At 37.4% G+C, this 480,077-nt stretch overlaps 10 protein-coding genes and 3 long non-coding RNA genes across 22 annotated transcripts; 6 read left to right on the top strand and 7 right to left on the bottom strand.

Moving 5' to 3' along the window:
- Window positions 1–44,086: 44,086 nt before the first annotated feature.
- On the bottom strand, window positions 44,087–49,573 carry LOC131546464 (uncharacterized). Its single transcript, XR_009272713.1, has 5 exons — window positions 49,460–49,573; window positions 49,320–49,338; window positions 47,126–47,311; window positions 46,871–46,954; window positions 44,087–46,193 (listed from the first exon to the last, which is right to left on the bottom strand). It is a non-coding gene; the product is annotated as an uncharacterized LOC131546464 (long non-coding RNA).
- A 26,350-nt stretch (window positions 49,574–75,923) lies between these two features.
- On the bottom strand, window positions 75,924–92,905 carry irs2b (insulin receptor substrate 2b). The gene is made up of 2 exons (XM_058787346.1): window positions 87,648–92,905; window positions 75,924–78,183 (listed from the first exon to the last, which is right to left on the bottom strand). The coding sequence occupies exons 1-2, from the start codon at window positions 90,817–90,819 to the stop codon at window positions 78,179–78,181; spliced, it is 3,177 nt and encodes a 1,058-aa protein (XP_058643329.1). The 5' UTR covers window positions 90,820–92,905; the 3' UTR covers window positions 75,924–78,178.
- Window positions 92,906–167,837: 74,932 nt separating this feature from the next.
- Window positions 167,838–180,662, bottom strand: LOC131547210 (uncharacterized). 2 transcript variants are annotated; one of them, XR_009272871.1, is made up of 4 exons: window positions 180,425–180,662; window positions 177,224–177,309; window positions 171,195–171,281; window positions 167,838–169,574 (listed from the first exon to the last, which is right to left on the bottom strand). It is a non-coding gene; the product is annotated as an uncharacterized LOC131547210 (long non-coding RNA). The 2 variants fall into 2 exon arrangements; XR_009272872.1 differs by having other exon boundaries at window positions 171,195–171,278.
- Window positions 180,663–182,827: 2,165 nt separating this feature from the next.
- Window positions 182,828–254,297, bottom strand: col4a1 (collagen, type IV, alpha 1). The gene is made up of 52 exons (XM_058786432.1): window positions 254,045–254,297; window positions 225,607–225,666; window positions 225,040–225,129; window positions 224,051–224,095; window positions 223,830–223,874; window positions 223,650–223,712; window positions 223,447–223,500; window positions 223,305–223,331; window positions 222,747–222,824; window positions 222,544–222,606; window positions 222,401–222,436; window positions 222,262–222,300; window positions 221,872–221,964; window positions 221,724–221,759; window positions 221,322–221,381; window positions 220,728–220,763; window positions 220,550–220,594; window positions 220,417–220,449; window positions 220,202–220,262; window positions 220,075–220,110; window positions 219,829–219,975; window positions 219,510–219,587; window positions 219,349–219,432; window positions 219,196–219,266; window positions 218,652–218,843; window positions 218,318–218,486; window positions 218,137–218,229; window positions 217,930–218,034; window positions 217,507–217,604; window positions 217,254–217,404; window positions 208,803–208,916; window positions 208,553–208,720; window positions 208,379–208,468; window positions 207,116–207,268; window positions 206,770–206,868; window positions 205,177–205,266; window positions 204,720–204,859; window positions 204,058–204,184; window positions 203,849–203,929; window positions 198,321–198,419; window positions 195,766–195,816; window positions 195,426–195,611; window positions 193,482–193,615; window positions 193,322–193,394; window positions 193,118–193,189; window positions 188,061–188,189; window positions 187,885–187,983; window positions 187,517–187,729; window positions 187,247–187,424; window positions 187,045–187,159; window positions 186,165–186,337; window positions 182,828–184,654 (listed from the first exon to the last, which is right to left on the bottom strand). The coding sequence occupies exons 1-52, from the start codon at window positions 254,144–254,146 to the stop codon at window positions 184,573–184,575; spliced, it is 4,956 nt and encodes a 1,651-aa protein (XP_058642415.1). The 5' UTR covers window positions 254,147–254,297; the 3' UTR covers window positions 182,828–184,572.
- A 47-nt stretch (window positions 254,298–254,344) lies between these two features.
- On the top strand, window positions 254,345–355,809 carry col4a2 (collagen, type IV, alpha 2). 2 transcript variants are annotated; one of them, XM_058786430.1, is made up of 48 exons: window positions 254,345–254,512; window positions 254,998–255,109; window positions 255,195–255,246; window positions 286,655–286,735; window positions 319,418–319,552; window positions 320,235–320,279; window positions 320,558–320,674; window positions 320,787–320,855; window positions 321,010–321,045; window positions 321,165–321,218; window positions 321,683–321,718; window positions 321,848–321,889; window positions 321,982–322,050; window positions 322,153–322,197; window positions 322,525–322,578; window positions 322,831–322,866; window positions 322,953–322,997; window positions 323,095–323,146; window positions 323,304–323,414; window positions 324,574–324,720; window positions 328,205–328,276; window positions 328,518–328,666; window positions 329,047–329,119; window positions 329,199–329,305; window positions 329,436–329,619; window positions 329,929–329,970; window positions 331,640–331,714; window positions 331,816–331,914; window positions 332,021–332,242; window positions 332,658–332,819; window positions 335,260–335,430; window positions 345,318–345,461; window positions 345,787–345,918; window positions 346,154–346,335; window positions 346,464–346,527; window positions 346,637–346,711; window positions 346,817–346,924; window positions 347,007–347,114; window positions 347,325–347,396; window positions 347,588–347,713; window positions 350,085–350,201; window positions 350,463–350,624; window positions 350,839–350,937; window positions 351,300–351,446; window positions 351,570–351,686; window positions 351,910–352,101; window positions 353,037–353,323; window positions 353,400–355,809. In XM_058786430.1, the coding sequence occupies exons 2-48, from the start codon at window positions 255,069–255,071 to the stop codon at window positions 353,652–353,654; spliced, it is 5,010 nt and encodes a 1,669-aa protein (XP_058642413.1). In that variant the 5' UTR covers window positions 254,345–254,512; window positions 254,998–255,068; the 3' UTR covers window positions 353,655–355,809. The 2 variants fall into 2 exon arrangements, with proteins under 2 accessions (XP_058642413.1, XP_058642414.1); XM_058786431.1 differs by lacking the exons at window positions 254,345–254,512; window positions 254,998–255,109; window positions 255,195–255,246; window positions 286,655–286,735 and adding an exon at window positions 306,286–306,389.
- A 676-nt stretch (window positions 355,810–356,485) lies between these two features.
- rab20 (RAB20, member RAS oncogene family) lies at window positions 356,486–361,233 on the bottom strand. Its single transcript, XM_058786440.1, has 2 exons — window positions 360,755–361,233; window positions 356,486–357,261 (listed from the first exon to the last, which is right to left on the bottom strand). Exons 1-2 carry the CDS (start codon window positions 360,942–360,944, stop codon window positions 356,708–356,710), a joined length of 744 nt encoding a protein of 247 aa, XP_058642423.1. The 5' UTR covers window positions 360,945–361,233; the 3' UTR covers window positions 356,486–356,707.
- A 411-nt stretch (window positions 361,234–361,644) lies between these two features.
- On the top strand, window positions 361,645–375,214 carry naxd (NAD(P)HX dehydratase). Of its 7 annotated transcripts, none has more exons than XM_058786437.1 (11): window positions 361,645–361,745; window positions 363,539–363,988; window positions 365,458–365,596; window positions 366,465–366,510; window positions 367,129–367,217; window positions 367,421–367,529; window positions 369,911–369,961; window positions 370,252–370,356; window positions 374,425–374,545; window positions 374,629–374,749; window positions 374,833–375,214. In XM_058786437.1, the coding sequence occupies exons 2-11, from the start codon at window positions 363,634–363,636 to the stop codon at window positions 374,981–374,983; spliced, it is 1,287 nt and encodes a 428-aa protein (XP_058642420.1). In that variant the 5' UTR covers window positions 361,645–361,745; window positions 363,539–363,633; the 3' UTR covers window positions 374,984–375,214. The 7 variants fall into 7 exon arrangements, with proteins under 7 accessions (XP_058642420.1, XP_058642419.1, XP_058642422.1 ...); XM_058786436.1 differs by lacking the exon at window positions 361,645–361,745 and adding an exon at window positions 361,757–362,099; XM_058786435.1 differs by lacking the exon at window positions 361,645–361,745 and adding an exon at window positions 362,103–362,224.
- Window positions 375,215–376,514: 1,300 nt separating this feature from the next.
- ankrd10b (ankyrin repeat domain 10b) lies at window positions 376,515–399,745 on the top strand. 2 transcript variants are annotated; one of them, XM_058786111.1, is made up of 6 exons: window positions 376,515–377,130; window positions 379,349–379,501; window positions 381,809–381,900; window positions 396,071–396,321; window positions 396,406–396,504; window positions 398,458–399,745. In XM_058786111.1, exons 1-6 carry the CDS (start codon window positions 376,939–376,941, stop codon window positions 398,763–398,765), a joined length of 1,095 nt encoding a protein of 364 aa, XP_058642094.1. In that variant the 5' UTR covers window positions 376,515–376,938; the 3' UTR covers window positions 398,766–399,745. The 2 variants fall into 2 exon arrangements, with proteins under 2 accessions (XP_058642094.1, XP_058642095.1); XM_058786112.1 differs by having other exon boundaries at window positions 376,516–377,130; window positions 398,461–399,743.
- A 343-nt stretch (window positions 399,746–400,088) lies between these two features.
- On the top strand, window positions 400,089–404,594 carry ube2al (ubiquitin conjugating enzyme E2 A, like). The gene is made up of 6 exons (XM_058786115.1): window positions 400,089–400,254; window positions 400,710–400,790; window positions 401,584–401,609; window positions 401,730–401,819; window positions 403,192–403,280; window positions 403,445–404,594. The coding sequence occupies exons 1-6, from the start codon at window positions 400,211–400,213 to the stop codon at window positions 403,571–403,573; spliced, it is 459 nt and encodes a 152-aa protein (XP_058642098.1). The 5' UTR covers window positions 400,089–400,210; the 3' UTR covers window positions 403,574–404,594.
- Window positions 403,639–409,100, bottom strand: ing1 (inhibitor of growth family, member 1). The gene is made up of 2 exons (XM_058786113.1): window positions 408,770–409,100; window positions 403,639–406,616 (listed from the first exon to the last, which is right to left on the bottom strand). The coding sequence occupies exons 1-2, from the start codon at window positions 408,909–408,911 to the stop codon at window positions 405,829–405,831; spliced, it is 930 nt and encodes a 309-aa protein (XP_058642096.1). The 5' UTR covers window positions 408,912–409,100; the 3' UTR covers window positions 403,639–405,828.
- Window positions 409,101–412,542: 3,442 nt separating this feature from the next.
- LOC131547288 (uncharacterized) lies at window positions 412,543–417,272 on the bottom strand. The gene is made up of 5 exons (XM_058787744.1): window positions 417,022–417,272; window positions 415,725–415,781; window positions 415,161–415,469; window positions 414,640–414,912; window positions 412,543–412,844 (listed from the first exon to the last, which is right to left on the bottom strand). Exons 1-5 carry the CDS (start codon window positions 417,089–417,091, stop codon window positions 412,780–412,782), a joined length of 774 nt encoding a protein of 257 aa, XP_058643727.1. The 5' UTR covers window positions 417,092–417,272; the 3' UTR covers window positions 412,543–412,779.
- Window positions 417,273–437,670: 20,398 nt separating this feature from the next.
- LOC131547357 (uncharacterized) lies at window positions 437,671–454,069 on the top strand. The gene is made up of 3 exons (XR_009272911.1): window positions 437,671–437,790; window positions 443,404–443,537; window positions 453,445–454,069. It is a non-coding gene; the product is annotated as an uncharacterized LOC131547357 (long non-coding RNA).
- A 4,411-nt stretch (window positions 454,070–458,480) lies between these two features.
- On the top strand, window positions 458,481–469,096 carry sik1 (salt-inducible kinase 1). Its single transcript, XM_058787929.1, has 14 exons — window positions 458,481–458,892; window positions 459,318–459,517; window positions 459,668–459,784; window positions 462,122–462,185; window positions 462,627–462,788; window positions 463,067–463,191; window positions 463,494–463,617; window positions 463,709–463,929; window positions 464,322–464,471; window positions 464,565–464,675; window positions 464,972–465,197; window positions 465,281–465,535; window positions 465,635–465,860; window positions 466,115–469,096. Exons 2-14 carry the CDS (start codon window positions 459,365–459,367, stop codon window positions 466,596–466,598), a joined length of 2,418 nt encoding a protein of 805 aa, XP_058643912.1. The 5' UTR covers window positions 458,481–458,892; window positions 459,318–459,364; the 3' UTR covers window positions 466,599–469,096.
- The last annotated feature ends 10,981 nt before the right edge of the window (window positions 469,097–480,077 follow it).

Here is a 480,077-nt window from a genome sequence, read left to right as displayed (position 1 = left end):
AGACCTGGCTCTATGGTGGCTCTCTAGCCCGGGGAAAAGCAAACAGAAGGCACGTCAGTTGAATCAGCTCTGAACCAGTAACAGCACTAGCTCTGACCTAGCACCCGGTTCCTGCTGGTGGAAAAGGGGCCTCGTTTATGCTACATTGTGGGGACCAAATGTCCCCAAAAGGATAGTAAAACCTGAAATTTTTGACATTGTGAGGGAAAAAAAATAGTAAATGATGTTTATCTGAAAGTGTAACAGTGCAAACAGGTTTCGTCTAAGGGGTAGGTTTAGGGTTAGGGGATAAAAAAATATTGTTTGTTCAGTATAAAAGTAATAGAAGTCTATGGAAAGTCCCCATAATTCATAAAAATAAACGCACACGTGTCTGTTTGTCACCTTTGATCGATTCAGTGCATTATTGCTAAATAAAAGTATGAATGTTTTCAAAAACAAAAATCATAAACCCTTACAATAAACACTCGAATAGAAGCCTATATGGCAAACGCACATATGATTTGCATATTATTTTTCGTTACATGTCCCAGCCCTTCGGAAGTTTTGCACAGACTGTTACCTTGTTATTGTTCATTTCAACATCATGATGTTCTGCAAACTGAAAAGTAAAGTGTAGATTACAATCTCACAAGCAGACAGAAATAGAGGCCTTCCTTCCGCCTGAACAAAACAGCAAACATCCAGAGCTGTTGCCCAGCACACAGAGTATGTAACTGGTGCTTATGTGAGCGTGTAATATTGCATAATGTGGAGATTTGAATGAGGTGTGTGTGTGTATGTTTACTGTTAGACAGTACGGGGCTGGGAGCAGTGCTTGTGTAAGCTTATTACACTTATCGCGCACTGGGCTATAAAGACAAGCAAAGACTCATAAATCAGACCACACAGAACAACACACACACCACCCGAGTCACATGTTCAAAACAACACCACAAGCTAAATGACAGTAAAATGAATCTGAACACATAAGCAGATTCATTTAATATAACATACTGAATAAGCGAACACTCAAATGCACAGCACCTGAACACTAGATGCCCTCATTTTTTGATTAGCAGTTTCAGATAAATCATTCATTTCAGCAAGTTTATCTGTTCCATAGAAAGAGCCAATAATGGAGGGTTTTGTAGATCTCACAGGCTTTTCATTTAAATGAAAATTTACATGACTGTATTGATTATATATTCAGACACCGCATTCTACCTGCCATGCTCCCCATAACAAGAGAGTTTGAAATGAAATTAAGGTTAGATTAAAGTGAACATTATTAGCAGCAGCTGATATTATGTGACCTGGGCCTGACCCATACACGCGTGTACGCTCTTTTAAAGCAGACAGGATGTTCCTGATAACAGGACGCCTGTTATAAGGGTAAGAGGAAGATTTTTGTCTCATCTTCTCACGCCATCTGCTTGTGTTGACACATTTCGTATGGTGAGGAGGAAAAGCATCTCTCTTCAATTCCGGTTAGGAGCTGGATTTCCAGGGATTTTCTTCCAATCAATCGGAGCTCATGGCTAAAGGAACAAGTACAGATGGCAACAGCAATCACAGCCACAGATGACACTCGCTACAAGTGGCCATTTAATTCAGACTTAACAGAAATCCTCAGCTTTTTAAGAAGGAAAAATGAGCCAAACCGAAGGATATAGTTTACAATGGTTTGAACAAAATTGTGCGAATATTCTGTATGTAGCATAAAATCTGTTATTTTAAGTTATTTTAACTGTTTGCTTTGTTCTGCCATTTTGCTACCATTAACCACACAATCTTTCCAAAGTCTGTCCTCTACAGACAAGTATGCCAGTCTAAAGGATACAAAAAGTTTACTACTGCATAGTAAGTGAAAAACAGTATGTGAAAAGAGTAGTATGTCCGAGTTGACGGTGTTAATAAAACAGTAGACGAAAAGTACCCATACTATTTCTGGTGAAATTTTGAAGCGCACATATGATGGACACTTCACTATCACATGAGGCCTCAGAGAGGAGTTGTGATTGACAGTGAAGCGACGCAACTGATGCTGGTAGGTCACATGACACTGACAAGATGATGTACATTCATATTACATAGAGCATAATTTTTAACGGTTGCGTGGTAAGTACTTATTCAAAAGAAGCAAATTTGGATATGCACTGTAAAGAGATTGCTGTAAATTTTACAGTAACTTACTGGCAGCTGGATGCCAGTAAGTTACTGTAAAATTGGTTAAAGTATAATTACTGTAATTTAATTTACAGTACTATAATGCCCTTACTGTATTTTCATTTACACACACAAAGGTTGATGGTGTGAATGAACCTGCAAGCACAAGAAAAATAAAAAAGCATTTTTTCAGAATTTACCTCAACTGTCAAACTCTGTGCTGTATGCACTTTGACGTTAATAAAAATGTTATATAGGAACGCACCTACAAGGAAGGTACATAATTCACATTCAAATTATTAAAGCTCCATTTTTACAATGCATTCTCAATCAGTAGAGCAAAGTGCTAGAATACCAAACTGATGCGTTTGATTCCAGGTGCAGAGTGAGTGGATAGCACTCCACGGTTTAGCACAGAGATGCACTTCAAATAAAATAGGTTATGCTGAAAAGTTACATTGGCTAAGTGGCTTATTTTTTTTAGAGACAAGTATAATTAATTATAATTTCCACTTACAAATTGCATAAATATTATGAAATTAATGTTTTAAATATAAAATTTAGAGCACAGACATATAAAACGACAAAAAGTAGAATGATACTTCTAAAAATGATACTAAAATTACCAGTAGGTGGCAGCAAACCACTACCTTAATGACTGAGTCAGTCATTTATTCAATCAATTCATTCAAAACTGCTGATTCATTCAGGAAGGAAGTAAGAAACTGTTTTTATGAATGGGTCAGTGAATCGCTGATTCAAGGTGTTCAAAAAAGGTAAATTCATTCAGTAATGAAACACTGCTGAGTGCAGAGATGCACAACATGGCTTTGTTTAGAACCATTTTCGCGAAATAGAGCAAAAAGACAATATTTTCTCTACGATTTAGCAAGGACACTGGTAAAATAGTCCATGTGACATCAGTGATTCAACCGTAATGTTCTGAAGCTACAAGAATACTTTTAATATGTACATCTTACTGTACATATTACAGTAAAATACTGCTCAAATTACAGAAATCGTTTACAGTGTAGCTAGAGTGTTTTTGACAATTGACTTGACTGAATTTTACGCAGCACTAAAAATGTGTGGGGGAAAATGTATGCGTTTTGGCCACTAATTTATATGACAACGGCATTTTTCGGTTTTATTATGCATATTGTACTGTTTGTGGTGTTTTATTATTTGCATTCAGAATTGTTTTCCCTGTCCTTTAAGTACAGAACAAAATTTTATTGTGACCCATTTTTTGGAATCGAATGCAACCTCTGCTTTTTTCAGATCAAGATAACTGCAGCAGTAAATTGAGCATTGACTATTTGGAGAAAAAGGACACTGAACGAAAGCACTTAAGTCAGTCAGAAGAAGTATTTTGTCAGCTGAAGTGAGGGGAATTGGCTCTTCCACAGCAGAATAACCCTTGCTTTTCTCATGTGGTGGCAAACACAATAATTGAGCCTGAAGCAACCCTTCAGCTCACAAGTCTGCTACTTCCCATACTAAAGCGGTTTAGTTAAATCAGATAGCATAGGCCTACTGTGTGCTAGCGAGTGTAGTTTACATCTGAGAATACCCCCTTGCCGTATGAATGCTTATGGCTGTCACGTCCCTGGACTGTCTTGTGTGTGTTTTGCTCCCCATGTGTGCCCTGTGACCTAGTTTCTGTCTCCCCTTGATTGGTTAATTTGATTCCAGGTGTGTCTCCTTAGTTCATTGATTGTCTTGTCTTTATAAACCCCAGTCCTTTCAGTTAGTGTTTGTCGGTCTTTGAATGTCATCCTGTACGTCAACCTAAGTGTCTACGTAAGTGTCTACCCTACCTGTGATCTGTGTTCCTGCCTATTAAACTCCCGTGTTGCTATTCCTCGTCTCCTCGTTCCTGATTCCCGGGCTCCCCCGTGAGTTGTGACAGAAAGACCGACCTATACAGTAACCTCCGTGTTTGTACCCTCCGTTTTGTTTCCGTTTTTACCCAGTGTTTTTTCTTTCCGTTGTGCATCTATGGATCCCTATGTTCGGCCCGAATTCCTCCTCCTCCTGCTGGAGCAGGGGAACGATCTCGAGGACCACACCAGACTATTCCTGATGATAGCTAATGACACCAGCTACCCGGACGGCACGCTCTGCTCATTCTACAACGCAAGTCTGAACACCGCGTGCAGGCGCTGTCGTCCGAGGATGGTCCTCGAGAGGATTTCGCCGCCTTCGTGGAGTGGATTCTGGTGAGAAACGGATCACCCCTCACCGTCTCTTCCGAGGATGATCTCGCCAGATCCACTCCAGACCCAGAGCCCAGCCCACCAACTCCCAGCGGTACGGAGCATCAGCCCGAGCCCACCGATGACGGAGAGCCATTCCCCGCCGCGATCTGCGAGCCAGCGCGAAGCCGAGCGACTGAGCGGAAGATCGCCCCGGAAGTTGAGCCCAACACGTCAGATCAGGTGCGAGAGCCGGCGACGGTGCCCATCGCGAGGGAGCCAACCGTGGGCGGTGTGGCGCGAGTGGAGCTCCGCCCCTGCATCACGGCTGAGGATGAGCTGATCATCTATCTGGGGCTGCTGGACATGGAGGAGGATTTACTGGACTGGGAAACGGATCTGGAGGTCAACGTTTCCCTTCACCAGCCGCCGTTCGCGGTCCAGGAAAACCCGCCGGCAGAGAGTATGGCAAGCCCGCCGGCAGAGAGTATGGCAAGCCCGCCGGCAGAGAGTATGGCAAGCCCGCCGGCAGAGAGTATGGCAAGCCCGCCGGCAGAGAGTATGGCAAGCCCGCCGGCAGAGAGTATGGCAAGCCCGCCGGCAGAGAGTATGGCAAGCCCGCCGGCAGAGAGTATGGCAAGCCCGCCGGCAGAGAGTATGGCAAGCCCACCAGAGCCGGCCCCTCGCAAGAGCCCGCCAGTGCCTGCCCCTCGCAAGAGCCCGCCAGTGCCTGCCCCTCGCAAGAGCCCGCCAGTGCCTGCCCCTCGCAAGAGCCCTCTAGAGTCTCCGCTGGTTCCGTCCAGCACAGCGCTCAGCGCCCCCAGTGCCTGCGCCAGAAGGCGCTCCCAAGAGTCTCCGCTGGTTCCGTCCAGCACAGCGCTTCAGCGCCCCCAGTGCCTGCGCCACGGCGCTCCCAAGAGTCTCCGCTGGTTCCGTCCAGCACAGCGCTTCCCGAGCGCCCCCCAGTGCCTGCGCCAAGAAGGCGCTCCCAAGAGTCTCCGCTGGTTCCGTCCAGCACAGCGCTTCCCGAGCGCCCCCCAGTGCCTACACCAAGAAGGCGCCTCCCGGTCTCCAGCTGCAAGAGCGCCTCCTGTCTCCAGCGCTGCAAGAGCGCCTCCCTGTCTCCAGCTGCCAGAGCGCCCCAAGTGTCCGCGCTCAAGAGCGCCCCCAGTGCCGGCCCCTCGCAAGTGCCCGCCAGTGCCGGCCCCTCGCAGTGCCCCCAGTGCCTGCGCCACGGCGCTTCAAGAGTCCCCGCTGGTCCCGTCCAGCACCGCGCTGCCAGAGCGCCCCCAGTGCCTGCACCAAGAAGGCACCTCCTGTCTCCAGCGCTGCAAGAGCGTCTCCCTGTCTCCAGCGCTGCAAGGCGTCTCCCTGTCTCCAGCGCTGCCAGAGCGCCCCAAGTGTCCGCGCTTCAAGAGCGCCCCCAGTGCCGGCCCCTCGCAGTGCCCGCCAGTGCCGGCCCCTCGCAGTGCCCCCAGTGCCTGCGCCACGGCGCTTCAAGAGTCCCCGCTGGTCCCGTCCAGCACCGCGCTGCCAGAGCGCCCCCAGTGCCTGCACCAAGAAGGCACCTCCCTGTCTCAGCGCTGCAAGGCGTCTCCCTGTCTCCAGCGCTGCAAGGCGTCTCCCTGTCTCCGCGCTGCCAGAGCGCCCCCAAGGGTCCGCGCTTCAAGAGCGCCCCCCAGTGCCGGCCCCTCGCAAATGCCCACCCTCCCACCCGCTCCTGCCTCCTCCACCGCTGTCGTCTGGCAGCCCCTCTGCTCGCCCTCAGCCCACCATCAATACGGTGCGAACCCCACAGGACTGCCATCCTCCAGCATCGCCGGGCTGGAGTATCCTCACCTCCGCCCAACCTCCTCGGCCCGGACTCTGCCTCGGCCCGTTGACCCAGCGGCTCCACCTCGGCTCCTAGCTCCCTCGCCTCCACCGTCACCCGTCGATCCTCCAGCTCCACCAGGCTCCCTCGTCCCTCCGGCTCCGCCTTGGTCGGGCGTCGACCGCCATCGCCTCAGGACTCCGCTCCTCCGGCTGCACCTCGTCGCTCCGTCCCACCGGCTCAGTTGGGCTCCTTCCTCCCGCCAGCTCCACCTTGGTCCTCAGTCGCCTGCCCGCCGCTGATCTCCGAGCTCCGCCGCCTCGGGTCGCCAGAGCACTCTGCTCCACCTTGGCCCCGGATCCTCGGCATTCCCTGGCTCGCCGGCTCTCCGCCTCCGCCTCGGGCTCCTCCACCACCTGCTCCGCCGCTGGTCGGCCCCTGGAGTCGGAGGCCATTCCTCCTCCATGGCTCCTCCCTCCGTCGGCTCCACCGTGGCCATCATCATGGCTGTGGCCTGGGTCCGCCAGGCTCCTCCTGCTCCGGGTCCCTCCTGTCTCTTCCCTGGCTCCTCCCTCCTTCGTTGCCTCCTGGTCTCTGTCTGCCGACCTCCTCCCGGTGGTCCGTCCTCCTCCTGAGCCTCCGCCATGGTTCCCACCCGTTTCCCCCTCTGTTGTTCCACGGTGCGAGGACGCACCTTCCGGGAGGGGAGTAATGTCACGTCCCTGGACTGTCTTGTGTGTGTTTTGCTCCCCATGTGTGCCCTGTGACCTAGTTTCTGTCTCCCCTTGATTGGTTAATTTGATTCCAGGTGTGTCTCCTTAGTTCATTGATTGTCTTGTCTTTATAAACCCCAGTCCTTTCAGTTAGTGTTTGTCGGTCTTTGAATGTCATCCTGTACGTCAACCTAAGTGTCTACGTAAGTGTCTACCCTACCTGTGATCTGTGTTCCTGCCTATTAAACTCCCGTGTTGCTATTCCTCGTCTCCTCGTTCCTGATTCCCGGGCTCCCCCGTGAGTTGTGACAATGGCAGCACACCAATGCAAACACACACAAGCGTTAATATTGCAAAACATCACTGAACCTCTAGGAATGATGTTATGCATACACACATTGTGACCACAGATCAGATTCTATTAAAATTGACAACTTTCCCACAAACCACCCATTCCAATAGACAGCATGCATTGGCCAAATAAACACACTCCCACTGATTGCAGATGTAAATAACATGCATGGACACGGCAGGAAGCTTCCGCTGATGTGCTTCCCCTGAGGCTTAAGGATTGTGGGCAGCTTTAGACGTGCAGTTAGCTGCCCTTAATGTCTTTTAGTCCTGACTTAGGTAACAGCTGGATAAAGACAGTTAACCCATCACCCATCCTTACAGCCAGTCATTATCCATATGCCAGTGAGCTTCTCTAAGAGGGCATCCTGCCTACAGATCAAAGGTCATTAGAAATAGAGGCATAAATGAAGCATGCAGGTGTTATGGATGAAAATGATATGCCCCCGTGTCATTTGACAGTCTGCTCCTCTGATGTTAATGAGCAGTTCATCTGTACGGCTTAATGACTCACACTGTTACACACCACGGGACAATAAAAAGATATAGGACACAGGAAGTAGAGAAACATCATTAGAAAGGCCGCATGCATGAGAGGAGTTGAGGGGTCAAGGGTTGATCATGCTTTGGCCAGAAAGATTTAACACAATGCTGTGACCCAAGACATGGGCATTTATAGATGATTAAATGGTTGTTTATGCAAAAATGCAATGTTAAATTAAAAAAGCAAAATGCAAACAACCATTTATTCATCTGTATGTTATTAATTATTAAGTAAATAGGCTTATAAAGAAAAAGAGAAGGAGAAAATACTATCTACACTTTATGTTTTGGTGTTGTCACTGGTTATGCATTCAAAGTCTACAGTGTTTTGGAAGAGATTCACCTGTCATATGGTAAAATATGACAAATATGCTAATGGTTATGCAAATATACAAATGCTAATATGTTATTTAGCCAAGTGATTATTCAATGTGTAAGGCTGGTAAATTAATTTATTTTTTTTACTTTTTTTTTTTTTTAATGTTTTTGTACAATACTTTTTTGTACATTAAAATATGTTGGTACTGCATTGGGCCACACTCATGTCCAATGTAAAATCTGGGTCCTGAAACAAAACAGCTGAAAAGCACTGATCTAAGGAAAGTATGGATGAAATACTCATAGAGAAACAGACATATTTATTTATATATGTTTTACTAGGCTGCTGTAGGTAGATAAAAAGAGACTCAGGTCTCCTTAAATGATGAAACCTACTATGATGAAACAGGTCATGTGCTCACTTACACAACTGCATTGCAAAGAATGTAAGCAAACCGAAAAATTTATAAGCAATGGGATTTATTCATACATTGTTTTCTTAAGGCGTAGCCCTTTATGTGCTTGTAGATTTTTTGGAGAAGAATTAATTTAAATCCTGTTAACCTGCCCAGGAGTGGGCTGGCTCATGTTTGGGGTTGAGTACTTCTCGGAATGTCATGGGTTTTCTTTAGAATGCGATTAGAAATACTAGTGTCTCCAGAATGCCGTGGGTTTGGTGATTGTGGTATTTCCTGAATGCAGCTGCTAATGTGTTAAGCTGAAAGTTGTAAGCTTCACTTCACCTTCACTTGCACCTTCAATTCCCTTTTCCTTTTCTTCATTTTCCCTGATATCTCTGTGTTTCCCTTGTGTCTGGGTGTATTTTTTATGATCACTTCTTCACCAGCAGGTCTACTGTTATGAACAAGACTGTGTCCACCTTGATGCAAAACAACCACCTCATTAATTTGTTTGCACAGAATGTTGTTAATCTTAAAATGACTTATCAAACTTATATTTCATAAAAATATAGTAAACCAAATTTAAAGTGCCCAAATGTCAAAATTAGAACAATGTCTTTACTGAAAAAGCCTAATACAAATCACACTATTGCGTTCTTAGGCTATGATGACTCATATTCTTGTGTTGCTGTCTGCTCCATCTACCTCCTTGCCTAAACTATAACTCCATGTGAATATCTGTCTGCTAAATTTGTTAATGTTTTTTTATTTATTTACTTAATTCATTATTTGATAGAGACAATAGACAGTCAGAAAACTGCCCCAGAATTAGCTACAGAGCTAAATTGAATCTGCTGTCCCTGGGATGTAACTTTACAGTAGATAATACTGGTGTCCTTAAGCATAAATATTCTGAGTCTATTATGATAATACTGCTACTACGGTGTACTATAAGGTGATAGCCTAATAGTTAGCAGTTTAAAACACAATTAAGTTAACAAAGACAAAACTACAGTAGGCTAGATGAAAGTGACCTGCCCTGAACAGGACAGGAATTTTACTCCATTTTATCTTCTTCTCCTTCCTCGATTACTCTATTCGAAATCATTCGATGGAAGCATGGAACAGACGTGGGCTAATTCGTATAGCGCTGCCAGTCAAGACTAACTGATTCATGGTTTATTATCGATTTACAATTATAAAGAAATAAGCCCCAAGAAGCCGTGGTTTACAGTGAATTTATAACAGCTAAGCTGCGTTTTTAGGCTCGATATGGAGCGGATATTCCATATACGTTATTCCATATACGTAGCAATGTTTCTCTAAAAAAAACTAAGCAAATAATATGTAATGTTATTAATTAAAACATTCTTCCGCTACACAATGTAGTGTATGTTTGTAAAGTAATTTACAACAGCTTCAAACGTGGCTCAACCAATCAGAATCAAGGACCTGAACTATCCATTTTATTATATAAAATAATAACTTCTGACTCTGAGGAGAAAAGCTGCCTCACATAAACTGTAAAAAAAAAAAAAAGAAAAAAAAAGTTGAGCAAGATTAAAAGTTTAAGGCAACCAGCTTCAGCAGATTTTTGAGTTTTCTCAACTTAAAACAAGAAGTTTTTAAACTTTCTCAACTTTTTTTTTACAGTGTAGGTTTTCAGTAGTCCATTGAAAACATGCAGAGCTCATGTGATTGGCCGCAGGTACACGCACTCAAACAAACGCGTGCAGACTGGCCAGTGTTACAATTTTTTGTGTGCCAATACACCACATCCCCAAATAAAGTCTTCGGATCTACACAAATCACACAAGTGGTTGCTTTTACTTTCAAAATGGGTGAGCAGTTTGTAGCCCTTCAATTGACAGAAATGTTTAAACAGTGTCTTCGTATCATCAGTCAAAGCCTAAACGCTGAATGCGTCACACAAAAGGAAATTAACAATCTCAACTATTTTTAGAGAACGTGAAGACACGTGGATAGCATTTTGTTGCTCACGTAAGCAACGTTTTAAACATGTCCTGTGTGAGCCTCGGCCTTAAATACTTATTTTAGTATTAGATTAGGTGTATCTAAAATGGCATCTAAATGCCTTTATGACGCTTGACCTCTTCATGTGGAAAAGGATGGACTGCTGATGCAAAGCATCTTCACCCACCAGCTATAAAATCAAATTTATTACAATGCGTTCATCAGACGATTGAGTTACAGGAAGTGTTGTCCTCAGTGTTCAGAGTTTCAAATTAAATCAGTGCTCTGTAAAAGGCACAGCGGATTCATTTACTCCTAATGTAATCACAGGCGTTTCTTCAGTAGACTCTTGTTTTGGGAGGCAGGAGCCTTTTTCTTCCATGCCTGTTGAGCTTTAATAAATGGCACGTCAATTTCAGTTCTTATGTGAAGTGGGGGAAGGGAAACATCTGGGAGGATTTTGAATATTTCAAGTGTCAGAGCTGTGGTTTTGTGTCTGTGTTGCTCTGTCTCTTCTTTCTTGTTCTTCAGGTGTTCATCCAGAGAAAGACTGAATTTCCTGTTCTGAATAAAATGTTAAACCTGGAATACACTACACGATTTTTGCCCCCATTTTCCAGTCTGGAGAAGTCAACGCTAGTTACCAAAAGTCAAAGCCAGTCTGTAGATTTGACTTGACAGATTCCATAGAAAATCACGTAGTGTATGATGGTCACAGACTCTGATTTTATAGCTTCAAACTCTAAATCCACTCAGGCCCCGTTTACACTAGTGCATTTTCATTTTAAAATGCATAACTTTTTCTACCGTTATGCCTTTCGTTTACTCTACTCTGGTGGTTTTGACCCTCGAAAACGGAGACTTTTGAAAACGCTGTAGACCCCGTTTTAGTTTGAAAACTCCGGGGTTTTCGCACTGCGTATCCTTGACGACCGTGTAAACAATAACATCATGCTCATTGTTGTACCCATAGATATGTATAGGTCGGGTGTGCCTCAAACACCCTGAAAAGTGAAGCTGCGGGCTCTTTGATCGCCCCCTGGTGGATGGCTGCAGTACAGGTCATAAACCCCGTCCTCTCCATGTAAACGAATGGGACTTGAGTCAAAATAAAAAGTTTCATTTTAGCTAGTACTTTGATGCTATAAAAACGGGGCATGTCGTTATGGTTGATTGGGTCTGCGGGAGTTTGATTCCGTGACTCCACCTCACGACTCTACTGCGCAGACTCTGGCTCCAAATGACGTCATTTACTCAAGATGGCAGCGGCCATACTGAGATGCTTTGGCTTCACTTTTCTATAGTGGAAGGAAGTGGAGACGCAACCCCAAACAGCGCAGTATTTTTTTTTACAGTCTATGGTATAGGTAGATTCACCATTCGACCGCTCCAAGCTTCTGCGTACGTTTGTTGTGATCAGAAGGATTTCAAAGTCTGCTAGTATATCACCCTCAGTCGTGTAGTGTATGATGGCAATTTTTCCTCTTTCACTATTTACAAAGTCGGTAAGTGTATGATGTCTAGTGTTTTAAAAATCTGTTCAGATTTTAAAAGTCGTGTAGTGTATTCCAGCCTTTACACAGATAGTTTACCTAGAAATTCTGTCATTAATTTAAACAAACTCGTGTCATTCCAATCTTATGGAGACCAGGAGGGGACATGTTCAGTTCACTTAGTTTTGGCATGGCCACGAGATCATTTTGTCGAGGTAACGACATCCTTATGACGTGGCCACGAGACGTGAAGTCATGGCCTCAAGATCCTGTGTTGAGGGAACAACATCCATTTCTCATGGCCATGACTTTTTATGTTGAGGGAACAACATATTTTTCTCATGGCCATGAGTTTAATCCGTAAACAAACCTGCGTGATCATAGCAACCTGGGATTATAAGAAATTAATAAAAAATAAAAAAATAAACATTTTTATCCATCCCACAGTCTGCTGATCATGTATTTTTACTTAATATTTGTATATTATTATTATCATTATAATAGTATTATAATAACTGGTTAGGGCTATATTTTTATATTTATTGTTGCTTATTTCCCTTAAAATCCCCCCCCCCCCCCCAAAAAAAAACAATAATAAGAATAATATTAATAATATACAAATATTATGGAAAAAGACGATCAGTTAATGGACTTACAAGACTGTGGGATGAATAAAAATTGTTTCTTGTAGGCCTATTTTATTTGATGTATTTTATATAATATTTATTCATGATAAACTTAATTGGAATGCTATCTACATCATGTGCAATGCAGTCTGGTAGCCTAGGCCTATGGTTAATATAATAATTTATTAATTTAATAATTTCTATAATAATTAATATAATAATTCTTCATTCAAAATAAAATATTTCTAAATTCAATTCTTATAATCCCAGGTTGCTATTGTCATAGTTTTCTGTGCAGACTATGAAGATTCTTCATGCTGCTGTTTTGCACACATTTTTTTGTGGAATGCTTAATTCTGATTGGTTGATGAACGTTCTGAGGTGTGTAATTTTTTTTCCAGTAAACTATGAAGTAGTTTCAGGTCTTTGCCAATTTATTTATTTTAATTTAATTATTTCAAAGGTCTTTACAGCCTACAACAGCAAATGAACTCAAACCCACGAAAATACTGACCAAGCAAACAAATATTTCCAACAATACGATTAAAATAACAAGCAATTTTTCATGTTTTTCTCACTAAATTGCCTTTTAATATCCATGGAAAGCACACTTTCTTCCATTACTAGCTCTAAAATGACATTTTGGAATTAGCAACACTTGAGATGAGATGTATGAAATTAGTTCTACTCACAAGAGTATTTTACAAACAAAAACTTGAATTAAAACATCTGAACAATGTCTTTAGGTGTGATGACCATGGCATAAACAGAATAATTGACTCTGGTTTGTTGAATTATTGAAAAACCTCAGTATGTAACCTCAGTATGTCAGTTATTATCGCCAGTTATTCCTTACATCCCAGTATACAGAAATCTAGGGTGGTGTTTGATGTGTTTTTTTAATATTGAATTTTTCTATTTCAGTTCTTAGGCCTCTAGAGGGGCTTCATAGAGCAACAACAGCATAACGCAGAGGTAACATGAGGAAAACGCTGATGCAAAATTACACCAGATATGAAAACACATTCATTCTCTAAACAGCAACAATATCAGACTCACAGAAATATGCTCTGCAGCTCAGGCTCTGAGGATCATGGGTACAGCTGTTCTCTGCTATAGTCTTATATGCATTAGGCTTAAAAAAAAAAAAAAAAAAAAATATATATATATATATATATATATATATAGATAGATATATATATAGATAGATAGATATATATATAGATAGATATATATAAGAGAAGCTAGCATAGCAAACGTGTTTAGATATGGAGGGGGGAAAAAACAAGATAAAATGGGGGAATGTTTTTCTTCCATTTTATCATTCTTTGTTGTTTTTCCATTTTAGTAGTGGTGTGTGAACAGATACATTGAAAATTGTGTGTGAGTGTGTGGTAAGAGGACACATGCAGGACATGTTCAAATTCTGTGGATCAAAAGATAATTTATTGATGTTTATTTCAAGACTTTTTGTTTATTTCAAGCAGAACCACAATGACATTGAATCTTCGGCCTGGCATTTTACCCAGGACAGCGGTCAGATCACACACGCAAATGATGATTGCTTGGATCAGTCGTGGTCTTTGTGGACAAAAGCTGTTGCAATGCCATTGACCGTGACGTCAGTATGATGTTTTTAAGATTGTGTAATGTCAGTTTTAAAGAAAGAATAAGTGTGAATGTCTGTGTTTCTCTTTGTGTGTATATTTGAGTACTGTATATTTGAAGGCCTGTGTATAAACTATGTACTAGTTTATGGTTCTCAACAGAGACCATTAGATGAGGCATGTTAAAATGTTCAGTTAATTATCAGATAAACCTCTGTCAGTACGGTAAGTCACAGCTGGGTCTGCTCAGTGTGATGCCTGCAGCCCAAGACATTGCTTGAGCTTTTTTATCTTTTTTCTTTCATTTTTCTTTTAGTTTAGTTACATGGCTGCTGATTTTGCTGATACTGGTACAGCTATGGACGTAATACAACACTTATATATAAACTACACACATACATACTATTTTATCAATGTGTCCTTTTTTGTGTCTATTTTCATTTTGCTTTAAAGACTGTATTGTTTTGTTTTAAAGGTTATTTACAGTCATTTATCTTTGCTTTCAAATTGTTGTGGCATTACACCTAAATTTCACTTCTTTTGACACGTCTGCTTGAAATTGTTCTCCTACAGACTGAGTTTACCTAGAATGCTAGAATGTTTATCTATTTATTTATTTTTTAGTTTGAATATTTAAAAAAAAAAAAAAAAAACTTTTTTGTGTGTGTGTGAACGCTGCCATCTAAACCTTGGTGTGTACCACTCTGTTGAAAAAAGCAGCATATGCTGGTTAGGTATGTTTTGAAGCATGGCTGCTGGTTGGAGCTGGTTTAAGCTGGTTCTTAGCTGGTCATGTGCTGGTCCTAAGCAACTAGCTCCTGCTCAGGACCAGCTTAGGACCAGCAGCCATGCTTCAAAACATACCTAACCAGCATATGCTGGATTTTTCAACAGGGCAAACAAGCACTTCCAAATGAAATCTGATGTGGTTCGACTGAAATATGAATGAAATGCGACCAAACACATCTGAACAAAACAAAAACAGGATGTGAGGTCACAAGATGCAACAACAAAAAACAATAAAATGCTCAAGTTTACCTGCTTCTTCTCATCATAGGAGCTACAGTATGTTTCCCATTAGAGGCATCAAAACCGCTGTCTCCTTACAACAGATCTCTGTGTGCAACAGAGGAATTCCTGATAGTGAACCCTTTTGGAGTTATCTGCTGGTTAAAATACCACCATATGTGCACGTACAACAAGTGCATTTTGCCCAGCACACAGCAGTTTTGGATGTTCAGTAGTTCACAAAATATATGTCATAAAAACTGTCCAACAAAAAAAAATCAGGTTTATGTTCGGTGTTAAAAATGACAATGTGAATGCTAAGTGAAAAAGGACTAAATTAATAATTTCCTGTCAAAAAAAACACAGCCTCTGTGATAGGCTCTCCAGCATCCCCTCAACCTTACAGGACGTGATTTGCAGAATGGATGGAGGAATTAATGTCATTTTATCAAGAGTTCTTGTCCTGGCTCTGTTTACTTCCGACCTGCATTGCTATTGGGTGTACAGGGTAAACTCACATCACAAGCTGTGTGTGTACATATACGCCTGTCATGCTGCCAGTGTTTTTCTTTGTTTTGAAGATTTCCTAAAGAAATAGGTTTTATGACTATCTGTGCTGTGGTCATAGGGGCATGCATGGTTTCCGGTGGAACATACACAATGCTATGGGTGAGTGAGCATGTTTTGGGTGTTGTGTTCTCTCTCGTTCTCTCTCTTTATATATAGGCTATATTACACACTCAGTATTAGGTTTATATTATGTATGTAATATTGAGTAAAAACGAATAAATAATATAAAATATGGCTTCTCTGCAAGTAAACCATATTTAATGTGATATAAGTAATATGTTCTTTCATTTTTAAAGATGTGGACATGAGACATAAGTGTCCATGTTGTCATCGGATTTGTTTTTGGCTACAATGTTACAAATGTATTTCCAAAATACACATAATATTACATTCAACTCACATCCATTTGATGTCAACAACAAAATATTTTTTTCACCCTTTTAAGAGATCATCTATTTATTTTGTTTTGTTGAATGTTTGATTATATTCTAGCATTTTATTATTTGAACTTAGCATTGTTTTCCCCTGCCTTCCACAACCTTGTTAGAACAAATCCTCAACCAGTTTAGAACTACTGCATTGCATAAAGTGTACCATGGGTCCAAAAAATAAAAATAAATAAAATACAAGTGCCATTATAATTTGATATATGCTATATTTTAGTAAAAAAAAAAAAAATACCATAATATTTTTTGTAAGACTATACAAGTGTGTAGTGGTACTTACATGCGAATTAGATTTGGAATAGTTTACTCAAAATGTAAACTTGCTGAAAATGTACTTACCCTCAAACCATCCAAGACTAGGATGAGTTTGTTTCTTCAATTGGAAAAGATTAGAAGAAATTGAACCATTACATCACTTGCTCATCAGTGGCTCCTCTGCAGTGAATGGATGCCGTCAGAATGAGTCCAAACAGATGATAAAAACATCACAATAATTCACATGACTCCAGTCCATCAATTCACATCTTATAAAGTGAAAAGCTGTGTGAAACAAATCCATCATTAAGATGTTTTAACTTCAAACCAATGTTTAAAACTAAAATTTGAGTCCTTTATCCATAATATTGTTTTCAATAGTGAAATCTACTGAATCAGTAGAGAAATATGCACAGATCAAAAGCAAAAACAGTCCATAACAGTTCTTAACAAATATGTCAGTGGATTTTGATGTGAGAGGGCAATAGGTTTTATTTTATTTTATTTTTTCCTGCACTGGAACAACAGTTATTATTGATTATGGCTTTAATGGATTTGTTTAAAATAAACACAAAGCTTTTCATTTCACAAGACATTAATTGTTGGACTGGAGTCATGTGGATTACTTGTGGATTATTGTGATGTATTTATCAGCTGTTTGAACTCTCATTCTGATGGCACCCGTTCACTTTTTCAAAGGTTTTTTGATCATGTAGAAAAGCTACAATATGATGCACAACTGAACATTTATGTGAACACACACACACACACACACACAGCAGTAGATGCAGCTCTATACAGGAGTATGTTGCTCCTTAAACAGAGCTGTTCTGATGTACCTCATTTCCTGCTGTTAGGAGGTCTGTAAACACCACTGACCCTCATCTACCACTCACATTCAAGCACACACAGCCACACACACACTTCACCTTATTCATATACGGCCTGTCAAGTGCAGGCATTTATATTGCTGTTAGAGTTCAATATATGTCCTCGTGCATGAAAACACAGCAACAGTTTCAATAAATGTCCAGCCTCAGAATTTCAATAAACCGCCTTGTATTTGTTACTGCCTGAGTTAACGGTACTATCAGAAATGTATTGCTTTTCCAAGCATCTCCAACATGCTCTTCTAGTGTAATAGCTTTAAATGCTGCTCTTTTGATTTTCTTTCTTCTTTTTGTTCCTATGAGTCCGTGAGTAATTTTTCCATCCTACTTTCTTTGCAGTTGAATGGTTCGGAAATTATGATGGCACATAAGCTTTTACAAATTGGATTAGCACTTAAAACATTCCAAGAACAAGGGGACTGCTGATCATGATGAGATGTTGGAAAATTTGTGAAAGCAGTATGTCAGAGTTGAGGAACAAAGGAAAGATGAATCTAAGGCCTGTGAGTGAAAAGGGATTCTGATGGCATGTTTCTTTCATTAAAGTTGTTTGCTGACTTGAAAGCTGTCTGTGTGATGTGGATAGCTGCATGTTTGTGTGTGATAAGCCAGGCCGAGTTGAATTCCAAATAATACAGAGAAGCAAAAAACCTCATTGAGGTTTATCCTTGGAAAGTAAGATGTTGATTGGTTAAGTCTGGAAATACACAAAGTACACAACATGACTTTTGCCCAGATTTTTGTCCCGATTTGTTTAGAAGTCTGATTAAAAGATTAAACGTCTGGTAGTGTGTGATCCTTAGTTGTTTAGTGTATGATTCCCAGTTTTACTCTGTAACCATTTACAAAGTCAGCAAGTGTGTGTTGCCTATAGTGTTATTTAAAAATCTGTTCAGACTTTAAAAGTTGTGTGTAAAATTATGATGATTCATATTATAAAAGTTGCAAGATAATTACTAATACATTTATTTCCAAAGCCACTCAAATTTGCTTGAATTTTGCTTTTGGTGAGTTCATTTTGGACCCTCATTGTACTATTTCCAGTGTAATTCAGTACACTTGTGTACAGTACATCTCCCAGGATGGTGCTTTGACCTTTGAAAGCTGCTAAAGGGCATCAGGTGTGTGACTAGCTGTGAGACCCCAGCAGTGGCCCAAGTGACATTTCAGGACTGACAGAGAAGTGGATGCAAAGCACGTGGAGGACGATGACTGGAAGACCAGTCGTTATTTTCCACCTGAGGGAAGTGCTGGAGATGGATATGCATATGTGTAGTCAAGAGTGAAATATGTCTGAGGGCTTACCAGTGTCCTTCTATCGTGCGTATGATTGTTATGCTTAGAGGAATGAAAGTGAAAGAGATTGTGTCTGTTTACGCCACATGAAGACTGCAGCAAAACAACTCCACCCCCGTCCAGTTCACTTGAGTTCAGTTCAGTGAGCACAGCTAGTACAGCTAATTGTGCAGACAAACACCTGAATATAAAAAAGTGACTAAAAACGAATTGTAATGTCGACTCTTGTTAGAAATCTTATAAAGAAGCTGTAATGGGTCAGGACCAGTGAAGTAAAAGGGTCTAAAATTAACACTTACTTAGCACTAAATAATGGGATTTGACGAGGTAATGAAATAGAGTTACTTGCCAATGGACCTGTGACTCTATTAGGAACTGGGACATTATGTGGTTAAAGTGGAAAAGCACAAGCAATAGTCTGACCCTCACTGATGCAAGCTTTTTAAGTCAAACATGCATGCATCGTCTACTAAATAAAATATTTGTTGCGAAATATGATGTAATCCTTTTTCCAGTTTGATGCCTCCTCTATTCAGAAAGCTGTGCTGTAGATGCCATCTGCATGTTCACATCTTTGATCTGCTCTCACAGGTATTTCCTTGTTTTCTTCAGTTCTTTCTCAAGTTTCCATTCGATTCACAGGAACAAAGAAGTGGGATGATTTGCATTTAAGTGGCTAAATGTAAACCTCATGAACAATGTCTTCAACAGGGTTTCTACGATGAGAAGATTATGTTTTTCTCTTGACAACAGACTGATGTCATGGGAAAATCAAAACAAGCAACCACACCTGCAGACATTAATGAAATGTTATGAGCATAAAGAGGAGCTTGTACTTTGGATGGAAATCTTTACAAAGGTGTTAGTTAATAAAATGTGAAAGAAAATGGGTAATACAAATGATGATGTGGTTATGCCCATGTTGATCATGTTTAGTATTATGATCATTAGTGTTGCTAATATCACTACTGTTATTGCGCGGACAAATTCACAACATTTGTGCCAGCAAAAGAGGCCTGTTGCCCAATTTCAGTACTGTAGTGATGCATGAAGCACCATTCACTTTCAAACCAAGCAGCTTTCTTGTGGTCAACTAGGCAAATTTGTGTGAAAAACTTGAGCCTGATGCAAAATCGATACATTTCTACACCCTTGCACAAAATTCCAGCTCGTATGGATTCTAACTGAAATAACTGGATTTTGCCTGTCAAATTTTGCCGTACATAAATGTGATGGACCATTAGTGTTAAGGATGTGAACAAACACCTAACTATTTAACTTTAGAAGATATAGGCCTGTTTACACCAAGACGGATGTTCGGTGTGAAAATTCGTTGCAATAAACATTTCTATTTGATTGAACAGCTGTTAGTGCATCTGTTCAGACCGACACTAACATTTGCATGCCTTTTTTCACATTGATCTTAACAGACAAATTGCATGCAAAAACTGTGCTGAATTTTTGTGCCATTATTTTTGTTAATCTGTCCAGCTGCCTCTGGCATGTGAATCAAAGATTGTTCCAGTAATGTGCTCCATATGTATGTGACGGACTGTCTGCAGAATACAGGAGATAAGAGAAGGCCCAAGCATGCGCTTCACTCACCTGTTCTGATCATTTTCATTTCTTATCTAAACACCTTCCTGCTGGGAGGAAGTCTCCTGAGTGTCACCAGCAATTAAGCTTCCCGGATGCTTGCGGCCCCATCTATTTACAAGTACCTCTGCATGTCCTCGGGGAATTGATGGACCGTCCATACAGCCTATCCTTAAATGGAATAGACATTATAGCAAGCACAACCTCACACATGCACATTTAATGCACAGTATGAAGCTGTTAAATGTCTCCACTGAGGTGTGTTGTGGATATGTAAACATATGACTGCATTATACTGAGATTATTCCAGTAGGCTAAGGATTTTGTGCTTTGGAAATGCATGTAATGTTTGGCATGTTATTAGTAGTGCATTGTTAATCTTGCAAGCCCTGCATGATGAAATTGCCTCGTTTTGCTTGTATTATTAACATATTCTGTGCCTGTATAATATATGAACTTGTTCTGTTCAAGCTGATCTCAGTGAGAGGTTTTTCATCTTGCAGCATTCTGCATGTGAGATCAGCTGTGAGCAAATTCAAGAATTAAGTAAACTTAATTTACTGCAGTGTAAAGCTATTGGAAACTGACCTTAATATTAGAAAGGGCATAAAATCCTAATAAATACATTTACATCACATTTAAATTTATTCATTTAGCAGACACTTTTATCCAACACATCTTAGAAGAAAGGCATATTTCTGAAGTGATTTATGATAAGGAAGCAATTGTGCACTGTTCTAAATTACTTCATTATGATTGGTCACATTGTTCTTTCTTTGAATGTTCCATGCCCATCCATTTATTTATTTGGTAAGTACTAGTTGTTCCACACAAAATAGAGATGCTGAATTTTTCTTATATATATTTATGCACCATATTTCATGTTGCTATTTGAAAGTCAGAGTGTTTTTATTTAATTTTATTTTTTGTTTAACTGGATCATTTATAGTGGGAAAAAAATAGCGCTACATCACTTTTTGGGTAATAATCATTGTATTTTATGAATTTTATTTAGAATTTTATTTTAAGCCTCTATACTCCATAGCAGTGAGCTGAATGAATACATAGCTGGTAAAAGCTTATGCTACCACCTCCCCTTCAAATCATTTAGCACTGGACAAATATTACATCAACTAAATTAATATTCAAGCTGATAAGGTTTATAACGTGCCCCCATTTTTAGATAGTTGGTTCTGTGTCCCTGGTGAAGTGTGATACTGCATGTGATGGACGGCACATAACGACAATTGGGAAAAGTGGAAAAAGGGGGGCTTTACAAACAGGAAATCCTGAGGAAAAAATCAATACAATCGCTCAAGGCCACCATTAGATACCCATGCGAAGAGCAGGCTGGGTGGAGCCGTTGGAGGTAGACAGAGAGAGAAAAAGCATGTTAAATCCACCGCTAATTCCACACTGACCTGTGGTTAGCCTTTCCCCTACACCTGACCGCTATATCGTTCTATATCACAAACACTATTCTAAAACCCTCACCCTTCACCCTTACAGCATTGTGGGATAATACGTTTAGAACATAAGCAGCAAAACAGACAAAGGGTTAAACCGGTGGCCAAAGTGGCTGTGCTGACACATAGACCATGTGGCTTAAAGCTCATTTAAACCAGGAGTGAAAATCCATCCAGCTAGCCATTCATTGTCCAAACCGCCTGTCCTATGTAGAGTTTTCACCCAAAGCACTTTTTCTCTCATATAGATTCATTCATTGTTGGTCCTAAATGACTCTCTCTGTTATAAGTACCATTAGAATCATGATTCATTTTAACCATTTAGACAGTTCTTGTAAATTAAATGATTCTATAAATGTTACTAAATGAGTCCCTGTGTGGAATTTCATGCTGGCTTCAAGTGCACGTGGGAAGCTCAAACTTCCAACGGTGCATTTCCCAAAAGCAACTATATGGTCGCAAGTTCTGTCATTAGAGTTCAATAGAACTAAATACCATAGTTAGCTAGCAATGCTTTTGGGAAACGCACCCCAAGTTGAGTGTTTGTGTCCCACTTTACATTAGGTGGGACACAAAGTAAGTACTACAATGTACTTACATTTAAATGAATCATTTGATACAATGCACTTATTGTGTACATACATGTTTTTACATTGTACTTATATTTAAAAAAAATACCTGTATGTAGTTACATCTGTAATTACATTTATGATTACTCTGTTGACACATTCCCACCCTTAAACCTACCCATATCACCAAACCTGTCCCTAACCTTACCCGTATCCCACCTCAATAGCAGTAAAAGTGTACACTGTACTTATTTTATGATGTAAGTACATAGTAGTTAAGGCCACCTAATATAAAGTGTGACCATTGTTTGTTATTACGACGTAATAGACGAAGTCAGAACATAACATGGAAGTAGCATAAATAAAGTAAAATAATTTAATTAAATAAATTAAACCCAAATAACTAAATCTGAATTTAAAAAATGATGAAAAATATTAATTTCTATCACCTTTCCATCATGCAATATGTATACATTGATATAGCTTTTTCCCAAATATGAAAATGATTCATTTCTATTACCTTTCCATCATACAGTTTTTTCTACATTTATATAGCTTTAAAAAAAAATTAAAATGATTCTTTTCGATCACCTTTTCATCATACAATATTTATAAATTAACAATGCTTTTTTTTCAAAATGATGAAAATTATAAATTTCTATCACTTTTTCATCATACAGTATTTCTGCATTTATATAGCTTTTTTTTCCAAAATGATGATAATTATTAATTTCTATCACCTTTGCATATTTCTAAATTAATATAGCTTTAAAAAAGAAAGAAAATTATTAATTGCTATCACCTTTCCATTATACAGAATTTTTACTGTACCTCTCCTTGATGGCTTGTTTTTGGCATAATTTATGCCTTATGCATGGAGGGCCCAGAGGCAGCCTTACAATATCTTTCTATTTATAGCTTTATTGCTATTATTACCATTATTATTTCATCATTACTATTACTAACATTATTATTTTTATTATTATTATTATTATTATTATTACTATTTGTCCTCCTCCTGATTCCCCAACCACCCCCTGTCTCGGATGAATAAGTTTATTATCATTATTGCTGCTACTATTACTATTATTACTTATCACCTTCCTCATCCTCCATCCTCTAATTTTAGTTATTAATGCTATTATTACTATTATTATTATTACTGTTATCATTACTATTATGGTTTTTTTTTTTTGCTATTGTCATGTCTGTTGTACTTTCTTTTATGTATATACTTCCACCCCCAACACCCAGTCACACTTACACAAACACACACACACACACACACACACACACACACACACTCACACAAATCATGTTGGCTGTCATGTATGTTTTGTTGATTTTGGTTATTTTATATTTGATTTGTTACCTGTAAATGGTATGTTTGTTTGCATAATAATAAAAAAACAAACAAAAAAACAGTATTTTTACATTATATATATATAAAGCATTTGAAATTTGAGTGAAATTTCAGTTTATTCACTACAGACTTTCCAAACAGACATTCATGTGCTCAGAAGTTCAGTAGTTTCCAATATTTTCATCTTAAAGGGCATTGCATTAGTGTAAATTCGTGAAATTATCAGTTCATGTTTGATGTCATCCCATTCTTTGAAAAACATCATTGTTGCTGTGCTATAAAAGCACTGAAATTACACTTTGTCCTCTTAAGTAGTTTTAATGCTAGTTTTTGTTGGCTTGTATAGCAGACAAGAGTAGCTTGCCTGTATTTGAACTGCCTTACATTATCTGTAGCTTAGCTAGCTACAGTTTCAAAGTAGCTTCTGTTGAGAAAACACATTGGCTCATCTTTGTGTGTGTGTGTGTGTGTGTGTTCCTCGATTGATCATTGTCTTTCAGGAGTCATGACCCTTTTTTAAGTGCCTACTTTGCAACTGTTTGAAACACCTCAGGCAATTCTCAAGTAGGCTAATTGTCAATAACTGCCTTTATGATAGCACAGATTTCAGCTTGAGAGGCAAGCAATCGTTGAATCTGTCAACTTGTAATCTTTTCGGAAAGCTGCAAAAGACCAGAATCAACAACATTTTGACATTGAGAGTCAGCCATTACAGCGCGCAACAGCTGTTTGTTCAGAACATGCAGCAAACATGTAAGATCATTTAAGAGATGTCAAGATCTGCTTTCCCTCACGGGTTTGATTAGTTCTCCCTGCAGCCTTTAGGCCAATATATCCCAATCACACACTCAGAAAGCAACTGACAGCCTCACGAAATTAATCGCGATGCCCGCCAACGCACCATCTCTCCACCGTATCCAATATGTGACCAGTCAAATTTATCAATACATCTCAGTTCAGTGTTCTCCATTTATTCCCTGCAATCCCAAACACACGCGCACACATGCGCACACTGTATCGGGCCGCTAGCACTGGAGCGGTGTACTTTCTTCTGATTTATTTCTGTTTTCATGAGAGTGACTAGGAGGCCATTTTGTGTAGGTTGAAAGGTCCTCCATTACAGCTGTGTGGGGGCAGGGGGGAGAGTTATGGTCTTGGGGTGTAATTGCTCTCAAACTGTCCCTTGATGTTGTGGTAATAACGGTCCAGGCCACCCTGGCCCTCCTGGCCTCCTCAGCCATATGGGTCTACCTCTCTAGGTCACCTTTGTTGTAAATTTGCCTCACCCCGTGTTAGTCGTTCTGAACAGCAATAGCCCTTTTCTCACTTTCAGACCCATCACTCCCTAAGGAGCAGTTAACTGCAAGTGTGTTTGCAGGAGATTACCTGAAAATGTCAGATTACCTGTAAATGCCAGGGGAAGAAAAGTGAGGTGCTTTCCAACTATACTGAAAACACTCCATCTTCACCCATCCACAATCTAATTGACAAACAAACACAGAGTCCATGTACAGTCACCCAAATAGGCAGCGCAAACAGGTAAACTCTTTACAGCCGACAACAAAAAGAAATCAATACATCAGCGGTGAAGCACACAAACACTGTTTACACACATAAACACTTGTGCACAAAGCTAATGAAATCTGCAGGAGGTGACAGGGCCCAGGTTTTCCTCCAGAACCTGGGTTTTAATCCTGGGGGTCCATGGAAAACATATGGAAACATGTCACTTAAATTTACATGGCATTTCCATGTTTCTAACAAATGATTTATGAAGCATAGTTAAAAATTAACTAAACTAATACATTTATTTATTAATTAGTACATTACCATTCAAAAGATTTGGGTCAGTAAGATTATTTACTGTTATTAAAGTTTGATTGTTAAAATATTCTGTCCTTTTAAACCTTATATTCAAAGAATCCTAAAAAAAAAATATTTTATTTTTTATTTTTACCAAATAAATGTAGCGCATTTTTAAAAACATTTTAAAAACAAAATTACAGACCCTAAACATTCAAACGATAGTATTTGTTTAGGTTACACTTTCTTTACGGTGCCCTTGTTACAGTGCAATTATACATTTATTGTAATTATACAAGTTTTGAGTAATATTAATTAACTACATATACTTAATTATGCATAATATAATTTTATTTATTTATTTATTTTTTGTATGTTTTTATCTTTTTTTTAATGAAATGTTTTGAGCGTCTAAAATGTAGCTATCAGTCGTTGGGTCGGGCGAGATTCTGGCTGGGTCTCCCTGGCTCTGGATGCAAAGAGGAGCAGTTTAGCTTTCATCTTCCCTAGAGATGCAGCACATTTCCTGTCACTAATAAGCTGTGAGTGTAGAACAGCGTTCGCCTGCACATGCTCATCTGAAACCCCTTTAGGCCAGTTATAAGGGTCTGCATTAGTACCAACAAGCTGATGGTGACCAGCATTAGACATGTATTGCTGAAAATATACTTCATAGACAACTATAGTGAGAGAATATCATCAGCTCTAATGTGAATCACAAATACAGCACATTAAAATTCAAGATATTTGCAGTTCGTAATGTATAAATAAAATAGTTGACCAGATTCATTGGTTAACCAAAGTTTTCCATTGAAAATCATGTTTCGATTCCATCACGTTGAAGTAAATGACATTCCATAACAAGCTAGTGAGTCAATTCATGCATAGTATTCATTTGAAATCGTGTTAATTGATTTGGTTTGTCTCAATCAAAGTAAAGTTGTACGTTTTCTTTGCCTGTAGGGAGCGAAGGGACTGATTGTTGTGAGAGGATTTAAATAGGATATTACTAAGTCAGTTTCTCTCCTGGGTGGCTGTCACTAACATGAGCCATGACTGACTTCATCAAGAGGCCTGTTAGATTGTACGCAGTATTGATCTGAACCTTTGTTACCTCCAGCTGTTTTGGGGAAATAGGATGCAACACGGCCCTTTATCTCTAAACAATATGATGATGGAGGCACGTAAAAATCATTCAGAGTGACATGTAGCAGTGGAAGGCCTTGCACGAGGAACATGAAAAACAACACGCTCGGGCAATACGGCTAAGGTCAAGGCTGCAGTTACCAAGGAAACAATGCAGCCCTTACAGACTATATTTAATGAACTGCCTACTGATTCATGTTTTCATACAGCTTTATGTCTTATGTTTTATGGAACGCAACTATTTAAAGGGGTGGTTTACTGCTTTTTTTCTTTGCTTGATTGTGTTTATGGGGTAAAATATAACATGTCTTCGTGTTTCGTTTGTTAAAAAACGCCTTATTTTTCATATATTTCACCTTTATTGTAAGCCGCTTTCTCCTCTGTCATTTGAACGACCGGTTGACTTCCTGATTCTCTGAAACCACTCCCTCAGAAACAGGCAATGGGCTCAGATTGGTTAGTTGGGTGTGTTGTGATTGGCTAAACTGCGTACTGCGTACTGCACGTCCGGAAACGTCACGCCCATTCCCTTCACGGGGTGACAGTCGCATGTGCTGCGGTCAAATGTAAATAATGGTGTCAATATTGCCGTATCAGTTTGAGCCAGAATCAGACCCAGAAAGCGGTAATGAAGAGAGTCAAGCAGAACTTCCGCAAGCACGGCTCTTACAAAACGTTTCTGAATGGAAGTTTGCTGTTGTGATTACATATCAATTTTTGATGTTTGTACACGTTTGTCTTATACACACAAAATAGCATTGAACTAACTGGCTACTATAACCAAACAGCGTTGGCTTGTGTTTACGTTCTTGATCAAATCGAAAAATTACGTCATAAAGTATAAATGGAAAATAAATTTACAAAATTAGTACATAATTACAAATTCGGGTCCAAAATGTTTGTATGCGTTTGTCAAAGACACACGAAGTAGCATTTAACTAACTGGCTACTAAAGCCAGCGTTGGCATTTGTTTACGTCCTTGATAAAACTAAAACATTACGTCTGAAATTATACATGCAAATACATTTAAAATTATGAAATCTTACTTACAGGTTGTGGCCCAACAACTGCTGCCTCTGGTTTTAAAGTTGTAACTGCTCCATGTTTTAGTAATAGTTTCTGTGTGAATCCGGCATTGAACTCGTGTAGATTCTGGAAGCTGTCTTCCGTAAAATGCGCAGCACAGAGAGCTAAATTACGATTGTAATTGTCAGGAACATAATTATAACATAAACATAAATTTTAACCATTGTTGTCGAACTACAGCGTCCGTAGGAAGCCCGAACACAGAAGACCTGACAGCTGGGTGAAAATAACACCGTTTCGACGGCATGGCTACAACTCTCCACTATAACTCTTCCTCTTCGACAAAGCCGCAGAACATGGCCTTGCCCCTTTTTGCATGTTCGGAGGGAGGGGTTTGATGGGTTTTTTACGTATGCAACCCGGGAAGTATCTCGTTGTAGTCCCATAGGAGTCGTTTTTGTAGGCATTAAACTTCCTGATTTTTAAAAGACAATATCTCCGCTTACGTTGAACTTTCAGCGCCTTAACTTTGCAGATACTGTTCATGCACCAACAGCAACATTACACACTATTTAAAATGAAAAAAGTGAAATCGCAGTAAACCACCCCTTTAAAATAAGGACTCTCAGCACTGGGAAATATATATATGTTGAGGAATACTCAGACTATAGACACATTTCAGCCCAACAAAAGGCATCTTTTTCCAATCCGAGTGAATGTTGTTTCAGATTTGCATTAATTACTTTGCTAACGTTAACCCTTGCTTATTAAAGCTTGTTATAGCTCTCTCTTGTGGTTCTGCTAGTGCCAGACAAAAACCCCCAGACTTCACCATCATGGCTGCTGCCCGTGCTCTGTCAGCACCATCACATCGTGCTAATCGCTCTGTTAATTAGTTTAATTATTGAAGACCTCGGCAGTGCTGCTCCAATGCTGCTGACAATTTACGGCATGCTAAAAAAGAAAGAGCTGCTGGCTTACCGCTGTCGATCAGCCCAATACCAGACGCACCCAGACAGTGGCAGGATACCTGCCAAATAACATGCACATTCATCAACCATGGAATCTGGGGATATATATATATATATATATATATATATATATATATTTATACAGTATACACACACACACACACACACACACACATACATACACTATATATATATATATATATATACACATACATACATACATACGAATATAATTTTTCTGATATTTCATAATGTTAAATCATAAAAGCAATTGTATTAACATTTTCAACTGCAAAATTATTTGCTATATATATATATATATATATATATAATGCATCACATAGACCAAGTTTTAAGTATTTAAAAGTATGTTTCAATTGTTACATGAACACATGGATCCTGTCAGCTCATAAAACTGTAGTTTTATCATGGTCTGTTACAGTAGCTTATTCTTTTATAGCCTGTCTGGGTATCCATTCACCTAATATAACAGATTTTTATTGCATAGATTGTATGTGTTTGTGTGTATGTTTTTTTTTTTTTTTAAAGCATGCCTTGTAATGAAGTATGATCATAAAAAATAGTGGCAGACACATGTGCTTGCGAAGGGGCCAGCAGGGGCCCTGTGATTGACGGCCCCTCAGAGCGGTCTGGAGAAACTGTACTCATCTTTAATTGAAAATTGAGACAGTGTTGAAATGAAAATATTGATTCATTCATGGGGCAGACATAGACCTAGTCTGTCTGGATTTGTGGGATACAGGAGGGAGAAGGAGGAGGGGTGGAAAGTGGATTGTGAGGAGATTCTTGCGTGAGGTTGAGTGGATTCTGATGAGAGTGGCATAATCAAGAGAAATAAAAGAACATTCTGAATGTTATGAAATGAAAAAAAAAAAAAAATAAGGCATGTGATTGTTTTCCATGATCGGGTAATTGCTCATTGAGTGTGTGGAATGAGATGTTTTTGTTTGTGTCTCACATCCATCTTTGAGCGTGTGCTTCTGAACAGCCAGACAATAGGATCTAAGTGACAGCAGTGAAGTTATGGGGTCTTCAGATACCTCACTGCTGCAATCATCCACTGCTGTCTAATTACAACTTGTAATTGATTTCATTAAGATTTTAATTGGATCTAAAGACAATCAGAAGAGGAGGCTCATCTGAGGAGAGAAAGATGGTTAATGAAATGTGTTAAGCAGAAAACAGGTGAACAGATCTAACAATATATCTGCAAACCAGTAAGCCGTTCTGCTCTAAAATCAATAGGACAGGAACCAATTACAGCAGAGATCTAATGTAGCCATGAAGCAATGAGCCAATTAATGCTGGAGCCAATAAGAAATATGTAACTATCAAAATAAAATCATCTGAAACATTAAGTTTTTTTTTCTTGCATTGTGACAGTATTTTCATATTTTCTCCTGTTTACATAAATTATTAGTTATAAAGTGTGTGAAGCCAAAACAATACAATTACTATGAAGAATTATTATTTTATTAGTGCTGTGAGTGCATGCTGTTACAAAAGGTCAACTTTTGGTAAATTAAAGACAGCAATTTCTTATATGTCACTCCTATTTTAATTTACATTGGTGATTTACCAAGGGTTGTATAGACTTGTTTTAAAAAAATCTATATATGTATTTTCAGCTGGTTTTTACAGATAACTCATAAAATTCTTCTTCTTTTTTTATCTTCCGGTGCAATACCATAAATTTCTACTTTCAATCACCCATCTAATTAAAATAATAAAGGTCATCGCTTTATTGCTGCATACATTACTTTTTTGACATTTACAAGGTTTCCATCATTTTAAATATATTTTATCTGACTTGGAAGTAATTATGCATTTATTTTTTGCTTAGTAAGGCAATGATAATCCATTGCGGAAAAAGCTTTGTGAGTATGATTTGTTTTAAGTCGGTTAATGGGTAAGTTGGATTTCCCATCTTTTTGATGTTCCACAATTAAAACAGCCATTACGTAAATGAATGGCTGGCACTGTCCAATAATGCATTTTGGCAGAAACATGGAGCAATTTTATGATCACAGTCATCATGGAAATAGATGTGGGAGAGATATAAGGGATTTGGACGAGACTATAATTTTATCTACTTGCCCATTTAAACTCTCTTTAATCAGTTAAAACTACATATAAATAACATTTGTGTTATTTTTACACTCTCAAAATTCTGTCATCATTTACTCACCCTCAAATTCAAGTGTGAATTTCTCTCTTCTGCTAAACACAAAATATAAATATTTGGATAGATATTTGATATTGGTATTCAAACAGTTTCTGGTCCCCATTGTCTTTATTAGTTTTTTTAAACTTCTTAAAAAAGATGTAACAAGATTAAAAGAACATTCTGAATGATATGAAATGAAATTAGCAAAATAAAGCATGTGATTGTTTTCCATGATCAAACTTTATTTCAAGGTCCAATTCTTGCTAACAAACCATTAACTACGACTTTTGCCTCAATACATACCAATTTTCCGCTTATTAATAGTTAGTAAGGTATTTGTTAAGTTTTGGAATTGGGAATAGAATATGTGCTTTATAAGTACTAATAAACAGACTGTATGTTAATAATAAACATGCTAATAAGCAACTAGTTAATAGTGAGAATTGGTCCCTGTATACTAAAGCGTTACCGTTTAAACTCTAAAACATTTTTTGTTTATTGCAACTGACATGCAATTAAGTTGAATAAATGTTGTATAAATCAGAAATCAGAGCTGCAAAATAATTCTTCCACAAAAACAAACAAACAAACAAACATAGTCCGAAACAACATGATGAATTCATTACTTTTTTTTATTTTTGGGAGGAGTATTCCTTTAAATTTTCTGTCGCACTAGTCTTGTCCATTGATTTGTACAGTTTTCAAAAGCAAGAGCATAACATAAGACATTCAGGCTTTAGATAAAACATTTATGATGTCTGAATAGGAACATAATGGTTTCGGTTATGGTGTCCTCTTCTACATTAGAGATAATGTGATTGCCATGAGCGGCATGACCATCATTACAAAAAAAAAAAAAAAAAAAAAATACCACAAGCATGCTGGAGTGTGTGTGTGTGTGTGTGTGTGGTCAGACAGCCATTTTCTTTGTTCTGCTCCTTATTACAGCACATCATTATGCTGTCACATCATACACACACACACACACACACACACACACACAAACACAAGAGAACAAGCCCACGTTTTGAAGCTGACAGGGTGAATGAAAATGTAAATTGATGTATTGATCTAACTTTTGTTCCGAGGGCTGCGGTGTGTGTATGTTTGTGTATGTGTGCAGGAAAATGTGTGCACATGTGCCACATTATTCCACAAAATCAATATGAATGTAAAAATGATGTGAATATCTTCATCCTGAGCTCACTGGCCAGTTTATGTACAGTAACCTGTGCGTGTGTGTGTCAGTGTTATGCTTGCTAGACACAAAAATAACACACAAGAACAGTGAGTACACAAAAATACTGTTAACTTTCCACGAAATATGGGGGTTTCCCAAGAAAAGGGAAAATTCGGAGAAGGAGGAATTGATGTGTGTTTCCTGAACACATGCACCTGTTTGGCAGTTTTTGTGCAAGTGTGTGTGTGTGTGTGTTGCAGGTGATACTCTGTAAAGGCCTTTCACATTAACCCTTAATGCTGTTGACATTTACAGTCCCTGATGACTCGTAGAGGTCATTGATGGCTTTCTCTTTAAATGCCACATTGTAAAAATGACACTTTCTTCTCTCTCCTCTGTCATCCCATAACCGCCAGCGATCTGATAAAAGCGGGATTACGACTGACCAATATCCATGGATACTTTGACCTTTCACCTGTCCAATTGCTTTTAACAACTTGTTTTAACTGCGCCTGTCTCACACATAAATATCCCAGCCTTTAGAATTCTTCACCATATTTTCCTTATGTATTCAGTGTCTTATGCCTGATCTGATCACGAGACCAGTGTTTTTATGTTCCCGTCTTGTCCTGTGAAAACATGCAGTTTCTTGTAAGGACTCTGGAGAAGGTGTGACAGTTAAGTTTGTCCTCGGGTGGAGATCTGATGGAAAACAGCAGCACTTTATCTGAATTCGTATGTTGTAATGCCGTTTGGATGTTTGATTGAAGCAAATCTCTCAATCCCAGCTGTGTTGATTTGGTACAAAGATTACTGTGTTTCTGAGTGTTTATTTTGTGTTAATCATAAATACCCAGAATTCACCCAGTCACACCCTGATTTCAAGAAATGTTTAACTGATTAATGGACTTTAGTTAGGGTAGATGCAATATTTAATTCCTTACACTTGATTCCCACCTTTATTAGCTACTATTACTTTCAAGTCTATGTTGAAAACATTGTGAAAAATAAACAAAACATAATGCTGGGACCGAATTTGCTGGGACTTGAATTTGCATTCATTCTTCGTAACTGCAAGATCATTATTATGTGGAGGGATTGTTGACCTGTGAGCCGAGCATGGTTTACTCAACCACTTTAAAGACTCGCTTATGCTGGTGCTGTTAAACCCACCCTGTATTCAAAGTATCACTTTGCTTAACAAGATTTATTAGGAGTGATTGTAGTACATGAGGAGATGATGAAAGTGAACAGACAGAGAGAGAGTGAGAAAGAGGATCATTTTTCTTCCTTTTGCTTAGATTCCGAGGTCAGGGGTGTTTATTTCTTTACTTACTTACTTGCTTACTTATATTTGCACCAGTGTAAGTCAAGGTAAGAAATAACCAAAACCAAGGGAGGACAAAAAACTAAAACGTTATTTCTTTGCCATATTGCCATATGTCATATTTATAAAGATGTGATCATCTGTGAAGCAGTTTTCATTCACATCTGGACCCAATATGTATGCAAGCCTGTGTTTGTCATGAAATAAAAACATCAAAAAGATTATTTCACCTCTTTATCTCACAATTCTGACTCTATTTCTTGCAATTCTGAGTTTATGTCTCACAATTTTGAGTTGCTATTCAGACCTATTTTCGTAGATGGAAGGGTCTGTCTGAATCACTAAATGCATTTTGCTACTAAAATATTAATTTTGTGAATGTATTTGGGGGGAGAAAAATTGGTTTAACTCAAAATTCTGAGATAAAAACTTTTTTGGTAACACTTTAGAATAGGAAACACACTTTAGGACTTTTCCCACAATAAATTCCTAATTTGCTGCTTATTAATAATTAGTAAGGTAGTTGTTAAGTTTAGGTATTGGGTAGGATTAGGGATTTAGGTCATGCAGAATAAGGCATTAATATGTGCTTAATTAGTACTAATAAATGGCTAATATTCTAGTAATATGCATGCCAATAAGCAACTAGTTAAGAGACCCTAAAATAAAGTGTTACCACTTTTTTTTATATATAGATATAAAAAAAGAGAATGACATTTGTGAGATAATTGTGAGGCGCTAACTAAAAATCGCAAGACACAAATATGGAATTGTGAGAAATAAAGTCAGAATTTTGAGATCATAAAAAAAAAATCGTAACTACCTTTTTATTTCATGGTGGAAACTGGCTAAAGAGATAATAAAGCATGCAAACAAAACTATAACTGAACTGGTAATTTTAAGACTTATTCCTTTGTCAAAGGAATGCAAACACATTTCCTAAGTAATATTGTTTTAACTGGTAATGAAAGAATGTGTTTCCTGTGTCCTCCTGTTTTTACTCAATATCACTTTCCACCCTCATTGTTCGTTGTAAACCAAAAGCCAGTTTTCCCTTATGAAGAGCGGCGTGAACTGATGAAAATGTTTGTATGTTGCATGTAATGCACAGCAGGTGTGTTTAGGTGTGGATAGATGAATGCATGGATGGGTGAGTTGTGTTTGTCACTCATGGTGTGAGGTGTCATGCATCATTAAAACCACCTTCACATTTGTTGAGAAACAAGAGGAGGTTAATGTGTTCCCGTCAATCAAATCACACCTCTCTTATATTTGTAAGTGTTTTTTAACCTTCCTCTATAACGGAAACCCATGACATGTGCTCATAAACATGTCTCCGGGCTTTCCATAAGTGTTCTTTTTATTTCTGCATAAACGTCACTGAGACTTTTTTTAAAATAACACAAGCACAAGCTAAAAATCTGAATATTATGTCAAGACAACCTGTACAAATAACTGAATCCTGATGCCGTGCAATATTTCTATAACCCAGGGGATTTCTCATCGCCAACAGCATCTGCTGCAGTGACAGAACTCAGTGTTTTTTAAAGTGTGTGTTTCCACCTGTCCAGAGTCTAATCCATGTTTTTCCACATTATAAGTCTGATATCTCTCTGTCACTTGCAGCAATACGGTATCAGTCTAGCAATCGCTGGATGCTCATATAGGAAATCATTGGCTCGCTGTAATGACCTTTTAATGGCTTCTGTGGGAAACGAATGATCCATCAGCGTGCGTTAATTAAAAACGACCCCAACAGGAATGAGCTCTAATTGCCTGAGATATTTGAAGGAGGGTTTCTTTAAATGTACACGATCATTTCCTCTGTCAGCAAAGCGTTTTGAGCGATTTATTCTAATCCGGTGTTCATTGGATGAGACGGCAAAGGAAATGACACCTAATCAACACTGCAGCGGTAAAACACTGCCATTATAGCCTAATCAACAAATGTTTCCATTGTGTGTACTTCTTGTAGACTGCTTGTTTTGTCGCATAGAGCTGCTAGCTGTGTGGACGCCTTGTTTAGGGGTGCTCACACATATAGGCTTTAAATCACAGGAGGTTGGAGAGTTTCTGAGCTGCTGGCTTCTAGTAGGTGTTTCTATATTGCAGAAGTATTCAACTGCATTAGGCGGCGGATCACTGCTATCTAGACCAAGAAGTTAGGAAAGATAATTTTATTATTATACATTGATACATGATAATTTTACATTAACATTAAAACGGTGACCAAGTACATCCTAAATTTTCATTTTCATCATCCCATATTTTTATTGCTTGAAATAAACATTATCTACTGACACAACAATGATACCGTGATCAATGGCGAATGAATAGCAATGGTCCATTGTTGCAGCATATTATTTATCCCACTCAATTATGTCGTAATAACAAGATATTATGTCACAAAACATTCTTTTTTCTCATAATAACGCCACATTGTAAAAACACTTTTTTATATGTCGTTAAAACTATTTATTTTTTCATAATAATGGCATATTATGTCATAAAAACAACATATGTGACCCTGGACCACAAAATCAGTCATAAGGGTCAATTGTTTTGAAATTGAGAATTGATCATCTGAAATCTGAATAAATAAGCTTTCCATTGATGCATGGATTGTTAGGTGAGGACAATTGAGATACAACAATAGGCTGAGATCCTATTTGAAAAAATGGAATCTGAGTGTGCAAAAAATCTAAATATTGAGAAAATCGCCTTTAAAGTTGTACAAATGAAGTTCTTAGGAATGCATAATACTAATCAAAAATTAAGTTTTGATATGTTTACAGAAGGAAATTTACTATATATATATATATTTATTTATTTTTTTTCTGTAAGATATGTTGTTAATACATTTTTTTTTACATAATACTAACATTGTCGCTAAAACAACATGCTTTTACTATATGTTTTTATACTATATGTTGTTTAAACTATTTATTTTTCATAATAAATAAATATTATATCATTAAAATGACATATCTTTCCAGTAATAATGTAAATTATATTTGTCATTTTTTAACAATACCGTATGGCACCCTACAGAGTTATTGGGTTAATAGATCAAAAGTATTTACGCTGGCACATTGATGCCACATATATATTATTTTTTCTCACTCAAATATGTTGAAACAATGAAATATTATGTTGATAAAACAATGTGTGTTTTATAATGAAATATTTAGTTTTTTCATGCTTTTTCCATAACGAGATGCTGTTTAAACTTTTTTTTCATAATAACAAAATAATTAATATTATGCAAAAAAATTAATTCATGTTTAATTGTTGTCATATTTAAAAAAGTGACGTGAAAAATTAAAAAAAAGTAAAGTAAGAAAAAGAAAGAAAAGAAAAAAAACAAGATATTATGTCTTCGAAATTACATTATACAGTATTTTCTTCCCAGTAAAGGCTCAATCAGTGGAAAGTACAGACAGCTCTGTTGATTGTAATGAGAGTGTCATAGTTCATCATGTCACACTGCAGTACAGTACATGGGGTTAGGAGTGCATATCAGTCAAATGTAGCGTTATGAACAGTGTGACGCATACACTGAGAGAATACTATTTCAAGAACAGTAGTAATTTGGAGATTTTGAGGTGTTGTGAGAGAGACGGGGAGAAACGACAGCGATGAGGGCAGTTTGTCGTTCACTGTGATGAAATGGATGAGTGAGATTAATAGCTGCTGTTGCTCTGATTTGTGGCCTGAAACATCAGCAGCATTTCTTGATAAACTGAAATCCTGCACTCGTTCAACCCTCCCCTCCCTTTTCTCCCTCTCTCTTTGGTAGTGTCTGGGACAGTACCATTCCAGCAGACAGGGTCCATTACAAAAACATCCCCTTGGGTTCTGTGGAAAGGTCTAAGCTGACACACACACACACACACACAGGCACAGCATGTATTAGTATGCAGGCATTACTGTAGTATAGGCCCCTCTCTCAGACACACACGCTGACGCTGGTGACAGTTTGTCTGCTCAATACTGTCTGCGTCCTCCAGTTATTCTCCACTTATTGGCTGTCTGTTCTCCATGAGGTGGATCTGATATCTTTATATGTAGCAAACCTGAACCTCTCTACATCCTTAGAGATTACAGAAACACACACAGGCACAGACTTAACCTTTATACACACATTAAAACAGAGAACAAATGAATCACCGATGAAGTGCTGTCATTATGCGAACGCTGTCCTATAACTATGCTAGATTTGTAATTTAGCTGCTTGCTCACTCACTCTTTCTTCTTGAATTTTTTTTTTTTTTTTTTTCTGGTTAGTGTTTCATGTTTAAAATCACATTGAAATGATATCCATAACCCATTTTAATTGTGTAATATGACATACACAATCGCTCAAAGATTCAAGGTTGGTAATATTTTTTAATGTTTTTGAAAGAAGTCTGTTATGCTCATCAAAGGCTGCATTTATTTGATTAAAAATACTGCAAAACAGTATAATTGTGAAATATTATTGCAATTTAAAATAACTGTTGTGTATTTGAATATATTTAAAAATGTAATTTATTCCTGTGATGCAAAGCTGAATCTTCTTCAGAAATCATTCTAATATGCTGCTCAAGAAAAATCTTATTACAGTTTTTTTCAACTGCTTGCACAAAACTTTAACTCCTTTTTTTTTTCTCAAAACTTTACACACACATGCCAAGAACTGCACACACAAAATGCAAAATGCCTCACATCTCTTACAAAATGAAGCACTGCATTCAAAATATCATAAAACACATCTGAAAGGCAAACAATTGCAAACGCCTTGGCCGCAATATTAATTTCTGTTAGATTTTTGTGTGTTACATAGAGAATTGTGTGTATGGTTTTGCAGATTTGGTGTGTGGTTCTGCTGTCTGAGTGTCAGGTTTCAGAAATTGTGTGACGAGTAAAGATTTTGTGTGTAAGCAGTTGAAAAAAACACTGTATTATCAATGTCAAAAACAGTTTACTTTACACAAAAAAATCTTACTGACCCCAACATTTTGAAAAGTACTTTATTTCTAAGTAAAACATGATATTCAAAAAATAAAAAAATAAAAAAATAAATGTTTGACTTTATATTGTCAATCTGGAATTGTTTTAGATCATGAAATTTTCTTTGTATATGACACGGGGTTAAGAAAAGAAAATAAGAAAAGAAAAGAAAAACTAGTGACATACATCAGCAGAAAAGGAAAATTGTTTGAGGTACGGAGCAGGTTATTTTCAGTGATTATTTTTCTTTGTAATAATGTGCATGAGGAATGATTGACCTTAATTTTGACCTTAATTTTAACATAAGTTTCCTGTTAATTATTTTCAAGTCTCTCTTATTCTTTCAGTAGTCACCGTTACAACTCCCTCAGGTAGACCGGCGTGTGGGGAGTAATGAAACAGTTCCTAGGTGTTAAAATAGGTTACTGCAGCACTGAAGAATCTTACATGCTAGAATGTGTGTGGGCTAAATGATATTCACCAGTCCATCAATTAAAAGACTCTTTAAAATAGTCATGATTGAGAAATCAAAATTCCCTTGATCTATAAGAGGTCATTCCAGAGATGTTCACAAGTCTTTAACCTGGAGTCTGAGTCATGTCTCGAGTCTTTGGTCACGAGTCCAAGTCGACCAGTCATTTAATGGCTTGCTAAAAAAATTCATTCAGAATCCTAATGAAATCTTCCTATTTACGAGGCTGTTTTACAGGCTATAAACAAACTGTAATATATTTATTATATATATATTTTTAATAATATGTGATATGATCTATTAATAATATATGATCTATGATCTGCTGTGTAAAAACAAAAATAAAAACAAAAAAGAGGTCTTAAGATGTAAGGTTAATGTACATCCAGCCTGTTTTAATCCATTACCATGTTCAAAACAGGTTTTCTGTAATGAAATTCTAGAATAAGAGTCCAATCTACCATGACACATAAGGAAATACAGGTGCATCTCAATAAATTAGAATGTCGTGGAAAAGTTAATTTATTTCAGTAATTCAACTCAAATTGTGAAACTCGTGTATTAAATAAATTCAATGCACACAGACTGAAGTAGTTTAAGTCTTTGGTTCTTTTAATTGTGTTGATTTTGGCTCACATTTAACAAAAACCCACTAATTAACTGAGTATTGAAATCATTGCATTCTGTTTTTATTCACAATTTGTACAGTGTCCCAACTTTTTTGGAATCGGGTTTGTAGATACATGCGAGGCCATGTGACAGAAAAAAAATAAATAATGTTTTTGTTCAGAATTTTCCTCCTGAATCTATACTATTTTAATATTTTAAGCAGTATCTACTAAAAAAAATGTAGCTACAATAATCAAAACGTTCTCATCTTGAGCATAAAATAAAGTTAACTAGCAGTTTCAAAGTTTAAGTTCTTTCCTAGCCATCTAACAACAATTTTCCCAATTATAATTACATGATTCGTTTGAAATGTTCTAGATTAACTTCCTGGGGTCCACGGTCGCACCGGTGTTGTGCCAAATTCTGACCCCCCGCCAGATTATTACCCCCCTAGTATTGGTAGGTTTAGGGTTAGGTGTGGGGGAGGGGTTAAGATTAGGCAATCATGTAGAGATTTCAATGAAGGGGGTAATAATTTGGTTTAGTGCTTGTTGTGTGATCCACTCCGCTGTTTTGATGCGCTGCTCACTTAAAATGGTGCTGCTGTTACGGCTCGCGGTCCGGTCGGATGCTGGGATGCAGATCAGTTATATAAGAATTTAAGCATAAAAAAACTCAAGTTGCTTTTAAAATATTCAAAAGTCCTTTTCCTCGAGTTGAGTCAAGTCTGGAGTCATTTCAGGTCAAGTCTGAAGTCAAGTCTGAAGTCTATAAAAATGTGACTCGAGTGCGACTCGACTCCGAGTCACTAAAGACGAGTCTAAAAACAGCTTATATGGAAGGCAGTGCCAAAACGACAGCTTTTGGAATGTTCTACTCTATGACATAATAGTGTGGAAAAGCACTGCCTCCGCAGAAGAAGATCAATGCCTGCTTCTACAGCACTGCCAGTTTAGCCCTGCCCATCGTTTCTACAGCACTGCCTGTTTAGTCGATTCACAGAGGTAATAGGTAAATGATGAGAGCGGCAAAAGCAGGTCTATGCAGAAACCAAACAATAAACTGTATTTGATTAACTTTATTTTTAATGAAGTTCCAGACCCTCATTAGAACTTGGACCTTTGTTCCTATCACATTGGTTATGATGTCACACCACACCACAAGTGTGAGTAACTGTTCTTATTACGTGGTCACTATTGCTTTGTCTGTTATTACAGATCATTTGATATGTATTGATTATCTATGCGGTTTTGACCTAAATTTTGACCTCATTCATTCATTCATAAACATACACAAGTGTTAGCCAATCATAGCAGTGGGCATTTACTTCCATGTCTAGAATCCGTGGCACCTTCTCAAATAGAGCGTTCTGATGAGGGGGGTCAAAAAAAGGACAGAAAATAGTCTATTATATTTAAATTATGATGTTTTTTTTAATATAAAAATCTTGATAACATTATAAGTGGTCCTCAGAGAACAATACAAAATAAAAAGAATGGCAGTTCATGACTCCTTAAAGATGAGACGGCTCTCCTCCAAACACTAGACCACAGGATAAAAAATTAAATGACAAAGAAAGCCAAAAAGAACAAAGAACATTACATCTTTATGTAATGTACAGTAACCAGCATGGTGCTCACATGAAGAGCACGTTCTATAAATAGCCTCAATATTAATGCCCTTTTTTCATAACGGTTGCATGGAATAATAATAAGAGCTATTTTAACATTTCTTTTAAGATTAAAACATTCAATATGTTTTTTCTAATTTTAAGTTTCTGAAGTGTGATTATCTGCATCCCGACAATGTAATGGAACGTGCTTCTTCAGAAGACACGCAACGCGGAATTCCAAGGAAATTGTTTTTAATAACAAAGAGCAAGAGTGAAACAACGTTTCCAAAACAATATTACATTAAGACAGGACATCAAACTAATGACACAAGGGACTATAAGTACTGAACTAAATGAGGACCAATGAGATAATCAAATGATAACAGGTGAGGAGTTGGGACGGAGCAGGCGGTCCGGACCATTGGTGCAGTATGTGGGGGTTCCTGACGTGGAGTGAGCTGGCGAGACGCGGCATGCCTCAGAGAGAACTGGACAACGAGACTTCTCCTTTATTTCTAACACTAATTAGATAGTTCATAATTAGAACCATTTAAATAAAGAATAAGATTAATCAGCTCGATCGGGGGAAAATAAACTGGAAGGTCGCAGCAGATCGTCTCGCTGTCCAGCGCCAGCTGAAAGCACGCACCAAGAGCGGCGTCGGGCCAGTTCAGCTGGTTAACAAAGCTTGAGGAAATACAAACATACAGTAGCTGTCGAACCAGGCAGGAAAGTAACAGTCACATTTTTATGTATTCCAGGGAACTGCAATTCATGTGAATCAACAATTCGGTAGTGACAATCCAGTGGTGACCTTTCCTCCAGTGACCCCTTGTCTGCAAAATTTGTGTTTATGTTAACTATCCTCACTTGTGTTTAGAGCATGTGTGTCCGCTTTGCGAAACACTTTGCTGTATTTCAACGTTTACCCAACACAAAAGCAGGAAAATACTTACTTAGGAAAAGGACTGAATAATGGTGGACCAAAATAAGTGCAATTACAGACATAGGGCTGGCTCTTAAAATACACTCTGGCATATGATACAAGCATGCACAGATAATGCGTTAGGTTGAAATTGGCATTGACATTTTACAGGGCTTGGAGTGGATTTGAAGCATTTTTAAACCTGTGTGTCATAAATGTAAGATCACATCATTTCTGCCACACTAGATCCTGTTAAATCGCTCGGAACTTTAACGTTTCTATTTTTCCCGCATAGACATATTGTATCGGTATTATGTGAAGACTGACAAAGTGTTTACCATTAAATCAATTTCTGGCATGTACAGCATGTACATGTTCATTAAAGAACATGTACATGCTGTTTTAATACACACTGCTAATACAGATCTGCCAACACCGCTGCCGCAACAGAGACGTCACTTGAATTCCAAGTAGGTGTTTCTTTTTTCACACCTATACCTTTTCCTCAGTTTCCTCCACACTTTTATATGCGTTTGTCATGACACAAAATGAAGAATGAAGTTATTTACACAGTTCATTTATTTCATTTTGAGTCTTTATTTTGCATATGAGATTACTAATGAAGAGTTGTTACCCCTGTTACTAAAAGAAGAAGAAGAATGCAATTATATTTGAGATAATATGAAATGTCAAAAATTATTCAATTAATTATTCAATTGTTCACAATTTGCTCACGTTATTCTATCTATCTATCTATCTATCTATCTATCTATCTATCTATCTATCTATCTATCTGTCTATCTGTCTGTCTGTCTGTCTATCTATAAATAAATAAACAAAAAATGTGTTGTATCTCACAATTCTTTTCTTTTGCAGATTTCAGTTATAATCTCGTAATTGTGTTAGCATCTTACAATTCTGACATTTTTTTCTCAGAATTGTGAGTTTATGTCTTGCAATTCTGACTTTATATTTTATATTAAGACTGACTTTATTTTATATTAAGTCTGAATTGTGAGATATAAACTGTCAGAATTGTGATAAAAAGTTGAAGGTACTTTAAAAAAAATAACAAATAAAAAATAACCAATAGCAGAAACAAGCTTTCATATGTTTCCAGCAATGTACAATAAATAAAAATATATTTTTGAACTGTCATAATTTAGAACCAGACAAACCATGTTTTCCTTAAAAAAGGTTGTTTTTGAAACGCTTTAGTCTGAATGAAGCAGCTCTTAATGGTCTGCTTCTGTCTTCTGATTGTTTACATTTATTTTCAGCCTCAGTTTCCATCTTTTGCGCAACTTGAATAGCGCTGACGTCTGTCAAGGTGGTCTAAAAAAATGGACTTTTGTGCAGCAGCACAAGAACACTCTGAGGCCCACGCATTCATGCCAGTATCTGATTCTTGTGTGGTGCAGAACGACCTTGAGTCAGAGTGTAGCAGGACTCAAAAGAGCTGGATACCGCAGAGATTTTTATCTGATATATGTGTGTGCAGCTCTAGTGAGTAGCACTAAAGGCATTGGAGGAATAGAGCAGGTCTGTGTGGGCAGGGCATGGCAGAACAGAGCAGATCCCTTTGCCAGGTCCAGCTGGCACAAACCGGTGAACATTGTCCTGTTAGAACACCGAGTTCCTTAATAACATGCAGAAACATTACCTAACTGTCTAGTCAAAATAGATGACTTATGTTTACATGCACAGATGTTCGTAAAATCCACAGTGTTGTATGATTGTAGATTCGAAATGTAACAAAAAATTTCAATTTTTGAAATTTCAATTTTTCGTTTGCATGTGCAATATATGTATTGTAAACAGTGTTGGGCATGTTACTTTAAAAAAAAAAAAGTAATTAGTTATAGTTACTAGTTACTTCTCACAAATAGTAACTGAGTTAGTAACTGAGTTACATCATTATAAAAGTAACTAATTACCAGGGAAAGTAACTATTGCCTTACTTTAAAAAAAAAAAAAAAAGTTCAAATATGTCAAATAACTTGGGTGCCCCTGATATTAAATGAATGAAATGGACACTAAATAGAATAAATTATTATTATAAAACATTGTACACTAATCTATTTTAATATGTCTGTAGGACAATGTGAGAGACACCTATCAAATTCAATATATTATTGTAAATATTATCAAGCAATTATATATATAAAGCTTATGTTTGTAAAACGGTAGTTTTTTTTTTTTTTTTTTTTTAATATCTGACACTTAGCATCAGTCAGTTAAGCATTATAATATGAAATTATGATAATTTAGCATTATATGATGATAGAACTTTAGTAATTAGAATAAAATGATTAGATAAAAGCTGAAGAATTCCAAAAGGATCTCCGTTATTTTGACAGGAAAATACAACAAAGAATATCGTTTACATGTAGCGTGTCAATTCTGCATGTTATGAAATCTCGCTCTGTATCTTTCTTTGCGCGTGTGAAAAAAGCGACGGCGAGTCGTGCGCCTACTAGAGTTTACGGTAAGTCAAATACAGCTACACTGTGCGTCCATTCAGATAAACGGAAAAATTAAATGATAATAATATTATAATAAATTATAGTAACGCCGCATTTTATTGTCAGTAACGGTAACGGCGTTGTAACGGGGAAAACAGTAATTCGTTTGATTAGCCTACTAGTTACTGAAAAAATAACGCCGTTAGTAGCGCCGTTTATTTATAACGCCGTTATTCCCATCACTGATTGTAAACAACATTTCTGTGAATTTGAAGAGCAGTATTTTGAATCAACATTACCATCGCTGTTCACACAGGGCAAGTTGCCTAAAGGGTAGTCTAGAAAATCTTGTTTTAGATGGAACTAAAATGTGTGGTGATCAAAAGTACATTTTTATAAATATGATATAAATATTTCTATGAAATGATTACTTATTAATATATTATTGTATTTATATATTTATTGTATATATTACTATTTAAAAATATATTTATATTTAGAAATATTAAAAGTTGAACTATTTTTAACTTGAAATAGCATCTTACAAAAGCAATGCCATGATGCTGAATAAATAAATAAATAAATAAAAAAGAATAATAATGAAATGACAGAAATGTGTATGCATGTGTACACTGACCAACAATTAATAATGTAGTACAATTACAGTACAATATTTTATTTCAGCTTTATTTAAATTAAAATCAATTGTTATTTATTTATTTTTTAGCATTTTATGTTTTACTTTAAAATTTGGTTTTAGTTTTAGATAACAATAACAATGTCCCCTCAGAAATTAAAATAGCATCTTGCCCCTGTTTACTATTGTCCTCCTGCATTATCGACATTTTCCTGTTTAACACTGTTAAAGCTGCTTTGACACAACCTGTATTGTATAAAGCGCTATATAAATAAAGGTGACAACTTGACTTGACCCCACATCTGTCATTCTAACAAATATGCCATAAAATCTTTCTTCTGTTGTTGTTTAAGGTGAAGTGTGTCATTTTATTACCGTGCAGAGCATACAAGTCAATTACTAAGGAGAGCACACTCTGTCAGTCGTCCACTGTCATTCTACACATAAATTTCACACAAACTTTCACGATCCCACTTGGCAAGGTAAAAATAATTTCCTTCCCCATGCCAGTGGGGTTGACAGGCCTCGTGTTGATGTGCGGTGGGCTTGTCTCGTTACACTGGGTCTCTGTAATGAATGGTACTCAGTGTTCAAGAGTATGAGGGCCTTAACACAACACTCAGCGCTCATCTGACAGGGGTCAAACTCCGGCCTTCTGACAATAAGGCTTATATTTAGCACAATGTGCGCAGGAATAATTGGAACTCTTATTAAAAAAATAATTGATTCCCCTCCCACGAGATGGACAAGCAATGAAGGAAGGGAGTGTAGTGTCCGGCAGGGAGACGAGAGGAGAATGAAAGGGGCTCTCCGGAGAGAGCTGTCACTCATACACATGTGCAGTTATATGGAGGGTCATATATTGACGCATATATATTAATATTCATGAACACACAAGTCATCATCATCTCATTTGCTTTTTATAATCTGAGATTAAATCAATTACTACTTGATCTGCTTGATTTTAATTACAATTCAAATTAATTGTTGTGAAAGTGTTTGTAGATTTTGATTGAGGTCATATGTAATATGTGAGCATGACACTGTTCTGTTGGCCTGTATTTATCTCTATCACTTTTCCTCCTCCACCCACTCTTTTCTCCTTGCTGTGCACTCGAGGATCTGGGTCATGTCTGGAGAGAACACCGTGTATCTTAAACACTTCCCAAGTTAATTAAGGGACATCATCGCTCACCTACATGGGATCAACGAGGGGACACAAAAGGGAACACAGACAGGACAGTGTGAGGCTTAACAGCTCATATAGAATTACTCACAAAGTTATAATACTTCAGTGTTAGCTGAAGACACCCTGTATTTCACGTTTTCACAAGACAGGTGCTTTATTTCATTTGATTATATTCCTTTTATCATTGAAAAACAGCTGTTTTACATTATATGACACTTGTGATAAAAATCAACAGGTTAAAACAGTAATAGATTAATACATCTGATTGACTGTGTATCTGAAATGTAGATAGACAGACAGACAGATGGATGGACGGACAGAGATAGACAGGCGATAGATAGACAGACAGGCGATAGATAGTCAAACAGGAGATAGATAGACAGATAGGTGACAGACAGACAGGCGATAGATAGACAGACAGACAGGTGATAGATAGACAGGTGATAGACAGACAGGCGATAGATAGTCAAAAAGGAGATAGAGACAGATGGGTGATAGATAGACAGGCGATAGATAGACAGACAGGTGATAGATAGTCAAACAGGAGATAGATAGACAGATAGGTGATAGACAGACAGGCGACAGATAGACAAACAGGAGATAGACAGACAGATAGGTGATAGAATTGAATTGAATTGATAGGTAGATGTATGGAGAGATTAATCGATAGATAGGTCTCTTACACTCTCTCTTTGCTGGTCAGTGTGTGTGTGTGTGTTTGCCTCAGTCTTTAGTCAACAACATTTCAGAGAACAGAAAGTACAAACCTGAGGACAAAGCACACAAATACCTTGAGTCATAGCAATGAGATAAACACCACAAGTTCCTGACACCAGCGGCTGAGTCTAGCTGGACGGATCGCTGCCTTATGACATCATCCTTACACACGCCAACGGAAGATATAGCAAGATAAAAGAAAAACAGGCATGTATTTGTACCTCCACTACTAAACTCCCTGGTGTGAGCAGAAAGCCTGTTATTGTGTTGATTGTGTCCAGGCGTATGACTGCGGTTTTGCGCAGTCGTGTGTTTGTGGTACATGGGTCCTCAGGGGCCACGGTATGCCACACTCTGTTCTCAGTCACAAGCTGTGCCAGTGGCTGGCAGCAGTTTTGCCATGCACTCTGCAAAGGAACAGAACGTAACGAAACTCAAATATAATTTCTGTCCAATTTATTCCCTGCTGCTGGAAGTCCATGTTCCCTTCAATGTCAACAACCAAAGTTTAAACCCCTACCCTCGGAAACTAAGGGATGTATGGAAGAAACAGAGAAAGACAGGAGCTTTCTCAAACTATAAAGTTCATATTCTTACCAAATAGTCCAAATGATGCACAGTTGTCCAGGCCTCTCTGTGCAGTGTTTAGGGCCAGTGCGCTATAGTGCAGTGTAGAGTCCAACAGTTTTCTCTCTAGTTTATTTTCCTCAAAAACAAAACTGCATGGAGAGCTGGCCCATTGCCAACCCGTCTGTGGTTTACAGGTCAGCCAAATAATGATAGCTCTCTAAAACAACACGCTCCCTGATCATATGCCCCCGTAGCCATGACAACACGTGCAGCTCTGTTGAGCCTCCAGCACTTCTGCAGGTGTTTACTGGTGATAGAGTGCTACTGTAGCTCATCTTAAAAAAGATGTGATTGCTCTATCTTTCTGTTGCTCTCTTCACTTGCACTCCCTCTTTTTAAGTTTAGACAAAGATGATTTTTGGCATGACCCAGGGGTCAGCTTGACTGACTGGTCAGAATAACCTCTCACTCAATTGCTTCAACATTTACAAATGTCGTAGCATGAGACTCACACCGCACAGAGTAATTTAAGCACACATAGCTAATGGCTCTTTTTGGATTGAAGTGAAAAATTAAAATTTTCACTTCATTTATGCACTCAAGTCATTCTAAAACTGTATGACTTTAATTTCTTTTTTAGAAAACAAAAGGAGATGTTTAGCAGAATGTCTGCGGAGCAGCTGCTGTCTATAGACAGAAAGTGATAAGTCATAATAGTGATAATTCATGTCATTTTCAATTCCTCCTAACAATGTGATTGGTCATGTGACATGCAAGAACCAATGACATTAGCTGTCACTAAGTGCATATAATCTCACTTTAAAAGTTTAGTTCTATTTAGACTGAAACAGTTGTCCTTTTTCAGTTCGGATGAAATTGATGTATTTTCTATTTCTATATATTTTTTAAATGCATTTTAATGATCTTATTGTGAACTATTCGTCCGTTTTTTTGACATAGTAACTAGTTTATTTTGACCCTTCTCTCTGGTGACATATGATGGCTTTCTCCAATCATGTAGTTAATTAGTCCTCTTAGTTTGGATATACAATTTGGAATCAATTGCTTTACTATTTTATAATGTCATGTAAACATTTCAGCCTGACAAGTTTTTGTGAAGCCATTCTAGATAATGCGATAGCTTAGCTTCATTTACCTAGTAAACAAATTAATTGTATTTCTGACAAGTCTCGGAGGGACTGGCATGGTAATGTACATGACAATGTTAATGTGTTTGGTCTTAGCGCAATAGATCTGCTACACTGCTGCTACAGCAGAGCAAGTACCGAGACTTGCTACTGCCAACACTTCCACAACATGCTGTTTTGAGCATGTAAGAAAATACTGCTGCTGCACATATAACATATGAATTACCCCCTTATAGCATACATTAATCACCCTGTAGCAGATCTTTACAGGTGGAGCTGGGGAAGGTGGAGGGTTTCTGAAGCGCACTGCAACTGCTACAACAGGAACTAGCCGAGTATTTGAATATTGAGCAAGCTCATTTCCTGCTGATACAAAAAGAACCAATAAGAACTTTGGATTGCAGTTGGCCTCGCTGTTGTGCATTGGTGCTGAATGGCTGAGCAATGCGTATATTTAATTCTTCAATTATTCTATTACCTCAGCTATGCAAAAGCTATCTGTAGCTCTGCTATAAGTGCACATGAAAATGTAAATCATGTTAAACTTGGTGCAATGCATCTTCACATAGCATTTTTATGGCACAAAATTCCCATCCACTGTCATTTTATTGAAATTTGAACATTTTTTGAAATATCTCCTGTTATGTTTAAATGAATAGTTCACCTAAAAATGAAAATTTGTTGTTCATTTTCTTACCTTCAGACCATCCAAGATTCTTAAATGAAAGAAAGAAAACCATATCAATTTGGAATGAATCAATTATCAATTTAGCTACATAAACTTAAAATATTATTCAAATATAGTAACCTACTACTTAAAAAGTAACTACTACTCACCGTGTGGCTTTTTATTGGGGCTGGTTGACGTTTGTGTGAGTAGGATTCAACTTTGCTCAGAGAGGCTGTTGACTGTGGAGGAGAGTGTGGAGTATGTTGTTTTGCATGGCCGGCTGACGCAGGTGCTTGCAGACATGGCTGGCACTCATCCAGGTATGGATTACACACACAAGAGCAAAACGAGAGAGAAAAAGTGAGAGATAGAGAAAGCGAGGCCTAGATCGAATGTGTGTAGAGATAATGAGTAAGAGAGAGAGGCTGCACCTGTAACCGCACCTGCTTTTTTGGCAGGACTGGGCAGACAGAGAGAAATGTGTTAGCAGTTTGGCTAAAAATAAATTGCTACCCAGGCTCAGAGTCTGGCCTCAAGTATTAATTTCACTGCTGTTTCATCTGCAGATTACCACTACCACAGTTCATCAGCATCTCTTTCAAGACCTCTGTTTGCTGTCTGCGGATTTGCCCAAATAGTGTTTGCCTGTATGGTGTTAATATAATTTATTTGTATTAGAATATACTGTAACAGATTGCACAAATATTACATCAAAAATTGAAAATAGTTATTCTATGTCCAGGTGTTCTTGTTTTACACAGTGTTAAAACACATTCATGCAGCTCTTCCACACATTGCCATTTTAACGTGTCAACTGTCGAGGACTAAAAAGGACAAAAAATACACCATAAATGTAGTCCATATATGACCCATGCATTAAATGCCAAGCCTTCTGAGCTTTGTGTGATCAATAGACCCAAATGCTGGTTTTTACTGATAATCTACAGTTATATGGGCTGCAAAAATGTCAAAAAATGTTAAACGCCATTGGTTCTGCCTTCAATGAACGCATATTTAATTGGAGAACTGCAACAGAGCTGCGGTAAATTAGGGATAAATTACCCAATGATGAAATTTCTTCATTCATTGAAAGAATATTTATATTATAAACATGATCATTGCACATACATAGAGCACATCAAATATGGTCAACTGTAAGCACTAGACGTGCAAAAACAAACCTCATTGGTTCTAGTGGAAGCTCAAACATGCTTGTGTGACACGATAAGACTAATCATTGGTGCTCGCACATCAAACAAGAACATTTGAGCTACCATTCGCCATATTCAATGTGCTCTATGTGTGCATTGATCAATGATTATATGTGAACAAAAGCCTAAATGAAATTTCTTCATCATATAAAGTGATTGTGTCTCTTCAGAAGGTTTATATGGATTACATTTATAATATCTTTATGAACGTTTTGTAACATCAACGTTTTGGTGGAATGGACTTTCAGCTGAGGGACACAAGTCTCGCAGTTTTCAATAAAAATATCTTCATTTGTGTTTCAAAGATGAACAAAAGTCTTACGGATTTGGAATGACATGAGGATGAGTAAATTATACTCACCAATCTTTAGTGACCTATCCTTTTAAATTTTAGTCTGTTTTGGCTTTAGAAGACTCTTACTGTAATATAGAACACACATTATATGGACTCTGGCTACGTGAAGATTATCCAAAATTTCTCCTTTTGTGTTTGATAGAAAATAATAACAGCATTCAGGTTTGGAACAACTTGAGTGTAAATGGCAGAATTTTAATGGGATATAATCTTCTTATCATCCTGAAACACTACAGTACTTTGCGCTTGTCTTATTTTAGCACGTGGCTACCTTGTCTGGGAAAGAGAAGAATTTGCCATTTTTTCAGACCACAATTCTCTCAGCACAGCTTCTTCAGAGAACTCGCTGCTCACACTGAAGAAAGCCAGTTGTAAACATTGGAAATCAATGTGGCCAGATGAAGCCCAAAGCTTTTACCAAGCCCAGGCTGAAAGTGTGTGTGAGAAAAGAGCATGTAGGGCCTATAAGACAACTGGGGCCCAGGCAGAAGAAATGGGAATAAAACGTTAGAGAGCTTAGGGAGACATATAATTTGAAACCTCCACCTTCGGAGCTCATTTGGTCCATTGTTTTCACATTTCTTCCTGTCATTTCTTATCCTCTCTCTACTATTGATTTAAGGATAGATTTGTTTTGGAGTGAAATTATAACTCATTTACAGTGTATACGTGTTTCTCCTCATTTTATCCCACTTTTGCCCAAGTGAATGAATGTCTTTTGATTCCCTTTGTCCCAGCCTTATCTTTCCCTGAGCCTGCCACACTTTCCTTTCCATGGAAAAACTGAACTCATAAGCCATAGCTCTGTGTTTCCTAGTTTTTTTTTTTTTTTAAATCAGCCCCAAACGTCACACTGTCACACGTGTGTATTCTCCATTTTTGAAAGGAGCTCTTTATCGTTATGAGCCAGCTGCATGTTGGGAAATTCAAACAGAGAGTTGTGGGAAAGCAGTGGAGTGCTTATCATTCTCAAATAAAGCCTCAATAGCACAGCAGGAGAAGGGAAGAAAACATACAAGTGAGACGAGAACGTTAGCTCTGCGGGTGGACATTTCCGAAAACATTGTTTTTGTTATAATTTCCACTCACTCAAGCATAACAGAAGATAAGTGATGGTCCTCGATTTGGCATACCACATTTGATTTGTTAATTGTCAGGTTGGTTTTAGAAACAGACGTCTTCCTTGTGGCTACTATTGAACAATGTGTATCTTTTAATTATATTATCTTAATTTGTGCTTCCCAGAACTAAAAACATCTAAAAAAAAAAAAAAAAAAGGCTCTCAGTAATGTTAATTGTTCTTTAATATCAGGCCTACTGTTGGGTTCTTGTCATATGTTTTAATTGTATGGTTTGTGATTGATAGAACAGAACTGTGGTGCTCTTACCACAGTTAAATAAATAAAAAATATATATATATTTAATAAAAAATATTTTCTTCCTTAGTATTTTTGTCTTGTTTTCTAGTGTAAAATTCTGGAATTAAGATGCATTTACTTGACAAGCAAAAATACTTTTTTATTGTTTGCTGAAAATGTTATTCACATGTTGCTAGTAAGAAAATATCTGCCAATGGGGTAAGAAAAATAATCTTGTTTAGCCTTTGAATTAAGATTATTTTTCTTACACCACTGGCAGATATTTTTGCTTGTTTTAAGCAAAAACTGACACAATTTAGATTATTTATTTATTTATTTTCAGAAAACAACACAAAATAAAGTCATTTTACTTGTCAAGTAAATGCATCCTGATTCAAGACATTTTAGATATTTATACTAGAAAACAAGACAAAAATACTAAGGAAGAAAATATTTTTTGCAGTGCAGGTCCGTGGTTCTTAAGTAGTTTTATTTTAGGATACAGATCTTAAATTTAACATAAAGTGGCAATTTTCTTAATATCAAACAATAATAAGATATAAATAATTGATATAATTAATTTTATTTAAATATTTCTGTTATATCTATAATTATTCAAGAAAAAAGTTTAAACATTGATTTTAGTTATTTATAATTTATTTATTTATACAAACAATTCACTATTTATGTATGATTAGTATATGTTATATAAATGTTCTATAATAGATTCTCATTTTACACCATCTTCAGTTTGCTTACTATTTTATTTTATTTTGTCTTTTTGTTTTGTTTTATTATATCATTTTTGAATTTAGCACTGTTTTCCTCTGTTGTTTAAAACCCTGTAATAGTACTAAAATGTTCATTGTGCAAAAGTGACACAACTTTCAATAATGATAATAATAATAATAATAATTTATATAATTAATTATAATTTTGAATACAATTATAATGTTAAATATATTTAATACATTTTAATTTATAATATTTTATGTTTACAATTATTGACTTTTTTATGTATGATTAATATATTTAATATAATATTTTATAATGTTCTCATGAATTATATATTAGGTACAATGCACATCGTCTTGTCAGGGTTAGATTTAGTTCTGTTTAGTTTCACTTTAGTACTCTCCTGCCACGATAATTGCTACCACAGCCAACATAGGACAAGTCTGTCAAAGTGTTTTATTTCAAATAATTTGATTGTTATTTGCATTTAGCATTGTTTTTCCCAATGACTACAATCCTGACAGCCCCGTGATCTCTCTTTGAGTCAAGGTTGTTTGTGTCACGTTGTACAACTGCCGTAGAGCATCAAAGCATCACATGGACAATAGATTTACTTTTCAAGCTGTTAGGCTCAAAACTTCAACCGCTTATCTCAGTGAGACCATGTGATTTGAATCTGTGTTTGTGATGACTGCTTTGCCTCTGATCTCATGTTTTGACTGATCATCTGTCTCGCAGTTCCTCTTTTTTTTTTCTCTGAAGTTGAGCCAGGTTTGGACACTGGCATAAGTGTTGTTGTGATCTAATGCTGACTTAACAAAGGCTTCCCTCCTGTCACTCCAAACACGGCTTGTTTACATGGTACATATTCAAGGTTAACATGCTAGTTCCCAGCCTTTGGCCCAGGGATATTACCTTATGTGCAAGATACTTACATGTACCATTTAGTTACTAATATGTACCATTTTGGGCTAAATAAGATACAAAGTGATAACTTTTGAAATGGTACCAAGACAGTGACAGCTTTTGTACCTTTTTTTCTGAGAATGAATAGTCACTGTTATGGCAGTAACGTTTTTTCAAAAATAACTCTCAGACGTCAATGCATATAACACGACACAAATGAAACTGCTATCCTAATCATGTCCCTACAATGACTGCTTTAAAAAAAAATCAATTATAGAGCTTTTTGGAGCACAAGAAAATATCATGAGGATGATCACTGTCTCTGCATACATCTGTTGTGCCGTCTGTCTAGCCATTCAGCAGAGGGATCATCTCAATTAAATCAAAGAGCACACGTTTTCACAAATCAAATCAATCAATAGAGCTAAATGAATCAGAGGAAGCATAACCCTGATGTTGGCTGTGCGTAACCATGTATGTACTTGTGCGTTCTCCGTCCAATGCCGCTGCTATTACTGTAGGTCTTGTCTAATCAGATAACAACAAATTTTCTTCACTTTATGCCATGAACATGCAATAAGCACTTTTATAAGCCTAATTTATGACCCTCACAGACACATGCATACAGTGAAGGCAGCAGTGCTTATTGTAAATGACATAAATCAGTTAAATAAAGCCTCTCGTAAAGGCTCTAGCTAATATTATTACAGTGATATCTCTTGCAAAAAAATTATTGGAAAGCTGATTTGATAAAGAGCTTTGAAGGTTTGTGTGTCTCGTGTGTCTGTGCTGAAGGACAACATATTATGTGACTTTATGCCATTTGGACACTCATTTATGAGAGAATAAAACTCTGTTTACGTCAATGAGTCATACTTTCTGCTTTATAGCTTGGAAATAGAGTATTTTTAGAACATATTTTTCCATCCCTGACATCTGATACCATTCAGATAAACAACATTTGAGATTTAATTGCATATGGAATTGGAACAAATATGTGCCGGTTAAGTTTTTGACACCCAAATAACATCCGCCTTTCGAGTGGTCATTATAGGAATAGGGTCACATAATATCACAGGCATGCAGAAAAACAGATCTGTGTGGTCCTGTAAACAGCAGGGAACTCCAAACAGAGGAACATGCTGATTATTGTCTAATACAGTGGAAGTGAAAAAGAAAAAGAAAAAAAAAAATCTGTCCTTATTTACTCACCCCCATGTCATTCCAAACATGCATGCTATTCTTTCTTCTGTGGAACACAAATAAAAAGTCCAATGACTTTCACTGTGTTGACCACACTGCAAAATATGATTAATTAAACAAACAAACAAACAAACATTTAACAAATAAATAAAGATTCCAAAAAAGACAGTCAAAAACTTTCAAAATATTTGTATGTTTTAATTGCATGAAAAATTTCCATCCATTTGATTAAAAAGTATTAACATGAACTTAACGCGATGTGTATTTGTCAGTCATACCTGTAAATGAAACAATAATACTAATAAACTGAATGTTTAAAGCACATATTAAATAGGTTTATATATTTATCATCAATAAATCCAATTCATTCAATACCATATTTAACTAACTGAATATTGCACAGGTAGCTGTATATAAACCGTGTGCATACGTTTAACTGCATAAATGTAATTGTTTTCCCAATTAACAAATTTGTGCTGATTTTAAGCACTTCAAATAAATAAATAAAATAGATTTGTTTTAGATAATCACAGCACTAAATGCAGTTAACTCAAACCTCATTCAGGTGTAGCTGAAAGCACATTTCACAAATGACTTTCACAAAGACGTGCTTAGGTAAGTCACAGTTGCTGAACTCAAATTATATTTTATGCAGAATATCCCTTAGGTAGTGGGAAACGTAATTCTGTGGTTCATTGGTGTTTACCGATGCGTGTAGCACTTTACTGTGTACAATAGTGTATTGTTGTGTATCAATGGAAAGTGGGTTTGTGTATATGGGTTTAGATTTACACACATGAGTGTTTGAGGGAACCCCTCACAGCACGTTAGCTGTGAATGCTACTCTTCTGGAGTCGGGCCAGAGCGCTGTGTGCTCCTACTTGTGAAGAAGCAGCTTTCAGGCCTTTCATTATTCCAGCAGTTTCCTCCGGATATCCAATGAGAGCAGAGGGGGAGGGGAGATGAAAATCTCTTGCCATCATGTGCTCGTTACCATGCCTTTTTACATATATTACATGAAGACCTCATAGAAAGGGGGAATCAATTGACTTTCGTCTCATTTTAGGCTTGAAGGAACACAAGCAGTCAATCTTAATTAGTCCAATTCAGTCGCAGATTCCAAATGTAATATTTGTAACCAAACTCTGCATTCCGACAAAAATACCAGGCACCATCCATGAATACATACACCTTGGTGTCCTATTACTTATTTGTATAAATGTTAAAGCTTGTGTAAAAAGCCTGATTTGGCTTTAAAATGCCAACTCTGCACACTTAATGTGGTTCTTCATCATTTAATCATTTGATGAATTATTGTTGTCATGATCAATAGAAAATATACACAAACATCTTTTTTAGATAAAATTCACCATTTATTTTATTCCGCTAATAGTGCAACGGCAGGCAAAATTGCGCTGAGATTTGTGAATAAGATGCGTAGATAATGAGCCTTATTTACATACAAAGTAGGCGTGGTTGTGCTGAAAACAATGACAAAATTACAATTTTCATATCTCAGCGCTATTTCAATGCATTTAGCGCCAGGATAAACTGAATTGTGGGTGGTTAGAAAATAATGTGCATTTTTTAATGTGCATTGCAAAAGTAAGCTGTTTAGTGAATTTGTCCTTTAAAGGGATAGTTCACCCAAAAACTAAAATTCATTCCAAATTTGCATGAGTTGATTTCTTCTGCAAAACACCAAAGAGGATTATTTGAACAATGTTTTGGTGGCCACTCACTTCCATTATATGGACAAAAATTTCTTAATTTCCAAAGAACAAAGTCGTACAGGTTTGGAATGACATGAGAGTAAATGCAAATGATAGTAAATGATGACAGAATTGTAGTTTTTGGCTAATTTTTCCCGTTAATGTTACGTCGTGGTTGCAAGTATTTGGGAACATATGCTAGTGGTGTTGTGGAGTTGGCTGTGTGTGTGTGCACTGATAGCGATCGGAGGGAGGAAGACTTTTATTAGTTGCGCTTGAGCAAACAGCACACATGGTCTCGCTCTCTCTGTTTATCATTCACTTAGTGCCACTTCCTCTCTCTGAGCCAGGCTTTCTCTCTGTGCCTCGCTCTCTTCTGGCGTCTCCTGTTTATTCTCTCTTTCGGCCTTCTCATATCTTGTCAAACCCTGGGTGCAGGAAGGAAGTTATTAGTTCACTGAATGAAAAAGTGAAAACAGTTGACAGGAAAAGAGTATGTACATTTTGTGTGTATTTGCGTGTATGTCTATATTTGTGTGTATGCCGGCTGATACTTGACAGGAAGCACTGAAAACTCTAGGCCAGCTAATAGGAAGTCAGTAGCATCCGTATTGATGAGAGCGCACAGAATGAAATGGAAGAGAGGGAAATATTTATTGCAGAGTGGGTAATAACTGTACAGGTCCAAATGTTTCCTTTTTTGACCACCATTACAGTGAAGACACCACATTCATTCAATCAATCAATCAATCAATCAATGCTTGTATAAGCTTTTAAATCAGTGACAGCAAAAACCCAACCCAATCACACTAAGCTTAATTAAATGGTCATCTATGGACATGTCAGTGAATAACCATAAAGAGTTATCTTTCTCTCAATCTATGCCAGCTTCCTGATATTGTTTCCTTTGATCCCCGGTGTAATCAAAAGGTTAACTGTTATTATCTGTTGCCGGTGCTTCTTTGACCCAAATATTGCTCTTCTCAGATTAACAGGAATGATGCAGGCAGTAAGGGAAGCTGAAAAATACAGAAGTATCAAGCCCTTTTCAATAAAACTCTAGTCCCTGGGTGGATGGATGGATGGATCAACGTATGCTGACAAGCTCCAAAAAAGGCACCATAAAAGAAATCCATATGGACTGAGCTATATTCCAAGTCTTCTGAAATCATACAACAGTTTTGTGTGAGGAGTTTGAAAGTAAGATTTAAGTCATTATTCGTATTTATTTAAATCAGACTACTTACTTAAAATCATTTACAACCATAGCTCTCAAATACCATTTGCACTTCTGTGTAATCAAAGTGGCAAAACACGTTTGGCACTAGACAAATCTAGTCAGGATTCAACACTGACTAGAAAGAGGGACGATAATGAACATTTAGTCAAATTAGTATGCTAAATAGAGCCAGAATGTGTGTACTTGAATAATCAAAAATGGACTGAAGTACAAAAAAAAAAAAAAGCAAATCATTTTTTTCTTGCTTGAATCAGATGTAGAGGAACACTACTCCCAGGTTGTTCCTGCCAATTTCATACCCTGCTTTTATGATCCCCTTTCTTTTTTTTTTTTTTTTCTTGGAAAATTAACATCTAGTCATTGTCTACATAAAGAATGAAAAATTTCTGCTTTTGTCTAACAAAAATAAATATATATATATATATATATATATATATATATACGGATTTGAAATGACATGAGGGTGAGTAAATTAATTTGTCAGAATTGTCATTTTTGAGAAATGATGATAGAGATGGCTGAACCTCCATATAGCTGTCATAAACTTACACTGCAATGCCTCAAAATGACCTGAGTTCCTCAGTATAGTGTGCCCTCAATTTCATAAGACAGTGACAAATTTGGAGTTTCTCTTTTCCCACTCCACTCTTTGAACCTGTCTCAGCAACACCAAGCTATATATATATATATACATACATATACATACATACAGTATATATATATATATATATATATATATATATATATATATATATATATATATATATATATATATTAATCACTGATAAATTCTGGAAAAATCTAGAGCTCCCTGTTATTGAATAACTTCTAGAAAGCTTAACCTGAGTGTCATTCTCAGCTTTGCAAAATGCAAACCTGAATTTTTTATCATGCACTGTGGTTTTTCCCTGTTGCACATTTTTATTCCTTTTGTTTTTGTCTCTTCTTTGGGTTTTTCTTTACCACACTGCTTACATTCTGAGCTGTACCCCATTCCTCAACAGATAAGCACTGGATTAGACTATGTGTGTGAGAAAGGGAGCCTTTAAGAGTGTTATATGCATGGAAATGTATGCACATGTCAAACAAATAAATAAGTAAATATTAATAATAATAAAAAAGGGCCCATTTATACCTGCCACATGTGACATGTCCATTTGCAAGCAGTGATACGTGATTCGCTTTAAATATAGGCATGTGCTGAATATATATATGCCTATGTGTGTGTGTGTGTGTGTGTGTGTGTGTAATGTGTGTTTATGTATACATATATATGTATTTTTGTACTTCCAATCATTGCAAATATGATCTATCCACACTCTCAGAAATAAAGGTACAAAAGCTGTCACTGGGGCAGTACCTTTTCAAAAGGTACACGTTTGTACCTATTATGTTCAAATATGTACACTTTAAGTACTAATATGTACCTTTAAGGTACCAAAATGGACCCTTTAGGTACAAACATGTACCTTTTGAAAAGGTACCACCCCAGTGACAGCTTTTGTACCTTTATTTCTGAGAGTGCATAATATTGTTTTCTCCAGTGAAAAATGTGTCTCCTCTGAATCAGGGGAGAAATATGCACAGATCAAGCAGCGTTTACAAGCGAAAACAGTCCAAAACAGTCCTTAACAAATATGTTGGTGGATTTTGATGTGAGAGGATGGCAAAAGGGGATTGATTTTTTTCATTGGAGGAAGCATTATTATTATTATTAGTATTATTATTATGGACTATTTTGTCCAGAAGGGACAATTTATATCTTATCAATTTATGTCTTAATAATAAATTTTGTTTCTTACAAACATGACATTTTTCACTTCACAAGATGGATGGACTGTGGTGTGGATTACTTGTGGATTATTGTGATGTTTTTATCAGCTGTTTGGACTCTCATTCAGACGGCACCCATTCACTGCAGAGTATCCATTGGTGATCAAGAGATGTAATGCTATATTTCTCCAAATCTATTCTGATGAAGAAACAAAGTCATCTATATCTTGTAAACTTTCAGCAAAGTTTCATTTTTGGCTGAACTATTCTTTTAATGTGAATTGGGGCATGCAAATGCCACAGTCTTTCTCTGCTGACCACTTGTGATCAGATCACCTGCGACAGATATTGTAAACAGGGCCAAGATGTTCTCAATGCTGTTTTTCCCTCTTCAGGAATGTTGTCTGGAATGTGTTTGTTTTTCTCCAGTGCTACAAAAGAGAGGGAGGAAGATAAAACACTTCAACAAATGAAATAATGTGAGCCAAGTCTGAGGCTGGGCAATAACCCATTCGTCATACGTGTGTGTTGAGCTTCCCTGTCTGCTTTTCATTAAGCTTGTTTTCAGGCCAGATGTTAAGCAACTATCCTGTTCTCTCTCTCTCCTCGTTTTCTTACACCGCAGCACTGATGTGCACTTTTTTCCTTCTCATTTCTAAGGAAATCCCTGGGTTTAAATGAGTTCAACTCCAGTACCCAGTGGACTTAAATGGAGGTTAGATTCAGCTGTGGTTAAATGCCGTAAGGTCCAGGTTGATTTGATTAGCGGTTCTCAGTATTCGCCTTATTCAGCCTTACCTGACACCTCAGCTCACAAAACACTCTTAGCGATTAGTCTAGTTCAAGTGAGGACTCACATATAACAGTAGGACGTCACAGGTTAATTCTGGTTCTTGTTCTTTGGTTTAAGTGTTTAGTTTTGTACAAGTACATTCTTGTTCAAATGAATCTGGCATGAATCTCTTGAGTGTTTTTGTTATGTGGCTGGTTATCTAAGGCCGATTTCGGAGTTAATCCGAAATATTTTCTGAGGCCACTATAGACCCTCACAATTGTGTGTCAATTTCAATATGTCTTTTAACATATCAGGTTATTTGATATTTCTATGACAAGTCAATGTTAGTTTAGGTTGTAAAATGCCATATGGTCTGATGATAATCATGATTTTTATGATATAGACTTTGTATTTACGTTACTGTTCAAAAGTGACCAACATACTGTACATTTAAAATGTTAATAAAGAGTTCAATAAATGCTGTTCTTTTGAACATTCTATTCATTAATGAATCCTTGCCATCACATGAATCTTAATTAAACTTAAATATAGTATTTTACAATATTAAAACAATTACAATATTTTTTTTACTTATATGTTATTAAAATTACAATGATTATACTTAACATTCTAACTTGAAAATGGTATAAAAGTTTTTTAAAACCACATGAAACCAATTTAACTAACAAGAGTTTATGTAAGAATTTGACACGTGTTTTAGATTTTTAAGCGATTTTCTTTTTAATTATTGTGGCCTAAGGGACTGTTAAGTAAAACTTGAGTGCTGCACTGACAAACCTGGTTCTGCATTATTTACTAGCGTCATGATCTTCATAATCGCTTGCAGTGTTGATATTTGTTCCGCCCATGAACATTCCTCATTATGAGCACCACCCAAAAATTACTGTGGGTAGTAGAGATGCATATCAATATCTTAGTGTAGAACACAGTGATCCAGCTCATAATTTTTCAACTAAACACATAACAAATACAGAATCACCCAGGACCATTAGTTAAAAGGGCCAATCCCTCAGCCAGGGACCTCAGAGAGAGTCATTTGTCCCTGCAAGGAAAGGCTGAGTGAAGGATGGGGGCCAGTACCCTGCCTCTTTTGTCTGCCTTCTCACACAGAGGACATCCCAGATGGATGAGCAGAGGGGGGATGGGACGGAGAGAAGGATATAAGGAGAAGAGAGGGAAAGACAGTCAGAGGGGCCGCTTTCATCCAATCTATCATTGGACCTCCTTTCATGCTTATAACCGGAGTGTGTGTGTGGCTCATCAATCTCCGCTTTTCTGTTTGATATTCAGTGTGCCATTTACTCAGAATGGTGAGTGATGTTGCAGAACATATCAGGTTAAAGAAGCAAATGGCTCTGGTTTGGGACGCTAGTCAGGTGCTTATTGAAATAGGCACCGCCTGTGGTATTTTTCAGTTCTGCCATGTTAAAAAAGGCTCAACAGGAAAAACTGAGCTTTGGTACAAAGAGGCTGCATTATAATCATTATATGTTTTGTTTTTTTAACAATAAAAACAATAAAAGCTACTTGACGATTCAACAAACTTAAAGGGATACTTCACCCAAAAATTAAAATTTGATGTTTATCTGCTTACCCCCAGGGCATCCAAGATGTAGGTGACTTTGTTTCTTCAGTAGAACACAAACAAAGATTTTTAACTCAAATCGTTGCGGTCTGTCAGTCATATAATGGCAGTCAATGGGACTCACGGCTTTGAGAGTCAAAAAAAAAAAAACATACACAGACGAAGCCAAATTAAACCCAGTTTAACGATACTCGTGACGATACATTGAGGTCTTAAGACACAAAACAATCAGTCTGTGCAAGAAACTGAACAGTATTTATATAATTTTTTACCCCTGATCCACCGCAATGTCCAACTGTCCTGAGCGCGTTCACAACAGCCGGCGCGTGACACGTCAACATGCTCTGGCAAAGTAGACGCATGCATGGAAGCGATCTGTCGCGCATATACAGATAAACATCAAATTTTAATTTTTGGCTGAACTATACCTTTAAGATCATTGACAAGCTTGGTGAAACATTTGGTGTTATTTGATCTGAAAATGACAGCTTGGTCCCAATCTTGGTATTAATACTAAATCAATACTAACAGATGGAAGGTACAATAATAATTAAGCAAGATATATTTTAAAATCAACAGGACCTTTCACTAAACCATTTACAGGCAGATTAGGCCCATCTTTAAATCAATTAGAGTCATAGAATTATTTGTTGAAAAGGCCATGAATGTCCATGTTGGGTTTTTACATGGTTAGTAGTTTGAAACTGGTTTAGCTGTTAAATGCTCAAACATCTGCCGGTTATCTACTTTTTAGGCTGATACAGAGCAGGCAGCACTAGGATTATTAGCATATTATTATTAGTCTAGTCTCATCTAACAATTCACGAGTTCAGACTTACATATAATGAACTGTGTAAAGTTTATGCGTATTATGGCTTGCTGTCTGAGGGGAGGGCTCCGAGCTCAGAATTTTGGCCCGAACCCAGAGTACCCCCCCTACAGGTTAGGACAGTAATAGTTGTAAGTGTGGAGAAGGGGTGGCGGAGGGATGCCTACCAATGATATATATACACGCCTCTTATCTTGTTAACTGGGTTGATTACTGATTGTTCTCCTCTCGTGTTAATTAGGTTAATTATCTGAACGTGCTCCTCCCGAACTTTGTTAATAAAACATCATAAATATGTTGTAAGAATGGTTATCTAACATTTCCTATAGGTTTGAAAATGTTATTTCTGAATGTTCTTTGAAGATTTAAAATAAATGTTTTAAAAATGGTCTTGGTTATATAAACATTGGGGAACAATTCAATTACATGATTTTGCATACATCATGGGAACATTACTTTTGAATGTTCCCTGAACATTCTAAAACAAGTAGTAAAATAAAAAAAATAAAAAATAGACGAACATCCAGCAAAAAATTTTCAGAAAACAACGTTCCATATTAAGCAATGTTTAAATAATGTTTTTGCATATGCTAAACATTTATAAGAACATTGTTGTAAGAACATTAATAACTTTGAATTCAGACCGCGCTTATGTAAGTCGTCTTCTCTGGGCCAATTCAACGGTGCTGGGCCAATCATAACATTCTGATGCAGATGACGCATTTAGTCTACGCTGTGTACACAATGAAATTGTGTAATGTGATTTCTCTGGGCCAAATGCACTGCATGAATTTAAACTTTTGACACAAAAATGAAAACATCAACAAAAACACTGATCGCGTATAATGTACCCCTCCATGTTTACAAATACAACTCAGGAAGGCACAGCCATTTAGAGGTCATTTCTGGTTAATGATGTCATTGAATTTAGCAGTAATTTGAAACCGATGTTTGAATGGTGCTTTACCGGTAAAAAGACGGAACATCGTTGCCTGTTTTGAACAGCGCATCTTTGTATTTACCGTTAAAGTCATTATGGTAATTTTACGGCAATTTACTGTATGAAAGGGGCTTATGAGAGAACATTGCCAGACGTTGTAAGAATGTTACCTGTTTGCTGGGCTACTTAATAAATACTTCACAGTATATACTGTAGAGCATGTTATATATTCTATAAAAAATGTTTTCAGACATTGTTGTCATGTGACCATGTGTTTGTTACATGATTTCATCACGGTGCAATGTGTACTACGCACCGCTCATTTGGTTAATGTAGTAGGTCATCTAGGTATTCATAATAGGAAATTTGCATACTGTGCACAGTGTTTATACTACATACTGCAGAATTAGAAAAAATAGCATAGTAGCGTGCTATTCTAAACATGATCCTACGTTTACAGAAAAAGACAGAACAAATTTCCCAAAGCCATTAGCCAAGATAAAAGACAAACAAATGCACTTAAACACTCGGAACTAGTTACATGATAGCGAGTTTAATATTCAGATGCAGAAAGGCTAGAATAAATATTTGAGGAAGGGGTGCTTCCGGCCCCTGCCTGTTTGAAGAACATTATTAGCTGTGTGTGTTTAGCTGGAAGTCTATCCCAGCAAGAGGGAGGAGATCTAACACAACAGCACCGAATGAAATGAATAGTCTGATCGATGACGTTCATGTTGACATATCCTGAAAGATAGATATCGATGGCTGTTTCATTTGCAGTCATTTGTTTTCATTTCATTACATGAATGTGTTTACCAGCATCCGTAGGGAGACTTTCTCTTGTGTGGCTATAGGCTGATGAGCGGCGCTGCTCCTAATTATTTATTTGTCCCTCCCCCCCCCAGCACAGCGACTCTATAAAACATTCATTCCCCAAAGGCTTGATTCACACTCATCCCCCCAGCCCCCTCTCGAGGGGCGGCTCACAGCTCCACACATGTGAATGTGTTTGTCTACATGCCTGCTGTTTTGTGTGTCTGTCTGTCTGTCTCTCTCTCTGTGTGTGTTTGCTTCTTTTGTGTCTTGCAACCTACAAGAACATGGGGGAAAACAAGCTAAAGAGGATAAAAATTATGAGGTGGGGAATGAAATACACAAGTGATTCTTGAGAAATGAAACTAAACACATCTCACAGCCTTTCCTTATGGTTAGCAATATTTCCATTTTGAAATTAATCATATTAATTTCACAATGCCATATCTGATTGTGTGATCAAAATTGTGACATTACTACTGGTCCATGGCACCAACATTCTTCATATACATTCAAATATTAAACCAATGCATTTTTTAAATGTTTCTTTTATGTCCTGACATAGAGGTCATTTAAAACTTCATTTAAACTTTCATAAAATTCAAACAATATTCAAATCAGTTCTCACACTGAAGGGTTTATTATTTATTTTACTATTAAGTAATCATGCTAATAATTTCTGTCTACAAGTTTGGCAAATTGTTTTGGAGATTGTTTGATATTTTTTGATAATTTCTCTCATTTTTTATTTTATTTTTTTGTTTGTTTGAATGATTGATTTATTGATCATTCAAACAAACAAACAAAAAAAACAAAAACAAAAAACAAAAACACCAAAAACATTGAGAAAAACCATCCTGCAGTTTGAAACATCCTTAATTCATTTATTCATTGAAGTGAATGCTAGATTTGTCAATGTTTGTAATAAATATTTGCCACATTATTTATGTATCAGGGAATGTTGACATTGAGTGATAGGCAAGAAAAACATTTGATAAGAAAATGAAATATGCACAATGTTGCAACAAAGCATGAATATCTCTGAATATATTTAACATATAAATCTAAAATAATACATACATTTTAATTTTTTAGATCTGTTGCCTGCTTCGTCCCACAAATCACTGATATTCACATCTATGTAATACAAAGACAAGGATTCATCATGTAAGAGCTGTATGTGTGTGTGTGTGTGTGTGTGTGTGTGTGTGTGTTCAGTACCGCACAGCACTAAAAACATGTTATGATAGTAGAGATGTGGGTCAGCTCTGGGGCAGGTCCGATCTTACATAAGCAGTCATTGTGCCACCCAGCCACACAAACACACTCATGTACCCATTAACACCAGCGAGAGAGTGTGTGAGTGTGTGTAAGATACGGCAAGATCAGTGGCTCACTCAGTATTGTGTTGCACTCTATCACAATGAAAGATTCTCACTCAAACGTCCATGATTAGAGAGATAACATACGCATTTAAAACACCACGATCAGAGCAGAAACGAACGCTGTAATATAACTGATAGAAAATCCATCCATCTATCTATCTATCTATCTATCTATCTATCTATCTATCTATCTATCTATCTATCTATCTATCTATCTATCTATCTATCTATCTATCTATCTATCTATCTATCTATCTATCTATCTATCTATCTATCTATCTATCTGTCTGTCTGTCTGTCTATCTATCAGACTTTTAAATGAAATGTTTCCTCCTGGTGGAATGACCTGCTCAACTCAATCCGAGCAGCTGAGTCCTTAGCCATCTTCAAAAATCGCCTAAAAACACATCTCTTCCATCTTTATTTGACCCTCTAACTCTAGCACTCTCTATTCTAATTATATTCTTAAAAAAACACTAACACTATTTCTAATCTTTTTGTATTCTATCTATTTGTTTACTTTTTATTTATTATAGTTAACAAAAGCAAAAAAGGCCTCTAACTCTAGCTTGCTCTATTCTTTTTCTATTCTGTTTTCTTTTTATTTATTAAATAATAAAAAAAAACTCGCTTACGTGTACTGCGTTACGCTAACTGAGACTTGTTACAGCACTTGCATATCATTGCTCTTTTGTTGATTTTGATTGCTTCCATTTTCCTTATTTGTAAGTCGCTTTGGATAAAAGTGTCTGCTAAATTACTAAATGTAAATGCAATGCAGATACTTAAGAAAGAGAAGAAATATTCCCATGCATGCACATATGGTCTGGTGAGTACACAAATGCACCTATTAATTGCTTCTGTTCACATACCTGTCACTTGAGTCTTTTTTACCCACCCCACTATCACATATTGCAAAACACTGGGAGAGAGAGAAAACAAAATAAAATGAAAGAGACTTCCTCCTCAATGAAAGTTGCACAACTACCTTAAGAATGTAGTAAACAAGACTTTCCTTGATTTCATCAGACCATTGTCACTGCGATCACAACAACATTAATCACATGCAAAGGGAGAAATAACAAATGGGAACTTGCTATGGGAGTGTGTTGTTGATTAAAACATTTTTTGATAAAAAATCAGACTACAACCACACATTTACTGACTCATGACCAACCCTCAGTGGAATCTTTGGACTTCATTTTTCTAATTTTCTGACTGACTGTAAGAGAAAATCTGTGAAAATGGATTTTAAAATGGTAGTCAAAACTTTTTCCCCATATATATATATATATATATATATATATATATATATATGGATACAAGTTGGCATTTGTATTGTGCTGCATCGTTTCTAACATATTTGCATCGGTAAAAACAATTTATTTGTACCTAATTATTAGTAGATTTGCTATACTTTTATTATTTAGAAAGTGACCAATAATTTGTGACCAAGATTTTATATGTAGATTGATTTATCTATCTACATTCCTCTTGTGTGTGTTTGCGGCATTAACCCTCTACAGTACGGAATATGATATCAATAAGGAAAAAAATATTTGTGATGTTTTTCCTACTTAAAATTGGACACTATAACAATATCAATAAACATTTTCGTTATTTTTGAATTTTTTTAAAGTTTGTTGCCTCAAGGAAACATTTTACCACAACAGAAAAATGTAAACATTTGACATTTTCATGCAGAAAAAATAAATATATTTAATGAAAACATCAATTTCTTTAACCAAACACTTGAACAAACAGAATTATCTAGTTTTTAATGTATTGCACATCTCATATTTAATAAAAAGTAACATTTCATATCCAGCTGTTGCTCTCAGGCAACATTGTACCATCGTGGATCACAATTATAACTAAACTTTCATATCTGCTGTCATACCAGAATAATATAATCAGTGTTGTTTCAAAGTAAAAAAATTTAAATCATCATAACCTTAGACTAATATGCACTTTATCCTTACAAGCAAGCACATGCATGTAAAATCTCTTACTTCACTAATGACACCTTATTGCTTGTGAAAGCTGAGGAAACAATTAAACTCTACAGAAAATTCATAATATGTGCAGATATAGTATGATAATTACTATTCTTGCAAATGCATTACAAAATCATGCGAACATTCTAATACATTTAGATAATTCTAACCCTTTTTCTTACAAATATCATATACTTGTATTCTAACCTAGTATGCCTGCATGGCCTTATGCGATTCCATTATGGTACAATGTTGCCTTGAGGCAACATGCAGTTTTTTCCAATTTTCTATGATACATTTGATGAAATATTATGTAAAGTTTTTGAAAATACTTCTTTACTTTCTAATGAAGGTGACTAAGATTTTTTTGTAGGCAATTACATGTATGGAAATTAATGAAAAATGCACTTTTCATTGGATAAAATACGGAGACATGTGACATGTGCACATGTCCTGATAGTGGAAACAAAATGGACCCCTGTGGGTCATGTGACCACTTTTTTGTATGTTCATTTATTAGTACTTGACCTCTACTTCCCTGAGACAGCATTGATCAATTAAATGAGTGTCTCATTTTATTTAAAAAAACTAAAATATGCCTAGAGGCAACATGGTACCATAGAGGGTTGTATAAAGTATATGGTCTGCTAATAAGAAAATAAAATTATAAACATAGTAAATATTTGTTAGAGCTCATGTTCCAGTTTTTTCCTTCACAGTAATGGTGCCCATGCCTACAGTTGTTGATCCTTGTACAAGTCCATTACTGGTAAAAGGTTTAAAACATACACATAATGAATGACGGGTATCCCAGTGCTTTCTGGGGAAGTGTGTGGGTGCAGACTCTGTATGAACCTGTTTACCACTTTAGTGTGACTTGACTACAATTCCGAGGAGCTGGTTGAATGAAGAACGTCAGTAAAAAAGTAAAAAGTCAAATCTGCACTTTAGGATGGGTTAGTGGTTCAGCTTGATGTGATAATGGCTTATGTGAATGGGTGGATGTGGTTGTGGGTCATCCGTTGTTGTTTGCGTGCTGGTTTGTGGGTGTGTGAGAGATCGGAGTCTGGACTTAGCCCCCCGGAAACAGCAAACATTCCCACTTATCCCAGCCTGGCCTGGGAAAGAGCCACAGGCTGCGGCCAGGCGTAAACAAGCAGGAAAGAAGGAAACAGCCGCAGAAGTAGAGAGAGAGGCCACATTCCATGACTTGTCTGAGCAAGGAGAAAGAAAGCGAGAGAGAGTTAGTGAGTGAGAATTGGTTAATTCTCACATATTTTCTCAAAGAGTTTCCTGTAAGCTCTCAGAGAGTCAACAAGTTTGTAAGACACTGATAAGCCAGGGAACGCAAGAGAAACACATGAGGCTGTAAACTGACACAGAATTTCATCTGAATTTGTGACTCACGGACACTCCCTTATCAGCCTGATTGATTTCAGATGTCTAGTCATTTTTTTTTTTTGGCCTCAACCATTTTACACCAATTATTCCATGTTTGCTTTTGTGGTTGTTTTCTGCAGCTGGCTGGCTTTATGTTTAGGAGAGAGTGGGGTAAGATCAGAGCTGTGTCAGCCCTAATCTAGCAAATTGTGCATAATATTTATAACATAACCATATATTTGGAAAGGGCCAGTCTTATACAGCTGCCTACAATTTAGTTTGTTGTTGTTGTTGTTTTTTTTAAATGCATGTGAATGTTCTATTCTGATATATTTAAAAATAATTTCTTCATGTAATGTCAAAGCTGAATTTTCTGCATCATTAGTCCAGTCTTCAGTGTCACATGGTCCTTCAGAAATCATTCTAATATGCTGAACATTTATAATAATAATAATAATAATAATATAGTAGTAATGGAAATGGAAGACATGCTTAATAAATAAATAACCTTTTTGCCATTAATTATTAAATTAGGTATTTTGACAACTTTGGTGTTTGATGTGCCCTCAAATGCAGGAAATACTGTTTGAACATACAATATTGTACAATACAAGCACTATTATGAAATCTTTAAAAAATAAAAAATAAATCATAAAAAATCACGTTTAAATATTCTGAATTTTTTTTTTTCTCTCCCTGGCATTATAAATTAGTTTTTCTCATTTACATTATTTATATTTAAAACATTCTTAGCCCTTGACATGATTAATGTCAGTGTAAGCTGTGTCACTGCCACTTTTTGGAGAAAGGTCATATTTCTATGTTATAGATGCTAAATAAATGAAATGCATAGCACAGCTTACTCCTCCACACTATGCGCCCAGGTTTACCCTTTTCAACTGTGCACGTTGTCACACACAAGCACATGAAGTCGTGTTGTTTATATGGTGAAGCAGGTGAACTGTGGGCGGGTCAAATCTAAACCCCGCCCCTCCCTGCTGCTGCTGCTGCTGTTGTGAGTTCTGGGAAAAACAACAAAGGCAAAAGAGGAAAAAGAGAGGGGGGAGGGGGACCATGAGCTCACCCCCTGAATACTGGCCAAGTTGATAGTGAGTCATCCCAGGTGTGCTCAGGTGTTTGTGTTTGTCTGTTTTCAGTCTCATGAGCTCTTTGTACGCCTCATGCTGTCTTTGTTCATTGCATGTTTGTATGTTGCAACCCTATTACTCTGTTTGACCTATCAGCATCTGTTTGCCAGACAGACAGAAAGAGTAAAGGAAAGAATGAAAGAGGATGTCTTTGATAGTTCATCTGTCTATCTGGCGAGTTTCTGCAGGTCAGATCTGGCCTGCGTAGAAGAAGAAAGCAAGGGAGAGACAGAGAAAGAGCAAGAACGGGAGGGTGGGAGAGGACTAATCCCTCCGCTGAGCCTGCCTTCACAACAGCAGCAGGAAAAAAAAAAAAAAAAAAAAATATATATATATATATATATATTCCAGTGCTTACGCAATGCTGAAAATCTAACATGAATCAGCTGAGAAACACTTGGAGTCTCACCTCAGCCTCACCATTACTTTCAGTACACCAGCACAATTACTGAGCAACGCATTAATCACACACACACACACACACACACACACACACACACATATATATATATATATATATATATATATATATACAGTGGGGCAAAAAAGTATTTAGTCAGCCACCAATTGTGCAAGTTCTCCCACTTAAAAGATGAGAGAGGCCTGTAATTTTCATCATAGGTATACCTCAACTATGAGAGACAAAATGAGAAAAAAAAATCCAGAAAATCACATTGTAGGATTTTTAAAGAATTAATTGGTAAATTCCTCTGTAAAATAAGTATTTGGTCACCTACAAACAAGCAAGATTTCTGGCTCTCACAGACCTGTAACTTCTTCTTTAAGAGGCTCCTCTGTCCTCCACTCGTTACCTGTATTAATGGCATCTGTTTGAACCTCAAACAGTCCAACTCCAAACTCCACCATGGCCAAGACCAAAGAGCTGTCAAAGCTACAAAATTGTAGACCTGCACCAGGCTGGGAAGACTGAATCTGCAATAGGTAAGCAGCTTGGTGTGAAAAAATCAACTGTGGGAGCAATTATTAGAAAATGGAAGACATACAAGACCACTGATAATCTCCCTCAATCTGGGGCTCCACGCAAGATCTCACCCCGTGGGGTCAAAATGATCACAAGAACTGTGAGCAAAAATCCCAAAACCACACGGGGGGACCTAGTGAATGACCTGCAGAGAGCTGGGACCAAAGTAACAAAGGCTACCATCAGTAACACACTGCGCCGCCAGGGACTCAAATCCTGCAGTGCCAGACGTGTCCCCCTGCTTAAGCCAGTACATGTCCGGGCCCTGAAGTTTGCTAGAGAGCATTTGGATGATCATATAGTCAGATGAAACCAAAATATAACTTTTTGGTAAAAACTCAACTTGTCGTGTTGGGAGGAGAAAGAATGCTGAGTTGCATCCAAAGAACACCATACCTACTGTGAAGCATGGGGGTGGAAACATCATGCTTTGGGGCTGTTTTTCTGCAAAGGGACCAGGACGACTGATCTGTGTAAACGAAAGAATGAATGGCGCCATGTATCGTGAGATTTTGAGTGAAAACCTCCTTCCATCAGCAACGGCATTGAAGATGAAACGTGGCTGGGTCTTTCAGCATGACAATGATCCCAAACACACCGCCCGGGCAACGAAGGAGAGGCTTCGTAAGAAGCATTTCAAGGTCCTGGAGTGCCCTAGCCAGTCTCCAGATCTCAACCCCATCGAAAACTTTGGAGTCCATGTTGCCCAGCGACAGCCCCAAAACATTACTGCTCTAGAGGAGATCTGCATGGAGGAATGGGCCAAAATACCAGCAACAGTGTGTGAAAACCTTGTGAAGACTTACAGAAAACGTTTGACCTCTGTCATTGCCAACAAAGGGTATATAACAAAGTATTGAGATGAAATTTTGTTATTGACCAAATACTTATTTTCCACCATAATTTGCAAATAAATTCTTTAAAAATCCTACAATGTGATTTTCTGGATTTTTTTTTTCTCATTTTGTCTCTCATAGTTGAGGTATACCTATGATGAAAATTACAGGCCTCTCTCATCTTTTTAAGTGGCAGAACTTGCACAATTGGTGGCTGACTAAATACTTTTTTGCCCCACTATATATGTTCGATTTAATTAAAAGACTGAAATTTGAAATGAAGTTCCAAATGTAGGTAAAGTAGGAGCCTAAACAATCAGTCCTGTCAATCATCATTACGAGCGTATATAAGCAGCACTTATTGCGTCATCCCAGCGACAATTCTGAGATCCCTCCTCCTCCCCATCTCCTCCTCTATTTCTTTCATTCTTTTCATTCATTTCATTCTCCATGTAGTACCATCATAGGGGATTCTAACTCAAAACTCGAGCCGAGCCTCAGGTTTGAGTCTCCTTCGAGGACAGCAAGCCCAGTTTTTTTTACTGTTATCAATCAAGGATGAATGGCCTGGCAAACTCATGAAATTCTATAATGAATCGGGTGACCATACATTTTTCCCAGACATGAGAAATGTAAACTATTATTGACATCCAACCCCATTCAGTCCTCATACATCATATGTATGTGTTATATTGCATTGCTTTGACTGTTGTCTGTAGATCCCACCTTCTACCACACCATGATTGGTTGATTTATTACAATCCCTGCACGCTATTGGTTAAATTACTTTTCAGTCATTACCTTCAGCAAGTAGGAAAAAAATAGGAAAACAAAGTCAAAACCTGGACATTTTATGTAACTTTATGTAAAATCACAGCCAGGACAAAGAGGATATATATTAATAATGAACATTTATTACTCATTTATTACACAAATTGGAACCTTCTGTGCATGTTGAAGGAACACAAACATTCTCTCCTACCCTTCCACTGCCAACTGTTTCATGGCTTTTCTGATAAAAAATAGCAGTAATCGAAATTTTGACCATAAAAGCTGGTTTCGACAGGTTAACTTCTCAGAAGTTGGAAGTTTTAAAAGTGACTAGAGAGCATTTCACTCAATAGATTTTCACTAAAGCTTGTGAAAACATACAATTATTTGACCCGTTTCTACAGTGTGTAAGTGAAACAGCAGCGTACAGCTACTCCACACATATGCACAACGAAAAACGCATTTATACACAGTTATATTTGAACACAAATCTTAATTTCTTCTGCACCATTAAGTCTTCCAGCTCCTCAAGTCCCTCTAAGGTACAGTGCAGTATATATGGTATATGGTCATTTAGGGACCACGTCTAACGGAATAATGTCTTTTTAATATGTTGCACTTTCGCATGTCTCATACACTTAACATGATTAGTTTAACCCTCAGATGGCTTGTACTCTCTCCCTCTCATTATTAAAGCTCATTACGCCCCTGAGTAGAACAGCACGATACAGCAGTATCAGCACACGTTTCAATATAACCTGTATAACCTGATATAATATGCAACTAAAAATGACCCTAGATCAGCACTGTTACTCTAATGAGTTTTATAGATGTAACCCCAGGACAATCAGGAACCCTGCTTTAAATGGGTTTGTATTCAAGGGGCTTTTGTTTTCTAGGGAAAAGAAAAAGTGTGACTCTAATTATTTTAGGAGAGTTTTTCATCTATCCGTCTGTCCATCTATCTATCTAAATAATTACATGGTACATCTCAATAACACTTTAAACACACTATAAACAGGTACAAGAATAATGGCCATATAAAAATCAAAAGTAAATATTAAAGCAATCATAGTTTAACTGTTTTAATTGTCCCAATATAATTATATATTGTGAATTTATCTTTTATATGTATACAGTATATAAAATTTAAGGGGGTCTGAATACTTTCCGTACCCACTGTATATACAGTATATATATATACTACATATACAACTACTGACACGGAAGATAATAAATTGTTGAATGAATTCATTATTTTTGTTTTCTTTAAGTATTTTTATAGCTTCATAAAATTACAGCTGAACCACTGATGTCACACTGATGGACTATTTTAAGGATGTCCTTACTATCTTTCTGGACCTTGAACGTTGCGTGGCTGTCTATGGAGGGTCAGAAAGGTCTCGAATTCCATCAAAAATATCTTCATTTGTGTTCTGAAGATGAACAAAGGTCTTATAGGTTTGAAATGACAGGGTGAGTGAATTTTCATTTTTAGGTGAACTATCCCTTTAACAGAACAATGAAAATAATCTATAGCCACAACACTACAGTGTATTGCTCTGTTATGTGTGGTGCTTCCACTTGTAAATCTTAAACCAGGGATTTAAATGTTTTTGTATATTAAAAAAAAAAAAACTGACATTGTTGCCGTATTTATAGTAAACATTGTCGGTTCTCCATCATCAAGCCTGAGTAGCCATTCTCCCATCTACAAGATGATTTTAATCATCCATTGCCTTTTATTATTTAATAAGATCAATTAGCGTGCTTAATTGGTCCAAACGAGCTGTTTGTAGCTGATGAAGGCTGTGATGGATGATGGGATTATCAGCAAATTGAGGAAAGCTGTTTCTCTCAGGGACTTTCTCCCTGCTCTCATTCACGTCTCCTGGGTCTTTCCTGGTCTCAATCATCTACAGGCACAGTGTCTCAGAAAAAGCGAGTCTGACTTGCCCAGCTGTTCCCAGAAGTCAATGCGTTTACTGATTCTGGCGTTCTGACGCAGACATTTGTGGGAAACTGCCAGCATTCACGTAAGCGGACACGGCTTTAAATGAGACATGAGTCAAAGTACTGCTCAAAGCTGGCTTGATTATGCATAAATCTGTCTAATCGGTCGGGACATGCTGACCGAACATATCAGGGAGTCTTGACACAGAAAGCTGGCCGGTCTCAACTCAGAGGGATCCCAGGAGCCCTTGCATCTGCTGAGGAAGGCCAGAGGGAAGGATCCCAGACCGGTTTATTTTGATCCTTTTGTCGCCCGTCCCAAACCCCCACTTTTGGCACTGACCAGGCTGTGCAATTCCATCTTATCCCAAGACGTAATTACCATTTTAATTAGCAGGGGCTTGAGAATTAATAATCCCTCATCATATGGCTTTGGGCATGAAAATTCATAATCCCTTTAGTCAGTTATGTATTCTGGGTCAGACAGTAGATCAGACTGCAGCCATTGTGAGTGTCTTCATGAACTATTTGTTTAGTCTGCGTTTAATTAACCACACAGACTCCTTGAAAGTTACATCACTTAGGTTGAATGTATTCTGAGTGTTTGTGTGTGACGCGTCTGGGACGTTGCTCAGATGATTGAATACTGATCTGCTGTCTGGAGGAGCCAAGTTGTTCTCAGGAAGTCACACAAGTCGTGTCATTTGTAAGCTATGAAACAGACATGAGCAGAGACGCTGAGCTTCTTAAATAATGTTACTTTTTTATTGCATGTGGCTATTCAGAATCAATACAATTCTAAAGCAATGCTAATTACACTAAGTTTAAATTATCATTTCTAAGTAGCATCACAATGCAAAGAATATGAAGTATATACAATGGAAGACACAGGAAAAAAAAAAAAAAACACTCGCTCAGGCATTGAAATATTCAAGCTTCCCATACTGAGAAACAGCATTCGCATAAGAACACTGCTGAAATTACTGTTAGGATTCAACAGCAAAACAGAACAAGAAAAAAAAAAAAGAACACTTTTCCATTTAAAAGTTGTCAGAAAAAAAAAGGTGTACAGCAAAAAATTCTCTTATGGTTTTAAATATATTAACAGTATTTATACATTTGGTTCCTTTCTGTAAACTAATCTTTTAAAAAAAATGTAAATATTGCATATGCCGTTTGTGAATTTGTACCTATTTTTGTAATATCAAGTATTATTCACTGAATTTTATATATTTTTATATCATAGCATTATCAAATATCCTCGAAGTGGCATTTATCATACAGTGTACATACTTTTACAAACGTACTGAAGAATTAGAAAAGAAACGCGCCAGGCCAAAGTTCAGCCTTTGGCATGTACCTTCATTAGTGCTTTAGTTGTTTGGGGGAAATTCATTCAAACACGTACCATATATATATCTATATACAAAAAGACATAAGTTATCATCTTTAACTTAAAAACGTCAGTTGCAATCTCTTTATACACTATGTACAGCTTTCTAGGCAAACATTTTCATATACTTAAGTCAAGTTGTGTGTGTGTATGTTGTACTTTGTTTCGCTTGCTTGCGTACGACTCTGCCTCTGTTGGTGGATGTTTAGGCCGTGTGTTTGGTCTCCTGCAGGGAGATCTCCAGAATACTCTACATTCAAAAGTGTCTTGTGTTACAATCCAAGGAGTTTGTAAGTGCAAGACAAAGCATTGGTTCTGACGAGTCTATCCCTGTCTGACGGTAGGGAGCAGCATTAATGGTGTCAGGCCTTCTGAGACGTCCCTGAATCTATCACTCTCTCTTGAGCCGACGGCTGCGGGTGTAAGGCCAAGGGAAGCCTGTGTGTTCAGAGCAGTGAGAGAGGGCACGTCAGCAGAGGCTTCTGGGTTGTTAAAGACAGTGAGTTAAAGTGTGCTAGCGTGCCTAGGCTTGAGGTGAGGTGCTCCTCTCTCTGACCTGAGGCGCACGACATCATTCATCTAGCGTACCGTAAGGGTTGTGTGTTAATCGCAATGTGGCTTCGTTCCAAAACTGATAACTCCTCTGCTCTGGAAGTCTACTTTGCATATGTGCGGGGTGGCGGGCAGGCGGCCACCCGTCCGGTCCTTAACCAGCTCCGATAAATAGTATTATATTAAAATCCTTTAAATATCTGTGTAGAATGCAAAACAACATTAATAGATCTTTGATTGCAGCGCAAGGCCTTCCTCCGCTGCAGTACAAGACATTCAATTACCATGGCAAACAGTAATCTTTGATACTCTCGTGAGTGTATGCAGGTCCTCCAGATAACACTGTTTGACAGTACAGTCAGTAAGGCTTTGGATTGGTGGTTTTTTTTTTTGTTTGTTTGTTTTGTTTTTTAAGAAAACATTCACTTGTAAAAATAAATTAATTTCTCAATATATATTCTTTTTGTAAGTCATAACCTGGCTCGTTCTGAGGTAGGGTTTTCAAGTGACTGCTTTTTCCGATTTCCAATTGTTGAGTAAATTTCTGAAATGCCACCTCTGTGCAGTGTTGCGAACACATGCACGCATACACGCCACTGCCGCGAATAAATAAGCGACTTGTGCGACACAGGTATGCGTGCGTGTGCAGGTTAGATGTCTTTCCTCGTGTTTGGTTCACAGGGTTTGGGGGGGGGGTTTGAGGGACACTGGCCACTCGAAGTCCAGAACTCATTACAAAACCAGTGAAAAAGGTCCATAACACAAAAACTGAGGGAAGGGATTTTAGTGAGTAACAGATGGACAGGAAGTCCCGCCTCTGTGTCTTTGAGTCATCGTCATGCCTCGCGCTGGGGTCAAGTGTCCGTGTTGCTGTGACGACGGCCATTTGAATGGATTCAGGAGGTCAAGGATCAACAAAGAGCTGAAGAAGCAGCAGCAGCAGCAACGTGGTCCATCTGTCCACAGGAGCGCCTCCTCTCCTCCTCTCGATGGATGGGAGATGAAGGAGCTTTAATGGGGAGACTGGCTCTGTTTAGTCTGCAAGAAACGAGAGAGAGAGAGAGAAAGAAGCACATTAATGCAATGTCTATAAATATCCAGACAGAGAAAGCACACGAACCAATAAAACACAATGTTCCTTGAGATCAACACGGTCGTGCTGCTGTCACATAGCACAACAGCCTTTTATGGGCATTCACTAATGTTTCTGCATTTTTCTGAAATACTATCATATTCCTCTGTGCCTTGTCTGGAAAATCTTCCCTTTTCACACAGTGGTGTGTGTTTTTCCATGGTCATCCGTATGTGATTTATACATGAGGAATGAAGCAGACTAGTGGGGGGATAAAAGGTTACATGCTCCCCCTCTCTCATTCTCTCCTTTACCAAGTAAGGAATGTGCGCTCTTTCGCTAAGAGCAACAGAAGTGGCAGGTGCTCAGAGACAGACGAGGGAAACACTCGTTGACATTTAGCACTATGCAGCTGACGGAAAGAGCACAAAAATACAACACATCCACTACCGTACCGCACAGCCTTAAATGTTCAGCAACATCCATGTAAAATGCCATTTAATATTAAATTAGTGCTGTCAATTGATTAAAAACAAACAAACTAATTAAATCGCACATTTTTTCTGAAATTAATCGCGATTAATCCCACCTAACATCAAAGTTTTTAAATATACTTTTATATTGCAATAATTCCACATTCAATCTTCAAATTAATGTACAAACAACATAAACAATATTACATAGACAATATATATATATTTTTTATATTTGTTTAAATGGACATTTTTTTATGATTGAAGGCCAGTATCATTGATACCAATACTGATTTCTCTATAAAATTGCTTCATGACTTAACTGACCACAACACTGGACACACGTAGTTTATTTCAAGCTTTAATATGAAATGATACAGGCTACAGCGCGCGTCGGCTCCACACGCACTATGAGCACAGTACCGTTTACGCATCTGAAACGTCTCCTGTTTGATGTGGTCATAAAGACGTTCTGCGACTGAATAAACGCACTTCGTGTCAAGAGAAAAAGTGACAGAAACAGCAGTTGTGAGAGGGGTGGCCAATCCTAGCCCCGCCCCTGCGTTAATTGCGTTAAATATTTTTAACGCGTTAAACTGAAAAAAATAATCGCCTGCGTTAACGCGCTAATTTTGACACCGCTAATTTAAATATATAAATTTAGAATTTATTGTTCTAAAGATGCAATTCCAACATTTCTGGGTTGGGAAGCAAGTGTCACATCTGCTTACACTTTTTGAGGGAACAGATCTGGGGTGCGTTTCCCAAAACAACTACGGTTGTTAATTCCATTGAACTCTACTGGTAACAACGGAATTTGCGACCATAGTTGCTTTTGGGAAACGCACCCCTGATTGTTTCTGGCATGTTAAACTGGAATAGGGCAGGGGGTTTACAAACTAGGATATTGGGACCCCCGGGGGCTAAAAGGAGGTCTGCAGAAAATTTGAATCTTTAGATGTCTTTTTAAAGGTTTGTTTTGGCAAACACCTTGCTGACTTTACAAAATGATGCTTAATATTTTTCTCTCATTGCATAAATGGGTCTTTATAGATAGAAAAGTTCATAAATAGCTAGATGTAGAGCAACACATCTAAACACGGGTCTCTCCTGGTTAACTGTACATGAGACATATAGTGAGATAAGAAACAATAGTTTGTGTGTGCACATTACCACAATCATAAAATAATAATTCCTGCCAATGCAAGAATCCATCCTGTTTGAATGGTCTCATAAGAGAGAGAGAGAAAGAAAGAGAGAGAGAAATGACTTGCAATACCTTTATGTTTGAAATGTAAATATCAAAGTGTCATTTGACAGTTTGCTTCTCTCTCTTGCTGCTGTCTGGGTTCTGTTTACAAGACTAGATCGCTGACCTCCTGACCTCTCACTCGTTGTACTTGTTTGTGAGATTTCATTTGCATGTAGGCCTCACACTGGGCGGAAGTCTCTGCAAACACAAACCCCTCATGGGCCTGTCATGCCTGGCCGTGCTCTAACGCCGGCCCCCTCCGATCTCCTCCTCCTGCTTTTCATCCGCCTAGAACAAGAGGTGTTTTCATAGAGCGAGACTCACTCTCACACACACTTAACAAACCCTTGATTCACGGCCATCGGCTATACGGCACGCCATAATCGCTCCCATTATCTGGACTGCCCGCACACATTCCGAACACTTCCGCATATGAGCTCGATATCACAACATCCACTCCAACAGGGATGGAAGTAATTCCCATGAACATCAGTAGGGCTGCATTCTCTCATGGAGAGCCGGGTAAAGTCAGGGAGGAGGGGCCAGCGAGAGGTCAAGCATTTTCACGGTCGTAAAGAGCCTCATCTTTCCCTGCCCTTTGATACCTCCCTCTGTGTGGTATTACGAGGTATTACTCTTCCGGTTAAGTGCTGACAGAACTGTTTTCTCATGGCCAACTAGTGAAGACAGAGAAAAAGCGAGAGAGAGGAAGAGTAGGTGCTTTCCTATTGTCCTTTCAACTTTACAGACTGTGGGAAAAACAGCAGAAAACATGTTTACACTACTGCCTCACCCTGATGGTAAAAAAACCACAAAAAAAACCCCACAACCGAACAACAATGATGAAAACTATACCTACAACAGTAACAATGGCAAACACCATTTGGAAAAACACAAAAAAAAAAAAAAAAGTGTAAACAATTGGTTCCAGCCCTGGCTTCTGATTGGCCAATGCACTGAATGCAACATCCCAAGTTTTAACTTTTACTCTGAAAAGACTCTGTTGTCCTATTAAAGTAGTCCATTTCATAAACAAATGATTTTTATGAACTGATTATTTTTAGTGAATCAAAAACTCATCAGATTTCCGTTCTGTTGATTATCTTCATTAAATAAACTGCAACTAAACTGGGGTGCGTTTCCCAAAAGCATCGTTAGCCAACTATGGTCACAAGTTCGGTTGTTACCAACATAGTTCAACGATTCGGTGTTTCCCAAAACCATAGTTCAAAAGAGCATTCGCAAACAGCGTCATAAATGTACGTGGTTGGAACTACAGCTTTTAACCTGTGGTAGAAGCATAGTTTCTTGTTAGTAAGACATATAGGCTTAAATAAATTATGCTCTTGAGCACAATAAGCAAGGTAACATGATATACAATGTATATATTCCATTCGCTCTAAATGTAAATGCATTTTAATCAGTTTATTTTTGCGCGTCCTCAAGCGCAGTTTTTGAAGAGTGCGCATGTGCACAAATGCCTAAGGGAACCCTGGAGTATGAATCAAACATCAAAATGACAGGGATCAAAAAATTGTAAATTAGTCATCAGGTGCTATGTCCAATACAGCAGCATCTTAGAGATCTCTAATCAGCTAAATAGCAGAAATTATTCCACCACATGCGTGTGACGTAATTAACAATGGCCCTAAATTGTTAAACTAATATGGTTCAAACGACGGAGATGTGACCGCATTTGGGAAACAGTCGTGACTAGGAGGTTTGTTTCCACAACACTGCATCGTACTATGGTGGTTAATCAGCGAGTTACGTCATTGTGCAGGAAATGCACCCCTGCATAGTTTGGGTCCTGTTATTTATTTATTTATTAATTTATCATGTTACATTATGTTATAAAGTCAGAAGATTCACTTTATTATTTACACTATTAGCTGAGTTTGTAAAAAGTTTGGCCTAATGGAGGCTATAATGTGTGTCCAGCTTCTAGTCACCCATAAATGGATAAATGACATTATATGACTTAACCAACTTCACTGTCTCCACCTCTAAAACAAAGGCGCTATATTGACTACAGAAACATCAATGTAACCTCTTACATGACAGCGCAGTGGAAACCTTGATGTGAACTTGAGCTTGGCTGCTCATATCCATACTCTCAGAGTACCATGTTGGGTGGTTTGCTTTCGTCATGTGTATAAATAGACTCAAAATAGACAAGAGATCTCTTTCCCCCTCTCGTTGATTCTCACATTCACACTCATGCCACAGGGCTGGAGTCATGTGAGTCTGTGTGTGTGTGTGTGTGTGGAGGTCAGAGAGGCAGCTTGAATTTCACACAGCTAATTAAGCAAGAGGAAGCTTGGCTATTCCATGATGTCCCATTCTGATCCGGAAAGGCAGAAAGAAAAAAACAGCACCAATGAATGAGGGGAAAGAAAGAGCCATGAGGTCATGGGACAAGCACTCAACAGAGACACAGAGAGATGAATGAGCAGAGGGCGGAACTGGATATATTGTATCTGTCTTTTTCTCAAACTCTGATCCAGCTTTATTCAGTGTGTTATTCAGTAATCAACAGCACCACATAAAAAAATTAATTAGATGTTACTTGAGCTATGCTATGTTATAGTCAAACAGTGTTATCTTAGCATTTTTATATATATATTATAGGCCTAGTCTTTCTTAATATTTTGATTTCACTGTTATATTTTCATTTTTATTATTGTTTTTTATATATTTATGTACAGCTTTATTATTATTTATTTTATTTTTTTTCTCCTAATAATTGTATTTTATTTTTAATTTATTTCAATTCATGAAAACAATTTTAATAGTTTTGTTAACAATAACAATACTGAGTCAAACTGATGAACAAATGACTCATTTGAGATGGTTCTTTTAATGGCTCAAACAATTACTATTACTTAACTGAACGAAGTGATGTGACTGACACAAGTATGGACTTATGTTAAGCAAAGACACTTTGCATACTTACGATTAATCAAATTAAGTATCAAAATCAGAACATTACATAGCTAAAATTTAATAATAAAAAAACACCAAAAAACTGAATTCTGCAGGATATGCTGCTTCTTACAGCTGAATGAGTAAATAAAAATCAAATCAACAAATATAAAAGCTAAAGGTAAATATGCTCTAATTAAAATATCAGTAAGAGCAGATGGAAACCAGAAGTAGGAGGTCTTCTTGAACCCTATGACCTCAAATTCCCTCCCCCAACTCTCTCCCTCTGGTTTTGTCTCTCAGTGATTTCTCAATCTGTAAACATCTTCAGATCTACATAGCTTAGTGTAACATATTGCTTCCTAAACACATTTATGACATTGAAACATTCCTGTGTCTGTGTGAGAAATCAGCGCAGGTATTTAAAGCAGCTGTAATCCGGACCTCGCTGGTTCAAGTCAACAGCCTGTGAACCCGCTGCCCCCATACCCCAAAAACTATCCCTGCTCCACACACATTTGTCCTGCAACTCATTTTTTATTTATTTCACACAGGTTAAATTTAGCCCCCTGCAGCCAGGCCGGGAACAGTCTGGCGTTCTCACACACATAAAACACACAACTGTTCTCACACACAAGGCATATTTTACAGTAGTGAGGAAAGCAGCTGAGTGACTGACTGTACTGTAAACATGTGCTAGTGTTACTAATTTATTTATCTACGCCAGTCTCATATATCATAGAAGGGGGGTATCAGTTTTAACCCGTGGGGTAGAAATAATGTTTCTGTTCATCTTCACTCAGCAGGATCATCCAGGGACGCTCCCATTAAGGATGTTCACGCTGTCAGCGATTTGCAGTCATTCATTTTTAGTGAGAGTTTGAGGTAGCAAGTGACACACAAAATAAAATTTAAGGCACTCACTCATTCAAATATGGCTGTCTGTGTTACAAAATATTACAAAGTATGTGGACTACTGTACGAGTTCAGGAACGATTTGTTAACACATCTATGACAGATTCTCAGCTCAACGCCAACCTGCAACAGTCTGGACATCATCAACAAAAGGTTATACTGTATGCGTGGTGAGATGATCTTCATGTGTAAATGTCACAGTCTAATCTCATAACACTACAGCCAACAGAGCTCAGCGGTTGTATGGAAATAATCGCCAGCCATGAATAAGAAAGTGTGTGCATAAGGGTGTGTGAGCTCAGCAGATCTCCTAGTCATTCCCTTTTAAACAAATCCAAAAAGCAGCAGCAAAGATAATGTCCAAGGAGCCATTTAAATTCATTTGATGACTGTAAAGCATCACTATATATTCTGCTCCCCCTGCCACACACACACAGATCACTTAGCTCAGCAGGGGAGAAAAGGAGTATTCATTCAGAATCAGGCCACATGCCAAGCAATTATTCCCACACACGACACGTGCTCTTAAAGAGCGTCCTATACAGATTCCAAATGATATTTTCTAGCCACATCCCACTCATTGCCACATGCTAAACACACACACACATACAGATGTTAAGTGTATAGGATGTTAAAGTATTGTATGTTAAATGTTATATACTTTACACGCATACAGAAATGGTGGAGAGTGATGAATGTACCGTGTCCTTTGATCAAAGAAGTCAACGACAGAGGTACAGAAAGTACATTTCTTTTTCCTATAGATACATACTATCTCAAGAAAAATACAAGGGGTACAATATGAAGGTATTATTTGTGAGTAAATCTCACAAAACATGAGAAATTCACATAATAAATAAATAGTTATAGTGGTGATTATGTATTTGGAGTCTTTTTATATTAGAATAAAATGACAGTACAACAGATATTACTGTGATAGCTCATTATTATTTTTTTTTCCATATTGGGGGAGGGGGTATTTGTCATAGCAATGCAAAAATAAATAAATAAAATATGCCTTATTTTTTGATTGCGAGGTGAAACCATAAGGAGATGGCAGGTTTCTTGAAAATCACACGTATGTGTGTGTGTGTGTGTGTGTGCGCATGCATGCCATTTACTTGGTCACCAAATAAAGCTTCTCAACAATGTCTAATCTGTGGCAGCATGTAATCCGCCTTATCTGTGCTGCTAAAAGTAGGGAGCAGTGAGAGCATTTAACAGAACATCTTGGATGAGTTTAACACTATGAAATCTGCTACAATAGCAGGTACTTACAGAGTCAACAACAACAGGACTAAGAGATGAAGGAGGACATGAAGAGAGAGAAAGGATTGGGCTGCAGATTCAGAGTGATGATTGGTGATCGACAGAGTAAAGAAGAAATTAAAATAATCCCTCAAATATGAAAATAATGAGAGGAGATATTAAACGACACAAAGCTAGAATGATGTTGGACTAGGATTCAAAGGAATAGGTGTGTTGTGATGGGGGATGGTCGTCTGAGTCTGTTCTCTAGAAATAAAAGCAGGAAAACTGATAGACAATCTCTCTTTCACTGCTGCACTTTTCAATTAAATCATGTCTATCAAAGCAGAAAGGGGAGGGACTCAGTGTGTCTGCAACAAAAGAGAGATTTCACTTTTATTTCAAGCTTGTGCCAAATGTTTTAACTGGTTATCTGACTGTATCTCCTGTATCTCTCTCTGAGCTGTTGTGTGGGGCAGCAGATGGTCGCTAATCATTAGTGTATTGTCAGGGCTCTGATGGGCCCGATAACCACTGTGCACTGCTTGGAATGGCAGGTGCACGACCCTAGCCCCCACCATCTGCTGGCCTGACCCCTCACACACACTATTCTCAGGGGGAGGCTTCTCTGGAAGCCCATTCGCAGACACACTCAGCTCTCTGAGATGAGTTCTTGGGATGTCCTAATGGTACATTTTTAATAAGACAATGTTTACTCTCTCCTCTAGCACTATTATGAAGGAAGAAACGGAAAGAATCCAGTCTAAGGAAATCAAAGGTAGCCAAAAGCTTCAAGGCCCACAGCGCTCTCAATGCTGCTCTATATCCAAGGCCAGGTCAGAGGTGACCTATTTGACATATTTAACAGTCAATGGCTCAGTGAGGATGCAGATATGAAAAACACTGAAATAAATACGCCAGAGCGTGACAAAAACCAATCAGTCCTAACAAAATGAATGTCGTCATCAACCAGAGTCAAACATCCGGCACACTATGTAAATATGTAGTTGTGTTTGTCAAAGTATGCGTCTGCTTCCCATTCACAAACGTACTATTCAAATCAGTGTGTAAAAGTGACGGGAGGAGGGAAGGAGTGGAATGTGGCATTACAGACGCTGGCGTAGTAAACAGCGCAGCCTATCCGTGCTCTCATCTCTGCTCAATGGATCCCGTACTGGCGCAAGTTCCTATCAGTGAGACTACCAGGTCATTCTACACAAATAAGAGCTCTGTTCTGTCTCTGTGGCTCATCTTTTGTTTTGGTGGAATGTTGTCGGTGGCCAATCACAGGACAGGATGGCTGAGCTCTAGCGAGTGTGTGTCGATGTTTGTGTGAGTTTTCTTTGTGGTCTCCTCCCACTGTTCTAGAGCTTCCGTGGCCTGGAGCTACATATTTCTGCTCCGTCCACTTCTGGAGGTAAACAGAGAACTGCAGAAACACCTGCTCCGCCAGCACAAACACTCTCACACACACCCTAGAGAACATAATTGAGCTTCTGATGTCGTCTGTTTGCCTTGTGTGGTGTGTGCTTCTGCTTCTAGAGTCTTTTGTGAAGTGTCATTCATCAGACAAGTCTCTCTGTCCTTCGAGCGCAATCTTTCACCTTGACGTTTTGTCAGTACAAGGGTCTCAGTAAAATGTAGAGTACTCTTTTTAACACTTATATACATACTTAATGCAATCCCAATTATACAAAGTCACGCTCGACAAGAACAACACCTCCTATCTTGCTACTCGTTTCAATGCGCGAGTCCACGTGAGTCTATATCTGTCTATCAGCCCACATGTTTATCTCTGAGCTACACAAACAACTTTGTTTTTCAAGTCGTGCCGAAAAACAAAAGGTGGGTCGTTCCTTGAAAGAAACCTGGCAGGTCGGAAAAACAAGCCAAGGTTAACCTCTCCGAATGACCTTTGCACACGTCCTGCATTCCTGCCCTGAAACCCTCTACCTGAAAATGGATAAACAACTGACTCACTTGTTTTTATCCGAGCTACTGTTCACTCAAGTATGACACAATGACTAATTCTGATTCAGAGAATGAGTCAAGGTATGATGCAAATATTGGGAATGATTCCTCTTTTGCTGGATTATTGAAATGCGGATATGAGCTTGCTGTCTTTCTCTTTTCCATTTACATCCTCTTAACCTCACCGCATCCCACAGAGTCATCACGCTATTGTCAACATAATGAACATTTCAACTAATAAGCAGCTCCAGTACAGAGGAATAAACCTTTAAATGGGCTGTTTTCATCCTAAACACTCTGCAGGCACGGATGAAGCGATCAGTCTTTGTGAATAAAAACTGCGCCACAGCTTTTAAAGAGGCTTTTCCATCATTCTGACACTCAAGTTTCTCAATTAGCTCTCTCACATAAGAGGGAAATCTGTCATGTGCCACGTTCATCTGGTGCATGAGTAATATGCGGTTGTTATTTTAGCAAAAATAAACTGTCATGTCATATTGGGGCACATTAACTAAGCTAAATAGTCATTCTGAATAAACAATTCAGAGCATAGTAATATGAAAGGAATGACTGTAAACATTAACTAATGAAGGTAGTGAGCTTGCACATCACCAGTTATCTTCAGTTATGAATTCACAAAGCTTACCTTTTACTGTTGTTGCCGTCTCCTTGAACCCAAGGCTGGCATACGGACTGGCATGTATTCCATTGATGCCCTCTTTACAGCAGCTGGCAGCTTTGAACCGGACAAGAGAATCACAGCTGGCGAGTCCTCCATCCATCAAGTTTAAGGCAATGTAGTTAAGTCCATTCTGAAAGCCAGCCGACGTCTCTCTGCACATGGGACTGTTATACTCTTCATCCGATCCGTCGCTGTTCCTCACAGAAACAGAAACATTCTCCACAGAGGCCGAACCGTGCCGCCTGGCGTCGTGTGCGAATGAGGGAAAAACTGGTGTTACGGTGGTGGTTGAGGAAAATGTCTCAGAACTGTGCCGCCTGCGTCCCTGGGGGTCAGCACGAATCACCTTGGCCCCCCGGTCAGGGTCCACCAAGGCCAGAGTGGTGCTCCGCAGCAGAAAAGCCTCAACGGTAGGCACTACCACAGCCTCTTCCACCGTCAGCCTCTGCATGCAGGAGGATGGGCTGATGGTCTGCCCACCTTCTGAGGGCTGCAAGACAGGCTGCGGAGGGGAAGCGGGCACGCCGAACGTCATCTCTGTGTAATCGTCTTTAGCTTTGTCGACCGGGCCCACCGGTGCCACCTGTGCAGTGAGGTGGTACCTCTCTTCTTCCTCCTTTTCCTCAGGGTGGGCGGGGCAGGATGTGAGCTCCGGAAGGGGCTCCAAACGATCAGATGGAGCAGCGTTTCCAGATTTGGGTGACTGCAAACTCACATCAATGTTCATGTAATCAGAGATGGGGGACGTCCTGTGATCGGCGGACGATCCGAGGGATGAGGCTGGGCTCTCGGAGGAAGCAGTGGAGGGCGGAGTGCAACTTTCAGCAACACATCCAAAGTCTATGTTTATGTACTCACCAGGGCTTTTCGGCTCGGAGGGGAGGGGATGCTCATTCATGCTAGGTAATGTCCGAAATGTGTCCAGGGAGAGGCGGGTTGGCCGGCTGATCCTGTGCCGGAGGATGAGGCTGTCTGTGCGGCTTTGTCTTAGAGGATATGGGGATGCTGTGTTCATGGACTCCTCTATTATCCTGTGATTTTGAGGGTTCATGACAACATACTGATCATTGTCTGCATCCTTTAGCATCTGCTGGGGTTTATGACAGCGGGGCAAAGAGTTAAACAAGTGAAGCTGTCGGAGACAGGGAGACTGCTCCATACCCACAGGGCTCAGGTAGTAGTCTGGTGGCGTGACTGAATCTGCAGGTGACATGTTGAGGTACTCACCGTTCGTCGGTTTCCCATCTGAGCTGTCTACAGAGAACTTAGAGCCGCACAGCATCCTCATGTAGCCACTGTCATCCAGAGAACAGCTGTTGGGGGAATTGGTTCTGTAACCATTAGCTATAGTGAGGGGGTGCGTCCTGGGGTTGATTATCTGCTTTGGAGCAGAAACGCACATTGGGCTCATAGGCATGTAGTTGTCAGCCTTCCCCCCTTGAGGGGCCACACCTGGCGTCATTGGCATGTAGCCATCGTCGCCCAGATTACTGCTGGAACTTTTCAGTAGTGATCCGATTTCGATGTCCCCGTAATCCTCGGGGTATGTGACTTTTGGGGATGCGGTGTGAGAGCTGCGCCCCGAATGGCCTCCAGTTGTGTAAGTAGCTCTCATGAGCGTGTACTCGTCCAGTGAAGCTGAGGACACTTGTGATGGCACCCTCTTCTGGTAAGGCATGGTGAGGGAGTGCGTCCTCTTTCTGTAGGCATTCTCCAGATCTCCTCTGCTTTCCTCAACTGCTGCCCGGACGCTTCTCCGTCCACAGCTATTGGGCCTCTCCATGATCATGTATCCGTACAGGTCGCTTGGGGGGGTGTCAGTGAGCGACTCGGGTGTGTTGCTTCGGTTCGCTGCTAAAAGATGCCGTATATCACCCGGGCTGGAGCTGCACTCATCGCAGGAGATGAAGCCGGCATCGCTGGGGGAGCCCGAAATGGAAGCAGTGCAGCTGGAGGGGCGAGGGCCGCCTTCTATGTTATTGCCACAGGACATGCTGACAGGGCTGGCAGCCGAGGGAGGGGAGTGAGACACAGGCATGCACATGGATTTACTATGCTGCAGGGATGACGCCTCAAATGTTCTGCATGGGCGAGCTGTCACTGTGTTGGAGCGGCTCAGGTGCGTCCTGTTCACACCTGGGCTGATGGGGCTGCCGTCGCCCTCACTTGCCGTGCGAATCCTACAAGACGTCAGTTTCGTCACGGGAGAGGTCGCTGCCACGCTGTCGGTGCGCGAGCGCCGCTGCAGCCCGGTTTGACTCGGCGGGAGGTTGTTAAAGTGCCGCCTGGTGGGCACAGAGATGGGGTTGCTACCTGAGGACTGGCTTTTGCTGCGCGGGCGGAACTCTGACATCTCTTTCATGGCTTTCATCGCCTCCAAAATAGTCTCGTGAATGTTTTGTGCCACCACCGAGTCATCCGCCTGCATCCACAACTCGCCGGGTCCGATGGAAGCGGACCGGCCAACCTCGATGAAGAAGAAGCTGTCTGAGTGTCCGCATCGGCGGATATTCATCAGCTGTAAAATCACCGACGCCGCCTCCGTGTTGAGTTTGACGAAGCTGATAGTTCGGCTGGATAAACACAGTCTGTAAACGCCCGTTAAATTCCTGCTCTGTCCGAGTCCTTTTGATTTCAGATTGACCTGCCAAACCTCCTTGTAAGTGGCGGAGACGGGCGTTATCACGCCGTAGCTCGCCTCATCAAAACCGACGAGGGATGACGCCGAATTATTCGCGGAGCCGTCGCTCACTTTCCCCTCGTTCATTAAATCCGTTAAGACCGTGTACCAGTCCTCCTGTTCCTGCTCGTTTTCGGCAGCCACAGCAAAATACTCGTCCTTGGTGTAAAGGGCGATAAGGTGTTTGTGTTTGGCATCGGCTCTCTTGTTGATGTTCAGGCACGAGTCCAAAGGTATAACCCGTTTAGCAGTCGACTTGTTTTTCCATTTCTTCTCGCTCTCGTAATACTCCAACCGGGCTCGGGAGCCCTCGCTCGGCTCCCTCAGCACAAAAAACCGCTTGTGTCCGTGCTTCTGTTTCCTCAGATAGCCGCATTTCTTAACGTGGTTGTTGTTCTTTACGGTCATATTTGAAATCAGCTGTCCTCCCGTCGGCGGCGGACTCGCCATTCTCATATATGCTGTGAAGAAAAACTCTCACTTTTCCTTAACTTGTGCTGTCAGTCAGTTAAAATCCTGTCAGACTCTCTTATGGACCCGGCTCGGAGTGTGCGTTCGCTGCGTGGAGCGGTTTAACAGTAAATAACACATATCGCTAAGTGACTGGAGTGAAGAGGAAAAACAACATGTGACGTCCTACACATCCAAGCTTTGGTTACAAAAAAAAAAAAAATAGAAAGAAAAAAATACGCACACACACACAGAAACGAGGCGGTGCAACCTTCTGGGGAAGGCGTACCTCTGTGAATCCGCCCTTTTTAACAGCTCATTGGGCTCATTGGTGGAAATGTCTGATTGACAGTTGATGCGAACCAATCACGTTCTACTCCTATTCGCCGTTCCGCCCCCACTGGAACGTCTCAAGCTACGAGAGAATTGTCAGAGGATCGGTGCGCACCCACTGTGCGTGCTGCTCGGATAGCAGCTCAGTTTTACGGTTTTACATTTTACTCAAATACGGAATAAAATGACTGTGAATAATCTATGGTTTAAATATTCTTGGGTCGTTTTAGGCAACAGCGGGGGTGGTTAAAACAACCAGTAAGTACTGATAGGGGCGCAACTTCTTCTGCATTTTGTAATTTGTTCTTTATTTATATCGTTTTGTGTTCATTTCGCTTATGATTTTGTAAAGTCAAACATCTGAAGCTTCGAATGCGTTTTAGCTCACATAGGCTACCTATCGCAGAATGTCGCAATTCACCATTATTTTTAAGTTCATTTGTCGTTTGCTATGTATTTATACTGTTAAATGATCTGCAAATGTTCTTAGGCTATGTGTGTATTTCGGATGAGGATGACTAGCAAATATCCTGCTTTTTTTTTTTTTTTTTTTTTTTACATTTTAAAGCCATTTGCAAATGTAACTTAAACTACTCATTTATATTAGTAGTATTATTTTAAGTAGGCTATAATACTGTGAGTATTGTTTTGTAAATGTTATTATTGAAAGATCAACCCAGATAACGTCAATAGCCTATAAGCATCATCTCTGCTCTGACGCATCATAAAATTCATACGCAATGCGCGTGACTTAATATGTATTCCTAATATATTACTTAATTCTGCTGACCTCGTTATATTGACGCATTAGGTGCATGGCGAATCATTTAACTGTGAGACTATAAAAAAAAAAAAAGTTTGCGGAGCATCCTCGTTATGTAACGCAACCGGTGCTCTGTATTTACAGAGTCTGAATGCGTCTTGTGTTACGCGACTGCCTCTAGCGTTCCGAATATAGGCAATTATGTGTGTGCGTTTGCCTTGTGTTTGCCTTCCACTGGAAGATTCTTTCCGGTCATTGCCTTTTCCTCACACTCCTCCTTCACAGTGTAATGTACAATACCCCTCCTACACTGCAAGCGAGCGACGCGACGAAAGACGCTCCCGATATGATGAATGAACTGCAAAAACTGCATGCGCACGATAAAGTTAGATTATAGTGCGAGCGTTGTAGTTTGACGCGTCGGCGTCGCTCGCTAGTAGGAGGGTATCGGAGTGTATAAATTAAGCATTTGAGCCCAGAATAGAAGAATGCCAGCGAAACTGTGTCAGTATGTTCATGTGGAAACAGCAGAGCCTCAGTTCTGCTCTAGATTTTGGTGGGTATCAGTGATGACGCTGCGATGCAGGTCTGCTGAGGATTGAGTACGTCAGTGACTGGCTATGTACGTAAAAAGAGAGATGCTTGTACTACTCTCAGATGAACTGAACTGTACTGTCTGGCTGTGCGTTACCCAGTAAGAGCACACGCTTCCCGGGAAAAGATGTCTCATCTGACAGAGGGGAAAAAAGCAAATGAGACTATTTTTGGAAAGCATTTCTCCATCATGTCTGTTTTGAGTGAAATGTATTGATCTAGGCTAATGCATAGTGTTCTTAACTTTCACACTGAAAAAAACAAAATGTGTGGAGTTCTTAATATGTATATAGCCTAATCTATATTAAATATGTGTATTTTATATAAGCCCAATATGTGTGTAATACATAAAACTAGCTTGTACTGTCTTCTGCAGATCATTAAAGTAAACCTTAATATGGGCAGCGTGTTTGTTTAATTAACCACTGATTGTCATTTTATAAATGGTCTCATGTGTATGGCCTTGAAAAAAGCCCCGGAGGAATTGAAGACCGTCCCTTCCTCACATGCAGGTTTTGCTGTCTCAGCTCTCTAGATCGCTTCCTTACTCGGTGGCAAGGTCAATTATACATATCTGTGAATGGGTCAATCAGGGCAACAATCCACTGATTTTACCGGAAAGACTGTGGAAATGAAATCAAAATACCTTACTTACTGCTTCTGTCCTCTGCCCGTGAATAACTCAATTCAACAGCATAGTTGTCACTGGCCCAGTAACGTCATTAATGTGACTGATTTTCACACTGTCACCCTCAATAATAAGCAAATGATAAGCTTGAGTGAAGCAGATATGTATGTCATGTGAAACCTGCTAGAATTAATCGAGTATACTATTATAATTATAACCCCATCCCTGTTTGTGCAATGCAAAGCAGCTGTGTTCATAGCACTGTAAATAATCAAAACTAGCAGCTCAGTCATATGTTGGGTTATATTTATCTTATCTGAATTAAAGGTTTTTGTCATTGTGTAAAGTATATTATTTCCCTAACAAGTACTCCTTTTAAAGGGATGCTTAAGTGTACTGTGGTTATTTTTCACAAGGATAGACTGGTAAAATAGTGAAAGTCTGGCCCAAACTGCCTCTGATGAATAAAAATGTTTGTTTTAGTTTCTAAAGTCCGATGTTCCTTATTTGGTGTTTGCAGTAACTTGAGAAGAACCCCTGATGGGCTTAGTGTTGAAACAATTTGAAGCCTAACTTGGCAGGCTGGCCATTGTGAACAATAGTGGCACTTGTCACATTCATTTGCCGCTATTAAGTGGGAAACGTGCCTACACAGTTCTGCAATAACAAGGCATTGGACAAATGTAGAAGTAAGAGGAGGAAACATTCAAAATGTGAAACATACAGTACAATGGGATCAAATTCAGTCTGGTTGTTTTTAAACGACAACACGTATGAATCATAAACACTTCTCCTGACATACCCTGAGTGACACAGTGACCTATGGCGGAGGAGCACACATCATTTTTTCCCTCCCTCCCTCTCTCCAGCCCTGTCTGTTTGTGTGGGAAGATGATGGAATGTGTGTGTGCTTATGTGTGTGTTTATCCATAAAGTCTTCTGATGTAAAATACAAATCAAGGCTTCATAAGCTTCATCGCAATAAGATGCATGATTCTTCTGCATCATGCATGTTCACACACATACAAAGTAGGTTACATTTAAAGATACACAAGCATGTGCAAACACACACACACACACACACACACACACACACACACACACACACACACACACACACACATTCGACATAAGGCCCATCTCAGGTCCATCTGCTCTTACTGATCCTTTCAGGTTCATTATTAAGGCATGCATATGTATCAGCTTGAAATTTACACACTGTGATCCATTAATTTACTACTTAATTAAATGCCTATCAAACTCTTATTTACGAGGGTGTAAAGTTGATTGTTCTGGACTGCTGCCATGAAAATCTCTTTTCTATTTACAATTAAACTACAGGTGTGACATGACTGGGACACTAAAATTGTAAATGAAACATATGACAATGTTTAGTTCTGGGAACATGCATATATGTTCTGGATTGGAGCTCAAGCTATCAGATGGAAGGGGAAAAAAAACAAAAACTAAATGAATATTTCCATAATTTTACAGGATGCACTTTTTATAGTGATGTTGATGTATCATTGTAATCATTTTACCTTTACACTTCATTCCCTGTGTGCGTGTGTACTGGAATACTGGATTCAAAAATCACATATCCTAATATCTGAGTACCAAATTGTATTATTTATTTATTTTCTGTGAGAGAAAAATCTGCTTTTAATAAATCAATGCTGGATTCAACACAGGGTTAATTCCCCCAATAATGCTGTTATTAGACATTTTTAGCATCATACGTTTTCTTCTTTTATTGTGTTTCTTGGTGGAAAGTCATGATAGCTACAAAAGATTTCTTCACTGAAAAGCATTTGATGGTGGGACTCAGAAATAGCTTGTAAATTGTACAAATAATTGCAAAGAACATATTGTATTGAAAGTGAAATTTTAAAATATAAAGCCTGAAATAGCATTTCCTTGTAAAACATACTCCAATAATATCCATACAACTTCACAAAAAATATTTTTTTACAGTATACACTGTACATACAACCAATCAAACAATTATGATATATAATTATGATATTATATAATGTCTCACATAGTAGTGCTCATTCAGAAGCTCTTCTCTAACTTCAGACCACAGATATTGATAAAAGACAAACATGAATAGATTAATCTTTTTTGATGGATTGCTGTTGGATTGTCCCATGTCAGGATTACATATATAGCTCTAATGCTAAGCCTGTCCATGATTTGACCATTGGACAAGCCCACAAACCTTTGCATTCAGTCACTAAAATTTTAAGGCAACCAGCTTCAGCAGAACTTATTTTTGTGGGAGATTCTCAAATTTTTGTTGTATAAACTTAAAACAACACGTTGAGAAAACTCAAAAATCTGCTGAAGCTGGTTACCTTAAAATTTTAAGTTGGCTCAACTTTATTTATTTTTTTTACAGTGTATTTGATTATTTTGCTTCAGTGTGAATGTGTTGTACATGCTCCGCCAGTCTTAAAAGAGAGAGAGAGTAGAACAGGGTTACAACCATATGACAGTTTCACCTCCTCCCTCACACTCTTTTACCTTTGTCCTCTGTATCATGACATTTACATTTGGCAAACACCTTCCTTCACACTATGGGCCATGAGCTACTGTACAGGAATGCACAACGATCCAAAGACTTTTCAAAATCCCCATAAATAAATGTCCAGTTAATTGTTAATAATGTGACGATTGGTAATCTACAATGAATGAATGAATGAATGAATGAATAAATATAAAATAATTGATCAATGCATAAGGCACTTTGTCCAAAATTGATATATTGCAGGTTTTCATTTACATATTTACAATTATGCATTTGGGAGACACTTTTATCCAAAGCAACTTACAATGCATTGAGGGTATACAATATATCAGTTCATGCATTCCCCAGACTTTTCGATTGAACCCATGATCTTGGCTTTGATAGTGCCATGCTCTGCTTTTAGAGCTACAGGAGTTATTCTAATTACTCCACATGCACCCATTCTCCCAGACATGTAGCCCAAAATAAGCTTTTAAATTATTTAGTTACTTTTTCAGTTTTTTTTCTTCTTCTTCTTCTCATCAGGCCATATCCTGCTACGTATTATGGCGTAAACAACAAAGAGCTCAATTCATGATCATGTAATATGAATTTGATTCAATTACACAGCTGTTAAAGCATTCAGTATCTGTCCTCTCTCATCAGACATTCTCTCAGTGGCATCAATATTCATGCCCCATTACAGAGATGTGCAATTCTAGAGATATATAGCTTTAATAACCATGATAAATTCTGTTAGAGGTTATTTGTATTGTTTGGGGGGAATACAAAACAGACAAAATAACAGAAGAACAGCTTTCAGCTTGATGTTGATGCATAGTGTGTTAAAATGTTTTTGTTCTTGTCTTCAATTGTGTATTTGAATATTGTTCTATAAGATTGACTGTGTATTTATTTATTTAAACATTTGTTGGGGGTCCCAGAGAACCCAGATTCTTTGGGTGCAAATAACAAAATCAAATCAAAATACTTTTAATTAATTTTTTCCACCCATTGACTTATATTTGGAGCTTTGACATAATCATTCACAAGCTTCACCCACTAACGCCTGACTCTCCATTAAAAGCAAGTAGAACATGGTTACACGGAAGGCAATTTATTATGATATGCACCAATATTTCTCACTTTTTTGTTAAATATAGTAAAGTTTGGCAGTAAAAGTTTGACTTCAAGAAGATAAAGTGCTACACAGTTTTACATTCACAGTCCCAGTGCAGTCCCATCCTCTTTTTTTGTTGGTGGTGAAAGGGATTGAACTCTGATTCCGTCTCAACTTTCTTCCATGTTTGTGGGGGTGGATCTGTGCACCTGCCTCTCTCCTCCACACAGTCCCACATCCTCTTCCGCCTCTGCATCCCACTCAGTCCAGGGATGACGAGAGGATGAATCATTCAGTCAGCCAGAGAAAGCAACGAGAGAGCTGGAGTAAAGCAGAGATCATTGATTTCAATCGTCAGCGCAGCACAGATACACATGCTGTTTTTGGGCTGTTTGCATGAGTGGGAGGATGTGCATGTATATCTTATAGAGACAGGAAGGAAAGGATGAAAAAGAGAAGGAAGGAAATGTGAAAGGGCCGGAAGTCGATTAATCTGGCATCCTGTACGTTATGTCACTGATGATAAGATTGTTGACACCATTTAGCGAGATGATGAATATGAAATCTAATATCTGGAAAATACACATCGTTCATGATTATGAATTTCTACAAAAGACTTTATCATCAATAAACAAGTGTGTATTGAATGTTAATTTGGTGGCCTGGAGGTAATTTCTGTGAAGTGATAGAATGGCATTTGAGGTTAAACAAACACTGTTCGCTATTATTCTCCCTGCGTCCTTTGCCTGCAATTATCTTCCTTTTCCCTCGAGGTCTTCATGGCAATGAAATCGATAGATCAAAAGCATTAATGTGGGAGTCACATGTCCAAAGACAATGCATAATTATGAAAAATGACAAATGGCGACTTGGCGGAGCCCATGTATATGTGGGGCTCTGGCACATTTTTTTTTCTTTCTGGCCATATATATATATATATATATATATATATATATATAACTTTAAATATATGCTTAATGTATGTAAACATTAAAGGCGTCATAAACTGCATTTGTTTTTTGTTTTGATTTATTTATTTTGTACTGTTCCACTTATAATGGTATGGAGATTTTTAAAAACATAAAAACATCATAATTTAGAGGTAATAAGCTGTTTTCGGTCCTGTTTCAACCCCCCTCCTCAGAACGATCTGTTTGAAAAGGTGCGGTGGATTGTAGACTCAGAAGTAAATGCCCACTGCTATGATTGGCTAATAGCTGTGTATGTTTGACAGTGTGTGCTCCTCATAGATGGATGCTGCTGTGATTTAAGTCAAAAATGCATAAATAACTCAATACATATCAAACGATCTGCAAGAAGAGACAAAGCAATAGTGACCACGTAATGAAACCATTACTCCCACTTATATTACTGTCGGATCCAATATAGTCGGCACATCATTGTCTTTTAGTTGCATAGAACACAATTCCTGCATAGAATTGTGCCTTGTTTGTAAACATGGTGTGGTAAAATGAAGTGAACAAAGGACCAAGTTCTTACTGACGCGGTTTGGATCTTCATTAAAAATAAAGTTCATCTACTCTTTCCTAATGTTGCGATCAGATGGAAGGCCACGCAAAGACTGATTTTCCACAACTCGGCACTGCACAGCACCTTGTTGTCTTCGGAGCCATCTTACATGCACGAATCAGTGGGCGGGGCTAAACAGACAGTGATGTAGAATCAGTAGGTGGGACAAAACAGACAGTGCTGTAGAATCAGTGGGCGGAGCTAAACAGACAGTGATGTAGAATCAGTAGGCGGGGCTAAACAGACAGTGATGTAGAAGCAGATGTTGATCTTCATCTTCGGAGGCGGTGCTTATCCACACAATTACATCATAGAGTAGAACGACAAGGTTTTGAGTTCTGAAACTTACAGGATATTTTTATAGTACAATGACCAAGGGAGTTTTGGCCCCTCAGTTCATGATCCCTTTAAAGCTCAATTAAATATATTTTAGAAAACATGAAATATAGTTCAGATGTGTTTGACAGGCAATCTTATAGTACCCTATACATTTACACTAAATACATATACAACCTATAACACTTTACAATAAGGTGTCATTTGTTAACATTAGGTAATGTATTAACTAACATGAACGAATAATGAACAATTTATTACACAATTTATTCATCTTTATTAATGTTCATTAATTCTTTAATATTAATATTTAGTTAGCTCAATGTTTGTTCATGTTGGTTCACAGTGCATTAACTAATGTTAACAAAACAACTTGTGATTTAATGCATTAGTTTGCTGAAAATAACATTACCTAATTAATAGCCTAAACATTAATAAACACTGTAGAAGTATTGTTCGTTCTTAGTTCATGTTTACTAATGTAGTTAACTAATGTTAACTAATGAATATATATATATTATTAAGACACTCGGGCACACATCTGACACATCTGTCAATAAACCTTCAGGGGCAATTTTCTATAAGAATGATTTGTGTCCACTAATACAGAGTAATTTATTTTCATGTGTTGTCTGTGTTGTTTTAACACCTCATTCGCCAAAAGAATTATGCAAATAACGTAACGACATGAACACACCCAAAACAAGCATTTTATGCTGAAAGCAATTTGCACGCAGCAATTCCCTACCTTGCATCAGTTCTGATTGTTGAAACTGTTTACACATGTGAACATTGTCCAGTTTTCACAGGCGTACTAAAAGTGCAGTATTGCATTTAAGCGTATTTTTAATGTAAAATTTCCTGATTAACCCGACCTGCTGATTGCTCCTTGTTTAATACAGTGTAGGAGTCTTAATGGCAACAGGATGAAGTTAAAATATTGTAGAGCAGGCATATTACTATTATTAGCAACCAGGGGAGTGGAATATTGGAACAGTTTAGAGAAAAACAGTGCAGAAAAAAAACAAAAAACAAACAAAAAAAAACTAACTAAATAAATAAATAAATACAGTACTATAGCGATTTAACAAAAAATGTAATAATGTAACATAATAGAATTTTTCTATCTATCTATCTATCTACACACACACACACACACACACACACACATATATATATATATATATATATATATATATATATTACACATACACATCTAACAGACTGAAACCCATGTTGAATTGTAGAGGAATGAAGAGGGGCCGGGAGACAGGGGACGGGGGATGGGATGGAGTAGCTGTATGGTGAGGAGCCTTATTAAGGACCTGCCCTCATCTAGATTTCATGGTTTAGCTTACCTCATGAATAAAACTCAGTTTGCATCAGTGTTCTGATATGAAAATGAACACCAGACATGAATAAAACACATTCAACATGAGAAATTTTCTTTGAGACAGGCCTCCTGGGTTAGGATGAATCGGTTGCTTGACATTTCAGTGGTAATTTCTTTCACGTATCATTCACTAGAGCGGGGTTTGACAACATTAGACATTCGTGCCATCTGCAAATTATTGGTTTGTAAGCACTTAAAGCACAAATGTATTTCTAACCAACTGAATAAAATAAAATAAAATAAATAAATAAATAAATAAATAAATAAATAAATAAATAAATAAATAAATAAATAAAATTAAATTAAATTAAATTAAATTAAATTAAATTAAATTAAATTAAATTAAATTAAATTAAATTAAACAAACAAACAAACAAACAAACAAACCGTATGGACAACAATCAGCAAACATTACAAAACAAAACAAAACATTAAGGTACGCTCTAGGAAACCATTAGTGGGTAAGAATTTGTTCTCTGTTCCAAAAGCTAGAATGTTTTTCTCTTCTCTTTTTCATAGAATGTTGGTGAATTTAATTTTATTAAATTTAAAATCAAATCAAATTAACAGAAAATGAATTAAGCTATTAAGCTATCAAAATCACATGATTAAAGGAAGAGATGCTCTCTTTAATTAGTTACAACCCGAATTCCGAAAATGTTGGGACGTTTTTTAAAGTTGAATAAAATTAAAACTAAAATACTTTCAAATCACATGAGCCAATATTTTATTTGCAAAATAAACATGCCCCATTCCAACTATTTTGAGACCTATTTTGAGAATTTGAAATGAGCTCATTTAGTGGATAAAAGTGTAAAATTTCTCAGTTTAAACATTTGTTATGTTCTCTATGTTCTATTGTGAATAAAATATTGGCTCATGTGATTTGAAAGTCTTTTAGTTTTCATTTTATTCAAATTTTAAAAAACATCCCAACATTTCCAGAATTCGGGTTGTATTACTACATGCCACACGAATCAAAGGTAACAGTAAACAGTAAACATTTAGTCAGAAATTTGCTAGATTTATTCATGAGTCCAACAAATAGAGAAGAAAAATAAAATTTTTCAGTTTGTTGGAGTTGTGAATAAATCTTGCACATTTCATGTCAAAAATGTCCCAATCCCTGTGGTAGACTGTGTATGGGTACATATAAAGTGGTCCTGTTGAGAAGTGAAGAACTGAGGTAAATATGGATAAAACCATCTCTGGATCTACGGTAATGTGTCCTACACTGGCCCAGATTTCAGGATCCTCTAGAAGGCCAAACTAACTCATCTTCTAGTATCTACTCACACAGCACATTCAGTATCGGCTTCTAATAAGGGTAAGGGTTCTTCTGTACATTTCACCTTTAGCATGTTCGTAGTGGGAAAAAACTGTATGAACCTAATGCCTCATAATTCAAGAGGTGGAGCAAGTGTGATGCTGGACTATATTGATCATGTGAATGTGGGTCGGCACTGATGCAATGGGGCCACCGCAATGAACAAGGGCCAACCTTTGCATCTAGCTGAGTAGGTGGAAGTCAAGCAGGTTAGATGAAACAGACCGCTATATAAAACAGTAAGTATATCACTGCTCCATTGTTTCTGCTCATCATGACATCAATCTTCTAGCAGGCTGCATTGTTTAGCGGCTGACCTCGCATGAAGGCATGGCAAGATAAACCAGCTTATATCATTTCTATACAAAGAGCTTTACATCCCAAGTAAAATACTTGTCATGGATTATGGTTGGATTACATGAGATTTCAGTGAAAAGGAAGAGTACATCTAGGGTTTTCTATCTAACAGCTCCATATCTGCTTATTCGTGATGGGTTATACATGTAGTGCAGAACTGATCTCTTTATCTGTCCGTGCTGAGCTTTCTGTTTGAGAGCTGTCAAAAGCAAAGTGGAGCATAGAGGATCATTCAAAGCTCCATTACTGTGGATGGATTGGGGAAAAGGTTAAGAAATGGCTTCACGTAAGTTTGTACTTGCAAACACTGTAAGACAAAAACCAGCCATCAACATTAAGATGATCTGTAGGACAGCAGAAGGCATTCTGCCCTCATTGGCTGCTGCACTGAAAGGCAACATCTTAACAAAGATGGAACCTCATATGGGACTGTTTAGAAACCCTCTATTAAAAGGGTCTGTTGGACCCCATTTTTATTTTTAAGTAATTTTATTTATTTAATTATTATTTATATATTTGCATTCATATGAAAAGAATATGAGTTTTATTTTTTAAATGTAAATTTTAATATAATTTAGCTGGATATACTGTAAAGCAATGTTAACTTTCAGCCCATGGCCCTCGATCAAGTTTGATTTTGCATCCATCATAGCAAAAATTTGGGTACATGTGCATTTCTGAAGGTTTGACTAGATTTGAGTTTGATGTTCTAAGAATGACATCTGAAGCAATAATGAAGTGATATTCTAATAAAAAAAATATTTGGTAAAAATAGGCTTTTTTTTTAAAATAAAATTGGACTGGAGCATGTCACAGTGCTCAGGTGAATCATTTTGACGTAAAATATTTCCATACACCTAAAGATTTTAAGTAAAAAATTAATATTTGATTTTTATATACTGAATGTTTAATTTAACAACATGGTTTCCTCATAAACCCTCAGGGGTTCATAGACCCTGTCTGAGAAGGTTAGTAATCATGCCATTGATGTTTTACTACATTGCAAGTTTTGGAACAGAGCAAATTGTTCTCTAAAATCTGTTGACACCAGGACAAGCTGCAAGGCTTTAATTAAATATATCACACTGCTGATATATCACACTGCATAAACATATTCAAGAGACATTATTCAAGAGAATCACCTTTTCTGCATGTCTGAACACAGAGTCTGGTCTTCATTTGCCTCTGAGATTATCAAAGATGTAAAAATATGAAAAGGTGACTGTGAAACACACCCAGTGTTAAATAGTGCTGCTGCCGGCGTAACGTGACCAGGCCTGAAGCTCGAATTGTGCTGCTCTGTCAGACTGGCCCCTGTGGCGATCTCAAGAGGGAACTGACTCTTCGTAATGATGGCTGGGATTCCATCCACCCTCATATTACTCCTCTACCCTCCGTCTCCCTCATTTCTCCCTCTCTCCCTCATGACTGAGTGGAGTTCATCCTAGGTCAGGCACAGGTGTCCAATCTTCCTTCCTTTTTTCCTTCTACTCCTGCTGCTCTTTTTATTTATTTATTTATTTACATCTTCAAAAAAAACATTCAAAAAAAAAAGTTAAAATAAAAAAAAATGGCAAAAATACAAAAAATGTAATGTCGGACTAAAAAAAAATGAGAATATCCAAATGTTATATTAAAAGAGTTGCACGTGGCCTAATAATAAAAATACGGCACACCGTAATACAAGGTTCAAAACAAAACATAAATAATTACATAATTAAATTTGACTTATACATATTTATTCCAGTATTCATTATTAAAACTGAAACTGAAATAAAACAAAGTTAAATAGAAATACAAAAAATAAGAAAAATAATTAAATAATAAAAAATAATAAAAAGAACAAAATGACATAGAATACTGCATACTGAGTAATAAAAGGCTATTTCAAAATAATAATAAATACTACAGTATATAAATAATAGTATATGAATAATATTAAAATAACACTGAACCAAGTTTAAAATAAATAAATTAAGAAATTAATATATTTACCCCATTATTTCATTGTTTGATAAAAAAGGGGAAAAAGATCAATATTAACAATTATGAAGGAATGTACAGTTTCAATAATAAATTTTCTAACATTATAGAAAGCCATCATAACCTAGAAGATTCTAAAAGGCTTAAATGGGTGTCTTCGATTAATAATTATTGGATCCTGAATAAACTTCAATTCTGGATGGATGGATAAATGGATTCATTGATATCACCAAAGGGATATGTGTAACAAGATTTTGTTTATCTGTTGACTTTTGCTTTTGTGAATTTCCTGAATGTGAGGGTTACATCAGCAGCATCCCCGTTAAACTCACAGACAAAAAAACAAACATTACTCTTACAGTGTTTAGCTATTTAAATGTGCATTTGCACGTGATGGTGTGAGTAACTGTACTTTCACTTGTTTTTAACTAAACATAAGTGAATTCATCGTTCAGATATGAGCTTCAGATTTGTGCAAGTTATATCATGTCCTTCTGAAACTCTGAAATCCTCCACAGCCCCACCCTTTCATTACTACATTTGTGGGATAAACATTTCAAGACGCAAAAAAAAAAAAAAAAAAAAAAGAAAATGCATCGGAACAATGGCATTTTTAGCCAGTGAAGTAAGAAAGTAAATGTCTGGACACGACTGTAGACAGTAGCCATGTTTAGCAGACATATACACATAAACACATGCTCATTTGATATCACACATTTGCCAAATAAACCATAAATACTGTTTTTGGTGTAAAAATAGATGGAAAAATAGACGGGTATCACTTTTCAGAGTGTACTTAGGTTCATCCCTCAGAAATAGGTACAGAGAAAACATATACAAGGAAACATGATGGCACAGTGTTTTGGTGGCTCATATTTGTGGGTAGTCTCTCAGACAGTGGCACTGCTGGTTTGGCATAATTGGCCCTTTCGGCCTGGGCAATGACTACTGTGCCCCCGCTGTGGGCACTAACTGGTTTTGCAGGGTGCAATGAGTTCTTACAGTTAGATTGCTGAGGATTAAACTAATAAATGAAAAAGACACATAGATCAGGACTGCGACAAACCCTCAGAAACAACAACAATCTCTCACAGTCTGTCATGGTTTTCTGCAGATGCTTTGCCAAAATGGCAGAAATGTGAGAGCACTTAGGATGTAATTATATATTTCTAACAGACACAAGCCCTCTTCATTTCAGCTTTTTCTGGAGCATTTTTTTTTTTTTTTCATCTCACTGAGGTCAAGCGAGGATATTCCGCCTCTCAGAGAGGAGTCACATTCCTGTAACAAATCTCACATCACTATAGTCAGTCATTTACAGGGCAACAAATCAGGAGGTTCTGCGTGTATGTTGGTATTTTGTGTGTTTGAACGAACAGGAAGAAGGTGACTAGACACAGTAATATGATAGAGGAAGAACAGGGCTAAATTATGTATTATGAGTTATTAAACAAAATGAATGGGTTGTTAATTAATGTATGGATGAATCACCTGCAATGCCGCTGGGTAAAGACATGGGGCCTTCTGTCACCTAACTCAGCATTCTGTGCTATATATCACACTATACGCAGACTCTTTTCTCTCTCCCTCTTATGCAGTATGCATTACAGAACATGAATTATGGATTATGAAATGCATAATTTCAATATATCATTATTTTTATGTAGTGCCACAGGTTAGGCTATGAACTTTTAGGAGCCCAGGACCATCGCCTTCTTTTAAATTATTATTATAAGATAAATTATCATCTTAGGAAAGTTATGCATGTATATATATACATACAGTATATATATATATATATATATATATATATATATATATATATTTGACTAATACACACATTTATCACCCCTAAGAGTTATCCATTATTAAGTGTGATTGTTAAGAAAATAGTAGCCTATAAACCTCAAAAAGCTGAGTTATTTAAGGTCTCATTCATGTCTGTAGCATTAAAGAATGCTATATTCTTCCTGAACAATTCAGTGTTTTTGAACAAGACAATTAAGCAATTGATTCAATTACTCATTCATAAAACGAATCAGTGTTTTGAATTAATCGACTGAGAGAATTACTCATATAGACGGACATTGTTTCATAACTGAAGGATTATGTGTTTTTGAACAAATAGGTTGAGTAAATGATTCAATGACTCCTTGATAAAAACTGTTACTTTTTTAATTCCTGAAAGAATCAGTAATCAGTTGAAAAGGATGATTTAGAGAATGATTCATATAGACAGCGACTGCATCTGAAAAAAAAAAAAAGAAGTAGGTACTTCTTTGAATAAGTAATTACTTTGCCACTATTTGCCATTCACAAATCCTCTCCCATGGCCTTATGGGACAGTAAAGTGCCCATTGGATGCACACTTCGGAAGCAGTAAGTCATTCTCGTGCTTTTTGCTCACTGTTATATGAATACTAAGAATTTGGCCATACTACTTTTTCACATGCATTAAAACATACTACATGTATAGTACTATATTTGACTACAGTATAGTAGCGATCTGATATATGCAATTTCAGATGCAGCTAGACATTTGTTTTGTTCGTGAATGGTGTTTTTGAACAAATTTGTGGATTCAATTATTTAGTGATTCATTCATAAAAAGTCTACTGTTTTGTTTCTGAACGAATCTGAATTTTTGAACAAAACAGTTGGCAGAATTATTCAAATGAATCATTCACAAACTTGATGTAACCTGAAGCAAAATCCTCACCATTAATATACAGTCTCAGCTCATCTGGAAGGAGCATACAGTAAAACATACAGTAAAAAAGTCTCAATGTTATTAAACTGTCATATCAGCATTCATGACAGGCAGCTCGGATTTGAGAACTAGAATTACAGTATAGAGCATTTTTATGCTAATGGCTTATTCATATCTCTAATCCTTCATATAAGTGATAGAATAAGGCAATGTTTGCCTTAGCAAGCTCCACTAATAAGTATCTTTCACCAGATATTTGGCAGTGCAGTATAATGAAGTGAATGTTGGCAGGTCATCGTGTAAATGGAAATTTAATGGGTTTGGTGAGCATGTAGACTTTACACGGTCACTTCAACTAACTGATGAATCAAAATAATGTGGCTCATAACCCTTCATATAATTGTCTATCCTATTCAAGCAAATAATTTGGAAAATGAGCACACTGACTTGCATGTATTATTAGTGTTAATATCAGTGCCACAGCTGACTTTGATAGTCTGTTTAACTGCTGCTGGAGATATAGGCATTATGCAGTTTCAGTCATATGAGGTGTTTGGCTATTAAGATGGTCATTAATACGTAATGTTGTCTCTGGTCATAAAAGGCTGCTCTCATTCCTGCCCTCTCAGCCTCTGGCCTTAAATATTAATGCCCTACATATGCTGCCTGACATGTGGAGCATTATTAGCTTTATATTGAAAGAACAAAGGTTGGGCCTGAGAAAGCGGTACTGGGCATACTCCTGTATGAGCTGTGGAGGGGTTTTGTATTACAAATGTATAGAAAAGCTCTGCTCCCTTTTGTGGAAAAAGAAGCGGTAGTTCTGTACAATAATCAGTTTCCTATATTGAACTACACTTACAGTCTATAATCATCATTTCAAATTGCTCAGGATGCCATATTGCTTTAGCCTTCATCATAAATCACACACAATTGTATTTGTTCTCCTTCCGCCCTCCATGACGTTGAACCGATTCTTTTCCATTTTGTAGGGGGTGAGCTTTTTGTCTGTATTATTGATATAAGTATGCAGCTAGCGAAAGACTGTATCTATTGTAGCTTTTTCTTTAATGATTATCAGAACATGCATATTCTTTTAAAGCTCACTTTAAAACGTTTTTACACGCTCACTTTCTGATAGTAACCACTCTATGTTCACCAGAGCTGCAATACCTTCTTGTGAAGCTGATGCCCATCGGCATTGGGTAATTCAATGACCAGTATGTATGTTCTATAACTCTGAGTGGAGTTCCACTATACGGTGGGGGAGGAAGGGATGAGATCTGCCTATAGGGTGAGACCATGTGGGGGAAGATATGGGACTCCCTGATTACTTTGTGGTGAGTCCTCTGGCCATTGGAATGGTATAAATGGAAGCACAGCTGCCAGTGAGACCCTGGTCTGGCGTACTGTTTCTTGTACTACTACAAAATGACCTGAGGGAAATTGGGACTATCCCTTTTGTTTTCATGCTGTAGAATCCTCATGGATTTCTGAACATGAATTAAGGCAGCATTCTTAGATTGTGTTGAGTTTTTCCTGGCTCGGAAATTAAATGTGTAGGGACAGATGATGAAATTTGTATATGGAGATGTATGTTTTCAAAAAGGTGTATTACATCCAGTCTAATACCAATTTTAAGGCATCATAGAGGCGCTTTGGACACGGAGTCTGTTCCAAAATCATTTCAGGCATATTTTAAGGCAGAACAGCATATATTCTTGGCAAAGAAGGTAATTGCAGAATGCACTGTGATAGGTAAAAAAAGTTTCTTTCTTTCTTTCTTTCGTTCTTTCATTCAAGTAAATGCTGGTCTTCTGAAAGTTCATCAAAGAATCGTGAAAAAATTTATCCGTTTTTACAAAAATATTAAGCAGCGCATAATAATAATAATAAATGTTTCTTGAGCATCAAATCAGCATATTAGAATGATTTCTGAAGGATCATGTGACACTGAAGACTGGAGTAATGATGCTGGAAATTTAGCTTTGCTTCACAGGAATAAATTACATTTTATTTTATGGCGTCCTTGTTACACGTTACATCTAGGCTACTTACTATTATAATAACAATAAATTATGCATAATTACATGCAAGTAACCCTAAGCCAAACCCTAATCCTAACCATATATAAGTATTACTCAGTAATTAAATGTATGCCTACACTATAACAAGGACACCTTAAAATAAAGTGTAACCATAAATTCAATAGTCAATCAATCAAACAGTTATTTCTAAATGCAATAATATTTCACAGTATTTCTGTATTTTAGTATATTTGATCAAATAAATGCAGCCTTGGTGAACATAAGAGACATTTAATCAAAAACAGTAAAAATAATATAAAGATCACATTTTCCCAAAATTTGTGTGTATTGTGTGGAGCTCCAACAATAATAAAAATATATGCTACACACAAATTTTGTGTCCAAAAAAACACATACCGAGGCATACTATACCTAATCTAAGGTCATTAGCTTAGCAACATGCAAATGCTAAACTCTAATGAAATCTATTCAGTAGTTTATCATTGGGGACAGTTTATCTGTTTTAAATTGTTTCACTGTTTGATAATAGTTGCTGTCTATGTAGGATGCTCCAAATCGATCACTTAAAAGGCAGCTGCCTGTAGTCAGTAGAAAATAATGCAGTTTACTAGATGCTGGAAAAGAGCTATACTATGTTCATTATTCATTTGAATAAATATAGCAGGTTAGACACCTTACTTAAAGTTTGCCAAACTTCATTTCAACTTTGTTCACGAAAGACAGATTTTTGATGGTAGGCAAAATCAGTCAGGAAAACAGCCACAAACCAGCCCACATGCAGCCCACTCCCATGCACTCCCATTCTCTGCCAGCCAATCGCAGAGACAATGACCTGCTTCAAGGCATGTGTGCCACTAATATTATTCTAAATGACACGTCATGTGAATATCAGGCTAAATTTAGAAGCTGCGTGAGTGTACAGAGCACCCATATTTGGCAGAGCGCTAAAGGCCGGATCTGAGTTTGTGTGTGGGAGAGAGGTCTCAGTCTTTTCCCCAGGCCAAAGTTTCTGGGAAGGGTTCCAGACGAGGAGATCGGGAGATGGAAGGAGGAACCTGAGACCCTCTATGGGAGAACTGCATGTGGCAAAACATATTCCCACACTATTCTTGGGGTCTGATCCTGTGTTTACGCACAGCATCCACAAAAACACATACCGAGGCACACTGTACATACATAGACACACAAAACCACCACAATCACAGACACACAGTAGCTCGCAGGCTAACATCCTTTGAGATTAAGAGCCTTTTCAATCTCATTAAGAGTCATATGAATTATAATCTACATACTTCAAGGTTTCTGAAAATGATGTCAACAGGTAAGTGTGTCACCCATTGTGTTACACCATGCAGACACACCACCCAGCGGGTCATGTCCGCTCTCGTTTGTCAAATGCAGGTATATTTTTAGTGTCTGGTGCTCAGCAGTGAAACCTTCCAGGAATCCATCAGGGTGCTGGCAAGATTCGGACTCCAATGTTTACTTTTCTGGGTTTTTTGCCAACACAGTGAGACAGCAGTGGACCAGAGAGACCTTTTGGGACACCTTGCCTTTCGCTGACCCCTATCATTCATCTCTACCTCTAAAGCGTGTCTGACACAACCCTATAATCCTTGATCAGTGTGCGTGCAATCAATAATTCATCCTGTCTTAATTTGTATTTGCATAATTGATCATGACAACTGACAAATCCTGTTTTAAATGGAATTTTTAGGTTTGCATGCATCGCAGAGAGATCTTTATGAAGACGATATTAAGTATTGATGCTCACGTGTTTTGAACCCCCTGGCGCTTTGCATGTTGACTTGTCATCACTCAAAATTAGCTGATGTGAACCGTGGAATCAGTGCGGAACATTACACAAACTGCCCTAGAGCGTTGTGTTATCACTTTACCGAGAATCATTAAAATACCTGGTATCAAGCACAATCTAAAACATGTATACAGTCCATTCAGCCATCTGTAATAGATCCACCATTTAAAGTTCTCAACAAAGCACAGTTCTTATCTTTTTTTCGGTCTAGTTGCAGCCTTGATTCAAGGATGCAAATATTAAGGTTTCAACTGGAGGGGTTTTGCAGTGATGCCATTGAAGAACCATTTTGGGTTCCTAAGGGAACCTTCCAGTTTTTAAAAGAACCATATTTTCTTATAGTGATGCAAATTTTAATAATTAAAAAAAAAAAATTGTTTCAATTATAAAGAACCTTTGTTTAATAGAAAATTAAACAGGTAATCTGTGAACCAATTTGCATAAACAACACATTTTGCGGTAACACTTTACAATAAAGGTAAATGAATAATTATGTACTAATACCTGAATTAAGACTTAATTCAGCATGAACTCATGATTAGTGAAGTCATGAGCTAATCATGAATCAATCAAGAGCTATCCTTAACTATGACTGGAGTCTAAGCTTTCACGCACGAGTAATGCAGCCTTAATGTTAGTACATTTTTGATCATTAATGCATTTATTAACATTTAGGGGTTAACTAAATCAAATTCCTTTCTAAAAGAAGGAATAATACATATTTTGACTTTCAAATAATTTAAATAGTTTAATATTTTCATAATTTAAACTATTGACATCTGCAGCTTCGTCATTAACACTGGATGGCACAGGAAGAGTTTGTCATTAGTTTGTATTTTCACTGATCCTCCTGAAAATACTAGATACAGTAATAAATTATTGTAAAGGTCATAATCATAAAAAAGGTCATAAGTTTTGTGTTATTCTCTTTCCTGTAAAACTCAACATACTGCAACTTATACACAGTTAAATAAAAAAATAAAAACAGTTCCTGAAGAATCAGTTCAATAAATAAATAACCAAACATCAAACATACACTAAGGTCAGGGGAGCCTTTGCTGGCTATGAGTACAGTTCACTCTCCATGCAGACACAGACAGCGATACTGTACCTCCACTCTTTGACAGTTTGAAATGTAAAATACGTTTACACAGTACCGTTTCTAGGCATAGGCAAGCTAGGCGGTCGCCTAGAGCGCCACCAGCTGGAGGTGGCGCCAATGAGCACACGTACTGCCGCTACATTTTAACAGGGTTGTGATCAAGAGTGGCACGGACACCCTGAAATAAGATTGCCGCCCCCACTGGATCCCCCAACATCATTGGGCTAGAGTACTGTCATTCTGACGATGCCTGTATGCTATTGGATCAGAGCGCTGTCAATTGCTGATAGGGAATTCACCTAGGGCGTCAAAATGGCTAGAAACGGCCCTGCGTTTACATTTATGTGTAAAATATGGCACGTCCATTAGCTAATGCTAATTGAAGCATATACATTTAGACAACTATAGATAACTATAGATAACTTCTTTAAAAATTGCAATATAGCACACAGGCAAACATGTCTTAATTCAATTTTGCTAACATATACAACTGATAAGAAAGCAATCCATCTTGCATAGCACTGTATTCAATGCATTGTATCAGTCCATGCATTACTTCAGAATCAAACCAATGACCTTGGCGTTCCTAACATAATTCTATATTGTCTGAACTTGTCTTGTCAGTCTAATACCTCAGTTGACTAAAAGAATAAAAATAGCATCTGACAGAGGGGATCAAGGCAGTAAATTGGTTAATCAGTGTCTATCTATCTGTATATCTATCTATCTTTTTTTTTTTTTTTCAACTTATGGTTCATTTTTTACCAAGAAATACAAATTATAGCCATTAAATATTTGCTTGGTTATGACTAAAGTTCACTTGAATTTTTTGTAGATCATCAGACATGACGTGATGCTGCCTTGAAATGTGGTCTGAAACATAAAAGGTGCCTTTAAGCTAAAACACTGAGTGATAGGTCAATGAAGGGCTGACTAACTGACAAAGCAGCTGCCTTCGGTTTCAGACGTATCCTGGGTGTGCCTCAGCTCTCAAGCTGTTTCCCAGCAAGCGACACCAATCAGTGGGTAATTACAGGTGAGCTGTTAACTGCAGCACAGGTTAGAACAGAAAGTGCACAAGGCCTGAGTGGTAAAAGCAAAGGTGTAACATGCCATTTAGTATACAGTACTGTATGTACTGTACTCTTGCTGCCATAATGCATTGTACAGTGTCTGCAGTGTGTCAACGGGAAGTGTGGACATAATCAGGACACATAAGTTATCAACAGTCATCTGCCTTGTCAGCCAGGCCTTGTGAGAACTGACAAGTAACATTTCCTCATCTTTAACCCTTTCACACTCACATGCACACATTTGCACACACATGGTCATGCACATAAAGATGAAATATGTAACCACGTGATGACCAGCTACTCTCTGAGCAACACGGTGTGCCTTTTACCATGTAGGTCATATGGAAATATCTGAACCTTATATTGCAGAATGACTTCCTTGTTCCACATCCAGGACATGTACAACTTTCACATTACAGTACTGCTATTTTCATAAGAGTGACAAACCGGGAAATGACACACTCCTTTGGAGAGAATGGAGAATAGCGATAATGTGAACAATAGAAAGAAGATCCAAATAAATCATGTTTTATAATATAATATAATATACCAATTATCACTATTAACTAGTAGCTTATTAGCAAGCCTATTATTAATATATTGGCTGTATATTAGTACATATAAAGAACCGTTTTTCTCCACAAATAACCTTTTGTGAAACAGACAGGTTCTTCAGATATTAAAGGTTCTTTATGGAACCATTTAGAAAAAAAAAGTCATTCTATGGCATCGTGAAGCACCTTTATTTTTAAGAGTGTACAAGCGATCAAAATTCAATCTTATTTTAGAATTTCATAATTTCATCTCATCTGGCCATATAAATATCAGTATTTACACCAAATTTCATATTTTCACTCATTTTGGGACTCTGCATAAAACTGAGTTGTTGTTTTTGTTTTTTTCTCTTTGAGTATGAGTTCCATATTCTCCTGTATCATATTATATGAGTCATAAAAGGCTTCTACATCAAAAATTATACTTAAAAAAAACACATATGCATTTTTTTCAAGGTTCAACAAACTGTTCCATTGCCAAAAAAAAAAAAAAAAAAAAACTGACTATTGTTATATTTTAAAAGTGTACAGGGTTAAGAATGCATTAACACAGGTAATGTATCTGCCAACTTGGCCACAGATTAAACATACAGGCACATACTCTCATACACACAGCCCACTGTCAATTCCCACTTTTTCTCCAGTCTCTTGAAGTCCACACCAGAGGTAACGCTTAAAGGAATTTCTTTCCCAGGTGTAGCTTATGGTTCATTGTGTAGCCAGTCTTTCTGACTGGTTCATTCTCATGACTTTGTCTGGGCCCTCAGGGTTTGTTTGGTTTGCCAGTGTGTCTCAGGAGGGGCTGAGTAGTGAAGTGTGGAGGAAAGGACAGGAATGATTAGAACAGACTGTGTATGTCAGTGTTGGGGTGAGGAAATGATCTGGTCGGGCAAGCAAAACCTTGAGGGTCTGTCGTTCCCTCTTTCACTCAGCCTTGTTATTTGCACATACCGTCACACTGCTCTGAGTCACTGGCTTTTCTTACCACATGGAGGGCCAGGCATTCCTTTACCCTAAGGTTTGTTATTTTGCCATTCACATCTTTTAATGTTCAGGAATTTTCCATAAAATGGAAAATACCCTAGTTTTTGATATGCATTCCTTCACACAGAAATGACAAACTGTACGTTGTCAGTTGAGTACCCCAGTGAAAAAGAAGTTTGCTCAATTGCATTGAACATGGATTTATAAATCTTAAAAGTATGTTTTACAAAAAAAAAAAAAAAAAAACCTATATTACAGATGATATAATATGAATGAAATAAAATGTGACTTAAGTTTATTTAATTGTTTTTCAAGATTACTTTTAAAACATGCATTTTGTAATAATCTCAATATATATTTTTTTATGCTTTTAATCGTTTCAATAACGATTATTTGATATTACATTTAAAAATGAATACAATTTGAATGTACTAAATTGCAATCTCATCATCACAAACATGTAATTAGAAATATATTTATATACATGATATGCAAGTTTTATTGGACATTATATTAAATTTATACTTCAGTTTACTATATATTTATAATTCATGAGTACAATAGAAGCAATTGCACTGTGAAACATATTTTAAATTAACAATAACAATAACAATAAAATACTGCCAGGTCCACAGTAAATAAATTAAATATGTAAAATAACAGAAAACGTACTGACAGCTCATTACACAGGACATTATCCATTAATTTACCAACATTTCTATTAACTCTTAAACACAATGCAATGCAGGCTAAAATTCAAAATACCGGTCAAATTATACATTGTGCCCTCTTTTTATAGATTTTTTTTAGAATGTGAAGTTCCAAGAATTTTACTGTGAATAATAATACCATCAATTTTTACTACTGAAGTATTAAAATCTGTTTCTTACCTTTATAATACACAATTTGTCCATAAGCTCAAGTAAATTCTAATACAGAATGTGCACAGTGTGATACACACAAATATAAAATACCATCATGGTAACACACTTAACTCTAAAATAATGCAATAAACATTTATTTAACAACATTAAATGTAATATAAAACCCTTATGTACTAAAAATTAAAACCTGTTTTTACTTTACCAGTTAGCCCTTCTGGTAGATGTCATAACTACACCATTGGCAGCCATTCAGAGTATATGTGTATCCTGAAAAAATACAGGTAACATATATCACAATTATTTCCTTACATTACAGTACAGTAGATGTCCTTGCGAGTGGTAAATTCTTTTAGAGTGCTCTTAAAACTGCCAAATTGGCTCCATAGTAATTAGTCACATGACATTTATGGCTCAGGTGATTGACTCAAAAACAGATGTGGCCATAACTGAGAGGCCAAGAGCAAAGGTGTTTGATTTTAAATCACACTCTTCCGTGAAATCCTGCTTCAGACGAGCATGTCATTGAGATGAATGGAATGGATCTCTATGTAGACCTCATTGGGCAAATGTAGTATGTTTAGGAATGTATTTATTCTATGTACATAACTGCATACCTTCAAAACAGACACCAGGAAAGGTCAAAACTATTTCAGTGCATGCTATGTCTGTACAGGGTTTCTTTTTTTTTTTTTTTTTCTCAATGCTCCTGTGATTTGACATGTACAGAATGTTTAAAGCATAAGCAATTAAGGGCCTGGCTGTGCCTGGATGCCTGTTACAAAATGTATTATGCTTAAGCCTAATGGCTCTCTCTCAATGCCTCCAATCAAACAGGCTAATGAGGGCCATCAGCAGAGCAGACCTGCAGCGGTACAAACACGTCTCAACGGGACTTTCCACTTTTGACCGTCTAAAAAGCCATAACACGGCAGGCAGGCTTGGTATGATTTGGAACAGCCTTTAACTATGCAGTAAACAATACGATCTGGCCCTTAGGGTGTTCACTTCGCCAATTAGCACTGGCATATCTATGTTTCCTTGAAAGATAGAAAGAGAAGAGAGAGAGAGAGAAAATGAGAAGAGGTGATGGGCAGCACTGTATGGTGATTTGCACCAGAAAGTGAAGGGTGAAATTAGACCTCACATCAAAATTTTTTCTTATACTGTTTAATGCGTGTCACATGAACTTAAACTCAGATACAGTACTGCTCATTAGAATCACATTTATTATTTTCAAAACAGGTTTATTGCTGTTACGGAAGGACTCGGACACAAAGGTAAAAATGGTGAAATAACAAATATGTGTTTATTTATAGCAGGTGAGGCACACTAATGGTGGATAGGTGAGTATCAGATGAGGTCTTTGGTTGGTTTGTGGAAAGGGTGATGGAATGACGGATGATCTTTTCTACAGCGTGACACGAAGAGAAGACTGGGGAATCCACTCACTTCACTGAAGGACAATCTATGATGCACGGAGACACTAGGAGGAAGGAACACAGAAGGTAAGGCAGACAGGTAAGGCAATGCTTTTCTTGGAAGGATCTATTCCTGGTCTTGAGAGAAAGCGAAGTCAGAGTCCGTGTAGTGATGAACGAGATCAGACAGTGAAGTGAGTGTGAGAGGAGCTTTTGTAGTGAGGGATGATGATGATGTGATTGGGTGCAGGTGTGCGTGATCAGAACTCTGGTGAGGTGGATCGCTGTGATTGGTGGAGTGAAGGGCCTGACTGAGCTGTGACAATTGCGCTTCAACCTACATTTTTGCAAATCTCTAAAAACATACCTATACATACAACTCACTGCAGCTGAAATGAACACTAGTGGCAGTAAAACACCTATTTTATTGCTTTTCATTACGGGGTAAGATTATTAATTAATAAAGACTCATTTTGCATGGTTCCTTGCACAATACTATGCTACTATGTTATGACCTCAAAACACTTTTACAATGCACTTTCTGATGTATGTTTTTGACGTGTATGTTTCTTGGCATAATCAGATCCATATACACGGCTTTTCTTACATAGTGAACTTGCTCAGTAGCCCACCCGTTACAGCACTGCACTTGCAATGAGGAGCAAAAGAGCTAAATTCTTACATAAGTAAGCTAAAATGGCATGGATGTTTCAGCAAATGCGTTTCTATCTCGTATTTGCTTGATTGAATGTTATTGGTTGGGTTTAGTGGATTTTGAAAAAAGGATCAATTGTTAGTTGTTGTTTTTTATTGTTATACATTTATTATTTATTAAATGTTATTTATTTTGTAATAAAAATGGTGAGTGATGCATGCTATAACTGACAATATTAGAGATATTTTTTATCATATAAACTGATATTGGATATTTAATTATTCATGATCATTTCCTCTATTTTTACATTTACATTGCTCACCTAAAACAATATATTAACACTAATTATTTATTAACACAGTTACAGGTAATCTATAGCAAATCTCTAAATAAATATCCATTTTTCATACTGTGCATTATGATGTCGTGATGCTGAAATTCACATTTAAAATAAATGATTTTAGTTTTTACATTTACATCAATTAATTTAATTAATTAATTAATTAATTAATTAATTCATTCATTCATTCATTCATTCATTCATTCATTCATTCATTCATTCATTCAAAATAATATTTTTGTATGCCTTTTACTATTTAAAAGCCAGAATTATATATTAGTAATATTAATAATAACAGATAAATGATTTCTTTAAAAAAATAAAGCTCCCATGAGCCAATTTCTACCAAAGCAATACAGCATTAAAATAATGCAGGTCACGGGTGGGTATTTTTATTTATTTTATTTATTATTTTTTTTAAATAAAGCAAGACAGTACTATGCACCTAATATGACATGGTTTTATAGACTTGTGACATTCATACAAAACTGATGTATGGACAAAAACAGGTGTGTCTATAACGGTTATTTTACAATCACGTGGCTCATCCAATCAGATTTCCAAGTAAGATCTTTGCATTTTATAAGATGGAAGTGACTTGGATGGTACAAACAGCTGAAGCATTAAGAGAGGAAACAGATGATTCTAAAAACAGTGACATGTCCACCCCTTTCTGTGAAGACATGAGCAAGGTTGTTATTGTATCTCAGGGCAGCCGTTTACTTAGGGATAACATATCAGAGACACAGGCAACGTCTCTTTTCTCCTCTCTCTCCCCTATCATTTGCATACATTTCCATCCTGCTGCAAGGATCTCCACCATGCCATGAGGACAGACTGTCTCTAAGAGAGAGCTAGAGGCTCCTAGAAGGGAAGATGGAGGAAGACATCTGTATGGATTTGATAAGGGTAATATATGTGCACGTAAATAGATTTACATGTAACAGTTGAATTAGAAGTGGGATCAATCATCGTCGCTGGCTCATGGGAGGCTAAAGAGAAGGGGAGGGGAACAGCTGTGAAGGGAAGACAGGATATAGGAGGACAAGGAGGAGGGGAGAGGTGTTCAGTATGCATCAGTGCCCCCATGTCCCTCCTCTACGCCTGCCTCATAAAATAGATGGTTTTGGGGGGGTAGAGTGCGGAGGAGCCTGATAACTGTCAGCCATCAGACATGCTTGTTTTACTGGTGATTTAGAGCTGTGTGCAGTGTCTCTGATTCTTCGGTGAGATCTAAATCAAATGTAATAGCAAAGATAATTACTGTTTTCAAACAGGTTTTCTGTTTTGCTTGTTGGAATTATATGTGTTTTGAATGGTGAATCTCTTGATATTAATGTTTGTTTTTCAAAGGAATGGAAATTAAGCACAGCAACTATTTATGTATGTATTTTAATTTATTTTATTTTATTTTAGTTTAGTTTAGTTTTTTATTTTATTTTATTTTATTTTATTTTATTTTATTTTATTTTATTTTATTTTATTTTATTTTATTTTATTTTATTTTAGTTTAGTTTAGTTTAGTTTAGTTTATTATTTCTTATTTTATTGTAAAAGCATAATAGATGAAGATGGGCAAAATGCCCCAGCTGCTATTTAATATACAATGAAAGTGCATAATGATATACACTGTCAAGAAACAAAAAAGCATCTCAAGAGTGTCACAAAAGTGGTCCAAATATAACAAATGGCCTCTCTCTCTCTCTCTTTCTCTCTCTCTCTCTCTCTCTCTCTCTCTCTCTCTTTATATATATATATATATATATATATATATTTATTTTATTTTTTTATTATTATTTTTTTTTATAAAGCTATAAATTATAGCTTTATGGGACAACAAGATAACATTTTGGTACCAATACCAATGGTATTTCATTATTTTTTTCCCTGAATAATGGCTTAAATTTCAGTTTGTTCATTAATGATTTACAAAAATGTATAGTTATGGAAAATAGTGCACGAATCATGTAGACCAGAATTTTTTCATGTCAAAATATGATGAACCCCTTCCCTGGGTCCTTCTATCTCAAATACAAAGACAGTTATATTATGCATAGTATATGGGCTATTTTTTACTGTATAAGAAACTTGTATTAAGTGTATCTCTGTTAGACTATAAACCTAAAGAATCAAGAGAAACATTGTCAGTTCCAATGTCAAATCCAATGTTTTGTATAGGGATTTTCACAATACATAACCCTCTTGTGGTCCCCTGAGAGTCTCTGGACCCTAGTTTGAAAGCCTCTGATATTGGTCATCTATGGTTCTTTTCTGTTTAACAGAAAGTAAAATGGGTTTGGAGTGACGCAAGCAAATGATGACAGTTTTTCATTTTTTTCCTTTAAGTATGGAAAATAAATGCAGAAATGAGCACACAAACACATACACCATAAGCACGTTCACATTACAGATATATTCACGGGTCCCACTTAAAAAACAAGATGAGCACAGACATTTGCATATGATTTATCTTAGTCATGGCTGTTTGCAGGGTGTGTATGCTTAAAAGAGACATTTAAATGCATTTGTACTGCATGATTTTGACTGTGAAGAATGAATGGGGCCCACACAGACAGAGACACACACATATGCATATATTTATGAATATGACTGGTCATTCTTTGTGACTGAAATAAATAAAAAAAGAACAACGCCACAAAATCAGCCAGCGCAGCATATGAATTATGGAGTCTCCGGTTCAAGGTCCAGCAGGATCATTACAGACACATCCTGTCCTCTTCTGTTCGTCTGAAGGTTAAAGTCTCAAATAAAGGCACAGACAAACAAGCAGTTTTGAAAAGAAGTGATGAATGAACTGAGTCTTTCAAAATGCTACCTTGATGTGTCTAAGTTTGGCATCACTGATGCAAAACATTGCATATATATAATTATTATTATTATTATTATTATTATTTTCCCTTACACAAAGCTATCAATTGAAAGGTTCTTTACTGGCATCATTGTTCAATGAATAACCTTTAACATCCATGAAACCTTTCCATTTCACAAAAGGTTCTTTATAGCAAAAATACTATTCAGATTATGAATACTTTCATGCATTGATATTCTTAAAGTAATAATAATTATTTCTTCTTCTACCCCTCCTCTTCCTCCTCCTTCTTCTTCTTCTTCTTATTCTTATTATTATTATCATTATTCCCATTATATTAATGAGAATTTGTATAGGAAATTTGCCCAATTGTTATGAAAGTAAAGCAAATCAATCAATCAGTTGTAATCATCACAAAAATCAGCTTCTTTAAGCATATTAAGCAATATGATTTCTTATTCCTTTTACTTGATTTTAACCTGAAATATGATCATGGTCTTGTTTGTACAATAATTTGTACATTAATTCTGTGTTTTCTTATAAAAAGGTGTCCAATCCTGCACCTGGAGGACCAACGTCCAGTTGAGTTTAGCTCCAACACAGCAGCCTGGAGGTTTCTGAAAATCCTGAAGACCCTCACTACATCTGAAATCGAATACTTCTCTTCTATATAGTATACCAAAAGAGTAGTAAGTCCAAATTCATAGTATTCACAAAACAGTAGGCGGAAATTATTCTGAAGTGTGCATTCAATGGATAATTTACTATCCCATGAGGCCAGGATTTATAAATGGCAGTGATGCAACTGACACTGGTAGGTCACATGATAAAAACAACATGGCAAATGTAGTACGTATGAATTTCATTCCTGGTCTCATAAAAATACGTACCTCAGTGCACTTTTTGTGCGACACCATTTTACGTACCTTGCTGCACATTTCGCCGCAGTTTCAAATAGAAATGTCCACTGAGTGGCGCTAAAACACAGGTTCAATACGTGAACCCTGGCACGTTTTTATTACGTAGATATTGGTACGTATTGCTGTTTTTTTTTATTACGTTGCTTCAGATACCTATTGCGGAGGTTCAGAATTCAAATATCCGGGGACTGTTGCTAAAGGTGAATGCTCTATCGTGCTGGAAATATGCCCTACACCAAATCCAGCCCTAAAACTACCCGATAGTGTTAACAAATGCAAAACTGATATAAAAACGTATTAGCTGATGCAACTGTGCCATTTGAACTTCCTTTTACGCAGATTTTAACTGCTTTGTCGAACCGTAGTTACACAGGATTCAAACCGGTGCTTCTTACTTCTGAAGTCCGTCTCCGTACTCCATGACTACTGAACAAACTTGTCATCGATGATGACCCATAGATATGAAGCTGGATGTGTGCGATGCTAACCTTCAAAAGCATCCGTTTTCAAATCTCCCAGCATATTAATATTGTTTTGAAGTCATAGCATGATATTCTTCAAGTAATTGTGTGAAAATTACGCTTTATTAATCGCAACTCTGTAAATTTGTGTGAAAGTGTTCATTTATTTTGGAAACTGCAGCGATATGTACTTATTGGTACGTATTTCATGTAACGCTAAAAAGTGCACCCAGGTACGTAAATGCCATGAGACCAGGTAGTACTAAGCATATACTGAACTATAAAGAACATACTTTTTTAACAGTAACAAAGTAGATTCAAATTCACATGCAATATGTAATTTCAGACACACTGCTTGTTTAGCTGGTTCAGATGTGTTTAATCACGGTTGGAGCGCAACTCCAGGAGCAGGCCTGGACCCCCGTAGCATAACATTATTAATACTGTTTCACTGGAAGCTTTAACTGTGAACCCACTCATACTTTCTCTCTCCATTTCTTTCTGATCTGTGGGAAATGGAGGATTAGGAGTCCAGCATCAGAACTGTCATTTTGATCTCTTTGTTTGTGGAAAAAGAGATTCCAGTTTTAATCTTAACCTTCGCATTAGTCCAGTCACTTCCACAGGGACACCAGCAGCACACTTGTGGTGTGAGAGTATGTATGTGTGCTTGCACATATGTGAATGTGAGTCAGTATGTGAGTCAACATAGCATATATGTGTTAGACAGCAAATAAGCAAAGAAGAGGTGAGGTAATGAGGGTTTCACTGTGCATTTGTGTCTGAATGATGAGGAAGAGGAGGAGGAGATGATGGTATAATGGTTGTTGGAGGTAGGTGACAGTTTGAGAAATTTTAATTTTAATGAGGCCTCAGGCCTCAGTCTCACAAACACACACACACACACACACACTTCAAACACTCCCTCCGTCTAATGCAGTTGTGCCCTTCTGAGTGATCAAATGTAGGGCTCAAATGAACTTGTCACTCATACTGTATTTAAACACACACACACACACACACACACACTGTATTTGTGCATGAATGAGTGCCCACACGTTTAAGCGAAAAACACTTGTCTTATTAACCACTAGACGACTTAATTAAACCAGCCCCCATCCCTAAACCACACCACCACACCCTCCACAGACATCAAACCCAATGTCATTCACCCTGAACGTATACAATTATTCATAGGCAGATTCAAAGGCTTAAGTTTTCTGATTGACTAAAGGTGGCATCCCACAAGTCAACTCTAAACAACATGATTTTTTATAGTGGATGTCATGCCTGCCGACTATTTTTGCTGAAATCTCACCCTCTTCTGTTGGAGGTCTGTCACACTCAAATGGAATGGAAGAGGAGTGACAGACTAAACGACTGCCTGTGACATTTCTCTCCAGCTCCCTGTCATGGATTGCAGAGGTCCATTCTGGCAGCAAATCAATGTGAAGCTTGCTGAAATAAGAATACTACTGCACCAACAGGAACTAAACAGACTCAATTAGGGTGTGATTCGTAGAGTACCTTTACCATGTGAATGTGTATTTGCTGTGGAATGTACTGTGTATGTTCATGCACAGCATCAGTGAGAGAGATTTGCAATCAACAAATGCTGAATCACCTGTCAGTCATCGACTGTGCTGAAGAATGGTTAAAATATTGTTTTGACTAAAAAATAAAAATAAAAAATTCCAATATAACCATTTGGAAAAGCAAATTACTTTCTTTTTTTTTTTAAAATGCTTAGACACTAAAAGTGATACTTGAGGCCCACTTTGTTGAACCATTCACTCATATACCTAATATTTACACTAAGTCTGCAAAACTATAAGCACATTACATGCTTTAAACTCAGTTTGATATTGTAAAACAAACTTTTTGCAAAACTCTAAACACAGTTCTCTATATTACACGCATTATTCGAAACTAACAGCCGGAACAGCTTGCATGTATGACAGTCAGCAGAAATTAGAAAAAAGTATTTATAACATTTTAAAAATGGATATTTTTCTAACAAAAACACATCGATTCGCTACAGGAGACCTTTATTCACCCCCGAAGCCATGTGAGGCACATTTTATTACTATATTTAATTACTTTTGGACTGTTGAAAAAAACAACAACCCCTTACTCCCATTCGAATGCTTGGAAGAGCAAGGGAAATTTTTTATATAACTCCGATTGGATTCAGCTGAAAGAAGAAAGTCAAATACAGATGCTTTGAGGGTATGTAAAACATGTGCTAATTTTCATTTTTGGGTGAACTAACCCTTTAATAAACCATTAACTATGACTTTTGCCTCAATAAACTACTAATTTGCTGCTTAATAGTTAGTAAGGTAGTTGTTAAGTTTAGGTATAGGGATGTAGAATAAGGTCGTGCAGGATATTGTCACGTTTCATGGATTCATTAACTCATTCATGCTTGTGGTGTGTGTATGTGTGTGTGTTTAAATAGTGGGTGTGTCTGAGATGCGAGCTGATTGGAGTCAGGTGCGACTCGTAATCTCTCTGGCTATTTATGGCACGCTAACCTGTCTTGTCTTCGTCAGTTCCTCTGTTGTTGTCCCTGGGTTCGGCTGGCATGTTCTCCTGGCTCCCTTCTCTGTCCGACCAGTTTCATCACCCGTTTCTCCGGCTGTTGATCTTCGTCCATCAAGGCTGCCCATTGGATCCCTGCGCTACCCGTCCAGTGAACCTCTTGAGAACTATTTGCTTGTCCTGACTTCAGTCAATAAACTGTGATTAACCGCACTTGAATACTTTTGTCTCATTCGCCGTGACATTAGGAACTGACCATGCAGGATTCAGCGGAAGCAACCGATCTTCAGCTCTTCCTGGGTAACACTGCTTCTCGTATGGACATTCAGGATGATCAGATTAGGATGACTGGCCGGGCGGTCCAAGAGCTGGTAGCGCAGGTGTCCGAGCTCTCCACACAATTACAACAGCTGAAACTACCCACTGCGCCACCCACGCTGCCGATGCCCCTGAGACCAGCGCCTGAGTTAACTCAGTCTGAACCACATTTACCCACTCCTGAGAGGTATGATGAGGAACCCAACATGTGCAGGGCATTCTTGACCAAGTGTTCTATGTTCTTTTCCCTTCAGCCACTTACGTTCGCCACGGAGACATCAAGGGTGGCATTCGTTTTGACACTCCTGACGGGAAAGGCGGCGCTGTGGGGTACGGCGGTGTGGGAGAACCGGCATCCGTGCTGCTCCTCGTTCCACCGCCTGTCTACAGAGATGAGGTTGGTATTCGATCGTGCCGTGACTGGGTGTGAGGCGGCCAGAAGACTCGCCGATCTCTGCCAGAGTGAGCGGTCGGTTTCTGATTACTGCATCGAGTTCCGAACCCTGGCGGCGGAGTGTGGGTGGAACGAGGAGGCGCAGCGGGACATTTTTCTACATGGGCTGGCTGATCGCATTCAAAAGGAGATTTGTCTGCTGGACTTACCGGACAGTTTTGAGGATCTCGTGGTTTTAGCGCTGCGTGTGGATTCACGTTTGCCACAGCTAACACAGTCAGCCGTTTGCAAGCCTCCCCGAGCTTTCTTTTGAGACCAAGAATGCGATCAGCCATTCTACGGACGTCGAGCCCACGCAGATTGGCAGAGCTCGGCTTTCCCGGGAGGAGAGAGATCGCCGCAAGAGACAAGGGTTATGCCTTTACTGCGGAGCTGCGGGACATTTTCTGATGGAGTGTCCAGTAAAAGATCGAGCCCGACAGCAGAACTGAGGTTACTGTCGGGTGGAGCTTCGTTGGACAAACCCTCAGCGAGTACTCACCTCCCGGTGAGATTGCAATGGGCAGCCAAGGACTATGAGTGCAGCGCCCTCGTCGACTCCGGGTCTGAAGGTAATTTTATGGACACCGCTCTAGCCGGACACCTTCAAATTCCCATGATTCCTCTGGGTCGGCAGATTTCTGTCAGGGCACTCACTCCACTCCACGCCCGCATTGACTCCCGTCACCTCAGGTAATCACTCTGAACGCATCAAGTTTTATATCACTGACTCTCCTCTGGCCCCCATAGTATTGGGCCATCCCTGGCTCACCCAACATGGCCCTACGATGAATTGGAGACAGAACTGTGTGACGGCGTGGAGTGAGAGATGTTATGCCTCGTGTCTTGTGTCTGCTTGTTCCCCTGTCTCTTGTGTTTCGTTGCAGGATGAGGTGGCGAACCTGTCTAACGTGCCCACTGCCCAGGGAGTACCACGACCTGAAGGAGGTGTTTAGTAAGTCCAGGGCTGCTTCTGTTCCTCCACACCGTCCCTACGACTGTGCCATAGATTTAGTCCCAGGTACTTCTCCGCCTAAGGGTAGGTTATATTGGCTTTCTGCTCCTGAAAGGGAGGCCATGGAGAAATATATTTCTGATTCTCTAGCAGCGGGGATCATTCGCCCTTCTTCTTCTCCAGCGGGGGCGTTTTTTTTTTTGTCGCTAAGAAGGATGGTTCCTTGCGACCGTGCATTGATTATCGGGGGTTGAACAGCATCACGGGTTAAGAATACCTATCCTTTGCCGTTGATGTCTTCAGCCTTCGAGCGGTTGCAGGGAGCCTCCGTCTTCACCAAGTTGGATTTACGCAATGCTTATCATTTGGTCCGCATTAGAGGGGGGGATGAGTGGAAGACTGCGTTTAATACCCCCAGGGGGCACTTTGAGTACCTGGTTATGCCGTTTGGGCTATCCAACTCCCCCGCGGTCTTCCAAGCACTCGTCAATGACGTGTTGAGAGATATGGTCGATCAGTTTATATATGTCTACCTGGACGACATATTGATTTTTTCTTCTTCTCTCCAGGAGCATGTTTGACACGTCAGACGAGTACTCCAGAGGCTGCTAGAGAATGGGCTTTTTGTCAAGGCGGAGAAGTGTGCGTTTCACACACAGTCGGTTCCTTTTCTGGGGTTCATCGTGTCGCCGGAGGGGGTTCGCATGGATCCTGACAAGGTTAAGGCTGTGGTAGATTGGCCAACCCCTGATTCCTGCAAGGCCCTGCAGAGGTTTCTTGGGTTTGCTCATTTTTACCGGCGTTTCATTCGCAACTTCAGCCAACTAGCCGCTCCTCTGACTTCCTTGACCTCCACCAAGACGACGTTCAGGTGGTCGAATGCAGCCAAGGCTGCATTCACCAAACTGAAAGGTCGCTTCGTTTCGGCTCCCATTCTCCAAGCCCCTGATCCCACACGTCAGTTCGTGGTGGAGGTCGACGCGTCAGAGGTGGGGGTAGGTGCAGTGTTATCCCAGCGTGCCGTCTCGGACGACAATATGCACCCCTGCGCGTTTCTTTCTCACCGTTTATCCCCTGCTGAACAAAATTACGACATTGGTAACAGGGAGTTGCTGGCCGTCAAATTAGCGTTGGAGGAATGGCGTTATTGGTTAGAGGGTTCGGGGGTTCCTTTTATTGTCTGGACCGACCATAAGAACCTTGAATATATTCAGTCCGCTAAACGTCTTAACTCCAGGCAGGCTCGTTGGGCACTATTTTTCGGACGTTTTGATTTTTCCATTTCCTATCGGCCGGGTTCTAAGAACATTAAACCCGACGCGTTGTCACGCATTTTTGATCGTTCAGACCGCTCCCGAGTGCATCGTACCTGAGAGATTGATTGTCTCTGCAGTCACTTGGGAGATCGAAACGAAGGCCCGCACGGCCTTAGAAGGGGTAACGCCTCTGCCTGAATGCCCAGCGAGTGGATTGTTTGTGCCGGAGAGGTTACGGTCAGACGTTATTCGGTGGGGTCATTGCTCCAACGTGGCTTGTCATCCAGGAATTGGTCGCACCATCTTTTTGGTCAAACAACAATTCTGGTGGCGTACCATGGCTCGCGATATTCGAGAGTTTGTTTTGGCCTGTTCAGTCTGTGCTCGAGGTAAGACTTCCAATCAACCGCCAGAGGGGTTACTTCAGCCGCTGTCGGTCCCTTCAAGACCCTGGTCCCACATAGCGCTAGATTTCATTACTGCCCTCCCGACCTCCCTGGGCAATACGGTTGTTTTAACCGTAGTGGACCGGTTCTTGAAGGCAGCCCATTTCATTCCCTTGCCCAAATTGCCCTCAGCCAAGGAGACAGCGGCTACTGTCGTGAATCATGTCTTTCGCATTCATGGCCTCCCGATGGACGTGGTTTCCGACAGGGGTCCCCAGTTTGTATCCAAATTTTGGAGAGAATTTTGTCATTTACTGGGGGCGACTGTGAGTTTGTCTTCGGGGTTTCACCCTCAGACCAACGGTCAAACTGAGCGGGCCAACCAGGATCTCGAGAGGGTATTGCGATGTTTGGTCGCCCAGAATGACAGATATGTGCTTTATAAGTACTAATAAACAGCCAATATGTTATTTAAAAAGTATGTAATCAATTTTGCATCTTTGTTGTCAGTAGATTACTGATTATTATCTGCTTGTTTGCAACCCTATGCTAATTTGTGCTGCTCTTGGTGGATTGAATTGGTAATTATGGAAATGATCTGGTAGCGTCTGCATTATCAGTAGATCATCCACAGAAATTTCCACTCCCATTGACACTATTATGGGATTGCGGTCTCACACTAATTTGCCCTGTTTACTAAATCTGGGCCTAAGTGTCTGAAAACATTAGGGGAACCTGTTTTTTTCTATTGTACATTCTATAAAGTAATGACTCATTCATTTTTAGATATTATGTTGCCGAGAATGAACACAAGCAACATTTAAAAATGTAAAATGGGTTTCAGCTGAAGGTAAACTGAAGACTAAATTACAAGACAAAATATAGATTTTTATATTGTCTATTATATGCAGGTAGAACTGAAATGACATGTAATGCAGTTTTTGTAAATCCATCAACTGTTAGTATTTTGACAGTCGCTGTGCTATGATTGACTATATGAATCCGCTGGATAGAAACTAGTGCTAATGTTTTGACCGAACGACTCAATTTTGAATTAGGTTTGCTGCGATTTGATAGCGTTAGTATATGCAGAGTATTTTGCAAAGTATTTTGAAATGCAGATTTTGTATTCATTTAACAAATTGTATTGTATTTATTTGGCTAATTGTGTGATGTAGGTGTGTTGCTGTGTTAAGAGTTTAGAAAATGTGCTTTAATTGAGAAAGGGGAAAAAAAGCCTATAATTTTTATTAGGTTTAACTTCCATTAAAGCTGACAATGTAAAAAAAAAAAAAAATGATAATTAATAGTTTTGTTTCAATGTAACATGTTATTTAAAAGTAAAGTGTTTAGAGAAGTCTTCCATTGAAGGAAGGATATGTGGTGTTCAGAGTGTGTGTGCATGCATTTTAAGTTATATGTGTGCGTGCAAAGGTGTGAAAATGGCAGCTGTGGTCCTTTGACAGAAGACGTCACATCTCATTTGACATGACAGGTGACTCCAGGTTCAGAAGTTCACATCCTAAAACACCACACATCACTAACGTCTGAGTGAACCAGCTGACCACATACCCGTTCTCCTGCCACGCTTCGGAAAATACATTCCTCCACTATCCAGTTACATGATACATTTCTTTGTCTCTCTCGATGACGACATGCTAACGTAACTTCCTCAGGCTCGGCCTCTCTGTGCTAAATAAAGAGACATATTTCCAAGAATGAGTGTCTCTGTGTGTAGAAGTTTGTGTGTTTGAATGGGTGTCAATTTTAAAGTGGGGTCAAAGTTTAAAGAAATTTTGTATATGACAGCTATACATCCAACTTGTGATGTGGTCCAAAGGAGAGTATAAGGGTTAATCTTATGAAAAATATCCTTATCCTTTCATTTTTATTGTATTATATGTAAAATAAATTCAGAAATAAATGAACAAATTAATCTGCATGATGTTTGAACACCTACATAATTTAAGTAATATATCATTTTGCATTACATAAATTAAAAATATATATATATATATATATGTGTGTGTGTGTGTGTGTTTAAAAAAAGATATTACAATGCTACAAATATATAATATAATGTGTTTTAGTATTATTTATTAATATTTTGAATTAGTTTTTATTTTTATATTTTCATTTTATTTGTCATATTTATCCTTTTTTAATAGTTTTCTATTATCTTCTTGTCACGGTCCTGCTGGAGCCAGGGAAACGCGGGGACCAGGAGTTTCTTCCAACATAGACTTTATTTTTGAAATAACAGGAATGCAGGACCCACGGAACACAAGAATGACAATTAACAGCTGACACGGAGACAGGGAAACACAGGGCTTATAAACATAAGGAAATCAGACAAGGAGAACTCAAACAGGTGGGGAACAATCAAACACGTCTGGGGACAAATCAACTAATAATCACGGGAACAGGAACAAACCAAATATGGGCACGAGAGGAGGGGAAACACAAGACAGGACTGACACTTCTATTATTCTTTATTAGTAACTTATTTATTTATTTATGTTTTACCCTCTACTTTGTATTCAATATTATTTCAGCTTTCTTTCAATTAATGAAAGCCTAATTATAATATAATATAATATAATATAATATAATATAATATAATATAATATATAACATTTTTGTATTATTTATTAATATTTTGAATTAATTTATTAATATTCATTGAATTCATTAATATTTTTATTAATGAATTCAATTGTCATTCGCTATTGTCATTTTTATTCTTTTAAATATTTCTATTAAGCTTTATTTTATTTCAGTTTTAGTTTTAGTAATTTTTAGCACTTTTTATTTCAGGTAGTTGCCAAGTTAGTATTTATATTTCTATTAATATTTTGAATTTGTTTTTTATTTTAATAATAGTTTTCAGAGCTTTTGTCATTTTATTTTATTTATTTTTCTATTAATATGTATTAATAATTGTAATACTTTTTATTTCAGGTAGTTTCCAAAGCAATATTTCCGATTTTCATTCATGTTTTACCCTCTAATATTTATGTTCTATTTTATTTAAGCTTTAGTTCAATTAATGAAAACTGTTTTAATATAGAATAGAATAGAATAGAATAGAATAGAATAGAATAGAATAGAATAGAATAGAATAGAATAGAATAGAATAGGTTATTTCTCTCTTGGATTTGAGGTGTAGAGTGACCCTGTCTGAATTCATTGGATTCCATACTGCGGTGCATGACTCACATTGAAGGCCTTGGGCAGTACATGACCATCTCCTGTGTCCTCTCTTTCTCTCTCCTTCTGTCTGTCTCTCATGTGAGAGGTTTATATAAGGCTGAAAGCGAGGGGAGGGGGAGAGAGAGCGCTATCTGTGTTCTGCTGATGAGAGATGGGCTAGAATCTGAGGAATCTGACACTCTGTGAAGCGTCTCTTTCCTCTCTCTCCTGTCATGCCCTCCTGACTGACAGCATTTGAGGTTCCTCTCACCTCTGGAGGATTATTTTCAAATCAGAGCCTGAGTTATACAGGATGTCAACACGAGCTCTCAGCATTGAGAAAGAGCAAATGTATCTCTTTCATACAGAATACCCTGCAAGAGGTATACAACATTCATCAACCCGCAAACAGACATCATTCACAGAGCAAAAATAAATAAATAAATAATAATAATAATAAAAATAAAATCAGTATTCAAAAAGACACTTAAATCTAAGATTAGCACAGAAAATGTAAAATATGAAGTGAATGGGAAGCATTTTTGTGTAGGTTTGACCATAAGAGGCTAAGAATAAGTATTGTAATTTTAAATTGGCTTTAAACCATATCCTTCTAAAAAAAAAAAAGAAAAAAAAAAAAAACTTAATATAAAGAAAGAAAAAAACCGAAGACATAAAACAAGCAGAATCTGGTTTTTGATCTAGTAGAAAAACATGCAAATTTCCAAGAGGAATCGTTGTGATTTTCAGTGCCAGTGTTCACGGCGCTGCATACTGAGATGGTGTTGTGATTGACAGCTCTGTGTGTGAGTTTGGCAGCGCTGCAGAATACTGTTCCTGCGCTGCAGTCAGCAGAGCTGCTGTGTGTCTGTTGGACCACTGCTACAGCATAAACCTCTTACACCCTCTCCTTTCACTCCCCATTCAGGGTGAATCTGGCCCAGGCTCCTCCATGGGTTTGCATTGAAGAATAAGGAGTGGGTGGTTTTCACAAACGCATGTCAGTGTCTCTGATAGAAGCAAAATGCCTTGCGATATCTGTAATTTGCGTAAACAATGAAGATCAAAAGTTGGAGACGGTGAAATATACTTTTTATTTATTATTATTTTTTTTTTATAGAAACAAAAATGCCTAATAAAACATGTCATATACATCATAAAATTACAACAAAATGTAAAAATAGAAATGAAAATAAATCAGACACAGCATAAATGAAAAAAATGGACTAATAATTAAATAACATAGTCAGTAAGATTTGTAATGTTTTTGAAAGAACTCTCTTATGCTGCATTTATTTGATAGAAAATACAGTAAAACAGTAATATTGTGTATTATTATTACAAATATTTATTATTATCTTTGTTACTTTTTAAATAACTGTTTTCAAACTTTAATATGTACCTTCTTCAAGGGACCATAAGTAATTGGACAATTGACTCAAAAGCTGTTTCATGGACATGCGTGGGCTATTTTTTCATTATTTCTACATCAATTAAGCAGATAAAACGTCTGGAGTTGATTCTAAGTGTGCCATTTGAATTTGGATGCTGTTGCTGTTCCTGTGTATCCACATCATGCGGTCAAAGGATCTCTCCATACAAGTGAAACAGACAATTGTTAGGCTTTAAAAACAAAACAAATCCATCAGAGAGATAGCATGAATATTCGGAGTGGCAAAAGTTTGGTACATTCTGACAAAAAAGAACACACTACAGTGAGCTCACAGCAACATAAAGCCTGGACGTCCACAGACAGTAGTGGCTTATCGGATGATCCTCTCCATGGTAAAGAAAAACCCTTTCACAACATCCAGCCAAGAGAAGAGAGGTAGGTGTGTCACTGTCAAAGTCTACAATCAAGAGAAGACTTCACCAGAGCAAATACAGAGGGTTCACCACAAGGTACAAACAAGGCCAAATTAGACTTTGCCAAAAAAAACATCTAAAAAAGCCAGACCACTTCTGGAAAAGTATTCTTTGGACGGCTGAAATTAAGGTCAACCTGTACCAGAATGACGGGAAGAAAAAAGTATGGAGAAGGCTTGGAACAGCTCATGATCCAAAGCACACAACATCATCTGTGAAACATGGTGCAGCAGTGTGATACATGCGCATGTATGGCTTCCAGTGACACTGGGTTACTGGTGTTTATTGATGATGTGACAGCCCATAGGACAAATGTATTGCTCAGTGGTTGCTTTTCCTAAGCTCAGGAGACTTAGATGAGATTCTCATATATCTGTCATTTTAGTATCAACAGCATTTCAGATGTTTCTCCTAAAAATTCCTTAGGAGAATTGGAAGTAGACACAAATGAGACATGAGAAATATTTGAGAAAAAAAAAAAAGAGTTAAAACTGAGAATGTGGTGGAAAAAACAGAATATATCTTTATTGTCTTGCTGCAATCCCTATCAAGACTCCATTATAGGAATATTGTATTGCTCAGTGGTTGCTCTTACTTAGTTGTGATTATCATGTATTTCTCATTTTAGTCTCAACAGTGTCTCAGATGTTTCTCATAAAAATCCTTAGGAGAAATAAAAGTAGACACAACTGAGACATGGGAAAGTTCTGAAAGAAAGTAATCCAAAATGACAATGGGAGACAAACGTTTGAGAAACATGGGAGATCTCTTTATTATCTTGCTGTAATCTCTTGCAAGACCCATTATAAAAATGTTTTACTACTCAGAGGTTGCTTTTTTATTGCAATGGGGTTTTCACCTTTAATGGTCAGGACAGTAGGAGTAGAGACAGGAAACAATTGGACAGGTGAGAATTAAACAGGAGCAGGAAATCACCTTTAGCTGAGATCCAGTGGGGGAGGGGGGATTCTCTTATATGTCTCATTGAGATATCAGCTTTGTCTTAAGATGTCTTTGTAACACAGTTCGTAGATCGGGAAGAAGGAGGCGGGAACCGGCGAACATTTAAACAAAGTTTTTAATAAAATAAACAAACATCAAAGTAAAGCAGCAGCCCCTCACGGACGACTGCCGCACATAAAATACAAAATAAAAGTCCAGGCCTGGTCCTCTCTCGTCTTCCACTATCGTCACTCCTCCTTTTATCCTACCGGAGCTCCTCAGTGGGACTCGACTGCGGTCAAGCCAGCCGCCACTCCGAAATGCATGGTCAATCTAGCCGCCGCGCTGTTTTGTCGTGCGCGCATATACAGTGCATTACGGCGATCTTCCGCCGGTCTTTCGCCTGCGTTCACTCAGAAATTTTTTTTTTATTTATTTTTTTACTGCTTAACTTATACATACAAACAAGAACAAGGAAATAAGAGTAAGGGTAATATATATTAAGAAAATGAACTATACTAATTAATAAAGTAATATCAGATTAACTGTCTATAATATTATTATAATAATCTCTAAAAAAATCTATTTTAAATAGGCCTTATGAAATTAAATTGTCTAAAAGTGTTAAGTAACAACCTAATAATTATGGTTCACACAAAATTATATCAAAATAACTGATGTTGAATTACAAAGTAAAAGCCCTCCAAAAACTCATATATGACCAATATTGTATTTGATTTTGGATGGCTCTAAAAAATAAACTCTCTGGTTTCACAGACCAGTTTCAATCCAGATTAACAGTTCACTGCCCCAGGGTGTCTCTCAACCAGTTTCAGGACTGTCTGATGTTGCATTACAAAATAAAAGCCCTCCAAAACTCATATATGACCAATATTGTATTTGATTTTGGATGGCTCTAAAAAATAAACTCTCTGGTTTCACAGACCAGTTTCACTTCAGATTAACAGATCACTGCCCCAGGGTGTATCTAAACCAGTTTCGAGACGATCTGATGTTGCATTACAAAATAAAAGCCCTCCAAAACTCATATATGACCAATATTGTATTTGATTTTGGATGGCTCTAAAAAATAAACTCTGGTTTCACAGACCAGTTTCAATTCAGATTAACAGATCACTGCCCCAGGGTGTCTCTCAACCAGTTTCAGGACTGTCTGATGTTGCATTACAAAATAAAAGCCCTGCAAAAACTCATATTCTACCTGTTCTGCCTGTGATTTTGGATGGCTCTAAAAAGGAAACGCCCTTTTCCCACAGACCAGTTTCAATCCAGATTGACAGACCACTACCCCAGTGTGTCCCTCAATCAGTTGAATCTGTTTATATATATATATATATATATATATATATATATATATATATATATATATATATATATATATATATAACAATTTTACGTACTTTACCTTACAAAAAATAATAATTGGTGTTTCCTTTTAAGAACTATCCAAAATCACAGGCAGAACAGGTAGAATATGAGTTTATGTAATGCAACATCAGACAGTCCTGAAACTGGTTGAGAGACACCCTGGGGCAGTGATCTGTTAATCTGAATTGAAACTGGTCTGTGAAACCAGAGAGTTTATTTTTTAGAGCCACCCAAAATCAAAGACAATACTGGTCATATAATGAGTTTTTGGAGGGCTTTTACTTTGTAATGTAACATCAGACAGTCCTGAAACTGGTTTAGATACACCCTGGGGCAGTGAACTGTTAATCTGAATTGAAACTGGTCTGTGAAACCAGAGAGTTTATTTTTAGAGCCATCCAAAATCAAAGACAATACTGGTTATATAATGAGTTTTTGGAGGGCTTTTACTTTGTAATTCAACATCAGTTATTTTGATAAAATTTTGTTTGAACCATAATTATTAGGTTGTTACTCAACACTTTTAGACAATTTAATTTCATAAGGCCTATTTAAAATTTTTTTTTTTTTAGAGATTATTATAATGATATTATAGACAGTTAATCTGATATTACTTTATTAATTAGTATAGTTTATTTTCTTAATATATATTACCCTTATTTCCTTGTTCTTGTTTGTATGTATAAGTTAAGCAGTAAAAAAAAAATAGTCTGAGTGAACGCAGGCGAAAGACCAGCGGAAGATCGCCGTAATGCACTGTATATGCGCGCACGACAAAACAGCGCGGCGGCTAGATTGACCATGCATTTCGGAGTGGCGGCTGGCTTGACCGCAGTGGACACGAGACCGGCGAGTGGCGCAGGTGTCGCTCATTATCATTAACTCCACCGGCCTCGCTCCGTTCCCACGGCTCTCGGCCCCGCCCCACTCGCCACAGTCTTCAGTTGTATTTTAGGAGAAACGTTAAACTTTTACTAATATTGTAAATACTAAAACTATCATTTAAATAGCATTAGACATTTCAGAATATCAAGTGTTACTAGTTTAAATGTTTAAATTGATCTTCAATGTCCAGCATTGTATATACACCGCATTTTCCAAACACACTAGAAAGTTTTTTTTTTTTTTGCTTTGTTTAGCATTAAAATGTTGTCCTGTACAGCCCATTTTTGCATGTATGTAAATATCGGTTAAGGTTACCTCTGTTAAATCACTGTGCAATAAAACACTGTCTACATAAAACAACTTCAAATAATACAATGCATGTATTGTCTTTGATTGAAATGGTGTGGATAAATGACATCAAAGCTAACCAGAGGGAAGAAAAATCTCTTTAACATTTCAAATATTTCTCCTAGACAGAAATGAGGTTACTTTAAGATTGAATGGAAACTTTTGCTTGTGTCTCCTGCTTCTCAAATTTGTCTCCTGAGACAAAATCTCTAACACTCTCACAATGGTCTCCTTTAAAGCTTTAGAACAGGTTTCAACTTTACACACTGTGCTCAGCTATTTCTCCTAATCTAAAGACTCTGGTGGTCTCATACAGCAGGTAAAATTAGCTACCTGGTCTCATGGCATAAACGTACCTGGGTGCACTTTTTAGCGAGACGTGAAATACGTACCAATAAGTGCATATCACTGCAGTTTCCAAAAGAAATGAACACTAGAGGCAGTAAAACTGCGACGCCTTTTATTCCTTTTCACACAAATTTAAAGAGTTTCGATTAATAAAGCATAATTACTTGAAGAATATCATGTTATGACTTCAAAACAATATTAACATGTTGGGAGATTTGAAAACTGATGCTTTTGAAAATTAGCATCACACATATCCAGCTTCATATCTATGGGTTTTCATAGACAGTAGGTGTGGTCGATAGCTCACGGAGTACAGAGATGAACTTGAGAGGTGAGGAGCTCTGGTTTGAATCCAGTGTAACTATGGCTTGACAAAACAATTCAAATCTGCATATAAGGAAGTTCAAATAGCATGGTTGCATCAACAAATGTGTTTTTATATCAGTTTGGCGTTTGTCAACACTATCGGGTAGGTTTAGGGTTGGATTTGGTGTAGGGCATATTTCCAACATGATAGAGCATTAATTTTTAGCGACGGTCCCCGGATATTTGAATTCTGAACCACCGCGATACATACCTGAAGCAACGTAATAAAAACACAGCAATACGTACCTATATCAACTTAATAAAACGTGCCAGGGTTTTCGTATTGAACCCGTGTTTTAGCGCCATTCAGTGGACATTTCTCTATGAAACTGCGGTTAAACGTGCAGTAAGGTACGTAAAAATGGTCTCGCTAAAAAGTGCACCCAGGTACGTTTATGCCATGAGACCAGGTTGAAAATTAGTATTGAACATGTCACCATTTTTCTCAGTAAATGTATTTCTAAAGGTGCTGTTTACTTGAAATTTTCACCAGATGTCGGTAACAACCCAAGTAATCCATATATACAAGAAAACAAAACAAATAAGTTCAAAAATGAAGTTATGTGTAATAACATGGAATGACAAGTAATAACATGATGAAGATGAAACAAGGGTCAACATTTCAGAAAGACAATGATACCAAACACAGCCAAATAAACTCTTAATTGGTCTCAGAAAAGATCAGAGTTCATAGAAGAGGCCCAAAGAACCTTCAAGATTTGAAGACTCTGTGGAAGAATGAGCCAGAATCACACCTGAGCAATGAATGCGACTAATTTCTCCATAAATGAGGCATCTTGAAGCTGCCATTACCAACAAAGGTTTTTGTACAAAGTATTAAATACATTTCAGTAGTTCAATACTTTTTCTCCGTGTCATTCCATTTTATTACACACAACTTAATTTCTGAATTTATTTGTTTTGTTTTGTTTTATTTGTATGTATGGATTACCTTGGTTGTTACCGCATCTGGTGAAAATTTCATATCAACAGCACTTTTAGAAACATATTTACTGGGAAAAATGGTGACATGTTCAATACTTATTTCACCCGCTGTATTTGTCTCCTCCAGTGTTTCAAACAAGATCTCAGCAACAATGTGCTCAGATTTTTCTCCTTAGCTAGAGACTCTGGATCTCTCACATTTGTCTCCTAAAACGTTTAGAAGAGATCTCAACAACATTATGCAATGTGCTCAGATTTTTCTCCTTCACTAAAGACTCAAGACCTCTCACATTTGTCTCCTTTCAATTTCAGAAGTTTAGAATTTCAACTTTAGAAAGTGTGCACCAAGTAAAATGCCTCAGTATGAGCTCAAACATTTCTACCGTATAATATGTATTAATAATCAAATTAGTCAATTAATAATCAAGACTGAGTCATACGCCATTTATGTGCCTTTCAGCAAAGAAAGCTCCAGGGTTACATTTTCAGTAAATCAGTTTTGATTAAGGCATCCGGTACATTACTATTTCCAACAACAAATTATGTGCCTTATACATAAACATTGTCCTATAAAAAGTAACATTATCCTTATCTCTGCATAATTTCTCTCTCAATATAGCCTTTAACTCTAAATTTATGACCCCCTCCTCCTTTATTTAGTGCCTTTCAAGTACTTGAAATGGTGCACACTTTGTAAAGTTGCTGAGATCTCTTCTAAAGCTTTACAGAAGACACATAAGACCCCCAGATTATTTAGCTAAAGAGAAACAATATAAGCACAGTGTGTGATGTTGTTGAGATCTCTAATCTAAACTTTTGAGGAGACAAATGTGAGACCACCAGTGTCTTTAGCTAAGGAGAAAAATATAAGCACAGTGTGTGATGTTGTTGAGATCTCTTCTACAACTTTAAAGTAGACACATTTGAGACCACCAGAGTCTTTAGACTAGGAGAAATATCTGAGCACAGTGTGTGATGTTGTTGAGATCTTTTTTTTAAAGCTTGAAAGGAGACCATTGAGAGAGTGTAAGAGTTTCAGAAGCAGGAGATTCAAGCAAAAATCTCCAATCTTAAAGTAAAAATCTTTTTTTGTTGTATATACACGGGTGCACACTCACGTTGGACTTATCAACACTGGGATTCTTGGACTGTTTTAGGGTATGGACAAACAAACTATTATTTTAACAGACTGAGTTTACCTGGTTTTATCATGTTGTTTTAACGTCTTTTATGTGAACATTGTAAATACACCTATCCTATTTAAACCAATCTCATTTTATGTCTCATTCTTTTAACCGCTAGTCATCTCTCACAGTTAAATCTGACCCCCATTTTACTCTTGTAACTTGGCTGATAAGGCCGAGCGTTACAAAAGCAACCTAGGAGTTTTTGAAAGTAAACAAGTGGAATGCTCTGCAATGGCCAAGTCAATCTCCTGATCTCAACCCGATTGAGCATGCATTTCACTCGCTGAAGACAAAACTAAAGGCAGAAAGACCCACAAACAAACAACAACTGAAATCAGCTGCAGTAAAGGCCTCGCAAAGCATCACAAAGGAGGAAACCGATGTCCATGAGTTCCAGATTTAAGATTAAGATTAACACTTAACATTGCCTGCAAAGGATTCTCAACAAAATATTAAAAATTAACATTTTTATATCTATTTGTTCAATTACATTTGAGCCCCTGAAAATGGGGGGACTGTGTATACAAATTAAACTTATGTGAGTCCATCTGAATGGACCGTTGAATCACTGGCTCACTCGACTCATTAAAAGTACTGATTCATTCAAGGAATGAAACATTGTGTTGCTATGCACTGTAACTGTTGAATAAAATTAATAGCACATTTGTGCTTGTGCACATGTACTGATGTTCAGAAAAGTATATCGCTTGTGCAATGAATATAAAAACATAAAAACTTTTTCTTTCATTGCTTAAATTATAAGGGCATTCTAATAGGCTTCATCATGCTGTGAATGCTTTTGGACTCTCAGGACGTGTTTTTGTTTGGTTTTTGCAAAGTTGGTGACTTGACAATGTATAGCTCTGCTATCGTCTCTCAATCCCTCACAGTCAGCACATGTCAGGGGAGTGTCTTAAGATTCTAATCAAGGAAAAATCATACCTTTTCTGTTGTCTTCTTTTTAAACAAGTTCAAAAGTTGCGCTTGAACCATTTTGCGCGAAAAATGACGAAAACATGCTTTCACTTGTGCGCAGATTGTTACAGTGAGTTCTGATTGGTCAATCGCCTTTATTTAGTTTATGAATTATCGTGAGTAGAGAATTTTAACATGTACTTTGCATGATAGGTTTTACATAATACACATTATTAATCTAAAGGGAATGTTAAGGGGGAATGGTTTACTGAGGGGATGCTTTTTGTCATTTTTTTTCAACCAGGGGGATGCCATCCCCCTGCATCCCCCCTCAATTCAAGTCTTGGACCTAACTATATATACAATTATTGTTGTATGGCACATGATGGTATATGAGCTTTTAGTAATAAAACTTGCTGCTAGATGATTTTAGAGATGAGATCCAAAAAATTAATATTAACAGGGAGCAAATAAACCCCAAAAATCATATCAATTCAGATATTTCAATAAAAATCACTTGTCACAAAGGTTTCAGAGAGGCATTTAGCTAAAGGCACAACGAGACCTGTGTGTGAAGTAGTTTTGCCACTGTGTGCCGCAGCGGTGGCTCGCTCTGAACACCTTGTGCCTGGTAGTGAGGTGTGACTGTAATCAGAAGAGGCCATAAACACCTCAGCTGTTGACATCAGCAACACAGCGTGTCTGAACACGCCGATCCACCTCACGCTACACAAACATAAACACAGGCCGAGACCATAACACCCCACCCAACACAGGGGCCTCATTACCACATGCCTGTTTAGGCACCATAATACAACCTATAAGTGAAAAACAACAGCTCCCACAACACACCATAACTTCAAACACACACAAGCCAAAACAGAGCCAACAAGAGACCAAAACAACCAGGCGTCTGAGCTAAAACAAAGCAGCGTCCAACTGAAAACTTAAATGCCTCTGACGATGTGACTCACTCAGTTCACCATACAGAATCCGGGAAGAGAGATAAATTTGTTTGTAAATGTGAGACAGGTCAGCTTTGTACATCCCTAACACAGTGTGAAATGGAGGCACCAAAACGGAGAGCACATGCCCACAGCCAGTCCAAAGTCATTACTGCTAGTTCATCCATCTTGTTTTCTCTTTGAAGGCGCATTTGTCAGTCTCGGAAGGAGACGGGTGAGCCTCACGCCATGCGAACTCTCATGGGCTGATTTATTGGTTCAGAACAATGACTTCCTATTCGGCTAGTGATCAGTCATGTAATAGGCAGTTGTTCAACTTCTTTGTTAAGGTTTTTTTTGGTGCGATGATGAGAGACAGACTCTTAGATAAGGCTGGACTGGGTCTGTCAGCTTTGTGGTATGATGGATGAAACACTCTGTTTTCTAAAGCTGACCCGTGAGCCACACAGGTCAGAGCAGTGTGACGGCGATGCACACAATCACAAAGACGGCACTCTAGTCTGTGTGTCCTATAATATGATGAGATTGGTGCACGTGCACAAACATCACAAAACTGGAACGGTGAGTGCGAGCCATACCCCATCGCCCAATATCATGCCTGAGCTCACTCATGCTCTTGTGGCTGAATGGGAGTGAATCCTGCATCCATGTTACAACATATTGGAAAAACCTTCATAGAGTTGTGGATTAAAATGAAGGGCCAGGAAGTAAGTTTTTAATTTAAATGTGTGTGCTGTGCTTTGACTTGTGAGTTGCTTTGGATAAAAAAAAAAAAAAAAACATCTGCTGAATGAATAAAGGTAAATGTTTTGATGTACACATACATTTGGGCATGAACAGTACAGTAAATAATTACCATATTCATATACTAGGGTATTTACAAGATTTACAATTTTACCATAGTATTTGAATGTCCAAAAAGTATGGTATAAGACATAAGTACACACGCACAAACATACAAATTTCAGACATAAACATGATATTTGTTAATAATTTTTAGAATATTGTAGTAATTGTTAATATTTTAAAACATTTACTTTTATTATTATTGCTATTGATGTACTTATTGACATTTAAAAATATTATAGTAGTTAAAATCTCTCTCTCTCTCTCTCTCTCTCTCTCTCATATATATATATATATATATATACACATATATATACTGTACATACACACTGTAAAATATGGTAGAACCATCACTTCTACCACAAAAGACTGCTTTATAAATAATCTTCCTGACTTATCTCAGTTCCTCAGTATATCCAATAGCTCAGAACAACTTGATGATGTAACAGGAACTATGGACTCTCTCTTTTCTAGCACTTTAGATGCGGTTGCTCCTTTACGCTTAAGGAAGATTAAGGATAAGAGTCCAACACCGTGGTATAATGAGCACACCGCGCCCTAAAGAGAGCAGCCCGGAAAATGGAGCGCAGCTGGAGGAAAACTAAATTAGAGGTATTTCGCTTAGCTTGGCGGAAAGTACCCTATCCTACAGAAAAGCATTAAAACTGCTAGATCTGATTACTTTTCGTCTCTTCTAGAAGAAAACAAACATAACCCTCGGTATTTATTCAATACAGTAACTAAATTAACGAAAAATCAAGCATCAACAGGTGTTGGCATTTCCCAAGAGCATAGCAGTAATGACTTTATGAACTACTTCACTTCCAAGATCGATACTATCAGAGATAAAATTGTATCCTTGCAGCCGTCAGCTACAGTATCGCATCAGATAGCGCACTATAGATCCCCTGAGGAACAATTTCATTCATTCTCTACTGTGGGAGAGGAAGAATTGTATAAACTTGTTAAATCATCTAAACCAACAACATGTATGTTAGACCCGATTCCATCTAAACTACTAAAAGAGCTGCTTCCAGAAGTCATAGATCCTCTTTGGCTATTATTAATTCATCATTGTCATTAGGATATGTCCCCAAAACCTTCAAATTGGCTGTTATTAAGCCTCTCATTAAAAACCACAACTTGACCCCAAAGATCTAGTTAATTACAGACCGATCTCAAATCTCCCTTTTCTGTCAAAGATACTAGAAAAGGTAGTATCCTCACAATTATATTCCTTCCTAGAGAAAAATGATATCTGTGAGGAATTCCAGTCAGGATTTAGATCGTATCATAGTACTGAGACTGCTCTCATTAGAGTTACAAATGACCTGCTTCTATCATCTGATCGTGGTTGTATCTCTTTATTAGTTCTACTGGATCTTAGTGCTGCGTTCGACACTATCGACCACAACATTCTTTTGAATAGACTAGAAAACTTTGTTGGCATTAGTGGAAGTGCCTTAGCATGGTTCAAATCGTACTTATCTGACCGCCATCAGTTCGTAGCAGTGAATGAAGAGGTATCATATCGATCACAAGTGCAGTATGGAGTACCTCAAGGCTCAGTACTAGGGCCGTTACTTTTCACGCTTTATATGTTACCCTTGGGAGATATTATCAGGAGACATGGTGTTAGCTTTCACTGTTATGCTGATGATACTCAGCTCTATATTTCTTCGCGCCCGGTGAAACACACCAAATTGAGAAACTAACGGAATGCATAGTCGATATAAAAACTGGATGACAAATAATTTTTACTGCTAAATTCTGAAAAACAGAGGTGTTAATTATCGGACCTAAAACCCCACATGTAATAACCTAGAACATTATCTAACACTTGACGGCTGCTCTGTCAATTCTTCTTCATCAGTCAGGAACCTAGGTGTGCTGTTCGATAGCAATCTGTCATTTGAAAGCCATGTTTCTAGCATCTGTAAAACTGCATTTTTCATCTCAAAAGCATATCTAAATTGCGACCAATGCTCTCAACGTCAAATGCAGAAATGTTAATTCATGCGTTTATGACCTCAAGGTTAGACTATTGTAATGCTTTATTAGGTGGTTGTTCTGCACGCTTGATCAACAAACTACAGTTAGTCCAAAATGCAGCAGCTAGAGTCCTTACTAGAACCAGGAAATATGACCATATTAGCCCGGTTCTGTCAACACTGCACTGGCTCCCTATCAAGCATCGGATAGATTTTAAAATCTTGTTAATTACTTATAAAGCCCTGAATGGTTTAGCTCCTCAGTACTTGAGCGAGCTCTTATCGCATTATAGTCCTCCACGTCCGCTGCGTTCTCAAAACTCTGGCCGTTTGATAATACCTAGAATATCAAAATCGACTGCGGGCGGCAGATCCTATTCCTATTTAGCACCCAAACTCTGGAACAGTCTACCTAACACTGTTCGGGAGGCAGACACACTCTGTCAGTTTAAATCTAGATTAAAGACCCATCTCTTTAGCCTGGCTTACACATAACGCATTAATACGCTTCTATTATTCAAATCCGTTAAAGGATTGTTAGGCTGCATTAATTAGATCAACCGGAACCGGGAACACTCCCCATAACACACGATGTACTCGTTACATCGTCAGTTGAATGGCATCTACGCTAATATTTGTTTGTTTCTTTCCTAGTCTGTTTCTCAGTCCGTATCCGATCAGATGGTGGATCAGCACCAAGAGATGATGTCTACAGCCCTGATCGTCAGCGGAGACCAGGACACCCAGATGACCCCCAGAGATATATCCCCAGATATATCAACCAAAAATAACAAAATAACTAAAATATAATAAAATACCTAACTACATAATACTACTATTGTTAGAAATTGCAACAAAATTAAAATAGAAATATAAACTTTTGAACTGCGGGTTTCGTCTGGTCAGAGGAGAACTGGCCCCCCGACTGAGCCTGGTTTCTCCCAAGGTTTTTTTCTCCATTCTGTCACAGAGGGAGTTTTGGTTCCTTGCCGCTGTCGCCTCTGGCTTGCTCAGTTGGGGACACTTAATTTCTAGCGATTATCGCCGATTTGATTGCACAGCTACTATTTAAACTAAACTGAGCTAGACAATGACATCTCTGAATTCAATAATGAAATGCCTTTAACTGAAAATTGAGTGTTTAATCTTATCATTATACATTACTGACACTCTATCCTCCAATTTGATACTGTTAAGTGCTTTGACACAATCTGCATTGTAAAAGCGCTATATAAATAAAGGTGACTTGACTTGACTTGTAAAAAACTGTGAAAATGCTACAGTAAAAATCTGTTAAATGGTTAATTGTAAGTTATTATTATATATATTATATATGTTATTATTTAATAGCTGCCTCTGATGGGCTTTGGTTCATCATGTGACTTTCTCATCACCACATGCATTTGGTGGTTATCAGTGTATTTCAAAGGTACAAAACAGATTTCAGTACTTCAATAGGTTGGTATATTAAGGGTGAATCCCATTTCTCTGTCTTACCCCTTCCCCTTACCCCTTCCCCTTAGTTTTGCGCGTTCACGTGAGAGTAAGGGCTATCCTAATTCTCGTTTAGATCGAGGGGTAGGGCTAAGGGGAAGGGGTAGATACCCCTTAAAACCAAGCATTTCCGCGAGCTTACTTGAAACCAAGGGGTACACAGAACGCACTGCGCAACCGGCAACAATGGCGGCCAGATCATCAAGTATTAAAGTGTTTTCGGCTTAAATAATTTATTTAAAAATTACGACAGTCTTGTTTTGTGCTCTAGACAGTCCTGTATATATATATTTGCAACATGATCTCACAGAATTCCGTGTAATGTTCACGGATTTAATTAACCCCCGAATCTGTGGTGGCATCACGGAATCGCCGAAAATTCCGTGATGGGCTCACAGAAGTGATACCAATGTAAGTCAGTGACAGGCATCAGCCGTGCTCCACGCACGGAAACCCTTAGCATCAATATGCCGACGCAATACTGGGAAATTTATCGTCATCATTATTGTTCAGAACTGGGTAGGTTTAGGGTAGGGGTGGGGTCAGGTACTCCAGTGAAAGTATAACTGCATTGGAGTCACTCTTTTTACGTGGTCCGATGCAGCATTGGTGTTGAACCAGTGAATCCGTGCATGGACCACGGCTGACGCCTTCTGTGAGCCCATCACGGAATTTTCGGCGATTCCGTGATGCCACCACAGATTCGGGGGTTAATTAAGTCCGTGAACATTACACGGAATTCTGTGAGATCAGGTTGATATTTGCAACCATGTTCTTAACTGAAACGTTTAAAAAACAATCGCTAGTTTGCGATGCTAACGTTACATTGCTGATTTGCACAACAGTCCCGCAGACTAGCCTTGAATAGACTCCATGCATGTCTACAGTTTTAACAAGTTTGTAAAATGATCCATAGTTTGTGATCAACACTTGTCGGCTCTGGTGACGTAGCAGCCAGCTAGCGATGGTGTAGGATGACGTAACCGTAACCAAGTGGTGTCTCATTTCATAGGGGTATGTTTTCACCCCTAGCGCTTACCACTCGGTTTCGAGGGACAAGGGCTAGGGGTAAGACGAAGGGGTAGGGGAAGGGGAAGGGAAGGGGTAAGACAGAGAAATGGGATTCACCCTAACATTATATTAGTTAATGAAATTACGGTATTTGACTGTAAATTTAAGTTAAAACCGTAAAACCTAAAATGTTGCTACCATATTATTTATGGTAGAATTCCAGCAACCACAGCTGCCATTTTTTACCGTAAATTTTACGGATTTTTTTTCAGTGTGTATATATATATATATATATATATATATATATATATATATATAATTATTGTAGATATTTTTGATGACAATCATTTAAACATAAAATAATTATTAAAATTATATTGTATTAATATATTGTAACCATTATTATTATTATTATAAACATGCATACTCAGACACAAACATGATATTTTTATAATGTTGATGTAATTGTTAATATTTTAAAACACTTACATTATTATTATTAGTAGTAGTAGTAGTAGTAGTAGTAGTAGTATAAATAAAAAAAATAAAAGTAATAATATATAAAAGTATTATAAAAAAAAAAAATCACTTTTAAACCTTTTTTTTTTTCTACAGTACCAAATTAAACCAAGAAGAAGAAAAAAACAAAAAAACTTAGCGATTTATTCTGAAGAATGGATCAATGAAAACAGTACCAGTGTCTCCTCAACATCTTTAGAAGTATAAACATCCTAAGTAACTGTTTGTGCACCCTAAAAAACAGCGCTTGTTATAGTACTTGTACTTGTCAGCTGTATAGACAGTGGCTGCTGGAACGATAACTCTGGCTCTGTCAACCTGTTCTTTGCTTTCCATCTTGAAGCCAATAACAGATTTACTTTAAGAATTCTCCTGAAAAACTAATCAGCCACACATGTGTGCCGCTTTTCACCGTGACCTTCTGACCTGACCCTGGAATGCACCAACACCAGTTTTTCAACCTTTTAGCTGCAAAACATGAGCATACTCAAACAAATTCATGTTAGGGAAAGTTTGCTGCTACAGTAATAAAATGAATCTCATCATAACATCACATTTGAATGCCGTAAGCATGTTTCCGTCACGTGTTCAGTCAGTTCACGTGAAACACTCAGAACTATAAATAATGCTGTGTGGGCCAAAGACACATGTGGGCGAAATGCACAACAAAACTCAGTTTCTTGGCATTGTAGATGAAAAAATGTTGAGGTCTGGACACAACCATTGTGGTCAGCTGTGAAGCTTTTGATGGAAAGATTTTTTTTTTTTTTCAATCGCATTTCTACCCTAAAAGCTCCTTCGGAGACATTGAGGAACAGTTGGTTGTTGGAAGAGTGTTGAGCCAGCATGTGTTTTTGATTTGTGTAAGCACATTTTATGATCCCCCTCCGTCGGCATTCAGCTCCCGGGTGGCTTGTGCATCGCGCGTCCTCCTTACAGAGCGTGAGGCATGTTCGCTGCCCGTGGTTCAAGGGGAAGTAAAGATTAGGGGAGGGAATGTACAGCAGTCATTCATTCTGTTGAAAGATTGTGGGTTACTTTCCGCTCTCCTGAGATAGCTTGGTTAGAGACAGACGTACTGAATGAATGCTTATACGAACACCTACATCAACCTCACATGTGTCCGATAGACACAGATTTATTAAATAATAAAAAAACTTATTGAAGGGATAGTTTACCCCCAAATTAAGAATTTATCAACATTTACATACTCTCTTGCCATTCTGACCCTGTATTATATTCTTTCTTCCATGCAACACAAAAGAATGTACAACATGTGTAGCTCTTTTCCATGCAACTACATGCCCCAATATCAGTGTTGATATGCACAAGTAATCAGATTACTTTTTTCAAGTAATGTAGAGTAATGTGTTTCTTTTAAATTTGCAATGAAATATCCAAGTTACTTTTTCAAATAAGTAATGAAAGTTACTTTGTTTGCCCATTTATTCACTAACATCTCTCCTGTCCCCATGTTGAGAGATATTTGGAGAGAGGTGCAGAGGCAGAGGCACTTCCTTCAGCCTGAGGCTTATTCATTTTTGGGCCCAGATTTACTTACCGCATGCACCATTAAAATACTGCCAGGATTTACTAAAGACGTGCAGTGAAGAATTAGTGCTGAAAAGGTGTGGACACAGTTATTTTTGCGCCTGACATTATTGAATATGCATTTGTAGGAGTTTCCCTTTCAGACACAAAATTTATGGGAGGACAGTATTAAAATAAATCACGCAACATGATTTACTAACTTTTGCGTTCGTCAAGTTACTGGTGTTTGCGCCATTATTTAACGCCCAAAAAAATCATGTCTTAAATTATTTTGCGCCTGTGTTGTAAGTAGATCACCCACACCTGATGAGCATCAGCTCTGCTTTTTTGCGACTACGCTAATTTGCGCTGTGCTTGGTATATTGCGTTGGTCAATATGTAAATGAGAAGTTGGGCCTGTGTTCTTTCATTTGTACGTTGTCAGTGAACCACACAAAGCAATTTCCACGCCCATCGGCGCTGTTTTGGAATTGTGCTCTCGTGCTAATTTGCCGTATGCTAAATCTGGCCCTAGATGTGAAAGCGGTATTACAGTTGCCAAAAATATAACTTTCGGGTATTTTGATATTAAAAACAAATAAGCAGGTACAGCCTAGTTGACACAAACTAATGCATTACTTTCCATAAAAAGTAACTAAGTAACACAATTAGTTACTTTTTTAAGGAGTAACGCAATATTGTAATTCATTATTTTTGAAAGTAACTTTCCCAAATATACTCACAGTGAAGTTGTTTGTTCCTTGCTTAGGGGTAAAAGATAGTTCAAAATATGCAACAGTATACTGTTAATAATACAAATATCCCAATGCCAGTGATGTCCCAATAATGAATATGTTAATATGTCTTGCACACTTTCTTGTCAATAATAAAATAAAGGCAACAAAAATGACAGGGGTGAGAAATCAGCAGTTAAGAAAGCATCTTATCATAGAGATGTGGATATGTTTGCACCAGCTCTGCAATTTAGCACTTCAGCCAAGTCAAGTCATGTTTATTTATGAAGTACATTATAGATTGCTTCTAAGCAAGCTACTTTACCTTTTAAACATAAAAAACAGTGTTAGTTTCTCTTTCACTTAGAACTACAACTTCAGTTTTTACAATAAAGCAGCTCTCCATTGTTCTCTTAACTTTGCGTCTGACTTTGACGGACTGAACAGAAGAAATGAACTGGAGAAGATTTGCACATCAAAAAGGTGGAAAGCCTCACCTACCTTTACATGATGGACATGAACCAGTGGTACTTTCAAAGTGTTTACCAGTTCACAAACTCCAAATAAATTATATTTTTGCCTGAATTGTTTGAAATGATGCCATATGAGTTTGTTCTTCGAATTTGGTTTAAGTAAACCAGGGCCTTTAAGTGGATGGTGATTTCAATATCAATTCGAATGTGCCATCATATATTCAGACTTCCCAGGTTGAAAGTGGTCACATGACATGTGAGATCCAATCCCACTTGGGTTCAGTGACATACTTGATCAGTTCCCAATCTTGCTCCTGAAGGCACACCAACAGTTTACATTTTGGATGTCTTTATTTTCGGCCCCATCTATTTTAGGTTTTGGAGTCTCTACTAAAGAGCTGATGAGCTTATTCAGGTGTATTTAATTAGGAAAATTTGAAAATTGAAAATACGTTGTGTTGGTGTGCCTCCAGGAATAGGGTTGGGAAACACTGGTATACAGGACTTCTCCAATCATTTAGTCTTCTTAAACTCAGCCTCTTTCTTACACTGTAAAAAAGATTGTTGCGACTAGTTACCACAGCTTAAATCTCAACATCAGAATAAGTAATAATGCATTATTTCAAGTTAAAAATGTGTTCATGCTTGACTTAAAAAAGTTAAGTTAACTTTAGTTAAGTTAAGTTAAGTTGGATATGGTTATCTCAACCAAATTTAAGTTGTAATAACTAATGGCAGAACATTTTTTTTATTTTTATTTTTTTTTTTACAGTGAATAAGCTGCAAGCTCACATTCAGATCTGCCTCCAACTAATGGATTCAATCAAGTCCTGCCTTACTTTTTTTTTTTTTTTTTCATCACACTATGAAAGAAAAGATCCATCGCTATTTCTGTTGGATTGAAATTTCCCTGTATAATTAGAATAATTATAATGAAATAACTGCTGTAGGTAGTTATTAACAATACATTTATTTATTTAGTAAGGAATACCTATAAACGTCATCAAACACACAATATTCCTATTAATATATATTAATATCGAATGATATGTGATACATTGCATTAATCAATGTTTGAAATTCAACCTATAGAAATATTCTTTTCATGTTATAAATTTCATGTTCTTGCTGATTTTTCTTCCTGCTTTTGTGTTTCACTGAAATAGAATGGTGTGTCAAAAAGCTCAACTTGAACTTGAAAAGGGTGCGTAAATGATTAAAATGTTCATTTTCAGGTGAACTATCACTTTAATGAAAACTGGGAGGAGCATGTTCATATAATTCTGTCAGTCTGAGGACTAATGGGAAACTACGACCTCTAAATCTCTTACTGTATGGCTGTATCTCTCCAGGGCTACAAATTGTGTCACACCTCAGGCCCGTTCATTATAGGCAGCACACCAGACCTCTCTAGACTTTCCCACTTCTAATACATTATGTATAGACGTGAACTCTTAAATAATTGAATAGCTGACATGTTTGCACCACACACAAACATACAGACAACGGGAATTAATGTATAAGTGTATATACAGTACACTCCCAGGCACATGCAATGGACTACAAACAAATGTGTAATTTAATATGAACCAGTATTGAATATTTCTGTCAGGTGAATCACAGGTCATGTGGTTGCTTTTTTGCTGATGTTATTTGCTCCACCCATTATTGAGAAAAAGCTTGATTTGTGTTTGTTATTTTCCTAACCCTGTCAACCTTGAGGAAAATGAGCCAGTGGGAACATACATTAATTAATTCAGCAGACACAAAATTAAAACAACTGCATTATCATAACAGAATACATTTGTTGTGGCCATCTTACACTGCTCTCAGCACAGCTGGTGGTGCAGGACCTCTCAAAGTCACCAGGAAACAAGCATTTAAAAGCCCCAGAGAAAGTACCACACATCTGATTACACATGCAAACTTGCATTAGAGTAAAATCTGCCATAATGCCAGCGATACACATGCTATTGAATTAAATGCAAAGGGGAGGGGGGTCTTTAAGGTATGGATACAGACACAGGCTAATGCTAATCACCATGTTTGGAATGTTCTCCAGGGGCCATGTAAAAAAATAAATAAATAAATAAATAAAAATAAAAAATCATTATAAATGATTATCCAGTGACTGTGGTAATCCTTTGGATGTCTGTCGCTGCTGCTACAGCCTTATTGGATCTGTCCCTCTTGCTCAATTTAAGCCCCTATTAGAAATAATGAGCCTTTAGCCGCTAATAAATTGTGTACCTTTACCCCTGACTCAAGCATTCAGAGAGAAAGTGATTTGTGTTTGGTGGCTCATCTCTTTTCGTGATCTCTTCAGTTTCAACTTTCTTTCTTTCTTTCTTTCTTTCTTTATTTCCAGAGTCCTGTGACAATACCATGTTTATTGACAATTATATGGTATTCTTTGAAGTATTTTGGAGAACCAGTACATCAGTATGGTAATCATTCAGTATTATGGTACAGAAAATACATGGTGTTTCCATCTCTGTTCTTGTGAAAAAGAAGTGCACTTAACTGTATATGTGCACTTATAGTGTACTTAACATCTTAAAAGTATATAAAAAAAATTTTTTTTTAAACTATACTTGCAGATAACATAATATGAATGCAATAAAAAACACTTTAAAGACTGTTTCTTAATACACTTAATTATACTTGTACAAAAGTGTACTTTGTAATAATGTCAAAATGAAAGTGTAACATTAAAAAATTTTTCAACTGCTCTTTTTTTTTTTCAAAACTTTACACACAAATCCAAGAATTGCACACACAAAATGCAAAAATGCCTCACATCTCTTGCAAAATGAAGCACTGCATTCGAAATATCACAAACACATCTCAGAAGCAAACATTTGCAAACACCTTTGCCATAATATTCATTCCAGTTAAATTTTTGTGTTACATAGAGGATGTGTTATGTTTTGCAAAAAGTGTTTTATGAAATTGTCAAAGGCCAAGAATTAGTGTATGGTTTTGCAGATTTGGTGTGTGGTTCTGCTGTTTGAGTGGCAGGTTTTAGAAATTGTGTGACAATTATAGATTTTGTGTGTAAGCAGTTGAAAAAACAACAACCTGTAAGTACATTTATTTTGACGTATCATAAAAAGCACATGTAAAATACATTATTATAATTTAATTATAAAATATAAAATTCTATGTAATATTCAAATTTAATTTAACATAATTTAATATAAACTTAAACTATAATGCAAAAACATTACAAGTATAACATTTCTGTAAGGAATACTTTTATAAGTATGCAGGACCGGGACACAGAGGAAAGCCTCCAGGGCGGATCAGGCAGACCCAGAGAGCCATGGCGGGTCAGGGCACTCAGGAGGCCATGGCGGATCTGGAGACTCGGGCTCGTCTGTATTGTTGGATCGACTGTTTCTCATCTTTCTCTTGAAAATATCCCATAGATTCCATATGGGGTTCAGGTCAGGCATTTTGGCTGGCCAATCAAGCACAATAATATCATGGTCAGCAAACCACTTGGAAGTGGTTTTGGCACTGTGGGCAGGTGCTAAAGTCCTGCTGGAAAAGGAAATCAGCATCTCCATAAAGCTTGTTAGCAGATGGAAGCATGAAGTGCTCCAAAATCTCCTGGTAGATGTCTGCATTGACTTTGGACTTGATAAAACAAAATGGACCAACACCAGCAGATGTTACGGCACCCCAAATCATCACTGACTTCGGAAACTTCACACTGGACTTCAAGCAGCTTGGATTCTGTGCCTCTCCAATTTTCCTACAGACTCCAGACCTTGATTTCCCAATTAAATGCAAAATGTACTTTTATCTGAAAAGAGGACTTTGGACCACTGAGCAACAGTCCAGCTATTTTTCTCCTTAGCCCAGTTAAGATGCTTCTGACGTTGTTTCTGTTTCAGAAGTGGCTTGGTAGCTCTTTTCCTGAAGACGTCTGAGCGTGGTGACACTTGATGCACTGACTCCAGCTTCAGTCCACTCCTTATGAAGCTCTCCCAAGTGTTTGAATTGGCTTTGCTTGACAGTATTCTCAAGCTGTTGCTTGTGCACCTTTTCCTACCCAATTTCTTCCTTCCAGTCAACTTTGCATTTAATAGGCTTAGATACAGCACTATGTGAACAGCCACCCCTTTCAGTAATGACCTTCTGTGACTTGCCCTCCTTGTGGAGGGTGTCAGTGATTGTCTTCTGGACCATTGCCAAGTCAGTAGTCTTCCCCATTATTGTGGTTTCAAAGAACAATAGTTACCCAGAATTTATACTGTAGGGATGGTCATTTAATGAAACTCAAATGTAAATATTCTAATATTTTGAGATACTGGATTTTTGACTTTGATGAGCAGTAAACTCTAATCATCAAAATTAAAACAAACAAACAAAAAAAAATAACTTTTGACATCTTTTACTTTACTTGTAATGAATCTAGAATATATGAAATTTTCACTTAAAAAAAAAAAAAAATCTATATTCTAATTTTTTGAGATGCACCTGTATATATTCATAGACATAGATACATATTCATAGTCATAGAACATTAGTTTATTTCTGTCAGAATGCAAGTTGAAAACTCAGGTGGATATAATGGATAAAATGTGGATAACTGCAGTGATAGTGTGTAGATTAGCCTGTGTGTGTGTGTGTGTGTGTGTGTAATTGTGGGTAATGGAGCTGAGTGTACAAAGATAGCATGTTAGAGACGATGGAAAGCGCTCAGCTGAAGTTGAAGGATGATGGTGCCGGGGATATGATTTAGACTGCAGCGATAAAGTAAATGTGAAGTATTATCACATCACTTCATGTGTACGCAGACATCTGGTATTAGCCAGGCTAATTTAGCATACAGAAAACATCAAAGGCTGCAGAGAATCCAGGGAGAAAAGATGCAGTTCATCATTCATGCAGTAAAATGTGTGAGTGTTTGGGGGTTGCCTATATTGTGGAGCGCAAATGTCCCCAAAAGGATAGTAAAACCTAAAATCACCCATATTGAGGGGAGCATGTAACAGTACCCATGAGGAAAATGGCTTAATAAAGATACTAAACAATGCCTTAATGAACATGTAACAATGCAGGAAGTTTCTGAAATGGTTATTTTAGAGTGGGGGATGAAAATAATATAATTTCAGAAACAAATGTTCTAAAAGGTGTTTCAAAAAATTGTGGGTTTAAACTAGGGCTGTCACGACACCAGTATTTCATTACATGATTGTAGTGGCCGAAAGAATTCAAGAAAGATTAAATATCTTTAGAAATTTTGATAAGTCAAATTCCTCTTTAGCTTTAGTTTATTTTGTGTTTTCTCTTTTTTGACCAATGAATCACACTCAAAATATGAGTTTAAATAGGTGGAGAACGAGTATGTAATCATAACTGTGCAAAAGCGTACAAAAAGAATGTACTAAATTTCCTGCCGACTGGAACATTTGACGTGTCTTTTTTTGCAGAATCAAAAAAATAAAAAATAAAATCTAAAAGCTCTCTTTTACCTGTCAACTCCTCTAACAGCATTTTCTGTGGCAGTAGTAGCTACCAGTATTGGATTATTTACGATGTTATTATACAGTATGTGTAGAATTAATATGATTTTTTTTTTTTTTTTTTTAATGGTTATTGTTAATATTGTGGTATAATGCAACACCCCTAATGTGAACAGCTCCAAATTAAACAAAGTTTGCATAATATTATATCAGCCAAAATTAGAGATAATTTAGGTAAATATTTGGTATATATTTAGGTGATATAGAATATTTGGATATCTGTGCATGCTATTTTCCCAAATAACCCAACACAGTAACTCAACCGCTGATGTGTCCAGTTCGCCCACCCAATTAAAGATGGGGGGAGTGTTCTGAAACCTGTTTGAAAAGAGTCTACACTCAGCTACATTACAAAGTGTTCACTCAAAGGATGACTGCAAGGGCTAATGGCAGCATTTGGGACAGGGCCTTGATCAGTGTCTCTTAGTGCTGTGTGTTTATGCTAAGAGGGTGGTCACACCATCAGGATGTTGACTCTAATGTCTGGGTCAGAGGTCAGAGGTCATCAGTGCTCTGATCCATTTATAAACAGACAAAGAGGAAACCTCCAATTCCTGACCATCACTCTCATCACCCTGCTCTTTGCTTTGGCTTCAAACTCTTTACCATGCTCAGCTGATGACAACAGTTCTGACATATGTGATTACATATTACATGTTGAAAACTGTAGTTAGTAATGTAATCTAGATTAATTATTTTAGGTAATGTATTCTGACTACTTTTTAGATTACCTTTAGATTACTTTTTTATCTAATTTGTTTTAAACTTACTATTGAATGTACCATTTTGATATAAAAAAGCAGAGAAAGAAAAATTATTCAATTTTTTGATATCAGCATCATGAAATGCATTACATCTTACATTAAACCAGGGTTTCGCAAACTAGGCTTAATGTTAGAACTGCAGTGGGATTGTGAGTTGGTAAAAAGCTAATCGTTAATTAAACACTAAAAATACTAATGTTTAATTTGTTTACCTACCTGCCTGCCAATGTGACCATTAAGTGACACTGAACTGTAAATATGCAAGTGTGTTATTGATTTATATTAATATTTACTTTATTTCAAGAAAATATTTAATGTGGCTGACAAAGTGGCTGACAAAAAAACATTTGGGAATCATTTGTGTGAATAATATGTAAGCAAGTAATCCATAAAAAGTAACTGTAATCCCATTATGAGCATTATAAAATATAATATATTATAATTATTAGTACTTTTGGAATCTGATTATGTAGTCCAGATTGCATGCAATCAGTTACTACCCAGCTATATATGCGTGTGTATGTGTGTGTGTGTGTGTGTGTGTGTGTGAGTGTGTGTTTGTACAATTCGCAACATAATACTGTACAAACATACAAAATTTGCAACATACAAAATCACCACTTTTTTAAAATAGTTAACGTTTTCCCATGAGATTTCATTGAAAAAGTTCATTTTGAACCCTGAACCTTATGTATATATATATATATATATATATATATATATATATATATATATATATATATATGGTTTGTTTACTTTCCCATATGAAAAGCAGAATAGTAGCTTTTGCTTTGATCCATGACCTGCTTTAGACTCTGCTCCGTGACCTGACCCTGGAAATGATAATGAGGTCACAGTCAGGGGCAGGGCTGAGCACCAGCTGAACAACAACCAAGGTTTTCTTGATGGATGGTAACCTTGAAAGAGCCTCAAGTAACATTAGTATGCACCTTGCCAAATAAAGGTCATCTTCCAGAACAGATCTGCAGAAATTCTGAATATTTCTTTAAAAAGTCTTGGGGTGAATCCATGTATTCCATTTCAACGCAAAAGCCTGAAACATCAATTTTATTCACATGCTGTATTTAAATTAAGGCTCCATACAAAACATTGTGAATCTTGCAGAAATGTACAAGCTGCAGTTGAGCGCACCATGTAGAGGAGAACTTAATTCTTCAGTATGTCATACACACACCTAGACAGATTGTGCTCTTCCCAGTTCATCTGTCTCACTATTGTAAGTGTGTGTGTGTGTGTGTGTGTGTGTGTGTGTGTTTATATGCATGTTAATACATGCGCATCTGCTTCCAAACATTTGGTTTAGCATGCGCACCCTAACCATCTGATGGTAGTGGCATAACAGAGGTTCAAGCAGACTCTCATGCATTGAATACCAGACATCAGCCAGTCAGAATGGAGGACACAGCTTATAGTATGGCAGATGCAGACAGTCTAGAGAGCTGAATCTATACCCATGCGAGACATTAAAGTGATACTCACCAAAATATTTAAAATGTCATAGATTACTAACCCTTATGACCATTGGCCATTCTTGAGACATGGGACAAAACATATTCAGCAACTGTAACTGCTATCAGGTTTAAAAAATAAAAATATTTTCAATTGTAAATGTTATGGGGATTAATAATAGAATGCATTTAACACAATTATCCCCTTCAATTTAATTTGATCAATATTATGTGAAATCTATGACACTTATTGTCTTCTCACTACATCTAAAACAGTGTGTCCACAGAGAAGGGTTCAATCATTCATATGCTATAATATGGACAAAAATGTTTTTTTAATGATGAAAAAGACCCTGTTTTATCAAATGTAACACTTAATAGTGTCTCATATCAAAGCAAGGTTGTTTTTCATGTTTCATAAGGTTTCAAAGTTGTGTCCCCACTTTTTGTCAACACCATCAGACATTCATTAAAATGTAATAAAATCAGGGAATATCAGGGGCAGCTGTCACTCTAAATGACCCCCTTGCAACATTCACATCTCTAGAGTACATCAGTGTCAGACAGGCTCTGGTCAGTTTTATAGTTTTAGAATATTTTCATTCCTAATGTTAATATTTCCTGTCAACACCATCTTCCAATTTCTGAGGAAATTATTTGAAATATTTAGATAATTTTATTCTCCTGAAGCAGGTTACATTAGCATCTAGCATCAACAGAAAAAAAAAAAACTACATGAACTCAATTTGTTTTGTGAAAGAAATGCCAAATTTGTCAGTTGAATAGTTTGATGATATTTCATTATGATATTTTATATTCGTTGTGGAATTGTTGGTCACATGTGAAAGTGTAATCTGTGTGCTAACATGAGAAGGTGTTTTTAAATGTTAAAAACATCTTGAATACTGTTAAAGATAAAGTTGAAATTATATTACACAATCCAAGGTAAAAAGCACATTTTGTTAAAAAAAAAGAGAAAAGTTGGGAGGTTGTATCAAAGCATAGCTCAGTAGCTTAGTACATATAATATACATAAATGTAGGCTTTATTTTTTTCAATTTTGCACCCTATTTTGTCCTACTTCTCAAGAATGACTTCACCACTGTAGGCTACTGTTTACTAAATAATAACTGGGCTAATTATCATGCACATACACAACAAATTTAATATTTTCAAATATTTAATTCTCATTATTTAGTAATTAATTATACTGGGTATTATTAGTATTATTATTATTATTTTTTTTTTTTAGAGTAGGCTATACTCTGTTGGATGGTGTGTTTGATGAATTTACTACACAATAATTTATCTTGTGAAGTGAAACGCACAGACTACTATGACGGCGTTTTAGTGCCACTTTTAAAAAAAATCGAATATTTCGAGAATAAAGTCGTAATTTCGAGAATAAAGTCGAAATACTACGAGAATAAAGTCGAAATGTTGTGAGAATAAATTTGAAATGTTTCGAGAATAAAGTCGAAATGTTTCGAGAATTTAAAACATAGAAATTAAAGTTGTAATATTTTGAGACTATAGCCTATATTGCGTATACAAATGGCCCGCATTGAGAGCACTGGGAGAAGTTGCCAGGCCACAGGAATTGATTTGAATATTATTGCGTCCGAGCGTCCGCATCATCTTACTGGGATGTCAATTTTAAGGACTCAGAAACAGATTAATATCAAGAATATGATATTTATTAACAGACTGAACAGGAACAACTGTTTATCTTAACATCAGCTCACACACTCAATCGACATTCCTTTGGGGGGCGCTGTAGCTCTCTTATTTAACCCTTTTTTAATACACTACAAATATATGTGGGATTATTAGCAGAAATCATACCATGTGTCATACTCGCGGGTACAGTATGCTTGGAAATAATATTTCATGTTTTCCATTGCATTCGTTATTTGTACGCCAGCCACCCAATAGCAATAGCTTAAGCTTTGTGCTTTTAGTGTTTTTAATATAAAACAAAGTCACAGCTTTCAAAATCAGTTTTATAGCGAAACACAAATTATGTGTCTTACAATAATGTGATTTTCAAGATCTTTAATGTGGCATGACAGATCGCTGTATTTATGTGAATAAATTCATTAAATTGTTGTGAAAATTCCACCACCTGCTCCACAAAAACATCTGTGGTGTCCAAACTTTCATTCCTCACATAGCCTGTTTAATTAAACAGCAACAAAACGTTCTAAAGGTTGGAGTGGACTCAAATTTGTTAACATACAAATTTGTTAACCCAAGTCCTTCTGTTGTCTTTTCTGCTGTAAACTTTAAGTGACTATTCACAAACTGTTTTATTCATGGTATACTGTAAATGAGGACATAATATTTAACGTCTTCCATTCATTATTTGTAGCGCACCAGCCAAGCAGTAATCACGACAATTTTGTGCTTTGTTGTTTTTACACACAGCTCAGCTTTCAAATTCTGTCAGTTTTATAACGAAATACAAAATGTGTTTTTGCTCTTTATTTCAAGTTTATAGCAAGATATAAAGTGAAGGAACATCATAAGGCATGAAAAAAAAAAAAAGTTTCGTCTTTCGTTATTGTAATCGGAAAGATGATTGACTCACATGCCGCTTGACAAACACATTATTGCAATATATCCTACATATTGTTTGTACTTCGCTTTAAAACTGACAGATTTTGAAAACTGAGATTTGGAATATCTCCCGGTGCTCCCAATCCGGTCCATTTGCATGCACAAAAGGCTAGAATATCTATCTCAAAATATTGTAACTATAATCTTTATTCTCAAAACATTTAGACTTTATTCTTAAAACATTTCGACTTTAATCTCTAAACATTTCGACTTTATTCTCGAAACATTTCGACTTTATTCTCGTAAACTTTATTTTTCGTAATTTCGACTTTATTCTCTAAATATTCCGACTTTATTCTCATAGTATTTCGACTTTATTATTGTAATATTTTGACTTTATTCTCGTAATTTCGATTTTATTCTCAAAATATTACGACTTTAATCTCGTAATTTTACGTTTTTTTTTTTTTTTTACGTGGCACTGAAACGCCGTCGTAGACTACAAATACATTATTTAGTAACCAAATAAAACACACATTCTTTCTTTAAGGGTTGCGCTTCACTAAATAAATTGATTTAATAAATACCTGTTTACAATAAGAACTTAATCGTGCATGCACAGGACAAAGTCACCCTGTAGCCCAAGACTGGTTACCCACTGAAGCTAAGCAGGGTTGAGCCTGGTCAGTACCTGGATGGGAGACCTCCTGGGAAAACTAGGTTGCTGCTGGAAGAGGTGCTAGTGAGACCAGCAGGGGGTGCTCACCCTGTGGTCTTTGTGGGTCCTAGTGCCCCAGTATAGTGATGGGGACAGTATACTGTAAAAAGCACTGTCCTTCGGATGAGATGTTAAACTGAGGTCCTGACTCTCTGTGGTCATTAAAAATCCCAGGATGTCTTTCGAAAAGAGTAGAGGTGTGACCTTGGCATCCTGGCCAAATTCGCCCATTGGCCTCTGACCATCATGGCCTCCTAATAATCCCCAAATCTGTTGATTGGCTTCATCACTCTGTTTCCTCTCCACCAGTAAGCTGGTGTGTGGTGGGTGTTCTGGTGCATTATGGCTGCCGTCGCATCATCCAGGTGGATGCTGCACACTGGTGGTGGATGAGGAGAACCCCCCCCCCCACACACACACACACAATGTAAAGCGCTTTGAGTGCCTAGAAAAGCGCTATATAAATGTAAGGAATTATTATTATTATTATTAAAGTTTGAGGGCGCACACTATCTGAGAGAGCGCAGAGCCATGATCACAATGAGAGCAAGACATTCGTGCTGGTGCCCTCTTGTATTACAATAATGCATTCTTGACATTTGCCAATAAAATAACGCCAAAAACTGCCTCAAATGAACTATGAAAACGAGAATAATCCATTTCGTATTGGTTAAAATGAACCATCTCGTGTTTTACCGTGGGTGCTCGATCATTTCGTGGGTGCTTGAGCTCCTAAACACTCATAGGATCGGCACCTGTGCTCATGACACTTCAAAACACTGACTTTCTTTATCCTGTGGAAGAAAGACATTTTGAATAAGGCAAGTGAAAAGCATCCGTTCTGATTTCATGTTCCAATTTTTATTTAATATTTATACCTAGTACGTATGTCAGATGGGTTGATGAAAAAGCAACTGGCAGAACATCTAGCAGCTAGTTAAGTTAATTGACATCAGGACCCGTATTTATCAAGCCTCTAAGAATTATTCTCAAGAACACTGCTAAGAATTAACTTAAGTGAAAAAAAAAAAAATGCTTGGCTCAAAACTGCGCTTAAAAGTTAGTTATCAGTCATCTCAGTTGTAATTTAAGCGAAGTGTAGGACTAAATCTTAAATGTCACACTTCATTCACGACACTTTGCTGTGCCACAAACGGGATTTTGGATGATGACATACGCATGGAGCAATCACTAAATAGATTTCATTAATTAAGAATATTCTCAGATAAATTCACATTGAATGGTTAAATTCCTAATAGGAGTTTACATTCAACACACATTTGACAATAAAGAATTTTCAAGAGAATACATTATGGCAAGGAAACGAAGCGTCATCACAACTCAATTTAGGGTGCCGATAGACGATAGTATAGTGTATCGACGATAGTCAAATATATTGCCTGTTTCTGATGCCTTTGATGACAGCGAGACAATTATTATTATTATTATTATTATCCGTCAAAAATAGACTAGGTGCCTAACTTTGGTGATGCTGTGCGGAGAGCCGCTTCAGAAACTTGCCACAGCGCGGCAGATCAGTGATCAGATGTGTGCAGTGTAAATAAGGGGTAAGAAATTTATTCATCATACAGTGTAGATCACATAAAATTTGCGCTAGACCGAAGTCAGTTATGATGTTCTTTGGTAATGTAAATGTTCTTTGCTCGTTTTGAATAACTGAGGAAATGTAACCATTTGATTAAGTGCTCGTCGCCAAACATTTCAAGAACATTCTTCCTCTCCTGAAAGATTTGCTCACGTCTATGTCTCCTCAGCGCCATCACAAGCCCCTACTGGCAACTCCTCCTAATCACTTGAGAGACCTCTCAAGCTGTCTTAAATAACTGGGAGAGTAAGAGTGATTCTTAGCTTTAAGAAATTTGGTAACTTGCTTTTATACTTAAGTTTGAAAGCAGGAGTCAATTTCATGAATTCTCAACACTTAAGACTAAAATGGCACTTTGAGAAGCTTGATAAATACAGGCCCAGGTCTGTAACATGATTAGCTGTAAAAGGGATGTCTTAGAGAGGCAAAGGCTCTCCAATCTGTGAAAGAGTGCGTAAAAAGATTGTGGAAACTTTAAAAACAATGTTCCTCAACGTCAAATTGCAAAGGATTTGCAAATCTCATCATCTACAGTGCATAACATCATCAAAAGATTCAGAGAAACTGGAGAAATCTCTGTGCATAAGGGACAAGACTGAAGACCTTTGTTGGATGCCCGTGGTCTTCAGGCCCTCAGACAACACTGCATCACTCATCGGCATGATTATGTCATTGACATTACTAAATGAGCCCAGGAATACTTCCAGAAACCACTGTCGGTAAACACAATCCGCCATGCCATCTGCAGATGCCAACTAAAGCTCTATCATGCAAAAAGGAAGCCATATGTGAACATGGCCCAGAAGTGCCGTCGTGTCCTGTGAGGGTGCATAAGTGCATACGGTATGGGCAGCTTGCATTTTTTGGAAGGCACTACAAATGCTGAAAGGTATATATAGGTTTTAGAGCAACATATGCTCCCTCCAGACAACGTCTATTTCAAGGAAGGCCTTGTGTATTTCAGCAGGACAATGCAAAACCACATATTGCAGCTATTACAACAGCATGGCTTCGTAGTAGAAGAGTCCGGGTGCTGAATTGGCCTGCCTGCAGTCCAGATCTTTCACCCATAGAGAACATTTGGCACATCATGAAATGAAAAATACGTTAAAGACGACCACAAACTCTTCAGCAGCTGGAAACCTATATCAGGCAAGAATGGGACCAAATTCCAACACCAAAACTCCAGAAACTCATAACCTTGATGCCCAGACATCTTCAAACTGTTTTGAAAAGAAGAGGAGATGCTACACCATGGTAAACATGCCCCGTCCCAACTATTTTGAGACCTGTAGCAGGCATCAAATTTGAAATTAGCTCATTTTGTGCATACAATTAAAACATTTCTCAGTTTAAACATTTGTTTTGTTATCTATGTTCTATTGTGACTAAAATTTTAGCTCATGTGATTTGAAATAGTTTTAATTTTATTCAAATTTAAAAAATATCCCAACTTTTCCGGAATTCGGTTTTATATATATATATATATTTTTTTTTTTTTTTTTTTTCAGAAACTGATTGATCATTTCGCTATATAAGACCCTTATTCTTCAGATAGGATTGTGTAGAGCCCTTTGAAGCTGCATTGAAACTGCAATTTGGACCTTCAACCCATTGGGTCCCATTGAAGTCCACTATATGGAGAAAAATCCTGGAATGTTTTCCTCAAAAACCTTAATTTATTTTCGACTGAAGAGAGAAAGACATAAAATAAATTATTAGGAATTTTTATTCTGGAAGTGAACTAATCTTTTAACATATTTCTTCATTCACTAATAGATAGGATAAAACAAAAGAGAGTGCAGGGGTCTTGAGACACATTTGAACTGTTTTTAACTAGATACGCCACTTTAAAAACTAAATACACATGCCACAAGGCGATGAAAAAAGAGTGAGATGCAATACAACATCCAAAGATGTCTGTCTGACACATATACATACTGTACGGCAGCCATTTACATCACAGATGGAACAGAAGAACAGACTCACACTATTATATCCACAAATATATAATGTTATATATAAAAACGTACATGTTAAACATGAAAGAACATGAAATGATGAGCTGAAAATGAATTTGTATTCTGACCCAATTCAGAGGGCGGTTGTAAGAAACAGAAGGAACAAGAGCAAAGAAACACACTATACGAGAGCACCAGTGGCACCAAGCCTAGACGCCCACTTTCTTTTCCTTTCCTCTCCCACACACACTCTGTTCCTGTGACGTCCACTCAAATCCCCCACACGTCTGCGTGGGCGTCTGCTCCCCCATTCATCCGCACTCCTCCGCTTCACACGCTGTTCTCATCCCTGCACATCCTCCTCTCCAGCCTCTCAATGGTTTCCACGAGCAGAAGTGCCACACGCTTTGGGCCTGGAGTTGGAAGAGGAAAGCGGACCATGTTTGGTGGCATGAATGCACTTCATAAAAAGTTCAGATTCTCTAAAGTCAGAGCTTTTGTTGTATAAGCCACATTTCATGCACTTCAATTCATGTTTGGATTGGGTTGCGATAACAAGGATTCGGGATCCAGAGGTGCTCCCATCTTTCATCAGTGTCCTAATGTTACCTCAAGCTGATGTACCAGGCTTCAATTTCAACTGGCCGGTTTCCAGGAGTTACAGCCTTTTCCGAAGCTCACTCATAATCCTATCAAAACACGCATCACACTTTCCATGGAGACCAGCTTGTTTCTCGGGACAATGTCTCCTGTGGTATTATGGTCACAATGTTAAGGATTATTGCACCATCACTCATTAATAGCTGGAATTAATGTTATGAGGTTGAAGAAGGAGAAACACACCACATATGGCCTTTTTTTGTCCATTACTGAGACTTGGGCTCACACTGTAACTGGTAATAATGAGACATTTCCACTGACTTGACACTAATGCTGCCTTCACATGCTATAAAAGTGATCCTACTCCCCACTTCTGAAATCTAATTACTGGTATGTCACATTTAAGTGCTTTACTCTAGCACATTTCTTGGTGAAACCCTGCTTTCATACAGAATCACTAACACATACTGGCAATACAATACAAAAGCATGTTGTTTACAGTCACATTCAATAAAGAAAAACACAAAATGTGTAGAATGTAGCCATAACTCAAGCTAGCAGACTCTCTTCAGTACATTTATGCTATTTAACTAGTCAGCTTGCTTAAAATAATGGAATTTTGGTTAAATAAAAGCTATTTTCTTTGTTTAATGTGATATAGATATGACCAAAACAACAAGGTACACACACACAAAAAAAGAAATTGGTTCTTCAGTGGTTCTTTGTGGTAGTTGAGGTGCTATTTAAGTGGTTAAGTGGTTATTTGGCTCGTAATCATAGGGCAACCAATTTAAGTGCTATATAGCACCTATAAAAGACCTGTAATGGTTCTTCAGCAGTTCTTTGGGGTGGTTAAGGTACTATATAGCACCATCTTTAAAGATATAGCTGCTGTGTAGCACTTAAAGTGGTTCCCCTATGATTATGAGCCAAAGAACCACTTTTAGTGCTATTTAACACCATTTTTTTAGAGTGTAGCCATATTTTGAAAAATTAAATATCATTTAAACTCCTCCATGTTGAAAGGTAATGACTTCTTCCAAATCAAAATTATCTTAGTTTTTGAGTTGACATCATTTTGAGTTTCAGTTGAGTTTGAGTTTTTGTGTTTACAATAATTCCAATTACATGTAAAGGCAGCATAAAGCACATGGATATTTACTAGCCTAGACAGGCTTCCTTTTTTTTTTATTATCGTGATTTTGGAATATGTGGATAAACCTCTTCAAATACTGTTTGTCCCTGTTTGCGTAATTGAGAATCTCCTCATTTAACCTCTGCTGGTATGCAAAGATGCAGAAGGAGAGTTTTCTAGTTTTCTGCATACATTAACATATTCATAACAATGGACATTGCAGAGGCAAGGATTGGCCATTGTGATCTCCTTTCTAGAGTTCTGCCTTCAGTGGAAAACAAACACTGCGTGTGGATGGATGGATGTATTTGTTTGTTTGTAGCTGGACTTTGTGTGGGTGGACTAACAGTTTTCTTTCAGCTCACGTGCTGTCAGTATGTGACTAAAAGTTATGAAATTCATGTGGCAGTATGAAGAATACAGTTTCACTAAAATGAAAGGCTGGAAAACTGCCTAAGGACACAGATGTAGAAAGTGGCGTTTAACAGGATAGTACATGTGTGTATATTTGCTTTAGAGTGAGTTTGTAATTAATACACCACATATTCTCTTCACTTCAAGCAACATACGCTTGAAATGCAGCACAGGTAGGCCACATTACATAATCAGAATTGGGGCGCTATTGTGGGCAAATGGAAGCAAGAAGATTTCATGTCTATAAAAATGGCAGAAATGTACCTATTTGTGACCTAGTGACCTAGAAATAGTGCAGAATTTTTCATATTTTATTTTTTATTATTTCATAGTGTTTCTTAATTTCAGTTGTTTTCCCCCTTTTTATGCTCATTTCCAGATGAAAACTGGATTTTCAATCCCAGATTTGGGATTGTGGCCCCCACTGTACACTCTTACATCCATAAATCAACCAACCCCTGCTCTTTGTTTAAGAGGCGACTCATAAGAAGGAAACCATGACCATCGCCTCTGTCTGTTAGTTTCGGTGGCACTCTGCTTCTCTCTGTTCCTCTTCCCTCGTGGTAGTATATTATATCTTCTATTCATAACAACTCAAAGACGAGCAGGTTATTGTTATGATTTTGGAATGTAACCACCAAAAAGTCATGACACATTACACCTGGGCCAACAGCCCCACCCTGCCCTGAAACCTGTTTACTTTAATGTGGGTGGGTGTGTGTGTGTGTGTATGTGTGTGTGTGTGTGCACGCGTTTTTGTGACAAATGAGGACATAAATTTGTATAATGACAAGGGTATGACATAGGTATTACAAGGAGATGGTGACTTTTCAGGACATTATCCCATGTCTCCACTTTTCAAAACACTTATAAATCGCACAGAATGGAGTGTAAAAATCAGAAAATCTGAAATAGCACAAAGTTTCCTGTAAGGGGTAAGGGTAGATGTAGGGTTGGTGTAGGGCAATAGCACATACAGTTTGTACAGCATAAAAACCATTACGCCTATGGGATGTCCCCACTTTTCACAAAACATGTGGGTGTGTGTGTGTGTGTGCATGTTTATGTGGTTTACGGGGACACAAATTTGTATAATAACATGGGTATGACAGAGGTATTACAATTTGAAGGTTTTGAAAAAACATACTAAATGGTGTTTTTGTTTTTAATCTAAAAATGCAGACAGTCTCCTGTAAGGGGTAGGTTTAGGTGTAGGGTTGGTGTAGGACAATAGCACATACAGTTTGTACAGTATAAAAACCATTACGCCTATGGAGAGTCCCCGTAAACCACATAAACCAACGTGTGTGTGTGTGTGTGTGCATGTGTGTAAATCTAAAACATGCCTTCTCTTGCCACACCTTGCTTCATTCCTATCTAGAGAGCAATAAATCAACAGGAATTTGCTGGAATCAAAGATCACGGTAATTTGTTTTCTTTCCCATGCTTTCATATAATTATTTACATAATAGTACTATCTGTACAGCATTTACGCAACCAGTTCTAATGAAACAGCACACTGTGGATAAACACGTTAACAGCGGTTAACTGATATTGGTGACGCTGACTGCGCATTGCAAAAGGTTAAGGTGACCCCCTCCCCTCCCTTGCATGCAACGTTTGTCTGATTATGTACAATTCCTGCACACTACTGGCCAAAACATTTTTCAGTCTTTACCTTCAGCAAGTACAAAAACAATAGGAAAACAAAGCCAAAACCACACATTTTAGGTCATTTAGAAATATCAGCCAGAACAGAATGCATTTTGGTCCTACAAAGGTAGGCAGCATATTGGTTTTGAGTCCATCGAGTCACCTTTATTTGTATAGCGCTTTTAACAATACAGATTGTGTCAAAGCAACTTTACAGTATCAAATGGGAAAATAGTGTGTCAATAATGTAAAATGACAAGATTAAACACTCAATTTTCAGTTAGAGGCAGTTCATCATTGAATTCAGTGATGTCATCATCCAGCTCAGTTCAGTTTAAATAGTATCTGTGCAATCAAGTCGAAGATATCGCTGGAAATTAAGTGTCCCCAACTAAGCAAGCCAGAGGCGACAGCGGCAAGGAACCAAAACTCCATCGGTGACAGAATGGAGAAAAAAACCTTGGGAGAACCAGGCTCAGTTGGGGGGCCAGTTCTCCTCTGACCAGACGAAACAGCAGTTCAATTCCAACTGCAGCAAAGTCAGATTGTGTAGAGGACTCATCTAGTTCCCGTGGTCTTGTCCTGATGGCCGTCTAGATGACGAGATCTTCACTGGGGATCTGTCTCTTGTGCTCATCTAGGTGTCCTGATCTCCGCTGACATTCAGGGCTGTAGAGGTGCTGATCCACCATCTGATCTAGATACGGACTGGATCCTGGTGACTGCAGTGACCATCTGATCTGGATACGGATCGGGTGGCTACGGTGATCTCGGAATAAGAAAGAAACAGACTAGTATTAGCGTAGATGCCATTCTTCTTATTATGTAACAAGTGCAGTAGAGCAGTAGTGAGTTTGTGTCCGATACATTTATTAGTGTCTTTTGTATCTTAATTTTATGTTGTTATTTATTATCCTTCTTGTTGCACATGATGTGGATTTGTATGTAGGCCTACTTGTCCAAAATGTCTGTGTCAAGTTGGAGTCCAAGGCCTTAGTTTCAGTCCAGGTCCAAGTACCCCAACTCTAATAATAAGTATCTTATATTGATATTTTATCTCATACCACCTGCCTTTGGCCAGATCATGTCATTAGCTTAGCAATATGCTAACAGCAAACTCAAAGTCAAATCTCCTGTACATTTTGCCTGAGAGCTCTCTTAATATGACAGATAGACTTGCAAATCAGTTACTTAGGAGTTTTCATTTCAGTTAGGATGCTATAGGATTCAAGGGTACCTATGTAAGCAGCAAGGAAGCTCAGTATACTTTGAATATATATCAGTTGCACTTGATCTGACTTGATGTCATTATATTTCACCTTTGTAAGGAGGTGTGAGTCTGACTCTCTTGTGTGTTATTGCAGTAAGCAGTAGGGATCTTGAGACACAGCTCTGGTATAGCCTATCTCACATCCCAGGTCACACATAGTCTCTCATTGTGTTTGACGACAAACAATAGTGTACTTATAAAGTTATATTTTATAACTGTGCTATTTGTCACGCCCTACTTTAAAGACATGCTTGTCAGCATGATGGATAGAGATTTTGATAGCATGTTATACCAAGTGCTGATCTTTGCATTTTAATTCTATTTATTTTGAGTTTTCTTGATGTTAATCAGATATTTCTTATGTTGACGTGTCATGTAGAAATGACATTTCTTCTATTGACATGCTTTCTCGCTGCAGGATTTATTGACAAATTATACAAATGTCAATTTTGCTAACAAAACAGCCCGGTTGTCTAAGCTAGTGTGCTGACACACATGACTTTTACACTGACCGTTTCTTCTGTTTGCATGAGCATGAAGTTACATTGCTTTGTGTCTTCTAGCAACTTCTGGGAAAGAATAAAATAAAATGAAAAATGTTTTGTCATTATTTCATGCATGTGCCCTTGTAAAAAATAAATAAAATTATTAATCTTCTTGTTCAAATATAAGCAACACACAGCTTTGAACAGACCATTTTTTACAGGCCCCAGTCCAATCATCATAAAGCCACTTCAGTGTGATTTGAAGGTTGTTTAATCAGAGTCTACACTTCCAGCTAGAGAGATGTGAACCAGCCTAAGAGGCTGAAAATAAATTCATTTATTTTCTCTTCAGAACACTACCCAAAAGAAAGAGAAGTGAGCTCATAAATGAGCTCTCTTTAATATGCCACTGGTTTATCCTAGACATCAGTGAGATTAAATGGAGATTTCTAACTGTAGTTTGAAAAATAATTTCAATTAAACATAACTGAGAACTCCATCAAACCACAACTTGAATGTTGTTAAATTCTAATAATATTTCAAAGTATTATTTTTACTATAGTTTTTAACTTGATAAGCATAAGAAACTTCTTTTAAAAACATTTAAAAATCGCATAGATCCCAAACTTAAACATATGTTTTTTATTGTGGTTTTATGTTGGCAAACAAACCTTTTTATAAACATAAAGTAGATAAGATTTATATTAGCTGGTTTTTATTATTTTGTTCATTCATTCATTCATTTTATTTTATTTAAATAGTATTTTAATATAAACATACAAAATAGCATGTTGCTTGTTATACAATTACTTCAGATGTTTCATTAATTAATTTGTACATTTGTAATAGTGTGTCCACATCCCAGCATAACTAGAACATGTGCTTGGTCAAAAACAATCATAATCAAAAATATAAAAGAAAAAAGAAAAAAATAAATAAAAATGTTATATAATGCTGAAATGTTTCGAACTCAAATAAGGGATTCGTCAAGCATTTTTTATCAGATTTTGAATCGAAATGCTGCAGCAATATAAAGTTTTTTTGCCAACAGTGTGCTGCTTGTTTTCACATTAATTAATTTGATAAAATATCTTACACTACTCTACTGTATAAACAAAAATATTACCAGACATTATTATTGGGGACATACTGTATGTTCACATCTTGACACGAAACCTGATGTGCTACCACTGGATACAAGTAGGCCTTACAATAAAGGTCCATTTTTAGCATTATATGGCAACTACAGGATGTCCGTACTGTATATATGTGCACTCTGACCTTGCGTGGAGTTAAGCAGAGAAATGTAAAAATCCCTGGCAATTTAAAATACATTTGAGCCTTTGAAATTAGACCATGTTGTGATTGCCATTGCTTTATATTACCATCCTATGCTATACATTTGAATTCCTGAAAAGTCTAGACGCCCCCCGTGATGCATTTATGTGACCTTGAGTCAAGCTGCACTTCCCAGTGTCCCAGCTGTGAGGTGCAACTAAGAAGCTGAAGTGCTATGCAGCGTTGAACCCAGTGACATTTCTATCAGATCAGCCTGTAATTTCATCCCCACATGTCCTAAACTTTCATTGCTCACCAGCAGATTTGTGGAATGTGTGTGTGTGTGTGTGTGTGTGTGTGTGCGTGTGTGTTTATGAATGAGGGGGTAATCCCTGATCAGAAAAGCTCAAGTGGTTAGGTGCTAACCTGGAGGATGAGCCTTTCGTTTGATTTGGGCTGATCAAAGGTCACAGCCTCTCCAATCTGTCACACTGCGTTCACTTCAGAGGTCTGCTGGGATTTTTACATAGATATAAGAGCACACACAATGAATGAGAAAACAACCTCATCCATCTTGGTACTGTAGCTTTACACAAGTACACACAGTAATCACCAATGATTTGTGAGACTTTCTGAGACAAAAACCTCTCTACATGGGACTCATGAATATTTAATCATTTTAATTAATTCAACGGATACTAATGCATACCGCACAAGACGCAATTACCAAGTACACACTTTTCAGTTCACACAGCGGGAGATGATCTTTAATAGTGTGTTTGCAGCAAGAGAAAGTTCAGTTTGTTTGTAAGTGTTGTGGATTCAGTAAAGGCCGTGAACCCGTTGGCTGATGTCTTTACTAGGCTGAAAAGGGTTAGAGATCTTTTCAACCTGCCCAATCCGTCACTGACTTCACTAGCAAGCCAAATCAAATTGTGCTGCATACACAAACATTTAGTGTGATTTATAACACTCAGTGGGTTGCTTTCTGGATGCAGGTTTTGTACAGAATGTGAAGTATTGTCTTACTTTGGATTCAAAATGAGTTCAACATAGGTTCAAATGTTGTAGATCATACTCAAAAACAGTGATTAACTTCTTGTAATGGTTACAACAAGCACAACACTGGGCAGAAACCATTTCATCCAAACCATCAAAATCAATCAATCAAATATATTGCGATCTAACTTTCTACCAGAGACCAGTGTTCAGTAAATTTGGATACTGATTTAAGGTACCCTTAAAAGGCTTCTTACAAAATCAGTAGAGATTCCTTGGCAAATCAACAACTACATTTTACTGGTGAAAAGAATGGCAGCTAGACTAGCGCCAAACCAGCATAGACTGGCATGATGATTCACCCTAGTCTGTTTAGCAGGGGTTAGCCAACATTCAGTTTTAAAGCTTTACAAAATGTTGTTATTAAACTATGTTTGACTTAAAGGGTTAGTTCACCCAAAAATGAAAATTCTGTCATTAATTTCTCACCCTCATGGTGTTCCAAACCCGCAAGACCTTCGTTCATCGTCCGAACACAAATTAAGATATTTTTGGCTTTCTGACCCTGCATAGAGAGCAATGCAAATGAGACGTTCAAGGCCCAGAAAGGTAGTATAACATCATGAAGCTACGAGAATCTTCTTTTGTGCAGCACCACATGCATATATCATGTTACTCTTGTGAACGCGTGTCAACTGACACGGAAGAGAAGATATTGTCAAATAAATGTTTTGTTTTCTTTGTGCACAAAAAGTATTCTCATAGCTTTATAACATTAAGGTTGAACCGCTGATGTCACATGGACTATTTTAACAATGTCTTTACTACCTTTCTGGGTCTTGAACGTGTCAGTTGCATTGCTGTCTATGGAGGGTCAGAAAGCTCTCAGATTTCATCAAAAATGTCTTAATTTGTGTTACGAAGATGAACGCGTGTCTTATGAGTTTGGAACAACAGGAGGGTGGGTAATTAATAACAATTTTCATTTTTGAGTGAACTATCACTTTACATACCTGTCAACACTCCCGTTTTTCGTGGGAGTCTCCCGTATTTCACACCCATCTCCCGCCCCCCTCCCATTTTGTTATTTGTTATCCCAAATCTAGTTATATGAATAATCACATCAATATTTTATTCCAAGGTAGTACAGTTGCCAGTTCTTGTATGAAACACATCACCCAACGCATCACCTCACACAATTGACACAATACACAAATTTCAAACCATTTGTGACCTCAACCTGGCAATCTACAACTAAGTTGCGCTGTAGATTTCTGCTCAAGTAGTAGACGCGGGAAGCTGAATCTACCATCAGTGGTCGAAATGGAAGGAGAAGAGTCAGGTGGTGCTCCGGCAAAGAAAAATGTTTGTGTAAATTTAACAAGAGCTGGACGGAAGAATTTAATTTCTTGTCTCGAAGCCATGTAAACAACGCCCACGCCTTTTGCAAAGTGTGTCGCACTAATTTTAATATCGGACACGGTGGGAAAAACGACATATCTCAGCATCTTAAATCACAGCGGTACATTCGTGCAGCCAAGGCACAGAAGGGCAACACATAAAATAAACATTCAATGTTAATGTTATGTACAATGTTACAATGTAATGTAATGTAATTTGTTCCACAGTATTTAACTGCTGTGCAGTGCTTCTGTTTAATTTATAATATATATATATATATATATATATATATATATATATATATAACAGTTCTAATATTTATTTATTAATTAAACATTCAACGCGCTTTTTGTGCAACACCGTTTTTACGTGCCTTACTGCACGTTCCGCCGCAGTTTCAAATAGAAATGTCCACTGAGTGGCACTAAAACCAGGTTCAATACGTGAACCCTGGCACGTTTTTATTACGTAGATATTGGTACGTATTGCTGTTTTTTTATTACGTTGCTTCAAATACGTATTGTGGTGGTTCAGAATTCAAATATCCGGGGACTGTCGCTAAAAGTTAATACTCTATCCTGTTGGAAATATGCCCTACACCAAATCAAACCCTAAACCTACCCAATAGTGTTAACAAATGCAAAACTGATATAAAAACATATTTGTTGATGCAACCGTGCCATTTGAACTTCCGTTTACGCAGATTTTAACTGCTTTGTCGAACCGTAGTTACATGGGATTCAAACCGAATCGCTTCCGAAGTTCGTCTACGTACTCTGTGAGCTACCGAACAAACTTGTTATCTATGAAAACCCATAGCTATGAAGCTGGATGTGTGCGATGCTAACGTTCAAAAGCATCAGTTTTCAAATCTCCCAGCATATTAATATTGTTTTGAAGTCATAGCACGATATTCTTCAAGTAATTAATCGAAACTCTGTAAATTTGTGTGAAAAGGAATAAAAGTTGTAGGAGTTTCACTGCCTAGTGTTCATTTCTTTTGGAAACTGCAGTGATATGTAATTATTGGTAAGTATTTTGTGTCACGCTTAAAAGTGTACCCAGGTATGTAAATGCCATGAGACCAAGTAGTAAACATGAATCATTCTTTTTATTTTTATTAATAATTATTTATTATGTATGTACTTATGTGTAAATTCATGTGGCAAATGTCTCCATTTGCCAGACATTGAATTTTGACTTCATATACAAAATATAAAATCACTGCTGAAACTAAATAAATTATTCAAAATAACAACATAAAAACACGAAAACTAACCAATTAAAAATATGGATCATGGACCTGCAAGGCCCCTTGCCATACATCTTTGACCAACTTGGTCATCCAGCTTCATCAGACAACAATATTGGTTTGTCATTTTGTAGATGAACACTACAATATCCTGGTCCTCCAGCTAGATCAGCGCCAAACCAGCTTTAACCAGCATAAACCAGCCTGCTGGTCTTTTCAGCACGTGTGCTGGTGGAAGGTTTCTCTCTGGGTATTGCCAACAGCAGAGTTATTTGGCAGACTGAGAGCTGTTTGGCACATACGCGTAGAGTGTTCCAATAGCTATGGGAACAATCTTCCAGTCCTGGAACAGCGTGCTCATGCCGAGCTCAAATACCTTGACTGAACCTGGCACTACTCTAATATGAGACAGAGAGAGCTTGCAGGGATACTCTATTTCTGTGACTTGCACACCAGGAAGATGAAAGTCCATAACAATAAATTAAAGAACAAAAGAAAGAAGAAAAACACTTGAGTATACATTTGTTCTGAGAGAACGTTTCATAGAATTAACAGAAGGGAAGATGAGGAGAAAGAGACGTAGATGCTTTATTGGCAGCATTGCACATGGCTAATGCTACACCTGATTAATAATTCAACACAACCAAGTTATCCAGCCATTCCACATTTCACTCATGTGGCTATAGAATCGCTACTCATCAACAATGAACCAGAGGCTGTGCGACACTAATGTCTGGACGCTAAATGAAAGGCAGCCTTTAAAACGATTTACAGACCTATTCTGCACACTAGCCACAGAAAGCCATGGCTATAAAATGAGAGCATGCTGTAGTGTTATGAGAGCAGGTTGACAGAAAACTGCCATGACACTTCCATGTGCACAACAATGTTGAATGTCCTGCAGGATGTCCTGCTTTACAGATTCAGTGCACACACATTCAATGAATGTACTGTATCTGGCCGCATAACTGTGATTTGCAGTTGTGGCTAGCACACGCTAGGGGCCATGTGGTCAGAGGGTTATAGAAGGACATGTTCAGTCAGTATAAACTGACCTTGTGTCCACCCGCCCCTAGTAACAGAGCTTAAATTAGTGGAGTCCTGCATACTACAGACAAATGCACAGGGTCCAATCAACTTCAATGTCACATGCATTCAGAATTCATTATAATATGCCGAGTTGGTGCTCAAGAAACATGCTTTTATTATATTTTATTCTTTCATAATGTAACAATATTGAAAAAAAACTGTTGTGCAGCTCGATATATTTTGTGGAAATTGTGATAGCCTAATCATTATCGGAGTTCTAAATATCCATGTTTATTTGTCAGCAAATGTATGCCGGATGATGCAAAACGTGTCAATTGTGTAATTTGTGTAATTTGACAGACTTCTTACTACTTTTTGCATTGTGGATTGACGAATAGGTGATGCCGAGTGCATTGTGGGTGCATCATAGCAAAATGGAAGGTCCAAGCTTTTTCATTTTCCTCTTAACATGTAGAATCGATTTCAGACAAATTTTATTAAAAGCCCACCTTGCCAGCAGAGAATTATCAATTTAAGTAAATACACATATTTTACATCAGTGAGGTTAATTCTTACTATCCAATTCCAAACCATGTATTACGTTGCAGTTCCTAATAAAACGATTACCTGCCAGCTGGCGAGTAAGATGTTTATGCACCAAAGCCAGTTTTTCCTCACATTTGGCAGCCAGTGAGTGTTAGTTTTGGACTTTGTCTGGACCTTTTCACTCAAATTACACAACTTAAATACTACCTACTTTATAGCTAAACATGTAATCCCATTGCAACTGTCATGCTACAAACACACACACACACACAAAAAAAAGGTGCTATAGGTTTTTGAGGTGCTATATAGCACCGTTACCACAATAAAGAACCTGTTAAGCCCAGTATGGTTCTTCTGCAGTTCTTTGGGGTGGTGAAGGTGTTATATAGCACCACTGCCATTTTAAAAATGACATTAAAATACAGTGTACTGTATCTCCTGAAGATAACAAACTTTTTGCCCCCAAGTCCCCCTATATAATGAAATATTCCAGGGCCCTCACACAAGACTTTTTGACCTCAGAAAAGCTTAAAAGTTATTCAAAACAGCTTTTGCCTTTGCACTGAGCTCCCATTCATAGCAAGCATATGAGAGTGGAGCAACATATCTAAGGAAGAGAATGGGGTTCCTCTTATGGTTCTACTTAGCACCATTTGACAACGGTCACACTTAAAGTCATTCCTCTATGATTACGAGCCAATGAACCACTTTCAGTGCTATTGAGCACCATTTTTTTTTTAGAGTGTACTGTCAGACTGTATAATGATGGCAGTGCTAAAAATGCCATATTGAGGTGTGGTTCCAAATTGAAATGCTCAAAACTGGCTAGGTCTGTCATTAAAGGTTTACACTAAAAAACTGCATTTTACTTCCAGAAACTGCACTCTATTGGTTTATATTACTTTGATTGAGGCACAGAGCCACCATTTTTGAGGGAATTAACCCACAAATGGTTTGTACATTTTGGCATGGTCGTGATAGTAGAAAATACACACATATGAGAATAACCTACAACAATAGAATGGCAACAACACAAATTTTAAGAATGTCTAAATAACTGAGGAGATGGAAAAGCAATGGAACAAATCAGATGGCACTCATTTGACAGATGGTTGGCGCTGATGTGTGTTGCTGTCCATGCCCACAGCAGTCACAGGTGAACTCAGGTGATAGAGCAGTGGAGTTGGCAATGCCAACAAGCTTTAGGCTACAGCAGACCAAGACTTACCTCAGACTTCCCTCATGAGTCATGACTCACAGCTCCATGAGCATAGGGCAGCAGAAACAGCTCTTTGTTTGGAAGAATGGAGTAACCTTAGGAAAAAAGGAGAAGAGTGTGGAGTGTTGAGACATGCCCTTTGTGCACTCTTGGCAAAAGATAAGCAGGGGGAGGAGGAACATGCTGTGAATCCATAGAATGAGCATTCAGGGCACAGAAACATCATATCAGATAGACCTGCTTTAACGTTAGGCTACAGAAATGCCCAAAGCTTATCAAATGCACAGCAGTGCTACCAGAACAAATACCGCCTTAGCTATGGTTAGGATATGATTTATTCACATCATGTTAGTAATAATAATCTGAACAGGACTGTCCAACTGAAAAACAGTCACTACAACAAAGAGACAAGTTGTAGCTTTACAGTTCAAAATAGGATTTTATAGAAATAGGATTTTATGTAAAGCACATTTCTAAATAGACTACTACAAAAGAAACATAACCAATGACAACTAAGGTTTCATAGGAGGGAATTTCAGTTAAGTTTTGCCTTGTTCCATAACTTCTAACATTTTTTTTGTTTATGTTATAATTTAAAGGAACAGTTCTCCCAAAAATGAAAATTATATTATCAATTGCTTACTAAATCTGACTTTCTTTTGTGGAGCACAAACAAACATATTTTCTTCTTCCATACAATAAAAGTCAACAGTATCATATTTTGCATTCCACAGAGTAAAAACATTATTGAAAATGTAAATTTTGGGGTAAGATATCCCTTTAAGGAAGTACTTTCTAAAGGCATTTAGAAACATCTTTAAAAGGCCAAAAAATAATAAACAAGATATAAAGTGAGCCATTGTTTGGTGAGGTATTGACTATTAGCTTTATTAAAAGAATGTCAACCGAATATATATATTGGGGGGGGGGGTCCCAAAATTGATTAAATCCACTGCTGATATTTATTGTTGTATGTGCTACTGTTTTCCCTCCAAAATAATGTAACTTCCAGTAAGGTGATGTCATTAAGCAAATATCTTAAAGCAATATTACTAAAGATAAAGGTCACGTCCTTGGGGACTTTAATTGTATAATTTGGCACAGAACCAAACCTGTGAAAAATAATACAGAGAACACAACAAACAATACCTTGATTAGCAATTAAACAATATGTAGGCCTATTAACAGAGGTGTAAAAAGTACTCAAAAATTTTACTCAAGTGAAAGTACAAATAGTCAGTGAAAATTTTACTCAATTAAAAGTACAAGTATCTGGCCAAAAACATACTTGAGTAAAAGTAAAAAAGTACAACTTTAAATTGCACTCAAGCATTAAAAAAGTAGAAGTACTTTCTTTTCTGACAGACATTCAGAAGTTTGGTTAAAGGGAGAAAACGAAACAAAATGCAATGGCACAGGTCAAACACGTATATCTAGTGCAACAACAACAATTAAAATGCAGCACAGCGGAACACCGGGGAAAAAATACAGGGAAAGGGATCAAAAGGAAACTCCATCCTTTCTACCCTCATGTGACTTTCATTTATCAGATGAACACAAACTAAGCGTTTTAGAAAAAGAAAATCATGTGTATGGGACGTCCAAAAATGACACTTCAAAAACTACACAAAGTGAATATGACAGTAACGCAGTAACGTGTCTTCTTAAGTGAAACGATGGCTTATGTAAGAAGGATACAAATACTAATATTTTCAATTTGACCGTCATGTTCACTTGGTGTGGGTTCTGAAGTGGTTCTGTTTTGCATTATCTGGACTAAAAATCTTTGCTTGTGTTCATCTTAAGAAAGAAAGTCATAAACATCTGGGATGACATGAGGGTCAGTAAATGAATTTTCATTTTTGGGTGAACTATCCCTTTGAAGAGCAAGATGTGATGCAGAGGCTAGAAACATATTTCACACAGAATACTAGAATGTGTTGAATTAATGAGGACAGTCATAGAATTAAAACATACAACATTAACGTTTTGAAAGGCCACTTTTTTGTGTGTTGTTAATCTTTTAATTATTTATTTGGGGCTTTTAGAGTTTTTTTTTTTCTCAGCGAATATTGATAAATAATTATTTGTTACTAATTAGATTAATTAATGAGCAAATCATGTAATTATTAAGATAAAAAAAACAAAAAAACTTTCCTGATTCCTACTCAATGTGTCATATAACGACGTATTATAAATACAACTTATTCACTACCTGGTGAGAACATCACTAAACATGAATTACAATTAATTTAACAAACAATGCTTATTTAAACACTTTTGGAGATTTTGAATTAATTAAGAAAATATTTCCACAAAAATATTAATGGTATTTAAATTCTCATCACTGATTTTATTTGCACTCAATCTTGTGCATTCAACTAATATATTACACAGCTAATATCAAAACAGAACAAATAATGAATAAACATTTTTTGGGAAAATGCAACTTTGCTACCTCAATATGCTTCCTCGGATTTGATGGTGACATTTACCTGATGAAAGTCATAAATGAAGTAGAAATATGTGTGCTTGATGCATGAAACAATGATCATTGGTTCTCACATCAGGCACGCATGTTTGAGCTTCCGTTTACCATATTTAATGTGCATAAGATAAAATAAAAATGTAATGTACTTTTCAAGATGAAATAAAATTGTAAGGAGTAAAAAGTACTGTTTTTTCTTCAGAAATGTAATCAAGTAAAAGTACGATTAGTCAGTTTAAATTGTACTTGAATAAAGTACAAATCCCCCAAAATAATACTTAAGTAATCAAGTAAAATTACTCAAGTATTTTACACCTCTGCCTATTAAACAATATTCTGAAGAAAATGCATTGTGTTTGAAACAATTTGACAGTTCTTCCATGTATGCCAAATGACATAAAACACAGTCAATAATTTGCAATGATTAAAAGTTGTGAGTTCTGAATATATTATCCGATATATTAAGAGTGTTTCCCAAAATGACCTTGAACTGAATATTTACCAACGCTTCCCTTTCTTGGTCATGTGACCACATGCTTTCAGCTTATTGGCCAGTCACAAACATTTGTCTTTCTTTATCTCTCTTTCTAATAAGAGTATGAATCCACAGTTTGGTTCTAAATGTATTTGCCTGCTCAGTACAGTCACTTTGAAAAACTGATCCAAATGGATCTATGGCATGTCTGTCCCCATTCCTAGAGGTTAAAGCACAGACCCCTCACCTCAATTTACTGCCATCCTCTTTTGCAGCGTGTTCCCTTTGACCGATAGAGTTTCACAACTCTACTCAGCTGCTCCTTTCACCCCATAAACACCCACACTCAGATCAGTGTCCTCAAGGTCATTCTGAAGTGGGACAGGAACTTAAACATATAGCCAAAATAAGACAAGCACAAATCGTCTGACATTATATCTATTTCAGTAAGTAAATAATGTCTAAAGCTGATGAAAATCTCCACAGAAGAGGTATCCTGAAACTCTTCTAACTAATTTACTTCACTTAAACGTCAAAGGTCATCCATTCATACACGTCATTTTAACAATAGCCTATGACTGAATGGGGTAAAAGGGTACGTTTGTCCAAACGGCAAACAGAGGGAGAGGGAGAGAAAGAGAACGAGATTCCTATAAAAACGGAGAGATGAAAGAGAAAGGCTATCTCTTCTCGTACTCATTGATCTGTGTGCGCAGCCCAGAGCCTAAGCGCTCTCACACACCACTTTACACATATCAGTATGCTGATAACCCCAAAAAACCTGCAACCAGTAGGTTGAAAAAAGTAGCACATTTCGGTCCTGTCCCCTAATGCAGTCATCCATTCTGACCAGAGGGAGGGTTTTCAAATCTGAGTCAATAATTATGAGCGAGCAAACATGTTTGAAGGCCAGTGAGAACTTAGATATTATCCTTAAACATTTCTAGGAAAACTAACATGGAAAGCTTTGAAATTTTATTTATTTTTTTTTAAAGTCCTTTCGTGACAGTGTCAGACTGGAGGCCTTTGTTGTAAAAGTTTTTTTCCCCAGCAGAATTAAGGAAGGGCACAAATTTCCTATTAATGAAAGTGTGAGGTTGGCAATCTGGTTTCTCAGAAATTATTCTTGGAAAAATATTCTTGGAAGTCCAGTTTCAGTAGCACACTTATATCTAGGTAGTTTCAATAATAGTTTCAAGGTGAAACATTCTGCATGAGGGATACACGTGTGATTTGTGACTCAAACTGTGACTTTTATCAGTGACATGACTTGTTGTGAGTACATAGAGCAGGGGTCTCCAACCCTGCTCCTGGAGAGCTACTGTCCTACAGATTTCAGCCCCGACCCCAATCAAACACACCTGAACCAGCTAATCAAGGTCTTCAAGGCTACTTGTTAATTTCAGACAGGCGTGTTGGAGCAGGGTTGGAACTGAAATCTGCAGGACGGTAGCTCTCCAGGAGCAGGGTTGGAGATCCCTGACATAGAGAATTACAGTTGTGTTATCGAGGTTAATCTGAACCCCCAAACTGGCTCAAAATGAATTTGCAAGCTGTAAAGCAATGTACATATTAAGAAAGGTTTTCAGAATAAATAATGTATAGCCTTGTTTTATAATATAAGATGCACTTGACAGGAAGGAGCGGTAGTAAGGGCTGCCACATTGTGAGAAACTGAGTGTACTTAGATCGCCCTCTCCAGACCAATGTAAGTAAGGACAAGTATGAACATTCAGTTTGTAGTTAGCTGTAGTCATATGAAAACCAATACTAAAAGACTGCAATATTTGATTTATAAGCCTGAAAAGTAATATTTTTGTTAGTATAGCAATCGTCAAATTAAATACCTTCCTAAAAAAAAAAGAAAAGAAAAACTTCCCTTTTTAAAGATCTTCCCAGCTAAGCCTATTGAAATAATTGCATTTAATATATTAAATATCTCAAGTAAACACTTTAATTTTGACAACCCTAAAAATGTATTTGTTTGTTTGTTTTCCATCAAGCTTGCAGCTCCTTGAGGGTCCCCGGATGGCAGACACCAGTCAACAGACAACGGTCAAAATTGGTACTGACAATACAGTGACTAACTAAAACTAACTAACTAAATAAACAAATAAATAGGCTGGCAGCTATGTTGATTGGAATAAAGCTGAAATTAAGGAAAATATCAATATTAGATGAAACACTTAAATTTGAAGGTGAAGTAAAATTACTACACCTAAAATTGAAGTAAACTAAAGCTCAATATATATAAAAAATGACAAAAGCACATCACAAAATCACTAAATTAAACAAAAAATGTAAATGAAAATAAATTGAAATTAAAAAAAAAAAAGAAAAAAAAGTTTATTCAAAATATTAATAAATACTACAACGGTATATAAAAAAATACCAAAATAACAATCATGTAGCAATAACATAAAGGGACAGAACATCCAAAAAATAATTTATTCACTATTCATTTTATTCCAAACAAAAAATATCCTAAGGATAAGTAAATGATGAGAATTATCTTGTAAGATATTTGTAAATTAGGTCAAGTAATACTATTCCTATTTTGGGTGTATATATTTTATGTATATATGTATGTATGTGTATATGTATGTGTGTATATATATATATACTGGATAAAAAAGACAAATCCATCACACATTTATACAAACATTTTATTGTATGACAGTATAAGGTGGGGGCATCGCTGAACTCATTTGACACTGAAAAAAAAAAAAATATTTTCACAAATTGCAATCAATGTCAGTATTATTGAACATATTCCAAAACAAGAGCCGTTAATACTTCATGGGCACATCAATGCACAGAGATACAGCGTGTGTGCGAGATCAGTGACATTAAAGTATGGACATTTAGGCTCACATCCGTGACTGAGTTCATGTAAGGCACTTTCAAATTTAAACACAACTAGCTATTTACTTGGCTAAAGTAGTAGAACAATTTGAAACTAAAAGGTCAACTATGGGGAAGGTTTTGTAGCAAGTAGTGTAGATTGCATAGTCAAGTATTATCAGTGTAAAATGAAATGAAAAAAATAAAATAATAAAATAAAATAACGAGCAACAAATCCACTGTGTAAGGTGGACGTGCAGGTTCTTTGGTCTGGTATCTGAGGCATTAAGACAAAAGAAACTCAGGACATATAACAGAATCCATAGGCAATCTTCAAATTTACAATGCTTACTTCAGATACAGACCCTAAATTCTGGATAACCTCTTGAAGTTTGTCATAGATGTGGTTGAAATCAAGTCAGGTGAGTTTGCTGATGAGTTCAAGTCAATAGTGATTAAAGAGGAGTCAACAATCAAGATGTAATAAGCTTGAATTCCTGACAAAATAAGTGTAAAGGCAACTGAGGTGGCTTACTAGTGCACTTGCTCAACATCTGATGTCTGATTATATTTATTAGAGCTATAAACAGATACTGAAGGGACTGTATATGTCTATGTGAGAATGGAAATGAAGTTAAATGTCATCATGGGAAAACAGAGACTGAAACTGTGCCATTAAACAAGAGCAATAACATTTCTGCACAAGGAAGGTGGACCAGGCACAGCCGCAAGCACATATGAACAAGCATAAACATCAAAACACAGATTCATAAATGGAAGTTTTCATTCTAAAGGCCACATTCTGATTCACAAAAAAAAAAAAAAACAGTGCAGAATATTACAGTTTATGTGCCATGATGGTCTTCTGCAGTGGTTAACAGAAAGAAATCAATGTAGAAAGGAAAGGCCCCTTGGTGCTTAAAAGCTCATCTCATAGGTTTTCATAAATAATTAAGTATAACAAAATCGATGGCATTTACCTGAAGAGATTATGGTGACAGAGTGGTAAGTAACTAAATAGAGCACTATATTTACAACAAAGCTTGATCTTTGCTTTTCCTACATCATACAAAGAGGGTGCTGACAAACTTACTGACGTGATGTAGGGGAAAAAATAAAATATCCAATTCTATAATGTTAGTGTTGCTTGATTATACATTTTAGAGAGAAATAAACAAGGTTTCTGCATCTGATATTATTGAGTGGCATGATAAATAAAGCTGAAAAAAAAAAAACACAAGAAGGGCTGGATGGAATAGCATCCGATCCATATGGATTCTTGCTGAAGATGGTTACCTGCTTACTAATACATAAACTCAGTGCAAGTGTAAACAGGTGTCATTCATTAGACACAACGGAACAATGTTAAGCGCTCTGTATGAGGCAAATGTGCCAGTAGATCTTGAGGTTCCATTGCTATAAATGATGAGACAGATATTTTTCTGTGGGTTCTTGAAGTTTTTCCATGGCTTTTCACAGAAGTAGCACCATACATTTGTTGTTTGTTCGTAAAACTGGGACATAAAGAGCAGACGCAGTGCTGAGGCTTGTCTATACCCTCTTCATGCACACTTGACACCTGCTGATGTGAGTTCGTAGATTCCCAGCTTTTAGCGTTGTAGGGACAGGTTTGCTGTAATCACAATACACACAGACATTAACAAGAGAACAGAAAAAAAAAAAAAGTATATATATTTTTCTCTTAACATCTTGCAATTCAGATTTTTCTCTAGGATTTTTTAAAAATATCTTTTTAGTGGCTCCTAATTGTGCAGACAAAAAGATTTGTCTTTATCCTGAAATGCATATTTTGTCCAAGAAATGTTTTGTATATTCCATTTTGTATTCATTTTAATGCACAGAATCGCATATTACATTTACATAATAAATATTTTCTTCACATAAGGCCTGTCATTAATTTTAATCAATTAATTTACTCATTTAATTTATTTTTAACATTCAATTTTAAATCAATCAAATCATATATTGTTATTTTTCACTGTTGCGGAAAAGGGCAATAATAGGTAATATTGATCTGTATAATATTTGAAGGGTAATATTCTAAAACTGCATATATAATGATCAATTTATTTATTAAAATATCTTAAGTGTAAAATAATATAAATGTATTTAATATTAAAGAAAATATGATATTAGATAAATGTTGTGTAAACCGTTATTCAGTGATAATGCTACACTTCATCTGGGTACTCTATCCACTGTACATTTTTATCCCAAGTAATATTAATTAAAAAGATACACATAACATAGAAGGAATTATTTTCTGACCAATTTTTTAATTGCATATTGTTGTTTTTGTTATTGTAACAGCCTCATGAAAGATAATGTAGGCCTAATGTAAAATGGACACTATAACATAAAACTAGCCAACTGTATATTAGTCGTTTCTCAGTTGAGCTTAAGAATAAAGAAAACTTGATTTGTTCTTCCAATCTTTTTAAGATGACCCGGTCATTGGTTACTTTAAGTGGGAGGACTTATTAATGCTTTATACAGTAGTGAGACATAAACACAATAAAAATGCTCCTAAATCACCAAAAAATGATTTATTGTGGTAACAGAGAGGATTTACTGTTAGCTACATGGGTGTGGCATATATAGCTTAAATATTTCTAATAAATTAATCAGCTTTAGTACATGATATATATGTGTGAAACTGAAGAAACAATAGTGCATCCAGAAAAATAGTAAGAACCTACAAGGTGGGCCTAATGGTATGTTGACACCAAATGCGAAGCGAATATTTGTATCGCATTACACACTCTAGTTTACTCGTGGGGAGATTTCTTGCGTGATTCACTTGTGTGGACAAAAACATAAAACAATAAAAAAAAAAAAAAATTTTTTTTAAATTTCTGATACAACCAGACGTGTCAATAAGCGCTTCACTGATTGGCTTGTGCGACAAAGCATCATGCTGATTTTCCACTCAAGTTCAAATTTTTGAACTTCCGCAGAAGATAGGATTGAGCGTCAATTGTGTCGCCCGATTCACATCTATTCGCGTGTTTGCATTGACTTTGTACGTAATCTACTCGTACGAATAATTAAATTCGCTTTTGGTGTGAACACACCATAACAGTTAATAAATACTCAAGAATATAAAGTGTGTAAAAGCTTACCTAAACATTTCGCTGTCCTCTATGGTGGCTAACCAGAAGCTGTAGGAGTTAGCATAGTAGTTGCAGGTGCCGCGACCGTGACACTCGATGAAGGGAGCTGAGCGGAACTCTTCCAGACAAGAACCCGGAGAGGCCAGTGCCTGACCGGAGCCCTCAGCACCAGCACTGGTGTGCTGTTACACACAGAGAGAGAGATAGCGTCAGACCTTTTACACATAAGTTTACATTTTCATATAATCCTCATTGAAAATTCTGAAAACAATACTCCATCAATAATCCATAATGTAAACAGAGATTTTTGATTACCTTAATCCGGCTAAAGTCATAATCGAAGTAAACACAAATCGAATTAAGACGTGGAGTATTCCTATTTTAGTCGCATTATCGAGGTGCAATACAGACATGCACACACCTTAATCAAACTATTAACGTCGTGTAGGACTTTTTGCTGCATTTTGCGACAGGATACACATTCTGTACTTTAGTTTAAAACTGATTTTACAGTAATAAAGACAAAGTTAGGGGCTGAATAAGTATAATATAATAATAATATCATTATATTGTACTAACACAATTGTACTACAAAATGTATCAAATAAAAAATGTTTTATAGTACAACTGTAAAATTATAATACTAATACATCTGTCTAAATTTCTTCATTTTTATTAAAACATAGAGCTTTTATTTTGGCCGTTTGCAGGCAAATAAAGTTATGTGCTGCCGGTTTAAAAATGAAGCTCACCACTGTGTTCATTTATACACATGCAGCTCATAATTTATCTAACTAAAATAAAAGCATTAGCGAGCTAACGATCACATATTGACAATGTTATTTTGATATATTGTGCAATCCTAAAAATGCTTCTTTATTCTCCTCACCATGACGAAAGAGTATCCAATCCAGAGAGAATCCCAACCACGAGGGCAGGGTGGTATCCCGATAGTCTGACTGTGCACAGCTATCACCATAGCAGGAGCCTCACAAACTGCACATCTGTCACAGGAAAACATGCATGCACATGAGAAGGATGATGATTTCTTACTCACGGAAATATCAAACGATTCATAAAAGATCACGAACCTGCTGATGAAGGGTTTGATGCTCTCACCGGTAACAGGGGCCATGCTCATGGGCATGGGCTCGGGAGAGGTGAGCCAGTAGGAATAGTCATTACGAGAAGCAAAGTTACATACATTGTTGATGTTGCAGAAGAGGAAAGGCATTGGGCTGAACTTCCTTAGGCAGCTACCAGCTGTACCTATTGGGTAAAGAGAGCAGAACGTCAGGGATTGTGTAATTTTGATTAATATTTCAGAATAAATACATGATCTGTGTGACTGTTGCGCTAACCTAAGTCTTGTCCATGTGACCTCTCATTGCCCTGGACATAAAGCAGCGAATATCCATCATAGATCAGCGTCGTTCCCTCTGGACATTGTGGAATATCAACACTCTGACTGTGGCGGGTTACAAGGAAGCCGTGGTCCATTGAGGCAGGGCCAGGAGGGCCGATGCCACCTGGGAAACCACTAGGTCCTGGAGGTCCAGGGTACCCTCTGGGGCCTACAGAAAATATATTTTTGGAAATAAAATAGGGATCGGCAAGCATAAGCAATCTTATGAATGAAAGGCATTTCAGTTCAGCTGAAATTTGCAGAACTTTTCTGCTGTCTGGGATTGGTAATGGCTCTTAATATTTTATGTGTCTGTGCACCTACCAGAGGGTCCAGTTTGTCCAGGCTCTCCTTTGGCCCCAGGATGTCCATTATAGCCAGGTGTCCCATCGGATCCTTTTATACCCTGAAGTCCCATCACACCTAGGAGGTACGTTGTGTGTTAGATGTCAAATGACTATTTTCATAAACTTGTAAGTTCAGATATTTGAAATACTCACCCAGTTGTCCTTTCGGTCCAGGGAAGCCTTGAATTCCAACTAGACCTGGGGGACCCTGAGGTCCTGGAAGACCAGGATCTCCCTTTATAGATATGTGCGGCCCAGGGGGTCCAGGGGGGCCTTCGCTACCTTAAATTAAACATTTTAAAGCAGAAATTTAGTACAATGTTTACAATAAAGTATAGCATTCAGTATAGATGTTTCACCATATATTCAAGCTCAAATAAGGATTTGAAGAAGCAGTTTGGTGGACACACAAAATGTTTTCTGATATTTTGTGTGTGTAAATGCAAAATATTTTGTGTGTTCAGATGCAAAAAGCCTCTAAGTGCCGTTTGAAATTTTGGTAACACTTTATAATAGCGTTCATTAAAAAATAATTAACAAACATTATGTAATACTTAAGAGATCATTAGTTAATATATATTCACATATCTAGAAACATTAAATAATGTACATGTTAATGTTTACTAATAAATGTATTAAACATTACCTAATAATTAACATTTCATGTAAATTAAAATGCTTACAAATATCATTAAACTTCTAATTCATATAATCATGCACATCTTGAAAATCGACAAATGGATTTTAACAGATGTTATACAATGATTAAAAGCTTTTGTTAATGCACAACACTTCTGCTGCTGTTGAGGTGTGATACAGATTTGGATACAGGCTCAGCTTTGGTGGTATGGGTAGGTTTTAAAGTGGTCATATGATGCAATTTCATGTTTTCCTTTCTCTTTGGAGTGTTACAAGCTGTTTGTGCATAGATAAGATCCTTAAAGTTGCAAAGACTAAAGTCTCAAACCCAAAGAGATATTCTTTAGAAAAGTTAAGACTCTGCCACGTCTTCCTAAAACGGCTCATTCAAACACGCCCCCACATGTCAACGTCTCGGTGTGGGAAGATTTGCATAACACCGCCCAAACATACACACAATGAAAGAAGGCATAACCTTTATTCTCGCTGTAGTATTGTTACTGCCGCTGACGCCATGTCCTGGAGTCGCTGTGTGTTTCGTGTGAAAGTGAAAGTAATTTGTTTGGCCTTCCAAATGAGTACACAACTAAAAATCAGTGGTTAAGTTATATTTACAACACTTTTCCAGAACAGTACAAAGCAAATATTAGAGTGTGTGCAGCGCATTTTACGGAGGACTATTTCCTGATCCTGGGAGAGAGTAGCCTACAATGTGAACACTATGAATGGCTGTGAACAGCAATTCCAACGTCGCAAGGACAGTCTGGTGTTTCTGACTCACAGCCTGGAAGTATGTTTCGATATTTAAAGAATTTACTACTGACTATTCAAACGTGAGTTTTGAGCTGTGTAGTGTAGAGCTTGTTTGGCGTTTTCTCCTATCACAAATGCGGACATGGTGTTATGTTTACGCGGTGTGGCGCAATGCGTAAAAAGACAGTATGAGTCATTATAATCAGTAATTATGTCCTCACTTAATGCAACAAATGCCTCGTTTATAGTGGGTTTTATTGTTTTAGTCTCATCACACCGGGACCATAGACCGTAAAAAGGCCGGGACACGGCATCACAACATGGGAAGGGGTGTAACATTTCCATCACAAGCTTGAGGTATTTGGCCAATCACAATGCACCGGATAGCTGGCCAATCAGAGCACACCTCACTTCTCAGACCGATGAGCTTTGTAAAAATCGGCGAGTTTCAGAAAGGCGGAGCATAAAGGAGCAACATTAATGTACAGTATGAGGAAAATCATGTGTTTTTTGAACCTCGAACCGCGTAAACACATTGCATTACACCAAATACACAAAATAATGTTCTTTTTAGCAACATCATATTTAAGGCTTGGGTAAGGGGTCAACAGTGTACAGGGTTCAATTTGATTACTATAAGGGAACACGATTCAATCTGTTTATATTGCATTGTTTCGATAAGTGAAAAATGAATATTTTCTTAAAAATTAGTTTTTCCCCCTCCTGTTGATGTATGATTCAAGGAGTATTCTGTTTAATGATACACAATAGTATACTAATATAAGTCTTGAGGTAATAAAACATGTTTTGCACCCAAATTACAATGTGTATTGTTTTTACCAAGCATTTAGCTAAACTTAACTAACCACCCTTTACACAAACGTTGTTACAGTAGCTAAAAGTAAAGTGCCAATACAGATACTAAAACAACTTTGTAAATGTTTATAAACATTTACAAATGATGAATAGTCTCAACTATAGATAGCGTACTGCAAAAACATGAACAAATGATTAATAAATGATTTGTAAAGATGTGAAAATAGGGTGAATTCTGGTCATTTGTGACACTTTCTGTCATTAAAATGACTGCTCATAAAAGGTACTAATGATTAGTAAATGTTTATAAACATTTACAATTGATGAATAGTTTCCACTTTAGATTGGGTACTGCAAAAACATTAACAAATAATTAATAAATTATTTAAGATGGGCAAATAGTAGAAGTCTACACACAACAAACAATGACCAAATGTATGACCTTTACAGACTGTGATTGAGTTAATCAATATATTACCATGAATAGCTTGTGAACTGCTTAAAATGACTAATTAAGCTATATTTTCACATCATTTGTAAATGTAAAAATGAGCATTAGCTAATTTGTGAACTGAAGGTGAACTGAAAGCATTCAAAAGTACATTAACAAATAAACTTGTAATCATTGTATAATTTCTGTTCAAATAATTTGTAGTTTTTTAAAACGCATTGAAAGTTTTATGACATTTGTAAACATTAGCTAATGATCCGTTAAGCATTACATAATGTTTGTTAATAATTTATTAATGAAGCTTTTAATCATTGTAAACCATCTGTCAAAATCATTTGAAGATTAAAAAAAAAAAAATGCATGATCATATGAATTAAAGGTTTAATGACATTTGTAAGCATTTCAATTTACATTAAATAATGATCTGTTAATCATTTGATAATGTTTAATAAGTTCATTAGTTAACATTAACAAACACATTATCTCATATTTCTAGATATTTTAATGTATATTAAGTAATGATTAGTTAAATATTATATAATGATTTATTAATGAAAGTTATTATAAAGTGTTACCTAAATTTTCTTCTAAAATTAACATTTTTCTCAGGCTCCTGTTTATGTTCAGTTATTTAATTTAAATAGCAATGAAAATAACCTATTCATTGCCTTTAATGTGAAATTACTGAACCTACACATGGGAGCCTGGAAAAAAAAGCTAATTTTAGAAGAAAATTTCAAATGGCACTTAGAGGCTTTTGCATCTGAACTCTTCACACACACACACACACACACACACATATATATATATATATATATATATATATATATATATATGTGTGTAATTCTTCTTCTATATACATATTAATCAACTTATTTCACAACCAATTCACAGAATTACAAATTCAAAGTAAAAGGGTATGAAATATTAATAAATATTAATACATTTAATATTTTATAATAATGGATATTATTATTGTATTTTCAAGATTATACAATATTAATATTAAATAATTTGATATTTTAAATTATTGTATTATTATTAATAATAATAATAATAATATTGTTGTTGTTGTATACAATATTGTAAAACATAAAGCAATAAATTTAAAGTATACTACCAATTTTATATTATCTATACCAATTAAAATGTTCATTTGAATAAATGTGGATAGACACTAATAATTAGAGATGCACCGATTGCAATTTTCTTGGCCGATTCCGATTTCCGATTTTTTGGAAGTGTGACCTGCCGATACCGATTTTTGCCGATTCCGATTTTCTCTCTAAGAACTATAATTGACAGCATATACAAACCAAAATCTATGCAAATTTCAATGCAAAAAAAAAAAAAAAATTATTTAGTCATTGTCATTTTTTCCCCTAACCTTATTAAATGCGTCCTCTTTCACATCAAATTCTTACTTTGTTTCAATTAATTCAGTTAGCATAATAAGAAACTGTAGAGTTGTTACCATTCAAATAAAATTAGTATTAACAAACTCTATCATTCCACTGCTGAGAAAACAGAAGCTGCCTCTGAAGTGGCATTAGATGCATTTACACAGACAGTTTGGTGAAGCTGAGGTGCCATAAATGCATTTACACTGCAATTTCAAATTCATAAATAGTTTATAAGATTAATGTTTTACATATTTTTTTAAACATACAAATATATGTTGAAAAAATGCAATGATACTTTTAAATATGACTAAACCAAGTGGTGGCAAGTGTCTGTTTAAATGAGTGAGTTATTTATTCATTCATTCAACCGATTTATTCAAACGGCTGATTTATTCAGAAACGAGGCAAGTGACTGTCCTTATGAATGAGCCACTGAATCATTGACTCACTCGATTCGTTCAAAAACGTGGATTCATTCAGTAACGAAACACCGCTGTGTGCTACTCAGAGACACACAAGATTTCTGCTGTGGCTTTGATCTGAACTATTTTCGTCAGCGAAACTGAGCAGAAACAGTCAATATTTTGTAATAATAACAATAGTCGCTTAATTTTAACTTATTGTTTATTTAAATACTATTGTATAAAATCAGTGTCATTGCAATCGTGTTGATAATGATATTCGGGGAAACATCATGGCCGTATAATGTTGCTTATCTAAATCATATTTTGTAAAAAAAAAAAATTTTTTTTTTCTTTCGCAGTATGCATCTATAAATTTCTGTGAGTTACTTTGTGTGTACTGCTGTCTCTCTCACACACTCACTCAGGCTGTGCAAGCCTCATCTGGCACGACATAAATACATTATCAGTCGCCGTTTAAACTGAATGCATTTAAAATCATTCTCACGTGAAACGACGTGTTTACACGTGACTGTGAGTGTGCACGTGGCTGTGACGTCATTGCCTGCGCCGCTGGCAATAAAAGGATTGGCTCGGAATTGGAAAGAAGTGAGACTGACCGGCCAGTCACCGATCCGGGCCGGTCATGCGAAAAATCTGCCAATTCCGATCACTGGCCGGTCAATCGGTGCATCTCTACTAATAATATAATTAAATAGAAATCTGAGTTCAAGTTTTTGTTAATACCTTTAAGACCTGGGAATCCTCTGTCACCTCCGTCACCCTTAGGACCGATCACTCCTTGCTCACCCTTTGTACCTGGAATGACACAGAGGTACTCAATCTCTATTGAGCATTGTTTTTTTTATAAATATTCATGACACTCAAAAAAGCACACCGAAATGCACTGTAATATTCTGTCAAGGCATACAATTTGATTTTGGGTCTTACCAGGGAAACCAGGAACACCCTGTGGTCCCATCTCACCCTTTGGTCCATTATAGCCAGGCAATCCAGGCTCACCCTACAGAGCACAACTGTATTAAACGATCCCCTATCAATTTTAAAGGCTCAATTTTTATTTTTGAAGATGAAGCCTTAACAAACTCACAGGAGTACCGGTGAAACCTTTGTCTCCTTTATACCCTTGAGAGCCTCGTTGGCCAGGGAAGCCCACATCTCCCTTTTCTCCTTTAGCTCCAGCACTACCAGATATGCCAGGTGGGCCTGGATCACCAGAGGCACCTGTGGTAAAAATGTGATGTGGGTGTAAGATGACGCAGGCCACATTCAGCAGATTACATCTGTCAGTCTTGTTTTAGAGTATTAAATACAGTTCAATACAGTTCACACACAGTTCTTTGGCTAACAGGAGTGACAACTGCATTTTATTACCATAATGACACCTTTAAACTGATAGACTACTAATAAGAGAAATATTCTGTAACAGAATGTCCTGTATGGTGAGGTGTTAAGGCCGGGACACACCAAGCCGACGGCGAGCGACAGTCGGGCTAGTTTGTTTGGTGTGTTCCATTCGTCGGCTCTTGTCGGGCTCATGTCGGCGGCAGTTTGCCCGATTCAACATGTTGAATCGGTGTCAGGGCCGTCGGCGAGAGTGAGAACTCTGATTGGATGTTTAGTTTAGCAAACGAGTCAGTGCCTGAGAATTAAAGTGAAAGTGACGAAAACGAGCACGTAAATGAAGGCGGTACAGACAGTGTTGCCAATTTAGCAATTTTGCTAAATTTAGCAACTTTTCAGACTACCCTAGCAGCTTTTTCTTCCAAAAGCACCTAGCAACAAATTTAGATATTTTTCAAATTTATTTGGCAACATTTAGCAACTCAACTCAAACGATAAAAAGGCACACATTTACCATTTAAATTACAAAAAAAAAAGAGAAAAGCAAAGATGCCTAGCAGTACACACATCACGTGAATTAAGTTAGCTGCTATTTGCAATTGTTTAATTTAATAACAATAATAATAATAATAATAATAATAATTGAATAATTGTTTATTTAAGATACACTTAGGTTAGTAGCTTGAACCTGCGATTGTTGATCAGTTAGTAGTACACTGTAAGTAAAATTATCTAGAAAAATGTAAAAGGTACTAGTAATTTTCCAGGACATTATCCGTTGTAACCCTGTAACCCGAAAACACAAAATACACTGCGTGATTAAATATGCAGTTAAAAACCTGTGGAAAAATTAATACGGAAATTTCCTCCATATTAACATAGTAGATTGTGCCCTTTTTTTTTAACAGGCTTTTCTTAGAGTGTATCATACTTACTACTAATACACTGCTTAAAAGTATAATTGTTCAGAATGTGTAGTTTTACTTGTTTACTAGCTAATAAAGAAGCTTAAATGTTTGTTCAATGTATATAAAAATATTTATATTTTAATATTATATTATGCATTTATATTATTTTACGAACAAATCTAAATGAACATATATAAAATATATTTTTTGCTGAGATTTGATGTAGTGACAATTTTGCGTGGTGATTATGTAATGATGTCATCGCGCAGAAACATCACAACGTAATTTAGCAACTTTTAACAACAAATAGACCTTCCTTTAGCAACTTCCCCTGAAAATTAGTTGGCAACACTGGGTACAGAAAGAGGGCTGTTTAAATGTTACGTGATCTTTCCCAATCATTCTAATACGCGAATGTTTTCATAACATCATGAGTCACTTAAAATGATTATAGTTATCAACGTTACTGATATTCAAAATGGTAAGCAAGCTCTGCTTTGTTTACTTTTCATATATCTGCTTTTATCTAGTATATCTTTGTTTCGGTTTCTCCTTTTGAATGACGAATATATACTATTGATAGCTGCTGATATAGACAGTTAATTCATCTCACGCAGGCGCAGAACGCACGTGTTAGTTTGCTGTCAGCTGTAGTCTGTGGGGTGTGTTTGAGTGCAGCTTTTTGGTCCGACGCTGCTGACGCGAGGCGACAACACCATCAGCTTTCGTCGCCGCTAGTTCTTTGAAGTCGGCTTGGTGTGTCCCGGCCTTTAAGGATTCACCTTTTTCTCCTGGCTGTCCCTGAGCTCCCCGGTCCCCTTTAGGCCCATCCATGGCTGCTCCTGGAAGTCCTCTCTCTCCAGGCCGCCCTTGGTCGCCTGGGAATCCAGCCAGACCCTTCTCACCTTTGGTTCCAGGAATACCTGAACTCCCGGGAATGCCAGGAAGACCAGGGTTGCCTTTGTCACCTGTGTGGAGATGAGGAGAAGTATTCATTTAATTTAGTTACTTTCCACTAAAATATCCTTAGATTATACATTGAAAATAATTAACTAAAAATCGATTCATTTTAAGTAGACCTCAGACCCCACAACCTAATTATTGGGGATATGTGATTCTGACCTTTGCTGCCAGGTTCTCCACGGCTTCCTTGCAAACCTGTACCAGGTATACCTGAAGAAGATAAATAATTGTTTGTCTTAGATCACTGTGCGCATGCACAAATTTGCATACATGTTTTCACAAACAAATCATGATTCATCAGTTACTTGTGTACTTGAATGTATTCAACATTAAACCAAACCTATGCAAAAATTACTTATTCTGGTCTTCTAAACATAAAATGAAGTTTTATACAAAGTTATCTCATTCTAAATATACACACGTGGTCAGAATTGTTGGTACCCTTGGTAAAAATGATCAAAGAAGGCTCTGGAAATAAACCTGCATTATTAATCCTGTTGATCTTTTATTTTAAAAAATCAAAAAAAAAAAAAAAAATCTAACCTTTCATTGAACTAAAACAATTGAAAATGGGGGAAACTCTCATACATGCTGAACACAATTATTGGTACCCCTAGAAATTCTTATGAGTAAAATATCTCTGAAGTATATCCCCATTCATATTTACAATTTTGAGCACTCCAGGGTGATTATGAACATGAAATTATCCAGCCATGGCTTCCTGTTTCACAGAAATATAAATAGGAGGGAAAACAAAGTCCAAATTCCCTTAATCATCCATCACAATGAGAAAAACCAAAGAATATATTTCTGATGTGCCACAAAAGATAATTGAGCTTCACAAATTAGTGAAGTGGCTTTAAGAAAAGAGATAGAGCAGTGAAAACTCCCATTTGCACCATCAGGGCAATAATTTTCAAATTTAATTTTAAGAATTTCCACTCAACAGAAAATGTTATGAAACTGCCTTGAAGAGGACGTGTGTCTATATCGTCCTAATGCACGGTGAAAAGGAGAGTTTCAGTGGCTAAAGATTCTCCAAGGACCACAGCTGGAGAATTGCAGAAAATAGTTGAGTCTCGAGGTCAGAAAACCTTTAAAAAAAAATTATCAAACAGCCCCTACATCACCACATGTTGTTCGGGAGGGTTTCAAGAAACATTCTCCTCACTCATCCAAAAACAAACTCCAGCCTATTCAGCTTTATGAGACAGGACTGGAACTTCAAATTATACTTTATGCTTGATATTATGCTTGATAACTCATATCATATTTAATGAAAAACATTAGTTCTCACATTAATTGATATACTGTTCTAGCCTGTATGCATGCATGAGGTAATGTGGATTTTTGTATATTCCTTTAATAATTCAAGTAGTCTTACATGCACAAAATAATGCTTTTTTGAATCATGTACCATAAGCATAGCTTTATCCACAATAGATAGTAAAGACCTTGTTTTTTTGTGAACAAAAAAACATCATGATTATGCGTAATAAATCATAAATCATGATAATGTACTCGCCTTAGTTAATGTATTAATTAAGGTGTTGTTCATCCATGAAGTCATGAATGAAAGACTTTGAATTCATGTTAGTTCCTGATAATTCATGAGATATTAATACATGAAGTAGTGCATGATTCACATATTAATTTATGCATGAATTCATAGTAATTCATGTACCCTTACCGTAAAGTGTTACCGAAATCTTATAATGGGCCATGTTTGGATCTTCCAACTGTACAATAATCCAAACACAAACCTCAAAAACAACACAAAAATGGGTCACTGAGCACAAACCGAAGCTTCTACTGTGGCCATTCCAGTCCTCTGACCTGAACCCTATAGAAAATGAGTGGGGTGAACTGAAGAGAAGAAGCACCAACATGGAGCTGGGAATCTGAAGGGTCTGGAGTGATTCTGGATGAAGAAATGGTCTCTGATCTCTTGTCAGGTGTTCTCTAACCTCATCAGGCATAATAGGAGAAAATTTAGAGCTGTTAAACTGGCAAATGGAGGTTTCAAAAAGAATTGAATAAAAGGGTACCGTTAATTGTGGCCAATGTGTATAAGAGAAAAACATTCATTTCATAATGATAATCACCCCCCCAATGAAAGGTTAGATTTTTGTGAAATGTTAATTTGTGAATTAACATTGCAGATTTATTTTCACAGCCTTCTTTGATCATATTTACTAAGGGTACCAACAATTCTGACCACGTGTGTACATAAAAGTGTAGCAAAATAAAGATAATCTTATAATCTAAGGTGTTTACATTAGTTTTGAGAATGGCACACTTGACATTGATCGAGGATCTTGCAGCACACACTCTCAGGGTAGCGCATCCTTAGAGACTGTCATACATTTGCTTTGATAGGTTGTGCGGAAAGCCCTATTATGGATGTGGTTTGGGGTTGTTTTAAGCAAATAACTAACCTTTACATTCAAAAGAGGAACAAAAGTCACATGGTTCTCTGATTTAGAATACTCTAAATTCATTAACATTAGAACAAAGTTAAGAACTAATTCTTGTGTGCACGTTGTGCATATAAAAACAAATCATCTATGCAGTTATTACTGATTTAGATATCCACTGTCCCTAAAAGAGTCTTTTAAGAGCCCAAGATATGTGCATTTCTCTAAAGCATGTTAAATTAACAGCATTTCCATTTTTGAGCTACCTTTCACTTTTAGAGCTATACATAATCTTACCAGGTTCTCCTCTCTCTCCTACAAATCCAGGAATGCCATCTAACCCTGGCTTGCCTTTCTCCCCAGGCTGACCTGGTGGACCCTGTAGACCAGGTTCACCTAATCAGAAAAAAAAAAAAAATCATTAGGATTTTCACCAATAAATGGTATACACGTTTTCACAGACAAATCATGATACATCAGCTACAGTATTTGTGTACTTATAAATGTATTCACATTTTATGAGATGTAGGAAGAACTGAAACCAAACCTATGCAAAAATTACTTATTCTTATACAAAAAAAATTACTTATTTTCACCACTAAATGTATGTGGCCCATTTGAAGCTTGCTTTAAATGAACTTCATGCACACTTGTTTTGTTTTTTCTCAGAAGGATTCTAATGTACAGAAACTTTTTAAATGTGTCTAGTGACCTTGCAGAAAAATCCAGCATAAACCAACATGGATTCCAAGCTGGTCCAGGCTGGTTTATGCTGGTTAGTGTTGGTATAGTGCTGGCCCAGACTGGTTTATGCTGGTATAGTGCTGGTCCAGGCTGGTTTATGTTAGTATAGTTCTGGTCTAGCTGGTGGACCAGCATATTCATTCTGTTCTCAACCAAAATGGAGCTGGTGATGCTGGTTCACCAGCATTGTCTTGCATGGTTAAATGTCAGTAGGCCAGCTGTCTGTATACAAGCAATGTTTTGGGGACAAACATTGTTTTTGCTTGCATATTTCTCTATTCACACATTAATGATGCAAAGGAAAACAATATAATGTAAAAACATATGATTTCTTGAATTATATGATAACTTCTTTTTAATTATATGATAATATGTGACCCTGGACCACAAACCAGTTATAAGTGTCATTTTTTTCAAAATTGAGATGTATACATCATCTGAAAGCTGAATAAATAAGCTTGTTAGGATTTGTTAGGATAGGACAATATTTGGCTGAGATACAACTATTTGAAAATCTGGAATCTGAGGGTGCAAACAAATCAAAATATTGAGAAAATTGCCTTTAAAGTTGTCCAAATTAAGTTCTTAGCAATGCATATTACTAATCAAAAATTAAGTTTTGATATACAGGTGCATCTCAATAAATTAGAATTTTGTGGAAAAGTTCATTTATTTCAGTAATTCAACTCAAATTGTGAAACTTGTGTATTAAATAAATGCAATGCACACAGACTGTTTAGTAAGAGTTTAAGTCTTTGGTTCTTTTAATTGTGATGATTTTGCCTCACATTTAACTCACCAGACCTGAACCCCATAGAGAATCTATGGGGAAATGTCAAGAGGAAAATGGGAAACAAGAGACCAAAAAATGCAGATGAGCTGAAGGCCACTGTCAAAGAAACCTGGGCTTCCATACCACCTCAGCAGTGCCACAAACTGATCACCTCCATGCCATGCCGAACTGAGGCAGTAATTAAAGCAAAAGGAGCCCCTACCAAGTATTGAGTACATATACAGTAAATGAACTTACTTTCCAGAAGGCCAACAATTCACTAAAAATGTTTTTTTTTTTATTGGTCTTATGAAGTATTCTAATTTGTTGAGATAGTGAATTGGTGGGTTTTTGTTAAATATGAGCCAGAATCATCACAATTAAAAGAACCAAATACTTAAACTACTTCAGTCTGTGTGCATTGAATTTATTTAATACACGAGTTTCACAATTTGAGTTGAATTACTGAAATAAATTAAAACTTTTCCACAACATTCTAATTTATTGAGATGCACCTGTATTTACAGTAGGAAATTTACAAAATATCTTAATGGAACATGATCTTTACTTAATGTCGTAATGATTTTTGGCATAAAAGAAAAATCAATCATTTTGACCCATACAATGTATTTTTGGCTATTGCTACAAATATATCCCAGCGACTTAAGACTGATTTTGTGGTCCAGGGGGTGTATTACAGAAAATTTCTTATCTTAGGTCTTAACTTAAGATATGATACGTTAAATTAGGATTTTTCACAAATTCGTATTACAGAAGCAAATCTTAACTTGATTTGGGATTCTTATCCTATCTTACAAAATAGTATCTTATCTCTAGTTAGGAAATCTTAAATGGCATAATCAAGCTCGACAATCCACTCTCAGGTCTGTTACCAAGCAATCAACACTGCTGATGAGGTAAACAAAATAATAGAAGCTACCTCACTGTGAAAATCGCCTTTTGCAAAAAACCGTAAGGCATTAGTCACTTGCACTACAACAAATAATGCTCCGTGACACTTTTGTTGGTCTCTATAATGCTGGTTGCAGTTCCTGTGCTAACTGTAATATGTTGTGCGGCAGTCTGTAACTACTTATAAGTGTTTTGTCATCAAAATATAACCAAGAGTCTTTCTACCATTAAACATCTTTGTTCTTCATTTTCAACTATTAATAAATGTAATACCATTGTCGGACAGCACAGTTGTAAGCGTTTTTTCCGTTGGTTTTCAAATAATTTTGAAGTTAGGACAGCTGAGGGGTTGTCCTAAAGTTGAGACAGTTTTTAGGGTTTTTTGTCAAGTTAGGAGGTTTCTGTAATACCCCTTTCCTATCTGTAGTTAAGATAGGATAACACACTTAGGAAATGCTGTTCTGTAATAGCTTTTGTCCTAAATGTGGTCCTAACTGAAATTACCATGGTTACCAAACAGATAAGATAAGATCTTAAAGTTAGGATCTTTCTGTAATATGCCCCCAGGGTTACATATGATAATTGATGTCTTGATAATGATCATTTCTTTGGTAACACTTTATTTTGATGGGTCCACAACATACAACATACTGAGTATGAGAAACTTTGCAAGTATGTCAACTTATTCTACTAACCCTAAACCAACCCTACTGAGAGTTAGTAGACATGTAGAACTGAACATTTTAATATAATGAAAGTTCAAAACTGAAAGTGGTTGTTTTTAAAGACTTTCATACTTGGGAAGTCACATACTGTATGTCCAAATCCAGCTGTCAGTCAAAAGGGCAAAAAGGGCACATAGTAAAAGGTATGTCAGTGCAGTCAGGTCCATGAAATATTGTTATATGTTAAATAGTGATAGCGTGCACTTTCAACCAGGGGCGGACTTAGCGATTTGGGGGCCCTAAGCAAATTCCAGGTATGGGGCCCCCATACAATAACTATGTGTCCTTTTATGCTTAACCCCTATTTTGCTCGCTCGCTCTAGTTTTTAGTTTATTTATCCCTTCACAACCAGTTATTAGTTAACTTGCTGCTGTTCTAAAGCCAAATTAGGATACATTATTATTTTTTTTTTTGGATCACAAAAGGAAGACATAAAGACATAATAAATAAATAAAAGAAAAATGCCTGCACTTTCCATTTAATAAATTGTAAAAAATGTCAACCTTTTTACAAACATAAAATTCCCATGCAACTCATTCCATATTCCAAGTGTTTATAACCCTTATTTTGCTTATCTCGCTCTAGTTTATAGTTTATTTGTACCGTCACAACCAGTAATTTGTCAACCTGATGCTGTTGGCTAAAGCCAAATTTGGCTGACATTATCCAAAAAAAAAAAAAAATGCACTTGTCCATTTAATAAATTGTAAACCTTTCCAATCTTTTTACAAACATAAAATTATCCCAGGCAACTCATTATATATTCCAAGTGTTCTGAAGGCATACTGTAGGCTTTGCCGAGAAACAAATCGAAAATGAAACCTATTATTAAGAGAAAATCTCCAGTCATTGCATTCGTGCATTTATACGAGTACGTGGCAGTTAGCGCCGGTGCGCCTAGGAGAAGCATACAAGAGTCATTTTGAAACATCAAGATAAATAAAATTGTGACTTGAAACACAATACTTTCTTTACTGAGGTGAATATCTCTGTTCTGAGACAGTCAGACAGCCTAGAATGCGCGCAAAGAGCGCTCCCTCATAATCACTATAGCTGTCTCTCACTTCAGTTCATTGCGATCCCACAACGTTCCGTTAATAAGCTCTACACTGCACAATGAATCTCTTATTTACATCGTATCTACACTTTGTTATAATGAGATGATCCCCGACCTTGCAGAACTCAGCACTTGACAAAAACTCTTCATTTTGATCGGTAAGTGGATTCTAACTTAAACACTGCGTTCAAGAAATCAGCGCACATGTTTGTGTTTATGAGTTGTTCAAGGCTGCAAATATGTTTTGCCAATATCAGATGGGGCCCCCTGATTCCCCTGGGGGCCCTAAGCGGCCGCTTACCTCACTTATTGGTTAAGTCCGCCCCTGCTTTCAACATTTGCTGAAACTGAGTTAATTCAAACAAAGTCAATGGCCAAGTGCCCAACTAAAGGGAACTCTAATCACCATAATGGTAAAAGACCTCAGCAACCTTTATATATGTACCATAAGAAAGGAATAAAGCCAAACTGGGTTGTAATAAGTGAATATGGTCATTCTGTTTTTGGAGTTAGTTGAGGTTAATCATCCTATGGTGAGATTTTTATTTCATCTAAGTCTGTGTGGCTGTAAGTCAGCTGTAGTTGTTGTGTTTCTGCTCACCTCTTCACTTTTTTCTGCTCTTGCTGTTCCTCTTATCCTCAGTGATTCTGATTGTTAACTGCAGGTGTCATCACTAATGTTCAGTCATCACTTGTAGAGTAAACCTACTCTATTTCACTAACTACAACACTGCCTCAGTGCCCCATTTTCTTCTCTATAGATCAGGACCATATGAAAACTGAGCAGTATTTGTTTAACACTGGGGATTTTGCAGTGTAAACATGTAACCAGCAACATGTGTTTATCTTTATTAAATAATTTATTAAAAATAATTGGAAAAATTGTTATTTAACTAACAAACACACACTAAGAAACGTGTTATGTAACACATACACAAGTTTTGTTGTGGTCTTGCTGGGATCATACCAGCACCCAAAAGACAGCAAATGCTGGTCCACCAGCACACCAGCATCCCAAGCTAGTCCTAGCATGCAAAACACCATGCTGGTCCACCAGCACACCTGCTTACCGTGCTGTGGACTAGCAAACCAGCAACCAGCATCCCATGTTGGTCCCAGCATGCAAAACATACCTTATTATGGTAACCAGGCCCGGGGAGCAAAAGGGGGCATTGCCCCCTCAGAAAGAATTAGTGCACCCTCAGTTTTCTTAACAAACATATTTATTTAAACCGTTAATGGATAATTAATTGGAGGAACATGGGCGCACCATCTGCAGAGCACATAAAGTTGTGTTCGATTTGAGCAGATCAATCAGCATCTGATTTGAAGCAGTACAGCCCATAAAAGTTACCGCAAAAGCGCTTTGCGAGCAGACGCGGGTTACTGTCATCGCAGTTTCTCCAGCGCGGCTGGCTGCACGAGCTCTGATGAATCCCCCGCCCCCCGTGATTGGTGCCCCCCGTACAAATTGAAATCCCTCCCCCACCCTCCACCCCCCGTCTGAGGTACCCTGGCGCCGGCCCTAATGGTAACCAATGCTGGATTTTTTAAGAAGGGGACATTAAATGGGTGCCTTAAACAAATCTTAAGGATAATTTTAGTTTGACTTACCTGGACGTCCTTGAAACCCAGGTTCTCCTGGAGACCCCGGTAACCCACTGACACCTTTCTCACCTGGTTTCCCTGGACTGCCTGCTCAGAAAATAAAATGATTGGTATTATAATAAAATATCATATTATTCTCCCAATGTGTTAATAGCACTGGCTGGTAAACAAGAGTATTTCAATGTCATTTGGATTAGTCATTATAATCATCTTGCCTGGGTAACCAATCAATCCTGTGTCTCCTTTAAGTCCTTGAGTTCCAGGAGTTCCTGGGATGCCCATTGTACCCTTCTGTCCCTTCTGTCCAGATTCACCAGGGAAACCAGGGGCACCAATATTTCCCTGTAAGTATGAGATATAAGCTACGTTAACACTGTCAGTTTTTGTGATTGACAACTGCCTTTACTTACAGGTCCCGTTCACACAGCAACTTACAGTTGCGTTTGGAATACTGTCTGTATGAACGTGCAACGGGAGGTGAGCCCATATTCCTTACCAGTAACCATAGCGACAGTGACCAAAGTAATATCAAAGACGGCGACATCCATAAAACTGAAAATCTTATCACTTTCTGACACGACAATCCAATCGAGCCGCGAGTTCATCCGTCAAGTCTTCATTAACCAACAGCAACTTTTATATTTGGGTGGAGAGCGGAGCATTTGAGTCGTGTGCAGAAAACACAACTGTCAAGGGATGAGAAAAACTGACTGGATATAAAACTTTCAGATGACACACAAATATATGACTGACAACCATATTCTGCTGCTGTGTGAACATAGCCATAAGTATAAGATGAGACCAAGGAAGACATATACTGTATTGTTAATGTGCAAATTTTTAGACTTGATATTTATACTCATACAACAACACAAACCTTCTCTCCAGGGGGACCAGGGATGCCTATTCCTGCTGCACCAGCCTCTCCTTTGTCTCCTTTGGTGCCATCAGTACCCTTAAATCCAGGGTGACCCGGTGACCCACCAACACCTTTAATACCTTTCGGCCCCATTGAACCTAAAGAACCACAAAATGTTCACTGATGAACACAAATTGTTCATAAAACGACATAAACATTATTACCATAATTTTTCACATTAAAATTACACTAAAGCTTAGTGTAACAACCATGGTTAAAAAAAGAAATCATTAAATATAACAAAACTGCTTCACTGATTAATAATATTTGAAAAATCTTAATATGAAGAGTCATGTGAACCAACAAATAGCTGTATAATACAGGAAATTATAACCAGCAGACCCGTTTTTCAAAAACATAAAACAAAAAACAAACAAAAAAACACACATGCAGAAGTGGAGAGCACTGTATTTACCTGGGTATCCCATGTCTCCTCTCGGACCTGGGTCTCCAGGTTCTCCACTTTGTCCTGGCTCCCCAGGGACTCCAGGGTCTCCTTTTTCACCTGCAGTGAAGCCGCAGTAATCAAATAATGCACTCATGATAGCATTTTGTTTGTTTGTTTTATTATTTGACAAAATGTAAAACATAATACAAAAAAGTCCAAAAAGACTAGTTCATACACATTTCAAACTGTCGAGGATAAAATACACAAAAAAGCCTTCGGCTTATTTCCATTGTGTTCCTCTGTATTAAAAAATGGACGAACAAATCATAAATGGAATGCAATCCACATCAAGTTCAGAATCTCACCACATAAACTTCAAAACATCAATGATAAAATAACCATTTTTTAACTTCCCTTCTAAAACTACTATCAACTTGTATCTCTTGGATACACCCAGGTAATTTATTCCACGCAACCGAGCTAGTAAATAAAAAAGACTTTCTTCCCATTTCACTCCTAAACCTACAAGGATAAATATCATTACTACTCGCCCTTGTAGAATGACAGTGAACCTCTCTTACAAATACATAATAATCTAACAGATACTTTGGAACCATTTTCTTTAATATCTTAAACACCATCACTAGTTTTAAAAAAGTTACCATTTTTTAGACCTTTAAAAAACAAATTTTCCTATAATGTTCATCTCGCAAATGCATCAGTGGGTGTACTTTCAAAATAACCCTACACAACTTATTTTGAGCAGTCTGCAATTTATTTTTTAATTTCTTTGAAATGCCGCTATACCAAAAAACTGCAGCATAATCAAAGTGTGACTGCACTAATGCACCAGCCAACATTTTTACTTTTTTTTTAAAGTTTCAGTATCTAAAAAAGCCTGTCTTGCTAAAAATTTTATTCGATTACAAATTTTAGAGTGAGCTAAAGCAGCCATCTTTTCTTCTGTCAAATTACTGTCCAGAACACAACCCAAATATTTTACTTCTCGTTTAGGTGTAATAATTTGCTCTCCAACCTTTACCTCTAATCCAAAACTTTTTTCAATTTAGCAGCCGAGCCAAATAATATAACTTCAGTTTTCCCCAAATGTAAAGACAGTTTATTATGGCAAAACCACTTGGAGACCCCTTGAATCTCTCTACTTAATTCTATTTCAATATCTTCCTTCCTCTCATGAGACACAATTATTGCTGCATCATCTGCATATAATAAAAGTTTATTTGAACAGGCCATTTTTAAATCATTAATATATAATATAAAAAGTAAAGGACCTAATACACTCCCTTGCGGAACCCCATATGAAATGGTCAAACAATCCGAAAACACCCCATTTAAATATACTATTTGATACCTATTTTCAAGGTAAGACTTAATCCATTTACAGGCCATATTACTGAAACCAATCGCTTTTACTTTTAAAAGCAGAATACTGTGATCAACTGTATCAAACGATTTTTGCAGATCTAACAGTACCATCCCACTTAACTTCCCTTTATCCATCTCTTTCCTTATATAATCTGTTAAATCAATTATTGAATCATGTTACTTAACAGCAACTATACTGTTAATTTGACTTCAGATTATTGCCTGGAAGCTAACCTGGCTGTCCAGGTGAACCTGGTATTCCATCTTTTCCTGGCATTCCAGGGTCTCCAGCCGTTCCAGGAAACCCCTTTTCTCCGGTAGGACCAGGATCACCTGATAGACAAGGTTAAAATATATTGACTAATAAGTTTATAGTTCACTGAATTTCAACATAAATCAGCAAAATATTTGATAACGATCAGCCACCAATGGAAGCCGACAATCCAGAGATGTCTGCTTCCTTAAAACTCCAACAAAGATTCATGTTATTATATTGCATCTGTTTAGATCATCTTCAAAACATAGGACCATTAGTTTTGGTCCTGAAACCTCTATGACAAACACCTCTCTCTCTCTGTACCTCTGTCTCCGATGTCTCCTTTGTCCCCTTTCATGTGGCCATTGAAAACATCAGTCATGTTTCCAGGTGGCCCCTGTAGACCCTGCTCTCCTCTCTCACCCTTGGGACCTGGATCACCAAACACTCCCCTGACCCCAGTCAAACCAGGGTCACCTGAAAGAGACAGAACAACATCATAAAGATTCAGCTAATGCAACTCTGAATGTGCCCCTATCAAAGTAAGAGGTAACACTTTATAATAACTGCACACTACGAATCATTAGTTAAGCATTAGTAAATAGTCAATTCATCATTTATAAAGCATTGTTCCAACATTAATAGGCATTAGTAAGCAGTTTATAAATACAGCTTTAAATGTTTTGTTCTTGAGCATATCTATAATGTTTAATAATTGTATTTTCCTACTTTATTAATGATCAAGTTATCATTTCTAAATTATTACGTTATTTACAAACCAGTTATTTAGGAGTTGTCAGTGGTTCATAAGATCATTTATAAAGTGTAAGTAAATGATTAATAAAATATTTAAATGTACATTTATAAATCTTATTATGTAGACACATGATAATAGTTGCTCAGTGTGTTAATAAATGCTTTATTAACTCATATTCCTTCTGTAATTCATAATTAAGTCAGGTAGTTATAAAACATTTAGTAGTTGCCAGCCATCTATTTTTGTGAGCTCAACTAAAGTGAGGACTATTTATACCTTATAAAGCATTTACAAAGCAGATTTAAGGACTAATTTATCTCCCAAACAGAAAGGTTAAACAAACACAACACAGAGGGATACAGAACACAGACATATTTTTTTTCAAGGTGCAAAAAATGAAACTGTACAACTGTACACTTGATAAAAAATGAAAACTAAACATCTGCAATTTCATAGAAAAAAAAATGAGTGTACAGTTGTACAGTTTAATTTGTTTGCATCTTGAAATAAATATTTCTGAGTTCTGTATCCCTCTGTGTTGTGTTTATTTTTCTGTTAGGAAGATAACTGAGCCTTTAAATCTCCTTTGAAATAGATATGCTTATAAATCAAGAACAAGGAATTTAAAGCTGTATTTATAAACTGCTTACTAATGACAATTAATGTTGGGACAATGCATTATAAAGGATGAACTGACTATTTACTAATGCTTACCTAATGATTCATATTGTGCATCAGTTATTATAAAGTGTTACCAAGTAAGATAACAGTCTTATCAGATCTTATTTAGTGCAAATAATAAGAATTGTTTTAAATGTGTGTTCTATTACCTTTTGGTCCTAGCTCTCCAGGGTTTCCAACAGGACCTAAAGGTCCAGGTAGTCCTGACATTCCCATGATTCCAATTTCTCCTTTTGTACCTGAAAAAAAGCCCATCAAAATATGAATCAGCTTAAGGTATACAAGCACGTGCAAGGAAAACTCCAGGAATAATGGGTGCTCACCACGTTCACCAGGGAAGCCATCTCTTCCTGGAGGTCCTTGTTCCCCTGGCAAACCCTTAGATCCTGGTACACCTGGGACACCAGGGCTACCCCTGTCTCCTGGAGGGCCAGGCATGTCTAAACCAGGAAGGCCTTGATAACCTTTCTCACCCTTTATACCGATCCCACCTAGGACATCACCAAGGCTTGTTACAAAGGCGTGTGCGTATACTGTACATCTTTGTGGGTGCTAATCAATAGAAAAACTCACCAAGGGGTCCAGGGCCTCCAGGTGGCCCCATTAGTCCAGGTGGTCCAGGTTCTCCAAGCCCTGGAGAACCTGGTGGCCCCATTGCACCACGAGCTCCAGGTGGTCCAGGATTACCTGCAAATCCAAAATGAATTTAATGTTATTACACCCACTGAACCCATCTCCTTTCATTTCATGCAAACCATTTCTCCAACACTCTCTTCCAGTTTGAGGTGAAAACACATGAGGCATTGAAATAATTTTCTGACACCTTCCTTAAAGGAATAGATCTTCCTCTCTGAACTGACCCTCATAGAAACTGCACCTCATTGGTTAAATACTACCTCACAGACAAATCTATAAAAAACAACACACTGTTCTGCCTGCCTTTCAAGACCCCACAATCAGTGTGAGGAACTCTGCATGCCTTGCCAGTCTGAAAACAATAGCATTATCTAAGTCATCCAGAAACCTGAGGAAAGGCATGGATCATGTCACATATGTTGGTTAGGTATGTTTTGAAGCATGACAGCTGGTTTGAGCTGTTTTAAGCTGGTCCTTAGTTGGTCATGAGCTGGTTTAAGCTGGTCCTGAGCAGGTTAATGGCCATGGCCAGCTTAAACCAGCTCATGACCAACTAAGGACCAGCTTAAACCAGCTGCCATGCTTCAAAACAAACCTAACCATATGCTGGTTTTTTCAACAGGGGTACTGTGCAGTACATAGTTCCCTATTGATACTTCACTCGTACTGCATGAGAGACAAATGAGAGCAGACCACATTTTAGGCCGTGTGTTCCTCCCTGCAAACGTTACAGAAGTCTCTGCTGGGGATACACACACAGTCTGTGTGTGGTCTACTTGGGAGCAGAGCATGCAGAATCAGCTCTCGAGGGAGCTAACTGACCGCTTTGTGAGCGTTTGTCAGTTCGTATGCTTGCTCTCGGAGGGCTCTCTTTGAGGAGGGAGCCTTCACCAGCATTCCTCGCAGTGCCGGCCCCGCTTTCGCCGAGGCGGAGCAGCGGCTGCGCTCGTGGGAATCGCACATGGATCAGGTGGAGGGAATGAAGACGGGCGTGCCCCTATCTTCTTCCTTTCCCATTAGATCAAGCGCCCGCTCTCTGGGATCAGAATCCCGGCCCGCGGTTTCTTCCCCCCGGAGAGAGGGCTCGACGCTCCGCCTGTCTTCCTCCGAGGAGGTGGACTTGAAGGACATCGATGAGCTGTGTAAAGCAGTTGCGCAAGCATTATTTGCACAAGAATATTATGAATGAGAATATCGTTATAGCAGCATTCCTGCACAGCTACGGAGTTCGCACCATCGGCTCTAGAAGGAAAAGGGGCTAATCTCGTGGTTCCGGTCTCGCCGCTGCTGAGACACGGTGGCGACTGAGATCGTGGGGATCGCACATGGATCTGGTGGATGGGTTCGTCCCCTATCTCCACCTGCTTTCCCCAGATCAAGCGCTCTCGCTCGGGGCTGGTTCTTCCCCCTTTTGAGCTCACTGTTGCAGCAGCGTTGCCTAGGTGACGCGTGCATTGCGGTCATTCTCGGTTCATTAGATGAATCTTTTCATATCAGACTGTGTTTACTTGTCTGGTAGTTTGGCTACATTTAATTTTTGAGGAATTAAATGATGTATTTCATCTAACTGGGAGAAGTTAGATATATATTTATACACATATATGTGTTTATAGGAGCCTCTTAGCAATTTCTCGAGTGAGAGCACAATGTTTTACCTCTCTTCCTCCGAGAAGGTTGAGGTGGTCAGCAACCGTGTTCCAGCTCCTCGTTTAGGGAGCGTCACTTCTCGTACCTTCCAATATTGGAGTCAGGGTGGCACTCCCGGACCGACGGCTTCTAGCAGAAGGCGGATCTTCGAGCCGTCATTCCCGCTGGATAGTCTTCGGCTAAAATGTCCTGCTGCCTATGGCCCAGGACTTCGGAGGGCCGGCCCCTCTGGGGAAGAGCGGTGTACATCGCATTACATGGTGCCCGTCTCTCCTCAGTGCCCTCGGGAGATCAGTCTGCCAACCCTGTCAGTGTTCCAGGGTGCAGTGGTCTCCAGCAAGTGCTTCTCTTAGTTTCTTCCGCCCGGAAACGTAGCAGAACTGAGAGGCTCGCCGCCCCTTCGGGGGTCTTTAGAGCAGCTGGTTCAGCCGTCTCCTGCCGGTCCTCTTCTTCAGGGCACCGAGCTAGCAGCTCTAAGTACACCAGAGGGCAGTCTCGAGACTGGTTCCCTTAGTAGACTACTTGGCAGCATGAAAACTACTGCCAAATGTGTCTCCATGGGTCCTGCGCACTGTAGAAGCAGTTCGGCGCTTCGTTGCCACTTTCAACGGGGTCTCTCCCACACTGTGGATCTAGAGAGTCGTTATGCTAAGGCCTCCACTCCTAGAGCCTGACCGTTTCGGTGAGTGTCGTCAGGTCTCCTCTCGCTTAGAGAGTTTTAGAGGCCTCCACTCGCCAGAGCTCCGCTGGGACAGTTATGTGAGTGGTAGGCTCTAGGTGAGTCTCCTTACAGGATGTCCAGTGTGTGGAGCGTAATAGACCTCCTCTCAATTTAGAGAGTCGGTATGCAGAGGTCTCCGCTCCGAGCTTGTGCTTTATGCTTCCTGGCCGATTACGTCACCCGTCCGTGATGTCTTGCCCATCCATTGGACAGATTACACATGTGATTCGGAGCGCAGTCCCGCTGGAATCGTTCTCATAGCGTTCTCCGATGCAGCGTCTCGTTCCCTCGAGGAACCATGGTTACATACGTAACTTGAGACGTTTTCCTGTCTCAACTCATTATATCTAATGCAGTCACACCCACGCGCCGATCGCGCTTTTCAGATTCAAACAACAAACAAGTTCATCCCGGCTACTTTTTGTTTCTGGAAGAAGATCTGCTGAGAGAAATATTTCAGAGAAATATTCCCAGAATTTCAAAATGTTTTTTTTTATTTATTTTTTTTTACACATAAACAATAAACAATATACACTATGGAAACACCAGGTACAGTATGTGATGTTCATTTATATGTTTCAACATGACACACTACCAGTCAAAAGTTTTTGAACAGTAAGATTTTTAATGTTTTTGTAAAGAATTCTCTTCTGCTCACCAAGCCTGCATTTATTTGATCCAAAATACATAAAGTTGTATTTGCTAAAGCAGCAATATTGTGAAATATTTTTACTACTCAAAAGCTTGAAGTCAGTATATATAGAAATGACAACTTTTATTTAGCACACAAGTGATGATGAAGACATTTATCATGTTACAAATGATGCTGTTCTTCTGAACTTTCTATTCATCAAAAAAAAAAAAAAAGAAAAGAAAAATTCTTATCAGCTCTTTTCAACAACAACAACAACAACAATAATAATAATAAATGTTTTTTGAGCAGCAAATCAGAATATTAGAATGATTTCTGAAGGATCATGTGACCAGAGTAATGATGCTAAAAAGTCAGCTTTGATTGTTCCTAATAAACTGTTTAACTGCACTCACAAGTGAATCTCAAGTTACAAGTTGTGATAGCTAAATATATTCTTAATAAACTACAAACAAAAAATATATACATTTATTTTGTCCTCGCATTCTTTCTTGTAACTCTTCCCTCTCAGTCACATACCTGACTAAATGGCTCATTATGGAGCTCATTATGCAGGTCTTTGTCTTCTCAGGTGTGAGTCACAGCATTATCCAGGATAGATCACGCCCTCTCGCATAGACCCTTTTTACTCAAAAAGTGACTTAGAAAATTTAAATCAATATACTGCTTTCTGTGAGCAAGTAAACAAGATGATTTTCACATTATTTTGAAGCAAAAACTCTAGACTACAAGATCCAGTTCTCACAAATCTTCTGTATATTTTTTATTTCAGTGACTTCAAAATTTAGTTTTTCACTAACCACGCATAAACGTTGCTTTCTCAAAAACACAAGCATGTACATAAATGCTGCTAACATATTATTGTAGCCCATTTTGTGCTGATTACAGTGTTATTAGATTTTAGCCATTTATATGTTTATAAGCAACTGAATAAAGCACAAATGTCAGGGCATGTCAAAATTTCTCCAGGCCCCCAAAACACTCTCGGACCCTAGAGGGTTAAGCCTGAGCCTTGACAGTGTTCCCGCTCAGCCAGACACTACCCAGACTTTTTGCCCAGTCGGAGGCAGAGCTGCTATCTCACAGATCCCTCTTCCTCAGCCATTTCAGAATCAGAATCAGAAGAGCTTTATTACCAAGTATGCTTACACACACAAGGGATCTGACTTGACGACAGGAGCTTCCAGTGCAGAAGAAAGTACAGACATAGTGCAGACATACATGATAGTGCAGACATATATAGGAATAACACAGTAAGGATGGAATACAACACTAATATAAGAAAAAAACAGAAATTAAATAATGTACTATATACAGAAGTAGAAGTATAGGAAAAAATGTAATTGTTTACATAAATGTACAGATATGTTATTAGTGTGACAGTTATGGATGAACACAGGACAGACTCAATGATAGCAGAGTAGAACTCTTTCAGCAGCTCCTGTGGCAGGTTGAATTTCCTCAGCTGGTGAAGGAAGTACAAGCTCTGCTGGGCCTTTTTAGCAATGGAGTCTATGTGAGTGTCCCACTTCAGGTCCTGAGAGATAGTGGTGCCCAGGAATCTGAATGACTCTACTGCAGCCACATTGCTGTTCATGATGGTGAGTGGGGGGACTGCTGGGGGGTTTCTCCTGAAGTCCACAATCATCTTCACAGTTTTGAGCGTGTTAAGCTCCAGGTTGTTAAGACTGCACCAGACAGCCAGCTCTTTACCCTCCTGTTTGTAAGCAGACTAGTCTCCATCCTTGATGAGGCCAATGACTGTAGTGTCGTCCACAAACTTCAGGAGCTTGACAGAGGGGTCCTTTGAAGTGCAGTCATTCGTGTAGAGGGAGAAGAGCAGTGGGGAAAGAACACAACCCTGTGCTGATTGTGATAATCTTGGATGTGAGTTTGCCCAGCCTCACTAGCTGCTGCCTGTCTGTCAGGAACCTGGTGATCCACTGACAGATGGAGGTGGGCACAGAGAGCTGTGTGCGTTTGTCTGAGAGAAGGTCAGGCACGATGGTACTGAAGGCCGAACTGAAGTCCACAAATAGGATCCTTGCATAATTCCCAGGTCTGTCGAGGTGTTGCAGGATGCAATGCAGTCTCATGTTGACTGCATCGTCCACAGACCTGTTTGCTCTGTAGGCAAACTGAAGAGGATCCAGCAAGGATCCAGTGATGTCCTTCAGGTAGGCCAAGACCAGTCGGTCAAATGACTTCATGACCACAGACGTGAAAGCGAAAGGTCTGTAATTATTAACTCCGCAATGCGATCCGCTCTGAACAGCTGGTAGCACGGCAGATGAAGCGCGTTGTAAGGGAAACAGGTCAATTTAGCTCAAAGGGAATCATTTATGATTTTATAGGGAATTTGAACAGAATCACTGTTTTACGGCGGATCACTGAGTCGGCCAGCGATTCACTGAACCGTATAACATTAACTCTGCACTGGATATTAAAATCCAAAATATAGTGAAAACACTATTAACTAGCACAGTAACAAGATTGGCAGTTTAATGCATTAACTTGTAAGCACAAAACACAAGATACTTCTCTTTTCAATATAAATAAGACTTTATTGGAAATCTAAGACATGTAAACTAATCTAACACATGAACACACGCATTCACACAAGTTGCAGAAAGAGAGAAAGTGAGGAAAGAATGAGTTTAGAAAATCAAAATGTGAAATCCCAAGTTTACAGCAATATGTGCAATTGCATAGATCTGAACAACCATCAATCACTTAATTAACCCTCGCATTGAGTTTCTCAATAAGACTAAAATGTATATTAAATGCACCAGCTCAGCAAAAATCTGGAGGTTACTTGCTTGTTGCCTTTGTGTTAAGGGATTCCCTTTTGTCATGGTCTTTGCAGAAAGGGGGTTTCCCGAAGTTGCTGATTGGCTGATAGTTCAGTGGTCCTTCGTAGTGAAGTCTTGGCAAGCCAATGGTTGGGCGTTGGCTGACGAATGGTTTCGGAATCCATTGCTAGTTGAAGTTTGAAGCGGGTGCAGTCGGAGCTGGACTTTGCGGCAAACTTAACTTTTGAACACAAACCTCAACAGAAAGAAAAGAAGCTAAAGTAAAAGAATAAGATGATGTAACGAGACTAGTTGGCTTTTCTTCTCATCGTGGTTACAGCTGGCATGTGGGCCAGAGCATGCTGGAATGGCACTCAAAGAAGGCAGAATGTGATGACAAAAAGCATGGCTAAAAGTTAGAAGAGAGGCAAAAAAGAGAGTGATTTGATGGTGTCCTGAGTTTTTAAACTCTGCTTTTGGACACATCCCAACTGGTGTGTTGACCAATTAGATATTGTCTTAGCTTGGGGTGTTGCTCTGTTTCTCCTCCCAATACATAAATCAGTTATCTGGTCAGTCACATTGTCCGAACTTTCCCGCTCTTGGAGAGTATAAATTTGGACAGGATTTCTATAACCAGAATATGATACATTTGACAAAGAACTGATTGATAGAAAAGTTTAAAGCGTGAATTTTCAAACTTATACATACCAAACAAGAATATGAACCCCTAAGCTATTCAATAGTTATTAAAAAGACATATACAATAAGTGATTAAAACATGAGTCAAATGTGTGGGTTACATACCTGTACATACTGTAATATGGAGTTATGCATAGAAATGATTAGCTGCTCCTAAATCCTTTAAAGATGATTTTGGTGCATCTACACATATAAGACAGTTTCTGTGCCATTCTGTGGATGTGAGAATGTGTTCTGTGAACAAAGGAATTTCAGTCTGGTCTGTGTCTTGTGTGGGGGGAACCCACCCAACAAAGTCTCTACTAATGATTTCCCTCATGTTACGGTCATGATGTGCTGTGTCTTTGACCATCAATCTTGATTACTTGCCCCAAACTTGACAATCTCCTTCCTGAGTTGAAGGGGACACCATGTTCTGGTCCACTCGGATAGCATGACTGTGATGCCCTTCATAAATCGCCAGGGAGGACTCTCCTCGAAGCGCCTCTTCATTCTGATAGAGCGCCTCTTGGAATGGGCTGAGCTCATCTTGCATTCGCTGAGACCAACGCATGTACCAGGCAAATTGAACCATGGAGCAGACATGTTGTCATGGAGCAATGTGCCCTCAGAGGAGTGAATGCTCCATTCGTAGACGGTTCAGAAAATCTGGGAGATCTTTGGCAAGGCAGAAGTCCACCTCTTCACCTCAGAAGACAACTCTCATTGTCCAAGTTATTATTCGAAGGACATGACTGGCCCAACCTCCTTTACGCTTTTCCCCCGATCGCACTGATCCCTATGGTAATCAGGCCGATCAGGGAACAAGAGGCAGGATCTCCTCTCTCCGGCGAACAGGACAATATGGCACTTTCAGCTCGAGCTGTGGGCTCTGCACCGCTGGCCTCTTGATGGGAGCCTGCAAACCTCCCCAGGCGTGTTCTAAACACAATTTCTCAGGCTAGAGCTCTGTATTCAAGAGACATAGGCTCGTGTAGCACCGCTGCCAAGCCACTGGTCCGTTTTTAAATATACTGCACAAACCAATAGCCATGCAGTTACACTGCATTATTGAAAAAGGCAGTTTAAGAGAAAAGGGACTTTTTCCCATAGTGTCTCAGCGATGCAGTATCTCAGGGAACCGAGGTTACATTAGTAACAGAGTATGATTTCCACTCAACAACTCAAGAAGATCTGACAGTTTCTTGTCCAGGCATGTGTCACTACAAGAATGGACTACTGAAATGCTCTATTATCCTTCAAGCAAGCACGATACAACCTATGCAAAGTATTCAGAACATGACTTCAGTCTTCAGTCAGAGGCCCTTTCACAACTTTTCCCATTGCTTTAGAGCACTGTTCAACTTGTTTTCCACCCAGTTTGTCAGCTTTTCAAAGCACAGTGAAAGTTCACCAGACAGTTTGCATTATCTGCAATGACTGGATGATTTGAAAATCATCAGTCTCACCCAATGTTTGGTTGGTGTGCTTTCCTTAAAGAATTTTGTAATTGCCAATTTTTCAAGTCAAATATTTCCCAGGAGAAGATCAAACTGGCCATTGTTTAGGCTGAAATAAGACTGGAACCTAGGGTTATCTTCCTTAGTTCTTCAAATTATTTAAATTAACCAAGAGTTTCCCCAGACAGTTAATTTTTATAAAGCCACAACAAATCTTTTTCTACTTTTGGCAAGGCATCAGTAAAACCAAACCACCAGGATATTTTTCAAATGCTCAGATGTTTTCACTCTTTTGTTCACAACTTCCGAACTCAATTACAATGAAATAAATTGTCTGCTAAAGGTTCCTTAGTCAGCTCTAAAGGAAGTACTTTCAGAACATCTGGTAAATAGTCTATTCAAATGTATTATGAGAAGCCAACACAGTAAATGTACCTTTGATTCCCTGTAGTCCAGGTGGCCCAGTACGTCCCTCAGTTCCAGGAACCCCTGGCATTCCAGGATTACCCTTCTGCCCTGGAAATCCTGGCACTCCTGGCTGACCTATGGCACCTTTAGGACCAGGAAGACCCCTGCCAGGTTCACCCTATATATTATAAAGTTTAAGGACAACAAAAAAGTGATATGTCTTACCCTATTCTATACAACAATAATACATAAAAATTCTAAATGACATCCACCATCATACTTTTTGCCCAGGTGTCCCTGCACGACCATCAAAGCCATCCTGACCTGGTCGACCAGGCTCTCCTGGAATCCCAGTGGGACCTGGAATGCCAGAGTATCCTAGAAGAGGGAAAAATGGACAGTTAGAAAGATGACAGAGTCTAGATTAGATAACTGAAACATAATTTGACACCCATTTATGCAAAAGTAATTATCACTACAGTCAGCCAGAATAAAGACTAACATGTGAATTCATGTAAACCTAGATTATTTGCTATAGCTCTTCTTTGGCAGTGATCTATGTGAATCTTTGCTATATATTTTTACTATAGCTGTTTTATCAATTATGAATTTTAATAGGTTTAATAGTTAAACGTGCAGAGTATTAGTGCAGTTCACCTTTAAACAAAATTTGACACTTATAGACACTATATATGGTACTTGCCTTTTGGTCCTGGGGGCCCAGGAAGGCCGATTCCTGGCAGTCCAGGGTCACCTTTGCCTCCTGGGAATCCTGGAACTCCACGTTCACCTGGAAAACCTGTGTCACCTGAGTGATAAAGTGAAAGAGACGTCAACACAACCAGCTCTACATCAGAGCACTGAGTCCAGTTTTTGGGCAGGATGATACGTTAGCATAACCTGAATTTACCTTGAGGTCCAGGCCTGCCAGTCTCTCCATGAGGTCCTGGGGCACCCTGAGGTCCAGGTAAACTTATAATTTTACCAGCTTCACCTTTATCTCCTACAAAGATATTTGAGATTGTGATTATTTTAAAGAGCAGAACAATGACAACCAGTGAATAAGCACATTTTTAGTCTAAATCACTGACCTGGTAATCCTGGCCTTCCTGGTGCACCAGGCAAACCTGCTGAGCCTTTTTCACCAGGTTCACCTGATCGACCTATGCCTGGAAGACCTGGGGGACCTCTCTCACCTGGAGGGCCGGGAAGACCATGATCTCCATCCAGGCCACGATCACCCTTAATACCAAATCTAGCCTAATCACAGAAACATATTTATGAATCAAAACAGCAGATATTCCAAGGTTAATAAAACATTGCAGTATAGAATTTGGGATTCAGATACACTGTAAATTAGAGGTAAAAGTGGATTCAACTTTTTGTCAAGCCTGTTTTGGTGGATCTTTCAGACTTTGTACTCACAGGCTCTCCCTTTGGTCCAGGTTGCCCTGGCTGGCCGTCTTTTCCTGGGAACCCATCAACACCTGGAAATCCTCTGTCTCCAGTAGTACCAGGTAAACCCTTATCTCCTTTCAGCCCTGGAGCCACATATACATCACCAGGCGCACCCTGAGCGCCAGGGGCACCCATTAAACCTGGAGAGCCATCTTGACCCTAAGGTTCAAGGACGAGCAAAAAGAAAGGCAAAATTTATATTGACATTTCTGTAGTGGATTTTGTAGTGTTTTCATCCATATTTATAGTGGTCACCAGGGGCGCCATAACGGAGGGGAAGTTTAGGAGGATTCCAAGGGCCCGACAAGTTAGAGGGGGCCCAAACACGATTTCTACAAAGGGGGAAAGGAGTGCGAAGGGGCACGAGTCAATGTGCTCTTCATGGGATCCAGAAACCATGGTGGCGCCCCTGGTGGGTACAGTGCACTACTGATGCATTTGTATCCAGGGTGCCACAAAAAACTGACATACTAAGTAATAAATGTTTACTTAGGAGAGAAAATATACATACAGGAATTCCAGCAGACCCAGGAGGTCCTGTCACACCCTTTTCTCCTTTACTTCCTGCTTGCCCAGGATAACCTAATATGAAAACATCCAGTGTGATGCATAATCTCAGAAAGAACAAACATACCAAAACAAAGCCTTGCTCTTTGCTTCTCACCTTGCTGACCCTTTGGCCCTGGAAGACCAGGCAAACCTGGTGGCCCGGAAGCAGGGCACTCTGTGCATGTTTCACCTCGATCACCTGAAAGAGCAGAAAAACTCAAATTTTGACAAACCAAAACTACAGTAAACAAATGGATGATTGAATGACCTCTTCACCTTTCTGTCCTATCTCTCCTTGCAACCCATGAGGTCCAGGAGGGCCTTGAGCTCCTTTTTCAATATTACAGTCTTCATCTATAATAGAAATAACAATGCCAGTGACACTTTGGAATGGACAATCAAAATAACCACACAAGAATCTTTATACGTTTTGTCTCCTCACTACTAGCCTTTCACCCAATGGATTAAGAGAATATGTATATCTCAAGTCTCTCTTTACAATGACATGGTCACTCTATTCTTTCCATGAGTTTGTGGAATGATACTACAGCATGACAAAACAAAAAATAGTTATTTTTGTTTAAGAGGTTATTACTGATCTGTCCTGGCGGTCCAGGGGGGCCAGGTTGTCCATCAGCTCCTCTTGGACCTTCAAGAGACAGTCCATCAGCTCCTTTATCTCCCCTCTGGCCAATCTCTCCAGGGAAGCCAGGAGGTCCAGGAGGACCAGGAATATACCGGCCTGCAGTAAACCATGATCATGAAAAAAAGGATAATTTTTTTAAACTATTACATTATGTCAACCTAATTCTAACAATTAATCAGAGTGTGCTTTTCTCACCTGGGGGACCAGGATCTCCACGCTCTCCTGGATAACCTGATGAATGAAGAAAACAGATGAACAAATAAAGACACTGCAGAATTCGATAGGACAACCGGATACTGACAAGACATTATTCAGACATCACCTGTCTCTCCTTCTGCTCCAGGGGGGCCAGGAGGACCAGGAGGGCCAGGGTGACCACCACCCTGTAAGATAAATATTATAATTAGCCACTACCAGTCCATAACATTGTTCTAAGTGAATCAGGTACGGACGTAGTGTGTGGCTTTATTAGTCTTCAGTAGAGTTTCAGTACAGCAGGCATTATCTGAGTTTTTATGGAATTGGATAACCACGTACATATCCTGGTGGTCCTCTTTCTCCTTTGTCCCCCTAACAGGAACACAAGTCATAATATAAATAAATTAAATTTAAATATATATATATATATGTCTAGAGGCACATCATGACCCTTCAAGATGTAATTTCTTACCTTAAAACCATCAAAGCCAGGAGTACCAGAGAAGCCTCGATCCCCCTATCACAGTCAAAGTGATTCAAAAACAATCTGATTAAAGTATTTGAAATAAGAGAGTATGACTAACTACAATCAAATTTAACAAAAACACATTGCTGCTGAGATCTAAAGTCACTGTCCAAGATCACCATACCTTTTCTCCATTCTGTCCATCTTTCCCTGGTTTCCCCTTTGAAAACATAAAGTGAAGTTCAGATTTCACATAATATATAAAATACTATCATATGATAAGATAGTATGTCAACAATTATTACTAATACAAAACAAGATGTACAGTGAGGCCTAAAAGACACTTTATGGCTTAAATGAATACAGTCATTTAAGACTGATTATTATCCTTGAAATAGTCACAAAGTAAATGAGTGACATTGATAATGTGGCTCTTTGTACAGAGGTTCAAGATGCTCTATGAAGATAATCATCAGGTTTTGTGCAAACTTGTGGAGTTCATGCAGCTTGAGTGCTGCTGTCTAAAGCAAAAGTGGGACAAAGCAAATACTACAGCAACCTCAAACTTTTACAGTTTTCTTCAGATTAACCTTTGACTCAACTTGTTGTGCTGATAATATAATTAATAAGGAAAAAAACTCTTATTAAAATAGAAAAGCACATTTTCACTAGCGGTGTATGAAATTTGGACCCCACTGAATGTAAGAGTTAAAGCTGACTGATTTATGCTAAATGTATTTAGTAAGTAAATATTTGTGTTGTTGTACAGGTCACTTACGATTGGCCCTGGTGGTCCGGGTTCACCTTTCATTCCAGGTTGATGTGGTGCACAAAAACCCTTGGAAATGAGGCAAAGGCAAAATTAATTGTTTTTGTTATCCCCTTTTTCACAATACATATCGTTTCAAAGCAGCTATGATTATACAAACTCTGAAAGTCGAAGATTTATGCAAAGATTCTGTTTTACAGGTCAGACACGCACACACACATACGTGTATCATTATTATTATTATTATTGTGTAATTACAATAACTTAATAAAAACTTGTATGATATTATAATATATTTTAATATATATAAAATGTATAATATAATTTCTAGTATTATTATAATTATAGAATTGATTCTGTACAATGTGGTTATATTTGTATTTGAGTCCACAGTTTTGTGCTGCCACTTACCCTTTCCCCTTTCTCTCCTTTAGAGCCTATATCACCCTAGAAAATATGGACACATGGAACACTGAACAATGTAACTTAGATAAAAGAAATGTAGCCCCCACGTATCTGGACACTTAAAACACACGTAAAAATACTGATGATAACATACCGGTGGTCCAGGAATATAACTTGTTGTGCCAAGGCCTTCATGTTCCTCTGATCTCCCTGGTGGACCGGGGGGACCGGTTAAACCTTTTTCTCCCTGAAAAAAAGAAACAGGACATGATTATGATCATTAGTGAGGCTAAACCTGTAAAGATGCCAATCAGCTTTGATGATGCAACAAGTGGGGGGCAACAAGTGGGGGGTGCAAATTGGGTACAGAGTTCGATGCTTATACTTATTGTTTATATCACTTTGTCAGCTTCCAGTCATGTTCATTAGCAGGAAGTACAGGCAGATCTAGTTTATTACTTTGTGTTTGCCTGGCTGAAGCATATGTTGCAATTGACACTATAGTTTCTAATGTCAGATGTTTTTTGAAGCTGTGGTTCCTCACCTTTTGTCCTTTCTCACCCTCAAATGTCAGCTTGTCACCCTATAACAAGGACAGTTAAGACAGACTCTAGTCATTTCACTAAATCCAGACCCAAATGTTATCAAACATTCAAAAGCTTTCAGATGAGTGGAACAGTTACCGGCTCTCCCTTTTGGCCAGGTTCACCAGACCTTCCCTTCAAAGAAAAATTGTATGGAGTGAGATTCAGGAACAAGTTCACTGGTATTGGTTAGTTGTGCTTTAGGCTACAATTTGTTTTAGATATTTTAACTTCAGACTCACATGAGGTCCCATTGGTCCAAGTGGGCCGATTGGCCCTTGTTGTCCAGGATTTCCTCTTAGCCCCTAAAAAATAAAATAGAATAAGATAAAGTTTGGAAACAATGGAACATGTTAATGTATACAAGAACAGACAAGACAGGAAGATATAAATAGTAGATGCATATGTTCAACATTAACACAAAGAGGTGCATTAAAATCCTTACTGGTGAACCAGGTTGTCCTGGCAAGCCCCTGTCTCCTTTCTGAGCGATGGGTGCTCCAATAAAACCACCTGGATCTCCCTATGAGAGGAAAATATGAGCACACAAAAATTTCACCACACCATTTCTAAAACACATGTCAATAACTAATGAACTATACTACTTGTAAGAGATGTTTATTCATTAGTGATATCTTCTACCATATCATCACCATTTTATAAAAGTAACTATGCACTCGAGGCTGTATGTTATATTGATTTCATCATGGTTACAGTTCTTTTAGACACTCTTCATGCTTCATGTTGTGCTTTCATTGTGCTGTTTTCCAATTTTCAACCAGCTTTATATTGTAGTATAAGTAAATGATTAATGTGTACTCTTTTTCCATGTTACCGCACCGATATTAAAAAAGCATGCAATTCTGCTTCATAGACGGCCATGTGTAATTAAAAGCCAATGGTGAATTGCCCCTTTAAGAACACCTCATACTTGTGGTAAAATCACTGTAACATATGGCCGTTCATGACTTATTACAAAACTAAGTTAGAATGTGCTTCCTACCTTTACTCCCTTCAAACCTGGAATACCCTGAGAAAGATTCAGAAAAATATTTGTTAAATTGGGAATCTTTTGTTGGACTGGATTAACAACATATAGTGACATATAACACATAAGGTAACGCATGATATAAAACTACTCGTACCGGTGGTCCCTGCACTCCTGGAACACCTGAAATTCCATCAAAACCACGCTCCCCCTGCAAAACACAAAATAAATCCTCAATATTCAATCCCACTCAGGATATTCAGAATAATTTAAGACTGTCGAAGTAGTAGCTCATCCCAATAGGCTCACTTTGCATTTTAAGGATTATAAAAATTAATAAAAGCAACAAACATGGTGTACCTTTGTTCCATTGCAGCCTGGGATTCCTTGAGGTCCTGGTGCACCTTCTAGACCTGGAAGACCCTGCAGAAAATCAAAACAATAGCAGAAACATACAGAGATGCAGAAAGTTTATCTTTTTCCTAAAATTTATTATGATCCATTGATGATCCATTTTCTTTGAAAAGAAGTTCAACTTACTGGAATACCTGGACGTCCTGGGAAACCAGCCACACCGTGTGGGCCCTACAAGAAGAAAAATCTCTATGATAATTAATGCTGTAAAAGTTAATCGTATATACAGTGTTATAGTGTTGTTGTTATTATGTAAAATTAATTCATTTTTTATTTAGCTTCCTTATAGAATATGACTATATTATAACATAAAATATTTATTTAGCGTGATATTTATGGACACTTACTCTGTTTCCTTTAAGTCCTGGAGCTCCTGGCTCCCCTGAATCTCCCTGGGGGAACACAGAAAAACATATTGAAAGAACACTGCAATTCATGTTTGCTTTTGCTAATTTGCATTTGCTAACTAAGGTCATTACTTAGTTAGTCACCTTGCTGTTATAACTATACATAAATATAGGGTTATAGCTATCACAGCAAAGTGTTTGTCACCATTTGTGAAATGGTTGGTACCCTCAGGCACGGGGCCCTGTTGTACCCCCCTCCCCAGGATGGCCCTGGCCGCTGCTGTTGGTTATTGCTGTAGTTGTAGATTATTGGTGCTGCTGCTACAAAGCAAGTACAGGAACTTGCTGCCAATACGGTGCTGAGAGTATTTCAGACATACTGCTGCTGAACAAGTAACATATATAATAACCCGTAGCAGATCTATACAAGTGGAGCTGGGGAAGGTGTAGGGTTTCAGTGGAACTCGGAAAGCACACTGTGAACTGCTCTAGTGAATGCTAACCAGCTATTTAAATGTAAAGCAGTAAGCTAATTGGTTGCATATGTAACATGAACCAACCAGCTTGAGCCAAGTAGTTTAACGCTTTGAATATCATCAGTTTGCATAAATGACCTATCAGCCTGCGTCATGTAGAGTTTCATGACAGGACTTGGCATTTATACAACTTGTCATATGTTAAATATATATTATATGCTAAACTTAACACTTAACTTTTGTTTACAAATGTGCAAAATAAGTATTGTTCATTGTTAGTTCATTTTAGCTTACTAAGTCACTCCTTTGGGTGATATTTTGTACTTAGCTGGAGTAATGTGTGCTTCTAAAAAAAATAGCCGGTTCTACACATACCGTGTGAGGTGAGGTCGTTTTCATTACGGCATTTTACATTACTGTAATAATATATAGGACACACACACTCTCAAAAAGGGACATTTTGGATAGATAATTGTCTTTTAAAATGACTTAAAAATCAGTATAGTACTTTACCTTTGGTCCCATTGGCCCTGGGGGACCCTCGGGTCCTGGTAATCCAGGAAATCCCACAAGGCCCATCAAACCAGGGAGCCCAACCTCACCCTAATAAGGATGAACAAAAGATGATGACTGAAAATAAATGAGTGTTATCCATCTTTTCTTCATAAAGCAGCATTTTTCACATAGTAAATTCCATATGCATCCCCCATACACATTCACTGATGACCTTATAGGACAGAGTATATGCTGTTAACATAACCGCACCACTAGATGGCGAAACAGATCCTTCTATGTAAGATTGTGCTCTGACATTAGGAAAAACATACAAACTGTAATATGGCACATGTGGGTGTTTACAGTGCATCCTAAATTTCAATATACAACAACTTTTCATAACCCACTTGATCCCTATTCTAATCTTCTTAGGTCCTTTCACTTCTTAAATCCTATTCTTATTCACCCTCTTCTTTTCTAAGGATTATATATCAATAAATCACTTTTATAAGTGAGTTAATGCAAGTGAAGGTGTCTGACAGAAACAATAATTATAAAGGAGCAATCAGAGGAAAACATACTCACCTTCGCCCCTTTAACACCACTGCAGTCACATCCACCACATGAAGACCCTGAGCATCCACCCTGCAAGCAGAAAATAACTGTCAAGTTCCACACTGAACCACTAGGAGGCAGTAAACACATAATATTGGCATCACCAACAGGTTCATCAGAGTAGATGTCTTTCAAAAACAAGAGCTTTGGACCACATTATGGGCGACGTACTGTAAGGGTGGCATCAGACCAATAAGTCAAATATGGTGGAATATACTAATGATAAGAAATTAACATGACAAATTAATAACAGCTTGCATATATGCACACAATTTTTAATGTATACTTTGAAAAATGTAAATAAGAAAGTTGAGCTTAAAGTCATGACTGCTGTTTCTTTGCTTACATTATCCCTGCATCCACTCAGTGTTGGGAAACAACTAACTAACAATTCCAACATTACTAACTTACCTACATTTTCAATAGCTGAAAAGTACCTCAATTGCTTTCAAAACAGTGTAGCTTTTCCAGAAACAATCTACTTTTTCCAATGATTATTGGTATGAGTGGCGCAACCAAGAGCCACTGTACACTGTAAACCTGTGCAAGCAACTTCTCTTCTGAAAGAGCAGACGTAAACACACAAACAACCTTATTAGTTTTCTTTCCAATGAAGCGCTGGCAAGTCCAATTCATTCTGGTGAATTGGTTTGTTCTAAGTGCTTCTCTCTTTTCATAATTAACATTGGAAAGTCTGATTCATTCTACTAAATCGGTTCGTCCTAAACAATTCTCTCTATGGGTAGCACTTGAAAGTCTGATTCTTTCTGGTAAATCAGTTCGTTTGGGGGGTTCCTGTAAATACATTTAGAAAAGATTTAAACATTCAGTTCAGTTGTTCTGTTATTTTATAGTTAGTTGTGTAGATATAAGTTAAAAGAATGTTAAATATGGTAAAATCACAGCTGATATTTCTTCTGCTTCGTTTGTTACATGGAAAAGGAAGGACAAGTCAAGTACAAGTATGCACTGTATAGTAAGTTCAGTGTACTCATATACGTGTATTCGTCACATTTTAGAAAATGTAGTAGATCATCCTTGTGTTCCATGCAGGACTATTGTCTCAGGCCCTGGGATGAGGCGAGACAGCTATGGTTTCCTAATCATTTGTTCCAAAATAGAGAGGTCCCATGAATTTTAGCAATTAGAACTGATGTATGCAGAAAATCTTCATACCCCACACAATATGCTGCATACATATATACATAGCATGTGTATGTTACCGTGAAGATAAAACAGGTAGTTGGCATGCATACAGATTGTTTGGTCTATCCTGAAAGATGACAGTTTCCATAGAGAGGGGCCTGTAAATTCAAACAGGGGCATCAGGCCAAGAATTTAACAGACCTGTTCTACTGTTAAGACTCAAATAAAGGCCTCTAAAGTCCAACTAGATATCACTGGATGGACAGCTGGTCTAAGCATGATACTGGACCCTGGGAACCCATTTCTTCCATCCACGCATCTCTCTATCACTGCAGCCGTTCTCTCGCTCACGTGTGCAGCAGGCAGCCAAATGTCTGCACATCTGGAGAAGCAGGCCTGGCGAGGACTAGCACCAGCTGCCGGGGTCGGCCTGAGACCGCACTGCCCCCACCCGTGAGCCCTCCTAAAGGCCTAACTGAATCAGCATGTGGGTGCTGAGGACCATGAGAATCACTGCTTTCGGTTTCAAATATCGCCTCTGGCGTGACCTGCTCTGGCCATTTCTACAAAAGCCCGCCATCCCTGGAGTGTCATTTCTGTATGTGAACAGGCCGAGCTCTGGCTATAACGTTAGATCTGACATCCCTAATGCAATCTCAGTGCCAATGAGAGACATTCTTCCAGCAATTCACAGACAAAAGTGTATCCTTTTCTGCAAGGGAACTGGATGTCTTGTAAGGAAAATACCCACACACACATTGTCACGCCTGTTTTTGAACCGTTTAACATAGTGCTGACCTACTTCTTAACAGTCCCTCAGTCCATTAAAACAAGTAGGCACTTTCCAGTAACACTTTGTCATTTCAGGACTTTTTAAAGAATTTTTGAGAGACACAAATACTATGTTTTCGTCGTCAACACTATTAAATAGGTTAGTATGAAAAGTAGGTCATTTTAGCATGTGCCATCTTGACTGTATCCAACAATTAAAATAGTATAGCAATGTCATTATAATGTGATAATTTGACTAAATTGTACTAAATTACCACCCAGCAGGCACAAAACAGGCACACAACGTCATAAGACGTTGATATTTGGTTAAATTTCGGTTGCGACATCGGGTGACCAAAATTTAATTATAAATGTCCAATACTGACGTCAGCTGATGTTGAGATTTTGTTGTTTTTAGGTTGTGCAACCAAAATCCAATATTAAGTCAACATCAATTTGACGATTTTCATTTTCAACCAAAATGTAACGTCAACCTGACGTCTGGTGCCTGCTGGGTAATTACTAAGTTAGTTTAGATATTTTACTTACTGTTATTGTATGATTTCCCTGTCATTATTATATTATATTATATTATATTATATTATATTATATTATATTATTATATTATATTATATTATATTATATTATATTTTTGACGAAATGAATAAATTTATTCAAGGTGCATTACACTGATCAAAAGTGACAATAAAGGTATTTATCATTTGTTACAAAAGATTTCCATTTCAAATAAATGTTGCAATTTCTAATAATTACAAATTCCTGGCAAATATATGCAGCAAATCGAAATATAAGAATGATTTCTGAAGGATCATGTGACACTGAAGACTGGAGTAATGATGCTGAAAATTCAGGTTTGCATCACAGGAATAAATTACATCGTAAAATACATTCAAACAGAAAACTATTACCGTATTTTAAATTATAATATTTTTTGACGATATTACTGTTTTTACTGTATTTTTGATTAAGTAAATGTATCCTTGGCAAGCATAAAATAACATAAATTTTGAACAGTAAGTCCAACTAGTTTCAAGAATGTAAACTTGAGTTTTGTATCCTGTTCGTGGAAAGTGGCTGTAATCCATTTATCCTGTTAGAAACAACCAGAAGATCTCTGAAGTCTGAAGGTCAAAGTCAGATCTGGTGAGGATCAGGCATTCCAGTTTCTCCAACGCATGACTGAGGTCAGATCCCAGTCCTTCCGACATACATGAGTAGTGTGATCTCTGTACATGTGTATATATTGCTTTATCGTTTGAATGTATGTTTTAGCACTCAGAGATCCTGTGATGTCTATCATCCGGTTTAGAAGGCAGTGTGCTAATCTGCAGCCTGGATCGGCACAGCAGGGGAACTGCTTTGAAATGGGAATTTTGTTTTTCCTTCCCGGGTCGGTCTTGCATCCCAACAAACCCAAACATGACATGAGCATAAAAATAGCAAAAGCAGACAAGAGTGCTGATAAAACTCTTAACAAGTAATGCTTTTTATGGATGTGAAAATATGTGAATGCTTAAAAGTCATTGCTTTCAAAGGCATTATCATGAGATTTTGTGTTTGGCCTGTGATAAACCGTCTCTCTTCTGCTTTTGTCTAGGGTGTCTCTGCACTGCTCTCAGAACAAAAAACCCGTGAAAGCGAGAAAAATCAATCAGGCATGAAAACACAAAGACACAACTTGTCCTCACCTTTACCTCTGTGCTGGTTTAAAGCTGGTACAAAAATTAGATATTTGACACCATCAGTGTGAAAGGAGGCTGTTTCATAAACCCTGGTGTAGTTTCTTTGGCTTTTAGAATTGATTTGCTAATATTTTGGATGGAATGACTTCGATAATTGGTTTCAGGCTTCGACAGATTGTATAATAAACATGTATAGACATTTATTTCTAAATGAGCTATGATTTTTAGTCTCTTTGAGAAAAATAAATAAACGTTGGACTGACTTGTTTTCCATGAATGCATGGAAACAAATGATTAATCAATTGAAACGAACCAATTTGAATTGCTTGTTTTGTAGTGTGTGCCAGTTTCCATTTCTAACATTTGTTTTTCTTCTCTTGCCTCCCTTGAGCTCGTTGTGTTCACATATATAAATGCAGTGTGAATGTTTGGGAGGCAATGGGGCAATACAGATAAAGCTAAATATAAATACCACTATGATAGCCAACAGCGCTGCTAAAAGAAATGATTTTCTTATTTAGCATTTTGTTTTGTTTTCCAGTGCAAATATCTAAAGATTCAAGATACAAGCCAAAAGACATGAGATATGAAGTCTTGTTTTCTGAAAAATTTATCAAAATGAAGTGAGCTTAAACTTGAAACAAGAAAAAATATCTACCGATTGGGTAAGAAAAATATACTTAATTCAAAGGGAAAACAAGCTTATTTTTCTGACCCATTGAAAGATTTGTTTTTTTTTTTTGTTCTTGTTCTAAGCTTAAGTTATTTAATTTTGATCGTTTTCCCCCCAGAAAATTGGATAATTTTTGTACATTTTTTCATCTGCCTTGTTACACTTGTGGTGTTCCCATTCAAAAATGCTACACGAAATTGCTTATAAATCTCTCTTTATGCTATATTATTACCATATAGGTATATTCAATCTTTTATCAGCATGTTTCCTTTAAATTAGCACACATTTTTATGCATTTATTTATTTATTTATTTATTTATTTTTCTTTTGGAACTCATCATTGATCTGAGCTTATGTACATCAATGTTCAGTGAATTTTGACAAAATTATCCACAAATAGTGTTTTGTTTTTTCACACAAAAACAGAGGAGCTTAAGCTCAGATAAATGATGACTACTACCAAAAAGAAATACAAACCCTGTGCTAATTGAATGAAAACATGCTAAAAAAGGTTGAATCCAAGTTTTGATGATAATATGGCATAATGAGAGAACACCAAATTAGGTAAAGAGTTTTCAGCACAGCACAAGGGTTGAGAAAAAATAAGAAATTTGTACTGGAAAGCAAGACAAAAATCCTGTTATGCTTTTAACCATTCCGCAAATCAGACAGAATAGGTGAAACTGATGAGTAAATGATGTTTCATATATTTTGAACTAAAAAATAAAAAAATAAAAATAAAAAACCAATGCGTACGTGCTCTTCAGAATCTGAAGTGTTTTAGGGAGGGAGCATTTAGAGGCCACTTTGAGGCGACACTCAGTATTTTAACTTAATGAGTGCAGATAGCAAGAGCAGGGGAGTGTAAAATAGTCAAAACGATTGTGAAATGAAGCCGCTAAATCCCTGAGGTACAAACAGTTTGGGTGGATTCTGTCGGTTTGGCTTCCCTCCATGTGTATTTCAGCACTGAGAAGACAGTACAGTCTTTCTTTTGCTTAAACAGTGTGGAAGACAGATGTAATGTATAATGTATGTAAGAACGAGTGAGAGAGAAACAACCTGTGTCATATGTCAGACTGGCCTTTCTCTTTGACAGGATACAGCAGCGGAAGGAAGGAAGACTGATACCAGCTGTCTACTAAAACTAACAGTTAAGAGTATAAAATAATCCATGTCATTTACATTATGTAACAGAGAGAACATTTCTTGATAATCACATCTGGCGACTTGACACATGAATCTCAGATTTAACCAGAAAGGTCAGCAAATGCTATTCACTAAGGCATTAATTGGGAGCACAGAGTTATATGATGTTAACCTTATATTATGATTTATCAATAGATATTTTGCCTGGGCAGAAGCGTCACATGAATATTGCCTTGGGAAACCTTAAAACACTTTTTTTTATTTTCTTCAAAATCACTGCATACTGCCTAAAAGCTACAGTTCACAACAGCATGATGCATTAAAGATATATCTAGGATTAGCTTGCTCTCCTAGAAACAGGGGCCGGGGCCCACTAGGGGGCCTTGGAAAACTTTCAGGGCTTTAATAAGTTATTTAATTATTTAAAGTTAGACATTTTAACACAATATTAATTACAATGCTTAAAAAGACACCAAAAACACTAAAATATAAAGATGTATAACATTAAACCAATATATATTTGAGATTATTTATTTTAACAGAAACACCAGTGCATATCAGCTTAGGAATATTGTCTTGCATAAAAAAAAATAAAAAAATGTCATTAATGTAAAATATCCATCAAAAAACTATATAAAAATATATCCATCAATAAACTTTAAAACTATGTATGATCTGAGGTTCAAGAATGAAATATAAAAAGTAATATAAGAAAACGTTTTTTTATGACAACTAATTTGTAAATTTACAATCAGATTTTCAAGATGAAGTTTGTAATTTTCTAATGTTAAAAGAAATGTTCACCCCAAAACGACATTTATTTCATTTCTATGATCCACATGTCATGATTAAACAACACTGACATTATTATCATTTTCATTACTCTAAAAGGAAAAGAATGTTCACTGAAATTAAATTTAAAAAATTAAAGGTTACTTTATAGTAAGTTTACTTAAAGTACGAAACTTAATAAATAAAAAAAAATTGTAAAAAATGAAGAAAAAAAAACACACACAACAAAATTACTTAAACTTTAACTAAAACTAAAGTGAAAACAGAAATTATGAAAAATAAAATCAAATTCAAAAATGAACAAAATTATAACAGTAATAACAGTAAAATAACAATGCATTTCCATCAAGCCTCAAGTGGTATTATTTAATATATTAAGCTAAAATTAAGCTAATTTGTAGGTTGATTTAAACATTGCTATGTTTGTTTGAGTGCATGTTTGAAAAAAAAAAAAAATTTTTTTTTTTTTTTTTGCAATTCCATTTGGTGCCACTAGAGGCATCATAATTGAAACCCTTGTATGGGAATGTTAAACTGAAATGCACAAGCAGACAGTGCCAAGGCATGAGAGAACATTAGTCTGACAGTCACAGGATTGTTTTCTGCAGTTTAAACATGTAAGGGCACTTTCTTGAAGATTGCCTGATTACTTTGGTGACTTATCGGGTTGGTCGTTTATCTAAAGAGAATCAGAGTTTTGTTGTTGTTTTTGTTTTCTGAAACAACTACTAAAACAAAAGCTTTCCTGTTGCCCTGCCAAATGTAACATTCAGTCCCTTTCGCTGCTCATATCTGTAAAGCTTATAGGTGCTTCCTTCCTTTACAGATAGAAATGCACTGAGAGAAACACAGCGATAAACCTGTTAACCCTTCATATGTTCAATAAACTGACATTTGCAGAAGGATTTAAGAATGTCCGGCCTTTATCTCTAACACTCCATAACAGGGCGGCAAAATCAGGCTTACAGCATGACATTCCTGTCAACAGACCTCCGATTACAGTCGCCATATGGAGGTTGTTAAGATAGTGTTACCACATTAAACATGGCGCTGCTAAAGATGTCATTAGCAAGTCAAAGCTAAGTGCAACATATTAGGTATAAGGTTGAAACTGAGGCTGTAAGACACTAAAACTGCCCATAAAAGTAACAGTCAGAGTTTAGAGTGTGAGAAACTAGGCCATGCTCCTAATATGGAGAAGCAGGACGGAGCTGACCATCAAGCATGTCTGTTATGAGAAGTGAATTAGGCTGGAATGATGTTTTATCACCTTAGAATTAAACAAGAAAAAAATCATGGGTGGTTTGTGTGTCAGTCCTTTTCAGTTCATATGTGTTTGTTCCAGTTCACATTTGAGTTTCATGTAAATTCATATTGGCACAAATTAGTTTAAAGGGTTACACTTTATTTTAAAGTGTCCTTATTACAGTGTAATTATACATTTAAGTTCTGAGTAATATTAATTAACTACATGTACTTACTATATAGTTTAGGGTTTGGCATACGTTTACTTGCATGTAATTATGCATAATTTATTGTTATTATAATAATAAGTGCATGTGACGTGTTACAAGGACACCTCAAAACAAAGTGTTACCTGTAATATTCAAGCTGTACATTCAACAATACATTACCGTTTAAAGTTTATGTTAAAGAACCCACAAAATGGCTTGATGAGTACAGTACTGTTTTGAAATATTTCAGAAAGGGTGGGTGGGACAAGTTAAATTTACAGGAATTTGGTAGATGCTTTCATCCAATGCAGCCAATACAAATGCATGCTTCGTGTGACTGGCCTGATGCTAAAGAGTAAATTTTATTCAATTTAATAGTTTTTGTGCTATGATTGGTTCCGCTGTTGAACATGATCACAGGCGCCATATGGAGGTCATAAAGATAAGATAAAATAATTAAATAATATCAATAATATGGCATAGGGTATGATAAGGAAGAACTTTATAAATGGCCAGAGGATGCTTCCTACCACTACTTCCACTTTGTTCAATATAGGACCGTAACATCCTATACTGCCCTACAAAGGCAAAAGGCCTTAAAGGTGGGGTATGTCATTTTTCAAAAACACTTTAGAAAACTGCCGCAGAGCATCCAGTCTAGACAGCATCACTGATTATAATGACTAATATAGTATTTTGTCATGCCACTCGCGTCCGGTGTAGACACGGTGTAACATTGGTTTTTTGCATTGTTTCACAGAACTAATCGTTGCCTGGGTTGTGTAGGCGGAGCTATCAAAATAGGGGCGAGACTCTTTTGGGTTAGGGGCGTGTTTGTTTTGGTGATTTCAAATATCAACATGGGCTTTCAGAAATCACTTACCCCACCTTTAACTCGCTAGTGTGAAACTGAGAAAAATGACTTTAAAGTTTTTTTACATGTTCAGCCAAATTAATTATAGGTAGGAAACTGGAAATTTGGCAATTAGATGTTTTAGAAATGAAAATTATCTACATTAAAAAATTGTGAGCTCAAACTTACCCCTATTTTAAAGTTAATGTACTCTGCCTTTGCATTGTCTGCATAAAGTGAGAAGTCACACCAAGGCAGAAGACAGTAACTTCCATATTATCAATATTTGGTTGCTGATCACCATTTACAAAATCGTTATAATAACACCTGTATAAAATCTAGTGATCGTGGGCTATCTCATATAGGCTATTGCATATAGTATTGTGACTGTATAATTTTTTTTTTTGACCATAACAAGAAGACTAAAAGTTAAACATGTGAGTGGATACCGTTTTGCAAATTTATTTGCTATGCTCAGTAACATAAGAGAATGCTAGACATAGCATAATTGCTTTGACTTGAATGAAATAGCCTAACCTAAAAGAACGACTTGTGGATTTATGTGAACGCCAGAAATGCGTGTGGATTAAAGATCTCCGACGACGTTCAGTGCCATGGATTGATTTTATTGGGTTACAAGAAAAGGTAGGATATGGATTTAATTGCGAACTGTTAGGCTACTGATTTTATGATTGATCATGCTACATGCTACGGCATTCAAGTACACACGCATCCAACTAGAAATGACAGCCTGGTGAATAATCTGCATTACAAAAAGAAAAAAAAAAATCGTATTCACGATTATGTATTGCTGCCAAGGCATCTAGTCTTTACAGTGCTTTGTTATATAGAGATGTTTGGTAGATCGTGATCTAATTCGTTTTTCTACACGTAATTAAAATGCGGCAGACTTTAATGGACAGTAAAAAAAGGCAGATCACCGTATAATTCCAAGCTGTAACCGTAACTTCATTTTGACGCACATTAAACAAAGTCAGAACGCCGTAACTCAATTTGAGCGTTCCAAACAAAGTGAAAGAGCCGTTACTGGTGTTCTACGGTGTTCTGCCTTGGTTTCTCCAGGGCTTTTTGAAGTTATGGTTGAGACGACCCATTATTTTCTCGGATAAACAACGAAATTGACTCGTATGTACATGATAAAGGATGTCTTGAATGTCCCAAAAATATCAATAACTCAAGTTACGTTTTTTTGCCTTTGCACGGCAGTATATTAACAGGAAACATGACTTTCCTGGCCAACCCTGATTCATTACAGTAGCATATTTGTCTCAGCACTTGACAAAAGACTCTAATTTGGATCTACTACCACAACCAAGAACACCGCCAGTGAGGAAAAGGTCTCTCCAGCAAGGATAATAGAAGGAAATCTGGTGATTCAGCTTTGAGATCATCCCATTTTTGGATGAAATCACTACTCCTTATTTGTGGCATTGTTATAATGCTGCTAACTAACATCTGTGCACATCTGCACTGTGATCCGCTCCCAGCCTTACAGCGGCGCAGTCAGAGAGGACATTTCTCACAGTCGCCAACATTAAACACTCACACAGCCATTCAATGTCCCATTGTTTTCACATGTACACATTGACACGCCACTGAAAGCGTCTGAGGCCATAGGCTAAGCATTCCTTCATCAGACGGTCCACACGCATTGTCCTACACATGCCTGGAATCTCCCTGAGGAGACTGGAAATGACCTCATCAGTCAACAATGACAGAATGCTCCATTGTGTGTTTGTGTACATGGTTTATACTGGACAGATGCATGAATCATACTACTGTATCATCTTCATAATTTAAACAAAATCACAATAAATTACCACAATAACGGAAAACAGTTGACAGCCACAATCACACTTAACAGACATGCAACACGATATACAGTATATTTGCTCAGATGATTGGCATGATGTGAAGTGGTCTGATGTAGTCACTGCAAATTTGATACTATATAATTAAAAGTGATATATAATTAAAAATGAATACTTTTTAGCTCACAATTCTGGAAAAGTCAGAATTGCAAGACATACAATTGTGAAATAAAAAGTCACAATTACCTTTTTTATTTTGTGGTGGAAACCAACATCCATAGTTAATGCATAACCATTATTTACAGTATATATTAAGGCTTTGTTAATCTTGGTTTATAAATAGAAATACATTTGTCTATTGTCATTTTAATTAAACTTTTGATTTTAAAAGTAGGGTAGGCGTAATCGTGCACCGTATATGTCGTAATGAAAACGGCAGGAATTCATGGCAACAACAAAAACACTGACTTTTTAACACACTCCAGATGTTCTGCAGTAGTGAGCATTTGGCTCACTCATGTTCTTCAGTGCTCAGTGGAATTAAAACACACTTTAATTGCTTGAGGCCAGGACTGACAAGAATCATAATTATATCAACTTTCTTCACTTCTTTCTGTTTTCACATGACTCTGGTCAGATCAAAGGGTTGAGATGTGACATTATGTTTTCTGTCAGGACTCTTTTTTAGGTCATCTTGAGTGAAGTCAACCATTAAACCACTGCAGGCAGTGGCGGTTTTAGGCATGGGTGAACCTGTTTTTTTTCTGTGGGCAACTGTTTAATTGTTGGGAATATAAAAAATAAAGTGTCTATTTAAGTGCAAATAGCTATGTTGCTGGCAGAGGCTATTTACATTAACTCCACCCACAAACGTATGATTGGAATAGTCAAATTTGCAAAAGACAGTTGTTAGTTGTCAGATTCAGTGGCACAGATGGTAAAGTTTGCATTACACTTTTTTTGACACGATCGACCAGGGTTCTAATCTGCCTTTTGGGGAACTTTTTTTCTCCCTTTTAAAATTTCAAATCACATCAGAAAAGCATTTATTTTTTAATAAAAATGAAGGAAATAATCAAAAAGTTGAACATAAAGTATCGGGTAGGGTTAGGGTAGGTGTAGAGAGGGCTTTTGTCCCAATAAGGTGGCATCCATTTAATAATTAGAAATAAAATTAAAAAATTACACTCAATAAGTTATTGCATACTATTTTATAATGTATTACAATGCAGAAGTGCAGATAATTACCACTATTTTTGCAATAAGTAATGTTTTTCTCTAATAATGTTTTTCGCCATGTTTTTATTTTATTTTAACATAGAATAAATAGAATCTAAAGCTATTTGCACTGTGTAAATAACATATCACTAAAGAATACTGCTATTTTCACTTTGTGGTTTACTCTTGACTTCTGGTCGTGAGTGACAGTGCTGGGGGATGGGAAATCTGTTGATTGTCGAGTGCCAAATAAACACAGAGTGTTTATTATGTATATAGAGTATATTTATTTAAGTTCTGATAACTTATAGTGTTTTGTGCAGAATTGTGTTTTTCATGTTGAAGGATTTGTGCAATTGAGAAATATAAGCTTGTCTTACACTTATATTGTTATAGTAAAACATGGCTGTTTGTGCAAAATTTTAGCAAAAACCTACAATTTTTTTTTTCTCAGATGGGGTGCTCAGAGGGGTCTCGCCCGGAGAGTAATTCAATGTAGAACCGCCACTGCCTGCACGTCACATGCAGCAGTGCGTGACTCCATATGAACTTATTTTAGTATTATTTATGCTATTATAGAATGTATTCATATTTTAAATAAGCTTTTATTTTTATATTTTCAGTTTGTTTTAATTGTACTTAAATTTGTATTTGCTTCTTTTGAATATTTCTATTTAGATAAAAAGAAATATATAATTTTTTTTTGTTTTAGCAGTTTTATTACTTGAACTTATTTCAGTTAACGGGCAACATTTCATTCACTTCTTCATTAGTTTCAGGCAACAGTCAAAGTTTTTCATGAAAAATTTAGATTTAATTTTATTTTAGCTTTATTTCAATTAATTAAGATAATGTTTAATAGTTTTAGTCTTAGTTTCTGTTTACAATATCAACATTGACTCATATTTTGTATGCAAATTGTAATGTAGCCATCAGAAGAGAGAAAATCAGCGAGACAGAGCTCTTAATTCTAAACGCCTAAAGGGAACAAGGCCACATCCATCAGCTTTGCCAAAAAGAGGACATAGAAATCTCAGTGGAGCATGTCATGACTCCATTAGGACACAATCCAGCGCTCTAAAAAGTGACAAGAGAGCAAAGGCTGTCAACAGCTGCAGCCATGTCCAAAAGGAACCGATAAAAGTGTGTCTCGAGGCATAGACCGTCTCTCATCACATTCTTGCATGTCTGAGTATTCATACCGGAGATAAATCATCTTGCTTATTAACATATAATCAGCAACACATTCCATCTCAGTCAAGCATATTCTGAGGAACATTCTGTGGAGATGCAGGGGAGGATTATTTTTAAAAATATGACTTTCAGCACCACAATATCCTGTTCCAGCCAAGCCAGATTTTCAGCTGTCACCTGACCTCTGAGGGGCAACGTCCAGCCTGGGATCTATTTATCCAACGTCTACAGGTTAACCTGTCAGTACATTGACCCTTAACCATGTCCTTTACAGCTCTGATGTTGACTTCCTTCAGCGGTGCGGATTTATGTGTTTGTAAGACTTCAGCTCTATACAAAATCTAGTGAGTATTTTAAGTGTCCAATTTTTATATTAATAAAATAAAATAAAAAAATACTCATTATATACCAAAATATTACCATAAAAATACTTCAATTCATTTAAAATGGCTATTTTAATCTAAATTTGTGTGTATGCTTATTAGAGAATCACATCTTTACTATGCCAGTAGGAAATAAAGTTCAACCGGCAGAGCATGGTGCTAGTAATGCCAAGGTCATGGGTTTGATTCCCGCATACCCACAAAAATCAATTAAAATGTGTACCTTAATGGCAATGTAAGTTAGGTAAAATACACGTAATATTTTGTTGCTTCTTGCTCATTTTGTGACACTGTCAGCTGAAACAGAAGAACATGAATTTGGCAACATGTTATTTATTCTGGTTGTTAAAAGCATCATGACAGTTCAGAAATGAAATCTCCAGTCAGTGGCACTAAAAGATTCATAATAATAATAATAATAATAAGTCTCTATTAACTGATAATCTGCCCTGTAATCGTAAATTGTGTGAAACGGGAATAAAAGTTGTTCTTGTTTTACAGCCTCTAGTGTTCATTTTTATGTTATTGGAGTTTTGTAAAAATGTAGGTAGATGCATGGTTTTCCAATATGCCTGTGTTGGATATCTTTGGTATCTTTGTGGAACTGTTCAGTGAACCACAACTCCCTCTTACTGCCTCTTCAGTCTCATTCTGCTGTGTGGCCAGCGATGTGTGTAGGAGGCCAGCCAGGCCAACAGAAAGGAAGGAACTCCCACACTATTGCTCCAGCCATGGAGGGGTTTCCCTGCCTTAAGAGGATGGATATTGTTATTTCCTTCTGTCCACAAGCTATCAAACAATGACTAATAGCAGTCTGTCGTAAATACAGCTACACACTCATGCACGCAAATGCAGACAATCAGATTCTGCTTGTTTGAAGTGTTGAGCTTTAACTGAATCCACATGATGCACAATAAGCCAGTTGAATTTGCCAGTGAGTTAGCATGCAGGGCTTCACTTTTGCACTCTGATTAAAACTCATGCATAGCCCACATTATTACATCGGCTATGCAAGATGCGAATAGATACGCCTTTAAGTCTGTTTGCATGCAAAATAGGGACTGATAAAAAGTAGATGGTCCAAAAAATACATAGATCCAAGTTCCATAATATGTTTACCATTTGTTTTTGATTTGGATTACAATTCGTGAAAAAAAAAAAAAAAAAGGTGTTTGTTTGAACTGGATTGCAAAACGAGGATTGCAAAAAAAAAAAAAACAGTTATTATTATGGTGCTTATTTTAGATGCCACTCTGACAGACCTCACCCACAGATCTGTAAAGGGTCAATTAAGGGACAAATGCAGATTTCACAAAAATGACAATCCTGTCATTTTACTCACCCTCATGTAATTCCAAACCTGTATGAATTTCAAAAATTAAGATATTAAAAGAAGATAACACAAAATGTCTGTGTTTTGTTTCCATACAATGGAAGTCAGTGGACTGCAATGCTGTTTAGTTTCCATTGTTCTTTAAAATATCTTTTATGTTTGACAGAAGAAAGAAAGTCACACACGAGGGCGATTAAATAATGATACTCTTTTTAAAAGTATTTTAAAGTATACTTTTCACAAGGGTGGAAGAACATCAAAGTGAACGTTGTTGTGACTGCCTGCTGGATGTTCTGAATTGATCAAATAATGCTTAAAAGTTTGTGAACTACTGATAGGATCATTATCAAAAATGAGATTCATCAGTAACCCACAAGAGCCATAATGTTGCATCTCCTGTCAAACATCTCATATTTTGCATGGGCATGAGCATGCAAGCTACTGCAGTGTTTATGAGAGAGTTTTAGTTAATGTAGGCTGAAATTTGGAGTCATGCCTACGATATTCTGTTGTCACAGCCCACTGAACAGTAATTGTTCCAAATAGTGGGAGAAAACTCCAAAACAGCTCAACATGTCCATGCTCCAAGTATGGATACTACTCAAAACCCCCTTCTATCAACAGATACTGTGTTTGTCATAAACGTCGATGAGATAAACTAGACATGACCTCATTTTATAATGAAACTACATGCATGATAATGATAATTCCTGCTAATGCAATAATCTAAGGCATATGGATGCTTGGAGGTGCTCCATATTTTGCTACGATTCAAAGAGAGGGTAGTAAACCTAATCTAATTTACTGTACTGAATATTTTCCTTGTTCGTGTGGGAAAGTGCAAGACTGAGAAAATTCACAGCGAGATCCCATTGGAAAAAGAGCACAGGTCAGACTCTAAAAACAGGAGTAAATGCCTGAAACGTGAGAAGAGAGAAAGGTAGTGGACAGGGAGCACAAAGCTAAGAAAAGACATGCATTCAGAGGCAGCCCTCTGTGTTTAATCTGGCTGTAATAAACCTTGTAGAGCTGCTCAAAATAGAATTGTGTCCCTAAACAGGGGTGAGAAGATTTTGCAGGGCATCTGGCTGTTTTCTTCACTGAATAAGAAGGCCATCTAAAGGACAGGGACAGAGAAGAATGAAGATTTTCTGGATTGGAGCAAAGCTGTCGATCTGTTAAACTGTGTTTAAACTCATAACGTAAGTTTATGCATTAAAAAATACAAATTCAATTCTATAGATTCTACATTCTATTCTCAAACAACATTAAAACATGCCAGAAATACAAACACACAAATACACGTCTGCAATAATAGATAAACTTTTCTCATATTTCATAGAGATAATCTAGCATGAGCAAGATTAATTAACAGTTTAATGAATAATGATAAAACAATGGAGAAAACAAACTCACAGTGTTCCTGTGACTCAGTGGTAGAACATTATGTTAGCAGCGCAAAAGGTTGTGGGTTCAATTCCCAGGGAACAGACATACTGATAAAACAAAATGTATAGCCTGAATGCACTGTAAATCGCTTTAGATAAAAGCGTCTGCTAAAATGCATAAATGTAAAAAAATAAATAAAATGCATAAATGTAAACTCATCTACATCTTGGATGACCTGGATGAGTACATGTAACCGTAAACCAACCATAATCCTTACCCTACCCATATAGTAGGTATTAATTAACATATAATTACACTGTAACAAGGACACCTTAAAATAAAGTGTAACCATAAACTTTACTTGCAGATGATATAATATTAACTAAATAAAAGGCCACTTAATTGTACACTTTCATGGTGATCATGTTTCTTAATACACTGAAGTAGCCTGCACCTTTAAAAAAATCAGCAGCTGTGATCAATTTCAATCAGCTTCAATCATAAAATGTTCTGATAAGTTTCATAAATCACACAGAACCGGAGGAATAAGTCATAATATCAAACTGAATAAACATGTTAAGTTGTTAAGTGTGACAGTTTATGCCAAGAGAGCTGTATGGAAGATGTTTGTGAAGCCTAACGTGAGTCTGTGGGCCATGAGAGGCATTTGTCGTTTCCTTTCAGTCCTCAAGAGAACAAATGCAGATGAAAGGTGAGGAAATACTTTCTTCTGGTTTTATGGTCACAAAGGCAATGCAAAGAGTCAAGACAGTGTAAGATTGCCATGCCTACATTCACAAACATGACAAATGCACATGCCGCATTCTTCATGTATTACAGTAACTCACTTTCTGGAGAGAAACATCTTGATCTGGTTAACTCAGGAATCACCTTGAGGAAAAAATATTCTATTCTTTCTCTTTTTCCACAGGTAGGGCACAACAGTGAACTGAAGTTAAGAATATCATGACTTCCTTAGTCAAATGCCATGACTTTCCCTCAGATCATGCGTAAGCTAACAATAACCCTACATTGTTTTAGAGGCAGGAACTTGCCTCTCTACTCTTGATGTCCTGAACAGATCAGGAAGGACTGGAATGGAACATCAGGTCATTATGTTTTTGTAAGAGAAGAAGTTGCTCTGCTCTATATTTAGGGCTGGATGTCAGACGGGCTTCAGGTTTGATAATTAAAATAACATCTGTGTCTCGTTTCAGCCTGATACATTTCCAACTGGTTCAAAATTCCAGCTTCTGAGTTTAGATGGTTGCTTACACCACATCCTCAAAAGTGCAAAAAACAGTGGGTGTCAAAAGTCACCAGAAGTTTATTTCCAGCAGATTAAAAATAATTTAAAAGAAAATGGCAAATAAAGCTAAAACTACATGGAACAGTAATAGTTCACTCCTCCACTGGAAGGGTCAACTGTCATTTTTGCTGCACCAAATCAAACATGGGAGTTTCAGCCCCCTCATAATACACTGAGATTCCAGAGTTTATCTGATTTGACTTACACTTACTAGGTTTAGTGATTTAAACCAAGTGTGTCAATTACATTACATTACATTACTTTATTTATTTATTTATTGTCAGAATCTATAAAGTTATTCCAAATACATTACAAATGCAAGTCATGCAGTGACTTGAATATACTTTGCCTATGATGAACGTTTCAATTTCTGAATTAAAATTAATTTGGATATTTTTGTATGTGTGCAAAAAAAGAAAAAGAAAACTGAATATATCATAATAAAGAAAATAAATGTCCCAATATCATAATAAAGAAAAAAAAAAACTCATTTTAAATAAACAAACAAACAAACAAACACAAAAAGTAGTAAACTCCTGCATTTAATCATGACTATGTATTAAGGCCAGATATTTTGTCATTCTTATGACAAGCCAAAGTTGGTAGTTTGTGAAATGTCATGAGGTGCATCTCAACAAAAGCAATCATAATATTTTCAAATTTAAAATTCATTATACTTGTAAAAATAAATGGTCCCACTTTATATTAGGTGGGACCTTACATTACTTACATTTCAATTAATCATTTGGTACAATGCACTTATTGTGTACATACATGTTTTTACATTGTACATTGTAAAAATACCTATATGTAGTTACATCTGTAATTAATTTATGTAATTACATTTATAATTACACTGTTGACCCATCCCTTACACCTTAACCCACTCTTAAACCTACCCATACCACCAATCCTGTCCCTAACCTTACCCATATCCCACCTCAGTAGCAGCAAAAGTGTTTTGCAATACAATATGACCACAATAAGTACATTGGACTTATTTTTTGATGCAAGTACATAGTAGTTAAGGCCACCTAATATAAAGTGTGACCAAATAAATAAATAAATATGTAACCTTGAAAAATGTTTAAATTTACACTTTTATTATATAATAATAATTGAGATATGTTCAACCACGTGTTTGAGGAATAAGGAAAATAATCACATGACATTTTTCAGCCTTCCGATCTAAAATCAAATGAAACCAATGTGAATACAAACAGTGCATTTTTCCTTTTTTTTGTGCTATGGACATACTATAAATGATATTGTAAGGCTTGTTGAGGAGGGTTGTGATATTAATTTTCTAAGCAATAAAACTTACACCTTCACATTCACATTTCACAGGGGCAGATTATCAATTACTAAATATTTATTTCCATGTGGTTTCTTGCACAATACCATGTTGTCGCCTCAAAACATTTTTACCATGTTGAGCATTTGCATCACATAACTAGCTCCACTGCACTTGCAATGTGGAGCAATTGGGTTACAAACTTTCCAAACTGTAATAAAACATTGCCTGATTCATGTTCATCTGTTTCAGTTAAAACTGAATGCCTTTCTAACAACACTAACTTATAATTTTGGATAAATGTCGCCACAGGCACGTTTTTCTAATAAGCCTGGGATGAACTTGAAATGGACTCTTTTGACCTGGCCGGTAAGAAGCCAACTAGACATGACCTATGGTAACAACACCTTATGAGTTTTTTGGATGGTCAAGTACTCACATATTGTAAAAATCTAGTTCAAATCTAATGTTCGTGAGAAAATGATGGCATTTTAGTGGAATGTTAATACAGACTCACCACGTGGATCATGTGTTCAAGTTACACATGTTAAACCATCAACACTGTAAACAAACTCTCTGTGCTACAAAACAATGGGTGGAGCAAGCAATTATTGCAATCAAGACCAGATCCAACAGGGAAAGTATAGACCCACTGAGAGAAGAAATTACTTCTGTTTATCTGTCCTTGTGTTTATCGTTTTGAACCATCCATGTTGTTTTGTTGCTCTCTCTTCCTTGAATCATGCTGGAGTACCAGGCTCTGTGCTTTGTCCGTGATTTTAGTGCAGATACAGGGAGATGATGTCACGGCAATTAAAATCTAATCTGAAATCCCACACACAGAAACATGACAATGTACAAAAGGAGTACTGCTTAAAAGCCAGAAAAGGACACCCACAGGTCCTGGGTTCATGTGCAGTATGGACCTTCATGCGAAACGTGCATGAACTCACCCCTACTGGTCCACTGAACAATAGAGGGATCAAACAGCATTTGAAATACTGCATTCAGAGCGCTGGACAGAGAAGCTGCCACTGACAATAGTTATCTGTTCTCCAAAAAATTGCACAGAAGCCTGTGTGGCCTACTTATAAATGCTCTCCGGATAAAACGAGGCGAGGTTAGAGCTTCTGTATCTCTCTCTATTTCTTGGAATCACATGAATTTGGAATTATTTTAGTCATAAACTGTATTTTATTAGGCTTTGGTGTCTTATTCTGCCTGCAGCTTGCTCATCTGATCTTTAACAGTGATGACAACACAGCATTCTTCCTAATAAAGTCCACAGACACCTCCTTGTGTGATGTTCTCCGCAAACACTCCTGTGGCAGAGCTGGCATGAATTTTGGGCTAACGTGGTTCACGTGGCACTGTGAAAGGCCAAAATAGCATGCTGGCATCTAAATCATGGTCCTCCAACAACAATTTGTGCTTATGTACAGTATCCTTACGAGAAAGTGCATGTTTTATGTTGCAGGTTAATGATGCAAACCTACAGTATAGAGATGAGATATTTAGTTAACCTAAATATCCACCAATCATAGCTTATTTGACAGTAGGTAACTGCAAACCTTTATAATCAAAGAAAACAGTATTTTAATCATTTGTATTGATATTTTTAAATTAAAAATTACTGTTTGGATATACAATGGTGTCTAAATCTCTAAGACCAATAGTAAAATTGGAAAACATGCAGTTTCATGTGAAATTCACAGCAGTTTCCATCTGAAATGAACGCTAGTGTCAGTGAAGTGCCACCAACTTTTATTACCACTGTGCATGATTTGTAAACTAATACATTTAGATTTTTGAATCGCATAAGCAACTCCATGTATATGACTTTTCTGACATAGTAAACTTGCTTTGTAGCTCACCCGGTACAGCCTTGCACTTGATGTAGAGTGTTTTAGTACAAGTCCTGTGAAACATGAGCAATTATAAATTAACTCATAGACTTGTAGATGTGTCCTAAAATGACAGGTTCAGCTAAAATGAATGGTTCAGCAAATGTTTTAATTTCATGTTTGCTTTTATCAACTATTGGTTAGGTTTATGGTAATTTTGGTTTTTGTAGGTGGAATGTTATTTTCAAATGAGATAGAGCATTAATCTTTCACCAGTCACCAGACATTTTATTTCCAAACTGGAACTTATTTCCAAACACTTTTCATTTTAAAAGTGTTACAAAATGTGCAAGAAGCCAAGTAATATCACTTTGCAGAATGCCCTAATGTTCTTCCGAATGAGCCTGGGTTTCAAAAATTATGTTTTTAATTGTTTTTTTTTTTGTATTTTAATACTTTTTTTATTATTTTTTATTATTATTATAAATTATATTCAAATCATAAAATTTGCAATAACATTTGAGTTTAATTAAAAGCTTTAATTATTTTTCCTTCCAGGTTTTGATAAGTTGATAAGTAAAATCATTTTGATTTAAAAAATCCAGTTTTCTTAAACATGGTCTCAGACTTTTAGACCTTATTTTACATGAAGTATGGTTCTTAAAGGCATAGTTTTCCTTTTAGCAGAACTATTGCTTTAAATCCGACCTGATTTTGGTTAGAGTCTGGTCAGACAGCAGCATTGTGATTTTCAAGGGTCTTAGGAGGGGAAAAGGAAATGTATAAAATGGCCAGACAATCTGTTAGAGGGTCTGGACATATGCTGAAAAGGCCTATAAAGACTCCAATGTTGCTCCTTAATGACAAATGTAACAAGCTGTTCACTCCCATTATCTTTTTCTATGATTTATGACCTGGAGTAAAGTTGCTCCTGACCGGTCCAAACTTTTTACTGAATGTTTTGAAATCAGAAAAAGACAGCTGCATAAACAAACCACCCAGAAAAACACAAACTCCTACCAATTTTGATGATTCAGATGCATGGTGAGAAACAGAAGGCCCAGTCTTTCAAAAAGAGAGGCCACCATGTGAGACAGAAGTAAATTATACTTCTATTAGAGGACTTGAGACAAAATGAGAAGCTGACATTTGTAGTTTCAAGGCTCATTTATGACTTTCTGGTAGAAATTTGCTTTGGTAGTGCAACATTGCAGCTTAGTATACCAAAATATACATTCATGTAATATTTTGCTTTTATTGATTGATTGATTGATTGATTGACTGAAACCATCTACCCTACAGCTTTTGTGTAGGTCTGGTCACGTCTTCTCGTGCCTTGGCCACCAAGTGTTTCAGGACAGCCAGGACCGGTGCCACTTGTTTTTTTGTTTTTTTTAACAAATTAATAATAACGCATGATGTCCTGTTTATAATACTAATAACACAGGCATCTTCTCTGAGTCATCCTCCATTCCTCTTTGATTGACAGGGCAGATGGCTCTCTCATGCATTATGGGCCAGTAAGGCTGGCTGAGTCCCAGTTACCGAGACCAAATGATCCGCTATGGGTATTGCCCAGGCTCCAGCCCACATTCCTGCAGAGAAAGCCTGGGATCCGGGACTCCCTATGTCTGATGACTGTTCCCCTCATCCCAGTATGAGGCAATCAATACCTTGGACAGTGTGAAAAACACAGAATTTACTACTGTAAAAGGGAACACATACTGTCTTGAGGGCACAGATTCAGTGAAAAATTACAGAGATTACAGGGTACATTCCAATCGCCTGGTAGTGCCATGTGAAGCAGACTACTTCACAGAGTATTTACCCATCTTGGGAGTGGCTCCTAAATAGTTGAGCATGAGGATAAATCAATGCCATGATTATAACCATTTCACACATTTTCTGGGAAGTGAACCCATGACCTTGACATTGCTAGTGCAATGATTAACTATTTGAGCTACAGGAAGACTGTTGCTCTTGTCTTTTTCTAATCATGGGCCAGCAATAGAGTAAATTAAGGAACTACAGTACTCCTTCCATTAGGCCATAACAAATTTGTATACGCCGCCTTCTCTGTGCAGTATTAGAAAATACACCACTGAGATAATCTTACAAGTAAAAACTTGACGTAATGACAAAACTTGATGCACCCTGTGGGCAGCAGATCAATAGGTTAAGAGCAAAAGGACGGTGTTTCCCCAGACCACCCAGAAAATAATACCCTTACAGCCCATTGAACTGAATTTTACAAGTTGTCTGTGTGCGGTCAGATTGTTGAAATGCACGTTAAAATTATAACATTTCATAAAATATACTTCACTGTCATAAAATTATGGTCAGCGGTAATAAAATGCACTTTGATGATTTTTTGATGATTTTATACTGAATATTCCAAAACAATGATTACCATAATAACAAACTGGTTTCACCTGACCACCTCTGTGGTTTCCCCATTTGCCTCTTTCAATCTTGTTAAGCAGGGTTCATGAACCCTTCATCAGGCCTTCATCAGATGAAGGTTGTCCCAGGCCCAATCACTAAGGTCTCGAGCCAAGAGGGGCAATCAATGGAAATTCTGTCCCAGGTCCTGTGAACTTAAGCAATGGGTGAATGAAGTTAAGGGTCAGGGTTCTTCAGTTTAGCTTGGGACTTTAGCTGGCGCTTAATCAAAGGGAAAAAGTATTTAATAAAGGATGCATATAATATGAGAATCAATCATTCTGAATTGTGTTTATAATTTCAGGGCCATTTCTATATGGTCAGTGAACTGAGTTTAAGATTAAGTATATTGTTTCCATGCAAACTGAGATAGTATTAGGATATCTGATGTTTGTGGTTTCAGTTTAAGAATAGTTATGGCTTTTTCATTCATGAAACAGCTACGCCAATCGCCATAATTGGACAAATTTCATAAAAGTCATGGGAATTGTTCCCACAAGAGTTGTGGGAACTTTGGAAAGGGAAAGTGATATCTTTATAAAGTTCTCACAACATTTGACTATATAATTTTTATGATTTTACTATGTCTAACTTTTACAATCATTTGTACAGAGCGCAAACATGACATGCTGGAGGGAGAAAAACTAAATATAATGGTCATGAATGTACAATTTATTCCCATAACTTGTCCCTTTGTTTTAGCTCAATCATGGCCACTATCTAACTAAATTAAAATGAGGGAACAAATTAACACATCATGACCATGATGTAACTCAAACATGGGAACAAATTAATAAAATGTGGTCATAGATAATGAATTAATTCTTAATTAATAGCAGCACTATCTCTTTTTTTTTTCTCAGCAATTTCTGAACTTTTATTTAAGATTTTAATTTACATGACTTGTCCAAGCCTGTAAACTACATTTATATTAAAAAAAAGGTGGAAACCCTTATGCACAATTCTAGCCAACAATTTGTAGAGAATCACATGTATATCAAACACTGAGTACCCTATTAAAAAAGTGTTTATTGGGGCTGCTTGGCTGGAAAAAGTAGCACATACAAGTGCTTTATGAGACTATGGGTTATTTTCTAAAGAGATGAAAACAAATAAAACTCTCAAAATGTTGAGGGTAAGGGGAAAGGAACAGGGATTCAGCAAGATAAACAATTGCAACTGTTGCTTCCTCTGCACTGGCATTCCATCCACCCTCTCGGGAGATGCTGGAACAGTCTGATCTGGCGTAGGTGGAACAGTGTAAGCCTAGTGAGGTCCGACATGTTTTTTCCCTCCAATTGGACCTCGTCCATCCTTCTTTTCCCCACTCACTCTCTCACACCCATCACTACATGTGCGGTTTCCAAGAATTAGACAGAAAACCCACACACGAGACTCCCACGGGCAGACTCGAGGGGCAGGGCAGGTACACACTGCACATAAGTCACTTGAGGAATTTCTTTCACTATCAGAGGGTGTGATAAGACTGATTACAGCACACAAACTGTGGTGTATCAACTAAAGCATATAGGGATAGTGTGTGCATTTAAAGACATCAAAAGTTTTATGGTTCTTGAGGCCCAGGTATTCTTTAGCATACAGATTAGCATGTGGGCCTTTCAAAGTAGAGTTCACTGACCGTGATCATAGATGCATGCATTTGGCATATGCGCACTACCTAGTGAACCTTTGTTTTTTAAGAGCTCAAATAATTAGCAAAATGACAGTATGTTACACGGACTGTTGGACTGTTGGGTTTTAGTCCATGTCTGTTATCTCTGAGATCGTCTATATGCTAATGACCTTCTGGATAACAAAATTGATATTTACAAAATACATACATGTAAAATGTACAGTCTTTCTTTTCTGTAAAATTTATGAAACATATTGATGACTTGTCCTGCACTATACAGATTTTTGTCCAATCAAACGAACGCTGTCTAAAAGGAGAACTTCCCACTTAAAGGGATACTCCACCCCAAAATGAAAATTTTGTCATTAATCACTTACACCCATTTCATTCGTCTTCGGAACACAATTTAATATATTTTGGATGAAAACCGAGAGGCCTGTGACTGTTTTTTTTTGCGCACAAAAAGTGTTCTAGTCACGTCATACAATTCAGATTGCACGTCTGATGGCAGATGGACTGTTTTGACGACGTCTTTTATACTTTTATGGACCTTGACAGTGCAATTTACTATACAGTCAACGGGACAGTCGCAAGCCTCCCGGTTTTCATCTAAAATATATTAAATTGTGTTCCGAAGACAAATTAAGCTTTTACGGGTTTGGAACGACATGGGGGCAAGTGATTAATAACAAAAAAAATATTTTGGAGCGGAGTATCCCTTTAAAGGGTTAGTTCACCCAAAAATAAAAATTCCTCATGTCGTTCCAAACCCGTAAGTCATCTTCTGAACACAAATTAAGATATTTTGGGTGAAGTCTGATATCTTTCTGAACCTGCACAGAGAGCAACGGAACTACCACATTCAAGACCCAGAAAGGTAGTAAAGACATTGTTAAAATAGTCCATGTGACATCAGTAGTTAAACCATAATGTTATAAAGCTACAAGAATAAATAAAAAATAAAGAAAAATAACTTTATTCAACCATTTCTTTTGTTCCGTGTTAGTCTTCGACATGTGTTCATGAGAGTACCACAACGCATGCGTGTGTTGCTGCTGATGCAGGAGCCGGCGTTCTTGTCTACTACAAAGATTTGTAAATGTAAATGTGTATGCATATCCAATCGGATAATAATATCACTGATCAAGAGCGATGCAAAGAAATGTAAAAAGGTCCTCGGATTTATCTTTCGGGGTGTACTGCGGGTGCATGCTGTGGTTTTGGCTTTTGGATTTTGGTTGTGGTTTTGGTTGTGAAGTTCACTTAGAGATTGCACTAAATCTGATAGGTTTACTGAGTTCACCTTCATTTACTTTGGCTGTCTCTGCACTGTATTCAAGTGGAGAATCTAATCTGTTTTACCATCCTAATGAAGTGAGTTAACTACAGGAATTGCACTAGGGGCAGTCCCACTAATCTGATATCAGCTGGAGACATGTGAGACCATGCTAAACTTATGAGAGTCACAATTGATAAACAAGCTTGGAAAAACTTTGCCTTCAACTGAAATTCATCTGTATCACCAGCCGTCGATTAATGTACAAATATAGATGACGAATAAGGTTTTCTGTACTACTGAAATAGACAGACAAGCATAGACAATATAAACAAACATTTGTTTGTTAGGAATATTCTTCACCCCTTCTTTCGCAAGAAACTGTTGAAAGAGTGACGTTCCAATATTTAGTTGTCATAAACTTCTTTTTAACAAATATTCAGAGATCTCTCAAGAGAGAAAACAAACACTTGATTTATGCTGGACCACACATACGGTACAACTAATGCTACAGCGATTTAGAGTGGATTTTGCAATGCTCAATTTCCTTTCTATCCATTTCATCTAATAGTCTAGTTCAAGAGTTCAAGATGTCTTCCCTTTACAGGATCCCCTCGACTATACCAGTTTTTTTTGGTTGCACTCACTAATTAAACATATTTTAAGTAAAAATACAAAGTTTTATTTACTTCCAGATGTTTCCAATGAGCATGGAAACCCTGTCTCCAAAACAAGCCAACAGGTTCCACCTTTTGGTGTTTGTCTCACACAATACAGAGCAAAAACATTATTGTTCTCAGGGTTATTGTTGTTGTAGTTGTTTAAACAGTGTTAACAAGCCTGACTTTTACACCACTCACAAATGGCATCAATTACAATTTAAGGCTGAGGTGACAGAGAGAGGCAGCTGTGGCTTGCATATGATTGGTCTTGCACTAAAAAGTGCTGAGAAATTACAAATGTATTGTCAATATCTGGAGTATACGGCCTATTCAGTATAGCCATGTGACATACCGGTTTAAATCAAACTAGTATGTAATGTGATAATCCATCAACAAATTCCGCTGGAATACAGTTGGAAGGCATGTTCTGGTATTTTGGGGCATTTTTGCCTGTACTTTGCAATGAGGAAACAGTTATTCTTCATACAGATATACTCCTGTAAATATCTGCAGTATATCAATGATAGTTTATTCATCCAACAGATGTGCCTTCCACAAAATCACCAGATGTAACAGCTTTGTGAATTAATCATCGTCACAATAAATCATCCTGCTAGGTCTTATCACCCAGACACCTGTCACTTCCCGAACCCTCGCTCTGCACGTGCTTCACGCTGAGACCCGTCCACAGCCACTCCCCCAATAAAAACACATGTCCAGTATAGCTCTCTCAGATTAATTCATCTGTATCCTAATGCAACTATGTGCAGGAGAAAACTTGGCTTGGGTAAATAGTTTAGTGGAACTCATGCATAAGTCATATTGATTTCTTAAATGAGCAGTAAAATGCCTTTAACAAATAGAAAACAAAGTCCAGATGGTTAAGAATAAGTTTTACAAAGGTTTGCGTTAACCGTAGCAGTGCACACAAGCGTACACCACACAGAAGCCAAGTTTGTCTGCTGTTTCCCACAGTCTAGCCAAAGAAAAAGTTAGATTCAGACAAACATGGTTTCCTAAAACAGAGTCTCACTGCTGAGGCGAGACACAGTGACACATTCTGCTTGTATTTCATAGTACAACAGTGAAATACTTTAAAAATGCCTCATTTCAGGGCAGGTTTTCCATAAGTGTCACAAACAGATCAAATGCAGGTGTTACTATTGTAACATTAATGTCTTATTGAATATTTATGTAATTATGTTGTGTTGTACTGCACAATGCATATTGCTGTTTTTTTTTTTTGTTTTTGTTTTTTTGTTTTTTTAATAGCATTACTGCAACCCTATTTTATTTTATTTATTTTTATATTTATATTATAAATTATATTTATTTTATATTATTTAGTTTGATCTGTTTTGTCATTCTTTTATCTAAAACAATCATGCCAATAAAGTACTTTGAAATTGAACTAAGAGGGTGGGGTAGGGGTAAAGGAATAATACAACCCTCAGACTAGACCAAGAGGAGTGGCAAATATGAACTGTAAAGAAAAGCCACAGTACAAATTCACTTCATGACAATACATCAAGATACTAAGGCATCATAAGTAAGATCTACGGAAACAATCTTGTCAAATTCGATACAATCTGCATCAAACTGCTGAACTAATAAAACAACCAAACCAGCAAGAGCGCATGAATCTACTAAACTGCCAAAGCAATTGTCGTACTATAAACTGTGTGAATATACATAATGCCTTTGACAATTATGTACTACAGACCATATTATTATTTTAGTTACAGCATAAGTCGTAGGTTGGGTATTCATATCTTTCTGCTTGCTTAATTTGCATTTTGGTTTGCTGTTTGCTATTATCTAACAACCGATTTGTCGTTAGATTCACTAAGTTATATCCCAGCCTTTAACTTCGTCAAGTGGAAATATTCTCACGTGAAATCTAAAGTGGAACTTGAGCTCAAGCAATTCGCGCGCAAGTTATACGCACTTCTCTGTGCGCTCGACTTACGACATAACGGAACTCCTTATGTCCAAACCGACGACATTACTAATAAAACACACATAACTTAACATAACTTAGTTTTTAGTTGGACTTACCTTAGCTGTACTCTGGTCTATGCTCAAAGAGACCGTGAGAAGAAAAACAGTGACACTTGGAAGCCGCATATTCACACCTATGAATAATGTCCAAATGGACATGCTGATGACGGATTCTTCTCCGTTTCAAGCAATTCTTGCCTCTCTTCTTCCCGAGCTTGAACTATACGTTTGTCTGCATCTTTGCTCTAAACGTTATGTGGCTGTTGTTGAAAGTAATGTCTTGTAGAAGAGCCCACCACACCCCCTGTCAGGACCACGACCACCCATCAATACGCACCAACACAACCCTGTTTAGAACAACTATCACTCGCATTTCAGCATTGTTAGGGGAAGTTTAAGTCTTGGAGATCAGCAATTCCCTTAAAACAGCTTTGGCAAGGTGGATTTTAGGCGAGACAACCAACTTTCCCAAAGCGCGAAAGCATCGGGATAGAGCGCGTGCGACTGGAGCGTGTGAGATCTGAGGTAAACTTCTGCCGTCACTTCACATTAAAAAATACACAAGAGGTAGTTTACGATTAAATATATCGAGCTTAAATGTGTGCTATTGTAACTAAAAGCGTTTAAATAATAAGAAAATAGATTGTTTGAAGTTATTTGACAGTCGTACCAAAGGGTAGCTGTGTTTTTGAAACATGTTAGCTATTTTTTTTTTTAGCAAGTCTAAGAAGCTTTGCTAAAATACGAATAGCCTAGCTACTATTAGTTTGACCACCTTGAGTTAGTATATTTGCTACTGGTCCATGGTGGTCTTTAGGTTGGACCAGATGGAAACCAGCTAGCATGTTCCAAAACACAACTGTAGGATCTATTAGCAAGGAACATGAGATCTACAAAGATACCAGCACATATGCTTTAAATAATGAACTAAGTATACACTGCTGTTCAAATAGGCTTAGAACAGTGAGAATTAACTTGCAATTTACAGATAGGAAATCTGTAACTTTCAGATCATTGAGTATGCAGTAACAGGATACTGGAATTGGGCAGAAGGAGAGATTTCATCTGTTTTCTGGCTCCCATGGAGGGTGAGAACCATCTACAGCACTGGAACACATTAAGGTAAAATCTGTTGTTTCTTTGTGTTGTAGAGGTATGTGATTTCCATTTGCACACATATTAATTCACTCTTTTTTTCATATTGCAGGTGTTTTCTGTTGTGCCTTGCTGTCCTTATCCTTACGACAGAGGTCAATGCAGTAAGTGTGTTTTTAATTTAACTATATTAAGTGTTCAATATTAAGTGCAGATTGTGGTGTCATATTTCAGCCTCATTTATGGTGCAGCACACTGAACAAGCCCTTCAGATGAGTGGGAGTGTCCTTGTTTGTATTACAAGTTTCTCATGTGCAATTCGCAAATGTTTTGCCATTTACAGATCTTTACAGTGTGCATGTTCCTTTCATTAAAAGCATGTTTTATTGTCATTCCATTGTTATAAGGCTGAAATGTAACTGTTTCACAGTGGTAAAGTCCCACATCCATTAGGTGTGGTTGTTTGATGGTAATATAACCAACTGGCAGTGAGAGATTAAACACTGGCCTGAAGTTAATGAAGAAAATGTGTTCGGAGTCTCTGAGTGGTTATGACAGTATGTGTGTATGCACATCTGCTTATTATTATTTTTTATTTTAATGTGCTTTTATTTTTTATTTTTTTTATTTTTTTGCAACTGATTTCTCCTAATGGTGGTGTTAATTTGGAAAACTATTAGTTTAAGATGAATAATGCTGCCTTGGGGTGAACGTTTCATTAACTGGTTTCAAGTTCCTGGAATCTCTATAAATATAATGTTAAAAAGCAACTTTCCAAGAAGACAGGGTTGTTAAATGTCATGATGAAACAGAAATAGCGACAGATCTTTATTTCCATATTTTGATGTATATCCGAGTATAATGGATTATTGAAAAAGAAAACTTTTAGGATGGGACTCATCGGTTATTGATTGAATACTGAGATGTGGCCATTGCACTCAAAAAATGGAGGCAGATGAATGCAAGCTTGCAGGGTTTAAAGGAATAGTTCACCCAAAAAAGAAAATTTGTGAAAATGTACTCACCCTCAGGCCATCCAAGATGTAGACAAGTTTTTTCTTCTTCTGAACAGATTTGGAGAAATTTAGCATTACATCACTTGCACACCAATGGACCCTCTGCACTGAATAAGTGCCGTCAGAATGAGAGTCCAAACAGTTGATAAAAACATCACAAATCCAAAATTAATCCACATGACTCCAATCCATCAATTAATGTCTTGTGAAGAGAAAAGCTGTGTGTCTGTAATAAACAGATCCATCATTAAAGGGTTACTCCACCCCAAAATGAAAATTTTGTCATTAATCACTTACCCCCATGTCCTTCCAAACCCGTAAAAGCTTTGTTCGTCTTCGGGAACACAATTTAAGATATTTTGGATGAAAACCGTGAGGCTTGTGACTGTTCAGTTGACTGCCAAGTAAATTCCACGGTCAAGGCCCAGAAAAGTATGAAAAAACATCATCAGAATAGTCCATCTGCCATCAGTGGTTCGATCTGACTGTTATGAAACGACGAGAATACTTTTTGTACGCAAAGAAAATAAATATTTATTTTATTCAACAATTTGTCTCATCTGCTTCAGCGTAGTGCCATTTTGGAGAATATCCGCTGGATGCAAATACTTCATATCAGTCTGATTGAACCACAGATGGACTATTATGACGATGCTTTTCATACTTTTCTGGGCCTTGACAGTGTTATTTATTTGGCAGTCAATGGGACAGTCACAAGCCTCCCGGTTTTCCAATGGACCCTCTGCACTGAATAAGTGCCGTCAGAATGAGAGTCCAAACAGTTGATAAAAACATCACAAATCCAAAATTAATCCACATGACTCCAATCCATCAATTAATGTCTTGTGAAGAGAAAAGCTGTGTGTCTGTAATAAACAGATCCATCATTAAAGGGTTACTCCACCCCAAAATGAAAATTTTGTCATTAATCACTTACCCCCATGTCCTTCCAAACCCGTAAAAGCTTTGTTCGTCTTCGGGAACACAATTTAAGATATTTTGGATGAAAACCGTGAGGCTTGTGACTGTTCCGTTGACTGCCAAGTAAATTCCACGGTCAAGGCCCAGAAAAGTATGAAAAAACATCATCAGAATAGTCCATCTGCCATCAGTGGTTCGATCTGACTGTTATGAAACGACGAGAATACTTTTTGTACGCAAAGAAAATAAATATTTATTTTATTCAACAATTTGTCTCATCTGCTTCAGCGTAGTGCCATTTTGGAGAATATCCGCTGGATGCAAATACTTCATATCAGTCTGATTGAACCACAGATGGACTATTATGACGATGCTTTTCATACTTTTCTGGGCCTTGACAGTGTTATTTACTTGGCAGTCAATGGGACAGTCACAAGCCTCCCGGTTTTCATCCAAAATATCTTAAATTGTGTTCCGAAGACGAATGAATCTTTTACGGGATGACACGGGGGTAAGTGATTAATGACAAAATTTTCATTTTGGGGTGGAGTAACCCTTTAAGACTTTTTTTTTAACTTCAAACTGTTGCTTCTTTCTAAAATATGAGTCCTCTATCTATTATATTGCTTTTTCAGTGAAAAACAAATCATGTTGTCTGAATCGGGAGAGAAATATGCACAGCTCAAGCACTGTTTACAAGCAAAAAAAGTTTTAAACAAATAAGTTGATATTTTGATATGAGTGGGTAACAGGGGATGGAAATTTTCATTTGAAACATTATGGATTATGTACAGTTTATAAGTTAAAATACCTCAATAAAATGTCTTTGTACCATACAAACACGCAGCTCTTCACTTCATAAGATGTTAATTGATGGACTTGAGTTGTGTGGATTACTTGTGGATTATTGTGATGTTTTTATTGGCTGTTTGGATGGAATAGAGTGTAGGTTATTTAATAAGTTATCATAAACACTGTTATTATGTTTTGTACAGATTAATGGCTGTCACTGGACAGAACAGTAGTAGCTTTACCATTGGACAGCAGTATCCATGTGTTATGATGCTTGTGTGAACACCTCTTACAGTCTGAGGATGATTTCAACATGAGAACATCTTTCTTTTCCTGATCCACATGCTGATATGTGTTTCTGGCAACCGCCCATCACCAGCAGCAAATACAGCAAGTTCAAAAGGGCTGATACTTTGCCAGGCGCCTGTAGAAGCTCCTTCAGATGAAACTTCATTCTTTTAGCTGTAGATCTAGCTGTGGTATGCACCTTGGCACCTTGTTTTGTGAAGAAGAAGACATTGCATACTGGATAAGGTGATTTTATAATAATATTTGGACTATCTCATAATTCCACTGGCTCAGTTTAAAAAACAAGTATACAATCATTCAGTTATTCTCATGATATTCTACTTTGGTTCGCTCTCAAGTTTCAGTCTGGTCCATTCCAAGGTTGTCTACTGATATAAATATTAATTTTGATATTGCAGTTTGCAGTTAAAGAGGTCTTAATGCATATAAGTTTTACATAGTTTTAACACAGCAACACAGAAAACTGAAAACTATAAATGAGATGTCAATAATTGTGTACAGCCCTTTTGTGTAGCCACTGGAATATAGAGAAGATGGTTAAAAAATGGGAAAAATTGGAAGTATATTTTCATGCTATTTTCAGCTTATTATTATTTTTTTTTTTTCATTAAATGACCATTAAATTAAAGTATCATATACCATATAAAGACTTAAGTATTGCCTAATTTAATGAACAAAAGCATCTGAAAATACTAAGAAAACATACTTTCATGTACTTTTACAGCATGTGTTTTGGACAGGATCCTGTGAAGTGTTTCTTCCAGGGGCTTTTTCTACAACAAGGTATTAATATCATATGCAAGTTATTTTTTTAAGTGTTAAATTGATTTCACTGAATAGAAGAAGAAAAAGCCTCCTTGTCTAAAGCCTTATCAGATTTTGTGCCTCCCTGATCAAAAACTTGTGACAGCAGTAGGCTGAGGCTGTGCATTCTACTGGTACAAGGAGTGTAGTGATTTCAGGTTTCACGCAGGCCAAGCTATTTTTAGACAGGCAATGATCCGGCCTGCAGGGTATGGTCATTGTAGGTGACCTCACTTGGGCAGCAAAGACTATACATGATCCTCCACACAGTTTTGCACTTTTTGGAAATTTCCCAAGTTTGAATTCAATCTAATTACATGGTCATACCTATAAACACACTGAATCTCTGACTTTGAGCCTTTTGCAATCCAAGGCCATAAATTTGGCCATCATGGAGATTAAGCACTTATTTGACCCCTTAGGTCTGATGGAAATGCTTTAAGATTAGCATTTTAGGAAGGAATAGAAAAGTTTGATTATCAGGAAGTTCAAAATATGGTCATTCGAAGCACATTTTGTTTGTTGTATGTGTGGAAAGATTTCACGATGTTTTCTTCATCCCTTGAGGTCGAATACTGGCTATTGTTTTTTGACCTATGTTTGGATAGAAAATCAAAGAAAGTGAAATAGTTAGTGCATTAAAATGTCCCAAGTGCTACAACGATATGCTAGTTAATTTTGCAATAGAGCCTTTTAACTTTAATTGCATAAAAAATATTGTGTTTATGCACTGCATGTAATTCAGCAGTGTCCTCTGTTGGAAATTCCTTCAACCATATAAGGGATGAGGAAATAGATATGGTCACAGGGTGGTTCCTGAGGTTGTGCACGAGGATAAGAGTACACGTGAAGTAAGTGTGTGTACTCTATACCGGTTTGAATGGGTGGACCAGCACCGCACAAAAGATGTCTGTTGGTGATAAGGACAGGAACAACGCTGCTACATCGCCTGCCAAAATAATCTGCTCGGTCAAAAAGCAAAACAATTGGGGGGAAATCTATTGTGTTCAATTAGAGGGATCGAGGCAGGATGTAAAATTGTTCCGAGGGGAAGACCTATGCTGAGGAGCTCTCAGCCCGAGCGACACTGCAAGTAACACAGCCTATGGCATTTTTGGGATGTGTTGGTTTTGTAACGGATGTACATTCTTTAGATCTACACAGTGTTTGCATCTGTGTGAGTATGTAGTTGGCTGTATGTTGACCCACACTGAAGGGGTAGTTCCCACAAATAAGTTGGAGTGGCTCCATCCATGTCCTGTGTCAAATAGCGACCCTCGTGACCTTAGGCTGGCATGAAGTTTGTGTCTCGTGTGAACTTTCCTCAAAGCTGGGAAAGGGCACCATGCAAAAATAATAATTTTTAATATAAAATATCACAAAGGAACAAACAAAACAAACAAAAAAAAAATTATGCAAGTCAGGAGGCTTAAATAGTTTAACACTGTCGTAGACAGACGTGACAAATCCATAAGTGATATCTGAGTTTCTGTCCCAATCAACCTAAATAAGTGACATTTTGCTAACATTAAAATATGGTCTGATTGGCTGTTATTGTGTCACGCTGCACAGCATTTTCATCTTAAGTGTGGACACACAAATTGTTTGCAACTGGAAATGTAAGTAAAGTAAAACTAAATCAGTGAAAGTAAACCTTAACTAAAGTAAAATCTTGTAAAAAAAAAAAAAAAAGAGGAGTGCTTAATTCTATTGAATGTGCACTTATAGAGTAGCTATAGTTCATCAAATCTTGTTTATTTAAAAAAAAGAGCACACTTAACTTAAAAAATAAACAACTTAATAATTAATAAATATCAAGTTAAGTTTTACTTTAAAGTACATTTTAAATCCTTGTTTTAATAAACATGCTTTTGTTGTGCTTTAAAGAAGTACACTTATTTTGATGTGTTGATTAACATTCTAAAACATGCAAAGTATTTGATTTTAACTCTAGTGTTATTAAAGATAATTTCATCATTACAAATAATTTAAATATATATTTAAAAATAATTTATTTACAAATAATTTAAATGTAGTGAATAAATATGAACTGCATTTAATAGAAATTGCACTGACATTCAGTTCATATTTAAATATATTATTTTAAAGTATATTATGTATGTAATAAATACACTTTCTTAAATTAAGAAATAATACTCCTTTTAAAACTACAAGGGAAAGTATAATGTTTTACATGTAAAAACATTTTTACATTTGACATTTTGGCTTTCATGGATCACAAATGGTTAATTAAAGTATGAATTTAAGAAATACAGCAGAGGCCAATTATGAAATGTCCACAGAAATTCACTCTGTCCTTATTACATCACTCTCAAAAGTGCAGCTGTTTTAAGAATGGTAGGATTATTTTTATTACCACTTTATAATTTCCGGCTTATTATCATCTCCCTGTTCATCAGAATTGCAAATGTCTCGTAATCTCTGGTTGCAACAACATGACATTGCCTGGAAACTAGTGTGTTGAAACACAACTGATCTGGTGTGCTCTTCCAACACTGGATGATTAATTCCTTCATTGAGCCTAAATATTTACATTCCCCAACATCCCCTTTGCTTGTGTCTTTTTTTTTGTGTGTGTGTGCATGTGTGCCCATCCAGAATGCTTAAACATCTCATGAGAAAACATCCTTGTTTTAGTGTAATGCTATGAGCAAGTCACATTGAGCAGAGAATGTGGACTTTTGACAAACTAAATGTTCCTGCCTCAGTGACTCAGTGTTTCTATAGCACTTGCCTGTGGTATAGTGTAGTTCCAAGTAAACACTTGAAATATAAATGTAATTAAGTAGAGCTACTGAGAATGAAGCAATACAGCACTAATGGACGTGTGTTACAGTGATTTTTCCACAAGTAAGGGGTATTGGTTGACTCTGTATGACGCAGAGGGCCTAAAACCTGTTAAATTGGTGGCCTGTTTGTTGCATGTAATGGAACCAAATACTTGCAACAGTAGTAGTTCAATAGCCCAGTTTTACTTTGTTTTGGGATGTTATACAATGTAGCATCTTGGCACATTAGTTTAGCATTATTACACAAGCAAGCATGCAGTTACACTGAATATCATATTCGTATTTCACTCCGACAGCTCAAAGTTTATATTTAATATTTTAGTATTTAATAGTTTACCATTTCTGCACTGATGGGTGTCTGTTAATGGTGCATAAAATCCCCTGACTGCATTAGTTAACTTGTATAGCTCTAAGGTAAACCTATTGCATGGTTCACGTGACCACATGCTGGTTCGACACAGGTGGCATTTCACTGAGCAGAGTTTGCCACATATTGTACGCATAAAACCACAGTTTATCAGGCCTTATTTACATCCGTCTCATTATTCCATGTATGCCAGACTTTATCTACACTATAGATCACTGTGAAAGGAGATGTGGGCCGCTCTGAAACATGACATGTTTCTCTGCTAAATGCCTTTCTATTAATGTTCTCGTTGTTCAGTCTTACAGTAGCTCTCTGTGACTTTTTCGACTTTGATTCTTTTGAACTTGAATTAATTGTAGTGTTTATCCTCCTCACGCATGTCCTTTCTGTCTTTTCATGTTGACTGATAATTTGTTTATAATTGTTTCCCCCGAGGCTCTACAGACAGACCTCATGTAAAAAACTTTTCTCTGTTGCTTTTTCATTTTAGGAAGCTTAAAGGGATAGTGTATCTAAAAACTAAATGTACGGTATGTGATCTTGTACATAACCATTGACAAGGTTGGTAAGAGATTTGAATGTTTTTGAAAGAAGACTGTCTTATGATCACCAAGGCTGCATTTATTTGATCCAAAATACATTAACATATAACGTAATTTATCACTGTGATGAAAAAAATTGAAATGTATGAATTTACAGCATAATTACTCCAGTCTTCAGTGTCACATTCTCCTTCATAAATCATTCTAATGATTATGCTGATTTGCTGCTCAAGAAACAAATCAAAAAGAAGAAATCGTGTTATTATGGAAAAGAGCTGCATGAAGATTCTTCAAAATTAACATTTTGTTTTCCACAGAAAAATAACAGCATGCTTGCTTAGATTCACACAAGGGTGAATAACAGTTTTTGGGTGAACTGTGCCTTTAAATGGTTGATTTGGACTGCTTTTTGAGTGTGTCATAGACTCAGACATCCCTTTTTAAGGTAAGATATTTGAACTAATTTCAGCAAGTTACTGATTGCAGCAGCGTCAAAAACAAGTAATGCGCAAAATGTAGACTCAACACAGTTATAAAACCAGAACATTTCATGTTTGTCACAAACCCCTCATCTTCAATGTGCTGCATAGTAGACCTGAGAGTATCCACTCATTCTTTGCACCCAAGGAGTTTAGACAAAGGCATGTGGAGACTTCACAATGCTAAATAGTCCGGATGTCCAGTGCTGTTCTCTCATTTCCTTTTATAGTCTGCTTGCTGCTCTGTCTTCATTCATGATTTCTAAGTCTTTTGCTCTCTCTTTCTTTCTTCTTTGCACGTGCATAGCTGATCATGTTGCTTGTCTTTAGAGAGGCATGTAACATGTCTCCCCTTAAGAGTCTTATTAATGACCCCATATGAATCCACCTTCTGAATTGGCAACAGCATGGGACCACAAAAGTGTCTGATTTGCAACACATGTGGAATAGAGCATATTTAAAGCATCAATAAATGTTTCTGATTTGTGTGTCTAAACCACACACTTAGCACAGCAATGATCATCTATTATGTAGGTGTTTATTTTAACACAGGCTAATTACAAACACATGCTTATACTTATTTCTGCATGCTTCCTTGCACAATACTATGTTGTGACCTCAAAACACTTTTACCATAGTGCATGATTTGTAAAGTAATACATTTTGCTGTTTATATCACATAATCTGATCCACGTATTTGGCTTTTCTGACATAGTAAAGTTGCTTGGTAGCCCACCTGGTACAGCATTACACTTGTGATGTGGAACAGTTTGGGTAACCTATGAAACATGAGTCACAATAAAAGAGCTCAAAGACTTGTACAAGCAAGATAAAATGGCATGGTTGGTTTAGAAAATATATCATGTTTTCTAACACTATCAGTTAGATTTGTGTAGTGTAGGTGGCTTGCTATTTTCAAACCCAATACAGCATTAAGTGTTTAGCGGCACTCATTGGACATTTCATTTCTGAACCGCCGCGATTCATACAAAAGTACAAAAATATTGCCAGATTTATGTTCATAGGGCCCTATGATTTCCACAATGCGGAAAACATGTATGGAATTGCGGAATACAGACATAAAAACGGAATTTACTGTATAGTGCAGAATGTCACAGAATTTGGAATTTTGGATGGATACATAAAAGTAGGTCAGTACACTTAATTCAAAACACATTATGGACTAGCTTCTGTGAATTTTAAGGTGCAAAAATACCATTTAAATATGAATCCTGCATGTTCTACATGTCTATGAATATTGCAGAAGCGTGGTTTTGTTTACTATACACATACTGTAGCACGTGTGACGCTCTCTGTGTTTTCAGCATCTGCTGCCTCAATATATACGTAAAAACATAAACATAATCTCTAGAACTGCTGAGAGTCACTTCATGAGCATTGTAATGTTTATTTTGAGAAAAAAAAACTGTTGTCATACCATATACAAACAGAAACCCAAAGGTCTTCACAGAAATAAAAAATAAAAATATCAAAATAAAAATTCAGTTTAACTTGAAGAAACCATGACAGAAATTAATATTTAATGAAACCATTAAAATGGAAAATTAATGGAAAACAGAATTTGGTAAAAATAAAACAGAATTTGAGGGGGGGGAAAAACAAAAAAACTATTTCATAGCACCTTAGAAATGTCATTATTGTTAAGTTCTTCTCTTTCACATAAATCTGAATGCGCTTTTAGCATCAATCACTGGACAGTGCACTTAGAAAGTGTTGCAAAATGTGCAAGAAGCAACTTTGTAGGTGTTACTGAATCCTTAAGATAATTTTTTTTTTCACATAATTGTCTAATTAGTAAGAGGGCTAAAGAAAGGATTGTTAAAACAATTGATCATATTGTAAACCAAAGAATTAAACTTGTAACTAATGGCTCCACTCTATTTGTAATACTTACTTGAATGATATTGCAAATCATGCAAATTGTTGAGGTGCTGTTACTTTTCTAATCGACTGGATTTTAAATTTTTTTTCCTAGTCAATAATAAAATAGGTGAAAGAAGAAAAAAAATATACTTAGATTTATAGAGGCACCTGAGTCATATTAGGGAGGCTAGATTATCAGAAATGGGAGAGGGGCTTTTTGGCCAGTAACCATCTACAATGGCAACCACTCAGATCAACTTAACAGACAAGCACTACTCACATTTTCTTTAGAAATGTGAATCACTATGTCTTTGGTTTGTCAGCTGGTAGTACAAAAGAATGGCTTTGTATTGGAATGTTTGTTTTTTTGTGGTATTGCTTACGAGACCTTTACAACTCTTTTCTCACAGTCTGACAAGGAGAATGACTCACAATGCTTGGCACCTGCTCAGTATTCTGTCTGGCTAAGACTAAGGCTGTGTTCGAGTAATAAACATACTCATTACTGCATACTACATACACTCTACTGTTTATTTTTTTAAATAATATATGAACCACTAGACATAATGCAACATTAGACATTTCAAATGCATGTAGTGAGGTCATGTGATAATGCATGCTACATTGCATTTTTAATTGAGCAATTTAATTGGTAACACAGTCTGATCAAGAAATTACCAGTCTGTGATTCACTTATGCTTTATGATGGCTTCATATGGGACCCCTAACATAAAAAAAAAAATGTAATCGTACTGAGCATGTCTGTGAGCAGACATTTGTACTGTTGGAAAATTCACAATTCTTCCACAATCTGTAAGTGTTCAGAGTCCTAAAGCTTGGCAGCTTTTCTAATTTGTTTCTTCCTGTGATATCCCAGTCCTGTCCAAACTCCCCTTCCCCTTCTCCCATCTCACTCCCCCAGCGCACTGTCTATCTGTCTTTATCACTCCTTCTTTCATCCATCCGTAATTCCTTGAAGGATTCCTATGGAATTTTTTCTCCAGAGCGATTCTAATTGTCACTCTGTGCAATAACCGGAACAAAACCAAATCAGTGTCCATTTTCTCTGCTTATCTCCCCTTATTTCTGTTTCTTATGCATTTTCCTGCTAGGGACTGGATGGATATCACACATCTGGAAACCATTTTTATAATATTTCTAATATAATAGTGAGAGTAAGAGAAGAAACAAGGGCAACATCTTCAAAGGATTCGATCCTCTCACAGCATAAACATAGGTGGAGTCAGTGTTTATTGGGATTGATAGCATCACAGTCCAACAGTGTTTACACTTTTGGGGGAAATTAAACTAACAATGGATTTTGTTTACTTGTCTCTGGATATTAAGCTAAACTAAAATTGAACCTCAATATCTTATTGTCATGAATTGTTTGATTTCTTTTACGTGTTCACTCTTCCACATATGACATGAGCTGTGTGACCATTTTGGTTTTTTTTCCATAAGTTTTCTTGTGTTCTCTACTAAATGAATCCATTAGCAGCTCCTCTTCAGTTCATTTTGGATGAAACTGTGTTTCCAGAAACTTCCCTTTGGAGCTAATTCCTACAAGTTGCGTATCCTGTGCATGGACCCACAGCTGCTCACATGAGAGGGCCAAAGGAATGTCCTTAGTTTCCGTCCGCTGGCTGTTTTTTTCAGCACTTATTCACTTTTGTCAGATGACAGAAACCAGCCATTACACTCCTCAGTCTATGAATTATAAAGTTATTGCTACTTTCCTTCACACACACATATACACAAAGACTGTGTTAATGGAATTGTTCACTTGCTTCTTCCATGGAACACAAAATGAGAAATTATGTGCAATGTTATGTACAACGTGTTGCTCTTTTCCATATAGCAAAAAAATGCAGTAAACAGGAGCTATCAAGGGTTTAAAAAAATTTAAACTCATGCTTGTGCACCATGTTGCAAGTTTTTCGAAGCCATCTGTAACACAGTTCGTAGATCGGGAAGGCGGGAACCGGCGAACATTCAAACAAAGTTTTAATAAAATAAACAAACATCAAAGTAAAGCGGCAGCCCCTCACGGACGACTGCCGCACATAAAATAGAAAATAAAAGTCCAGGCCTGGTCCTCTCTCGTCTTCCACTGTCGTCACTCCTCCTTTTATCCTTCCGGAGCTCCTCCGTGGGACTCGAGACCGGCGAGTGGCGCAGGTGTCGCTCATTATCATTAACTCCACCGGCCTCACTCCGTTCCCACGGCTCTCGGCCCCGCCCCACTCGCCACACCATCTTTGTGCAACAAACAGGCCAAAATAATTTTGGGGTAAACAGCAGCACACATGGCGGTCAACACTATCACTAGAGTTTGTACTATGACAAAAGGCGATTGTTAACTCTTTCCCCGCCAGCATGTTTTAAAAAACTTGCCAGCCACCGCCAGCATTTTTGATGATTTTCACCTAAATTTGACGGCCCTCAGAATATTTTCTGCTGTGAATATAAGAACATATTATATATCAAAATAAAGAACCAAGCCTCTGCTTTTATTTTATTTAATATTTTATTTTATTTTATTCTATCTTCATGTGTTCATGTTTTATCACCATTTGAATGCAGATAGGTTTCATCAAAAATACAACGTTTTGGACAAAAAACTGAGAAAAATGCATTTTTATCAAAGTAGTGCATTTTCAAGCAAAATACATTCAGATGTCATATTCTTTCACCTGTAAATAATTATATGAATAATTTAAATTGTATTGAGTAAACAGAACAAACAAACAAACAGACACACACACACACAAACAAACATATACATACATATGATTATACACACACAGGCTACGTACATACATATGCATACATATACTGTGCACGCACGCATGCACACATACACACACACACACACACACACATGCATACACACATGCATACATACATACATACATACATACACACATGGCATGCAGATAGATAGATATATAGATAGATCGCGCCCACACACACACACACACACACACACACACACACCCCTATTCAGATCGACGAATCGGTTACAGCTACAGATGTTTCTGTGTCTGTAAATGTCTGTAAATCTCTCTCACTGACTACTTCGTCCCGATCAGATTCAAAATGGTCAAAACATGATCTACATAGGCTATATGATCTATATATGATCTACATTTTCTCTGATCCTTCTATTTATGCCGATCGTCTTCTATTCGCACCCTAAAGACCCGGAAGTCCCGTAACTCATTCAGGACATGCGCTAGGGCTTTCCTTACCGTAATACACCTAGAACACGGATTGCCGTAAAAACTCGTCAATGGCGGGGAAGCGTTGTCTCTTAATTGACGAGATATCTCGTCAATGGCGTTGAAAGAGTTAATGATATCACTTACTGCTTTAAATATTGTTCAGTGGTTTACAGTAAGTGTTGTCACTCTAAAATAATTTTGTTAGATGTGGGATTTGAAATGTTTCTAATTGGAGACTAGAATCCTTTAAATGAAAGAAAGTTGAAATCCCTTGAGTTTGACAGCTTAGAGCAGGGGTCATCAAACTTGATCCTGGAGGGCCGGTGTCCTGCAGAGTTTAGCTCCAACTTGCCTCAACACACCTGTCTGGAAGTTTCAAGTATACCTAGTAAGACCTTGATTAGCTGCTTCATGTGTGTTTGATTAGGGTTGGATTTAAACTCTGCAGGACACTGGCCCTCCAGGACCGAACTTGGTGACCCCTGACTTAGAGTCTGTAATTGTGCCTTTTAAGTGAAATGGCAAAGAAATTTGATGGTCAGTGCTATAAGTGGTGCTTGCTCAATGGCTCATGTTAATAACACTTACTGCTATGAATATCATTCAAGCTTTTAATTTTAATTTTGACACTCAAAGAGTCCTCAATCAGAAAAGGGAGCTAAACCTCCTGGGAGCCAACACTGGGAGCGAGAACCTCAACAAAATCTTGTTTAAATGAAAATATTTACTGCTGTAAATATAGTTCAAGTTTTTACTTATAGTTTCATAAAGGCCTTTTGGCAGAAATCTGACTTGAACTCATAGCTCCATTCAGAGACCAGAAACTTCAATATGTTGGATGGCAGAAGGCCCTTGAGCAAGGATTTCCAAACCTGTTCCTGGAGGGCCACTATCCTGCAGAGTTCCAACCCTAATTAAACACACCTGAACTACAGTAATTAAGGTTTCAGACTAGAAACTTCCAGACAGTTGTGTTGGAGCTGGTTGAAGCTAAACTCTGCATGACACTGGCCCTTCTCAAATGCATGCACTGCATGACCAGTGCTTCTCAAACCTGTCCTGGGGACCCCCACCACTGCATATTTTGTATGTCTTCTTCATATAACACACCTGATTCAACTTATCTCAGCAGAGATTGCAAGACTTGAATTGGAAGTTTGATAAAGGAGACATGCAAAATGGGCAGTGGTAGGAAGAACCGCCTAATGGCAAGTTCACACTGCACCTGATTTAGCCCCAATTTTCACTCGCCGACAGGTTTTGCGAAATTGCCGACAAATGCCCAAAATCGTAGGCAAATTGGTGGTCATTCATGTGAGTGACAATCACGCAGTGTGAATTAATCGCTGACACATCACTGACGGCTGTGAAATAGTTGGCATACTAAATATCTGGACCTGTCGGCGATTCAAAATCGCGCTGTGTGAATTGAGTTCTGATGGAAAAATACATCGGCGATGACCTACAGCCAATGAGAGAGCAACATACAGGGCAGCGGGAAGTTGGGCGAGGAATTATATGAAACGTAGTTTGCAGACCAGACAGAGTCATCTGCGATTCTTCCTATTGTAAAGTCATGCAGTGTGTAACCTCCTGTTGCCGATTCATTGTGCAATGTGAACACACAGAACTGAATGCTACCGCAGATAGTCGTGCAGTGTGAAAACAACGGTGATCTGATGACTTTGAAAATCGTGTAGTGTGAACTCGGCATTAGACCACGCTGCCATTCTGATATACATTGGAATCCGCAGCAGACTTGATGGTCAGCACTATTAATGGAGTTTGTCCATTCGGCAAATTGTTTCATATTAATGCTGTGAATATCATTCAAGGTTTTACTTCCAGTCTTGTCATTCTACAAAACATCTTGTCAGAAGAAAGACTTGAACCCAGACCTTCATTAGGAAACCACACTATTAGACATTTCAAAGGGTTTTTACAGTAACTTGTTGCCAGTAAGTTACTGTAACTAAGAGTTACAGTAGCAAACTGTATTTGATTTATCAGTATACTACTGTAATTCATTCATTTTAATATAGATTTCATTAGATTTTATCATTTTTATATAGAATTCATTTTATTTTTACTCTACATAGGTACTACTGGCATTCAATTAAAACAGACACAATAATTACAAAATAATGCTGGAACAGTGCATCTTCACCATTTCTCCTGTCTTAGGACGTTTTGCAGTGCATTATGTTGTGTCCTCTGGATTCATCCTCACAAAGAATCTTTAGGCAACAGAAACATAATGGGGAAAAAAAGACAAACAGCCAGAGAATACATAGCCGTCTGCAAAACCCAGATGCTGCTCCAAAACGTGGCCACCATCTTTGCTCACCCTTCACTTTGACAGAAATGTCTTCTCTGAAAAACAAGTAGAAGAAATAACACACTTTTGAAGGCAAACCTCATATAGAATACACAAATCTCTCCAAACCATAGTTGTTCTCTTACCATGAATTATCAGTCTCAGGGTGGCTGGCCTGCTCATGTCTTTCTTGATGCTTCATTGCAGTTGCCTTTAAAACACACATACAAAAAATACAATAAATCTTAAATTCCATTAAAAACTATAACAAACTAATTCTAAAACTAAAAAGGCAGCTAGCCATAAAACTAGTTTAACCTAGCTAACATATGATTTTATTTTCTCTGGCTACTGCTACTAGCCAACATTAACTACTAACACCTGAACTAAAAGACAAACGTACATATATTTTTACCTTGCTTGCTGGTCTTATTCTCTTGTAAAGTGCATCGACACACAGCGTAGATGTTCTCCGGAGCTCTTCCACTCTCGCGGGTTCATCACCGGCGCTGCCCCGCTGGATCCATGTCTTCCTCGGACGCGAGTGGCACAGCGAGGCGCGACTCGATAAAAAACAATATAGAACCAATTATATATACTATCTACAGTGGATGCGGACAGTAATGTGATGCCCCGGTATATTTCTGATGTACAGATGTACTCCAAACGCTCGCGCTGTTTCTGACACGAAGTAAAAACGGATTTTCCAATCATTAGAAGCGATGTAACACGTCCAGTGTAGTCAGTCCCAAGCTGTTGCGGCGTTGTAGACACGGTGTAGGGCAAATTGTGTCAATCCAAATGTAAGAAATGAGGAAAATAAAACGACCTCAGTATAATGGCGCCAAAGAGACCGTTACAGTAGTATACAGCAATTTTAAAAAATACAGTAAGTCTCTGTATGTGGGGTCTGACGTCACAGAAAATTTCCATGATGCAAATGGTATTACAGTTATTTACTATAAAGGGAATTTGCAGTATTACACTGGGTGATATACAGTAAATAACTGCGGAAATTACAGAAATGTCTAACAGTGCATGATCCTTAACCTCCACAAATACCAATAACCCTTGTGTCTGGCACCTTAGGCCACTCTTCCATTAGTTTGAAACTTGGCCAGTACCAAATTTCAAGTTAATAGTAATGCTTAAATGCTTTACAAATCATTTTATTTTATTCTATTCAAAAAGCTCAATGTCAGAAGTGAACCCTGCCTCCACTGGGGTGCCCAGAAACCTCAACCAGTGAGAATTGGGAAATCCCTGTCACTTTGGTAGAAGTGTATAATGTTTTTATTAACTCTCTTTTTCTACGTGAGGTATGACTCCTACTATGTTTGATTTTGAGATGATGGTCCTGTTCCATTAAATTCATTACAAAGATTATCTCCATTTGCGTGTCTGTATGTGCATGCGTGTCAGTTTTGTTATAAGCTTGTGTTATGTGGATATTAGGTACCTGGCACAGACTGGGCTTTTTGTGAAGAATAATTAGATCAATGCAATCAGTCATTGTGGACATAACACACTTGCACACATGCACACACACCCACATAATCATAAATGCACCTTGCACTCTGATCCTCTTCTTTATACTCTTTTCTCCCTCATGGTTTATGGTTAGTCAGGGCGCACTCATAGGGACCATCTATAGTTCCTTTTTCCCAGGAGATATTTCAGGAGAGATCTGGGTGGGTTAGGTCAGTGCTGAAGATTTTTAAATAGTTTGTAAACATTTGATGGCAACATAAATAAGAGTGAAGAGTACAGTTCTAGAATGTAGTTCTGAAAAAGGCTCCTACAGTATTTTTACACTGCCTCTCTATCATGTCAGTCATCACATATAATGTATTTGGCCTGCTGTGCACATGCCATTAAAAAAGTCACAGGGTAAACATAGGGTGCATTTATTTTCATGCAAACTCAGTGCACAGTAAAACTAGGGGTGTAACAATACACCAGTGCCATGGTTCGGTTTGGTTCACGGTTTTGGAGCCATGGTTCAGTTCTGTTTTCTGTGGGGGTAGGGTTCATGGCATGGCACCAGCAATGCTAAAGAACACTAGATTCACTTTTAACTTAATAATAATAATAATAATAATTGCTCTGTTAGTTCATGTTAAAAAGATGGATTAACAATTGAGACTTTAAAAATTGTTGCTTTGTAAAGTGTTACCACAAAATCTACTGCCTTTGTATGTTTAAACAAAATGAAATAATTCCTAAATAATGCAAACAAGTCATTAGAAAACATTACTTAGGCTACATATAAAAAATGCATGTGCCATGGATGAATAAAACCGAATAGCCAGACAATAAGGAAATTATTTTAATCAAATATGTAATAACTCAATCTGACACGCAGGAGTTTGTCCTGCTAACCCTAACTCTAACATGTCAAAAATAATGTCATAAATAGATTTTCTTTATCAATTAACTTCTATTAACTAAATTAAATCAACACTTGGTGTGACCATCCTTTGCGTTTAAAGCAGCTTTTGCCCTAGATGCACTTGCACATAGTTTTCCAGCTAGCTTTTTTAACCATAATTAAGTCATTGCACGATGAGTGCCCAGCACTGGTGCACTTTATAATAAACACAAGCATGCAGGTCCAGTCATGATAGTTTGTTTGTGTGGTCAGTTCCTATCGCACAACATCATCCATTATGCATACACATGTGAGAACATATGTGAGTCAGCAGGAGGTTGTGGTGAAATCTTGAAAAACCCATAAAGCGTGCTGGTATTCTGAGCTTTACAGCCCAGCTGCTGCTCGCACTCCCTCAGACATGTGAAACAGCACAGTCCTACTGAACTCCCACTGACCTGTGTGAGGGTCACACTCGAGCACACGCACACACACACATGCACACGCATACACACAGGTCACATTCCACTCTTATAGCAACTCATTATAAAGTCCTTTAATTGGCAGGTGGTATGGATACCTCCTCCAGCTCAGTCCATCAGACTTACCCTGAACCTGTCCGCTTTGGGTCACCACCTCTACAGAGTTATCAAACACAGAAGTATCATGCACATTTAAACTGAAAATTAATTGATTGTAATTCTACAAAAAAACAAAACCAAAAAAAAAACCACTGTAACACTTTAGTATAGGGACCGATTCTCACTATTAACTCTTTCTCTGCCAGCGTTTTTTTTAAAAGTTGCCAGCCACCGCCAGCATTTTTGATGATTTTCACCTAAATTTGACGGCCCTCAGAATATTTTCTGCTATGAATATAAGAACATATTATATATCAAAATAAAGAACCAAGTCTCTGCTTGTAAACAAAAAAAAAACTATTTTATTCTATCTTCATGTGTTCATGTTTTATTACCATTTGAATGCAGGTGGGTACCATCAAAAATACAACATTTTGGACAAAAAACTGAGAAAAATGCATTTTTATCAAAGTAGTGCATTTTCATGCAAAATACATTCAGACGTCATATTCTTTCACCTGTAGATAATTATATGAATAATTTAAATTGCATTCAATAAACAGAACAAACAGACACACACACACACACACACACACATATGTTTAATTGGCTATCTAAATGGGGACATCCCATAGGCGTAATGGTTTTTATACTGTACAAACTGTATGTGCTATTGTCCTACACCAACCCTACACCTAAACATACCCCTTACAGGAGACTTTCTGCATTTTTACAATTTCAAAAACACTTTGTTTACTTTATTTTTAAACTGGTTTTACAAATGAGGACGTCCCTAAAGGGAGGTTTTTGGAGATTTTGTCAGGTTTAGCTCACTTTTGGGTACAAATTTGAGATATCTCGTCAATGGCGTTGAAAGAGTTAACTAGTTGCTTATTAGCATGCCTATTATTAACATATTGGCTGTTTATTAGTACTCATAAAACACATATTCTGCATGACCATGTTACCTAAACTTAACAACTACCTACTAACTATTAATAAGCAGCAAATTAGGAATTTATTGGGGCAAAAGTAGTAGTTAATGGTTTGTTAATAGTGAGAAACAAAGTGTGACCAAAAACTCTATCCATATACATTGGGGAAAAAAATTATTTGATCCCCTGCTGATTTTGTACGTTTGCCCACTGACAAAGAACTGATCAGTCTATAATTTTAAAGGTAGGTTTATTTAAACAGTGAGAGACAGAATAACAACAAAAAACGCATTTCAAAAAAGTTATAAATTGATTTGCATTTTAATGAGTCAAATAAGTATTTGATCCCCTATCAATCAGCAAGATTTCTGGCTCCCATGTGTCTCTTATACAGGTAAGGAGCTGAAATTAGGAGCACTCTCTTAAAGGGAGTGCTCCTAATCTCAGTTTGTTACCTGTATAAAAGACACCTGTCCACAGAAGCAATCAATCAATCAATCAGATTCCAAACTTTCCACCATGGCCAAGACCAAAGAGCTGTCCAAGGATGTCAGGGACAAGATTGTAGACCTACACAAGGCTGGAATGGGCTACAAAACCATCACCAAGCAGCTTGGTGAGAAGGTGACAACAGTTGGTGCGATTATTCGCAAATGGAAGAAAAATAAAATAACTGTCAGTCTCCCTCGGTCTGGGGCTCCATGCAAGATCTCACCTCGTGGAGTCTCAATGATCATGAGAACGGTGAGGAATCAGCCCAGAACTACACGGGAGGATCTTGTCAATGATCTCAAGGCAGCTGGGACCATAGTCACCAAGAAAACAATTGGTAACACACTACGCCGTGAATGACTGAAATCCTGCAGCGCCCACAAGGTCCCCCTGCTCAAGAAAGCACATGTACAGGCCATCTGAATGATTCAGAGGAGAACTGGGTGAAAGTGTTGTGGTCAGATGAGACCAAAATCAAGCTCTTTGGCATTAACTCAACTCGCAGTGTTTGGAGGAGGAATGCTGCCTATGAACCCCAGAACACCATTCCTACCGTCAAACGTGGAGGTGGAAACATTATGCTTTGGGGGTGTTTTTCTGCTAAGGGGACAGGACAACTGCACCACATCAAAGGGACGAGGACGGGGCCATGTACCGTCAGGGCCAGGGCATTGAAGCCAGCCAGGACATTGAAAATGGGTCGTGGATGGGTATTCCAGCATGACAATGACCCAAAACACACGGCCAAGGCAACAAAGGAGTGGCTCAAGAAGAAGCACATTAACACTAGAACCGCCAAAGGCCGCTGTATACCTAAAAGCGTCAGCAGGTAAATTTTACCCGCACACATGGCAACTGTTTTTTTTATGGCTAAAGAACATATTATTTCACTGTATTATGCCACTGTCTTCACAAAGAAGTGTCTAGGGTCATGAAATGATTATGTCTAGTCGTCAACTATATTTTTACCCTGTTGTTTTATGTTTAAGATTTTTTAATGCAGCCTACACTAATCTATAATGGTCAGTAGGCTAAGCTAAAAAAAAAAAAAAGCCTGCACTGACAACGAAAATTAGAAAGTAGTAAATATTTGGGTGGTGTAATATTATAATGCAATGTCATTAATCAATATATTAGAATAACCCATGTTATTTAAATTAATAAAATAGCCAATAGACAATAATGAGCGATAATAATTCTCCACACTGCATAGGATGATGCTATGACAAATTCAAGCGCACAGCTTCACCTAGGCCCAATTATTAATTTGTTTAGTTATATCATTTATAATTTGAATAAGAGAACAACAACAATAAACTTCGGGTAATCAAAAAAAAAAAAAAAAAATGATTCATTACATCATAGATCGGATTTTTGTTTTTCTTCAGGAAACGGCGAGAGTAGAATAAATAGCGTCACCGTACGTAGCGAACAATATACGATATGGCAAGACCAAAAATGAAATAATAAAACCAAAGTTTGACCAATTATGAGTAACGTTAGGCTAAAACATCTAAATATGATGTCTGGATCACTGTCAGATGAGCCGTCAGATGCTGAGCCGACCCAGGACGCATAACTTACCATCAGACTCTCCATCATATGAAAATCTGTTATGTACATTTGAAAAACAGCTACGGGTAAAATTTACCCTGTGGCGGTTCTAGTGTTAAGGTCCTGGAGTGGCCTAGCCAGTCTCCAGAGCTTAATCCCATAGAAAATCTGTGGAGGGAGCTGAAGGTTCGAGTTGCCAAACGTCAGCCTTGAAACCTTAATGACTTGGAGAGGATCTGCAAAGAGGAGCGGGACAAAATCCCTCCTGAGATGTGTGCAAACCTGGTGGCCAACTACAAGAAATGTCTGACCTCTGTGACCTCTGTGAACCAACAAGGGTTTTGCCACCAAGTACTAAGTCATGTTTTGGGAAGGGGTCAAATACTTATTTGACTCATTAAAATGCAAATCAATTTATAACTTTTTTGAAATGCATTTTTCTGGATTTTTTTTTTGTTGTTATTCTGTCTCTCACTGTTAAAATAAACCTACCATTAAAATTATAGACTGATCATTTCTTTTTCAGTGGGCAAACGTACAAAATCAGCAGGGAATCTTTTTTTTTTTTTTTTCACTGTACATGAAAATACAGTAATAGTAATAGTATTGTAACATGAAAATATTTCAATAGTATACCCACAATAAATAAACAATAAGTGTGTTAATGTGATGTGGAAAAAATAGCTTGCTATCCTTCTCTGTGTAAAGTTACATACAATTTTGTGGTCTTGACAGATTTTTAAAAATCCTTAAAATTACTTTTCTGCTCAGATAATATAAATAATAATATGAAAAGTTGTATATGTAATATATGTGTATATGTGTGTATATGCGTTTCATTTTTGTATAAAATATGTAAAAGCTTCATATTTCAGATTTTAAATTCACAAAAAATTAGTCCCATTTACTTCCAGTTTAAGTCACTCATGTAGCCACTGTTTGTTGTTTTTCTTTTTAAGAAAAGGAGGTAGTCATGCAAATATTTTTTTTTTTTATTGATAATCACCATTGTGCTAGAGATTTTGTCAATATTAGTCTATTCTTTTGAACTGTTGAATATTCCTTAGTCTTTTTTTTTTTTTTTTTTTCATGTCGGGTACAAAGTGAGCCAGAACTCCTAGAGGGGGGGAAAAAGAGGTGCTTTACCCCTGATGACCAAAGAGAAGAAGAAAAAAAAATTTAAAACTGAATGAATAAACTATTGAAGAAAGCAGAAGGAAGGCAGAGAAACTTATAGAAATGTAAATTGGAGAGGAAATTATCAAGTGGTGCTTCAGAGGGAAGTTTGTCTGTGGTTCATGTGACCGTATAATGATAGTGTTGTTCAGGAACAGCTTTCTTCCTGGGCTGAATTATAAATAAGAGCTGGGAACTAAAAAGTTTTGTTGTACACCATCTGTTGCGAGACAAACTGATTTGCTGTAAAATGATTGCAAATTTTATACAGTCTCTTGTTTCTGATGTTACTGAAAGCAGGAACAACTTCCTTTCAGAGCTATGGCTCAGTGCTTTGAAACATGTATGTGTGCATGATGTGAGTATCAAGCTTTGTGTCAACAAGAACACAAAAAAACACATATGAAAATAAAATTATTTGAAAATGAAATATATAAATATTATATATATATAAATGTTATAAAATATTAAAAAAAGACCCTGAAAATGCTCAAGATTTTAAGACTTTAGCTCACAATTCATAACAGTAGCTCTTGTCTTCTATCATCTGACTAATCAGGATCTCAAGCCGAGATGAGAGCACAGCTAAGTTGAAAGGTCAACAGAGTGCAAAAAGTCAGTGCTTAGAAAGCTTTAAAATGATCTGAGATTCTTGACTAGGGTCACTGTTCAAACAGACAGCTGACTAGTTAAAAGTCTTATTCAGTTACAAAACATCTCCCTTCACTCAAACGATTGAGTCAGGGTATAGCTTCAGTTTATATCTGACTGAATTTAAAGCCAGAAGTGGCTTCATACATGTTCAGACATCAAACATCAGCTCTCATCATCATCCACAGCTTTGTAATGTATATGGGAGAGGGTTGCATTTGTGGAAGATTGTGTTTATACTTCACCTCAGTGTTGTTTTATGTCTGTATGCTGAGATTCCATTTCAATGTCTTCAATCACTTTGAGACCCTTTGTACACAACAGCTGTTGCATTTTCCTATTAGCCATTTTCAAAAATGTAAATATGTAATATTTTACGTTTACAGTAATATTCAGTAGCTTTAGCGCAAATGGTGTCAGCAGTGTAGTGCTTTAATGTGTTTTTGCAGGGATGCCAGGAAATCCAAATAGCTGGATACATTCTGTGACACACTTCAAACTGTTGCTCTAATTTCTTCTCTAAGAGTCTTTTTTCATAATTTCCTGTCACTACATTAGTGGAAATACTCTATAATCTATAACATTTCTAATAGACTGAAAATTACCTTCACAAAAAAGTACTGTGTGATGCCGGTACAGTGTGGCACAGTGATGGTATCACATGGCAATACCTTTGATATACCTTTTTTCTTAATGGGAGCTTGATGTGTAATACATTGCACATACTGAAAAATAACTAATTGTACTGAAAATGTCTGAAGAAAAAATGAAAAACAAATAAGCATTCGGTTCTGGCTGCTTCAAACCTGGATTTGTTATTAGGAAGCATGTCCCAATTCCCACTCATGAGGCCGTCATCTGGGAACAGCCATTAGCACATTCTTTTCAAACTGCAACCCCTACTGTATTTTGCAATGTTCGAAGACAGAGGAAATCGTATTTTCTTTTTTTTATTATTTATCTATTTTTATTTTTTTTTTATTTTTTTTGTGGTGGTGGGGGGTGGGGGTAGAATATTGGCTAATGATTCAGGAAAAAAACTAAAAAGCCTTAATGTTTCTGCCTAAATCACCTAAAAATCTGGAGTGTGATAGTAACTCGCTGCTTAACTACCATAATATGATGCATTGTTGAACTATTTCCTGAAATTCTAGTAACTTTCGTCATAAATCCCTTGTTTAAGTCACGTTGGTTCAACAATATAACTGACTTTATTGATGTCATGGCACAGCTTGTGGAGTTGTAACTTCTGCTAATTAATCGGTACGAGATCAAATTAATGTCAGATTACTGCTGTAAATAACTAGCATGGCATCTGAGAACTTTGCTATTTTCTGCTGTACTGTGCTGATTGTATTGCATGTTTGCTTGCATATGTTGCTCAAAAGCATGATCTGTTGAAGTCCATGTCATGCTATCAGCAGGCTGGGTTGCAGAAGTTGTAGAGGCTAGATCTAATGCAAGCAATATACTTATATGTATTAAACAAAACTCAAGCAATCCAAACACGTAGGAGGTGCTGGTTAGGTATGTTTTGAAGCATGGCAGTTGGTTTGAGCTGGTTTAATCTGGTCATGTGCTGGTCCAAAGCTGGCCCTAAGCAACTGGCTCCCGCTCAGGACCAGCTTATAACCAGCTTAGGACCAACTAAGGACCAGCTTTAACCAGCTCAAACCAGCTGCTATGCTTCAAAACATGGGCGAACAGCAATGAACTAACACATGAGAAACCAATATGATAGCAACAAGAACAGACAACGAACTGAAACAAATAGTGGGTTTAAATTCACAGAACATAAGGAGATAATTAACTAGATGCCAGTGTGCAAATCAAACCAAACACTTGAGGGAAAATCAAAAACCATGTAACAACTGACAAGGGAATACTCAGACCAAAGCAAGACAGGGAAAAATACAGACACCTGGCAAATAGTGCTTTAAATATGTAGAAACTCTGCTTCTAACCACAGTTCAAGAGTTTGTGAATGTTCATTGGAACAATGGTTTTGGGAAATACTGAAACACTGAACTAAGTTGCTAATGATGGAACTTGTGAAAATATTTGGAAAATTATGCTTTTGGGAAACACACCACTGGTTAATCAAATTTTAATCATTCTTGGTAATTCTGAAGTTTCCTTCAAGACGTTCTTTGCCATTCCTTTGGATATCTTTGTGGTGTCATTGAATTTGAATATTTGGTTGAACTATCCCTTTAAGAGGATAGAGATATGTTATCCCTCAATTCAGATTCACAATCCAATAAACATTAGTTAGTTTATTTTCAGTTGTGAAAACAAGGCTATGATCTATGATGAGTACATGTAGATGTATGTTTATAACGTTGTGCTATATCGAGGTCCTATGTCACATCTTTTTTTGAAAGATACAAATTTTAAATATTGCAATCCACTCAAAAACTGTCTATCTGTCCCTCGCAGCCTTCATTCATCCGTGAAACATTAAACATGGTGTCTACCGTGACTAAACTAAAGCCTATAATCAAGTATAAACCAAGAACATATTGTATTTGTTTATTTGTTTGTGTTGTTGGTCAGTCTTCTCACCGATTTCACTGTCCAGAGGAAAAGGCCTGAAGCATCTGGATCCCAGTGCATTCCAGACACCTGTTCGATGATTTGGCCAATTCTGGGCAACAGTGTTGAAATGATTGTGGGAATTATGGTTTTGTGGTTAACCACAGAGAGTTATGACTGGTGCATTGAGAACAGCATGAGTCATGTTATCTTTGTGTATACAGGCAAACACTGACCTCCATAAATGGATGTTTCTTTCTCTTTATCGTAATAACGCGTTCCCATTTAAACAAATGGAATGGAAGTCATTTGCCTGCCATGTGCCCACACAGTTATGTAAACAAGCAGTGCTTAAGTCATTACAATATCATCAGGCTGTCTAGTAAACACCACAAACGGTGATGTCCAACAAGACACATCAAACAAAATCATGTCGTAACACTTTAGAATAGGGAACGCTTATTCACTATTAACTACGACTTTTCCCTCAATAAATTCCTAATTTGCTGCTTAGTAATATTAAGGTAGTTGTTAAGTTTAGGTATTGGGTAGGATTAGGGATGTAGAATAAGGTCATGTAGAAGGCATTAATGTGTTTAATTACTACTAATAAATGGCTAATATTCTAGTAATATGCATGCTAATAAGAAACTAGTTAAGATACCCTAAAATAAAGTGTTACCATCATGTCTAATTGTGTGGACTTTTAAAATGGCCACCCAGTGGAACCGCTTGCAATTTAACTGATATTAATTTATAATGATGCTTTCAAACAATCTTTGTGTCTTGAAGGTGCACTTAGTAATGTTTATGTTATGCCAGTTGATATGCAGAATCATGCAAAAGTAATAGTTTCCATTTATCCGTATGTTTAAAGAAGGGTAACAGTAAGCGATATGTATCTGAGCAGTGAACACTCACTCTTTAGTCAAAACAAGGCCATATGGAGCTTGGAGGAAAGGACAGGTTGTGTCTAAAGAAGGAAAAGGACACAGATCACTGTTATCTTACTCTTTTCTCTTTATTAGACATGTTAATCTCTCTGACACTAGGTTCTTCCTTCATAAAATCTAGGCTTAGAGAAGTTATAGACTAAACAAGGGTTTATACATACTGTCACATTGCCAACCTTTTGAAAAAACAAAAAAAACAAGTGTGATTAATTGTAATGATTGTGCACTTATACTGTTCACCTAATTACATTTAATATAAGCTTAAACTATAACACATTTTCATTGCAATTAACAGGCAATTAAGTGTCAGAAAACACTATGTTCATTTCGCATTTGAGTAAGTATTTTTCAAAGTATATTATTCTCATAATAAATATTATTTAGTATGCTAAAGTGTCTTTATGTGCTTCAGTGTCTCTCTATAGCGATACTTAAAAATGAACACGGGGTTATTCATTACATCATTATTTGCAGCATGTGTTAAAATTCAGGTATAAATAGATTAAGTCTGAGAGACTTTGATTATATGTAATTTGGGCATAATTGTTGAAAGATCATCACAGATGAATGCAGATAGTTTCAGGCTGAAGTCAGGGCTCTGGAATGGAGCATAGACTTCCCTCTGTCTCTTATTTAAGGAGGCTTAAAATGTCTTTGAATGAATGAGGCCTATTGAACATTCAACTTCCTACTACATAACAACAAATGCCTTTGAGATATGTACCATAAATATGTCTGACAGTTAAAAACTCTGAAGTACATAACATGCTTTCACACTCCAGCTGAGTCCTGTAAGGTTGATTTAAAATAGACATTAATACAGTATGTGAAAAGAGACTTAAAGGTGAAGTGGCAGGTGGGTGGGTTTGGACTAAGCTTGATCCAAGTATAAAAACAGTGTGTGCATGATTTCTCTGCACTGTTTTCTGTGAGTGTGGCTTTGAGCTTCACAGTTAGACGATTGCCAGTTCGGTCCTCATTAATCTACGCCTCTGTTCTCTAGTTTCATTGTTGCTTTAGTGGTCAGTGTCGTCTGGGACATTTCAGGCCTGTGCAGTAACAAATATGTGTCTGTGTTTTTCCTCTCTATGTTTTTGTCTGGTATTGTTTTGTTTTTTGTTTTTTTTTTGTTTTTTTAGACATAGCCAAAGGCCTAACTGACAGACTTGTGACCTTCCTGTGAGAGCTGAACAGACTGCACACTGACCTAGTGCTTTCTATCATGTGGGCTTGAGTTTTGCCCCAAGTACATTTAAACATCAGAACATCACTCTTAGTGGAAAAAAAATGTATTGATCACTTTTTATCACACTTTCAATTGCAAAGGGATTTCATTGTGGAGTTTTTAGTTTTGGTTTATTTTTCATTAGTTTTTTTTTAGTTTAAAGGTAAAGAGTTTACTTTATAAAAATATGAAGCAGTACAACTTTTTTCAACATTATTCTTGAGCAAAATTATTCTTGAGCAGCAAATCAGCATATAAGACTGATTTCTGAAAGATCATGTGAACACTGAATGATTTGTATGTGTTTTTTTGTTTTGTTCTTTTTGTCCGCATAATGTAAGCCAGTATGGATCCACTATTTCTTAACCCTCTGGGATCTGAGGGTATTTTGGGGCCCAGCTTCAGCAGATTTTGGGGTTTTCTCAACTTGTTTTTGTAAGAGATGTTTGAGTTTTCTCAACTGTTTGTTGTATAAACTGAAAACAACAAGTTGAGAAAACTCAAAAATCTGCTGAAGCTGGTTGCCTTAAACTTTTAAGTTTTCTCAACTTTTTTATCTTTTTACAGTGTAGTCAGGAATTACAGTTTGAGAAAAGTCTGTCTAGTAAAATGTAAACAAGTTGTGTTACAATAACACAATAACAACAGATGAGCGCAGTCGGCGCAATCGGCTCGTGGGCGTGATCGCATTAGAGATAGTGAGTTGAGACAGGAAAAACTGGACATTGTGTTGGTTTCATACAGATTACTTTAACAGAGAATATTTGATTTGGACGCGACTTACTTCATTACTTCATATCATGTCTTTGAGGCAAGTATTCGCTGAGATTCAGGTTGTTTTATTTACATGTCTGTGAAGAGCGGTGACAGACCGAGACAGCAGAGAGTGCAACCTGTTTATTTTCTTTATTTTACAAAAGTACATTGTTTTGTTGTTATTATGACTATACACAAATAAAAGTAGACCCTTTGCAGTTTCAAACGATACCTTATTCTTATCTGTACAATCAAAAATGACAGAGTGTTTTTTGTTCTTTTCACTGTCATCAAGAAAATACGAGAAAGACCGCACCACAGGGTTCGACCCCAGGGGGTTAACCAAACATTCTTCAAAATATCTTCTTTTGTTCTCCAACAGAGGAAAACCTGAGCTACTGTGAGCAAGCTTTCTCTGTTATAATTCAGAGTTGTTTTTCATTACCATTTGTCCTCTAGTGGTTTGATTTGGAAAACCTCAAACCTCCATGCAAAAAAACACACTCCTGAGTGCATACTCAAGACCTTTTTCACGGCTTGTGTTGGGAGCGGACAAAATGCTAATCAGGTGATCTTTGTCTCAGGCTTGTTGGGAAATGTTTTTCCAGGTAGCAGTGGAAAAGGTCTTTTTGTGGGGAAAGCGTGGGGTGGAACAGGATAGAACACAATACTCCTCTCATCATCTGCTGTAATCATCAACTATTTAGCAATAAACTGAAACTGGCCAGTCTTACACTCATTGTTTAGGATGCCATGACGTTTGTGCTGCTGAGTTTTTCATCTTTCCCACCTTCTGTAAAACAATGCTTCCCTGTGGAGTCATCTGCTTGCATTGTATCGGGACTTACATTGCTAAAAGCAGTACACCTACAGCCACCATTTGTTTGATATTAGGCGGTTACGCTGTCCTCTTAATATTTTACGTACTTGATAAATATTCAGTATTTAAATGTTTAATTTGATTATAAATCTGGGCTCTGCAGTATGAATATTTGAAAGGAAGGACTTGCAACTTAATTTTTTTCTTCTGTTAGAGGACCATGAATCTGTCTGAGGTCTCATTTAAAAGAATTCTTTGTGACTTGAGGCAGGAGGCTCAATGTGGCCTTTGTGTGTTGCTCGCCAAGCATCTCATATCAGACGAACAAGGCAAAATGTCTCTGAATCACTTTGTTGCACAGCAAGGAAAAAAGCAGACAGTTTTGTCTTGGCCTTAAATGTTTCATGGACACACAGGGCTGTTTCAGCAGTCTGTGAGATCAGTGTGTAGGTGTGAGCAGACATGCTGCCGTCATAGAATGAGACCCTCTGATAAATAAGGTCCTCCCTCACAAAAAGAAAAATAAGTCATGTATTCATTAGCTCAGTAATGTTCATTTACAGACCCCCTAAGCTGAATTCCTGCTGTTAATGCACGTCACAAGTTAGAAGTTAACTTTTCTTTACAGTGAAATGCTTTAGGTGGCACTAAGTTCAAGCTATATAGTCCAGCTTTAAAGAGCATATTTAAAGATTTTAAATATGTTTCAGTTATGGGCTTTAAATCTCAAATTATTATTTGATTTCTTATTAGATTTTATTGTGTGTGTGTGTGTGTACTTGTTCATGCTACATTGTGCGGACCAAATGTCTCCACAAAGATAGTAAAACCGGAATTGTTTTGACATTGTGGGGATCGGACTGCGGTCCCCACGAGGGAAAACAAATTATTAAAAATATTAAATGTTGTTTATCTAAAAGTGTAACAATGCAAACAGGTTTTCTGTAAGGGGTAGGTTTAGGGGATAGAAAATATTGTTTGGCCAGTATAAAAGTAATATAAGTCTATGGAATGTCCCCACAATTCACAGAAACAAACTGTGTGTGTGTGTGTGTGTGTGTGTAGACTCGATTATGGTGAGATCAGATCTCTGTGTGGAGCACTGGCTATTGTCAGACTCCTTGTGCATATAAAAATCTCACTAGATTATTACAATTAATAGCAGAAGGAATGTTTGAAAATGTAAACTGATATAACATACTGATACACCACAGCAAAAAAATAGAAATAACTTAAAATGCGTTTTTTTTTTTTTTTATAATAATTGCACTTTTGTACTTTTGTAATAACACTTTTGTACAGTACTGTACATATTTAACATATCACATACATCTCGTATTGCATCTCTTGCATGGTCTTCAATGACACTAATGTTTCACTCTGTTAAGATTTTAGTTAAAAATATTGTAAATATATTTAAATATTGACAGGGTCTGGTATTACGGTTAAGCAATATAACCTATACATACAGTAAGTATCAAAAATAAAGGATGAGGGCATGGTAAAAGCTTTAATGTGATTTATATTTAACACAAGGGAAATCGTTTAGTTTTAATTAAACTATCAAGCACTTAATTTCTATCAAAAAAATAATGGAAGATACCATAAGTGGTTGATGGTTTTTGAATGTGTTTGTAAGTAGTTAAGTTGGTTTTAGTAAGACCTTATAAAACCTTAAAAAAGTTATCATGAATATTTTTGAAAATGATTTTATCCTCTAACAATCCTGCATTTAAAAAAATAAATAAAATGAAGTATGGTTTGTTGAGTGACATGGTTTGACCATGAGTCTTGAGAGAGTCTGGAACATGATGGGGATTCACATCAAGCTGCCACATTAGAAAAACCGACAGCACTGTGAGAGCCTCTAGCCCTACATCACAACTTTCAGCATTCTTGTCTGTTATTTACAATGCTAAATATGCTATAAATCAAATGCACTTTGTCATTTCGCATGGCATAACATCTGTTGGCACTGAATAAGCACATAACCCAACAATGTAAACATGTGCCATCTTACCATTGTCTTTTTTTCTTTTTTTCTCTTTTTCTCAGGGAGTGAAGAAGAGCGGTGGACCATGTGGGGGGAGAGACTGCAGCGGAGGGTGTCAGTGTTTTCCTGAAAAGGGTGCGAGGGTAAGTTTCATCCTTCTAGCCCATCCCAGCATCTTTATCCATCCTATGCCATTGTAATGGATGAATTCACTGCCATTTATGCACAATGCAAAACATAGAATTAGTGGAAATTTGTCAAGAAATATACTAATTTGTGTTCTAATCTCACAGTTTCATGCAAGAAATAAAATCCAATATTACAACGGATAAGTGATAAATGATATTGGTATTTGCTTGTACAATACTTCCAAACAAACTCAAACAGATTTTTATATCAAGAATCCACAATAAAGCTTTCGAAGATTTCGAAGTGCAAGTATATTGAACTTGAAACATCATTAGTTTTTAAGTTTATTAAACTTATGAACATATTGAACCTAAAGTGAATTGTAGGTGCTTGACAGAGCATCAGGCTGTACAAGATGTGTTTGCTTGTTCACCATATCTATGACCTTTCGTCTTCTGCGATGAAAGTAAAGCTCCGTAGGGAGGGTGGGGGAGAGAGGAAATACATTCCTTAGCAAACATCAGGATATGAAGGGCCTTGTGAGTATGACTTGAGATGTCAGTTCAGTTGTCTTTTTTCCTGCACTGTACAGGATCAGGAAAAGGGGTTTGATTGTTCTGTTGAGTCATATAATAAGTGCCAAGGCTGCTAAAGGTAAATTCCTTTAGGTAAATACACTCATTCCGAAAGACATTTTTCCTTTTGTTAAACATAAATGAAAACATAGAACGGAAGGAATCGAGGACAGACACTCCCTGTTTGTATTTCTGACGCACATGAATAGTCATATTTCTGTTCAGTTTGACATTCTGTTATATGTAAGTCAGCTTTTTACTGGTGATTTATAGTTTTAATGCACAACAGGTTTTACGTTGCTATACCAATCACATGGTTGAAATGCTTTATGCTGCTAGTCATGTACAGGGACTAAATATAAAGCCAAATATAAAATATGGTGCTGTCAAACGATTAATCGCGATTAATCGCATCCAAAATAAAAGTTTTTTGTATATATAATATATGTGTGTGTACTGTGTATATTTATTATGTATATATAAATACAAACACATGCATGTATATATTGAATAAAAATATGTTATGTTTATATATTAAATATATTTATGTATAATATAAAATATAAGAATATAAATACAGTATATAAATGTATGCATGTAAATAAAAAAATAAAAAATATATACTCTATGTGTGTGTATTTATATATATATATATATATATATATATATATGTGTGTGTGCGTGTGTGTGTGTGTGTGTGTGTGTATACACATAATAAATATACACAGTACACATAAATATATTACGTAAACAAAACATTTTATTCTGGATGCGATTAATCGCGATTAATCATTTGACAGCACTAAATAAAGGCAGTGGCTATTTGCACTAAGTGTAAATAGCGATAGATGCTATTTACACTAAGTCTAAAGAGCAATTAGGTTCTATTTACACTAAGTGAAAATAGTATTTTTTAACGATATGCTATTTACACTAAGTGCAAATAGCTATAGATTCTATTTACACTGTTAAAATAGCAAGATTTTCTGCTATTTATACTACTTATTGCAAATAGTGGCAATTATCTGCACCTCAGTATTGTAGTACATTATAAAACAGTACGCAATAAAAACGTATTGAGTGTAAATTATAGTTTTAATTCATATTAGGCTATTAAATGGATGCCACCTTATTGGGACAATAAAGCCCTCCCTACACCAACCCTAACCCTACCCGATACTTTATTTTCAACTTTTTGATTATTTCCTAAGTAAATGCCTTTCTGATGCGATATGAGATTTGAAAAGGGAGAAAAAAAGTTTGGCAAAAGGCAGGTTCGAACTCAGGTCGATCGTGTCAAAAAACACATGCCTTATCATCTATGCCACTGAAACTGATGGTCAACAAGTGTCTTTTTGCAGTGTTGACCAGCCCAATCACACGTTGGTGGGCGGAGTTAGTGTAAATAGCCTTTGCCAACAAGGCGGGCTATTTGCACTTAGTGTAAATAGACACTCCGAAATAGAAATGCCCTTTAATGCAACCCCCTACTGCGCCCCAGCGTTGTGGCGGCAAACTTGGCACAAGAAAGTAAAATGTAAAGTACTATCAAATTTCACAGTTTTGTTGCTTCCAGGATCTGTCAGCATCTTACTTTAGCACTTTTCCACTCTGTGTATAGTATTCAGTTTGATATGTGTTCATGAATGATGTTTATAGCGAAAAATAGCCTCACAGATGTCTGGACACAGTTCATATCTCCAACTGGATCCCTTGAGACCCTCTGCTGTCCGGCCTGTGAGGACAATGGGAAATAAACGTGAAACTAATTTGTGTTATAATGACTAGACCATTTGTTAGTAACATTTAAGTTGAGAGATATATTTTTGGCCAGAGGAACTGTGGATTTTAAATTATTATTTCTTGGCCTAATAAAACAGTATTAAATATAATACATCTGCAATAGATTGATAATTTAGATTTATGCACCGCGGTATTTTTCAAATGAATCTTGGGTCATCCAGTGGTTCATAGTAAACACATTATCTTGTCGAACAAATTTCATGAATGTAGCTGTACTGGCACTGTGCAGCTTAGCTAAATCAGGGGTTTATTTTTTATTTTTTCTACTTAAAGAATAATAGTTAATAGTTAAGAGATGCTATGGACCTGAAGTGTCTGCCAGTCAATATAACCCAAATCAATACCATTCTTGATATGACTTATGACTTGATGAGAAGAAATGTTTTATACACTTTAGTGAACATGAGTGACAGAAGATTAGTAAATTAACTCCGTCACTATGTTGAATAAAAGACACATACAGAACATATAGCTTTATTTTAGCAGGAAGTGTAATACAATGCGTATCATCAGATAATTTATAATAGTATGTCGTTGGTGGGAAAGAGGCACAGTTCCTCTTGCCTGTCTTTTTTTGGATGCGGGTAAAATGCGTATTCTCTATAAATGGATCCGTGTTTAATGTAAATAAGTTGTGCATCCTGCATCTCCTTTCATAGACTTCCGTGTGTCTGTGTGAGAGAGGATGTAGTAGAGCTCCTGAATTCCCAGTATCTGTCTCACAGGAGTGATCCGTTGACTTGACTGTTTGCTCTCAGTGTCTGTTAGATCACACACATTCTAGTCCATGCCTTTACTCTCACTCATTCATGCAGCAAAAAACAATCATTGTTGTTATTGTTATTATTATTATTATTATTATTTTGCATTATTATTATTTTGAGATCACATAGTATGGAAGTTTCCTCACAAGTCCACAATAATTCTGAATGCCATCTTCATTTCCTCACGACTCTGTACTGAAAGAGACTCTTCTTCTCTTGTTATTCAGCTCAAAGCATTTTTTCCCCCTTTAAATATCACAATCTTCCACTCGCCTGTGCCTTTTCCATATTCAGCTGTGGAGTCTTGGAAAAAGTCGTTTTAGATTTAAAGAGCACAGATAGACAAACAAAAGATGCATTGTAGGCAGGAAGAAGCGAAAGATGAAACTGGACACAGAAAGATTTCTTTTTCTTTTTGGGTGGGTGCTATTTGTGTGATCTAAACAACTGTAGCTGCATCCCAAATGACAGACTATACACTATGCACTTATACACTGTGTACTTATGCACTATGTATTCAACCATGTAGTGTATGAAATACATAAGGTTATTTTGTCATTAATAATCAGAGTCTGATAGCCCCTCCCCCTTCACAACGTAGTTAAAGCTGCGGCAGTTGAGTGCATGATGTCCAACATTCCACACTTTTTTTTTTTTATTATTTAAGTGCATCGTCCAGGTATTTAAAGTGCACTTTTTCTTTTTGGAATCTTCAGTGTGAACACACTACTTGCTCTATTTATACCGCAATACGTCATAGAATAGTGCATAAGTACGCGATTTGAGATGCACCTTGTAATAGCTCTCAATAATAAAGAAAAACATTAACCCCACATACAAGAGACTATCTATCTATCTATCTATCTCTCTCTGTCTGTCTGTCTGTCTGTCAATGTATCTATCTACACCAGCCTTATAACCTTCAGACCTTGAATCTCTCTTTAAAATGCACAAGTATGCGGTTTCATTTGAACAAGAAAATATACTAGTATGCAAAAAAAGAAAAGAAAACTGACCTTGAGTTGTAAAACTGTATTTACGATGCTTTTGTCAAATATGACATATGGGACTAGTAAATACCGTAATGACATTCACAGTAGTCAAGTCAAGTCACTTTTATTTATATAGCGCTTTTAACAATGCAGATTGTGTCAAAGCACTTTACAGTATCAAATAGCAAAATAGTGTCAATAATGTACAATGACAAGATTAAACACTCAATTTTCAGTTAAAGGCATTTCGTTGTTGAATTCAGTGATGACATCGTCCAGCTCAGTTCAGCATAAATAGTATCTGTGCAATCACAGTAGACTAGTAAACTCTCTTTTCCAGCTACATACTTACATATCTGAGGTCTACTTAGGTAGATGATGTAAAAGATGCCCCTGTTTTACTAAAGACCCTGGCTTTTTTGTGTTAGTCTCAACACAGGATTTAGACCAGCAGTTTCCACTCAATAGGCAGTCTAAACAATGATCTAACCGTAATCATCACAAGTGACTTGAAAGGAAACAAGCTGAAGGCAGCTGAAAAGATGCACATGAGGTTTGACGTATGTTCAAAACATCTGTCTGCCTGTCTCAGACAGGTACATTTCCTGTAGAGGAAGTCTTGCTTTGGAGTGATTCACAGTCAGTCAGTCTTTTCCTAAACATCTTCCTAACTAGCTTATCTGTCTACACTGTGAAGAACACAGAGCGTTGTTGCTTAGGTACGGGCGTGCCAAAAAAGATCAAGATATATATCATACCAAGATCCTCCATCTCTCAGATCAGGGTCCAAAATTAACATTCTGCCATGTCTGCCAATGATGACCAACTTATTTTAAAATATATTATAGATTTTCACATTTATTTATTTATTTTTGGTGACATTTCATCTCTGATATTATACAGTCAACTGTAAGTGGTATTATTATAAAATGGAAGTGTTTAGGAACAACAGAAACTCATCTATGAAGACCATGTGAAGTCACAGAGCAGGTCACCAGGGTGCATTGTCCATAAAATTCACCAAAGCTCTGCTGATTCCATAGCTGAACAGTTCCAAAGTTCTCTGGCATTAGAATCAGCACAAAAACTGTGCAGTGAGCCTCATGAAATGGGTTTCCATGGCCGAGCAGCTTCATGCAAGCTTCATATCACGAAGTACAATACCAAGCGTCGGATGGAGTCGAATGCCGCCACTCGACACTGGAGCAGTGGAAACCTGTTGGAGCAACAAACCACAGATGGCAGAACAACGTTATCTGTCTGACTGCATTGGACCAACTGTAAAGTTTGGGGGAGGAGGGATAATAGTATGGGGCTGTTTTTGAGAGGTCGGCAGTGGCGGTTTTAGGCATGGGCGAATGGGGCAGCCACCCGGGGCGGCATTTTTTCATGACACGTGGGGGGCAGCACAAGCACTTAAAAAAAAAAAAAAAAAAAATCATCTGCGCCGCTAAGCGGTTTTCTATTATCTATCATATAAATGTGCGGGGAATTGGCAAATTGGCGCCCCTGCTTGTTGAGAAGGAACCGAGCACAGAAGCTGTGTGAGAAGTGGAATGGGGACAGTTCACCTCTCCCAAATGGAGCGGACAAGGAGGGCTTGTCCGCTCCATTAGTGGGACAAGTGGGCTAAAGTCAGTCACACCCAGGGGCGCGGGAAGTGAGGGGGCTGCAGCACCCCCTGTTTTTTTTTATGTGGGCAACTGTTTAATTGTTGGGAATATATAAAAAAAAAAATCGGTGTGTCTATTTAAGTGCAAATAGCTATGTTGCTGGCAGAGGCTATTTACACTAACTCCACCCACAAACGTATGATTGGGATAGTCAAATTTGCAAAAGACGGTTACTAGTTGTCAGATTCAGTGGTGCAGATGGTAAAAGATAATTACCACTATTTTTGCAATAAGTAATGTTTTTCTCTAATAATGTTTTTCGCCATGTTTTTATTTTATTTTAACATAGAATAAATAGAATCTAAAGCTATTTGCACTGTGTAAATAACATATCACTAAAGAATACTGCTATTTTCACTTTGTGGTTTACTCTTGACTTCTGGTCGTGAGTGACAGTGCTGGGGATGGGAAATCTGTTGATTGTCGAGTGCCAAATAAACACAGAGTGTTTATTATGTATATAGAGTATATTTATTTAAGTTCTGATAACTTATACTGTTTTGTGCAGAATTGTGTTTTTCATGTTGAAGGATTTGTGCAATTGAGAAATATAAGCTTGTCTTACACTTATATTGTTATAGTAAAACATGGCTGTTTGTGCAAAAGTTTTAGCAAAAAAACCTACAATTTCTTTTTTCTCTGATGGCGGGCGGGCGGGCGGGCTCAGAGGGGTCTCGCCCGGAGAGTAATTCAATGTAGAACCGCCACTGGAGCTCGGTCTAGATCTTACTTCCAGTGAAGGGAAATCTTAATTCTTCAGCATACAGTGACATTTGGACATGGGTAAGGGATTATTCCCCCGTTATAAGAGTCACTCATTTTCTCTCTCTCTTTTGGGGAGTTTACAATAATCTATTTCTGGACAGGAAGGAGCAGATCAGTCTCTCATGACTTCATAGTGAAAAGAATCAGATCATGTCATGTCTCTCTCTCTCTCTACTCAGACCCTTTCCGTCCACGAGAATGTTTCCCATACATGTATGGCACACACCCAGACCTCTCACACATGTTCTGACACACACATGTTCTGCTTCCATGTGCACTTGCATATGTCATACTTAAATGTCACAATGATAAACACACCATGGAATGGACACCACTTGCTTTAATTTCTTAGAAGACCACAAACAAGAATCAAAGATAGTGGTCATATAGAGGCAATTATGTGATGTTTTGTGTTTAGTCATTTAACTGTATATAATATTCAGCCATCAAATGGAATATCACCACAATTTCAACACTGTAAATTTTAGAAGTTTATATGTAAAGATTTGATATGGATAATATATATGCAGAGATAAAATGTATATGCTAATACAGTAATGGCTGCTGAAAATTCAGCTTTGCCATCACATTCGCAATATTACTGTCTCTACTGTATTTTATCAAATCAAATAAATGCAACCTTGATAAGCATTAGAAAACAAAAACATCAACTCGCTGAAATATATAGTCAGATATTCATGCAAGGAAACACCTGTTGAGTTCAGTTCGGAATTAATTGGGGGGGAAAAAGTGTAAATGCCTTAATGAAGTGTCTGCCAATTCAGCAATTACAAAATGGACTTGCTGCCAAAAGAGTTTATAAAGAATCTGTGCTGAAAATTTGTATTTAGTATGAATAGGTTTTAAAAAGGATTAAGAAAATCCTTGTACTTAAAAAAAAAAAAAAAAATCCAGCAGCTGGTAGTTCAGCAACACTGCCCATATGTTCCCTATCAAATCCCCCCTGATCCCCTCAATAATCGTGATGGCTGCAAGCTGGTAACGCTCAATTCACATTTTTTTCATGACAGCTTGCTGAAGATACTGGCATCTGAAAGCTACAAATGATACAGTGGATGGAGTGAAATCACAGGATAATCGGTTTGTGATTTAGTTTGGTGGCCAAATCAGCAGTGGATCATTTCCCTCAATTGACTATTGTGTGTGAAACTCAGTGATTTCCTTTAGTGCACTGAATCAAGCTGCAGGCCTTCAGTCCACCCACGTTTGGAGCTCTGCCCAGGTTGGCCAGTTGGTCAGCTGGTGAGTAGTGTTTTAGCACAGCTGGGACTGGAGTGGGTGGCAGAAGCATGCTAAGCGATGCACTAAACCAGCTACTGGTTGAACAATCAACACATCTCTTTTTTGATTCTAGGTAATGCTTGGCAGTTTGACTTTTGGTTTGTTTTTCATTGACTGTTATAGGATTATTAGGATTACACTAGTTTAAAAAAAAAAAAAACATTGGTATAACTGGGCTGGACATGACAGCAATGATTCAACCAATGATGTTAGTTTGGGGGCGGGCCTACCTGTTTGCTCAAGCAATCATGCATTTCTTTTTCTGTTCTGTTTACACACTCACCTTTAATTAAATAATCTGGGTTCCGTACAAGTTAAAGATATAGTTCACCCAATAATGTCGATCCATTGAAATGTTCTTAAGGACATGCAAGGTAATCCAAATTAATTGAGCACATCAAATATGGTAAACAGAAGCTCAAACATGCTTGCTTGCATGAGAATTAATGAAGTTTATTCAAGTTTTTGGTGACTCCTTGAGTTCAGTCAACAGCATTTGCTGCATATTGTAGATTACCACATTTTATTTAATTAAATAAAAAGAGAAGAGAGAAAAATAAATCAATAGTATAGCCACATTGTAAATTTCTTGTATACAGTTTTACAACTTAAATACCCAAATAACTGTACAAATTATTTAAACAACTTTACACATTTTAGAAAAATAAATATAAGTGCTTTTATGAAATTATTTTTACCTTTCTGCTTTTAAATTCTCCAGGAATTGATCCTATTTACTTTCATTGAGTGCTTCATAGTGAATTTTAAAATGAGGGTTGAGTTAAAATTGGTCCTCAAAATTATGCCAAAAATTCTGTTGAATGAGCCTAACTTGCATTAAACTCTGAATATTCCTACTTATAATACCTGTTGTGGGAAAAAAAAGTAACACAAATTTAAATGTTTGCCACCCAAACTCAGTAAACGTGTAGTACTGTAGCTATCATCACTCCATCAGTCCAAAGATGAAAACAACATGTTATCCAAAGTGACAAAAACATTTCAAAAACGTTTCCTCAAAGGAAACCTGATATTTCCAGCTCGGGAGGTGTTTGCTTTTATAAACCAGGGCTCTGAATCCCATGGGCATGTCTGTTAGGATATGAAAGGTAAAGGGTCTGTAATGTTATTGATTATCTGGTTGAAGTGGTTTAGTTCTTCCCAAAGCACAGGTCCCCAGTCTCATTCTCACTTGCATCACAGCTAGATCCTGTCTGCACTCATGTGCCGAGCCTCAGAGGGCTCATTCCTGAATCTGAGGCAACGGCGCAGGTGCCTCTACAAGCACCTCCTCAAAAAGTAGGGGGCCCAGCCAGACCTCCCAACGCATGTGAACCGCAGACAATGTCTCATGCACTCACATACACATGCTAATGGAAAAAAAAAATGTGTAAACAAATGGCATCTGGAAAACAAAATGAAGCAAAACCAATGGGAGGAAAATATTTTAGCCGCAGTCTCAGTGTTTACATGCTGCATTGTTTACTGTAATATCTTTCATGTCTTGTGTCTTCAGCTCTGAATTGAAATGCTTGATGCAGTGTGAGGCACGTGTGGCAACACGTGGGTCAGAGACCAAAAGATGATGTGTCTGGACCAATTACAGCCAAATCTAAACACATTAAAAGTATAATAAACACAGGATCCCAGTGTAGCTGATCTGTGAAGAGTGCATTCTCTGAGCCCAAGCCAGTTATCAGGAGAATGTCAAATGATTTATTATGGCTGGAGAGTGTCATTGAGACATTTTCATCTCTTTCTTTCTTTCTTTCTTTCTTTCTTTTTAATTAGTACTTTTGACAAATGGGTCCCCAAATGCAGTCTACAGATGTTGATTTATGTGTTGATGCTGCTGTTTTTTACTTAGGATCAGTTCGGTTGTGCATCCACTGTTTGCCCCAGGCTCTATCCTTCCAGGATGTTGTTTTAAGGACCAGGTCCAAGAGAAACAGAGTGCATCACTGGGATACTTAACTCAACTAGTCTTTGTGTTTTAACTCGAAATCTTAAATTAAATTATATATAATGGGTAAATTCGAAATGGAAGTGAGCATCCCTATGCCCTACTCTCTTCGAAGGGCAGAGCCCTTGAAGTCTGTCCTTTGAAGGGTGTGGGGCATTACTGGCTCGTTTAAGCATTTGGAGCTCCCTTGGCAAAGGGACTGACTGACCAAATGTTACCTTGACAACGCTGCGCATGCGTGCTAGTGGTTCAACGGATCACAAATTTCACGGTTCAGATCATTTTACGTTTTTTGAGCCACGGATTGGATCGTTTAGATATATTTCAATGTAACTTTGCTTTCCATTACTCAAAGCTAATTACTTTCCTTCTTTGATACCCTTCGCTAACAGACTTCTGGAAGGGCCCTTCGTGAAGGGATTCAGTTGTTCACTTTCATTTGGAACGTCCCTACAAATGGCGTACACACAAGTTTGAGGTCAGAGGTAAAATAAATAAATAAATAAATAAATAAAAATAAAACCGAACAAATAATAATAAAATTAAAAAAAAAAAAATAGAATAAAATCAGTTTTAATGTTTGAACACCTCTGGCACTTTATTTAGTCACCTATTTCAGAGAAAGCAGCTGTTTTCAGCTCCATTGTAAATGCCAATATGCATAAACACAGTGACCCAAAGAGTATTTGGTCACTTAAACCACAAAAAAAAAAAAAACAATAGTATGAATGCCACTGAATTTCATAATTGCAATTTTATGAAGTCACACCAGGTGGCATTAATTTGATTTTGTTTGCTAGGATTTAAATGATAAAATAATCAAAGTTATATTTAAAATTAAAGCAAAAAATATATTTGTACAATTTGTGCGGATTTTGTCAAGTGTTAGTAGAACATGTTCATAGATAATGTGATGAACTGCACCTGTTATTTCTTTTATAGGACACATGTGTGAACCAGAGCTGAACTGAGACTTCAGAAAAAAATATCATTGACACCAGTTTGGTAAAATGAATGTAAAAATAGCTGAAAAGTGAAATTAGTTTTGAGAAAAGGTCTTGTTTTTGATGTTGACACTTGGTTTTGCATGCAATGGCTTTCATAACATTTATAGTGTGGAAAAAATGCCCAAATACTTTTTTGGGCCACTGTAAATGTTTTGCTTAAAAATGATTTCAGACAAGAATGACAATTGTGTCATTATCAGACACCCACTTAGTACCTCTCTTTGTATCTATCTCTCCACCATCCTGTTTAGATTCCTGCCTTCCTTAAGGGAGATATTTGTTACTAAACCAATAGAATGAACCATGGCAACAGCTCTAGTCCTTTAGTCCAGTCAGCAACACCGCATAAATACTGTGGGAAAAAAACAGTGAGCGCCTATGAAAGAAGGGACCCGGGGTATATGTGCTGCATCTGTGTGAAGCAGCCCTAGAGCCTCACGTGTATTTGGACTATCGCTTTTCCCAAGGACCGGAGATATTTCATTGTGAAGATTAGTCAAAGACTAAATAAAATCAGCTCCAGTGAACTGCAACCCCCAACTGGGACACGGTCTCCAAATATACCTCCAGAAGAACATGAAACATTTAGTGGCATGAAGCAACTGTAGTGTTTAACATAGAATGCATTAATACATTATCTCTTTGTCAAAACACCATATATGAACGTTTTGCCCTAGTTCTTATTCAAATAGTAAAATTCCACAGTTAGTGAATTCAAGAATTTGTCTACAAATTAGGGGTGTATGGTTAGGGTTACTGTCCCAGATACACCTGTGTTCATGTCATTCAGCTATTCCTTTGTGATTATGATAAAACATTAAATTATTCAGATAAAATGTGCTATTAAACACACCGCTTTGTTTGGAAAGATAATATATCAGCAAAGAGTGACTGAAGTTCAAAGTTTCAAGTATTAAATGTGCAAGGAAACATTCCAAAATTTAAAAAAAGGAATGCCAGAAATGTCCCCGTCTTATCAATCAACTGCCCCAAAGTCCTTCTCACCCGCCTGATAATCATGAAGTACCTGCTCAAATCCATTGTTTAATAAATCCATGCAAATGGCCTCACATTTTCAACCAAGTTCCAGCTGCAGTCAGTGGTCAAAGTTTGCTATCCCTTTAATAGTGATAGGAGACGCAAACCTTTTTGAAGCTTTATTTCTTTATTTAAAATCTCAATACTGGTTTGATCACTGTTTAATACACACTCTGAACCACTGGTTCAAAACAAATGATTAGCAAAGGTTTTGAAACACAGCTTTGAAAGCACCTACGAGTGGTGGACGAAGTACACAAAACTTGTGCGTACTTCTTACGGTTCTTACTTGTGAGTTCAGTTCACTGGAGACTCGCTCTAAACGGATCATTTGAATCAGTGAGTTGTCGACTCGAGAACAGCTGCAATCGGATCATTCCAATTCATGAATGAATCGTTTGTTACGATTTGCGAACCGATTTAACAGGTTCATTGAAAAGAATCAGTTTGTTCATGAATCAGACACCGCTTCAGCACGTGATGTATTATAAGGAGTAACGATATGTTTTATGAAATGTAGTGAAGTAAAAGTTACTCAAAATAAAACTACTCCAGTAAAGTACAGATACTTGAAAAATGTACTTAAGTACAGTAACGAAGTAAAGCTACTTCGTTACTGACCACCACTGCCTACCACTAATCTTTAAATACCTAAATCTAAATATTTGTTAGATTTTTGTATTTATTTTTGTACTTTGTTACTGTATAAAATAAAACCTGCTCACAGTATTGATCAATCAAAACCTGATAAATGTTCTGATAAAAGGACTGTCTGTGAGCTGTAGTCTGTGGGATAAGTTCAATAAAAACATGAAGCACAAGGTTCAGTTCAGTCTATGACCATTCATGACACTACCTTTGCTCCTTAACCTTTGGCCTAAAGCGCCGAAGAGACTCAGTTGGAATCAGATCCAGGAGGATTTTCCCATCATGCAAGCACAGTGACCTGCACATTCTGGTCTTAAGAATGTTTATTTGTTTGTGTATTAAAGGGGGAAAGTCACGTTTTTGGCCTTGTTTCCCATCATTTTTTTGTCAGAGGTCTTTCCTGAATGCTCCCGATGGAGATTAAGCATTTAGACCAGATTGATATTTATGGTCTTTTTGCACGGCAGCCGTTAATAATGTGGATGCTTTCCATTTCTGTTTAGTTAAAAAAAAAAAAAAATTGCAAATACTTTACTAGCCCTCTGAATGACACATAAACAGCATCAGTAAAATATGTCAATGTGAAACATTCTGTGCATTGTGAATTCAGAAAGTCGTGGGAACAGAGTTTTAACTGAGTGGTTTTATTTTGAAACTCACTGGACCCCTAGAGAGCCCAGCATGACTGTATATGGATCTGAGTGTGTGTATAATTTTGTACAGTTGTTGGCATGGCATTAACGATGCACATACAAACATAGATGAACATGGAGGTCTGGACTTCCTCACACTCCTTTTCTCCAACATAGTCTCTCTCTCTCTCTCTCTCTTGCTCAGTCTGTCTTTGTGTCTGTGTTTACTGGCACCCATTAGGGGAAATTGAGAGAATGAAGCTAACATTTACCTTTTAAAGCCAAAGACTGTGCTAGGCAGAGCTCTGGGTAGGTACAGATAGCTGAAGTCTCTCTCAAATTCAGATCTTCATGAAATGTATCCCTTTCATCATGCTGAAATATTTTCTACCCTCAGCCAAAACGTCTAAGCAAAGTATTGTACCTGATTCGTTGAGACACTTAGACGTCTCCTCATTGTCATGACATCACTAGCATGTTTCACATTACATGACTTGCCCACTGTTTACTTAGTATGGATCTGCATATCACCAATGACGTTATTCCCTATTAGTTGTCTCTCAGTAGATATCAGTGCTTAGTATCCAAATGACACAAGACTAACTGAGATGTCAAACAAATGAATTGAAGTTTAAACAACAGTCCCAAGTCATTATACAGCAATTGCGTAATGCACACACTAGGATTTGCATCTTGTAGGTGCCAAGTCTTCTGGCATCACTCTTACTTTTGCATAAATACATCCATAGTTGTGCCTTCTCAGTGATGGAAAACTGCGAGGGTTGGTGAGAGGTACTCAGTAATAGTTAGGTTTTGACCTCACGCTGCCCATGTTCACTCCAGACATGCAATACTGATGCTGCTTCTGTACAGACAAAAAAAAAAAAGAATGTTAAAAACAAAAAGATATGTAGAGAAAAGTTTTTTAATCAGAGGTGAATGACTGTATAGCAGTTCTGCCCCCTTAATAGTAGACTAAACGTTGGTCAATGAGAAGAGGCTTAGTTGATCAAATTAGTTTTAGGAAAAAAAGATTCATTTACAAATTAACATTCTCTTATCAAGTTCCTGAGTAAATTATTCATAATTGTTTATGACATAAGCTTAATAACATAAGCTTCTTTTTTTTTTTTATCAACTCACAGACCCACTTCAGTTCTTACATTAATCCCAGTTTAGGAAACCCGAGTGTATTGTAACGTTTAATGCATTTTATGATGTTGATATAAAAAATTGAATGTTTTCTTTCTCTTTGTTTTTTTTTTTTTGTTTGTTTTTTTTTTTTTTTTTTATGTCAATATGTTACGTTTGATGGTAAATTTAATCTAAGAGTAATCTAAAAAGTAGTCAGTGCCTAAAATGAGTAACCTAGATTACGTTATTAACTGTTAACATTTGCACTTTTGTTTTGTTTTCGCTTTTGTCATCTAGTATTCAGATAATTTACATTTATTAAGATGAAATTAAAAATTAATTTTTGGATCCTTAACACCTCAAAGATGGGCGTGTCACTGGTGGTTCAGCCCATGTCATCAAAATCTTACTCCAGTCAGACAACCAAAGTTAGCAACCTGATATTAGGCGTTTCTTCTCAGGTGTCTGAAGGTTCGGTTTCCCATTAAGTAGTTCAGCTTAGCAAAAACAAATATTAGAGGGAACATTACACAGCACCCATCCCAACCCTGCGAGACCCTCCGCACCTGCTTGAGCAATTTACGTCCAGAACATGATGATGATGTCATATGCAATCTCATGATGGGTAGTATATTTCTTTTGCAGTTATTTCTCTTCTGGTCCTGCCTTAGAGAATTTGTGAAAACAAAGAGAGCAAGGATAGACACCTGGAGTGGCGTCTTCACATTCTCTTGTGTTGTAATCAGGAAAAGTGACTCATCTAGCCTTGTCTGTTGCAGATGTTCTTAGTATAAAAACATTTAAAAATGTTTTAGCATGTTAGCCAGTAAGTCATCCATGCCAGTCTTGGTTGATTCTAAAGGAATGTTTTGGTTTAATATAATAAGCTAGATGCTATTTCTGTCTCCATGCTGGCTGCAGTAATGTAATGTACTTTTTAATAAAAGTCTGTGGGTCAAAGCAATGACAACAATGTTGTCCTGTTGTAAGTCTGCAGGTTGTGATGGTGTAAGGAAGAAGCACAACTCCACTGAGGTTTTAGACCTCAGAGAGCTCTTGTGACTAATATGGTCCAGGCCTGGGGCTGGATCTGCTCACTACTGCTTGGATTTCTGCCTCAGAACATAATATTGCACAGTCCTACTAGTGGATGAGGAAACTCAGAATTATCATGGGTTGCTGATGTGTGTTGAAAACCTGTGGAAAAATCCACTAAAGAATTTTCCAGTGGCGGATCTAGGATTTTTTAGAAGCAGGGGCCACAATGGGGCCACCATTTACTAGCCTGGTAATACCAAACTCTGCTACTTTGCTTTGCTTCGTAGACAGAGTCTGGAAGGGCATAATTGACAAGCGTTTACTTTCTCGTGGGCGGGCGCTTGTCTGAAGTTTAAAATCATTGGTGTACCCTTAAGTCAATCACATAACGGTTGGTTATGACATATGTTACATGCCGCCTCGAACTTCCGCTGTAAACACAGGTAGTGCATTTATTGGCTGGTTTAAAATGGTTTACGAACATAGCTAGCAAATAAAGAAAGAAAGAAATAAAGAAAGAAAAATAAAATAAAATAAAACAAAATAAACAACACAAACAACAGCTTTGTTCCAAAACCTATTAAGTTGCCTACCTACTAGACAGCATAGACACCCTTATCAACACATTATTTACTAAAAACCCATTTTAAAACGCCACAGTGTTTGAAACAACTTATGCAATCTGATGAGGCTTCTTATTAATGAGGCAAAAAATTCATTATTTTTATAGGTAACGGCTAGGTCTATTAGAATTGCATTGTAAATATATACTATTCTTAAAAAATAGCTGAGATGGCTTGAATAACACAGATTAACAATATATTGTCGCAATCGTGTGTTTATTGTCTTCATGTTTCATCGGTGAAAACGTTTAGATCTGCTTTATTTTCATTTATATTTAGTGTTGCGTATGTATGGAATTTGCTGGAACGCCATAAAACGTCTGAGTTATATGAGTCTGCGCCCTCTGGCTTCGAGTGTGAATTACACTATACATTACAGCAATAATCAAATTCAGTTTTAATGATAATTAAAATGTAAAACAGTAAAAGTAACTGTCAAAATTTCATCGTGAAACCGGTAATAGTTTCATTCCTTATTGCAGTGTTACCGAGAATCATATGATGCTTCCACACAGACTAATATTATGCACTTTCCACACTATTCCACTATTTTCAGCCAAACAGTTTTTGCACACCGGGTCTATATGACTTGAGGATCTTTATCTTACTTTCATTTTAAACAAAATGCTACAGTTTTTCTACATGTCAGTGATGATTCTGAAAGAAAACGCGCTTGGAACCTAATGTAACGAACGCAACTTCCACCCAGCGTTGGGCAAGCTACTTGGAAAATGCAGTGAGCTAAGCTAACAGTTACTCTTCTTTAAATGAAGCTTAACTACACTAAAGCTACAGCCCTGGGAAATGTAGCACACTAAGCTACAGCAACTTGGCAAAAGTAGTTTACTACATCTAAGCTATTTTTAAAAAAATATATTTTTTTCTATTGAACCAACATCACACCAAGTCAATGCTCTCTCAGTGATCAATAAAACTGTCAGTCAAGCAGATAGACAGCCATGTTCAGTTTAATTGTTTATTCAACAGCTATTCCAAACCAATTTGTCAACATAATCAGTATCAAATACAGGGCCGGATTTACCTCAAATTGTGACATAGGCAAAATAAATTTTTGCTGTCGGCCGGAAACCTCCTTTTAGTAGTTGGTATTGTGGCTTTATTGTATACAGATACGTTTATATAGCCTAAATGGTAACACTTCACAATAAGGTTCAGTAGTTAACATGAGTTAAGTAGTGTAGTTAACTTGAACTACGAATGAACAATACTTCTGCAGCATTTATCTTAATGTTAATTTCAACATTTACTAATGCATTATTAAAATCAAAAGTTGTTTGTTAAGATTTGTTAATGAACTATCAATGAACGGCTGTATTTTCATTAGCTAACATTAACAAAGATTAATAAATACTGTAATAAATGTATTTTAATGTAATACTGTAATAAATGTATTTTATACATTGTATTCTCATGTTAGATAATACATTAGCTAACATTAATGAAATCTTATTGTACCATATAGATGTATAGGGCTACAGATAGGCTACGTTTATTTGCATCATTGCATGTGTAATTATATCAATATAAACATTTCATCCAAATTTTACACTTATAGGTACTTTACACTTGAAGATAGCCGCGTCGTGGCTTTCCGCTATTTTTCGAATATGACGCCACCTCTCCCGCGGCCTCATGGGATAGTAAAGTGTCCATCGTATGCCTACTACAGAATTCGGAAGGAAGTAGTAGGTCATCCGGGTACTTCCCTTTCGAGGGAACTTCGAACTGCGTCCTCTAGGGGTCGCTATGGGGAACGCCGTCAGCGTGACCCGTGTCTGAAGCATATATACAAAAACACCACATGTTGGCCGGCGACAGCCTATGACGTCACTACCGGCACGACCACAGTATAAAGGCGCCGGAAAATACGTCATTCTCTTCTTCGTCTTCAGTGACTGTTTTGTTTGAAGCGTGTATTCTACAGGTAAGAAACGATTTCCTACTATGGCGAGCACTAGCAAGGTGTTTAAGAGATGTGTTCATCCGTGTCCTCATTATTTGACACCTGATGACACACGCGATCTTTGCGTCTTTTGTTTGGGCGAGGAGCACGCACGCAATGTGCTCGAGGGGGCAATCTGCGTGCACTGTGAGCTTTCTTCTATGAGAAAGCTCCGCTCTCGTCTGTCTCTCTTTTTGAGGAAGGAGGGACAGCCGTCTGCTTCCCGCGGCTCAAGACCCACTGCTGCTGAGGCACGGAGGATAATGAGCTCGTGGGGCTCGCAGGCGGAGCTGGCTCGTGAGTTAGAGAGGGGGCTTTCCTTCTCGCTCGTCAGCCACGAACGAGAGTGAGTCGCTGGATGACGATGATGCAATCTCTCTGACATCATCTGATCCAGCGGCTAGTGCTCTGCTGGGTTATGCCCAGGAAGAGCAGGAGATGTCTGAGGGCGAAGAAGTTGAGACTGAGCCCTCTCAATCCTCCTGCCCTGTGTATGACGAACTGTTGAAGGTTATGGAACGCGCCACGGCGAGGCTTGACTTGCCGTGGAAGCGGGCCAAGATGGTGGCGCCGCGGGGTCGTCTCGATGAGCGTTATCTTTCTGGCCATAGCCCCCCAGCTCGAGTGAGCCTTCCATTTCTTCCTGATCTCCATGCAGAGGTTGAGAGGGAATGGAAAAAGCCGTTTTCCTCTCGCATTCATAGGTTTCAGCATACCAGTTATGCTAACATTGAGGGGATGCGTGAAAACGGCTATGAGGGGATGCCCCCTGTGGAAGAGACGCTGGCCAGCTATCTCTCTGTGGGCGAGACATCCTCTCTCAAGGCTCCCTCCTTGCCATCTAAGCCCCTTCAGGAAACATCTCGCTTAAATGGCAGGGCATACGCAGCAGCAGGTCAGGCTGTTGCTTCGTTGCACACGATGGCGGTGCTTCAGGCATACCAGGCTGATCTGCTGAAGGACCTGGATAAGGGTCAGGGCTTGTCACCTGATGAAGTAGCTGAGCTGCGCCGCACCACGGATTTGGCTCTCTGTGCTACTAAGCAGGCCACCACTGACCATGGGCAGGTCTATGGCGGCCATGGTGGTAACGGAGAGACATCTGTGGGTGAATCTGGCAGATGTTGGGAAGAAAGAGAAGGGCTTTCTTCTCGATGCTCCAGTCTCACCTTCCGAGCTTTTCGGTACCTCCGTCGAGACGGTGTTCGAGAAATTTAGGGAGGCGAAGGCGCGCTCAGCGGCCTTCAAAACCTTCATTCCAAGAAGGTCCAGGTCTGAGCCCGAACAACGCAGGGGTCCTGGCCCATCTCCATCTGGGGATCAGAGATGGGCACAGAAGGCTAGTGTCGCGACTCGTGCCCCTCCCCCGCCTGCGGGTAGGGCTAGAGGGAGGCGCGGGTCAAAGAGAGGTAGGCAAGACCTGAGGGAGGTGATCCAGACGAAGCGTTCTCAATGCTCTCGTCCGGACCAGTACGAATTGAACATCTACTCCCTTTCCTCGGGGGGCCTGTCATCTGCCCTTATCTTCCCCTCTCTAATTCCCCTGCAACCACCGTTTTATTCCACCTGACCGACGTTGGGTGGGGACCAAGATAGAAACCTGCGCTTTAAAATCATTGCAGTCTCTATGCTGGACTTATGATGTTTTGGTTAAGTTCTATGTTTCATAGAAACTACCTTACTGATGGTCTGGACCCGACTCTTGGTTCGCCTCCGGGACTGATCTCATGCGCAGGAACCATGGATGGGTGAGTACGATCCAGTTTTACTGGTATTTATGTGTTCCACACTTGCAACACTGCAGTTCCAGGACCTGTGGGTCTTTTTACTTCAGTTTCTTTGGTTGAGAAGGTGCAGAGCTATCTGAGGATATATATGTATTAGCTTAGAGACTGCTCCCCTTCCGAGGGTTTTAAGTAGCAATCTCCTGAGCCCTTGCCTAGAGTGTCGTCTCCCTGCTAGGGTTTAAGTATAGAGCCCAGAAGTTTTGTGTGGCAGCTTCTCTGGAGGGCTTACGGTTTTAGGCCAGTGGTCGCTTTCCAGAGTTCTGTCATTCGGCCCTTTGCTCTCCTTGTTGGTCGAGCTGGCATTGCTCCCATCACCATTGAGGGTCACCTATGAGCATGCCGCTCCCATTTGAGTGTATGAGATCCCTCTCATGCTGAGAGTTGAGTTCTCCGCTCTCCAGAGCTATGTTATTGGTCGAGCTAGCATCGCTCCCCTCACCATTGAGGGTCACCTATGAGCATGCCGCTCCCATTTGAGTGTATGAGATCCTCTCATGCTGAGAGTTGAGTTCTCCGCTCTCCAGAGCTCTGTCATCAGCAGCCTCAGGTTGTTAGGCCTCTCTTGCCTCCCTGTTGGGTTGCTCTCCTTGTTGGTAGAGTTAGCATTGCTCCCCTCATCATAGAGGGTCACCTATGAGCATGCCGCTCCCTTCTGAGCGTCTGAGTTCCCTCTCATGCTGAGATGTGGGTTCTCCGCTCCCCTAGAGCTCTGTGTCCCATATGCTCTCCTTGTGGGTCAAGCTGACGTTGCTCCCCTCATCATAGAGGGTCACCTATGAGCACGCCGCTCCCTTCTGAGCGCCTGAGTTCCCTCTCATGCTGATAGTTGGGTTCTCCGCCTCCCGAGCTATGTTGTTGGTCGAGCTAGCATCGCTCCCTCACCATTGAGGGTCACCTATGAGCATGCCGCTCCCATTTGAGTGTATGAGATCCCTCTCATGCTGAGAGTTGAGTTCTCCGCTCTCCAGAGCTCTGTCATCAGCAGCCTCAGGTTGTTAGGCCTCTCTTGCCTCCCTGTTGGGTTGCTCTCCTTGTTGGTAGAGTTAGCATTGCTCCCCTCATCATAGAGGGTCACCTATGAGCATGCCGCTCCCTTCTGAGCGTCTGAGTTCCCTCTCATGCTGAGATGTGGGTTCTCCGCTCCCCAGAGCTCTGTGTCCCATATGCTCTCCTTGTGGGTCAAGCTGACGTTGCTCCCCTCATCATAGAGGGTCACCTATGAGCACGCCGCTCCCTTCTGAGCGTCTGAGTTCCCTCTCATGCTGAGAGTTGGGTTCTCCGCTCTCCCGAGCTATGTTGTTGGTCGAGCTAGCATTGCTCCCCTCGCCATAGAGGGTCACCTATGAGCATGCCGCTCCCTTCTGAGCGTCTGAGTCCCCTCTCATGCTGAGAGTTGGGTTCTCCGCTCTCCAGAACGGTGTTTCAAATCCATGTTATGGTGAGTGCGCACGCTAGTCTCTGTGCACTTTCTGAAAGCCACGTTGTGGTAAGATAGCACACCAAGTGTTTTGCGATCTTTCTAAAAATCCTGTATGGTATGGGTTACGCGCTGCGGCTTCGTGCCCTTTCTTTGAATCGGTCAGGTCCCGGTTTTCACCTTGGGCCCCAATCTACCTATGTATCCCCAGTGATACTGACTTGAACATGGTGTTGCTACCAAGGATCTGTTGAGACAATTCCTTCAGCGAGCTCATGCAGAGCAAGCAGTAGCCCCTGGGTGACAGGCCAAGGCCTAGTTACTATCCTAGGCGCTTGGTCGTATCCCCTTAAAGGAATCTCTGCTAATCTGATTCCAAGCCTTTGAGCTCTACCCTGGGTCCAGGAGGCCCGGCCCCTAACAGGTAAGTTCTGGGGTACGCACCACAGGTGTTTAGGCATTTGTCTGGGCTTCCTGACTTTACTCTCATAGTGTTTCCTGTTTCCTGAGTCAACTTCTCAGAGCTGATTCAGAAGCACGTGACCTTTAGATCATGGGCACCTATGAAAGTCTACATTTATTTGATTGAAACACAGTAAAAACAGTGAGATTGTGAAATATTATTACTAGTGCTGTCAAACGATTAATTACAATTAATCACATCCAAAATAAACGTTTTTGTTTATATAATATATGTATGTGTACTGTGTTTATTTATTATGTATATATAAATGCACACACAGTATATATTTTGAAAATATTTGCATGTATATATATTTATATTATGTTTTATATTATATATAAATATATTTAATATATAAACATAACATATTTTTCTTAAATATATAAATGCATGTGTTTGTATTTATATATACATAATAAATATACACAGTACACACTCATATACTATGTAAACAAAAACTTTTATTTTGGATGCGATTAATAATCGTTTGACAGCACTAATTATTACAGTTAGCCTACAATTATTTGTTTCTATAAAGCTGCATTTTCAACAGTATTACTCCAGTCTTCAATGGCACATGATCCTTCAGAAATCATTCTAATAAGCTGATTTGGTGCAAATGAAAGATTTCTTAATATTGTCAATGTTGAAAACTGTAATATAATCAGTGTTGAAACTGTGATGCATTTTTTTCAGGATGCTTTGATGAATAGAAATTTCAAAATAACAGCATTTATTTTAAATATAACTTTTTTAACATTATAAATGTCTTTTCTGCCACTTTTGATAAATGTAATGCTTCATTACTGAATAAAATAAAATAAATAAATAATATGTAAAATTAAAAATAAATAAATAAATAAATAAATCTTACTAACCCCAAACTTTTTCATAACATATAGAGAGAAGGAGAGAAACAGTATTCTTTCTTCATTGTCTACTATTTCATATCTCTTACAACTAAGAACATCATCTGTTTTCAGACCATTGTAAACATCTGCTCTAAATTCACTGCAGTGGGCCTGTAAAGTCTAGATTCATATTTCATACTATGAACAGCAGAGCAGAAGAAAGGCCCAGGGCATTGTGAAGGACAGCTCACATTGTCTTCTACACCACCAGGTCTAGCTGTTTTCTCTCTTGCATGATTACATGTACCGCTATGCTGTACTAACCTGCATAGCGCATCATTCATATTAGAGGCCATAGCACGCAAAGATGAAAGCTCTGAGCTGTTTTAAGAGTTTGGCACATAATATCAGATTAGCAGTGTAATTCCCCAATTCTTGTACCCTAATCTTTTTTTCAGAAAAAAAAATAAAAATATATATATATAATGCATTTTAATGAGTTTTAATACAAGGACAAAAGGCAATGGGTTATAAGAAAAGACATTTTAAAAAAACAAAACAAAAAAAACATTTAGCTGCCTTTAGTCAACATGAAATCATATATATGTATATTGTCTATAAGCCAGTATCGTCCTTCTATGCATCTTCTTTAGTTACAGACACAAGCATTAATATAAATGACTGCTGATAAATTTATTCCTCTACTACCTTCTCAACTCTTCCGTGTCTCCTGTTTTTTTTTCCTACAGATTTTTGGGTGATGAGGTAATGGAGGAGTTGAGGAGACACTTAACACTTTAAATGTGGCATTACTGTCACACTCAGTGAAGGTGGGAAGGGGGGTACATAGGAAGATGGGAAATATGGAAAAGTTCAAGAAGGATTTATTTTGTTAAGGCCAACAGGGTCAGCAGATTTATAAACAGAATTTAAACTAATTTATCTTGGAGAGAAATGCAGTGAAAAGAAAGGAGCAAAAAACAAAAAGCAGGAGATGAATGCAGAGAGGAAGTGATGGTGTGAGGCAGCAGCAGAGGGTGAGAGAAACAGGAAATGACCTGTACGTTTTATGGCTCCACTCTGAACTGGAGAACCCTGGGAGAGTTTAACTCTCACCTGGCACACCCAGGACCTGTCAGTGACTTAAACTAATGACTAATCGCTCATTTCCTCCACACACAAATGTACACTTAGAGCGATATCTGTTTGTGTTTTTTTCTAAATTCATTAAAGGCCTTTTAGGTGCACTCTCCAGTTCCTTCATTTTAGACTTTTAGACTTGCGTTTGCCCTAATTGCCTTATTATATTTTTTAGACTTATTGTTGCCCTGTTTCTGGCTCTTGTCTACCCACATTATTCTGTGTAAAACAAAAACAAAAAGAAAAAAAATAATAATAAGAATAAAAAAAAAACAGTAACATTCTGAAGTATAATCTGTTTTATATAATGGAGCTTTCAAGCTTAAAAAAAAAAAAAAAAAAAACTATACAAAGGTAAAAAGGTAGTCCTTAAAACATGTGCACTATATTCCAAGTCTTCTGAAGCCATACAATAGTTTTTGTGACAGATAGACAGTCATTATTCACTTAAGATCATAAATTCACTTTAAAAAATCATTGAAATTCACTTCAAAATTTAAATATGGTACCTTTAGATGTGCCATACCAGATTTGAAGTCAAAACCGAATTCAGTTTAGGTTGTTCATCACATAAAGCTATTTTATAGTTTCACAAAGTATAATTCTTAAAAAAAAAGAAAATGGTCACACTTTATTTTAAGGTCCTATTCTTGCCATTAACAAACCATTAACTACAACTTTTGCCTCAATAAACTCCCAGTTTGCTGCTTATTAATAGTAAGGTAGTTGTTAAGTTTAGGTATTGGGTAAGATTAGGGATGTAGAACATGGTCATGCAGAATAAGTGCTTTATAAATACTAATAAATAGCCAATATGTTAATAATAGGCATGCTAATAAGCAACTAGTTAATACTGAGAATTGGTACCTTTACTAAATTTTTATCCAAAAAATACCTTTTGTGGTCATGAAGATCAAAACAACAATAAAACATAACAAGGGAAATATTAAAAAGATATTGGCATCATTTTCTCCCTAAAACAGTGTAACTTTTCACGTCACCATTATTTCTTGTCTTTTGTCAATTCTGAGTTGGGCTGTTCACTCTTCATTAGCATTTGCACTAGTATGATGAGACAGGACAGATATGAGACATAATGCAATCAGCAGGGTTGAAGGACGTTTCATCTTCTCTTTTGCAAGCAGATGCGCATCTGCAAAAGCAATGCCAGATGATTGAAGTGAACAAATAAAAAACGCTTCAGAGACCCTGAGAGACCCAAACTCCACCTTGAGGTGGAGTTAATCAGAGACATGGGCTTAATCTGACTGTGTTTATGCAGATGCATGGAAGGTTACGGCTCCACATGAACACACGCTTCTACGCATTCACACTAATCTGTGATTGATAGGACTTGGGCCAAGAACCTTTCCATCTGAGTGCATTTGCTGTGTCGTGTGCCAAGAATTCAAATCAGATTTAAGTACTGCAGACTGCCAGTGCTCATGCTTGTCTATCATCATGACTAGCTCATTTCACTTAATGTACATGTTATAAAGACCGTTGCCAGTTCTATTACTGCTAAGGCCTCAAGAGCCATGACACACATTGCTGTTCAAAAGTTTGAGGTTGGTATGATTTTTTTTTTTTTCATGGTTTTGAAACATAAAGTCACTTATGCTCACCAAGGCTGGATTTATTTTAATCAAAAATATAGTAAAAACATTAATATTATTGCATATTTGTTTCAATTCTGTGTCGAAATTATGATGCATTTTTTAAAAATTCTGTAAGAAAGTTCAAAAGAACATGATTTGTCTGAAATATAAATATTTTTTAACATAATAAATGTATTTTTCATCACTTTTGATCAATCTAACGCATCCTTGCCGAATACATTTCTTTCAAAAAAAAAAAAAATTAAAAATTACTGAGCCTAAACTGTTTTACAGCTGACATGTTGAAATATAATTTAAATATTACCTTCAATTTGTAATAAGGCACAAATATGCAGAGTTCAACAGAGACCAGTGGTGAAAGCGCTTTAGTTTTTTCTTCTTTATATTGCTATATTTATATAAGTCTGCTGGTTCTCTAGGGCACAGCAGGGTTTTATCCTGTTGAACAGAACAGAAAAATGGGTCAAGAAATCAGGAAGACACATAGTAGGGGACAGGACATGGAAAGGCCAGCAGGGAATGGCCTCGCCACTTGTGATGGCCCAGGAAATAAAATTTAAAAAAATGTTGTTACCTTAAAGTCCTGCAGGAAAACGATCATTTTGCATGTGTGGAAAAATGGGGGGAAGAAAATTTGTAAGACAGCTGGGCAGTGGCCATGGAGTAACATTAGTAAACTTTGTTATATTTTCAATGACTGTGACTTGTGTATAGACTAAACCCAGATACGGTAATGCTTTATTTTGCCAAAAACTACCAACAGATAATATATTCACAAATAGAGCATATCAAAGACACGGTGGGGTAAAAACATGCACTGGAGGGCATTACACAGGAAGTTTGTATTTACTCTCAAAAATAATGTGATTTTCTAGGTCTTTGCTAGATTGTTGCCAGGCATTTGCCTAGGAAATTTGGGTCATTACTAAAATGTTGCTACAACATGTCAAAACAAACCGTAGACTGTTAGGCAATTCATACTTAATGGGCCATATATCTGGTGTATTTTGTAAATGTACATAATATATTTGGCAGAAGGGGCGATGGTACTTGTGACCTGGCCGCTCAGCGGTGGTACAGCGACTGTGGCGACGGGACGTGACGTCTCCGTTCCCTTCTTCAGGGAACGAGGGTTACATACGTAACCGAGACGTTCCCTTTCAGTCGGTCACTCCGAGTCACGTCGGATGACCGACGAATTGGGATCCCTACCAAAACGCCACAGGAGCTGCCCCTTCCAGTGCTCTGTGTAGGCCTCCTGATCCTTCCTATAAGGCAGACGATAGGACCGGGCTCTACACAGAGAAGGTCAACTACTTTTGTTCCTTGGACAACCCAGACAGTAGGACTTGGATAACACTGGGAAGCGTGCCCTTCCATTTGGAAGAGGCACACTGCGGAGTCACCTCCTCCCCGAGGGGGTTAAGTGGCATTTAGACATGTGAAGTAACCCCGTAGGGCCCTATTGCACATGGAAGTCTCTGAGATGGCACAGGCTGCATCATTAGAGATGGCAGAACGTGGTCTGCCAGGGGAAACACGGCTCTAATAAGCATACCGTGGAATACACATATGGGATCCCGGCAGGGTCTCTCATATGGGCACTAGCCTCACATCAGATTTCACGAATTCATTGGCTGAAAGGCCTGGCGCCGGACGCTCTGCCACATCCGGACGCCGGAGTGCTAGAGGACTCGACAGGGTTTGCCTGGTTAAGGAACTCTCTGGAGAATTAGGTGAAAGAACGCCGCAAGCCGACTCTGAGCCGGGCCTCTCAGTGCCAATACCCGTTTGAGGTGAGAACACAGGAGGAAACCGGTTCGACACGTAGGCTATAAAACCTAGCGAACGTGTTAGGAGTTGCCCAACCCGCAGCTCTACAGATGTCTGCTAGCGAGGCACCACGAGCCAGCGCCCAGGACGATGCGACACCCCTAGTGGAGTGAGCACACAACCTGAGCGGGCAGGGCACACCTTGTGCTCCATAGGCCAAGGTGATGGCATCCACTATCCAGTGGGCTATCCTCTGCTTGGAGACAGCCTTCCCCTTCTGATGTCCTCCGTAACAGACAAATAGCTGTTCTGAGGTCCTGAAGCTCTGAGTTCTATCCACATACTGTCGCAGTGCGCGTACAGGACAGAGCAAAGCTAGGGCTGCGTCTGCCTCCTCCAGGGGCAGTGCTTGCAGGTTCACTACCTGGTCCCTGAAGGGAGAGGTAGGAACCTTGGGCACATAGCCGGGCCGGGGCCTCAGTGTTGCACTGGAGTCAGCCGGCCCAAACTCAAGGCACGATTCGTCGACCGAAAATGCCTGCAGGTCCCCAACCCTCTTGATCGAGGCCAACGCAGTCAGGAGTAGGGTTTTCATAGAGAGAAACTTCAACTCGACTGACTGCAAAGGCTCGAAGGGGGCAGTTTGTAGGGCTCTTAGCACCAATGCCAAATCCCAAGAGGGTAGGGAGGGAGGCCTAGGAGGGTTTAACCTCCTAGCCCCCCTAAGAAACCTGACAACCAGATCGTGCTTCCCCACCGGCCTCCCCTCTACGGGGTCGTGGTGAGCGGAAATAAAGTCAAGTCAAGTCAAGTCAAGTTGAGCTTTATTGTCATTCCGCTACATGCGGGGGCATACAGTGGAACAAAATGTCGTGCCTCACAGGACCACGGTGCTACATAAATACAGGCATACAACAATGGAGTAAGACAATATAAACCTATACACAACTATCCTACTGATAGATTTTGACTATAAATATACTATCTATAAAAAGTACCTATACAAACTAAAAAATACAAACTATACGAATGCTTCAGATAAATACTGTACATGTGCAAGGAGAAACATTGAGTTCAAGCAGCTGTCTGGGGAACAGTGCAGGAGGATTTGTAGTGCATGATCATGTAAACATACATATATTACTGAGTTATTTTTGTGGGATTTGTGTACACACAGCAGTGTGTGTGAAAAGTGACTAGTGCGCATAGAGGAGGAGAGTGTGCTACTACAGGTGGTTTGTACAGGCCCACTCACCTGTGTGTAGCACACTTGAATTGCACGTTACATGTTACAGGAGGTAGGGGTTTGTATGGGGGTTCAGAGAGGCGGGGTGATTTGAGTTCAGGGCTCTCACAGCCTGGGGGAAAAAGCTGTTGAGCAGTCTGGCAGAGCGGGCTCTGATGCTCCGGTACCGTCTTCCTGATGGTAGGAGCTGGAAGAGACTGTGGGAGGGGTGTGTGGAGTCCTTAACGATACTATTGGCTTTGCTGGAGCATCGTGTGAGGAAAATATCCAGGATGGAGGGGAGGGGGGCACCGATGATCCTTGCAGTTGAAATAGCAGCAACATAAACCTTAAGGGTGGAGGGGGACAGCCTACGCTCCAACCCTTGTTGCAAAAAGGAAAGCACAGCTCTGATCGAACATCTCCGGGGGTCCTCACGGTGAGAGGAACACCATTCGACAAACAGGTTCCACTTCAGCGCATAGGCCCGTCTTGTGGACAGTGCTCGTGCTAAAGCGATAGTGAGAGCTACCTCCTGGGGCAGATCACCTAGAACCTCCGCGTCCCGTCCAGGGACCACACATGGAGTTTCCACAAGTCTGGACGTGGATGCCAGAGGGTGCCCCGTCTCTCAGAAAGCAGATCCTTCCTCAGAGGAATCGGCCAGGGAGGGGCTGTCGCGAGGAGCATGAGTTCCGGGAACCAGGTCCTGTTGGGCCAATATGGAGCCACTAACAAGACCTGCTCCTCATCCTCCCTGATCTTGCACAGTGTATGTGCTAGCAGGCTCACTGGGGGGAACGCATATTTGCACAGGCCCTGGGGCCAGCTGTGTGCCAGTGCGTCCGTGCCGAGAGTTGCCTAGGACAGGGAGTAGAACCACTGGCAGTGGGTGGTTTCTGGAGATGCAAACAGGTCTACCTGAGCAACTCCGAACCGACTCCAAATCAGCTGGACCGCCTGGGGATGGAGTCTCCACTCCCCAGGGAGTGCCGCTCGAGACTGCTCGTCGGCCGCCTGATTGAACACTCCTGGGATGTGGATGGCACGAAGGGACCTCAGATGCTTCTGACTCCAGAGGAGGAGGTGGCGGGCGAGTTGCGACATGCGACGGGAGCGTAAATCGCCTTGCCGGTTGATATATACGCAACGGTTGCAGTGTTGTCCGTATGGACCAGAACGTCCTTGCCCCGAAGGCGCCCTCTGAGGCGACTCAAGGCAAGGCGTACTGCCAGCAACTCGAGGCAATTGATATGCCAACGCAGTTGGGGACCCATCCACACCCCTGACACTGCGTGCCCATTGTACGTGGCTCCCCAGCCAGTGGCCGAGGCATCTGTGAATACGACAGCATGCCTGGATACCTGCGCCGCTCCAGGAACGAACGCTGGATCGCAGCAGAGGCAGAGGGACACCGCCATGTTTGACATAGCGGAGTCTATTATGCAACTCCGAGATGGTCATGTCCCCACAAGAAGAACATGAACCATCCACGAAAGCTTCCTCAGCGTGCTGAATGCCCAGACACGTGAGGCAGCGATCGTGACCGTCCTGAGGCGCCAGGAAACGACCACACCCAGAAACGCACGGGTGATAAGACATCTTTAAAAAAGACCTGTGTTGCTCTTTTAGAGAAATTTGCTCTTTATTAAGTGCTGAAGCACGCAAGGGAGTTGGCCACCACACACTCCTAGTGTGACTGTCCTCACGGGAATCGACCTCTTCTCCCGTGAGACCGCGACCACCGCTGCTGCGCTGTAACGCCCACACTCGCTCGCTCTTCTCACTCGCAGGATAGGAGAGCAACAGTGATTCACCGCCGCTCGGCTCCGAAGCGAAAGGATGAATTAATGCGGTGCACCCGCTGCCTCTTATACTCACGCTGTGATCAGCGGCAGCTGGATGCAATGATCGCATGCCAATGTCCATTGGCTCGTTTAGTTACACTCGAAGTGGATTGGTCTCTCTGGCGAGATCCCAATTCGTCGGGACTCGGAGTGACCGACTGAAAGGGAACATGATCATCATTTTTGTCTCAGACTTGTGGAGTTGTGGATGCTCAGTAGACATTCTATTTTAGTTGATTTATCAGTTAAGTTCTTTCTCCATGGAATTGAGACAGTCCTCATGCCCCATTTCCATGGTAATAAGTTGCATAGTCAAGAATTTTTTTTTTCTTTTTCTTTTTTTTTTTTAATGATCCTTGGAGTTTTGCAGAAACTATGAATTGTTTGTAATATACTGTATTGTGTCTATTTTCCTGAGAGATGTCTTATGTTTCTAGAACCACTTTTGGGAAATATCAACTGCATTTATTGGAATGTTTACTGTGGAATAAGGCAGGTTTCATTTACTATTTGAAGGACAGGCAGTATACGGTGCTGTGTAATATTCAGCTTCACACTAGCTCAGCTTAAACGGTAGCCAGAACTGTGAATTCAGAGGTCAAAATAATTGACTTCCAGAGCTACAAAACACATATCTCACACGGTGCACCTTTGCTTGACTGATGTTTCACCCGGCCCTCTTCATAAAAACCTAAAACTACAAGTTTTGTTCTTGGCTGTAATCTGGCACCACACTTTTGGACCTGTCCGTCTGTCTGAATATGCGTAATTTATGGATGAACAGGTGGGACATGTCCCAGCCACTTTTTGCCAAGGCTGGATTTGTCCCCACCACTTTTTGAAAGCTCTTCAACTCCTCTGTTAAAAATGGCTTGCGTTGCCATGTGTTTCTTAGAGTTGGCGTACAAACCTTACACATAATTTATCATAATAAAATTGCGCTCAAAAAACCACTCACTGTTTCCACAACATTAAAAGTCTGTGGAAACAGAAATTGGAAAACATTTTTTAAAACCCATAACGACAACGAATGGGTAAAAACTTAGTTTAAATTTCTGCAAATTATTTTGGGTAAATGCAGTAACATGATTAATCTTCATGAGCCTAAAAACCCACATATAAATCAGTGCAACAGACACTAAGCAATCTAAAAAGACGTTGGCATAGAGACTATTGTAAATTGATGTTAAGTAAATTAAATAATTTTATTTTTAAGTAACTTTTAGTGTTAGTCTTATTTTATTTTAAAAACACTGACTGACCAATAATGTCTGAAGTACCCCCGTTAGGTTCTGTTATTAAATATGCATACTTGGCTGAATTTCCATAAACATTATTCCATATTCCACATCTTAGACCTCCATACTTATCATGCAACGCTCAATCAGTGTCTTCAAATATTTTCAAATAACCAGCACACTACCCGGATGCCTCTCTTAACCTGGGATGTTGTTTTATGCTTTGCTGACGTAGATGTGCTCTGTGTGAATGGCATCCAGTACATAGTACTTTCTTTGATCAGATGGAGTTCATCCTTCATGTTCTTCTCCTTCACTCTTAACAGGATCTCAGATCAGTTGGCTGACTGTGGATTAGGGGCAGGGGGTTTAAATGTGCACTAGACAGCAGGGCGTCTGTTTATCAATCTGTCCTATCAGAACTTGGTTTGTTCACTGCAAATCTCTAGACATAAACACAAACACAAGCCTTGTCCTTTTCCATTAGGCACTGCACTGAGAAATTTCATTTGATCAGCATTAATTGCTTTTGGTTATGAAGCAAACAGGTCCACAGATCCACAAGAGGGCATAATCCATAACACACATCTAATAGCACAGTTCTTTTAAAGTACAACATGTACAAATGGCTTTTTTTGTACATAGTTAGAATATTTGTATACATCAGGCAAATGTTTGAATGGAGCATGTTTTGGCTCAAAGAGTTCAGATCAAGTCAAGGAACAGCAAATAATTAAACCTAAATAAAAAAACTCTGCATGTTTTCTTCACAACTTGTCATACACTTAAAATGTATGTGTGATGTGGTGATGAGAGCACTGGATGGCGCTATAGAGCTTTTAAAAATTGTTAGCAGAGTTTGCCATCTAGTGGTCATGTTTTAAAATGTAACTTCACAATGAAATTCACTGCTATAATTATTAACCTTAATCTTTACAAAAAATAATGAGTAGGTGACATTTCTGGTAATGTTTCAGTAAAAAGTACATTACTGTTATTTTATGTTTCACTTATTATGCTTTATTAATTATTTTTAAAAATCAGGTATTACATTTAAAAAAATAAATAAAATTCAATGACACAAGCTATGATCACTAAGTGAGCTGCTTCTTTGTGGTCTATAAGTGTAAATGTCAGTCTACATTCATAGAGGTGTTTAGCTTCAACCTTAATTAAACACCCAGCTATTCAATCAATCTTCAGGATTACTAGAAACTTCCAGGCAAGTGTTTTGGAGCTGTTTGGAGCTAAACTCTGCAGGACAGTTGTCCTCCAGGACCAGAGTTTAACACGTGTATTATAACTTGTGTATTTTATGTTCCTCATGATTGATGACTGTAAACGCACCAACTTTTATCTTTTTCAAATCTGTATGTCATTTAAACTAATTTGTAAATTTCTGTATGTGAACTGCAGGGATTACCTGGACCTCTTGGTCCCCAGGGGCCCACAGGCCCTAACGGCCGACTGGGGGACCCTGGTCTCCAGGGCACTAAAGGAGAGAAAGGAGACCATGGCAGAGGAGGCATTATGGGTCCAAAAGGAAGTGTGGTGAGTCTCTCTGTCCTGCTCTCCACTTCTGATGTTATGTAAGATCTTAAAACAATAGGTTTAGATGGAATTTAAGCTACCTTTTCATTATCTCCAGCATTCACGTATGATTGACAATCTTTTTGCTTCCTAATGGCAGTTGCGTTGAAATTTCAGATCGTCGTGAAGCAGCTGTTACCTTCTGCTTATTCACCTTGATAAAATGAATGAATAATGAATGTTTGAATATATCCACACAAAATAAATGACCATTGATAAGTTTGAAAGCAAAGCATAGGTTTTATAAGGCTAATCAATGTAAATAATGTGATAATTATAAAATATATATTTCAGACATAATTATTCATAACCGTGCATTTTACAGAAGAATAACATTGTTACGAGAATAACATTTTAGTTCAAATTGGTCATTTTTACTTTATATTCTTAGTTTTGATTAGATTGTATTATTAACTGTATTTGATTAGATTCAGTGTGATGGTCGCGTAAGGTCTAGCTGCAAAAGTTTAAATATTTTAGTAGCAGAAATTATACACACAATGTCTCAGTGATACTGTACATAACTTTTCTAGGTTTAGCCATTTTTAGCCTCATTGTAATTCTCTTTAAAACAATCTCAGGAGTAGTTCTGAGAGTGGGTTAAAGAGTAATGAAATGCTATTGTGTTTGTGGCTTTCTATAGGGAATGGAGGGTGTTCCAGGGTTTAATGGAGCAGATGGAGTTCCGGTAAGTGTCATTTTGTTTATATCCACAGTATTATGTTAAGCGCCGTCATTAGGCATAAATGAAGCAGAGTTTTACAAAATGGCAACAAGATAAGTATGATAAAAGACAATAGCTACATTTATTAAAACTAATCATGGGAATAAACAAACCTTCTGTCCAGTAATATAGTTCAAATACCATGAATACCTTTCCTTAGTTTTGGACTTTTTACCCAATATGGCTCACTGAAGGTAAAACAGAATATGTTGGTCAAGTCTTCAATTCTGATCTCTCATCAGGGCCATCCTGGGCCGTCTGGGTCTCGTGGAAAACCAGGAGCTGACGGATGTAACGGAACCCGGGGAGAATCAGGAACACCAGGCCTTCCAGGATTCGATGGTGGACCTGGAATATCAGTACGAGTATTCATTTATGCATAGATCATCTAACCCATAGTGCTTTTATTTTCTCTCTTTCAATCACTTTGTCTCTGTGTACTTGCCTATCTCTAAATATAATATTCTCTAGGGCCGGCCAGGAATGAAGGGAGAGAAGGGTGACCCTTTGGATCTGTGGATCTATATGCAAAGATTCAGGGTAAGAGGTACTAAACATTTCACCAGAGGATACAATACCAGAAACCAGTTTTAGTTTACCTTAACCCTTTATTATGTTTACATTTACTATAAATTGAGTAAATGCATTTGATTTAGTTTTAAAAAATGCATCATAATTCTGTGACATATTACAGGGAGATTCAGGACCACCAGGTTTTCCAGGATTTGCTGTAAGTTTGATTTGTATCATTTGTCTTGTGAAAGAACAGAAACTGAATCATCAGGGATGAAGGGATGAAAAGGTGAAGGGGAAAGGTGTTTTCTAAAACATTTCATTTCACCCTTACAGGGACCAACTGGTAACCCAGGGTACAAAGGAATGCCAGGATTACAAGGCCCTTTGGTGAGTTAGTGACACGCACAATAAAATTACTGGTATAATAAAAGTTATAATTATAATTATAATTATGGCTGTCAATGAAACTTGTCAATTTGGTGCGATTATTTATGGAAAAAAATCATTTGTGCTAAATTTTAAACACAATATGGCAGTATTGTCTGGTTTTGCTCAATTTCGCTAACAAAAATTGATGCAAACATAACTGTTGTGCATAACAACTTGAGCAAATCAAGTGAGCCAACGAATCAGGGATCCATTCATAAAGACAGTCACTTGATTTATTTCTCAGCCATTTTAACAAATCGGTTGAATGAATGACTGATTTAGGTATTTAGAGTATCATAATTTCTTAGCCCAAATCAATCACTAATAATTACTATTGACAGCCCTAGTAATAATATAAGTACTGCTTGCTTTATTGCAAACCTAGCATCACTTCTTTTTACTTACTTATTATCTTTCTTTAGGGTCCTACTGGCATTAAAGGTGTTAAAGGACAAAAGGTAAGTAAAACAAAATGTTTAAGATTTACATTCGTGTTTTATGACAGCATATGTTCCAATATGTCCTCTTTACATCACTTTGGTAAATAAACATCTTCTATTTGATGTTAATGTGTTGTCTCTGTACAGGGTGAAAGCAGTAAAAAGATAAAAGGAATGAAAGGAGAGTTGGTGAGACAAATTTTTTGTGTCTTATATCAGACTAATATCACGGTCTATAACCTGCACTGTTAACCCATATGAATTTTATATCTGCACCACAGGGGGAGATTGGAGAGACGGGCCCACCAGGACCTTACTCACAAATCCGTACAATCCCTCCAGAATGGCAGGCAAGAAGAACATGATTTCATGAGAATATTACAAATATTTTCTCTCAGGGGAGCAAATGATCTGTCTACTGTAATTTTCATCTCTCTCGTTTGTTTTAACAGGGTGATAAGGGCTTGAAAGGTTCTAAAGGTCAACCAGGAGATTTGGTAGGTGGCTTTTTTGAACACAAAAATTTATTTTTGGAATGCAAACCCTGCCTTACAGTGTGTTCGGAATATCTGGATCACACTGAAAAATGCTTCTTTGCATAATTTTGGTCTGATTTTAATGGTCCTATAAAATATGTTATTGAAATGTAATCCACATATTAGAAACGTAATGAAATGAAAATGTAACGAGTTTTGCAGATGGTCTTTCCTCATTGAAATAGACAGGAGTGACTTGAAAATAGATGGCAGTGTCGCCACTGATTGGACCTACGGGGACTTTGGCAGTATCTTGATAATAATGTTTTGTGTTTTAAATTATTTCAGGGGTATTTATCTACCAAAGGAGAGACTGGTGTGTCAGGGTTTCCAGGACAACGGGTATGATTGTTCAAGAGCTGAAATCTCTTTATTAACCCTATGCAAAGACTTTTCAAAAAAAAAAAAAAGCAGGTTTTATTACAACCAATCACAGTGTATCAACCAGCTAGGTCTTCATCAGGCGCATCAGGAAATGGTCATCTACCTTTTTTGTTTTTGTGTTTTTTTTTCTAATCTGAACATTTTTTTGGGGTATGCACACAAATTTTACATTTTTATCTAAAATATTTAACCAATTCTTATTAAATACAGGGAAACCCAGGACGAAGTGGCTTGCCAGGACCTGGGGTATATCATTTTGATCATTTTCCCAACAGTGCATTGGCATTTGTTTGGACTTAAGCATTTCTTAAAGTCTCTCTCCATTTCTACAGGGTGAGACTGGACTACCAGGTTTCCCAGGAAATTCTGGCCGCAAGGTATGAATCCATTTCTGGTTTAGCACTATATCCTGTCATACCTTACCGTTCAATCTGCATCAAAAGTTGTATGACCTAAATGCATATCATTCAACAGGGAGACAGAGGGGAACCTGGAGAGCCTACAGATCCTTTTGATAATACTGGAGGTACTAAAAATAATGCAAAAAAGATTAAAAGAGCTGTTTAATATCTGCTGTTGTAGTAGTCCTAATAATAGTCCTAGTTAGTAGTCCTTTCAATAAACAGTCCAGTTTCTCAACATTTTTCTTACTTTGCTTCCGTCTGTTTCTCTTGTTTATATAGTGGGTCCTCCAGGACCTCCTGGAGAGCGTGGCCCAATTGGAAATCTTGGTCCTAAGGGTGCTAAAGGACTGCTGGGTCCTCCAGGCCCCCCTGCCGCTGAACAACAAGCAGGTATTTTTCTTTCTAAAATGGAAATTCTGTCAATATCTGTTGGTGCGAACTCGTATGTCTTCTGTCTGTTAAAACACAAGGAGAAGTTTAGACCATGCCATGCTTTGCATGCAACAAAACAGCTTGGATATCATTCCCATTGTGAGACAAATAACCCAAAATTATAAATTACACTGAAAAAGTTTTGCCTTCTGTCATAACTCTCAGTTTGATTCACACTTATGTTGTCAAAAATATAGATTTTTTGAATTCAGAATATTTAAAATTACTTCAATACACAATTTCCACAGTAACATTACACCAGTAACAGCTGCAATTTCACCTCTGTTATAACTCCAAAATGAGTTGACAAACAATGCTGTGTGTTTATTTAAAAATATATATATATATATATATAAACCGTTGCATGTTTAAACGCGTCACTAGCTCGCGTTCTGGTATTTTCAGTTTCACGACTCGGTTCACAGTAGGTATGTAGTGAACTCTCTTCATGTGTTGTGAGTTTAACATGCATTTGGGAATGCAATGTGTGCCAGTTATACTTTTTCATGTTTGCATAATTTCCAACAGCAGAATTTTAATTCATAATTTAATTTTGACCATAGTCAAAGTATTCTCTTAACTTACTGCCCTTAATCTTTTGCCATTTTTTTCCTGTGGTATTAAAAATGGTATTGAACATTGATGTCTTTTAAGTTATCATATCGAAGTTAGGAATTGTAGTATCTTGACAACACTAGTTCTCACTAAGTAGTTGTCAAACTTGCTGTATCACTATAAGCGACATTGCACACAAGGCCAATAGCAATTCAACATCGACATCAAACGCCAAACTCGTCTTTTTGACAGGTTTGAGATGAAAACTTTAGAATATTTTTATAACACATGAGTCATATGGACTTCCATTATGGTACTTTTATGATGCTTCTTCTGACGTTTTTGGAGCTTGACAGCCCGTGGTCTCTGTATACCTTTTTTGTATAGGAAAGAACAATGTAAACACCTTCTTTTGTTCATCCACAGAAGAAGGAAAGTCATATGGGGTTGGCATTAATAAAAAAAATCCTCAAATTTTTTAGTGAACTTTTTAACACATATGGAATTAGTCATTACTTTAACCAAACTCTTTCACTGATATGATTGTTTCTCTGATCCACAGTGGATTTGTGGGGTCCAGAGGGACCACGGGGATCAAAGGGAGCCAAAGGTGAAGCTGGAGAACCTGGTAATCCTGCCACTCAACCTGGGCCAACTGGCCCCGATGGGATACCTGGATTTATTGGACCACCTGGACCCAAGGGATCATGTAAGTGTGAATTAGAATGAAACCTGGTGCCATCACTAAATTAGGGGTGGGAATCTCTATAGGCACCTCACGATTCGATTCGATTCGATTATGATTCAGAGGGCTGCAATGCGATGATTAAACAATTATCGATGGATCTTGTTTCCTTTATTTAACCAGAAAATAACATATGCCATATCGCTAATCTCTTCTTCCAGTGAGACCTGGTTAAGTATTGTTTAAATAAAGATTTTCTTTTTTTTTCACTGTCTGACTGTCTAAAGCAAAGTATCTGGAATGACCCATAATGAATTTACCTCCAAGATCCTTCACGAATAAAACAAATGGAAGTGATTTGGCAAGTCAACAACAAGGTTAAAAAGAACCAACGGGAAATGAAACATGTGCCTGTAGCAGCAAACTTTAGTAAATTATTACTGACTTGAGCATATTCTGTAATATGGTGTCTCACATTTGTTGTGTTTCCAGAATATTTTAGTTTGGCTTGACACAACTTGCATATATAGTGTGGCACTTGTCCAGGGTCTTTCCCCCTTCAACTTCATTGAAGCCAAAGTGCTTCCATACGCTAGCTTTTAACGCAGATGGTGCCGGTCTGATTTTACGTGCTGCCATCATGCATCTGTTACCCCTTTTTACCCTGCACGTGTCTGTGGCACTTTACGGCTCTGACGCAGCCACCGTAAAGTTTAAATTAAGCATGTCCTTTTGCACAGTCATGCTAATAAAGCATTTTCATATTTATACAATAATATTGTGAAGTAGTATTACAATTTGCACATGTATTTTTTTCCTGTGATGACAGAGCTGAATTTTCAGCATCATTACTCCAGTCTTCAGTGTCACATGATCCTTCAGAAATCATTCTAATGTGTGGATTTGCTGCTCAAGAAACATTATTATTATTATTATTATATTACAATACAATACAACGTTTATTTATATAGCACATTTAAAACAACCGAAGTCGACCAAAGTGCTTCACAGATGCAAACAAAAACAAGTCGACAAGTTTATAAGCAATAAAACAAGACTATAACACAAAAAATGTAAAATGGATGAGATTCACTAAAATAAAGTCATTCCACAGCAAGTCAAAAAATATTAAATGCCAAGGAAAAGAGATAAGTTTTAAGAGTAGACTTAAAAACAGATAATGTTGAGGCAGTTCTGATATGAATTGGGAGACTATTCCACAGCTTGGGGCCAACAACAGAAAAGGCACGATCACCTCTGTTTTTGAGACGTGCCCTAGGGACTTGCAACAAACCAGAATCAGCAGATCTGAGTACTCTTGACTGAGTATAAGGTTGTAACAGATCAGATAGGTACTGTGGAGCCAGATTATGGAGAGATTTATAGACAAACAATAGGATTTTAAAATCAATTCTGTATTTGACTGGCAGCCAATGCAATGAAATCAGGGCAGGCGTAATAGACTCGTACTTGCGCTTCCCATAAAGAACCCGAGCTGCAGCATTCTGAACCAACTGCAGACGGGAAACACATGACTGAGAAACACCAATGTACAGTGAGTTGCAGTAATCCATTCGAGATGTTACAAAAGCATGCATAACCATTTCAAACTTCTTTAGAGACAAAATTGACTTCACCTTCGTCAGAAGACGAAGATGATAAAACAGGACTTAACCACAGCACTTATCTGCTTACCAAATTTAAGATTATTGTCAAACCATACACCCAAGTTTTTTGCATATGTAGTACTATATGGGGTGAGAGGTCCTAATTCAAAGTCGTGTACACAATGATCATTTGAGCCAAACAAAATAAATTCTGTTTTACTTTCGTTGATGCTTAAGAAGTTACTTGTAAGCCAAAGTTTTAGTTCATCCAAACAGTCTAAAATAGGCTTTAAGGCCTGTTTGTTATCACGCCTCAAAGGAATATAGATTTGCGTGTCATCGGCATAAAGATGAAAAGAGACCCCATACTTATTGAGAATAGATCCTAGGGGAAGCATATAAAGAGAAAACAGTACCGGACCAAGGATCGAGCCCTGAGGAACACCAGATTTTAAAGATATTTCAGATGAGGAGTGGTTTCCAATACTAACAACGTACCTCCTATTAGTGAGATATGAACGAAACCACTGCAACACCGTGCCCCGAAGGCCAACACATGTTTCAAGACGCGATATAAGTGTGTTATGATCAACTAAATCAAAGGCAGAACTGAGGTCTAACAGAACCAAAGCCACTGACTGACCAGTGTCAGTAATTAGCATGATGTCATTCAAAACTCTTAAAAGAGCTGACTCAGTGCTATGACAGGATTTAAAACCAGATTGAAATTTTTCAGAGATTGAACTGACGGTCAGATATTCTTACATTATAATTATCGGTGTTGAAATCAGATGTGCTGCTTAATATTTTTCTGCTTTAACATTTTCCCATGATTCTTTGATGAATATAAATTGTATTTATTTAAAACAGAAAAGTTTTGTAACAATTCAAAACTCTTGTCATTGTCATTTTTAATCAAGTTTTAATCAAGGAGGAAGTATTAAAGACTATTGATGTCCAGGGGCGGACTTAAGCAAAGCCCTAAGCAAATTTCAGGTACGGGGCCCCAACAAAATAACTATAATGCTCTTTTATGCGTAACCCTTATTTTGCTCGCTAGCTCTCTCTCTCTCATTATAGCTATAGCTATTATTTATTGTAACTATTACCGCTTCACAACTTAAGTAGCCTAAATAATTGGTCAACCTGATGCTGTTCTAAAGCCATATTAAGCTGCCTTATTTTTTTCAGATAACAAAAGACATTATATAAAAAAATAAATAAAAATGCTTGAACTTTGAATTGTAAACTTCTTCAATCTTTTTCCAAAAAGGATTAAAATGTCATAAAAATTATCCCATGCAACTCGTTCCATATTCCAAGTGTTCTTAAGGCATATGATAGGGTTTGCCAAGAAACAAATAGAAAATATAATCTATTAAGCGAAAATCTCCAGTCATTGCATTTGTGCATTTATACGAGTTTTCAGTTTATAGTTCATTTGCATTTATTGTTCGCGCTGGCGCGCCTAGGAAAAGCACACAAGAGAGTAATTTTGAAACATCAAGACAAATAAAATTATGACTTAAAACACAATTTCTTTACTGAGGTGAATATAACTGTTCTGAGACGAGCGTAGAATGTGCGCAAAGAGTGCTCCGTCTATAATCACTAAAAGCTGTCACTCACTTCAGTTCATCACAATCTCACGACGTTCCATTAATAAGCTCTCTGCACAACGAATCTCTTATTTACATCTTATCTACACATTGTTATAATGAGAGGATTCACAAGCTTGCAGAACTCCGCACCTGACAAAAACTCGCCGTTTTGAGTGAACATTTGACGCTCTCCATAACACAAATACATACTGGTGCATTTCGCGAATATCAGACGGGGCCCTAAGCAGCCGCTTACCTCGCCTACTGGTTAAGTCCACCCCTGTTAATGTCTTGATACAGTGGAAGAATTCTTCAAAGGCGCACCAGGACCACGTGGACGTCCAGGAAATGCAGGGAAAAAGGGACCAAAGGGTAAGTTAATAAACTGCTGGGGTTATTTGGATGTCATGAAGGTAGCATGGTGTTAAAAAAAAATGAATGAATGAACAAAATCATTTCATGTTGTGCATGACATTGTCAGAACCTTAATTATTTTTAGAGCAGAATGAAGAATTCTTCTCTCTTCTCTAGAAACACAGAAGGTCTTTGTTGCTGACATTTGTTGTCTTTGTTAATCCTGCTATACCGGTGATGATTTGTATTATTTGATCAGGTGACCATGGTCCATGCGATTGCGATGTAAGATCCCCACCTGGTCCTCCGGGTCCTCCTGGTGATGCTGGGGACTTTGGCATGGCAGGCGAGTGGGGTCAGCAGGGTGATCAGGGAGAGCCAGGAACCATAGGTGTGGATGGGATGCCTGTAAGTAGACATACACCATGTCTCCATGCCTTGTTAAAGAAAAGTTCACCCAAAATTTGTCATTATTTACTCACCCTCAAGTTGTTCCAAACCTATATGATTATGTTGGTAAGCAAACAGTTGGCGGTAGCCATTGACTTCCATAGCATGGGGGTTCCTAAGGAAATCAATGGCTACCAGCAACTGTTTGGTTAAAAACATTCTTCAAAATATCTTTCTTTGTTTTCAACAGAAGAAACACACTCATACAGGTTTTAAACAACTTGAGAGTGAGTAAATGATGGCAGAATTTAAATTTCCTGGGTGAAATATCCCTTTATAATCACATGAGATACGAAAATGTTTGCATCTGCGCATTGGCAAATTTTTGAAATTTACAGGGTATCGCTGGTACAAGAGGATCACCTGGACCCAAAGGCAGAAAAGGAGAGCTGGGATTCGCTACTCAGAAAGGTGCAATAATGTTCGGTTACATATTACATATGAGAGTAGATATACATTTTAATATTTTCCCTGCACTTGTGAAATACAGGACAACCTGGTGACCCAGGGGACCCAGGTGCTAGTGGCTTTCTAGGAGAGCAAGGAAGGCATGGGCTTGATGGAAGAGATGGTGAACCAGGTTTTCAAGGACTTCCTGTGAGTCTTTATCTGATCACTCAAAAACAGCACTAAATAGAAGACTAAATAGATATTTATCAAGTGATGCCAGTTTTAACCAAACTATGCAGTGTAATTCATAATTATCTACATGCTTATTTTCCTTCAGGGAGAAGGTCCTGTAGGTGAGCCTGGAGACAAGGGGTACCCAGGTCGGGGTGGTCCTCCAGGTCTAATAGGTCTAATAGGACAACCTGGTCAAGTTCTCGGAGCAACTAAAGGTCTAAGGGGCCTTCCTGGAGACGAAGGACAAGTTGGTATTGAGGGGAAACAAGGGTTACCTGGTGCTCCAGGTGTGTAAAAATTTTATTTTAACATCACTGATATATTATTATAGTTTTTGTTAATATTCTAAATTGTATTTTATTTTTCTGTTTTCACATTGATTTAGTTTTAGTAATTTTGTAGTGTTTTGTCATTTTTAGCATTGTTTATAATGTATGGTTTTATTCATTTATTTTAGTACTTAAAGATAAACTAAAATGAGAAATGTTGCATTGGCAACTAGCTGAAATAAAATAAGCTTCATTTTAACATTGATAAAAAATACTGGTGTTTAAAAATACTGAGATTCCTTTTAATCTTATACATGTGTCTTACAGGAGACTGTAGCCCACAAGGAGGAGATCAGTGGAGTATTCCAGGTAAAGATCTCTCTCCTGTCTTAGTGCTTCACCACATAGCAGTACTTCCACCATATATGGTCACCAATAACCATACATTGGCATTATTAACCAAGTCATCAGATTAAGTTGGCTTGAAAAATCCAATTCACTGATCTGCTATCTAAGCTTCTTCTTCTTCTTCTTCTTCTTCTTCTTCTTCAGAGCCAAAATTGAGTTATTATCTCCTCCTAGAGCTGTAAAGCTACAACCACTGAACTCGTGTCAGACCTTCAGACTGTTCTGAAGTTAGCTGCTATCTTTTCTAACTGATCCGGTGGCGGGGGGGGGTATTATAGGGTATAAAAAGTATAAAGTATAAACTTTCATACGAGACTTTAAGCTTTTTTTTTTTATCCGCTGGTTTTAGCCGAATTTAGCTGGTTTTTAACTTTTTATGTATTTATTAGTGCTGTCAAAATTTGCGTATTAACACAGGCAATTATTTTTTCAGTTTAACACGTTAAAAATATTTAACGCAGTTAACGCAGGGGTGGGGCTAGGGTTGGCCAAGTTGTGAAGTTACCAAAAAGGCAATTAAATCTGCCTTAAATCTGTGCGTGTATGTATGTATTTGGTATATAAGTCACATTTGATGTCTCTAAAATGCAGTGGTTTTCCAAACTGTCCTGGAACAGCCCAACACACTCGATTCAACTCATTAGTAGAGACTTTAAGACCTGAAGTGGGTCAGAATGGGTAAAGAGATGCATGTCAGATCCACGTCATGTTCAGCAGCAGCAGCTCTTAAAAGAATAGCAGCCAAAAAACATAATAACCAGCTGCTGCGATGTATGTTAAGCAAAGATCAAAAGAAAATGAGGAAATCAGTAACTATTGTAGCTATAAGGATTTATCTGTATTTAATTTGGAATTTAGTGTTTGATAACTTTATTCAATTTCTGTATATTTCCTACTTACTGAAGGCCACGGGTAAATATTACATTTATTATAATGAGTTTATGGGAAGATTGTTTTAAAATAACTTCTAATTTAAGTGAACTTAAAACAATCTCTATAAAATAGAGACATCAGTAGTATTGGAGTGATACTGGCCTTCAGTCATAAAAAAAAAGATGCCATTATACACATATTAAAAACATACTGTCTTTATGTTGTTTCTACATTCTTTTAAAGATTGAATATGAAATTATTGCAATGTAAATGTATTTTTAAAAACTTTAATGTTAGGTGGGATTAATCGTGATTCATTTCAGAAAAATTGTGCGATTAGTTGTTGTTTTTTTGTCGATTTACTTTTTTTGCTAAATCAGCTGATTTTAGCTGTTTTTTTATCTATCAAACATTCTAGCTTTGAAAACTATTAAACTGTAACTTAAAATTATTTCAAATGTAAAACCTTCAAACTTAAAGCTGTTAAAACTTCTTCAAACTTTCTGCCTTGACTTTCTCAAACCAACTTAAAGTTTGTCTACAAACCTTACTCCTCTAGTTAGATTATTATTGCACTTCTGCAAGTAACTCAGCTTGAACCGCTTAATTCATAGACTATTAAAACTTCAGCGTTAGGTGTGATGTCTATTTTATTATTAAGAACATTACAGCAAATTTTTAGATCAAACCTGGTTTTGATGAAATATTTAAAACTTTAAAATTGTGCATGTTGTCCATCATGTTAATCTTATTATAGTGGAATGTATTGGAGATCCTGGGCCACCTGGAGAGAGAGGGCAGCCTGGACTTCCAGGGTTAGGTGGATTTCCTGGTAATGGATGTATTATTGTAACATTTTTCACATCTAAAAAAAAATCAAGTAATTTGTTTATTTCTGGTTACATTATGGCTGCCCATATATGTATGTTCTAGGACTGCAAGGTGCTAAAGGCTCACCAGGTCTTTTTGGAGAACCTGGAGCCAAAGGAGAGAAAGGTGAACCAGGAAGAGGAGGCCCACCTGGACCAATAGGTAAGCATTGGGAGGCCTCCGTGTTTCTTTACATTTTATTGAATCATTCTTATACTTCTGTCTGTCTCCTTTTCTCAGCTCTGACAATGTAATTTTGACCCTATAGGTTTTGTTGGACCTCGGGGCGACTTAGGATATCCTGGCACCAAAGGTGTGGAAGGAACTCCAGGCCTTTCTGGTAAACCAGGTGTGGATGGTGCTTTAGGGGAAAAGGGTGAACATGGTGAAGTTTTAGGAGCTTCTTCTGGCGCCGCTGGAGACCTAGGACTGCCTGGACAAAGGGGTGTCATTGGTCTTCCAGGAGACCCAGGACCTCAAGGACACCATGGTGAGAAACCCACCCGTCAAACCCATAGTGATGAATATATGCTGAATCTATATAGCCATCGGTCTTTGTAAAACTATTTCAAACTTTCAGGTTCAAGTTTCAAAGTTTATCTTGGCAAACATTTATTTTCTAGTTTGTTCCTATTGCATATAAATGTCATAGTTTAAAAAATGCTTTGAGAGTTTCAGTTAAACGAATACAATCTATGGTCTATGATTATTATTTGATTTGCATTTAATTTTTTTGTGGATATGTGGATTTTTTTCTGTGATTGTAAATCCTATTTAAACATTTATGCCACCACATTCATCATTTATGCCGCTTCTCCACCCAGAAACTTAGAAGTGACAGTCTGTCTGTGATTAAGATGAATCAGTTGTTCTTGAGACTCACTAAAGAATGCAATGTCACATAGGTATGGAGGGAATGCCTGGCATGATTGGCCTTAAGGGTGAAAGTGGCCCTCCAGGTTTTCAAGGAGAGACAGGAACACCTGGATCACCAGGAACATTTGGCTTTCCTGGGCAGCCTGGTCAAGTAGGACCTCCTGGACCACCTGGAAAGACCGGAGAAGCAGGTAACTCAACTGATACTAAAAAAATTAGCCACTGTACTAAACTAAACTTATTAGGGGCTTTTGCACCAGGTGGTAAAGGGTTAGTTCAACAAAAAATGAAAATTAGTCCATGTTTTACTCACCCTCAAGGCATCCTAGATATATTATAGGGCCTTTCGCACTGCTTTAGTTCCAGAACTAAAAGTACAGTACTAAAGTACTGGGACGATTTTGCACAAACTATTTCCCAGAACCATTTAAAGGGTTGCATTTGCACCGACAGTGGGTACTAAGAAGTGACGTAAGCCGGTCGATAGCGACGTCATTTGTACGCAGCATTCAACAACGTAAACAAAGAAGAACAACGTTAACAACAGGAGGATGGAAGATGCTGTGATCGGAGCTGTGTTTTTGTTATGTCTCGTGTTATGTCTTGTTATGTTTCACAATAATGGACATGGAATTTCAATGGAATGTGTCAAGCGATTGAAAGAACGGAAAGGAGGACGTTGAATCTCCAACGACAACTTTCAGTGCTACATTTCATTGAGGCTGATAGAAGCACAAAACACAGTATGATACAATGTTTACACAGTATATGTTTACACAGTGTTTTAAATCATGGCGGGTGAGGGCGTTTTCGTACGCGTTTAGCCAATCGGCGTACACTTATGTCACGGATAGTTCCTAGAACTGTTTTAGACCCTACTCTGAAGTAGGAGCTAATTTAGTTCCTCCAAACGGAGTTCCTAGTACTAAAACCGTTCCTAGAACTAAAACCGTTCCTACTTCCCGTGGTGCGAACACGCCAAAAAGTGGGTAGTTCCACAATTAGTTTGGGTACTATAAAAAGGTTCCTGCGGTGCAAAAGGCCATTATGAATGTCTTCTTTCAGATGAGTCCAATTGGAGTTATATTAAATATTGTCCTGGCTCTTTCCAGCTTTATAATGGCATGGGCGGGTGTTTTTGTTCAACAGTCCAAAAGTAGTTAAATAAAGTGCATCGATCCATATTAAAATGTGCCCCACACGGCTCCAGGGGGTGAATAAAGGCCTCCTGTAGCAAATTGATGCGTTTTTGTAAGAAAAATATCCATATTTAAAACGATATAAACCTTTCTTTCACTTCTGCTAAGTGTCATAGGCGGAGGCGTTCCGGCAGATGATGTAAGACGTAGGCGTAGGCGTAGCGTAAGCGCCGGTGAATAGTGACAAACGCGGAAGTGCGATGGAGAGAGAACAAAACAAAATGCTGGTCACGAATTAGAAGCACAAAATAAGGATTTTGTAAAGAAAAATGTTGGAGGATTTTGATATAAGTAAAGAGGAGACTGGTTTTCCTTTGGTAAAGTAAGGAAACTTTGCTTCATTGGCTCCTGTAAACAAACGTTGGTTTTCGCTACAACTACGTCTGACATCATCCACCGGAAAGGCAGTCTCTCATGAACGCACGTACGACAGTTAGCAGAAGTTACACAAAACTGTAAATATTGTTTTAAGTATGGATTTACAGGAGGCCTTTATTCACCACCCGGAGCCGTGTCATGTGATGCACGTTTTAATAAGGATGCATGCGCTTTATTTGACGTCTTTTGAACTGTTGAACAAAAACACCTGCCCATGTCATTATAAAGCTTGTAAGAGCAAGGACAATTTTTAATATAACTTCGATTGGATTCGTCTGAAAGAAGAAAGTCATATACACCTAGGATGCCTTGAGGGTGAGTAAAACATGGGCTAATTTAAATTTTTGGGTAAACTAATCCTTTAAAGGAACTCATTACAAGAAGTAGCCACTAGGATGGTCCCCCGAGAATTACATTTTCCCCTAGGGCCATTTTCCTGGTTGCATTAGCATTGCCAGTAGGAACTCTGAAGTGACGTAAGCCGGCTGACAGCAACATAGTTTAAGTGCTGCATTCAACAACTTAAACAACTGGAGGATGAAGGAGTCCCTTGAGTTAGTTTGTGGAGTAAGTACATGTAAACTGTGTGTTTACGTGTTTTTAAAAATTTTTTTTTTTAAAGGCAGGTGCCGGTGTTTCTTATGGTATGCATTCAACCAATCAACGTACAGTAGTTCCTATTGTGCTGGCTTAGACCCTACTTTGAAGTAGGAGCTAATTGTTCCTACAACTAAACTCACTCCCTGTTCCTGTGGTGTGCATGCCAAAGGCCAAAAATCATGTACTTCCACTGTTCCTCTGGTGTGAATGCCCCTATTGCCTGATTTTTCTTTACTCTCTGGTCCAACTCTATCATATAAATCATTAAATTGTTTTGATTTGTAAGGAATTTCATGGATCCTATAGTCTTCAGGATCATAAACATAAATTCAGTCAAGTGTGTCCAAACATTTGACTAGTGGTGTATATAATACAGTACATTGCATTTGATTTAAGTGGAATGAAGCAACATTTCTTTCTCCCAACAATGCTTAAATATTCTGGGTCTCTATAGGTCCAAGTGGAGAAAGAGGAAATCAGGGAGACCCAGGCCTTTCTGGGCCCAGAGGAGTAAAGGGTGTCACTGGAGAACCAGGAAACTTTGGTCTACAAGGAAATATTGGGCCACCTGGAGATCCAGGACAACAGGGGCCATTTGGTATTGATGGTCATCCAGGGATAAAAGGTCAGTTGCCTTTTCTGTATGTTATGTTATGTTGATAAAACGTTGAGTCTTCTTCCGGTTGAGTGAACGCTGGCGCAACTGGCTGCCGCTGCTCTCCGGTGTTTTAACTTTTACCTTTGTTGAGCTTCGTTGTTGAACTTCGTTTTGACTGACACGATGAGGACTTACCATTTTTTCATCATCGTTTGGATTGTTCTATCGTCACTGCTCCACTCGCCGACTTCACTGTTTTTATATACAGCGACCGAGCTCTACCGGCTTCGGTGCTACTCTGCAGAGCCTCCGCCTTCACTCTGCCTCTATCAGGACATTGTTTACCATCCCCGCCCGAAATACAGCCATCGTGGGTCTTGACGGGGTTTCAGGTATGATGACTCGAAGGCTATACGGTCATTCTGGACCCCAGCTCCGCGAGCAGTGAGGAATACTTGGCGGATTGTTGACCAGAGTGTCTTGGCTAGCTTAGCCAGATCGGCTAGCCCTTCACTGGGTGGAAATGAGCTCAAAATCGGACTTTTTAATGTACGTTCACTCTCTAACAAGGGTCTCTTCATCAGTGACATTGTGGATGATCGTAAGTTCAATTTATTCTGTTTGGTTGAGACCTGGCAGCAAGAGAATGACTTTTTAGAGTTGAATCATGCGTGTCCCCCGGGGTTTGTTTATATTTCGCAACCTCGTATCTCCAGACGTGGCGGAGGTCTAGCCATACTTCACAAATCGACTTATAAAGTATCTCCGTTGTCTGTATCAATGTACGCTTCTTTTGAATCAGTTGCTTTATCTATCAGTGGTCCAACACCTACAGTTTTAGCTGTTGTTTATCGACCTCCCAAATACTGTAATGCATTCTTAAATGAATTTTGTGCATTTTTAACTTCACTGTGTACCTTATCACCTAATATTATTTTACTGGGCGATTTTAATATTCATGTGGACATTGCTAGTAACTCACTCACAAGGTATTTCATTTCCTGCCTGGACAGTTTTGGTCTCCAGCAATATGTGGACTTTCCGACCCATTCTAAAGGCCACACTCTGGACCTTGTTTGCTGTTCAGGTGTTAGACCTCTGGACTGTACGGCAACTGCAATACCCTTATCCGATCATAAATTGCTTTCTTTCAATGTAAATGTTACACACTCTAGATCCAAGCAACAACGTTCTATGACATTCCGGAATATAAAAAAGATCAACCCCTCAGCTTTTACTGTTGCAATCACTGACCTTCCATACAGTGACCATCTCTCTTCCTCTGATGATTTGGTCTCCTTTTATAATTCTGAACTACGACAGCTCCTGGATAATTTTGCACTTCTTAAAACTCGGACTGTATCTTTCATTAACTCTGCGCCCTGGTTTACTCCTGAACTTCGCCAGCTAAAAACTTGTGGGCGGCGTTTGGAACGCCTTTACAAACGAACTGGACTTATGGTACATAGAGAGCTGTATAACGAACATGTTCATCTTTATAAAGATGCTCTTTCTGCTGCCAAATATGAGTTTTATTCACATTTAATTGAGTCTGGAGATTGTAATACTAAAGCTTTGTTCTCCACTGTAAATCGTATACTGAAACCACCTGACAGCCTTCCTGCACACCTGTACTGCACTGCTCAATGTGTTGAATTCATGTCTTTTTTTAGTAACAAAATAAATGCTATCCACCAACAGCTGGCCTCTCCGGCTAACCCATATTGTAATTCATTATGTAGCATTTCAATCGATTCCCCTCTTACTCTTTTCTCTTCTTTTACCCTGCCATCTGAATTAGAAATTTCTAATTTTATTTATAAATCTAATTCTTCCACATGCTTACTTGATCCTATACCAACTCACCTGGTAAAAGACTGTCTTCCTTCTCTTTTTCCTCTTATAACTCGTATTGTTCAAACTTCCCTTAGTTCTGGCACTGTTCCATCATCTTTTAAAATAGCTGCTATAACCCCAGTGCTCAAAAAACCTGGTGCAGACCCTAACAATTTAGATAACTTCCGTCCCATCTCAAATTTATTTCGAAAATACTTGAAAAAGCAGTTGCAGCACAGGTTCAAGCTCACCTTAGTAATAATAACTTATATGAGTGTTTTCAGTCAGGATTTCGCCCTAAGCATAGTACAGAAACCGCCTTGGTGAGAGTAACTAATGATCTGTTAATGGCTGCTGATGGTGTGTCCTTATCTATTCTTGTTTTGCTTGATTTGAGTGCAGCTTTTGATACCATTTCACACAATATCTTGTTAAACCGTTTATCTGCTATTGGTATTTCTGGTACTCCTCTCACTTGGTTTACTTCATACCTTTCCAATCGTACACAGTTTGTACAATTAAAAGTTTTCACTCCCATTCATTTTCTGTTAGCTGGTGTCCCCAAGGTTCTGTCCTAGGTCCTCTGCTGTTCCTAATTTATCTTCTCCCACTTGGTAATATCTTTTCAAAATTTGATATTAAATTTCACTGTTATGCTGATGATACACAACTTTATGTATTTACTAAGCCTGATTCCATTCTTCCACCAGCCTGTCTTACTAACTGTCTTCACGAAATAAAAACCTGGTTCTCTGCAAACTTTCTTAAACTTAACAGCAATAAGACTGAAGTACTCCTTGTAGGCACTAATTCTATTCTCTCTAGGTCCTGTAGTTTTTCTTTATCAATTGATGCCTCCTCAGTCTCTCCTTCTCGCCAGGTTAAGAACCTAGGGGTCATCTTTGACAGCACTCTTTCATTTGAAGCTCACATTAATAGTATAACCCGGTTTTGCTACTTTCATCTCCGTAATATTGCTCACCTTCGTTCATTTCTCTCCCCACACAGTACTGCCATTCTTGTTCACTCACTTGTCACCTCTCGCATTGACTACTGTAATTCTCTTCTATTTGGTTTACCACACAAGCTTCTTCATAAACTCCAGTTGATTCAGAATTCAGCTGCTCGCATCATAACCCGCGTTCCAACTATACAACACATTACTCCATCTCTTCAACAGCTAAATTGGCTTCCCATCAAATTTCGCATTGAATTTAAAATCTTTCTTCTCACATATAAAACTCTCTATAACCTCGCTCCAACTTATCTCTCAGATCTCATTCAGCCCTACGCTCCTTCTCGAATGCTTCGTTGTTCCTCAATGGGCCTTCTCCATACACCCACGGCTCGTTTAACAACTATGGGTCATAGAGCCTTTAGCCGTGCTGCCCCTCGCCTTTGGAATTCCCTCCCAGCTACCATCCGCAATTTAGACTCGTTTTCCCAATTCAAAGCTAAACTCAAAACTCACTTATTCAGAATAGCTTATCCTACATGATTACTGTCTGCACTTAAATCTGATTTTTTTTTTTTTTTTTTTTTTTTTTTTGGGGGGAACTGCTGTTTTCTTTTTCTTTTCATGGTTCATTGATATTGTTGCTATTTATTGTTGTTTTATTTATTGCTCCTTGATGTACGGTGACCTTGAGTGATTTGAAAGGCGCCTTAAATAAAATGTATTATTATTATTATTATTATTATTTGCCCTGATTTTCCCCCGATTTTACAGTCTGAACAAGTTGACGCTAGTTGAGGAAAGTCGGAGCCAGTCTGCAGATTACAGCTGACAGATTCCACAGAAAATCGCGTGGTGTATGATGGTCACAGACTTAGATTTTTTAGCTTCAGACTTTGACTCCATCCAGTCGGAGGATATCAAACATGTTTGATATTTTCAGCCGATTTTAGAACACCTGTGTTTTCATTTGTCATGCGTCTCCTAGCAACAAGGCGCACGTTTCTGCGTGAGTTTGTTGTGATCGGAACAACTTTAAAGTCTGGTAGTGTATGATCTTCAGTCGCATAGTGTATGATGCCCAGTTTTCCTTTGTCACTATTTACAAAGTCGGTAAGTGTATGATGCCTGTTTTAAAAATCTGTTCAGATTTTAAAAGTTGTGTAGTGTATTCCAGGCTTTATGAACAGGTTTGTCTACTTTACATTTCCATGAGTACAAATCTTAATGATTAAGCATATAATGATATTCTAGGCCTAGGGAATAGTGTGCTTCTAATTTTATAGCAACAGTTTGGACAGGACACTTTTCTATTCTAACATGACACTGCCTCTGTGTATAAGGCAAGGTTCAAAAAGAATCGATTCATTCAGTCAGTGTAGAACAGGGGTGCCCAATTGGTCGATCGGCAATGCTGGTAGATCGCGCTTTAGGTCAGTGGTTCCTAACCAGGGGGGTGCAAGATAACTTAAAACTAACATATAATATATTCACTAATGTTATGATTAATATGTTAAATAATATATATATATATATATATATATATATATATAACAGCACCACCTCTCTACGTATTCTGTGATATTCTGTGTTTCGGAGCAGCGAACCGTTTCTCATCGCACTGTGAGAAATACAGATATATGATACACGAACTAGCTCTCGGCTGGATAAAAGAAGCCAGTGTCACACTAGAAGCCTAAAGTTTTGATGGACGGCTATTGTAATCAAGGTAAAGATGACTACAGTAACATACAGGATCGTGCATTAGACGTGCGTTGTGTCCCTTATAATTGATGCGCAAACGAACTGTGTATATGCGCTCTCGGCACACTGATCACTATAACATATTTCTGTTTGAATACAGCTCAGTATATTCACGTAGTTGAATACAGCGAGTGTTTTATAACGGATGATCGCGTGTTTTGGAGAAGTTTGTGAGGATCAGTGGTGTTTATGTACATATGGGCATCAGACGCTCCAAACAGCTTGTTCTGACAGAGGAACTATTCACTGATGGCGTTGTTGTGCCGCCTTCAGATCGCTGAGTTCAGAATGGTTTCATTTTTCTTTTGTGAGCCTGGACCACAAAACCAGTCTTAAGTCGCTGGGGTATATTTGTAGCAATAGCCAAAAATACATTGTATGGGTCAAAATGATCAATTTTTCTTTTATGCCAAAAATCATTAGGATAGTAAAGATCATGTTCCATGAAGATATTTTGTAAATTTCTTACCGTAAATATATCAAAACTTCATTTTTGATTAGTAATATGTATTGCTAAGAACTTTATTTGGACAACTTTAAAGGCGATTTTCTCAATACTTTGATTTTTTGCACCCACAGATTTATAGTACATATTGTAAATATCAAATATTGTCCAATCCTAACAAACCACACATCAATGGAAAGCTTATTTATTCAGCTTTCATGTGATGTCTAAATCTCAATTTAGAAAAAATTGACACTTAAGACTGGTTTTGTGGTCCAGGGTCACATTTGTATTTTGGTGTGTTTAGTGATTCTGAATGAACCAGGATAGTAGTTTATATGCAGTCCTTTGGCATCTCCCTGTGGTATTGTTTGGTATGGCAGGTTGACTTGCTTATATGTTAGAATTATAATTTAGCTTTACATATACTTTTAAGTTGTACAGAATATCTGCAGTGACATTTAAGTACAAAGTATGCTTGCAAAAAAGAACATGGAATATTTAAATCTATCTTGAATTTGTTTTGTTTAAAAAATACATGTAATTGAAAAGTAATTACAAATACAAAGGTTTTAGTGAATAGAAAAGTTTTGGCTTCCAGTATTGATTTGTAGAGGAGGGGTTCTTGGAGTAAAAAGAACCACTGCTTTAGGTAAATGGAGGCACAGTTCTACAGGGTTACTAAGTATTGAACATTATTTTATTATTATTATTATTGTTTTTATTAAAAATTAAATGAATGCAATATAAAGATACATCCCAACAAGCTTTTTTATTTATTTATTTTATAAGTATTTTATTATTTATTTATTTTTCACTTGGTACACTCTTAGAAAAGATGTGTTAAAAATGACACAACTGTGTTAAATTTTAACACATTAATGGGTGAGTTCTGGGACAACGTTTTTTGTGTTAATTTTTACTCATTCATTGTGTTGATGGTTTTAACACAGTAAATGTGTCAGAAAGGTTATCACAAAGATGTGTAAACATGTGTATAATTTAACACATTATGTGCTGTCCTTCACTACATACATTATGTTAAAGAAAACATACATAAAATTCTAAACAAAATGTTCACATTTGGCAAAATGAATGGAAAAATCATTGGTTGTTTAGCTTATTGTCAAAATATTTATTATGATGAAATATCAACAATTACATAGAACTGCAGAATATATATATACATACAATTTTAAGCAGTCAAAAAGGAAATGTCCAACACGGGACAAAAAAGTTATTTTCATCTCATTAGGTAACATGACGCATAACCCCACCTTCATAGTCATTTCACTTTTTTCCAAACTTTCCTGGATTGATGTACACTGGTGTACGGTGGCCGGGAAGTGCAAAACAACATTACAAAGTGTGAAACACTTTTACGAAGCTCGAGACAAATTTACATTTTGGAAAACATTTTTACCTATCATAAAACACAATTACATGGGAAAAACACTTTTATCAAGGACAAAACAAATTTACATTTTAGAAAACAAATTAACAAGACGCAAAACACTTTTACCAGTCCCGAAACAAATTTACAATGACAGATTCTTCACGGAAAGGGAATGTACCACACACCGGAAGTGACGCGGTGAAAGGTGGTGTTGTTGGTGAGCGCGGTAAATTCATGTTGTGGAGTAAATGCCGTAAATAAAAGTTTATGGTGACCGAACATGGACTGCAGCCAAGGGGTGTTTTGCCCGTTTTGTGGCAAACACATGAGCAGCTTAAGGCGGTTTTGTTGTACGTTTGGTCGGTGTTTGGAGTTTCTAAAGGACGCGAACCAGACGGAAACACAGGGGACGTCTCGACAGCCGGACAGTGTTAAGCTGCTCATGTGTTTGCCACAAAACGGTAGTGATGTGACGTTCGACACCGAGGCTTCGAAGCCTGTATCAAAAAAAAACGAAGCATCTGGCAGTGAAGCACTGTACCGGAGCTTGATTCATTTTGCCAAAACCACGTGATCTGTGACGTCCGAAGCTTCGTTTTCGCACACCACCACGTGACTGCTTCGTATTCTGTTTCAAATACCGCGAACCACTTGCGCAGTTTGAAGTGTCACTCACTTCTTTGATAAGAATGAATCAATATACGAATAAATATATGCATGTGTAGTTTTGTGCATGTTCATTTTGTATTAATTCCCGCTTCACAATCACTTCAGCTGACCATTCTGATAATCTTTTTTTATTTTGATCATTTATGCATATCATATTCTTGCCTATTTTTTCCACAAATTTATTCACTCATTTATTCATATATTGTGTAAAACAATGACTGACATGTAAAATATTAATTTATATAGCGTTAATACTTTCTTTGTTTTATTTTCATAGCACAAACTGATTTATTATCTGAAACAATCCAAAAATGGCTGGGTCGTCTGGGACGCAAAGGCAGCTATTTCCACCTTTTGACCACAAGATGTCGTTAGTGTGCATCTTTTTGAAAAGCTTCGAGTACTGAACCTTTTTACGATACAGTTGAGGGGAAGCCTTGGTGCTTCGCAAAGCTTCATTTTTACATCACTACAAAACGGGCAAAACATCCCTCGGCCGCAGTCCATGTTCGGTCACCATAAACTTTATTTACGGCATTTACTCCACAACCACAACACGAATTTACCGCGCTCACCAACAACACCACCTTTCACCGCGTCACTTCCGGTGTGTGGTACATTCCCTTTCCGTGAAGAATCTGTCATTGTAAATTTGTTTCGGGACTGGTAAAAGTGTTTTGCGTCTTGTTAATTTGTTTTCTAAAATGTAAATTTGTTTTGTCCTTGATAAAAGTGTTTTTCCCATGTAATTGTGTTTTATGATAGGTAAAAATGTTTTCCAAAATGTAAATTTGTCTCGAGCTTCGTAAAAGTGTTTCACACTTTGTAATGTTGTTTTGCACTTCCCGTACTGGTGGCCCAAAAGTATTTTGAAAGATGCTCAAAAAATATTTCTTATTAGCAATGTCTGTACTCTATCTTTTCCACAGCATAGGAGTAAATGTCATTATCAAAATAGCCTTTTAAAAGCCAACACAATGTTTTTGTCCACCTTTGGGAATAAATGAACTTCTCCGAAGACTGGATCCTGCTCAGAACTTTGCCAACATCAGAATGTTCCCTGGTCTGTATGCGTGTCCACAAACACAAATATACTCAGTCCTTCAGTGGAGATCCCTGGTTCCAACACTATATTAAGACAGAGAGAGAGGAGAAAATTCCACATTAGTGTCAATTTATATTTAACCTACATTTTTAAACCTTTTTCACTCTAACATAAGAATATATATATATATATATATATTTGTAAGTAACAGCTTGTCAATAACATATACAAACATTTCAGCTGAACTGTAAACTAAATTATGTCAGATTTAATTTTAATGCTTACATATTCTAAATTCTGTCCAAAAATGCTGAGATCCATAGAGAGAAAGACTCCAATTGAGGATTTAGCCTTCAGCTTGTCTGCAGTGAAGGGGTAGCTGTTTGAGACAAAAACACACTAAGACACATGCAAGCAATCACTGACTATGTGATGATCTTCCTCCTTCCTACAGTAGTTAACCCACCTGTGCGCTGATGTTAGGTACCTTCCTGGTCATGTGGGACTGCAATGGCAGAGAGTCTTCTGCCAAATGAAAGATCAAAATAATGCTAAAATATAAACTAAAGATTATAAACTAAAGAATGCTTGATTTGGTATGAATGAATGATTTAGTGTGAGTTTTATTGCAGTGCTTACCTGAATGGTGAACATAGAAAATGGTCCATCTTCTAATTGGTTCATTTGCTGTGTAATAAACATAATGTTAGACATCACTTATTTGATATAATGTTAGCCAATTTAGATTGTAAGCTACCTGGTCTGCACCAGTGGCTCTAAAGCACTTATAACATATTGCTAATCATTTCAGCAAACTTTTAAATACTTTAGACATAATAAATAAAGAGCATTGCTAGCACTATTTCTTTATCTATAAAAAAAAGTGTCTAAAAGTGCGGTCATATTTACCACTGCTTGGCGAAATTTCACTTTTCTAAATTCAGCCATTTGTAAAGGTGTCTTCTCTCTCGGGAATTTCGAGTGAAATTGAGAAAAGATTGTCTATTTGAAATCAGTTTTCAACGCGTTTTCGCCGCGCTAACCTACAGAAAGCTGCTTGATTTACAGTAAAGTTATGTGACTAATGTGCTTCAGCTAACTAATGTTATTAAACTACACATAAATATGTGTAAAAGAGGTTATTCTTTTCTACACATTTTTATTTAATATTGACACAAAATGTGTAAATTAGAGTGTTACACATAAAATGTAACACATCTTTTCTAATAAGAGTGTAGATCTCGGTGAGTTTCTCATTTGAAAAGTAGATCCCCACACAAAAAAAAAGTGTAGGCACCCCTGGTGTAGAAGAACTTAACTGGTCGGCAGAAAGCAACGTCCTAATCCCAGCTGAACACCTCTGGTGTGACATTAAATGCTAAAAACTCATCACCAAACACCAATGACTTGTACATATGGGTACAGTCATTTTAGACACTTCTAAAACTGTTGCAACAGAGATGGAAATACAGTACAATTTTTAAATACATGAATCGTTTCCATCTTTGTTGCCACAGTTTTGGAACTGCCTTTTTCTGTTCTAAAGAAGGGGGTGTCCCAATACTTTTGTCTATGTAGTGTATGTTCAAGTCATTGGTGTTTGGTAATGAGTTTTTATATCATTGTATGCTTAAACATTAAGAATTTTACTCATGGAAATGACTAAAGTAGTCAAACTTGTTCATTAGAAGGGGGTTACTTCTATACTTTTGCCAATATAGTAATGTATATTGATTGAGCAATATTTTGATCATTGATGGTGCTTAAAATAAATCGAGTGCTGCATTGTTTCTTAACAATAAAGGTTCCAAAGGTGGTCAGGGCATGACGGGTTTCCCTGGAATGCCTGGTAAGCATGGTCTGACGGGCTTTTCGGGACAGAAAGGAAAAATAGGTGATCCAGGACGACAAGGTGCAAAAGGACCTCCTGGCTCTCCAGGTCTAAAAGGTGAATAAAGTTAATAATTCCGTAAATTAGTTTTTCATTACCATTTTCTGTTCTATTTTTTTTTTTTTTCATGTAATATTGTTTTTTAGCGTTCCCATCTTTTTTTGTAACAGGTACATAAAACAATTTGTGCTGAAATGTGCTGCATAATACTAAGATTACACTGAAAGTATTGGCAACTTGTATTTAGGAGCTTGTACTAGGGAGCAAATTTTGCGTTGATTCCTTGTGAGATGATGTCTTCAATATAGTAACTGTTATTGTAGTCTTTTACGTATTGTATACTTGATTGGTTTTGAATGTCTTGTCTGTGCTTGTTGTCAAGGTGAGAGAGGGTTGATGGGACCTCCAGGTGAAAAGCCAATCATACACATAACACCACATATGAAAGAGGTCATGAAGGGAGCAAAAGGTGACCATGGAAAAATGGGAGATACTGGCTTCACTGGTCCCAGAGGTAACTTCACTCATATTAATTTACTACTCAAGGGCACAAAGAATAACATATTTCATGTCAACTACAGAAGCAATGAGAGCTCTGAATGTTAATCAGAATTTGTTCATATGGCGATTATTTACATTTCTGCATATGGTCAGTGTGGAATCACAAGAACTTTGTTAATGGTAATAGAACAAAATGATTCCTTTCAGAGAGACACCTATAGGTTTTCTGTCAACTTGTCTTTGGCCAGGTACAAAAGGTTTTCCAGGTGTTCCAGGAACTGAGGGTGAAGATGGACATCCAGGTGAGCCCAGTGATGCAAAAGGTACTAGAGGTTTTCCCGGAGTAGAAGGATTTCCAGGGCAAAAGGGATTGCCAGGGTTTACAGGACTCCCTGGAATTGATGGTTTTCCTGGAATGCCTGGACCCAGGGTATGACAATGAGCTCAATCTCCCTCTGAAAACCATTTATGATTTAAAACATTGCACAGAATCTCCTTGTATATGGTGTCCTGTTAAAATGCTTTTAGTCATTGTGGCTCATTGTGTTTAAATCGCAGGGTGACAAAGGCACGTCTGGTGCTTATGGACGGACTGGAGAATCTGGAATCAAGGGAATAAAAGGTGTTCATGAATAAACCTCTGAAATGCCCATGCTATACTTAATGTATGACTTTCTCATACTCTTTAAATAAAGTGCCAAAAAGGTTTATGTAAGAATCTTTTATTTAAGGTGAATTTGGTCCTACCATCAGTCTTCCAGGATCAACAGGACTGAGAGGTGAAACTGGGCTTCCTGGACCTTTTGGTAAGAAATTTCTATATTCTGTAGTGCATTAAACACTACGATGATATTTTACTATCCCTATTAGTGAACTGCTTCTTTAATGAGTTTTTAATGTACATTGGTTAGGTGTGAAGGGACTCATAGGTAACACTGGAGAAAGAGGAAGTCCTGGTTTTGATGGCATTGAAGGGATGAAAGGCTATCCAGGAGAAGCTGGAAAAGTTGGGCTATCAGGTACAAGAGTCTTGATCATTATCCTTTGATTTAACAATTTCATTGTTTATGAAATGTTTTTAACTTTTTTTTTTTTAATCAGGCTCTGACGGCCTACAAGGTTTCCCAGGAACCCAGGGTCAGAAGGGCTGGCCTGGCGTGCCTGGACAGGCAGGAGCCCCTGGAGTCCAAGGCCAACCAGGACAAAAAGGTATGTAGTTCTAACTGTAATTTCTTAATGAAACAGCAACATACCTATGCAGATTTCCCTTGTGTGTAAATTTGAAACATGCTTTTTCTGTAAAGATGCTTTAAAACAATATGCATTGTAAATATTCACTTGATAGTCACTTGAATTACAAAACACTAAAGAGAGCTGTTAAATTGATTTATATTTCTGGCTGGCTTATATTTCCTGTAGGATTTCCTGGCCTTAAAGGCATTTTTGGATTGGATGGCCTAAAAGGTCAAAAGGGTATCATGGGTGTTGCAGGTACCTCTAGAGCATAGGACTGATCACATTATACACCTTGTTGTCTTCACTTATGAATAAGAGTTACATGATTTTCATTTCAGAAACGTTCATGGTTGTTGTTATTGTTGTTATATCACGTATATGCAGAAATGACATCTTTGATATGTTGGTATGTAATGACCGCTTTGGTATGTTTTGTCCCCTGCAAGGTTCTGACAACTTGGGTCCTTCTGGCGAGCCAGGAGCAAAAGGAGAGAGAGGAGAGACTGGCGTCCCCAGCACAGAGGCTGGTGTCCCCGGAGAGGCTGGATTCAAGGGTTTCATTGGAGATCCAGGTAGCTCAAAATTCCAAATCTCTCAGTGTTTCCCCTGCCATTATATTAGGTCGTTAATTTTATTTAATATCATTTTATTTTCTATATAGCACCAGATCACAGCAGAAGTCATTCAATGTTACCTTCCCTATAGAATAGGTCTATACCTTGTTGTTTTATTAAACAAACTAAATAGCCTTATGTTATTTATCTTATTTACACGATGGCATGTCATTTCTCTCTCTACATGGTTGCGCATTTACAATTATCCTCTGCTCTCTGTATCACGCACGCACACACGCGCGTGTGTCTGTGTTAATGAATGGTGCAGATGTGCAGTTTTGTTTACTACACAGACACTGACACACACGTGACACTTGCGGAGATATTAGCATCTGTTGTCTCACTAAATGAGGACAGAAATACGTGAACAACATCTCCAAAACTGCTCAGAGTCACTTCATGAGCATTTTACCGTTTCATTTGAGAAAAACTAGCCTCATATCACACAGAAATTTAAAGGTATTCACGGCAACCCGTCAAAATAAAAGTTCGGTTTAACTTGAAGACTGTGCCAGAGATATTGTTCAGTAGAATGTACATAATACTACTAATACTATTAGTAATATTACTAAAATCATTAAAACTTTAATTTTTAAGGAATAATCACACAACATTTCTTCCTTTGTTTGGCAAAAAATATTTTTATTTTTTTAATTTTTCAATAATTAAAAGATAAAAATTCATGTATTATACCTTCATTTGATAACCAGAAAAATGTAAATACACAACTAGGGCTGTGCGATATATCAAACGTGGTGATCATGCGCATCTTGTCAGTAAAGCCGGTTTCGTGATTAGTCATAAATCTCCATCACCTGCTTTCAAATAGAGCGGCATTTAATACACAGAGCCATAGTTTGTTTACTGACAAGCTACACAATATTGTATTCATAATCGAAGTCAATTCATCTGCGATAATGAACGCAATATTGCGTAGCTTGTCAGTATCCAGCTTTACTGATGAGCAGGGCTCGAATTGAGGGGGGATGTTGGGGGATGGCATCCCCCTGGTCGAAAAAAATGACAAAAAGCATCCCCTCTGTAAAACTACCATCCCCCCTTACCATCCCCTTTGGATTATTAATTTTGTGTATTACGTAAAATTTATCATGCACATGAAATTTTAAAATCCTCTACTTATGATCATTTACAAACTAAATAACGGCGATTGGCCAATCAGAACTTGGTACTGTAACAAGCTGCGCACAAGCGGAAGCAATTTCATAATTTTTCTCGCAAAATGGTTCAAGCGCAACTTTTGAAGTTCTTTAAAAAGAAGACAACAAAAGGTATGATTTTTCCTTGATTAGAATTTAAAGACATTCTCCTGATATAATGTATGTGTGACTGTGAGGGACTGAGAGACGATAGGAGAGCTGACATTATCCAACTTTGAGAAAAAAAAAAAAAACACGTCTTGAGAGTCCAAAAGCATTCAGTGCGCGATGGAGCCCATTAGAATACAGTTAGAATGCCCTTATAACTCCAGCAATGAAACAAAAAATACCCATGTATGAGTTTTTACATTTTATATTCATTGCACAAGCAATGTACTTTTCCGTATATCAGCACGTGCGTGAGGCCGCAAGCACAAATGTGCTATTAGTTTTATACAACAGCGCATAGCAACACAGTGTTTCATTCCGTGAATGAATCAGTTTTTGAACGAATCTAGTGAGCCAGTGATTCAACGGTCCATGGCCTGCGTCCCAATGTACATACTAACCTTCCTAAATTCTATGTGATATTAGTAATTTCGATATACCGCACAGCCCTATACACAACACAGAATTTCTGAGGAAAAAAAAACAAAAACATTTCATAAGGCTATTTTAAGAATAAATTTAAATAAAATAAGTTATTTTTATGCATTCAAACAATTAGACTTGCTAAAACAGAGAATTTGGTAACAATGTGGTGAGAAAAAAAATTAAACATTTCATAGGGCCCCAAGCGTGTAGTTTAAAAAAAAAAAAAACTTTTAATAAATTGGTGTGAAATTGTATAAGTTTCATGATTTTAATTAATTAGACATGCATTTTGATTAATAACCTTTTATTTAGCCGTTAAAATGGAGTGCAGAAAAAAGTGGAATTCAGAAAAATTAAAACGGAAAAAATGGAATTTGGCAAAAAATAAAACGGATTTCATAGGGCCCTACACAGGTGAGCACACTCCCACCAGCAGACAGAGAACGCGTTTCAGGAGATATGTCGTGTCAATCATCCCCTAGGGAAAACACTGCGCATGTTCTGAAACTGGAGTTTCATGCATTGTTTATTTGATGCAGCTATGCATTAGTTCTACACTAAGACTGCTGTGTTTACAGGTAATAAGGGTGAATCTGGGCGTCCTGGTGTACCGGGGCCTCAGGGTCAACAAGGATTCTCTGATAGAAAAGGAGTGCAAGGCGACTATGGCTTTCCAGGCCCACAAGGACTTCCAGGTGAAGGGCTCATTCCTATACATTTACAATAAACACTAGTAATGAGTACTAGAGACAGTATAAGGAGGGGGAGATGGACTACTTAAGTGGACTTTGGATCTCAATTATTAAGGCTGAATATGTATTGCAAGTGACTAAAGTAAATATATAGTGTCACTTTGCCTCACAAGAAATAGCTAATTTCTGAATCTACAATCTTTCTTGAAAATGAATTCTGAGAATGTTCCATCTTGTCTGAAACCTGTTGCTGTTATCATTTAGGTTTTCCTGGTCCCAGAGGCATCCCAGGTGACTCATCTCCATTTGGTGCAAAAGGACTGAAAGGAAATCCAGGTGATTTCGGATTTACTGGAGAAAAAGGAGTCCAGGGGGACACAGGAGAAGAAGGACCATCAGGGGAACCTGGAGTGTCAGGAAGAAAAGGTAGATTATGAAATAAGATTATGGCGAATTGCATTGCATTGACAAAATCAAAATGGAAGACCAGTAGTCATTATGTCAAGACATTTACGTCATGCACCTTCTCAAATGAAAATCTTATTAGATGAGCAATGTTTGGATTGCTCCCTTTGTTCCAGTATGGGCCTTAACTGAAAAAGAACTGTTAGGATGTAGGAATGCTTTGTTTCATTTAAAGGTGAAAAAGGAGAACCAGGAATGATGGGAATCCCAGGAAGGCGTGGTTTTGAAGGCGACTGGGGCCCTGTTGGACCTAAAGGAGATACCGGACCCCCAGGTGAATTAAAATGATTTGTTGGCATAACACTTTTAATCCCAAATAAAACATATCTTTACATTTAAAATCTGAAGTGTGTGTAATTGTGTAATGTCCTATCCCAGTTTAATATGGAAAAATAACTTTACTGCATGGATTTTAATTCATATATTTCATCTTTCCTGACCTGCATTTTTTTAAAGAGTGACAGTGCTTGACCAGTAGATCTAAATGTGTTGGCTGCAATGGGATTTGGGTCTAGACTGAATATTGAACATTGAACCTTTCTTATTAATTCAGACCAGATATGATGTCAGAACCATTTGTTGCAATGTCCGAAATAATTTTGCACTTTATCCATTCTCTCTACCTTGTTGCTTCAGGTTTTCCTGGCTTACCTGGTGCTAAAGGACGTCCACCAGTTCCACAGAAACTACCAGGGGAGAGAGGACCACATGGCTCAATGGGTATTCAAGGACCACAGGGACGGAATGGAAACCCAGGCCCTGCTGGACCTCCTGGTGATCGAGGTAGGAGAATTCAAAGCCTCAATTGTAAACAAATGTATCCATGAATATGATGTATAAGCTGCTTCTTCTGTGCTTTTGCCGTGCTCCAGAATCATTGTGTGAATGGCTATTATCTGTTTACAGGGGTTTTGGGTCCAAAGGGTGAAAAAGGCATGCCAGGTCTCCCTGGAATACCAGGAAATCCAGGCTTCCGTGGAGAATATGGACAATTGGGCCACCCTGGTCTACAAGGCGAAGAAGGTAAATGGTGTGTTTGTGTAAAATGGATGAGGATTATGGGATTCTGGGCTAGATTAGTGGATAAAGGATTGTAGATGACTGGTCACCAAGAAGGCCTGTGTGAGCCTTTCATTTTTAAGTCATTTTGGCAATTGCCAATGTAAATGTCATTTTGGCAGCTGGCATGTAAATAGGTTTCTTTGCTCACATGAATTACAAGTTGATAATGAATCTCAATTGGTAGGGACCCAAGGGGGCCCTGGTTTACCTGGTCCTATCGGAATGCCTGGCCGCAGTGTCAATGTTGGCTACCTGCTGGTGAAGCACAGTCAGTCTGAGCAGATCCCCATGTGCCCTGTGGGCATGTCCAAGTTATGGGACGGTTACAGTCTTCTGTATTTCGAGGGACAGGAGAAGGCCCACAACCAAGATCTTGGTAAGTGCAGCTGGCAAATTAATAAAATCAATCACAAGATGTACAGTTATTGCATGTCTGACACCACCATTGCTTGCTCAAATTTAGATCCAGAATCTGAATGTTGAATTTCATAGCACTGTCCAGTGTAGCTTATGAAATTGAACATGTGTTGTCTACAGTGTTGCAAAAGTTACTCACCAGAAGTAACCCATTACAGATACTCGTTACTTATAATGGAATCACATTACTTTGTCATTAGAAAAAAGAAAAATGAATCACAATGATGTCTTTACTTTTCAGTTACATTCTAAAACTCCATATCTATAAAAAAAAGAATGTAACAACCAATACATAATGCTTATCTCTCATATGACATTTAAAAAACACCAGTACTGTTTTAGTATGTACAAACTTAATTTCAAACAAACAAAAACTCATATAAAATCATACATAACCAGTGAATCAGTAAATCATTTTAAAAATTGGTTCAATTGATTCTAAGATTTAGAAAGATTTGTTTCTTCAGTCACTGGTCAACAACAGACTTGTAGCCTATATGAAAAAAAATGTTCCCCCACAATGCATTCCTTGTAATTATTGTTTAAGGCTAAACATAAGGCTGCATTTATTTGATCAAAATACAAAAAAGACAGTAATGTTGTGAAATATTATTAAAATTTAAAATAACTGTTTTCTTTGTGAATAAATTGTAATGTAATTTATTCCTGTGATGCAAAGCTGAATTTCCAGCATCATTACTCCAGTCTTCAGTGTCACATGATCCTTCAGAAATGTTTCCACTTCTCTTATTATTATCGATGTTGAAAACAGTTGTGCTGCTTAATATTAATTTGAAATAATTCTATTTAGTCATTATATTTAAATCAGTAACTGTACTTTGTGCTTCTCTGAAAGCTATAAAAGGTCTAACGGGTCTCTGTTTTGTCATTCAGGTCTAGCCGGGTCATGTCTCCCCCGATTTAACACCATGCCCTTCCTGTACTGCAATCCTGGAGATGTGTGCTACTATGCCAGCCGCAATGACAAATCCTATTGGCTGTCCACCACCGCACCAATTCCCATGATGCCCGTGGAGGAGACCGACATAAAACCATACATCAGCCGCTGCTCAGTGTGTGAAGCTCCATCTGTGGCCATCGCCATACACAGTCAAGATATAACAATCCCACAGTGCCCAGCAGGCTGGAGAAGTCTCTGGATTGGCTATTCCTTCCTTATGGTGAGACTTGATTTCTAAAATGTTACACCTCCATCTTTTTAACAGTCCTCTAACTCATCCTGCCACTCTCTCACAGCACACGGCTGCTGGAGATGAAGGTGGCGGTCAGTCTCTGGTGTCTCCAGGCTCCTGTCTAGAAGATTTCCGCACCACTCCCTTCATCGAGTGCAACGGGGCCAAGGGTACGTGCCACTACTTCGCCAACAAGCAGAGTTTCTGGTTGACATCTATCGATGAGACCTTCCAGAGTTCCCCTTCCTCTGAGACACTAAAAGCCGGTCAGCTCTTGGCGCGCATCAGCCGCTGCCAAGTGTGTATGAAGAACCTGTGAGCTGTAACCTGTGAACAACTTTGACACTGTTGCAGCAAAGCAGCATTACAGTTAACACCAGCAGAACGAGCCGTGCTAATACTTCATTCCAAATGTCAATCGGACGTCAACGTCACAAGTTAGGCTTTTGAAATTGCTTAATGTATAACATATGACACCCTCAGATTCCCTCTTCAACACTACTGTGTGCCTTATGACTGAAGATATGTACATGTGCATAATGAGAAGCAAAAAGCCAGAGATGCATGAAAGCATAGCTACGATATTTCTCTGAATTATTTACTTTTATATATATGAAATGGTGCTTAATTTCTAACTTATTACCTCAGCATTATCAGACCTGAATTAATATTACCAAAAACATACAGCTGAACCAAAGAAGCCCATGCTTATGCACTTCTCCACCCTTCTGTGTTATGTAGTAGCACTTTGTGAAATGAGGGGTTGGGAATCAAGCAAAACAAGATCCTTTTTTTTTTTTTTTTTTGATTTAAAGGCAGTATCTATTCACACTAATTGCAAATAGCAGACTTTGTATTTACTCTTAGCATGATTAGCACATCTGTTCTACCCAGCTAACAGGGAACGTTCTTGGCAAAGTTCTCTCAAAGTTACGAAAACCGCTCTTCTAGTAACGTTGATGGACTGTTTGTTCAACAATATCCAGTCTTTAATTATGTCGTCATAATGTTTGCACAAAATGTTATTTATGAATAATTTCTAGAACATTTTTTGTGAAACATTTCAATTGGACATTCATTTAACTTTTTTTTTTAAATGTTAATACAAAACGATTTAATGAAAGATTTTAAAAACTGAATGTTTGAGCGGTCACAGATTGTTCACAATGGGAATGTTAGCAAAATGTTCTAAAAACAATTTTTTTGTTAGTTGGGTTTCTGCACTCCGTGATTCAGTTCTGTTAAAGATTCTGGAACGTCTGCATTCACCATAATAAAATATGCCAAGCCGATCAGTGTTAATCTGGTTTTCTGACATCTGTGCATATGAATCAACATTTTATTAGTGATCATTTCATGTGATTGAAAACAAACACGCACATGCACGATGCTTTGCAGACGTGGCACATGACACACCTCATAAAAATGTCATTTGAAGCAGGACTGTTGGTTTAATAAATATAACAGATTTACAAAGACAGCAAAATATAATCTTGTTCTGAAAGGACCTCATCATATGACAAGAAGATTTGTGAGGATCGTGATTGCAATAAGAATTGTTTTCCAATCATTGTCCATTCTCTCTTCTTTAAAAATGACTAAAAGAATCATTAACAGAACCACTGAGTCAAAAATGTTTAATTTAATTCCACACCATTCCCATCCCTATAGAACAGCCACATGACATCTATCAGGATCAACGGCACAATGCTTAACTGTATGACTCCTTTAAATGCAGTGCCTTCTGTTAATATTTTAACTCTTATATACATGTAATTTCACCAGACTTACACTAACACCATCTTCTGCTGCCTGTACATTATTTTTGCTTTGTGTTTGTTTTTTGATGTGCTATAACTGAACAGCTTAGAATCAAGTATTACCCCGTATTGTGTAATGTCACCTGACACTATTTATCAGATGGAGACAAAGAGTAGGGTATTCTGTTTCATAAAGGTCATAGACTCTGAGACTTGAAGCTTTTAACTAGGAGGCTCTGGATTCTGGTTTGTTTGAGATGAACCCTCTCTTGGTTACACCAATTGCACTGATTTTCTCTGAGGTTTACAGGACACATGTTCAGGTCAATAGAAGACTCGAGTTTAACCTTTGTCCCACTTTCACATACTCAAGCAGGCTATATCTTCTGTAAGCAAAGTCTAAAAACAATTGCTAAACCAAATGTGGGTCACCTAAAGTGGTCAAGCTATTTTGGACTTTGAGCAGCTTTGCCCATTTTCAGTGCACATTGCTCAAATATTATTGTCCTGAAGCCCATAAACCACTAACCTGTATTTGACACAATTAATGAGAACCAAAAAAGATTATAATTCAAAACACTTTTTACATTGAAAACATGTCACTGCTTTTTTATCAAATGTACTTTAAATGTAATTATGTGGAATATTTGAAGACATTGATTTTGAATTGTAGCGTTATTGAATAAAAAAACAATAAATGCTTTTTGTTTGTTATGTTTGTGTTTTTATGATATCTGAACAATATCTACCTTGTAGAAAGTGAAGTATGAACTCGTACACACTACTATTCAAAAGTTGGGGTGCAGTTTTTCTTTCTTTTCTTTTTTCTTTCAGCAAGAAGCAATAATTCAAACTGATAGCGAAGACATTTATAATGTTCCAAAAGATTTCTATTTTAAATAAATTATGTTCTTTTAATGAATTAAAAAACACAACATTGATGATAATAATTAGCATATTAAAGTATAAGCATAAATGAATGATATCTGAAGGATCATGTGACACTGAAGACTGGAATAATGATGCTGAAAATTCAGCTTTGATCTCACAGGAATAAATTACCTTTAAATATTTTAAAACAGAAAACAGTTATTTTAAATTGAAATACTATTTTCAAAAGAGACTACTTACAAGATATTTTAAACATGTGACGAATCCCAAAACTTGAACGGTAGAGTACTTAATAAAGCTACCAATCACACAGACTAACCCATTTATTCCAAACCTTAGGAATTTTTTATTTTTCTCAAATTAGAATAAGTGAGGCATTATCAGAAAATATTCATGTGATTTTCACAAAATATAATATACTGCAGATATAATAATAAAAAAAAAAAAATACAGCGATACGTCCATTTAATTCCATTAATGCAAAGAATCCCCCACCCCAAAATTAAAACTGAAAAATCAGCTATTCTGCATGATTATCAAGTGCATTCCCCCCAAAAGTTTTTTTTTTTTTTTTACTACTGCTCTGGAGAGAAAAAAAGAAACAAGTACATAGTAGTAGTTCACATGAACTCTAGTTTTAGGTATGATTTTGATCCACTCCTCCTTTGGCACGGATTGACAACAATCCCACAATCCTCACGTCTCCTATGTTTGTCCAGCTCTAGGCACAACATCCTGCTTTAGTCCTTTTCCCCTCCATCGGCGTCTCCAGGTCCACAGTGGCGCTCTCTCCCTCGCTCCTTTTCTTCAGGATGGAGGGCAGAACCAGTTCAAAGAGGGTTTCAAACAAAGCATCCACATTGTAACCCGTTTTAGCGCTCGTCTCAAAGCACATTCTCTCAGCAGGCAGACAGGCCTTCTCCTCCAGGCCTTTGTAGCGAAGCACACGGCCGTACAGGGCCACGGCGTCCTCTCTGCTGACCTGTTTGTGCTGAAGCGGAGTGGCGGGAGGAGTCGGACATGTGACCACAGGCTGGGGTTCGTCTCCTCGCTCGCTCTCGCTCTCTGTCTCTGGCTCTTGAGCGAGTGCGTCGGTAAGGTCCGCTTTGTTACCCACAATGCCAAATATGCAGTCAGTGTTGGCAGTGTCGGTCAGGGACAGGAAGCGGTTTTCCAGCTCAGCCAGGCTCTGCCAGTTGGTAACGTCATAGGTGAGGATGACTGCAGCCGCGCCACGGCAGTACATGGAGCCCAGGCCATGAAACTGCTCTCGACCTGAACACAACAGAAAACACAAGCAGGTAAAGCACAGTCATGCAGTACTGCATTTCAGATTTGGAGAATTCACACTTTATTTGAGTTCTGTTTGAACTGAATATTCTACATTACTTTTCTAGGACAAAATCACCTAATAGGACTTTTTTTTTGTTATCATGTCAGTCAAAAACTTAGGCTGGCTGTCAGTTGGAATATTAGAACTATAAGCATCTACATAACACACTCTCGGCCATCAATCACTTCACTGTACTTGTTACAGCCCTGCTGGTGGTGATTCATACAGTTAAACACAAGTAACCTGAATAGTTCTGAGAGGCCAAATCTACTTAATAAACAAAATAAAGAGTTACAGGCTGAAAAAAAAAAAAAACAACCTTCTTTCACTTTCTCCTATAAAAAGAAAGCCAAAGGTTGTTGGTCATGACACTGAGAGCTGTAACAGCAGAAATACAAGAGCTCATTGTTGTAGAAATATGTCGTGGTCTTCAACTAACTTGGCTTCTGCTGTCTGTGTCTGAAGGGTGAGAGAGAAACAAAGCTCTCTTCCTTTTTGCCTCATGCACTATAAAAATTAGTACTTATAAATGCTCATTTTAATTTTACAATACTTGCATGTAATCAAAACAAGTTCAAGGGATCAAATTAAGAAATTCAGTTAACATTACCCACTGACATTCAAATCTTCACAGTACATTAAAAAACCCAATGTAACTTTAACAACTCAAAACTCCTTCCCGAGTGAAACTAAAAAGTGGTTTGTTTGAGACTTTGTGACATCATAAAGATAAATACATTTCACAGATAGCTTTTATCCAAAGGTATTATAACATATCCAAGGCCTACAATTTATCTTTCATGAATTCCCTGAGATTCAAACCCATGAACTTGTGTTGCTAGCAGCATGCTGTACTGACTGAGCAACAATAGCTACTCAGACATGGTGAGCTAATACAAAGGAAGTAAGCTTTACTATTATTAGCCATCACCAGATGAACTAATGATAAGAATAAAATGGGTTAAAGTTCATGTAGCACTTGCTGCTTTGCAAACATTCAAACATTACAAATGACTGACTAAAAATCTCTGATCATTTCGGCCTGATCTCAGTCTGAGTGCCATATTTTAGTGCATCTCTTTTGCAGAGAATGTACACGTGACATAGTAGACAGAACAATCTCATTTTTACTTATTTACTGATCCTTTAGACAAAATATGAAATTCAAACGTTTGCAAATGCGTTTTATATTTAAACATATAGTATGATATAAAATATGGAGCTCATACTTGACAAGGAAAAATACATTATTTTTGTTCAGAGGCCCAAACGGAACAAAAATATTCAATTTGGTGCATAAGTTACTATTAAGGTAGTAATATTGATTCTGATTGTATATATAACAGACAGTGTTGGGGGTAATGCATTACAAGTAACGCGAGTTACATAATCAGATTACTTTTTTTCCAAGTAACTAGTAAAGTAAAACATTACTTTTAAATTAACAAGAAAATATCTGAGTTACTTTTTCAAATAAGTAATGCAAGTTACTTTGTTTTCCTAATTATTCACTGACACCTTTCCTGTCCCCGTGTTGAGAGAACTTGGGAGTGAGGTGCAGAGGCATTTTCTTCAGCCGGAGACTTATTCATTTCACTCTTGTTGTGAAAGCGCCTTCACAGTCGCCAAAAATATAACTTTTGGGATTTCTGTTATTAAAAATAAACAATCAAGTCCAGCCCAGATGACAAATAGCAACGCAAAAGTAACGTAATGCATTACTTTCTATAAAAAGTAATGCAATTAGTTACTTTTTTATGGAGTAACGCAATATTGTAATGCATTACTTTTAAAATGACCTTTCCCCAACACTGATAACAGACTACTTACACTATAAATATCAGTTGTCACTCTATATCTCCCAATAATAGGTCTTGACGATATTTAAATGCTTAGTTCTACGCTCAAATCTCTGCAGTTTTTATTGTTTGGGGCAAAACATAATGCAATGCAATGTGATGATGACTGAAAAATTTGAGAGATGGACAAATAAATGTTCCTCTAAAAGCTTTAAGTGTCATATTTGATACATACATTATATTTACACATACATTATTATTTTTCAAAAAAATTATGTATATGGATAAACAAGTAAACTTACGTTTCTTCAGTCCAGAAAATGTTCATCTTGAAAGATTAATAACAATATAAACGTTAAGAAACTTATAACATTATAAAATTCATTCAAGATTTCACAGCAAAAAGGCAGGCGTATTACGACCTGAAGGGGGGAGTTTTTTGATTACACAAAGTCATTTTATTGCAAAAAAACTCAGTCAGAAGGGCACCAGGCATGTAGAAGTTTTGATCATGTTGATCATTTAGAGGGACTTTAGAAATGTAATTCAGTGGGCTTTATAGGGTTGAAGGCATAGTGAAAATGAACTAACAAAAAATGAATGGCATTTTGCTCATATGATGACACTGCATGCTCAGTACTTCTTTATTGGTAATTCAGGCTTTTCACTAAACCCGAAGAGGATCACATTCGAAACTGAGACTAAAAAAAGCTTCATAACATCTTAATTTAACTGTGAACATCCCTCCTAGTCCCCCACCCCTGAGAAACAACTGTGTGAGTGACCAGTAAAACCTTTAGTTTCAACACCCACACACCCACACACACACACACACACACTCATCTGACTTGCACACAGACATGTGACTTTTTGCCTGTAAAGACAGCAAACAGCTCTACACGGGGTCATCTGTCATCTGAACAGAATAACATTTCACAGGAAATGACTGAGAAAGGACATCCTTTTTACATTAGATAGATAGATAGATAGATAGATAGGATAATTCTACCTATCTATAATATATACATTGCTAATTCCTGTGTCATTTGACTTTGTGTTATTATATAAGAGTCCAAAAGGCTTGTTAAATAATTGCCTTTAATGGGTGAAGTTTTCAAACATTGACTAAAAGCATTTATCTTCAGGTTTACTCATTTACATAAAAGGAAGGTGCAATGTGCATATTAAATAAAACTCACTGTATCCATATGACATTTTAAAATACATATTTAAAAATTCTGCATATTTTGAAGTAGGTCAAGTTCTGTGAACTTCAACCATGACAGTGCAAGTTCTTAAATACCATCTGAATAAGGAACAAAAAGTGCTGACATTCACACAAAAGAAGAAGAAGAAAAAAATCACTGTGATAAAACAGTTCTTAACTATAAATCAGGATAAAACAAACAGCAACAAATATGAAACAGAGAATTTTGGAAACAAACAAAACAAAACAAAAAAAAACATGACTGATCTCACTTTAATCTGACATTATAACAGCGTGTTGATTTAGTTATAAGATCAGCTGACTTGATATTCTTTTTCCACAGACTACAGCTTTTGCAGAACACACTGTAATAACCTGTTGTTGTATTTTGTGGTCTGTTTTACTAAATAAAGTGTAAAAGTAGCTCACCTGCTGTGTCCCATATAGAAATGTTGTAGGGTCCCCACTGTTTGAGGAAGAACGCCCCTCCGACTGTGCTTATAGTGTCCTTAAATTTCCTCTCCGTGTATCTGTGGAGGAGAGAAGTCTTTCCCACGTTCATGTCCCCCAGAATGACGATTTTCACGTCGGGTTTCTTGGTCCTTGAGGCTTGAGACATGTCTCCAAACACATGCCACTCACGCAAACTCAACTCTAACAGGTAAAATCGCCATATAAACAATCCAGCTATCGGTCTCTACGCTTTAAATGCATGATCAAATTACCTCCAGTCTGACGGTCTCCGTACAAAGTTTGTCGAAATAAACCCCATTCATGTGTGTTAGAAAATCCTATAGCAATTTTCCCCTAATATAGTTGGTAACGACGCCGATTGTCTAACTACAGAAGTTTCAAGTCGGGTTTAACAGTAGTGCTGTCCGATTCGTCAATGAATCATTCTTTTGAGTCAAATCTTTTCTATGAATTGTTTGAACAAAACACACTCTGAAAGAATCGATCAAGAACTGAATCACAGAGCGTCGTTTTTAAATGAATTGTATTATTGTTGAATGTAAATGTTATAGTTATTTATTTATTTATTTATCATTTGACTGCAACTGGGACACGGGAGAATACAGTAAATATGTTCATTAATAAAACTTATATTTTAAAAGATTTATTTGAACATTTAGGAGTGTGTTGGGATGTCAGAGATCATATAATTGACGTGATTACGCCCTGGCTGTAAGAAATCACCGAATCGCTTTTGTAACCTGTTCTTTGAAGTGGACTGTTCAAAAGAACCGATTCACAGAAATGAATCAGACTTCTTATCCAACGGTGATGGGCGGGGCACATTTAACTTGAGTGCCAACGTCACAGGAAGTAAACAGTAAAGGCGGGGCTAAATACATATTGCTGTTATTGCCTCCTTGTGTTTTTTTTTTTTTTACTATCATTGTAACCAGTCTTCGCTACAGTAAGTAGTATTGCCCTGGGTTTATTTCATGTCAAATATGGACTGAATTTCGCTTATGTCATCACGCATAAGCGACAAAGCAGAGCGTCAGCGGAAGTCTGATGATTATAGAGGGAGGACAATTCTACTGTTTGTGACTGATCGAGTGAAATCGTGTAACACAGATCTATAATCAGAATAAATCTTGAACTTTGTTCCTGTTATCTGACTGGATACTGCAGCTAATCCCCGTACAAAGCTCCACAGCTCTCACTCTCCTCCTCCTGAACAGAGTTTGTTTACCCGAGAACTTGATGAATCTTCTCAAACGTGCTACCTTCATTTTCTCTGAACAGCCACTAAGTCTGGCAATTGGTAAGATCGGAGTTTATCAAACTATAAGTAGGTTCAGAAGAACGGAATGCATGGACTTAACTGTTCTCTTCTCGGCGTGGTAACTGTAACCATTACAATTGCAGCAGTGTTGCTGTATGATAAAGGTAAATGCAGAGTCGAGTGCCACATGATATACACACAGTGGGATCCAAATGCTTCCAAACTTCTTTAACTGAGTGCATTTTTAATGTAATTAAAGTATAAACGTAACATTTTGAGTGAACTCTTGGCATTTGTGTTATCCAGTACGATTGGGGCACATTCCAAAGGTATTCACATGTCACAAATATGCTTATTTGACATCATTAAGCATCTCGTATAGGTTTTATTCATTTAAGGTCGTTCAAACTCCAAACAGCGTATTGTCAGGATTAAAGTGAATCACACTGGAAGTTATGGACCGCACTGTGTTTTGTTATTTTATTATCAGTTTTGTGATTTGACTCAAACTCTCAAGCGTAACTCGCATTTCCAAACACTGAGCACAACAAGCTAAGCTCACAAACTGTTTCCTACATGTATTCTTGGAGAGATTCTCAAAGCTATCTGATTGTTTGCATCGCCGAGCCGTGAAGCGCAAGGTTGTGATGACGTAGTACACAACATTGCGGTGACGTTCTCACTGTTGTTGGCGCGGTAAACACTGGCGAAGTTCTAAGCAGCTTTGCATAAAGCAGCTCAGTTAATCTCGGCGATTCGGCGAGGCCTTTGTCGCTATGCGCTCGGAAACCGCATGAAGCGTCGTCGAAACGAGGCCTAGATCCGCCGCCTGATCGATGCGAAGCCGACTTGGATTGCTTCGACCATCATGTTAGTGAATGCAACGCGCGGTTTCCTGTGGTCGGACATGGAGACCAGAGCGCTGTTGAATATCTGGGGTGAGCACGACGTGCAGACGGCGCTGGACGGAAACTTTAGGAACAGCCACGTTTACCGAGACGTCGCGAACCGTTTGTGCGAACTGGGCTTCGATAGGACACCAGACCAATGCAGAATACGGGTTAAGAGCTTAAAGAGGCAGTATTTCCAAGCGAAGGAGGGATCCAGGAAAAATGGGCAGTACCACAAGATGTGCAAGTTCTACGACGAGATGGAGAGGATACTGAGCAATAGGTCGTTAGTAGAGAGGCAGGATATTGATAGTGTTGCGGTTGGGGGAGATGAAACGATGGATGAAGATGCTGAGAGTACTGAACTCTTGCAGGAGGCTCACATGGATGGCAGTGGTGAATGCTCCTTTATGGAGCATCCGGTCAAAACTGAGTACCCATCCTGCCCCATTCCGGTGACAGTGGGAGGCATGAGTATGTCAACTTATTCTGATCCGTCAGAAAGCAATGATCTGCCATCTTTAGCTTAATCGGTCTGGTTTCCCGTGTGTGTGTGCGTGTTAATGTTCATGTGTTCTTCTCTCAAAGGTTCGTTTCCAACCAAACAGAGCAGCCTGGCGAAGACCAACCCACCCTCGACCTCGTCCAGCAGGCCACGGAGAAGCAAGAAGCGTTTCGCCAACATGTCGCTGGAGAAGCTGATGGAGAAGTTCTTGGAGCAGAGTATGGAGGCGGAAGACAACTTCTACAGGCTCGAGGAGCAGCGTCTTCAGGCCGAGGATAAGCGCAGGGAGGAGGAACATTCCAGAGAGCTGCAGATGCTACAGATGTTGGGACAGATTTTCGCTGGCATTCGCACACCCTCTCCTGCACCGCAGGCCACTCCGCAGCCCTCTTGTATCCCTCAGACTAACCCTGCCGTACCCCTCACTCGCCCCCCTTTTGGGAATTGTAACCATCCGCATGCCTTGACCGAGTTTGCCAGCCACAGCCAACCAGCTGGCCCAGGTCTGCTCATGGAAGAGGGTGACGCTCAATGTTCGTGTAGAGTTGCCATTTATTTTGAATTACCATTTGTTACACAGTCATAAAGCAGCGTTTAACACAATGTTTTACTGCTAAAGTCCCATGAAAAAGAATAGCTCACCTCACCCAAATATGGAAATTCTGGTGTTTTTATTATTATCACTATTTCAGTGGAACAAAGAGAGATTTAAAAGAATTTTGAAGTATGTGTTTTGGTTCTTGTACATTGGGTTCATTCATTTTTTTTACATTTACTTACATTTATTTACATTTATGCATTTGGCAGACATTGTTATCCAAAATGACTCAAATCGCATTTGAAGTACACTTTTACATTTTTACTAGCGCTTGGGAATCAAACCCTGGACCTTGGCATTGCTAGCAGCACACTCTACTGTTTGAGCTGCAGGAAAGATTCTTTATTAAATATTTAAAATGGAATAATGACAAACAGCTTGATTACTAGATTTCAATATGTGTCAAGGCACGACACGCCCCCTTTCTGCTGATTGGTCAACCAAAGATGAGTCTGTGCCATCAACAGAATAATAATCTCACACTGCTGTAGTTGTACAGATTTTTAAAGTGTTTATTGCAACTACATTTCGTCTCTTTCTCTCAACAACTGGACTAAGAAATGCTTTGACCCAAATATTCAAGGTATTTATGTATATTCGACTTCTTCACATAATGAAAAATCAAGTCAAAGTCGTCAAAATCAAAAAAAATTTAATGAATGAAAATGGCATTGTTTTCTACATTTTCTGCTCTTAATATTACATTAAAAAGGGAATGAACTCAATGTACACTGATCTATTTTCCATACAATGACGATGTTATATTGTGATGCTCCAAAACCATAAAAGTGGTCCGTACAGCCATATTCCAAATCTTCTAAAGCAATATTATAGCTTTATGTGGAATAAACTAATATTTTAGTCATTATTCACTGATAATCCTCCCTATTGCTTAAGCTCTGAAATACAATTTGCGTTCACATTCAGACTTCAAAATAGTAGCAGGTTTGATGTCATTGGTGCTAAAAGATTGATTCTGTAAAATGGGAAGTGAGAATTCAGAGCTACAGCAAAGAGAGATTTTTGGTAAATAAAAGCCTGAATTTCAAGCTCAAATGGCTTCAGAAGATTCGGATATAGAGCACAAGTTGTATGGGCTTATCATTGTTTTATGATGGTTTTGGGCCTTATGGAGCTTCACAGACTTTCTAACTATGAACAGTTGTTGGATGGAAAAGAACTGAAAATATTTTCAAAAATATTCTCTCTTGTTGAAAAGCAACAACAGTAAAGTAAATTATGTGAAAATGATGACACAATTTTCATTTTGGTCAACTTTTTTTCTTTTTAAAAAAAAAAAGTACAAACCTTTTAAAATTACTAGTCTAATCCCAATGCATGGAACTGTAGTAAGATGGTCTTTTCTGGATGAATTTAATTATTGTTACTATGTTCTTGTCTCAGTCATAGAGCGCTCTTTCTCTCTGGGAACGGCAGCAATGGACAATGTCATTCCTCTTGTAAGAAACACAATTCCTCCACTTACGTCCAAAAAACACAAGGGTCAGGACGGACGCATTGGAATCATTGGAGGATGTCAAGAGTAAGTTCTGCACAGATCTTTCTCAGGGCTATACACTTACTAAATTACTATGTAAGCAGCTGTAGTGAAGCTTCAGTGGGTTCTGCACATGCATGGCTGACTAATCGGATTAAACCTTTTTAAAAATGAGATATTTGGGGAAAATGATCAAACTTTATATTAGGTAGCCTTAACTACTATGTACTAACATTAAATACTTAAGACAAAAAACACTAAGACTATGATTTACTGTGTAACTAACTACGTGTTGTTCTGGAAAATTTCCAATTTTTTTGGTAATACTTTAGGGTATATAAAGTTGTATGTACAATAAGTATATTGTATCTAATGGTTAAGTATAAAGGTTATTGCACACCGAGTCCGAAATTTTCTTATGCGTTTTTCGTATTCGTCATCCTTTCCTATCAAAATGCTTGCTACGGATGCGAAAACGCAGAAAATCGAACCTGGTCCGGATTTTTTTATGACGGACGAAAATTTCGGAGGCAGTGTGTAAATGTGATTGACACAACGTGAGGTCATATTTATTTTTTAACGTGCAAAAATTTCGGACGAGAATTTCGGACTCGGTGTGCAATGACCTTAAGACTATCTAATGTAAAGTGTGACCAGGAGAATAAATAAAAAAAAATGATAGTTATTTTTACAGTTTTAGGGCATTTTTCTTATTTCCTCTTTTTCGGTGCTGTTATGTTTAGACGGTGTAATTTCTAGAGCATGCGCCTAACTTGCTCACTTTTTCACTTTCAACCACATATACCATCAAGGAATGCTCTGCCACAACAGCATTTTATAAGGTGTTACTGTTTATTCTGTCTGTATGTGAATTTGCTTGGTGAAACTTACATTTTTGTACTGTTTTTTTTAGGTACACAGGAGCACCTTTCTTTGCAGCTATCTCGGCTTTAAAAGTAGTAAGTATTCTGTTAAAAATTCAGTCCTTTTTGTCTTTGCATTTTGTCTTTTTATACTTTAGTGAGATACACGGAGTGAATTGTCTTCATAATCCATAAGTGGATCGACTTTGACTCAGAATCCTGAACAAAAAATGTATCCACAAATATATTATGCAGCATTAATATTATGTTTTTAACATAAGAAATATCTCTTGAGCACCAGAGCAGCATATTAAAATGATTTTTGAAGGATCATGTGACACTGAAGACTGGAGTAATGGCCATCACAGGCATTAATTACATTTTAAAATGTATTCATTTTGTATTTAATTTATATTAAATGGAAAACAATTATTTTAATTTGTATTCATATTTCACAATATAACTATTTTTACTGTATTTTTCATGAAATAAATGGAGCCTTTGTTAGCATAAGAGACAAAAACATTCTTACTTAGCTTAAAATATTGAACAGTGTGATACAATTTAATGTCGTCAAATGAGAAAAAATAAATAAATAAACAAATGTGCACTGACCTTTTAAGCTGGCAAAATGGCAGCTGAAATATGCTCAAATGCTGAAATATTGGCAGATATGTCATTCCATTACGTCTACTCATCCTGCCTGTTTTCCAGGGAGCCGATCTGTCTCATGTGTTCTGCACCAAAGATGCTGCTCCAGTCATCAAGTCCTACAGTCCTGAACTCATCGTCCATCCAGTGCTGTAAGCAGGAACTCTTATTAGACATAATCCTTGATTGCAAGTGAATTTTATGATATATCTCTGGTGACCAACAAAAGAGTTTCTGATAAGTAATTTTTTAGGATCTCCAGGGATTTTTGATAAAGTCCTTTTTACCAGCTGAATCGCATTTGGTTTATTGCCATGTCGAGAGAGATTTGAGCATGATGGTGTTGTTTCTCCAGAGATAGTCCCAATGCTGTGGAGGAGATCGAGAAATGGCTGCCCAGGCTTCACAGTCTGGTTGTGGGACCAGGTCTGGGGAGGGAAGATATGCTTCTTAAGAATGCTAAGGCAAGAAAAAAAAAAAAAAACATCTCTTCCATCTTTATTTGACCATCTAACTCTAGCACTCTCTATTCTAATTCTATTCTTTAAAAAAAAAAAAAAAACTTGAAAAGACCCTTTTAGACTTGCACTCTGTTTATTTACTAACCGCTTGTTTTCTTTTAAAAAAAATAAACTAACACTTGCTTCTCTAATCTTTTTGTATTCTATCTATTTGTTTTCTTTTTATTCATTATACAATTAACACAAGCAAAAAAGGCCTCTAACGCTAGCTTACTCTATTCTTTTTCTATTCTATCAGTTTTCATTTTATTTATTATATAATTTTTTTTAAAAACCTTGCTAGTATGTGTACTGCATTAAGCTCACTGAGACTTGTTACAGCACTTGCATATCATTGATTTTTTGTTGATTTTGATTGCTTCCATTTTCCTCATTTGTAAGTCGCTTTGGATAAAAGTGTCTGGTAAATGTAAATGCAAGAGAAATGATAGCCTACCATTTAAAAAAAAAAAAAAAAAAAACACCTTGACTTTTTTTGTGGCAATTTAGTTAATAATATGAAACTAATTAATATATTTTCTTTTTAAAAAGGTAAATTCTATCTGATTCCCTTAAATAGTGCCAACCACAAACTTTGATAAACCTCTTGTTCTAGAAGCTTATGCTTAAATACTTAAATCATTTGTTAAAAAAAGGTTTTGTAGACCATTATAATAATTTTGTAATGTCGTTCACTGCATAACATTTGTCATGTCTCAATTTGTTATTTTATAGTTTTATTGACTTTTGTTTTTCTAAAATGTGGAAAATAAGTAGGTGTGTCCACACTTTTCACTCTTAAGGCCATTGCACACTGAGTTAGAAATGTTTGCACGTTGAAAAATAAATACGACCTCAATCACGTTTTGTCAATCAAGTTTTCACACTGCCTCCGAAACTTTTGTCCGTCATAAAAAAAATTGGATTGGGATGACGAAAATCCAGAATGACGATTGTCAAGTTCATCCACTTCGTCTCGCAGCACAAAACACTGTAAAGATCCTTGCACATGGAGTTCACAGAAATTGGTGGTCTTCTTTTAATATGCGGCTCTAGTATCGCTAGCAAAGCATCAAACAGAGCCACTGACATCCTGAAGTAAGCATTGCAGGGCTCGCAAAATGTCAAAATCCCTGGTAGCCCTTCGGGCAGGTACTCTTCAGATTTTGGTAGCCCGAAAATTAATTTAACTAGCCCGAATTAAAAAAATTACTATTTTATTTTATTATTATTATTTTTTTTTTTTAAATATAGAAAATCAGATAGGAGTTTAAATGTCAATCAAAAATATTTTCAATAGACAAATATCAACAAATATGAAGGAAGGAATTTTATTTCACTATTTACAGGGTATCTGCAGAATTTTTAAAAATATATTTAAGGCAATTTATGACCCATTTTAAGAGCTGCACAAGTAAAACAAACACAGAATGAGCGGGGTTGGACAATGTCTATGGTAACATACAGTTTTGAGCCATAAAATTACATGATTTACAGTTCAGATACAGGTTTTCACAAAAACAAAATTCTTATACAACAGCGTTTCAGGCTATAGACCGTTTTTATGAAAAGGGATCAATCAAGCATATAAATTATGTTAATTTAAAACGTATAAATATTACTGTCTTAATTGTTTAGATTTTTAGAGGGCACATCAACTTCTTTCTCATTTACAACTCTTATGTGTTTGCTGCGTAAAAACATGAGTTGATATTTGCATTGATCTGACCATAAACATCAAGAAAGGCTTATTGGAAATGCAGATTTACACTCTGCCACGAGGTGGCGCTTTAGGAGCGCTGAAATACGGGCAGGCGGTGATACATTTTGGTAGCCCGACTGGAAAACACAATAGCCCCGGGACGTCGGGCTAGCGATTTTGCGAGCCCTGCATTGAATCGCCCGTGATGATCCCGCTGCTCATTGATAAGGAGGGGGAACTCTCCGTCCTCTCTATATCTCAGGATTGGATGGACCCAGTATTTCCTTTCTTTTTCTCTTTTTAAGAAGCGATAGGACAACAAAATCATCCTCACTGCTGGAAGACTCCATTTAGTACTGTTTTGCGAATCTTTTAACAACGGATTAATTAATGAGCATTGGACTCAGTGTGCAAGGTTTCTGTGCGTAATGCGTACATTTTTAGAATGATGAATACGAAAAAAACGCATATGAAAGTTTTGGACTCTGTGTGCAATGACACAGAGTGTCATTGTATATTTTAGTATAAATTAAAACAATTGTTTTGTAAAGTGTATTTCTAGAGAGCTTGGCAATATTGTGTGTTTTCACATCTATGTTTTTGTGGGTTTAAATTAATTAATTTTTGGCATGTTTTGTTTTAGGAGATTATTGAGAGGTCAAAACTCAGAGGAATACCAATCATCATTGATGCTGTGAGTACTGTTTTCACTGACACTTCTGATGTTGCTGATCAATATGCTTTCATACTGAGCATATTGGCAAAAGACAATAGATTTCGTGTACAGAAGGAGGGTCAGAGATCAGAAATGGCTTTATATATTATGGTATTGGTGATGTATTGCATAATGTCTGAAATGATGTTAAAGCATGATCTTGAACTGGCACCAGTGTTTTACTGAATTAGCAGGCTAAGGATTTGCTGGATAAAATACTCCCTGTGTGTATGTATGCTTTGCACATTCATGTTTGTGTTTCTTCACAGGATGGGCTTTGGTTAGTCGCAAAAGAACCTTCAGTCATTCAAGGATATCAGAGAGGAATCCTCACACCCAACTTTATGGAGTTTACCCGTCTGTATGAGGCCATGGTGAGTTTTGAATGTAGTAATATCCTCTTTGTCCTTCTCTATGTAATATCTAAGGCTCTTTTTACATGTGGTATTGACATTCATCTCATCTTATCAGACTATACTGATACTTTGCCGGGTGTTGTATGCAGCTCAAATGTGTCTCATATGCTCACTTGTGATCAGATCACCTGACAGAGATGTTATTACCATCTATAAACTGAGCCTTTGTTTTTACAAAATTGCTTTCACTGCATGCCCAGTTCCAGAATCGGAGAACAGAGGTGCTTCTGAAATTAGTGAGGGTGCTTTAGTAAAGTGCAGATGTAATGAACCTAAGGAACAGCTCCTAAGCACCACCTTACCAAGAAAAACAATATACACTCAAAGGATTGTAATATTTGCAAGTCATTACTTTTACACAGCAGCATTTCTAAAATCCTCTTGAGGGCAAAGATGTGTTTCTGACTCATAATACATAGTTGACGCAATAAAAAAAACACAGTATAAATGTTTTTCTATTAGTTTCTTAGTGTACTTTCACGTTAATTAATACACATATTTTGACTTTATCCCAAACATTGTGTCAATCACTGAAACTTCAGAAGTGATCCCACATTTAAATGCTGCTGTCACTCCTGGCATTTTGTAGGCATTGTGTGCATGGCTGTTGGTCTTCTTAGCAGCATAAAAAAACTATTCAAGTTCTGAATGGATGAATGAATGAATAAAGTGTGCAAAGAGTGCTTCTTTTATTATCACTGTCACTCATTTCACTTTATCACAATCTGTTGGCCATTGCATTTCTTTTACTTTTTTTTTTTTTTTTCATTTAGCAGACTTTTTTTTTTTTATCCAAAACAGATTACAAATAAGGAATACAGCAAGTGATTCATCATAGAGGCAAATAAACACGAGAAGTGCTCGCAATACAAAGTTTCAAACAGGGTTCAAGAGATCAGTTGCTCAAGATCTACATTACTCAACACTGCAAAAACACACTATAAACAGAAACATTTGATGCTCTCCAGATGTGCTGTTACTACATTTTCAGCTGAGGGTGCTTGTCACCTCTAGTAACCCTGTAGAACTGGGCCTGTTTCACTGTTGTGCTCTTTCTAGACCAGAGGTGTTCGATCCTGCTCCTGGAGGACCAAAGTCCTGCAGAGTTTAACTCTAGCCAGCTCCAACAGCTGGAGGTTCTTAGTGAGTCTGAAAACCTTGATTAACTGGTTCAGGTGTGATTGGGGTTGGAGCTAAACGCTGCAAGACACTGGCCTGCCAGGAACAGATTTGGACACCCCTGTTCTAGGGTTGTGGCTAGAAGGGATACAGCTCTGACCGGAAATGAACAATGAAATACATTTTCTACCTATTAGATTGTTTTATTAATGTCTACACCTACCCCAACCCTAAACCTACCCCTTACAAGAATGAAACAATAGTAATTATTGTTGTACAGTGTGACAAAAATTACGTTGTTATTGATGTGTGCACATGCCCAGTAGCGCTATATGGATCCCTTCTAGCCTTAACCCTGTTCTAGACCACTGGTTCTCATCCAGGGACCGGTGGCCACTGGGGGGCCTCAGCAAACTTCCAGGGAGCCTCAAATAAGTCTTAAAATTAGGGTTGTAAAGGGGTTAAATATTTTTTTTTTTTTTTTTCCAAGAAACTTTCCATAGGAAGTTAAGTTGGGGAATTTTGGAAATTTTCCCAGTTGGAATTTGCAGGAATTAAAGAGAATTAACTGGATAATTTTTCTTTCAAACTGTATAATATACAAACACAAATATAAAAAAAATCCCTTTAAAAATGTCAGTTGGTGCACGTGGCATTGTTCTGTAGTATAAGATTAGAAAAAAGCTTGTAAAAAACACTAATTAAATGCCATGCACAGATATATAAATAGTTAGATGGAATGGTAAAAAATATTTTACAATTGATGCTGGACAGATTAATAAAAATAAGCTAGATAAACAAAGGAACACTCCACATTTCAGCACGCCAAATCAAACTATAACCTACAACTCCGACCGACACAAATGAGTAAACAGACAGTGCAATTCTACACTTATGGTTTCCTACAAATTAAGAAAATACAAAGGATTAGGCTACAACATCACTGAACTAAAGATCTTTTACTGTGCAAATCTGCACGTATTTACCTATTTGCCACCTATATCTTATTCCTATCTTATAATAGAGCACCTGCCTCAATATCTCTGTCTGTTTACACTCCAATTGATGCACGTAACAAAACAGAAAATGCTGCTACTCCTACTCTGCCTGCCCGAGATGAGACTTCACTTTACACCAACGATCTAGGCGCAGCTGTCACAGAACATGCCACAGCCAAAGTGAATTAATATTAAAAATCATGTGGATCAATCGCAGTGTCGGGTGGCTGTACACAGTGAGAGATCTTGAGACTTGCGCGACGCTTTGGTGCCACTGCACACGTGCTCCATAACGGATTAAAACTGTTATAATATGAAATAATATATAAGCTATATAGGTGGAAAATGGGTAAGTAAATATAGATTGGCATGTTTTTTTTTTGTTTGTTTTTTCAAAATATTGAGGCAGGTGTAGAAAGGAATAAAATGTACTGTAATAAGTGTAGAATTGCACTGTCTCTTTACTCATTTGTGTCAGTCGGAGTGAGAGAAGCAGTGAGAGATGTTGAGAGAGGTGGAAAGCGTTTCGTTAATAGTGAATATTGACCTATTGTGCGTACCGTTGTTGCTCCCGCTGTTAGCAGGGGATAATCGCGGCATTTTAGGGTAAAAAAGACAGAATTATGTATTGTGCCATGAAGGTTGTCTGTTCGTTCACACAGGCACGAACTGATTGGCACTGACAGCTGCCTTTAGTGGAGTCTTTACCGATTACCTCCATTAATCAAAGCGTTCAGCACGGTTGTCTGTGAGTGACTTCACTTCCCAATACAAACACGCCCCCTAGTATAGTCCCGCCCCCTCACATTGATTGACAGCTTTCCGTGTAGACATCGGAAATTCAAATGCAAAAGGAATTGCGATTTCATTTGAGTTTTGGCAGGTTACATGCGCGACGCAAAGAAAGTGAAAAACCAAATGTGGTAATTAATATTGCTATTTAAATATGACAGGCTCATAACTCGTAAGACATGGGAAATACAATTGCAAATGGACTTTGCTTTTTAGTTAGTTAAAGTTAGTTAAACTTTAATAGATCAAATATATTTACCATTGTAATATCATCAAAACTTACCTGACTGCTCAAATGCAGTAGTGTGACTTCAATAATCCTGCTGTAGTGTGCAGATTGTAGAAATTATTTGTGCATGTGAGAAATGTGCAGGGTAGAAATTCAACTGAATTTGCATTAAATCTGGTTGTTTTAACCAAGGCCATGCTGCAAAATGTTTTTTTTTTTTTTAGATTAGTTTCCTAATCTGTAATTTTGCCGTTTCCAGTTTATTTCCATGAATTCCTATATATTCCTGTTAATTTCATATATTCCCGATGATTCCCTTGTAAAGTTTTCAACTTAATAAATTCACAGAATTTTGCAACCTTACTTAAAATTATTTAAATGTACTTGTATTAAGACATTTTTTATTGAAATTAAAAAAAAAAAAAGTTCAACAGCTTAGATAAGAGGGATTTTGAATATTGTTTTGGTCAAAGGGCGGCCTTGGAGTCCAAAACAATTGAGAACTACTGTCCTAGAAAATTCTATGGAAGCCCGTTTCCGCCACTGAATAAAGGCGACTTTTTATCTCGCAATTCTGCCTTTTTATTATTATTAGAATTATGAGATATAAACTCGCAATTGCGAGTTACAAAGTCAGAATTCTGAGAACATTCTGAGAAAAAAGTATTTTTTCCCCCTCAAAACTGGACTTTAACTCCCAATTGCGAGTTTATATCTCACAATTCTGTGGGGGAAAAAAACGGGCTTCCATAAAATTCCTTGTTTTGCCATTAAAAAAAATTCTAATATAAATAAAAAATCTAATCAAATCAAAACAATTAAAAAACCTTTACAGACACCTAATGCATACAATTGCAGTATACATGCTAAATCAAACTTTGATTTCAGCATCATGAACCTCTGGACAGCACCGACCACAAGAGAAGTGCTCAGCAACTCAGCATCGCCATGGGCCACCTTACCTTGGTTTTGAAAGGGGAGGAGGACATTATTACTGACGGAAAGAACAGTAAGTGATTTTCATTCAGACTTCATAATGTTCCAGTGCACTGTTTTCTGTCTCTAACATGTTGCTTGTCTACCTGCTCTCAGTGCTGACCTGTAGTCAAGAGGGCAGTGGGCGGCGGTGTGGAGGACAGGGAGATCTGCTCTCCGGTTCCTTAGGAGTCTTCGCCCATTGGGCGTTCAGCTCACCTCCAGATGCAACTAAAGGGTAAGTAGCTCCATTTTCAGTAGTTATTTAACATGTTATTGCACATTACTTTCAGTTTAATAGTAAATGTTCCTTTTTTCCAGCATGAATCCCTCGCTGGTAGCTGCATTCGGTGCTACGTCTCTGACAAGGCAATGTAATCGTCAGGCCTTTCACAAACACAGCAGGTCTACCACCACCTCTGACATGATCCAGGAGATAAGCAGTGCTTTCAAGAAGTTGTTTGAAAGCTAAACTACATGTGTGTATCCATTCTTTTTCATGGTCATTATTAAGACTAAAGGTCTGCGTCTCAATGCTACTCATGTTAAATAAAAGTGAAGTGCATTGTTGAGCACCCTTTTTCCTTTTATTTTAAAGTGCCTCTTTGTAGTTCTGCAATACAGTTTCAACTACTTCTCCACTTTCACGTGTGTGGTGGCCCTCTATAAACGTCATACTTTTTTTTTTTTTTTTTTTTTTTTTTTTTACATCTATGTCTTTAGATGTGTGTGTTATGTTTGTGAGTGTTTAGATTTGTATCTGATAACCCACCAAGAGATAACACTGTCCCTTTATGAATGAATTGCTGTCTTACTATTAGCTGCAATTTATTTATTGGTCTGCTTGAAAATGTTCACTTTCAAGTATTCAAACAAATGCTCTACCTTTATAGTGGATGTTCTCCTTACATTAAGCTGTTTAACACCTTATTTTCTGTCAATAACTCACAATCCCTATTTAGTGTGTGGGACAAATTACAAATAATTGAAAGTGGCTGTCACTTTTCGATATAGTTTGCTATCCTACTTATTAAACTAACATGAAAGTTTTACTTATAACTGTTTCTGTTTTGTTTACTCTGTAAATACATGAATGTGTCTGGACGTGATTTGGTTGGTAAGTGGTTTGGCAAGAGGTTTATTTTTTAAATCAAATGGGGAAGAAACTTACAAAAGGTGTTCCATTTTAAAAGGTTTGATGTTAGTACTCATATTCGTACTACGTTTAAAAGCGCATATATATATATATATATATATATATATTTTAACTTCATACCTCCTTTGCAATACACTGTTAAAAAATGCATGCAAATACCTTTACATAATGCAAAATTAGTCAATCTGCAACAGCAGTTTAGTATGACAATCCCTGAAAAGTTTATTAATTATTACTAAAATGTCCCTTGTATGTTTTCATATAGGAGATCCTTTGTGGTATTGTAATAATAGCCAGTGTTGGGCTCATTACTAAAAACAATTTGCATGTGACATGGAAATTTCATCCTTTCATCCACAAAATTAAAATAATAGCTGTATTTCCAGCCGCTATATGAATTTGATTTTAATGATTGAATTTTGGAATTTTAAATCATTAGCAATTGTGACAAAAAGTAAGTAGTAACTAGCCCTTTTTTTTTTTTTTGGATTGTAACTGTAATGTTATTACTTAAATTTTATTAGTAATTAGTTACACAACTAGTTACCAGGGAAAGTAAAATTATTACTGTAACTAGCTACTGCCCAACACTAATAATAGTTAAACATCCCAGAGCTAATAAGAGTAGTCGCCCTTTTTTCCCTCCAAAATAGGATAACATCATAACCATGTTGCATAGAATCAAATATAAGAATATTTAAAATATGTATACTTTCTCATCTGACGTTCTTATTTTGTTACTGTTCGCCACGCTCAGATATAGCGTGTGCGCATGCGCGGCTCCATCCTTCGGATCCTCGAGGACTCCGTTCCTGGTTTTGTGCTGCGTTTATTCTGTGGTGAACATGCGCAGCGTCGGTCGAGTTTCACGACTCACGAGGGATCCGTTTCTGGTTACAAGGGCCTTTTTATTCTAGTGGGCATGCGCAGGCTAGATTCAGGTCTGACTGAAATGATCCTTTTCTGGTTTTGTGCCGCGTTTATTTTGTAGTAGGCATGCGCAGCCTCGGTCTCCAGTGATCCGTTTCGGGATTTGGGGTAAGTGGGCATGCGTAGCTCCAGTCCCGACTGATCCGGTTTGGGTTTTGTAGGTTCTTATGTGAAGTTTGGTTCCTTCGACGCGCGCAAGTGTGATGTGCGTCTCGTCTCGCCTCCCCTTTGCTTTGTTTGGGCGGTGTACTTCATAAGAGCAGACATCGTGAAGTCCACCATTTTTGTGAGGATTCTTGTTTCCACGTATTTATAAGACCGAGGGTTTGTGTTTTGCACTAATGTCGGTGGGCCTGGAGTCTGGGTTTTCCAGCGAGGAGGTGCTAAATATCCGCTTCCCTCTTCACCGCGCCTGCAGAGATGGAGATGTGGGCGCGCTGTGCTCGCTCCTCCAGTGCAGCGCAGATCAGCTGGCCGTGGAGGACTCTTTCTACGGGTGGACTCCACTACACTGGGCTGCACACTTCGGCAAGGTACATAATCACATTAATTTATGAGCAGCGTATAATTGTCACCTGGATACAGTGTTCACAAAATGCGTACTTGATTAAACCATTATGTGTTACTCTTCTTAATAAAATGCAATGTATTGCATCTTTCATTTAGTCATGCATTGTAAAGTTATTCGTGAATGATACTCAAACCGCATCAGAGGATGATAATGGGATCGTGCAAATGTCATCGTGTGTGATCCGACTTGCGCTGACGATCTAACGTTAGTTGAACGTTGCGCATGCATTCAGTGATGAACTGCAGACAGTTTGGCTTGATCTGTCTTTTTGTTTCAGTTTTATTTCTTGTTTTCAACAAGCTAGTCTTGTGATTATTAACCCGTGTTGATTGTAAAAGAAAAATAAGACAAAGGAATTTTACGAGTCCGTTTTCATTATAGATTATTTTAGTAGGCCTACTTTGGAGAGGAAATATTTTTTGGAAAGAAATGCAGTTGTATTGATGTGAAATGATGAAATAATTTTCAACAGAATTATTAGTACGTCATAAATTAAGTAGCCTAGGCTAAATGCAACAATTTCTTTTAGTGATTTATATTTAATAACTATAGTTAATAATTGTTGTTGCTTTCTATTTAATAATATGTCACATGCAATGCAAAGCGAACAAATATATGACATATCATTTATTAATTTAACGTTGTTTTATCTAACCGGTTATTCTGATGACAACATCTGAATAACCGGTTTTAGAAGTATAATTAGTTGCAACAACACAGTAACGGATCTTGTTTCGTTAGTGACATACTTTTCAACTGCTTGCACTCATTCGTAAGTGTTTTTGATTCGCTAAAGAACCTCCTCAGAGTCCTTTTCCCGGAAATCGAGCTGCACGTGCGGTCATATTTTGACAGTATTTATCAGAGTGTTTTTACAAGTGTAAGTTTGCATTGACACCTGTGGGTGTAGTGTTTCCTCAGGTAATGATGTTGAACTTCAGGTTTCCCTCACTTTCTAAAGAGCTACATTATCTGTTATGTAGCTGATATGCTGTATTCCCAGATGTCTTGAGGTTACTCAACCAGATGATGTATGAGAGTCCGCGGGCTGATATAAACACCAACCCCTCGGTTTATTTTTAGAAATGAATTACTGAAAAGGGAAAGCATTTTCTACATTGCCTTGACTTTCAAAGCTCCACGGGACGCGTGCATGGACTTGCGTTTTAGCCTTTCAGACCTAAAGGCAAATCCCCGGGTGTCCGTGTATGATCTACAAGGTTTTAAAATCAAACTTTTTCCAGTTGAATTATAACGCGGATCTGATATGACTTATAAAAAAGTTATGAGGAAGTCATAAAGCTCTCTGTTTTGTGCCACTCCCACTTTATGTGCGTTGTTGGCTTTATCTGTCTTCCAAAGCATGGGAGAGTCTAGAGAAGAATGGTTTAAGGCACTCTTGAGCAGATGAATAACAGGAAGAGTTAGAGTGAAATTTGAGATTTTGCAGGAAAGATCGTCAAGGAATGTTGAAACATAACAATAACCATCTTTGATGCACTAAATGCTTCCATTATGTATCAAATACAATTGTTTTATTACCCAAGTACATTAGACCAATATTTAGCCCAGTTGGATAAATAACAGAAGTGTTGCATAACCCTTTCAGCCAGGAATAAATAATGGACCCTTTTGCGGACTATGATGACAACATTTCCAGTTATTGATGTAAATCTAGCAAAGATTTTTATGTTTAAAAACGTATGCACATTTCTAACATTCTGCTAGAAGAAAAATTAACACTGCTAAACTTGCACAATGGCAATTATTATTATTTTATATAAATGTCTCTATTTTTTATACTTTTTTTGTCAAGTCATAGAAATGCTATGGTGTATTTCTTTTTTATTTTTTCTTTCGCTATTGGAGCAAATAGAATGCTATATATATTACCCAACGATTTTTACTGCTGCTACTGAGAACCACATGTATTGGTCCAATCCATATTAACTTTTAAATATATATATATAAAAAACAGAAATGGTTTCATTTCAGTAATTTGTCTACATCTCATTTGTTATTATTAAATTGTATTCTGGATAAGCATTCATGTGTTGTATTTTATATATCGGAATTAGGGCTATATCTGTATATCAATATTGGCATCAGCCATTGAAAAGTCCCTATCAGTTGAACTCTACTTAAAGGCACTTTTCCCTGTGTCCTCTCCTGTCTCACAGCTGGAGTGTGTAATACGTCTGGTGCAGGTGGGATGTAGTGTGAACTCTGTGACCTCTCGGTTTGCCCAGACACCTGCTCATATTGCTGCCTTCGGGGGTCATCCTCAGTGCTTGCTCTGGCTGCTGCAGACAGGAGCTGATATAAACAGACAGGTAAGACATCGCTGCGTTATGAGGTTATGTATGAGACACCTTTTTTGAAGGCGAGTATGCAGAACTTCTTTATTTACTTGTGAAAGCGAACAAACATGAAGTTATGTGAGAAAACAGAGTGAGAAGTTTTCCAAACAAGTGAAGATGAGGATGAACTTGAAATAACACAAAGCAGCTGTTTACATTGCTTAGCAACGTCACAGCTGGCCACATAACTGTTTTACAGCAGCTTTGAATGTGATTCTTCTGATCAGAAAATGGACTTTGTACTATCCATTTTATGTAAGTTATAGTTGTTTTATTTTTTTTATTTTTTTCTCCCTTGAGTGTTACATAACATATTAAGCTGTTAAGAATTTTTGCATTGAATAATCAATAATAATACATTTAATGTAAAGTAAAATTACACTTATTTTTACAGAAAAAACAAAACTGATTAAGTTACAATGCCATATACAGTTAAAAACTTTAAATAGTCTAACATTGCTTTATATGTATTTTTTTGTAAAATACTGTCCAATTTAATATCAAATATTTAATGTACAAATAAATATTTCTTTACAAAAAATAAAATAACATAAACAAAAGTGCGTTAATAAGTAAGAGCCTGATTAACATTGTCACCGTGCCATATATGGTTAACAGAAAAATGACATTCCTAGCACATAATTATACTGTATATACATAATTTTCTTCTAATTTTTGTGATGGTTTTTAGTGTTATATTTTCTGCATTATTTTAGTGTTGTGTGATGTCTGTGTGTATATTGGCCGTGTTTTATGGACAAGCCATTTACAATGATTTCTGATTCATTTTATGGTTAAAAAAGGCAGATTTTGGTTGTTTAGTAATAAATTGGTATATCAACATTATGTCACTGAATGAAGCATTATGGGTTAAATATAAAGGTATCTCTAGGTCGCACTATTGTTTAAGGTGAATTTCTGGCAACCACAGTTGCCTTTATTTTATTTTTTTATTTTTTTAATCAAATTTAATTTGATTGCATTAGGTTCTTTAGTCAAGAATTTGGTCATACCACCAACCCCCACAGTTTTCACACATAAAAATATTTCAGAAATTTTGCTTAAGCATTTGCTCATTTTTGATGATAAGCCAGACTTAATCAGCCTTGGTTCCTTCATGACTGGCTGTTTCACTGTGTTTTCATGTGTGCAGAATATAGAAATCTCCATCAGCAGCGTGTGAGTTACAGCAGAGAAATGAGATTACTAGGCCATTGTTACATAACCAGTGATGCGTTCTCCAAATATAGACTAGTTTCTCATCCCCGTTGGCTCAGGCAGATCAACATTAATGATTTAAGGGCATCATCGCCCATCCCATCTACTGATCTCTTACCCAGTCTTGTCTTGTACTACTCGGATGAATGTAGCTGGAGTGAAAAGCTGCCGGGCGTCAGTCTGACCCACATTCTTCTCCCGTGAATCAGTGATTCTGCTGAGAGACCTGCCTGATGCTCAGCCGCTCCTTTAAGAGTTTACTGTAGCTTTCTGTCTGGGTGAAAGGTTCAGCCGGCTACTCCACCAGCTTCTAAATAAATGATGATGCTGGGTTCTGACGGAGAGATTGCACTTTCACTTCCAGCAATATGGTGATTGCTGCCATGTTCAGCAGTCTGCAGACACAGTGTTGTTATTGTTAACTAAAACTGTTCAAAATAATTTTTGGTAATTGACAAAGCTGAAATAAAATATTAGATGGAAAACCGATGAAGACCGTTTAAATATGTTGTGAAGAATAAGTTTTAGAGAAGTTCTAAAATGACTAAAACATTTGTGAAAACATTTATGAAATTTAAACTAAAGTGAATTAGCTCAGTTGTTATAATATTAATAAAATTATAATAATAATTAATGCTAAAATAACACTTTGCAGAATTTACCCTTCATCGTGTGACACTGAAGACTAGAGTAATGATGCTAAACATTCAGCTTTGCATCACAATTAAATTATATTTTAAAATGTATTCAAATAGTAAACAGTTTTTTGAAATTGTATTAATTTTTCACAATATTACTATTTTACTGTATATTTGTTTAAATAAATGCAGCCTTTGCGAGCATTACAGATATCTTTAAAAAAAAAAAATACATTAAAAGTCGATTTTAAAAGTCTTTATGGAATTGTAGTAATGTAAATAATGACTTTATAAGCTATATGTGTATTAATATTATACTGTAACGGACAGGTAATTTGTGTGACAAAAATATTTCAGACAAAATGTCACAATCCTGACAGTCCTGCTCCCAGCTGGTGCTTTAGATTCTCTATCTGTTTTGTAGGACTATGTTGGAGAAACCCCCCTCCACAAAGCGGCCCGTGCTGGCAGCATCGACTGCATTAACACGCTCCTGGTCCAGGGAGCCAAGGCAGAGTAAGTCTTCTCAAACTGCTGCTCTCTCTAACTGTATCTCTCTCTTCCCTTGCATCCATTCAAATGCCCCACTGGTGCTTCATTTAAGAAGGGCTCCATCAAAACCGAAACATTGATTCTCTTGATTATTAGGCTTTATATTTCATTTCTTCCACTGCAAGATAATATGGTAAACAAAAGACACTAGTGAATTATAGTGAGACCGTTTTGAACCGTCTGAGATTTCCCTGCCCTTCTCTATAAAAACAAATGAACCCTATTGTCCTGAGTGGTAGAAATCTGACCAGCTTTCAAGCTCACATTTTTACTTGCTTTTAAAACCTGCATGCATGAGTTACAAATAAAAGAATTTCAACTATAATAGTTTCTCTTTATTATGATTTTAACTGATAAATTAAAAACAAGTTTGTGATTTATGTAGGAAGATTTTGAAGATAAATAGATTTTAATAGATTGTCCATTTTAAATGATACTAGATGACATGTTTATTCAGAAAAAATATTAATGGACGTTTAAAAAAAAAAAAAAAAAAAAGGTTTCTCCTGAAATAATTTGAAAATTTTTATCATAGTAAGTTGAAAGACTCTATATTGCTTTTATTGTTGTTATTATTATTATTGTTGTTATTTTAGTTTATATGATATATTTTTAGAATGTTGACTTGAGACAAAATTGGTAAATTATTGTAAACATTATATTGAAAGGATTTTGATTGAATTGATTAATGCAGTTTAATTTATTTTTGTCATAAAAATAGCCATTGCTGCATTAAAGATTTAAGCCATGAAACAAGGTTGCTACAATTTATACCTACAGAGAAATGTTGAATAAATGGATGTTTAAGTACAAAAGTTGTACACTTCTGAATCAAAATAGGCATGTTGTTATTATATTGCTATTATTGCAATATATATATATATATATATATATATATATATATATATATATATTTATTTATTTATTTTAAGATATTTTTAATTTAAGTAAATTGGTTCATCTTGACAGGGTAACAAAATATTATAAACATTAATTATGTATCATGAGCTAACAATAAACAGCATTTTTGCATTTTAATTAAGTTAATATTCATAAATATGCTATTGTTCAATGTTAATTTGTTTGTTGATAGTACATTATGAATAATTATACATTTTGAAATGTTCATTTAGTACATATTTAGGTATATGTAAACATTAACCAAAATTTATTACAGAGTGCAAATAGCCCGCTTTGTTGGTAGAGGCTGTTTACGCTAACTTTGCCCACCGATGTGTGATTGGGCTAGTCAACACTACAAAAGATGCTCATCAAACATCAGTTCCAGTGCGCAGATGGTAAAGCGCGGGCTTTTTATGTGATCAACCCCAGTTCGAACCTGCCTTTTGCCAAACTTTTTTTCTCCCTTTTCATGTCTCGTATCACATCAGAAAGGCATTTATTTTCAATAAAAATGAAGGAAATAATAAAAAAGTTGAAAATAATTTATCGGGTAGGTGTAGGGAGGGATTTATTGTCCCAGTAATGTGGCATCCATTTAATAATTTGAATTAAAATTATAATTTACACTCAATACATTATTGCTTACTGTTTTATAATGTACTACAATACTGTAAATAGCATCTGTTGCTATTTACACTTAGTACACTTAGCCAATTAGTAAATGCTGTTGTTCATTGTTAGATCATGATACCTAATGCATTAACCGATGTTAACTAATTAAACCCTAGATTCAATGTTAAACTTGTGTTCTTTTTGTCATCCAAGTTAAAAATGTGAATTTTGAAAAGTTACCTAATACACTCAATCCATTTTGAAATGTATTTTGATGGAGCTCTTCTGAAATCTGTGACCAGATTTGGTCTTACTGGCTTAATTTTGCCTAAATGTGAAATGTCTTCTGAATTCAGTAATTTGATAATCTTTATCATGTCTTCTATAATCCCCTGTGAAGTGCGGAGGTAATATCCTTTTTGTTTTCTTCACTTTTTGATTTTAAATGTGTTGCCGTTTCAAGGTTGTGAGCTGTTGCACATTTCCTCATTGCTCAAAAGCAAACAACAACTATTGCTATTTTAAATTGTCCTTGGTTGCTAAGCTTTTTTCCTTGTTGGGAGATAAGATGAAATGAATTGTGAGAGACCCCATGGTTTTCTGGGGGAGATTGAGCTCCATTCAAAATGTCTCTGCAGTGTCATTTTATGGCTAGTAATAACATTTTTATTGCATTTAATAAAAAATTCTAAGTTTTTTCTAGCATTCTAAAGCCGTATTCTAGCAAAATATTGAACAAAAAATAATGCAAGAACATGCATGAACAGCTCTGTTTGATTTTTAAGTTTTGCAAATAGTAGCCACATAGTGTTCATCAAATGCTGGGGTGTCTAGTCCTGCTCCTAAAGGGCCACTTTCCAGCAGAGTTTAATTCATGCCTGCCAGAACACACCTGACTGAAAGTTTTTTGATAATCTTGAAAACCTTGAGCTGCTTCATTTGTGTTTGGTTAGGTCTGGAGCTAAACTCTGTAGAAAACTGGCCCTTAAAAGGAGCAATATTGAAAACCCCTGAGTGCCATATGCCATATACATGTGTAGATCCACTTGACAAACTGTTCTCCAATCATTTTTAGATCATTTAGATTTAGGCCGGTATTGCTATCGGTTGACCTGCTAACACAGATTTTGTTATTAAAACATGCCACTGACTTTGCAGAGTGATTCTGGTGGAAACTCATGCATTATTAATGCTGATTATTTTGCCAACAGTTCTCCAGGGTGTTGCAACAAGGCATAACTGTACAAGTGTAAGCTCCTGTGTGTTGTGAGTTGTCAGCACACGCATACAGTGGTGCAGGATTGTTCTTGTTGCTCATTCTGGAGAAATGACTTTCACCATTTCTTATCTCTTGACAATGAGAAATGCCACTTGGGAATTTATTGAGGCGTATTTTAATGATGATGGAGGACATACTGGATAACTGGAAATGATCTGATGTTCCACAGAGACACCAACCACTTCCATTAGTGACTAAAACACTATTGAATATATTTTGGATCAATTTGTACAATTTAAAATGTAATTCTAAACTTAGATTACTAGATCATGAAATATGCAATTAGTAATTCATGTGTTTTTTGTTTTTTATTATGCTTTTTAAATGCATCTTCTATGCTCACCCATCAGTTGACTGAGGTCAAACAAAGTCCTGCTTTGGAAAGCCGAGGTCCGATGTGTTTTGTGGAACAGCAGGTTCAGTGATGGGCTTGCTAGTGTTTCTTGCAGGCTTTTGGTCTGAAGAACACAAGCCTGATGAACACACTGCAACTGCAAATTCACCCCGCAGATGATGTTCTCCTCTTTTGAATGCCATATGGTTGTGGTCGGCACACCAAACATGAATATCATTTGTAATGTTATGTTAATGCCTTTAATTAAAACCGGTGACACATTTCAATAAATTTTAAGTTGTTAACATTAGTTGCATTTTGTATCTTGAACCAAAAAAAGAAAAAAAAAAAGATTTAGATTAATAATTTATTAATCTATGTTAATGATAATTTATACATTTAGTATTGTTTGTTCATGTGTTTCCTGAATAGGGTTGCAAAGGGGTGGAACGTTTCCGGTAAATTTCCGGAAACTTTCCAAAAATTCCCAGAAGATTTTAAAAAATCCTGAAAAGTTTCCAAAATTTCTGTAATATTTCTGAAATTTACTGGAAATTGTCCACCTTTTTGCAACCTTAGTCCTGAATACATAAACATCAATGTATGCAACTTAAAATGTTCAAAATTGTGTTTGTATATTAATTATCATTCACATTGATTAATAAATGCTGTTCTTTCATTGTTCATTGTCAGTTCAGGATACCGAATTCATTTACTAATGTTAACAAATTGAATCTTATTGTAAAATTTTGCAATAAAACTATTAAGATAATTGCTACAGTTATGTGCAAAATTTACAGTATACAAAAGACTAGAAGTCTGCATTCTGTAATTGTCATGTGGTAGTTATTTAACAGTGCACAAAAATACGCAGCAACTGTTTGGCTGAATTGTGCACTTAACAAAATTTAATTTCACTCCCAGTCAGTAAAAAATACTGAAAAAAATAGAGAAAAAAAACAAAACAATGTAAACCCACTTCTGTATTTAAGAAATTCCTCAGTTCAAGGGCAGCACAAAGTTTGTCAGTTGATATTATTCTTAGTATAATATTTTTATTCCAGTTGACATGGCGATTAACATTTTTACTTGTGTATATGATACGTCAGAGAGATTTTTTTTTTAATATTATTTATGTATTTTTTATCATTTAACTGGTATTTGATTTGAAAGGTTTTGGCCTTGTGTTAAGGAAGAAGAGAGAAACCCTCAAACAAGAGTTTCAGACTGTTGTCTAAGACAAATAGGCACTAGAGAGAAAAAAATTAAGGTAACCAGCTTCAGCAGATTTTTGAGTTTTCTCAACTTGTTTATAGTTTATAGTTTATACAACAAAAAATTGAGAATCTCCCACAAAAACAAGTTGAGCAAACTCAAAAATCTGCTGAAGCTGGTTGCCTAAAATTTTAAGTTTTAAGTTTTTTTTTTTTTTTATTATTTTTTTTTACAGTGTATACCTACCTACTATCTAAAATAGGCCTATATATGAAGGTTTTTCACATTTTAATTGATAACCTTGTATTTTCAGAAACAAATCTGTGATATAAGTAATCTTATGAATGACAAACATTGTATTTCTTTATCCATGAGTAACATGTGGCATTCAAAATTACAAAGGAGAAACATTTTGGTCTTGGGGAACTAGGGGTTGTTTTTAAATGTTCATTCTCTATTAGTGCATGTTGTGTTTATTGCCTTATTGGAAATGCTTTTGAGATAATGATGAAATGTGCATTTAGCAACCACACAAATAGGATTGTTGATGTTTGTTTTTATGGCAGTATGAACAATGTTTTAAAGTCTTACAGTGGTAGTGGCACTGAAGCCAAGGTCAGTATAAAAGCCGATGACAGCTACAGTGTGTCAGATTTATCCATGCAAAGCAGAAGAGAAGGTTTAAAATAAGGATTTTATAATATAGGCCTAGTTAGGAGATTGAGAGGATAGAGGGTTTTGGGTTTTTATTTTATATTTTAAAAATTGATTTAAACGTTTGCCTTGACTCCTAGAAAGAAAAAAAAAAGATTCTCCCTCTGTTAAAAATTATTTTTAAAAACAAAATATATATTTTTAAAAATGACTAAATTAAAAATACCAATAAATAAAAATAACTAATAGCTATTTTCTTTCACATAGCACACAAACATCGCAATAGTCCTGTTCACAATATTACCAATACTATACATGCAAATTTAGAAGTATCTTTAGTAGAGAAGTAATATGAAATTATTATTGATTTATTTTTTCCTTCAAGATCTGCATGGGGAAAAAATACAAAACTGGATGTTTTATCTGTTTCCTCCCTACATAATTCTAGTGTTTACTTCAATTGATTTCTTGAGATCTGAATCCAACACGTCAGCCACCAATGAAAATATTCTCCGGATGCTTGACAGTAGCACCATATTCCTACCTTTAAAAGTCGACAAAAGAGCACCATTTCATTGTGATGTCCAGAAATGATATTCCTTCAAGATCTATTGGACTGAAACCAAAATAATGTATTCCCAGCAGACTAGAACTAGATTAAAAAAGGATTAATGTTTTAAATGCCTTCTGTAAATGTCCTGAAGAAATGAAGAAAGTGAGAATGGACCCCTTTTGAATCCAGAATGCCTAGGAATCAGATTCACAGTCATCAGTTGTATCCATGTTTTTCTTTTTCCTATTGGACATCTCCAGACAGACTCATTCTTGTGGCTTAATGGAAAGACTTCCCCATGTTTTAACTTGATGGATGGACACACTACATACAGTCTAACTTTGAAATCTTGATTCGTTCTTCACTGAAATGTCTTCAGTAATTTCATCTTCACCAGATATGTCCACTCTTCATTGTCTGCCGAGTACAAATAGCCAAGTCCTTCGAAGAAATGTGCTTCGTCACGTTTTCTTTCTTCTGTTCCCCCTCTTTCTGTGATGCCAAAAGTTTTGCCTTCCCTTGTCCTTTAATACCTCAGGATCTTATGTTGGTTTAACATAAACCTCAATCAAATCAACTTGTTCAGCTTCTAATGCTCTTTACCAGTGATGTACACAGCTTCAAGTGTACATTTTGTCTTTCTTCATTACCTAGTGGAGATATTTCAGATAAAACATCCAGTTAAAATGATCAGATTTCGACCCAATGTGCTTTATAAATTATTTAAATGTCCTTAATGTAGTGTGAATTTAACTTGAGTAACTCAACTTATTTAACTCCATGTAAATGTAACTCATTTAAGCACCAAAAGTATGCTGAGCCTTAAGATGTGATTTCGCAGCCATTGCCTAGACTTAAGTCTGACTGCTGAAGCAAATACAGTTGCTTTTTATCATTTATTGCGGGGAAAATACTCTGTTTACAGTTTACTATTAACCATTTTAAAACCTAGATCCTTTTGCACCGACTCTTATCATTTTGATTACATGTTGTTGTTTTTTTTTTTTTTTTTTCCATCATTCTCCCAAAGCCCTCGATCCAAAAGTCTGTCAAGAGAAAGTGTGGTTCAGGTAGCATAATAGTAAAGGAGAACAGGGTTAAGCATAGGCTTAAATATCAGAAGGGTTTGCATTACTAGATCTTAATCATATGAATAGCATTACTAGTATTTTGTTTTAACCTGTCTGCATCTTTTATTCTGAGACTTTGTTCATAGAGACAAACTGTTTGTATTTACAATGTCGCCTGTAGAATTTACCCTCTGATATATGATTACCCTATGATAAAACATGTTCTTTTATGAATCATCTGTCACCTTTGTCCTTATGAAAGTGGCATGATGACAAAAGAAATGGAGATTGCATTTTGTTAACTGTTACGGCAAAATTCTAGAGAACGTCTACACATCTCAATGTTTTTGCAGCTATTGAATTCGAAATGACTTGACTTTTTCAAGTAATCCTAGAAAAGGGGGAGAGCATTCCAAATAGACACTGCTGACTCACTCCAAGTTCCCTCAACGAAACTGCACTGTTGTGGCATTAGGAGTGTTCTCACTATCGCTCCCTTCAGTATCAACACTCTGGCAAACTGTTGAGGTATTTCATGCGGTGATTGGTTTTACTGATAGGACATTTTGTACCTAGAACTTTCAAAAGACAAAGTTTTTTGTTTGTTTTTCATTTTTAGATCTAGTTTTTGTTTTTGACCTGCATGCTTTGCTTAATTGTGCCCTTAAATCAATGCAGTTGATGTATATTAATTTACTTTTTCATTTTAATGTTTGTTTGTTTTTTTTGTTTTTTTTTGTAGACTAACCGTAGGACGTATCTGTAGGACAGGTCTAATCAGTCCCTTCTTAGTCTCGTCCAGAGTAAGCATGGTTTGATGCTCAGGAAGTTATACGTTAGGGCTCAACCAATGGAAATGAAATTATGAAGCAAAAATAGAGTGTAGCAAAGCATATCAGGAATGAAGAAACAAAATGAATGCTTCCGTTTCAATATTTAAATAAAAATTTCACTCATTCGCCAAAAGTGAAATTGTCATGTCACAGTGATATTTGTTCACACAGTATTGAACACTGAAATTAGCTAGGAAACAGTGGCAAACCTGGCAGGTCCAATATAGACGTATCTGACTTTCAATGCAAGAATATTGTCCAGATTTCAAAACTGGGAAACTTAAAGGGACGGTTCACCCAAATATGTAATTTGTCATCAATAACCCACCATGTCCTTCCAAACCTATTTGACTTTTGTTCATCTTTGAAACACAAATGCAGCTATTTTATCTGAAATCTGAGATATTTCTGTCCCACCATCGAAAGTCAATTCCACCAAAACATTCAATGCTTTAAAATGTTTTGTGAAGAGACACATTTGCTTTATTTGATTAACAGACTTCATTTATCCTTTTACTCAATTATAGACATCAGATCAATGCACATACATAGAGAACATCCAATGTGGTAAACGGGAGCTCAACCGTATGTGCTTGATGCATGAGAATAAAGCTTGTGCGTCAAGCAAGCACATTTGAGCTTCTGTTTCCCATGCCATTTGATGAACTATGCATGTTTGTTGAGCTTGAGCATCAGCGTTTGGTCTAATGGACTTTTAATGGAGGGACAGAAAAATCTCAGGTTTCATTAAGATGTGGTCATTTGTGTTTCAAAAATAAACAAAAGGTTTGTAACATGAGGGTGAAGTATTTTTGAGTGAACTAACCCTTTAAAGTGCAATTCCATCCATAGTTTTAAATAAAAATGAATTCCATAAAAGTAGCTGGATTTGGAATGTCATATTATGCATTTTTAATTGTGTGAATATATTTGTGATTCCAATTCAGACGTTTATCAAAATGCCATTTAAAATTAATGAGAAGAATCATTAGGCTATATATATATATAATGTTTGTCTGCACAGGCACAAACTGAAGCAATTTATGAAGAATTACAAAAATAACAACTTAATAATTTCTAATTAATATGTCAACTTACCCCAAAGCATAAATATTTATTAATTTAGTTAAAACATTGGGAACGACTAACGTGTGTTTCTATTTAGCAATAGGATGTAAGCATGTAGGCTATCTAAACAAAAATAAAGTCTTTGGACTTGGTACAGTCTTCGTAAATAATTTTGCATTGTCAGTTAAATGGTTGAATTGCACCGATGCTAATTCTGTAACATATGATAAACACAAGGCTGAAAGATAATCACTCTCAAAGATGATAAATAGGCCTATGGGAAAATTTCTGAGTAGAGAAGTTAGGAATTAAAGTGTAAAGCCATATTAAATGTGTTCTGAGTTTATCACAACAGAAAATGTGTTAACCACCCGGCCAAATGTGAATGATGAAAAACGCCATGTAAATAATATTAAGTTATCAAAATCTAGAAAAAATCAACTGTATAGGGGATGGGGGCGTGACGTCACTGCTCTAGCGCCGCGGTGGCTGATGGGAAAAATCGCCATTTTGTGAGGCCACTTGTTGCGCGACGCGCCGAGGAAGTTGTAATATGAATGTTTTAAATAGGATACAGAAATTGAATAAACTGTAAATCAACATATTAAAGTTATTCCACAAAACATTATTTAGTCAAGAGCAGTGAGGGATTTCTTCTGTCTTTTGTTGTTTGATTAACATTAATGACAGACGGCACAGCTTTATTAGGCTGCTGTCACAAGACCTGTTTCACGGATCCAATACTTATACATATATGCGTTCGCAACTTAAGACAAACCCGACAATGCTTACGACCATTTTGACGTTATTTTGTGTGTATTTGGCCACTTAAGCGCAACACGCTGTGTTTGTTTGTTCTCAGCGCGTGCTTTGGATGTGACTGCAGCGCACAGAAAAGCGCCTCTGGAGCGCCGCAGTACCGAAAGACTTAAGGCGTGCAAATAATACATTTCTGTGACAATGCAACAATGACCGATTAGGCAATTGACAATTCTGTCAGCTGTACCGAAACGCGAGCTAAAGTCTTGTATCGCAGCGTGCAGCAGATGTGAAGAGAAGGTCAAAGAGAGACGACGAGGTTCAGCTGAATCACTCACGCTGTTTTCAAATGACTGGTTGTGTGAATTTATTTACTCATCTAACCTACACGCTATATTGAATAAATGTTTTGCAGGAATCTGCTCTCAAACGCTGGGGGCGTGTCCGCTGAAACCACGCCCACTCGCGGGAAAACTGCCGCCTCAATTGTCTCAACTGTCAAATACCGCTCCCTCCAACAGCGAACTGTTTTGTAAATTATCGTAACCACAACCACAACCATTTACGTGAAAAAGGCATAGCTAGCTAGCAAACTGTAGCCAGTGTGTTTGCTTAGTCCGCGGTTTTACGGCGGGATTGGGCTACTTTAATACTGCTGCCGCGGGTGGAAGCGACAGGTACTATTTAGCCCCTGGAATGCGAATTGTACCGGGAAACCCCGCCGCAAAAAAAAAAAAAAGAAAGAAAAGTATTTTAACCCCTGGAACGCGATTTTTACCGGGGAACCCCCATCGAAACGCGATTGGGATAGTAAGCAATTGGGCGGGGTTTGTTATGAAAACCTGGCCGTTACGGTAATGACAGTAACTAGCGATTGAGCGATTAGCCACTGATGCTAATGCGCTAAATTACGAAACTAGACTAACTCCACAATTCAGTACCACAGAGTCTTTGTAACGTGTTTGTATGACACGGACTTAAAGCGTGCAGTTTAGGCTAATGCAACATCTTAAAAAACATAAACAAAATGCGTTTCTCTTGACAGCAGTTTACTAAAATAATTCTACATTTTGTACACATCACTGATCTATAATAGATAATTATATGATTATGATTATTATTATTATTATTATTATTATTAGATCAGTGGTACACGCACAGAATTATATTCACTCAAAGGATTCTGAAAACTTTGCAAGGGTGTATGCGACCATACTGTCTTGATTGTAATTAAATTACTATATAGCTACAATACTAAAATATGTCTCAAATCAAAAAGCTAAATAAATATACATAACTTATGAACTGACACTTCTAATTGAATTTTATTTAGATTATTAATAATAATGAGAATTAAGAAGCAAATGTTTAACTCAAGTAGCAGCAACTAAATATAAATCAGGGTAAATTAATAACAGCATAGGTTTTCCTGTTCATGTATCTTTTACCTTTACTGAAATGATCTCTAATTAAAGGTGCTAGAAATCTGATCTAACTCTTTGGACAATATATAAACAAAACAGTTTTCAGTAAATCTGGCGTTCGAAATTCAACTGGCATAGTAGTTTCAGACATCTAATATCAGGGACATTACACATGTGCAAGAATATTACATAAACTCACACTGTCACTGATATTTTGAGTAATATATTTTCTGTAATATTCACAATTGTCGAGTTTGCTGCTGCAATTGCAAAAAAAAAAAAAAAAAAACTTTCAACCATCAAAGTAAAACTTGCTATTTAATTAGATACCTAATACAAACTTAATTTATCATTCATTAAAGTATTGTTTACCAAGAATAGTTGCTAGAAATAGAGTTGTAATATAAGTTATAATTTAAATACCTATTTGTGTTATCGGTACAAATTTAAAACCTATACATTTCATAAACATACAGATCATAAGCAGCAAATGAAACAAGGAACAAATTTATCTTAATTATATATATATATATATATATATATATATATATATATATATATATATATATATATATATATATATTTTTTTTTTTTTTTTCCAGAAATGTTAGTCACTCACAGAATTAGCCCTATACACAACAGTGGATAGACTGTTAATCAATTATCCATATGATCATTGTGTTTGTTTTGATAATGATTTCAGATTTCTCGCACCTAAGAGGATCATTTTCAATTGAGACCTGCCAGGATGGACACATACCTTTTGAAGTGTTTGTTACAAATGTCGTTTTGACATCAGAACGTCCGAGAAGCATTCATATTTTTCTTCAGATTTGGGTAGGAATAAGTGGGGAGGGTCTGTTCAATGAAAAATGTTTTTTTTACTTTATTTGCTGGAAATTGTATTATTTTTAGATGTTTGATTTTAAACATGTTTTATGTGTTGGAATGAATGTGTGTATGGACTGTGATCTAGTTAGAGATACAAAAAAACATGTCTGAATGATTATTGTGATTTTATGTATTGTTTTTAAATAATGAATCCATGAATGAACAAACCTTTTCCTAAAGCCACAAGCAAACCCCTTACTTGATGAATGTCACTCAGAGGTAGCGCATACAGGAAATATGTTCAATTGCATAGTATATTTAATGATTGTTACAGAATAATGATTGGCTTATAGCTATAGCACAAATTTCACACAGATTCAGATTCATGAAACTGAGATGTAGGCTTTGAGTGCCTGCCAGCATTTTTCTTCCTCTTTCCAATCAGAATTCCAAGGTTTTGCACCGAAGTATCATGTCCTCACAGTGAATTGCTTGTTCCCTAGACATTTATTCCAGTACAGTGCTATAGATGTCATTTAGCAATGTGTAAAATGTCTTCTGGAGGCACATCAAGAGTACACATTTTCAGATTCTTCCTAATTAAACACAATTCAACTCATTAGTAGAGACTTCAAGCAAAGATTCTCTGCGTCTGAATTTACCTTCTTCCCTACTATCATTGTTTTCATAAAACAGTAGGCAAAATGTTCATGGATAACCTACTCTGATGTGCACATCTGATGGACACTTTACTGTCCCATGAGTCCACACGAGAGGTGTTGAGAATGGAGGTGATTGTAACTGATGCTGTAAGTCACATGACAACATGGCAGATGTTGTATGTCTGCATTTCATTCATCCGACACACATTCAGACTATATAAAGCATCTAGTATCTCCTCAGACAAATATGTGCTGCTTATGGGAAGATTTCAACCTCTGCAGCTCTAATTTGGAGACAGGCAACTTGGATCATATTTCTTGATAACCAATCACGTTATAGCCTATTTTTCAGCATAAACATTAAAAATAGATCCATCAAAAACAAATGTTTATTGGTAAACTTGAAGATTAGTTGACAGGCTGATTTAGAGAAACGCTGACTTGCTGTTCTGTTCTGCATTGGATTCCGTAATATTTTCTTAATGGCTCGTTGGACTGTGAAATTATGTGTAGTTGGTATAAATTGCTCTTATTAACCCCAGTCAATTTAAATTGCAGTTGGTGTAGAATCATGTTACATCAAACAAATCAGGTTCAGTTTTTGATGTTACATGTAATAAGAGTGGTGCAAAAGCTGGCAGTACCTTAAAACCCATACAGATACATTTGTTATAACAGCGAACATAACACAAATGTAAAAAAATAAAAAAAAACACCTACTCAACACATTATTGGTGTCTGTTAGAAATTCTTTTGGATTGTCTGAGGTTAGTCTGTGTGTATTTACTGTATCGCGCTGCCAAGAGTCCCATTTCTGTATTCTCACTGCATTCAGGATAGAAGTGTTAGCAGGAGCTCCTGGGGTAAGTGTAAACACTGTTATTTTGCCCTAGATTTTGTTCATTCATGTATTCTGTTTTCTTCACTGCAATAGAAAATGACTGTTGATGGCAAATACACACTCTCAATCCTTTTGTTATTTCATGTCAAATTTTAAACAGGTGTGCATCTCACGTGACCCATCAATGCTTTATGGTATCAACGTTCACCATTCGATCAAATCCTTCCCTTAAAGAAGCCAGGATGCTGTTCTATTAAACTTCCTCTACTTTGTTTTTTTTTTTATCTTTGAGTGTTTAAAGAAGAATTTCCTGATCAGGTCTTGTTTTGCCTTGTCGCTTCTAAGCTGTCCTCTTTCAACCGTGAAAATGAAGATTCAGCCAGCATAAAACCTATTGAGGATATGAGTCTCTTCACAAAAATACAGAAAAAGGAAAAAAATCAGAAGATCGGCGTGATGTTTTTCATCTCACAGCTGTGTTCGGGCCACTCTTATTACAGATTGAAGAAGTCCTTTTTGAACATCTGCATTCTTCTATCTACAGTTATTGGCTTCTTATTGCCACTGCTTTTACCATGTTTATTCTGGTGTGGCATTCATTTACTTTTTGTTTTACTTTTGACACTTTCAGATTTCAACTAATAGCATTATTTCACTTTAAAAAATATGAAATGTTTTTATTAAATGAATCATCTGTCCAGTTCATCTGTTGAATTGAAGAGAATTCCTGGAAAAATCATTTGGCAGTGCCAAACCACTTTTCATTTGCCAGTCAATATTGCTACTGGCAAATATTTACCATTGACTTATGTAATCGAATAGTTTTTTTATTCTTGATATCATGTTCTTTGTGTGTGTGCTTTATTTATTTCTTTTCATTTTCTATTGCAGTCAAGACATCACAACATTATAAATGTCTTTTAAATAGATGTTCAATGATTTATCCAGTATTTATTTTTGCTTTTTTCAAAAATAACTTTGGGTTTGAAATGCAGAAAGGGAAGTGTGTGTGGTGGATGGGTGTGTGTGTGTGTGTGGTTTACAAACATTTGCCTTAGACCAGCAGTGTTAATGCACTAATTTTATCATTGCGCAGCATGAGGAACGCTAGTGGACTGACCGCCGCTGACCTAGCCCATGCCCAGGGCTTTCAAGAGTGCGCCCAACTGCTTTCCAATGCCCAGAACAAGCAGCTCAATCAGCTTAACGGGTTCTCAGCCAATGGCTCTGTGTGCTTTGGGGTCCGCAAGCTAATCCAAGAGCGTGGCATCCTTAATGGGGTTCCCAGCCGGAAAAGGTCTCTTGATTGCATGGAGTCTAATCTAATTAAAAAGGCCAGAACAGATGGTACGTCTTGACTGAATGTTTAAATTTTGACATTTATGATGAAGTAGGGTCGCCACTTGCTAACGTGTGAAGGTGTCATTGCAGATCTCAGTTATCAGCCGATGAATGGAGTAAATGGATCCAGCGGAGAGGACCAGATGGAGAACATGCACATGGAGTTTGGCCAAGCGCTGAGTACCCCAGGTGGGAACAGACTCCTAAATGGATCCTTGCCTTTGGGCTCCAATGGCTACATCAGTCCAGAGCAGGACCGGGGGGTTCGAATGGAGAGCTTGTCCTCTCCAGTCCACAAAGAGTCAGAGATCTTCACCGTGACCTCCATGCAGATACCATGCCGTTGCACTAACTCCTACGCCTATTTGTAGGAGCATTTGCCTTGGCTTCATTTAAGCTCTTTTGGTGATATGTGTCAGGGAGGGAAAATAATTTAATTTGCCACAAATCATATGTATAAAACATATGCTCACACCACCCCGTCCTTTTAAGTTTTGGTGATATGCACTTTGTTTTAAACTAAAATGGAGAAGGTGTTTTGAGTGGTAGAAGCAAATGTTGAGTTTTGTTTTGCACAATAACTTCCCTGAACGCCATTTTAATTTTTTATTTTGATTCTAATGCATTCTAAAAGCAATTAAATGATTTTTTTTACCCCTTCTCTCTAAAGTACTTGCATGATGTTATGAGGCTGCTTTTTATGCCCGGAAATCTATATTTGGAAAGCATGTCTTACTACGATACTGATTTCACAGCTTTTCCTGTGAATTGTGTTTGCCCCGCCAAATTCCTGACCTTGAGTTTTGTAACATAGTTGGATTTTGGTTTAGGCTGTTGGTTAATACTTTTGATATGAGTAGCCCATATTAAGCTCCTGTTAAGTAGCAAAAAAAATTCCAGGTTAATGCTTTTTTTATATATATATTTCCATGTTGAAAATATTAATTATTGTGCATTTTATTTTCCTTTTTTTTTTTTTTATTTTATTTTTTTTTATTCAACATATAGCACATACTCTTGTTCTGCCAAAGCATATCTTATCATGAATGTATAAAGTACATCTACAGACCTTCGCTGTGCAGCTTTCATGCGCGTGTTCTAGGTGCTATTCAGTCACTTCTTTGACCTTTTTGACTATATTAGGTTGTAGTTGTTTTTCTCTCTGTTGCTGTAATTGCAAAGTCTGTTGAGAGGGTCTGTTGTTAGATTTATTGTATTTGCAGTCTCAAGTGTTTATCAGTCAGGAGCTTATTGTATGAGGGTAAAAGTCTTTTTCTTTCCAGCTAATATTTTGCATAGGATTTCATATGTAGTGTAGAAAATATTTGCTAAACTGATTAAGTATGAGGGGTATGAATTGAGACAAAGGTGGTTCTTTAAATGCATTGTACTTTCTATAAATTCATATAAAAATTGTAATTTCACTCAGAACAAATGGCAGAAGTTTTGCACTGCATATAGAATAACGCATGATGCCGATTCAGAATTACAAGGGACATGTTACTGTAAGTGCTCATGTAAACACCGGCTGTGTGACACATAGAAATATTGTAAGTAACAGGATGCCTAAAATGGATATAAATGTAATTTCTATACTCATTAAATGTTCTCATTTAACAATCAACACTGACTCTTGATTTTGTACATATGAATAGTCTGTAAGAACATGTTAGCAAAACAGAAACCACTTGCAAGTGTTCATTTGATAATGTTTTTGTAGATAATGCGGCACACATGTATCATCTATTGGTTTGCACCTTCAATAACCTCTGAACTCTTTTCATGCCTCCACATATAACATAAATGACATTGAGAGTTAAGCCCTGTTATTTAAATTAAAATAATATTAATGCATAAGGCAAAATGTTTAACGTTGAAGCTAATATAGGGCAGTGTGCCAGTGCTATGTTTTTGTAGAGTTGAGCAATATCATGGCTTGAAGCTGGACTTTAATCTCAAGTTCAAATGTTCAGATATAATCGTGTTATGTAAACCGAACTGGATGGGTGATTTTATACCCAAAAATTATATGAACAATGTAGACCTGTTGGAAATTGTTGTGCAAAACAAAAAAAACATTCAGTGAAGAATCAATCTTAATCTTTCTTTAATGAATTATATTTCATGTGTTCTCTTTGACAGCAGGACTCCCATTAAACGGACATTGCCATCCTGTGCAGCACCTCAATGGAGGTGACCTGATGCACGAGAACGTAAATGGAAATACAACCGAGGTTGAGAGTGGTGATCATATTGGGAATGTGGGTGTCTCCTCACATCCTGGTTGCTTTGGCAATAGCCTTCATTTTGGGCATCATAATGGCTTCGGAGATACGGCTGAGAACATGGAGGACGCCAGCAGTCAGATAGAGCACCGCAAGTCAGTCAGTGTAGAGGAGCAGTATGACCACATCACCTTCAACACCATGCACCTCTACCATGGGTGTTAGGACGTCCCGTCCAGACTCATATGCTTTTTATATATCCATATAGAATGTGCTGAATGGCTTTAGGTCCATGTCCTTTTAAATGGACACTGTATTTGTATTTGTATTTGTGTTGTTTAAAAAAGTGCAATCTTTTCTAATTTGGGTCATTTAATTCAGTTTGGAGAATCCAGAGGCTGTTCTTTTTTTTTTTCTTTTTTTTTATGCATTATTTGTACGGACATTTATTGTATTAATTGTGCCTACATATAAAATATAATTGTTTATTGACATCTCTTTCTTACATAATAGTTAGAGCTGTGTGTGAATAAAATGGTTGATGAATTGACTGAATCATTTGTATGGTGTACTAAATCACAGCCGCCGTCTTATTTGTGTTTGTGACTCTGGACCACAAAACCAGTCATAAGGGTCAATTTTTTGAATTTGAGATTTATACATCTGAATAAATAAGCATTCTATTGATGTATGATTTGTTAGGACCATGTTTGGCCGAGATACAGCTATTTAAATATCTGGAATCTGAGGGTGCAAAAAAAAATCAAAATATTGAGAAAATCATATTTTAAAGTTCTTAGCAATGTATACTACTGATCAAAAATTACATTTTGATATGTTTACTGTAGGAAATTTACAAAATATCTTCATGGAATATGATTTTCTTAAAAGAAAAATCGATCATTTTGACACATTTTGTTGTTGGCTATTGCTGCAAATATACCTATGTTACTTATGACTGGTTTTGTGGTCCAGGGTCACATTTTGCCTTCTTGTAGTGTGTAGAAAGCAGTATATAATAAAGAAAGAGATGTAATTGTTTTTTTCTTAACTATTTGATAGTATTTTGTAGTCCAAACACTTCTAAACTACCCTGCTCTCTTTATAATTTATCAAGTGCCAATATATGCGTTCCCTCCTGATTATTATCGAATATATGAGAAAGTAAATAAACTGAACACATAACTCTTATAAAAGAGCTTTTACGTCGTTTATTGCATTTCCCGCGCTTAACCGCTAGGAGGACACTGACCTCATTGCTCCCACAGAAACGTCATCAAGCCTGTTCCTCCGACTGAGACCGTACCAACGGTCAGAAAAATAGGGGGATTTCTGCCATTAACGTAGCCAGAGACTAACATTTCAGGCAAATCATTAAATTATTTCTCTTGAACCATAAAGATTTCAAATGAATTGGGGAAATATTAATCATTAAGTATTTAGAAACAAAACAAAAAATGATTTATATACATCTTGTGTGATGTCTTTGTATTTCCAGTCGCAAATAACCGCCTGTGTGGGACATATAGTATAATCCTGTCTCGTGAAAAGACGTCTTGTACTCAGAAAGGAATATTAATCATCAGTGTTGTGACATATACAGTTACCTTAACATTTGTTATAAAGCTCTAAAAATAATCGCTGACGATTTTTTTTTAGTGTAGTTAAAGATGTCCACTCCAGCTAGAAGGCGACTCATGCGAGATTTTAAGCGGTGAGTAAGTTAGCTGCTAAATGATAGATGTGTTTGTTTTGGTGGAATAGCTTGCTAGCTAACTTAGCTAGCTTCATATCACCCAGTTCTGTAGCCGATTATTAAATGTAATATAAACGATTAAAATACGACATTTAATGTTGTGCTTACCTCTTTGAGTCTGTCGGTAGTATCACATTGCCTGTTTACATTGTGGGGATTCTTAGAAACTCTACATGTGTCTTAGCGTATGAGCTAGCTGGCTAGTCTGAGCCGGTTAGAGAAGTTATTCAAGCTTGACTTCTCTGAATGTGATGATTACTACTACTATTTAGCCAATATCTTTGTATTTCTAGTCATTTTTATTAGGTGACCAGAAGCCACGCTTTGTCGTGTAATATTCCAGGGTTTTAGTAGTCAGTGATTGACACACTGAAAAACTCAGTATGATTGAGTGTTATGTGGTGGTCCCCCAGGCTCCAGGAGGATCCTCCAGCCGGCGTCAGTGGAGCTCCGTCTGAGAACAACATCATGGTGTGGAATGCAGTTATATTCGGGTAAGAAGAGAGCAAATCGGGCTGATCGAGTCGAGTCTGCGCCAAACAGCTCATGTAACAGGGGTCCCACGGTCATGGAATACCTCCAAATATGAGGGGATTATAAAATCGACATAAACAGACCTGAAAATCTTATAGAAGTGAATTATATGATTAAATATCATGCAGCTTAAATTTTAGGAGAAATTAATACTTCGTTATCAAAAAAATATATTAAATTGATCGTTTTATGATGTTTATAATGTTATAAAACTGTTTTATTGCAAATAAATGCTGTTCTTTTGAACTTTCTATTAATCAAAGAATCCTGAAAAACGATTTATCAGTTTCCACAAAAATAGCTCAACGGTTGTCAATATTGATAATAATAAATGTTTCTTGAGCAGCATATTAGAATGATTTCTGAAGGATCATGTGACACTGAAGTAGTTATTTGTCATATAAATGTATAAATATATTATTTGTATAAATTGTCATTATTTAATATTACCATTTTAAATACATGCAGCCTTTGTAAGGATAAGTGATTCTTATGAAAACATGTAAAAATTTGTACCAACTGCAATGTTTGGTGGGTTTTGAAGGGTAGTGTGTAAATATACATGTATACACGTTTCATTTCATTTTGAGGGCTTGAATTGAGCAAATCAGCCCCACCACGTGTTCAGTGCTCTAGTGTAGCATGTGTATTGCTGTTATTTGATATCATGCTCAACATGCTGTACCTGAATGTTCCATGTCAGTGTCCTTCTACCTTTGAGCTTAATATTGTGTTTCTCGTTTTTACATGCAGTCCAGAGGGAACACCTTTTGAAGATGGTAAGTGTCTGTCTGCTGACCTTTCCAGCATGATTATCAAGTGCATGTGTAAAGAAAATGGGTAAAATGTTTCTTTGTCAGAAATTAAAGATACAATGTTGTTTCTATTCTGCACACAAGGTACCTTCAAACTCACAGTTGAGTTCACAGAGGAATATCCAAACAAACCCCCAACTGTGCGGTTTGTCTCAAAGATGTTTCATCCAAATGGTAAGTGATACTTCCTGTTTGTCTCTGATTAGAAGCTTTGTCAAACAGAAACTGGTTCTCTAATATGCGCTCAGTAGTCTTTAGTCATTCACTTAGGGGTTGTACAGCATTGGTGAGTGTTTGGTTGCTACATGCTGAAAAGTTATTCATTTTATCATGGGTCATTAGGGCTGTAATCAACCAAAGAAAATCTTGGTCGACTGAAGTCCTGAAACTTTCGACTAAAAATGACGTTGTGGAGAAATAAAAAAACGTACGTTACATTAATTAGATGTGCACTGTGCTCAGTACTTGGTAGCCTTGTTGTCTGCCTAAATTAATTATAAATAAACATAAAAAAACTAATAGGCTATTTGCAGTATATTAAATCGTTTTTGACCTAATTATTTTGCACTGAAATGAGTCTGACACACGAGTCTGTAGTCTCTGACAGCGGTGCATCACGTGCACCTGCGCAATATCATAGCCTGTGATTTCTGAAAACAGTACTATGTTGTCAACTAGTGATATCACAAGAACTTTTGAGGAATGTGCAACATAATTTAGAAAATTATTTTTGTCATATGTTATAAGTATAACTGTCAGACACTATCATTTCAGCCGCTCTGCGCAGCTCGCACAGAGCGAGGCTGAACATAAGAGCTCAGTCATGGCTGAGACACGAATAGACTTAAAGCTTTTACTCTTAATAAACACAAAAGGCGTCCACTTTAATAAAAAGAATATTTATTAAACAAACAAGAGCAGAAACCAAATAAAGTGCATAACTGAAAAATAAAGCATCTTAGGCTCTAAACTAACACAAACAGTGGGCACAGCGCAATTGCGCATTCCAAATAAAAAATACAAAAACTAAAAAAAGTGCCCAAATCCAATAAATAATACTAGAAATAAATTTGCAGTTTGCACAATAATAAAAGGGAACCATAAAAGTAAAGTAGGCTACTACAACATGTTAATCATCCAAATTTTAAACGAAACCAAATAAAGCGAATACAACAACAAGGTAGCTGCACTCAGAACAAATACAAAAATAAATCAATCAAATGCCCAAATCCACAAGTATTTAAAATTAATAAATGTGCAAAATTATAAAATGTTATTAATGTCCAAAACAAAATAAAGTGCAAAAAATAAATAAAGCATAGGCTCAAAACTAAAACAAACAGTGTGCACATGAAATGAGCGCGGCCAAACTGATGAAATGAGTGCGGCAAAAAATCGACCAATCAGAATTTTGGTCGAACCAGACCGTATCGACCAATTAATCGACTAATCGGCTGGGATGTTACAGCCCTATGGGTCATGCATGTATTCTTGATTTAATGTAGTAAATATGTTGTTCTAACTCTTCTTTTGCTGTCTTTCACAGTGTATGCTGATGGCAGTATCTGCCTAGATATTCTTCAGAATCGGTGGAGTCCAACTTATGATGTTTCTTCTATTCTGACATCAATTCAAGTATGTTAACTAACTGTTTTATGGTCCTTTTAGATTTAACAAAATGCTTCACGTATCCTGTGGACGTTATTGAATCTGAGAATTGTCTAATTTGAATGCTTGATTCCCCCCACCCCCCATTTGTTATACTCGAGGCCTTAATTTTGATTTCTCTTACTTTACAGTCCCTTCTAGATGAGCCAAATCCCAACAGCCCCGCGAACAGCCAGGCAGCACAACTGTATCAAGAAAACAAACGGGAATATGAGAAACGGGTGTCCGCGATTGTAGAGCAGAGCTGGAGGGACAGTTGACCACATTCACAAACCATGTTCTCACTGAAATGTTGTTTTCCTTTTCTTTGGCTCTGTTGTTGGGGGATAGTTTTTCAAATCTCCATTTTTAAGTTTTTATGCACTTTACTCATGCAAGATTGTGATTTTTGTTTTATTTCTCCCACATTTTTGCCTGGACTGATTTTCAACCCTCATTAAGATCAGTGAAAGGGGTTAATATCCCTGGTGAATAATGCTTGACTAATTTTGCATATGGCATGAACATGCAGTGATTGTTCTTTTTTGCTAAATGCATTAGCATCTCTAGAAAAAAAAAACATTATGGTTGAGTCAATCAAGGCAGTCTAATTTGAATTCATGACTTACTGAGCGACATAAGTCACAGTAGTGTCAATGAAAATGTTTTTGGTGCTTTGTCAGTTTTAACATCATGGTCTCACTTAAAAAGCAGTTAAAAGTGTCCTTTTAATTTTGGTTTTGCTTCCATTCTTCTGGATTAGCATTCGTTATGCTGGTTTAGTCACAACTCTTCCTGGCTCTGCCAGAGGGATGGCATGCTACCATGTGAGCGGTGAGCATCTCTAGCACGCACTGAAAACACATATGAGATGTTGGTAAACAGGCGTGAGAGTTTATATAAATTATCAAATGTTAACAGAAAAATGGCAATATGATGTGGAGTATAAAATGTATATTTACTGGTCGAAAAAAATTGAGATTTGCTGGAATTACTCAAAGTTCAAAAATATCCTCCAAAATCTTACAGAGATACATGTTAACTGCAGTTACTTAATATCTTTTCATGGCTTGCATCACAAGTCCAATCAATCAAGTGAAATAATGTCTTGAGGTCTTTTTCCAAGCCCTTGATCTTTGCAGATGTATGCCCTGTTACATGCATGAATGCCTGAGTGTGTCCTTGCCTCTATTAATCTCTTGTATATACAAAAACACATCTGAATTTTGTGTACAGATTTTGCACTGGTTGGCACTCTCATTTTCCAGCACTTGTAAATACTTAAATAAAAGGTGAAACTACCTTTGTGAGTAATACGTTACTGATACTTTACACTTTATTTCAATATTTCTGTAACAATAGCAAAAGTCTATTCTATTTAAAACATAAGAACCTTTACTCCTTCTGTTTAATGTTTTTAATGCACCAAGTTAGGTGAAACATGTGAGACATGGGAAGTAAATAATGTGACATAATGCATATCAGAAACAAATTTCTGGTCCACATTTGAAATGTACTTTGAAGTTCACCCCAAAACGAAAATATCCTGAAAATGTACTCATTCCCAGGCTATCCAAGATGCAGATGAGTTTTGTTTCTACTTCAAAAGAGATTTGGAGAAATTTAGCATTACATCACTGGCTCACCAATGGATCCTCTGCAACGAATGGGTGCCGTCAGAATGAGAGTCCAAACAGCTGATAAATCTTAAATAATCCACACAACTCCAGGCCATCAATTAACGTCTGGTGAAGTAAAAAGCTGTATGTTTGGAAGAAACAAATCCATCAAGGGATTTAAAACGTCCATACCCTGTTGTCCTCTCACATCAAAATCCACCAACTGTTTTTACTATTTTTGCTTGTAATCTTATTATACTAGTATTTCAGACGTAAGCAACATGAAGATAAAACATTTTAGTGATGGATTTGTTTATTACTATCATACAGCTTGACTTCACCAGACGTTAATTGATGGCCTGGAGTTGTGTGGATTATTTAAGGATTATTGTGATGTTTTTATCAGCTGTTTGGACTCTCATTCTGACAGCACCCATTCACTGCAGAGGATCCACTGGCGAGTAAATGTAATGCTAAATTTCTCCGCATCTGTTACTATGAAGAAACAAATTCATCTACATCTTGAATGTTTTCCCATGAAATATTCATTTTTGGGTGAAATGCGTTTCATTTTATGTAAACATTTTTTATAAGCATGAGACAACTCTGCATTAAGCATGGTTTATTTTACATGAACATATGTACAGTTATGCAAGGCATAAATACAAAACTGATAGCTGAAAATAGTAAAAATGCATTACACTGTCTTGTAGTTGGATGAACAGAATACTTCCAATGCTGTAGAACATTGATAACTATGTAGCTGATAAGTGAACCCTATCAAACATATCGCTAAAAGATATAGCTACTAACAAATGACCAACTCTAATCTGTAACAACATCACAGGCCCTGGCCTCTCTCAAAACTGGATACTAAACTCCTGAATAAAAAAAAAGGGAACCAGCTACACCTGACACTACCTGTTGTACGCTCGCTCTTTCTTAGACCTCTCTAATGCTTTGTCCATTGTCTTCTCATTGTCTCCTCTGCACTTCGGACAGTACCATTTTCCTTTGGGCTTATGGTGCAGGCCAACACATGAGAAGTGAAACCACTCAATAGTGCATTCATCATTATCACAACCTATCATCTCTCCATAAGACACTTGCTCGCACAGGCAATAAGTGGGTTCATTGGGATCGATAGGCAGGTCTGTCGGTGACGGCTCCCTGTCCTGCTTGCTTTTTGACCTCTTCTTCTTCTTCGATGACGTGGATGAGGTCTTGGCCTTCTTTTCTTTTGGAACGCCTGAACCAACCTCCTCATTGTGCTCCATGCTATAATTGGAGTTTTCCCGGTTCTCCGAGCCATTTTTCTGCCTTCTTGAACGCTTTCCACCCGATTTGTCAACTGAAGCCGGGGTCTCGTCTCGTCTCCGTTCCGCACTCGGCTTACTGACCGAGAGCATCGAAGCAGAGACCGGTGTCATAGTTACAGTTGTTATGGCACTGGGGGTGCTGCCCACTGACACGGTGCTCTCCGGCGAGTCCTGGCAGGCCTGGAAAAGCTCGCTCTGCCACTCCAGCTGCCGACTGCGATTCTCCACCATTTCTACCATTTGGCCTGCGATCTGGATCTTTTCATCTCCGAGTTCTTCTGTACGGATCAAAGAGCGCTGGATGCAGTGAAGCAGACGCCGCCTCTGCACAGGATCTGATTCTTGTCTGTGCTTTTCATAAGCCTCGTCCAGTTCACTGAGGATCTCTGCAAGATAAATGCCTCAGGATTAATGTAATACCAGAGATGCAAACAAGTAAGGGCGAAAAAATGTGAGAACCGGGGGAATGCTCCACATGGAATTTTTTTAAGTATATTCGTTTTACATGCTCATTTGTAGTTACTTTAAGGTATTTTAAAAAATATATGTTTTATTACCTTATATGTCCAAAACTGTAATTTTTCACAAACAAAATAATAATAATAATAACATATTGTTGCAACATTTTACAAAAATCAAGACTGAATATATTTGGTAAAAATCCCGTGCCCTCTCTCTCTCTTCACTGTTCCCACATCTCAGACCTCAAATACATAAAATATTACCCTTTTTAGACAGTTTAGTAAAGAGTAAAGAAAATACTATACAACACTTACTAGCAGTTGCCAAGTGGTTATCAGTCTTACTTTTCCAATACAAATAAGACCAGTCCCCCCTCCCCCCATAGGTGACCTATTTTGATCTAAAAAAAAAAAAAGTGACTTGTCACCTAAAGGACAGGAGTTTGCATCTATGTAATACAATAATAATGTATGTCAGTCTATCCACCTTTATCATTTTAACCTCCAATAAAAAAGTCAGTGATCAAAGGATTATTGTCTCAAGACAAGACACCACAAGTGAAGAAGACATTTTAACTAACAAATATCAACATATTTGATTAATTACAGCACAAAAACTTTTCTGTAATGTTTAATTTAATGTTTAAATATACAAAAGTCAGAGCCAAAAAGAGAAAAAAATCCCACACACTAACCACACTTGCAAATGTATCAAAATATAAATGTATTAAATCACAACATTTCGGTCCATGACCTTCATCAGTCATATTGATGATGGTCATGGACCGAAACGTGAGTTAATGGAGAGATGATAGTGAATGTGGACCCTTTTTGGTCGTTTTTCCTATGCACCTATCAATTACTTACAGGTGTGTGAGGTTCAGTGTTGCCAATTTAGCGATTCTGTAGCTAGATTTAACAACTACCCCACCCCTTTTGAGACTTTTTTCAAAAGTTTAGGGACAAATATAGCAGCTTCTTGGACAAACCTTATTTAAGTTCTCATCTTGCCCACTGATCTTTATTCATCTTTATATAGATCAGTGAATTTGTCATTATTATGTCATCTAGTGACATTTAGCTTCCAGTTTTAGCTACTTTCAATTGAAAGCAGTTGGCAACACTGATTAAATTTTGATTGATTGTTGATTAAATATACACATGTGAAATTATCGATGTAAACATGCCAAGATTTGAATACATTTACAGAACCAAAATCTGAATTGGACAAAACCAAATTCAAAATTCTTTTTTTAACAGAAGGGATTCTGGATATCTCTTTTCAACACTCCATAAATCAGGGATGGGATCATATTTTAGGAATAAAATGTACAATTACCAGGTGAATCTGTATGTAAAAACATTCAGAATATAGATGTGAATACAACTCTTTGGAATATGTAGGCTAAGTGCTTTTTTTTTTTTTTTTTTTAAATATGGCCTTAAATTTTGTTTTATTGTACGTGAAATCTACATATGCAAATAGATAATGTGTAATCAAATAAACACTTACATGTGTATTTTGCAAGTTTTCTTTCCTCTAATCTGAAAGAAGACATGTTACGGAACAAAAATAGCCCGAATCTCAAAACTGACCAGAGCATGGAATAAAAACAATGGTTTTGCCTGTAGCGTCTTTGCTGTTAAGATGTTTCATATACAGTAGACACAGTCGCAGACCATATGATACGTCTAAGTTTTGTCTTTATAGCATTTTAAACACTATTTACACAACACTAGCACACAGCTGTGATTTCAAGCTACATAATTATTTAAACAGGAAGTTTAGTGGCGCTGTAGAAGCTGCAAGACTCCACGCTTCATCCAGACAGGATGTGTAGTGATTTAGCAGAAACCTCTACAAATTTAGAATATAATTGACAAATAAATGTCCTCTATATATTAGCTCAGCTTTGACCTCTCAATCGCACGACGCGGGGAAACCTGCAAGTTTCATGTGCTAACGGTTAGCTGCTAGCCAGCCAGCTAGCTAGTGTGACATCTAACAGCCGTTGCACAAACAATGCAGTGTTTTTTTCTCACACTTCTGTTACATGCGAGAGTCTGTAAGCTTTCACCTTGATATCTGGCGTCAATTTCCTTCATGAGAGACACACATCTTTGTAGGTCCAGCGGCAAAGACTCGACCAGCTCCAGATACTCCTCAACATAGTTCATAACAACATGAGAAGACTCTCCGTTTGAAGAAGGGTTCAACATCTTTTCACACGCATTTAAGAGGCTGGTAGAGCAACGTAAATACGTTTTTTAATAGTTATATTTTTTTCAAAAATAAAAGTCTGGGCTGCTAGAAAAGTTACTCAGGTAAGTGTTGTAGTGAGTTGTGCAGGACCAGTGACCAGTGTTGCCAGATAGGATGGACGATTTCCAGCCCAAAAGCTCACAAACACCCGCCCAAAATGTTAACTGTCAAAATAATGTGATCGAATGTAACGTAAATCAAGGTTGATAAGAGCCATTTTTATCTCCTTGAAACAAAATAATGACGATAAAGTAATATAAATATAATGCTAGATAAATTTCCCATGGATCAAATCGGGGCAAATACATTAAAGAGAATTATTACCAAATATGATTAAAATATGCAAGCTAGCAGACACTGTCAAAACGGCAATCAAGAAATTAACCCTCGAAAAAACACATGCATCATTTTCAAAGTCGACAGTCAGAAAAAGTACCCAATATAAGTGATCGGAATAAGCAACGTAAGGTCTACCTTCGTATTTCACACAAAACTGGAGGAAGTCTTTCGTGAAGTTCATATTGAACATAATACAGAACTTTGCACAGTCAAAACTAACAAGCCCAGCAGCTTTCAATGATATACCAATCTGGACCGTTTAAAAGATTGGATTGTATAAATATAAATAGATTTTGATTAAATAATTGAACTGTGCTCTGATTTCGGAGTTGCAGTGATTATAGCCTTCGTGTCATCTCTCCCTCAGCAGGTGTAATTCACGTTTTGAGAGTTAAAACACTCTCCATTCTTTACCATGTAACTTATATTTAGGCATTGTGATCACTTACACAGTTATACATTCAAAATCAGATCCATTATCGCGCTAAAAACCCGTCACTCATGAATCATAAAGTCTGTCTGCTGATCCCTATGATTGGCTAAAAGTGCGGCCGCGACGTCAACATCAGCACCAGTCTCTTTGCTGTGTGTGTGTGTGTGTGTGTGTGTGTGTGTTTAGTAACGTCGTGATTGGATGCAGTATATGCACACTTGGGCTTGTATGTTTGGAAACCGCCAAACTGACCCCAAACCAGCCCAAATTTTGTCAATCCGCCCAAAGCAATATTTACCCGCACAATCTGGCAACACTGCCGGTGACGCTTCTATGGTGGAGACCTAGCTCATGAATATGAATTGCCTCGCAGTGACGTTGCTCTACATCCTTCCAACAGAGTGTCTCGTTACGCAGAAGCTAATTAATATTCATGAGGGTCGTGTAACGTCTGCATACTGTTGCACTTTGAAGACGCTTGGTGGCGTTTGGTAGCAAGACTTCAACGGGTGCTTCAGAGGAGCTGCAAATGAAAATGACCTACATGTCTGTATTAGGTGTAGTGTTGAGTTCAGTGTAATTTGGGTTGCAGTTTATGAAAATACAGAAAAAACCCTGCTCTCTAGACTAGTTGGCTTAGCTCATCTTCCAATTATTTGTGTTTGGAGGGTGCAGAAAGTTAGAGTGTCTTATATTATCTTGCAAAATCATGTGAACTGTGACTTGTAGCATTCAAATGTATTTATTTTGGCTGCATAATATTAACATTAATCATTTTTATTGTTAGTTATATTGTGTTTGCTACATAGATCACTTCACAGCAAAATCTCAAAACATCCTTATAGCATCCTCTGCATACATAAAATGAGGTATTTTGTGTTTCTCCCTTCTTGCTAGTCTGTTATTTGAGCTTTATTAAACATGTAAGATATTTAAAATCATCATGCATAATATTACATTTAGAGTAGGGCTACTGTCGGTCAGTCTAAGCACATGTGAATGCCTATAGTTTTTAATGTATAATTTTAATAACTCATTCAGACATGAATTTTGTCCTTTCTAAATATTCTTCAGCTACTGTGGTAATTGTCATCCTATGCTAAAAGATTAAAATAGTAGTTATGTTCCTCTACACCAAGAATGCCCTGCAGGGGTCACTTATGTTAAGGCAATGAGGCTCTTAATGTTGTTTATCCTCAGCTGTGTTGTTTACTGGCACATCATGTAGATATTCTTTTCTCTCGAGTGTATCATTGTGAATTCCTTGTTTCAGTTACAGCCCCGAAGAGAAATCCTAACGAGTTATCCTATATTTTTAACAGTTGTGAATGACCTTTGAAAAAGGTGAAAGTAGCTCTTTGTACATCTGTGTTATTAGCAGTAAAAAATGTCAGATGACTAAAATGTCATAATGTGCAAACGAGAAGGGGAAATGAGTGTAAAGTTCTCCAGAAGCCAGCACAGTCCAGTCTCCTTGTCTTGCGTACTCTGACCCGAGTGGTGTCGTAAAGGATTACCTCTTACGCATTTCAGTGTCAATGGAGAATTCAGAGTTTGGACAAATTAGGTTACTTTCCACATTAACTTAATGTCAAGAATGGAGGTGTAGTCATAACTGAGGTTTTGCGTAGACAGTCTCAAGCTTTTTTCAGGATTCTTTTCTTTATAAAAACATTAAAAATCTTACTGATCCAAAACTTTTGGACAGAAGTATAGATAGACAGATTAGATAGATAGATAGCAATAACAATATGTTAAGCATGATTAGCTTGTCCTAAACCAAACCCTCATCCTAACCCTAACCATATAGTTTATAGTTAATGTTACTCAGTACTTAAATGTGTAATTACACTGTAACAAGGACACCGTAAAATAACCACATGTATGTAGAGAGAGAGAGAAAGACAGAGTGGTGTGTGTGTATGTATATATGTGTTATGTAACAAGTAAACCTCTTGTTTTCAATTAACAGGTAAATTTGCATATGTTATGAATATGCAGTCCTTTGGCATAATGCAGTTCATCAGTTTTTCATAATATTCTTCATTTTTCATAATATATATATTTTTTATTGATATTCTCTTTTAGCAAACTTTTGTTGTGATTTTCTAATAGTCATTACTTTCTGTATTTTTTACTATGTTTGTTAAATCTTAAAATTTAAAGTAACATGCTGCTAAATGATTTCAGAATATTTGTTCCTGTTTTCTCGTGACGTTAACCTATTGTTCAGGCCCTTTCAGTATAAACAAACCTAGGCTTGTCTTCGGTGAGTCTCATGACCCTCCAGAAAGTCACAACGTCCTGGACTACAGTCATTGCTAGCTCACTTTACTAAGTACTATACCACAATCACTTCAGTTTTGTAGGATAATATGCAATATTCTCATGGTTCAGGCTCAGCTGAATTGGTTTTCTGGCAGTGGGTTTGAAATGTTAGAACTGCTGAGTGACTTCATGAACGAGTTCGTCAGTACAAGTTAAATAAGCTGATGGTGAGCTACCTGGTGGATAATGCTGATACCTGACCTCACTCTGAACAGATATAATCTCTCTTTCGCAAACACACACAATAATGGCTTTGGAATTTATTGCGTAAGTGCAAATAATGAAATCACATCAGATTACCATAAATAAAGGGAAAAAGAAGACCTGAATAGGTTTTATGACCTGGTTTTATGCATCTCAGTTAAACTGCTAGTTTTACAATTGCCCCAAAAGCCTTTGGACACTTAAGCCACACTTAAAACTGTATTATCATTGCATTAACAAAATATCAACTCAAGTGCATTTATACAAAAGAAAGATAGCACAAGTAAAATGTTTGGACTTTATTTTTTTTGTTGACTCAGAGTTTAATAGGAACTTCATTTCAGACAAAATAAACAAAACTAAGAGCATAAAGGAAACTTTTTAATGCCCTCTTTGGTGCTTTTGCTGTAATTCTTCAGATGCTCTGTTAAAATATCAGCAGTTCTCAGGTAAACACCCCCTTCAATTCACTTGCCATGCCCATTTTTGCTGTCCACATTCTGTTTATCCGCCGTATTTCTTCACCTCTTTGTGGGTGTTTCTTCTTTCATTCTGAGACAAAATGTTGTTCCTGTGGGGCCCCAGACTAGTTGGAGAAGGAGAAAATCATTTAAATGGGGAAAAGTTTATAAGACTTAAATGTATAGTTCACCCAAAAATTTTAATTCTGTCATTAATTACTCACCCTCAAGACGTTTGTTCATCTTCAGAACACAAATTAAGATATTTTTTAATGAAATCCGAGAGCTTTCTGACTCATAGACGGCAACGCATGATACATTCAAGGTCCAAAGGTACCAAGAACATCGACAAAATAGTCCATGTGACATCAGTGGTTCAACCGTAATTTTATGAAGCTATGAGAATACTTTTTGTGTGCAAAAAACTAAATAACTTTATTCAACAATTCTTTATTTTTTTTATTATTTTTTTAAGATTTAATTTTGGCGTTTTTGCATTTATTTGATAGGACAGTAGTGAGACCGGAAGCAAAGTTGGAGAGAGAGGTGGGGAGGTGGGGCGGGATCGAAAGGTCCGAAAAAGGAAAGGTCCGAAAGGTCCGCCAACTGTATTCAACAGTTCTTCTCCTCCGCATTACCCTAGCGCCATTTTGGAGAGTATCACGATGCATGCGTGTGATTTGATCTGCATGTGCTGCTGATGTAGAACACGCACCTTGTTTACGTTCAGGAAAGCAAACGTATGTGTCGTGATACTCTCCAAAATGGTGCTAGGGTAATGTGGAGGAGAAGAATTGTTGAATGAAGTTGTTATTTTCATTTTTTGCGCAATAAAAAGTATTCTTGTAGCTTCATCAAATTACGGTTGAATCACTGATGTCACATGGACTGTTTTAAAGATGTCCTTACTACCTTCCTGTGCCTTGAACGTGGCAGTACCCTTGCTGTCTATGGAGATATCAAAAATATCTTCATTTGTGTTCCGAAGACGAACGAAGGTCTTATGGGTTTGGAATGACATGAAGGTGAGTAATTAATAACAGAATTTCCATTTTTGTGTGAACTATCCCTTTAACGATTAATTAGTTTTCTGTTAAACAATGAGTGGTTGAATAGCTGTGCATATGTATGTTACTCCTGAAAGTCTCATTATTACCAATACAGGCATGCAACGCATACAAGATAAGCAGACATGTTGTTTCTTAAAGAACTACCAAAAAGTAAAAGCATTATGTATGTCTGCGAAACAGTGACTGCTTGTATGCACCATTACTGAAACTTCTGGCAGTGATACACAGAAGCTACAGTCATAGCTCCTCATTCAATTATATTCGCTCATGGTGAGAAACATTAGATGAACGGTATCTCGAGATGCTGTTGTGTGTGTGTAGCCTTATACGCGTGTGAGAGCCTATGTATTTAATGACACCAGAGGAAAAGAATGAGAAGTCGTTACACAGAACATTGTCTCCGCTTATGGAGACAAGCAGTTAATCATGATGATTTTGACTTTTTATGGTCTTAAAGCTGCCCAGTGCCACTGCTCCATAAGAAGGACATTCCCTCTCCTGTCATGCACTACCTTTTCCAGCATCACTGGTGGCTAAACTAGAGATCTTATAAGCTTTAAGTTAGTAGATAGTGCTATGCATTTAGAAAAGTATTCAGATCCTTGAATGTTTTTCACATTTTATGTTGCAGCCTTTTGTTAATTCCTTAAATTATATTTTTTTCCCCACATCAATCTACACTCCACACCCGATAATTGCAAAAATCAGATTAGCAAATTTAAAGCTAATGCTTTAAAGCTTTTGACCAGTGGTCCCCATCTAACCTGACTGAGCTTGAGAGAAACATAATTTACTACTGATCCAGTATTGAAATCAATCCTCAGTTCCTTTTCAGATACGTTGTGCTCACCTGTAAGATTAAGTGTGCTCTTCTGCTGAACAGAGCCGGACTCTGAGGTGTATGTGGCCACACAGGTGAGCTCACTATTGTTGGCATTAGCCGGCAGATATACTCGATTCTCCATCATAGAAAACATGCCATGCTTCTTGACAGAGCTGGTATTGGAGGAAAAGTTTATGGCAGGTTCCCAATGAAGAGTGGGTGCTTTCTGTTTAAATATGGAATGACAAACAGCAATCCTTTGACTGTTTTCACTGTCCAGCTGGGTGGCAACGTTGGTAACTAAAAACAAAGAACTTTAATTTAATTTATTCAGCAGGATAATACTATTTGGTTCACTTTTTGTTGTAATATGGACTGAAGTCATCACTGGTTCATGACTGCAGTGAAAGTTTGAGATTTGTAAGTTCTCAGATAGAAATAAGATATCAGTTAGTGGCTTTATACCTATGAGAAGTAAGCTGTCATGTAAACGTAAACATTTTCATAGTTTTTGTAATAGCTTTACAATAAATTGTATTTGTACTCACCGCTTACAGACATGTTAAGAATATAGCTTCCTGCTTTATATGATACATCACAAGAATAAAATCCTTCATCTTGTATTGAAATCTTGGGAATGACTATAGAAACTCCATGTGAGGTGTTGAACAGCCTCTTTCCATCATTACATGTGTCGACCAGCTTGGGTGACAAACCATTGAAACCAAGCCAACATTTTCTGCCTTGGAGGCTGATGTTCCAGACGATATAAATTAATTCATTCCATTTGATATCAGTGGCATTGCCACACTGTAAAATCACATCATTGCCTGGAACAAAGGTCTGCTCTTTGAAAACTGCAGAAAAAATGCCATGTGGATAACCATGTTAGATAGGCTGTTACCTCTGCATAGCAGATACAGCATCTTACAACATGTATGTAAAATGGTGCTTCTATAAAATTATATAAACAGTCATTTTTCTTAACGTCAAGCACTTGCTTTCGCCGACCACTGGTTAAAAAATATTTATAGTTTATGTTCTTATTTTGTACCCTATTCATGAAAAATGGCAGTGTATTTACATAAATAAATAAGTGTATGTTGTCTGACCTGTCAGTTGTTTAATCGCAGAATCTTTATTCTGATGTGAGGCAGTGTCTTGATTTCCTAGAACCGCGTGTTAGTAACAGGTTAATGTGAGGCTCAGCACAATGAAACACAATCATTCACTCGAGTGAGATTTCCTGTTAACTTCTGTTACTCCAATGTAAGTGTGAGATATTGAAGATTTAGCGAATTTAAACAAGGGCAACACATTATAATAACTTTCATTAATATATCATTAACACGTATTATATAATGCTTAATAGATCTTTAGTTAATATACTGTATATCCAAAAAGCTAGAAACGTGATATAATGTGCTTGTTAATGTTTACTAATAATCTTATTAAACATTACCTAATGAGAATCAGATCATTATTTCATGTAATTTAAAATGCTTACAAATGCCATCAAACTTTCAATTCGTATGATCATGCATTTCTTGAAAATCTACAAATGGTTTTAACAGCTGTTATACAATGATTAAAAGCTTTTGTTAATGCACAACACTTTTACAGCTGAGGTGTGGTACGAGTAAGGTTAGGTTCAAGGGCAGAAGTATAAAGAGGTCAGTTTGATTCGCCCATAAGGAAACACAGTTTAATCTGTTCGTGTTGCATTATTTTGATTAATGAAAAAGTGTTGTTTTTTCATGTCGGTATGTGATTTCAAAGAAATATCCTGTTTAATGATAGTATACCAATATAAGTGTTGAGGCAATAAAACGTTTTGAACCCAAATTACAATGTGTTTTGTGTCTTTAGCAAGCATTTAGCTAAATTTAACTAACCACCGCTTACACAAACGTTGTTACAGAAGCTAAAAGTCCAGTGCACATAAAGATACTAAATGATTAGTAAACATTTACAAATTATGAATAGTTTTTACTTTAGACTGGAATTAATCAATGATTTGTTAAGATGTGAAAATAGTAGAAGTCTACCCAACAAATAAAGCCCAGATATATGACCTTTACAGGAAGTGATAATGATTTAATGAATATGTTAATAGTTTGTACAGTGTTTAAAATTACTAAGCTATTTTTTTTTCATTTACTTTATTTGTAAATGTTGAAAAGCATTAGGTAATATGTGAACTGAAGTTTAAAGACATTTGTTAGCATTCAAAAGTGCATTAACAAATAAGATTTTTAATCATTGTATAATTTTAGTATTAATTTTTAAATAATGTGCATGATCATATGAATTGAAAGTTTAATGACATTTGTAAGAATTAAGGATTTGTAAGGATTTATTAATGAAAGTTATTATAAAATGTTACCAATTAAGGGTATTTACACTAACCTTTTGTTTGACTTCCTGCCATAAAGATGCTTAGGAGGATGACCACCATCAATGTCTTATTGTTCACCATTGTTGCAAATCGTCTTCTCTTCTGTCACCTTTAAATGTACTCTTTCACTTGTCTGTTCTCCTCCTATTGTTTCCTTCAGCAGTAAAGATGTTGTACACTCTTTAATTCTTTTTTTTTTTAAATCAATTTTTATCATTGCATAATCTTTTCCCACACGAAAATTCTGACTTCCTGTCTTGTTAACCACGGCTGTCATGTGAGAGCATTTGTGAGCATATTTGTTTGTTAAGCTGGCAGAATGATGAAACTAACGTGACCTAACGTAATTGACAAAAGTGAAGTTTTGATCGGTTCAATTTACAGTATTTGCATTTTAGAATTTTTTTAAAGCCAGGTTTATGATATGATATGTGATTATGATAGCAAATTTTATTTTATTAAGGTTAAAACTAAAATACCACATTACTCTTTGCTATGACACTTAAAATATAGCTCAGGTGCATCCTATTTCTCTGGATCATCTTTTGTGTATTTCTACAATTTGATTAGAGTCCATCTTCTGCAAATTAACTAGCCATGATTTGGAAAGGTGCACACCTGTCCATATAAGTTCTTACAAGCTAAAACGCAAATCAGACCAAAAATAAAGCCATCGGGTCAAAGGAACTGCATGGAGAGCTCGGAGACAGGATTGTGTCAAGAGCTGGGGAAGACTACAAAATAAGTTCTGATGCATTGAAGGTTCCCAAGAAAACAGCCGCCTCTGTAATTCTTAAGAAATTTGAAACAACCAGGACTCTTCTTGAGTTGGTTGACCAAACTAATATCTTTTAATGTGTATATTTTGAACTTGCATCCAAAACATCTATTGAAGTTGTCAATAAAACAAAGTTTGTTGGAGTATGGAGAAAATACAATTTCATTTTTTCTTCTATACTTCAAAATTTCATATTTAATGGTGGAAGCATCATGCTGTTGAGGTGGTTTTCAATGGCAGCAACTGTTCTGCTTCAGAGCGCTCAGGACCTCAGACTGGGCTGAAGGTTTGCCTTCCAAAAGGACAATGGCCCTAAACATATAGCCAATGACAAGACTTGAGTGGCTTAGGCACAACTCTGTGAATGTCCTTGAGTGAGCCAGCCTGGGTTTGAACCCAATTAAACATCTCTGAAGAGACCTGAAAATGGCTGACAGAGGATTAGCAGAGCAGAATGGAAGAAAATCACCATCATACCCCCCAAAATATGAGGTTGCCTCACTGCTAAAGGTACATCAACTGGGGTGTGAATACTTATGGTGTTTTTTAATATTTCAGTTCTTTCTTTTAAATAAATTCAAATTTATCACAAATCTTTTGCTTCATAATTATGGAATATGGAGTGTAGATTGCTGTGAAAAAAAGAAAGAAAGCAGTGCTTCTCAGATCTGTCCCGGAGACCTTCTATCACTGCACATTTTGGATGTCTTCTTCATCTAACACACCTGATTCAGCTCATCAGCTCAGCATTTTAAGGCTGCAACATAGCAAAATGTGAAAAGTATTCAATTTTATTATTTTCTAAATGCACTGTATTTGCTGTCCCCGTCTGCTTGGCTCTGATCCCAGTCTGCTTCCCAGAGCTCTGCTGTTATCTTAACCAGAGGAATGTGGGCTCGTACGCTATCAGTTGGTAAACATCACACTGTTTTTAGCTCTCCCTCCTACCCCGTCTCTGTTTGTCTAGGCCGGTCAGATTGACCATGGGGGGTTGTGGTCGTCATTGCAGTTGCGTCAGAAATGACCAGGTCCTACAGTGACACAAGAGAACAATCAATACAAACGCCTTGACACCGGCTCACCTCCTAATGTCCATTTAAAAGAAATATCAGTGGTAGGCTTTCAAACTGGCGTCAGCAGGTGTGTGTCTAGCCTCAATGCGAGATCTAGAAATGCATTTTTCATGATCCATGAGTCAGGTCTGTGAGTGCTGGGATGATGAAAGGCGATGACGCAGAGGTGTGACAGTAATGCAGACGCTGGTATATGTGTATGTCTCCATGTCTCTGGAGGTTAAAATAAAACTCGGTGTTCAGCCACAGTCCAGTTTGAAAGGTATGTGTGGAACGTAGATTTGACCTTTTAGACAGTTAATTATGTTGTGTGTGTGTGTGTGTGTGTGTGTGTACTTCATTTGTTTGGGGACAAATATACACCCTAAAGTGAGATAAATGTAACAACCTCCCATTTAGTGTCGTCATTTAAAAAACTGATTCATACACACACTCCACATAAAGGTTAATTTAGTTAACATTAGGTGATGTGCACTAACAGTACTTTTACAGGATTTGTTATTATAGCTTAATGTGCATTAATATTGTTCATTTATTCACCAACATTCATTCATAAATTAACTCAAGTGAATTTATACATCTTAAAATGTAAAAAATGTATTAATATGTAAAACATTAATATTAACCAAGATTTCTGTAAATTATATAAATGCACCATTAATTGTTACTTCTTGACACTTAATTCATTAACTAATAATTAGTTTATAATGTACAGCATATAAAAAAATCTGATAAATTTTTTTTTTTCTAAAAATGCAATAAAAATGCATCGTTTTGAAGGTAGGGTAAGGGCTAGTCTGTAATAATTATAATATCCTGTATAATAGCTGTGGTTGCCATTCAAATTTACTGTCAAAAATAAATAAAATGGTATAGACACAAGGTCAAACACAAAACATCATCAGGGTAACATACATGACAGACAACAATGCAATAAACATTAAATAACAGGAAATGTATCACTTAACACTCTAATGTACATTACTTATAACAAAAATAAGAATAAACTTAATAAAAGTTCATAAAACATTTATAGGATGTGGTACAGTATTTATACTATATATACAATTTAATTCAATTCAAGTTTATTTGTATAGCACTTTTCACGATACAAATTGTTGCAAAGCAGCTTTACGAAAAATTAAAGTTTCTACAATATATTTTGTAGTGGTTTATCAGTGGTGACTGTCAAGTTGATGTACATATGGCAGAAATGTATGGTAAAAATCAGTTAATGACATAATCAAACAGACGATGAACACTAGCAATGATTATATGTTGCAATCAAACTTATAGCAAAATTTGGTAGTTCTGTATGTTGTTTCAGGGTTGGCATCATCTGAGGTCCTCTGAGAGTTTGGCATCATCTCTTCTCAGGTGTTCTGGATCCAGACTGAAGCTTGTGTAATTCCTAGTTACCCCGTGGCAGACACAGAGAAACAAATATAGACATAATTAGCATAGCTGCTGTTCCAACCAAGCAAAAATGATTTGTTCAACCCAAGCTAAATAATAATAATGTGCATTTGATCAGATATAACTGCAGTACACGGTTATGAGATGCATTATGTGAATGCTTGGCTAAAGAGATGTGCCTTTAATCTAGATTTAAACAGAGAGAGTGTGTCTGCGAATGTTATCAGGAAGGCTGTTCCAGAGTTTGGGAGCTAAATGCGGAAAAGCTCTACCTCCTTTAGCGGACTTCACTATCCTTGGAACTACCAAAAGTCCAGAGTTTTGCGACCTTAGGGAGCAGGATGGATTGTAGCGTGATAGAAGACTAGTTAGGTATGCAGGAGCTGAACCATTAAGGGCTTTATAGGTAATTAGTAATATTTTGTAACTGATTCGGAACTTAATAGGTAGCCAGTGCAGAGACCGTAAAATTGGGGTAATATGATCATATTTTCTTGACCTGGTAAGGACTCTAGCCACTGCATGTTTTACTATCTGTAGCTTGTTTATTGAAGATGCAGGACAACCACCTTGCAGTGCATTACGAGGAAACGAGGAGTTCTTCAATAACACAGTCTTTAATAATCCAAACACTCAGAGAACGTAGGAGACACAGGAAGACGTACAAGAACTGACAAAACTAACTGAACTTACTGGGGCTTTTAAACACAGGACAATCAGGCAAGAATGAGACACACCTGGAATCAAATTAACACAATCAACATGAGGGAGAAACTGGGTCACAGGGAGCAAAAACACATGCAGACAGCTCCATAATTCTGACAGAACTAGCTTTTCTGTATCAGAAACAGGTAACATGTTTCGTAGCTTGGCAATGTTTCTAAGATGGAAGAATGCTGTTTTAGTTAGTAGAATGTCTAAAGTGGACTATCAAAATAAAGTGTAACCAGTAACAGTACATCCGTCTAGTTGCAAACTGTAATCCAAGAGATTCTGTATACTGTTTTTTGGTCCAATAAGTAATATCTCTGTCTTATCCGAATTTAATAGGAGAACATTACTGGTCATCCAATATTTTATATTTTTAACACACTCTGTTAGCTTAGATAATTTTGAAGTTTCATCTGGTCTTGTTGAGATATATAGTTAAGTATCACCAGCATAATAATGGAAACTAATCACATATTGTCTAATTACATTAACAAGGGGCAACATGTATATTGAAAATAGCAGAGGACCTAGGACAGATCCTTGTGGCACTCCATACCTTACTGGTGATAATTGAGATGACTCCCCATTTAAATAAACAAAGTGGTAGCAATCGGACAGGTAGGATCTAAACATCTTAAAGCCTACCCTTGAATACCCGTATAGTTCTGTAATCAATCCATGAGTATGTTTCGAGCTATAGTGTCGAATGCAGCACTAAGATCAAGTAAAACTAGCAAAGAGATGCAGCCTTGGTCTGACGCAAGAAGCAAGCCATTTGTAATTTTAACAAGTACAGTTTCTGTGCTATGATGGGGCCTGAAACCTGACTGAAATTCTTTTTTTTTTTTGCAGGAAGATGCACAATTGAACAGACACAACGTTTTCAAAAATTGTAGAAATAAACGGAAGATTTGAAATGGGTCTGTAATTTGCCAGTTCACTAGGATCTAGTTGTGGTTTCTTAATAAGAGGCTTAATAACACGCCAGCTGCATGTAACAACTCTTTCAGTAATTTGGTTTAGATGCAGTGATAAGATTATTTAGCTCTTCCTGTCCTATAGTTGTAAAGCACTGCATTTTTTCTTTGGGTGCGATGAATAAAGCTGAATTACTAGACGCTGTAGAATCTACATTTGTTATTGTATTTCTGATGTTATCTATTTTATCAGTGAAGAAATTCATAAAGTAATTACCATTAAACTGTGAGGGAATTTTTAGATCGGGTGGCGTCTGGTTATTTGTTAATCTAGCCACTGTGCTAAATAAAAACCTTGGATTGTTTTGGTTATTTTCTATGAGTTTGCGGATATGCTCTGCCGTGGCAGCTTTTAGAGCCTGTCTATAACTGGACATACTGTTTTTCCACGCAATTCTAAAAACATCCTAGTTAGTTTTTCCCAATTTGCGCTCAAGATTACGAGTTTCTTTCTTGAGAGAATGGGTATTGCTGTTATACCATAGCACAGTACGCTTTTCTTTAACCTTTTTCAATTTGATAGGGGCAACAACTTCTAATGTATTTGAGAAGATAGTGCCCATGTTGCTAGTCATTGCGTCTAGTTCATGTGTATTTATGGGTACACAGAGCAGTTAAGATAAATCAGGCAGGTTATTTGCGAATCTGTCTTTGGTGGCTGAAACTATAGTTCTGCCTGGATGATAACACGGAGCCATATAGTTAATATCAGTAATATGCAGCATGCACGATACAAGGAAATGGTCAGTTACATTATCCCTTTGAGGTACGATATCTATATCAGTAAGACCAATTCCATGCGATATAATTAAATCTAACGTATGATTAAAATGATGAGTGGGCCCGTTGACATGTTACTTGACTCCAAAAGAGTTTATTAGGTCAGTAAACACAAGTCTTAACGCATCATTTGTACTATATATGGTAAGGTAACTTACAGTTGACCAGTTAATAGGTTTCCACTGTAAAAATTATTTGTAGCTTTACTCTTTACATAATTAGTGTAGCTCCATGTAAACACAATAATGTAAATGTTTTATTGTCATTTAGATAGCTGAGTGTGTGCGTGTGTGTGTGTGTGTGTGTGTGTGTGTACTTGTTTTTGTTACATTGTGGGGTCCGGCCTGTGGTCCCCGTGAGAGAAAAAAAAATGATTAAAAATAATAAATTATGTTTATCTGAAAGTGTAACAATGCAAACAGGTTTCCTGTAAGGGGTAGGTTTAGGGTTAGGTTTGGGTTAGGGAATAAAAAATAATATTGTTTGGTCGGTATAAACGTAATAGAAGTCTATGGAAAGACCTCACAATTCATAGAAACAATTGTGTGTGTGTGTGTGTGTGCGCGCAGAAGCCCTTGGCCATTGAACAATGATTCATGACTTATGATGAGACAGTAATTGTCAGGTTAGTGAGGTGAAAGGAAGGGCTAACAAAAACATCATTATTTTCATGCCACATTCATGGGAATGGCTCATCAGGTTGTGACGCTTGTGTGTGTGCACAAATCCAAATAAATAGGTCTTGTGCCGTCATGGTGTCTCTTACTGCTTCATTTTGCTCATGATAAGCCTCCCTGCTGGGTCCTGTGCATGTGCGTGTTTCATCTGTCTTGCGTAAATGTCACTGTGTGTGTGTGTGTGTGTGTGTGTGTGTGTGTGAGGTGCAGCCAATGGGGGCGAAATCAGACGGGCGGCCTGCTGCAACTGCACCGTGTGCATCCAGATGTTTGAGAGATGAGGGTGTTAGGTCAGTACATCAGCTCGCTTGTGTGTTTGTTTGTCGTGTGAGGTCTCTGGGGTTGGTGTTGGGTCATAGACCCATTTTGCTGGTGTGTGAGAGATAAGAAGTGTGTATGACAGGAGCCATGCGGCCTTGTGTGAAAACCCAGCAGCCCTGGACAGGGTGACCCCATCAGGAGGAGGGTTAAATATTTATACCAGCCTTCACTGTGAAGATTCACTCTGCCCAGGGGAGAATACCAGGAAAACCGTCACGTCTAATGCTTTTCACATCACTGCTGGATCTGTGTGCTTGTGAGAGAGGAAGAGAGTATGAGAATGAGACAGCGTTTTGGACAGAGATGATGTTCTGCCCACAGAAAATGTGATTTGCATGTGCGTGTGTGTTTGTTTATGAGTGTGTGGGGGTAAAAGAGAGACTGTTTTGTATGTTAAATGTGTAATTTTATTATCACTGAATGTTGTTTTTCCTATTAAACAGATATGAAGAAAAAAATGGTGTAGGTTTCTTTTGAAACAGTTATCACTCAGAGATTAAATTTCACACTGAATTGTTTTAGTTGCACTTGTATTGAAGCAATAGATACTCGTAGCTGGTTGGTTTGTAGGTACATATTCATCTCATCCAGCGCTCCTTTGTTATCTGTTTTATAAAATATCATGTTAAGATATTTCTGTGTGTGAAATTGCTGCAAACTAATCAGTGCATGAGTGAATCAAACTGAATAACAAACAAAAACAGACTTTTTTGCAAACACATTCATTAGATTAGATCAAAATAATTATTTATTCATGAATCTGGCATTCTGGTTCTAAACAGCAAATAGAAAACACATGACATGATTGCTGAAAAAATTATTAATGAGTCAGTATGTGGAAATCTACAGACAGTAGATATACTGATATTTATCAGTAATATTTTACTGGGGCACAGCAGCATTTCACTGGGAAAAAGAGCCTAGTGACTCCCCTGACTTTTACCAAAAACAAAACCTTTTAATGCATAACCTTGAGTGCCACATTGCCTTTATAAAATTATGGCAAGAATAGTATGATACACTGTCCATCCACTTCTTCAGCAACCTTGTTTCCAGAAGTACTTTCCCCCATTAAGAAAAGTCTTCATTTAAGCATTATAAGCCATGAACCAAATTAACTAGTTACAAAGTGAATCACAACATTACAAACTTTAATTTAAAGTGAAAAATATATAAGGTATAAGTGTACTAGAGGTCTTCTCAGATGAATGAATGAATGAGGCATTTATATAGCGCTTTAATGTGTATTGCAATACACCCAAAGCGCTTTACAATCATGTTGGATCCTTAAATCTGTACCTGACCCGAATCCCTTCTATCCGAATCTGATGTGCATACATTAATTGTTAAAAAAGAAAAACCTGACTTGAGACAGGCATGACAAATTTAGACTCAAGTCCGATCTGACATGGTTTAATTTTTTTCAAACTCAACTGAAGAAGAAGAGTGACAATAACATACTGTCATACTGCTGTGTGTAATTAAATACTGATATGAATAATGTAAAGTTGGCATTAACAGAACTCTGGGCGGAACTCAAGTTTTTGGATTCAGTTGTATCTGGGAAGACCATCTTTACTGGAGTAAAGAACGACAATCCCGTGGCAGATACCATCGATTAATAACCTCGAAGCACACAGCACACTCTTAAAAACAAAGGTTACAAAAGCGAGTTTTCGCAGTGATGCCATAGAAGAACCACTTTCCACTAGTGGGGACCTTTTTCCACTATAAGCAACCTTTGTGAAATGGAAAGGTTACATGGGTATTACAAATTATTCATGAAACCATAGATGCCAATAAAGTGCCTTTAGTTTTAGGAGAGTATGTCCTTAACGGTTTGTAAGTTACTATTAAAAATCAATTCTCCTATGAAGAAAATAAATGGAATTTTTACTTGAATGCCAAACCCAAATGTAAAATCAAATTAAATCAAATGACTTTTATTTTCATTTAACCACATACACAAATGCACGCACTCGGTCTCTTCACTGTATCATGCCAATTTTGCTAATCACATCAGGCTGTTTCAGGTTGCCAAATATTGTAGGAACTTGACAAATTAGAAGTAAAATCACTATAATGCACAGCCTTGAGCAGATTATTAATACGATTGTTTATTAGATGCTAATAATCCTTGAAGGGTAATCATGTTGCCATAAAGAGACTTAGACATGGTGCATTAGAATCAAACTTCCTGTGTGAAATCATTCAGAGCACTTGTGCTTGACTATTGGTTTTGTGTGACAGCTCTGATAGCATCTGACAGCTCACTTTTACATCACTAGCTGACTGAATGCGCATAGGGTATTTTAATTATATGAGAAATTTGCATGCACATAATGAATTATTCATAATTTGTCTGTTTGATAGCAGGTCATTCATGCATAACGTACAGTGTAATGGTTTCTCGTGTTGTGGGTGTTTGGCACATGCAGGCCCTAAAGGATTTAAAGCAGCATGTACATTTGTTCATGTGTTGTCGAGAGCTCGAGCTGCTATCCACATTTAGCCATATGAGTGAACCACAGATAGCAACTGCACAGCGCATACGTGAGCCACCTCTAAAAATACATGCCGCACACATCCGCTGCCTCACACAGGGGTCTTGCATTCAGCACATGCAGTTCTGGTAATGAATAGTAGGAGGCTGTTTTTGTTGTTGAAGATGTCTATTTGGGTTGTAGATGAGTACTTTCTGCTAGCACAGTATGGCTACTTACAAGCCTGATATGATCAAAGATTTTGAAAACATTGGAAAATGTTTTTATTGCCCAAATGTGAAATGTATAAGGGTTAATATACAGTCAAATGGTATTATTGCAAAATAAACTAAGCCAAAAGGTTTTCATTTATGAAAAGAGACAGCTGGCTGTACATAATCCTGCTTATTATCCCGCTTATTTATTACTGCTCACCAGATAAATAAATATGTGGACATGGAATAGTAATTTGAGTTTAATGATAATTTTATGAGTGAAAGAAAGAAGCTTTTTTTTTCTTTTCTTTTTTTCTTTTTTTGCCATGGACAATAGTTAAATATACAGTTTAGCAGTCATTATACAGAAATATATCAGAAAGAAATATTCCAAATATATCAGATATACACTCACCACACACTTTATTAGGTACACATGTTCATCTGATTGTTGATGCAAATATGTAATCAGCCAATTATATGGCAGCAACTCAATGCATTTAGGCATGTAGACATGGTCAAGTTCAAACCAAGCATCAGAAAGGTGATTGAAGTGACTTTGAACGTGGCAAGGTTGTTGATGCCGGACAGTATTTCTGATCTACTGGTATTTTCACACACAACCATCTCTAGGATTAACAGAGGATGGTTTGAAAAAGAGAAAATATCCAGTGAGTGGCAGTTCTGTGGGTAAAAATGTCTTGTTGATGCCAGAGGTAAGAGGGGAATGACCAAACTTGTTCGAGTTGATAAAAAGACAACAGTAACTCATATAACCACTTGTTACAACCGAGGCTTGCAGGTGAGCGTCTCTAAAATCACAAACTTCAAGCAGATGGACTACGGCAGCAGAAGACCACACTTGGTATACCATTCTTGTCATCTAGGAACTGGAAACTGAGGTTATAATCGCACGGGCTCACCAAAATATTCAGCAGACGATCAGAAAAAGCTTGCCTGGTCTGATGAGTCTCGATTTCTGCTGCGGCATTCGGATGGTAGGGTCAGATTTTGGTGTAAACAACATGAAAGGATGGATCCATCCTGCCTTCTATCATCTGTCGGGATCTGTACGGAGGGAGAATCGCGATTTCAATTTCTACCGAGGGACCGCCAACCCCCACCCCCGGGACACAGGGCCCAAGTGAATATGCAGTCCAGGGGGCCCAGAAACCGTAGCGGCAAATCTGCAGCAACTGCATGATACTAACATGTCAATATGGACCAAAATCTCTGAGGAATTTGCCTGCCAGTGCATCCAATGCAGAACCAAACTTTATATTGTACAGAAGTGAACAAATGTCAAATCAAACACTGAAACTTTGACTGCATAAGCCCAAACTATGCACAAAATTATTAATATAAGCTAATTATTAACATAAGCTAAATAGGAAAACTGACCATTTTGATCTTCCCCTAATAATTTACAGCACAAAAATACTGTCTCTTTATACAGATGGGAGGTTTATACTGTATGTATTTTCTTTTACATTTTAAAAGAATCTGTTTAATTAGGCTGCTTCTACCAGATTAATTTTGTGCCAAATTTTGATTGGAAACACAGTCTCTGATATCAACAACAAAAGATACAGGGAACCTTTTTTTATTTTCGCTATTCTAACTATGCACATACGATTTGCATTAGGTATCATATTCCCTGCTGTTTTTCTCCTCAGAACCTGTCCTGTGTCCCACCACTTGAGACCTACTTTGATAGATTACCTAGTTCCCTTTTCCTGTTTCTCTTTCGCATTTCTTTTCTACATGAGCTCTGTCTTTTGTTACCCAAGCAGCGCGATGACGTATTTCCTCCTCCGTGATGCAGCCTGCACATGCATCTGTGCGTCTGTGAGTGTTTCTTTCAAATTATTTTGAGTAAGAGAAATGGAAAGTATGCTCATTTTTGTGTGCTTACTTTCACATGTGGATAAGATAGATGGGGAGGAAAAGGGAATTAAAGAGTGGGAGGAGTAACATTTCTTTGCAGCCTGCAATATGGAAAGTCTCCTTGTCTTGCAGGTGCATTGTAGAGATAAGAGGAAGAAAAGCAGGAAGAGAGAGAGAGAGAGAGAGAGAGAGAGGGAAACCGCATGTGTGCAGCACATGAAAAATCCAACTGAAAGAGGTTGAAAAGGAGAAAATAATCAGACATTACACAACACTTCCTGAGTATAAGGAGAGAAAGACGTTTCCCTCTGTGCAGGAATGAAAGACCGGAAATTCCGCGGTGAGCGTAACGGACCGGTATGTTTGCAATCATGTCCCTAAATCCAAAAAACAACTTTATTCCACTGCCGTTTAACACATGTGGCAGAGCAATCCAGCTCCAGGTCATGCACCAAAATGCAGAGGACAGGTTACATCACAGCACAGCCTTGTCCTCATACCTCACTGACTCACATTGCTGTTTGGTGAATTTAAAGCAGCCACCTGATCGCAACTGTTGCTTCTATTCAACTGAGGTGAGTCTTAACTAGCTTGATTAAGGCGGTTATGTCGAAGAGCTCAGAATGAAAGGCCTTAAGAGCGTGGCTTATCCTCTGTCCCATTGAAAATAGTGGATCTCTTCCAAAACCTAGTGATCTGCCTAGGTAGGTAGTATTTTAAGACATAAGCCCACTTCTGACATGAAGGCTGTTCTAACAGGCAGTTCACATTAAGGCTGGGTGGCATGTACCAGACAACTGTAGAAATGTGTTGTCTGGTACAATTTTGATGCTGAAATACTGTTATGATCTGAAATTATTCATACGCTGATATGCGTATGAAGTTTTTTTGTACTGTATACCAAAGTCAAAGACAGCACTGCATGGCCGTTTTCCTTTTCATTTTTTTATGCCCTTCACTCGCAAACTTCCCTCCTTCACATTTGCTCGGATGTACGTCCTAAGCCCTTGATCACTTAGAATCTGCTATAGAGTTGGTTTATTGTTTACACTTTTTTTATCTTACGAATTTGTTTGGTGCAGCATTCTATATGTATGCTTGGGCTGTTATAAATGTAAAAAAAAAAAATGTATATATTATAGAGTTGTGTAATCTGCGATAACGTCACAATCGTGTTGCATTGTGGTCTGTGGAGTGGCCTGAAGTGTGCATATGAAGCAGACTCTCTCCCTCGGTCAAAATCGAGGGGTCGAGGGTCTGTCCATATGAACTTCCCTCGTCCACTTCACGAAGTGCAACGCACTTCAAAATGGCATCGGGGATTCCCCTGAGAGGAAGTGCTTAGGGAAGTTCACGAGTGCGTGTCTAAAAGTGGAGTGGAACGCAGCCCATGAATCCTTCACAGAGGAGGCAATCCCAAAATGCATTGTAGCAGGTGCAGTAAATTCAAGATGGCGGACAAAATGACATTAGGGCTGCATTCTGATTAACAGGGTTCCTACGCAGTGTTCATTTCTCCCTAAGCACAGGATGAAAAAATGCATTCATTCAGAACACCCTGCAACATCATCAAACAGACGACAACTATGCGCATATTAGAGGAGTTTGAGGTAAAATTACATAATATACTTGTGTAAATAAATATAACACACACATTTTTATGAATTAATTATTATTAATTTCATTAATATGCATTGCCATATTTGAAAGCGATAACTAAGTGATATGTTTCTGTTGCAAATATATGCAATTTGGTTACATTATATGTGTATTTTATTTCATTTAACCATATGATGCACTGTAATTGTCACATCTCACACACTTTATCCCTGTAAACAACCTAGTACAAACCACTAATTACTCAGTTAAACTCAATTAAAATGCCACAGCCTCAACTCCTTTTCACTGCAATTGTTTTATTCAAACTTCTTGCAATACTGGAGTGATGCTCAATGACTGGTGGATAATTTTCTATCTTCGCTTTATATAAAGTTATGCACCAGTCTTCCCTTTCTCCCTTTCTCTTTCTTCAGATTGGAATCTGACTTTGGAAGTTCACAAAGTGAAGTCCAGTTATGATTGAATGGAATGTACCTTGAAAGTCAGTAATTATTATTAAAATGTATATATTCATATAGACATTTTTACTAGATATTTGTGTGTGCCTACTGTAAATTTTCATGACTATTAAAACATTGTGTTATTAGCTTAGAAGTCCATTCTGCTTTGCACAAGGAACACAATTTGTATGACAGACCAAGTTGTTATCTGTGTAGAACAGTTGTCGGTTGAGATCCATAGAAAGACAGACAATGTCCTGGCAGAAAATAACCAGTAGCTTCATGCGGTAAACTGCATGAAAACAGATCAAAAATATCTGCATCAGAAAGATATGACTAAATAACTTTCTTGGTGTTATAAATTGCTGCATTGGAATAAAAGGTCCGTTTTTTCTTTGTATGTGTTTTATGATTAATCTGCAGACTTGTGTGCTCATCTGTGTTGCACAATCAGTGGGTTCCTGGGGCTACTGAATCTGAGATGTCTGAGTCCTGTCAGTTTTCATTTACGCAGACATGAAGACGCGTCCCTTCAGAGATGAATCATGTCTGTTTGTTTGAGGGTTGGACTAGGGTTGGATCTATATTAGCATGCAGTCTTCTTGACTCACCGCCTGCTCTGCACATGCTATGCCTACAAACACTTGTTCCTTAAATTTAAACCATGAGTTTCGGTAAGACTTCTAACAGTTCAATAAAAGATCAAAGACTTCCCTTTCCAGAATATTTGACCTGGATTTTAAGATTAAATGTGACTTCCACGAAACCTGTAAATTACTCTCATGTGTTACACCGCTGCAGTCATTAACTGCAAAGCAACCCACAGCCCACAGCCCACAGCTAATGACGCCCAGCTGCTTCCTCACATTCTTTCTTTGCATGTTAAGTGTGAACTATTATCTTTTGTCTTCTTTCCCATCGCTTTAACAGCAACTGTATTTCCCTGCACACCTGCACTAAATGCAGTTGCTTTTGTTTCTACTTAGTGATTGTGTAGCCTATTTGTTCAGTTGAAGCAGTATGGACGAATAACCCCTTCTCTGGGCTTTGTGTTTTCTTTACTTGACATTTGAAAACCGTGGTTATGTTAGATTAGTGGGTGCATCTCCCTTTAGCATGCTCAGGTCACATTGTAACCAAAAATAAAAGAGCTTTTTTAGCCGTTTTTATTTATTTATTTATTTTGCATATGTACACGACAGCTACATGTACACGAACAGAAGAAAAAAAATCAGCTTATTGAAGTAAAATCAACTTAGTTTATTGCAGTCCACCGTTTACTTGACTTCATGTTGTTCGAAACCTGTATGACTTAATTATTCTGTGAAACAAAATAAGATAGAATATTTGAAATAAAATAGGATATTTTGTGAAATGTGTCATTTGTGTGTTAATACTTTCTTTCTTTATAAAAATCTATGGTCACCAAAAGATTTTTCCTACCACTTTTCTTTAAAATATCTTCTTTTCTGCAGAATATTTTAGTGTGAACTATCCATTTTATTAGCAATAAGTATTAATTCTAATAGTTGTGTGAGATTTCACACACTTGTACATGTGATCTTTTAGGTCTCTTATGTATATTTCAGCTTACCACGTATGTGCGTTTGGCAGGTGACGTCAGCATAGCATTCTGTCTGTTTATCTGCACTCAGGTGTGTGTGTGTGTGTGTGTGTGTGTGTGTGGCCTCTTCACTGAAACTCTCACCATTGGAGCCAAAGGGCCAGAGCCCCTGTTAATCTTATCATCACAGATAAGTCTCTTAACTCCAGGCCTGATAATCTTATTATACAGAGCATCGAGGGAGATTCCCCTTTTTGGGGAGGGACAGGTGCACAGCGGAGGAGGCATTATTGATTAATTATAGGCTTCTTTTCAATTAAAACCACTATGCAGCAAATAAACAACTACAGTGAAATGTGACAGATTCTTTTATATAAAACAAGTGTCGTTCCTGCTGTGGATCAGTGTGCCTGGCTCTGATGTGCCTCGTCTGGCCTCAGATCAGGCGGGGGAAGGGTGGCTAAGACAGAGCTCTCCCAGTGACATCAGGCTTTATCTCCTCACAGCTCTCTGACGCCATCCAACCCAGTTCTCACGTGTCGAGGAGAGGAGATGATTAAGACCGGCTGCTTTATTGCGTGCACACTTACGCACACACGCTCACACGTAGTCAGACATGCTGATGCAAACAAACACACTTATGTGGATGCAGCATCTCTGAGTCTGGGAAGACAGACAGCACCACACCAAATTGTATTAAACAGAGGACAGCAGACTTATTCATTCCTCTTAAGCAATTAATGTTATTTACATGAAAAGGGATAAACCCACATGAAAGAAAATTAAGCAAAAAAAAAAAAAAAAAGTATTAATGGCTCAATTGTTTTTCCTAGGCAGTGATGAGATTAAAATGAAAATGTCTCCTGCTTTTCTAATATTTCTCATGAAAATTATTCTATTTACATTACCGTTTAAACATTTGCGTTGATAAGTTTTTAGTTTGTTTGTTTTTGAAAGAAGTCTCTTATGCTCATCAAGACTTAATAAAAATACAGTAAAAGCAGTAATACTTTTAGATTAACTGATTGAATTTATAGACAAAGTTGAAGCATTATTACTCCAGTCTTCAGTGTCACATGACACTAATATGCTGATTTGCTGCTCAAGAAACTTTTTATATTATCAATGTTTAAAACAATTGTGCTGCTTAATCTTTTTGGGTTTCACTTTATTTTGATGGTCCCTTTAACACATTCTATTGACTATAAGTAATGTTGCACCTACATTTCTACTGACTCTCATTAGTGTTAGTAGTGTGTTAGTTGACTGGTAGGGTTAGGGTTAGATTAAGTTGACACGTTCTTGCAAAGTTACTTGTAGTCAGTAGAATATCTGTTGGGAGACCAACACAATAAGGAGTTAGTAGATATGAAGCAGACAGTCTACTAATACTCTTATGAGAGTTTGTTGACATGTAGTTGCAACATTACTTAGTGTCAACAGAATGTTCAAAAGGCACCATCAAAATAAAGTGTTACCTATTTTTGTGAAAAATTTTTCCTTTTTTCTTTTACTTTTTCAGTCCTCTTTAATGAACACAAAGTTCAAAAGAACAGTGTATACTTGAAATAAAAATCTTTACTTTCACTTGTGGTCATTTAAATGCAATTTACTTAATGTCTCAAACTCTTCTCAGATTTGCCAAAATACCAGTCAGCGTAAGTAAATAAATAAATAAATGAATAGCCTACATACATACATACACTACATACTTCTACTTCTCCATTTGAAGGTAATATTTTCCTCATTAAAAACTTTTACACATAAAAAATTAGAAGATGTCTGCAATGGCATTGGAAAATAAAAAACATTTGTTATACTCTCTGTCATATCAGCTAACAAATGAATTAAATTGTCGCTTTAAGGAAAACCACCTGAGACAAAGTTGGCTATCGAATTGAATATTGATGTGAAGAAGCCATAACATTTTCCACTGTTTAATTTACCTATGATATTTTCCTCGAACGTGCCATGTGACATCCTGGATAATTTGTTGAGTCATAGAAACCCAAAGGTGGAGCACTTAATCAACTTCAATCTGAAAGGTGTCGTCTCAGCTCATTTACCACTGTCGTCCTCTTTCTGTCTCAGCCTCACCTCCCAGTCTCTCTCCTCATTCCTTTCCTCCTTCAGGTCATCCCCCTGTTCAAAAGAATCATGTGCTTCCCGAGACAATGCTCCTAACATCACTGATTTTCCCTTTAGAAATAACCTCACAAAACATGTGGATGAGTTGTTTGCTACCTAAAGTAAAAGCATCACTCGCATTCTCCTCAGAAAATGTAATACACATGCATTATATTAACTCATCCAAATAGGAAGTAGCGAGGGTGTTGAAAGGTCACGGTTTCACACTACGTCACAAACAATTGTCGAAGCTGTGAAGAATGAAGCGTGTATGCATCCTTAAATGGTTCCCATTTGAGGGCACTTATAAAAGGAAACACTTTGACATTAGACAGAAAGCTGGCTGCTCCATTACTTTTGACCTTGTTTAGTCAAATGCCAGAGAGTGCCTTGGAAGATGAAATGTCCTTTAAATGCCCTAAAGGCAGATATATTGATCTTCCAAAGAGACTTAACTGTGATTCATGTCTACAATTGGGCTCTGCCCTTGTGTTTGAAGGCCAGACCTCTCATGGCTGTCAGGCCTGCGTGTCAGCTTATCAATCACTGCTCATAATCTTCTCAAAGATGCATTGATTATGAGGTCAGAGACTCCCTCTCCATAACCCTTACAGCTGGAAGTTATTTTAGCCTGTACCTCAGGGTCTTCAAATGGGTTTTCAGGGTTGAAGAATGTTAGTCAAAACGGTGTCAAGTCACATGCCTTATTTGTCCTCTGTGAGCTTTTAGAGAGACGTCCTCTCTGAACATGATAATGTGCTACTTTTGTACATGGAATGGGAAGTTAATGATATTTAATGGATCATTATCTGACACTTTTTCTCAGGTCACCTCATATGGACTGGACAGTGTTGAAATGTTGAAAACCCCTTATCCAAAACATCTGAACTCTGCTCATGCTATGTTTATATTGCACAGGAACTTTACTTGTTGCTCATGAGGGTCTTGAATTGGATTTTTGTATTACATTTGACATGTTACATACCTCAATTGTTCACAATAACAGTGTTGTGGAAGCCAGTTTACATTACGAGTAGCCTGTTGCTTGGTAAACATGATTTTCTAAGTAGTTTAGACTGCCCTTTGGAGCTATTGAAACTACATGGGAGCAGACTGAATGCTAACAAATCAGAACATTATTTATCTGGCCCAATTTTAAATTAGGTTTACAGTATCAACCTGGAATGCATACTCTTTCTGGAATGCATGCTTTTACCAACCCAAAAAAATTTGGGGTTGGTAAATTAATACTTTTATTCAGCAAAGTAGGACACATTCAGACTGATCACAAATGACCGAAAATACATTTATAATATTACAAAAGAAATTTTCAATAAATGCTGTTATTTTTATTTTTTTAATTAATCAAAGAATCCTGAAATGTATCATGTTTCCACAAACATATTAGGCAGCACAACTGATATTAGAATCAGAAATTATTCTTAAGCAGCAAATCAGCATATTTGAATGATTTCTGAAGGATCATTATGCTAAAAATTCACAGGAATAAATTACATTTTAAAATATAGTGAAATAGAAAGCAATTGTAATAATATTTCACAATATTACTGTATTTTTGATCAAATACATGCTGCCTTGGTGAGCACGACAGACCTCTTTAATTAAAAATTGACTAACCCAAAACTTTTGAATGATTAAAAGTATGAGTACTGATTTGGAGTGTGGTGTTTGTTGAAAGTTAGCTGTAATATTTCCAGGAAAGCATTCACTATTATACAGTATATGCACAGTAAGTTTAGTAAATGAAGCCTGGCCCTATGATATTCATCAAGTCTTTCCCTCAGGACACCGCTGACGTCAGTCATGCCATATTTTCTCTGCTTAACGACTTTATTTACGAAATTTCTACATGTTGCATTTAGGAAAAAGAAGGCTTTCTTGCATTTCCCAGCAGAGTGAAAGAGGCAGACGGTTGTTCGAGCTGGCAGTGCTGAGCTCATTCTGTTAAAACTTTCTTAAGCTTTTTTCCACTGGCCAGACTCCTCGTAAATGGTTGCTTTATTTTGCTTTATTTGGTGTTACTCTGTTTTATATGATCTTTCAGTGTGGACTGTTAGAACAGACTGACAGTAACCCACCCTATCTTTATGAGTGTCACACAGTGTCAAAGTATGTTTGTACTGAATGCTGGAAGTACCTGCTGTTATCAGAACTGAAGCTTCTCTACTACAACAGCCTCTCCAAATGTTCTCAGTTTCTGGCTCTGGCCTATTTATCTTGGGTGCTTTCCAATTTTTCATTGCGTAACAGATACGCTAGGATAAACCCAGTCTCTGCAGACACACTTATGATCCAGGTGTGTCGGAATACTTTTATTACTTTACCTTCATGTCACACTAGGTTAATAATATATCCTTATAAAACATCAATTCAATTCAAGGACATAATTTCCACTGAGGACCTGAAAAGCACAATGAAAATGTCAGTCAGAATTCATGCTCGGTCACAGTGCTGTTGTCAGTACAGTCACATTTAATATACATTTATTATTCTCAAGCATACTACATAGACTGCAACTATCCCCTACACATAGCGCTCATCATATAAAAACATAGTACTCATAACGCACAATTGATTTTAATATATATTTATTTGATTTCAGTTTTATTGATCATTCTAGGTATTAATGTAAGGGAATCGTTCACCCAAAAATGAAAATTTGCTAATAATACGACCCGAGATGTAGTTGAGTTTGTTTCTTCATCTGAAAAGAATTTTAAGTCTAAAAATGATGGTTTTGTTTCTTGCAAATATGCTGCTTTTCACTTCACAAGACATTAATTGATGGACTGGAGTGGTGTGGATTATTGTGATGTTTTTATCAGCTGTTTGGACTCTCATTCTGACGGCACCCATTCACTGCAGAGGATCCATTGGTCAGTAAGTATCGTGAAGCTAAATTTCTCCAAATCTGTTCTGATGAAGAAACAAACTCATCTATATCTTGAATGGCCTGAAGGTGAGTAAATATTAAGCAAAATTTACATTTTTGGGTGAACTGTTCCTTTAAAAGTTTCACAATAAGCATGCTTAACAAAATACTTGTTTTTAATCTGAATTATATATTTATTTGCATATTGTTTGAACAGATCAGCAATTGTTTCAAATGTGTTTAATAGTAGCCTGTCCTTATTCCGTTACAAGTTGTTGCTGTCCTTTCACCCATGGCAACGTTTTATTATGTTGATAGTGTGTGTGTGTGTGTGTGTGTGTGTGTGTGTGTGTGAGTGAGTGAGTTGCCTCAAGTGTGTCTGTGGTCTCTGGCTGACGTAAATTCAACACAACTGCTTTGTTTGTATGGTGTGGTCTGAACTTTAACTGGCAGAGCAAAACAGCTAATGCGTTAAGCTATCTCTCTCTGAGCCCATCTGTAGCGCCGGCTGCTATATCTCATGCCTACAACCTTGTGCACTTCTGTTGCAAAAGGCAAATTGTTGCAAATTTTGTGACATGATGTTCTTGGGAAAATACTTGGAGAGAGGTTGTTCCTACTGTGTGGGTGTGATTGCGTGTGTGTGGTTTGATCATCCAATTTGTCTTTTATTCAGTGCGTCACATGGTGTACGGCCTGGTGCTTATGACTGTGTTTCTATGAAGAGAGGGAGAAGGACAGTGTTGTTCTTTATTCTGCATCATTTGCACCATCCTGCATGCAAAAGCACTGGATTCGATTAGGGATGCGTTAAGTCGGTCAGTGCATCATACTTTCTGTTTGCTAATTGTATTTTGCAGCTGCACTCTTTGAATTTCAGTGTGATACAGCAAAGTGAATATTGCATGGGCCTCATTCCTGTTAAGTTGAAAGTCACAGTTGGAGGGCACGAGAAAATCATTGAGCCTTGATGTGATCGACCAGCTTCATTGATTGTCTCAGGAGAAAAACTTGCCACTTGAGCGATCCTGTGCTTTCTAATGGACCATTCTGGCTGCGTTTCTGTTTCAGAAATGGCATTTTGTGTGCATGTGTGTCTGAGTATGTATTCCTGCATGCAGAGCCGTATTTATGCCAACAGCTGTTCAGTTATGCATAATTATGCATAAAATGTTCGCACACAGCTCGATTATAAATGAGTGAAAACTGCATTCTGTAACCAAACTGACTGGCTTACATTGAGAATGAGTTAGTGAACCTGGGCTGTGTGAATGGAAATGATCCGGATTAATTAGGATTTGATGGATGAACTGGTGTTGCAATTCGAGTTCATCCATCAAATCTTAATGGTTTATTAAATAACTTGATGCCAACTGTAATAAGACTTTCCTATGGTCATTTGTCATATGTAGTTTTGTCACTTTCACTACGGTTGCAGGCAGTTTTCACATCTACATAGTCATAGAGAATAGAAAAGGGAATTGAAATAAGTTGTAAACATAAGGAAATATGTATTTCATATTGAAAATATATTTTCTTAAACCTTCAAATGGCAAAATCCATTACGAAAATTCTCGATTTTAAAATTTATTTTGCATACATGTAAAATGTGTGTGTGTGTGTGTGTGTGTGTACACATATTTTATAATGCACAGATTACAGTAACTTTATGGATTACATGATTACATATTATTCACAATATAAAATAGAATGTTAATTTTATCACAAAATAAAATGTTTACACTGGCATGCAAGTGAACAAATTAAATGATTAGCTTTTTATCAACTGCAGTTCTAACAGTAAGCCTAGTTTGTGAAACCCTGGTTTAATGTAAGATGTAATGCATTTCATGATGTTGATATCAATAAATGGCATCTCTTCGCTTTTTTATATCAATATGGTACATTCAATGGTAAGTTTAAAACAAATTAGATAAAAAGTAATCTAAAAGTAATCTAAAATGTTGTCAGTATACATGACCTAAAACTACTATATTAGTACAGAATTTAAAGTGCACATCTTCAAAATATAATTAAACTAAACAAATAAATAATACGCTATATATATATGTATATATATATATATATATATATATACATTAAAGTCTATGTAAGCAATTTATTTTTGGGCCTTTTTTTGAATATTGACATATAGCAAAAAATATTTTGTATTTTAATGTATCTAAAATCTAAAATATATCTGAAAATATGTTTTTGTTTGTTTGGTTGTTGTTTTCTTGCTGTATAGGCTGTAAATTGTTGCATGAACAGGATGATTCAGGAGTCATTCTTGTTAATAAATGTGGTTGTCAATGGCACACACTGACTCTGTGGACATAGCGTGTTGATCTGTCCACTTTAAGTAGTGTGTAATGAGCCTCTCTCATTGCCTGCGAGTGAGCGCGAGCAAATGCGTCTTGTGACTGACGCACTCCGCTGACATCACTCCACATCTCACCATCTGACCCACACAGACGACTGAGAGGAGAGACAGGGCCAGGGGAAAAAAAGCGCTTTCTGAGGCACAGAATGAAACTGGCAATGAAATGAGAAGAAGAGGACAGATAATAAGAGAACACAGTGTGTATGGACCAAGAAAAAGAGTCACAGAGTAAGACAACCTATGAAGCCTTAATAAAGATATAATCAAAAATAGCAAAAACGAACACAAAGATTGTGGTTTTAGGATGAATCAGTTTTAACAAACAGAATTTTGAATCATCTTACGTAAATCATTAAAACAAATGGTTGATAAATGAATTGGTTCAGCTGGACAGCGGCACAGAGGGTAGCGTGATGCTCATGCTCATATAAGGAAATGTTGTGTTTACAGGGAATTCGGGTTTGAGTCTGACCTGGGTCATGTCCTGAACCTCTCAAGTACTTTCCTGTCTGCTCTCCGGTGTCCTGCATAATTACTAAACCAAAATGCCAAGATAAAAGGGGTTTCTCTAAAGCACTGTGGCAGAAGTGTCACATTCAAATGTTCAAATTTTCTCAGACCAACTGAGTTGCAACGTCTGCAAATCATTTGCTTTAAGCTGACATTTCTGAAATCATCTACCCACATAAAATCAATTATTACCAAAATGTCAAAGCTGTTGGAGCATCCTACAACAATACGTCATAAAAATTGTTGTCCTGTTTAGCTTTTGCTTAGTTTGCATAGCTTACTTATAAGTTATTTACTATTTTTGTTTACTTATTAAAATATACTAAATACATATTACACCAGGATTTGAACCTATATGCACATCTTATGTTTAAATATAAGTGAACTAGGAATGACAGTACTAAAAGGATTTTTTTTTTCATGCCTTATGTGTGGCACCAATGAATAAATGAATAAAATGTAATAATAATATAACATTTATTTATTTTATGTACTATTAATATAAAATATTATGTATTCATTCATTCATAAATGAATGAATGAGCAAACAAATAAATAAACATGCTATTCATTCATTCATTTGTTTACTCATTTGTTTTATAATATTAATATAAAATATGAATTTGATTCATTCATAAGTAAATAAATACATTAATTAATTGGGATGTTAGTGAGTAATATTACACATGGGTTTCGAAGTCTATAATTCAATATAAAATGTTATTTATTTAACAATTCATTAATTCATTCATAGTTAATTAAAAAAAAGTATTTTTAATATGAAATATGTTGTAAATAAATAAATTCATAAAATATTTGTTTGTGTGCAGTCCTGATTCATTTAAAGGACCTTTGGCCTTTTAAGCTTCATCCAATACGGGGACCATCACATGAGCGTTAACCTCAACTTTTTTAAACACACGCATTGACAGTCAAATATCACCCACCCCCACACTCACCGTTTGAGCAGTGGGTGTGCTGGTTCACCTCATGTAGGCAGAGAAAGCCTAATTATGAGAAAAAGGGAGTGTTACAGAGCTGTTACATGAGTGCAAAAAGGTCATGTTATGTATTTGTTTTTTCTCACAGACAGTGACATCCAGAGAGAGTGAGATGTACTGACACATAACAAGAGAAAAAAGGCTGAGGGAACACACTAGAGATTTATCTAACCTGACACCCTTCTCCCCTCCAGCTCTTTATTTCACTCTGGTTGTTTGGACTGGAAGGTCACCCTGCTCAGGTAACCCAATCCCGCTCGTCCTGCGTCACTCCGCTCTCAGTCTGGCCCAGTGACGTCTCGCGCACACCTCTGGTTGCCTGGCGTCGCCGGCTCGTTTTCACCATCTGAATGGAGATTGTTTATGGTGACAGATGACGGCAAATAACCAGCAGCCAACAGCTCTGGGTCATAAGCCGAAGGGTAAATGCTCAATTATTGAAAGAGACTGAGAGGATGATTTCGGTAAGAGAGAGGGTGACAGATAAAAGCAGAGAGACAGATATGAGGACAGACAGAGGCAGTGAACGATGGCTGTGGTGTGAGAAAGGAAGGATGAGACAGACAGCATTGTGGTGATGTTCACCCTCACTTTACCAGCCCATCTGTCAGTACTGCTCTGTCAAATCAGCCATTTTACAACACACACACACACACAAACACACACACAGTCAGATATACAGCTGAGCTCATACACACTTCGGCTGCCCAAATATGACAAATAAGGGATAATGTACAGTCAGCTGGTTATACTTACAAAATATAACTGACACAGAGTAAATGGTCAAGTGAATGGGTCTTGATTGGTTTATATCAAGTCAGCAGGGGCGTCATTCATTTTTGAGGGGACCTCGACCTCGTCATGCTTGTCAAGTTTCACACAGTAGTGTTGTATAATTGCCATAGGCTTGTTGGTTTTATGTAATTTTTCCTTTTTTTATTTTTAAATATTCCCAAACGTGGTAACTATATCATGAAATATCTTGATTCTCAAATAAGTGTGAGTTAATGCATGCAAAGTAGCCTAATGTTTGTGTAATCTATAAAAAACTTGAGTCTTTTTACTCAAGTATACCAGATATGGGTATCACGCCATAAAATATTTTTAATGCAACTTACTTTGCATTTACCATGAATTTAATTAAACATTGTAAGTTACTAATTATAACACTTTCATTGTACAGAAAGAGAGCAAAGAACAATTACATTATCAAAGAACATTATGACTGACTTAAGCTCAATATGTTGAGTCGACATTAGGAAAGACTTTATTTTGATTGTCCACATTAGACATTCTACGATCTATAAGTAACTTTGTAACTATGTCAACTAATTCTCATTGGAGTATTTTAGTAGTCTGCTTTATATCTGCTAACACTTTATAACACACATTCTACTGACTATCAGTAGCTTTGCATGTTTACTTATTTTATCTAAACTAAACAGTCATAAACAGTCTAATAATACTCTAATGAGAGTAAGTTGGCATATTTGCAAAGTTACTTATAGTTAGTTGAATGTCTCAAGTATACTTGAATTCAATTGCAACATTATTCTATTATGTAAGAAGAAATAGAGTTCAGAGTCAATTATACAAATTTGTGATCATTACACAAAAATACTAAAGCTGGGCAATACCACTTTCTTTTCAGTCTATAAAGGCCAGTATCTCTGAGCCCTTAAAGCAGTCATGGTGATGGAAAGAAAAAATTAGATGGGAGTGCTTTTCTGTTCAAAAGTATTGCATTCCCCCAAGAAACTGCATTTGATCAAAAAAGTATTGAAATATGGTTTCCTCCCACCTCATATTGTTTCCATCACAAAGGTTTTCTCGGGTGAGCGCAACAAGCTTTGAAAACAAACACAAAGTTTTATGATGGAACGGCAATTCTTTGCAAGAGAATTTTTCACAGAAACAAAACAATTTGCAAGAAAAACAAAGGTTTTGCAAGTAAGCGCAAAGTTCCTTGGGGGAACACATATGTTTTGCGTCAGAACACATTTAAATATAATTTCATCTCATTGTTTCCCCATCACCATGTCCATTTAGATGCTCTGTAAGTATCTGTGAAATCGATATGGATACTGATACCTCTGCTAAACTGTTTTGACATTGTTTTTGAATACCATTTTTAACCTTTAATAGGACCAATGCATAATTGCATGATCAATTTTTTACTTTTCATTTAACTTAACTTTAGATAGATAATAGAATAATGATTTTAAAACACTTAAGGGTGATATTTTTATGTTAAGATCAATCTCCTCTGTATCAATATTTCAGGAGCAATCTAGTCACCCCTATACTTGACCTAAGGATGCAGCGACTGACCAATCACAGTCAAATAAAGTTGTGAATGTTGTCCAGGGAGATGTGATGAGCAGATCAACTATCGTAAGGCCTTCCTGTTGGTCCAAAAAATGTCCTCTTAGACCTTGTGAATTGTAGCGACAATCCAGAATAAGACTCATTAAATACCTCAATAGTTACCTCAACATTAATATCTTAGTGACAGCGTTTTTCTCTGCTGACTCTAGATCATTTCCAAGTTCAGCATGATGAGAGAGAACGAGGGAGAGAGAGTCTCTCGAAGGATTTATCTCTTTGGCAGAGGACCTGGCTATTTCTTGGAAGAGGAACAAAGGATTGTGGGAAGAGGGAGTGCAGGAAAGTGAGTTATACAACTTTGGATGAGAAGACATATTTTGTTAATATATCACTTGTATTATATGCAGACTTCTTCCCCTCATTGGGAGTAAAGTACTGTTTTAACTACAACTGTCTTCTGAACTTGTGTATGTTGAGCTAATCCTGTGGGTGCATCTGCTGCATGGCTGGACTTAATGCTGCTTTAATTCTTGTAAATTTATGCACTCTTTCCTTCACGTATAGTGTAATTCGCACAAGAACTGAAATGCTTCACCATATCCTGTTTGAGGTTTAGCCGTACTTCTGACTTCAGTAGTTCCCAGGGTAGTTGTACTACTTTGCATTCGGTGTGTTTGTGTTTATATGTGTGGTAAACCACTTAATAAATTACTGCTCCTAAATCTGGAACATGTAAGAAAGTCCAGTGCCACAGTGTCATTATGTTAACCGTGTCAGATGCCGTTTCCACCGTGTTTCCCGTGTTCCCTCCACTGGTCCTCTACTCTCTGTGACGCAAGCACTACCGTGCTTTCCATTTCCTCCTTCCTGTGACGCTCCTCCTACTTCCTGTGAATGCGACCCTTAGGAGTGATCGAGACTTCCTGACTTCGGTCTCAACAGACCTTTTTCTGTGAAGTGACATTTCCCAGCATACGGGAATACATTAGACACAGTCTCTATGCCATTTACATTCAATTAGCAGTGTTTAGTAAACAACATTAAAGTGACTGCTAGATTTAGTCTTTTATTTTTTTTGCTAAATCTGCTTCTACCTGTTAATTATGTAAAGCAAAGAGTAATGGTGCCATGGGATGTTAGTGAGTAATATTAAACATGGGTTTCGAGGTCTATAATACCTGAAGTGATTTAACTGTTAGCATTAGCATTTCCTGAAGAGTATGTGTTCATGCTGGAATTGCAGTAATTATCATAATCCAACTAAAAAGCTGGAACTCATCATTTCTCATAACTTGTAAAGTATGAATTTTTTGAGAGCTCCAACATCATGTGTGGACACAGTCAGCATGGTCCAGTCTTTAGCAGTAAAATGTAAATAAGTAGTTATCTAGTAATATTTCTGTTTAATAATTCATATAATTGAGTGTTTTTAATGTCTTAATAATGTAAGAATAATCTGAAAATAACCAAGAGACATGCAATAGTTTAAAGGGATAGTTCACCCAAAATGAAGATTCTGTCATTAATTACTCACCCTCATGTTGTTCTAAACCCGTAAGTTCGTTCAGATATTTTTGATGAAATCTGAGACCTTTCTGACCCTCCCATAGACAGCAAGGGAACGTTCAAGGCCCAGAAAGGTAGTAAGGACATCATTAAAATAGTTCGTGTGACATCAGTGGTTCAACCGTAATTTTATGAAGCTACAAGAATACATTTTGTGCACAAAGAAAACAAAAATAACAACTTTATTCAATGATTTCTTCTCTTCCGGGTCAGTCCGCCGCCATTATGGAGATTTTGCATAATGACTTTTACTTTTTTTATTGTGGTTTCATGTATTTATGATGTAAATTACACAGATTCATATTCATTTTAGTGATGCTATAGAAATGCATAATTTTGGGTTAGAGGAAGTGAACAGCTACAAGAGCATCTACGTTGTTGTGAAGTAACTACGGTCATATACTGTAAGTCATCATATCTGGCCATCCTAAAAATTTCTTGTTAAAAAAATACATTTTCTCAGAATAAATGGCTACTTTTGAATGACCTTTGAGAGATGCTTTGTGGCAACTGAATGGTATACTGCATCTTCCAGCAGGTGTGAACTGCTGAAGATAATCAGCCATAGATCTTCTTGAGGTTTTTCAACAGCATTATAGGAACTTCAAAAGGCGCTCCAAATGCCATCAGGTTGTTAAACACTTTTTGAAGATTTTGTTTTTGTCTATACTGCCCCTGTGAATAGTACATATTCATCTATGGCAGGAAACCATGTCTTTCACTTTCATTGTAACTCTTATTTTATTTTCTTACTTTTCTTACCAACATAAAATATATTATTTTCTGTATACGTGTGTGTGTGTGTGTGTGTGGAGTTGAATGTGTCAGTTAAAAGAGCAGCTCAGCATGGATTAGAGAATGTCTGTGTTTGTTTGTGAGGTGTAGGAGGGGACGCTGGGTGAGGGACACCTGTTGTGCTGTCTATGCCATGTGAGGGTAGATAAACACACACACACACACACACACACATTCACACTCACACATTCACATATACTCAAATGCTGTTTTCCTGTGCAGATACAAAAACAAATCACTCCACCACTGTGATCCAGAAACATGAATGGGCTCAGATAATGCCTCTATTTGCCCAGTATATTACACTTTTCTCTGTTGTTTCTATGAGCGACTGCTGGCACAATCAACTGAAAGTGCACAAAATGTTTCCAATTTAGCAAATGGTATATATATATATATATATATATATATATATATATATATATATATATATATATATATATATATATATATATATACATAAAGTCGCCATGAACAATGTATAAATAATGTTTTGTGCTAACGTTTTGAGAACATTATTAAAGATCAGGGGCCTCATTTATAATGTATGCATACACACAGATTTGATCTTAGAGTTAGCGTACGCTTAAATCCACGCCAACGCTAATATTTGTAAAAACTGGCTTTGACGTGGAAAAGTGCTTAGCGTCACTATTGTCGGATTACTGCAGGTTTTTGGAAATGTAAGCTGTTCTTGCAGCTTGCTGTTCTAAATTAAAGAATTTGGACAATGACTGGTAATCTTTTATAATTATATTAATGACATTAATTAGGAATCGTTAACAAGGCAGAGAGCTTAAACCATACAGTTGCGCGAAAGATCATTTGCGATTCATAGATTTCACATCTGAAAGAGAGGCGTACGTGCGTTTTCTACACGTACGTTCACTTTATAAATCACAAACGCATATTTGAGAAATGATCGTAAGATCAAATTTGGTTTCTGCGCAACATTTTATATATACGAGGCCCCCGATAACTTAAAACAGATTTTCTTTTAAGGTTACGAGAAGAGCGTTTTTTTTTTTTATTTTGAGAGAACCTTGCCTGAACGTTCTGAATGCCAAAGTTCTGAGAAGATTCCCTGTTAGCTGAGAAGATGCAGGTGTTGTGCAGGTTTTGGTGCAACTACTGAATTCACCCCCCTACGTATATACGTAGAAGCACTATGATGAAGACTAACCTAGAAGAGACAATCATGTCAAGAGACTCAAGAGCCCGAGGACAGTGGACGAGGATGACTAAATGAAAAAGAGAAAAAATTCACATGGAAAGAACGGTACATGCTGTCAGATGGATATGGAAGGAAGAAGAATGGTGCGTCAGAGCATCAGGATAAGAAGAGAGCATTCTGGAGGGGTTGTGTAAGCCTATTAGACTAAGTGAGGTAAATCCAGCACTGCACGTGCGTTTGGCAAGAGCAGACCGCAGAGACAACCCACCCACCCTAACGCCCAGAAAACTCTCCAGCAGCAGAGACAGATTGAACATACCTGAAGACAAAACAAACAGCACACAGGACAGGAGGCAGAGGGAGGGAGCAAGAGGAAAAGCCCCAGATAGAAAAGGAAACATAAGAAGATGAAGGGCAGAGGGCAGAGATGTCATACGAGATCTTCCTCTAACAATAAACTTAATACCCAGACATAATCGGTTGAAGGCTGTACTATTTCCAAGCAGTTTCTTTCACATTTGTATTGCAAGACAAATAAGAAACAGTGCAGAGAATAATAATGCAATAATGCAAACAGACATAATGTTAATAAATAATTAAGCCGGATTTCAAGAGAATTCTGCAGGGATGGTGTATGTTTGTAGGCCAAAAACTGGAAACGAGTTAGCAAATTAGCATTCCACATCAATGTTTTTTTTTTGTTTTGTTTTTTTTAATGAGTTTTTGGTTAAATGCCTGAAATAAGGTCTGTATAAGTATAGACAGAAGAGTTGTCAAAGCTTCCCGTCTAACAGGGAACATTCTCAAAACGTTCTTGCAAGGTTATGAACACACATTCTTCCAATAATGTTCATTAAAAGTCTGGTCTTTAATAATGTTTAATAATGTTCTCAAAAATTTAGCACAAAAACATTATTTTTCAACTTTCCGAACACATTCAAAAAAATTATGTTTTTATAATTTAATGAGACCTTTAGCAAAACTTTTCGTTGAACATATTTTTGTCTGTTTAGTGATGGTGACGTTTAAGTTGAAGTCATGTGACTATGGTGTAGTTCGTTTATTATACTTCAGACGAATCAATTTACGTAGGCTTCAAAAATAATACAAATTTTGTTCATTTGTTAAGATAAGGATGAACAAAATGTGTAAGAATCATAAACTTTTAATGGTGCTTTCTTTCAGCAATAATCCAAAAGGCAATGGAAAAATACTATTGGGATTTTGTCAAGGGAACCAAGGTGATAAATTTCTACAGAAATACATCATCACTGCAGTGATCCAGAGTGGCCAATCACATCAGAGGGCCAGAATGGAGTGCTGTATAAAATTAAATCTGAGTAGTGCTTTATAAAAATAAAGTATAAAAAGATTTTTTTTTAAATATAACAGATGCTGTGTATGTGTGTGTGCGAGAAAGCAAAACTGAAGGCTTTTTGCTTTTGAGGTAGCAGAAGCTATCAGAAAACTGGACACCTGTGGCTCTGTCAGCAGCAGCTGTCTTCTTGTTTAACCTTGCTTGAAGGCTGGATTTGATCTCTCTCTCACTGTGTGTGTGTGTGTGTACTGGTTTTTGTGGTTTACAGGGACATAATTTGTATAATAACATGGGTATGACAGAGGTATTACAATTTGAAGGTGGTTTATGAGGACACTGCCTATGCCCCCGTAAAACAAAAGGCTTAAAAAACATACTAAATGGTATGATAGTACATACTAAATAGCACATACAGTTTGTACAGTATAAAAACCATTACGCCTATGGAGAGTCCCCGTAAACCACTAAAACAAACATGTGTGTGTGTGTGTGTGTGTGTGTGTGTGTGTGCATGATACACTTCCCAGGTGGGAAAGAGTGTTGAGCTTTAGATTTTTCATATTTTCTCTGTCACACACAGTATATGTGACATCTGCTATTAATATATACTGAAGTCATATACCATCTACCTCATTTCTCTGCACTCATACGTCTTTGTGTTGACTCACTGGGCCTCTGAGAGACGCCCCGTCTACTCTGACATATTTATTTTGCTGTTATTTAAAATCACCTCCTACACATTTAATCAAAACCCAGTGGCCCGCATATTAAATTCATTCATTTCATAGAAATAGTATCCTGCGAATGATATCCTGCTCTGTCTCACATATACACCCCCACACTCCCTCTGTCTGCCTCTCAGTCAGTCGTTCTGCACTGTTTACAATAATTACTGTGTGTCTGTCTGTATTTGACAGGCCCGCACAAAATCTGCTCTCTATTATTATTATTATTATTATTATTATTTTTTTTATTTATTTATTTTTTTTTTTATTTATTTTTTTTTTTTTTTAATGTAGATAGATAGATAGATAGATAGATAGATAGATAGATAGATAGATAGATAGATAGATAGATAGATAGATAGATAGATAATGAATGAATTAATATTTTTATTCTTTTGTATTATTGTTATGGTTTATAATAATAATAATATATTTTTCCATTTGACTTTAAATTAATTATTCATTAAATAAAACAAACAAAATGAATAAATAAATATGATGTAATTTTTAATTCTATTTATTTTTATTTTTTTGCTATGGTTTAATAAAAACCGCAATAATAATAATAATAATAATAATAATAATAATATATTTTTCAACTTTCATTAAACTAATCAACGTGAAAAATAATTATTAATTTAAAAGTAATAAGTTATTAATTAATTATTAAATAAACAATTAGCTCTGAAATAATATTGTTATTGTTATTATTAGTGTAAGAGGAAGGCTATTAAAATAAGAAGAAAAATAACAAAATATCGTCACTATTTTATTATTTATATAGTTATTTTATTTTATAACAGCATAAATTAATGTTTAATCAATGCTTAACTTCTTGTTTCAGTAGGAACTACTGTATGTCAATATGGGAAATAAAATGCTCATCAAGTGATTTCACTGGGCCTTTTTATATAACATACGTCACATTTGCATGTTCATCTGAATTTCACAGCATTGAACGTGCTTTATAAAATTTTTAGAAAAGCGTTCTACACATTTTCTTCACATTTTATGAAATATACAAATAGTAGTTGCATAACGAAACCAAATGTTTGACCTCTTTCTCTCTCTCTCTCTCTCTCTCTCTCTCTCTGTCGGCCTGTCTGTGTTCCCTTCATTCTCTGCTCTGCTTTCTCTCTCTCTCTCTCTCTCTCGTCCTCTCCATAGTTCATGTTTCTAAATCCTTTTTAGCTTTTACCCTAATTTTCTCTTTTTTCTCCATTACTCTCTGTATCACCCTGTCTCTCTGCCTCTCTTTTTTCCTTAGGGACAAAGGACTGTCTACCAGCAATGACGCACATAGGGCTTTTGTGCAGAGAGGCATTTGAGCAAACATATTCGTGTGTCTAAAACGGGAGGGGGGAGAGAGAGAGAGATGCATGAACTGTACGTGAACATGAGCCATGCGTGTGAAGGCATGCCAGCTAATAAACACTAATTAAAGCTGGCTGTGAGGTACATCTCATCTCACCTCAGCAGGTGTGAACGAGCTCCTTTGACTAATCTTCCAATAATGTTATGCATGTTATGACTCAAATATCACAGTACAGTGATTCAGAGGCTACTGAATAAGGTTTGAGAACCTGCTAATGAACGTTTCTCTGCTCTTTTCATCAGAAGAGATGACATATCTCTGAATCACATGTGTCCTCCTCTGGATCTTGTGAGAGGCTGCTTAGAAGTGATGTAAAAACTGCCCTGTGATAATATCGCATGCGTTTTGGAGCATTACACCATGTGAGCGTACCTCATTAATGTCCTTTACCGACATTGCCATATTTACAGGAAACATTTGTAAGCTGCTAAACAGTTGACAGAGCAGTTGAAAGAGTCTTTAATGTTTGTTGTTTAAACTCAGAGGGAAGTTCTAAGAAAAGACATGACTGATGTTTTGACATGTCCAGGATTTTTGTAGATTTGCCAGCAGTAGGGCTTCACAATATCAGTCACCGGCAGTGTTGGGAAGCTACTTTGAAACATTAGCTTATCAAGCTGCAACATACTCATAAGTTTTAGCAGAGTTAAACACAGTCAATGTACTCTTCTTTAAAAATTGTTAGATACACTGTTTAAAAGTCTGGGATTGAAAAAATAAAAATAAAAAATGTAATATTGTTAAAGATTATCACAATTTGACATTTAAAATGTATTTTTTATTCCTGTGACAGAAAAGTTGAATTTTCAGCAGCCATTACTCCAGTCTTCATTGTCTGAGATTTTTTGGTATTAGTTTTTTAAAATATAAATGTCTTTACTGTGACTTTTCATCCATTTAAAGCATCCTCGATGAATAAAAAAAAAAATCTGACTGACCACAAACTTTTAAAAGGTAATGTACATTACAAGCTATTATTCTTTTATCTGCCACAAAAACACTCAGGATAATTAATGTAACAAAAATCATAAAATAACATTTGAATAGATCAAAGTATACCAATTACCAACAATAAAACTAGAAAACTCCATAATTTATCTAACATTATGGATGAGAAAAAAAAGTAGTGAACTAAATTTTATATTGTTTTGTAAAATTATTTCACTAAACATTATCCAACCAAAAAAATAGCCCAAATAAATAAATAGAATTTGAAAAAACAGTATAATACTCTATAGGCAAATGCGTCAGACAATGGATTCATTCCGATGAATCATTCAAACAAACTGATTCACTAAAATGAATCAGACTTCCCAATGTTTCATGTTTGAGAGAGAACGTTTTAGGATAGCCTGTTCATTTATTCTCTCAGTTTTAGAGAATGCCATCTACTTACTGCTGTACCAGAAATATTTACACATTTGAACACATTTGCTACATTTTCCAGATCACCAAAAGGGAAATTATAACAAGGAAGTGCATAGCAGCATAGCTTGAGATATATAAGTCAAGGTATTGATTCATTGAGAGGGTGATCCATGAATATTTGGAGCTGCCTCTCATTTGGATGATGGCTCATTGATTAGCACAGCAGAGATGATTGAGTTACAGGAAATGACCGTTTGTTTGCCTGACATACCCTGCAGATGCCAGCGCTGCTTTGCTTTATGAACCTTGAACTCTGACCCATTAGCCAAATAGGCATTAAGCAACATAATGTTCTGTCCTCCAAACATGCACTTCCTCTGTCTGTGTTTGTTTCTGTGCGTTATGTTTTCATTAACGTTGTGGGTTCAGTTCCGAGGACAGAAGCTCCAAATAGTCAGTACTGTTGTTTGTAAAAAGACTTCTTTGAAAATGAATCTTTGACGTGCAAACTCACGAGGTGGGGATGTAGCTGCCAAAATCAACAGATAGTGGGAAAAACAAATTCAATAATCAGTCAAAGAAGAAAAGCTTCTCTATTCTCTCTTTCTTGCTCTCTTTTCTTTCTTCATCATTCTCACAGTACTGGATCACAACAGCACTATAACAAGCAACTAGCGACACAAAGACACCTTTTTGACTATCGCCATGAAGTCTGATCTAGTTTCCAGCTTTTTTTTGGACTTGCTGTGACTGAAAGATCATGAAAAGCAATCAGTTATAGTTCATTTTGCTTCATAGCACCAGCAAATCACATTTAAACTGCCATTTTCAGCCGGCTCTTGCCATTTTTGTGGGGAAAATGCATGAGATGGTCAGTGAACGGACTGTGGGTGGTACTGAAGATGAAAATAACAAGAGACCAACAAGATTTAAACATGTTTAGTCTTAGCCAAGCAGGCTAGCAGATTGTGAGCGCAGGAAAGACTCAACTTGAAATGAAACATTTGGACATGTTCAATTTATAATTATGTGCAGTGGTTGCATGATCACGAAGATGATGATAACAGAGAAAGACAATGATATATAGTATTCTGCCATCAGTATCTAATGTGAAGTAAGAGGAGTGTAATTCAGTGGGAGTTGTATTTCAGTATGACTATGATTGGCAGTGGTGGTTGCTGTGGTTGTATTTCCTAAAAACCAAATTCCATCACATACTCTGAAATCCTTTCTAACCCATTATAACAGGCCTACAGCAGTGCAAAATATAAAAGGCTTTTTGATGCCACGTGCTGACAAAGGTTTGATATTTTGCCCCCCCCCCCTAACTTAGTTTCTAGAGTTTTGGTATGATAAGACTTTAAACAGTTCATGCCTTTCATAATAGCCCTGTAGATTAGCAGCTGACTATGAGTGTAATTTATCATGCTGTGGTGCTATATGACGTACAAGAGCGAGGAATTTGCAAACAATGGGGCGGTACTGCAAAATGCTTCTTTCAAAAGCGCATGCGATGGCATTAGTTTCGCAAACAATGCTATTTGAAAAACTTACTGAGTATGCCATGCATGTTTATTATGTAGAAAAGAAAAGATGAGAGCCGTTCATTCTTTAATGACACAAAAAGTGAAGGTAAATAGGGTGTAGCTGGATAATGACATGGCAACATGACTTAGACAGCATGCTAATTCTATGGCTTTGAGTAAACAGTGATTGTTTTGTGTGCCAACATCTCTGTTTTGATTGGGAGAGATGTTTGCAAAGCAGTATGGAGGGTCAAGAGTGGTTAAACATCATCGGAGTACAGTTAAAACACTTTTTGGACCATTAAAGTAAGTTATTAAGATTAGTGAAAGCACTACACAGTATTTGTGACAGGCTGTTTAATTCAGGCTTCTCTCTCTCTCTCTCTCTCTCCCATAAACACAGGCATCCACACATCCTCTTGGGCTAAAACCTTTGACTGTGACGTCACAATGAAACGACCAGTAGTACTATGAATCATTGCTCATGCCAATAGCCTTCCCAACTGTTGAGACATCTGTGTATGTATTTGCACCTGTTACTGAGGATTGTCAGGATTTTTCAGTGCACCTTGCCACTTAGTGTTTCTTCAAATGAATGAAAAATTAAAGATGTAGTACATTTATCTTCCTCATCTTTATGTGGCATGTATACAGACCACCTGCAAAAATATGCAAAAATAAGATTTTTTATTTGTATTTTATGCATTTTTATTTATCGATCTGTCACATTCCCATTTTCATACATATTTAATGTACATAGCAGAAATAACCAAAAATATAAAAATGACAAAATGAAAAGAAATGATAGAAAATGAAGTCAAAATGAATAACACATGGTGTTAAATCCATAAGCATCACTCTAATAAACATATTTTATCGTTTTGCATTTTTATATATTTAATATTTTTGACTATATTGTAATAATTTCTCATTCTAATTTTAGAGGTTGTCTTTAACAACTCACTTAATGAACTTAAATCACCTGACAGTCCAAGTTCAGGGCACATTAATGTTTTTTTTTACCTTAAAACTACCCATAATACCTAATAAAGATTGTACAAAAATGTTACCAGAAAATTTAGCATTGGTGGCACTTGGAGTTTATGCAAATAGCGTCATTTAGTACAGGAGTTTAATATGTGCAATTAGTTGTAATAACTTGTGTTTTAAACTAATAAAATATGTCTGAGAGCTCATTAGTGTGCTGTCCTTTTTAATGAATTGGAAGCAGTAATGTCTGATTTATGAATTATGGACCTGGCTTGAATGAGCCCTTACTGTAAAATGCAATCATTTAGGTTCTTAACTAATAGTTTGGTTGTCTGAGAGCTCATTAATATTGTCCTATTCTTCTTATTCATGCTGCATAGCTCAATAATGCATCTTAATGTGCATTTTATATTCCTTTCATTTGGTGCAGAATACGTTGCATGTCAGATCAAAGAATTAAAATGGTCTGGAAACGGCATTTAATGCGAAAGGGCACAGTTTCTCTGAAAAAGTCTGATTTGAGAATTGATATTATAACTGTGCAATGACCTAAATGTCTTTTCGGATTAAATCACTCAAGGTTAAGAGTCTACAGCAGAGCCCAGGTGGCATCATGTTACAGGTTGCATAACAAATAGGATCATATCAAAGTCAGATTACATTCAAAGCAGAGAGATATGCAAACAGGTTGGGTTAAAGTCATCTGCAATGCAAACGGTGCACTGCGCTAAGAGCGGGCCAGCGGAGTTTCACTGCTAGCGTGTGACCTTTAGGGCTGTGCAGTAATGATGCTTTAGGTACAGTCAGGTGAAAGTATATGACATTTGAGTCAGCTGGTTTCTTTGCATTGTGTTTGCATTCCTCCAGCTGAGCAAAGATTAACCAGCAGCGTGGGATGACCTGCTTTTTTTTTTACCTCCGTCTGTGGAGGAGGTAGCTTGTTGAGTTGCCTTCCCCATCAGCTGATTCTACCTCATTTTCTTCCCCTTTTTCTATTCTTCTAGGCTTTGGCATTTCTGCACTGCATAAAATTATTTTCTTATTTGGTATTTTTGTCTTCTTTTCCAGTACTGAAATTTTCAATGTTGATAAGCAAAATTACATAAAATATTAAGTCTTGTTTTCTGAAAAATGTTTCAAAATTTTATGTATAAAGGATTAATTCACCCAAAAATGAAAATTTGCTAAAAATTTACATCCATAATGTGGATTCGTTTTTTTCTTCATTGGAACAGATTTTGATTACATCACTTGCTCACCAATGGATCAAACAGAGTCCAAACAGCTAATAAAATCATCACAATGATTCACAAGTAATCCACACAACACGATCCATTAATTAACATCTTATCCACATATATGTTCACAACTCTTTTTGACTGTTTTCATTGTTTGTTTGTTTTTTTACAAACAGGCAGCTTGTGTATTGCTTAAATTTCTTGTGGATTATTGTGATGTTTTTATCAACTGTCTGGACTCTCATTCTGACGGCACCCATTCACTGCAGAGGATCCATTGGTGATCAAGTAATGTAAAGCTACATTTTCATTTTTTGGGGGTGAACAGCCAGAAAGAAAAAAAAAAAAAATAGAAATTTAACTTGTTTTCCTTTTGAATTAATTTAAAATTTCTTACCCCGTTGATTTTTTTTTCTTTTTTTTTCTTTGTTTTATGCTTAAACTCTCTTAATTTTGATAAATATTTCAGAAAACAAGACTCAATGTCATTTTGCTTTAGGAATGTGAAACACATTAAAATGGAAAAATAAGAAAAAAAAAATTATTATTATTATTTTTATTTTTATTTTTTTCATTTTTTGCAGTGGCAGTTATCCAGTCTCTTGTTTGTTTATTCTCAAATTCTATTCCAGTTCCACCATGACTCAGAAAACTTTTTGACACTACTATAAGGACGGAGCGGAAAAGTTTGTGTGTTGTTGAATGTATTGAATGTCTCACCACCAAGACCAAGAAACTCCTCCAGAGACTTTCATCGTCTTTTGCGTGGGCAGCACATCCTCTGTTTCTAAAAGGTCACATTTGAGGGAGACCCCTCATTAATGTCACGGTGTGAAGATACTATACTGAGGTTTCTTTTCAGAGATATCAAAACCAGGAGTCCCCAATCTTCACCTTATGTGAAGAAAGAAATTTAGGTGCTTTCTGCAACCCACCAGCCTCTAAATCATGTACTCGCAGATTGTGACTAAGCCAGATATTGCACAAAAATATATGAGAAATAAAAATAGATTTCTTCCAAAACACAGGAGATGACAAAATGTGACTCAAAAGACACATCTTTTGCATAAGAGACAGTATTAGGAAAGAAGTCCTCTTTCTTTTTTGATGAATTGCAAGCAGCAAGGTCTGATCTATGAATTATGAGCTGGATTGAATGAGCTCTTAATCTGAAACATATTTTTTGTCTGGAAGATAATCTTGTCATCTGTCATCTGTTTGACAGATGAATTGAGGTCACTGAAAGTAAAACATTACACCTGTTGATAATAAAGATAATGCCACGGTTCATTCCATGACAAACAAGTATGTGTTTTACGATCCTGTTGTTCAAACTGTCATCTATGGTATGATGTTTTGCTACCACCATATTAGCCTTGTGCGTCTGTTTCAGTGTCGACGCACCAATTACAAGCTGATCTTTATCTGTATCAGACATTTCGAATGGCTTTATTCCTCTGCGGGGTTACCTCAGGCATAAATCTATGCACCGGTGTGTGTGTGTGCATGAATGAGACCGTGTGTCCACAGGGAGGGGTTTGCAAGCAAAAGCTTGTGCATGCACATATTTGTGTGCAAATGTAAGATCTCTGAGAAATGCTAATGCCGATGCGGTATATGCTCTCTGTGGACATTAAGCATTGTCATATAGATCAGTGTTGTGCATACACAATGAATGATGCACCCCTCCCTCTCTTGTTGAGCTGCAGAGCAGATTACTCACAACCTTGACTTTCAGAAGGAGACTCGAATCTTGCAAAGAGCCCTGCAAGCAGTGTTTTCTAAGAACAGAATTATGCATTATAATCACTGCAGGTGTAAATGTGCATATTTACATTTGCATATTTTCTTGCAAAATGATTGTAAATATACTGAGCTTTTTGAGAATTACATTCCAAAAGCATTGGGACTGGTGGGTGCAGCTGAAAAAAGTCAAACCTGTTCTTTAGAGGAGGCTGTCCACATACCAGTTGGTTGTGTAAAATACCTTATAAAGTATTAGTAATGGCAAAATGCAATGTATGAAATAAAGTATTCATAGCCAACCCAGACTGCACAGAGATGCATTTCTATACATATTCAGTAATACTTTACAATAAGGTTTCATTCGTTAACATTTGTTAACTACAAACTAGCAATGAAAAATACACATATACATAAAAATATGTCTAAATCATTATTATAATCTAAAGTTGCATCTGTTATTAATGTTTAATGGATCCGAGCTAACATGAACTAACAATGAATGGTTGTTTTTTATTAACGCGGTAACATTTTACAATAGTTTCATCTGCAAACATTGGTTAATGCACTAATTAATGAATAATATGTCTGTACACCATTTATTAACCTTGTTATTTTAATAAATGCTGATATTAACAAAAACTAAGATTAATAAATGCCATATACATTTTATTCTTTGTTAACTCATGTTAACAAATTAAACCCGATTGTAAAGTGTTTATGCATGTACTAGTTTTGGTAATGCAAATATTTTTCGTGTTGGTCAGGTTTTGCATTAGAGTGACGGTCGCTCAGTTACACTAATAAATCACTATGGATGAAAGTGTTTGCTAAATGACAGCTTGCTATTTACTTTCTTACTAAATGTCCATCAGAACATAATATTTAAGCTAGCCTATATGTATTTACATGTGTAAACAACAGGTGAAAAACAATATACATCTAATGACAAATTAATCAAAACTCCCTATTGAAATTGCTAAATAAAATAAAAATTTAAAATACGCTTATAAATAAAGGTCCTTTATTGGCATCAATGGTTCTATGGTTCTTTACAGTCAAAAAAAGGTTCTTTAGATTTTTAAAATGTTCTTCAAAATGGTTCTTTTAGGAACTGTTCACAGAAAGATCCTTTTGGGAACCAAAAATGGAAAACACCATTTTGGACCTTTTTTAAGAGAGTAAAGGCATTCCAGAAATGCCATATGGATGTAGATGTGTGTATAAAAAGTTGCCCACATGTTTCTTTTAGGGGTTAATGTATACTGGGGACTCAGATGAACCCCATCGCTCCAAAACAAACATGCATTCTCATTTGCGTCCGCATTTCTCAAATAACACAAGCATGTCAGGCAAGCTGACAGCTCGCGGAGTGCGCATGCCTTCCAGCAGGTGGAGCAGAGCCTCCGAGCCTCCATCACACCGGCAGCTTGAGAGCGGCGACACTTCTCCGCCACTGGCGTCATCGTCCTCATCTCCAAGCAACCCCTCCATCAGCACTGGCGTCACCGCACGACGAGCCGCACGGTTGCTCGGCAACTTCTGCCTTGTGCGCTCTCGCCCTGCTCTGAGCTCTGACGCGAGTGTGACGTTAATGAGGCGGGTATCAGTTTGTTATGGCAAGAGCAGGAGAGGCGGAGTCCTTCATCACAGCACGAGCCTGTAGCGCTCGCCTCGCGCCGGCAGAGCTGCTCAAGAGCGGAGCCTCACCTTGTACATAGTAGCGCGCTCCGTCAAAGTGTGTATCGCTGTACATAAAAAGACAGAGTAAAAACAAAAACAAGATTTCCCTCAAGATTTGCATAAGGAATGACTTGTAAATGCAGATTTAAAAATCAATTGCACTGTGGAAGGAGGTGGAATTTATTCGTGTGTTAAAGGTAAGAGTACCTTCGCTTTTGATATTTCCCATGACAAAACAGATAATACACTTTGTCATTATATAGCCTACCTAGATTTTTTGTTTTGTTTTGTTTTGTTTGTTTTTTTATTTTATTTTATTTGACATTTCAAGGACATTTATGGACGTTGCGCGCTGGTTTTACCTGTTAGCCCATTGTGCGTTTAGTCTGAAGTTTCTGGCTACAATTTGAATGACTTTTACAATGACATTAACTTGTTTTTTAAAATAAAATGTTATATTTATTCAGTGATCTAGCCTGTAAAGTAATCTTTTTGTGAATGTTGTAATGGGATCGCATGTGTTGTTAACGAATAGTAGCCTAATAATAATGATTGTAAATTTGTCACTCAAGTTCAGTAGTATTCGTGCGCATTTATAACGTACAATTTCTGGTTTATGCAGATAAATTCAAGTTATAGCTGCGCCTCAGCACACACAAAACCGGCATCATGGTTATAATGACGGGCAGCAGCGCGGGCTCTCAGTCAAGTTGTGCCCAGGCCAGGCCTCTGCAGGTCGGCTTCTATGAGATCATCAGAACCCTCGGCAAGGGAAACTTCGCTGTGGTCAAACTGGCCAGACACAAAGTCACGAAAACACAGGTAGCCTAAGCCTCCTGCAGAATATTTTGAACTTTTTGCATTAAAAAAAATATATATATATATTTCCCTGCAAATTGTTAAATAATAATAATAATGTACAATGTATTCAGCTGCATTTCTAAATGTGCATTTTGTTGTATTTTCATGCAGGTTGCAATTAAAATAATTGATAAAACAAGACTAAACTCGGCCAACTTGGAGAAAATCTACAGGGAGGTTCAGATTATGAAGCTGCTCAATCACCCTCACATCATAAAGCTCTATCAGGTAAGTTATAGGATTTGTAAAGTTAATAATGATGCTGTAATTACAAAGGCTTCCCTGTTGAAATCCCTGGATTAATGTCAGTTAAACTGAGGGATGGTTGTGTATTTTTGCGTGATCAGTGACATGGAGAGAGTGTGGTTTAATGGTGAGTGAATATCTAAGTGTTGGTCAGGCAAATGGTGAGGTGCTCTTCTCTGGAAGTACATCTGGATTGTGTGCAATGTATAAATAGACTGAAGTTACTTTCTTCTTTGCATTCAGCTTCTGCATAGCAACTGTCCACTGTCAGATATGTTTCGTCAGGTTGCTGATTTTGTTGAATTAAATATATATAATAGCTTACACCAAATAAAGTAATTTTAGAGGTAGAAAAAGATTCTGAAGGTAACAACTGCACGGTTTCTGCAATATATTTTTAAAATGAGACTAATCTGTGTCCAAAATGTGTGTTTTTGTCTGGGAATGAGAGGCACAGAGAAACGAGTGTGTTGGACATTGGGATACAGGGTCTAAATCTCTGACTTAATTAGCGCTGGTGGAAGTCAAATGCAATGTGTGTGCAGAGTCACGTGAAGCTAGCCAGAGGAAAAATCTCTAAGAAGTACAATCTGATTTGATCCCTGGGCTTGTTTTGTCGCCGTAGTTTGGCTCGCACATTCATGCAAACAGTGGCAGGCTAATACAAGGTGCTAATATGTCAGCACATTCTTTCTCTCATAGCCTGTACAATTTAAGTTTGTTTTGTTCAGAGATTAGCATTTTGCAGATTATACTGAGAACCGAGGTTGCAAGAAAAAATCCTTGGGAATAACATCACACCTCACTTCTTTGGATCTGACCTCTCACATTTGTAAGAGACGTGAGTTTTTGGGAAATGAGCAGCAGCGTTGTAGTTTGATATGAGCTGGATGTGCCATTCCTTCAGCATACCCTTTCATATTAATTAATTAAAACATATCCTAATGTCATCCAACATATAAACTGATGACTGCAGCGTCAGTAAGAATCCTTCACGAAAGCATCCTGGATTTTTTAGCTTTCAGTTTGATCCCGGTTTAGTGTCAGATAACCTCAAACGAACCTCTCCTTTCACAACTGAAGCCCTGTTTATTTAAAGCAAAAAGCCCTTGAGATGAAAAATGTAGAACTAGTGACCTATGACCTCTCGTGATAAAACTTTCTGTTCTCATGCTGCATGTACAAAAGGTCCATTTATTGCCTTTAGCTTCTCATTCACTTCATATACACTGTATTCAGAACTATCAATAGTTTTCTTCGCTCATCTCCTTCTGCGTTCGTGACGAAGGGAGTTGTCTCTGTGGGCCGAACAGGATGGGGTTTCTAAGGAAGCTATGACATCATTGGCACCTCTGGGTTGACACTAAAGGCTGAAGTCTTTGGATGCCGGGTTTATCTAGAGATAAAGACCCTTTTCCTGCTGTTGTAGGCCTTCAGCCTGACTATGTGGGTCACGACACGTTGTGTTAGGCATTGACCTGAAGTATCTCGAGTCTGAGCACTTATGTGGACAATTACACAGCTTTTCTCATCAAGAGAAAAAGAGAACAGCATAGAACCTGTTGTGCAACTCTTTCTGGTAGCGCAGCATGCAGCGTTTAGTATTTCTCCCTCAGGCCTCTGCCGGGAACTTGCGGGACATTCCCATAAAGGGCGAGGACGTCATACACCCTCTCTTTTATAATTTCTTACGCTATTAATTGTTGAACTACAGTTTCTTTTGTGTCACTGCATGCCTTTGTGCTCAAACTACGTCTTAACATATTTTATTGTTCAAAAGAAACGGGTTGGTGAAGATAAAGTTTCAGCTGTCATTAGCTGCTTCAGTGGTACTGATGGATCAGACAACAGGCATCTGAGAGAGACATGTGTGTGTGCGCTCAGAACATTCAGGAAATGCTTGGGTACACACTTATGCAACGGTGCATATCATTACAAGCTAACCTGTCATGTATGAACAACAAAAACTATGAGAGAAGTTGACAGAAAAAAAGGAAATTTGGTTTGAAAGAGAAGTAGAGATCAGACAGTTGGCTTGTTGATGCATAAAATGTACATTGACATTACAATTTAAATGAATGTATAATAAAAAGTATATTTCGTTGATTTTTTTATGTGTATATTACTGCATTATTAAACCATTTTAAATGGTTCTATTTTTTTTATAAATGAACTTCCAATATTCAATGCATTTCTAAGTATTACTTCATAAAAGCTATATGCACAAAAGTTTAAAGAAAATAGGAAAATGTGATAATTTGATAATGTGATTAATTAATTATTATTTTTAAATTCTATGATGTTTTTTTGTCTTTATAGGTCATGGAGACCAAAGACATGCTGTACATCGTGACAGAGTATGCAAAAAATGGAGAAATGTTTGGTAAGTGGAAACACTTTTGTAAAGGAATGACTAATTAATCTGTGAAAAGACTTATGGGCGTCTATTGTTTTTGACGTCTGTGGCTCTCCCAAAACCTCTTGTCCAGTTGTTGTGGATATTAAGGTCTGACGGGGAGAGAATTATTTAGATCAACACTGCCGTCAGAGCAGTGAGTCAGTGAGTGAGCACAGAGCGAGACAGGTGTTGGATTTTCAAGCTTTATGTAACTATGTAAAAGGGATAAGCTGCTCTACCTCTGCTTGTCCTCACCACCTAGGGATTTAAACAATATAACATATCTGTCTCTTCACCTGTCATATACTCAGCCTTTTAAAAAAACAATGGCTGTCTCCCCAGATAAACCGTAGGCTTGGTTCTGTCTTTATATGGTGTTTTTAAGGCGATGTCTCCTCCCTTCCTAAGTCGTCCTCTTTTTTACAGACTATCTGACGTCCAACGGAAGGATGAGTGAAAATGAGGCTCGTAAGAAGTTTTGGCAGATTCTGACGGCGGTGGACTACTGCCACCGGCACCACATTGTCCACAGAGACCTCAAAACTGAAAACCTGCTGCTAGATGCCAACATGAATATCAAGCTGGCAGGTGAGCAAAGAAAATAAGCTTTTAAGGGTTCACGTATTGATGTGCGCTGCTCATAAACACTTCCCATAGCCAGACTATGAGTGTCCTAAAAAGAAAGTAATTACAGAATTCACAGTTAGGATCAGTAATAAAATTAAGTAATCAAACCAGCTTGATTCTCACAAGTCATTCATTATAGGGCTTTATATAAGGATTGTATACCATTTACATGCAGTTTTATGAGTAATAAGTCTTTTGATCCACAAAGAACTCAATTCTCCTCTATTTTTTTTTTCCAGACTTTGGATTTGGGAACTTCTATAATGCTGGGGAGCCTCTTTCCACGTGGTGTGGAAGCCCACCATACGCTGCCCCCGAGGTCTTTGAGGGGAAGGAATATGAGGGGCCACAGTTAGACATATGGGTATGTTTATCATTATGATTCTCACCTGATGTCTTACACAGCTGCTGAAAATGAAATTATAATTATAAAATGATCATTATGAAATTATAAAAGCACTGCTTAGAAAGCAAAACTCTGTTTACCATTTATAAATACCAATTTCAATGATGTCATTGTCTAATTTGCATTCTAAATTGCATCTGGTCATTTAGCTAACACCTATTTGCATATTGAATTTAATATAGAACGCTATTATTTGCTGCCTTGCAAGCACTGGGATAAATGCAAACCTAATACATGCTACAAATATGTCTCTTTCACAGAGTCTAGGAGTGGTTCTGTATGTGTTGGTGTGCGGGTCCCTGCCCTTTGATGGGGACAGTCTTCCAGCTCTGAGACAGAGGGTGACGGAGGGCCGTTTCAGAATACCATTCTTCATGTCACAAGGTACAGTTCTTCACTCCCTCTTTTCACGTACAATTCTGCACCGTCGTCAGAAAACAACTTTTGACCAAGATCTCCTTGTCTCCTTGTCCAGACTGTGAAAATCTGATTCGTAAGATGCTGGTTGTCGACCCGGCCAAGCGGATCAGTGTGGCACAGATTAAGCAGCACCGCTGGATGCTTGCGGATCCCAGCGCGCCCCACCAGACCCTTTCCCTGTCCCTCACCGACTACAACTCCAACCTGGGAGACTACAGTGAACCTGTCTTGGGTATTATGCAGACCCTTGGCATTGACAGACAGAGGACTGTGGAGGTGAGAAAAGGGGCAGATACAGTGGAGATATGTGTCTCTGTATATGTTACAAACAGTACGGGGTTAGTTATTTCCAGCAGGGAAGGGCGTGTTTACCAGAGCAAGGGTTAATGTTGTTCAAAGGGCATAAATTGTCAATTTGTCACCTCAGAATAAAAACAACACCCTATAAAGCTTCCTGTGGCATTAAATATGTCCTTCTGTTGGCACAGAAAGGATAAACACAGTAGCATCTGTTTTGAAAGCTGCCATGCTGTGTTGCTTTTAGCTTTCGGTAATAACCCTTAAGAAGTTAATTCTTGACGCAGGCTGCCTGCGTTTCATTACACCTGTTAAAGTGACGCTCAGTATGGTCACTGTGTCTAAAACAGTTTTTCGATTGCTTTCCACAGTCTCTCCAGAACAGTAGCTACAACCACTTCTCAGCAATCTATTACCTGCTGCTAGAAAGAGTGAAGGAGCACAGAAGCCAACAGCTCAGCCGTCAATGCGGGGCCTGGAATCAGAGGTCGAGGGCGGCGTCCGATTCCTCCACCCCAGAGGTGAGTGTCAAAGCGAGGCCAAGACAGACTCCTGTTTGAGACTAAATCTCCCAGTGCTAACTCAGCTCTTCCTCTGTCCATCTCATTTTCAAGGTGATCATGGAGTCGTCTGACAGCTTCAGAACCTCTGCCTTCCCTGTCGCCGCCAAGGTGAACACTCCTGTCCATTCAGAGATGGAATGTGAACAAGGAGGCCTGTTTCAGGTCAGTACTTCCCTTGAGCTTGACGTAATCCCTCTCTAGACTAAGGGTGGGGAGCTTGAGGTCCACTGTCCTGCAGAGATTAGCTCCAACCCTGATTAAACATATCTGAAAATCTGCACAAATCTGCAGGACAGTGAACCTCGAGAACCAGAGTTGCCCACCCCTTCTCTTCCTAGTTGCTCAGTAAATAGACTCCCTGTCCTGTTTCATATTGCAGATATGCAGTGCACCCCCAATCCCCCTCCTCCATTAGAGACAGGCAGTGGCTAATGTGAATGCCTCCCTCCCTTCCTCAGCGTGTGGTGTGCCCGGTGGAGGCCAGCCTGAACGGGCTCCTGTGGAACCGATCCATCTCCCCCAACAGCCTGCTGGAGACCACCATAAGTGAGGAGGTGCGACCTCATGACCTGGACGAGGAAGAGGGGATGCTGCAGGTCCAGCTGCCCCATTTGCCCAGCACCACCTCCCGAAGGCACACGCTTGCAGAGGTCTCCGCTCGATTCCACCAGTGCAGTCCACCTTGTAAGTGAAATGTTAATATTAGGGTAAAATGAAGGATATTAATGCAAGGATCTGGTTGTTAATTACACGTCATCCTCTCTCAGGTATTGTGGTTAGCCCCTCGGATGGTGCTTCTTCTGACAGCTGTCTGAAGTCCTCCTCGAACCCCAACCCGGCTCTCTCCACGGCTGTAGGGCAGCTTTCATCACTGCTTGCCTCCAATATTGGCCCGGAGGCATCAGCCCCTGCTGGGATGCCCCTCGCTCTTTCCTCCAACCTCCTCTTGCAGAACCAAGGCAGTATGCTTGCAGCCAGCTTCCAAGAGGGACGTAGGGCTTCAGACACCTCCCTAACACAGGGTGAGTTTCAAATTAAAAATTTATGTTTAAGCACATGTGCCAGCTTTGTAGAATTACATGGCTAAGTAGTTTCTAACTGGTCCGTGATTATTTCTGTAGGGCTGAAGGCGTTCAGACAGCAGCTGAGGAAGAACACCCGTGCAAAAGGTCTGCTGGGGTTGAACAAGATCAAAGGTCTGGCACGACAGGTGTGCCCTCCAACCTCATGCTCCAGAGGCAGCCGGGGGTCTCTCGGCCCAAGTATGTGCTCTCCCTCAAGCCTCCAGAGCTCCAGCGGCCCCCGCGAGCGTCGCAGCATGCTGGAGGAAGTTCTGCACCAGCAAAGGTGAGAAGAAATCCATAGATATCCCAGATTGCTGAAGATTGGAAACATCAGTGTTTCCCAACCCTGTTCCTGGTGCCACCCCAGTACTCCACAATTTTGAACTCTTCCTAATGAAACACACTTGAATCAGCTCATTAGTAGAGACGCCAAGATAAAGGACACATTCAAAATGTGTACTGTTGAGGTGCCTCCAGGAACAGGGTTGGTACATTTCTTGAATACACCTACAACTCTGTTGTTCTTTCATGATACAGGATGCTGCAGATCCAGCACCAGCCTCAGCCCCAAGTCCAGTCTCAGCAGCCCGTGCTCTTCCTCTCGCAGTCCCACCCCTCATCTCCTCCCTCCAACAATCTCTTCGCCCCCGCTGCCCTCTTTTCCAACCCCCCGACTCAACCTATCCTCCCTCCGTGCCAGCAGACATCCATCGCCTTCCAGCACAACCTGTGGCAGCAGCAGCAGTCTCTTGACTCCTCTTCCTCGTCCTTGTCCCCCGTGGCATCTGCTGCCCATCTTCTGGAGGCTCGTCTGCACATCAGCCAGCGGCCACATCTTCAACCTCAGTCCCCACAGCACCTGCAGCTCCTGCCCTCCATCTCATCCCAAAGGCCTTTCTCCCTCCTGCCCCAGCAGGGCAGTTGGAGCCTGAGCACCAGCATCGAGCCTGAACCTGATGTCCAGGAACTGATCTGTGCCGGTCAAAAGCAGCAACTCAGCAGCTGTGTCATGGTCAAGTAAAGAAGGCTTTGAAGACTTTGAAGAAGGTCTTAGAGTGATGCTGACTGCTTCCACCTCTCTTTCTCCAGAGTGCGCCAATGGTGTTGATCGTCAGAACTTGAAAGCATCTCATTATGATGATGCTCAATAGTTTTATAATGCAAAGGAGAGACTCTCTCTGGACACACAATTCCACGACTGTGTCTACATGGAATGACCAGAGAAAATAAGAAGAAGCAATAACCAACCTCTTCATTGAGCCTATGACCCTTGCCAGGTGCTCCTGTCCACACAGCAATAAAGGACAGGTCGCTGAACAAGGAACTGAATAGTGTGAGTTTTCATCCATTTGCAAGTGGGTCCACTCATACGTCGAACTGGCCTCCACAATCGCGAATGATTATGTCAGAGACTCTTGTTTATCCTCTATACAAGTATGAAAATAAGACGGTGATGTCTTCCTTATAGATTTTTCCAGTGATTTCCTTTCAGATCTTGAGCTTTTTATTTTGTGTTTTACATCTCCAGAGAAGACCAAAGTTGATTGCATTTTTTTTTTTTTTTTTTTTGCCTTTGATTTCTTTCCTAGAAGTTCTTGAAACAAAATGCAGTATCTGACTTATCCACACTTCCAAAACTAAGAAAAAAATACTGTCATTTCACCTGTGATGTGAAAATGTGCGCAAACTAGCCACACTATGCCTCCAATGATGTGTGTGCAATGAAGAGGCGCCTTAGCATGAGGGGAACGTCAAGACAAATGAGAGTAAGCTCGATATAAGCACAAGAGGTACTGCATAGTGTTTATTAGACCAGGTCTTTGGGTTTCGCTGTCTGTGACAATGACTTTAATGCTGCTTCATGTTTAGTCACATGTATACAAAGACACTAGACAATTATGATCATACATATGTGCACCTACCAATGACTTACTGAAATTAGGAGACATTGTCCAGCCAAGCCGTTCAGTTTTGGTCCATCAAGACTCCTCTTCCATCAGTTCACTACCTCCTCCATAACTGATCTTTCACCTCAAAAAGCTGTATCTCAACAAACACTGTATGAGAATAAGTTAGGCCCATTACAATGTCTTGAACCCATGACCCTCATTAATGGTGTAAATTTGCTTTTTTTAATCTTTTTTTTTAAACAGTGAACAAAGAATACGAGTATAGTGCAATATTTCACATTGAAATGTAGAACCAGGAGAGGAAGCTGTTGTAGGAAAGCAAAAGGTACTTCACACCTGATAATGCTATTTTATTCTTTCTTTTATAGAGCATGTTTTTTTTCTGTTTGTAATGATTGTATGTACGAGATGATTTTAATGATGTATTCTGCATGAGCATAGGAAATAAGAGTCTGGCCATTTTGTACAGCTTGTTGACACAGGTTGCCTTTGCATCCAGGCTGGCTTTGTAGAATGGAAGAACTAGAAAAAGTACAGGAAAAGCCAAAGAGAGAGCGCAGGGAATATAAAAAGAAACATACATTTTTCAATAGATGTCACGGTGGTGAAAAGCTCTCCTTTTATTAAATTGTAGCACGTTTAAATCTCCTAAAAGCAGTCGTACTGCTCAGATGTAAAAAGTAGTTGCCTCCTCTAGTTAACAAATATTTGATAAGCAATCGTTTTAGGTTCTCCCTTGTATAATTTTTCTTGATTAAAATGCACACACAGATGCAGACACACATAGCTGAAGATGTCTTGTAGCAATAGAGTTGAATTTCATTTTTTTTTTTTTATCTTTAGCTTACAATCTAGGTGCTAGAAGTAGATTTCATAAGCGTTTCTGGGTCTGTGTGCAATTTATATGAAATAATAATGTGTTACCATTGTTGAAGCTCCATCTGCTTGAAGCACTGTTTTTATAGCTGTAAATGATCCTGTTGCAAGTCTGTCTTTTGTGAATCCGACATATTTGTGCAATGGTTTTTAGTAGATTAGAAAAAAAAAAAAGTACTGTGTTTCCAGATTGGGTCATAAAACGACAGTGTTTGAAACCAGTGCAGGTAAAGTTGTGTTGAAGGTAAAGCTGTTCAAGGTGATGTAAGAAACAGTGTTAACACCCCTTTCCTTTTTCACCCACCACCAAACTTGTGCCTTTGTCTGAACAAATCCAGTGGTGGTGATTTTTTTATTTTTTTTATTTTATGTTTGATTTTAGGATGTCAGAGAGCTGCACAGTTGTGTATCTTACGCTTTTTGTTAGTTCAAACACCCCATTTTATACTTTCATTTTATTTGCTGTTTGACAATTATGCACTTTATGATGACAGTTGCTTTTGAAAATAGTGTTTGTTTCCACTGCAGGTATAGATGAGTCTGTAGTTACTTTTGAAACACTATGTTTTGATGCCGAACTGTTCTGTTCTTATTTTTTTTATTTTGGTTATATTTCCCTGATGTGCTTGCTTGCTGTATGTGTGATTGTAGATGGCTGTGTGAAAGTATATGAGAGATGAAGTTTTATTTATGTGGCTATTTATTTGAATAAAAAAATCAAAATCAAAATTTATTTCTGTGTTTAGATGTGTTTTTTCCCACATATTAGGTTCCATTTGTTTTAATGGAATTTCACTTTGCTATTAAAGGTATCAATTTAAAACATCATATAATTATTTAAAGGTATCAGTATTATTGAATAATGGATATAAATCATGTTTTCTCAAAACAAAATTCCTATTTTTGTCTTTGAAGACATTTATCATATTTATCATATATCAGATTATCAAGATTATCTAAATGCATGATTCTTCAACTACAAATTTACATGTACAAAATGCTATATTTATATAGGCTACCTAAATCCTGCAATGCAATGCAAAACAAAAAATTATAATATTAATATAAATAAATAAATTAGTTTATTTAGAGTCAAATATCTAAAATGACCAAAATAATAATAATCTTTTTTAAAACATTTTTTGTTTAATTTCCCTTTTTTGTCTTGTTTTAAGCATAGATCTAAGAAATTATTAAACTATTTTCTTGTGGTGTATAATACAGTACTTCAGTATAGGTCTACTTCTTGAGTATTTATTTTGTTTTAATTGAATTATTATTATTAGCATTTTTTTTGCAACAACAATACATTTATTCAAAAAAGTTACAGGAAACAGGAATCTTCTTGTGGTATAAGAAATATACAATACTTAATTCAAGATATATTCTCTGAAAACTCATTTATTTTTCTCATGCAGTTTTGCTTCTCAAGTACTTATGTTGTCACGTGTTTATGTTGTTTTGATGGAAACAGCAGAAACTGATTGTTAAAAAAGGTTTTTGTTGTTGTTGTTGTTTTTTTGTTTTGTTTTTTTGCAGCGATACAACAACATGTTTCAATAACATGAAATTTATTTCCAGAAATGTATTTAAAACTCATAAGCCCGCGCAACCAGTAAAAACATAACAATTAGCGTGAAACACAACTGTCCGTAATATATAATCTAATGTGACAGTTTCTGCGGAGAGGATCACAGGTACAGTGGAGGACAGAGCACATGTAAACACATTCCAGCATGTGTGCGCTCATCGCTCAGCTGTAAGCTAGCGGGTGGCTCTGTGCCCAGAGAGCTTGCATTGATCTGTGTTGGGAATTCCTTGCTCATACATTCAGCTCCAAAGCCAGTGGTCCATGCCAATCATTCTGACTGGATGCCCTGCTCCAAATCATAAACTCAAACGCCTGCTCACAGCTTGTCAAAACCTCTGTCACACAGACTCTGATTGATGAAGCTCCCCTAAATACCTTTGTGTGTATATCCAGATCTCTCTGAAACCATAGCTGATCTCATGATGAGGGCCTGCAGAAAAACATCAGTTACCAGGAACAGGTGTCAGTTTTCTACTTTTCATGCTTCCTCATTTCATAAATGTCAAAGGTAAATATCAAATGTCATGATATTGTCTTGAAATGCTATAAAAATGTTCACCTGCACTGAACAAAATGTAAATATTAGCATGTTTCCCTATATGTTAGCATATAGATATAGATATAGGGTAGAGTGGGGGAAAACGCCCCCCTACTGTTTTTCCCAAAATAACCACAAGATAATGTCAAGATAAATTTTTATTATAACTATGGACTACGCTGACAAGAGTGGTGTAGACGTTTTCACCATGAAGCTTACACTGGTGATGTATCGGAGAGAAAACAGATTTCACAGTAAATTATCTAATTTTCAGCAGTAAGAAAAAAAGTGTTTTAAAGCTTGTTGTTATGTAGAACATCACAGTAATATATATATATATATATATATACAGTGAGGAAGATAAGTATTTGAACACCCTGCTATTTTGCAAGTTCTCCCACTTAGAAATCATGGAGGGTCTGAAATTGTCATCGTAGGTGCATGTCCACTGTGAGAGACATAATCTAAAAAAAAATCCAGAAATCACAATGTATGATTTTTAACTATTTATTTATATGATACAGCTGCAAATAAGTATTTGAACACTTGAGAAAATGTTAATATTTGGTACAGTAGCCTTTGTTTGCAATTACAGAGGTCAAACGTTTCCTGTACTTCCTCACCAGGTTTGCACACACTGCAGGAGGGATTTTGGCCTCCTCCACACAGATCTTCTCTAGATCAGTCAGGTTTCTGGCCTGTCGCTGAGAAACACAGAGTTTGAGCTCCTCCAAAGATTCTCTATTGGGTTTAGGTCTGGAGACTGGCTAGGCCACGCCAGAACCTTGATATGCTTCTTACAGAGCCACTCCTTGGTTATCCTGGCTGTGTGCTTGGTCATTGTCATGTTGGAAGACCCAGCCTCGACCCATCTTCAATGCTCTAACTGAGGGAAGGAGGTTGTTCCCCAAAATCTCGCAATACATGGCCCCGGTCATCCTCTCCTTAATACAGTGCAGTCGCCCTGTCCCATGTGCAGAAAAACACCCCAAAGCATGATGCTACCACCCCATGCTTCACAGTAGGGATGGTGTTCTTGGGATGGTACTCATCATTCTTCTTCCTCCAAACACGTTTAGTGGAATTATGACCAAAAGTTCTATTTTGGTCTCATCTGACCACATGACTTTCTCCCATGACTCCTCTGGATCATCCAAATGGTCATTGGCAAACTTAAGTCTGGCCTGGACATGTGCTGGTTTAAGCAGGGGAACCTTCCGTGCCATGCATGATTTCAAACCATGACGTCTTAGTGTATTACCAACAGTAACCTTGGAAGCGGTGGTCCCAGCTCTTTTCAGGTCATTGACCAGCTCCTCCCGTGTAGTTCTGGGCTGATTTCTCACCTTTCTTAGGATCATTGAGACCCCACGAGGTGAGATCTTGCATGGAGCCCCAGTCCGAGGAGATTGACAGTCATGTTTAGCTTCTTCCATTTTCTAATGATTGCTCCAACAGTGGACCTTTTTTCACCAAGCTGCTTGGCAATTTCCCGTAGCCCTTTCCAGCCTTGTGGAGGTGTACAATTTTGTCTCTAGTGTCTTTGGACAGCTCTTTGGTCTTGGCCATGTTAGTAGTTGGATTCTTACTGATTGTATGGGGTGGACAGGTGTCTTTATGCAGCTAACGACCTCAAACAGGTGCATCTAATTTAGGATAATAAATGGAGTGGAGGTGGACATTTTAAAGGCAGACTAACAGGTCTTTGAGGGTCAGAATTCTAGCTGATAGACAGGTGTTCAAATACTTATTTGCAGCTGTATCATACAAATAAATAGTTAAAAAATCATACATTGTGATTTCTGGATTTTTTTTTTTAGATTATGTCTCTCACAGTGGACATGCACCTACGATGACAATTTCAGACCCCTCCATGATTTCTAAGTGGGAGAACTTGCAAAATAGCAGGGTGTTCAAATACTTATTTTCCTCACTGTATACAGGTGCATCTCAATAAATTAGAATGTCGTGGAAAAGTTCATTTATTTCAGTAATTCAACTCAAATTGTGAAACTTGTTACTAAATAAATTCAATGCACACAGACTGAAGTAGTTTAAGTATTTGGTTCTTTTAATTGTGATGATTTTGGCTCACATTTAACAAAAACCCACCATCTCAACAAATTAGAATACTTCATAAGACCAATAAAAAAAAAACATTTTTAGTGAATTGTTGGCCTTCTGGAAAGTATGTTCATTTACTCTATATGTACTCAATACTTGGTAGGGGCTCCTTTTGCTTTAATTACTGCCTCAATTCGGCGTGGCATGGAGGTGATCAGTTTGTGGCACTGCTTGACAGTGGCCTTCAGCTCATCTGCATTTTTTGGTTTCTTGTTTCTCATTTTCCTCTTGACTCAGATTCTCTATGGGGTTCAGGTCTGGTGAGTTGGCTGGCCAGTCAAGCACACCAACACCATGGTCATTTAACCAACTTTTGGTGCTTTTGGCAGTGTGGGCAGGTGCCAAATCCTGCTGGAAAATGAAATCAGCATCTTTAAAAAGCTGGTCAGCAGGAGGAAGCATGAAGTGCTCCAAAATTTCTTGGTAAACGGGTGCAGTGACTTTGGTTTTCAAAAAACACAATGGACCAACACCAGCAGATGACATTGCACCCCAAATCATCACAGACTGTGGAAACTTAACTCTGGACTTCAAGCAACTTGGGCTATGAGCTTCTCCACCCTTCCTCCAGACTCTAGGACCTTGGTTTCCAAATGAAATACAAACTTGCTCTCATCTGAAAAGAGGACTTTGGACCACCGGGCAACAGTCCAGTTCTTCTTCTCCTTAGCCCAGGTAAGACGCCTCTGACGTTGTCTGTGGTTCAGGAGTGGCTTAACAAGAGGAATACAACAACTGTAGCCAAATTCTTTCTTTGACACGTCTGTGTGTGGTGGCTCTTGATGCCTTGACCCTAGCCTCAGTCCATTCCTTGTGAAGTTCACCCAAATTCTTGAATCGATTTTCCTTGACAATCCTCATAAGGCTGCGGTTCTCTCGGTTGGTTGTGCATCTTTTTCTTCCACACTTTTTCCTTCCACTCAACTTTCTGTTAACATGCTTGGATACAGCACTCTGTGAACAGCCAGCTTCTTTGGCAATGAATGTTTGTGGCTTACCCTCCTTGTGAAGGGTGTCAATGATTGTCTTCTGGTCAACTGTCAGATCAGCAGTGTTCCCCATGATTGTGTAGCCTAGTGAACCAAACTGAGAGACCATTTTGAAGGCTCAGGAAACCTTTGCAGGTGTTTTGAGTTGATTAGCTGATTGGCATGTCACCATATTCTAATTTGTTGAGATCATCACAATTAAAAGAACCAAAGACTTAAACTACTTCAGTCTGTGTGCATTGAATTTATTTAATACACGAGTTTCACTATTTGAGTTGAATTACTGAAATAAACAAACTTTTCCACGACATTCTAATTTATTGAGATGCACCTGTATATATGAAGAGTTTGGTTCCAAAACGCTATAAATCCATTTTGATTAATTTGAGTAAAAATGTGTTTTCTTTACCAAGAAAGTGGCAAGATGAAAACCGCTGTTTTCTGTTTCAAACTTTCACATAATCTACCATCTTTAGGTTATAATAACATTAAAAATTCAAATCTAGACTTCGATTTTCGAAGATTTATTATAAAAAGAGATTTTTTATTTATTTTTTTTCAAAATGCAATCCATTGAATCAATATAAAAGTTATTTTTCATATTGAAACTGTTGAAAATACACAACAAAGCAAGTTGATCCACATATGACAGCCTCTGAACTTGGTCAATACTAATCTTATATAGGCTACAGGCACTGGACTAAAAATAGCCTATATTCAATCAGTCATCGCTCCCAAAATGAATTCAACGGGTCATCTTGTTAATTCTATAAATTAATTAGGCCTACAACAATGAAAGAAAATTTCATCATGAACAACAACACGAGCAACAATATCACATTAGACCACAGGGTAACACTTTAGAATACTGTTCAGTCGTTAATGAATAACTACACAGGAACAAATGGCTAATGCACTATTAACATTGTAGTAACTACTATTAACTAACAAGAAACTCTGATTAAAGATTTATTAAGTAATAGCACTAAGTTGAAACTGGTAGTTCACTATTAGCTAACCAATAACTAAAAAAATTTTCATATATCCTGAGAACTCCTAAGAACTACTTTATACAGGTTCATAATTAATGTGAATTATGCATAATGAATAATTAATTCTGAAATGAAGATCATGGTAACCCACTAGTAATGACTTAAGTATTACCAAATCCTTCTAAATTAACTACTAATTACTTGGATCAGCATTCTAAAGTGAAAATCATCATAACTTCCTAATATTGACTGATGTCATTGTGAGCTTTTGAGATATATGTAAGGTTTTGGACAGTAATGACTCAAGTGTTACTACATCCTTCTGAAGAAACTACTAATTATTTGGATCAGTATTCTAAAGTGAAGATCACGGTAACCCACTAGTAATGATTTAAGTGTTAACAAATCTAGCAAAATGAATTACTAACCAGGACCTTACAAAAACCTCAAAAGTTTACAATGACTTCAGTAATTACTAGGGAGTTATCATGATCTTCACTTTAGAATACTGATCCAAATAATTAAGTCGTGACGTATTGTCAAGTATGGTGACCCATACTCGAAATGGTGCTCTGCATTTAACCCATCCAAGTGCACACACACAGCAGTGAGTAGTGAACACACACACACACAGTGAACACACACCCGGAGCAGTGGGCAGCCTTACTCCAGCGCCAGTGCCTTGCTCAAGGGCACCTTAGTCATGGTATCGAAGGTGGAGAGAGTGCTGTTCATTCACAATCCCCACTTTCAATTCCTGCAGGTGCGGGAATCGAACCAGCAACCTTCAGGTTACAAGCCCGACTCCCTAACCATTAGGCCACGACTACCCCAATTAGTAATTCCTTCTGAAGAATTTGGTAATACTTGAGTAATTACTAGTGGGTTACCATGACCTTCACTTTAGAATGAATTATACATTATGTATTATTCATATTAATTATCAACCTGTATACAGTAGTTCTTAGTAGTTCTTGGAGAGGAATGAAAAAAATAATGAACTACCACATTCGACTAAGCACTATTACTGACTAATTCATTAATCAGAGTTTCTTGTTAGTTACTAGTAGTTACTAGAGCACTAATATTGCATTACTCATGTGTTCTTGTGTAGTTATTCATTAATGATGGAACAGTATTCTAAAGTGTTACCTATCATTCTAATAGCCTATGTAATATATGTGTTATTGTATAAATGATACAATATCCTCTATTCTGATTTTATCTTTTTCTTTCAGTTTTGTTTGCTTGTTTGTTTTTGTGAATGATGCAAATATTAATTTTGGTCACACTTTATTTTAAATTCCAATTCTCACTATTAACAAACCATTAACTACGATTTTGCCTCAATAAACTCCAAATTTGCTGCTTTTTAATAGTTAGTAAGGTAGTAGTCACAACCCGAATTCTGGAAATGTTGGGACATTTTTTCATTTTAAATAAATAAAATGAAAACTAAAAGAGTTTCAAATCACATGAGCCAATATTTTATTCACAATAGAACATAGATAACATAAATGTTTAAACTGAGAAATTTTACAATTTTATGCACAAAATGAGCTCATTTCAAATTTAATGCCTGCTACAGGTCTCCAAATAGTTGGGACGGGGGCATGTTTACCATGGTGTAGCATCTCCTCTTCTTTTCAAAACAGTTTGAAGACGTCTGGGCATCGAGGTTATGAGTTTCTGGAGTTTTGGTGTTGGAATTTGGTCCCATTCTTGCCTAATATAGGTTTCCAGCTGCTGAAGAGTTTGTGGTCGTCTTTGGCGTATTTTTCGTTTAATGATGTGCCAAATGTTCTCTATAGGTGAAAGATATGGACTGCAGGCAGGCCAATTCAGCACCCGGACTCTTCTACTATGAAGCCATGCTGTTGTAATAGCTGCAGTATGTAGTTTTGCATTGTCCTGCTGAAATACACAAGGTCTTCCCTGAAATAGACATCATCTGGGGGGAGCATATGTTGCTCTAAAACCTTTATATACCTTTCAGCATTCATAGTGCCTTCCAAAACATGCAAGCTGCCCATACCGTATGCACTTATGCACCCCCATACCATCGGAGATACTGGCTTTTGAACTGAATGCTGATGACATGCTGGAAGGTCTCCCTCCTCTTTAGCCCGGAGGAAACAGTCCATTTTAAATGAGCCTTGGCCCACAGGACACGACGGCGTTTCTCGGCCATGCTCACATATAGCTTCCTTTTTGCATGATAGAGCTTTAGTTGGCAACTGCAGATGGCACAGCGGATTGTGTTTACCGACAGTGGTTTCTGGAAGTATTCCTGGGCTCATTCAGTAATGTCAATGACAGAATCATGCCGATGACTGATGTAGTATTGTCTGAGGGCCCGAAGACCACAGGTATCCAACAAAGGTCTTCGGCCTTGTCCCTTACACACAGAGATTTATCCAGTTTCTCTGAATCTTTTGATGATGTTATGCACTGAAGATGATGAGATTTGCAAAGCCTTTGCAATTTGACGTTAAGGAACATTGTTTTTAAAGTTGTTTTGTTTTTTTTCCACAATCTTTTTACGCACTCTTTCACAGATTGGAGAGACTCTGCCTCTCTAAAGCTGCCTTCACGTGCTATCGGAAATTTCCTTTTTTCCACTTATGAAGTCGTGATTATGAGCTTGTCGTATTCAAGTGCTTTAATGTCGGAAAGAATAAGATGTAGCATCCCATTGGTTGACGGTCATATAAACATTCACCACGCTATACATGCAGTTTGCTGACAATTCTGGAATTTCGGTCAAATACATGCTTATTTCACTGCTTATAAAACATACAATATGCTTCGAGTGATTGTTCATATATAGCCTATAAATACACTACCTTAACGACAAGACAAAGGGATGTAGTTGTTGTGAGAACAGAATTGACAACAGCAATGGTTGTCCCCTCCACCATGTTTAAAGTTTATGACCCGCCCAACACGGGTATCAAAATTATTTCAGAATTTCCCAGTAGTAAATACGACTTGAGAGGGTATTCACGTCCAATTTCCAATAAGGAAACTCGTATTTACGATAATTCCGATAGCACGTGAAGGAAGCATAATAAAAATGTTTTTTTAATCTAAAAATGTTACAAGACCTGATGTCAATTAACACAATTAGTTGATAGATGTTCTCCCAGCTGAATCTTTTCAGGCGTATTATTTGAAAACTGTTAGTATTTGTGATGGTGTATAATATTTTGTTTCTCTTGAGAGGTAAAGAAAAAGGCTTTCATGTTTGAGCATTTCATTGATTTTTCTCTTTGAAGAATAATCAAGTGAGGATTGTGTTTATTGCTGAACACTTGACATGTCTCTTGGGACGTTCAATAGCATATGATGTGTATCAGATTAAAGTTGGCTGTCTTTAAGGAGGTGAGCATGTGGATGTAATGACATTACATGGGTTATAGAGTGCAATAGATGTGTGTCTGGTAGGTTAGTCAGAGGTATTTTGGTACCGCACTGCTCTATCTTTCCCTTCTGGGACATGCAGTGGCCAAGATTGTAAGCTGAGATAAGTATGAGCGAGAGATGAGTTGAATCTGTCAGAGGTCATGTAGTGCAGCGCTAGGAGACTAGCAGCTAGCAGCTAGCAGCTAGCAGCTCTTGACTGGAAGCTCAGAGAAACCACTTCAAAGTCATTTTAGAAATGCTTTTAGCTTTTAGTCTGTTCTCAGTTGTCCAGGTAAGAGTGAACAGCAATGGGAAATATCTGAAGACCTTTACTTTGAACCTCCAGTGGGAAACATGTAAGAGATAACGTACAGTCAGCTGCTCATTATTGCAAAATAAACTCTGACAGGGTGATCAACACCTAAATGTGAATGGAGGAGTCTTACGTCACACTGAGGGAGTTTATTGTGAGATAATGACCAGCTGAGTGTACATTTTCGCTTGGTTATACAAATATGGACATGAAATATTGATTTGAATTTAAATGGAAAAAAAAAAAGAGACAGTGAGTGCTACATAGAAAATTTTGGGCAACAGTCAAACTGTCATAAACATATTTGAGCACAGAATGCCATGACTGACCAATCAGAATCAAGTATTTCAGAGCAGCATGTCATAGTTGTCCATAGTTGTATGTTCATCATAAAATTAGTAAACAGTGACCATGTTCTGTGGCAGATTGAAATTGTAAATATTTTTCTGTCAAACGTGATGCATGTTTTGAGTGTAAAAATTTCAGGTCCACAGAAGTGGAATGAAAAAACAAAACAAAAAAACAAATACAAGGTCTTGCATTCTGTTCCCTAAAGGCCCAGTTCACAACAAGAATGATAACTATAAGGATAACAATAGCTTTATTTAGCATCAGTGGACCAACGGATGATAACATTTTGTTTATTATAAGTGTGCCCATAGTTTTTCGTTTGCTGCTTTACATGCTTGAACATTTTTAAAGTCGATTTAGGGTCAATGCTAATTGGCTGTCAGGGTTTTTTTTTTTTTTTTTTTAATCATTCATCAGCTGGAAGAAATCATTCTGAAAGTGAATCCAATGATCCTCTGTGTTCCTCTGTGCAGTTAAAATTAGCGTTGTGGTACTAACAGCTCTATTCTCACCGAATTAGAACAATTGTAAAACTATATCTTTATTGTTATCATTATAGTTGTTAAATTTAGGTCATAAAAACATTAAGTGGACATTGTTTGTAAATGTTTCTAAAATGTTACATTGTCTAGTTTTCTTGTTGTGGTTGGAAAATTAGGTTACACTTCATTTTGATAGTCCACTTTAGACATTCTACTAACTATAAGTAACTTTGTAACTCCATGTCAACTACATGTCGACTAATTCTCATTAATTTGCAACTACATGTCTACTAACTCTCAGTAGGGAAGGTTTAGGGTTAGTAGAATAAGTTGACATATACTTGCAAAGTTTCTGATAGTCAGTATGTTGTATGTTGTGGACCCATCAAAATAAAGTGTTAGAAGATATTAAGCAGGCAGTCTACTAATACTCTAATGCAGGGGCAGGCAACGTCAGTGCCGATGTCCTGCAGAGTTTAGCTCCAACCCTGAAAAAAACCTCACCTGCCTGTAGCCCTAGTAATTCTGAAGACCTTGATTAGCTTGTTCAGGTGTGTTTGATTAGGGTTAGAGCTAAACTCTACAGGACAGCAGCACTCCAGGACTGACGTTGCCTACCCCTACTCTAATGACTGCTAGTTGACATGTAGTTGCAAACTTACTTACTGTTAGTAAAATGTCTAAAGTGGACTATCGAAATAAAGTGTTACTGAAAATTATTTAAAGTTTACTAAAACATTTCCAAGTTAACTTAAAACATTTACAACATTCTAATAACTTTATTTTCACACCAAATATAACAATGTTTGATTTTTTTTTTTAATTCTCAGAACATTAAATGTCCAGTTGTCTTGTCATTATTAGAACGTTATTTAAAGGTTACAAAGAAAAAGTTTTTTAGAATGTTCAACTAAAAATCATCATGAGAA

Source organism: Onychostoma macrolepis, chromosome 09 (assembly GCF_012432095.1).
Source record: "Onychostoma macrolepis isolate SWU-2019 chromosome 09, ASM1243209v1, whole genome shotgun sequence".
Taxonomy (NCBI): domain Eukaryota; kingdom Metazoa; phylum Chordata; class Actinopteri; order Cypriniformes; family Cyprinidae; genus Onychostoma; species Onychostoma macrolepis.
This window is presented reverse-complemented; position numbering and strand designations above follow the sequence as displayed.

Coding starts and splice junctions, on each gene's coding strand:
- ankrd10b (XM_058786111.1), top strand. CDS start 376,939: ATGTCGGTGGGCCTGGAGTCTGGGTTTTCCAGCGAGGAGGTGCTAAAT. Junction 381,901..396,070: donor GTCCAGGGAGCCAAGGCAGA/GTAAGTCTTCTC, acceptor ATCATTGCGCAG/CATGAGGAACGCTAGTGGAC. Junction 396,322..396,405: donor TAAAAAGGCCAGAACAGATG/GTACGTCTTGAC, acceptor GTGTCATTGCAG/ATCTCAGTTATCAGCCGATG.
- col4a1 (XM_058786432.1), bottom strand. CDS start 254,146: ATGTCCATTTGGACATTATTCATAGGTGTGAATATGCGGCTTCCAAGT. Junction 187,160..187,246: donor ATCAAACCCTTCATCAGCAG/GTTCGTGATCTT, acceptor TTCCTGTGACAG/ATGTGCAGTTTGTGAGGCTC. Junction 184,655..186,164: donor GAGGACAGCGAAATGTTTAG/GTAAGCTTTTAC, acceptor TTGTGATTACAG/CAAACCTGTCCCTACAACGC.
- LOC131547288 (XM_058787744.1), bottom strand. CDS start 417,091: ATGGTGAACAATAAGACATTGATGGTGGTCATCCTCCTAAGCATCTTT. Junction 415,782..417,021: donor GGCAGGAAGTCAAACAAAAG/GTTAGTGTAAAT, acceptor ACGCGGTTCTAG/GAAATCAAGACACTGCCTCA. Junction 414,913..415,160: donor TCTTAACATGTCTGTAAGCG/GTGAGTACAAAT, acceptor CTTTGTTTTTAG/TTACCAACGTTGCCACCCAG.
- naxd (XM_058786433.1), top strand. CDS start 362,929: ATGTTAGTGAATGCAACGCGCGGTTTCCTGTGGTCGGACATGGAGACC. Junction 374,546..374,628: donor TATTACTGACGGAAAGAACA/GTAAGTGATTTT, acceptor ACCTGCTCTCAG/TGCTGACCTGTAGTCAAGAG. Junction 374,750..374,832: donor CCTCCAGATGCAACTAAAGG/GTAAGTAGCTCC, acceptor CCTTTTTTCCAG/CATGAATCCCTCGCTGGTAG.
- col4a2 (XM_058786430.1), top strand. CDS start 255,069: ATGGAGGGTGAGAACCATCTACAGCACTGGAACACATTAAG. Junction 320,280..320,557: donor ATGGAGCAGATGGAGTTCCG/GTAAGTGTCATT, acceptor ATCTCTCATCAG/GGCCATCCTGGGCCGTCTGG. Junction 335,431..345,317: donor TGGTCATCCAGGGATAAAAG/GTCAGTTGCCTT, acceptor TTAACAATAAAG/GTTCCAAAGGTGGTCAGGGC.
- ing1 (XM_058786113.1), bottom strand. CDS start 408,911: ATGTTGAACCCTTCTTCAAACGGAGAGTCTTCTCATGTTGTTATGAAC. Junction 406,617..408,769: donor AATTGACGCCAGATATCAAG/GTGAAAGCTTAC, acceptor TTTATCTTGCAG/AGATCCTCAGTGAACTGGAC.
- rab20 (XM_058786440.1), bottom strand. CDS start 360,944: ATGTCTCAAGCCTCAAGGACCAAGAAACCCGACGTGAAAATCGTCATT. Junction 357,262..360,754: donor TTCTATATGGGACACAGCAG/GTGAGCTACTTT, acceptor TGTTGTGTTCAG/GTCGAGAGCAGTTTCATGGC.
- irs2b (XM_058787346.1), bottom strand. CDS start 90,819: ATGAGAATGGCGAGTCCGCCGCCGACGGGAGGACAGCTGATTTCAAAT.
- sik1 (XM_058787929.1), top strand. CDS start 459,365: ATGGTTATAATGACGGGCAGCAGCGCGGGCTCTCAGTCAAGTTGTGCC. Junction 462,186..462,626: donor AAAAAATGGAGAAATGTTTG/GTAAGTGGAAAC, acceptor TCTTTTTTACAG/ACTATCTGACGTCCAACGGA. Junction 464,676..464,971: donor AACAAGGAGGCCTGTTTCAG/GTCAGTACTTCC, acceptor TCCCTTCCTCAG/CGTGTGGTGTGCCCGGTGGA.
- ube2al (XM_058786115.1), top strand. CDS start 400,211: ATGTCCACTCCAGCTAGAAGGCGACTCATGCGAGATTTTAAGCG. Junction 400,791..401,583: donor TGGAATGCAGTTATATTCGG/GTAAGAAGAGAG, acceptor TTTTACATGCAG/TCCAGAGGGAACACCTTTTG. Junction 401,820..403,191: donor AAAGATGTTTCATCCAAATG/GTAAGTGATACT, acceptor TGTCTTTCACAG/TGTATGCTGATGGCAGTATC.